The sequence below is a fragment of the Meleagris gallopavo genome, chromosome 8, assembly GCF_905368555.1.
Source record: "Meleagris gallopavo chromosome 8, MGAL_WU_HG_1.1, whole genome shotgun sequence".
Taxonomy (NCBI): Eukaryota; Metazoa; Chordata; class Aves; order Galliformes; family Phasianidae; genus Meleagris; species Meleagris gallopavo.
Window position 1 is genome coordinate 23,674,941 of NC_139411.1, and position 576,716 is coordinate 24,251,656.

At 39.8% G+C, this 576,716-nt stretch overlaps 1 protein-coding gene across 1 annotated transcript; it reads left to right on the forward strand.

Annotated features, from left to right (window-relative positions):
• The first annotated feature begins 84,550 nt into the window (after nucleotides 1-84,550).
• SORCS3 (sortilin related VPS10 domain containing receptor 3) lies at nucleotides 84,551-357,238 on the forward strand. The gene is made up of 27 exons (XM_085229454.1): nucleotides 84,551-85,566; nucleotides 169,192-169,259; nucleotides 205,560-205,659; nucleotides 228,063-228,221; nucleotides 252,635-252,708; nucleotides 270,930-270,994; nucleotides 277,158-277,276; nucleotides 290,479-290,568; nucleotides 293,360-293,539; nucleotides 295,272-295,418; nucleotides 296,092-296,194; nucleotides 300,180-300,256; nucleotides 300,359-300,450; nucleotides 303,233-303,340; nucleotides 319,822-319,939; nucleotides 321,483-321,616; nucleotides 325,759-325,872; nucleotides 327,310-327,481; nucleotides 333,695-333,881; nucleotides 336,869-337,002; nucleotides 340,870-340,993; nucleotides 343,725-343,837; nucleotides 345,428-345,559; nucleotides 347,419-347,518; nucleotides 349,525-349,630; nucleotides 352,176-352,336; nucleotides 352,923-357,238. Exons 1-27 carry the CDS (start codon nucleotides 84,970-84,972, stop codon nucleotides 352,985-352,987), a joined length of 3,639 nt encoding a protein of 1,212 aa, XP_085085580.1. The 5' UTR covers nucleotides 84,551-84,969; the 3' UTR covers nucleotides 352,988-357,238.
• The last annotated feature ends 219,478 nt before the right edge of the window (nucleotides 357,239-576,716 follow it).

Sequence of the window (576,716 nt, forward strand, 5' to 3'; positions counted from 1 at the left end):
TGGCTGAATGGTGAGTGCTGGGACTGGCCAGGCGATAAATGTTCTCGTTTCTGAGTCTGTTTGAGCTCCTTATCCGCTGCAATTTCTGTGCTGTTGTTCAGAGGTGTTCCCTTCTGGCAGGTTAAGAAAAATCATCACTGGAGTTTTATCTGATTGCACATAAATCTTTTTCTAGAAGTTACCAGGTCCTTTGCTGATTCAGATGCTGTAGGAGAAAAAGATGAGGGTGATCTGTAATGTCTGAGACCAGCTTTCCTTATTAGCCCTGCTCTGCTTTATTTGCTTAGTTGTGAGCTGTTCATTAAATCCTGGTGCTTGCACCAGTCCTGCATTTGGAACAGTTTGAGCAGCAAGCTTTTCTTGCTGACGTTATCTTCCAAATTCCTTAAAGCAATCTCTGGTTTGGTTTGCTTCAGGAGTGGATCTTGTTGCAGAAAGGAGCGTTTCAATTGGTATGCAGCACAGCAGAGGCATTAGAGCCACCCGTATTTAACTAGGAGAAGTGAGCAATTAAGTGAACTTCAGTTACACAAGTCAACAGATCTCTGCTTGAGTACATTAGCTGAGGATTTAGTGTATTTCCATTTGCATCTAATCAGGTGCAATTCCTTCTTAACTTTTAATGTGATGTGTGCTTACTGGATCCGAGCCTGATTTTTATTTTGCCTTAGCTGCCTTGATACAGAATACTGGCAGTACACAAACCATTCCCAGGTCAATTGCTGTCCTATGGTCAGTAATACAGGACAAGGCTCTGGGTGGGTATGACTGGGTCATGTCTTGAGAAATGAGGTGCTTCTGTATGATGGCAGTCTGGAGGCTCTTGTGGGTGTCTGGCTGTGTAGATCCCATGGTGGATCCTGCAATGATCAAGTGCTAAAGGAGGGTCTGACAGTCTATTTTATTGGTACTGAGACAGTGCTGGAACACACGCATTGCCCTTCATCTCCACAGCTTCCACTCTGCTTTTGTGGTACAGACTGGTGGGATAAAATGTCACTCAGAAATGGTGTTGTGACTTTTCTCCCCAGGGAGATCTCGGGCTTTATACTTCCTGTACAACTTCTACCTGTCTCCAAAGGGGCAGCTGATGGTCCCATAAGGCTCCATGTGCCCAGCTCCCACCCAGGCTCTCCCCGGCCAGCAGCAGCACTGATGCAGAGATGCTTGTGCCTAGGGCCAGGTGCTCTGTGCCTGCTGAATGGGAGCAGATGCTGCAGTTGCAGAGCTGTCAGTCATGCACCCTTTGCAAGCACTAAAATTCAAATCGGGTGCTATCAAGGGAAATTACATGCCAGCATCACTTGTCTGATCAAGAGCTTCACCTTGTGCTCTCAGGGGATGTCTTATAATTTACTTCAGGCAGAGGGAATTTTTTTCCCTATCTACTTTAGTGCAAGCTGGCAGTAAACTACCTAAGCCTACTGCTGCCCAGCACATCTCTCTGCCTCTTTTGTTTGCTGGCAGCTTGCAGATTCCTTCTGGGACTTGACCAAGTTCTACAGCTCAGATCTTGCTTTCTTTGCCTTCTCTTATTTAATGCACTGGCAGTTCTGGTTTACCTATCTCCATCCCATGTTCCATAGGGGATGCCTCTTTCCTCAGACTTGCAGAGCACCTGGTGTAATTTGATTAAAGATGCCAGGAAGTGGAGGGCAGGGTGGATGAGGGGCTGGAATGGGGTCTCTGATGTGAACAAGGGCCCCTGAGCACATTTGAGACAGAGAAAGGCAATGGTGCATCATAATGGTGGGCATCTGTGTCATGGCTGAAATCTTCCTTCTTGTGCTGGGCTCACCCTGGGGCTGAAGAAGAGAGGTGGTAGTGAGGTGTTAGGTTGAGGGCCTGCTCCTTGCTGGTGGTGCAAAGAATGGCTCCAGTGTAGGACCACAACATCCCACTGCCACCCTGCTGTTCACCCTGCTGCTGCTGAGTGTATGAGCAGCCCTAAGAGTGATGTTTCCACTCAGATTGGAAACTTCTCTAATGCCTGATCAGGACTGATGTCTCTAAAGACTCTGCTGGGCTTCATATGTCCTTTGGGATGCCTGGGGAAACCTGTGCATCCTATGGTCCTCTGGTTCAGTGGGTTTTGCAGAGTATGCATGGCTCCAGACACTATGGCTGGTGAAGTTCTTCATCACCCAGGTGCAGGTAATGACCACACATAAGGACCCTGCTCATGAGAGGAGCCTCCACCCAGCTGGTGGCAGCAGCCAGGGCCATGATGGGGTCCCTCACCTGTGTGTTCAAGGTGGGATCTCTGTGAAGGATCCGAGCATCTCCTAACCTTTGACCACCATGTAGCCCAGCAGCACTGCTTCACAGCCCTGTGGGGCAGAACTGGAAGGCACTTCACTGCCAGAACCTGTCCCAGGTCTCATGCTGAGCAAACTGCCCTTGGGCCTTTTTCTTCTTTTATTTGCTCACAAATCAAACCTGGTTGGTAACATAGAGCCTCAGGCCATCCCTGGTTAGACTTGGTGCTACAAGCATAGCTGTAAACCTACCCAGAGGTTTTTCACATCACTGCTTTCTCTGTGGAGCCAATGCAGCATGGGCCATGTCTAGGTAAGGCACTTCATCCTTTTTTGGAATCTTTTCATCTAATCCTCTTGTTAAAGGCTCGCGGGCAGCTGCAGCTCAAATCACTCTGCATTTTTCTAGTGATTGCTTTGCCTGGTAGCATGGTGAGTATTTGCATCAAATTGGCACATGACAGATGGTTGGATTTATGCTGTGCGTTGTGATCTGAGGTTACAAATGTATTTAAGTAACTTGTTCGGATTAAACGTCAGTGCAGTCTGCTGCTCCCTTGTCAGCATTGTGGGCAGAGAGAAAATAGTGGTGGTAACTGTGGTGTTGGAGCATCACATGCAAATAACAGGAGCACAAAGACCATTTCCAGAGGCAGATGGATACGACTACTCTGTAATTTCCTTTAGGATTTTTAGAGTAGGGACAAACTGAAGACCCCATTCAGGGACACAACAGCATAGAAGGTGTGAAGGACTGAGGGGGTGTGAGTGAATATCGGGTCTTGTGAGTTTGATAGCCTTGTAACAAAATGGTGGATGGGGAGAGAGCCCAAAACACAAAGGGAAGAAAGCCAGATGTCAAAGAAGTGATGATCCCAGAAGCATGAGCTGCTCCCAGACTGCAGCTGAGTTCAGCAGTGGTGTGAGCAGCAGTGGGCTGGCTCTCAGGGCTGTAACTGCAGCTCAAGGCTGGGTGTAAATCACTGCAGTAGATTTATGGCACTCCCGTGCAGTCTCCCACTGGAGAGTCATGTGGGAGAGGTCTGTGGGTGGCTTTGTAAGGTAGGCTTCTTATGGTCCTGTGCATTTGTAGGTGGAGGGAATGTGTGCAGCCAGGCTGTACAAAGCAACGGTGGAGAGGGAACAATCCCCAGATCAGAGTGGTGTCAGTCAGGGAAATTAAAATAACAAATGAGGAGGACAGGCACAGTCAGTCTTCCTGGAACAGAGGGAGTGAGAGCAAATATATTTCTCATTTGATATGTGGTCGCTTTCAACAGTGCGATGACATTTTTGGTTTGCTTGGTGAGTAGGGGATAGATATGGATGAGTGAGGAGCACAAGGAATTTTGGATGCAAAGCCAGGTGCTCCTGGGAGACCCAGGAGGAAGACTTGCATAATCTTAATATCTTCCTTCAACCTTAATCTCTGAATTCTGCCTCTTGGAGATTTCATGATAGATGTGATAGCAACTTGATCCTATCCCTGCATTGCAGCTGCTCTTTGTGTTCCCATAACACTGTCACATTGTATAGGGCTCTGCAGGATGGGGCAGGACTGTGCCTCAGCACTGCCATAGATGTGAGCAGAAGCATGGAGCTGCTGGTCCTGGAAGAGCTTTCAGCACAAGCCCAAGTCCCTCTCTCTGTCCCCTGTCCTTTTCTGGGTGAGAGAGGTGAAGAGGGAAGAGCTGCATGGCAAGTTGAGTGCAACAAGTGGAGCATCCTGCTGCACTCGAGCTGCACAACCTTGTCCTGTTTATGATGCACTGTGCAAACATGCAGGGCAATAAATAGTGTTGCTTATGGAGATTGAAAATTGTGATCAGGGTAGAGAGTGAGCAGAGGTCTGGCAGTAACAGATCCCTTAGGACCACCTTCTCTGCCCAAAGCAGCCCAGAGCATCTGAATAAGCTAAAGGACTGCTTTTTTGAGTTGGGAGAGGACCAATGCTCTGTGTGAGAGCATCTGGCCTGCTGGGGAGTGCTGAGGGCTGTAATGTGCAGGATTGCTCTGGGAATTAAGTACCTCCAACCCAAACAGCCCTTTGTGGTAGTGTCCAGGCTCCCTTTCTGTGCCAGGAGGCCTCTGGTCCTACAGAGAGGGTCTGTATGTGCTGTTGTAGAGCAGGGAAAATAGGCAGTCACCTGTTTTGGAGGCTCCTGCAGATAGAGCAAACTGGCCAATATGCACCACTGGTCTTTATTACTGATCTGTAAATGCTGTGTCCTCTGTCCATCCTTCAGTCAGGATTGGCCCTACATGTAACTAAATGTTATGGAATGAGTACTAATGGGGAGGTTGATCCTTGAAATGCTGTATGGGGTGGGAAAGCTGCAGATCTGTGGCTATGTTTCCTTCCATACCTAATTTTATTTTGTTAGTTTTTTTTGCAATCATTCCCACTAGAGCTTCATATTTTAACATCTAATTTCTTTTTAAAGACAAACTCATTACTGTTTTGGAACTATAGGTAGGTTTTATTTTTATTGTTAATACAATGGCCGTAAGCAATTTTAAAGCACTACTTTACAATATAAAATGATATTCCCTTATGATCAGATGTTGATACTGCAGCCTGACTTATTTTAGAGTACTGCAGCAAATGTCAAATGTTTACAAGCCTATAATGGTGGTGATAGATATGTGGGCAGAGCATGTAAGGGACAGGATGGTGGGGCTCATCATGCTCTGCAGTGTGAGGTTCTGCAGTGGTTTGGAGGGCTCTGGTCTTCCAGTCTTGAGTTGGATGCTCGGCCCTGGGTCATCCTGGCACTGTGTATGAAATAGATGAGTGAACTGCTTGAATGCTGTCTCTGCAACAAGTGGAGTGGGTTGTAAGGAAGGTTTATCTCCAGGTGTCGTGTGTTTAGGTGAAGAGACAGAGCTGTGGAAGCATGGAGGAGCAGTGGTAGACATCTGGGATCTACGCAGCAGTAGCCACAAAATGTGAAGGAAGCCCTCGGTCCTACGCTGCCTCTCCTCCCATGCAGCACAGTGGACTCAGGGATGCTGGGTGCTCATGAATCATCCCTGTTAGCTCCCAGCTCTGTGTAGGATGTGACCTTTTTGCTCCGAGTTCTCATGTGGTGTGTTTAAGCACTGGAAGTTCAGTCTGTTCCTTTCCTAATCCATTAGTGGAATTTATATTATCTGGACCCAGAGCAATGAGGAGAGCTCAGCAGGGAGTGCTTCCCGAAACTTAGCTCAAAGTTCATTCCTGCCCCAGTGGTTTTGTGTCCTTTTTTAGGACAGAAGTTCTAGTGATGCTGTGGCAGTGCTTTCCTGCTGGTGCTTCCTCCCCCTGCTCAGCTAAAGGTCTCTTCTCAGGTCATGCCTGGGGATGTGCTTGCTGCCAGGTATGTCACCACCCCAATGGGTGCGTTGGTGCTTGGAACTGCTGTATGGTCATTATGTCTGATGCATGGGGAGATAAACCTGGTCTGCAGCAGTTACCATTTGTGCTAATAATAAACATTGACCAGCTTTCAGTCAATAACACATCTTCTTTGCTTTCATGCAATGCAGCAGGGGAGCATGGCTGTCACTAGCCTCTGCTGTCTCTGCATGAGAGGGAAGGGCTGAATTATTGTTCCCTTTTAGAGCAGAAGCCACATCCTTGCTTTCAGGCTGTGTCTGTGGTGTTTAACAGAATGCAGGGCTGGGCCTCCTTGTGTGGGCACACATTCCATGTGCTGTACCTCCTCTGTGCACTGCCTGCTGCTAGCAGGCTTATATCTGAGTTGTGCAAGGGGACTGCAGGCAAGGCTGGCTGCTTGCTGCTGGTGTCGGTGCATCTCTGCTGACCTATACTAATAGGAATTCCAGTGAAGGAGAATGCTGGGAATGAGGGTTTTGAGGAGTGGGTGATGTGCCCCATGTCTGCTGGTGCCAATAGTGAGGAGCAGTCCATAGGTAGGTTCTCCTCCATCCTCTGTCAAGTGGTGCTGAGGTGTTAGCACAGCCCTGCCCAGCAATTCCAGGTGTCCAGCTCAGCTCAAAGCTCTCACTTAAGCCTTAGCAGATCAGTACCACTGCAGTACTGGTGGGTGGGTAAGATAGGACTAATTGTAGGGAATGTGAGCACTGCAAGAAAGGAACGGCTGAGGCAAGCAATGTGCTGGGAAAGAAAAATAGCTGCTCTGCTCTGATCGGGAGCTGCTTTTTCCTCCCATATGGATCAGGAGCTGCTCCCTGTTGCTGCATAGCAAATGTGCTTCAAGCTGACTTGCACTGTGTTCAGCCCAAACTTTATTCTTTTATGTGCATTGTAGAGAAGGTGTTGACAGCTGAGGTCTATGATGCTGAGGCAGATGATTTCATGACTTCCGCAAGGCCTCGTTTTCTTTCTCCTAAAATGAGACTGGGAGAGGCTACTCAGCTGTTTGAACCACTGTTTTGATCTCTGGTGACAAATCTTCTGCTGATGTTTGTCGTTTCTGTAACAGGAGAGCAAAGGGAAAGTGGTGCCTAATGTGTTTCCTTTTGCAACTGTGCAGGCCTCTGAAGGAGGCAGAATGCCTCCCTGTAATTGTTGGAGATTAGTTTATCCCATGTCTTTGTGTGGGACTCATAAGCTTCTGGACAGTCCCTCCAGGTGCCTGTCTGCTTGCAAAGACCAGGGAACTGAAACAGGCCAGCACAAGCTTCTGCAGTGGTAAATATTCCTTCTGAGCAGCCCAGTGGTGGTGTTGGCAGAGTGTGTTCTCTGTAGCAACATGGACTAACATGGCTGCTTTTCGACCCAGCACATCTGAACTTTGTCATGGATGATTCTGCAGCCTTCCTCTCCCCTCTTACAACTAAAGCTATTTGTCCCTTGAAGGACTTGCTGTGAAGAATGCAATCTAGGAGGCAAACTTTTCCCCTCTGCTTCCTCGCTTAGAAGGACAGGAAGATTTCTACGAATTAAGAAGATTCAGTAGAAACACTTAATGCTGTTACAATTGTCTGGGAGCATTCTGTCTAAATGCTCTTTAGTGGAATATGCCCAATTTTGTAACATACTCTGCAAATACATATGCTTCTTTCAACGAAACTTCCAATGGGAAAGGCCCAACAAAATAATTTTGTGAAGAAGGGATACAAAGAAAGGCAGGAGACTGCTACAAGGAGAATGCCACCAGAAAGCATGCTCTTTGATTTGGGGTCATGGGCAGATTTTGGTGCATTTCAGCTCTAAGTCCTGTTCATTTCTGCTCCAGGCAGTCTGGAGCCTGGTGACATGCACTAATTTTGAGAGATTGATCCTTGCTGGTGGACGATTACACCCTGATTGCAACGGGGGTCTGAGCAGAGCTAATCCAAATGGCCTGGCATTTTGCTATTCAGGAAGTAATGTTTTTTGAATTGTTAATGTTACAGAGCATTTACCCAGCACAATAAAAGTTAAAATGTTCTCTCCAGGTTTCATTATTTCTCAGGTTTACTCAGTAAAGACAAATGAAATACATGAGCATTATGGCTGTTTACAATTAGCAGAAAATTGCCCTTTTATTGTAGCTGAGCACTCCTGTCTGTGTTGCCTACTGCCCTTTGGAGAGACAGTCAGAGGATGCTCCTGAGGTTTTCCTGTTGGAGAGATCAGTTGAAACAACTGAAGGCTGTCAGTCTGAGAGGCCCTCAACTATCTGCTCTTTGGGAGCATGGTGTCATTAGGACTGCTCATTTATATCAAATGGAAGCTGTGGGGGAGATGGTGGGAAGATCCTGCATGCACTGAAACTTGTTTTCCTGGTAACAGACAATAGGAATAGGAGGTTTTGGGAGAGGGTCTAATCGACTGTCTGGTGTCCCTCCCTTAAAGTTAAGGGAGGTTTTGGTGTGTGGAAGCTGATCTTCTGGTGAGTAACGCAGCTTACCTATTTGAGCAGCACTGCTTGAAGGTCTGTGCTGACAGGGAAAGACTTTGGCCAACTGGCATTGTGGCTGCTAGGAGCAAAGAATTCACTACAAAGAGATTGCTGATATCTGGGGGGCATCTGACTGGATGCTTGCCTGGAAATGTGCCCCTTATCCCTCCTTCCATCTAGCTAGGAAATTGGTTCTTGGGTCGAATGGTTGAGAGTTGAGCTCGTGTTGCTTGTGACCATGCTGGAGGTGGTGGTGACTGGAAGGGAGTCCTTAGAGCTGGCCTTGGGTCCTCTGGTGGCAAGTGCAGGGAAAACATCACAGGTGTTGAAGGGGTTGCTGCTACTGTAGTGAGCCATATGGTGCCTTTTTCACAGTGTTACTGCATCTCAGTGTGGGCTGAGCTGGGACCCAGCATCACCACAGTGATTAAATGCTTGCTGATAAGTCCTTGGCTGGCATAAAACAGTGCACTGCTGTCTGCAAGGGAGTCGTGCTTACTTGCACCGAGAGATCTGGCTGTGAGCATCCAAATTCATCTGAGAGCAGCTTGTTAGTAGCACCTAGATACCACAGTAATTGGTGAGCTATAAATACCAAAGGCAGACATAATATTAAACAGGCTGTGTCATCAATTAGCTAATGACAGAAGCATAGAAACGTTGGATAAAAATAACCAGTAATAGCACAATCCTTTCTTCTTACCCCCTCCTACTCTCCCTCATCCAGAAATGAGCAGCTCTGGGACACCTCATTTTTTACTGTTAATAATTTAGGAGCTGTAACATTCTATGATGAGCAGTGTCTGATCTGCAAAACATTCACTTTTCGTGATTGCTTTATGCTTCCAATCCATCGCAAGAAGCAAAGCTGTTTAAAAACAAGAGGATTTGATGTGTAGGATCCTCTCAGGTAATGAGGTGGAGCATGTGGTGCAGCTTCTATCGGGGTTTGCTGAAGTTTCTTGGTATCGTGTGGTGAGTTCCCCATGCCTGGGGACACCAAGGTCAGACTGGATGGGGCTCTGAGCACCTAATGGAAGCTGTCAGTGTCCCTGTTCAGAGCAGGGGAAGTGGGACCAGATGGCCTTTAAAAGTCCCTTCCAACTCAAACAGTTGTATGATGATTTGATGAGCATGGGGATGTTGAGGAACTTAGCTTTGCCCCAGCTCCTTGGGCTTGGATCTGCAGCTGTGGATCAGAACTCACAAACACCTCAGCTCTGGTAAAGGCAGCAGATTTCTTTCAAAACTGGCTACCAGGTTGAAAAGGTTGAAAAGATTCAGTGAAAAGGAGTACAGACAGATGGGACAGTCTGACCCACAGGCAGTGTGAGTATGCAAAACCTGTTTGTGAAGACGTTCAGTCTGAGAAAACCTGCACAGAGGGCTGTTTTTTTTAACAAAGTCAAAGCCAGTTTCATTCTATTTGAAAGACAAAATTGCATTGCAAATGTTGCAATTCAAACATTCTGAGTTCTCAGATCTTTCAGGTTCATTTCCCTGTTTTCTCCACCTGGTTTCCTCTCTTCCAGCAGCAGGAAATAGGACAAGGTTTAGAGAAGAGCTGGTAAGAATTGAACAAAATCCTGCAATGCCTCAACCTCTGAAAATGGAAACAAAAAGGTCTTATTCCTTGTTTGTTTCTTTGGGATCTTCTGTTCATTGTTAGGAAAAAAAAAATCACACAACTGTGTCTGAGAAGCAATAATGGGGTCCCAATCTGGAAAGCTTGTGCTTACCAAGGCTAGGAAAGTCTTTCCTTCAGCTTGGGCTGTTGGGAAGGCCCACACTCATAGTGGCTTAAACCAAGACAGGCAGAACTCCTGCAGACAAATGGGAGAAAAAGAGCCCTGATGTGCATAGAAAGAGGGGATGAAGCTGTCCTAGCAGGGCTAAGGGGGCCCATTACGGGAGTTAATGTGGGGGCTGCAGTCAGTCTCCAGGCAAGGAGGAGGGGGTGATTACTCCTCCTTCCCACTTTTGCCTTCTGTGAAGCCCCAGCAGTTGCAAGCAGGAGTGATTTCGCTTGTCACTATGGTGTGCAGGAGGCTTTGTAGTAATTAACTCACTGCTAATTAGGAATATCTTTAGTTGTTTCTCTGGAAGAAAACACTGATCCACTTATAAAAAGTTACTGCTTGCAAAGCAATTACCAAAAATGTATTTTTTCCTCTTCCCGGGTAAAGAATGAACCTTTTCAATTTTTAAATCAAAATATGTCAGACACCTGTCAAAAATGATTGGTTTTTGTAACTTAAATGTTGTGAACATACCCTGGGAAACATCTGCAATAAGTCTTGCTTTGGTTAGGCTTAAAGAAGGAAAGCAGAGTTTAGCAGAGTGTGAAAGGGATGTGCTGTTTTACTAAAAGTGACAAACTCCTTAAACCTGAAGGCCTCTGTGAGTGTGTGGATACAGTAAATACCACCATATCCATAGATTTCTTGATTCTATCTCTTTACTGATGACTTCCATGGCTGGCTGCTTGAACAAGTAAAAGCTCAACTCCCTCCCTTGCTTGATTGTAAAGTATGGATTTAATACAGAATCTGCTTGGATCTGACACCTATGACCTTTGGATGCCCAGTATGTTCCCAGCTGTGAGCAATGGGCTGTTAAAACTGTGGCTATTTTATGTGGAGCCAGTGATGGAAAATGGATCTGGTGTCACTACTGTTCTGTGTAGCAGTTGCTGCCCTGTCTGCTTTGTCTTTTCCTATCCCTCCTTGGGATCTGTGTTTCTGGCATATCCCCACTCCACAGATTCAGTGGGCCATGGAAGATGAGGTGTATGGGGTGTGGGGATGCTTTGTGCTTCAGGCTCTGCACTGGGAACTCAAAGGGAGAATGCTGAAGGCCTCTTGTTTCCTGGTCTGCTTTAACAGTGATGATGGCAAGCTTGGCTGAGTATGCTATAGAGCTTGAGTGTTTAAAGAGGGATGAAATGTTACCTATATTTATTTAAAAATAAACTTTTTACAATATTTTCATGACTTAAATCCTCTTTCTACCTTAACTTTCTTCCTAGAAACTGTATGATGTTCTACTTAGTGCTCTAACACAAAATGGGTTTTTTTATCATTGATGGTATCTGTTTTAAAACGTTAGACAGATAAATTCCTCTTATTTCCCCTTTTCTACCTACCCCAGGGCTTAAACAGCTTTTAAACAATGACAACATCAACAGAAATGGTTTTGTTATTCAGATTAGACTTTTGCCTCTCTGCAGACTGTGCTTTTAACAATAACTGCCTAAAGCTTTTTGATTTCTCTTCATAGGCAATAATTCTGGCCAAACCCAAACAAAGCAGAAAGCCTCATTAGATAGAGCCCATTTTGCAGTAATTATTTACATGCAAACACCAAAGGGAATATGCTGCTACATGGTATATCTAGTTCTGATCATGCAGGAGCATCACCTTGCTGCACTGATACAGGAAACTGTCTTGTGGGCTGGAGGCTTCCTGCTGTGCTCTTTCATGGGCTGGCATGCACAGAAATACCAATATTTTGGTTGTATGTGTGTCAACAAACATCTAGAAATCCTCCAGTGAATTAGAAACACTAATTGCCAGTGCAGCCTAGTGAGATGGCATTAGCTTCATCTGGCAGACTGTTAAATGAGACATGGAGAGTTCAAGTGGTTTGAAGCTGGGTGTGGAACTGCTCTTGCTGCAGGCCTGGGGCCAGGGCTGCAGTGAAAATGCCCTGAATCTACCAAGTACTGTCAAGCTTTTGCAGATGGACCTAGTTTGATGGCCAGGTAGTACTGTGGCAGCTGAGAAGCTGGGTAGGAGCCGGGATATCCTTGTAGGTAGCTTGCAGGAGGGTGGGCACTGGCTGCTCTGCTCACTTGGCCATTGCAGGAGGTGTTTCTGGGGACAATGGTGCAGTGCAGAGCTGGCATTCCCAAAGGGAAAACTCCACCAAAGACCAGAGCAGGGAGAAAAGCATGGCAGGGCATGGTCCTTAGCCCTGCCTTAGCTAGGTATCTGCCCTTGGGTATGCTGACATCAGGTTGATGAAGTGTTCTCAGGTGACAATTGGCAGTAAAGATTTCGGAATACAAGTTGATGGTGAGGGTCTGCAAAGGGTTGTGGTTATGAGGAGGTGTGGTGCTGGCAGCAGAAAGCAAATGTGAGGGAGAGATTGTGTGCCTGGGTCTGGATTTTGTTGCAGCCTGTGCTCCGGCTAGCTTGAAAAGTTCTTCTCTCTAAAATGCCCTATAAGTAGGGAAATGCTTTTCTTTAAATATGCTGTTCTGGATGGCTAATGCTACCCACCCCATGTGCCCATTGGAGTGATGTGGCTGCCCCCAGTCCTGCTAGTATAGGGATTCAGCTGAGCTCCTGCTGACTTGCTTCTTGGAAAACCCAGCAGGCTGAGCAAACACAGGCACAAAATGCATTTGACAACCCTTGGCTGTTTTTTTTGTTTTTTGTTTTTGTTTTTTTTTTTTTTCCTTCCACGAACGGGACTAAGGAGAACTGTGGGCTGCTGTGCTGGCAGGTGGCAGCACAGCCTTGGGGTGGGAACCTCTTTAATCAGTGTGTCTGCCTGTAGAGAGCACCTGTGCCCAGCCCTCCCTGACTCCCACAACCACTGCGATTGATTTCTTGGCAGCTGGAAACACTTTTGAACTCAAGTTTCTAACAAGCAAAGGGAGAATGTGGCAGCAGGTAGGTCTGCAGGTTGACCACAGTACCCTCAGGGCTGGTATATGAACAATTGCTCAGGCCTGGTCATAAAAGCAAAGGTATTACAGTTTACTTCCAAAGGGCTGGGATGGGCAGAGTCCACCCCTGAACAAAATTACAGAGCTAAGTTACATAGTTTGCTTTTTTCTATTGGCTCCTTCTCCATTTTTCTGTTTTCTGCAGAGGGCTCTCTTGCTCTGTGGACAGATGACTTCAGCTGGATCACAGACTTCTAGGTGCCCCTTGCAAGGGGCTTGCAGACCTGTCAGGCATGGGAACAGGAAAACACACCCACCAAGGCCATTGATTTACTACCAGTATAGCAACTTTGCTCTTTAGGAGAAGACCTGGCTAATGAGAGAGCAGTGCTTTTTGGTGCCGGCCCAGAAGGCAAATGGTTACTCTGTTATCTTTTACGCATTAGTTGTTCAAGTGGATATGGGTTGGACTGTGAAGAGCTGACTGTTGGGGCAGACTTTCCATCTGATGCTGCACCTGCTCTTGAGTGTATGTGGCTGAATTTGGAAAAGGAGGACTGAGAAATGGAGCTGAACTCACCCGGAGTGCATGCTGCCCCATAGCATGAGAGCCCCTCTGCATGGCACTGAGAAGCTTCTCCATTGGCTATTAGCACAATCCTGGGCCTTGTAACTCTTTGAGTTATTTTGTGTAAGATGCACTGATCTGTGGCTAAAAAGCACTATCTCAGAGATAGATGTTAGCATGATTCAGTTGCTTTTACCTTCTTAATCTTCTAGTCATTAAGAGGAAGAATTGAAGTGTGACTGCAGGAGTTAGTGCTACGTGTCCCAGTTTGCATAAGGGAGTGCATCTGGATTGCTGAGCCCTGTAGGCTTCTCCAAGGGGAACTTCAAGGCTCTGGGAGGTTTTCCTATTACTCCTTCACTCACTGTGTTGTCTGGGCAGTGAAGATGAGTCTTCTCTTGCAGTTTTGATCATTGTTTTTCCATGTGAGTTTGAAGGGAGAGCTGAAAAGACTGCAAGAAGTTGCAGTCAGGAATCTGACCGGAGACAGCCTTGGCATGAGAAAAGCAGAACTGGCTCTGAAGCACAAGGGATCACAGATGTGCCATCCTTGGCCATTGCTCCTGGCAGTAAAATGGACTTTGCAATCCAGCAGGGAGAAACGAGTGATTTCCTCTGCCTCAGTTTATCCTACTGCTGACATTATCACAGGGATTGTCCTTGTGTTTTCTTAGAGGGGCTGGCTTGTCTCTCTCACAGTTAGAGAAATGGCATGGCCTGTGATTACTGAAAATAAAGAAGGTCTTGGCTCTGGTACTGGAGCTGGGATAGCCTGTGAAAAGGGAGTTTTCTGTTTTATACACTTTGACATCTTTTCCAATGCTCCTGTTCTCCTTAGAGCCCTAGATGCATTGTCCCATAGTCTCTAGTGACTGTCTTACATGCTCAAGATGGTACACAGCTCCATGTGACTTTAGGGTGTGAAGCCATGTGTGTGCTGAAGTGCTTTGGTGGATCTGTGAGTACCAAACTTCAAATTGGCAGAGCTTGGCAGCTCTTTAGAGTGACCACAGTGTTCAGGATGGAGTGTTTATAGGAGAAACAAGTGTCTACACTTGAATAATACAAAATAGAGCTGGAAAGGGCCTTCAGGATCATCTAAGTGTTGTGATTGGTGTTTTTTTTTTGTGAGCAGGATCAGTTTGATTTAAAGCACCACCTACATCTGAACTTAAAACAAGTCACATTTGCTGATAAAGAAGCTTGCTGACAGTCAGAACTTCACTAAAGTAAGCAAAGACCCAGATTTACTTCTCTGAGAAAGACAAACTGTATTTAAAAAGATGTTCTGGAAAATGTGGGTGATTTTCTCAATGCTGTGCAATGTCCCAGATAGTATAACTTCAAAAACCAATTACTTTCTCTTACACTAAACAATGATTAAGCTGTTCAAACCACTTGGCAAACAAACAGCTACATCACCCAGAGAATGAGAATTTCTGGAAAGGACTGTAGCAATTGCTGAGATACTTGCTTTTGATTAGATTAGATGAGACGGATTTTCTTTCTCCTCCCTTTCCTGCAGCTCTGAGATGGGGATGCAGGAGGCTTTGAACTTGTCTTACATTCTTGTGCCTGCCTCAAACCCACCTTGCAATAAATATTTGAAAGTTTGACTTAAACTGCTCCAAATGCTTTCTGGAGTCCCATGTGAATCACTAAATTGCCTGGAAGGGGAGCCTGAAGATGAAATAAACTCTGCAGTGGAAAGTAGACTGGAAGATTACCTATTTCAGTAATTGATAAAAGCTGTATTTTCAGACCCTTTTCAGACCAGGAGAGAGACTTTGTGTTTTAAAGCCCCCAGATTATCCAGGCAAACTCATAGCTATAGAAATCAGAAGCAAACTGTCAAGATTCCCTGTTTTCCTTTTCTTTCTAGCTGGTCAACTTCTCCCCAAACAAGGAAATATCTCCACAGAAACCCACAGGGAAAGCCTGGTTAATAACCTTCTTTTAGAACGGAAAAGGGTGGGGAGGAGAGGAGAGGAAGGCAAATTATTTAACTCATGTCAGGTTGAGTATTCTAGGTGCAGGCTGCAGGGTTTGCTCAGACACTGAGAAAGTCTTAACTTCTCATCACTTGGCCTGGTGGTTTTGGAGGATCTCTTGTATAAGAAGCTCTCCTTGACGTAGACTGAATTGAAATGGGTTGTTCTTGTGAGTACCTCAGTTGTGTTCAATTTGGTTCAGACGGCTAAAAGCTTGTGTTGAGATTTCAGGTAGTATATGGGAGTGCTTGTGTGCAGATTCCTAGTATTTCATGATCTTGCTGATCCCTAGATGTGTGGGATAGCGTGGATCATTGAGCATACGAGTCCCACTGCATTCTGCATCCAGAGATGTTGGGCTGGCTGTTTGGGACTGCCAGATGCCTGTGACAACCCATCTGGTGTTTTCAGGAGACCTTTGTTCCTTCCCTGCCTGGGGATCTGCCAGAATTCCATCAGTCCCTCAGTGCAGTTCACATCAATCTCAGCTGCAGAGCACGGCTGTGGTAGGTAATGGGTCTGCTTGTAGAAGACTTAGACTCTGCAGTGCACTCAGTGAAGCAGTGTCTGATGCCTAAGAAAGGCAAACATGGTCTGACTGTGTATCATGTGATGCCATAAAACCCCTGAAAGCTTATTCTTTTTGTCAGTTCTTTTTTTTTTTTTTTCCCCCCACTCTGGGTTTTAAGTTTCTGCTGCTACTTAGCTTTGTAAAATAATAAATGGCAAAAAATGTTCTTAGAAATTCATGCCTAAGGCTGGGGCTTTTTCTAAGTAGTCTTGACTCTTTAGAGGGAAGCTACTACTAAGCTAAAATTACCATAATTAACTATAGTAAACTGCCTGCCATTTGATGTCAGAGACTTAAAAGCTTCTTCTGGGATCCACATGGTTCTTGAAAACAAGGCCTCAATGGTCTAATTAAAAAAAGAAAAAGGAGAAGGAAAGGCTGGTGATAAATCTAAAGAAATCACAATAAACTGACAAAAGGAAAGGTAAATTCAGTCTTGGTCCAAAAATATAGCCTAGAAAGTCTGGATTTTGTTTTGTCCCAGAATGGCTCTTTCTGAAATGAACAGTCCCTCTTGCTTTGGATTTCACATAGGACTTTGGTGGAACGGGAATTTGGAAGAGGGTGCAGAGCTTTTCAGTGTGCAAAATAGATGCAATAACTTTAAGATCTCCAATCCTAGGAGAGCTTGCTTGAAACCTGGTATGCTCACCCTGAGGCAGAGGCAGGCTGGTGATGAATGGGGACAACACAAATATTTGTATAGCAATTACCCATGCAGTGCAGTGATAATAGTACAAATATGTTTATAGTGAGAAGGTGTTCATAGCAGCTTAAATTGAGACTGTAAAAACACTGATTTCCTGGGAATCAGGAGGACTTACACCAGCAAAAGTGATCGTGTTGAGCTTGTATATGTTGTACTGTTGCTTTGGGGATCAAGCAGGTCTCACAGGGGCTGTGCTGATCACATCTTCAGCATGGGTCTTTCTGTGTTCTTCCATGTGCTCAGACTGTTCAGCTGCCCAGTGGAATGCTAGGGGCTGAGGCTGTCTTTCATCACCTTGTACTGAAAGTCTGGAAAAGGAGTCCAGGTGGACAGTCACATCTAGAAGGCAGTGCTGTGGATTTGTTGCTTTCCCAGATGCTTTCTAAGGGATGTGACTGACAAAAATCAGTTTTTCACTTGGCGATGGAGGGGGACTTCTGTGCCAGAGCAAATGGAGGAGATTGCATCATGTTTTGTGGACTCATCTCACAGCTGCACAGGGCAACTCCAGCATATCTGTTGACCCACAACACAGGGACAGGCTGTTCAGCCTGGTAAGGAGCATCACTCGAGGCCTTGAATTGCAATGTCATTTCAGTAGCTTTTGTATTGCCCTCAAGAACATGGGTTTTTTTAACCAAGAAGCCACTAGAAAAGCTTTGTTATTGGGATATTTGGTGCTAAGGATCTTTGGAAGTACCATGCTGCTGGAACATGAGTGCATATTGAGCTGTTTTGCAGACCAAATGCATCATGATGTGAGTTACCACCAAAAATAAACATGTCCTATGACTGGGGACACAGCTACCTTTCTCACCTTGAACTCTATCTTCAAGTGTGCTGTGGCTGTGCCTTGTCATACCTATGGGCAAGAGGCTGGCACAGGCCATCTGCATGTCCCAGGCTAGGCTCTGCCTTCAGCTCCTGCAGCCTCCTTCAGTGCTGCTGCAGGCAGAGATGCCCAGAGGCACATGGGGCCTTTGCAGCCTTGCAGCCATCTGGCTGGAGAAAAATCAAGCGTAAGCCAAACTGCTGGAGGGAGCCTGTGCTTATAAAAGAATAATCAGTTTTTGCCCTCAAGAAGAAAGTTCACTGAATTGCAACTCCCTGTTTGCTTTGATGGCTGGAAGATCCTTTCAGCCTTTTAATGGGAGAAATTGTGCTCACCTTCAAGTCCTGGTGCAGTGCTGGGTTTTCTGTCTATCCCCTTTGGTATTATGTGTGGTGGGGCAATTTCTTTTCCTGCTGATGCTGACTCATCTGCAGTTGTGGCAGTTAATATACAAATGAGCTTCTGAATTTGGATCCAAAAGTCTTGATGTTCTCTCCAAGTCCTCAACTCAGGCTGTAGCTATGGCAGTTCTCTTCTGTTGCTGCTCAAACCATCAATGTGGAAGACTTTCCATCTGATATCTTTAAAGGAAAAAGCAGAGGGTTTTTTTTGTTGTTGTTTTTGTTTTTTGCTCTGACAGCTCCAAGCAGAAGAGAAGAAATTAAGGCTTTTGGCTGCTGTTTGTTTGTGGCTGCAGTATGTCTGGGCCAGAGAGCATGAGGACATACCTTATGGGTCAGAGCAGAGATCTGTGGTGATGTCCTCTGACCAGCAGCAAACACCTGAGCAAGAACAGGGTGAGCAAATAATGATCTGCTCTCCTCACCTCCACACTGTGCATCTGATGTCTCAGAGGCTTCCAGGACCAATTGTTATCTCTGTGCAATAGCCCTGTACTATGGACTGTCCCAGCTGGAGATAATTTGCAGAAACTTTGACAGATGTTGCATGTATCTATTATCTGCCTGCTAAAATCTTGGGCTGGGTGATGACTCTCTGAAGGCTACACAAGTATGGTGTGATTCCACTTGTTAAAACAAGTTCACCTTGACAGTCCTTTGTGCTTCTTACCATTACAGATGCCACTGTTGCATCCTGCCAAAGTCCCTCAGGGCAAACTCCAAGCACAAATAATAAAAAGCTGTTTTTTGGCCAGTAGAGTCAAGCTATGCAGGAACCAGAACAAACTAGGCCAGTGAGAATATCATTTCTTGCATCCTTTAGGGGAGAAATCAGCTATTCATCTAATCAAAGCAATCTAGCATGAGATGCTCCATGATTAGCGGAAGATGCATTCAGAGTTGCAGCTGCACTGATCCACTGTCTTGCTGATCCTGATAGTTTCTACATTCCCTCTGGATGTATTCATTGGCCAGCTTTGGTTTTGCAGGTTAGCCAGTTGAATCGTCCAGTCTGGAGCTAACTCATTAAACTGATCAACTTGGCCAAAACTCTGCTTCCAAGGCAAGGGGAAGAAAAAAATCTGTCAAATTAGTGATCTGGGTGGGCTGCATGTAGGGTCTGATACGAGGACAAGGGAGAGAGAGATCATATATCTGATGATCAGGATGAGAAAAGGGAGGAGGAGAGGAGAGATGACAAGCTCTGAATTTTCAGGCGGGTATTAGCAGTGACAGCATTACTGGAGAGCAATCCTGTCTGCAGGTTTGTGGCCGTAGTGATTGAGTTGGATAGTCTGTGTTGAACGTGGTGCATGAGCCCAGTGGGAGGGCAGCTTCTCTGCTTTCTGGGCAATGAGCGCACCCGGAGTTATGAATGATTTTAGTCTGAAATTTCTCCCCGAAAGCCTCTTTGAGATTGTTTACATGATTGCATCTTTTTTTTTTAAACATAATTATTCAGCAGAAACCTCACACAGAGCTGTGGCGTATGCTAACAGAGGCACTGCTGGTACAGCTATTTTACCTCCCTTAGCAGTGTTAGATACAGCAAAGAAAGCAGCTGTCTATGCTACAATTGTTACAAGCTGTTACTCCCGCCTCCTACTTACCCTTTGAGATGATAATGTTGTCTCTGAAACTCTGCAGTGTATATATACAGTATTTATGTGCTATAAATTGTAGTGCTTACTGTGAAGTGTGCTGCAGTGATGGAACTCCCTTCCCTTGTTCCCTGTCTATCTGGGAGGTGTATTGCACAGCTTGGTAGAAAGGCCCACCAGCAGCTTACACCTGCAGCAGGAATTTCTTCTGGGAAGCCAAATGCAGCTCAAGCTTCAGATACAAGTGATTCAGCAGGTGGTGAAAGTACTTCAGGATATTGGTGATGGGAACCACCATTGTTGTGATGGGACTTGGAGAACGCTCATCTTGTTGGGGTTGGTCAACCCCTGGAGCTGTTCTGAGTACTGTATGAACAACAAAGCTGTCTCCTTGTTGCATCTGTCCTTCCCTGTGGTCTTGACATGCCACCTGGTCAGGAAGATCTTTCCATGAGTAGCGAAGTCATTGCTTTCCACCCTGACATCCCTTTGCAGATGCAGAAAAGAAGCACTAAATGGGCTTTAGGAGCGTGGCGCATCGTCAGAGGAAGGATGAAAAGAAGGATATGTACTGGTAGGATAGAAGGGACTGAGCATGAACCTTAATGTGCGTGCTCCCTGGTGCTGAAGGGAGTAGATATGGAGTAAACATAGCTCTCTTTTTCCTTCTATTTTTTTTTTTCCAGGAGGCTGAATTCTGTGGATTTTAGTCTTGCTTCCTAACAGTCTCAGCCTCACCAGTAGGTGACAGGCAGTGTCATGGGCACTGTGGGATGTTTGTGTGTGATCTGTCTGTAACACCTAAACAAATCATCCAGAAATGGAAATGTGATTGCTGTAGGCTCCATACATAGGTAATGGAGAGCTGTTTATCCTACCTGTGATCTAAAGTATTTCCCCACCTTAGCCACTTTGGCAAGGCATTTGGCCCTGAGTAGCCAGCATATGACTGCGCAGTATAACAGTGGGATGTTCCTGCAAATGTGTTGCTTACTGTGTGCCCTACTATTTTCTTGCTCACGTTCTTCCTCAGAGCAGGGATAATGCAACATAAACTGCAGGTTATTAATTTCAGCTGGCTGCAATTTTACTGAATTTGAAACTTGGGGAACTGCTTGTTGTGAATAGAGCCAGGTGCTGGTCTGCCTTCTCCATGTCATTCTGCCAAAGCACCTGTTTCTGAGTCCCTCATGCCAAAGGCGGTGCTGCCCACAACTCCTGCGGCAGCTCCCTGATGTGTGCGGAGTGTGCCTGAATCTGTCCTTACATTTCCTTCTGTTCTTCTGCTAGCTTTATGTACCTTCCTACCCTCATCCCTTCTTACATTGCTGTTCCTCTCAGCAGTGGGAATGGTGAGAGTGAATGGTTTGTGGACTTTGGCTGAACTGACAACGTCTCTTCATAACACTCCACATTTCTGCAATTAGTTTTTTAAAATCTAATTTTATTTATTTTTAACAGGCTTTGCTCCTAGATTTACTGAGCTGAGTGCAATCGCTTAGCTTCATTATTCTGTTGCAATAGGTCTGCTGGCAAGTTTATTAAGCAATAAGGAATGAAAGGCAGCAAGTTTCTAGGTGGTTATAGTGTGTGTTGTGTAGTGTTGATAAGGCGCAAGGTCGAAGGCTCACAGCTTTAATCACTGGAGAAAAACACCCTGGAGAGACAGAATCTTATTGGTATAATGACATGGAAGCTACTCACAAAAAATGAACTGCTATTTCAAACTGCCCATTCCTCTGCCTGGAGAAAGTGATGCTTAGGAGAGATTGTTTGTAGGATTGCTCTCATATTACATCTATGGCTGTCTTCCCCTCAAGGATTATGGACCGTGTGTGAATATGAAATGGAAATCCACTGATCCAGTTCCTTTCTTTTATCTGCTAGTCAGAGGGCTCCAGTTAGAGATGTGTTACCCCTAATCAGGCAGGTTTAACACACGGCACATCAGAAAGATATGTGCTCAGCATTCTGCTTGAATGTCTCCGTCAAATGATGGCAAACTTGAGTTTATATCCGCTGGGGTAGAAAAAGGTGGATTTACTCTTTTCTTACTGTATTAAAAACTAATGCCAAATGTTCCATTGTCTCCATAAAGCGGTCTACAGCATTATCACAGGAATTTTCTTAACAATCTGTCCTCTCATCTCATGCCTCTGTGAAATAGTTTCATTAGTGTGGGACAGGGACTGAACAGAAAAGAGGAAATCCATTGGCATCAGCTGGTCCAGATAAGGAGTCTTTACCCAGTGATGGGAACAAGGGAATCTAGATTTAAAATTCCTGCTCATGTGCCTACTTTGTTACTAGTCATCACTGTGATGTGTGGTGTATCATGTCACTGATACCAGTCCTGTAAATCTAGGTTATTAGTACATCCTAACAACGTTGCAATGTTAAGGTCAATTAACAAATTTCAGGGGATTAGAGATCTGTCTTTTAGAAATGTTAAATAATATTATTGTCTCCATGTGGAGGCTATTAGAAATTGAGAGATGACATCTGAGGGAGAGATACCTTTGTAACAACATAGGGAAGCCAGATGGGCAAGTGATCCACACAACTTATGTCAAGAAAATGGGAAACATCTGTCTCGGTAGGGAATGGAAGAAATAACGAATGTAGCCATGTACAGCCTAGGAGATTGATAGCTGTAATTTAGCAGAGGCTGTTCAGCACTTTTATCAGCAATGACAAAGTGGCCTGCTGTGTTACCTGTTTCTTAATCAATCTTCTGATTGCGGTATGGAAGAAGCTGGAGTTGCTTGTCTGAAGAGAGATCTTATAAAGTGAAGCATCAGTGATACACAACCATATGGAAGACCATATGTGAGGACAACATCTGTACAGGGCTTCATCTTTCTCTCTTATTTTCCCTTTTCCATTTAATTGCAAAGGGTTATTGGATTAATATGCAAATCAGCTCAGCAGCCATAGCTGAAGAGCCCAGCAGTGTGAATCGGACTCCTGTGGCAGGGAAACCATGAGAAATAGAGTCCTTTGGCAGCATGAGAGAAGTAGAATATTGCTGATTTAATGCCCTAATGTGTAAAGCCTGTCCTTGTAGGGAATGGAATCTGAAGGGAAGCTTTGTGTTACCTTGTCTCTGAGATGCTGCATGTTGCTATGAGTCACTATTTCAGGTCAGCGTGAGTTGTTGACGTTACAGGACACTGTAAAGTCAAAGTGCTCATCTTCACTTTGCACTTCTCCATCAGCCGTGTTAGAGCAGCTAGGCTCTGGAATGATGGCTGGGATGGTCTGAGTCTTTTTGCAGGTGGAATGATGTGACAAGGGCTAATGTGCTCAGAGGCTTATCTGTTCCCTCTGTCCTACACCTCATCTTGATGTTAGAGATAACCTCTGGCTGCTAGCCTTATTCCATCTGCAGAACACCTTGCAGTACATTGAGCTGCTTTGCCAGAAGGCAGAGCTTCCAGGACATGGCAGAGATGCAACATGTTCTAAGGATTTGAAATCCAATGTAGAGAGTGATTTACTTTAAGGACAGAAAATTGTGTTACTATTTTATAAGTTTGATTCTGTTTATAGCCTTTTCTTGTTCTGTTCAACTTACTGAAGCAGATTTTCATCTGGAGTAAATAATGCAACTGTTCCCTTCAGTGGAGCTACGATAATTCACACCAGCTTGGGTTTGGTTCCACAAACCTTAACTCCTCAATGTGATTAACCAAAGTAATTACACTCTCACCTGTCTTTTTTTTTCCTCTCAACTTTAAGACTGCTGCAGTATTTTATATAACCTGCAAGAAACTCATTGCCAGTAAAGCTTCTTTAAGATCTGCCTGCTTTTGTTAGGGATGGAGATGCTTCTTTGATCCCTTAAGTTGTCAAGCAAGATTTTTGGATGATTCAAACTGGCCTAGTGCATAAAGTTTTTAATGGTAGGGTGGATATCTGATACATTCACAAGTAGTTTAGTGTGGTACCCAGACTTCAGCCCTTTCCCAATGAGAGCTGCTGGGGAGGGCTGTCTTGGTGGCTCTGTTGCTGAGCAGTACTGGGGGGTCAGCTAGATGTAAGGTGGTTTAGAAACAGCCTCAGCACCTGCGTCATTTCCTTTGGTGTGACGCTTTGCTGCTGTGGGTAGATTGCAGAGATGTATAGCCAAGATTTATATGGAAATGTGGTCATTCACCTTGCACAAATCATAGTAAGCTGGCAGGAGCTAACAGGATGATGGGGAAATGCTATGTTTTCTGGATGCAGGCTTGAACAGCAGCTGAATTGCATTGATCAGTTCATTCTTGAATTTTTTTGATAAGTAGAGATGAATAGATGAGCAAGAAAGACTAAGTGAAAGGATTATATTGCAGTGACTATTTTCTTACCTCCATCATCTGGTTCTTGCATCCACCAAAAGTCTGGTTGTTCATCTCTCAGACCTTTAATCGAGACCTCTTTCTTGCCATATCTTAGTGAGGATATCCAATTAATCCTTCCAGAGCTGGTGCAGAGACTTTAACCAAGAACTCATGGTGCTCTCACCTCAGAAAAGACTGGAGTGAACAGACAGGGGTGGTGAGTCCCAGTAAATTTAACCTTTGTTGCCCTACAAAGCTCCTTTCACTGAAGAATGCAAAGTGTTTTGGTGATGGATTTCTTGGAACAGGACACCAGGGAGCAGCAGTTATTGGAGTACAGTGATGTGCTTTATGGAAAGATTGTTTTTGTTTAAGCTTGCTTGGTTGTCAGAATGACAACTGTGTAGAGATTGTATGGACAAACGAAGTGAGAGCTGATGCTCAGCAAGAGGTATGCAAGCTTCCCAGGAGGCATGGATTTGCAGTACTGCACAAAATCAGATTTCAGAGATCAGCCATACTGAAAAAGTATTAACTGAAGATAAAATGCAGATGCTTACTTGCTCATTTTCTGCAGTGCTTTATTGCTCACTTCTGTTTCCTTTTGCAATAAGCAAAGGGATCTCCTTCTCTCTCAGGTAGGGCTACCCTTTGCAGGCTCACAGAGCTCATCTATCTTTCTTTGTGTCAGATGATCTGCCGAGGAATACTTCCTGTACTGTCGATGACAACAGATATGCAGAATCTGAAGATGGCTGTAAGCTATGGACTGCCAGCCTGGCAGAGGCAGGACTGCTGAGGATGCAGAAATGAGGGGAGATAGATTGAGATGGGCACTGGGGAGTTTAGGCTCCTAGGAACTAAGTCACTCATTAATATTCAGGTGTGTGAAAACCAGAAGGTTTTTGAGATCTTACCTGTTCCCATTACGTTTTAGCTGAAAGCAAAGAAACTGAGGTGTCTGGATGGGATGAGCAGATAGATTGTATAGCCCAATGCTGCTTGCTCCTATTCATTCAGGATCAAAGTCACTATTGTTCAATGTTATCCTACAGTGGGTGTGATTCTGGTTTTTTATTTCCTTGTGATGAATGTCTCATTTCCAAACACCTGGGATTCAGTGGGCATTGAAACTGAAATTCTCTTCCCTAGTCAGAGTGGATGTACAGCATGGACTTGGATTCTCTGCATAACTGGGGTATAGAACGGGGGTTAATTCCCCATGCATTGTACAGACTCCTCCTACTGCCACTGAATTCCTTCTAGAAAAGACTAGGAAAATGCAGGCTGGCTGCCACTTCCAACAGGGCATGAAATCAAAATGATGATTCTGTAAAGGGAAGGGAAGACATGAGCAGGTGCTGAGGTGGCTGCAACATGTTCCCTGCTTCTTTCAAAGCTTGTAGCTGAGAAACACACCAAAAGGAGGGCAGAAATCCAGAGTAGCAGAGCAGATAGAAAGGGAATTTTGTGTATCTGTGCCTCTGCATTTATCTCTGTGTGTCTGTTTTCCTGAATTTGTCCTTCTCCTTCTATTTTCAGAGCTGTTTTCAGAACATAAAATTGCATAGTTGTTTTGCCAATCAAAACAGCTGTAGGCATCTGCCCAGAGCATCTGTGGAGAAGTTGGATCTATAACAAAACTCAGCATGCTGGGCATGAGTACGCTATCCATGACTATGGTATGTAAATATGGTTGTTCCTAGTAGTGTTCATAGCTCATAATGTACAAGGGCTCTGTAAATTCCAAGATACTCTGGATGATTAGATGTGCTGTCAGCACTACCCTCTGGAAGGTGGTAAAATAGTGGCTCAGGTGACTTAGCAGCATCCTGCCATTGGCACAAAGGCTGCTTTGTTCTCCTTCTTTGGTGACCAAAATGAGTTCATGCAGACTGATGGGACATGGCCCAGTTGTGTGCAGGGAGGATTTCTTCTCAGAAAGCTATTGGAACAAGGAAGGTGGTGGAGCCTCCATCCCTGAAGATTTTTTTTGGAAAAGGGTGGATGTTACACTGTGTAGCACAAAGTAGAGTGGTTGCATGCATGGGTTGATGGTTGGACTAAATGATCTTATTGGTCTTTCCAACCTTAATGATTCTATGATTCTAAGTCTGCTGCTGCCTGGCCAATGAGCTTTCTAGTGCCAGGGCAGTTCTGCAGTGAATGCTGTGGAGTGTTCTGCATATCCCAGCACAGGGTGGTAGTTTTCCATGTGCTCACCTGGCAAGTACAAGATCCTGCTGATGTTTCTGCATTTTTCATTCTGTCTGAATCCCATTGAAGCTGGCAGGAAAAGAGGATCGTGACACCCATGTAGCAGGAGGAAGGCTGCTGCTCACCCTGCTAACTGCAGGTCAAGCGCTTTTTAGCTCCATCCCTGCAGTTAGGGCTTCATTTCCCTTTTTCCTACGAGGGCACCAACCACCTTGGAAACCCCTGTCCTCAGTCCTGACAGCTGGGGTCATGCAGCACTCATTAAAGAAAATAAATAAAGGATGTGGGTAGGTCTGTCAGTGACAGCTTTCTTGTGGTGCCAGCAGGCCTCTGTCAGGTAGAGCCAAACTCCCAGCGAGAGGTCCGTAGAGAGCCTTTGGGATGTGTACAGAAGAGCTCTGTGGTGAGATGAAATATTTAAAACCGCTTTGGTTTGAAGCGAGATGGGGGAGCTGCGGCCTCTTTAATCTGTGCACAGTTTTAAGGCTGCACATGAATCATTGATAAGGAGGGCAGAGTGCTTCTAAAGCTCTGGCAGGTCATTAAACCTGGTGATGGACTCATTAAGGAGGGAGCTGCATGGAAGGCCCTGGACTAAAGTACTGGAGTATTTCACATGCATTGCCCTGTGGAGTGCCAGCACTTCTTACCTGTGATTCTCAGCCTATTGTTGCAGATTTATGAACAAAGGGAAACGACTTAGGCCAGTGGATCACATGGTATATGAGGAAACGTGTCAAAGAAGCTTTTTAATCTGTCAGGCAATAGCAAAGGCAGATACAATAGCTGGAGATCAAGACTTAGAACTTTTCTGGCTGTACATTGTGCGTAGGAGATGAGTAGGTCACTGTTGGAAGGGCTTTTAGCTGGGGCTTGTTTGGGGTGAGAGTTGCAGTATCAATGTTCTCATAGTTTCAATGGAGGCAAACTAGAGAAGTCCATATTGCCAAGCTCCATCCTGAGCCCCAAATGTATTCCCAGCTTTTGCTGGCCATAGTATCACACTGTAAGTGCTGTTTGACCTCTGCTTTACTTGTTGTTCTGCCTTAGGCTTTTTCTGACCCACTAGCTGTTCAACTGGTTGGCTAAACTTACTGCCATCACAATGACAAAGGCAGTGTCAGACAATTCCTTCAACTAGTTTGAATTTCTTTCTTTTTTTTTCTTTTCAGTGAGAGTATGACCTTGTGCTTGCTGTAGCCCTAAGTAACCCTGACCTTGCTGCATGCAGTCCCTGGGCTTTATCTCCAAATGCTTATTGCTCAGAGCTAGTGACTTGGATGGTGTAAACTACATTACCCTCTTGGCTTCAGATGGGTTGACAGGACTTGAATGATATCCCCCAATTGTCTTACATTTACATAGCTGCATTGCAAAGTGCTGTGCAAATGCCACATGGAGGGGATGATATCTGCCTTCCTCAGGGGCTGGACATCATCCCTCAGCTGGTAAGAGAGCAGCAAATGCCCTTTTCTGCAGAAGGGTTGCAGCTGCTGCCCTGGCTTCCCCAGCCCTCAAGAGATGGTGGAAACAGATGTAAAGGAGAAAAGACCCACAGAGGAGGAGCAGTGGGCTAATGATACAGAGGGAGAACGCTGCTGGGCTGAGAGCTGAGTTGCTTTTCCCACTGCCTCCTGGTTACACTGAGGATGCAAAGAGCTGGAGGCAACCTGGAAGAAGGGCTTGTCTGGCAGAGCAGAGATGTGGGTATTTCTCCCTTGGATGCTGGGCTCATGGCTCAGGTAAGCTTTTGTGTTGCTTGAAACCACAGGCAGTGATGAGATGGGAAAGAACTTCATCCCCTTGCTGGGGCACAGTAGTGTTAGCTGCATGTGGATGCTTGTTCTTTCTACTTTAACCTTTGTTAGGACAGTTTACTTTTAAAATGCAACTGCCTCTGGCAGAGTGGAGAGCAGATTACTTCTTATTATTGCTTAGGATTCCAGAAGGGGAAGTGAAGAGTAGTTAAATAGGAAATTCGTATTCCGCTGCACAAAGGTATCCAGGACACTCTTGTCCTCAAGTAAACAGTAATTGAGTTGTTCCTTTGCTTGCTTTGGTTTATTGATTGAAACAAGTAAGTTCTCCCTTAAATGATCCATTTCCAGAAACCCTGTAAGCAGTGCAGTCATTGGAGGTGGGAAGTGAGTGTGAGGGTTTGGGAATTCACAGCTGGGAACAGGGAGTGCAGTGGGAAAGAACAAATGAATTCTGACATTGTAAGTGAAGATTAAGCAGTGAAGAGTGTGTGGCTTTAGCTGGCAGTTGTTACATTAACAGCTTGTATATTTCAATAATCGGTTTAAAGTTGAGTTTATTATGCATGCAAAAAGCTCAGCTCTTCAAGGTGTATGGTTGTAGCTCAAAGCTGTTGAAAGTGATTAAGATGGTGTGGTGTAAAAGTGCATTAAATGTTTTTTTTCTTCCATCTGTTGGAGGAAGAGATGGAGATGGTATAGACAGGAACAAATTTCTGTTGCTCTTGATACCGAACTCAGCTAAGAACAGAGGAGGCAGCTGTTATTTACCTTCTGTAGAAAGCCCAGTCACCAGTTGAGACTGAACCACATCTGGCCTCCTGCCTTAGTAGCTTCTGACTCTCCAGTTGTTTCTGATTCTCTAGTTGCGTGAAATATAGCTGTTTTCTTTTCCCCTCTGGTTGAACAAATTTGACTTTAGTACATGACACAGCAACATAGGCCCATTCTGAGCATTGCCAGCCAGTTCCTTTGAAGCCAGTGGGGTCATGGAGTGTGATTATCTTCTCCTGGCCAGACTTACATCAGGTATAAATCTGCACAGGCTTCTGGATTCATCGAATCTGGAGTCACTTGTAGTATGGTAGGTTTTTTTTGTGTGTTTCTACTCATGCAAGTCTGCAGGCAATTCTCTTGAGAAGAGCTAGCTCCTTTTGGAGCCCCTGCCTGGGGATGACCAGAGCTGTGCTATGCAATCTGTGGTATTCCTTCGTCTGTAATTAGAGGCACAGAAACTTCAATCTCTTCAGTTATCAACTCCATTAGATGCTGTCAAGAAATAACTATACCTTCCACTTAAATAATAATTTAAGAATTCTTGCAAGCAGTGTTCACTCTTTCAAGGGCTCTGTGATGTTTTTTCTTTGCTCATGGGTGCCTTTTCTCTCCATACAAAGGCTATCCTGATCCTTGAAACAGGCAAATAACTTGCTCATGAAGATGCAGTCAGAGGACAGCTCTTAAAGGCAGGACAGCTAGAAAATCTCCTGTCCCTTTAGTTCACAGGAGAAGAAACATATCAGTGTTGAATGTCTTCCTAAGGGGAAGTGTGGTATAAATGATGTAATTCCTTTATCTGCTCTATCTTTTTGTCCTGTTGCTTTCACAAGATGAGCACACTGGTCCAAGTGTGTGCTTCTGTGTACTTTTGAAGTACAGCAAAGCAAGAAAGTGTAGACGTGGGAGGAAAATCTATAGAAAAGACACCCTGAAAAAAGTCACTACTTTTCTCCAAATCTATGGGGCCAGATGAAGATCCTTTTGGAAAGGATGAAAATGCTGAATATAGCTTACGTGGGTAAAGGACAAGGAAGGACACGTGTACTTGTAGAATGCGTGCTGGGGAATGGCCTACAAAGCAGGCCACAAAAGGATGCTGAGAGCAATAGCATAAAATTAAGAAAAGGGGAAAGCTGTAGGCTGGAAAGAATTGAAATTGTCCTGGTGAGAAATCTTTAACAAGGTGTAGGTAATTTCCTCAAGGGAAGTGATAGACTTTCCATTGCTGGGTTTGGTTAAAAAGTAAACTGGATGAAGCAAAGAAGTATGCTCTAAGGAGTAATCTGTCAACTTGATGGATTAATGACCTAATTGGTCCTTTGGTTTCCTTCCACCTCTCATGCTTGCTGTTCTGTGAACAGCAGCTTCTTTTATTAGAAGACGACTAGGGCAAAGAAGTGTTATCTTAGTGGAAATGTTTACTTCAGGTGATATGGTCTTCCTTCAGACCTCTTAGCCACAAAAACCTTTTGGTCCTTTAGAAAATAAAGTAACTGTGGGGCTTAGAAGGTCCAAAACCGAAACTTGCTTTCTACTTTCCTTATAATGCCTTGAGTTGTTTTTTGTTTCTGACTGGCAAGATGGTCTTCTGATGCCTGGCCCAAAGTAAGCTATTTCCACAAAGCTCTTAGAGATCATTCCTACATCTATTGTTTGGATTGTGCCTATTTACCCTTCCTGCATGCTTACATGTCTTTTTGGAAATACAAAATCTGATACGGACTGTTCTGAAACCAGATCTTAAGGCTTTGGGCTGCCTGAACATGCCAAACAGATAGCCCTTGTGATCATCCTTCTCCCATCCTCCTGTATTTTCCATCTGAGTTTCTGGAGATGCCTCATTTTCCAAATGCCCAACCTAGGAACAGAAGGCATGATCAAGGCAAAGATAAAGGGCATGATTGTCTTTTGGTATTCTTGGTGCCTGGAAAATGCATTCTGTCCATTTGAAGAAACTTCAATGTGCTCAAGAAACCAGAACCTGTCCTGCAGTGAAAGCACATCAGGGTGGTTAAGAAGTAACCATAGCAAGAAAGAAATACATCTGAATCTTGCTTCTGTCTCACTTCATCCCAGTAATGATGAAGGGCATTCTTTTTTTTTTTTTCTGTTTGTCTTGACTGCTTCCCTTTCCCTTTCTCTTCTTTCTGTACCATTTAGAATGTATGGATCATTGCCACATGTACTGTGCTGTTGTACCCAAAATCTCAAGTGCTGAGAAAACTGTCTTGCTGTAGTTTTCTTGTCATCCTTTTCCCTTTGTACATCTGCTGGTAAAGCAGCCTGGCAATAGATGAAACTTTAAATACATTAGACATGCATTTGCATTTGAAGGAGAAAATAAAATATGCATGATTTGTCCTAATTCAGACTCAGAGACTGGTTCCAGATTGCCCTCCTGCAATTGAAATTTGACTTTTTAAAACTGGCTCAATCACTTCAGTTTTATTCAGGTTTAAATCGAGGGGTTCCCAGGGCAGTTCAGAGAAAGCTGTTTCATTTGATAGACGTGATCTCCAGATTTCATGATTTCTTTTTGGTCTTCAGACGCGGATCCTGCAGACTACTGAGCATAATTAATCCTTCTAGCTTTGGAGTTTACTTGAGCTTAGCCTGGTTGGGATTGGTCCCAAGATATTCTGTGTGTGTATGTGTGGACCCAGCCCTTGTCTTATCTTATTTTCAGTGGCTTCTCTTTTAGAAGTCTTTTCAATCTATTATCAAAGTTATCTGCTCTATTCCCTTGAGCTTCTTAGCACGTTACAGGTTGCTGCTTTTAACTTGGCCAGTACAATGTTGGCAAGTGACACTTGAAGTGACACCTTCTGTGACTGCCCTTACATTTTACGTATTATTGCAGTGCATATGTTCTGTTCAGAGCTGGAAAATGCAGTGGAGTAGGATCACTGATCTGCTGTCTCACTGTTGAGGCTAAATGTTACATAACTGGCATGCAAAGCACAAACTTCATGTTAAAAGGAGATTTCTGCAGACTGCATCCCTGGCTTGTTCAGTGCAATGCTGAGCGTTTATGCATGTGTGGGAAACAACATAGCTTCACATGTAAAGAGCAAGTATGGGGCCTAGAGATCTCTGAAAGAGGCAGTAGTGGGTTTTTAGCCAGAGGAGTCCAGTAACAGAGGGAAATTAAACAAATGAATGACTGATCTGCTAATATCAGGTGCTATAAGATTAGAAAAAGAATGCAAAAAGATCTTCCAGGAAAAAAAAAAAATTGGACCAGAGGAAAAGAGTATGTACACCTAAATGCTCAGTTGTTCCAACTACATCTTCAAATAAGTGAGAGGGAAGTTGAGATGTGGACAAAATGGGGCCTGGTGAGGTATGAAAAAAGCTTGTTTAATAAATCTGGAAAGATTCTGAGCAAGTTATTTTGTGTCCATATACAGTCCTTTCTCCAGCTGCTAAAACGGAGAAAAAAATAGAAAGGCTTTCAACAGATACTCATTTTCAATCAAAAGGGAAGTATCCACTGTGCTGCGTCTGTTTTCCTTGGCCACTTCCACTTAATTAATGCCCTTAGAATAGCAGCTCTGCTATTGAGCCAAAGCAAATTCTGCACTACTTTGTTTAGTTGTGTGTGCCCTGCAGACAAAGAACAAAAGAGCTAATGCATGATTTATGTATCAAACCAGCACAGTAACATTAACTAGCTAAGCTGCACATCGTGCCTGTTGAATAGAGACTGCTTCTCCACAGGCTAAAGTGCTTCTTGCCTTGACCCACCTTCTTTACTGAGGTTATTCTAGCTGTTCCTCCCACCTGCCTTTGAAGGTGAAAGCATTCTCTGTGCTGCTGCTGCGATGCTTGAGCAGGGGGAGGAAATCTCTTTATGTTGAGCTGCTGTGCAACGACTAGGATGCAACAATATTAATCATGGGTGTCACCAAGCTCAACATACCTGCTGAGCTGAGGGATGACAGGAGGTAACAAGGTCTCTCTAGGCAGGCTTATTGCTGTTCATTCCCTGGTGATACGAACATGTCAATTTTGTGGTTAGTATGTTCCTTCAGAATTTTGTATTGGATTTCTGGATCTTCCTTCTGGGTTCTGCTGAGGCCTCAGCATGAACTAACTGAGCAGGAATAGGAAGGGGGGAGGAGGACATGTAAAGAGGCTAAATAAGAGCTGTAAGCCCAAGAGGAGCGAGGCAATTTGATTTGGAAATCAGATCATTTTCTTTTTCTTGGCTGTTGCATTTTGGTGCTCTCAACCATGGTCAAGGGCCATACTTTATGGATAACTTCTATTCATATTCATTAATGATGTCTTGTAAAATCTACCTATTTTCTGCCTGTCTGTTGGCTGACACAATGGCTGGGCTTCCCTGTAAAGAAATTCAAGGGACTTCTGTAAACAGAGATAACCACTTGATCTGTGTGCTTCTTCTAAAAGCCCCATTACATTAAAGGGAATGCTATTTTCTGTGGATCCTTATGCTTAATTTTATTTCTCTTGCCAATTCAATATGTGAGGCTTAGGGAAAGTGTACATATAACCCAGCAGGTGGTTGTCACCTCTATTGCCGAGATACAGCAGCAAGATAAAGGTCAGGAATGATCTTCTCTATTGATTTAATGTAACTTCTGTTTTGTAGAGAGCGTAGTTAAATCAGATATACAGCATTTCCTGGCTCTGTGGTTCTAGAACCCTTTAACATGGGTGAGAATGTACAGGAATATCAATTCTACCTGACAAGATGCTGCTGCTTCTGAACCTGTGCTGTTGTGCCAAGTTCTAAAGTCTGAAGACTGTTCTTTAGTATTTCTAGTACCATGCTGGCTCAGTTGGAAATCCTTGTGTTGGGGGCTGGTCCATCTGTAAATGCACACATTGGAGGAGAAAGGAATAGCTACTGAATGGCTTTCCCTTCTTGTAGTATGAGGACATTCTCTGCTCTGCTGACTCACTGCCCAGGGTTAGGTAGTAGAATTGTTCCTAGCCGAGCTGAAGTGGAGCAACACAGTATAGAGGTTCTTGATCGTGATCTTTCTTCTATCCATCATTTCTTGGATATTCTGTTTTGAATCTCCTCAGATTTGATTTCTCAAATGCCCTTATGAAATCTGGACCTGAAAAAAAAAAAAATCAAAACCAAGGAGCTGTGGTGCTTGGAACTGTCACAGTGCTTTTCACAATTTTAAGTGTGTCTATTAAACCACCACCAACAAAAAAGCTATATTGAAAATCAATTTTCTCCTTGCAGGTCTTAAGCAATTTTGTAAGATATAATAAGATGAGCAATCTGATTCTGGTAGTGAAAAGAACAGATGCCAGGCTATAATTTCCCTTACCAGAAAATGCTGTGGAGTCACTTTATGTCACAGAGAAAAAAATGTATTATTAATAGGGAGTTAAAACTTCAAGTCTGGGAGCAGATACTGCATCTGGTTTGTGACATACAGAAGATGGTAGGGGCATATTCTGTCCAGCCAAGAGAGATGACAAGGTCTTGGAGCAGAAGAGGTTGCCTTTACCAAGGTAAGGGAAATCCCTCCCATACCACTAAGGAGATTTTTGACTGTGGGAACCTTTGCTTGTACTTCTTGCTGGGCCAGACTCCATGGAATATCACAGAGCAAAGTCAGCATTGTCCATCTGCACAGACCTGGTAGCTCTGGGGTCCTGATCTGGGCCATCTGAAAACGTCACAGCTGAGCAAAGATACAAAGACTTGAGCGAAATACAAAGAAAACATCCTTGAAGAGTGCTGAAGTTTGCTGATGTGAATGTATTTCTTCTGTTATCTCTAGCTAAAGTCCTGGATCTCTCAACAGCTCCTCCTTGTTGAGGTCAGACATCAGCCAGCTTCTGGAACAGCACAATGTTCCTTGTTCTCTTTCGCTGTGGATATAGAATCATATATTTCTTTTAAAGCGAATGCTGGCTGGTGGGATCACGGGTAAATTCACGCATGAATTTACTGCATTTTATAGCCCCTGGCAAGCAAGCCCTAGCTCTTCTGAACAGCCTTTGACTTGTTCCCTGCTCTGTCCAGCTTTCTCTTCTCTTTATTAGAGTTAATTGTGTTAAATATTGGGTCTAATATCTAATCTCCTTTTTTCTGGAGGTTGTAGCAGGGATAATACTGCACTCACAGTATCATCAGATTTGTTCTTCTCCATTAACTAATGGGCTTATACTTTCCTTTGCTCTCCTCTTATTTTTAATGTATTTATAGATCTATCTTTGTTGCCTCTACATCCTTGTTAGTTGTAATTCATCTTATGACTTTCTGATTTATCCCTATATGCTTGTGCTAGTCCTCTGTATTTTTAGCTGCCTCTCTTGTTCTCACTTCATATATAGTTTTGGACTGCTCAGCCTTTAGAGCGCTCCTAATATTAACCATATAGTTTTGAAGCTATGTTCAGTATCTTTCCACTGCACTAGGATAGACTGTTACTGTGCTTTTGGTACATTTCCTCTCAGTGGATTTCTTGTGTTCCTCTTAACTATAGATTCCCTACCCAGGTGGCCACATCTCATGGTTCTGCATGTGTTGAAATCTTGAAGTCCATTGTCCTCCTTCTCCTGGTTGCCTTGCTCTTCTTCCATTTTCTCATGATCAGCTCTACCTTTCTGTTCGTTCTTCTCGGAATCATACCTAAAATGACTCTCTACTTTCTACACTTCTACTGACCTTTTAAAGCAAAGACTTGTCACTGTCACAAATAACACAGTCCCTGTTGTGGTGCTCAGGGATGTGATTTAGCGGAGGGTTGTTAGTTAGGGTAGTATGGTTAGGTTGTGGTTGGACTCAATCAGCTTTAAGGTCTTTTCCAACCTGAGTGATTCTGTGATTCTATGATTATTTTGAGCTTCTCCAAGACAGGTGATATTTCTATTTACCCAAAAACACTTACTCAGTTGTTTCTGTTTGAATCATCCTTTACTATTATGAATAAATATAAAAACCTGTAAACTATTGCTGACCTATTACAGCTTTGCTTTGAACACTCTTCCCCTTACATTCTTAACATGTTGTGTCAAAGAATCCATTTACCATGCAGTTTGAAGCCTGTTCCTACTTACTTTTTCTACAGTTACCTGGTCAGAAAACTCTGGGAGCCTGGAGACTCCAACAAGTCTCATTTGTTTCTTCCCTTATTAGCTATTAGCTAAGTATTCATATCAACAGGACATGAGTGATCATGTAACATCTGGAATTTTTGCTGCCAGAAAAGAAACATCTGCAGCTTCTGTGTTAATAACAGTAAGTGGTTACCCTGGACCACTGATAAAAAGTGGCACATGTACACCTTATTAATGTGTTGAGAGATCAGGTGCTTAAATGTGATCCCATATTCTCCTATTGACCTGTGTATAGGACTGAATGATGATACTGTAATGCCTTTTCTAGTGATTCAGATAACTTTAAAGAATAATTCTAATTACAGGAAGGGATTCACAGTCCTGTTCAGACTCGGGTCTGAAAGTTTTATACTCCTGTTTTCTTTCTGGTTTTCCTCCAGAGTTGCTCCAATTTGTAAGGTGCTTACAAGAAAGTGAGGGAAGAATGTTTTTTCCACTCTACTCCAAATAACAGAATTTACTGATCTTCCCTGTTAGAAAGTCAATAATAAAATTCTAGGTATTTAAACATTCTGCATATTTCATAATCACAAAGCGAAGCCATAAACACATCATTGCAGTACTTTTTATTGTAGTGTTTTCTTAATAGCTCAACATTTAATTTGGTGTTTTGCTCATTTCAGACAATTAAAACAAGAAACCTTTTCCATAGGTCCTGTGCTACTGTCTCTTATTGTCTAATTGTAAGTCATAATGTACCCAGAGTAGCGTGGTTATTTGTTTTGGCTTTTGTTTCACTTGGAAAAAAACCAAGCACATATGCACAGAGAAGCTTGAAATTAAGAACTCTGATAGGTTCAAAAGTCAAAGTAACTAGAAAGTCGTCACATTACCTATTTATTTTTGAGACCATTACTTTTAATAGCTACCATTGTGATTTTCCTGGAATTCTTATGTGGTAAGTCTAAACTCATGACCTTTGATGCTGTTGCAGTGTTGCTGACTTAGGAAGGTCTCTAAAAGGTTGTTTGCCTTGAGTAAGAAAGAAGCACATATAAAAAGTTTAGTGAATCTTTCGCCACTTGTGCAGGTTGATGCACCCAGCAGATCCTGCAGGCTGCATGGGCATTGGTTTGGCTGCCAGGTAGACCATGACTGGAAGGTTCAAGTTTCCTCTCTGCTCTAGATTTAATCCATAACCAAAATCAGAACAGATGTTCAGAGGTGTTTGGTAGCATAATGTTTGGTAGCATAACTCTGAGGAGGGATTAGAGATAAAACTGTTTGATTTAGATACCGCAGTTTCTGAAGTCTCCACTTGTGTAAGAAATATGCAAATACCTCTCTCTAGTGTTCTGAGGCTGGAAATTTTAAAGGTTCTTTAGTAATAAGTAACTGGGACAGAGCTCATCTACAAAAATAAGCTCAGGGGAAGCATGTGGTATCAACCAATGGAATAAATTAACCATATAAACTCACTTGAATGACCTCATTCAGAAATGAAGTGACCTTAGATTAGAGGAACGAGTGGTAGGGCTTGAAAAATTTCCAGAACAACAATGTTGATTTGGGAATTTAAAGCACCTTAATTTGTGTGATGCTTCGATGCCTTTTGCTGATTTGTTTCATCTTTTCTGTATGTTCCCATGATGATACAGGCAGCAGTTGAGTCTTATTACTCAATTATCTGAGCATAATCCTAAGGCTTAGGTTTCCTTTGCAAACACTGGCAACAAATTCAAAACCTGTTCTCCACAGCTGTAACTGAGGACTTGTCAGTATTTCCTCAGTCTGGAAATATTTCTGACTGAAGTCTCATTCTCCAACTGTTCTATTCAACCACTTCTGTCAAATTAAGAAGAATCTTTTGTATCTTGCCAAATCTCTATGTCTCACTCACACTGGTGCATTTTGAGTTTTGTGCCATTTGTGGTGATGCTGGATACTCAGGTTGAGAACTAGACCAAGTTGCAGAGATATTGAACTTTAATGTCTTGTATAGGTATGGGCTGTTCCCAGGGATAAATTAATAGTGAATTGGTTTTTCTATCACCTTTTGAACACCTCATAATTCTTAATGTAAACTTGTAAATAAAAGCTGTTTTTGCTTATGTTCTGAGCAAACTGAAGTCAGCATTTTGCTCTGGACGAGCTAATTTGTTGCCTTAATGGAGAGCTACTAGGGAGCCCTGGATCATCCCATGTAGCATAAGCCTGCCTTCTGCGTGCAACAAGATAACAACCAGCCATCCAGTGATCTTTAACCTCTGGAGCTGTCAGCTTAAGGGAGAAAACAAAAAAGCTGCCTTGCTAGAGCACAGGGATCAGATGAGGCCTGTATAATTACTAGCCATTAAATGAAGTACATTCCTATGTCTTCAAATGCCGAGGCACATGTATAATTAGCTGATAAACTGCAAATGAATAATTTTCCAGCAGTGAAAGACTGAAGAGTGAAAGGATGCACTTCACCTTCTTGCAGTAACATTGCTATGTAAATTGTTTATTCTGTGATGACTATCTGTATTGGGAGACAGCATTTCACTGCTTGCTCTGGGTTTGGTTGCATTATGAACTGCAGTGAGATTCATGTAGCTTGGAGACTAATGCTAGTTTACTCCAGCTGCTTCGTAGGGGCTGTTTCTGCACAGATGATCTGAGGGAGCTGGAATGGGAACTTATGCCAGTCTCTGTGGCTGTCACTCTGCTCAGGGAGCTCATGTTGGTAGCCTGGGGGTATGTGCAGGACTAGAGTTTGGGTCCACATTTTGTGATATAAGAATGTTTCTATGGATGCTTGCAGTTGTTCAAAAGTGCCAAAACTTAGATGTCTGCATAAGCCTCTCTTAATTTCCTTGTTACTCTAAAAATAGTTTCCCTCTAAATTAGTCAGCATTTCTAGAATTGGCAAAAGTAGGAATCAAACAGACACAAGGAACCAAACCCAGACTTGCTTCCAATTCACAGTTTAGGAATTTGCAAATAAAGGAATGCCAGTAGAAACAGATTGACTGTCTTCAGTGCTTCCAAACCTCAACAAATCTAGTGGTGTAAACCTGGGCCTAATAATCTGTAGCATGTTCCTTCTTTTTTGCAAGAAGTTGGCTGTATAATGGGATTACTTATTTGCTTGCAGTGTATTACTCAGCCTTTAGATATCTCTTGATGCTGAAAACAGTTTGGAAAGGATGGTCCATGGTTAACAAGAAAAAGAGCATAAGTTTTACTGAAGCCTCCTTCCGTTTTGGGAAAATATCTAATTCCACATATCATGGCAGCTAACAAGGGTGGGAAGAGATGATTCTATTTTCCAAATCAGTTCACACATTTCTTCCTAAAGCAGCTTTTTAAAATTTTATTTTTGATGCTTACAATTAAGTTTGAATGTAACATTTCAAGTCTACTATATACGTATTTTTGAAATTTGAATACACAAATTGATTCATGGTCATAGAACAGGAAATGTGTGTTTTAACATTAGATTACTTTATGCTTCAGAAGAAATAGAATTGATGTGTGTTGGCAGTGACTTTACAATTTGCCTCTTTAATAAGTATGTACATAAAAATGATTTCATATGCTTTTTGCAGATGGAAATGCTAACTAGAACCAGTGAAAAACCAACCATTAAAATGCAACCTGAAAAGTACTGAATTTCTTTAAAAGTTCGAGTTTTGAAAATGCCAACAGTTTTGACAAGCAATTGTTCTAAAATGTGATGATTTTCATTTTTAGTTACTCTGATTAGTGTAAAAAAAAAAAATATATATATATATATTTCCACCAAGAATTCATTATTTTTATTTCTATGAAATCTTTGAGGGCAGGCCTGAGGCAGATGCAGAAAAGATTTCAGCATTGATTTCCACACATTCCTCCACTAGTAGGTTATAAAGTATTTCAGGTTCCATGCAGATCCATCTCTGGACACAAACTAAAGTTTTCTGCCTTGTTAAGTTGTGTCTTAATGAAAAGAGAAGTTTGTTTTGATGAATTGATTACTTCTTGATGAAATATGGTTTGATGCACAAATTCCTGTCCTATCTAGTTCTGACACAACTTAGCTGAAGATTTGATCAGTGAACTCAGTGAGGAGCTAGCTTTAAAATGTGGGAAAGAAAGGAAAATTAAATTAATTTTCTTCTCGATAGGATGACTGGAATGCTTCAGTATGCAAAACACAATGATATTGTTTGTAGTTGCTCCTTGTCCTCAGGTTGCCAGCTCTTAAATTCTCGAGGCTTACAGAGATATTGCATCACTGTCTCGTTAGAGACTCATTCTTAAAATTGTTAGTCTGAAATCTTCCTGTTTCTTGTTTTTGTTATCAAACGAAATAAAAGCAAGGAGATCTGAGTGATAGATTTATGGGAACAGACAGGAGTTATCAGGAGAAGGTTTTACTGTGAAACCTTTTTGTAACTCTTTAAACTGTGTCCAATTAGGACACAGAATACTCGATCTTCTTCAGAAGAAGTGAAATTAACTTTACCTCCATGCTTGTATACAGTATAGGAGAAGCCATTTGTTTCCCAGAGTGTAAGAATAGAAATGAATCTGTAGTACACTGAGAAAATTCACAAATTAAAGATTGTTTTCTGGGAAGGTACAAAATGATGTCCACTTTTCTGTAGCACTGCAATGATCAGCAGTCTGCTACTGTCTTGTATTTAGGATATTATATAAATTAAGCATTTATTTAGTGTCTGATGTCCCTGTTTATCTGGGGAGGTTAGAGATAATGCAAGGGAAGTTTCTCAATGAACCTCATTGAAGAAATAAGAAGAAATGTTAGTCATGATAAGAATGACTTACTTTTACACTTTTCATACAAATCTTCCAGTGTTGGTCAAATTCCTGAAATTTTATGCACCACTGAAACTGTTCTATAAAAACAAAAAAGGTGGAACGAGAGACTCTAAAGGTAATGATCTGAATGCACAGAATTCTGACTTGGGTGTGAGGAAAGCTCTTATTTCAAGACACTAGTCTTCACTGCAAGCATGAAATGTTGGAGATCTCAACGGAGAGTCTTTGATCAGACTTTTCAGTTCCAAGAGCTTTGTAAAAACATATTTTTAGAAATGCTTGGGGTGGCGTTTTTAACACATTTGAGACAAATCAAGATCTAATAGTTATGACTTAAATCAAAACGGTCATTCCTGAGAATATAGAAATAGAGTCTTCTGCTGGCTGTATATTCTATGATTCTTTACTTCTTATTTCACACTGTTTTCTTGGGGAGATAGGAAGATTGAATTGTTTGCATCTTCTCGGTGACTTCTGCTTACTCAAGTTATACTAAGGTTAATATTAAGAACTAGAACTTCTTCCACTGGTATCTTAATCAGTCAAGAGCTATAGAAGATGTGATAAAAATCACTCAACTTAGATTGTTGAAATTATGTCTAAATTTTAATTTGATTTATGAAGTCTTGAATTTTAGACTGATCTAAGGAGATATCGAATACTAACTCTTAATTATACAAGCAGACATGAAAGTTCATAGATATCATAAAGATTTACTGGAGTAATCATCATAGTTCTCATGGCAACTTAATCTTTTTTTTTGCAGCTTTGATTATATTGGGAAAACTGCTGTTGATTCATTTCCTGAATCTCTTCACAGATAAAAGCTTAGCACAGTTCTGAAACATATATATGTATGGAGCAGATTTCATGCTTGGTCTCCATAAATGTTCAGCAAGCATCAATGAATGTCAGTGGGTGCCATTTTTTCTGCATGGAGGTATTCAATTACACACTTCTGCTTCATACTCACTTCCATATCCATATCCATTCTGTCAGACTGCCCCTCTGCTGACATCTATTGCACAGCAACAAAATGTAATTGGAATATTTGTGGGAAGATTCAACCTCTGCTGCCATACCACCAGCATCTGCCTCTGGCACCATAGGCCAGCATGATATGAGACATTACTTTTGGGAGTAGCCCTTGTATTTTGTTTCTTATCTGTGTAGCTGTAGGGCCGGTCAAGCAAGCCTTCTCTGGGCTCAACCCCTAGTTGCTATAATTAATTTTCATAAAACTGCTTTCCTCTCAAAACTACTTTTCCCTGCAATCTCAGCTCGGTGATATCAGAACTGGCAATCAGCAAAAGATCATGGGTGAGGATGAAAGTTCTTGGAAGTTTGAAATGATTTTTTTTTGTCAGTCCCCACCAGGCTCTCTTAAAGTAAATAAATAAATAGGAAAATTAGGCCACGTGAGGAAAGCAGGCTGAGAGCTTCAAGATATTAGATTAATCTAACCCCGTGCTTTGCTTAGGGAATATGAATGTCTGCAAATGACTCTTCAGGGAACTGAGGAGCAAGTTACCATTCACATAATGCATCATACATGCAATCTGCTGCTTGCTAACACAGCATTTCACAGGCATGGCCCGTTATTGCCTGATCTCCAGAGAGACACAAACAGGACAGGAATGTGCTGTATCAAGAGCTGCTGCTCTGGGAAAGAAATGTCTCAGTGGCTTCAAAAGTCTGTGCTTCTGTGGAGCTTCTTACAGTGTTTTCAAAGTGAGTTGTCTTAGGCTATTTCATGGGTATTCATCAACCCAGACAAAGGTTCTGGAGAGAGATTTCTGCATGAATTGCTTCATCTGTAAGTCATTTGGCCAAGAAAGACATGTTAGAGTAATCTTGGAAGGCTTTTTTGGAGACAAAGGCATTTTAAAATCTCCAAGAAAATACAGAAATTTGTAAATGAAAAATAAAGGCTTCAATTGGACTCTGTACAGTGAATAACAAGCTTCTGTTATGGCAACAGTGCATCGTGCACTGAGGCTGTCTCCAGAGCTTAGTGGGAACCTATCCAGTGCCTGAATCTTTTCTGAGAGACGGTGGGGGCTCAGTTTGTGTCCATGGGCTTTTGACTGCTATTAATGGTCAGACAGCAGGGAGTTAAGAGCAGAGTGGTGCAGAGGGTGCAGGGGAAAAGATCTTTCACCCTGTGGTTCTGAGGCTGCCTTAATTAAAGCGTAAAGGGCAGAGTAATGCACATCGAAAACAACTGTTTGTGTGCGTCAAAAACATTTCATTTCCTTTGTGGCTTTCTCTGTTTATTGATTTACTCAATTAGTGGTGCATGGCATGTTTTTCTTTTAATAAAACTGTGTGTTTCTTCTGACATTTAAAGGACTCAACAATGCGTGTGAAACAGAAGTGCTGTTTAAGACAGTGTTTGGTATACAGATCCTGGGTACTTACAGGTTTGCCAAAGCATCCCACCCTTCCTGCTTTTGCAAAGCATGGTGGTGACAGAAACATACTTCAGTAATTGAAGAGATACTTCTGATGTACACAGTTGCAAGGAAAGAATGACTGATATATGAAAATATTTTTTCTTGAAGTGTTGAAGTCCGGCTATCAGATGAAATTTAAAAAAAAAAAAAAAAGTGAAAAAACCTCTATCTTTTTTTTTTTTATTTAATAAAAGGTGCAATGATCTCTCTTTCTCTAATGGCCAGTTTATTTTTGTAACCTTCAGAGCCCTTATTTCTTTGCTTCTGGTAGTGGAAAGATGTGCTCCTGCACTGTGTCTGTATGGAACAAGGCTGGTATCTGACCTTAACATTTTAAGGAGGATAATTCAATGGTTATTCACTGTTTCCCATTCTGCCAGCTGTGAGCTGGAGAAGCTGCTCAGAGTACAAGAGCTGAGGCCTTAACCACTCAGTGACTTACCCATGCTGGTGCCATGTTGATTTGCTCTGTGCCTCCTTTTGCCTCTTGTAAATTTGGGCTGAAATTGGCCAGACTTTGAGCATGCTTCCAGAGGAACTTTCTAATCTCTTCAGTTTGATTTGCATTGCCTACAACTTGACGTTTTAAAGGATTAATATGGCTTTAAGTTGGAATTAGCAGAACATGTAAAGGATCTGTAACAAATATTAGTTACTTTCTTTTCTTTGATTCCTGTGTTTCCTCGCTCTATAGGTTACTGAATCGAAGCTCCTGTTGGGGGAGAGATGAAGCCTGGATGTTTCTGCTGAAATAGTAGGCTTCCATTCAAACTAAAGCAGAATCTTGCATGGCTTTTAGCACTGCAAAAGGTTTTGATACTGCTGGCTGGAGGAGACCGAGTGGATATGTCAGCTTGGCATGATTTGATAGGGCTGGCTTTGTGCAGTTAAGTCTACAGTACTCACAAAGCAGTTTATGTATCAAGCTTGATGTGCCAAATTTCAGTAGAATTTAAATATCTCTTCGTGGGTATCTTCAAAAATCTCAGCTTTGATGACCTGCTGATTAGCCTCCATTTATTGTACTCAATTCTACTTTCTCATTTGTTCCGGTTTTATTTTGTGAAATAAAACCAGAGTGATGCTCATCGGAAATGAAATAATATCTCTGGTAATAAATTGATCAATAATTAAAAAAAAAATACACTTTAAAGGAAAAAAAATCAATTTTTAAGTTAGTATGCCTTTGTCAAATTTGACACAAAAGTTGTTTGAGTCATGTAGGGCTCATAAGATATTTATTTCAGTTTGGTCTATGCAAAGTGTGAGTTCCTGATTTATTTTTTTTCCACCCAACTGAGGCCTTATAACTACTTAGGTTAGGTGAAAAAAATGCCCAGGCAGCCAAGGACCTTTCTAATGTATCTGTGTTTATCTGCAGCGGCTGTACATAAACCCTCCTTTTAGCCCCTATTTGCCCTTTTTAAATCTTCCTTCAGCCCTTTCTCAGAGCTTTGGCTCTGTGTCCCACTTTGTGGCTTTTGTATTTCCCTCTCCCTATCATCATTGTGGTTGCATATGATTTCTGTGCATGTGCATATGTACTCGCTTGCACGGCCCCTCATGCATGGAAACACAGTTTCTGAGGCAGTACTTCCATGTCTTTCACTCACTAAACAAAGGGATGTTCCACAATTCTCTAATACTACGCAAGTGAAAGAAAGCTACCAAACCAGTTGCCTCTGGAAAGTGTTGTGGGTGCCTGTAGATCAGAATGAGGTAGCAGCGAACCAAAGGATCCTCAGTATAACCTTGGGCTTTTGCGTGTAGAAAATAAAGTTGTTCTTAAGACTTTATTTAGGTATCGTATCCAGAATGTTATTTTTTTCCCTGCTCAGAATACACTGTCTCAGCCACTTTTGTGGTGCCTCTGCTCTTTGTCAGGATGCACTGAATAATGCATGGTTCACAGCGGAATGCAGGACGGAGTCCTGTTGTCATATGAGCTGAGAAGGAGCCCTGAGATTAAATTAGACGGAGCCATTGCCAACTGCTTGATTGATTTCTGACAGCTTGCTCAGGGAAGGAATAAATATATTGAGATAAATTAAACTCTTCATCCCTACCTCCCTACCTCTCTTTCTGTTCTGTGAAAGGGTGATTCTGTTATGGTTGCTGGAAGACAACATGGTGAAATGAAGTTGTTCAGTTTATGAGGTAGATACTTGCCCTGGATGTCCACATGATTTTAGCAGAGCTGCTTGGCTGAGTTTCCCTTGTTCTGCACATCCCACCTCACAGGGAGGGTCCTGTGATGAATTTGAATGCTAGCAACCACAGCTTTGAAGCAGAGAGGCTGGGATCCTCTGCCTGCCTGCTGCTAGCAGGATTTTGGCTTTGTGTGGCCTCCAGCATCCTACAGGGACTGAGTCCTAAACTGCAGTAACTGCTTGGGTGCCACTGGGTCTGTCTGCTTTCTTGCATGAAGACCCAGCTTGCTCTGTCCTCTGAGGAGGTTTCTGGCCTGATGAATGTTCGGAACCTGTCCAGTTCACATGGTAGACCACAGACTGCTTCACGAGAGCAGGTCACGTCCTAAGAAAAAAAATTGTCCCTTCTTTAAATGACAGACCTGATAAACACAGTGACTGTAGTGCTCTTGGGAAGCTTCACTCAGTCTTCTGCTAAAGGCAACTATTTGTTCACTCTGCAGCATAATTGCCCTATTTCAAGGCTAGAGCTACCTTCCCTTGGGACAGGTTTCACCTTTGCTCAGCTGAGCATGTGTAGGAACAATCCATGGGAGCATATGGAAAGCAATTTAAAACAGCAAATTCCCTGCTGCTTTTGGAAGCTATTACATCAGGTAGTTCCAGTGTGAAGGGAAGGTACAACACGAGCATTTCCCACTTTTTGGATAAGCATTCTGTTGTGAGCTGACATGGTTATTTTTCCTTCAATGTTAAATGTTTCCAGGACAAATTTTTCAGCAGGGATTGCCTTTTTTTCCTTAATGACAGTGATGAAAATCATGTGAGAGAAAGGGGAATGTTGATGAATGTGCTGTGTATTTGTTGTGCAATATTTCCTTTAGCTCAACAGATCTATGATGAAAAAAAAAGAAGTGGTGTGGGTACAGAGAACTAATATTTTTCCCACTTGTTTGACACCGATTGAGGGGAAGGTTACATTTGGCTGTATGAGTGACAGAAATAGGCCATGAAACTGACTGAATTTAATAAATGATAAAGGGTACTAGTCATGTTTCTGCATGTCTCCTCCCCAGCAAAGGGGTTTTAGTTCAGCCAATAAAGAATCCCTTTTGCTTTTGACTGCAGTGGGCTTTGCTGGTGCTTGGCCTGCAGAATCTGACAAGTTATGCTATAGAAATGAATGTTTTGTTTTGGGACTGCTGTGAAAATAGTCCTTATATGTTGCTGTGGTGAAACTCTTTCCATCACTTTCTAATGGTTAAAATTTTCTTTTATCTGAAGGCTTCAGTATCCTTCAGTTAGAGGCTGTTTGTGCAGCTGGGGCTCTGCTTGCACTTAGTCCTTCATAGCAAGTAAAATAGACCTGGGTAAAACGCCCTTCAGTTAAAGAATGAGCTGGCTTCCTAGGCCTCTTTTTTGCTGTTTACTGCATGTGCAGCAAAGGCACAGAATTTTATGCATAGCCTAGTGAGTTTAATTGGTTTGGCTCTCTGGATATATCAAAACACGTAATCAGCACAAACAAACTCTTTCTGTTCTCTGAGATTCATATCTGTTTCTATCACACCTAGAAGAAATATCCCAAATAGTTTGAAAAGTAGTTCATGGAGGACGAGATTTGGACTGGTTAATACGGTGCCTCTATGATCAATGGGTAGGCAGTGTTCTGTAAGTGAGTACATGCTGTGCTACTCCTGGGAAGGCTATGGAAATCATCTCCTGCATTTTTAAAATCAGTTTTTTGCAGAATTCCCAGGTGATCTAACAGATATTAAACCTGTAGAATTACGTGTAGATAAAATGTCATAAATTCCTTCCAACTTTGATTGAAGAGAAATGATCTTTGTTGGATTTCAATTTTAAATTTAATATTTTTTTTATCTGATAGCATTTGTTACAGCTGTCTCTCTGCTCCTAAATTGGGAAGATATTTTCTTTCAATTATTTTTAGTGAAACTTTAAGCTTCTATTTGGAACCGATTCATAAACAATTTATTTTAGTTAAATGATTATTAAAATGTTATCCTCCTCTCCAGTGGGTGACTAGGACCTTTTCCAGAGCTGCGTGTAGCCAGCTGTAACACTACTCATGTTCATAATATGCTTATGCTGTCTGTGGCACAGCTACAGGTTAAAGCCAACAGCAAAGATACCAGCTAAAATCTCATTTCTGTTCCTTGTTCTATTGTTGGACTCCTGTCTATGCTATAATTTTCATCACAGAGATAATCATATTCATTAACCCTTTATAAAGTGTTTGAAAAGCATTAGTTAAAAACTAAGGATGATTATAATGCAATTATATATGAAACATTAGCAAATAATGTGCGATCTTAATGAATTTTATATTTCTCATAGTCATTTCTCTCTCTGTACTCAAGCTACTTTCAATCATTAACATACTCAAGTTGTCAACATCTTGTAACACAGAGGGATTATTCTGGAAAACTCCTAACTACCCACCAGTAGAAAGAGGTGTAATACTTAAGCTTCTCATTCATTCATTTTTCTTTTTTTTTCATTCAGTAGTGTCTCATCCATTCATTGTTCTTTCTACTTTAGACAGTAGTGATGCCAGAAAAGGTGGCATGTATGACTGCAGTATTCCACTGCAGCAAGGAGGTGAACTTAGTGTCTCAAGTCCTTGACGGGTGGGCTAATAACTAGGAATTTGCACGCTTGTTTTGTCAACAACAAGTTTTGATTCCTGCTGTCCATTTTATAGGTAGTAAAAACAGATTGACAGGAAGGAAGTTATTGCCCCCTAATACTTGATATGTCAATGACAGAGCTGTCATCAGCTGACTGCCATAGAGAGCTTTTGATGTGAGACGTTGCTTTCTGGTTTAAAAGTGTACAATTAAAGCTGTTCTGAGCTCAGTGCACCTTTGTCTTTTGTCTCCATTTTGTTCAGGCATCCAGTGTAACTGTTGTGCAAGTTGTTAGCCTGACTGTGCTGCAGCTGCTCTGTTTGGGGGATGATGTGTTCACAGAACAACACATAAATTCACGCCAGTGAAAGTCCTGGGAAGCAGAAGTGGAGTGATACCTGCCCACCTATTTTCTGGACTCACAGATCAGGTACATGAGAATCTCAAGTGTTATTTTGTATGTGCTCATCCCTGTGTGAAATCCCTGTCTGAACTTGCACCTTAGTAATCACTCTTATGGAAAGTGTTTTAACTTCAAGAAGATGTACCAGGAGCAGCATAAGGAATAAAGGCTGCCTTCCTTTGTTGCTGTGACTCTCCTATTTCCATTGTTTTCCATCCAGGTGACTGAGACTAGGGAGAGGAAGGGCTAAATTTTCCATGGTCTACTGGAGAGCCCTTCCTGGGAGGAGATACTAATCTGGGGCTCTCTCCAGTGTGCTACTACATGTGTTGAAACTATTTTGAGAGAGTTTATACCTCTGAAGCCTTCACTGGTTTGTGAAACTAGTTAGAAAGTGGCTGGTTAATTCAAAGCGAGAGTGTGGGTGGCAGTGATGGATGGCCAGATTCTGTGCACATACCTGCATGGAGAGCACAGCTCAATACTCTTCATTCCCTTGGGGATTTCCAAACTGTAAAGAGCATGCCAGAGATTGTATAGGTGGGTGAGTTAGTACCGTTAACCCATTAACCTCTACTGTATGGAGTAAGACATACTTGTAGAGATTATTTTCTTTCCTAGCTATATTGGTGTTGGACTCTGCATTTAGAATAGAGGTATTGAGGTTTACAGTAGCTGCTTTTCCTTGGATTGCTGCAATGCACTTGCTACAGAGATAATACAATAAATTAAACCGAATCCCTGAGAGGCACTGCTTGCTGAAATGACATGATAGTCAACCATGGCTGTTGTCCGAGGAGATCTAGGTGAAAGCAAGTTTGCTTATATGCTTTTACTGGTTTACTTTGAATTAAGCACTACAATTCAGTTCATTTTGCTAAAAGCAGAGCATGTTGCAGCATGGCTATAACTTGAGATAATAAACAGGCTAGCTCTCAATGCTGATTAACTGGGAGACCCTCTGCTTTGCCAAAGTAGAATTTAACTGCACTGTTCTGGTTTCCTTGCTCCTGAGGGTCCTCATTAGACTTACTCTTCTAGCCTTGGACTGACGGAGGAGACAGAGATGAGTCTGCTTTTGTGAGCAGTATTGCTGGAAATGGTGGGAAGTGAGAAGTTATTGGAAGTATGTTATAGATGTGATTGAATCTTCCCCTTAAACTATAGCTTATGGTCAAAGCGGTGAGTCTGAAACCTCCTCAGATATTGACTCTGTTATCTTTTATGCCTGTATTGCTGCTCTTTCTCTTGGTGAGAATTCCATTAATCTAGCTAAGCTACTGCACAGATGACAGGAGAGCTGGTTTGGATGGTATATATAGACTACTCTTGTTGTTCAATGGATGCATTGAAAAAGAGGTCCAATCTGTCGCAGCGACTGGCCTTGCTAATTTTTTAAGAAGTGCTTGTACTTTGGCAGATGTCATTATAAGAACTCTATTTATCATCTTATTAATCTGTTTTAGTTACTTTGCAGCCGACACTCAGGATGGGCCAGGCTGTGCACATCATCAACTTACGGGTTGTAAAAAGAATAACAAGAAAAAATAAAACAAACAGGAAAAAAGTTCACAATATTCCATGGGATTATTTTCAAGTGGAAAGAGACTTCTCACATGTCTTGCTCTCTGAGAATTGTTTCTTCAGACACACTTTTCGCAGAGGGCTTTTCCATTCCTTACTTGCTTGACTGGAAAATGAGCTAAGCTTGTATTTAACTAGTAGCTATTTGTTTTTTAATCTTTCTCTTCCCATCTATGTTACTTTAATGAGGACTAGATCTCTCTTATTTCAGACATTGTTTGGACAAGGCCTGGCTTAGCAGTTCTGCTGCTTGGTTGTCCCATACTGTTTGAAGAGCATGCAACTTAGCCCATTCTCTAGAGTATATTTTTCCTTCTCAAACTACCTGCCAGTTCTTTACTTATAGGTTAAGTCTTTGAGGAAGCTCTTTATACTTATTTTTGTAGTGATTCATTAAGGAAAAGGAAAAGATTCAAAGGAAAAGAAATGGATGCAAAATCCACACAGAAAATAGCTTAATGTCTGTCAGCTGACTCCTTCCTTTCAGGAACATCTCCAAGGATCTCATACAGATATGGTCTGCACCTCTGAACTGCACAGATTTTGTGTGAGAGTATACTGGAAATTCTGTAAACTTGGAAATGAATTTTGTAATTAAATGTTTCTGGTGTAACCAGAATCTCAAAAGTGATCACATAAATTCAATACAGATTTTGTCTGTGTCCATATCCTTTGAAGAGGCCACTGTTTTCAAAGTTTCAGAGTCCCAGCTGGGGCGTTATTTGACTGTATGAAACTCTTCAAAGCAAATAGGAATGGAAACGTTACATCTTGGCTTAAAAAATTCATTGAAAATGGGTTTCTATCTGTAAAATATTTAAACATTTGCCTGCAGTCACAGGAATACAAGCAAAATTGCGGTACTGCATGAAAATCTTATGAACTAGAGTGGAAATGGAGGTCCATATGCCACTGCAATTCAGTAGATGACTCATTCACATACCTGTAAATTATTCTTCAGAAGAACAATTACTTATTGACAAACACTATATTTTGTGACAATTCCAAAACTGTTGCACAGGAAAGAAATACGTATCTACATATACACATACACAATGTTACCACATGTAATATTATAAAGTAGATTCTCTAATCTGCTAAAAATGGTCCAAAACAAGACCTGCTTCCGCTAATCCTGTCTTCATTTTCCCATCCTCCTCTGTTTTTCTCTTCACCCTTCCATCTATCCTTACTCCTTGGACTGGGACAATAATCCTGTGTGCATTTGAGATGTATAAAATTTATAGCTTATGTGATACCAGTAAATGAAGATGTTTTGTGCTCAGGAAATTATTCCCTAAGTACCACCTTCCTGAAGTCCTTTTCAGTAGTTTCTTCTTGGCCTGACTGATTTCATCCAGTTTCTTTTTTGCTTGTATCCTGGACATGAACACAAGAGAGCACCAGAGAGTCTTTCCTTTTCTTATTTATTTTTTTAAGAAAAAGGATCACTGAGGGGATTTGTTTGAGGATGGAGTAAAGCAAATTCCAGTCAGAAAGCACTATCCAAATGCAAAGAATGGCTGAGAAAGACAGCCTGGTCTTAAAATCCCAGTAACCTGGGCCAGATTATGTTCTGTCCTGAAGTTCTGCTTTGAGACCCTTGAGCAGCTCTGCTCTCAATCCTGAAGCAGCTGGCTGATTGATGGAAATGCACCTTCACAATTTTCTATTACTGTACCTTTTGTATTTTAAAGCAAGGAAAGCCAGTTGTGGGATATCACCATTTTCTGTCATGTTTGTAGGCATCCTGCAGCTATCTGCATAAAGTGCTGGACTGAGGAGCTGTATGCTAAAGGAAGCTGCAGATTTGACCTGGAACCCATAGCTGATATACTCAGCATCCACCTATCTGTTCACCCTATTTCTGCCGACCCCAATGACTATGCTCCACTTTGAGATGACTCTTTACAATGGCTATGTTACATTCATAGAATCATTAAGGTTGGAAAAGATCTCTAAGATCCAGTCCAACTGTTGATCTACCACCAATCTACCACTGCCCACTAAGCCATGCCCCTCAGTGCCACATCTAAACATTTCTTGAACACCTCTAAGGGTGGTGACTCCTCCACCTCTCCGGGCAGCTTGTTCCTGTGTTTGACTACAGATAAGAAATTTTTCCTAATATCCAACCTGAACCCTCTCAGCACTACTTCAGGCCATTCCCTCTTGTCCTATTTCAGTTATCTTGCCCATAAGGGAAGGGACCTCTGCAACAGCTCTAGAGTTCATCTCCTGCCTTTGTAGACCTGGTCTGGCTTGTCCCAGCCTAGTTTGATTTGGCTGGTTGTGCTTGTTGTGCTTGACCCAGGCCCCAACTTCTGAGGTGAAGTAGCCCACTGTTGTGCTTTCAGTGAAGGCCTTGTTGTCCAAGCCAGTCTTTGGTCACCCAGGTGACCAAAGTCTTGGTCTTGGGTCTTTTGGTCTTGAGGACACTCTGAGACCTTACACAGTTTAGCAGTGGTCCAGGGTGTGCTAATGGTGTCCTGTGAATGTTATCTTGGTCCTAAATGTGCACTTGTGGTCCCAAGGGAAGGCAGAACAGGGTTCAGCCTTTGCCAAAAAGGTGAGTGTTCATGTTTGCCACTGAGTGCTGTCTGGTGTGGAGCAGTGCAGGGCAAGGAGCAGAGCAAAGCCTGTGGTATTAACATATTTATGTTCTACAGCCCAAAGAAGCGAAACTGCAATGTGCCAAAGCTACTTATCTGTTGCTTATGACTATTGCACTACTGTGTAATCAGCCAGAAAACTATCTTAGGCAGCCCTATTTTGCTTCTCTTGATGTCACGAACAAAAATTCTGTTTACAGCAGTGAAACAGAAATGGGGAGGAGCAGTTGCTGAAAATACTTCATTTTAAAATTAGCTTGATGAGGGAAGGAGGGTGCAGAGGAGTACTATGGAATAAACGTACCAGATTTGGTTCGACACAAAACAAGCAGAAAATTAATAAGCCTTTTTAAAGAGAGTTGCCTACAGGACTGTAAACCCTGAAGACCAATTCCCTTGGTCTGTGAGTGACATGAGTTAGAATTTTGAAATGTAATGAATCTCGGCCTCCTAGCAGGTACTGCTGGGTATCTGGTGACTCTTCTGTAATGTTTTTCCATACAAATGTGCCACAGATCTCAGTGCCTTCTCTCAACACAGGTAGGGGCCCTGTCTGTGAAGAGGCCAGTGAGTTCCACTAGGTATTGTGGCAGCACACTTCAGCTGCTTCATCCATGGAATGAAGGCTCTGGGATGGAGACAGCATTGTCGGGTGAGTATGCTCATGTCTTCTCTCTGTCTTCAAGTAGATAGGTCACTCTGGAATGGCTCACTTTCTTCAGAGTCATAGGAGAACAGTGGGGCTGCTGTTAGACCAGCTCTTGTTACATGTAGAGGTAAGCATCCAAACTACGTGAGGAATGCTATGCTCATCCTTGCAAAGCTCCAAGAGAGCCTCACATTCTCAGGAGCTGCAGTGCTCTGATAATGTTTCAGCTGGTAGGAAAGTGAAAGAAGAGCTCCTAGTGAACAGTGCTAGACCTGTAGCCCTGAGCTTAAGTCTCTTTTTGCAATCATCCATATCTTTAAAATACTTCTTTGGTCTTGGTTCAATTGCAGTTGATTCTCCCAAGAGAGGGGGTGTAGTGAGGCCGTTATTTACTTTTGATATGAAAGCTTTACAGTTGTCTATCCTCAGCCAGGCGGCAGCATCAGGATGTCTGTAACAGTGCAGCTGCATCAAAGCAATAAAACTGCCACTGCTCTAAGTGTCCCTCAGTCATGCTCATGGGCTTAAGCTAGGTCCTCTGGTTTCTTCAGGATGATAGAAGGGTGGGAATCTACCCTGTCTCTCCCCTGCTATGCATTTTTGGTGCAATCTGCAGGCTTGCTGCTGTGGCTGCTGCATAACACCTGCAGGTGGGCAGCTCTCCAGAACTGCAACCCTCCCTTCAGAGGAAGCTGGCTGCTGGAACGCTTGCTCCCTTGGTGCTTTACCACCATGCTCTGGTTTCAGCAGTGCCAAGCACACTGATACACACAGAATTAAGTGACTGCTTTTAGTCAGACTACAGCAGCTCACACAGTGTAATGTGTTCACAATTACACTGTGGCCTGTTGCAAGCTTGAAAGAGGCATTAGCTTTGCTGCACATCTTTTTACTGCTCTAGCAATGCTCTTGCCTGCTCCTGAGAGCAAGGGGCAGTCCAGCTGTATTTATTTTTTTCACCATCTGTATTGACTCACAGTTACTTCTCAGTGCTTTTTAATATAAGTAAAATATAACTCCTGGTCCTGGGAATACGTGTCTGATTTTTCAGGTTTCATCTTTCTTTTTGATCCTTTTCCAGTTGCTTTGGCCAAAGGTGAGGAAGTGGTATGTGAATGATGGAGCAGCTCTCTTTTGTAACTAGACTACACATAAAGAATCCACTGGTAAGCTAGGATTCCTGCTTTTGTGCAGCCAAGACAATTACTGCAGGGAGAATGAACTTCAGTGTACTTTTCACAGGCAAATTCAGTGCATTGTATACATGTATATATTTCTCCTCTGGAGAGTGAACTGGACAAAGATTACACAAGGGATGTAAGCTTGTGAAGTCAGACCCATTGCAGATATTTAGTACAGCCTCTGCAGTAAGAATTGTTCAACACAAGTTGCAAGACAGTGATGATAAAAGGCTGCCGTACGGGGCTTACTTTAACAGAATTTAAAATTGATTCTCAGCTGATATGTGGCAAAGCATAGAAGAAGAGAATAAACTGATTTTTAATTTTGTCTGATAAGGATCTTAAGGTCATCATAACATAGTCAGTTGCCCTATAATTATGTGGTAAATGCTAGCAAAACAGAGACCATCTCCTGTCCTTAGTTCTTAGCAACTCTCTGTTGTTGTTTGTAGTTACTCTTTTTCTTTTTAGACAATTAGATTTGGATTGATAAAAGATGCAGTAACCTGCTGGACTTCTTGGTGGGGGGTGGATTTCCTGGTGCAGGCTAAAGAGAAAATGAAAGATTTTTCAGAATATTTCGGGAAATACTATTTCTGGTATATTATTATGATGTCTAGATCTATTATCCTTCTAATCCAGAGAAGAAAGGTGCAAATAGTGTCCATGTTCCACCTTTGTTTATTTGACTAAGCAGGTACCGTACTGTCTGGACAATACTTTGCATATAAGCACCTTTTCAAACCTAGGAAATACAACCATCAGAATTCTGAGCACAATAAAGAAATGATTAGAGGATTTGGAAATGGATATGCATCTGCTGTCCTACAGAGGCCAACGTTCACATGTGAATCACATGTCCTTGACATTGACAATGGAGGAACTAGATAATATTTTCTGGGTTTTGGTGGAATATGTGGCTTCATATTTTCCTCCTACTATAGATGATCTCATAACCAAGAGGTAGAGCATTGAATTTGAGGAAAGTCTTTAACCAAGTGGCAAGTTTTTGGGCAGCTGACAAGTATTTTTCAGAGATGTGTGAAATGATATCATTGTGTTCTGCTATTATCTCCTCCCGTGCAGCACAACCCAGGCACACTCTCAGCTATAGATGCAGTGTGGGCGCATGCATTAAATTTTGTTGTGACTTAGCTCTCAAGTGAATTTCCTGCAGTGCCCTGCAGGTCTCAAAAACACAGACTGCTATTGCTGGAGTAGGAAATATAATTCTGCTTCTCAAGACAAGATTCATCAGCTTCTGTCTTCTCCTCTCAGCAAACGAACATATCAGCAATCTCATTAAAAGTCTTCTGAGAAGTATGGGTAAGGGGCCATGTTTGTACCACTTTGTTCTGCTGGTGAGTGGATGGAATGTGAACGCAGAGCACATCTGAATGGGGGAGGTGGCAGTGTATCTTAATACTAGGAGGATCTAAGTGCCACGCACTTGAGCTGGGAGTACTTGTTCTTGAGTACATAAAATCAGGCTGCTTTGGCTACACATGTCTTGAAATCACTCTTGCAGGTCTAGATTTAGTAGCGCATAGGTTTAATGCTCCATCACTAAACTTTTCTGCCTATTGATTAATGAGATAATTGAAAGGGAAGTGATCTAATGAGTAGAAACACATGGCAGGTTTTCCCTATTCCAGCTGCACTGGAGCATGATGTGGGGGCAGCAGTGCTGTAGGTGAGTTGTAGTAATAGATGTTCTGGACCAGGACTTGTACCATGGGTTTAGGTTCCTTCCTACGCAATAGCACAGAGGGTTTCATAGCAAAATCTTGCATGCATCATACGTGTAAGTAGGGTGCATGGATAACCTGCTGTCACCTGTTTGGAAGAGCTTTGTTTCTACTTCTATGAAGTTCAGTACAGACCAAACATTCTGATTCTCCCATGGTCTTGCACGGCTCTTTAGGCAGTAATAATGATCTTGGTTTCTGTACAGTCATCTGCTTTGTAAAACATTCTCTAATATGAGAGTGAGGACATTCTGAAACAGAAACCTGTTTGGGAGTAGTAAGCAGTCTGGGAAACAGGCTCTGAAGTACCAGTCTATTGCTTTAAACAGTTAAGCAACTTAGTGGAATTTCCCATTCTTCCCTCATACAGGAGACATTTGGGGATAATTTTCTTGTCCAGTTTCTAGGAGAGTTCCTCCTCTAGAGCTGGAAGAGATAAAATCAGTGGGAGAAAGGGGAACATTTTATGCCAGTATCAATATCAAAGATGTAAGGCTAGACTGTAATATCACTAGAGTCCATGAAGAAGAGACAAATGCTTCAAGAATTCAGTGTCTACTGTAGATATTAACAGAATGTCAACTCAAATGGTCTGACTCATTCTTTTCTTTTTTTTTTTTTTTTTTTTTTTTTTTTTTTTGTCTTTGTGCTCTCTAGTTTTTGTCTGTTCTTGAAGATGAAATTTGATTGCTAGGGCCACCTCCAACCCCTCTATTCTCCTCTTCCACCCTGATTTGTTCCTCCCACCCATTCCTTTGTATAGAATGGGGTGAGCATCCTCCAACACAGCGTGCCCAAAAAAGGATTGTGCAGTTGTAAGGTGCTTGTCACCATCACACCTCGTTCACAGAAGGAAGATGACTCAGCTGCCACCCCACATGGCTGGGATGTGTCACCAAATGAACGATGACATTTTCAAATGCAGTGGGACTTGGGAGTGGAGAAGAGGGGGGGGAGGAGGAGTTGGTCTGTGAAAGGGCGATGAGGAACATTGATGTTTCCAATAATCTGAAGCTTTTAGTTAAAGCAATATACATTTTAGAGAAGTATCACTTGAACACAGAATGATCTTTCTTTTGCAGTGAAAGGAAGTCTGGTTCGGTAGTTAGAATTTTTGCACGTGGTTTAAATAATCTAAGTTCTACTTCCTGTTCTTTTATAGATTTCTTGCAGATCTCATATTCCAGCTCTAAACCAAGGCTGTTCCCCTCATGAAACCATAGGAAGGTTTCAGTCACAGTTACTGGTGTCACAGAGTGGTCTGACTGATGGATGCACCCTGGTGCATTAGTGTTTGCAAAGCAATCAGAGCTCTTGTGATGGGTAAAGTCATAAAAGTGCAACATTTTATCTATTTTGCAGTACAAATCTGGTTGCTATTTGTGCTGATATAATTTGGACTGTAATGAAATCTGTTGTGTTAAATAATACTTAGAAGAACGAGTCTTAATGCTCACATGGAAACTAATGCATGGAGACTGCTTGTTTTGAAAGGACAGGCTACTTAGGTGCTACAAATGGTGAAATAGATTTTGCTGAAAACCCAGTTAGACCGGGCTTCTGTGGAGAGAGACTTTATAAGCTCAGGAGAGATAAACATGAGATATGAGATAAACCTCATATTTATTCTTCGCTTCTGTGGACAGCTGCATGAACACCTAGAGGAGGAACAACAGCTGTATAAATTGGGGTTCGATCCATCAAAAACATCCTTTGCTGCTCTGGAGGAGTCACTTAGATGCACTGAACTTCAGATTATCTGTAAACACGGAAAAACATCCTTGTTCTGCCTCACAGTGGCCCTAGATCCTAATGCTGATTTATCAGATTTTTTTAAAGACAATTTATGCACCATCCTGCCATCTGGGACAGTAGAAAGCCTTATTTGGACGTAGTCTAAAACAAAGCTCCCTAGTGCTTCAGAAATGTTACAGGACCATTTGTTGGTGTCAAACATGGACTCCTGGACAGAGTCCAAGTGTTGTCCCAGCCTGTCTGGCAGAAATTCTCTTTTGCATGTTCAGTAGGGAATGCTCCTGTCTATTATGCGTTTCTATTGTGAAATGTTAAAACAGCTGACATGTTTCACCCTGAGGAGCTGCATGCTATAATTGGTAAATCTTTTTTTAAATTAAAACAGTGCATGGTATTTAAGTGTTTTGAGATTACTTCTGAGAGAAAAGAACTTATATAAAAGGATGAAAGGGCACTCTGTTTAGATGAGAAGTGCCTAAATATGTTTTTTTTTTTCTTTAGTGGAGCTGTAATCATGTATTCAGTGCTTAATGAACAGATGACAATGATAAATGTTCAAAGAATATCATTGTTGAACAAACATTTCAAGCCAGCAGGTGGAAATGTGGATTCGCTGCTGTTTAGAAGTCCTGGAACATGAAAGCAAAAGCCTGGAATGAATCTCCTGTGTCAAGGAGTCCAACTCTGTGCTGTCAAATGCTTTAATTCCTTCACTGAGTAAACTTGCTTTAAAACAATCTAGAGATTGCTATTACAAAAAAATTGTTCCGTAATCCCACTCGTGTGACAGATAGAAATCTTTCTTTATTACCCAGAGGAAATGTCATCGCATGCTAGTTCTTTCTTTAGTGTTAATCACCTAAGATTTTTATGAAAAAAAATTATATATCTTTTCCCTATTGTATTGCTAAACTAGGTCTCCCTCGTGGGGTCGGTTTTTTGTCTTCCCTGATTATACTGTTAGTCCTATTTTGTGCCATTTCTGAGTCTTAACAGACTTACTGAGCATAGGTGAGTTTATCCCAAGAGAGAGTTCGTTTTTGTAGTCTAACAGCTATTTCTGTTACTAGAAAGAAGGGATCTCGTGTCACAATGATATTTTCCCCCCATTCCTGCATCTTGCTGGTGTTGTGTGCAGTACACTGAATACAACATTCTCTATCCTTTCCTTTGCTTGGCTTCTGTCTTAAAGCTACCATTATTATTAGTCCTTCATTGCTTGGCTTGACTGTGATCCTCCAGAGTACTCAGTGATGATTCTTGCCACTGGCCAATTTCTGTTACTTTTTAGGTGTGATTTCATAAGGGGAAACACAGAGCAAGACTGTGTTATAGTATATAGCAAACTACTAGTAACTTTCCTCCATCTTTGTACTTCCATGCTTGTTTTTTCCCATGTCAGTAGTTGTTGCAGTTCCTCACCCAAACCCTTCTCTTCTGCTAACAACTTCTAATTGTTAGCAAAGCAGCTGCTCTACTGGAGTCCAGATAGATGAGACTGACTCCATTTCTTTTGCAGAGGAACCACTCCTTATCAAACATGGTTGTTGTAATATTTTAGATCTAGCTGGGAAAGCCTTCTTTCAGTTTATCTCTCTCTTTTTTTTTTTTTTTTCTTCAGAAAAGATTGTAAAATCCTGTATATGTGAGAGATCAGAGTAACTGGCCTGTAGAAACCTGATAATATTTTTTAAAATCTCCTGGCAGTTAGTAGAAAACAGTTATAAATCTTTGAATTGAGGTGAGTTGATCCACATGTGGATCTTTTCTGCAGGCACAAGCAGAACAAATGGAATTTTACTTCTTTTCCACAGAACTGATAATTTCCTGTCCTGTGTATTTACGTATAACTGTAATCTTTACCTCATGTTCATTATCAACTCAATTCTTCATTTCTTGATTTCCTTCTAAACATGGAAAAACTTTTCCAGAGAAACTAGTGATTTTCATTTCATTTGCTAAATCTTATGTGAGATCCAGTGTCAGGAGACAAATTCATGCAAAATTCTAAATTCAGTCCAACCAGAAAAACCTTCTGTGTGCTAAGGATGGTAAAGATAGAGATAAATATTTGAGGAGAGAGATGAGCTGTCCAACAGGATGAGCATACAGCAAAATGCAGTGAGTTTCCCTGCGGGCTTCCAAGAAGCACTGAAGCAGGATCATTTCAAAGTCTTGGTTTCTTGAGAGCTTCCACTGCTAGCCTGGCTGTTCAGGAAGTTTCTCTGTTGCATCTTCCTTTGAGAGTGAAATGTGAGAGTCATCCCTGTGTCTTATCAATCCTTTCATTCATCTGACTTGGAGGGACCGGCCAAGGAGGGAACACCAGTTCATTATTTTCTGCATGCTGGAGTTCTCTTTGGTTGCTTCTGTGCCATGATAGCAGACTGTGACCAGGATCCTCAGCTGACATAAACTGGGAGAGGTTTGCTAAAGTCAAGGACATTGTGCTGAATTATGATCCTGTATATAATGAATGGAAACATTAATCTCTGTCTGTTTTCCAGGGCTAGTCCAAACCTGCAAACAAATACTGTGCCAGTGGCTTTGTTGGGAAAGGCTTTTTGACTTGATCACGTTGAATGATGAAGCTGTATTTGCTAAATTAAGAGGACTTATACTGGGCTTAATACAGAAAAGTGTGCAGATGCAGAGTAAAGAATTATCCCTCTAGGGAGGAGCTGTAGCAAGCTTAAATTCCTTATGAACTGAAAAAGTGGGCAAACGCACAACATGGTTTCCACTGTTTCCTCACAACCTGAGTAGCTAGAGTATTTAAACAAGAGAGTATTTAAGAAGGAAACTGGTGTGAAATAGTCAAATCATCATTTATTCTCTACTACTGTTGCACCTAGTCTATTTCCCTTGTCATACACATAGCGTCTGGTCTTTTGTTTCATATTGCAATGGTGTCTTATTCCCTGCTGTCTATACAGCACCTCATACAGTCCACATCCAATGACAAATGTCTTGTTTCTCACGTAAGCATGGGAGGACAGAGACAAAATATGCTATACAGAACAGCACAGGGAATTCCAGCAGCCTAAGATAGGGAATCATGACCACAGTATATAATTTCACTTTTCTCGTAGGTTGCTTTCACTTCAAAACTTGCCACAGCTGCTAAAACATTATCCTTGTGTTGTAAATGATGACAGCCCAGTCCCACTGAGTATTGCCCTGGCTGATAAAGCTGCTTGTGTGGCCTCTGAGCTAGCACAGGATATTATTTGATTTTAAGAAAAGAAAGACTAGAAATGATTGGCTGCAATGCCATCAGTTTCCTCCTTCCTTTCTCTTTCCTCAGCCTGAGCAAGTCACGCAAGGGTTAGATAAGGTGTGAATTTATAGAACATCAGCACCACTCTTGCTATGAGATGAACTCTGCAGTGTAGCCACTACACTAGACTCTTCTTCCCTCCTCTTGCGAGTAGATTGAGAAATCAGGTAGCTGTGATCTTCTAAGTGCCCATCAGCTTAGTTCACAGAATTAACTGTAGGCACATTCACAGAGAAGTCAGGTGCTGCCAACATCACTAATTCAGCTCCTTTAAACTACATGTAGTCCTAATTTATCTATGTTTTTGTCACTCACTAAGAGTAGCTTTCCTATGGAATAATTCCCAGCTGGTTCCATTGATCACACCACTCATGATAATTAGTAGCCAGCTGAGAAATTGGTTCTAACCAGGCAGCTTTGGAGTTTGCACTTCATTGGCAGCTCAGTAGGTGAAAGCCTTGGATGTTGGCTCAATGTTTGTTAGAGACAGGATGTTCAGCAGAGAGCCCCTCTTTCAGCCACTCATTTACTCTGCTCACAATACCGTTTACTTTCAGAAGGAGGCTCATAGTGTGTTTTTTGTGCCCAGGGCTGCAAATCAAGTCTGAGGAGGATGTGGTTCCTCAAAATTAAGGATGATCCACTAGCAGCTCACAGGTTTGAACTCTATTAGTGGGACAAAGAACCTAAAACAATGAACAATTGCTAATACTAACTGTAGTGTTTGTTGGAGTCCTACCATGTGTTTTTGTGCTTAGTGCAGCCCTTTAAGGGTTCATCCAGCTACTGGGGACAACCTGTATCTCCACAGCATGCCTAAGGATGGGATTCTCTCCACCACATGACTGCTGTTAAGAAAAATTTTCATTGCATCTGTTCTCTGAGTCTTCAAATTACATAGATTTCCTGCTCATTCTGGGCGACCCTCCAAGTCAGCAGTTTTCCCTAGCTCACTTCCGTTCCACTATATTCTAGATTATATCCTCTGGCATCTCTCTACTTGCAGCTTTAGCAGTCTTGTTACTGCTTGGTGGAGACTATTTACTGAGGAGAAACTAAAAGAAGGGGCAAAAAGGAAACATTGGACTCATCTACACTGATGTGCTGTGCAGAATCTCATCAGTAAATTGACTTTGCTTTCACTGTCTTCCTCTGAATGTGAAAGGCTGCATCCAAGCAGTCTGATGATTGGACAGAGGCTGGGAATATCTGAGCTAGTTATGATTTTTTGTCTAGGTTTCTCACCAGCCTGATGGGTGACCTTGTATAAAGCATTACACCCTCCTCCTCTTCCCTTCTACAAAATGGAGCTAGTAATGCTGAATTGTGTTTTCCATTAAAATGAACTTTGGAGCTTACTGATGAAAACTGATATTTACTGTCATCTTGATAGTATCATGGTTTTTTGCCTAGCTTACCAGTCCTTCAGTGAAGATACAGGTGGCAGCAAAATTGTAACTCTTCTATGTTTGTCTCTTGTGCTGGCAAAACTGAGTTGGGCTTTTTTCATCACAACTGTTTTCAGCTTATTGCAAAATTCACACTAGGGAAACAGAAGCATCCAACAAATACTAGTGATAGGACTCTTGATATATCCAGTGTAGAGATTACTTTGCATATACAACAGCCACCGATGGATGAGAACTGATTAACTGTATCCTGCCATGCACATGAGTATTTGACATGTTATGTAGCTGTGAGGCACTGTCAGCACCCACTGTGACTTCCAGCATGCTCAGTGGGGTTTATGGCTGCAAGAGTTCACAGTCTGCTCTAAGCAGACCTATCCAGAGACAGAGTTCTTACTGTAGCTGAGTATATAAAGTGTGCTTGGCAAAGTTCAGGTGGTTCAGGTTGGGTATTAGAAAAAAATTATTCTCAGAAAGAGTCGTGAGTCACTGGAACAGGCTGTCTGGGGAGTCTCCATCCCTGGAGGTTTTCCAGAAGAGGGTAGGTGTTGCACTCAGTGACATGATCTAGAGCGGTCACAGGCATGGGTAGATGGTTGGACTCAAAGATCCTATTGGTTTTTTCTGACCTTAATGATTCTATGAAAGTAGGCTTCAGACATGGACTGAGGCCTTAGTTGTCAAAGAAAGTGAGTACTATGCTCTTGTGGATTTGAGTAGGGGTCAGGACTTTCCACATTTTCTGGGGTACAAGGCCTCGTTAGGATACAGGAGCTGTGTGTATGTATTGGCTATCTGAAGAAGAAAAGGCAGCATAAAAGGAAATAGAGACTACTGGAAACGTGAAGTGAAAGCATAGATTCAGAGAAGAAGGTATGACGAAAGCGTCTGGTCTCAGCATAGAAAAAACCACAATACTGATTAATGTGAGACAATACAGAATCTGAAATACGCAAGAACAAGATCTTGGAAGCAGATGACCTCTGCTTATAGCCACTCTGGTAGCTGGAAAACTCCCAAGAGATCTGGCTGTATTTTTGCATGTTATCTTCAGTCACAAGGTATCTTAGTCATAAATCTTGTTCTGTGCAGACATAAAAATTCCATCTCAGTACTCCAGCAGTTGAATTAAACATAATCTTCCCACCATTGTCTGCCAGCACCTCGCTCTATATCACTTGTTCATAAAGACAAGGCTTTTATTGCAAGGAAGCCAGTAACAAGGCAGTGAGTTGTTTCTCAGAGTGTTAACAAAAGTGCAAAAAAAAGTTCTCCTGACAATTTCTGAGGAAGATTGACATTGCAGTGTAATACTGTGTAGCCCCTACTATGCCTTGTAAGTCGAAAATCTTTTAAAGAGGTGTATATGTGTTGTCAAATTGACTTAACACTAAACTTCTTGAAGCTTTGTATAGCAGAGCAGTAAAGACATTTGAGGGAAAAACTCATGCTTTTAAGTCATGTTTTAAGATAAGTGTGTGCCCACACAGCATCCTGACTTGCATGGCAGCTAGTGATGGAAAACTTTGTGCTGAATAGTTGTTTTCTTTAAATCAGCTTGTGAAAACTTTATTTGATTCTAAAAAGAATAAATAAAATACTTTTTTCTTTTCCCTGGAAAGGCTTTAAAATAAGTTCTTGTTATTTGCTGAAAATTTTTTTTGCTTTTTAAAGCTTCTGAGATGGATGGGAGGAGTGAGCAACTTTCCTATTTTCCTTTCTCTTTGTGTGAATAGGAACAGACTGCAAGAGCATGCAAGCATGGTTATCTTAGTTTTCAATCTTCTCTATGGGAAAAATACACAGCTAGCAGTTACAAATTTGAAGTGAAAAAAAATTCACTCTTTAAAATTTTGAAAAGAAAATAATTTGTTTTCCAAAGCAGCTCTGCTTTTTTTTTTTTTTTAATGAAAATTTCATAGAAATAAAAAGAAAAATCCAAGGCGGCCCGTCATCTCTTGCTTCTTTAAATTGCACTAAGAGCTACCAAGAAGCTTGAAATGCAGCCAGGCCTGAGGAGCAACTGAGCCTGCAATGGAAGATGGAAAACCAAGGCAGAGCCTGAAATCTGAGCAGCTTCCAGAACCAGGCAAGGGAAGTGCTCCTTGTGCAATCTCCTCTCTGCTATCACTGCTGTGGCTTAACCTGGCAGCAGGCTGTGGTTTTGTGGCAGCTAGTATTGGCAGCTTCAGAGCTGGAGAGTGGCTCTAACCGCTGCAGACAATTGTATTCTCTTACCTTTGGACTGATCCACAACATATGCTTATCAATAAATTTAGTAGGGAAATTAATTCAAAGTACTATTATTATGTGCATAAAATAATTATTCATTTTCACCCTTCATACCTACCAAGATATTATGATGCTGGACCTCACAAAGCGGAGAAAGAATATAGAAGTCCTAGTTCTAGCATCTTGCTTTCTTTACAGATCCACCACCTCTCCAGTCTTTGCTGATGTCTGATGGCAAGCTACAGGAAGGCAGCCGGAGGACAGGAGTTCCCAGAGATGCAAGATGTGAATAGGCTGCTGTACTTCCTGCTCTATTCCATCTATCTCTTTCGTGGGGGGGTATAACTCCTCCAAAATTGCGCAGTTTCTGAAAGTGCTGTGAGAGAACCAGTTGCTATGGGGGAAAATTGCTGTGCCCAGCATGCCTCCCCTGGTGCGGCTAGAATTTGCCTTCATGATACTGAACACAATGGGAGCCGTAGCTCTAGAATTCCCATGGATGTGCAAAGCTCTTCACACCCTCTATCTCTATGTTGTATGCATCTTCATCTGTCTGATTGCTCTGATTGTGCTCCATTGGTCACAGTCAAAGGGGTCAATCTGTGAAGTTTGCTCTTTCCACCACAGACCATTGACGGTGTTGAAGTTGGGTCAGAAACTAATCCACTAGAGTGAGGTTTTGTGTTTGGGTGGCAGAAAATTTCTCTCTCTTTGTGGTCTAACAATGCAGTGTAATTCTTGTTCGGTATGGTGTGCTTTCAGACACGTGGGCTAGTGGAAAGAGGGTAAGATTAAGTTTGTGATACATCCTGTGTATTCCCACCTGAATGCTATGGTGCTGGTTCACGTGCCATGCTAATGTGAACTCTTTAAGTGTGGATGTATAGGACCAGGCCCCCAAGTAGTGTGCATCCCATACCCACTGCTCCCACTATGTGCACTCTATACAGGTCTTTTTGCTCTCCAGCTCTGCTAAAATGGTCTGGTTTTGTGGCTGCAAATTATTCATTGCTCCTCCTGCAGTTTGTATTGTGTACTTGGCATGACAACAGTTTTTGGCAATGACAAACTATACAACATCCAATACCACAAAGTCCCAGATGTGGTTGCACTGCCTAAATGCTATTGCAGTAGACTGGTTAATGAATTTTTGCCAGATCCATGTTGTACTTAATCCTGTGGATGTGAATGTGTTTGTATTATAAGGGTGTTCTCCTTCTCTCTTAACTTGGTTTTCTGTTTTCCAAAGCTGATGCTGACATCAAGTATGTGTATTTGGTCACAGGGAGAATGACACCTTCCTTATGCTGAGCTGTTTCTGACTTAAAAGAATGGAAAATTTTGTGATTGATCCCAGAGTACTGAGGTGTAACTGGCAGCAGTAAAACAAAACAAAACCAAAATCCTGATAGTAATGAGTAAAGGAAGTGCTTTTTTAGGTGGTTGAGAGTTCAGGATGCGCTTACAATTGAGCTGTTTAATTAAATAAAAATACGGGGAATGTGTTAGGGGGAAGGCACTTTGGTATGTTGGGTGTTCATCTAACTGTGAGGATGTGGTCTGCTCAGATTGGACCATTTCTTTCTCTGCACAGAACAGAGCAAGGATTATCCGAATATGAGAAAGGTGGAACTGTGATCCTTCAGACCACAGCCTTGTTACTTTGGGCGTTTATGTTCAGGAGTTTCTCTAGCTCAACAGCTTGTACTGTGCTGTAATGCAAAATAGATTATAAATTAGTCAAGGATGAGGATTTCTCAGGTTTAAACTAATGTTGTTCCTTTGATACACTTGATTTTGTTTCCTTGTGCGTGTATGTTTTGTTGCAGTAGCTGTTTTACTCTGAGATTTGCCATGTCTGTGAAAGCAGGTCTGGGACTTTGTTATCAGAACCCAGAGGAGGGCTGGACTGTAAAGGAATACATACCTTTACCCTTAACGTGTATAATTGGGCAAAGCTCATTTTTTCAGCTTTTGTCATTGTATACTATTTGATTCTCATCTCTGCAACAAGCCAGTTCTTCCACTTAGGAGGGAAATTTAGTTCTTTATGATGTCGATGATACTAGTTTTTATTTAGGGGTAAAATAATGAGTAGAAGTCCTGGCAGCTTGACCTCATTTGGCGGACTCTGTACTCCAGTGATGCCAATGAAAGGAGACATGGAACAAGGTAGCACCTCCAAATTCTCTATGTCTGTGCTCAAATTCATCAGTCCAGTGAGCAATGTCCCTCACTCCTAAGGGCTGCACTGAACTGCTGCTGTGGTGAGGTCTCCACATCTCTGCACAAGCTGTGTACCTCTGCGGGATCTCCCCTTGGCTTTGTGCTGGTCAGCTCGTACTCCTGTCTCATAGCTCTGCCTCAGGCACTCCCTGTACTTGTTCAAATGAAGACAAGAAAGGACAGTGGACTTGTTCCAGCATCTTCCTTTTGTCTCCAGGCATCCTTGCTCTTCAAGGATTTTTAAAGCTATACTGCTTTTCTTTTTTTCCTTCTAGGAGAAATGCCTCAGTACAAATTTTCCATTTTGCAGGGTTGTTTTTGTTGTTGTTGGTTTTTTGTTTTTTTTTTTTTGGCTAAGCCAGTTCCTTTCTTGGTAAGCCCACCTGACTGTGTGTTTGAAACACAAGCTGTGGGATCAATAATTTATTTTCACCAAACTAATTTTACCCTTTCAGTATCTAAAAGGGAGCTGAAAGAAAGAAGTGGACAGACTCTTTAGCAGAGTCTGTTGTGACAGGACAAGGGGAAATTGTTTCAAAATAAAAGAGGGGAGATTTAAATTGGATATAAGGAAGCATCTAGAAATGAATTGGGGAACAGCATCCTAGAAACTTGACGTTTCAGGATCAAATGCTGGCCATGTTGCCTGTCCTGTGGTATTCAGCTTAAGTGGATCACTTTTACCGTCTGTATGGCAGACATCAGAGCCTGGCTTTGGTCCTCTTGCTGAGGACTGCTCTGATTCTATGTGAGAATAAAAAGGGAAAAGAAGGCAGGCACTGCAATTTTGTCCTGTATTGAGCTTGAAGCCTTATAGGCATGTTTCTACCATGACTTTTAATCTGGCTACAGCCAGCCACATCGGACGTGAGCCTATGCACGGCATATTACACGCATGTGTTCATAAGTCTTCCTAATAGCTTCTAGCAATAGAAAACACAGAGCAACAAGAGGATTATGAATGAATGAATGAACGTTTCGTATAGCTTGGTTGGGGAGTGCTGTAATTGTGGCATGGGGCAGGGTTATTTGATGATATTGTGCTGGTTGCTAATTGTGCAAAGCCTCAAGCATTGATCTATGTGGATTAAATGCACACTGAAGATGTTTTCTGTACTGTGCCACTTGAAATTCTCTTTCATGATGCAGAGCATTCAAAGTAAATCATTTTCTGTTTCCCATTTGTTAGTGAATGCATGCCATTTAGTTTGTAATTGGAACACAGCATGCTGTGTGTGTCTTTGCAAGATCATGAAAAGTGGACCATTTCCTAAATTGCAGAAGTATTTGTCACCTTTGTTTTAAAATGGGAGGTATAAATTTGATGGGGCATTTGAATATATATATCAATTTTCTCACACAAGTGAATCAGTTGTATTCTGCTCTGACATGAGCTTTGTGAGCCTGCTCAGGTTACCTTCTGTACTAAATTTTGTTTGTTTTATATTTAGATGTCAGCTTTGAGTTCTTTTAAAAAGACAAAAATACGGAGGGGAAAAAAAAAAAAAAAAGACATAAAAAAGGGCTGTGCTTTTCCACAATATTGATAACCCAAGATATTCAATGAGCTATGCCAATTTGGCACGTTGAAGCTACTTGACAGTCCATTTCCTATTAAATATGGTGTATTTAAAAACGTTGATTTTACAGAACTATGGATCTGTTTGATTAATATGTTTTCTAGGGTGTATTTAAGTACTTCAACTGACTGAGAAAAGTCCACTAATGCTTAATGGGGCATGACAGTGGCCTCAGCCTAGCTCTGATATGGAATGTCATCTGACGGGGGAGACAGAAGGGGTTATGTTCCTAATGTTATGGGGAATAAAATGCAAAGGAATTAAAAGGACGGATTTTCTTCACACTTCTGGAAATAAAATATTTTTCAGGTCAGCAAACACTCTGAAAACCTTGTCATCTCTGCATCTGAAGAACATGTGCCTTCCAGAAAGTCAGAAACAAGCTTCTTAATTTTTCCTTTTCTGATCCTACAATTTTCCCTGAATTTGTGATTTTGTCTTTTTTATTGATTGGTGTAGGGACAGAGGGGGGAAATGGGAGCAGTTTGCAAACGATGTGACTTAACACGACAGGAGTTAATCAGGGCTCATGTGCCAAGCCAGCGTTAGTCAAAGAAAGCACTGCTGCTCTTTCTGGGAGAATAAACATCTTTGTGCAGTTCAGCTGTCTTTATGTTTTGGCAGGGGAAAGAAAGGGTTCAAAGAAATGCTGTAGAATTTTTGCCTGCCTATGATTTGTAATGTACGTGGCATCTGTAGTGCAGAGGACTGCAAAATGCAATGCAGTGAAAAATTCTGTTACAGAGTTGAAGTGGGGTTATCTGAAGCACCTAATTTCACTCTTGGAGGAAATGTTTACTGTTGCTCAAAGAAACTGAATTTAGGCTGTTGCCAAGAGCTCAGTTTTCTGAGGCTAACTCAAAAGGAGCTTTGCCGTTTTGTGAAACAGGATTGAGATCAATCAGGAAATGGAAGAAAAAAGGAAATTGGGAAATACTCACAGTGGGTAATGGGTAGTGAGTTTGGGAAGGGAAGGAGCTCAATTTTCAGTCCATTGAACTGAGTGATGCTAAACTTAGGCATGAATTGATTTGTGGAACTAAAGTGTATGTTGTCGGGAATTAATGTAAGGACAAACAGGCAGATTGATCCCAAGCTTAATTCACTTTTGTTCTTGTGGAATGAGTGGGTGGTCAATGGGATCTTAATCTATTGTGGAATTGCTGGACTATTTAAAGCATAACTCTGTGTTCATTTCTCTGAGATTTACTGGCCTTATCTCAGTACAATTATTTATCAGTAAGCAACAAACCTGAGTGGAGGTAGGGATACAATCTGCCCTCAAACATGAGTTCAGGTCAGAACTGTGTTATGTAGAAGCTAGGTTTACACTGCATGTAAATAAAATATTGTCAGCATTGTCCCCTGACACACCAGTAACTTTTCTAAAATTCAGAGACAATTTCACTCCCATCCCTGTCTTTGCTTCTTACGAATACTTATATTTTTACAAGAGATAATTATGTAACTGGTCTCATTTTCATGCAGATCACTTTCCTGTGTGTTACTCATGGTGTCATAATATAAATGTAATTAACAACCATATTAAAGAAGCTTTACAGTGGATCAGAGAAGCTTTAGAATGCAGGAGAACCAGATACAATTATGACTTGCTTCTACTTTTCCAAATATGCATTACGCAGAGGATTTTCTGAGCCAGGTGCTCAAGGAGTGTTGAAACATATTCAGGCAGGGAATAGGTTTCCTTTCACACTCAAAGAAGGAGTCAAGAATTCTTCCATAGTCCAATTGGGTTGAAAACAAGATTCTGTGTGTCATTTTTTTCTCTATAACACAAACCAGGCCATTCATCTCCTGACTTATCAATTAAAGAGTTGCTTTAGAGCATACAAGTCTCATTAGACCTGGAAACTCAATGCCTTGATCTATCATAAATGGTTTAAGATTAATATGGAAGCGGCTAGCTTTCTTTTAGTACTTTGCAATTTGATTTAGCCTAGATATTATTTCCCAATGGAGAAGGGAGTTGTTTACCTTGGAAATATCATAAGTGCTGGAATATTGAGAATCGATCAATCATTGCCTTGATGCTTATACACAGACGTCACTGAGATGCAGGGATAATTACAAACAGCAATGTTCAGGTAGAGAAGTGTTCTGATTAAACCTTGTCAACTAGTGAAGGGTGAATCTGGATGTAGTAGTTACTATCAGCACATTATGAAGGAGATATGCCAGCTCTTGTCTTTGAAATGTTTTGTGTTTTTCAGAAAAATTAGAGAGCATAAAATGATACCACCTTTGTCAACATAAAAACCATATCTGACTGCCTCAGTTGCGTGTTGCCGATGTTAATTAAAAGCTCATCCTCTGATGCCTGGAGAGTTTTTTTTGAAGTGATGCAACTTAGGACAGTCTTTGGCTACAAGCTTCTTTCATTCTCATTTGCTTATATTGACAACGGTATAAATCTATGAGAGCAAAGATTAAATTTGTTCTCCTTTTAATTGGACCACTCATGCAAGGGCTTTGGGATTAGATCTTAAATTGGCACCTTTTAAATCTCTGATACAGTTACAGACTCATTGAGCCATGTAGAGCTCTCACTTTTCTTACAGCAAGAACTAGCTGGAAATGACTTTTCTCCTTTGCCAAAATGCATTTTTTAACAGTCCGCCCACTAAAAACAATGCAGAACAAAGCAACAAGTGTAGTTTTAGCTGAAAATATTCAGCTGTATTTCCTTTTCTAATGAATACAAAAACACAGACAAACCAAAAATGGCTGAGAAAAAAAGTATATGACACCTGGGAATAAAATCTCTTGCTATGTTTCAAAAGAAAATCTTGTGGAGTATAAGGACAAAGAAAGGAGCACAAGATAAATTGTTGTATGGTATGTTTAAGAACATAGCTTCTCTTTGTACCTTCTCTAATGTAAAATGGCAAAACAGACTAACTAGTAAAAATACTGTTTCCCCTCTTGATCATCCTCAGGTGTCCTTGTATTATCTCTTTTCTACAAGAAGGAAAGCAACCAGTCTAGAACAGCAGATACAGTTGCACTGCTATAGCTGTAAGATAACTGCCCTTATGATGGAATGGTTGCACTAAAAATCTGAAATGTAGAGGAGCAAATGCAGTGAGCATTCTCCAGGGAAATGGACTGCTTCAGTTCTTGCTGGGTTTATTGGGGATTTGGGCACCTAGATCCAAGGTAGTCTGCACGTGTGAATGTGTTGTCCCTGGGGATTGCTTCAGTTTCCCTCTGTGAAGAAGGGATGTTAAGGGGCTGGAGGTAGGTCTCTGTGGTAGGGAAGTATGCGACGGAGAAACAATGCGACATTTCTACAGCATTGCATCAAAGCTGGTAAGTGCTATAAAGGCTGGATTGTTGCATTACTTCCTGGGCATTTTAATCTCAAGACTTGGGCTAAAGCTTCTATACAGTTGTCTTGAAACAAATACACTTTTATGTGCATTTGTGCCAGGAAATAATATTTCCAAGACTATGAGGTGGATTCTGTGAGTGTGCCTGGAGACACAATGAATCCGCAGGGCTTTGGTGGAGGAAGTATGAATGCTTCTTTCTATTTGATAGAGATTTTTCTCTTCAGAGTTCTGAGCAAAGCATTGCTGATGTCAGGGTATGAAGCAGAGTAAGCTGTATGATTATTCTGACACAGGAAGATGTTTCTGACCAGGAGTCGATCACCCTCATGACTTCTGTGGGGCAGATTTTCTGCTCAACTGCATTTTGTGCATTTAAGTGAGGGCTGAATGTTCAACAAATACCTGCTTGTACAAGCCTGCTGCTGCTGTAAATTATGATGAAGGTATGAAACTAAATCATGCTCTATCACTTTTCACAGACCTTCTATTTGGCTTTGTTGCTTCAACAAGTGGTACTGATTTCTATTAATACTTGGTTCTGTGCTCACACCAGAAGGAAGATGGCATAGAGAGAATACTATTTGGACTGCTGAGATACTTAGTTGCCTGGACTGTCGCTGATTTAAGCAGTGGTAATCACATCTTTGAAAAAGATCCTAGCACCTTCCAGGATGGGGAGCCTTTTAATAATAAGCATACTGTAAAGATTCAGGCTTTAAATTGCATCTATTGGGAGATATTGAAAATAAACTGCTAATGATACTTCCTCTGAACGCATCCTTGTAATTGGTTGTTATGCAAAATGATATTAATGTTAGCCCTGCAAGCATCTATGTTCTTCAGTCTCAGCAAGGATAGATCAATGAACTAGACAAGATGAAAAGAGTTGCAGAAACATGGAAAGCCAAATTTCATGTCTAAGGACTTCTCTTTGAGGCTGCAGACTTGGAAAAGAGACTATGTAAAACTTCCCTTAGAGATGAAGTGCAGTCCCTATCAGAAATAAGTTTTAGACCTCTCCTCCAGGATAGTGAGTGAAATGAATGAAAAGTGCTAGAGTCATTCAGAAAACCTTACCATACCTGTGTCAGAACAGCATCAACAATCGTGAGCTTTTTAGTTAACTTTGCTATGGATACTTTCTCATTTGCCCAATTGAGCTGTTCTAACATCCTTTATATATCCTTTACATCCTTTAAATCATTCAGAAAATCAATGTATGACCTGCATTTGCCTTCAAGAATGATACCGTTTGCAAAATCCTCTGGGATCTGCTGGAACCAGGGGATAAGAATGTCACACTTGTATTTTGTTGGCTCCTCTGTGACAGGGTATATTCAGAGCAGTTGGGGTTGCTGACTCACACTTTCATTCTGGAGGTATTCATTCAGTAATGAATGAGGCAGAGGAGCAGCGCTGAGAAAACTGCGCTCTCTGATACCCTGCTGGGTCTGCTCAGAAGGTAATGGAGAATGTTTGTTCTCTCTAGGGGTGTAAAGAGCAGATTTAAATGCAGGAAAAAAAAGAAGAAAAAAAACCCACCCTGAATAAAAACCAAGGTCTTTTAGATAAAAAATGTGCATGTAGGAACAAGGGAGATGAAGAAATGAAAAATTAAATGGAGTCAGGCTTTTTTCCTCAAATGAAAACTGGGCTCACATTGCAAAGAGAAAGAAGCCTGCAAGGTAATTCACAAGCTTGGGAGCTTTTATATGGGTTTGACTGGAAAGGACAAAAAGCTGCAGCATCCCAGCACTGCTTTACAAGGGAACTGCTAATAAATCACACTCTACATCAATCATGAGCAGTAGAAATTAGGAAAAGAAGGAAGAAGTTAAAGATCAGAAATCTTCTTTACATCTAACGATGTCCTCTTTGACATATACTTTCTGCTGGGATATCCTGATGCATACAAATTTGTTCTTGCAACTGTTACGGACTGATTTTGCTTTGGTGCTCATATTTAGAGGGCTGTGGGGTCTCACAGCAAAAGTACTGTAAAGAAATACAATGAAGAATCACATCCTCTGAAAGCCCTTCTGTAGAAGTTAGACCAAACTAGCTTTCTTGCCAAAATGTTCCTGACAATTCTGATGTGAAAGAAAAGAAATGAGAACAACAGTTTACACAGTCAGTGCCTAATCAATTCTTTATAGAAATAACCTGCTCTAATGCAATGATGTGCCTTTTTTTGACCATGGTCTGGCAAATGAGCAAACAATCTAAGTGTCTGCTTACAGTTTCTTGACTACAAGGACATTTGGTCAAATGCTATACTTAATTGTACGGCAAATGGTCTCAAGGGCTCCCTAGTTCATGTATGTATGATGTGGGAACAGGTGACAAAAGAGGGAGATGGCTATGCCTCTAGATTCTCCCCATAGTGAATTTGCCTTGGATGTATCTTGGATTCTTAAGTTACGCTTCATTTTTAACGAAGAATGTAAATTTGGGCTAAAGTAAAAAGTTCAAGTATAGCTGTGAAGAGCAGTGGGTAAAAGCCAAATAAGGGGAGCAAAATCTATTGTAGAAAGGAAGCAAAAGGATCGGTTGACATTACATTCAAGAGATTTGACAAGATGTGCATACAAACAGAAAAAATAAAAAATAAAAAAAACAACTGGAATGAAAGAAGCCTTGCTCCCTTTCCCCCATGAGATGTCTGCACTCGTGGACATCCAGGTTAGGCAGAATGGGAAAAGCCAATGAGGAGAAAATCCCACATCTTCCTTTGTCAGGTCTAGCTTGAGGAGGAAGCAGAGGACCAGCAGCAAAGTTAAAAGGCAGAAGACAGTTCAGCCACTGTCAGTATTAAGAGCAGCGCTGCATTACAGGAGTGTGCAGCCTCATCTGGGACTGCCAAATCTGACGAGCAGAGATTCCACCCTCTGTTCATCCAACATGCTACAGACTTTCTGTTGCTGGTGTGGAGGGAAGCACGTATTATAGAATCATAGAATGGGCTGGGTTGAAAAGAACCACAATGATCATTGAGATTCCTAGAAGGGGACATCTCTACTATAGAAGGTGTGAAAATCTGAATCCAAGACCTAAAGGAACTCTGAACTGAGATGTTAAATCACTCTGGTTGCTGCAGGGAGAGATGTAACCTCAGTGTGAATGGGGGTGTGTGAGCTCCCTCCTGTGTCTACTTGTGTGATAAAGGTGGATCTCAGTGAGAGACCTCAGCGGAGAAGACTCTTTAGTTGCCAGTTTAAGGTACTCCTGAGTCTTCTGTATTGACGCTGCAGTGTAGGAGAAAGTCTAGTGAGAGGAGTAAGAAATACTCTGTTCTTCTGGACTGGAGGAAGTTAACTGCGGCATAAAATGCTATTATGGAATTAATGAGAAATTCACTTGTCCGAAGTCCAATGTCAGGCTGAACCTGCTATTTATAAAATTTGCATAGCAATTCACTAACACTAATCTGCTTGATTTAATCAAAAACTTCAGTTTAAAAATTCATTAAAGAAAATTTTAAAGACTTAAAGAAAAGCTTCATCTGTGAAAGTCTTTGTGATTTTTGTCTCTTCCCTCTGATTGTCACAGAGACCAGAAGCCTCCGTATTTCAGATTTTCAGATGAGTGGTGCTTGAAGATCGTGTTTTAACCCTATTTTGTCTCTGTTTTCTTAGATTTATGATAAAGTCTGGAATGAATAACTTCCAGATAATTCCTTCTTCTATTTTACTTCCATTGTTTCCTTTACGACGCTATCAAGCTTCCAGGGAGAGGAAATGTCTAAAAGGTGAAATGTGAGAAAATGGAAGACATCTCCCCTCCTTGGTTGAAAAAAGAATAAAACCTCTGAAATCTTTAGTTTCTTTGCATTAGAAGTGAAGAAAGAGGAGAAGAACCTTTCATTTACCCAAAATAATAGAACTGAAGTGACCAAGTAATGTGTGGTCAAATGAAGGGTTGGTGCCAGAAAGTTCCTCTATTTCTCATGTTACCTTGTGTGATATATGAACTGTTTCTTTCCAACAAACCTTGCTTTAAAGTCTTAGCTACTTCTTGCTTTGAAATGATTTTTTAAAAGAGTCAGCAAAAAGCTGTGAATGGAAAATGTGTTCCATCTTGGGATAAGGTAGGATCCAGATGCTCGCATCCTCTTTTCATCCAGTTCTGAATCATTATTGTTCTATTGCCAGCCAGGCAGCAGATTAATGGTGCGGGTCAAAAAGTATCACCATTTGTCCAATAACTGGGCTGAGATAAATTCCTCAGATGTCAGTCTAATGTTCCTTTACTAAGAACACCCTTCTAAAAAGGAGCAATAGTTGAAGCACTTCAATATCATGAATACTGTGAAGAGTAGGACTATGAATGCTTTCTGAGGAACATGTAATTGTATAAAGGAGTAGGAGGGATGGGATGGCCAAAACATTCTTCAGAGCTTCAAAATAGTGAGGCAATTTCAGCTTCAATTTACAGATGGAGAATGGAAAGAGGTGTTAAATGACTTGTTGTAGGTTCTGGAGGGGAAATCAGTGCTGGTTTGACCACTGGAACTCTCACCTCTCTCTCTGGACTACAGTTTGGACTACAGTCAACTCCTCACAGATTAATAATAATAATAGTGCCTTTCAGCTTTTATCAGACCATCTCATCTGACCTGTGGATGTGAAGATGAAAGGCCCTGCTTGCTGTGGTTAATTCCCCAGGCCATCTTTTTTACTTTACCTTTTCTGTCTGAATGCATTATTTTCCTGTCCTAGCTGCCTACTTTTGGCATATGTCTCCTGCTGTCTTGTAACACTGATACTGGCTTACATCTCACTCTGTGCAGAGGACTGCAGTCACTCTGAACAGCAGCTGCCTGTTTAGAGATGCTTACGAGTTTCCTTTAGTATTTCCTCTCCTCCCTTGGCAACTCCTCTCAGTATGATTTATGAATAGCAAGCATAGCTGAGGGTGATGTGAAGTATCAACACCTCTGAATTCCAGTGATAGGAGCCAGGGTAATTAATAATAACAAACCAAGAGTTTGTTTTGCAGGGAGGTCACGTAGCAGAGAAGTGCTATTCTGTATTCTTTGGGAATAGGGGAAGTCAATCCTTGCCCTTCCCTGTGCTGTTAACTCTGCATGTTATTTTCCTTAGGTAATTAAGTAATTCCAGCCTTTCAAGGAGAGAGCCTCCCTCCTTTTTCCCTGTTAGCTTGCAGATGTAGTACATGTATCTTGCGGCAAATCAATGCTAACTACATTACCATGCATTATTGCAGTAATGGAGTAGAGTAAGCCCAAGGAAAAATGTTCAACCCTAGCCGATTGCATTACAAGCATGAGGATCTTTTATGTAGCAGGCTTATTAATTGCACTTTCATTTGTGTCCCTGAATTTTAACCCTTTTGAGGTTGCTCCTCAGCTGTAGCCTACAACTGAAATCACCAGGTGATTCAGATTCAGAAATGGAAGCATGATAAGAGTGGTCTCTGGGAGGCTGCACTGGAACCTGTGCGTCTGCAGCAAAGTTGAGGAATAAATTTAAACCACCAAGAAAAGAAGGCGGCTGTGAAGTTGCTTAATGATCCACAAAGTAAACTTATCCTGTATCTGGAGCAACAAAAGTTGTGGTCAGGTGCTCATTTGAGGAAAGGAGGGAAAGGTTTTTACCTCTCTGCCTGAGCATCCTTTGACCTGCTGCATGGTTTTGGTTTGCACAGAACACAGGTCCTTCCTCCTCCCTGATTTGCCCAAGCAGCATTTTAGTTTTGTGATCACCTTCTTTAGAGGTTCTCATTCACTCTCTTTCTGAAAGCGGTGAACTAGTGAGTTATCTGCAAGAGGCATAATTGAGACTTCAGAGTAGAGATTGTCTCACTGCTGCATTTGAAGGCCTTTTCCTGGACCCTGGTAGGAACTCTTGGCAACACTAGAATTTAAGTGATTAATTTAGCAACTGGCAGTTGCTTCATGAAAGCGGATGCAGTAGTGATCCTCAGCATTTGCCTGCCTGGTATTGAGCATGCATCATACAGTGTGTGGGTTACAATCACACAGTGTGTAGGGCCAATACTATTTTTGGTAATTTCCTGTGATTGTGTGAAATTTCAGTGAATCCTCATGGAGCGCAAGTTATGGAGCCAAGACATTCTAGCAAAGGCTGTAAAATCTGCCGCTTGGTTTTTTCCTTCCTGGCTTGCAGGCACTGGAAGCATGCACTCACTTTGGGCTTGCACTCATAGTATATTTCAACCTCCTCTTTCCATGATATTTCATTAAACCTGGCTTCTTTTAGGAGTAAGTGTGAGATCTAGTGTTGCTAAATCAGTGGAGACCTGGGGGACTGCCAGGTCTTGTGCCTACTGCCAGCTGCTTGTTGCTGTAGATCTGTGTTGCTTTCCCCCTATATTAAGACTTCCTTTTCCTTTTGTTATTTATACAGCCTTCCACTCATATTGATTAGTTTAAAGTCTTTCCTCAGTGATGTAGTTCAACTTTTCTCTTTTTTTGGGGTGATTCTTAAGAGGGAGGGAAAAAATAGCCATAGGTAAAAATCTTAAAAGGTATTTTTTGCTGTGGGAGAAGAAACAGCACCAAGCTGTGGCAGGTTGAACATCCTCCTGTGAAGTCCCACCATCAAAGCTGAGGATCCTGTCAGACTTGTTTCTCTCTAGGTAGCAAAGAAAATTGTGCCGTTGTGCACACGCACACACTCACACGCAAAACTCTTTGGATTTAACTTGAGAAGAAGAAATAGAAACAACTCCTTTCCTTTCTAAGTCTATCTCAAACTTTCTATGGGAGAGAAAGAGGGAAAGATTTGTCTTGAAGAGGAAATAAAAACGGAGAAAGTGCCTGGGGTGAGAGCAAAGTCTTAGTTGCAGAGTTTCTGTGTCACTAGCACCAGCTCCATTCTTCTAGTATGAGCTCTACAGGGTGGGAAAAGGCAGCTGTGTCATTTTTCTCTCATTTCTTATTTTGGTAGTACTATTTTCTAAAACATCTCCTTGTGCAATGTCTGACTGGCTGGAGTCTATTTTGGAAAGTTTTCTTTTAGGTGGATTTGTGGGTTCTTTCTATTTCTTTTCATAGTTGCCTGTGGGGACCTGAATGTGGCTGATGTTTGGTGTCCCTACTTGTTTCAGGCTACTAAACCCTGCCAAGAGACAGCTGGAATCCTTCCTTCATTGAACTTTCCCATCTGAGCAGTGTTGGTGCTTGCCACAGGTGCCATGGCATGGTGGAAATAATAGAGTGATCCTGTTGTGAAACCTTTAAACTGAACTTTCTGCTTGTGCTCTATTAGATCAGGCTTGGTTTTTCACAGATGTAAATATCTTTCCTTGGGGCTTCTTCCCTGAACAAGGTGAGGAAAAAATCAGCTGGGATTGCAGAGGACTACCTTATCTATTTGCTCTGGGAGCCAGCATGTTCTGTGTGCAAATGCTTAGAGAGTACACAATCATCACCAGTTAGTGATGCATTCCTTAGCTGAGGTTTGTGTTGTGTGAATTTTGTATCTTTATGCAGACTTGAAGGGCCGATTACCCCTTAATGGGTGTTAGGGTTGTCACTTTTGTATTCTTTGGATCATAATAGTTATCTTAATAATAAGACAGTCATTGTCTCTAAAAGGGAACTCTGCTCTAGCAACAGAACTTTGAGCACAATGCAAGGTGGGGAGGGAAATCTTGAGTATAGAGTACAGTTTGTCTTTCATTGGCTAGTTTCACATCTTTCCCTCTCCCTCTAACCAACTCTTATCCTACTACAGTTTTAACTGTGACTCACACGTTGCACTTTGCTTTGGTTTGAGTGTGGTTGATTCTGGTTTCTTCTTTCTAAGATTTATTTGTGCCAAACACCCTTTTCAAAGAGCCTCATGCACCTGCAGTCACAGCAGCCACAGTTCCTGATGTGAGTGTCTTGAAGAGAAGACCTGAACCTTTACAGGTCCCACTATTCCCTAGAGAAAGAGCAGAAGAGAGAGAAGGTTTCAAGTTCACTAAGATTCTTTTTGCATAGCAAAGCAGCATTTGTGCTGTGCTTCTTGGAGGCAAAACCACCCCTAAACAATCACGGACGCAAAGCTTCATTAACAACCAGAAATGAGAAGCTGACGAGAGGTGCACAAAGCTGCTAATAGAAGAGAGGATTGTTCTTCTGCATGGAACCTGTAAATGAGAGGCACACCTTGGGAGAGGAAGGGAGATTAGAGTCATTTATGCCTTCTGAATCAATGACCAGGTCAATATTAGTTACATTCCCTGTTTTTAATCAGATTTTCTCCAGAGGGGATATCTTACTTCTCACAGCGTGTTCATGGATATTATAACATCCTAAGCTACGATTATGACTCTCTTCTTTATACATGGCACAGTTGGACCCAGCTTTTCAGAGGGGCTCTTTGAATTCAGGAGACAAAGAGAGAATGCAAGTTTGAATGTCCTGACCTTATACCTTCTAAGAAATACTGAGGAGCATGCTTTCAAAAACTTGGCAGATGCTTCTGAAAATGTAGGATCTTACTATGGTCTGGGCTAATTTGATACCTGGGAGACAGAATCTTGTATTTCTGAGTGGGGTTTCCAAGACAGGAATGTATGCATGCAGTATGCAGAGCATTCAGCACAGTGAAGTTATGTGGTACACAACTGATCTTTATGTATACTGCAAATCTGTGCACTTTCCCCGCTTTGATCAGCTTTTTGATGTTTCTGATGATGCTGATGCTGAACATTATCAGCAGAATGGGATTTTCTTGTCTTGGCTTTAGGACCAACACCAGAACCCAACATTAAATAGGAACATGACCCAAAATCTGCAGAACCTCCCTGGAGTCCAGAACAACTCTGCCTTTCTCTGTGGGTTGCTGAGTACTTTGTTTGTGCTCTGCAGGTTGAGCAGCTTTTGAGCTATGCTGGTAGTGGGTGAAGACAGTGGAACTGTCTAAGCATTCTTGAACAAGCACTTCTTTCTCACATATATGTGGTGTCCTAAAGACTCCCCGCTTTAGTCCTGCTGTACTTTGGAAGTAAACTTTCTGCTGCATACCCTGATGGGCTGAAAAATCTGACCCTTATTGAGGGTAGTTGTGTACCAGCAGAACAGACTGCCCAGAGAGGTTGTGGGCCCCATCCCTGGAGGTGTCCAAGACCAGGTTGGATGGGGCCCTGATCTGGTGGCTGGCAACCCTGCCTATGGCACGAGGTTGGAGCTTGATGATCTTTAAGGTCCCCTCCAACCTAAGTCATTCGTTGAAATGGTGGAGGCACTGAGTGCAGGTGATCTTCAGTCTGAGGATAGAGGGATGCTTCAGCTTTTAAAGACTTTTGCATGGTTGGATTCAGGCCTTTCCTTAGTAGACAAGAGAACATTATCACAGCTGTCTTGTTTTCTAGTACCCAGATTCACACATAATAAATGGGTTAAAGTTAACTGAAGCAAGCATTGATTTTTCTCTTAGTACGTGTGAGATTTCCTTCCTTGGGAGAGCTTGAGTAGTGCAGGAGACATTTAGGGGAGTGAAGAGAGTGCAGTGCAGTTGAGACATTACTTTTTGTTCGCATCCCTCAATTTTCCTCTCACGATCTCTTCTCCCTACTCCTTTCTTTCTGGTTCCAGTAGGAAAGGCTCCAGCTCCCATTCAGCACTTTCATGGGGTGATGGTGACAGGGTGCATGCAGTCCTGCAGGAGGAGAGGGGCATAGAACAGAGATGGCCAGTGCTGGGTGAACCAGAAGGGATTGGGGTGCTGGGGAGTAGGTCTATAGCCAGCAGTGTAGGTATCGATGCCGAGATTATTGGATATGTGTTGATGGAATTAAATCTTTGGTTTTGTTATTTTTTTCTTCAAATGAAATTTGCAAAATAGGGGGGTGAGGGGAGAAACAACAAAACATCAATGAAAACACCAAATGATCAATGCTGCTTTTAGAAAGGTTTGGCATGAAATAATAGCCAGGCTCTATTTGCTTCTTACTTTAGATAGTGTCATTAAACTTCTTCCATCCAAATTATCCCCTCTGAACAAACATAACTTTCCCAATTGTTTCTCTCTCCTTAACTGAACCCAACTCCCAGTTGGTTTTAGGCACGTTCCGCTACTTTACATTTGTGCCACAATTTGCCTTCCAGAACATTTAATGTCTTGCTTACTTGGAAATCTAATGTGTTGCCGGATGTTATGGCATATGGTTGCCTCACATCAATTAAAAACCAACATGGTCTAACCGAATTTAACACCGACCCCTGCTTCTTTGAATGGATGTTTGCAGCTGGGTAGGGATTAAAGCAGATTGTAATGGATTAGAGCAGGGATTAAAACAGCCTGTAATGGATACTGTGTTGGAGAAATCCATTTCTGTTCTTGGAGATAGCGTGTGCAAATTGAGGGTTGTCAGATGGCCTCCTCCCTGACACCCTGCCATAACAGAGGCCATGATTGGAAACAAACCTGATATTCTGGCACAAATGGGAAAATCCCCTTTTCTGTGTGCTGGTGATGGGCACGCAGTTCGCGGATTGTGCAGGAGATGGGAGTGTTGCTCACGTTACCTTTGTCTTCCAGAGTAGGGAAAGGATTAGAGAGCAGTGCTGCTTCTCGCCTTGGCATCGAGGCTTCTGCCAAGGACCAAAGATTCCGGAAGAGCAGGTTTTGATAGACAGTCCTACATCGTCAGTGTCATCAGTGGGATTTGAGCTGTGCCTCACTATCAAACAGTGATAAACAGGCTCAGATGATGGGGTTTCAGCATCTTCTTTAGAAACACCTGCCCAGGTATCTGCCTGAGAAATGAGAGCCTGGGGTAATCTTGCTGACAGGGCATGACATGGGGGTGATATTAGCTGCAAGCAGCTGCTCTGCAGTCTGCAGGGTAGGAGACAGCTGCTATCAGCGGCAGAAGCACTGCCCTAAAGTAAGTGCTGGTGAGCTCATCACACAGAATGCCCATGGCATTCTGCACTATGTCCTGCACTGCTGGGCTCTTATGGTGACAGAGTGATGTGGTGGACACAAAGTAATGACTTGCATTGGTAGGATTTGGCAAAGAAGATATGTCCACAAGTCCTGTTTTGGCATCAGTAGCTTTGGATTATGGAGATGCTGCTGCACAAATGAGTGGCTGACCCAGGTATGAACAAAAACTGCATCTTAAACAGTGTCCAGCAAAGTTGAGAAGATATACATGACTGAGTGGGCTGCACAGTAGCTAAGCAGTGCTCTTACTATCCCCGTGGCAGCTCTGTGGTGGCAGTGGTTCTGGATCACCATCCAGAGATGTTCAGGAGCAGCGCCGAGCTGCTGCTGAGCCCAGAGGGATTGGAGAAACTTTAACCATAACTCGGGGACAGTGGCTGTGTGTCACAGCAGCAGCCTCACTGTAGGAGGATGGCATTTGCTGGGCAGCTCATCCCTTTGCAGGGGACAGTGACAGCAAGATCCAGGGGTGGGATGCAGGGAGTGGATGCTATGTGCTCAGTCGGGGACACTGTTCTTGCACTAGTCAACCTGGTAACAGAGCTGCCATCCTTCCCCCTCCCTGTACTATGTCATTCCTTTCCCAACAGTTGCAGAGTGCAGTCTTGGGGGCCACACAGCACAGCTCCAGCCCCTGGTGTGTGCAAATTGTGTGGGTGCTTGTGGATGGGCTTAGGCCCACGTCACTGCTCCCACACAAACAAAATGCCATCTCCTAAACATTTTGGCAGCACAATTTGAAAAGCCCATTCCAAGCCAGAAATAACATCCATTGAGTTGGGAGTGGGTGATTTGCTTCAAACCCCTCCCTCCCACTTTCCCATCTCCGCATTAGAATTTGCAGCTCTTCCAACCACCCGGCACCCCGGGCCCTCTTCACTCACTCCTCTCCCAGCCCCAGCCTGAGGAGTGCAGCTAACGTAGAGTGCTGGCTGGCAAGGACCCCCCCTGCTTTCCCCAGAGTTACCACAGCGGTCACCCATCCGTGCTCTGTCCCTTCACTCCCTGATGGACTGGGAGACTCATGTTAGGAGGGGGAAAACTCTTGAGCTGTGGGGATAGCTGATGCAGTGAGTGGGAGGCTGAACAGAACGCAAGTTATTGCCACTTTTCAAAAGGAAAAGGCAAGGAGTGGTAGGAGGTTGACCGTGGGTTTGATCTGAAGGCAAAGTGCTGCCACGCTGCTGCAGTGAATCGCTCCGCAGGGCCGTGGCACGGACACGCGTGGCTCTGACGAGGTGACCCCCGGAGGCGGGGAACGCACGGCAGCCGTGGGAGGAGGCAGCCTGCCCCAGCGCACCGTGCGATTACTCACACCTCGTCCGGGGGCTGAGGCTGCGGAGGCTCCTCGGGCTCCGCCAGCAGAACGCACGAGTCCTGCTGGGAGAAATGCTGCGCCGGGAGCGGCAGCGCTGCACTACCGTGAGCTGAGGAGATCCATCATCCTCCCTCCTTTTTCCCGACACAGTCCCGAGACGACGCTCGTGAGCTGCCTGCAGACACGGCCCTTTCTTGGTGACCCCAAACACGTGCCGCCGCTCTCACTGCCCCGCCGGTGCCCACGCACACGGCCAGGGAGCGCAGCTCGGGACGCCGCATCCACGCTGCCGGAGCCGGCGGTGGAGCGGGGCTGCTGCGGGGCTGAGCGCGCTGCTCCACGGCGAGAGTGAGCCAGGAGTTACTCATCCCAGCCTCCGCCCACGTACAGAGATAAACACAGGGTGAGGAATGCCTACAATGCTGTAAATACGCGCGCATGTAAATAGACGTTCGGAGAAAAACAGTGAAGGACGGCTGCTTTGTCTCGGCAGCAGCACACGCACCGAATCAGGAGGACAGGGCTGGGTGATGCTCCCGCCCCCGGCCCCGCTCCCGGCCCCCGGCGGCGCGGCTGTGACTCGGCGCTGGATTTCAGCGGCGCTTGGCAGGGCTCGGGGCTCCTCCCCCCGTGTGGTGTTACCCTCTCACTTGATCAAATCCTTGAACGTGAACAGTTTCACTGAAAAGCACTTTTGAAAAAAAAAAAAAAAAATTCCACCAACAGTACGGAACAGCATCCAACTACCGGGGAGAGAGGGATTTGTTTCTTTTTTCCTTTTTTTTCTTTTTTTTTTCTTTTTTTTTTCTCTTTCTTTCTTTCTTTTTTTTTTTTTTCCCCTCTGGTCATCGTCTTAGAGGCTGAGAAAGGAGGAAGAGAAAGGAGAGCGAAAGAAAGAAGAACCTTTTGCAAATAATAATAATTATAATTAGAAGCTGGCCCCTTTCTCCTTAAAAAAAAACAACAACAACAACAACAAAAAAACAAATCCTAAACGCAGCGCCTCGCCCCCCTCCCTCTTGGAGCCCCCCGACTCGCTCCGCAAAGGCATGGAGAAGGGAACTAACTGCTTTCCGACCTGCCACACCGTTTTCCTCGCCTGGACATGGCTCTTACTTCTCTCCTGGTGTTGCACCGGCGCCGAAATAACTTGCAGATCCTGCTCGTCTCCATCGCCCTCCTGGCCGTCCTCCTCGGCTCGCCTTAGGCAGGAACAGCGACAGCCACCGCCGCCAACGCCGCGGGGATTACAGAGCTGGCCAGGCGGCCGAGCGCAGGGTTCCACCGGGGCGGTGGTGACTGCGGAGCCGCTGCCGGTCGGGGAACCGGGGGGCCGCACGGGGCCACGGGGTGTGGAGCTCCTCTCGGCTGGGGCGGGCGGCGGAGCGGCCGGGAGCCGGGGTTCGGCAGCCCCACGGAGCAGGAGGAGCAGCGAAGGGCGCCCGGTGGAGGGCGGTGGTCGCGGGGTGCCCGCGGCCGAGGGACAGCGCAGCGCCAGGGCTCAGCCCCGAGGTCCGCCGGAGGAGGGGAGAGCGGCGCGGCTGCGGGGGGCTGAGGAGCTCCAGCTGGGCAGCACTACCTTCGCGCTCACCGGGGATGCTGCGCACAACCAAGCTATGGTGCACTGGTCCGGGCACAACAGCAGCGTGAGTACCGCCACATCGCTTCTGGTGGGACCGGAGGGGAGGGATGGTGCTGCGCTCGCCCCTTCGGGTGCAGGCAGAAGAGGGAGCTCAACGGGTGTCTTGCTTTTAGGGCCAGTGGGAATCGGACGTGTAGCAATCGCCCCATGCAAAAGAGAAAAGTTTTGCTGGGGAAAAAAAGCAAGCGGCACCCCCACCCTGCACCCTGCGCAGCTGTGCTCTGCGGGGTTATGACAGCCCGAGCGCCCCCAGGTGCCAGAGCCTGCTCCCTTCCTTGCTTGCGAAGACCCCCGGCTCTGCCCCTGTCCCGTGTGCCGCACAGCTGGGTCCCCACGCTCTGTCTGTTCCTATGCGATGTACACCCTGGCATGCTTCGCTGCCTCTGTGCCGGGGGGTGAGTGACGGGCAGTGGTGATGGAGAAGCCCTCCTGTTCACAGCTCTGCGTGCTGGCGACAAGACGGATCCCATTAATTCATTAAGGGGTGAAGAGCTCCTCAGCATGCTGAGGGATTCCTAGAGGAGGCAGGTAGTGTGAGCACAGAGGAAAGTTTGTGAAAAATTCATGGTATCTCATGCCTTTTCCGTGAAGTCAGTAATAAGGAGGAGCTGCCACATCCCTGAAAGTTTGTGGGGCTTTGGGGGGGCATCCCCAAGCCCGCAGCAGGGTCGTGGTAGTGCAGGGCCCTCCCTCACACCCTATGCTGCAATACCTGGCAGGTGGATGGGGACAGAACTTACATTTTCTTTTAAGCTGATATCACAAATGCTCTTTCCACTCCGCTGCGAAGTCTGTGAGCAGGCACAATCTAAAGGGCTCCTGGAAACCTTTATGCCTGGTGACAATATTCCCATTATTCTGATTACTGTGGCTCCTCGCTGCCTTGAAAATGCTTCTTTTATTGTTTTGCCGCTATTGGAAATGTGCATAAAGCAATTAGAGGCACAGAACAGATCAGCTGGATTTTCAGATATATCCCTCATGAGATTGATTAGTCATTAAAAAGCAAATGATCTGTCTATCTGCCTATCTATCTCTGCATCAGCCACAGCTTAATAATGTGCCATTCAACCACCTCCTTACATTTTTTGACTGGAAATTTTTCTCTATTTATTATTTCTGAGGCAATAATGCTGACAGCAATGTAGATGTTACTTTGATTTAACCAATTTTTAAAGGCAGTTGTGTTTGCCAGACATGAATTCCACTCTCATTAAAGATGAAAGCAAACATCCAAGAGAAAACAGCCTCATGGTATATTTTAGCACTACACTTGTCTCTGGGATTATTTATTTTTAATATAACGTGGCATGTAATAAAGAAAACAACCTACATGCCCTCTCTTTTATTTCATTTCAGTGCTGAATCAAAGGTGTTGAGCAAAAGAAGCTCCCTCATCCCCTCCCAGCCTGGATTCTGATAGTTGAGAGTATTTCTGATTAAAGTAGTAGAGAAAACTCATTCTATAGGCATTTGTGGGGAGGGGAAGAGTTATTTTTTCTAAGATACAAGAAAATGATTTCACAAAATTCCCCCACCTTCCTCTGCTTCTTTCATACAAATATGCCATTTTAATTACTAGCTTCATTTATTCTTTAAATCCGGATGACAGAGAAGGCATAAGTGATAAAGGCAAACTTTTTGATTGTTCACGACTTTCCATTAAGATTTTGCACCTCGAGGTACCACGCACTGAAAGCTTCTGACTCAAAAGCATAAGGAAATGACTGGTGTTTGCTGCCAGTGTGGTGTCTGTGGGAAGGAAGAAGATGCAGGTTAAGAAATAATAGTTTTGCTTCTCGTGATTTTTGCTGGAGTGGAGTTTGGCACTGGGAGACTTTTCACTCCTGTCTTTTGGAGAGCACACACTGCATTCAGTGATTAATTGGATTTTATTTTTTTTTAGCAGTATATTATGTGACTCTAAAGGGACAGTTAAATGCTTGAAGCTGAGCCCTTTCATTTATTATCAGAGAAGGCTGATGCTGGTGCCTGACTATCTGCTGCAGCCCAGTTTTTTCCTAGTTTTACTGTTGGGTTGGCTGTGGCATAGAGAGGTCAATCAATTTGCCCAAGGTCACACGGGGAGCTAGTGTGACCTCTGTTATAGCCACTTCTGTTCCCAATCTCTCACCCTAAGATATGCTAAGAAAGCATATGCTTTCTTAGTTCATAGTAGATACAAAGCAGCTCGAAGCTGGCTTGAGAATGGCCAGAAGATTAATTCATGTCTCGTGACTATGCTTGATGATCTAGCAGAGCACGTAGGACATCTGCTTGTTACTGCTTTTAGGCTACTGAAACAGAAAAGATGCAAATGGATTGATTTTATCAGTTTCCTGTTACTTGAACAGACTTCAGAACTGAGGCTTTTTGGCTTATGATTTATTAAAAACATGATCAATCACATTTCATGCCATGAAGCAGTACATTTCAAATCAAGCAGTGGCAATGGGGGTTTCCTAAGACTGCATGGATTTGGAGAGAAGAGGGAATGATCGTTATAAAAAATTAGTTTATTTTTTTATTATTATTATTTTTTTTACTGGGATGTATAGATGTACAGACACTATAGAAGGAGATGTTTGTAGCTGCTGTATGTTCTGTTACCCAGAATATTTAGAACCTCCTGCAAGTATTTTACTGTTATTTTAAGAGCAACTCCCCCTCTTTTTCCTCTCCGCCTCTTCTTGCTCAAATCTCAATTTAACATATTAAACATATTAAAAAAATAATCCCTTCCAGGCAACCAGCTTTTGTTTTCTCCCTTTGCAGATAGTGAGGTCAGGATTAGAATAGAGGCAGAAACCTGGTGAGATTGGGGAATTTGGGCTCTCTGCTTTGTCCTGCCCACAAGCTTTCTTTGTGACCTTAGGAAAGACAATTAACCCAGCTGAATCTCCTCTTCCATGTTAAATGAGACTAGTACTGCTTACCTCCACAAAGTGGTGTTGTGGAGCAGAATTTTGTTTTGTACAATACCTGAAGAACTTCAGGTGGTAATTACTAGGAAAATGCAAAAATAATGTTCAGCATAGAAATGAGGTTTGTGTTCTCTGTCTGTTATCTCAGGAGCTGCACTTGGCTTAATTCACTGGGTCTGATATAAGAAAAAGGTGACTTACACTTAAGAATCAATCTGTCCTATAGAAGCGTTTATTGAGAGAGGCCACTGAAGCTCTTGAGGGACCTGCTGTAGATCAGGTAAAATGTTTTCTTGTTATGGCCTTTCTGAAAAAAGGAGAATTTTTAGTGCAAGCTAGCATTATTCTCAGAAGATCTGCAAGCCATTCTGTTTAAAAACCTTTCCACTCTGCACACAGAGTACCAATGTGCCGTTCAGTGAGCAGTTGTATCCTCTTCACTTTTTTCTCCTCTCTCTAGATGGTTGTGTTATTGCATGAAATTTTTCCTCGTTCTGCTCACCAGATGCTCTCTCCAACCTTCCTGTGAAGATAATCTGATTTCTCAGATTATTCTTTTTTCCTTTTTCCCTCACATATACCTAAGATAAGGACCCACAAAAATAAGCAGCGTCACTTTTAATGTTGTTACAGCTTCAAATCTTGTTTCTTGACAGTAATTTTTTTTCAAGCGATTTCAATGAGAAGTAATGAATAAAACACTCAGATTGCTCTGTTGATGTGATCCTTAGTGAAATGGTACACTGGGACACCAGTTGTCATTAGGTTTCAGAGTTATCACTCTGATGAATGTAACTGTTTGTAGGAAGTATTTAATTCTGCCTATGCTTTTTTGATGGAAGCCCTGTAAGTTCAGTGTTTTGATCTGTTCTATGTAAGAAGCAAAGATACACATTTTTAGTTTTCTTTTAAACTCTAGAAGATGTTTTCAGTCCATTTTCCGATGAGTGGCCTCAGCTTACAACCACAATGTGCTTCACCCATCCCAGAATGTGTTTCTTTTCTTTCTAGTAAAAACTTCAGGCCAAAATTCAGACAAAAAGATGAGAATATGTGCTAGAATGCCACAAAAAGAGATGACATTTGCCTAAGGCACGTGTAGCAGTTGCACTGATGTTTATAGTATGATCCAGGCTCTGGAAGTTGGGGAAGATAGGATTAGAGCTGGCAAATGGCTGGACAGGGTCTTGTTTTATCTTGCCAGCCTACTGCTGTCATTTCTAGAGTTAGCACGATTGTGAGATTCACTCCAAGACTGGGAATATGAGAAGTCTTAGGCAGAGGAGTTTGATGAAGAGGTGGCTAATAATACTATAGTAGCCAACTGCTACCTGAAGTAGAATTAGAAAGATGAAGCTTATCTTATTAATAGGAGAGCATATAATGTGTGGCAACAGACACAAAACATGTCCAAGTGGACACTGAGGAAGAGTTCAGTCTCAAAGAAAGTGGTGCTGCAAGCCACTAGAATGGCTTTTAAAGCTCAGATAGACATGATCTGATGGTGATAGACCTGTCCTGAACAGGGTTCTGTGTTTCTTTTTCTCCTGCCACCAGAGATCCTTTTGCTTTACCTTATGCTAGTTCTGAGGGCTGGCAGTGTAAGGCAAATTGTCCAAGTGAAGCCTGTCTTTTCCGGGAATGATTCTTCTGAATGCTGTTGGCAGTGTTCTGGTGTGATCTGCTAATGTACTGGTGGTTTGATGCTGAGACATTACTCACTCCCATGGTGAATTACAAGCTGGGGAAGTTGATGGGCTTGCTGCCTGCCAGGTAGTTTTTCATTAAGATGCCTAACAATGCAGTGCACAATGGGCAGAAGAAGGTGGGCAACATTTGCAATTCCAAATGGACTGCTGTGCTTAGAAAGGATGAAGGGGAGAAAATGAATCTTTAGGCAGGGAATGCTGCAGTTAGTTGTCAGCCATGGGTAACTGCTCTAATAGTCCAGTTGGATTCCAGTTTAAAACGTTTACTCCTAGACTGTAAGATAGTGGTAGAGCAATCCTATTAATTTCACTGAATTTGGTATATATTTTAATTGCTATTCTAGACTGATTTTTCTCCTCTAATGGCTTTTGCTTACATTGAGATCTTGTTGATACTGAAGGGACACCAGCTGTGTCAAAATGTCTCGATTCATTTCCATTTCTCCAGTAATGAAGTTTGCCACTAACGCTATTCTACAGGACTTTGACAATCCATTTTAAATTAATATTCCAGTGGGAAAGACAGAGAAATAGAAATAAAACCCTCATGGTGCAATTGCTTTATGGTTGTGTTGAGTCAGTAGAGAGGGAGAAGGCCATGTGGAAAAGATTCTTTGGGCTATTTCTCTCCAGGCTGGCTTCATTGTCAAGTCAGGTTGATGCCTCGTTGGGCCATGTTGTTGCCTATGTGCTTTGTGAAGTTGGTAGACTCCCCAAACTGTTTCCCTGCCCAGAGCAGCAGTTGTTGGTATTCTCATAGCAGTATCCGTTCAGGCTTCAATAACTGGACTCAGAGATAAAGTCTTACATTGATGGCTAAGCTTTCACAGTGATTTGAGTGCAAACAGACACAGCTACATGATTCCTTTATTCACTTCTTTAAAAATGGAAAACGTTCATCCAATTAGACGACAGTATTTTGAAAATGAGTTTGAATAGAGAACTAATGGTAGGCTAGAGAAACTTCTCCCAAAAGAGAGTTGTGATAAGGCAAATATTTTTCTAAAATGCAAAGCTACAGGAATATGAAACTTTCTGAGAGTTTCTGATTTTATAGCTGAATTTGTGGTAGAGATTTTAGAAAAAAATATGGAAGCAATGTTATCTGAGGGGTAAAACACAGCTTGCGTAGCGAAGATCTTTAATGTTGGTTGTACTAAAGGATGCTAGGAACTGGTGTTGCAAACAGTTGAGAATTTACTTGTCATCCACAGTGTCATGCTCCTTCAGCTCCCTGAATCTCTGTAGATGGAACGCAGAACAGTATGTGCTTACCTGAGTCAATGGTCTCTTTTCAAGATTGAAGGCTAAACCTGAGCTCATGGTTGGGATTGGTTCCAGGGCAATGGCAAGAAAACTCATCAGCTATGGATTTAGGACTTGAGCTTCACTGGGGTCTGTTTAAGAGTGAGAATCTGTGTTTGAAGGTGCGGAGTCTGGCCTGCCTCTAATCAAGAACATAAGTTAAATAACATATTGCTTGTGCAGTATTTAATTCTGTATTGCAGAAGTTCTCCAAAGCAGCAAAATATATTTGGTTGGATCCCTAGTGTAAACTGATGTAATATTGCTCCTTGTGTTACAGCTGCAGGATTGTGGGAAGATGAGCTTCCTTCCCCTTCATTGGAAAATACTGCTTTGCTGACGTGAACACTGTGCCTACAAACTTCTTGGTTTGCTTAAACTCTCTGTAAAAGCTCAAGGCAAATAGGTTCCCAAATTCCTACTTCCCCTCAACATCCAGAGAAAATTGTAGCATCATTTCCTATGCAAAAGGAAAAGTGTGGCAGTATTTCCTTTCCTGAATTTCTAGGGTACTGTGAGACTGAGGGAAGCAAATAGTTTGCTGGCTGTTTGAAGAGGATGGCTGTATGTTTCAAATGTATTTGATCAATAAACTGCTGTAGAAACGTTAAGGTCAGTCCCAGCCCTCGTGGCCAGCTGAGTCCCAGCACACAATGAAAATCAGAAAAGGTTGATACCGAATAATCAGAACTCTTTCTTTTCTCCCTCTCAGTCTTGAAGGGGAGCTGATTGCTCTCCCACTGGAATGAGTGGCAAAGCTGTCTCCTATTCATGCAGGGTCTCTAATGCTGGGGCCATCGTGCTGTTTTCTCCTCTTAGCATTTGGATATGTAACTCAAAAACTGGCCAGGTGGATCTGCAGAGTGCTACATGGCCTCCGTGCCCAAAATATCAGCACTTTTAATTAACTCCTACATGATTTGGGTCCCCTGGGGTGCAGGCTGTAGGTGCTGGGTTGCTGCTATGCGAGAAGCAGAGCTGGGCACTAGAGGGAGTGTGGGCATTTGCTAAAGGAGGGAAAATACTGCAGCAGGTAGGGAGGGGAGCCGGGCCTGGGAAATCCACACTGGAAAGACAGGCGCTGCTGAAATATTGATATGAAAACCTGCTTGGAGTCATTGACTCTGTGAAACTCCTGCTGTCCGGGGTTCCCTCTGTGATGGCAAAATAATCTTAGTGTGCACTCGGCCGTGGTGAAGCATCTTTCCCTGCCTTGCAGCTAATACCATCTCTCTTTTGTGTTGTCTCTAATTGCTGCTAGGCTTCTTTCTGAAGGTGGGAGCCCAGAATCTCTCATCAGTTCGGCTCCCTGAGTCCTGCAAGTGCCCCTGGCATCCCCCAGCATGTGCCAGCAGTGCTGCTGGGCTGGGAGAAGGATGGTATTATCCTCTGCTATGCCAGTGAGCAGCAGTGAGTACACATCACCTTCTCAATGCAGTGCTGCATTTTGTATCTGTGAGTAACCCCCAAGGATGGCTGCTGATCTGCTCCCTCTCCTGTACCAGTGGAGCCTTTTGTTGAGGGCTAGGTGCTTTCATTGTTCCTTTCCCCATGCCCTATTTACAATCCTGATGGGTCTTTTTCTCTAAGATTCCACTATAAATGCACTATAAGTGCAGATGTGGAGTCCCCTGTACAGGAGAGACATGGACCTGTGGATCTGTTGGAGTGCATCCAGAGAAGGGCCACAAAGATGATCCAAGGGATGGAACAATATCTGAAGGGGGACTATAATAAAGAAGAGGACAGATTCTTTAGTGTGGTCTGTTGCGATAGGAGAAGGGGGAATGGTTTCAAACTAAAAGAGGGGAGACTTATATTGGATATAAGGAAGAAGTGTTTTTTTTTTTTTTTTTTTTTTTTTTTTTATAGGATTGGTGAGGCACTGGCACATGATGCCCAGAGAGGTGATGGATGCCCTGTCCCTGGAGATGTTCAAGGTCAAGCTGATCTAGCTGCAGGTATCCCCATTCATTGCAGAGGAGTTGGACCAGGTGGCCTTTAAAGGTCCCTTGTAACTCAAATGATTGGGTGATAATTTGATGAGCATGAGGATTTTGCACAAATCTAAGTGTTTAGTGCTTCTCTGCTTTTCTTTTGTGTGAATGTGGAGGAGAAGAATGGGCTGGAATCCATTCCAGCCACTGCACAGTAGGACAGAATAACATTAACACCTCAGGAAGAAAGGTTGTGCTTACTTCTGTCTGTGGGACTAAAACAGATCTTTGAGTGTTGGGAGAGATGGGATTGAGCCACAGCAAATCATTTACATTAGGAATGTATGAAAGGCCTTAGGATCCTAGCAGCAACTGCTCTTCTGCTGTTACAGACAGTATGACAGTCTGCGACATGTGGGTGATGCTGGTACGTTTTTAGTGGTCAGTGATGCTGCCGATGTGCTCCAGAAAGGCACTGAGCCCCCTGTGATCATCTGGGAGAGGAGTGCAGTGAGGTTAGTGGGACAGAGGACTTGAGTGCAGAGCTCCTACTGGCTTTCTAGGCTGAGAGAAAGACATGGGCTAAGCTCAGATGTGCTTCCTCAGAGTGACAGAGGAGAACAGGGTGTGTGCATGGGTCATCATCATGATTTGTGTACTTGCCATTGCACCTAATGGGATTGTACACTTGTCATGGTTTCATGATTTTTCATTATCGGTGTTCCACATCATAACATCATGCAATGTACTGGGGGTTTGACTGCTGATGCTCAAGTTCCGGGTGCCTGTCCAGCGGAGAAGAGCAGCTACGTTTCCCCAGGGGGCTTTGCGGTCAGCGAGGAGATATAACTCCCGGCAAGGTCACCTGATGCTCTCTTCTCTGCCTGCGCTGCTTCGCTTGCGCTTCTCTGCCTGCGCTGCTTCGCTTGCGCTTCTCTGCCTGCGCTTCTCGCCTGCGCTTCTCTGCCTGCGCTTCTCATCTCAGCGTTGTGGTAAGGCCGATCCACTATCAATTTCACATTCTCTCTCCTTATAAAATTCTGTTGATACCATATTTAGTAAATTACTTTGTTTTACCTCAGATTGTTGCCACTGTTTTCAATTATTTCGGGGTCCCTTATTTTCTTTTTTTTTCCGGGGGCGCGGATCCGCGGATCCCTCCGCCCTTCTAGTCACGGAACCGGGCCGAACCAGCCCGTAAACCGTTGACATTCTTGGTGGAGAATGCGGGCATAAGTTGCTTTTTAGCTTTTTGAACAAATCTCTCTCTCCGCTCTCAGACAGCTTCATTGGGAAAGTTTATCTGTTTCACCAGTACTGTCTGAAAGCGTGACCTTGAAAAGTCCAGGCGGACGGCCAATAGTCTAGGATATTTGTAAACTTTGAGCCTTGCTATCTTGTTTCTGTAAAAGAAAAAAAAAGAGAAAAAATGCTTTCTCTACTGAAACTGCCTTTTAAGGGGCTGCATGCCACTGTCTCTTCTTTCTTAATGCTAAAAACATACTGGGCCTTAATTAAGTTCACCACTTTGCTCTATGGAGCAATAGGTATATATAGCCAATTGAAAACATGGATGGAAATAACTATGTGGCATCTGCATATTATGTGGCATACCATTCCAGAGGGAGCTGCTAATTTTACAGGGTTGGGGATTTTTAAGCAGGTTTCCAGCCTCTCCTTTGAATTCTTTATGCGGATTTTCAATGCTCACCTGATCACGTTATTAATCTCCGTGAATGTACTGCTCACCATTTCACTTATTATTAGTATTTATTATATTTTGAGGAAGTCTGCCCCAAAACCAGTAAATACTGAGTGGCAGGGAATGTGGAGAGGCCTGGGGGAGACTTTAGAGAGATGGAAATCTTCGGTGTCATGGAACTTTACTCCAGAACACCTGAAAGACCCTGAAAATTTAAACAGATATTTGAGACAGGAATGTCGTGGCTCAGGAAGATCTGAGGAGGCCCAAATTGTTTGGGGCCTGGCTAATGCTTACCGGGCCTTATTCAATACTATCCTGGAGAGGGAGAGAGTTTGTGAAATTGAAAAGGAGAGTCTCAGGGAAACAGTGCAAAATGAGCGAGAGAGTCTCCTGGTCGAGAGAAACAGCCTCCAATCTGAGAGAGATGCCCTCCGAATTGAGAGAGACTCCCTGCAATCCAAACTCAACAGTCTTCAATCTCAACAAGACACCCTCCAATCTGAGCTAGATACTCTCATAATCGAACGAGACAGGCTCCGAGCTGAACTGGAGGATGAGAGCATTGGAACTGACCAACCTGATCAACTACAGGAAGCACCACAATTGATGTCACTTGCCCCTGTAAGAGGACGGAAAATGAAACGAATCTCGACTCAGTTAGAAGAGAAGAAAGAAGAGGAGAGAGGTCCAGAGGAGTGGCTCCAAGATCCACAAGAAGCACCCCTAAGTCCAGGGGAGGGGCCCTCAGTAAGACCACGGTCACCGGCGCCAATGAGGGCAACAAGAAGTCCCGAAAGAGTAAGAGGTGAGCAAGATATCGTTACCATTGTTGATCGATCTCTGAAAATGAATGAAATTCGAAGTCTGAGAAAAGACTTTTCACGTCACCCAAATGAGCCTATTGCCACTTGGTTACTTCGATGTTGGGACAATGGGGCCAACAGTGTGTGGCTGGATAGTAGAGAAGCTCGCCAACTGGGTGGCGTTGCTAGGGACTCAGCCATTGACAGAGGTATTAGTACATGCCAGAACCAGGCCTTTACCCTCTGGAAGCGGATGTTGTTAGCTGTAAAAGAAAGATATCCCTTCAAAGATGATCTGATGCCTGAGAAAAAGAAATGGGCTGATATGGAAGAAGGCATCTGTTATTTAAGAGAATATGCTGTGGTGGAAATGCTACATAGCCCCGATTTCATTCCTGACGAGCCAGACCAAGAGCATGATCCCGAGAGAGTCAGGTGTACACCAAACATGTGGCGTACATTCACAAAGACCGCACCAGAAAGGTACGCCAGCACATTTGCAGCAATGTATGGCAGAGGGGAAAGAAGACCCCTTATAAGTGAATTGGTTAATAAACTTCAAGACTTTGAGTTACATTTAAGCCCTCTGCGAGCTTGTGTTTCAGCCATTACAAAGGTAGCTGAAAAGCTGGACAGAATGGAAAACAAACAAGAAGATATAATAGACAAACTATCAACCGTGCCTGAAGCTGATAAATCCATGGAGGTAACGGATACATCAAATGGGGACCAGAATTCCCAAAACAGCCTATTGGAGGGGCTGATCAACTTGATTTCCTCCCAGCCGGTGGCATCTAATGTCTCAGCCATCAAAAGAAGACGTTCTCCTGCTCGAGCAAGTGACAACAGTAAGACCACATCACGTTTTGCCTTGTGGCATTACCTACGTGACCATGGAGAAGATATGAAGGAGTGGCATAAACAACCTACTCCTGTACTTCAAGCACGGGTAAGAGAGTTACAAGACAAATCAACCACCAAGGTGAACTTCTCCAAAAAGGTGATTGCTCCAGTTGCTGCAGACAATGAAGGTAACAAATAGAGGGGCCCTGCCCCCAGCCAGGGGGGGGAAAGGGATAATAGAGTTTATTGGACTGTGTGGATTAGATGGCCTGGCACATCAGAATCACGAAAATATAAGGCCCTGGTGGATACTGGTGCACAGTGCACTCTAATGCCCTCGAGTCACCAAGGGACAAAATCAATTTATATTCATGGGGTGACTGGAGGTTCCCAAGAGCTGACTATGTTGGAGGCCGAAATCAGCCTCACTGGTAAAGACTGGCAGAAGCACCCTATTGCGACTGGCCCAGGGGCTCCATGCATACTTGGTATTGATTACCTCAGAAGGGGATATTTTAAGGATCCCAAAGGGTATCGATGGGCCTTTGGAATAGCTGCTGTAGACACAGAAGGTGTTAAGCAGTTGTCTATTTTGCCTGGCCTGTCAGAAGATCCATCTGCCGTGGGGTTGCTACGAGTGAAAGAGCAACAAGTACCGATTGCTACAAAAACGGTGCACAGACGGCAGTACCGCACCAACAGGGATTCCTTGCTCCCCATTCAGAAGCTGATTCACCAACTAGAGAATCAGGGAGTGATTAGCAAGACTCACTCACCTTTTAACAGCCCCATATGGCCAGTGCGTAAAGCCAGTGGAGAATGGAGGCTGACGGTGGACTACCGTGGCCTGAATGAAGTCACACCCCCATTGAGTGCTGCTGTGCCAGATATGTTAGAACTCCAATATGAATTGGAGTCAAAGGCAGCCAAATGGTACGCCACCATTGATATTGCTAACGCCTTTTTCTCCATTCCTTTGACCAAAGAATCTAGGCCACAGTTTGCTTTCACCTGGAGGGGCATTCAGTATACCTGGAATCGTTTGCCCCAGGGGTGGAAACATAGCCCAACCATTTGCCATGGGTTGATCCAAGCTGCACTGGAACAGGGAGGTGCTCCTGAGCACTTACAGTATATTGATGACATCATCGTGTGGGGCAACACAGCAAAGGAAGTTTTTGAGAAAGGAGAGCAAATAATCCAGATCCTTCTGCGTGCTGGTTTCGCTATTAAGCGAAGCAAAGTGAAAGGGCCTGCCCAGGAAATTCAGTTCCTAGGTATAAAGTGGCAAGATGGCCGTCGTCACATCCCAACAGATGTGATCAACAAAATCAGTGCCATGTCTCCACCCACTAATAAGAAAGAGACACAATCGTTCCTGGGTGTAGTGGGTTTTTGGAGAATGCATGTTCCAAACTACAGCCTCATTGTAAGCCCCCTTTATCAGGTGACACGGAAGAAGAATGATTTTATGTGGGGTCCTGAGCAGCAGCAGGCTTTTGAGCAGATTAAACAAGAGATAGCCCGTGCCGTGGCCCTGGGGCCAGTACGGATGGAACAGGATGCGAAGAACATCCTCTACACTGCTGCTGGAGAGAAAGGTCCCACTTGGAGTTTGTGGCAAAGAGCTTCAGGAGAGACCCGAGGCCGACCCCTGGGATTCTGGAGTCGGGCGTACAGAGGGTCTGAAGAGTGCTACACTCCAACTGAGAAGGAGATCTTAGCCGCGTATGAGGGGGTTCGGGCTGCTTCCGAAGTAATCGGTACAGAAACACAGCTCCTTCTGGCACCTCGACTGCCAGTGCTGAACTGGATGTTCAAGGGAAAGGGTCCCTCCACCCATCATGCTACTGATGCCACTTGGAGTAAGTGGATTGCGCTGATTACGCAGCGAGCGCGGATGGGGAATCTCAACCGTCCAGGAATCCTAGAGGTGATCATGGACTGGCCTGAAGGCAAAAAGTTTGGAACACCGCCAGCAGAAGAGATATCACGTGCTAAAGAGGCCCCACCATATAATGAACTACCCGAAAATGAGAAGACATATGCCCTATTCACAGATGGATCGTGTTGTATTGTGGGGAAACACCGCAGATGGAAAGCCGCTGTGTGGAGCCCCACACGACAAGTTGCAGAGGCCACTGAAGGAAAAGGAGAATCGAGCCAATTTGCAGAGGTAAAGGCTGTCCAACTGGCCTTGGATGTTGCTGAACGGGAGAGGTGGCCAATGCTTTATGTTTACACTGACTCGTGGATGGTGGCAAATGCTCTATGGGGGTGGTTACAGCAGTGGGAGCAAAACAACTGGCAAAGAAAGGGTAAACCTATTTGGGCTGCTGACCTGTGGAAAGATATTGCTGCCCGAATAAAGAATATGGTTATAAAGGTGCGTCACGTAGATGCCCATGTGCCCAAGAATAGGGCTACTGAAGAGCAGCAAAATAACCATCAGGTAGACAGAGCTGCCAGAATTGAGGTGGCCCAAATAGATCTGGACTGGCAGAACAAGGGTGAATTATTTCTAGCCCGATGGGCCCATGAGACCTCAGGCCATCAAGGGAGAGATGCGACATATAAGTGGGCTAGAGACCGAGGGGTGGATTTAACTATGGATGCTATTGCACAAATCATTCACGACTGTGACACGTGTGCCACAATTAAACAAGCCAAGAGAATGAAACCTCTCTGGGAGGAAGGGCGATGGCAAAAGTACAAATATGGGGAGGCATGGCAGGTTGATTATATCACCTTGCCACGATCTCGTAATGGTAAGCGTTATGTGCTCACCATGGTGGAGGCAACAACTGGGTGGCTTGAAACCTATGCAGTACCCCACGCTACCGCCCGAAATACCATACTAGGTCTTGAGACACAAGTCCTGTGGCGACATGGTACCCCAGAAAGAATTGAGTCAGATAATGGGACTCATTTTAAAAATTCTCTTGTAGGTACCTGGGCTAAAGGTCATGGTATTGAGTGGATTTACCATATTCCCTACCATGCACCGGCCTCAGGTAAGATTGAACGATACAATGGGTTGTTAAAAACTATGCTGAAAGCAATGGGAGGCGGTACATTTAAGCACTGGGAGAAGCATTTGGCAGAAGCCACCTGGTTAGTCAATACCAGAGGATCTATCAATCGTGGTGGTCCAACCCAGTCCAGCTCCCTACATACCGTAGAGGGAGATAAAGTCCCTGTTGTACATGTAAAGAATATGTTGGGAAAGGCAGTTTGGGTTATTCCAGCCTCTGAGAAGGACAAACCTCTTCGTGGAACTGTTTTTGCCCAGGGACCTGGGTCCACTTGGTGGGTGATGCAGGAAAACGGGGATGTTCAATGTGTACCGCAAGGGAACTTGATGTTGAGGGAGTGCAGTCAGTAATTCCTAGTGCGTGTGTTTATATTTTGTTTGTCTATATTAAGCATGATGTAGTGATGTGGAATAAGGGGTGGAATGTCATGGTTTCATGATTTTTCATTATCGGTGTTCCACATCATAACATCATGCAATGTACTGGGGGTTTGACTGCTGATGCTCAAGTTCCGGGTGCCTGTCCAGCGGAGAAGAGCAGCTACGTTTCCCCAGGGGGCTTTGCGGTCAGCGAGGAGATATAACTCCCGGCAAGGTCACCTGATGCTCTCTTCTCTGCCTGCGCTGCTTCGCTTGCGCTTCTCTGCCTGCGCTGCTTCGCTTGCGCTTCTCTGCCTGCGCTTCTCGCCTGCGCTTCTCTGCCTGCGCTTCTCATCTCAGCGTTGTGGTAAGGCCGATCCACTATCAATTTCACATTCTCTCTCCTTATAAAATTCTGTTGATACCATATTTAGTAAATTACTTTGTTTTACCTCAGATTGTTGCCACTGTTTTCAATTATTTCGGGGTCCCTTATTTTCTTTTTTTTTCCGGGGGCGCGGATCCGCGGATCCCTCCGCCCTTCTAGTCACGGAACCGGGCCGAACCAGCCCGTAAACCGTTGACAACACTTCCCCCTGCTTTGGCTCCCCCATCTACAAAGGGGTGCTAACTCAAATGTAGGGCTGTTGATGAAGCTTGATATGGATGGAGATTTGCAAAAGGGCGTTGGGTGGAAAGGAATTTATAAAACACGATTATTTAGCTCTTATCAAAGATGTTTTAGGACCTTGGGGGTGAGAGAGGAAAAAACGAGAGCTCTAGTTGATTGTTAGCCATTGTTTGTGCCTGATTGGAAAATCTCCCACATCTGTGATCAGTAACCTCCATGCAGGTAAACAAGGCCTCCTGACTGTAGTTCTGAGCTGCTTCTGCCAGAAAATTGAGAGAAAATCTTTCTATATGAGGTGGGGGTGTGAATTTCTGTGCTCTAGATTTCATATGCTTTATGGTCAAGTCTTACCAATCCTGTGCTTACAGCATAGCAGTAATGACTGCATACATAAAGATCTTAGGCTATTTCCTTTAACTGTACATTTCAAAGGTTACTAAGAGAGGCAAGTAATGTTGGCTGTTAATTTTATTTGGAGAAATCAAGGCATGGGAGATAAGAGGAATATGCTCTTGGTTGTGTTGGTCAGAACTAGAGCTAGAAGGCAACAGTTCTGACTCCTATCCCTTATTGATATGGCTTCTTAAGGATAAAGGTTTTGCTTTACTTCAGCTGTGATGCAGCTCACATACTTGATGCATTTTTTTGTTTAGAAGAGTTTGTGTGAAAGAAAGGAAAAATGGGTGAGAAGAGCAGCTAAGAGTGGAAAGAACAGGACTCTCATTAATAACAAAGTGGAATATGCTCAGCTAAAATCATTAACAGATTGATCAAGTTAAAGCTCTGCAAATTTCTGACTGAAAGTGATTTAAAAGTATTTTCCTCTGCAGTTCTAACCCTTTTACCAGTATGGCTTCCCAGACTGAGGTACTTAATTGTAGTACCTTCAGGCTGGAAGAGAGGTGATACATTGAGGCTGTGAGAGCCATGAATTTGGGCTTCCACTGGAAATACAGAGCTGAAAGAGGGGCCTTAGTTGTTTTCTGATTCTGTGACTTTGGATGATGGTAGTGGCAGGACATATATGGGCCTGTGAGCCTCTTTGCTTGTGTGTTTTGTCAAAAGATAATGTATTAGAATGCAAAGTTCAAGGGTCTTGTTACCGTTCAGAGGTATTTTCTACTCTTTGTATTACATCTCCCTACCCATATGGAAAAGTTGCTGCCCCAGCCTAGGGTGAAGGATTTCTAAAACTAAATCTTCTAGCACCCTTGGATGGGTCCTGGACTGGATTTCTCCCATGCCAGTCTTTTTTTGAAAGATGGAGGGCTGGGACAGTACATAATGTCATTGTTATGGTGCCCATAGTGTCTTTCACTTTGTTCCTAACTTGTTAAACACTGATAGCCTTTAATGCTATGGTAGGAATGTGGGTGGGGGTGCAGAGAGATGGCTGGGACCCTACATCTGGTCAGAACTGCTATCTGAACCAGTATAAGCTCTGTGTTTGCAATGAGATAGGGTTTCTGCTTCTGTTCAGGTATCTAAAGGCTGATGTAAAACACGAGTGTGAGCCTGTGAGTGAAGGAGCATGGTGACCTTGTGCACAGGAAGTCTTGCTCACAGCATGTGGCAGAGGAGAGGGGCAAGCAAACAAGCCTGTTTCAGACAGGAGGTCTCTGAAAACCAGATTTGCCATCTGGCCTGAAAAAAAGCTCACCTCTGAGGATGAAAACAGATGTGATAGCCATGCTGTTCTTGAGAGAGAGAATGAATCTTGATTCCAGTGTGCTTTGGTAGCTGTTGGAGAAACATCAGGAGAAAGCCCTGTGGAATCACATTGTCTGGATCAGGTGTTACATAGATACAGACACCAGGGCTGGCAGCTCTACTGCCATCAGCCAGACTTGTCTTAAACAGAAAACTTCTAAAAAGTGTGGGATATAAAATATGGCAGGGGAAGGTCTGGTTGTGGTACCTTGCTGGTTTATGGTTTCTGCTGAGGGTTTTTGGTGATCTGCTCTAGTAACTGCAGTGAATATTTGCCTACCTGGCCAGTGGTAGCTGCCTGCTCTCCAAAATATCAGGGGGGAAAAAAAAAAAAAAAAAAAAAAAAAAGGCCGATCATCTTATTAAGCATCAGAAACTTGCAATCTATTATTTTTAACCAATTTCTCTTCCAGAAGTTGTCTCTCCGTGTTTTCTTTCATCTCTGTTGAGATCCCTCTTGCAGCTGCTCAATTGGACAAGAGAACAGCTGCCCCTTGGTGTGCTTGGCTGAGTGTTACAGGTGTGCTGATGCAGCTGTGGTCTGCACAGCAATCAGCCTGAGCTCTGCCAGTTCTGAGAACAGTCACTGGGTGCCTTATGGTTCAGGCCAGATACTATTTTGGTGTCTGCTTCTCCACTCAGCTGATCTATATTTATTGAACTTACAGGAATTCTGTGCTGTGACACTTTTTCCCCCTCTGTTGAATTCAGTTCAAATTCATCAATAGATCCCAGAATTATTCCTCCCTAGCTAACACGTGAACAGACAGACATGATCTGTTGCATCCAAAGCTGAAGCCTTGCTTCTTTATGAAGGCAACCTAAAACACAACTACAGTATCAGCACTGAGGAGGCTTTAATTTACTTAATTAATATTGTTCTCTCTTGTTTTTTGCCAGCCTGCTTGAAAACTGTTCCTTTAATCAAAAGGCAGCACTGCTGGCAGTGTAGTGTTTTCCAGTTTGCTTGTACTGCATCTCTTTGTTCCAAGCTCAATTCTACAGTTGCTTGCTTTTAATTAATTAAAGATTATCTTTGTAACTGTTCCTACCTGACATGCTACAAGTGATGAAGCCTTCCTTTCTGAATTGCACTGAGGGCACGTTCTGATGGCTTTTAGCTGTGTGCGTGCACACTTTAATTTGGGCTTCCTGTAATGTTACTGGAAATGGAAAATAAATTGGATGAGGGAGAAAGTGTCATAGTAAAAACTTGCAGAAGAGAGAAGGAGGTGGATCTGACTCTAATACTGAAGAATAAGATCAAATGATGTGCTGGTCAGTTTTCTTTGCTTCTTCCTGAACATGGAGCCAGATGTTTTGCTCCCGCAAGATGGTCCCTGTGGTGAACTTGTGCTGGCTGACAGTTCCGGCTACAGGGGAGCTGGTAGCTGTTTCAGGTTCATCCTTTATTTAAATGCCTTCCCTCTGGAGTCAGCCTTGTGCTTGACTTGTATGAATGCATTTTCCTTGTGCATCCTTTTGCTATGGCAGCTTTTGCCCTGGGCAGGGAAGAACAACAAACCTCACAGGAGGAATTAGCACCGCAAGTGGTGTGGGAGGGAAAATCTCTTGAGTGAGGCAGGCACTACTACTGGCAGCCTATGCAGTATTTTGATGCTGTGTTGCTTTGTGGCTAAGTCAAAACCCCTTCTGGGAGAGAAGGGAGGAGAGTGATTATGTGGAGTCAGTGTGTTAATGCTGGGATGTGGTCAATTCAGGTTAGAAGTGCCATGGCTGAATGATGTTTGGAGGTCTCTCAGATGAGAGCTGGGCAGAGCAATGCTGTCAGAAGGCTGTTCTACTTACTTAGGTCAAAATAGTTGAATGGTTCACTCTCACCTGCCAGGGTGTATAAATTGCTGTCATGCAAGCAGAAGCTTTAGACCATGAGTTAAATGGTCTGTCCTGCCATTAGTTGCAGGGAAAGAAAGGATGTCGGTAAATACGTTCAAGGGATGCTGTTCAACTCATGCTCGTGACAATTTTATGCTGGTATTGGACTGACACAGCTTGATTTATGCTAGTGCCAATAGGATTCTAGTGCAAGTATTTCTGTATGCAGCCTTTGTTTTGCCAGTGCAGGTCTCTGTGCATGTCTTCTGCTTCTTGTCATTAATTTTTCATTCTTCTGGAGTTTTGTTTTCCATTCTCCCGAGCTTGGAACAGTGGAAATGTGTTGCTTAATTGTGAGAACCGTGACTCCATCTGTAGCTCAAGGAAGGGAGACCAAGGTATTGCTCCAAAGTGAACTAGTATTGCTCTCCCCGTCTTCCATTGGTGTGAGATCAACTGGTGGAACATTCATGTGCAAGTCAGCTGGAGTGCATTGACATGCACCTGTGTTGCATATATTTGCAACGTGAACGCAGATATTCTCTGGCTATCAGGTAGCCAGAGAATTTAGGTACTGCAAGATGAGAACTATTGAGTTGATCTTGCCAAGTCTCAGCATTTTTGTGCCACTTCTAATAAAAAACCAAATGTGAAAATATATTTTAAACATTTGCGTGCTGGCCATGGTTCTGTGTTGAGATAAGTGTCAATTCCTACTGTTCATGGAATTCTTCCAAGTCTTTCAGGCAACTGTGTGCTCCCAGTTTGCTGCTCACAGGGCAGCTGTTGTTTTGAGGGGTCCCACCCCCGTGCTCAATGGAAGTCTGGAGAGTGGGCAGTTTGTAACAAGCTAGCAAGACAAACTCTTAAGAATTGTGCTGTGCAGTGAGGTGGATGTAGCTCTTAAGGTCGAATGACTTTACAGCACAAATGGGCAGTGCAGTGAAGGTGGTCTATTTATTAGAGTGAGTTCCCATTAACTCCTTTCCTTGACAGGTTAAATATCTGTAGACATTTCTGTCCCTTGTCATACAAGATCAGATTAAAAGCCAGAGAATTCTTTGCATTTCTGTCAAGTTTAATAGGCTTTGGACATGTGCCCAGGAACATAAGATCAGATGTGCTGGACAAGACCAAAAGTCCATCTATTCCCAGTGTCACATCTGACATTGCTCAGTAGCATGGCTGTTTCTGGCATTCAATTGTTTGGCACATCTAGCATTTGAAATCCATCTTACATAGTACTCAGCTTTGCCAATAACTTGCTGCTCAGCTTGGTACTTTTGAATGTGCATGGAGTAGCTGACAGAAGGCAAATACCATGAGCTTAATCCCCGACCCCCATCTCCATCCTGATGACTTCTCCAAGGGAATGACTCAGACCAAGCATAGACATGCATTCTGATGAAAATTAGTGCCACCATCTTTTTAAAATAATTGTTCATTTAAATGTTTTAAATGAAACTTAATCATATAGAAATAAATTTAGCACAATTTATTTGATATATTAAGATATGCTGGCCTTTTTACTCCTGTTTTAATGTAAAAAGTTGTGCTAGTCGTCTGTACCCACTCTGATTTTCTGCATTATGCTGTATCTCGGTATGCAGTTGGTGAGAAGAAGGTAGCCTCTTGTTGGATGGAAGCAGTGAGCTCCATGGATTATAAACAGGCATTAATATCATCTGATGAAGGCCATCATAATAAGACTGTTGCTTTTCTTAATTACAGGAATTACTTGCTGATGTCAGTCTGTGAGACAGCAGGGCAGATGCTTACCTGTGGTTCTGAAGGTGGCTCCAGTGTAAAACTTATGCAGTGGTTGTGGTGTTTTTTTTGTTGTTTTATTATGAATTTGGTAGCATTTTTCAATAATAATAGGTGTTGGCAAAAACAAAATCTCCCTCCTCTTCTCAGTTCTGGTTAGAAGCACATCACTCCAGGGCTGGGAGGTGTTGTGTTCAAGAGTAAAGAGGAGTTATCAAATCTGGATGACTTGGTCCCATTTTTGGGATCTAAGAAAATATCTTGGCAAATTTGTTTCTACTTGTGCAAGTGGAGAAATATATGAGCTCCTTTGTTATCCTTTATATTAACCACTGGCAAACTGTTTCTGGGTGTGCTTCAGTTTTCCCATTCATGATAGAGAACTGACCTCCTCTGCAAAGCCTTCTGAGACTGGCTGGTGGAAAAACTGGATGAGCACTGTTGTTTACAAATAATGGCAGTTGAGGTTTGGGCTGAGATGCTTTCTCTTTTTCATCTTGCTGAGAATAGGTGTTGGCCACTGTTTAAAGCAGGCAGTAAAATGAATTTGCACCTTTCTGTTGTATCTTTCCAATTTTAATCTTGACATATAATGTAAACAACATAAGAAAGCTGTGATGCTTGAGGCCTGTGTAGTTGTGGTCCCATCAGTCTACAGGGGAGTGTAGTTTAAGATATTCCAGTTGAATTCAATTTCTGATTTGCTTTTTCAAACAATTTTGTTTCTAAATGGAGCTGGAGATTTGTCCTGGTGCTGCAAGGAAAGTCCTAGTCTGATTATTTGAAATGAATTAGTTCTGATGAAATATTTAGCCCTTAAACAACACATTTAAAGTAATGAATTACATTTTATTTGTTGATGGCTGTTACAATGCGATTTGGAGAGGAATTCTGCTACAGTGTGCTGTTGTGGTATTGCAAAATATAGTAATGAGTACAATATTTTGTTGAATTATTAATATCCACTGTGCCTGCAGAACTATGTGTCAGTCTTCAAATTTACTTTTATCTGAAGATTGACATGTGGCATTGTTTTGCTCTTTTTGATAGCTTTTCAAATTATTTTTGTTAATTTGAGGGACAAAATGGGAAGCAGGAGAGATGATAGAGTCTTGCCACGCTTAGCTCAATTCCTCTCTGTAAAGAAGCACACCTAGAAAAGAGATGAAATGTTATTTCTCTTTGTCAGACACAAATTCCTTGCAGTGGAAATACTGCAATTAAAGGGAAAGATCTGTGGGAAAGCCAGGCAGAGGACTGATTTAGGCTACTGCTTCTTGAGCAAAACACCCTTGTCTTGCTGCTATTTTCTTTACTGCAGCTGGCTCTTTAATTTTCTTCATCCATCACTTGATGGTCCTTGTCAAAGAAATCTGTCTAGGGCACTTCAATCTCTGTGGACATTCAGCCAGGACAGACTCTAAACAGCCTAATATTTGGCTTCAAGTCAAGGACTCTGCTTGAGTTGATTCATGGTGGGGGCCTTGTGAATGATGGCAAACCCAGTTTGTGACACCTATCTCCCAGCCTGGGAGTGGTACCACTTATCTATTGCTTTCCTCAGCAGTGCTGAGATTGGTTCTGGATGTTGGCTGACCTTGGCCTGGTGTGTGGGCACTGGTTTTGCAGTTGGTATCCCCTCAGTACGGTTGTGTTCCATACTACTGAACACTTTTCCAGAAATATGGATTAGGGGATAGGATGGCACAAAGAAACCTATGGCAGTGTGGATGGAATTACCTTCTCTTGGGGAGGAGGGACGTTTTGCCAGATAAAGACAGACCTTAATGTGCCAAGTGGTCTCTGGACCAACAAGGAGGCCCCGATCTGTTTGGTTTTAAGGATGGAGCAAATATGTTACGAAGGTAATGGTCTCTCTTCATCTCAGAAATTGTTTTTCTACTAATCCTTTCAGTTAGAGTAAAAGTTATCTGAAGCCTCCTGGTTTTTCTGCAGGGCAGATAGTGCCAGTAAAGGGAAGTAAATAAGTGAGAATGTGGCAAATATTCCCTGCCCAAAACTATTGCTCTGGAAGTATCCAGGTAAGCTACTTGGCCAGCCACCCCCTTGCTCTCTGGAGTGCCTCTTGCAACTGGGAAAAGATTGCATGCATACTTCTTCATTACTGGCAACCTGTATGTTTTCTTCTTCCTCCCAGCATCTTTGCTATTTTATTTTCCAACTGAAACTGTCTAAAGGAAGTCTTTGATGAATATTTGTGCCTCTCCTGAGGCACTTTGAAAGATTTAATTCATGAGTCTGCACCTGGAGATGTGCATAATACACGTCTACGCCCTATTTGATAATAAATTGCAAACCCTTTGAGAAGGAAATTCAAGTAGCAAAGGGAAAAGTGCTTTTAGTATCCTGGGCTTTATAGGGTGCAAAGCTTAAGGATGAACTCCTGGCCGAATATCTCAGAGTGGAAAAGCTAAGGTGACTCCACAAGTTGCAAAAAGAGCTTTGGTCATGTCTGAAGTCACGTCACCTGGAGCATGTGAGTGCATGTGTCAGATAATCAAGCAGTGTAAAAGCTCTAATAATCCGTGTAGCAATACACATACAGATATATTTATTTTGGAGAGTAGGGTCCCCTGAAGTTGCCTGTGCTAGGCTGTGGCATCCAGCGGCTCCTGTCCATTCCACATCCTCTTTAATCTAGGTCCCTTCTCTGTTTCTGTTGTGTTGTCTATATCTATGGGTAGCCAGCAGTGAGGGGGAAACGGCAAGCATTTCTCCATGGACGACTTTTAGCTTCCCCAGGGCTTTGCACAGCTTGATTAGCTCTTCAGCCTCAGGGCAGTGTATGGGGAAATCAGGGGTCTCAGCTGGGCTCCCTGGCTGCTGGTAGGAGCAGTCCCTCAAGTCATGTGGAGGTTTGAGTGAAATCAGTTGCGTGCTGCAGGGGGTAGGAGAAGCAGGTGCTTTACAGGGACAGTTGATTCAGTTGGCTTTAAACAGCCTGCATAAGAACCAAGCACTGGGGGGCTGGACTTCAATCTGCCTCAGGTGTTCAACTCACAAAGAAAACGTGAAGAGGAAAAGCAGATATCTCTTCTGCTTGTGACTAATTAGGAAAATTGGAAAGAAGGGAATTGGGGTGGCAAGTGACAACAAAGCATGAGTCTAGGAGTGCTGTGGAAGCTGGAGTTCAAATAAGGACTCATTGGCCATAGGGATGTCAGGCACTCTTCGGTTAGCTTGCATTATGCTCTTAGCCACAATCATTCCCTAGGCTTTCTCATGCTTGAGGGAGGAGTATGGTCTTGTGACTTAGTTTGGGTCAGCATGGCTAAATGCTTCCCCATGCTGAGCCAATAGTCTCCTAAGCTAGTTAGGTGCCAAGCTTCCGTTGATTATGCTGACACTGAAACACTAGAATTCACTGAGAAGTTCAAAGAGAGAGCAGTTTTCACAACAAATTTACCATGGGAGAAATCTTGAAGCTTCTGTTTAACCACCAAGGTGTTTCTCTGATGGTAACAAACATGTGCCACAATGACTACGTAGGGAGGATATTTGGATTTGTCATCGGCTTCACAGAGTGAATAAAAACACTTCAGCATGGAGTCAAAGCTTTGCAATAAAACTACTTTCCCTTGTGTATAGGGGTTTATCAGAGAGAACTGATGGTAATAAATAGGTGAACTGGATCACAGGCGTATAAGGTTGTATGTGACAATTCTGGACTATAAACAGATGATACGTTGAGTGAATACACTATCTTGATCCCTCTATCTACTTGTAGCAGGTCTATCCTGGTAGCAATACCTCTCTGTTGCTTATCTGTAACACTTGGTTCTGGTGCTTACTGCTTCTGTTTTGCCATCAGACATTAGCAGCCTGCTTCCACTTGCTATAAAACAGATTTTGCTCATCACTGCAACAGGGTATGATGTAATTGCAACCACCCAAGGCTTGCTGTGAAGCTTTGCTTACTGAAAAAAATAAATGGGAGTTGACTCATCTTTCTTTAGCTTTCACTTTCACTGCAGTCTTAGGCTGTGAAATGCTCTCACAGGCTGATTGTCTCGGCACAGATATTACCCATCTCTTCTGAATTTCCAGATGTCTAGTTATATATATTTATATGCACATTACTGAGAATGCGATGGAATCAAGTGGTTTTTGCTTGTCTTTCCCTGTTCTACGCTATAAAGTTGTGGATACAGGGAAAATAGTCTGCTTCCAGGCCTGGATTACTGATTGCCCCTAAATAAGATGCAGCCAGCTGGGTCTGATTTGGGACAGATGCTGGGGGTGTGCAATCACTTTCAGATGTTACATCTCCAGCACGCCCTAAGTGCAGAGAGGAAAGGTGAGGGGGGATCGCAGTGTGATCCATGCTACTTCCAAGCTGTTGTTCTGCAAGTTAAGCATTGTCCTTTAGAGGTGTTATCCTGATGTTACTTAAGTAAATTCTGTTTTAATGCTATCTGTAAAGAGTTAGAAGTATGCAGCCTGGTTTGGCTCTCAAGAAAGCACTGGAAGATCTCAGCTTTTCCTGGAGAAAGTCAAGTGCTGGTCTGAATTTTGGCCAAGGCAGAAGCTGAATAAAGCAGAATGAATTTCTGGGCTGATGTGGGGGCATGTTCCATTGCTCTGATGTTGGTGTTCATAGAGAAGCAAATAGCAGTAAGTAGAATGGGTATTTTGTTAGGAAACTACATATTAAAAATTCATGCAGAAGTATCTTCCCCAAATTGCTTTATTCTTTTTGCAGCTAGATAGAGGAAGAAAAAAGAAGGAAGGTGCAATGAAAAGATATTAAAATGTTTTATTAATATATAATCTAAAGTGACTACTTCTGGTATTTTTCATTTTTAGGTGGCATCACTGGAAAAATATTAAAAAAATATTAGTCCTACGAAAAAGTTCACATTACTGTTTAATAGTTTTATGGCAAATATTAAATGAGAGAATTTTTATTTAAACAGTTAAGCCATACTTATTCTTATTTTAAAACTAGAACTGGAACCAAAGCTGCAAATCTTTTGGAGAGGGAGAGTGATTACAGAATTCCTATTGATGTATTTCTCACTGTGATTGATTTTCCAAGAAAATACAAAAGTTCTTAGAAAGTCTCAGTTTTAGTCAAAGGATTTTATAGCAGAATACTTCATGGCTTTTTCTTAAGAAATCGCTTTGGGTTTTGATTGCTCACTGCTGGAAGAAGTGTTTTAAATATTTTGAGCACTTTTAAAATTGTGGTTTTAAAAATAGGGAAAATGTTGAAATTTTAAATGGAAGCACAAAATACTTTCCAGTCTGCTGCAGTCATAAATAGATCTGTCAACTTCTATAATCTAAGCTAGGAAGTTTAAATATCAAGTATCATGTGCTGAATGTTTATATTGAACTGCTTGCAATCAATCCACAGGGTCAACTTTTAAAATGTCAGGGGTTTGAATAGTGTGTGTTGATAGGAAGCTGAGATTTGCTCAGAGCATTCATACACAGAAAAAGATGCCACTTTCCTCAAGTATGATGCGTATGGCAGATTGGATACCTGGTCCTTGCTGGCAGCATCTCTTAAGGTATTGGAGTTGTCTTTGAAAACTTCAGCGTGGTTGGGTATGGAGCACCGGAGGCATTTTTCTGTTATGAGTCAGCTAGGTGCTTTGGCCCTTGGTACTTCTGAAATTTTTTTTTTTTATGCCGATGGAAGAGGAAAAGAAGACTTGCAAAATCAGGTGAAGCGATGACTATTTCAGGTGAAGTTCTGTCTAGCCTTGAAAAATTGGGAAGGAATCTAATGCGCTTTCAGAGCAAGGGTGCACAGTGGTGAAACACGAGATTGGCAAACTTTGCAGGATTTTGCCAAGCTCTGATCTTGAATTTAAAAGCAAACTGTTTGCTGTCATGCTGATTTCTCAGCCTCTGTGACCTAACTTGGCCAAAATGCAATGGGATTTTTTTCCCAAGGCCCAGAGTGAAGCATCTGAGATCAGACTTGTACAGCTGGTGATGATGAGAGAAGGCTGGGGGACACCTGCCTCCAGTCTGCCACCAATCTGTTTACAATGCTAGCCAGGGCTCTGAAGGAGACTGAGGGATAACACTGCTCTCAGTCTGTGCTTTCCTGTACTGATCTCTTGGAGAGAGATTGGCAATCCTGTTGTTTTCAAGTGGCTCCTGAAAAAAGGTAATCATTTGAGTACTTTTGAGGCAGATTTTGGAATATTGCTCCTTTGGACCACAGATCATAGCTTCTGGGACAAATCTGTACTGTGTGAGCCAAATCTCCAGCCTGTTAATCCTTGGTGAGTTTGGTTTGTTTTCCTCCCTTAGCTTTTCTTGCATTTAGATATATTTGTTAATCAGTGGCTGTAACAAGTCCTTCCTTAATCCAGGCTGGAAAATGATGCACATTGAAGCTTTCTACTGCAGAGCTGGAATTCCCATAGGATCAGAACTGCCCCCAAGGACTGAGGCATCTTATTCCTTTGGGATTTTTGCCTACTGGTTAATGCCCACTGAGAGCTTCTGTTGCTTGGCTCCTGTATGAATCTAATAATCTTTGTCCAGAGAGTTCAAGGTCAGCATGCTATGAATGAGATACCCCAGGCTTCTATCTCCTCTCTCTCCTCAGTACTTTATTAGGTATGATGCCCTGGCTGTTGGGTGAAGAGCTACTGTTGAAGTGTTACTCAGCGTGTCGTGGGCTGTGCTCTGAAGGAGTTGAACTGCTCTTCTCTGAGCCTAGATGTTTGAGAACATGCTGATTAGAAGTAGGTAAAAATAGCAGCGTAGGAGGGTGCATGCTGAAAGACTGCCTTAAGTAGGCAGGAGAAAATAGAATCTTTGTTGATTATCTACACATGCACACGTGATGCTGGGAAACTCCGCAGGGAGTTGAAAAATGCAGCAGCCTCTGGTGATCTCCTCGAAGTACTGGTGGGATGGTCTGTGAAATGTGCTTTACAACTTCAGTCATCATCCCCAGCATGTCTGGCTCAGTCTTCTGTAGTTTCTTTCTTTTCCCCACCCCCATCCGCCTGCTCTGCTTTTCCACCTCTATAATCTTTATTTCTGGAGATCCTTTTCCAAGAAGTTACTCCTTGTCTGGTCTTGAAGCAAACTGAGTAGCATGTCCTGTGCCAGCCTCATCCTTATCCTTACCAATATGAGTCTAATGTGCTCACGTTAAGTGTGATGGCTATTTCATGGTGCTGGACGATGCTATTGGACAGAAGTCAGAAGGTGTGGGGTACTGAGGAAGGGGTGTACTTGGGATTCTTAGGATTTCAGTACACTTTCAAAATTTTAAATATTTCAGATGAGACATCTGCTGTTCGCATGTTAAAATTCTTTGGTGACTGACCTTATTTGTCATAAACTTCTTAATGGATCTTTATCAACTGCTTTTTCTCCCTGGTACCTGGCAGAATACTGAGCTGTAAGGACAGTTTGTGGAGATGATATGCTGCGATGTATGAACCTTCACCTGTGTCCACTTTCATTCTCTATTCTCTTCAGTCCTCATTTACCTGCCTTAGCAGCTGGCTGTTGTTTGTCAGTCTTGGCTGTCTTGGCTTGTGCATGGCACATCTCCACTCCCTTTTCGCTTCACTCATTACTTGGCAAACTGATAAATCTCATCCCAAGCAGATACTGCCAGCAGCAAAACAAACAAAATAACCCAAACTTGGTTGTGTTCATATAATGTCATTTGTTGGGGACTGGCAGAAATCAGCAGTTACCAGCATTGCCCTCTGCTCAGGAGCTAAAGGTAACTTATGTCTAAGGAAGTTCAGTCTTAGTGCTATGGTCAGACAGGACTACCCAGAAGTGGGAAGCATCTGTGGGAAAACAAGAGGGCAGTTGGTGGACTTCGGTTTTGATGAAGGGCTCAGCAAAGTGCTGAAATCTTCAAGGCCTCACTTTGTGCTGTAAGTACTTGCAGTTTTCAGAAATAGCTCTCAGTTTGGGATTTAGCAAACCTTTGTCACTGTTAGCACTAAAAATTAAATCTGTTCTGTGAACATGGGGGGAAAGAGTTAAGACTCACAGTGCCAGCTCTGGCCAGCTAAGCATCCCAGAGACCTTGAAGTCTCAGAGGATTTCATTCCTCTGACTATCCATTGGTGGGAACTCTTGAGTATTGAAAGGGATTCTCTTGATACAGGTGTTCACGAGTTTGGGTAGCTGGGAGGTGTTGAGGCACTTTAGACTTTAATTGTATTCCTTCATCTAGATGGTTGTGTTGATTCTTTACATCTACTTCAAGCCTTTAACTCTGTAGCAACCACATGTGAATGTTGGCCTCTTCCACATCTTTCATTGCATCCCAATTGAAGTGTGCTGGAAGTGATCGAGTGATGAATTTTGTAGAGTCTGAACTTCTCATATATTTCTGTGACCCGTTGGCCCTCCTTGGATTAGATCCCATCCTGAAGTAATGCAAATTTGATATTTTTATGGGTGTTTTTCCTTGCTCCCATCCATTTGCTCTCTCAGTCAAGTAGTGTGCATGTTTTTATAGTTATTTTCCTCAGCAACAGGGATTTTTTTTCCTCCAATAATTCAGTGAAAGCAAGGCAGGCTGTAAATCATTTGACATAATACTAAGGTATTCATATACTCAATTTCTATGTCTTTGAAAAGAAAATGCAAACCTGCAAATATGTGGCTGGATTAATTATCTGGAGAAGAAATAATTAGCAAGTACTTTTTTTTTCCTGCTGCATTTCTCCCTTTTCTAAATACATAATATCTACTGTTCAGAAGCAAAACCAGTTTTGCTGTTAAGAATGAGTTTTTTTTAATTTTTTTTTTTTTTTTTGAGTTAAAACTGAGAAACTCTAAAGACAACATCATGAGGGTCGACTGATAGCCAGTTGTTATTTGAAGATATCTTCAGGTTTTCTGAGCTGTGGTAGCTGACTGGTTGTTCATTACTGCCTTGCAAAGAGGTAGCAAAATGCGTTCTCACAAAATTCAGCCAACCTAATTTGCTTGGCCTTTGGGAATAAGCTAGGAGTGTGGTCATCTGACAAGCAGTAATTTCTTTTGCTGCAGCATAATTGCTTGTAACTGGCCTGTTCATACCCTGGATTCCTGGAGGTGCTAATGTCATTTCTTTTTTTTTTTTTTTTTTCCCAAAACATTTCTTAGTTGCTGTCTGAGATGTTTCTGATCAGCCAAGTTCTATTACTCTTCTGAACACTGGTGGCTGTAGCAACATAGCACTCTCATTTAATTTAAACAAACAAAAACAAACAAACAAACAAAAAAAACCCAATACCTCAAACCAGGCAAATTCTCTATAGTATTGAATGCTGCTTTCTTTTTGTCTCTTTGCTGGTAACAAGGGTTTTGTGACATGAATGCTACTGCAAATTGATGGCTGCCTACTACTGTCATTATCTTGTTCTCTGTGACAGTTTTGATTCCAGTGTGCCCACAGGGATCAAAGAGCTGTAAGAAGATGTTTAGCATAAAAGGGAGTCTCAGCGACCCTGGTCAAATAGTGCTGAATTCCTCTACTCTAGAAAATGGCTCTTGCTGATTCATTATAATGTTCAATTTTTCTAATCTTTGTGTAAAGGACTGGGCTATTGAATGCAGAAGGTTTGTAAGATGTGGTCTTGAAATCAGATTTTAATGGTTAAGAGAGCTTTAACAACATAAATGATTGTTGTTGGAGAAACTTTGCCTTGCTTCAATGTGAGGTCTTACAGGTTCTTGTGTTCGCTAATTAAATTTGGTGTTATACTTAGATGACTTCCCTTCTGTCTTCTAAACAGCAGTAGTCTCCAAGCAATACTAACTTACCCCCATGGAACCCAACTCATCAGCTGAATGACTGTCAATTGGATGTGGCTACATGAAGATGACTGAGTTGAGTGTTCCGTTAGTCCCACATTTGGGAACTGGTTTATCTGGACAAGTAGGTACAGGGAAGAAGTTTTTCTTAATAAAATATTAAAGACTCCTTTCCCCCCCTTGAGTGCAACTGTTAGTGCGTTAATGAATTCAGAACATCCCTGGGTTATACTTTGTGGTAATGGTGTTAATTTCACAGGAAAATGGGGAGAGCCTTGCCATGTAATTCTGTGAGGACTGGCAGTAACTTCTTAGTTCCCCAGGCTTCCAAGGACTAGGGGGCTGGAAGATGTGAATCTCACAAACCTTTAATGTGCTGGGGTTTCGCAAAATGCGTGACAGAGCTGTCTTGGAGCCTTGGTTGTCTGAAACCCAAATAGTTCAACTTCCAAGGATTTAGCTCTGTTCTGCACTTTGCACTCTGCCATATGACAGTCAGTTTATCCTGACAGTTGATTGAGGACCAGGAGGAAGCTTATGTTTCAGCAGAGGTGCACTGAGATGGATGTGGTTCTGCAAAGCGTGTTGAGTTGGTGTTTACTAGGAAGGAGATTGTTGAAAGCTTCTGAGCAGCTGTAGTTGCAGCTTGCAATTAGGGATGGAGATTTCCTGGTGGTAGGAGTTGAAGGAACAGAAGCCACTCCTGTTTTTTTTCTACAGTACTTGAATAATACTGATGGACATTGATTCTCAGAGTATTGAATTCCTATATGTGAAACTGCTGGTATTGGCAGAAGCCTCGTTAACCTCAGCGCTTTGTGGAATTGGCGATTTGTAGAAAACAATGAGATAATTATTCTATGTGACCAATACTGATGACTGGAGATTACAGCAATTCTACTGTCTGGCTCCTTTTGGGCTTAGGCATGTCTGATTTTTTTTATTTTTTTTTTCTTCCCCCTTTGCTTGTGCCAGTGCTCTTAAGAATAGGTGCTGTTTTTTCTATTATGGTTGCATGTTGAATAATGCATTGCATGGAAGGTGTTTTCTGGGAGCTCTTAGCAATTTCTGTGTGATCTTGCTGGTTTTGCGTGTGCAGAAATGACAGTTTGCTGTGGGACACCTTTTGCTTCATGGAAAAAAGTAGAGACTGATTTGTCTTGAGGCTGAGCTGTAAAGGAAGGCTTGAACCCTGGAGGCAAGTAGGAGGTTCTTGTCTCCAGAGACAGATGGTGCTGGATCAATTAGCTGCTGAAAGCTAGGATTTTAAATTCACATTTAAGCAGGTCATGGGTTCAGATATCAAAGCCCCAGGTGAAAAGGAAGGTATGAACCCCCACTGACTGGCACCTAAGTATACTTTGTGCTTGCTGATTATCTGCCTTGGTGATGGTTGGAGGAAGAAGAGTTAAAGGAACAGCTGGCTTCCTGCTCTTTGTCCATGAAGCAGCAGGTGCTTGAAGACATGGCAGTGACTTGCTGTGTGCACATTCCTTGCTGTATGCTACTTGGAGGCTAGAACTGATGGTCTTCCATTTTCTGGCTCTTTTTACTCAGCAGTTATATTCTTTAGAGCAAAGGTAGGCTTATAGGCCTAAATCATCCCTGTTTAATGGAGTGACAGCAGAAAATGAGCTGGAGAAGATGATGATTTCCTGCCCTTTTCCTTTCAACCTCAGCCTTTCATGCACTCTCCTGAGTGCGCACCAGAAGCATTGGGAAAAGATGGTAAGGTATAAAGGAAACAAATCTTTTCTGCCTTATAGAGATTGTCTTCTCCCAGGAAGCTTTGTAAGCCCACCTGGAGGCTTGGTGCTCAAAGCTTTGAGGGAATGCAGTGGAGGTAACTTTGTGTGAGGCCCTGTGTAGTGACCTAAAATGGAAGCAGCCAGGAATCTGAACTGGTTTATTGAAGGCTTGTGAGTATTCATTTCTTTTGTTTATTGCTGTTGTCTTGTCACGCAGTGGCAGGTTTTGCCACTTCCTACTCATCTTTCTCTTTTGGAAAGAGAAAGAAGACAAATGAATTTTGTCATCTTGCTGCTCTGGGAAGCTGTATACGTTGATGATTAGATATCAGCCACATGTGATGTCGGGACTTTTTTCAAGACACATTCCAACATACACAATGACTCCTAAGGGAAGCTTTATGCTTTGTAATCCTCATTAGTCTTTGAGTATAGAGCTCTTTTTAACTGCTTTTGCTGTCCAGAAGTGGTTTTCTTTTTCTTTTTAAAGTCAGGTATGGTGAATTCCATTGAATTTTTTTGGTGTGTTTTTCTGCCCCCCCCCACGCTTGTTTCACCAACTGTTCATTATTTCCATGAGTTTGTTATTTGCTTCTTCCTTCATCTTTCTTAACTTCTTTGCCCAGTTCTACTGAAGTTACTTTGAGAAAGAAAATTTGAGGAGGTGAAAGTTTGCTCAAAATGCATTTTTTTCTATTTTTTTTTTCTTGTCCTTAATAATGCTTTACAAGAGTGTCCTTTTGTATCAAGTTAGGGAGAAACTACTTCACTTTTTATTGTGGTTGGAAAAAGGACAATTATTTAGATCAAGAAGTCAGAGAAATACTTGCTTTTGGTCGAAGACACGCTATTAGATGTTAGTAAGGAAAATTATTGACAGGCTCTAATGTTTTGGTACTGAAATGTTTTTAAGTGGTTTTTTTTTGTGCTTTAACTCCTCATATTTATTGATCATTTGAACTTTCTCTAACCTTAGACCTTCCAACAGCTTGTTCAGTGGTACGTTACATGCATATCCTTTTTAAAAATAGATTGTGGAAAGCATCTTAGATTTAGGCGAATGTACTCATAAAGCATTTTGGTGAAGGACCTGAAAGCAGAAAGAATAATGTTGTCCTGTTATCACTCTATTTTGTTTGCTAGGGAGTTGAAGTCGGTTATTCACTGAGCTTCAGCAAAGCTCAGATTATCTGAATTCATTGTTTACCTGCAGTTGTTTACCTGTTTGTGGTGTTGGTTTTTTTTTTGTTGTTGTTCATTTGTTTTTGGTGTTTTTTCTATGTGGAGCAAATTTCAGTGCTGTTTATTGCATGGCAGTGGCACAGCAGTATTAGCATTTGCTATCTTGCAGAATGATGCTTTCAGGAATGAATACCAATCAAAGGCTCTATAACAGGAACACCTCTCAAATGGCAATGGTAAAAACTGGCTACAGAGGTTTTCAATCCGATGCCATCCACTTGCTGCAAGCAGAGGCTGTGGCATTGTATTCTGTTGCAGCTCTGTTCCCACGCTGCCATTGGGACAGTGCTGCTGTGAGGTCAGCTTGGTTGAGAAGTTAATCCCTTGGCTGGGGGAACTCAAAACCCCCAAACTTCGTGTGATTTTCTGTTAAGTTTTCCTCCCTATGAATCTGTCATCCATCTTAAGCAGGCTGGGTACAAGGACTTCAGTGGGGATGAATAGCTGAGGATGAGCAATGGCTGTTCCTTCCAGTACTATCTTGTGCTCATGTTGCATCAAAGTGGCTGTGTAATCAAGACCTCAGTTTATTTCTATACTGAACAGACAACTGTGTTGTTTAGTTATATTTCAAGGTGTTACTTTTAGCTTAAGCTCATCTGCCATGTTTACCTCTACAGATGTTCTACTTTTTCCAATGAAAGTATTTCTGGATGAAGCTGCCCCAGCATTCCCCACTGATTGGAAGTGTGCTATCTCTAATGACATCTCTCAAAATTCTTCTCAGAGAGTTTGGAGCAAGACTGCTTTTTTCTCAGAGATTAGTAGGTAAACTCACAAGTAGCCAAGAGTTGATCAGAATGGGGAAAAAAGTAAAAAATAAAGCATTTCCTGCTGCTTCTATTCATCTGAGTTGCAGCATTGGCTGGGAGGATCCAGGTCTTTCCAGCTGGAACAGCACTGCTGCATTGTGTGTTTATTTGAATTCATGCTTGTTTGAATTTATGCTTATAAGCGTGTGCTTATTTGAAGCTTTGCACTCTCAAGAAAATAGTTTCAAGTAATTTGGAAGTCATTTATTGGAGCTCTGGCCACCACAGGTGGTTTTTGTTACCTTGCCTGTCGTGACTCAGCACGCTGTGAGGAAATAGAATAGAGAGCTTGGGAGTTTGTTTAAGGGTAATAATTCAGCAGCTATGCTTTACTCCCAGCCTGATTCTGAGCTGTTTATGTGCAGATTGGCTCTTCTAACTTAGTAAATGTTGCTTTGCACTTAAATGAGCACTTGCTGGTTGTGGATCTACTTCTCCTTTGGTGTCTGTGATGGGGGTGGTGAGTTTTCCTTGCTTTTCTTTTCACTTTTTAGCCAAAACACATTAGCGTTTTCTAGGTTTCCCACCCTCAACAAGATCTACTTCCAGACCATGCTTTGGCAGCAAGGGGGGACAGGACGCTTCTATTTCAGCTTGACTCTGAATGGAGGCTTAGTCCTTCTGGACCAATATGGCAATCAGGTAGAAGAGTTTGAGCACCTAGTCCAAAGGGATATTAACTCTTTCCTCCTGTGTACTGATAACTACTAAGTCTTTTGCCAACTGGTTAAATGTTGTGCATTTCAAGCAGCGCAGTCAAAACTGATCCATTTGGCTTTATCCTTTAGCAGATGTAGGATACCTGTTAGCAGATGTAGGATATTGAATGCTGAATGTGTTCCCTGCTTGTGAATCTTGGGAGGATTCAGCTAGCTGTCTTTGGTACTCATTTCTAATTTAAAGGCTGGTTATAAGTGGATTAAAGGATGAGTCTCATGGTGGTTTTACTTTTTTGGAGTGGGAAGGTGTTGTGAGTGATCTCTATGGACTTAGGGTATTTCCTCTCTGCAGGAATGAGGGAAGAGATGGCTGTTTTCTGGGCTGGCAAGTGCCTTTGCTCTTCTTGTCTCTTTTCTTTAGTTATTGGTGAGTTTGTGGGTAGTGGCCAAGAGGTATCAGGAATTATTTTTCTGCTGGAAGGGTGTGGGTTAGCATCTGGTCTCCCCAAACTTTAGTGGAGTGGATCTGTGAGCTAAGAGTGCTCAGGAAATGTCCTCCATAGGAGAAATCAATGTAACTTTTTTTCTGTCGTCCTAGGCTTTAATCTGGGTGCATCTTCAGAATATGTTGCTGGTGCACATTGCAGTAACTCATTAAATTTAGAGACACCTTTAACAGATTTAAATTGCTTACCTGTGACATACAGACTACAACAGCAGCCCACGATAGATATGTTGATGTAGCTAAAGCAATTTGACTAATTCATAGCAATTAACTAACTTGGTAAATTGAAAACGTTTTTCTACTTGCATGTTTGTTCATTGGTAATTTGGGGTTTTCTCAGGTTTACTCATTCTTCAAAATTATCTCTTATGTATCTCCTATGACTCATTATTTGTCCGTAGATGACTCATGAGATCTTTCATACAAGCATTTGACATGCTGATTAATTTGAATTATCTTTGTAGGTCATTAAAATTGGTTCAATGTCTGACTGAACATATCCAAACATTAAGTATAGGGCATTAGAATGGGTTTGATCAATCTGTGCACAACTATGAATACTCATGTGAAATTTGTTCCTTCTATGATCTTCTGAACTAAAATGTGCTCGCTGGAAGTATCTGAGAAAAGATTACAACAAAAAATACTGTAACAGGATTAGGTCCAGATCTTTCAGGCTGTCTGATGAGGAAGGAGAATGCTGTTGGGCTAAACTTTTGGCAGCTTCTTGTAGTAAGTTTTCTATGGATACGTGAAGATCTGTAAAAACTGTTTTCTAGAAATAGCTTATTCAGTGTTCCACTTTGCTGCCAAACAAGTCTAACTGTAGGTGTGTGTGTGTGAAACTGGATGCTGTCAAGTTACAATGCTGCAATCACTTGCTTACCTCACATCTGAGCCTTTAATGCTGATTGATGTTTGTCCTTTTTGTGTGCTAGAGCTAAACTTTGGAGATGAGAGCACCCATGTCAGCTGGAGCTGGTAATGTCTGCACCATCCTTCAGCAGGGAGTTGTGCTGAGAGGGCAGAAGTGTCATCATCCTCAGCTGTGCTTCACTCAATCTAGGCTGGTGATGTGCTCTGGAAGATGTGGCATATGCTGTCAGCTGCAAGTGTAGCCCTGTGGTGCTTTATATCTTGGCATGTTACTGTAAAACTGATTTTGGTCTGTAGATAGCTCTGTGTGGCTCCGGCTTTGGATTTTTGGTTTTGGAATTTTTGCTGTAATGTGTATCCTCTGTCAGAGGGGGAGAAGGAGCATCTTGAGCAAGAAATTGTCTTAAAGTTGCAAGAACTGTTCAAGCTCTTCTCTTGATAACCTCTTTCTCAACTTATCTGTGATTGAAACAGAGCAGCAAAGGTCTACTTTAGCTGATGCATGAACTGAGTGTGGGATAGGTTGCCCCTGCCTGAACGTTTAGAAATCCAACTTAAACTGATTGAGCAAGCACATTTCAAAAATGCCGGTCATTAGGGATGCTTTAGCGTAGACAGAAGAGCTGTGTCCTAGGATCAGAGCTTGGATGGTAATTTGCTGTTGGTGGCTTGGATGCTTTCTCTTCCATCTCACCTGCTTGGCTGTTGGAGCAGTCTGGCTGGGAGAGGTGATTTGAGCTCTTTATTATTGAATGCACATTCATCCTGTGAATGTTAATCAATAGTAAATTAGAATGCAATTGATATATGCATATGACATGCACGTTAATTTTAAATGTGTTTATTGTAATTAGTGCTATTACAATGAATGCCAGACAAATCAGGGAGTGATTAGACCCACGTAAGCTTTTGTTATATCTTGTTTTAAAAATTTGGCTTTAATATGAGACAGTCAAAATGCTGCTTGTTGATAAGAGGGGGGATGTCATGAAGAGATGCATTTGAGTGTTATTTCCTGATGAGGACTAGCATACAGTACTTTTCTTTACTACTTATTTTCTGCCCGGTTAAAACTTTTTATGTGGACCTGAAAAGGTTGTGGTGCGGAAACTTATCTTCTGCTTTGTGATGCCGTCTCTCAGAGCAGTCTCTTTAATTCTGGTTTTATGGACCCTGCGTGGGACTGGAGAGTGACATGGTTGGAAGGGTACCATGCAGCAGGACCTAAAGGACAGGGCCCTGCTCTGGTGTTAGGTAGAATTAGGGTGTGTCCTGGCAATTCTTTTTGAGAGAGTGGTGAGATGCTGGAACAGCTTGCCTGGAGAGGTTGTAGATATTCTGTCCCTGGAGGAGTTTAAGGCCAGGTTGGATGGGTCCATGGCAATCTAATTTAGTACTTGATCTAGTGTCAGGGGGACTGGAATTGATGATCCTTGACGTCCCTTCCAACCCAACCGTTCTGTGGTTCTATGAGACTACATAGTCACAGTGATGTGATCTCATGTAGCAGGACAAGGAGTAGCTGAAAAGTCTGAAGCTTAAACTGTACTTACCAGAAGTTGACTGGAGTATACTGCTGGAAGCGACCTTTTTTCCTCTCAGACTGTTGTTTACGAGTAGTTGCTAGTCCAAGAAGGGGATATGTGAGCCCACTACTGGTGTGAACAGAACTAGGGACTAGATCTAGCAGGTTGGAGGAGGACTAAGATTACTTGTCTTGTTTTCTGTTCCTGCCAGTCTGCTTGGAGTGGGACGTAAACTACATCTTCTGCTACATCCAAAAGGGGGTTGCTCCTTCCCCTCAGTAGCCTGTCTGGTCTTGATTAACCCAAGAGATTAGGTGAAGGAAAAGTAAAAACCTGATATAGAGGTCTAGCAGAAACTTGCTTCCATATAGTTGTTGCTGGTGACTCACCATATCCTTTCTCCTCTCTATTAGCCTCTACTCCCCACATAAATTCAGTTCTGCTGATGCATCCTTATCGTAGAAAAGTGCTTTCTAACTGAAGGTTGCTCTAGTCCACCTGGTTAATAATAAATACACCAATAATGTTCACTACCACTTCAGTGTGGTTACGTAAGGATAGGTCTGTAAGTAAATCAGGCTTTGCTCCGGAGAGGAAGAACAGCTGAAGAAATTAAGAGAGATTAGAGAGCCTTGTTGCCCTGCTGTGCAAAAGTTGGATTTGTGGTATAGCTGTGGGTTGCTGTTATTTAACTAATAGAGCTTTGATCTTTCTTCCTTTCTTCTGTAAAATTCTTCTGGCTTCTATGAAGGCTGACTGTATTTCTGGGCATGTGTGTTGTATGCAAAGAACTAGTTCTGGAAGGAGGAACTGGTAGCTGCAAGCTGTGTTGATGCTGGTGTAGAGAGGTCACAGTGAAGCTGTATGGAGGCTTTTTTGGCACACTGTGCCTGCTGTGGTCAGGATACTTTTGGTATGTGAGGTTTGTCTCTGCAAAGTGCAGTACGTGTTCACGGACAGCTGGAAGGCAGTTGTGGAGTTTCTCAGCATCATCTGAAAGGATGCAGCAATGTCCTGAACTTAAAGGTTGGGCCTATCCTTGCTATGCTCACTACCACAACCCTCATCTTCTCTTCTCTCCCCTCACTCCACAAAAAAGGCGGAGTGAGTGGGGAAAGAAAAAACTGGAATGATCGTTGTGCGACTCTAATTTAAAAATAAATGAAAACTATGGATATGTGCCAGTATTTTTTTTCTGCCTAATTGTATGAAAGGTGACTGAAAGGCAGCTCTAAAAAAAAAAAAAGTGTATTTTCTGTTGCCTTTCTGTTTGTTTTCATTAATAGAATGATGGCAAAGTAATGGGCAATTTGAGAGAAGCCCTAGGAAATCTCCAGTGGCTGTCTATTGGGTAAAGGTCTTTGGAATCGCACCCTGTAGTTTAATTAGCCCAAGAGCCTGCTGTTTGCTTTTAGGTGGAATTCCCACAATGCTTTCTACAGCCTGTTGAGAGGAAAAGGAAGATGCGGTTTGAGAACACATATTTGAACTAGCCTGTCTCTTCAGATCTCAAAGGCAGAGACATTTTCAGGGTTGTCAGTCCTGATTTCCTTTGTGGAAGCAAGAGGATGTCACAGGTCTCTTCATCTACAGCATCTCATTAGGCTTTATTTGTAGCACAAATGCAGTGATAGTGTGTGGTTTTTATCAAGTCTACTGTCTTGTGAGATTGTGTATTTGTTTCAGTCACACACTGAGATCCTCGTTTATGCTAAGGAGCAGATTGTTGGGAATGTGTTTCTACAGCAGTGTAAGTGGTCTGGTCAACGTCATGGCTTCCTGAACTTTACTGTCCTAATTTTGGAAGGTATTTATGCATGATGACCAACCTTCCATCTCTCACATTTCCCACATTTTTACATTTTTCCCACATTTCATGTGGGAAAAGATGATGAGTGGGAAATCCATATGATGTCAGTTTGATGCTATGCTACCATCCTCAAATCCTGTTCATCTGCTTGTTTATGATCCCTTACCTTCAGCATCCCAGCAGAACTGCTTCTTTCATGCTGGGGTTTGCTTGGTCTGTTCAAGTTTCCTGGGGGAAATTAAAGACCCTTGAACTAATTTTTCTCAGCCTACAGGAGAAACTGACTACAACTCATGTTCGAGCAATGATAAATCTGCTTGCCTTTTGGGGACTTTCTTCTTGTAGACTTAATGTATTATCCCTGCATATAACATACTGGAACAGAGGAGGCTTTGCTGATGCACATTGCTGCTTGCTGTGTTAAGGTGACTTGAGCTGCAATTGGTGTTGTGTATGCATGTAAATGGCTTGATCTTGCCTACTGAGACCTGTGTTTTGGTGCCAGAGGTTTTGACAAAGGCTAAACTGATTTAGGTGCAAAATAAGCCTCTGTCCGTCTGCTTCAAAATAGTGCATGGTTGGAACAGGGCATGAACTTCCTTAGGCTGGTCTGCTGTTGTCAGTGTGACAATAGGCTCGTATCGTCTACATCCTGTAGAAGCCAGGGAAGGGTCTGTTGTTACTTGAGTGTTAGCCTGTGTTTGACACATTCCCAGAGATAAATATCAGCTCTACATCTATAGTGAGCATCCCAAAAAAGGGGTTATCCAGTAAGTAGGGAGTAGCGGCCCCTGACACATGTGCAAATGTCATACAGCAAATCTGTGATGGAGGGAGAAAACTTAAGGGTTTGCAATAAAAGATGCCCTTCAGCTTGGGTGGGAGAGTTAAATAGCAGAGGGTACAAGCACTAGCCTCAGGAAGCACCCATTGCTAGGTTACGGATGGTTTGAAATACAGGCATAAGGCTGAAGCAGGAACACTCTGTGCTCTAAAGAACAGCGCAGTCCAACTTACAGTGGGGTGTGTGTTTTGTCTACCTGGTGACTTACTCTACTGCTAAAGAGTAGCTTTTGGCTTTTAGTTTCAATCTTCAGAATACTAACAGCATGTTGTATGATTCATAATTGACCAGTAGGGAACCTGGAAATATAAGTCTGTGATCTGCTTCTGCCAGATTCCTCTACTGCCATGGTATGTAACAAGTTCACAAATTGACTTTTTTGTGGGGTTGGGGGGAAGCCTAATAATGTAAGATTTTGTTTCACAGAGGTTGACTGTTTTTATGGCCATTCAGATAACATAGCAGTAGTTAATGTTCACATGGGATATAGAAAAGCAGCTTTTTATATTTTAAGTGGACATTGTCAACTATTTATTTATTGCTTTTAATTTCTTTTTTGCTCTTTGCAATATACCCCCCAGAGGTTTGTGAATTACATTTCTTTCCCTCCTAATTTTTTGCCCTATTTCACAAAAGACAGCAGGAATTTTTTCTTTTTCTTATTTCTTTTTATTTCTTACTATTTTCTTCACCTTTTTGACAGGTTTCTTGTATAATTTCTATGGACAAATTAGCCACTTCATTGTTCTACATCTGAGGTGAACACATAACAAATAAAATGCAGCTAGCTGTGGAGTGAAAGGAAATGTAAGAATATGTTGAAGGGAAACTTCTGTCTCCTGGAAAACTAGTGCATCAAGTCCTTTTTGTCTTAAATATGATGGGTTATAGGCAAAAGGGAAACAAGCCTACAATGTAATCTGAAATTATGTATTGAACAAATAATACCTGATTCAATCTAAATAAGCATGTGCTATGCTGTGTAGAGAACTGAAAAATGCATAACTTTATTTGCTTGTAGATTTTCATCAGTTATTGAAAGCATCAGTCCTCACTGCCAGCTAACTGCTGGGCTCTTGTGATGAGAGCTGAGTTATAGAAATGTAAATGGCACAATCGGATCCTGTATCTTTGCCTTTTCTACCACTGCGACTTCTGTAACAGGACTGAATAGCAACGAATCAACTTTTAGAAAATAATAATAATTTAAAAAGCAACAACAACAAAAACCTTAACAACCTGATCACATTGCTGTTCTGAAGGCTTGCATGCTGGGCTTTGGCAAAAGTTAATTATTTCCACTGGAGTATAAACCCTCGGCAGGGTGAGGATGGGGCTTTGCAGTGGGAGCAGCAGGAAGGAATCTATGACAGTGCAAACAGGTGCTGTTATCATTGTAGGTAGATGGTGAGAGCTGCCAGGTTGAGCAAATGATGCATCAGTTTGAATATTTTCATCCCCAGTAGTCAGGAGCCTTCAAAAGAAAAGCAGAAAAAGAGACCCAGAACTATCAGTTAACATAGAATCATTATGGTTGGAAAAGACCTTTAAGATCATGAACATGTTCAATGAAGGGGAGGAAAAATAAGGATTAGCACTGAATAGCCCTCTAACCATTATGAACTGCTTCTGTAGGCCTGGTATTAGACATGCAGGCAGGGCACAACTGGAGAAACTGAAACCATTGGTGGTCCTTGGGGCTGCCAGTACTGATTTTAATTCATTTGAGACATCTGGTTTCTTTGGAAAAGGGGAAAAGAGATCTGCAGCATGATACTAAAGCTTCTTGTAGCAAACAGCCCACATTGTGGAGATCAGTGTGGGGATAGATAGGATCATGGTGATGATCTAGCAGTGCTTTCTTTTTAACAGCAGTGCAGATGAAAATCAGTAGATAGTTCTTTAGCATGCAGTGGTGAGACTTGAAGGCACCTGAAGAGAACACCATATAATTGAATCATGGTTGAGTAATGGCAAGTTAGGTTATAAGAGTTTCTTCCGTGTTTTGCTGCTTGTCATAACAGGAGACCCATTTGCAGTGGAGTGACTGACAAGAGCTGAATGTGAGAACTGCTATTTGGAACCAACCTGAAGCCTTGGAACTAATACCACATCCTGGTTCTGGAGCGATGGGGAGAAAAGTGACGTGAACAGAGCAAATTGAGTTCTGTAGCTGCATTTTGGCCTTCCTTTTTGTTCACAAGATCTGAGATCCATACAATAAGATGAGCATAGTCCATAGGTAAGAATAGTAAATTCACAGGAAAGCAAATTAATTTCTTCAAGGTCAGTGATGGCAGACAGAAGTCTTAAGTCCAAGCGTCCAGGTTCCCAGATGTCTTTTTCATTGGAATATACTGAATTTTGCTCTGTATCTACACTTAGCTTGGCTTGTCTTCAGCAGCATTCTGAACTGCCCATACCATTCTCGTAATCAGTAGACACACTTTCCTAGCTTTGCCCTTAAGTCTGTGTCACGTGCTGTGAAAATGTACTGCTTGCTTCTGCAAGCTCTGCAGAGCCAAGATGATGGATTCTACTCAGCTCATCTATCATCAGCAGCATTGTCACTTAGATGTGCTGCCGCTTATTGCAGATATCCTGGCTAGTAAGGATACACTGCTAGTGTGCTGTCCTGGAAGGATGCTGTGCTCTGAGCATCCCCTGTCATGTTATAGTGATGCATGGTTCAGAGTATAGAATGTTGAGGCAGAGATGGTGGTGGGGCATCAGGAGAGTGAAGTATGCAGTACCATGCCTTGTGACAAGTACCAGATGCTCAGAGAAATACTTGGCACCTGTGTGATGTTGCACCTCAAATTTATGCAACTCCCTTGTGAAATTCTGGTTTTCTTCAGAGAAGAGCTTCTACCCTTCGTTTTAATGACTGTTTTTTCCCCATTTTCTTTTTTCTTTTTATTTTTTCTCTGATGTAGAATTTAAATGCTTATTCTTAGCCATGTTTATGTGCATTATACATGCATATCTGTACTCATAAGCTTGCATTTTAAACATTTTGCATTTTTTGTTTCAGAATAAGATTTCCTCTCATCTTTTTACTTCGAAGAGTGTGTGGAAAGGGAGGCTAGGTGAAAGAGACAGGGCACAAGGCATATTTTTGCTTTAATTTATTTTTAAAATATTTCCCTTGTCTTAAACTGGTGAAAAGTTACTGCAATCATCTCTCTGAGAAGTCTGAATCTTTGGACAAATCTCTGGAGTGCACCTGAGCTTCTGTCTATTGAATTCTCCTTGCTGAATATTGATACTGTTGTCTGGCTTACAGAGAGAGGCATTTGCACTTACAAGTTACATTAGTTCTGTATTACATCCTCTTAGTTGGACCTGTCTTATTTATTCCTGAACCACCTGAAGTTGGGTTGTCAAGCTGTGACAGCACTCAGAAAATCAGTTTTGCCTCTTGTTGGGAGCAGGTTGTTGGAATCAAAATGAATGAAATGGGAAGGCCACAAAGTGTGCTCTGTGTGCTGGGGTGAAATGATGTTTGGAAAGGGCTATGCTTCTGTAGAAACACAGAGTACTACATTTCCTGGAGATCAAAGAGAAGTCCTGACTGACTCAGGAGTGTGGTACCAAACTGTAGAATTCAGCTTGGCAAGACTTGCTTCCCAGTGAAACCCAGAGACATAAGCACGTGGTTTTATTCAAGATCTGGTCCAGTCCCTACCTCTTTTGGTATCTTTGCATTTAGAAAATCTCACCTGGGAACTGAAGCTGGCTTGTGATGTTCAGTGGGGCTGGAGTTTTAGAAAGGAGATGACTTGTCTTGCTATTGTAAGTTTTGATTTTTTTTTTTTTAATTTATTCGTTTTTAGCCGATTAATGTAAATGATTAATAATTAATGTGCCTGCGCCAGTCTTGCGTTACTGTCGCTGTCTGCTTGCCAGTCTCATATGATTATCTTCATCTCCCAAAGCTTGTATGAATGCTCAGCACAGATAAGGAGGTATGTTTACTGGGGTTGAATGCTTGAGCAAGACTGTTTGCATTTGTGCCTTATGCATAACTAAACCCTGTCAATTTAGAAGCACTGGGAAGATCTCATTCAGAAAATGTTTGATTCTTGTCAGATATCTTCAAAGATGATGTTGAAAATAGAACAGGATAGGCAGAGATGGAATCCTAAGATGATTGAGGGGAAAAAAGATCTTTCATGAGAGGAGGCTAAAAGCTTGTAAAGCTGGTGAGAAGGGAGACAGAGATGGGAAGTGCTTGTTCTCTACAAATGTATTAATGTCACAAATTACTAAGTGGGGAGAAGAGCTATTGAAAATAGAGGGCAGTGTTGGCTTGGAAACAGTCAGGTGTTAATTATAGTGAAGAAACTGAAGGTAAAGTGGGGAAGACACTCCTGTACAGAGCAGTGAGGATGTATGATAGCCTTCTCAGGGGTACCATGAAGGAAATGGAGCATTTTGTTCCTGAGGGGTAATTTTTGATAACACAGCAGGACTTTAGCTCAAAGGAGGTCCTGAAATGCGTATGTTCCTGGAGGAAAAAAAAAAACAAAAAACGTGGGATGCTTTTTCTAGGTTTTGGGAACTTTTTTAAATGGCAGTGGTCAAGTCCTCTAAGAATTTCCATCTATCTGTTAAACAATGTCTGCACTTGCAGCTCTTCTGAGCAGTTGACTGCTGTGTTTCAGTCCAGAAGATGTTATTTAATCTGTTAAAGGTGTATGTGATTCTTTCAGATAATTCTGTGTGTCAGCCTTGATTTTAAGGTGTTTAGAAATGAGTGGTACTGCTGGAAAATGAGGAAAAGATGCTTGTTGGCAAAGATAGTGATGAAGATTGAAACAGTTCTCCTTGCCTATAGCATAAAATTATCTTTCTTCCAGAAGAGAATGCTAATTATGAAAACTTTCTTGGATGTTGAGAAGGTGATCTAGGGTATTTGCATTATTAGACCATCTCTCTGCAGAAGAACCTTCAATTTGTCTCTTAAGGCATAGGGCATGGTGTTGGCACTGACTTTGAATGGGAGCCCAGATATTCATTTCCTCTTTTCTTTGCAAAGAGCAGGTGGAAGATGACAAGTAAATGATGACATTATTATGCTTGTACTTTAATAGTTTCCAGGGAAGTCACAAGTAAGTGAAGGCAACACATGAAATATTCATGTTTTGTCATTGCTCTCATACAAAAGGTTGAAAGCTTCCAGAGCCGGAGTTCAGGGTACATGAAGCATATGGAAATGGCACCTGAAGCTTTGCCTAAAAGGCAACGCTGACCTTTTTTGGAGTGATAAACAAGTTTTAGCTTATCTACATTTGAAAAAAAATAAGCACTAACTTCCACACCAAGGATTCAGTCCATTTGTCTGGGGAACAACTTCCCCGTAATCTCTTAACTTTATCTCTCCTTAACCTCACTCTTCTACAGTGCTTTCTCCCCTGCTAGAGGACAAAATAAGGTATTGAAGGAAAACCTTATGCCTCCTTTCCTTCCCAATTTCTTGAAGGACCACTGCGGGAGAAAATGAATGCTGCAACAGTAGAGCTTTTACAGCTGGCTATACCCAAAGGGGGAACTCTACCTCTCTCTGTATAAACCCATAGATTTGTAATCAGGAGGAGCACCCACATTACTTCACAGATGCTATGTGCCCATTCCCTCTCAGAGGCTTGTGCTTCTCTTTTGGAAGGATTTCCAGTAACTTGGAACAAAGGACTCTGTATACCTTCCTGCTGCTTCCCCTTCAGGCCCTTCTCTGTTCCAGCCCTTGACTGGCATTAATTCAAGATCCTGCTGTTCCAAGTTCACAGTAATTGACCGGTTAAATGTGAAGAGCGAGCACATGAGATCACACTGCTCTGCTGGTGGATACTTGCCTCTCTACGTACTGTGTCCTGCTGCTCCTGCTATTGAAAGAGACTTGTGCCTTCAGGTCTCCTCATTATTGCAAGTCTCCCTATATGTAAGCCCCACCATGGAAAGTGCGGGGTGTGATAAATTGATGTGGAGCTGGCACGTTAGCTATGGTACTGTCAATGGGGTGAGTAGACCAAGGAGTACTTTGGTCTGGCTTTTTGTCACTGCTACTGATACCTGAGATGCAAGAAAGTTGTAGAGACTTGCAGATCTCTGGTGCTGCTTAATCTCCAGGTGACTGGAAAATTTGTCAGCACTTGACTTGTGAGCCGGAGGCAGGTAAACTGCTAGTAACAGCATCCAGTGCAGAGCTGCTCTTGAGCTGGCTGGAACTTTGAGGCATCATTTGTCTTTTGATCTCTGAGTCCAGGTATGTACTGACCTCTGCAGTAAAGAGTGGTGCTGCTTTTGATATATCATCCTCATTCTCTTCTTGGGCCTCATCCTGCTGTGCTGGAATGTCACAAGATTTGCTCTCAAGTGGTGTTCATAGAACTATACTATGGTTTTCGTTGGAAGGGACCTTAAGGACCATCCAGTTCCAATCCCCCTGCTATAGGCAGGCTCACCTTCCACTAGATGCCACTGTCAAAGTGACTTTGAATTCTTTCGGGGATGGGGCATCTCCAGCTCCGCTGGGCAGTTTGTGCCAGTGCCTCACCATTTTCATAGTGAAGAATTTCTTTTTTAATATCTAATCTAAGTCTAACCTCTTTCACTTTAAAAACATGATTCTTTGTCCTATCATTGTATACCTCATAAAAGCTAACTCTCTCTTTTGGCATTATTAATATTATCAAGAGGATTCAATAACCCACCCACACATTTCCACGCTCTCCTGCATAATAGGAGACCAGGAAATGTGGAAATTTTAATATTTGGTGATAGAGTGAGAATAGAATGAATACAAGAAGAGTGCATTGTAAAGGCAATACTGTATTTGGCGAACTTTCCTATCTTTGGGTTGTGTGGCTTGTGTATTTTATCGTGTAGGAAAACAGCAGAGAGTGACTGGCATCAGATGCTAGGCTCCTGCTGGTGAATATGTCAAGGAAAAGATCATAGGCAGGATTCACAGAAGCTGTCAGATACTCCTCAGCACTTCTGCTCTTAGGATTTCTGGCATTTTGTGATCCCACCTCCCTCATTAGTCTTTGTAAGTGATTGATTTTTTTTATTTTTATTTTTATTTTTTTTCTTCCTGTGGGGGTGCTCTTGAGTAATGCTCTGTCATTCCTGCCTGCCCCATCCTATTCTGCAGCACTAGAAGTGACATTTGCAAAGTGTCAGCAATCTAGCAGCCTGGAAAGGCCAGCCTGCTCTGCTGAGAGTGAGTCTTGGCAACTAAATGCTGTTGCTGTAGCCTGCTCAAGAAGCCTGGTCTCAGAAAGAGTTCTTGAGCATCGTTAAAGGATAAAGTGTAAGAAAGGAATGAATCTAAGGAATTTTTGTAGCAGGTTGAAGCTGAAGCAGAGAAACCAGCAGCGTGATGAATAACTTGGGTCAAAAGAAGGCTGTTTCTAAATGGCAATCAATTGCATCTGTGTTCTACTATATTCAGACAATAAACTGGGATGAAGTATTTTGATGTGGGGTAGAGAGGAAAAGAAATGCATTTTTACCAAAACATGAATGTTTTGTGAAGGTGGTTTCAAGTTCTATCTCTGAAAAGAACTGAGGAAATCCATTTAAAAAGAAGTGGACTACAGAGGAATTGGGAAATGCTTTAGCTTGTTTACACTTCCAAAATGCAAAACTTTTAATAGTCTATGATAACTTCATAGAAAATATTTTTGTAGTAAAAATTGAGTATTAATTGCATTAAATATATATATTTAAACGTAAAGGAGTTTAAAAGCTCTTGGCTACTAATGCTGCAAGAGGCTTCCAGCTGCCGTACTAGTGTGAGATTTCAGCATAGGGGTCCTGGGGTGCCTGACTGCTTACTGATTTTGAACCCATTGCAATGAAGCTTGCTGTTTCTCTTGTCAATGTGTGTGCAAACTAGTTCTTCTATAGTTTTGTTTATAAAGTTGGAATTTATTTTAGATTTTTGGAGCCTGGAATTTGGTGTAATTTAGAAAAGAAGAGGCATGGTGTAGCTTATCTGAGACACATACTACCCAGCTTTGAGTTCTGCTGGGTTTTTATAATTTCAGGGGTAGCTCCATTCCAGCAACAATAGAAAAATGAAGTATTGTCTGCTGGCATCAGAGCTTGGTTAGAAACTGTGCTTTTACAACAATCATTGTATTCCTATGATGAGCAATTTTCTAGGTAACTTTCTGACAGGATGGCAATCACTTCACCTATCCATTTTGTTCTCTGGTTTGCAACCTAAAAAGTCAAATGTTGATACCAACATTAATAAGTAGAAACGATAATTTAACTTCAGAAGTATTGGCTGTGAACAATATTGGGTGCAATTCATCAGAATTCTTAGTACTGCAGTATGGTTGTGCCAAGTTCCAGCTGTTGCTGGTAGCAAGCAGCAGGAATGGATACACCAGGTATGCGCTCCTGAGCTGCAATGCTGTGTACGAGAGGGAGCAGCAATGAAGTGTGTCAGACTGAGGGTCACTCTAGCTAAAAGCATGAGAATGAGGTGCTAAACTCACTCCACCTGGAGCTGCTGGGCTGAGTTGCTTCTGCTTTTTTCTTTTGAGTGGTCTTGTTCAAGGGGGGGCAGAAGATAAAGAACTTCAGGAGGAAGCAGTCACAGTGGTGTCCTATCCGGTCACACTGAAGCTTGCCTTTGACCTGAGTGGTGCTTTGCAGGTGAGCTGGCTCTCGCTGTCATGTCTTGGTGTCACACTTTCCTAGCAGCACATAAAAGGTACCTGCATGTGCTGGTTAAACAGCACAAAGAATACTTTCAATGGGCTTTTATAAGCTTGGAGTAGAGGTGCAGTTGAACTTTAACATGTTGCTTTTGAGAGCTCTTATAGCAAGAAGGTGGTAGGAAAGCTGGACTCTAATGCATGCTCCTGGCCTGTCCTGAGAAGAGGTGATAATTACATACACTTTTAGTACAAGAAACCAGTCCTTCCCACAGAAGGGAAACCTTCTGTGGGAAACCCACCTCTTTTTTGTCTAATCCTCATCCTTGGACCAGTTTTCATCTGTGCACAAAGAGCCAAGTAGCGCTACTGGTACCTGAGAGCTTTTCTGTTGTTGATGTCTATTTCCTTATCACTGAAAATTGCTTCAAGAAAGTCCAGAAAACGCTGTATGGGAAATGATGTTAGATTCCTTTTCCTTCCATCCCTTTATGTATTCAATGACATGTGTTCCTAAGGGGCAAGATGGATTACTCACTGTTATTAAGCAACAGAAACAATCTTGATTCAGACCCATCTTCTAATGTCTTCTAAGGGAAGTTTCAATGTCTATATTCTTTACATAATTAGAAATGCTGTACATTATGTGCTTGTGGCAGCATCTGATCTATGAACACATGGCAACCTCTGTGCAGACACTGCAAGGTGTGTGTGGTAAAAAAAATGGGAGGGGGAAGGAAGCAACACAGATTGTGGGAATGTGGTTGTCTTAATGCCACTGTTCAGACAGGATCAGGAGGGCTTTAGTAAGGTTAGAGCAGCCTCACACTACTGTCTCTTGTAGTCATGACAGCTGGTTTGACTGCAGTGTTCTTTACTCCTCTCCACCTTTTCAAATGTTTTCACACATTATTAGTAGGGAAATGAGCTGCATGACACCAGTGTCCCTCAGCGGTCATGGTAAAAGGAGGATGGTGTGGGCAGTTTGTTGACTTGTGAGACTGTTACACAAATGCAGAGCTTGTCAGTCAGCTTCCTTCCCTGCGCTTTTGCTTACACCGTGGCTGCAGTATGTTGCTCTGACTGTTGTTTTAACTTGGTGGTTGCGAAGCCTTTTTGAGGACCTCACAGCAGGTGTTCACCCTTTCAATGTATCAGTTGGGTCAGAAATGGTATCCTGTTTGACTGCCAACAAATTCATGTTTAGTGACTTGTCTGAGGTTGGACTGAGCTGGAACTGAAAACTTCTCTCCAAAAAGGGGAGAGTGCTATGAGTCATTCATTATTGTCCTCATTTTCATGTCAAAATTTTCTTAAAATAACTACCAGTATCTCAATTACCCTATCAGCAATAAAGATACTATAGGCTGGCTCCTGCATTATGCTTTTTAACACTACGGGTGTACAAAAAAACAGCTGGTAGGCATCATGATCATTGTATTACAGACAAGGAGACCATGACAGAAAGATCTTTTCCTCCTTGAATGTTTACAGATCAGTAAAAGATTTAAAATGGGGCAAGCTGCCAGATTTTGTAATCTGGTAACTATGGAAAGCAGTACTAGGGAGTGGATCTGTTCAGGTGTACTCAGTTTTCCTCATACTGTCACGTGAACATCTGTAGCACTCATTTACATTCTTCCACTGGTGTGTGTGTTCTTTCAAGGTACACTGCCAGTGCTTCGGTGGCCCCTATGCATAATGATGATTTCATGAAGCCTGACTTACAGGGATTGTCACTGAGCACATTAGCTTGGTTACTGCTTTAAGCAGGAGGGCACAGCAAGAGAAGAGTGTTGCTGTGTGCTCATCCTCATAGCTGTGTTGCCACCTGTGCTCTGCTTATTCTGTGTTTGGAAGCAGACTCTTCACAATAGCATATGTTGTTACTAATTAACATGATACCAGGACAGCATAGTGTCCTCCATAGGGGAAAACAAGCTAATGATGCAGGACATGTGTCCAATGTAGTATGAGTTGTCTGAATCTCATGTTTGTGCCCATGGCACCCATGAAGTTGGTGGTGATACTTGTGTTAGTTACCTTAGTAGTTGCCTGGCTCTTTTGGGGCAGTGTGAAAGCATTCCACAAACTAACAATTCCCATCAGTCGTGCAAGGCAGGACACACTGTTCACAGTTGACCAATGACTTAACCAAAAAGGCCCTAGGAAAAAAAGGCTGCATTTATTCTCTAGGTGAGTGGGAGGATAACTTGTATGGCCCAGTATGGATGAACTGCTGTGAAGCTCAAGGCTGGTGGTGGGTGAAGACAGATTTTGAGGGAGTTGTGTAGGGAGCTGACCTAGGGGAACAGTAGAGGGCAACACAGTTTCAGGATACTTCCTTTGTGCCTGTCTTTTGCTGCTGCTATTAATTTTCCTATGCACTAAATGATTTTTTTTTTTTTTTTTTTTTTTTTTTTTTTTGTAAAGAACCAATTAATTGCTTAATTTCCCTTTGCCTGGCTCTTCTGTTGCACTGGGGCACAGCAGGGATGCTGTGAGCAGAGGAAATGCTTGCTCTATTGGCTATTTCTAAGGAATTAAGGACCTGAACAGCAGCTAATCAGTGTTTTAGCTGTAGTTTTCAAAATTCTCTTAGTGTTAATGTTGATAATAGATAGCTGGCCCAATTAAAACAAAAATTATCAAAGCGTGTTTGAAGTGCCCTTAGGTAATTCTGTCTGAGTTTGTTGCAGAGCAACTAAGAAAACAAAATTTGACCTTCTGCAGAACACAATCATGTTACAGAGTGGGAAGTAAAAGTTCACGTTAACTTGTAGCAAAGATTTGGCTGCACAAGTTTATTCTACCCATTAAATATGGTACCCTGCTGATGGCACTGAGCAAGAAATGGGTGGGATTTTTTTTTGTTTTGTATCCTCAATGTTAGTTCTTCAGTGATATCCTGGGGTTAGCACCGGTATCTTTCTGGGCATTAAGACAGTTAATGTGCATTCTGGAGCATGAGATTTGATTACTATTATCTTTACCTCTGCAGTTGTTTTGTTATTGATGATAAAATTAAGCAGCTTTTTCTTTTCTTTTCTTTTTTTTTTTTAAAGCCTGGACTTGTTCCAAATTTATCTATCATTAATTTAATGGGGTCACCTTCCACTGGTGAGTGAGACGGTGGCGTCCAAGGGAGGGTTGGGATAGAGGGTTGCATTTCTGCTTGTAACTTCACTCTGACCTGATTTTCACAAAACCACATGCAGCTGGACACTGCATTGCTCTGTACATGCGCTGCTGTTGTGAGCAAAAGTGGCTGATTGCACGTGATCGAAACACACTGGACAGACAAATGTGTCTGCACTTGGCTTTGTGTGGTTGAAGAATTGCTCAGTTTTAACTCCTTGAATTTAGTGTTCGAGTACTGATATCAAGGTGAAGAATTTCCCGTTTTGATTCAATGTGTTAAACTGGGTTCAGGCTAATGATGTAAATTGTTCTGAAAGTAATGCTGCCTCTTAATTTTCACGGAGGCTGCAACAGATAAAATAACACTATTTGATAGAGCAAATTATCAGCTACAAAGCACAATTTTTCAATCTAGTATACAGAAAACATGCTTTGGTCATTAACAATGGATCCTTCATACTGATCAGACTTCACTGTGGACAACAGCTTGTACCATACTGAATCAGTGCAGCATACTTCATTGGATAGCAAGGTCATCTGTGTTCTGTCAAGCTTTTGGTGCACTGAAGCTTTATAAAACTGCTTATCTCTACCTCAAGAGGTGGAGAACAGGGAGAACAACTCAATTCTGATCTCACATGTTGGTGGATGAGTTTGAATATAGTTTCAAACTGTACAGAGAGTGAGTCAGTCTGGGGTTGCTGTAGGCTGTACAGCCAGGGTTGCAGGGTGCTTTAGGAATATAATACTAATACCAGATATCAGAAAGATGTGCTTGGCTGCTAAGGATTGCTATAGAGGGCAGGAACTACTGTTCTGTACTGAGTGCTGTGACTTGGGAAAGAACTGCAATACAGGTGGTAAAGAGGAAGGATCAATGTTTTATTGGGTTGCAGGACTGATTTCATTAAGGGAAGATGAAGATGATTTTCCTTTAAATCCTGGCTTTGCCAGGACTTCCTTTGTGTCCCAGTGCAAAGCACTGATCTCAAATCCTCAAGGAGAGGTAGGTCCCTGATGCCAGCTTAATTACAGAGGCTGCCAAGTGCTTGCGGAGGAGTTGGAGCTGTATGAAATCAGTGTCAGAGACCCTGGGAAAGTTGTTCAGCATAAAGCAGAGGTGTTGTGCAAAGGAAAAACTTTTTCAGTGGATCTAGCAATTTCAGAATGAACTTGTTCCTGTGGGATGTCGTCACACTTATTTCAGTTTCTTGCATTTATCAGTGTCTCATTACAACAGCCCTTGGTATCTCTCTGCAGCTTAATTATCCACCTTTAAAATAGAGATGTTATCCACCTTTTTTTTTCTTTTTTTTTTTTTTTTTTTTTTCCTCAAGTGGTGTGATCTTCTTGAGGTCAGAATTTGGCAATGTTTTTACAAAAGACTTGACAATCCATAGGCTTTTTTCTGTTTGAAACTTAAAACTGCTTTCTGTGTGGGTAATTAATTGCAATGGTGCAGTACAGCATCTGTCCCCTTGCACTGAGCTGCTCAGCACTGATCACATAAAGGGGAGCCAATTGCTCTAAAACACTGTCCTCTAGCCCCTCTTGTGCTACAGAGGATTGGTCTGTACACTTATAGTCAAATCAAGCACTTGGAAGCAGTAGTGTCCTAGATACTTTGAGGCTTTAAACTTAATATTCAGTGGCAAATTGAAAGACAGTTAAAGCTTCTGAGAATCTGTTTTAACTATTGTTCTAGATCTCCTCAGCCAAACTGTTGCAGATTGAATGGAAGTGCTAATACCAGAAAATATTTTTCCTTGCGTAAGATTTTCTAAGAGATGGCTCACTGGAACCAATTAAAGCTAGCTTTAGAAACTGAGAGAGAACAGGTCTTAGATTTTTCTGAGCTGTTCTGTGTTTTCAGAGGCAGTGTTAATCTTTAGACTGCAGAAATACAAAGAGAAGAAACTGCTGCTAGATAACTGAGCTACAAAAAAATGAATTGACATGGCACAGAAATGCTTCTCCCACATTAATCCAGGAGGGCTGGCACCAACAAGAGGCAATAGTATTGGCTGCAATGCACGTGTTTGGGAAGGGCTTAATGACTGGCAGATGCATATTGAAGAGAAACAGAGGTATGGGAGGTGAAATCCAAGTGATCAGAAACGTTGCAAATGTGCTTGAGCACTATTCAGTTTTCCTGTGAGATATAGGAGATATTAGGTTAAATCTTGGTTTGGGCAGAAGCTTGCCCTGTGACTTTGGGCAGGTGTTCTGACATTTGCAGATATGAGCAGCTGGTGACAATTCCATCCCCTACAGCTCTGTCCTGTGGTCTTCAAATGCTACAGTTTTTCTTACCAGCAAGGAACTAAAAAGATCATATCCTTCAGGATACTTGGAACAGTTAAGAACAAATGTATGAATATAAAAGGGGAGCAGATATGGTGATAAACACTCAACTCTGTGTAGAAATACTCAACTCTGTGTTTTCAGCAAGGGCAAGTATTTGTTCTTCAGTCGGAATAGAAATATCTACGGAGTTTCAAGTGTTAGGCACCATCTCCTGAGAAAGCATGTGTGAAACTGTACATAGCTGTAAACAGGATATAGCTTGAGCAAACATTTATCTGCACAAGTGGGTCTAGTTTTGAGCTGATAAACTCTTCTCTAAAGGGGACAACACCTGGTTATCACTTTCTGGCCTTTGGATGTCATATCAGCTGGAGCATATCAGATTTGGGGGATATTAGCATTCAGTGCTTCTTACATTTTCATCTGTTTTATCTTAATAGCTTGTGGTTGCTTAAAATAATAACATTAAGAAAATACTTTCAAGCTTTTTTTTTTTTTTCTTTTTTTTTTTTTCCCCCTCCAGAACCACAAACTTCAACATGGTCTCAGGTTTTGCCTGCCAGCACCCTACCACTGTCTCTCCATTGACAAAGCTGTGCAGAATCACTTTACTGACAGATGCCATTAAATATTTTTTGGGTGGTGATCTCCATATTCTGATGATTCAGGGCTGTAGAAGCTTTTTAGTTCAGTACTTACAGTGACATATTAGAGCATTCTTGAGGGGGGAAATAAAAGCTGTTTTCTCTACTCTTTTGTGTAGCGTGATGAGAAGCATATCTGCGTGGCCTATATAGTGTCTATGGCAAGAAAGATATGTCATGAAGATCTATAACCTTGAAGACTTCAAGTACCAGAGTCTCTTCTGTGGAGTTGTAGACTTACAGAAGTGCTTCTTCCTCCTCTTGGGAAAAAAAAAAAATCCCAAAACTTTTTATTGTTGTTTTTCCTCTGAATCCAAAGAAAACCTGAGGCTGGCTGGCATAGGTCAACTTAGGTCTACATTTTGTCTGTTTTGTATAATCCCTTCTTACGCCTAATGCACTGATGCTGTTTGAAGTAGTCTTTTGGCTCATCCCAAATGTGATTATTATCATTTAATTATTGATGAAGTAATTATTACCATACAGTAACTTACTTTGACCCTTTTGGAGACTGTCTCTCTGATGTGACTGAGTCTGTGTTCCTTATGTGATGTGAGGAATAACAATTTTTTCAGTCCAGCTGAGGAAATGGCTGTCCCTGGGTTGAAAACAGTGACTATATGCACTACCATTTTTAAACAGCCATCCCATAAGGGCTGGGAGAAAAGTGGAGATTAGGTTTTTGCCTTTTGGTTAGATTTGGTGAAGCTTCCAGTTTTGAGGATGGGGCTGGTGTCTAACAGCATTGTTGGGTATCTTAGACTTCCAGGGGACTTTGGAACTTAGTTCTTCTCTGTGAACTGGAAGAGTAAAGGCATTTAAAGACCATGCTGAGGCTTTTAGAGTGGCTAGCATCTTCTGTGACAGGATTTCCTGTTCTGTTAAATGGGATAAAGCTGAGTTTATAGACAAAACAAAACATGCTTACTATGGACTGTCTAAAGTTTTTGCAAGGGGTCATGCAGAGTCATTTTCAGTGCTTCCTATCTTGCTGCTGCTGACCCGCTGCCATGTTGAATCAGTCATACTGTTCCCTGGGGACCAGATTTGCTCTACTGTGATCACTGGAAGGCAAATAAGTAAATGGTCATAAGCCCTGTGTTATAATATTCCATATATTAAAACCATGCTGAACATGACTTTATAGCCTTCATCACAGGAGAATAGAGGCCCCAGATTTCCCTTGGAGCAGGAGAAAACAAGTTCAGACTTCATGAGTGTTATATGTCTTTTGGACTGATGAGCTAATTTTCATTGCAGCAGAGCAATATGTGACCCAGTTTCCAAAGATGTAAATTTTTCACGTCTCTTCATGTTAGCAAACAACGCAGACTTGGACCAGTTCTTGCTCTGGTTTTTTGGTATTAATAAACCCTTTCCTCTTTCCCAAGGTGGGGGTGGAAGGAGGACAGATGTCTTATTTATGTCTGGGTGTAAAATACACCACTTATTTCGTAGAGGAGAATTAAATTAGACCATTTTCTGCCTAAACAAAGACATGGAACCTTCTTGCTATGTGTTGGAAGTCCACTTTGGACATGATTTCAATGATGGCAATCTTGTACAGCAATCTTGTCTCCAGGGCTGGCTGTACAGTTGTGTTGCTGGTAGGTTTTACAAGAAACATGGTGGAACAAAGTGACAGGCAACTACTGAGATATACTACCTTGTGGTTGTAGACATAGACATAGGACTGGTAATACTGCCTAATCTAGGGTTCTGAGGTCTAGTGCAGCTCTGTGCAAGAAGGAGCAGTCCCCTGCTTGTGTCCTGTTTTTGGGTATTTTATTCATTGAGACTTCAAAGGAAACGAAGCCCCTGTTTCAGCTTACATTAGCCCCTCTCCTGTTTGCTGGAAGTAAAGACTGTGAATGAAGTCAGGAGAGACTGTTTGCTATTCAAGCTGTACATTCCATTTCCATCTCTTGTAGGACAGGAAAAATGGACAGTCTGCTCCAGACCCTGGTTTTGGTTTGCAGAGAGGAACATCACCAAAATAATTGCAAGTTCAAAATGACTGCAACTGTGGAGGCAATGTCGGATTACCAATTGTTTGTTCCTTCAGGCCAGCAGACGTTAGAATATTGTCTGTCACAGATCTCTAGTAGCTAGCTGTAAGTCTCTTTGTTTTTATTTTGCTGGAGTAACACTGGTTTATATGAGTTGACAGATGACCGTATATAGGACAAAGAGTTTGCCAGAGCAGTTGCTGAATTTACATGTGTGCATGGAATCCCTGTAGTGTCAACCTTAACAGTAAGATGTTCAAGATGCCTAACTTGATCTCTTTATGAGAGGATTTTTGCATTTATGCGGCACTCTGCATAAATTTTTGCTGGGAAAACATATTGTCTTCTGCCTCTTCCCTGGGTGCACGCACTCTTGACCTAGACAAGATCATATTCGGGAACAGGAAGTTCCTTCATTGAAAAGCAGAAATAAATGGTGCAAGAACTGAGTCACCTTATTGTTAGGATAGTGAATTATTTAACTCCATGCACATCATTAATGCATCGTTCATCACAGCAAAGTTTGACAGGTATATTAACCTCATTCAAGCTACTGGTTGCTTGCAAGAGAAAGGATGGGGGTTGGTCAGCATCATATAGCAGGAAGAGATCTAGTAAGATATGTGACATTAAGGAGAATTGGACATTAAGATGTGGAGTTCAGACTGAGTTTCTTACAAGTAGGAATGGAAGTAATAAAATAAAAACACTTGATTATTTTAATGACCACAGTGTGTTGAGTTGGAAAGCTCAGTCTGAGATCTAGGGGAAGAGAGAAAGGAGTATGCTCAAGGGAACTGCTCATTTCATCTTCCCTACCGTTACCTGTAATTGAGGCTGTGTTCTTCTAGTGCCAAGCCATTTTAATTCTGGGTAGGTTTGTAGTGTGATTTGGCTGTTACTTTGCTTGTACTTAAGGTTTTGTTTATGAGATGGTCATATGTGCTGAAAGATCTGGCCTTCAAGGTGCTGATTGTCTAGACCAGCTGGCAATAATGGAATGGCACCTAAACTATCTCTTGTGCACTATTCCATGCAGGTAGAACTTTTGTGTGCTCCAAGGCAGCATCCATCCTTGCTATTGTATCCCTTCCTTGTAATTAGGAACCAGCAGTCCAGCCATAATGCTTGTTGCATGTGTTCATCACATTGCAAGCCACTAACTGTGGCTTTCTCCTACTTTAGGATTGCTTAGAGTTCCATCTGCTGACCATAGTATTCTTGTGTCATGTACTTCTTAGTGCACAGGGTTATGTTCAAACACTAGGTTAACTTCAGAAGTGAGGTGGTAGCAAACTGAAGGCTCTGAGGCATCTAGTGTTGCAGGTAGAACTGGTTTCCTTTGGGATATCCTGCAGGACCTGAGATGCGTTTTTGAGGTAATCCTTCACAATGTGGTTGGAGAGCAGCTGGACATTTTTCTCCCTTTTTTTTTCTCCTTCACAACACCTCATGGCATGCTGTGTGTTAATAGCTAGAGCAGTGCTGCCTCTTGCTTAGGGGGATTTTGCTATTGTGACTAGAGCAGGTTAGGAACTTGCTGATGAGCTCTGCGTTTGATGCTATTTCCACTGCCTGATCTATTCATTTCTTTTGGGGTTTCAATCTACCTGTCAGCTCCTGATTCATTATTTGAAGCTTTCTGTTCTCCAAATGGTGACCTTTTCTGAAAGAAGAGTGTAAGAAGAGAGCTGACTTTCCTAAGAAGAAAGTTATACAAAGGGGAGTAAAATGCCTAAAGGAGAGAAGAAAAAAATAATGGCAAAAATACATTTTTCGGTATGGCAGCAAGCCTGGATTAGGTGAGAAATCAGCCCATATCCTGCTTATGGAAAGCAAATACTAAGATTATTAGATACGCTGGCAATAGAACTACTGTTATTAAGCTGGGGATGCTGCTGTCATGCTGTCTGGAGTTCAGGCAGTTGTACCTGTGGCAGACACGTCTAAAAATTCATGCCCGAGTGATACTTCTGGGGGAGAAATTCTGGCAAGAAATGCATTACCTCAGCTACAGTGTTTGCTTCATAGTCAAGGTCCTACGCATCCATCACTTGCCACCAAATTTGTGTTGAGTGTGTGCTTGTGCTCTCTTTCTCATTTTATGTGTTTTTATTCACCTGCTCACACACACAAATGTATGTACCCCTGGTCTTTGTAGTTGTGCAGAAGATGTCAGAATGTGAAATGAAGTATTAGCTGTCACCCTAGGAGTTCAGGCAGCCAAAAGGAATGATTTTCAGAGGCTTCAACATCTTAGCTCATTAAATGAGGTGTTAACTCTGTGGAATTTGCAGCTGACCAGTTAACACCCATAATGATTCACAAGAGATGGTTTCAGTGAAAACACCTAGTTAATTTGTCTGTTAGAAAACTCATCCTGTTGTGAGCCCTGTGCAGCACAATGTGTAAGTTGTCTTTAGATATTTCTTTCCCATTTTTTGCATGTATCTTTGTCACAGTGAAAACAGAACATACAGGGAGGGAAAAACGCCTACTTAGAATATATTGTGAATATAAATGATGCTGATTGTTCATGGTTTTAAATCCCAACTAATTAGGTAAATTAAGTAATTGGATAAGGCATGAAAAATTCCAGGGCTTTGTCAGAGAGCTTTGGTTTATCTTGCTGTGGGGTGTGAAATAATTTGCTACATGGAGATCTTTGCTCTGAATTTTCCATCTAGGGATGGACTTGTCTTGGTTACATGTGTGGCCACTTGATGGTGAACCAGCATTGTCAAAGTCCCTGTTCCCACCCCTCTTTAAAGTGTATTGGAGCAGAGCTAGCTGTGGCTACAATAAAAGCCTAACTCAGGCCTGGCTATACTAGATAGATTTACACAGTTGTATTTTACTGTTTCGGTTTTGTGGGACTGGAAAAATCTATTTTCTTGAGAATGGATGAGTAGAGCTGCTGTGCTGCTGCTTCCTCCCAGTGTGGTTGCAGAACACTTAATGTCTGCCTTGGACCATCTGGAGCTGGGTATCTTTATTCTGGGACATGTCACCATTAGATCAAAACAGAGAGGAGCTGAGGCTGTGGCCACTGTGCAGGCTTTGATCAACTTGTGAACAGCACCTGGAATGGGAAGCTTTTTGTGCTTGCTTCTGTCCAACGCTTCTTTATCTCTTTTTTTTGTTGTCTTTCTCTTTGTGTTCGGCATAAGAGGGGATGGAATGAAAAACAAATGGTGAGATTGGGCAGCCTCAGTGGGACATGTGGCTGGGCACAGAAGAGGCAGTGTGTGACTCTAGGCTATGCTGCAGCTTTCTCTCCAGCATTAAGAGAATAGTGGGAAGATACGGTGCTGTGAAGAACAGAAGGGAAATAGAGGTGAATGGGATGAATACATTATTATTGGCATCAAGCATTCAGTCACAACATTTTATAAATTATTTGTTTGATATTTTAAATATTTATCTATCTTAAGCTCTATGTATCTGTTTTTGTTGTACTGGTAAGGAGTTGGCACGTTCATTTAAAGAAACAACTGAGATCCAAAAAGAAAAAAAGAACTTATCTGTGTAATCTCATGATTTAAGGAGCTAAGGCTGCATGCAAGAACCTGTGGTATTTCCAGGCTTATGAAAAACTCTCTTGACAGGGTAACTCAAAACCTATTTACCAAATTATGACAGTTAATTTTAAAGCTTTCCCCTAGACAGGTTATTTTAACTGCCAAAAAGAAATTACAGATTTGAGTCTGTAAGAAAAAATGAAATGGAGGCATAAACTAAGAGTCTGCAGATAATGTGAGAGAGCACAGGAGAAAAAAAAAAAAAAAAAAAAAACCACAAACTTAGTGACTATGAGTCTTGCTGGCAGTCCCCCCTTGTTCTAGGCATGTGTTAAACTAGTGACCTGAGACTTCTATGTCCTAGGCACAGCTGAATATTTTAGCCAGGAAATTAACTCTCTTAATGTGTTAAGGTGGAACGTGAGTTTATCCTTTTGTACAGGAATGGAGTTATTCTGGTCAAGTACTATAAGTAGCTATTTGAAGATGTTTTATTTTCCCTCTGAATGCAAAAAGAAACAGGATATTTACAGTAAGACTGACATACCTGTTATCCATGACCTTCCAATCAATTACGTCTAAAGGAATTGGGCTCATCCCTTATTCAGCAGAACAAAATGCTTGGTCACGGCTTCATCTTCACTCCAGTGGTAATTGCTGTGCTTTTGCCACCCACAGTGATGGTGCCTGTGAAGGAGGTAGCTACAAATTTATGCAACATTCGTACCTTCCATTGCCTAGAATGAGCCAATAGCATAAAATACGTGCACAAAAATGTCTGATATCTCCCAGCTGGATTTATGGCAGTGCAGAATGCCTCTTAGTTTCTGTCTTTCCAGCTTGCCCAGAGACGTGATGGATGCTCCATCTCTGGGCACACTCAAGGTCAGGGTAGGCCAGGCTCCGAGAACCCTGACTGAGTTGTAGGTGTCCATGTTCATTGCAAGAGAGTTGGGCTAGATGACCTCTTAAGGGTTCCTTCTCGTACACCTTAGAAGTCATATATAGGATATTTTTGCCTGAACAATTGAGAGAGAGCACTGGGACTGAGAGGATGATTGTAGTTTCCAGTGGCTTATAGTCTAGGTATAATAGAAGCAGTGTCAGACAAGAAAATAGAAAAAGGAGTAAGACAGCTGATGATCAGGGCATTAACTTGTTCCTATAACCCTGCTATTATAAGGTGTTTGTAGTCATTATGGCACAGCTGTTGCAAATACTTCTTATTGCTGCCTGCTGCCCACCAGCTTGTTCTGAAAACAGCTTCTGATCCTACCAACATGGGCTGTGATGCCATATATATATTGAATTTAGTATACAGATGTGGAGTCCAGAACCTCAGAGTTTTGAACAGGTTGAACTGTAAGTAGATCTGTTCTCCATGCTTGTCTGTACAAAGCCAGAAGTTAAAAATGAGGCATTTAGTAACTGCTATGGGTCCTCTACTTTCAGTGGCCCTTTGCTCAAAAAAATCCCAATTTGCTTTGGCTTAAAGACGCATACATTCACATGACAGAAATGGTAGTTTATCCCCATGTTTTTATGTGTGATAGCCTTATGTGTGAGTTAAAATTCTGATACTTGGCAAAGCGGGAGCTTTTAAGAAACTGTCAGCTATACTATCTTGTACCTTTGGGAAAATTGCAGCATAGGGAGAGAGAACATTCAGGAAGTATCCCATATAATTAAACTCTTAAATAGGTAATGATACTATTGTAATGATATCAGTTTTCAAGCTTGTTAACATTATGGATTTACATGGTTCCATTTTTCTAGCTTTTTCCAAGAAAAAAGAAATACCTGCACTGAAGCTTGAATACACCATAAAACTTGAGAAAAGATAACTATTAACTATTCATTTAAATTATTTTCTTGCATTACTTTCCATTCTGCTGTTCTTTAAATTTACTAATACGGCTTTTCTTCCTTCCTTGACAGCCTTATTTGGCAGATATGTAAATAAATCTGTTCAAAAACCCTGAAACTATTGTTTTTGAGCAGTGTGCACCCTGGGCTCTTCTACTAGATGGATGTGTTGTTACAATAGAAATATTATTGATATAATGAATTATTTCAAATAAAAATAAAATAAAATAAAAACCCAGACATGCAACCCAACCAGAAAAACCCCAAATAATAAACCCTTGTGATGTTTACATGGAAATTAATTTAACTTATGTTCTTGTGTACCTCTACTGCTGAAAGATTTCATATTCTTAGTGTTTGTGTGTTCTGGGTCTCTGCAATCTGGGGTTCATGTGGAAGGGAAAACAACTTCAGACTTTTTGATATTAACAACAACAACAACAAAACCTCAAACACTTGCTGTGTGGATGGAAATAAAGGACTTTCTTAGATCAGCTGAAATTAATTGCTGTATTTTCTTGGTAGGTAGACATTCCTGTGCCTGAACCTACCTTCCCTATTGGTATAAATGGCTGATATCACCAGAGCAGCCATCCCTGAACAGTCATGAAAATCTGATTTATGCTCTTACTTTTGCAGGTGGGCTCTTCTCAGCCAGGGTGGGTGTGCACTGGAAGGGGAACAGTTGCATAGGGAACTTTCTCTGTTCTGCTTGTCAGTTGTGATGGCAACTAGATCATTCAGTCTCCAGTCTTGCCAGTCTGACTTCTCGGGAGCACTATGTTGTTATAACAACAAAAACAAAGCAAAAAAGAAGAAAATAAATAAAAATGTTGCTCAATTACGTGTTGCTTCTGGATTGCTATTGAGACAGTCGCATTCGAGTTTGTGCCTAACTAGCTTAAGCTACCCAGAATTGAAAAATCATGTACAGAAGCTTGTGCTGTATCGTTAAATTTATCACCACAAATGACAGTAGGAACCAGAACCTGTCTGGTGAGTTACAATGTTGCCTTCCATTATGGGGATAGATTAACTACATTATAGCCCACATAAATTGCATTTACACCATACGAATTTGTTAGGGCTGTATATCAGAAAGCACTGTATTCTCTCCTACTGACAATATTACTTTGGCTTTACCAGTGCTTGGCTTATTGGATCATAGTATCCAACTATCTCTCTGCTCTTTCTCTAGCATGAGTGTATTGTCTTTGGTTGCTTTGTCTGCCCTGTTGCTGTGTTTTTCTGTCACTTCCTGCCTTCTTGCTTCTTTTCTTTTTCAGTATGAGAACAGGGTGACAGTGATTCTTGAGAACTGCCAAATTTGACGGGGATCACTTTCATCCCACTGCTGAGCCAGCTGTAAAACTGTGTAGCTCTGGATATATATTTACTGAAATATTTTCTTGAGCACTGGATGGGCTGAGATATAGGAAGGAGGAAGCATGTGAAGTCTAGACTGAGCTCTCAATTACCTGCATGGGAATCTGAAAGCTTCTCTGCTGCTTCTTTTTTCTTTTGTCCTGGACAAAAGAATGAATTGTGTAAGAATTTCAATGTGTAACTTATTTTTTATGTGAACCCAAGCAAGTCAGGCACTAATCCAATCTCCTTGTTTTAGAAGGGGCTCAGTAATGGGACCCTATTTGATACCCTCACTGCTACCCTGTGCTTCCAGCTTTGAAGTTGATGGCTCCAGGTCCTTTTGCACTGTGCAATGTGCTTGATTTTCCTTTTCCTTAGAGTACTGTCATGTGGCATGGGGCCTCAGCTGATTTGTTTCTTCTCTGTCCTTAGCTCACAAAGCTGGGCTGGATTGGATTCTCACTCGCAGTCAGGCATCTTTTACATCTTTTTCCTTTCTCTCTCCCCCTACAAAAGTTGTTGTTGCATCCCAAAGGTGCGTTCATTTTGTGTTCTAATAACTTACTAGCTCCTGAGAATTTCTTCCCTGGCACATCAATCCTGATAATCTTTCCTACTTTGATCTACCAACAAATATACAAAACTTTTCTCCAGTCTTTCCTTTCCCCTAGCTTGCTCTCAATCATGACAGCCCCTGTTGTAACACAGTGAGCTAAGGACAGGTCTTGCAGGAGGAAAGTGTTTCCAGGAGGTAAATCCCTTCACACTCCAATGAGCAGGATTATAGCCTGCAAGATACATGAAGTAATCTGTGTACGCTCAGTAAGATCTCAGTATTAGCTGCATAGGCAGTCTAAGCTCACTTGAAGATCGTTAGAAAAGAACCTTAGAGCAAACAATGAAAATGCTGAACCATAAGGAAACCAGGTTTACAAGAAAAGCATGAATGAACAGTGGCTGCTTAGCATAAAGAGGAAACTGATGAGAGATATTAAAATAAGTGTAAGAAGCAGTTGTTAAAAGTAATAATATTTTCCCTGTGAAGGATTGGATGAGAAATTATATGCTTCTAATGCAGAAGGTAAGATGAGATTAGTTTGTATATGAGGTTTATAATGGTAAAGTGAATAAAACCTGGTACAGATCGTGTGGATATTGTAGTAAGAACAGATGAGATCACTCAGGAGTGATTCAGAGAAGACAGTGGATGGGGATTGATTAGATGACCTCTCCAGGTGTTATTAGCTTAAGTTTTCAGTGTTTCCAGCCCTGAGTGATCCTTCAGATTTGTCACTAATTATGGTAGTGGAAGTGGGTTTAAATTCCACGTGCATTCCTCCAGTAATCTCGATGGCATCTTGGTTTGCCATAATTGGTGTACAGGTGTCATCTTGGCTGCTTCTGCAGGCTTATTTAATAACAAGAGCTTTAGGCATGGCTTCACACTTTTCTTTATTCTTTTTTTCCTTCTTTTTTCCCTCTCTAATATAGCTACCTGTAGGCTTTTGAGATGGAAATGTTGTATAATTCTGGCAGATAAAACCTACTATCATTTTCATGGGTTTTCTTTAAGGAAATGTTCAAGCATGTACCCCCTGCTGTACATACGGACACAAGCTTTCAGTCTTACCCTGCAAAATAGTTGGATCCCTCTAAGTTAGTGTAGCTAGAGCACATAATTGTATTTTTTCACTTTTTCCTGTGACAAAGTAATTTCTGAAGGATAACACTGCAACTGTGGTGATTACATCTTAACTTGAGTGTGCAGGAAGAACGATAAGAAAAACAAGCACAAGTAGGCTGTGCAGGACAAGCTGCAGTGAGGATAGGATTAAGCTCTGTGCAGCAAGGGGAGAAATGGAAATTTCTGCAATACTGAGGGTGGAATGGGGACTGTGGTGGGGCAGAGGCAGGAGACGACTTCCAATTGTGGGAGAAAACTGGGCAATATTGAGCCAGCAGTAGGTGGAGAGCAGTGCAGGACTTCAGTTGACTTTAGTGGACCGCTGCTCGGAGATGGAGTAAGATGGGATTCTGCTTTCTGCCCTCCCAGTGGTGCTTCTGTTCAGAGCAGGTAACTACTAGATGTCTGGTCATCTGTTAGTATTTCCGCTTTGGGAGAACAATATGGTAGTCCAGGCTTAGTGATAAAGGCTAACTCATTTTATTGTCATGCAGTCAGGCTTAGTAAAAGGTAATTGCAATTTAGTGTCTTATTTGTAACAGCGTTGCTAGTTGGAGGTAACTCTCTAAGCTGCCAGACTCAGTTTTGCTCAGGAGCCTGTTGCCGAGATCCACCCCGACATCCAGATGTTGAATCTGTGATAGTGTACCATGAAATCCCGCCTTTCTCTGTGACTTCTTTTGTCTCTCCCTGCTGCATCCTCTCTTAAGGTTATTGTTATGTGTTGTCTAGGTTGCATTATTATTATGACATTCCTGTGGATTCAGCTAGCCACTGCAGCCCTGGTGAGCTGGACATCCAACAGCTATGTGCAATGTGACAACACTACTAACTAGCATGAGACCCATGCTGCACCTCATTTAGAAGATGATTGAGAATATCTGAAAAGGAAGATTTTGTATTTGCCTTGTAATGATAACTATTAGAAATAGACTGAAATTGTCAATGGATTGTATTGTCTTCACGTGGTCTTGGAGCATTTAGACTCTGTACTTCTAGATGATAGAAGTGTATGATAACCTTACATGATAACTGCAGAGTAATCCTGAGTTGTGCAGCAATCCTCATGGCTTTGAGTACAGGGTGGCAAAGAAGGTGTGATCTGACTTAATAGCGAACTTGCTTTATTCCATCTCAGCACAGTTTCCTCTTCCCATGTAGTAGTTGGACACAGTTGGTTCACTCTAGAAATGCAAAATACAGACCAACCCATGTGTTGCCTAGGGCTCAGAAGTGACTCCTGTAAGTGCAGCAGAGTCCTGTTCCACCTGATAGGAGGAATATGAAAGTGCTTCTGAATTCTAAAGATGTAACTTGCTGTTTCTGATGTGTTTTGGCAAGGAAGTACACTCTCCATCACTCTCAGATGCTTCCAGGAGGTGTCTCAAGAATTAGGACTGTAGGCAGCAGTTCAAAGTCTGCTATCATTCATTTGTTCTGCTGCTGGGGGCCTTGAGTCACAGAGACTTGCCAATGTCTGTATTATCCATAGATCTCCATAAGGCATTGGTTATATGACCATGAAGCTTAGAACAGTGGAACATCCATTTGCCTACCTCCAAGGCTGCCTCTTTTCACATATTGTGATCCACAGATACTGCTCGGTAGAGGCAGAAGAACATTATGCCCTTGTAACAAATATCGTGGTCATATTCAAGTATGACTAGATGTGATAGATCTTATTCATGTCTCAATTGGGTAACAGCTGAACTTTCTGGGCATGGTACAAAACCCACTTGTCTAGCAGGGAAAGAAGGATGATCTTGTGGGTGAAAAGTCTTTAGATTTGCAGGCTGATTACAATAGTTTTCTAGCAGAACAACTGCCTATGAACTATACTGACAACCTGTCCTTCCTGAAATTGGTAGGAATGGGAGTCTTCTGTCCAGATGCAAAGTGCATGTATATTCAGCAAGTGCTAGTAAGGCCTCATTTATTGTACACCTTTAGCAGACTGAATTCTGGCAGCTTCTGTAAACAGTAGTATTAAATGTGATAGAAGCCATCAGGGAGAAGGAAGGGTTGTATGACGCATGTGATAAAAGGTGGTGTTTCTGAGAGTTTCTTTTCCTGTGCCTGATTTTTTGTTTGATCTTTTTTTCCTGTAAGCAATCTGAAATTAAATTTGCATCTGCTTGACGGAATGAGGAAACCACTTTATGTTTTCCAGATTGAATTAAGTGAATGATATTTTTGTTCATTTTGCTTTTTAGGTGAACTTGATTTTCAAATACTGTTTAGAAACAAAATCTAGGTTTTGCAAGAAACCAGTGTGGAGGCTAGATGGCCTTATCAACAACTGTTCTGCTCTGATCTTATCAAACCTTGGCTGAATACTACAGTACCTTTGGAAATCATCTTGCTCTCACCCTTTTAACAGGAGTGATTATTTGTCTGAGCTGAAAATAAGCAGGCCTGTACCAGACCTTGGAAGAACCTCAGAATTTGGAGTTTTAGGTTACAGTGCAGAATTCCTACTCCAGCTTTACACTGCAAATGAAATGGTCCTAGCAGAACCTTGTTGCTTTGTGTGATGCCAATAGGTGTGCTGCCCTGCTCTGCTGGGCTGCTGCTCCATCTGGAGAGGGTATGTAGAAGTACATGTTGGCTCCATGTAAAGCAGTTTGAGATCTGATTCAGGGGTGTTCCAAGCTGTATTACAGCCTACTAGTATCCAAGAGTGGCTTTGCATAAATAGACTGTATGTTTTGAGCCACCTCAAGTTGACTTTTTATAGAAGTGATGATAAAGGGGTAATAAAATAAAGGGGTATAGCTATATATATATATACACATATATATATATATACACACGCATATATACTCCTTTATAGCTATCAGCTATCCTAAATTAAAAAGGGTATTACATCATAGAGCCAGTGTTCTCTTACTCCAACTCATATTGTGTAAATGGAGTTTCTATTACAAGGCATCAGAACCCACTAAATTACAGAATCACTTGGGTTTGAGGACAGACTTCTGGTTGTCTTGTCCAGTTCCTGCACCATTCAGCTTCAAAGCTGTGTCCAGCTGTAACTCAAATGCCTTAGGTCCCCGGTGAAGATTTGATCTCCTTTGTCATGAAGGGTATCTACCCTGAAAATGTCACCTCATATACTTCACTGGAAATTCCCTTGGTGCAGCTTCTGTTGTTGCTTGCCAGTAAGGTTAGTGTTTGCTGGTGAGACTTGGTACCTCTTTTTGTGGCAATGACCCATAAGTATGGGGGACCATAAATAAGAGAGGTCAAATAAGGAATCTCTGAGCTATTTCTGAACAGAGCTGGCAGTTTCCCATTTGAAAAATTCACAGTGAAAAGTAAGATTCATTTTCTGCCCATCTCTCTGTTTCATTAAATTCCTGGTCTCAGCAACAGATTCATTTTGGACTATTTACTGTTCTTGTTGCCATCTTTGTCATTGGAATGGGATATCAGCATGTTAATGCCTCATATAACCCATGAATGATGGTAGTGCACTGTCGCTCTTTGACATTTTCAATGCTCTGTAATTTCATTATCTGGTCATTCTTCCCTTTCCCTGTAGTGTAGTGTGTCTGACACGATGATTGCCACCTCTAATGTCTTTCTGCTACTATTTCTAAAGATTTTCCTCTATCATTATGGGTGGTTTGTCTTTCCCAAAAGGAAGGTAATTCTTCAGGTTGAAAAAGAACTTGATCTTACCTCCTCAAACAGTTTTATTTTCCTTTTTTATTCCCCCCCTCTTGTAGCAGAAATAATCACTTGCTGTTTCTTTGTGGTTTTCTTCACTCTGATGGATTTTAAATTACTGTATTAGATACATAAACATCACTCTTCACTGTAATGTCGTTACTTCTCAGGTGGAATAGGGGAGTTTTAGAATAGAGAACTGTGCTGTTGCTGCTCACTGTACATATTATTTCTTTAGGTGCTATGATCTCTACCACAAAATGCAAATATAAGCCAGATATTTCACAATTCTCATTTGAAAATGGACTTTGAAAAACATATTACAATAAGAGAATGTTTAATAAGTGTCTTCTCCTTTGGCTCAGAAGCAGGGAGTTGCTGTATATCTCAAATGGTTTATTCCTCTCTGTGGTCCACTTCAAACACTCATCTTGGCATTTCTTAGATTCCTTGTTACTGCAAGGATGGAGGACACTGGTAGTGCCCTTGACTTTTCATGTCTTACTGTGGTGTGGTGTCCTTACTGGTTTGTCTTTTGAAGTGCAAGTCTGAAGATTGTTCAGTGGAGTTGAGAAGTGTCTTGGGGGCGTGTGAGGTTCTGTCATTTGCTGTAGACAAAATGCTCTCCCTTCTAGTCCTGCTTTCCTAAGTGCAGTAAGTTCATGGAGTCAGCATCCATGGATGACTGATGGAAATCCTGCTTGCACAAGTTTTTGGCAAATGTGTCTGGATATCAAAGGTAGTAGAGGTCAGAGCTTGTTATAGAGAAGCACACCATGAATGTTTATATTAAACAAGAAGAATATGACCAATGGCAACAGTTAGGTGAACAGCAAAGAATCTTGTATTGATTGTAAGAGTAGGATTAAGTGTTGAGGGCATTATGGTGGGCAAGATGAGCTGGGTGATGGGCAGGACTGTTCATGAAGGCTGTTAGCTTAGGGTCTGTCTCTATGTGCTGCTGATTTACAGAAAAAAATCAACTCTCCCCTCTGGATTGAGCAGAGTAGAATTCAGCGAAGACCACACTCCTTGGATTTGCTTCAACCTTCTTAAAGGCAGAAAATGTTGAAGTTTAATGTTTAGAAAAAAGCTTTATGGAAGAGAATTCTCAGCCGCTCTCTATAATCTTACTAAAGAGCTACCTTTCTTTACAGCTTAAAATCTACACTGGACAGAGAGTTAGCAATTATCCCATAGGGAACAATCTTCTATTTTCTCGATGAGCTAATAGGTCTCTTGAATCTCTAATTTCTGTTGCACTGTGAAGATGTGGATGGTTGTTATTAAAGGCCGTGAGAAGCAACTGGTCAGCTCATTGCTGAACTGCTGTAATTTATGGGTGTTACGCATGGGCTGCGGTTTGCTTAACATTGCAACCCATGTATTCTAAATTGTTTCCATAGTGCTTGACCAATAAAATTACAGGTTTATTATGTTTATGCAGATCTCTTGTTTAATCAGGAATGTAATGTGTGATGTGAATGCGAAGCTGTCGCTCTAAAATTACCCCTTGTACTCTTGATATAAGAGTGCTTGAATCAAGTTGGTTTTATTTCTCATTTATGTTTGAATGTAAATTCGATATTCTTGAATGTGAAGGGCTCATGGCACCTGCAAGTACCAGCAATAACTGTTCAAGACTGCTCTGTGCTATTCTGACTTCAGTATTGCTAATCTGAGGCATTCAAAACATCCTGAGTCAATTTTCTCACTTCTTTTATGTTTGGAGAAAAACATAATGTGGTGGAGTTCAGAAATGCTATGTAGCTGTATTTACAGTTAAAAACAGCTTTCTATGCATGTGTGGGGGGAAAAAAAAGTATGAAATGTTTTGGGAAGTATGCAGTGCTCCATGAAGGAAAAATCTCAGACTTTGAATGGATTTCTGAGTGTAATTTACAACTTACCCACTGAATTCAGAGAAGTGGGAACTGAGAGCAGTCTGGCTCTCATTGTGCTGTTGTTGAATTTTTGTTTTGAATCATTACTGGTGTCCAAGAGCCAGGGCTCTATGAAAAAAAAGAAGTGCAGCAGTCCAAGAGAGATGACTTGAGCTGTGTAGTGGATGGCAGTATGCTGCTCTGACAGTTTGGTTCAAGGCTGAGCCCCTGATGCTTGTTGTAACATCATATTCCTAATGGGAGCTGCTGTTACTGCTGTAGTCTTTGGGTTTGTGTGTGAGCTGTTGGAATTGGTTTTGTGCTGGTGTAGTTGGTGCAGAGAATTGTATACATTACTTGTTGAAAGGATGGTGTGGAGAGTACCTTTGTTGCAACAACTGGGGATACTAATGATGATCTTTGGAGCATTTGATCCTTCTGTAAAGGAACACAAAGAAATGCTTCTGGTCTGGAAAATTCTTTATAAGAAGTAGTTGATGATGATAACCCTTGTGAAAGGACAGTCATAAAACAGCAAAGGGAAAGCTGGCCTTTGGACTTGTTCTTGACCACTGCAGCTTAAAAAGCTTGATCCTCACTTTTGGATCTATGTTATGTTTGTCCTTTGTCTCGTGGGGCGTTGTGATTATTTCAGCTATTCTGAATGATGTGTTTGCAGCCATCACGTAAGCTTTAGGAGTTGGGGGTGGTTCACTGAAGGAACAGAGCAACAGAACTTGCACTATAACCTCTGGAGATGACCCTGCTTTGCCTGACAAGGAATTGGCAAATTTATTCCCTAGTGCGTTGTTTAAGGTTTTGTGCTCACACACCATGTATCAATAGGATTGAATTTCACCTTCAGTTAAACTTTGTCACCCATCTGTCCTTACTGCCATCTGTAGACACCTGGACACTATTGATTCTTTCTAATCTAGGCTCTAATAAAACAGAATGATGTATCTGGTGTGCCTGGCCATCCTCCAACCCATGTTTTTATTTCACAGCAAGCGTCAATCTTGTTCTATTGTGTGGATAATGCCAGAGAGACTGTAGGGTGAGGACTGACAGGGCAGTTCTGCTCTTGGGACTTCACAGTGTTTATGAAGGCAGGATGTTGTGGTGTGACTGATTACAGAGAGAAGAGGTTATTCCCTCAGAAATCTAGGGCTCTTGAAACAGCAAAGAGGAGAACCAAGCTGTCAGATCTTACCAGACCTGTAATAGCCATTACATTTAGTCAGTCTCTATTGTTTCTTTGTATCTTAGCCATTCCCTCTTATGTTCCCCAAGGGCAGAAGGACTTTTACGAGCTTTGAGAAATTTCTGGTGCTGAGCATGTGACAGTGCTGGGATAATCAGTGGGACTGTTACTGCTGTTTAGAGCCCTACCTTGATGACGGATGATTGTTGGCTTTTCAAGGTAAGGTGCAAGGCAACTCTTGGGGTTCTGGGAGGGCAAAAAAGTGAGTCTTCTGCTTAAATCTAATCTTTGCTATGTGAGACTTGAAAGGGTTCTTACTCTTAGGTTACGATATCCTATCCGATTTCTTAGCAGTGGTCCCAGTTCAAATGATGATCAGTAAAGACTCAGTTTGACCATGATTCCTATTTTCTCTGTGAAGAAGGATATGGATAGTGGCTTGAAATGAAGACTGTGCTTCAATTTCTCTGATGGCTAGCAGGAAAGAATTTTTCATTGTCCTTGGTTCCATTGTGTAAGAGAAGGAGAATGATCTCATGAGTTCAGATCTTCCTGAAAGTTTTCTGCTGCAGTGAGGTTGTAATAAAGTGCAAATAGGTATTTTTATCTGATCAACTGCCCCTGAACCCCAACCAATCACCAGACAGCTGCAAAAGTCAATGGTGCTTTGGATTTCTGCAGTGGTGTCTTTCTTCTTCTTTTATACAATCCACGTGCACAATGTAGAATTTGTGCTTCTTAACTTCCCACCTTTTATGGCTTTGAAATTCTTAGCCATAATGTTGCATTAAAGAAGATCTGAATTCGAGTTCCTCTATTTTCTCAGCTTTTTTTTTTTTTTTTTTTTTTTTTTTAAGTAATGGAACACTTAAGTCTGTAAGAAAAATTGCCCTTGACAGCTTTAACTGCGCTGTTCCACGTCTCCCCATGTAGACATTAGCACAAGATATTTCTAAAGTGGGAAAAATATTTTTTTTCTTTCTGTCTTTCAGAGTTCAAAAACAGATGAATGTATTTTTTAAACCCCCCAAATTTAATACTGGCTGACACCAGAAGATTTTTATTGAGGTTCTTCATACTCCTTCATTCTTTCCCCCACTGCAAAGCTGTTGTCAGTCCTTCAAATGACAGACTTTTTTTTGGGGGGGAAGGAAGGGGGGGGAGGTTCTTAGGGGGGGAAGGTGCTTTTTTTTTTTTTTTTTTTTTTTTTTTTTCCTTCCTATGGGGTCAGGTTTTATGTCAGTATGTTTTACTTTCTTTAGGAAAAACTCAGCTGGGCAAAAATGTGGTGTATTATCTATACCTCTCTTCCAAATTTTTTATTTTCTTGGCAGGTAGAGAACTGGTGAATAGTTGCTGTGAAGGACGAGTTGGAAGAACTGCAGGTTCAGACCTGCACTGCCATTGCTCTTCCTCTCTGATGTGGGCTGTATCCCCTGGGCTAGGGCTGTGCTGTGGGGTTACCCCATCCTCTTGGTGCCTCATAATCCTTAGTCCTAAATTAGGTTCCCCTGGCTGGACATCTTAGAGACTCACTCTTATAGTTTGCTGGGAAAGAGGCAACCTATCACGCCCTTGAATTCACCACTTAAACCTTCCTATGGCCAAGCATGATGAAGTAGCAATCGTGGTGTTAGCCAGGCAGTGCATTATTTGCTCACATTTCCTGTTCAACTTGCTTAGAAGGCTGCTTGATCTCTAGGTGAGGCTATTTACAAGCTGTAGTGGTATGGATCATTTTCAGTCTGTTTTGCTGGTATAGCTGTAGTCTGAAATACTGAAATGTCCAAGAGCCAAGCTCCACAGCATGTGCCTGTCCATCATGTGAATGTCCAACAACCAGCTCCTACAGTTGTTTGGTTTATAAGGGGTAATGCAAACAGCTTTGGCACTGTGGTGCTTTGTGCTGCTGATGTTGCAAACAGCTAGCTCAGTGTGGTTGCTGTACACAGAGAAATCGTTCCCAGCCTAGATTCTGGAAACATCTCATGATGTAGATTTCATGAAAGTCTACTTGATTGAGCCCTTTGAAGGAAATGGTGCTAGAGCTCCAGGGGTGTTTGGTTTGAGTGAGGAATAGGAACAGGAACTTTCTTTGCACAGGAACAAAGAAAGGAAATTGTGCAGGGAGAGTGCTTTCACAGCAACTGATGAAAATATTTTTGCTTATCTACCATCACAAAGAATAAGAAAAAGCAAACAAACAAAAACACACAATCCAAACAATGTAGCTGGTGGTGTAAGGGATTTAAATATTGTAGTGATCGTGAAATGTATATGTGTGACAGATATTTGAGTTCAGAATTACAATGAGATCAAACTCACTCTTGATTCACTCTTGATTTGAAAGAAATACCAGTAGGAAAAGGAGTTGCTAAGGCAGAATTTAACCTTGCCACAGCTGAGCTGGTAAGTTTCAAAGTAGCTGTGGGCATCTGCAGAGAAAAACTGCAGTATAAACATAGGTTCAAGGTCAGAAAAGTGCTGTCAATTTGACAGAATGCTTTTTTTATTACCTTAATATATAAGATAATCAGATCGTTTCATCTTTGTTGAATCTGTAATAATGTAAAAAATATGTTAATTGGCTAGTTAGCACTCAAACTGTTGCTTCTGACCTTTTGTCTATAGAGAGCTCTGATTTGTGCTTTTCTTCTACCTCCAGCGCTTTCTGATCCTATGTCCTTGTTAGTCTTGACTGACCCATGTCGGCTGTGAGTCACGTATTCTAAGCTATCACTTCTATTTTTGTTTCTTTTTTTCTGTGATAATTCTCATACCTTGTTTTCACTACTAGTTAATTACATTTGTGAATACTTTACCTAGACTTATTTAAAGAATTACAATTAACATTTTTATTCTAACAGTGTTACATGCATTCAAGTTCAGGTGGTAAACATGTGGGAAGATCTAAATGCAGAATTTACTGTGACAGAACAATCTGTGCATTTTGCCATTATTTTCTCAATGCTCATAGTTTTTATCTGGAAAACTACAGCAATCCTTATTTCCCTGGTCTGCTGCAAGCAAGGAAATATACGAAAGTCAAAGGTGCTTGGATTGATCCTGCAATAGGCATGGAGGGTTTTCTAACTGGGCATTAAAAGCAGAAACAAGGTTTTTTTTTCCAAGAGGTATGTCCATCCCCTTTGTGGTAGCATCTGTGACACTTCAACTTTTGGACTGGTTCTCCTTTAGAGAGAAGGATGTTTTCTCAGAGTAATGTTCTGAGACAATAGTATTCAATTCTGAACAATAATATTGCCATCGCCCTGCAGGTGGGTGAAGTCAAGCATAGCCAGCTGGCATCAGAGCTGGAAATAGTGTGGGGAGGCTCACCGATTGCCTCTCTTGACTACCGGGCCTGTGAGCAAGCCCACACTGCAGACCTGGTGACTTGTCCATCTCTTGCTGTCCTGTCAAAGGCAAGGCTCTGCCTTTTGGGAGCACAACAGGTGTAACTTCCTGTTCTTTGGTATAGTAGCTAATTCTCCTGATCTAGCAGTGAAGCATTTCCACACAAACAAGTAAATCTTTGGGTCATAGTCTGGAAAGGGCTTCAAGAGGTTAAACTGTCACTGTTCTGAGGGAGAAAGTTCTGCCTGTGCTCCATTCAGCACAAGTTAGAATGGTTCACTGAAGTCTAACTAAGGACAATCACTAATCTTCATATATATATATGTGTGTGTGTATATATATATATATATGTATATATATGTATATATATCTATGTATGTATGTATGGAGAATGAGGTCTGAAATGGAAGAACGAAGAGAAATTTTTATTTATTTTTTCAGGGGAAGCTTTATGGGAGCTGTTTTTCTCTCTCACTTTTAGAAATGGCTCAGACAAAATTCTTCACCTAGTTTAGTTTTTTTTATGAAATCAGTCAGTCTTCAATCCTCAAGAAAAACCTTCACCTGTCCTGGCAGTTTATAACGTCTCAAAGGGCTGCTCTGTCTTAACTTCTGTCAACTTTTTAGTATTTTTTTTCCCACTTTAATTGTAAGCTGTCCTCAGAAGGTAATGTGCCCAGACTTGGAGTTCAAGTCATTCTTTCTTTTGAGATCCCCCTGTCAGAAGTTTTAAATTGCCCTTCAGTAGGTATGTGACTCCACAAAGTTAAAATGCTGCACAAAATCTGCTGGTTCGCAGATGGTATCAGAAGATAATTGGAAGGAGAACGGAGCTGGCAAAGTAACTGGGGCCTTTTTTCATTTTTTTCTTGAACTTAGGTAGAGGTGTGCACACAGCAACTTTAAAAGGAAGAAGAAGAAAGTGAAAAAAGATAAATTAAATTTCCCAAGGCTTCAGTGGAAGTTTCTTAGCAAAGGGGAAGAATTGGGAGATATGATCCAGCATAGGTTGCTGAATCAATAAAAATAAATTATGAGTTCTTTGCTATCAGCTCTTATAATGTATGATAGGGGGACCTTAAATCATATCACCTCCTGCCAGGAGAGATTGTATTTATGTCTAACTGACTTACACAGAGATAAAGCTCAGTCTTCTGTTATTTTAAGCAATCTAGATGTCTTTTCTGGTGGGAACGTGTGTTTGTGTGCAGCAAGGCCATCCAGAGGAGCTGGGAATGATTTCGTGGTGTACAACTGTGTCTCACCAGTGGTGTGGATTGTGTAACTCAGAGGGGGCTTTTCCATCTGCCTTTAACAACTGGTGCTACTTGTAAGCTGCTAATAGTGTTGGTGTGTTTGTTCATGATAGTCTGGAATTCTTAAATGTCTCCTGTGTTTTATTGCTGTTCTTAAAAAGGCAGGTAATTCACCATGCCTTTCTCAGAGGCTCTCTCCTTGGGGACTAATAAATCTACCAATACTTAGCTTTTATGGAGTACTTTTCCCTACAAGGAGGACAAATGCTTTACGATCTGACCCAGTAGCTATGTTTAGGGCTCCACTGCAGCCTCTGGGATAGAATCCAGCTTCTCTCTAAGGGCTGATAAACCATGCTGGAGGCCTTTCTTTTATTTCTTTAGGAAGGAGATGTTAAGAAAGTGATTATACTTTGTGCGTGCACACTAAGTGTAAGTAGGTAATAGGCAGAAAGTATTTGCTGAAACTTAGGATTTACCAGTGTGGGTTTTTAATGTTCGTTGGGGGTGGATGTGTAATATATTCCCTATATATATTTGTATAGAGAATATTGTGCACTTTTTAACGTGTGCTAGAGACGTGGAAGAGCAATGTGGCTGACCTGCTGGTGGCTACAAATACCTCTCATTTGACTAAACACTGGATCTCTGCTTCGGGAGGAAAATCTGAATACTTTCCTGATGCTTAAATCCAAAAGCATGAGAGCCTACCAGGTTCAGTTCAGAATCGTTTCTCAATAGGGAAACGCATGGCACTGGGGAGGCATCTGCCTCTGTTGGAGCCAACAGGTTCTTCTTTGACAGGCTGTGTTCACAACTGAATTGCTAAAGTGGGGGGACTCAGTGTGCTTGGATCCTGTCCTGCTGCCACTGGGAATCATGCAGGAGGAGGAAGGTATGTTTTCCAGCACTGCCTCTTTGTATGAAGTGTTCTAGTGTTGCTTTTCTGCAGATTCTGTTCATTTACCCCAAGGTCTGGAAATGGGAATTTCAGACTGCTGCTTTCATCCAGAGTGTGCTTTTGTGTAGGTAATGTGATTTGTTGCTAGTGTCCTGGGGGAATCCATGGGAAGAGTTCTCGTGGTCTGGCTCCAGCTTATTCTGCTGTCTGCTTTGTATGGAGGAAAAAAAAGGGGAAGAAAGAGTGTACTCTGGCATCTTTCATACTGGAAAGTGAAAAGCGACAAAGGCAAGAGAGGGATTAAGGGAAAATATCATTCTTTTAGTTACTAGTTCTTGTTTTGAGGACAAATTTGACAGCCTCAGCCGTTTGGAGATCATAGGTTCACTGGAACATGTTTTGCTTTTGTGTGTGATCTTGGGGATTTGTCTCTTTCAATTTCAGAGGGCTCTTTTGCCAGCACTGCCTGAAGCCACCCACAGATCATTTATCTCTTCTCTAGAGAGGTCCTTTGCTTAAGGTGACATCTCTTTGCTCATGCAGAAATGTTCTGATTTCCAGTGGGCACGATTTGGCCTGCATTTGCTGTTAGCACCTTTATTGCTTTTCTCTTGTGTCTTAGGATATGCTGTTGCTTGCAAGTTTTAGTATCTAGAGTTGTTTCCTTCAGAGACTTGCTGGGCATTGGTCTGGTTATGGGAGGCAGTCAGTGATGGCTTTTTTCCTCTTTCCCCCATTTATTAAACTATCTCTCAAATGAAAACTTTTCTGGTTCTTCTGATTCTCTTCCTTATCCCACTGGAATGGGGTGTGAGTGATAGTCTGGGTGGGTGCTCAGCTGCTGGCTGAATTCAAACCACCTCACACATCAGCACTAACTAAATATATTGAACACAGATATGTTCCCACATTTGTGTAGAGAAAGGCAGATATTGGTGGCTTTTGCCTGAGTTAGCTTTAAATGCAGAGAATGGAAGAAAGATTATTTTACTTACCTTGAGTAATTCCATTGGCTTGTCGGTTAGGTCATCTTTTAAAGGGTCAAAATTAATAAAGAGAAGAAAGAAACAAGCAGCTAGGGACCTCCATAGCACAGTGCACGTCCTCAAGCATTTTAAGCCAATTTCCCTTCATCTGTGAGCAGTTCCCTGATACTGGTTCCCAGGAGCTATGCTCATTCCCATTTTTAATTTATGTATTGGGTTCTGTGGCTTGGGGGAAAGGTGGCTGAAAGTTGTGGGCAAGCTTCCTGTGATTGGTGCCTGGGGTAGAAAAGGTTTAAAAAATCATGGAAGTAGGTCTATAGGCAGGAAATGGAGTCTGTGACCCCAGCATACCAGCACAAGCTAGCAGAGAGCTCTCGTTTTTTCACGTGTAAATCTGTCCACAGTTTTTTTTTTTTTTTTTTTTTTTTTTTTTTGTTCTGCTGTGTGCTGCTGCTGCTCATCCCTTTTCTCGTTATTAATTACTTTCTGTAAATATGTGGACAAGGCTGCTGATGAGCTGTGTAAATCTCTGTGCTGATAAAGCAGGATCACTTAGAGGGGAGATGAATTTCATGAAATCAGTCAGTGCTAGCCTTTCAGACATCTATCTGAAATGATCACTGTTCTCTTTGGCTGCTGCTCCTCTTCTCCAATATGGATATCTCCTGATGGGGGAGCATGACTGCCATTGTCTTAGTGTTTCTTGCTCATTCTTAAGTTCACTGTCAACCTGCTGAGGAAACTGCAATGTCTTTTCACTTTAATTTGTGGATAAGAGTAACGTATCTACTGTGGGGTATGTGCAAAGCACTTTGCCACCTTGGAATTGGCACAATCTGGAGGAGGGTTTAATGAACTAAAGTAAATTTCCTTTGTAGTAAAATTTTATGAGCACAAAAGATTGCTATACCACCAAATACTATGGAGAGCTGCTGAGCACTCTTATGATTTATGGGCTCAGAGATTCCTAATAATTTTCTGAACAATAGGAGCCCCTTCAGGGACGTTTTTTCAACATGGAAAGAGACTTCTCTTCCTCTTTCTGTTTACATTTTTCTCTACTTTCACATCAGTCAAATTGTGTCAAGACTTGAGTTTGTTGGATTGGGCAATCTTGAAGACCTGCTGGCTGTAGTATAGACAAGAGGTGCATCACATCAGACCTAAATTTGGTGGGTTAGTACACTTTTTCAGTGGGATGTCAGGATTTGAAAATACCAGAAAATCTTAAACTGTATTAGTGAATAAGTCACTGAGGATAAGAAAAAAAACCAACTCCTGTCGATTACACAGAAACGTTACAGCAGGGTATTTGGCCAACAGTGCAGTTTCTGGAAATAAGTAAACAAACAAAAGCATATGAGATGTGTATATGTAAAACACACTGCACAAGACAGTTATTGCAGGACTAGGAGGTCATTTATTTCCAAAGGAAAAAGAATAATTTTTCTGATTATCTTTCTCCCATCTCCACTTCTGTCTTGAAAACTGAAACAGTTTATTGAATTTTCAGGTCATTTAGTTTTGTGTAAGCTCAGCTTTAAATTGCATTTTCTAGAGGGTTTGTATTGCCTTGAGGGAGCTGTAATTCAGCCTGACCTATTTCCCAGCTCTGTCCTGCAGCCTGGTCCTCCTGTTTTCCTTTTCTGCCAGCTGAGCTGCTTAGTGCCCCCAGGGCTACCTGCCTCTGGGGTGTCCAAGGAAGTGCTGCAGCCTGCCCTGTGGGAGCAGGAGGAGGGACTCTTCCTATCTGAGCAATGCTGCCTGGAGAAAAATGCAGTTCAGCACTCAGGTGACTTGAAATTAATTTTTGGGGTGTTGATTTCGTGAGGAGACAAGACAGTTTCATTTGGGACTATAAGAGTGTTTTCTTTAAAAAAAAAAAAAAAAAAGCTTAAGTGAAAGTTGTTTTTTCTGAATCAATACTACATGAAACTTTTTTATTTCTTTTCCCCAGAGCAAAATGTTTTCATCTTAATTTAAGTGGAAGACTGGGCTGTGGGGTAGAAATTCTAGATTTCCCACACTTCAGGTGAAGAACAAAATGTATATGTATTTTTTTAAGCAGTATGCTAAATGTGAAAACTCCAATTTTCAATTGAATTCAGCTTTTAAAAAGAAAACTGTCAAAATTTGAATATGAAATTACTATGACAGAAAAGCCATGGTTATTAGTTAGCATTGATGAAAACAAGCCAAGCTTCTTTACAAAGTGAACATTGGAATCAAATGTCTTGACTTGAATCAGCTTCCTTTCTTCCTTTCTTCCTTTCTTCCTTTCTTCCTTTCTTCCTTTCTTCCTTTCTACTGTCAGAATTCAATTTTGTACTGAAGAAAAAATTTATAATTTTCTTTTACTTCCTCTGTTTCTGCTGAAATATTCATGTACGCAAACATGCTAGGAAATGGGGTACTTGCTTAGAGCTGCCCCTTCACCCTTAGAATTACACCATCATAGAATGTTTGAGGGAAGGGCTTTTAAAGGCCACCTAGTCTAACTCCCCTGCAAGAACAAGAACACCTGCAGCTCAATCAGGTGCTCAGAACCCCTCCAGCCTGACCTTAGGTGTCTCCAGGGATGGTGCACCCACCTTGCTGGTAGTTGCTTAGTGGCACGGCTGGCTCCAGCACGACATAGAGGTCTCAGAACAGCCTCTTGAAATGCTTTGAGGTTTCCTTTGCAAGGCTGTGTCAAAAGCACCCTTTGAAAATAGATCAGTAACCAGACATATCTTTGGCCTCTGACTTGTGCCCTAATCTCATGAGCTGCCTCTCTAGTAGCACCATTTGCACCTGCAATCTCCTGCTGTGAGGCTGCAGGGAATGTGCCCTTGAAGTGTTTGTCGGGTAGGCTGTTTTCAAGCCTCTCCAGTCTTCTCTGGTCTTCAAGCTTCTGAACTGTTGTGAGCACTACCTGTATTGAATTTCAACAATATTATCTCAAAAGTCAGTGGGATGGGATAGTAAGATTGCTGCTTACGAGGTGAGTGGTTCTGTGGGCAGTGTGCTACCTGCAGCTGCCTTGTGGTACTAGGACCTCAAGAAACTCCTGCTGCTTCCTGGTACCCTCTGTGAGATTGAAGTGCAAAGGGATGGTTATGCTTTTGTTCTCCACGCCTTGACAATAGGCAGAGCTGGATTTTTGTTAGGCATCCTGGGTGGAAATTTCAACCAGTCCTACTAAACAACATGCCTTTACTTCGGATTAATACCCAGGAGCTGAGTAGGATTCAATCTCCTTCTGCAGAGCTGGCATTATCCTGCTGTTTGCAGGGTTTAAAGCAGACCACTGACATCTTCAAAAATACAGAGCACAGGGGATGTGAGGAGAGGCATACAGGATGCTGGAGGATTATGGTTGCTGCCTCCATTTGGAACTGCAACTTCAGGAAGAATTATCCTGATCGAACTTCAGCAGAATGGGAGAAAGGCTTCATTTAAGAAGTTTAGGGATTCAAGATCTGCTGGCTTTACTGGAAGTCCTGCTGGTTTCATAGTGATTAGGTGTCAAAAGAGGGAAGCTACCTTTGTGAAACCTCTCTGGAGCCGTGAACAATAAGAAGGGAGTCACTTCTGGCAAGGCAGTGGTTGTGCTGTGGGCATGGCTTCCAAGAACCTCTTGAGAGAATCTTGGGCATTTGTAGGGTGCATCCTAAAAACATCACTCATCAGGTTTTAGTTGCAGGCTGTACTGCTTCCATTAGTTGGTATAAAGGGATGCTGTGTGTATGAACCTTCATGGCTGTGACTGACAGCTGGTTCTTCTCCATTTGTATGGGAAGGTGTGTGCAGGGTTTAAGTTGCAATAAAAAAAGGCATTGTCCTTATTTCCTCACTGCACAGAAACAGTTTAGGCTGACATGGACTTGCATATGCTGACTCAAATCTGCCTGGCAGGTTTCTCTTCACACCCTGCTGGAAGCAGCTTGGCTTTTATCTCCCTCCTAAAGGTCTCTGCGTGGGGAAATAAAGGGAAAAATGCAATCGGGGAGGGAGCTGTGAATCCAGTAGAGAGATGGATGCTCAGAGCATCTTTTTGAAAGCCATTAAGTTGGGCACTGACTGCATAGTCACGTATCAAGGTGCTTAAAATTTGAACAGGTCTCTTCCCGGTATTGTGCTGACGGTAACAGACTGCTGCAGCCTTTGTGGTATTGATTAATCCTTTCGTATTTTTCCTTTCTGCAGAGCTTTAAAACTCCTCACCCAATCTTCACCCAGCAGCCTTGCAGCTGGGAAACCCAAACAAAAGAGTGGCAAGTCCCATTGCTGTGGAGGAGGAAAAGGGAAGGAGAGAACAGGTCTTTTGGAAAAAGGGAGGTAGAAAGGTCCTTGTTGCAGCAAGAGTAGTTTTGGGCAAAATGGACTGCTTTGCTGGATAGGGATCTTCATAAACAAACTTGCCATTACTATCTGAGGTGATGAGGTAGTTCACATCAGCATCTTGAGAGAAAAAGGAAAATGTCAAATGTAATTTCTAACTGGACTGTTGGATTAACAAGGGTACACCCAGTTCCATTCCTGACCTTGAATAACGTAGATGTAGAGAGGGCAACTCACAATGTTCAGTTAATTCCTGTTGGCAGGTTTTATTTCAAATGCAAAACGTCTCTGGGATTAGAATAAATGTTACTGGTTACATGATGCATTAAGGGAATGATTTTTCCTTTTTAAAACTTGATATCATAATACTGCAACCTTAATGAATAAATGCTAAACTCTCCTTTGGATGATTTCAGATGCCTTATGTATTGTTACACAGTCTAAAGGAAACTTTTTTTTTTTTTCTTTTCCCTTCTAGGTGATACTCATTCTGACAAAGCTCTATGACTTCAACTTGGGAAGTGTTACTGAGAGCTCACTGTGGAGGTAAGCAGATCATGCAGAACACAGTACTGGTGTGGATGTGTGCACTGTGCCTCTTGTAAAACTGGAGGGTGAGCAAGGGGGATTGGAGCTGATCTGGGGAGGAGAGGGAAGGGAGTATGAGGTAGACATGAAGCTGCTTTTTGGAAATGGACACAGGATTGAGAAAACATTGATTTAACAAGGTGAGGTCTGCATATGTGAGGCTTTCTTTAGGTAGGGAATTTCCTTGATGCCCAGAGGAGGTTGGTTTCATTCAGTCCTTTCAAGTTCTCTTTTCATTTCTCAGAACCTCTGCCACTATGCTGGTAATGAGAGTATTCTCTGTAGATGGAAACATGCTTGCTGGAGCAAGCGTACAAGATGTTTTACAACCGAGTTTCTGCTAATCTCAGTTTAGCTAATCTCAGTCATGTTCCTCAGCCTTGTGAGCTGAAGTGGTCATCTCAGCAGTGAATTGGTGATGCTTGAGGCTTTGAGGGCAGTAGCCACGAAAGTACTAGAGATCACAGTGAGGTACTGGCATCTCCTGCACTATGGGCTAACTCAGATAATGTCACATGCCTGTCATCTGCCATGTTTCTGATAGTGCGCAGGAGATGGAATGTCCTGGCTTGGGAAAGCACACTGGATAGAGTGTATGTGTGTTAAAAGAAAGGAAAAAAAAAAACAACAAACAAACAAAAAAAAAACCCAAACACGCAGAACACCCCTGTAATAAATAAATAAAGGCAGCCCAGTTTCTTAATCTCTCCAAATCAACAATAGTTTCTACCTGCTGAGAACTGCTCTTCCTTCTAATAGCCCACCTGTAGTGTGGAAAGGGTATGACATTAGTAGAATTGTTATTGTGGTTTTTACTGTATGGACCAAAAAAAAAAAAAAAAAAGGAGAGGGGGAAGGAGTGGTAGAGCCATTGGGGGAACCACAGGTGCTTTGTATTAGATTTACCTTTTCTATCATGGATGTTACTCAACCTCCAGAAATTGTAGTTTGTGAAAGTTGTTGCTGTGTTGTAACTGTTGTTCCAGGTGTAAGCAAGCGGCTTCTGGCCAGGTGATCTACTGTCGTTTCTTCCAAGTTAATTTAAAAGCCCCTGTTTTGAAAGTATGTTGTGGGGTCGTCTCCATTAATACTCTGAAGGGTTAATTGTTTGGTAGAGCTCTTGAAATTTCTCAGTTTGCACAGTTACTCCAAAGCCTAATTGCACTGCACTGTGGTAATCTGCAAAGGTATAAATAACCATGCAGCTAATAAGAGAGAACACAGTAATTTCCACTTACTTCATACTTTTCAAGATATTTAAGCCTTAAAACTTTTGCCTCTTTACTTAACAAGTACAAATGGTGCTGTAATTGTACTTTAAATGTAATTGCTTAGCAATCTGCTCTGCATAAATAATGTAACAAGCAGACAAATTCTGTCCTAATACTGATCTCACAGCAGCACCTGAGCTCTGCAGTAAGGTAACAGCAGCATGCCTCCTGGAGTTTTCCCAGTGGCAGAAATAAGGTAGTTGATTATCTTGGGAAATGCACTGACTTGTGAATGGGTTTCAGGTGGTTCTGGAACACCTCTGTTTCTCTTCTGCGGTGAAATAGAGGCCATTGTGTGGTCTAGAGACTCAGAGAGGTAGAGAAGTCAGAATTCCTGGTTTCTTTTCCAAGATCTGTAAGGAATAGTTGAGGTAAGAGCTAGCAGGTAGAGTTCCTGGGCTCTCAACCTGGAAAATTCAGGATGAAACCATACTACGCTTCAGAGGGAAGCGTGGGTTTTTAGAGAACAGCTTGAACTTTATTTGGAAAGGATATTGCAGCAATAGAAGCAGATACTATGTAGAAGCAATAACCTGAGACTACTTTTCTCAGGATATTCTTTGTGCATTAAGGTATCTGAAACTTTGCATTATTTAAGTAGATACTTTTTAATGCTTTCTCATAATTTCTGAGAACCTGAAAATTTCACAAGGAGGATTTGTCTTTATGGAGTAAATTTTAGTCTTCTGACCATATAATTGCTTTCCTTACTTTTCTGTAGACTCGTTCAAAACCATGTTTAAGTCTCAGGTGCTGGGTAGGCTCCATTGAATGCAAATGTCATAGGATCATAGAATGGCCTGGGTTGAAAAGAACCTCAAAGATCATCTAGTTTCAACCCCCCTGCTATGTGCAGTGTCACCAACCACCAGACCAGGCTGCCCAGAGCCACATCCAGCCCGGCCTTGAATGTCTCCAGGGATGGGGCATCCACAGCCTCCTTGGGCAACCTGTTCCAGTGCGTCACCACCCTCTGAGTGAAAAAACTTCCTCCTAATATCTAACCTAACTCTCCCCTGTCTTATTTTAAAACCATTCCCCCTTGTCCTATCACTATCAACCCATATAATAAAATATGTTGTCATCAGCAGAAGGTCATGAAATTTCCATTATTATTTTTTCTCTTTCTGTTTTCTGGGATTATCACTTGTTTTTTCTTCTAATCAAGTATCCTGTCCATCTGAGCAACAGTGCTGTGATGCCTATTCTGAGCACTTGGTAAATAGTTGCTGCCATAAGAAAGGAGTGGCTTTTGTGGCAGAAAGAAAAGAATCGCACAGCAGTGCTTCAAAGGATGCAAAGATAGAGCACAGTGGAATGCAATCTTCAAATATCATCATGCCTCTGCCTGCTTTGCGCATCAAAAGCTTTTGCTCTGTTTCCCCCCGGGTTATAGCGTGAGATACTTCTTTTAATGGAAAATGCTATATAAGAGAAATTTCTAATTCCTGCATTTAAATATAAGGACAAGTAAATCGATATGAAAACATCCTGAATGTAATTAAAAAAGAGAGCCAGAGCAGGAAAGAATTAAAAGTTATATTGGATAGTGCTCTTCTATCAGGCTGATAAGAATTTAGTCAGAGGAAATGGTAGTCAGCATTTGAATGCAGGAGCACGGATGTGGCTCTAGTAAGTAAATCCATGTTTCTGAGGCCCAAAAATATCACAGAAAAAGCTTCAGTTGCTCCTGAAACAGTCAGGCTTGAGGCAGTAAGCTTTGAGGAAAGGCACACATCCTTCCATATTGTGAATGCTGCATCTCTTCTTAGTAACAAGGAATATCTGTCAGTTGGGGTTTGTAGTTTTGTTTTTCTCACTGAGAGAGTAGAGGAGATTTTTTTTCCTCCTATGCGATAAAGCTACCTTATTATGATTGTACTTGTGACGATGTGAGACATCAACATATTTACTGAGAGGTTTTTTCATAGAGCAGGATATATAGTCGTAAAAATTAGATAAGCTTTTAAGGTATAGCAACATTTCATTGCTTCTCATTTCCTAATATCTACATTGCTAGTTCTTGAGAATCCAGCTACCATTCTGTCTGCTTTTACTTAAAAGCTGTATTAAGAAATAGAACTGTGTTTTCTGTAGCATTTTCTTTTAAGTGAACACTTCATTTTTAATAAGTGGAAAACAGTCCTCCCTCTTAATCTATAATCTGGAATGATTTTGATTTGAAGTGCTATTGGAGAACCTCCAGTTCCCAAACTCTAGTCGGCCAGGATCCCTGCACCCAACTTCAGCTCCCACAATGAATGTGATCATGTAACAGTCATCTGTCATGAAATGTGAACTGTGTCTGCAAAGAGTAGCCATCAGGCTCCTTCATGGAACTGTGGTCTCAGAAGGCATCTGTCAAACCCAGAGGAATGAAAGGGTTAGATATGCAAAATACAGTGTCTAAAAGACATCATTTAAAACTAAAAATAGAAGGCTGAGTTTTTAACTTGTTCTTCTGTGGAAAATTTCAAACAAATCTCATTAGGACAAAAAAAGTCTGTTCAGTGGTTTATTTCTTCAAATGCATGTTCATAATGCTTCCAGGTGTTGTGACTGTGATAGATGAGGTTTGCTTTCAAATGTATGCTGTGCTCAAATGTAATATATGGGGTGCTCTGTAGGTTAGACACGAGGCATAAAGTCCTTTCATTAGTTAATCTTGTTGCTATCCAGTTGTTTCCTTTTCATTTTATGAGTTTGAATAATCACAAATTTATTGAGGTTCTTTTCTTATTCTGTAGACTTCTAGAATTCAGAATTTTTTACAAGCAAAGGAGGAGTCTTATGAAAATTTCCTTGCTTGTTGCTAATCCTGACTCCTATTTAATCTGTACTCTGCTGAGATACACGAACATGAGATTCTGCGTACGTATTTAAAGTGTTCTCATCTGTTTTTGCCAGTATAGGGTGAGCAGTTTTTCTTGTAAGATAACTGGAATAAAAGGGTTTTTTATTTGGTTGGTTTTGTTTGTTTCTCTGCTTTTGTTATTTTTCTTTTGTTGTCACCTTATTTAGTATCCAGGAGCTCTGGTTATTAGTACTTCTAATTGTTTGGCTTGTGGTAGCTAAAAGGCAGTCTCCATCCCAAGGGAACTTTCAATCTCAGATGAAGGCAAAGAGACAACAGGGTGATACAAGAGACGAGAAGCCCAAGTTACTGGGGAGTTATTTATGCTCAGTGTGATAGCCATGAATGCAGCACATCAGCTAATTGGGCAGTGGGGAGTAGTTCAGATTTTCTTCCAAAGTGTGAGTACTTGCATGTGTCAGCTCTGAGTCCCTGCTGCCATTTTACCCACCTTTGATGTGTCCCCTGGAGTTTCCATCCTCTGGCTGTAGTCCCAGGCTAAATCATCTGATGGCATATAATGCTGGCCTATGCATTAACCCATATTGAAAATCATAACTGGCTTTTTTTTGAGATTCTAAAATATTACTGAAGTTATTTTATATATATTTATTTTTTGTTTTCATGCTTATTAACCAAGAAATTGTGTTTCCATGGCAGCAAAAATCCCCACTACGTGGTTTGTTTTTCTTTTGTTTTTTACTCTTGTGGCTGGGCCTGGAGGGATTGTTCTGTCATCTTAGAGCTGTGTAGAGTTAGGAAAAACTTTCAGTTTTTTATGAGAGACAGCTGCAAAACAGATCACCTACAACTCCAAGCTTGGAACTGAGAGAGGTAAAACGACTCAACTTGTTTGCAAGCTGCTTCATATCTTTTACTGTTCTTTCATTCAATTCTGTTTGAATTACCACAAGCTTATATGTTATTTCTTATTATATCCTTGCATTTTACTCTCCCACGCTGTCTTCAGAGGCCACCAGCATCTTTTGGTGTACTAGCATTTGTTCATGCTGCTTTCTGTGCCTTAAGTTCATGCATTACATGTGCAGCTGGCTTCAGATAGTGCTGCCCTGCAGGCGTGAAATGGTATGATAAGCCTTGGCTTGCCTTTAAGAGCTGGGGTTTAATCTCTCTGCTCCAAATTTACCCATCTACCAGACAGGTGAGGATGAAGAGAGAGCCTGCGAGATTCAGTGAACATGACTGAAATTTCCATGCTATCTCTTGCAAAGAAGGTAATCTTGAACCAGGTCATGGCCCAGAACCTCATTAAAAGGGATTCTTCCACACTGGTGATGCGTTATTTAGACTGCAGAGCTGAGTTAGGCAGTTCCCAGCTTGCGCCACCGCCTCTTGCTCAGTGTCACACATCTTGAAATGGGGCAGTGTGATTTCACTGACATTTTCTGTAGTGAAATGGTCTCCAAACAGCCACCATGACCAGCTGGCATCTCCCTGCAGTATTGTCAGATTTGATTACATCTATTGTTTTTCAGTATTAAGCTGACAACATGCATCTCGGATATATGTTGTTTTCTGGAGCACTGTATTGAAGCGTAAAATTAATAGAGCTGGTTTTCAGAGTAATAATGCTTCCCGTCACTGCATCTTATTTGGCATTTCTAAAAAAGTAGCAAAGTGAAGAATTAATCTGCTGATTAAAAAGAAGGTTTCATCTTATCTGCAATCAGCTATCTATGCATGGAAGAAAGGAGCTTGCTTTGGATATTCAAGCACATCTGTGGTGTCTCTTGTATTCAAAAAAGCAGGGTCTCTAAAAATTTAGTGACTTTGTTGTTTTTTTTGTGTGTGTATAAATTACTTAACTCTGTGTTGGTGACTTTTCTCAGACTTTATGAGCCACTTGTCATTTCAGAGGCTGCAAGCTGCTAGGTTCAGGCTGCTTGCTGGAATGGGAAACTGAAGGAGATGCAGAGTGAGTAAGGGTTGTTCAACAACCTCTCAGCACCTTGAGTTGAGATTAGTCTGGAACTAGAGCAGCATCTCTGGATAATTCAGTTCTTTATCTCTAGTACTCCTGCTGACTTATATTTTGCCTGCAGTGAATGATTTGGGTTACCTTGGCTCAGTGCAGCTTCTTTGTTAGTTGTTGGGTGCTACGCCATGCATGGAAGCCATACCTGAGCTACTGGTGAGGTGCACAATAGCTGTGTGTTGGTCCGTTCCCGAGCTTGCTGCTGCCAAATGAAGATCATCGCTGTTCAATAAAGAAAATTCCTTGGCCCAAATAGCTATATAGTCAGTACCTGTGAAGAACAGAAGAGGCAGCATTCTTGAACCGACTGGGGAAATTTATTCTTTGCTCTTATGGTTAAGTGCTTGCTTATTTTGGAGAAACAGGTCTTGTTCTTTTGTTCAAGCTGACTTACAAGGCTTGGCAGACATCTGACATCTGTATTTGTCCAGCTGCATGTGTGTTGTAACAAGCATTAGAAAGTGGGTCCTAGCTCAGAAAGAGAGAAAGCTTTGACAGCTAGAAAGAGTTGTTGAGTATCAGCCAGGAGAGAAATGAATGGGTAAAGGGCATTGCCTTAGGAATGCTGTGGGGATACTAAACGTTCATGAAAGATTGCATATAAAGGCTTTTCAGTATTCTTTTCATGATGAAGGGGTGGCTTAGCCTCACTGTGTTCCCTGGTTTAGAGGGTATCTGTGATGAGAGGGTTACAAATTGCAGATCATTAGATAGTGATAGCCATTCACCTTTGTATCCCACTGTACAATTGAAGCCGTTTGAAGTAAGTAATTATGACCTGTTTCAAAATTGCTCTTCTGGTGATTCATTATCCTTCCAATTGTGGTATCTGGGAGACTTAAACAGATCTTTTACTTGTATGTACTTCTGGAAATATGTGTATGATATTGTCTTGGGCTACATGTATGGATATATGCATCCATGGGATAAAAAAGGGAAAAGGAGAATAACATTCATAAAGTGAAATGGAGGAAACTGCAGGGTTCTTCCTCCTTGAATATTCCAGGTATTGTTCAGAGCATACGTTCTTTGTAGCTCATAATTTAAAGAGACGCTGGCATTGCAACAAGTGGGTAAAATCAGTTAAACCTGTTCTGAGACATTTGCTTTGGGAACCAATAATGAAAATTAATAGTATAGTATATTAATAGTATTAATGGTATGAAATTTAAGATGTTTTAGAGTTAGGCATACTCAGTAATAAGAAATGAGATGATTGTGTTATTTCATTCTTTGACTACTGGAGAGAAGCTTCATCTGTCTTTTTCCCTTCCTTTAGCAAGTAATAAAGTTAATATTGCCTCAGAGATGTAGGGAACTAAGGGGACAATGCAAGGTCATGCAAAAAGCAGTAGCCCAGCACATGTGAGTCCAAAAGCCTTTCTGCATGTCTTTGGGTGTTGTGCAGGTGCAAGTCCCACCCTTAAAAGGCCTTAGTTGTCCTATTTTGTGGAGCTTACCTGCCTTTTGTGAACCAGTCTTCTGGATGGCTCATTTGTCATCTCTCTCAATTACTCCATCAGTGACCTTTCTGTGGGGGTGGTAATTTCATCAGACATGGGACCTTTTGGATTTGTTAATCTTTTGTTTGCCAAAAAAAGCTCTGAGACTAATTGCCAAGACTTCCCAGAAGATATTAGTTTACAGATTTTAATGACACTTATGATTTATTAATGTGCTTCTCCCTGCATCTGCTCATCCCTATTCCTTGGTGGAATTCCTGCTGAATCAGAGAGAATTAATAAAAACAAAACTGCAGATTGTTATGGTGTTTTAGCAAGGCTGTTAATTAAAAACTTTTAGTAATACTCAGAGTGTTTTATTAATATCTCTGATTCTCTGAAGACACAGGTAAGTCTTGGCTTTGACAACTTTCTGCCTTGGAATCTCAGTTTGGTAAGGGTGTTGCGTATCAGTCAGCAATGATAGCATAGAGGCTCACATTTACATGTGCACGTGGCTCATGGAGTACAACACATCTTCTCTTAACAGGACTGGTCCCAGTACTGAATCTTGAGAACTCTATCATTTCATAGTCACTGTGCCCAATATGGCATCTAACCACCACATCACCCATCAGCCCTGTTTGTAAGCAGCAGCTCTAGTGGAGCTCCTTTCCTGCTTGGCTCTCTTACCAGCTGTGTCAGTATCTCCTATGTACTTCAGCAACCTTCTTGACTGTTTCCTCTCTGTTGCAGCTTCAAAGCAGGGCTGCTTTGCTGAACTCATTAACCTCCAAATATGGGCCTCTGGAAGTATACAAGCTGGTCAGTGATTCTGAATGTTCCAAGTCTCTTTGTGTGAGGAACATTTGTGGTTAAATAGATCTGGAAGGGTCACTTGATTGTATATTAATTTTGATCTTATAGGCTACTGGGTCATTGTTCTTTTCCAAGTAGGCTTGGGAGTTTGAGGTTACATCTTGTTTTCTGGGTAGAAACAGAGAGGTTAAGAAGAAAAAAATTTATCAAAATTCAAAACTTTTTGAAGGAATGTTCTTCTTAGGGTAAAGACAGATTTCCAGGTAAAATGGAGAAGAGGGCAGAAGTGGGCTTTGTTTTGATTTCACTTTCCTACTTTTCAGATGAGAGCCCCAAGCAGCCATTTCTCTTTTCCTCTCTCCTTCGTAACTATTGAATGATTTATATTCCACAAAAGAGCACCAACAGGAGAGGCTGTGAATCTCTCCAGGGAGAAGAGTGATACTAATCTTACACATAGAAGATCCAGGTTCAAGCCCTTGCTCTGAATGAGCATAAAAGGAAGTGGTTTTTTATTCCACAAGTAATTAAATTGTGTAACTCATTGCTACAGGATGTTGTGAGGCAGAAATAATAAAAGCATAAATGGATTTCAGAGGGGACCTCAGTGAGTTAATGGAGGATATTTCTGCTGGTGGCTATTAAACCTGATAGTGTGGCTGTAGCCTCTGGCTTACAGTAATTATTTTATGATATGGCATTCAAGGAACAGACAGGTTTGCAGCCTTTGGATCAGTGTTGCAAAAATGTTATCCCTTCTTCGTTATCTGTTCTTCAGCAAGAGCTATTCATGCTTCTGATAGCATAGCCTACTGAATACATGTTATGCTATGGAATTTTAAGGGATTAGTGGTTTGACTCTCCAAGTCAAGAGAGATGATGGAGAGAGTGTTGAGAGGAATTGTGCTCTCTTTGCTGTTTCTCGTGATTTCCCAGAATATTCTGGTTAGTTGCCAGTACAAATTTTTTATTTGACTTACTGTGGCTGTTTCATGTAACCAAGAGATTTGAGTCTTCCACATTATGGGTAAATTCTGCATCCATTACCCAGCTGGTGACTTTGACATAATTTTCTAGACAGTCCTTTCAGTCAAATTCTGTCCACATCTCATATCTTTCAATTGCAAAAAGCTAGGTGGTGGTGTAGAAGATGTCTCAACAGTAGAAATATCTTTTGGCATTAATTTTCCTGTAAGTCTGAAGGTCTCAGTGTGTTTTGATGAAATTTGAGTTTGGGGGGTGGGAAAGCATTAGAACCATATGATTGCCCTTGATTTTGCAGTTTGCATATGCTGCATTTAATGTATCTTTTCTGTCTTTGTTAATGAAATTCTCTGATTATGAGTTCCTCAAGAATAGAGATGTCCTGTCTCATCAGATATGTATTTTTGGGTTTAGGAATCTTCCTACACATCTAGTCTTGCAGTTTTGGTGGGGAAGACCAGAGGAAACTATGCAAAAACTGAGTGTTCTCAGAGTATTGCAGCTGCCATGCAGTCATACTGTCAGAATCTTGTCTCTGACAGGTTAAATGTGTTTGTACTGCTTTGCCTACTTGTTTAGAAAAGTAGCAAGGCAGCAATCAGAAGGGATTTTGTAGCCAAGATCCTGCTGTTGCAGATCCTGTGGGTGTTGTGACTGTTGCTGCATCAGCAGAGCTGCATCTGTTAACAGGAATTGGCTATTCCAGGTCTTCTTTATCATTTGGAACAGCAATTCCATCGCTCTCATTAGAGAGCTGCTCCTTTTGTTGAGTTATCTCATCTTACATTCTAATTAGATTTGGATGCCAACTGCAATACTTTTTTTCTTCAAGCCACATTTGAAGATGAATTTGTTGGGCCTTACTCATGTCTTTCTGATCACTTTTTACCATGTTGAGGATTTTCATTGGCACAGATTAGTAGCAGATACGTTTAATGTGGATGTGTGCTATTATTAATGAAAACTACACATTGAATTCACTTATAAGTAAATAGATAATTGCAAAATAAATACTTCCATAATAAATCATATAAGAATGTTCATACCAGATCAAATCTGATAGGACTTGGAAAGCTTGAAAAGAGATGCCTGGAAAAGAAAATAATGCAAATTTTGTAAAGCTAGATTGTGTGGACAGGGTCTCTAGTAAAGCAAAGGAGGAAGCATCTCTTACTTGAGGAAAGGCTGAGCAACCTGGGGCAGTTCATCTGGAAAAGAGAAGGCTCGGGGGGATCTCATCTAATGCGCAAAAACATGATGGGAGCCTACAGTGTACATGGAGAAAGACTCTTTTTCAGTTGTGCCCAGTGGCAGAACAAGAGACAATGAACATAAACTGAAACACAAGAAGTCCTGTCTGAACATCAGGAAACACTTCTAAGTGTAGGGGTGACTGTCAGACGTTTTCCAGAGGATTTATGGAGCCTCCATCCTTAGAGATACTCCAAAGCTGTCTGGATACGGCGATGGGAAACCTGCTAGGTAGCACTACTTCAGTGGGAAGGGTTGGACCAGCTGAACTCTAGACATGCCTTCCAATCTCAGCCATCCTGTGTCTGTGTGAAGAATAAAAGAGCATCAGACTGAGCTTCAGGACAAGTGGAAGACTTGTTATTACAACAACATGTACTTGATCTATGGATCTCCTTGCTGGAGGATATTTTGGAAGCTGAAGTTCACATGGGTTCAAGTGGCGTCTAGACAGGTTGCTAGAAGCAAAAATCTGTCAAGAATTGTATTACATGCAAAGACTTTAGGGAACTTTCTGTGTCACAGATATGCTTCCCCTTGCTCTTCAGGCACTCAGAGCTGGATCAGGAGCCAGCAGGTACTCACAGTGCATCCTTTCTGTGTTGATGCCACCTCATGGTTGCTGGGGGATGTAGTTCCCTGTGTTAAATCCAAGCTGTACATCAATGTATGTGATTTATTTCTCTTTGAGTGAGCTGTTCTTTTCCTTTCTCTTCCCCTTTCTCTCCTCCCCTGACTCTTCTTTTTCTTCCAATTAGGCTTTGAACCAAGTCATATAAATCTTTGATGCTTTGTACAGTGGCTGGTAGAATTTAGTGCTTTAACACGGGTTGTGTCTGTTTATATTGGTGTTTTATTATGTTGCTTTTTTTTTCCCCTAATGCACTGCCATATTACAATGGCTATAAATAATCTGAAGGATAGAGAAACATTGCTTAAAGAACAAAAGGTTCAAGAAATATTTCCATCTTTCTTTTAATCTGGTCTGTCTCTCATTATGTCCATGTTACACTCATTAAGATACTAATGATGTTAATAAGTACACAATATTATACAGTCAGTTCTCCAAGCGATATTTACATAGGGCCTCATTTTCCCAGTCTGGAAGGTAGCCTTTGATTTATCTATTTATCATATTTTCTTCATCTGTAACAATCTGTTAGTTGACCTTTTAACAGTATAAGTCTGACCAAGAAGTAAAAATGAAAGTTCTTATAAAAAGCTCCTATAAAATGCTAGATCAGAGGATGCTGGTACATTTTTGCATGTAGTATTTCTGCTTCAGAATGAAAACTGTAAAAAATTTGAGACAACTCTTTAAATGGATTATTAGGGCCAGTTACCTTAGAGAACTGCTTCTGTAATATTAGAAGTTGCTTGTTTCCAGTTATCCCTGAACTTACTGATCAGGTACCTGAGTCCAGCAACAAGCTGTCTGCAGGAGCTGGTCATTCAGCATCCTGCAGGTCTGATCAGAGATGAAAATATGCTGCTGCATTGTAGTAGTTCAGGGACATAGCCCCATAAATCTGGAGATCTGTAAAAGGGGTGTTTAATTTTCTTGTATGTATCTTGTAGTCTAGCTCAGAGATTGTGAGGAAAATGATAATAAGAGATTGGTTAAAAGAAGGAGGCTGGGCTGTTGTTAATGCCATTACTGCCAAGTCTTACACAAAATCAAGTAGTAGTTTTGCGTGGGGGTGAGATAGGTACTGTGTATTTTCCTGAGTGAGATTTGGTGCATTTATGATGTGAATATTTGCAGCTGTTTGTACCTACTGCCAGGGATGAGATGCTTGACAGCAGAGTTGTTTTGGAGCAGCTCAGCTATGCCCCTTTGCAGCCCAGGGTCTTGATACCAGGAAGTGGCCTGAGCTAAGTCACTGTTGTCCAAATAGGGCAAGACTAGCACTATCTATAACCTCCAGTGGAGAATCTGGTGGGACAAGTTAGTACAAGCCCTGGAAAATTCAAAAGCTACCTGAAGAGCTATGGAGAAGGGAAGAGCAATCCATGGCTAGAACATGGGGTCAAGACTTCAAGTCTGAAGCTCTCAAGGAGTAATTAGTCCCATAGAAAGAGAAATGCACTTAGTGCTTAACCTCTTGGTTCTCTTTCTCAGAAATGCTAGAAATACCAGTGCTTTCCTCTAAGAAGGAATCTTTCTGTTGATTGTGATTGACTGTTAGCCCTGGAGTGAGAAGAGCAGTGGATTCAGAGCAGAAGTCAGAACAGCATGAGGAAGAGTTTTCTACACACAGAGTTTGGGCCATGGGGCCAGGTGTGGGAACAGGACAACTGTGCAGTTGTCACACAACTCAGCTTCAGAGCATGTTTAAGTTTCCTGATGACTTCAGCAAGCCATGATATGTCCGTGAGTCTCAGACAATTACTTCAGTGATCACAGGCAAGCTGTAGACCATGATGTGCCCCAGATTCAGTTCTCTGTAAAGCCAGTGTGTGAGAGGGCACGTACTTTCCTTGGGTTACTTGTAGCTGTAAGCATGGCTAAGAGCCAAGGCAGGAAGATCATCCGTTAAAACATACAGTTTCAGATATAATCTTCTATTGCCATGGAGTAGTTAAAAATACAGAGTAATCAGTGGACCGTGGTACATCGTTCAGTGTGCCTCTAGCAGAGTAGAGAATAAATGTCCCATGGAAGATTAAAATCCCATTGGTTCTATTATCTGTAACCAATAAAAGTGAAAGACACATCTATGAGAGGAATGCAGAGTTAACATGGCACATTTAGTTTTGTACCCACAAGAGCCTGTTTTCTATTTTGTGCAAGGCATAGGAAACAAACCAAGATCAACTTTGTTGTTTTTGAGAAGAGGCCATGGTAGAGGAGTCTGTGGTGGATCATCTGCCTCTCTGAGGAAGTAGAGGGTGTTTTGTGCCACCACTACCTTGCAGACGAGTGTTATTCACACCACGTGAGAAGTTCATATCTTGTCTTGTGGCTCACTGTGTAACATGAACAGTACAGACAATCCACATTTATGTTGTGATGTCTCTGTACATTTTCCAGGAAGCAAGGGTAAAATCCTTTATTCCTAGGGCTTTTATCTCATGCCACCTTTATCAGCATCAGTGGTCACTGTTTCCTCTCATCTGTGTGACAAAAATCATTACAAATGCTGCAGTAGGCTGTGTTGCAAACTCTTATCTTTAAAAATGACATTCATAAAGGTTAATAATTGGAATGAGCTCTGGCAGTTACTAATTAGCACTATTACACAATCAGCTCACATTCTGGCAGCACTAGGCATACTTAATCAGTCAATTATCATTGATCTCAGAAAGTACTTCTCTAAAGTTAGCATAAGGTGCCTTTGTGAGAGCAAGAAGGGAATTTGACTGCAGTACAGTGGTTGGGCTGCTGAGAAGGTATGGTTTGAGGGATCAGAGTTGTATACTTGATGGGGATGGATAGATGTAAATTAGAAATCAGGTGCAGAAGCACTATCAAATTTAAGAAAGTGAGCATCGTCTCCTTGCACAGCTGTAATTCATGGGCTAGGTGGCTGACTCTGCCAGCCTTTTGAAGTACTAGGGGAGTTCTGGGGGAAAGCTGATTTTTGGGACAAATGGGTTTAATAGTTTCACTGAGTTTACTTTAATGTGATGACTTTGAAGTTTCCTGAAAAACTGCTGCTGTGTACTTTTTTTTTTTTCCTCCCTTGTTTTCCTCTTCCTTCATGTGATGAATAATTCTAAAGTTAAGGAAACTATAAACAAGAGTGCAAGACATGGGATTTCCCTTTAGAAATATTGCATATAACAATCTTAATCTCATGAATCTAAATGTTATGTGTGCCTTGTGCTCACTCAGAAACTCAGAGGTGTAGAGCCTCTGCTTTTTCTGCTGGCTTAAGGGGTCGAGGGGGCAGGCATGACTGCTGTGTGAAATGATTGTGGGATTCTAGCCAGTAGCTCTTCCCAACTTGAGTGTGGGCAGTGCATGCATCTCTTATAAAAACCATCTGTTGTTTGTGCCTGGTCAGAAAGGTGTGCAGTGATGCGTGGCCCATGCAAGTAAAGGTGGTGATTATAGTCCAGTGCATGAAGATTTTCCAGATCTCTGTTTGGAAAATGTATAGAGAGAAGATAAATGTTGATGTGTTGTTCTCTGCTCTTTATTGCTTCACTACCACAATTCTGTCTTTAAAATGTTGAAGATACTGTCTGTAATGCATGTAAGTTCATAGAGTGTTGCCTACGTCTAGACAGAGTAGAAATGTTGTCAACAACATATTGGAATATAATGTTAGTTCAGGATTCTGTGAGAGTAAAGAAACTTGTGAAGGTGAAAGGGCCAGGAAAGCAGAGCTGTGTTTGATTTTCCCCTTTGGAATTTGACCAATGGTCTCTATCTCTTTAGGATAAGGAAAAATGTATTGTTGTGAGTGTTCTGGAGTGTGCTTTTAACCTTTATGTTTCTCTTGCTGCTTTTTGTCTGGAACTCTTCACTGTGGGCAAATGATCCAGAAAAAAAGTCTGGTTAGAATCTTAAAGGCTGGATACTTTGTGATTTTGTGGAACAGAAATCTGAGAATGCATTTCAGGGCTGCCTGAAGCCAGAAATACATTGAATTCTTTCTGTATGGCTGAACTTTTGCCTCTGCTCCTAGAGAAAATCTGCAAGGGATCTTGAGAGAAGGTGCACACAAAAAAAAATCTTGTCAGAAGGCTCCATGTGACTAGTGCAAAAAAACCCAAAAACTACTTTCCCATGCCTCTGATTCCAGAAGCAGTAGGAAGAGGGTGCAAGAACAAGCCACCCAGGCTCATAACATCTTTGCCTTCTATGAAGTTTGTCCGTAAAACTCTACAGAGCATTGGTTGCCCTGGTGGAATATCCTAGATATCTGGGCAAGATAATCTTCTAGTTTGGGAAAGGACTGTCCTGGTCCTTGTCTTCACTTTAGTTGTTTGTGAATTGTAGATATGTTTTGTATATATACTTCCTGAAGTTCAAACAAGGGTTGTTCCAGAGTGCATATGGATTGGGAAAAGGCTCATAAATTACTACAATGTGAATGTTTTTTAAGGATTATTGCAAAATTATTCACTGTTATTGTTGATACAAAACAGAGGACTAAGGTTCACTTGATCTGCAAATACTCCTCAAGGAAACTTAGAAGAGCTGCCAAAAATTTGTGAACTGTTGGTGATTGCACAGTGAATATACAACCTTAAGAGAGGAAATATGTATTTAGACATAGGCTATTAACATAGGATCCAAATTCCGAGTAAGGCTGAGCCTTTCATGATGATTTTCCAGATATACAATCAGGCCCTATGAAAGTAATGAAAGGAAGCACTCTGTTGCTTATCAAATGGTTAGCCTGTAGAACTGCTTCTGGAACAGACTTGTGAAGCTGATAAGAGATGCTGTTTGGATTGGTGCCAAAGCTTCTGGGTGCAGGTGTTGTACTACAGAGCTCAGGCAAGGGATTTCTTCCTCCAGTAGTGTATGAACTGTGCGAGGTCTTCTAGAGGCAAAGAGGTACACTTGAGCAAATATCTACCAGTCCTGAGACTTGCACATCTATAAGGTGCTGCTGCATGCCTCCTCTGCTGGTAAATTATATCATCTTGTACCCATAAAGAGTACACTGAATAATGTGGCAACGTCTTTTAAGTGGAGCTAATTTTTGCAAAGAGGTGCCAGGTCTCATTAGTTCAGCTAAACTAACAAAAAGGTTCTTACAACAGCCCTGTAAATATATGTAGCATGACCATTTCCCCTCTCCCTCCCAAAAATCTGTTCTCCAGTTACTGGTAATTTGCTGAGGTGTGAAGACAGATTGAACATTAGGAAAACCTTCCTTAAAGCTGATCATGGATTCTTTTGAAGATGGAAAGTCTCCACTTTGGAAGACTTTAAAAGGTTATAGACTGTTTTTCAAGGTAAATACCTCATTCTAGTTAGTCTCGTATTTGGTAGTTGGGGAGGAAGATTAGTGAAGGCTCTCTTAACTCTATTTCTGTGATATGAGAACCTACCATCATGGGAGGAAAATCATGCAGGCTTCATAGTAGAAGCAGACTATGAAAGGAGCTGAGAGTTTGAATGATTTTCAATGGAGTGATTTCAGGACATTTTTTTCATCCTGTGACCCATCCTACCTTGTCTTGAAATGTTCCCATTAGAGTAGTGTTCAAATGGGATTGTGAAGGTGATATGGAAATTGGATGGCGTGCAGTAACAAGTGTTAACTTGAGACTAAGGCCATGTTCCTGAGAGTGTTTTAGCTCCAATTTAGATCCTATCAACATGCAAAATATTGCAATGCAGATGTGCACTTTGATAGATTGTATGAGTCTGGTGCTTTCATGGCATGAAAAGCTCTGTTCTGGCCTCTCTTACCTTCTAAGCGAATAATTATGCAATGAAGGTCATAGCGGGGAAAAAGTCAGCGAGTTGGTACTGGAGTAAAGCTAGAAACACCTAAGTACTGTCAGAACAATTGTGCTCAAGCCAGAAGTCTGTGGTCTTAATGGCAGTTGGAAGAGCAAAAAGTGTTTTTGGAATGTGTATTATTTAAAACACTTCTGATTCTAGCTTTACTTTCTTTAAGAGGCATGGAGCTGCGGCAGAATCACTGTTTAAACCAAAATACTGCTGTCTTTGTATATTTAGGCAATAGAATACTTAGAGACATAACACCAGGGAAAGTGGTGAACACAGACCATCTTGACAGAGATTTCTTTAGCTTGTGATGCTAGGGTGGGAGGAATCACACTAAAGAGAGTCCTCATATGACCTGGTGGACTGGAGCAGACTGTTGCTTTGCTTCCTGTATTCACTCTGTATAATGAAGTGTAAATAGTGAGTGATGATTTACATGCAGATTGAGATAATACTATGTCAAGATAAGGCTTAGCAGATTTTTTTGACACTAGAGCTTTCCTTGAAGCAAGTAGTCTTTTGAAAATACTGAGGTGTACTCTGGGTTATCTCAAATAAAAGTTCATCTAGAAGCAGTTATCTGGATAAGCTGTGAAGTAATAGCTGTATTTTGCAGGCATCTCAGATGCAACCAGCCGCAAGGGTAAACAGAGGAGCCAAGGTCCACTTTCTATAATCCACTTTCTACAATCATTTCATTTCAAAATCATTTCATTTCAAATGCATTCATTTGTTTTTACTACTTTTGGTGATCCTGTGTCTCTCTCTGTCAGGTGGGTGCATCTGCAAACTAGGTGCAGCCTTCATCAGGCTTTCTGTTATTTGGAAACTGTTAACAAACTGCGAAGTGCCCCCATCATTTTATCACCAGCTAGGAGCAAATATAATAAATACAAAGATGATTGGTATGTTGAAAAAGAACATCAGAAAATCAGAATATCAGAAAAGAAGCTTCCTTTAGTTGAAGTTCCTGGTTATCTTGGTTGGGATAAGGGTAGCCATAGGGTTAAAGGCACAGTACTGCTCATGACAATTAGATGAAGTGCTCAGATCCTTCTTTGATAGCTTCTCCTTTAAAATATTGCATGGTTCAAGGGAAACAAGATAAAAATGTTTACATCCCTTTGCTTTATTCCTTGGTTCTGGACTGAATAGGAGATGGTGAGTAGTAGATTCCTGTTAGTGGATTTTATTTGCTGAGACGGAGGGAGCTTGTGCGCAGATAAAACATGCATCTTTTCTACAGTGAGAACTAAAACACTTTTTTAAAAGGCATGGTCTTTGCAGGTCTGACCATTACGGCGTGAAAAAATAGCTCTGCAATTCCAGAACAACCAGCTTGTGTTTTCTCATATTGTTAGTTACTCTAAAAGAGCTCTCTGCTCTTTGTGTGGATGTTTTAATCTCTCTTTGTGGGCTAGGATATTTTATTTTAAGTGTATTACTTGATTTTGCAATGCATTTTCAGGAGCAGTGTTAGGACACACACTGCACAAAATAAGGCATGGACTATGTTTGTATTGGACTGTAGATCCTTTTGCAGTACAGAGAAAAAGCCGCCTCTGTTTCCCTGTCATTAAATACTTGTTATATTGTTTTATAGAATTTTAAAATCAAAACCTCATCTAGTCCTTTCAACACGGCGTACCTCTTTCCTTTCTGCTTCTCAGCAGAGCATTTACAAGTGTTTATATTGGCTTTTTCTGCCTAGCAACATTTGTTGCAAGCAGTTTAGGGGAAAAAAATGGTTTGCCATCATAAACTCAAAGCTGCAGCAAGTCTTAACGACCTTTAGTTATCCTTCCTCTGAGTTCCCTTTAGAAAGGAAGAGCTATCTGATGTGATAAAAATGAAGACTTGGCGCTGTGAAATCCCTGCTTACGTTCTGCAAATATGGCTTTATTCTGCCAGAGTCTTTTTATGCAGCAAATTGTGAGCTATCCCTTCCTTTCATTCACTTTGATATAACATAAATGATGGTGTGGCATCTGTAACTGATTGCTGTGGAATACAAGTGAGCCTGGTGCTCGTGTGTCTGCTGCTGTCTGCTAAGGGAGGGCTCAAATGAGAGGCCACTAAGACAGATTACTCTGCAGGTAATGACCTTCTTTGCATACTTATGCTCTCCTTTTGCTGCATAGGTGCTGCATGCCCTGATAGGTTTTATGTTTGAGCAATGGCGTTTCTGTCACCTTACCTGGGAGACATTTCCATGGCTGAAATGCCAGAGTAGGCCCAAACTTGTGCTATCTAGATCTTCTAAGATCTTCTATCTGACAGGAGTGTGATGTTTCAATTTTTTTTTTTTTTTTTTTTTTTTTTTTTTTTTTTTTTTTTTTTTTTTTTTTTGGTCCATCAAGATATCTTGATGAAGAATCTCCAGTCAGGACTGTTGGTGATTCTGCAAGTTATAGGACAGTACTGACATTCAGCATAAAATTTTTCTGTTCTAGTTTGAGTTTTTGTATCCAGTTTTTGCAAATAGAGAGTCTTGTGGCTGATTGCAGCTGGAATTGGATGGGACTTCCAGACCTTTCATAGGTCTCTAATGGAGAAATTTTATCCGTGACTTTTTTTTTTTTTTCTCAATACAACATTAACCATGGACTCATCAAAAGCATTTGTTATAAAAAGCCCCAAAGTACCTCTCCAAAATCCAAGATAGGGGCAGTAAAGGTCTTTTAGTTAATGTCTGCAAGGTTATCATGCTTTCCTACTCTCTCAGATACGAAGGGGTGGCCTCTGATTCTTTCACAAATTATCAACAGTAAGAGCTCTTTGTGTACTTAGTATTCAGAGTTTATTGTTCAAGTTGTGTGGTTGGCTGGAGAGACCACATGGGATAGCTTCTGTCATGAGATTGGATGGCTGGAGGAAAGATACTGCTGAGAGAATGACCTGAGGGCAAGGTAAATGTACTTAAAAAGAAAAATGCTTCAGGGCAAAACCAGGTATAATAAATCTTTGTGTATTTTGAGATTGTTGAAGTAGTATACTTAAACAGAAGACCAACTCTCATTAAGTTTAATTGGACATCTGTATTAGGCAGGTCGCTTTGAAAGTCTTTCAATTTATATACAACCATTTCTAGTATGCACAGAGAATATCCATTGAAATACATCTGACCTATACATTTTAAAGCATAATTTTTTTTATAAGGAAGAAGGCAGATTAAAACTTTATTTATAGAATAGAGAAGATCTTTACCCTATTCAGCTGTTAATTGCATTTTTATAAATCAGTTAATAAAATGAACATTGCAGTTCTGATATTCTCATTTTGAGACAGTACATTTCTTGCATGGGAATATTTGATTAACATTAATATTATCTTCCTTCCAAGCTTTCGTACTCACATCTTGCAAATACCTGAAAAATGACTGCTGGAGACAGAATGTGTGTTTATGAGAAAGTAACGAGACAGAGAAGAGTTGTTCTTATTTTTGGAGGCTCAGAATTTCTCCAGAAGTACACATGTTGTTGCCTGAGAATGCAGTCAGAAGGAAGATAGGGTTCTGCATCTTGTTTTTCTGCTAAAGGTCCTTCTCTGGATTCTAGATCACTTGCTCAGCAGTGTGATAGTCCTCGAGAATTGGCAGCATGATTCTGTGAAAACCTCAAAATTCTCAAAGGGCAGCTGTGGAGAATCAAGGCATAAATAGTGCTGGAAGGATGTGTCTCAAGGGGAGACTTACTGTTGTTGCTTCAGGATTTGGGCTGCATGGCTTGTGGCACTTGGAATCTGGTTGTGGGCCTCCTCTTGGATTACTTGGCAGGTAGGGCATTACGTTGTCATCCAGATTGCACAGCAGCCAAGATAAGAATGCCTTTTATTTTTTTCTGCAAACAACTTCAACCTGAGAATGGAACAGTATGGATGCAGAAGATGAAAGGCATCCTTTAATCATGGCTCTGTCTATGATGTAAACTCTCCCTCAGCTGTGAGAATAAGGAAAGACTGGGGAAGTGAGAGAACTTTTGGGGTATAGTGACAGAGGCTGCATTTGCTGTCTTCCTCCAACCCACAGACACTACAGACAGCCTTTCAAAATTCTGTACCTGGCACAGTGCCCCCACTTGTTCTGCATCAGTTTGTTACCTTCCTAGAAATTACTTTTCTTTGGACTAAGCACATCAGAGATTCTTTCAATTCTATCAAAGGATGTTTCTTAAAGGATAAATAATGTCGGGAGTGGGACTTGTCCCCTTTCCTTTTTAGTGGTGATAAGTTGATTATTTCTCCTGTTATTTTTTATTTTCCTGTTTTTGCTGTTCCCCAAACTTTTGACTGCTACAAAAATTCCCAAGTACCTTTTACCCAAATTCAGGTGAGCTTTTAAATGTGAATTGTTTGGTAAATAAATTAGGATTGGTTGTGATATTTAATTACACAGTCTTCTGTAATGCATCTTCAACAAACATTCATCTTGTGAATAGTAATTATTCTTAGCACGCTCATCTGAGCAAGATTATACTTCGGTAATTGGTTTTTGAATCCTATATCCATTTTGTTTTAAGTAGCACTCTCTTTAATCCTTTCTATCAATGTTTGGGAATTGAAGGTGAGGTGAGCATGTGGCAGGAACAAGAGGAAGATCTCTCTCTTTGTTAGGATTCTGCCCAGCTGATATGACAGACACAGAGAGTGGGTGCTGGTGAGCACAGATAGTAACAAACGTGGCTGCTGGCTTTTTTGTTCATCCCACTGTATAAAGGCAGCTCAGGCAATGCTGCAAACAGACAGCTTGTGTAGAACCTCCTGCTCTTGCTAGCCCTGCGGCTGCAGCAAAAGTGGAGGATGCTGGAGATTCACAGCCATCCTGGTGATGATGCTGTTATTTGTCTGCAGTGGAAGTGTGATGGTTTCAATTTTTGGCCTATGAAGAGAGCAGTGCCCTGGCATCCTTTGGCAGCAGGTGGTCAATATCTCTTCATGCTATTTAAGTTAAAGTTATGATTTTTCAGCTAAAAACCTGTATTGAACATTTTTTGAATGTAACCCAAGAAATTAACTGAGTTTTGCTATTCTTTTTTTTCTATGCTTATTTAATCGCGTTGGTCACACTAGGTATTTTATTCATGCAAAAAGTGCTCAGAAGATGCCTTTTAAAAAGACAAAATGGAAGTCATCCAGTGTGCTCATCTCCTCTTTTCTGTGGGGAAACTGAAGCAGAGGAGTTGACAACAAAACGTTTTCATGATCCTAGTGAGTGCTTCTAGCCAGAGATGATAACTCTTGAACGGTTGGGAAAGAGAAGTGCAGGTGCTTGTGGCCCACTTTATGGCTGCTGGCAGAACAGTGTGCTCTTTATATTACCCTGATAATTTAATAGTTCTCCAACTCAGCACAGTGCAGCCTTTTGCCATGTCCTCAATGTATCTCTGTACCTGCAGAGTTGTCACCTTTGAAAGCCTGTCTGTGGTAACCTGCTTCTCCTTGCCCACTCAGCACAGTCCATCTGCTGAGCTATGTGGAAGGAGAGGGAGCAGAGAGCCCTTTGCTGTCGCTAACCTCTCTATGTTTGACCTGTAAAGCATTTATTAAGGTGTTCGACTTGCAATTCTTGTACTGGAGAAACATGGCATCCTCTACTAGGTCCTTCCCTAGAGCAGAGGGTGTTGTGTTTACACAGCATAGGTACTAAATACAGCTCTTGGAAGCAACAGAAATCACTGTTCAGAGACTGGTTGCTGAAATACTCAGCTCAGCAACAACAACAAACCAAAACCAAACAACAATCTACTAAAATAACCCCTTAATTCTGCCTTGGAGTCAGAAGAGCTTGCAGAGTACCCACGCTGCTTGCTGCTTCCCCATGCACTGTGCTCATATCTGCTTTAGCCAGGATATGTTAGGTCCTGAACTAGTTTTCTAAAGCTGGATAGACCCATATGACTAGCATGAGATCCCTAGTTCCATCTGGAGACTTAGAATGTGAATATAGCTATCTACTCATAGAAATGAGGTCAGGAAACCCTGAGAATAGAGGAGAGAATTGAAATATGATGCAGCATTTTAAAATCAGTGAGATCTCTGTTCTCCCTGTCTCTTATGTCTTTGGAACTTGGCAAAAGTTAGCGGGGCTTGGGGAGTTACTTCCTAGTGAGCTCTGCCCTCCACCTACCTGAAAATAATTCTTCCTCCATTCTCCTTTTCACTGTTCTCAGGAAGTAAAACTAATTTTCCAAGATAGAAGATGGATTTGAGATGCTGCTTACAGAAGGTAGCTTTCCTATGCAAGTGCACATCCACTATGGGCTGAACACGTCTGTAGCTCTAGCATTAGGAATAATTGTTAGCATTCTAGAGAGCTGTGATGGGGAAGACGACGGTCAACAAACCAGGATGTTCTACATGTGATAATCACACTGTCAGCCTTTAGAACCAAGCAATCTTTCATTTTTATTATAGTTCTGACATCTCTTTAATTTCTATAATTCTATAATGCACTTAAACCATAATTGTAAAATGTGTAACTAGCCCTTGGCTTTGCTATATTCTAATAGTGTGAGAGTAGTTCTGTGTTTTTATTAATTTAGTTTTCTACAAGTCAACAGATTGCCATAAAGGAAAACAGAATTTCTCAACCAGCACAGCTAATAGCTGTATTTCAACAAAGACCCCTTGATACATGTTGAACAATAACTAACACTTCTGTGCCACTTGCAGTTTTTAATTGAATTTCTATCTCGTGGTTATCATGTCAGAGCCATTCATCTGCTCTGCTAAGTCTTCCGATATTAAACAACTTTTTCCAAGTTATTACTGTAGTATAAATACAGCTCTCGATTTGCACTGGATAATGCACGGCTGTGGCTTAGAGGTAATGCAGTCCAAAAAGTTTAGCTTGCACAAGCAAAGCAATCATTATTATGGATGAAACTTTTCTTTTCCTTTCTTGTTGAGATGATAGAATCTGCTCTGCCTGTCTTGCTCAGTGAGCCACTGAGGTTGGAAAAGGTGCAGTTCAACCATGTGATGGTCGTGGAACCTTTAGTGGAGAGCTGCATGATTCATCAAATATTACGTCTTTGTTTTCAGAGAGAAATGGCTGCAGAGAACCACTGTTTGCAGCACAGCGGAAGTCTTTCTTGCTGTATTATTTACCATGTTTATTTGGTGTTGGTGAACAGAGATTGCAATGATAGTAAGGAGAGCGGAGATGAGCAAGAGGGTAGAGCTGGGAACAGGTCACATTTCCTAGCTATGGGCAAAGGGCACGTTACACCTTGTTTCTGAGGTGTGCTCTTGCTTAGAGTCTTGGAAGTGGCTATCCTGATATGAACATGGACCAAACTGTCATGTAATAGGGTCTGAATTTTTCCAGAATGATGAGCATTTTCACCAATGAAAATGTGTTCTTGTGTTTAGTGCATGTAACTAAAGAGACATGTAGTTTAGACTTTGCCATCAACTGAACATTGATCTTTTGTCTCTTTTGTCATATACATTCCTTTTTAAAAGATGAACCAAAACACTTTTTTTGTGGAAAGACGTTGAGCAGTAAAAGTCAGAAGGTGCAAGGTTTGGAGCAACAAATTTGTGACTGATGAATATTAATTACATGGGGACTCTAAAATCTGAAGTTCAGGGTGATTTCTCAGCATGCTGCTTATCTCTCCATTGTTATCTGTTGATTAATATATTAATTTTGTCAGGGAATTAATAATTGAATCACTTGGGAAGACATGGTGGCCCCAAACATCTGGACTTGGGAGCTGCTACTTCCCAGCTGAAACCAGGGCTGACACTGTGTGCCTGTCTTCCCCTCTTCATCTGAAGAGCATGCTTGGTTGCACTGGCAAGGAATAGAGAAGCACTCATGCAACTGGTTTGTTCTTGGTTTGTTGTATAAAAACATGGAGATTGTCAGTATCAGGCCTTCATGTATTGTATGAAATGGAAGAAGTGTTGCTAGCCTACAACTTGTTGATATGAGGGAAGGTCTGTGCTCCTTGCAGGTAGTGTCAAGGCTCCCAAGCTGCAGGTATTTGCAGAGGCACTGATCTCGAGTCTTCAGCCTCAGGCTATAACTAGGAGCTGTTCAGTCTCTTCTTAAAAGTATCTTGTAGTACACATTTTCTTAATGATGTCTAGATTGTGATGACAAGGTCCGAGTTGCTAAATAACTCATCAGTGGTTTACAATGTAGCCTCAATTTCGAAAAGTCTTAAGGGACATCTGGGCCCTGATGGCTGAGGAATTACTGGAATATATTTGCATGAAGAAGCAGCTGCCTGGGGATGCCCTTGGTGCCAAGGAACTGCCATCAAAGGTGTAAGCTTTGCTGTAGGACAGCCTTTACTGTGTTTACCTCCTGTTTTCTGAGTCCAACACTGTTCTGGGACATCCACAGGACAACCCTAGGTTTAGTACTCCCTGTATAGCTTCAATCTACTTTTAGTTTTTGCTTTCCTATGAGCTGTCGGGGCAGCATTTAAGAGCATTTAGCAAAAATCACATTTAGAGCCTGTCTAGAAAGCACAATCTGAAAAGCCCTGCTTCTTTATCTTCCCTGTAAGGTTGCAACTCTGATATTAGCTGGTGACAGCAATTATTGATGATGTCATTAAGGATGAGATCCCATTCCCAGCAGCGTATTTAACATTTTTTCCCATTCTTGCTGCAGGGACCCTGATAAGTGGTGGCAGAATATGGTTTAGAAATAAAAAAGATTGTGGGGGGGTGGAGGTTGGGTGGGCAAAGAAACCCGTGTTTGTCATATGTCCTTATTCGTGAGGAAAGGAGATTAATTCCTGTAAATATTTTGTGTACTAAAGCTATTAGAGTGTAATCTCTGCAAAATAATTACTTGTAGGAAACACTCATCATTATTTACTTGCTCCATCTTCAACATCAGTTTGTAGGAAAGTATGGACAAAGAAATAACTCTTTTGGATAGCACTCCCCAATGCATTTAGTGTTGTCTTTAAGAGACAGCTGTTATTTTACCATGCTGCTCTGATTGTTACAAATGCATTGTTTAAAGCTTAGCAACTGTGTAATAGATGCACTTGTACATGATGTAGCATCTCTTTCTGTGTTCCCTCTTTCAGTAATCACAGTACTTAAGTCTCAGTGTGAATTTATTGATCCGTGATTTTAGCTCATTAACATGGGAACAATCCTTTACCTCTGAATCAAGAACAAATAAATAAACAAGTCTATGGAGTCTGGGGAAAGGCATTTCCTGACTGCATGGGCAAAAGTTAATGTAAACACAAATCAGAAGGGTTATAGAAGTATGAGGGAAAGAGAAGGAATGGGTTGGAGTTTGATTGAGTCTTGGCCTTTATTCCTTAGTGGAAGATGATCTTGCCTATCTATTTATATTTTCATCTAGCTAAATGATGTAGGTCCACTCTGGTACTTAGTTAAGAGTGGGTGATATGGCCGCATGTAGTGAAGGCTGTGAGGAGCACACTATAATGTACTGAAGCTTCTAGTTTTGGATTTGATAGGTAGTTTCTAATGCTAAACAGTGTACTCAAGGGCAGTGGTGTTGATAAAGGTTCTTGGATTTCAGATGACTGTGTGAATCCAGTAGGTTTCTTGTCTGAACCTACTCCCAGAGTCCTCCTGAAGGAATGAAGTGGTGGAAGGTAGTTCATCCACCCTGAAATCATGGCTACCCATCACTACCACAACTCTTTGCAATAAGTCACAGAGATACGCTGCTTTCCTTACGTCTTCGTGTGCTCAACATGCTTTTGCTCTGATATCTCAGTTGTTACAAAGGTTTTGGTTAGAAATAATTGTGGCACTGTGCGTACCTTCCTCTGTAGTACCTGTATTTTATTCTCTTAACTGTCTGCAGAATAAAACCTTTAGAGATGTGCAGAGACAAACCTACAAACTGCCCCTGTTATGGGTAGTTGATTAGGATTAGGACTGTTCAACCTGCAGGAAGGTTCATTCCCAGAATGTTAAAGCTGATGTTAAAAGAAACTACATGCTTTCTGGTAAGGCAACTAAAAAGCATTAGGAAATGGCTAATTATGAGCTGCCACTAGTTCCTAATTAATCACAGGCTATTGCAATCTACCTGCTGAAAGATGGGTGACCCTTTATGCTGACATTACCCCTAGGGTCTTAATGGTGCCCTTCAGGAATGTTGCATCATGATTCATTTTCTCATTGCCTTTTGAAGCATTGAGTTAAATAGAGCATTGGGTGGAATAAAGGAAAAAAGCAGTTTCTCTTCTGTACTAGTAACATGAGGCTGAAAGAACTTCAGTGCCTCTGCTTTAAAGCTGTCCAGGAGTTTTAAAGGAACTAAGCAGTGAGAAAATGCAATTAGAAGCACTTTGTATTGTGTGAGGAGTTTTGCTCTAGTTTACTTGAAAGCATAGATCCATGGAAGCAGAAATGTGAGTAACAGTCCACAAACAGACAAATTCTGAGTGGAACTGGAACACGAATTCAAGTAGAAATCATGGCCAAAGGCCCCAAACATACTGAGTCATTGACTTGAAAGCTAGAATAGGCAATTATGTTGATATATTCTGACCTTTGGCATGGTACAGGGCACAGGACCTCACACAGTAATAATTCCAGTTCATCTGTCATAGCTAGCAAAGTGTTGATCACAGTTTATTGCTGAAATGTCCACATCTGTGTGAATCTTTGTGGGAACTGCTGTCATCCAACCTGTGTAGTTGGAACTACAAAATATATGTCACTGTGTGTAACTCTGGAAGAAAGATCGCAATCATGTTGGAAGTCTGGGAAACTCAGAAACCTGCAGATCTCCAAGTCTTCCAATATGCTTAGTACAATGTAATTTTTAATTCAGTGACCCTCACAGTCCACTTTCTACCTGTTTGTGAGCTCGATCCTTTCCATAACTAGCTGAATGATGACTAAAATCAAAGAAAAAGAAACTCCATGACATGCCTAGAAAAAAGGATAGTAGCATCTTGCATCGCAAGTTTGGTTTCCCTTTCCATTTGCCTTTATAATATGCAGGATGCTTGGCTCCTCAGAAACCCATTTAGATACAAGTCATGACTTCAGTATGAATAAGAAACATATTTCCAGCACACTACTTAGGAGCAACGGCATCAGGGCTATTAATCTTTGTGCTTCAGGGCCTGAACAAAAATATTTCTCATCCAATACCTAGAGGAAATATCATTCTGCAGTGCATTACTAGAGCTGTATTCTCAGTTTTAGGAAATTTGTTAGCTCTTACTAGCCTGACTGCGGCTTGATATGGCCTATCAAACTAGAGAGATGTCTGGTCTCCTTGAGTGCTTCCTCTTCTTTCCCTGCTTTTCAACCTAAGGTATCTTCCCTTGTGAATTTGGAGGGGATGTGCATTTCCTTGTGCTCCGTTTACTATTCCTTCATTAAAATGACAATCATCAAGCCATCTCCTGGGGGGACTGCTGGAGCAGATTGACTTTTCAAGCTGTTTCCACTTTATCGATCTTCTGTCTGAAAAAAATTCAACTGCTTTATTCTCCCAAGGCAAAGTGTTTTGTGTTAGATAAGCGTCTAAGTGCTGAGAAAGAAGGGTGGCAGAAAAAGGAGGCTCTTCTGGGGCAAAATTAAGCTTGAGCCAACCGTGGCTTAAAAAGTATTAAACAGTGGGGACTTAAGACACAAGAGTACAAGAATGTTCAGGTATGTGCGATCTGAGTTGCCCCAAACTTACAAGCAGTTGATTTGGGTAGGTTTCCATGTTGAGAATCTACCATACGGATCACAATCATTTATTAACACTGATATAAACAGCAAACATATCTCTTCAGAAACTGAGGTATACAGACCTCTATTGTATAAATTAGTGTAGATCTGCCAACTCTAGATTAGCGCATATCTGCCATTAACCTGAATTTACTAGGGTCATGATGACTTTAGCTGAGAATCTGTCTTACTACTTGTAAAACAGTAAGTGGAGACTCTCACTTGTGTTGTGACTGGAGGTAAACATGTTCCTACAACCAGGGGGATCTTCTTGCATTGTCTGTCAGCCCTCTATTACCTCAGGTAGTTGCATATCTTGAACATTTTTTTCTTTTTATTTCTTACTGAAAATTGGATACAGTAAGAGACAATCTTGTCCCATGGAGCTAAGTTAATTAAATGGGAGAGAAATTGGAGGACTAAGCCCTGCTTCAGGTCAGATGGGATCCTGTAGTTCTGTTCAGGTTGTGTGGGTGCAGTGCTGAGAGTGAGGTGTCAGGCTTGTGGTGTCAGCTGAGGTGGAGAGTGGAAAGTTGCAGGCTGACTGTATAAATTGTTTGGAAGTTGTCTGACTTGTAATATCTATGACAGGCACTGGTCTGTACCATCTCCATGCTGCTCTCTTTTTAACTACATCATTTTTGAATGATTCACAGTTTGAAAAAGTTAACACACTTTGTGTTATGTCAGAAGTGACACTTCTTTGGGAAATTAGAATACACTGGAATGAAGAACATGCTAAATATGTCAGATTTTTTAGAACAAATGGGAAGTGAGTAATGATGAGGTGCTTCAGAGCTGTATAACAGTAATCCTTTTCCATACATGTCACAGTACTGAAGTGATCAAAGTGGTAAGAGAAGAGACCTTTGTGAAGCCAGAATGCCTTAGTTCCATATCATCCCTGTTTCCTGGGAATCGAACTTTCTGGGTGGTGTTTGCAAGGATGCAGTGTCCTTGTCTCAGGTCAGACTTGACAAACAGGTGATTCTCTCCCAGCTGCTATTGAACAGCAGGTTTTTTTTTTCCCTTTCTTAAATCTGCTCTCCCACAGGCACAACTAGTGTTGCTTGTGACATAGCTCTGGTCAACAGTTGGTCTCTTTTGGAGCAGTTGGAGCTGGCTCTTAACTTACCACCCCTGCAAACCCCAGCTACCCAAACCTTGCCATGTTAACCCAATACATGTGGATAGTCTTGGGAGTTAGAGTTAAATAACCAGCTCAGAGGTAGATAAAATTAAGTTCAGACAAACCTCCAAGGTACAGAAGATTTGGATTCTTACTGTGGAAGTACTTATTTTAGCATCGCAGTAGGAGACACCAGTCTTTGTTGCTTTTCTTCTTCCTTATTGTGGGTTTTTCTGCCGCAAAATATAAAACAATGCTTAGGAACCACTCTATCTGCAGCCTGCTTGCTTTGATCAGGATCTAAGTTTAGCTAAAAGCAGAGCATACTTTGCAGCAGGCTTTTAGATCGACCTGGGTGTTATAGTTCAGATGCTTGCCTGCCATGAGTTATAAGGATGCATTAGTTTGGTTAGTTTTCTCAATTTCAGGAAAAAAAAAAAAAAAGCAAGAAAATGCCATTTTTAGTTGAAGCAAAATGGTGGGAAGTTTAGAGCTGCCTTTAGCCAAATCTGTGTCCCACAGTAAAAGTATACTGCCTCTATTATATGTAGGTATCTCTGAAAGTGATACCAACTATTTATTTCCATGGAAGCTACAGCAAATGCAATGACCACATTACCACTACTTCATAGAGCAAATTCTCAGTTACAAAACATTATTTTTCAACCACTGATGAACAAGAGCCTATATACCATGCTCATGGCATCTCCAGAGACTGGGTTGATGCCATTCTGAGCAGTCGTTTCTACAGAGGAATGAGTGTTTGGTGTAAACATTTCCCTGTGAGAGTTAAAGTGTGAGTTAAAAAAGAGGAAAAGAGTAGGGGGAAAAAAAGGAAGAATCTGGAGGGAAAAAAAAAGAGAAGGCCATTGTTGCTAGTTGGGAGTATCTTATCTCCTTCATTCTCAACTGTGAATCAGAGTGACTAAAGCATTATGAAAGATCATTTTGCCTTGCCGATCTCTGTACGTCATAAGTAGAAAATTATCAACAAAGGTCATCTTCAAGTCACTCAGAAGTTTGGTGATAGAAATAGTTATTAATTAAAAAAAAGTGAGGAAAGAGTAATCAAATGGCATGAAATTTAAAAGGAAATAATATATATTTCCAAGAGAAAACACCAAAACTATGATCTGCTTGAACTTTTCTCCCCAGTAACACCAATGGCTGTAGATAGTTTTGAAACTGATAGTCACTTTTTGAACATGAAAGTGACCAGAATTTCTGAGTTCCAGAACTGTAAAGAAAGTCACCTTTGGTATAAAGGTGGAAAGTGATTTTATTTAGGATGTTTTTAAACACTCTGTTCTTGTTGATGTATATGTACAGCTTTTTTCTTTTTACCAAGAAAAAATTGTAGAGCTTACTCTCTGAGGACTTCATAACAAAAGATGTAATTGGACTGGAAAGAATAGTTACAGGACGATTAGAGAGAAAAATAATTTCTGCCAGGAGTGGCTAAATAAATGGGGAGTTTCTGGACTACTGAATATGTAGGGGATATGACAAGAATCAGTGAAATCACAAATGGCAGATGTGGTTCCATGGTTTCACTCTCATTAAGCTGTGCCAGTGGGCTTTGAATCATGTTATCAAGTTAAAACAAAGGGGTTAATCTCATAATATAACACATGCGGATAGGTTGTGGGTGTTTATTACCACAGGATGGTGAAGTTGCCAGAAGTTTCCCTGTGGGAGGTTAGACATTTATGGAACTAAAAGCTCACTGATGGCTTTCGTACACAAAGGCATCATCTTCAATTTAGGAAATCTGTGATCAAGAGTTTGCTCTAGGCTGGGAACCTATACCATGGAGCTGCACCATCTTCTTGCTTTTGTGTTCTTTTTCACAGACGCTCATTACTGTCCTTAGTTTTCTTTAGTGGAATGGGAATAAAAAGAGGGAGTAGTTTCTTTTTGTAGATCTACAGTATTGCAATATGACATTTATTAGAGCCACTCACTAAACGTGTTTGGGTGAAGAAGCAGCTCTGCAAAAGGAAAGATTCAGAGTACTATCGGATTTTGTCTGTTAAGTAATCAAGTATAACCCCACAGGGCTTCTGTGGATACTTTTGTTGTACAGTGTCCAGATCCAGATTTGTCAGCTGCAGAGAGGGAAGGGCAAAGGACTGAATTCTGTTGCTTAGCTCCATCACAGCTGATTTTGATAGTGTTAGAAATAGGGCTCATAGCATCCTGCCCATGGGATTAGATGATCCTTTGAGCTGATCTTGTAGAGCCATTTTTCTGACCTAAGTAAAGGAAAAAAGAAAAGTCTATTCTGGAGTTCTGGTTCTGTTCCAGACCTTTGACTGCCCATGTCTCTGACTTTGTGCAGGCTCATAAGCAACCCTAGGAGAGGAAAGATTTTTTATCTCTGTTGTATCTAAATATGAAAAAGGCTTTGGGAGTGAAGGATGCTCAGTCATAAGTGGATATAGTCACCAAAAGACAGGAACAAGTCTAAAACATTAAACAAGGGAGAAAAGAAATATACACTTTATTTCAAAAGCTTCAGCAAGGCAGAGACATAGCACCATTGCTCTTTCAAGCAGGGAGTACCCATTCCTAAGGACCGCTGCTTGACCATTCTTCCACCCTTGTTTTACAGTAAATGAACCTACAGTCCCAGGCAAAGCTTCTCCTTGTTTGCTGCCAGGTGGCTGGTAGCTTTTTGAGGAGCAGCCCTCTGCCCTGTCTGTATTAAAATTGTTGTACAGACGGCCTGATTCCTGATTTAGGACTCTGCAACCCTTCAGCTACTGTGGTGTAGAGCAGGGTAATGGAGTTACTGCTAAACTGGCTTTTGTCTGAGTTCTAAGCCACTTGCAGGCACTAAAGGAGCTGGCCAAAGGGGCTGCCCCAGGGGATGGGCCACCTGGACTTGATTTGAGAAATGCCTTTATCTCAGGGACGGTAGCTTGAGGGAGAAAACAGGCAAGAGACAGACAAAAACAAATTTTCAAAAGCAATGGAAGCGCAGCAGCCTGCCTCCTTGTGTTGTGCTGATGGATTCTTTGTAGTGCATTAATATGTGAGCTGTGTTTGAATGTTTTCCTGCAGCTGGATGTTCAGAGCTGTGCCTGCTCTGGTGTCTCATGGGATTTGGTTTCATGCTGCAGCTTTTTTCTGAGCGTGAATAAGTTTCTTCTCTTTTTGCTGGCTGCTGTTTTTCATGAAATTTGTGGAAACTTCATTAGTCTAGGGTTTCTGTTGCTCTGTCAAACTGTGAGAAAATTGGCCAATGGGTGAAAACAAGAAGTTCTTCCAAGGGCACAGGGAGAAAGGCAACTGCAGGCAGGTAGTTTGCAGGCACAGGTGGAGAGAAGAAAATGTTAATCTGTGCTGTGTGTGCTCCTGGTGCTGTGCAAGGTGCATGGAGCTGTTGTGTTCGCCTGCTTGTTTAAGTGGAGCTGTGCATCCATATGGTTCTCAATGTGGGGCTTCAGGTGTGTGCATGCTGGGAATCTGATCTGGAGGTGGATGCACAAGGTTTTGTATCTTACCTAAAACACTGATAATCTCAAGTCAATACCATGGCTGTTCCTTCTTCACATACAGTGGGGAGAGTCACAGGCACAGAGAAGCTTTCTCACAGGACAGTCAATCACACACATCCTCCAGAAGGATGACTTTTTCCTCCCAGCTATCTGGTCACAACATCTGTAGCTGTTTTGCTTCTAGGAGATTGATTATATATTTTATAGCGTGTCTTTATAGCTTAATAGCTAAGGCTGCAAACAAACAAACTCTCCTTTGCTCTGCCTGACAGAACTCTGAGATGGAACCCATCTGAGGGGAGGATTCCACACCTCTGCTTCACATCCCTATGCCTGTGATGAACAATTATTATGATATTGGAGGTAGCTGGCTCAGGTCTGTCTGTCAGAGCTCAAACTGTTCAGTTCCACCTGTGGGTCACATCTCTGAGAGTGTTCAGGGCTTCAGGGCTGGGTTGTTTAAATTAGACTGCTGAGTTTCCAGATTTCTTCTTCTTCTGCTTTTTTTTTTTTTTTTTTTTTTTTTTTTTTGTGCCTTGGGTAAATACTTGTTTTCAAATTAGGGAATTCAATGATGTTAGGAGTTAGCAGGTTTGTTTATCAAGCTCTGTACCTGGTGATTAAAGAAACTGGAAAGGCTTTTTGTAGATGCCTGCTTTGAAAAAATGCACCACTACCTATGCAAGCTTTTGGTTCCTTCGTCTCCAGAATGGAGATTATATTTCCCAGTATGACCCTTTGGGAGTTTGTTAGTTTGAATGGATTAACACAAAACAAAAGCTTCAGCTTCTTAGGATGGGAAAGAGCTGTGGAAATACAGTATATTATTGTGATATCGTTTGAGACATTTCTGTGAAGCCAGTGGTGACTGTCATGATAATAAAGAAAGCCTTGGAGAAGCTAATGAAATAATGATCCTACTTCCTTTCTATCTATTCTTTCAAAGGGCAAATGCAATGAGTGATAATGGTTTAATGAGAAAGAGTCATTAGGGCATCCAGCCTGCATCTTTACAAATGCAAGGCATTTTGGGAGATCTGAAAAAGACTAGGAGAACAAAACCAAAGTAGCTCTGTGAGAATATTAATTTATTATTTGTATTCTCTTTGAATGCTGATTGAAACCAGTGATCTCTTTCTCTGAATGGTGGCTTGTACACGTGTGGCCACAGATGTGGCTTGTTTGGAGCTTCAGTGTAGTTGAAAGAGTGCAACGAAGGAAAAAACTTAGTACGTGCTCTCTGTCTTTTACACACTGCTTTGGGCCTGCTGTTGCTTAAAGATTCCTGACCTATTGAATTAATGTGTATTGGAGGCCTTGTGTAGTGGAATTGATCGGCTTGGATTATTTTGTTTTATTAATCAAACTGCTTCAGTTTGAAGCTTTCCTGGAGGGGGAAATCTGCTAGGTAATTTGTGTTGTATTGACACCTAGTGAGACAAAAAGTTTCCAGTGCTTTGTGTAGGAAACTGATACAGAAATGCTATATGCTATTGTGATAGCCTCTAAGATATTTCTGTGGATCCAGTGAATATGAATACTATACATTAGTATAAAAGAATATCAAGCATTAATATTGTAGCAGCTCTATTTCGGTATTTTGGTGTCATTCTGGCCTGCAATGGCAGCCAGGAGACTGATGGAGCCAGGTGAAGGTCCTGGCAACATTCAGTTTTGCAGCCACCTGAGTGGGTGTGTGAAGCTCCTGGGCACAGTGGCACTGCTTGTGTGGATGCCAGAAGGGTAATATGGACCACTGCTCTGCCAGACAAAGAACAGGGGACTGGTCTGAGGCAGAACCAAATGCTGGAGACTGGCATGAGCTAGTTATTAGGAAAGGTACTGGATGTTCTCTAAACACTTGTTTAGTAAAAAGAAAGGGTGAGTAGGGAAAGGAGGGCAGGGGCTGTGAATTCTGATCTTAATAACATCATAGATACATCCAGGCAGGCTTTCTGCAAATCTTGTCTGCCCACTGAGGTTTGTATTTTCTCTGTCTACATGATAGAAGCTGTGTAGGGTCAGGGGCTCTATGTACAGTTTGGATGTGACAAGTTGGCTGTGTGTGCAGATTCATCCCCTTCTAAAGCACCTGATGTTGACCTCTGTTCAGGTGTAGGATCCTGGCCTATGTAGTTGTCAATTTGTTCTGGTGGGAAAAGCAGTGTGTGAAAAGCAGAAAAGAAACAAGCAGGGCAAAGTAAGGTTTTGAACATGCCCACAAATGAGGAGGAGGAAACTACAGAAAACCCTCTGTGACGAAGCAACTCTTTTTTTTTCCCCACTCACGAACGAGTAATGCCACCCCCAGATCATCTGCTCTTCTGAGTGGGGTTTGCTCATGTAGGGGCCTGAATCTGTCTCTGCATCTCAGAAAAACTCATTCCTGGCAAAGAGTAGGATGGGGGTGACTGAGGACTCAAGATTCCAGTTTAGATACATTTTTATCTAGACATGAATTCAGCTGTTCTGAGCCACATTTGTATCCCTATCTCAAAGTCAAAAATCAACCTACTTAAAATTTTTGTTGATGAGTTTAATTTGGATTCTTCTGCTGGATTTGTCTGAAAAGGGAATTTGTGCTAAGGATGCTGCTGAGATCAGAGTCTTTGTATAGATATCATTTACAATCCGCCACCAGTGTGTGAGTGCAGAGACTGCAGAAATCTTCATGGGTAGACCACAGTTTCCCAGGTGTGTAGGATCAACTGATGCAGTGACAGATCTTGTCCCAAAGGACACAGGTTTCTTCTTTTCCACTTGCAATCCTGAATGAAGCACAAAAGCTTCTATTGTAAGGTTAATAATGTTCAAGCTGCAACCCCAAGTGTCTGTTCACCTAGTCATTTTCCTTCCCACAATAACCATACACTCTTTTTGTCTCCTCTTTTCTCCAGGTCAACAGACTATGGCACTACCTACGAAAAACTGAATGACAAAGTAGGCCTGAAGACTGTGCTGAGTTACTTTTATGTATGTCCCACCAACAAGAGGAAGGTAAGGGAGAGACATCAAGCTGGTACATATAGAAACAAAATAATGACTTTTTGTTCCTTCTGAGAGAAATTATGATCCTAAAGTCAAATCTATTGGCAATTCATGGGAGCTTGATTTTGCTGTCTAAGTTACACTAGTGTAATTCCCCAGATTTCAGTAGAATTATGCCTGTTTTACTTGTGATAGGGATGGAGTCCTTAATCTCCTGCTGAATAAATTAAGGAGTAAAAGGGTTGCTTTTATTTGCTTTTGACTTTACACCTTTAAAGAAGCCAAATGCACACAAATGCTTCTTGCTTACCCTGACTTCAGCTAATACACCTCTGTTTGCCTTCTCTGTCTCTTTATTAGTAGAAATAGCAAGGTAAAGGGCATTTCTTCCTGCATTCAGTGTTAATATATTTTTCTGGCTTTGTGATGAAATTGGAGGCAGAAATGTAATTGTTGTTTTGATTGGTTATATCACATCAAGGAGCCAAAAGGAGAATATGCTCAGGCAAGTGGGTGAGAGAACTAAGATGTGATTCGAAGGTGTAGAAGAGACGTCATGGCTTTTACCCACCTGTTCATGCTTTCCATGTGATGCAATTAGGGCTCTGTCTGGCTCAGATATGTTTCTCGGCACAGGAGTTGCTACTCAAAGATTTTTTGGTTTAAAATTATAGCCTGTGTGGATTCAAGGGAGGTGATGGGACAAAGGTGCACTCAGCTACCCACAGAAATCAATGTGGGAGGGCTGTAGCTCATAGCAAAATGTTGGCAGTGGTTGGAGCTGTTTGGATGGGGTGCAGTACATTCTGTCTCATCACATCCAAACTGCCTAACTGTTGTCTCCCTTGTTAGTTTTCCAAATTTGTATTCTGCTGCTCCTAGTGTCATTATTACTCCTACTGTTTTTTTCCATCACTGGTCAATCCACAGAGGTTTCAAGATTGATGCTTTTTTCAGTGTGTGCAACCTTAAAGCAGTCATAGCTCTGATTATTATAGGCAAAGATGTATGCCTTTGAGTTTAAAGAGGCGAAGAAGGCGATGGACAAGAGGAAGTTTATAGATTTTCCAGTGCAGAAGATGAAAACTACTTTGACTTCTTTGTTCTGAGCAAAGTGGAATGAAGATGTTTCCTAATAAATTCTCCTGGCCTTTTCACTCCCTGCCAGAACCAACACCATGGGCACTGAAGAGTTAATGCTGCTTCATTCTGTTTCCAAAGCAACTCTGCCCACCCAAAATTGCAGGCAATATGCTCAGTTACAAATCTACGTCACTGATGTAAAGTCTCCCTCATAAATCACAGCACTAGGATATATGATTATCTTTCAGCAGTTTTTCAAGCTACTGCGCTTTACAGATTAGTGGTCTTTCTCCCTCTTCTTTTTTGTCTGTCTGTCTGTCTTCCCTCCTCGCATCCCTTCTGAAAAATTTTTTGAAATGTAGAGACAAACTGTAAGGGAAAGCCTTAGGAAATCAGCCTTAGTGTGGTTGCTGTGGGAACAGCTTGTTTTCATTATTTCTACCTCTGCTAAATATATTTACCATGCATGGTTAAACAGGTGGTTTGCCCTAGTCTGGAGCTGGCTCTACCTTATTGGGCAGCAAAGCAATCCCAAGCATTGATTCAGAATCTGAAAAATGCTTGGAAAAGATGTCAATGGATTTGAGCATCGGGATTTGTCAAATTCATTATCAGGCTTACTGTGCACCACCCACCCCTTACAGTCTCACAAAGTTGTGTGCTGCAGAAAATGCACTTAGGTTGTAATCTCCTCCAAATGTATCTGGGTAAATATTGTTCACCCATAAATGGCCTGAAGAGTAAGCATCACATTTTTACTGAGCTCATGAGGATAACCATCAATAATGAATCACAGAGCAGTTTGAGAAGCAGTGGTACCCCAGTAGAGAACATCTAGATCCCTTGTGTTTCACCTCTAAGAGCACAGTACTGCCCAGTTGCACACGATGCAGTGATCTCTTGTGAGCCTCAAAAATACCTCTTTGAGGCAATAAACAGTAGAGAAAGAGATACCAAAATCATCAGATGTGCACATAGTGAACTGTACAGACCTTTTCCACGCAAGATGTTTTCTCATTAGCTGTCAGCTTCCAGATACTGATAGGACCTTGCGTGCCTCACAGCTCCTGTCGATTTTTGATGGGTTGCTAGCAGTGTCTGCTCATTAGCGCTTAGAGGATTAGCAGTTACTTGGAGGAGGGGGAGAGCTTTCTATACATTCATTCCTAATTGATTTACTAGTGAGAAGGATAATTACCTCTCAGCTACCCTGCAGAACAACAGTGGGAATTACCTGTCAGATTTCTTTGAAGCCCCAAAATGCCTCTCTTCAGCCGTTAAATAGGAATTATGCATTCAGCCAAATGCCAGTTATATAAACATCATTTACCTGAATTGTGGCATAACCCTGGGCTCAATTAAAGTATGAGGAAAGAGGATTTAAACACAAGCTTTTTTCCTTTCTTTTTCTTTTAAAATAAAAGCTTTTTTTTAGGGTGTTTGTTTTAGGGTTTTTTTTTTTGTTGTTGTTGTGTTTGTTTTTTTTTTTAGTTTTTTTTAAATAGTTTTTTAGTTTTTTAGTTTTTTTTTAGTTTTTGGTGGGAACATGGTAATTATTTTTGGCAGCTCCTGCTATATTTCACTGCTTTGTGCTGCCAAATGATGGTGGAACACTAATTTCTCAGTACTAACATCACTATTATTGCAGTATTGGGGGATTGAATGGGTCCGGAGTTGAAAGACAGGGATGGAGCAGATGGATGAGGTGCAGTTACAGCCTGTGGGCTGAGAGCTGGTATCATTCCCCTTTTCTTGGCTTCCAGAAAGTCACATCTGATGCTCGTCTTACCCATATGGGAGTGCATAAAAGTCCTCAGGATTTTATTTTGAATTATAATACTCCAAGCATTTATGCTTTTCCTACAAAGTAGTTTTCTTTCTGGAGAAAATACTGAACTTAAAGCAGGAATGATTTGGTGGAATTCTGGAACATGTTGCGCAGTGAGATCAGACTTGATGACCTAATGGCTTCTCTGGCTTCAAAATATTTAATTCACTGTGAGTTTTATTCTGTCCCCCACAAAGATCATATCTGAGCATGTACTATGTAACACTGATGGCAAAAACGAGTCCTCAGTTAGCTTCGTGTATATTTGGCCTTTCTCTTCTAGATGAAAAGCTCTTGTTTCAGTTTATTATATATTTTTAGTCAAATTTATTCATTTAACATTCATTTTGGAACTTTCTTCTAGACTTCTCTTGTGTATTTCTCCCATCTCATACTGGATAGGCTCAGTATGTTGTTGAATATTACCTCTGTCAATATTTGGTGTCCTTTCATGTTTTGAAATATCCTTCCTGGCACAGAAGACAGAAAAATGCTGGAGTATCCTGAAAGCAGATGGTTGTCTCTGTCATGCCCTTTGATCATCTGTGAAACTTATCAGCCACTGTTGTTTATCAGTGGGGAAAATCACAGTGGAAAGATCATGTGTTTGTGTCTGAAGAGGAAAGATGCAGTATATGGGGGGGAAAAGATGAAGAAACGCTGGCTGTAGTTATATCACAGTGATAAATTGAGATGGCCTTAGTTCTTGTTGGGCATTTCTTGGCTTTGCTGGCTTTTTGCACTTAGAGGCCAGGCTCAGTATGTTAACATTCCTTGGTTTTACACGTTGCACTGGAAGATATCAACCCTTCCTGGGGTCAGAATTAAACAGGGCACAGAGCATCGTAGCCAAGAGCTTTCACTGCATCCCTGTGTGGTGCTGGGCACTGGCAGCTCTGGATTCCAGCTCTGGATGACTGGTTTGAATCTGGGATGGGGATGTCCATGCTTTCTCAGAAACCACATGAAGATATTTGGAAAATGCACTTTTCCATTGTGTAATTTGCGGTTTTGCAATTACAATTAAATATAACAAAAGGCAGATGGCATCTGAAGTTATCCTGGAAAACAATTATAGAATGCTTGAATTGGAGGAGACCTTCAGAGACTGTCTATTCCAACTGCCCTCCCATTTCAGGGCTAACCAAAAGTTAAGCTGTTGAGAACACTTCCCAGCTACAATTCCATTTGCCTCTCGTGTATCATTGCTAGTGATCAGGGCCAGCCTGGTGATCTGACCTGACCCATCATTACAAATGGGAGCACTCTGGAGCACTGACATAAGGAGACAGGCTGGGCTGCTGCCTACTGTGAATCTGTAACCACCGACTTCACCAGAGCAGAAATGCTTCTTGCTCTAAGCCAGGATGACTTCATCTCCTATAGATTGTACTGTTAATTTCCTTCTGAGAATGAAGGAGCTCAGGGTTTCAGAACTCTGTATCTGGCCGGTGTGCATGTTTGTGATCGAAAGTGCAAGATTTGTACCTACACTTTTGGGAGATGCTTGCATTGGTTTTTCCTTCTTCTTGTTGGGGAATTGAAAAGGAATTTTCCATAGATGAAGAAAAATTACCTTGATTTCCAGGTGATTGTCACACCTAGCAGTCTCTGAAGTCCAGAAAACTGTGGCTTTCTTATGAGTTGCTGTTTTGAGCCCTGCTGAGAAGTCAGGTTGTCTGTATCTGTGACACTTCCACACCCGTGAAGATGCTCTAATTGGCAGAGTGTATTCCAGGACACATCTTTCCCTTCAGTGCATCTACCATCCAGTTGTTTGCCTGAGAGGCTGCATGAAAAAGCATCTGCTTTGGCCCAGCTAGCATACACACTTTAACAAGCCCAGAAATTCTGCAGTGAACTTCAGAAAGGGGAAATGTTCATGTATGTTTGGCAGTATACATTCCTTGCGGTTTGAAGGTCAGGTGGCTGTGTGCCCTGAAAAGCTGGGGCTTGCAAAATGTGCAGCTTTGGCTTTTTTAACCCACAGCCTCTTGTCTGTCTTTAAGGGATATGACAAAATGCTCCTTGCTGTTGGCTGGGCAGAGATCTCAGTTCTCTGGTGACCTTTAATTTAATACTATATTTTGGGCGTTAGTTACATTTTACTAGAGGCAGATTTTCACAGCAGTTTGTCTTCCAAAGCACTAAAGGGGGAAAACACTCTTTAATAAGAATATTTTCCTTGAATTTTAATTTCAATTTTTCTTCCTGTCCTTTTAAAATTATTTTTGAAAGTTTTCTGTTAGAAAAATGGATAATTTCCACAACTGAACCTTAGGTTCTTTAACTATATACGTAGACTTTGAAATGGCACCTCTTGGAGTTGAAGTGTTCCAAGGCCCTCCTCTCCATCTTGGGTTCTTCTGTTTAGTAAGATCACTTTAACTTATGAACGTTTGCTTTCTTCTTGTGATTTTGAAAATAATGCATCACAGGTAGACATAGTCTCCTTCCAAAAGGCACATAAGAAAAATGAGAACAGAATTGCTACTATCTGAAGCACTGCTCCTTTCAGGCGCTAAGGTGCCATTTTGAATCCTGAGGAACTGTTGTTGATCTACAGATTTGTTTTTGTTGTTTTTTTTTTTTTTTTTCCTCATGAAATGTTCTGTAAAGTGAATATTATTGGTGAAGGCTTTTAGCTGAAAACCCAGTTTCCACTGAGAAAGTTTTATCTCTACCCTTGGGGCTCTTGTGGACGTTGATAGGATGGAATTAAAAAGCATTAAAAAAAAAAAGGAAGAGAATGACAACTCTAACTGACAAAATCAAACCAAAATGTACTTGCCTGTATATAGCATTGCTGAGATGAGACGTGGATAAATGTAAAGTCCTGATTGCATTTAAGATCTGTGATGACAGTTATGGTGTCTTAGAATTACCTTTCTTTGAATTTGCTTTGCAATTCAATTGGATGCAGTCATCTTTAGTTTTTCTCCTGTGCTCTTACCATCGTTATAGGCAGTAGCTTGAAAAATTAAAAGGTCTGTAGACTTTCTATCTGTGCAGAAAATCAGCATATAAATATCACTCAGCTACAGTGACTGAGATGAGGATTCCCTAGTTCTTTCCTTATAGCAAAACTGAAGCACTTGGGATTTTATTTATAGGTAGACCTTCTAGCTAAAGAATTTGAACAGTAGTTGCAAGCAGCATAAAGAAGGAATTAATTCACAGTGCTCAGCTAAAGAGCCTTGAGTAAATGGTTTTACAGGCCAGCTTCCCAGTTGTCATACAGTCGAAATGGAAGGACCAAATGACTGAAACTATAAAAGCCAAGGACGTGTGACACCTCTCATACCTATTAGTGCCTCTGGACTTGGCCCATCAGAATGAGAAATGCTTAGAGATATTTGGAGAGTTAGAAGCTCTAAAAGCTAAATCTAATTAGGTTGGTTTGTTTCTGTGCTGATACTTGGGGGTGAAGTGAGGCAACTGTTTATGAGCTGGAAGAGAGCAGTGCTGCGTTGCAGTTTAGGTTAATGAAGGAAGAAGTAAATTGTGACTGTTATATTGGAATCACAGAGGAATGTACCTACCTGACTGGAAACTAGACAGTGTGTTGGGAGTGATATTGCTTTGTGTAGGAGTTGGAGATCCTAAATGTGTGCGAGTCACATTGACCTCCTTTTTATTTCTTCCTTCTCACTTGGAGAGTAATTGAGAACAAACCCCATTCTGGCCTCACACATCTCCTAAGGGAATTCCTAAGCTCTGATGGAACCTCAGGGCAGACCCATGATCTGAAGTCACTTTGGTTTTGTCTTGAGTTTTCAGCCCATTTGGTCCCACAGGGAATTACTCAGGTTTTATTTTATTTTCTCCTACTCATCAAATGTGTGATAGGCTGATGAAGAGTTGTTCCAGCATGCACATGGTGCTTGCTAACCCATCTTGAGCTGAGCTGCCATCCTTTGCCACAGCACCCATTACAGCATCCATTATGTTTTCTACCGTCTTTTAGTCCTAATCCTGTGAAATACAGTTACTAAGTAACTCTTGGCTTTGCAGCTGTTGTTAATAGGGCTATGTACCTGAGCTGCAAACTGAGTTGCAGTTATATTTTTCTGCACCCTTCTCCAGACCCATTGAGCAGTACAGGGTGTTCTTCCCAGCACTTCTAAACACACGGTACCTAGCCATGAGCCTTTGTGGTGAGAAGTTTCCCACAATTGTGCAGGAAAAATTGTAGGTCTGAAACACAACATCTGGATCAGCTGAGCTCAGTCTTCTCTGATTTTACCAGTGGGCTGCACAGATGTGACTGATCTCATTAACATTGCAGTACATTCTGTCTGGTAAATATACTTCAGGGGCAGTTGCCATTAGTTGCCAGTTACGACGATTTAAATAGAGAATGAAGTAGTATTATTTCCCTTTACTTATTGATGAAGCAAAGATGACTTCCTCAAGGTCACACACAATTTCTGTGGCAGTCAGAGGATGTGTGACATGATGTTCTTTATCTACGAGGTTCAGTCTTGTGAGCTCTTGTGCATGGGCTTCTCTCTACTTGTCTGATTAATTCAGCTTGAATTTGTCACCTAGGAAAAGAGAAAATTTTTGTAAATGTTTGCAGAACCATGACCTGAAACTGTAAAAGAGCTCATTTGAGTTACAGATGCTGTAATACTTGGAGAAGAGGACTTGAAGAGTTTTTCGTTTTAAAAGGATTTTTACTGCCTCTTTTGAATTCAGAGAAGTCTCATTTTCTCTGTATCTTTCTCTGACCTTTCCAAAGTAAGAAATATAGTTTCCCTATGGTAGTAGACTTAATTTATTACTGTTTTATATGTGGTTCAGAATTAAAATCTGCATACAAACAGAGGGTAGTTTCTTCTTTCTTGAGAGTATAGGAGAATGAAAAATATTGATAAATAAAAGCAAAATACAAGTGTTAGTAGAATACTCTTAAAATATAAGGTCACAAAATTGTAGGGATTGGAAGGGACCTCTGGAAATCATCTAGTCCAACTCCCTGCTAACGCAGTAGATTGCAGAGGAAAGTGTATGGGCGGGTCTTTTTCAGTAGCCCCAAATCTATATTGTTCTGTTGTTGTTTCCTTGTGCCTCCTTGTGAGCCTGATAGCCAAAGGATCCTTTGAGAGAGAGTGCCTTCTTCTGCTGTAATCTGGACTGTGGGGCATGGCATGTTGGATGCCCTGTTAGGACCTGGCCTAACCTGTAGGCTTCTGTACTTCAAGAAAGAAGAAACTGCTCTGTTTGCATGTGGATTTTAATTTTAGTTCCTCTGACCTAACATAAATCACAGAGACAATTGGAGTTCTTGTAGCAACTGTTGTCTAGGATGCAACCATTTGTCAGTATAGGTATCACAGAGTCCCAAGCTTACGAGAATTCATGTTGAAAGTTTCTCTCTTTCTTAAATAGAGACAGTCTGATAGTTGTACTTGAAAAAGACTATCCTTCAGTATGTATGAACATGAAAACTGGGACTTTTTCAGTCATTTCTCTGAAAAACAGGTGCATTAAAATGTCAGCTGTTTCTAAAAATAAACAGTTGAGATAATTCACAAAATAGTTATATACAGCATTATTGAAATGGAGATGGAGGGGGAAGGATTAGAAGAAAGATGAGTATGTGTCTGTTTATACATATCTTAATGATACTACATTGAAAGTTATTGTTTACGTGCTCATGAGGAGGAAAAATTCATATATTATGAAACCCCAGAATTAGAGTTGCCTGTGTATACTTTTATGTGTCTGTATTTCACAGCTTTGTGCTTATTCGTTACAATAACTTTTACTCACATTTTCTTTATAGGTTTCTGAACTCATTTAATATGCATTTGAGTAGTGCTGAGTTAGGTATTGAAAGCAAATGGAAACCTAATATAAGATTCAACTAATAGAGACTAAAATGAGGCCTGTCTAAGTTGACTTTATGGAAAATATCTCGTTAAATAAATATGATTTTAGTCTTCATAGATGTTGCAAGTCTAGCTGATAAAAGTAACTGCGTCAACACGAGATGTTTAAGTAAAATAAGAAAAAAGTAGCCAGACACCTGCTGTATCTTTTATCTACCAAGGATGAGAACTGTGATCTTGAAATCCCAGCTTAGCTGCTGTCTGGAGCTTTGGCTATGAGGGATACTTTTACATCATAAAAAAAAACTGACTATTTGAATGAAAGCAGGCACAGATTTTATGGAAAAGCATAACAGAACTCAAGTGCTTTGGACCAGACTTACTGTACATGCTTTCCTGAGTTTGCTTTATGAGCGAGAACCAAGTGAAGGAGTAGTGTTTCTTTGGCACAGTTTGTGAACAGTGAATATAGCTATCTACAGCTTTAAACATACAATTTTATTTCCCATTGTCCTCAGATGATGAATGAAAAAACCCTGGGAGTGGTTGAGGAGGGTGTTACTGTACCTCATTGGTTACTGTACCTCATTGTCTACTGGAATTGCTGGTGAGTCAGGCTGTGAGGAGAGAAAACAGGAGAATGGGAGAAAGCCAAGCTAATGTGTCAGGGAGAAGGGAGGGCCAGTTATCAGGTAAGACTTAGTTTGGCAGGATGGATTCTGGTGCAAATCTATGATAGGTGCTGCCTTTTCTGGCTTCTTAGCAGTCAGATGATCTCTTCTGCTGCTTTCTGCCTACTTCACCTCATATTTCTAGAAGTCAGGCTCCTGCAGAGCCTCAGGGATGGTTGTAAAGATGGGGTAAAACTGAAAAGGTCACATCCACATTTAGATATGGACTTTCCAGAGTTGGCTGACAGTATTTAATAGAGGCAGTTTGTTCTAATTTACCCAGCAAGCGTTAAAGGACAGATCAGAAGTTATAATATCCACTAAAATAAAGCTGCAGTTTTGTCACTTAGCATGGCCATTGCTTTTGTGAAGTGAAGCAGAGCAAACCTGTAGAAGTTTGAGGGTCCTGCCTTGGTTGCAGGTACAAACTGGGACTGTCAGGATGCATCACCTTTTAGGGGCTGCCTATATCCAACCCTTCAGCAGGGCAGGCTGAGCTGTAGATCCTGACATAGGGCTGGTTTCTGAGATTTCCATCCTTTCTCCACCCTCCCTGCCTCTCTATGAAACATTGCCATCTCCTTTACAGCTGCAGCTCCAATAATATATTAATTTATGAAGTATGAAAAATGAGGTAGTTTTGAATTAACGAGGAGGGGAATGGTGCTTCACAGACAGCAGGATAATCAATCAATAATAATGAGTCAGCATGCTGTTATTAAAAAAAGAAGGAAAATAATAGAATGGGTGGAGAGAAGCCCTTGGAAAAGGGGCATGTGAATCCTTGTGAGTCTCAATAATATTGTGACCTCAATCGTTAGTGATTAGGTCTGGTTCACTGGGAGAACAGTTATTTTTCTTTGAGATAAACAAAACAACAAACCAAACCAACCCATCAAAACCATAACCTTAAAACTTGACAATCCATGGTAAAATATCTTTTTATTTCAATTTTTCCAAAGTAAAGAATAAAAAAATTCAGTACTTCTCACTGAGTGAATTTGCTATGAGCTGATGAGCAGAGTCTGCAGGATCACAATATCCTGAGTTTAAAGAGACCCACGAGGATCATTGAATCCACCTCTGGACTCCACAGGGCTGCCCAAAATTCAAGCTGTAATTCTGAGAGCATTGTCCAAACGCTTCTTGAGCTTTATCAGCTTGGTGTCACAGCCTCTGCACTGGGACACCTGTTCTAGTGCCTGTTCACACTTTCTTGGTGAAGAACACTTTCCCCTCCCCGATGTAATTCCATTCTGTTCCCTCAGGTCATATCACTAGCCCTCTGCTCCTCTCATGAGGAGTTGTAGGCCATCATGAGGCCTCCCCTTATTCTCCTCTAGGCTGAATGAACTCAGTGACCTCACGCACTCCTCATACATATTGTTCTTTGGACACTTTGCTATCTTTGCAACCCTCCCCTGGACACTCTCTAATCATTCATGTCCTTCTTATAATTGTGTGCCCTCAGTGAGAAAGCATCCATGCAGAGCTGAGTGGGACAATCCCTTCCCTTGATCAGCCAGCAATGCTGGGATTAATGCACCCTACAGTACCCCAGGTTTGTCCTTTTGGTTGCCAGAGCCAACTCAGATTCAGCTTGTTGACAGTCAGAGCCCCAGATCCCTTTCTGTGATTTTGCACTCTGGCCACTTGTCACCCAGTCTGCAGATATATCCAGGATTGTTCTGTCCTAAGTGCAGAATCCAACACTTGTTAAATTGTATATAGTAGGTGATTGCTCAGTCCTCCCAAATTTTCAAGATCTCTCTGCAAGGCCTTTCCATCCTTGAGGGAGTCAAATCTCCTCCTAATTTAGTGTCTTCTGCAAACTTAGTATACATTCAAGTCCTGAAACAAGATCATTTATAGAAGAGAACTGACTATTAAATGGAGCCCAGGGGAACTCCACTAGTGACTGGCTGCCAGTATGTTATAATACCATTTACAATGTTGCTTTGAGCCCAACCCATCAGTCAATTGTTTACTCATTGTTCTGTGTACCTGTCAAGTGGTACGTTGGACTTTTTTGTCTAGGAGTGTACTCTGAAAAACAGCATTAAAATGTTAGCTAAAATTCAAAACGATTGGATCTACTGGCTTCCCTTGTTCAACTAGATAGGTAGCCTTGTCATAAAATGAGCTTAAGTTTGTTAAATGGGACTTCCCAAGGAGAGTATCCTACTGTTACTGCTAGCCATGCACAGTACACAGCGCTACGCTTTTACTTGGAGTGCTTGAGCTCCACAGTGCTGTGGCCTCTGCAAGTTCAGCAACATGTCCAGAGCTTTGGCTTCACTGTATGTTACTCCCCTTCCACATCTGTGCTCCTCAGTTATCCACATTTCCTCTTACAGTGTAAGGGTAATAGCTAACTTTATCTCTGCTCTGCTCAGGTCTATTATAAATCGTATTACCTCAAGAAGCAGTGAATCCTGGACTCTTTTGCTTGACTGTTTTTAGGAGCAGTTTTTCTTCATGGAGCTTAGCTGGACTAGATTTTGGAGAAACATTTCAGCACATCTTAGAATGTTTGAGATTTCTTTTTGCACTAGCCAGGGTTCATTGCCCTTGTTCCCTACCATCCTCAAATGCCCCATGTCTTTGTATGCAGACAGATGTTGGTGAACTTAGAGTAATGACAGAGATTTCCTAAGTGGAGCACAGATGCAGTGAGAGGAAAATCAGGCAATAGTTTTTCAGTAAGTCTGGGAAATCAACACTTTGTCAAGCCTCACATTTCTGTCTGAGGATAGACAGGTGCTGCTTTGCAGTGGGTTCCATAAGCTTTTAGTTCTTTCTTGTAACAAAAGCCGATTCTGCTTTTTCAAACAAAAAAGCTTATCTGACATATTTTGGCTCCTTTGGAGCCATGCAGTGGCAAGCCAATGCGATCCTTAAAAGCGATTGTAATAAAGCAGCAAATCTTAGGTGTTAATGTCCAGAGATGCACCAGTAATGTAGAGGTGATGAACACAGAGCTTGGGTCCTGGGAATGGATGGAAAGATGGAGTCAGCTCAGCAATTTTCTGGTTTTTGCTAATACATTTCTAAACCAAAATATTAAGGTTGTGCTGAAGATCAAACCTGTATTTCTTCTACCAGCTACCTCTCCTCTTTTGCTATTAATAACTAGCCTTGCAATGGCCAGGGATTGTGTATATGTGTGGAAAAGGATGTTGAGAGCAGCGTGTGTTGTTTTCCCAAGACTGCAAGATATCAGTGACCGTATTGGAATAAGACATAATGGCCACAGTTTTAAGTCACTGAGGCAATGCCTCACTTTCTCAGTGTGTAATCATAGCCAAGACTTTCACAATAAAAATGCTGGAATTGTATAATTGGGAGTTACTTTTGCAAATACAATGAGAAATGTGAAAGTCAGTGAGCTGCCAGTTATTAATTCTGTTCCTTTGTCCTGAACTTTCCTAGATGTTAGGACCTGGTGGCTGAGTTAGCAGGTAGAGCTTGCAACCACAGTGAGTAGGTTAGAGCTGAATGCTGCTGTGCAAAGCAGTGCAATGCCATCATGTTTTGTAATTTTAAGCCTTAATTTTTGTTTACATCAACTTCCTATCCAGAAAACAAATCTTTTCCTACCTCCTTGACTTGAACCAGTGAGGGGAAGTTAGGAAGAGAAGTGCATTTAAAATAGCACAGGTAATAGGCACTGGGTAAGTAAATTGAGATAGATTATTAGCATCTGTATGTGAACATTGATAAATCTGACTGTTGTCTGTTCTCTGTGCATTCTGACTAAAAAGCAGAAAAATTAAGTGTGTAAGCAGTAGAAAAGCAATGATGCATTTAAAATTGTATTCAGGTTTAATGGCCTCAAGGGAGATACATAACACAGTTTTTATTTTTGTAAAGAGTCATGAAACACTCTACTGTTCTCAAATGAAACAGACTGCTGTATATGGGCTGCATAAGTTTACCTCGTGAGGAACTATCCATTCACATCTCTTTGTTTTCTGTAATGGGGCAACCACTGTGAGTAAACTTATTCCCACGTGTAAAGTCTAAAGTCTTCTTCCAAGTGAGGCCTATAATCAGAGGAGTGTTTTTATATAAATGGTATTCTCATTTCCAGCAGTTCTGGTGTGCACAGCCTCTCCCTACTGATAACATTATTTTCTGCAACTATTTCTGCTTACACAGTAAGTTACCATAATGGTGAAAATTACTTTGTAGTTCTGTGGAGAATAGTACAACCATGCATTTACTCAAATAGCATATAATTATAACAGTGAATACTGCTTTTCCTTTTTCTCTGCATACAGTTTGGGATCAGAGCTTTTCTGTGCCACTAGAAAAAGCTGGTGACCACAAAGCAGTGTGTTGGATGTTGCAACAGTTTCCTATGCAGAACTGAGAAGAGCAAAAAGGCATGGTGCATAGCTATGGTATGAAGAAAACCAAACTTGAGAGCAAAGCACCCATAGATCAGCAGCTTTACATCTATCTCCTGATACAATGTCTGCTTTTCCCAATGGCAGCACTGGTTGTTGCCTCAAGTCACTAGCAAGGTGACTTCTTATTCAAATCCAAATGTGGCCAAACTGGGTCTGTACAAACTTGGCTTTAAGTGGTGATGCTTATAATCATTTGGCTGTTCACAGAGGGGCACTGTGCTTGAACATGTTGCGATATGGAAATGCCTTTGGCAAAACAGCTGAATGGGAGCTCTCTGTGAACAGCATGTAGCGCTAAGATAGCAACATAAAGGTGGGGTTATTGTGTCAGAGGTCTTTGCACTGATGAGCTGTGGGGAGCCCAAGGATGTGCAGCTATAACAAGAGAATAATGAGGTGAACTTACTTTGAGTAAACTCTGACTTGCTGTGACAATGAAAAGGTTTTACAACCAAGCACATAGCTGTTGCCAATCAGTCACTCTTTACCAGGTCAAACACACGATTTTTGGATGGCTTCCAATCCCTACTGGCACCTGAAATTTAACAAGCAAATGCTTGCTGTGCCTTGTAATTAAAAGTGAAAAGTACATGTGTCCAATGCCAAAAACACAAGAGAAAGCAGAGAGACATGTTGTTTTACTGCTAAGCAGGCCAGAACAAACCTTGAGATATTCTGCTTTATTGGGTCTAGTATGATGACTTATCCTGCTCCTGTGCATGCAAATTGCGTCCAGCCTAGGACTGGTGTTATGGGGGGATTAGGACAACAGTCTTAGTGCCTGAGTTCTGCTCCCAGCTCTGACTTGGCTTAAGCCTTGGAGTCATGATATGTTTTCATTTTCACACCTGCCAAGGAGGATGGTAGAGTGGTTTTCCTTCAGGGGTTCTTGCTCTGTATCCAATTTAGCCTTGATTTGCTCCTGATCCTCAGGGCATCCTTGTAAGGTGCATCTGTGCTCTTGCACAGCTGCTGGAGATGGTAATTAAATGAAGTTTTCTTTCCATAGGGATTGGAGTGTATGAGTTTAGCATTCTGTTCAAGTGCTTTGTTTTGATTTGGCAATTTAAGGCAGGTATGGCTGCAATGCCAAGCGATTGTTTAGTTTTTGTACAAACCTGAATTAGCTGTAGTTGCAATCTGGATGTAATTAGATATAAAAACAACAGAGGTCAGAAGTATTAACCAGGGTTCTTCACTGTAAACAAACTTTGTAGGCTGTTGTGTCTCTGTTTTGGGAAGGTAAGGTGATGCTGGTCCTCATTTTGTGTCATGTTTTTACTAATGTTTTACCTCAAAGTTAATCACGTAAACTCTGGGATGATATAATTCCTGTGGATCTTCAGACAGGAGGATGATAGATAATTATTCTTTTACTACAAAAGTGCTTAATCTCAGACTTTCCTCAAAGTATTTTTGGCATTTCTCTTTTTTAGTCATTGTGAGAAGGAACTGGAAGAACTGTTGAAATACTTAAATGTACAGTCTTCCTTGACTGAGCCAAACTGACTGTAGCATAAGCTAAAACTGTACATTCTTGTTTCATATGTAGTGTACGAGATACTACATCAGACACGAGATTACATTCAGACACATGTGTTATCTAGTCCTTATGAACTAGATTTAAATTTCCTTGAACTACTGTCCCAAGACCTGTCAAATCAAAGCTTAAGTTAGGTTGATTGTAGTTATAATTCATAGTTTTATTTTTGATGATAACAGGATTCTTTTTCAAGTAACAGTGAATCTGATCCTGGTGTACTGTTTGAACAGCAGTTTTATGCTCACGTTGTTCCTGACTGACAAAATGCTATTGATACCTAGGCAGAATAATATAGGAAACTTACATTGAAACTTGCTAACTCTTACTTCTGCAGATGGTTTATCTGAATGCAGATATAACAAAGATAAAAAAAAGTTATATATTACATTTCAGAAAGGGTTATTCACAAATATGAATAAGCCTCCAAGTTGTACCCTATTTTGTGTTGCAGTATTGCAAGAAGACCATACTCTCTTAGGTTAAAAAATAATATATATATTTATTCACTGATTATTGTTCTCTACGTCATTGTGCTCATCTTTCATGTACCTTCTGCAAAAGGAAAAATACCCTACAAAGAAGGCATGGGACCTGCATGCAGCCAAACTGCAGAATTTGCTCTCATTTTTTTCTCTCAGTGTTGTTAAGATAGGGAATTCTAAGATGGGGTCCCCCTAACTTAACCGACAGAGATCTGTGCCATCTTCTCAAACCAGCTTACTGGAGTCCACAGCTGATGGACTGCAGATGAGATCTTTCTCAGGTGTTAGATGCACCCAAACAGCTACTGACATCTGGAAGTTCAGTGATGAGCAATGGAATTCTGGTGGAGTAGATATTGGTTTGTCATTACATAGAAATCCTGATGGAAAGGAAATTCTAGAAAGAGGCTAGCATCAAGTGCCTTTTGGTCTTAAGAGGGCTATTTGGTCATTTGGTCATGGTTCATGTAATGCAGATCCAGCATAAAAGTCTCAAGAAACTCTATTTCATTGCTCATTTTCTATGGATGTCTGACTCATTTTTCATTATCCAATAATAAATACAGTAGTGAAAGTCACCTTTAACACTTAAAGATTGCTTGAATTTTATGGGATTGTATCGAAGTGAATGCCAAGGTATAAAAGCCTTATGGTTGAGGTACTTTTATAACACATGCTTCATAAACCCTTATAAAGTGAGTGCAGTGCACTTCATCCTTTAAGATTACAGTGTTATGGTTCTGAGAGATAGTTATCTGGTGCTATATTCATTAATTAAATCTGTTATTAATGTTAAATTTCAGGTAATAAGAAGTGAAGTTACAAGAAGTTGAAAGGGGTTAGGTCCAGGCAATTTATCTCTCATGAAAGCTCAGTGCATCTTTACTGCTTGACTGATGCCCACAGGTTGCCCTTAAAATTGTAGAAGTTTTTGAGCCATGTGAAGCAAGTAGGAGCTTGAAGTCCCAATCTAGTGTGTAACACAAGGGGTTGCAAAGACTCTTCTTTGGACTCAATGATGGTAATGATGTGAAAGCTTACTGCCCCTCTCACGTCTGTCTCTTTTGGTGTCCTAAAGTACCGTGGTCCCTCTTATCACAGCTGTTGATGACAAAGAAATGGGTTGAGTGTAATAGAGATGGCAATCTTCTCATCTGTGCACATGCTGTACTGCAAGTAGTACTGGTGTATTACAGTAATTACATTACCAGGGAAGCTTTCTTCTTGGCTCTATTTGCATGTTGAATAAACAGGGCTTCTCTTGAGAGCAGATTTTTATCACTGTCATCTCCCTTTTTTCCTGATATGCTGGTTTTAGTTTTGGGAAGTAGAGGTTGGCTTTCTTTTGGTAGTTACAGCAGATGATTTAACTACAGAGCAGTGAGCAGGAATATTGCGCTCTGAACAACTTCTATAAAACTGTGTGTAAAGATGGTGTGTGCTTTCGAAAACATTCCACAATAATGCAAGATTATTTTTTTTTTAAAGCTAAGTGCTTATTTATGTGTGTCATGTTTTCTGGTAAGAAACAGGTATTTGTGTACGTTTTTGTGTTAGAGACATATAGGCTAATTTAAATAAACTGAAGTTTTTCCATTGAATGGTAACATGGTGGGGAAAGAAGGATGAGATTTTGTTTGCAGTGAGTTTCATCTGTTCTCCATTGCGTTGGCATAGAAGGGCATCAGGAATGCTTTGTAGCTATGTTCTAAAGATAGTTGTGTATATATATCTCTGTGGGCATTTGGCATGCTGCACAAGTAAATTGAAGTAATAATATAGGAGGGAGGGAGAAAGGATAAGAGAAGAATGGGCAACAAAAATTTTCCAGTGAGACTTTTCATATGGTCAGACTTTAATGTCACTACTTGAAGCATTTTAGATTAGTTTTTCCATTGAAAGTTTCCAAATTGTTCACACTGCATATGTGTGGTGATCTGATGTTCTGTAGGAATAAATTCTTTACACCTATAAATATAATTTCAAATTTACTTATTTTTTAATTTCAACAAGTTTAATGGACACTGTAAGTCCAAAAATACAACAATTTTCATGCACTCACGTTTCAGCATAAATTATTGAAGCTTTGCAGCTTTTTAAACACAAAGCTAATATGATTTAAATCAAAATGGGAAAGCAAAGATTAAAAAAAAGCTTCAAAGTAATAAAGTTGTGTTTTCTTGTTGTTGTTGTAGATAAAGCCATGTCTACAGAAAACCCTCTGCCTGGCTTTGAAAAGATTCAGTGTACTTAGGAGCTGAGGGTCTAAGTGTTTCTTCGAAACAAAACAATAAAAAGCTAAAACATTCAATGTAGAAATCGCTATGAAGGTGTGAAATGTAAAACAGGAAACCTGGAGTTTCTGCCACAAACAACACTGAAAAAACAGAACTACTTTCTGAGTCACAGAATTGGGCAAGGCAGTGCTCCAAAGCAAATGGCTAATGCAGTGCTATGGACCTGGGATTCTTTTGGTAGCTATGGAGACTTGAGTGGTTTGTAGGTAGACTTTTTTTTTTGTCTGTTTTGTTTATTTCTCTTTATAATAGCACTTTGAGTAGGGAAATGAGAATTTGACTAGGAACTATGAAAGAAACCACAAAAGCACATTGGATGTGCAGAGGAAAATCATGAGGCAGTACATAATGTTTTAATGATACCTACTTATTTCTGGGAACGAAGTCATTTATTTTGAACCTGTCTTCTTTGTTCACTTACTGGAAGGCTTCCTGCTAATGTAACGCAGTGACACTATTGCTGCAGATATTTGCCTATAACCTGTAACGTGATGAAGGGTTGGGGGTAGCTGTTCTTGTGCTTTGTGTATAGAAGAAGGATAGAGGTGATGTGCTGAGCAAGACTTTAGAGTGAGGGCAGAGCAATGAAAGGTGCTGGGAGAAGAACTGAGTGCCAAGATATAGGGAAGTGTTAAGCCTGGCTGTGTAGACAGATTTAGACAGACACGAGCTCAGGCTACTTATAACTCCAAGCCAGTAGTCTGGGCTCATTGCAGTGTTGTACCCATCAGAAATGTACTAGCTCATTATTAGTGTGGTTCAGTATTCCAGGTAACAGCTGTTTTGTGCCTGGTGAGATTGGAGCAGAAGAAGAGGAGTGTGACACCATCTGTGTGAAACCAGGCCTGAAGAAGATGTTTGTGTTAACCCAGTGATGCAGCTGGAATTTTAATCAGAGTAGTGGGAACTTCTAGTTACAAATCTTGCCTTAGTTTTTATTGTATCAGCTGCGTTAATGGGCATTCCCATGTAGTGGATTTGTGATGTGGCATCACTTCATGTCCACTTTGGAATTCATTCACAGCTCCTTTGAGAGCCTTACATGCTCTCCGGTGAATGCCAATGGCTCTTAGCTACTTCTGTAATTTCAGAACCAAATATAATATGGCAAATATTACGTATGACACCTCTCTCTTCCTTGTTCTTTCTGCCTGCAGCCCATGCTCATTTCCTTCCCCTTCATGGATTCAGAGCTGGATGTTTCTCCTGATCATGTGCTGAAAATCTTAGTGTAGTTTTTGTTGTTCAGGCAAGGTAATTTACCTGAAGAATATAACTTTTTTGCACTTCCTCTGCCAGTGCCTGTTGTTCTGGAATTCATTCAGAACAGCTCTTTATGTCCTCTGAGCTCCCGCTTTAAACAGAGACATGCCACATGCCAGGCAGCCCTCTTCCTTGGCTTTCATGTCCTGTGGAACTACCTGAAGTTCAGGCTGATTTTTGGTCTGGTTTGTTTTGTCTGGTGCTTGCCATTGCTCACTGAATTTTGGAGGCCAAGCTACAGGCTGCAGAGGAAATCCTGTGTAGTATAAAGCCTCTCATCTCAAATATGTTTTCAAGGACTTCCCCTTCACCCCATCCTGCCTCTCCATCTCCTCTCTGCTAAAACTGGAGAAGAGAGCAATTGAAGATAGCGCTAATATTATTATTTATATATTAGAATACATTTTATATATGTGTGTATGTATATATTCTATAATGTGGCAAGTTGAAATGCAATTTCCTTTTTAATAAAGGCTGCAATTTAATTTAATACTATAGAAAATGATTAGGTCTTAGAAACCTATAAATTACATTTGACAACTCTCTGGTACTCCTTTGCTCTTCCTTATGGCAATTATAAATGGCAACACAGGGTGCTGGCAGAAATGCTCATTCTGACCGGAGTTTGTTTATTGGCTCTTAATGAAAAGCAATTAATCTAAATCTCACATGGGGTGGATCCTTCACCTTGTTTCCATAATGAGAAGTGGCAGTTTTGGGCCTTTGACAAATATCTGCTATTTCCCCTTCCAAAAGTTGTTCCATCCCCCCACTAACTTCCAGCAGAGAAGAGAGAGAAGCAATAGTAACATAAAGCCAAATCTTCATGTTTGCCACAACTCTCTTGCTTTAACCAGAACAAAACTGTGAACCTGTCCTTGCTTTATAGCCAGTGGCCTTTTATTTCTCACTTGGAACCTCCTGCTTTGTGTTTAATTAGCCTTGCCTGGAAGAATGAGTGCTAACAGAGTTGTTGTGTGTGTTGTCTTTCCACTTGAAAACATTGGAGGAGTATTTTTGCAGTGTTGATATCAAGCACTGACTGAGGGATGGTTTGTGACTAATGTGATGGCACTTGCAACAAGATCTGTTAACCTATTTTAGCTTTCCCTTTTATCTTCCAATAAGGTTGACTGTTAATTTTCCTAGCTGAGAGGTTTTATTGTGTGATCTTGCAACCACTACTATGCTTCCAGGGTTAACAAAATCAAACAGTTTGTTCCATCTGGTGGAAAAATTGTGTTTTTCACTTCATCTGACCAATTTCTTGAACTTCCCAACTGTGTATTGAGGATCATATGTGAAAGGGCAGAGTGGATGTTTTGCATTTCTACTATGTGAGGTCTATGCAACTGTTAAGAATTCTGTCCTCGGATGAGAGCATAGGACAGCTAATAGTGACCGTTTAATCTTCGTTATTAACTTTGTAATCTTTCGTGATATCAGGTGGAAAAAATCTTTATTCCCAAACTATCCTCTCTTTAAATGCAACAACTCCCTGGAATAACTTCTTACTTCTTGTGCTGGCAGTCTTAGGTCCTTCCATTCTGCAGAAGCAATTTTCACTGAAGTATGTTACAGTTCTCTCTTCTCTGGGAGCAGGTGGGGATTGCTTTATGAGGCTGCTGGTTGTCAATATGAGAAGTGCTGAAGGATCTATGAGCTCAAGGTGGATTTATACAGGTGGCTTCATCTTGGGACAACTTTCAACTCTAGATTTTTGGCACTTTCCTTTTCTTAATGGAAAGGATCAGAAACAATTTGCATTATATTCACTTTCCTTGGTGACTTCATAGAGTTAATGAGCTGTTTGAGGTTAAACAAGCCCTGATTATTTATTTATTTATTTATTTATTGCTTGATCAGGGTCTAACAGACCAAGGATTTTAACATTCTTTTTAACTAACTTACTGTAATTAAATAATTGCTGTGAAAATTCATGCATCTAAAAATCATAGTCTTGAAGGTGGATGAGAAGAGTTTATTTGGATATGAAAATGTAACGAAACTGCCTTGGATTGCTTTTAGCTGATCATTTCACAGCTAGCTAGAAATGGCTGCTCCTGAATCTGTTTTCCTGCTGAAAATCAGTTTCTGTATTTGTTTCAGCTAGTGTATCAATAACCTGCTGTGTTTAGCATGGCTCTAATTTATTTCCCACTGTTTGCCTTTATTTTATGGTGTTGGCATTTGCTTTAATGTGATGCTGTTTTCTCCAGATGTTAATAAGATGGTGTTAATGTATCCACAACATTTTTCTTGATAACATTTACATAGAGCATGGCATCTGATAATGTGGAATCAACCCATTTTAAAATATCGCTAATAATTTTCTAATTAAAATCAAACATGCAAAAGTGTTTTTCTCCTTGTACAAATTGAGGTCATACACTTTCTTGTACTTGGGGAAAATTATGTATTTTATGAGTGAATGGATTTCTCCTACTGTATGGATTGGAAGTGTGATGTATAAGGTCATGTAGCAATGTTTGCACGTGCACCTGTGGACTAATTTCAGGTGCCAGCAGATGATCCACATAGTTATTCTACTTCCAGTGAAGTGATACTCTCGTTTGTTGCTCTGCAAACTATCAAATAACGAGCCTGAAACCTCAGGAGTTCCCTGTTGTCTACTTCTGGGGAGAGATTTCCACATTTCTGGAGGGAAGCAATAGACTAAAGAAGGGTCCAGGAAGAGCCAGATGTAGCTCTCTGAAGTTGCTCTGCCTAAGTGATATCATAATGGCATCTTCTTTCTTGGACTTTCTGATTTTTTTTTGGACAAAAAATGAAATTACAATATCACCAGTGAATGAATCACCAAACAAGATGGAAACCAAACATTTAGAAAACACAAATTATTTGGGAAATCCTGTAGGCCCTTTACACCATTGAACAATGTTCTAAATATGAGTAATAGGAATTAGAGCTGTAAAATGACATTTAGCTTTGCTTTTCCATTCACACATTATTCCTTCCATTTTCCTCTTTAGATCATGCTTCTCAGTGATCCAGACATTGAGAGCAGCATTCTCATCAGCTCTGATGAAGGAGCTACATACCAGAAGTATCGTCTGAACTTCTATATCCAAAGTCTGCTCTTTCACCCCAAGCAGGAGGAGTGGATCCTGGCCTACAGTCTGGATCAAAAGGTGAGCAATTGATTTCATGTTTCAGCAATACTTGAGCCAGGTGCTTAAAGGACTAATGTCTAGAACCACATGTTTCCAGAGATTGTGAAGAAATTATGATGTCCTTTGGTGCTCTCACCTTGCAGATTTAGATATTTTCAAAATTCACCCAGTGACAAAACCAGCTTGCTAAAAGGAATTGTATGGCAATCATGGGTATAGAAACTTCAGTAGTGGTAATACTCAGATTCTTCTCTTCTTTCATATGTTTGGCATGAGAAGTGGAGTTGTTCTAAAAACTCTATTTGTAGCTCTTAGTGATAGCTGCGCTGTCTGTGAGCATTGAGCACTCTGAGTCAGCTCACAACAGCTGGCTGTTGTGTACAAAGCTTTCTGCTTGCATACTGAAGTTTGTTAATCTGGAAATCAGTGAGCAGCAACAGATGAAGGATTCTGCTGTGCCTCTTTTTAAGTTACTTTAAGTGCTTTTGTTAGGGAGACAACTCTTATGTCTGCGACTTCGACCTCTGATATGGTACTCGTGTGTCTTGAAAGATGCTGAGCAATGTGAGTGCAGTGTGACATGTAAATGTGGCTCCACTTCTGGAACAGTAGTCCCTACTTCAGCACTAAGCTACAGCATAGGCCAGATTATCAAGCTACAAATTTTAGGCTTAAAGCCTGTCAAGTTTTTCTTTTCTCTTTTCAGTTTCTGTCATCTTTAGACTGTGGAAAGAAATAAAAATGTGCTGAGGAGACCATTTAAGTTTTTTGCATTAATCTGTCAAGTATGTGTGCATGTTTTGGGTGGGATCTTCACTTCTTACAGCTATTTGTGAGGCTTCTATATTAGACAATCTTACATCTTTGGTATAGGGCAAAACTCCTGAATTTTAGTGTCTCCTGTTAGACAGTACTTCCTTTGAAAGGTTACTATAAATCTTTACTGAAGATTGAGGATACAATCACATAATGTACTGGTGCTGTACTTCCCAATGTAACCTTTCCCTCCCCTTGTAAACAGAATGCTGTGGCAGGCACCAGGTGGTTTGCTGCCAGGCTACTGATGATGCTTGAGTGACATTTGCAAGCACAAAGCTATTGTAAATAGACTCCTTTCATACTATCAAATGCTTACAGTAAGAAGGAGTTAGTCAAATGTCAAATAGTTTTCTGCATTCAGATGTTCAGTGTAACCAGGATTTTGAAGGAAGCTGGAACGACCGGTCTCTTTGTCTGATGTCATGGAATGATTTGATGCCATTTTTAAACTGGATGTAAAGATTTTAAATGGTACTGGTGTTTGTATAAAGACAGTGCTGAAAGAAACAGACAGCTGGTGAGGCATGCATGGATGTGAGAAGCCAGATATAATGTGCTGGATATGTGTTTGCAAAGAGATCCAGCTGTAGTGAATGTGAAGCACCTGCTCTTTGGTTTTAACACTACTTCTATTTCCAGTGCTCTGTGTTTTTTTGTGTTTTTTTGTGTTTTTTTGTTTTTTTTGTTTTGTTTTGTTTTTTTCTTTCCCCTCCATATTAGCCACTGGAAAAATAAATCAAAATACAAAGCATGTGTGTTCAAATATATATGCTTTCCTGTGAGGTGTTAATTACTGCACTAATGGCTTTAGAGCATTTTTGCTCCTGCTCCTTCAAAGTAATTCATATCTGGAGAGTGTAGTTCACCTCAGCTGTTCTCATGTGCTTAGAAGAGAAAGAAGAAAAATGAAGTGCAAATTAGAGCATCCTGGACGTTGCTTGTGTTTTATCCTGCGAACTGAACAAATTTGTCCACAGTGTAAAAGCACAAAGGTGATGTAGGCTATCAAAGTGAAATGAAGCAACATGAAGTTCAGACTTTGTCTTTACGTTTGTCTTTGTATTCATTTATATTCACACAGAGTTGTAGGGGTTGGAAAGGACCTCTGGAAATCATCTAGTCTTACCTCTTGCTAAAGCAGATTCTCTGCACAGGAAGGTGGTCAGATGGATTTTGAATATCTCTAGGGAAGGAGATGCTAAAGCCTCTCCGAGCACTTTGTTCCAGTCTCTATTACCCTCAAAATAAAAAATTTTTTCCTCCTGTTTGTATGGAACTCCCTATGATCTGGGTTTGTGCCCACTGCCTCTTATCTTCTCGCTGGGCACCACTGAAAAGAGCCCGGTCCCATTCACTTGTTTCCTGCCCATTAGGTAGCATTGGTAAGATACCCCTTCAGCCTTCTCTTCTCCAGACTGAACAGTCTTACATATCTCAACCTTTTGTCATAAGGGATGCTCCAAGCCCCTCATCATCTCTGTAGCCCTCTCCTGGACTACCTCTGTAAGCTGCCAGTCTTTCTTGAACTGAAGAGTACAGACCTGGACACAGTACTCCAGATATGGCCTCTCCAGGGCAGAGCAGAGGGAGAGAATAACATCCCTTGACCTGCTGGGCATGCATGATGATGATCCAGTCATGATACTTTTCCTCAATATTCAGGAAGATGCATCAAGTGAGGCAACGTGAAGTTGTCTGACAGAGACTGGATTGCTGCCTGGCTGGCACAGACTAGATTGTGCTTGGTTTCTTACTTTGTGAACCCAGGTTGTATAAATACAACTGCTCTTAAGCATACCTCTTACTTCTGGGGGCAGCCCTTTGCTGAGAAAACCATAGGTACCTTTTGATTTAAATACATGCAGAGAATAGTAAAAAAAAAAAAAAAAAAAAAAAAAAAAAAAAAAAAAAAGGAAGTTTAATTGTTTATAATTAGCTTAGAACCTGCAGCTAATGCTCATCCAGAGATTGTGATCAGGAAGATGCCAGTGAAAGTCACTGGATTGCTTTAAGTTCAGTGTTGTAGGCATTCCCACAAAATCCTCCCTCCTCTAAGCTTTAGAAGTGTGCTTGACCTTTAAAATCTATTTATAATGATTGCTTTGGAGGCAGAATTAAAACACACCGAATAAATCTGAAAACTCACCAAATACAATTTGACTCCCAATGTTAGGAATCACATTAGGAAGGGAGGAACTAATACATCTTCTCTTGAATGTGTAAACAAGTTTGCAAATTTCATTTCACTTCTCAGCTTAGAGATAACTTTCAAATTAATATTAATTTTATTTTCTTTCAATTTAAAATAATATGGTGTTGTAAAGAAGCTTTGGCAAACTTAAAATTCAAAAGAATGAATCTGAAAATACATTTCCCCTAGTAACTTGTTCTATATAACATAATGAAAAATTACAATTGGTGCCCTACAATCTGTTGGATCGCCGTTTAGATTAGATTTTAAAATTGTTTTGTGTGTTAAAATAGAAAACAATGCTTTTGTGTGAAGTAAAATTGCTCAATATTTTGGACTTTCCTGATAGAAAATTTTCCTGATGTTTTCTCACTGACAGCTCTATCAAATTTTTTTAAATCATTTCTTTACCTAAGCAGACCTCCCTAATTTTAGCTAACCTTTGCATATTTGACAACAATATTAGACTATTTCTTTAGTTGATAAAACCCAACCAACCAAATAAAACCCAACACATTTTGAATTCATTTCTCTAACAGATGTACTGTCCCTTCCAAATTGATGTTTTCTGCCAGTTTTGAAAGTGTACTTACTAGTCTAAAATACTAATGAATATGTGGAATTTTGTGACCCTTTTGAAGAGTTGTTACACATTTACCCTATGTTGTGTGGAATCTCATTACTCCTTTACCTTGCTTTTTAAGAATTTGGCCAGGCCATGTTGTCCTTCTCATATAATCTCTTGATGAAAAGCAATTTACATTTCTAATAGGATTTCTAATCTAATAGGATTTCAAATGCCTTGCAGTTTGTTTCACCTATTCAAGGCATCAATTAATTCTCAATGACATCAACCTTCTAACCTCACACATTTCCCTTCTGGGGAACGAATCTGGAGGTCATAACAGGCAGAGGACTTCCCAGTTTCAGGAAATTGAACTCACAATGACTCTGACATTTCTTTCAGAGTGGCTTGCACAGCCCTCATGCATAAATATGTATTAAAGGAATTTTTAAAGAGGAGAAATAATACTGGGGATTTAGAGAGAGATTTAAAATGTTTCAAATCGTTATTGTTAGGATAAAACTGCAAAGAGACACAGTTCTCTCTGTCTCATTCAGACCAAAATGCTCACGTGTGATTGAAAGTCTATTGGGAATAGGTGGGAGACTGCCTAGTTCAATGCCACACCACCTGAAATTCCCTGTTTGAGAGAATTAGATAAATAAGGAGTTAGGCAAGCAATGACTTATTGCTCCATAGTGTTTAATCTTCAGGAGGAAGTGAATGAAAGAAAGTGGGTGTCTTTATATCGCTTTGAATGAGATGATAAATAACATGGGTAAGATAACGCTTTGCTGTATCAACAAATTGCACCTGGCAGACAATATCAGTCTCGCTGGGAAGATGGCTTCAGTATTTGACATCTGGCAAGTTATGATCTAAAAAATTAGATGTGGTGTATGTTAGAGCCCTGCCTATCTTGATTAGATGGTGCTGAATCTATCAAAAAGGATCACAGATAATGCTGGCACTATGTGGGAGAGTTTTAATGGCCCATACACGCAAACCTAGAGCCACTAAGGCAGTGCCTCCCTGCTGCTAGGTGAAATTCTCCCCTGGAGTTTGAGCCCAAGCTCCAGATAAAATGTGGGATAACTAAGGGGGTTTTATTTGTTTGTCTGTTTTTGACAGAAATCCAGTGCAACTTGCTGAGAGGCAGTTTAGGCACCTTATTGCAGGCATTCTGCTTTGTGGAGTCATATAAAGAAATATATACATATTTTTATACATATGCCCACACTGAGAATGAGACAGTTTCTCATCTCCTGTTTCCTCTTCCCCTGTCATAGTAATCATTGAGCTGGGACATGAAGAAAGCCCTCAGTCCCTGTCCCTTAGTCCCTGTCCCTCAGGAGGTGCCTGCACTGCAGGGTTTGGGGCTTAGCTTCTGCTCCATCTGCTCAGCTCAGCTTCACTAGCACAGAGGCTTGGGAGCTATATTCTGCTTTATTTCCAGAGGGTGGCCCAACTCTTCGTCTCAGGAGACCTCAGGGTTGTGTTCAGGGGAGAATATTGCACTTGAAGCTGAAGTGTGTTTCTAGGCTAACAGTTGCACACTGAGATTGAGCTGTCTGTGCTGCTGCATGTCCAAAATCAGATGTGACTCCAGATCAAACCTTTCACAGTTTCTTTCCTTGGGAACTGAGGTGTGGAGATGATGAAAGAATCTGGGTTAGTGGCTGTACCACATGTCATCGTGATATAAATCAGCAGGCACCCACAACTGTCACCTGGTCCTCGGCAGCAATCCCAGCTCTGAAATGTAGATGTAACTGTGGTTGTCAGAGCTGTGAGCTACCTCTCCTTTTATCAGGAATGGCTTGAAACTGATCCTCTTGGATCAGCTTTTCTTAGCGAGATGCGAACATTATATTTAACAAGGAAAATAAGCTCTCTCTGCTCTTGCATGAACTCTCTCGTTAGAATCACCATTTCACTGTATGATGTGAGAGAACACACTGGGGCTAATTTCTCATCATGGCTCATTGACAACTGAAGAGCATGATGGCTGTGGTTCCAGTCCTGTGGATACAATGCTCAGCTTTCCAATTTATATTGTAGCAATCACGTTGGCATTTGAGCACCCTGCAGAGTGAAGCTGGAGGCACACCTACCACATTCTTCTCTTCACCCAAACGGGGGAAAGGAATCGAGGAAGCTGTCATAATAACAATTACTCCTACAGGCCTATCTTACTGAGGAATGAGATAATGTATGTGGTTCTTTCTGTCAAGTAACACTTAGTGTTACATAGTTAATACAATTCACATTACAGTAACTGTTCTTAGAAATTCCTACTGTGCTGACTGATCCATTGTATTGCACGTTCACAGTAAAGCAATCCCTGCCCCAGAGAACTTGCAATTAAACATAAAGCTGACAGACAAAGCATTGTCCCCAGAGCATCTATAGTGTATTCAGGCACAGGTCATTAAAGTGTTTCATTGCCTAACTACTACCGAGGGTTATAACAAAGTCAGAGATTGAATCCAGATTGAGTCCTGTTCCCATGACTTAACCACAAATACGCCTTTCATCTCTTTGCCTTTTGAATGCTCTTCTGACAACATCAGGTTCTACAAACGCATCGTGTGTCCTTCGCTGGACAAGACACCTGCCAGCAGCTCTTCCAGGCAGGCAGAACTCCATCAAACAGATAAAGTGAAATGTTAGTCAAGTTTGCTTTTTTTTTTTTTTTTTTTTTCTTTTTTCTTTTAAGACACTAAACCCTAGAGATTGGGAATATTTAAAGGCAATTTGCAGAAGTCTCTTCTTCAATATGGTAATGAACTGAAGAATTGAAATCACTTAACTTCATTTACAAATCATGAATATGTATCAGTGCCTTTAAATGAAAGGAGACTAAAACAGATATAGTATTTGTTCAATTCATTAGAAGGAAGACAATTTATCAGGATTTTTTTTTTCCCACTCTTAAACCAAAGCTATATGCAAATTTAGGGAAATCAAGACCTTGCACTAATTCTACTGCATGATGAATATTTTTATAATCCTAATTAGAACCAGTCATTTAGTTGAGCAATTTTCCCCAATCTAGCCAATTTGAAATTAAAATAGATGCCTTGATTACAAAACTCATTAGCAAAGAAGCACCCTTTTCGCTAACCAGTTCATTTGGAATGCACAAACTGAATGAAACGAGGAGCACTTGTGTTGTCAATTGCCGTAAGTGAAGTGAGCCTTAATTGTTAGCATTGTGAAGTATTTGTATTGCTGCGTGTTTCATTGCAGTATAATATATCATTCATTAAATGTAACAAAAGTAGTTTTTAAATGATTTAATTAAGTGATGTTGGTGCACCAGGTAATTTTTATAAAGTTGAATGTTACAATTGTTTGCGTTTGAAGCGTTGATGGGCATTACTGTCAGAAAGAAGATGTATGAGTCTTCATTTATCACTCTGATTATGGTAAGCCTGGCAGTTTTAATAGGAGATGAGAAATTAAATTATGCGACGTTGGCTCCACTTCAGAAATGCTCAATGAATTTTGTCCTAGCGAAATAGTGAACTTTGGGCTTGTGATGATTTGTGGTGGCGAAAAGAAAGTAACTGCTCGTGAAACTTGATTTAGCCAGAACAGACTTTCTTATTGCTTTTTATTTATGTTATAGATACTTCATGAACAGGTTTTACTTTGAAAAGGAAAATATAGAGATAAATGGAGTGAGACATTCGATGCTTAAATGTGCTCTGCTGCTGAAGGAACTGAGTTTATTGTATAAGATAGAGGGATCCAGTGCTTTATTCCTGGACAATGCTAAATCATAACTGTGTATTGATTTTATCTGAAGCCTAAGTGTGCCAAGGGTGGCTATAAATACAGCAGATGGGAATAAATATGAGGTAATGGAGTAGGTAGAAGAATAAGAACATCAAGATATGATTTATTTTACCTTACCGTAGAGATCTAAAATGTAGCAATGTACGCCTGAATTGGGTGTCAGGGCTGTGTGCCATAGTTGGTGATCTACTGGATGGTGTTTATTGATTTTTGGGACCAAATGTAGGTGACTATTTTGGAATATGGTACCTTAGGCCATATTGTATTGGCTAGAATTCATCTGACTGTCAAGGAAGTAACTCTGTATTGCCGGGATAGTATATAGATATATGAGATTAAGGGATATGAAACCAACCCAGATGTCTAAGTTACATGGGATACGATTCCAATATGAACAAAGCAACAAAAATTGAGTTTTTCAGTTCCTGCTATTGTGCCTATGGAATATACTGATCTCCTTCCTTGGAGGAGGGAGCAAAACAAGACATGGAAATAATGATGAAATTCTCAGTCTTTTGTTCCTTTATCCTGGGGTTAATTTGTGTAGGTATAGATTACCTACTAGACTGCTTCAATGGGATGAGATGAATCCAGTCGGGTTTCCCTGGCCTTTATTTTTTTCTTTTTATTTCTTCCTATTTTCCTATTTTTGCCTGGTATGGTGGCACCAATAAGCGTCCTCTAAAACTCATGGAGCACAATTAGGGATATTACTTCCAGCTGCAGAAAGAGCACAATTCAACTGCTGACTCCACTTAAATGTCTGCTGATGCTGATCATAGAAACCTTTAGTTTGGTGTCCTTTTCTGTCACTGAAATAATTCAATGTGATGCTGGAGTTTAAAAAATCTATTGACTATTCCAGGCCCAGGAACAACAAGATTAATTTTACCAAAAATACTACAAATAAAGTAATAGAAATGTGCTTGAGAGAATGAACATAGGCTTCTGTGAATTGTCATCAAAATGTCACTTTGAATAGCACTACTATAAAATGTAGAATTTAGTATTAAAAAAGGTAATCCTGCCTGATGTCAGAGCAGTAAAATGCTTTATCTTGGACCTACCTTTAAGAGTTTGCATAAGTGCTTTCCTGGATAAATGCCAGTAAATGAGTCGGCCTTTACAAATTAGGGTATGAAGTGGTTATAAAGACAGTCTTCCACTGTTGCAAAGAGCCTGCAAAGACATACAAGTAATGTGGGCATAAGGGTTTTTAGTGTTGGCATTTTAAGTAGTTTCTCTCTCATGGATTTCACTATACTCTCATGTTTCTTTAACAGTTCAGGACATTAAAGCCATAGCCTGGGGGAAGATGTGTCTGGAGCAACTGAAAGCATGACCAGAGGCATGTAGAATTGAATACAGAGGGACACCATTTAATTCCCTCCAACCAAGTGTGCTTTCTTGCAGGTGACAGTTGAAAAGCTGTTATGTTTTGTTTAACGGGAAGGGTCATGTGTTACCGAGAAGGATCTCGGTACCGAGAAGGAACTCCCATTACTGTCAGTGATTCAGATGGCTGAGAACTATGGGAAGTTTGCCCAACAGGGACGATTCTTTCTGTCTGGATAATAGTGGCATTAATTAGTATTTGCACATTGCCTTGACAATACTAGACCTATTTAGAAGTGTTGCACATTAGGATGAAAATGGGCCACTTAATAAAGACAATACTTTCATTTTTAATGTCATCCAAGATGGATGAGTAGGATAGGATAGACCAGTGCTCTTGCTTGGTTAGCTGGATGAATTATGCTGAAGGGAGAAGGTGGTGTCACCACCATGCATGCACTTGCACATGGTTATTTTCTACATGATCAGTGACCAAGAAATGGGGCAGTCTGTTAGGGTGCATTTCTATGTGCCAGACTAGGAACTTACAGTCAGGAGTGGGAATAGCAGGCTTTCCTTTGCTCTCACTTTTGTCTCTAACGCAGGGCTGTTTCAGCTTCTTATTTACAGCTGCTGAACCCTTAGCATATTTGTAGAACATAAAAACAATGTTAGTACTGGGGAAAGGGGTTAAGTGAACTGTCCAACGATGGCAACCATTAGTATGTATACAGTCTTGAGCCCAGTGCAGAGCCTTGGCTGTAGTTAGCAGTACTGAGAAGCAAAGTCCTTACTATTACATTGCTTCCAGTTGCTATAGTACCTTTAAGTTACAATTGATTTAAAAGCTGGTACGGTTGCACAGAGCCTAGCCTAGCCATCAGATCACACAAGCTGACCTTAGAGCACACAGATATTTCTGATTTTATTTCTTTAAAGAGTCGATTGCTATGATGGTAGTACCTGCCTAGTTCTTTGCTGTTGGGCATGGCACATTCATTTAACAGAACGCTCTTACTGTATCTTATCTGTACTACTATCTTCTGTAAGTCTGTTTATACAGCTGGCAGGTGCATATCTGACAGCCAACAAAACAAACTCCACAAAAAGTTCATAGACAGGAGCTGACATTTCCTCTGTACCACTCTTTTCTGAGGTGCAACTGGATTTCACAGAATCACAGAATTGTAGGGGTTGGAAGGGACCTCTAGAGATCATTGAGACGAACCCCCCTGCCAAAGCAGGTTCCCTACACCAGGTTGCACAGGTAGGCATCCAGGCGAGACTTGAATATCTCCAGAGAAGGAGACTCCACAACCCCACTGGGCAGCCTGTTCCAGTGCTCCGTCACCCTCACCGTGAAGAAGTTCTTACGCACATTCGTGCGAAACTTCCTATGCTCCAGTTTATGTCTGTTTCCCCTTGTCCTGTCTCCACGTACCACTGAAAAGAGACTGGCCTCACCACTCTGCCCTCCACACCTCAGATATTTATAAACCTAGATCAGGTCCCCTCTCAGTCTTCTTTTCTCAAGGCTAAACAGACCAATTCACTTAGCCTTTCTTCATAGTGGAGTTGCTCCAGGCCCTTCACCATCTTTGTGGCCCTCTGCTGGACTCGTTCCAAGAGATCCCTGTCTTTTTTGTACTGGGGAGCCCAGAACTGGACACAGTACTCCAGATGAGGTCTTACCAGAGCAGAGTAGAGGGGGGGTTTACTAAACCTTGGGATGCCCTGATATTGTACCACGCAGTCCTTAGCAGCTCCCTTCATCCCATGACTAGAAAAAATCATCTGGTTTACCCAGGATTGGCCTGTGTTATTCACTGTCCTGCCCATGTTATGTTGGCTTCCACTGTCAGGAGAAGGAAGCTTGAATGGCTCAGGAGACACGGCCTTATCATTGCCAATACAGAGGCACAGTAGGTGGGGCAATGAGAAATTTAGAGTGATAATAAAGAACAGGAAAGTGTAGTGAGTTGTGCAAGCTTAGCCAGATAACCAGTAGCAGAGCTGTGAATCTACCCAAGGTTCCTAAATCATGTTGTTTTCCTTTCCACTGGCATGGATGACCCTGTAGAAAAGTTATAGGAGTCCCTCTTGCAACCTCATTTCTCCCCAGGCTTCATACACTGGCGGAATTTCCAACACAGTTCGGATAAGAGCTCTGTGTGGGAATTTCATGCCAGCAGATGCTGTAATTGTAAATGTACCACAGGGCAGAGAGGGCCTTTTGTTTATGTAGTAGCACAGCAGTATACTGAAAACCTCACACATTTCATTTCAAATAATTTAGTGGCTATTGTGTGAAGCAGATCTCTGTAATGCTGGAAGCTGGTATGTGGCCCCAGTTCTGTTTCAGATTTTTCTTCACAAATAGATTTCTCTGTCTCTCTCCTCTTACTGAATCACTCCAAACCATGTCTGCCTCCAGTGTTTGGTTTCAGCAGGTAAATGGACCGTGACCTGATCTAATAGCACACCTGAGCTGGTTTACAAAAGACGCATGCAGTCACATATGTAGCAGCTGAAATTGAATGTGGGTCCATTGATTTTTAGCAGGAGAATGCTGATTTAAGTCTGGAAGATCTGGCCTGAAAGCTTGCATTGTATTCTGTTCCCTAGAGAAAACAAGATAAATGTAGTTTACTCCTTTCAGTGTGCAGGGTTTTTTTTTTTTTTTTTTTTTTTTTCAAAAAAAATCAGTCTGCTGAGAGATACAGAGTCCCTGGTGGGCTCATCTGCCTGTGTGTTAAGCTGTTGCTTATGCAAAGGTGACTATTTGTTTCCATTGCTGAAGCTTGATATATGGAAATTCACCTCAGCTGGTATTTTTCCCCTTCTGATAGTAGCTGCATGTAACCAATGCTATTCTGGAGCACAAACTTGCCAGGGGCACAGCCTGAAGTCTTTTGACCCTCAATAAGCAGGGTTGTTTCAAAGTCGCATGCTGTCATTGGCAGTGCATCTGCTTTTTGTGCTCATTGCCTCAGTGGTGAAAAAGTAGACCAGTACATGGATTTTCTGGTCTAGCACCTCAGGGTTACTAATCCCAGGTTACTAATCCCAGTCATGAACTGGTAACAAATTGAGCAGAAAAAAAAATCTGGAACGTGTTTGAGTAATTTGGTTGTCATCTCTTAGATTTCTTCTGATGCTTCTGTGACTAAGGACAGGTTGGAAATGATATTTTTCAAATATTTCCTTGTTATGAAGACTAGAAGTTCTATCTCTAAAGAAAAACAAATAAACAAGAAAAGGCCAAGACTTCCATAAACTGATTCCAGCATTATTCTGCTGTGGTCCATTTACTCTTGAAAGAGAGTTCTTTATTCATCACTGCAAATACTGCTAGTCTTCAGTTTCATTTTGGTCTGCATTTGAACCTGGTCTTCCATATATGTTGTCTGGGAGAAGACTAATGGATTGCTTATTAGCAGGTGTGCATATCTTTGTGCAAGTTTGGACTTCTGCAGTCGAAGTCCCACAGCAGTTTTGTGGCACTTACAAGATGTTCTTCCTCTGTAATATAATTCTTTGGGTTTGTGTTCAATTGATTTTTATAGCACCATGGGTGGCTATAAAATGAAAGTTAGGGCATGTTGCAGTAATATTTTGGTACATTCAAAGTGTAGTGGGTGTGATAAAAGGAGGAGCTGGGGGACCAAGATGAGGAATGAAATTTTTGAGAAAAGGACAAGTAGAAAAAAAAACAAAACAAAACAAGCAATAAAACTCAAAGCTTTATAGAAAATTCTTGGGTTTCTTTACAGCAAAGGAAGAAAACCTGATTCTTCCCACAGCCTCCTAATGTGGGCATCTCATTTTTTGCCAGAAATTCAGTCATCGTAAACCATCCAAATTTGGCACCACTTTATATTTGCAGTGTTGAAGAGAAAACAGCACGTACAAATAATAAGTTAGCTGAATACAATGTACCCAGGGGGGCTTTCCTGCCAATATAGTAGGAGCACAATAGTATAATCAAAAGTTTTGCTGCCAAATCAGGACTCTAGTTTTGTCCTCTTACACCGCTCTTGCTACAGGCCAGTTGATTTCCCTAGATCTCAGTGTAAGTCCACAAGATCTATGCATGCATACCCAGCGGCATGGATGTGACAAACATGAAAAAGGCCTGCTGCAAAATCAAGTCTGTTGTTCCCTATCTAGATCCTGAGTTTTTATCTATTGACAGCACGGAGAAGGCTGCTTTGTTCTTCCTCTGCAGCTTTCCCTTATCCTAAGAATTATGCTGTACAATCACAGAAAAGTCTGGCAACCTTCAGGAGTTAATGTTGCTGTATATTGATTAACTTATTGTAGGCTATGCTTGTTGTCTTGGATCAGGCTCGCTTTTCATGCCCCCTCATGCTCCTGCTCTATGAAGTTGAAGGTACCTAGAGTTTGAATTAAATGGGGTTGAGTTTAAGAATAGTAACCACATAAAATACAGAGAAAGGTTAGGTAGGAACGTCCTTTTTGTTGCATGATTTGCCATTGCAGATTCACTTATTCCAAAGGTACAATTTTCCACTGTTTGATTGCGGGAACTGGATGATGGATGAATCAGAGATGACAGTGTAAATGGTGTATGCCCAATAGCCCTAGGAGATCCCTGAAACATGCAAGTTTCTCATTTGGTGATTTTTCTGGCAGTGATGCCTCGATGCAGTGACAGTTTCAGCTACAGCTGTCAAGATAAATCGTTCCTGATGGCGGCTGGCATTTGCAATGATGCTGTTCATTTGGGTTCCTCCTGTAAACATCTGTATGTTGCCCTTCATGCTTGTGCATGGGTGGTACTTATCTATCTCTGCATTTTTGGATGAGGATGAACTGAAGCACTGTGGAGCCCAGGGAGGACACTATCTCTTGTTTTCTATGAGACCACTTGATGTTCAGGGTGTAAGGAAGAAATTCTCCACCACATTTTAAGAGCACTACAGTAAGAAGAATACTTAAGAACATTTCCAAGCCAGCAGAGCATCTGGCAGAGACCTGAGCTGATTGAGTAGAAGGAGGGTGAAGTTGAGGAACTGTTTCTTTATTATGTAATTTATTCAAACTCATAGAAGAAAGTTCGCTTTGGCTCTTTGAGGCTTTCAACAAAGCAAGACTTAATGGGCTGTTCCATCTTAAATTTTAGTCCTCCTGGACAAGATATGACAAGTGTGAGGTAATAAAGATGGCCTACATGAATTGTAGAAGTTAGTGCAAGAGCTGGGATGTTTGAGTAGGAGATGGTAGTTGCTGGACTAAACCTTCAGCACGATCAGAAGGTGAAGTTTTCTACCTTTTATAACATTTGTACTCATAGAAGTTATTTCACAGTCACAGTAGTCCTACAGGCAGCATTTGTGTTCAATTTTGAGGGACACCAAACTCCCATTAGCTATAGCAGGCTTTTGCTCTTCTCACTATACTGCATGGGATCAAGGCCAAGATGTGTGTGGGGTACCAGAATTTTACATAAAAGTAAGGTCCCAGTGCAGGACCTGTACACCTCCTAGATAGTGACCATTCATTTGTTGTAGTTTCCCAGAAACCTTCTTGGATTGCATCTAAGGCATATCCATGACCAAAAATCACAGCACAGTGTGTTGTAGCTCCCTGTAGATGCATGCTGTAAAGCCCAACCAGTAGAATGCAGCTGGAGGGAGTGCAGGGAGATACTGGTTGTGCCCTCCTTCCTGGCTTATAGGACTTTTAACAGGCAGAGGGGAGAACATGTCTCTCTTGTCTCTTTGCAGACTGTATTGCCATTTGAAGTAGTAAAACTAGCTATAAATTGGAAAGGAAATTATTAAAAAATAGTATTTGCAATTCTGAAAACTCTATCTAGGAATGTTCTCTAAGGCTTGATAATATCAGTCTTTGCCTTTTCACTCATACCAGCCTGTTCTTTGTATTAACTTCTTAATTTTACCTCTTTCTGCGTAATCTAGTTTAAATCCTGTCAGAGTTTCCCATTTGCTTGGTGTTATGCCATTTACATACGGATAGGCAATTCTGTGTTTCCTTTTTACAATCTCTGGAAAAACTGTGCATTCAACTCTTCTTGGAACCTATCTCCTTGGGTCACTTTTTATTACCTTTGTCTGACTTCCCTCCAAATTGTTGGGCACCTGTACTTGTGATGCATTTCTTGGTGTGTGCTACTTTGCCTCAGACAGAGTGAAACCCATGCCAAGGAGAGCAGAGTGCTTAGCTGTTGTGAATGCACATCTCGGCTGATGTACTAATGTCACTGGGCAGAATAAACCCCTCGAGCTTCACAGCTTTGATATCACGTGTGCTTGCAGAGATGCTGCAGTAGTCTCTGGCACCAGAGAAAGGTGGGATCAGAGAAGGATTAACTAGAGCTTCCAAATAGGAGAACTTTATTTTCTGTTCTGTGTGATTGCTGACATGGAGGTGATAGTCTCAGCAAGGAGAATGGTTTTATTATACTCTTTTTGTGTGTGTGTGTGTGTGTGTGTGTGTGTGTGTGTGTGTGTGTGTGTGTGTGTGTGTGAGTCAGGCAGTGTCAGGTGCATCTCGGCTCAGTGACTGTGGGGTGATGAGCCCTACGCTGAGTAGCATCTTTGACCTGTGAAAATGTGAATGGAAGGAAAACTGAAGCTGAATTGGCTGGCAGGATGTGTGTTAAATAACACACAGTTTAACCTCAAGCGAAATGCATTGCTCTAATTTTGCCAAAATGGCACTTTTTGATTTAGCTCAGATTAGTGTTTCTTTCTACCCACGTGAATTTTTTTTTTTACGTGAACAACAATTACATTCCAGAATAAAAACCCATTTAAACCTTTTTCCTAAATACCCAGAAATGATAGTTTTTTTCCACTAAAAGAAATAACTCAGCACAATCTTGTGAATTTGGAAGGTATTTTGGTGGTGTGAAATCTATCTCACTATCTTGGGGGAAAAAAACAAAAAGCTTTTCATTAGACTTTGTTTTGCATCATATGGAGGTTACCCTACTGAAAGTGCCGCAGGGGTTTCCAAGGAAGCAGGAAAGGAAGAGTCAAACATGTGATTGTAGCTTTATGTCTTGTTCAGGCTAATGTCTGAGCCTTTACTGCTTTCCCTGCTGTAGTATTATGTTTAATAAACATGAAAGATTGGTCTGTAATAGCAATGAATGTACCCAGATGCTTGCACTTTAATTAAAGGCATATATCATGCAATAAAGCACATTTGAAAGAAAAATCTTCCCAATAGACGTGGTTCCCATTCAGTTCCCCTTATTCTTGGACTTTTGGAATATAAAGACTGAATAAGCTTCTAAAGGGGTACAGTGTGGATGCCCCTGAAGCAAATAAGATTTTCCAGGTGGGATAGAAAGAGCACAGAGCTCCGTGGTGGAACAGCTGGTGGATCTGTTTAGCACAGACCTCAGACTGATATCTGCTTGAAGATGGTTTTTAAGCTGAGAATAAACTGGGCTTCAGAGGAACCAACTTGGCTCAGAGGGAGAAAAGTTATCAGTCAGAGAACTGACTCAGTCTTTTGTCACTATTGAAGAGCTGATCCTAGGGAAGAAGGGAATGAAGCAGCAGCTGGATCAGGTCTTTCTCTGCCTCTGGATGCTAGTAGAAAAAATATTAACAAAAGCATTACCTACGGCACTTTGTGGACCCTGGCAGCAAGTGGCCCCTCTGCCACCTCCACCTTATTCTGATCTCCTCACAGTCTCAGTATTGCCCTTCCCTTGCCTTGCATCCCTGCCCCTTCACTGTCTAGCCTCACACTCTGCATAACTGATGTGGGAAATCATGTTCCCATGCACCACATCTTGCTAGCTTCATCTGCTAGGTCTATCTCTGTTCTCATATTCTGGTAGGGTTTCTTTATCAGTTTTGGGTTCCCCCTTCTCCTCCCCCTTTTAATATCTGTAGTTTTCAATAACATTTACTAACTAAATTTTAATCACAAAGGGATTTTTGGCAGCAAGTTACTCAACCTTAGCCCTCCCCTAGATTCTACAATTAATTCTGGGATATTTGAAATGGCAGGAATTAAGGAATAGTAAAGCAGTCAAAAAAGTGAGCTTTCATTCAAAATGGCATTTCTATTTATAGTACCTTTTGCACATTGTTAAAACTAAATTATTTATAAATGATTGAGATGTACTTTTGAATGACCAACATGAACACAATTTTTCATCCTGTTCTTCAGTTAGAGAGAAAAAAAATCTGAAAGTATGCTTTTCATCTTGGTTATGGACAAGTCCAGCATTTTGGGGACTGGGAGAGTAATTAGAGGAAAGAGAGACTCTTTTCACCCAGGACTGAAGCATGCCTTAATGTCTTTAGTAACACCCATTTATGTCATCACTCCTCTTGAAGTTGTATCTGGGCTACTTGTTCCACTGCAAACCAGTGGAAAAGCAAAAGATATGCTGTGCTCTCAGCAGAAATGGCTTTTTTTTTTTTTGGCTGAGTGTACTCAGTACCAATTAGGCTTAAGAGAAATTGCAATGTGAAGGTTTTTGAGGAGATATTTTTTTCTACCACCATAATCCACTTACCACTTTATCTTGAAAGTGAAGGGGAGAAGCAGAGAGAAGGAGGTCTTGCTTTCAGCATCTGCTTTAAGCAAATTCAACTACTGTGAGTGGGCCCATCAGATGAAAGCACTTATTTATTTAACTGTAAAACCACGAAATGTAATGCTGGTGCATGACCTGGTTGCTTTATAAGCCACTTCTGGACCAAGCTGTACAATTACAATGTGAAGTTAAACATTGCGGTTGGACTCGATGATCTTTAAGGTCTTTTCCAACCCGAGCAATTCTATGATTCTATGATTTCCAAAGTTTTGTGGCTTTGCATAGAAGATCTCTGACCAATTTTCTATAATGGTGTAGTCTGAGGGTTTTTTTCCCCTAAAAACCATTTTTTGCCAGCCAGCATGTGAAATACTTCAGTGAAAGACTTTGAAGTGGAAGAAAACTACCCATCTTCTGATACTTTTTTCTGTATGAGAGAGATGATACAAATGCATCTAATATTTAATTTCTCTCTAGACCAGATTCTCATCAGAAGAGTCTGTTTCCATTGTGCCTTTTCCTGTATAACGTCTATAGCAAAATGAGCAGCTCTGGTGGGTCTTGGGTACACAGCACTCTGTGTACACATTCTTTATCCATGCCGAACAAAGTCTGATTGTTCTGTGCTAAGAGTGAAGCCTGGGGCTCTAATAAGTTGTCTTCATGCAACCCTTAATCACCTGGAAAAGAAATCAAAGTGTAGAGATAAACTGGTCCATTCGTTTTCATTGCAATTACTAGTTTTTACAATTCTATGTAAACAAAGTCCGTAAATATGGTTCTGGTAGATTTCTTTTGCCTAAACTCAGCTCCTCCAACTGCTGATGTTTTGGTTCAGGAATGTTTTGGCTCAGGAAGCAGGATATATTTATTTTTTTTTTTTAGCACGGAGCTGACAAGGATGTTTTGGTGAACAACTTATGCCAAGAGAAGAGAATGAAAAGCTCTCATTTGCCTTCTCTGAAGGTCCTGAAGAACTTCCCAGTTTTAGATCTTCTCTGTAGCCCAAGCAAAGCAAGGTGGTATCGAACAGGTATTATTCTTCAGTTGGACATCAGCTCAAATGTGACATAAGCCTTCGTGTCTCATGGTTTCTGCTTGATATTGTGGAGGTGCCTCATGAAAGCTCATGAATGAGAAGTTATAGAGGTCATCTCAGGGATTCAGCTGGAGCTGAACAAAAAGGACACCACTTTCAAATGGTGAAACAATGAAACAAAATAAAAAAAATAATATTTTGGCAGCTTGGAGTGTCAGTGGTAAATTCAACAGAGCATGTTGGCTAGATGGATTTGATCTTCAGGAGCAGTCTTACAGTTGGTGACTGGAGATGGATATAATTTTAAAGATGAAAGAAATAAGAGGTAACAGAATTGTAATTATATCTCATGTCCTTTTACTTGCTGGAGCAGTTATCTCTGACAGTACAGACCCCTTTATTCATCTACTTTTGCCAAGTAAGGGCAGCCATATTAGTTAATTTCTAATAGCTTAATGGTGAAAACAGATGTTTCTTTGCAGTGGGTGAAGTGAGAATCATTCATCTATCCTATACAGAATATTGTACCAAGATATTTCAAAATGTTTCTCCTTCTAAAGTACCTAGTACTTAATCTGCAGTTTGAGTTTATTATATACATTACCCCACATGGTGAGTCTTTAGTTGCTTTTAGACAGAACTTCTCTGTTCTGTACTATAAAAGCTGGAAAGTACTATGACTTTTTCCTGCAGAAAGCTCATTTTCCTTCTAGAAATGAACTTTCTGACATATTAATGATAGCCCCTTCTTCCCCTTTTGTAATTTCATCTGTAACACAGCGTAGACCGAAAACACATCTTGCAATTTTCTGAATAGTTAAGAAATTTTTCTAAATTTCTGAGCCTTTAAATCTTTGCCAGTAATTGCGATCTTTTTCCTTTTGGTGAGAGAATTTAAGACCCTGCAACAGACTTAGTTTTCTGAGTTAATTTTTGCAGCTCACTTGCATGCAGTCCAATTTCCTACAGAAATGTTGACCTGATTTTATTTTTCATCTGTCCCCATTTGATTTTTTTGGCAGGAATCCTCCACACATTCTGTATATATTTTCTACCAGTTCTGGCTGAGAAGGTGTTAGCTTGCTTTTGTGCTATTCTGGTGTCAGAGCCATCTTTTCACATAAGCAATCCAAGCTACTGCTCAGGATCATGCTCTTCTAAGCACATGGCTGGCCTGTCTGGTCTGCCCCTCCTTTTCCGTCGTGTTACTGCATGTCAGCTGCTACCCAGTAATTACCTTAGGCTGACTTTCACCCTGCTGGATTCGTATGAATATATCATGCCATCATCAGCTGGATGTTTGTCTTGAGAAAGGAAACATTATTTTGTGCATAGCAAATGAATTGTTCTTGTAAGTACATACAGTCCAGCTGTTCTTGCTCACACTGTCTGGTGCCAATATTTGCAACGCAGTGATTTTATTTGGATATTGGCTTTTTATATATGTTCCTGCAGCCCTAATTCTTCTTCTATATTTGAGCAAGAAAACATATCAATATAAAATTTCTATGAATTTATTTAGTCTGTTGATTGAGAAGCAATAGATGTGACATCACCAGAGTTTTTGCTGTGGTAAGTGTACCCAGGCTATCGTATGCTGGCCCTTCCCTACCTCCTACTGAATCTTCAGTCTTCTGCATGCTTCCACATGGAGGACCAGGGGAGTCAACGTGGGCACAAGGAACCTAATGTGCAATCTGCAGTGGGGGTACCTCTGTCTGCACTAGTCAGTGTGGGCTATTTTAGTGTCTACGGAAATAAATGAAGGTTTCTAAGGCAGGAGTGATCAGCCATTTTAGAAATGTATCTTGGTTTAGGAATTGAGCTTTGGAAGGCATCTGTTTCTTGCCTGTCTAAAAATGGCTCTTGGTGACTAGCTCATGTGTGACTAGCATATGGGCAACTAATGTCAGAGGATTGATCTGTTCCATTTCCAGGCTTTTCCTTCTTTGCTCAGTTTTTCCCCATCTCTTCAAGTGGCATTTAAGTCAGCCAGTTTCTCACGCTGCTTCTGTTTTGAGAATCCAGGCTTGAGCAAAATTATCTACTTTTTTTTCTAGCTATTACTGAGAAAAGAAAGCACTTAAAACAAATGATCCCTGTCTCAAAGAAGATCATGAAAGCAAAAGCTGTGTGCCACCCTGAGAGTTTCTACTGGAGAACTAGAAGAACATGGAGACTATTTTCCTATGCAACACTGTGTGCATATATAAATCTTTTCAGCTGAGTTGTTACTGTTTCTGGCATGTTGTACATGTTCACGGCCTAGAATGTGACATCAGGGATAAAACTGCCTTTTTAAAGGTCTTGCTGCTTATCTCGGGGGAAAAAAAAAGTCTCTATTAGATGAAATGTTGCAAGCATTACTGGAATTTGAAGGAGTCTGCTTTTGGTAGCTGCTTATTCAAATAGCAGTTGCTGGGATGGGCCATGTGCTGTGGTGGTGGTTACTGATGTTCTTCTGTGGTAGGTGTAGGATGGTGAGTTTATCTTTGCATTAAAACTTGAATTTTGTCACACTTGCTATAAACCAGGACTTAGTCCTTCTGCTTTAGGTTCTGCTTCTGAATTGCTCCTTAGTCCAGGCCTCTGCATGGCCCTCTTCAACTGTGTCAAGGCATAAGAATCAAGTTTCAGTGATGATCAGCTCATCCAAATATTACGACCTGTAATTGGATTAATTTTCCATTAATCAGCACAGGTCAAATAACACATGACAGTTGCAAAAGGGTATACACTCATGGTACACTGAAATCCATCTGTCTTGCGAGCTGATGTGTTGGAATAGTCTGGGAGGTGGAAATGCCAAAGATTATTTATCACTGAGGAGTCAGGGCAGAGCTTTAAAAAAGGAAAATCTTGGCACCATGCAAACCTCATTTCCTTCCATCACTTGGTATTCAGCCTTAGGTCAAATTAATCTCTATTGAAATCTGCTGTACTTGCCACTAAATTTGTTGTCTCATCTAAAATGTATCTTTTCTCCCATGAAAGGAGAGAAATAGAAAGCATATTTACTATAAAATTTAATGCATACCAGAAAGGTCTTTATTCTGAGTTTTATTCAGTATTGTATTAAATACTTAGTATTTATCCAATACTAACTTTTGCATCTGTATATAATACTATGCAAGTAAATTGGTCTGGGTATACCCTTCAGGAGTTTGTTGTCATACAACAAACAGCTTTAAGACTCAGCCATCTGGTTAGAATTCAAAGTGGATGCCTAAGATAAACAGATGAATAAATAAATACATGTTATTCAAATAGTATAAGAATACACAGAGGGAGAGCGTCTGCTTCTTTAAGGGTATCTGGTCAAAGACTTTTTCCAAGGCAAACAGACAGAAAATAAGAAAGGAGATCCATGAAGCAGGTGGGGTGCCCAGGGGCTGAGTGGATGTGGTGGGCTGGACAGAAGGGCCATGCAGGTACTAGAAGATTCAATGAATAAGTATCCTCCTTATCTCTCTGTCTGAAATCACCTAAAAGCTGCTAGTTCAATTTAATCTTTCTACCATCAGTCAGTCTGAGATTTAATAGAAAGAAGGGAAAAAATACTCAGTAGTTGGTCTCTGGTTTTTAGCTTGATAGAGAGAACGATGTTCCCTGAATGAGGCTCAGTGGGAGAGACGAGTAGCTAGAAAGAGATTGTGCCTCCTGCCACTGAGCTATATGTAGCTACAGCTGTTAAGGAGCTGTGAAAGAAAAGAAATGCTAGGGGCAAAAGATAAAAGAGAATCTGAGGAAATGGATATAGTTTGCTAATCCTTTGTGCTCTTGGTGAGAATGGTTAATCTGTTGCGGAATACAGTAAGGTTGCTGGTCCCACTTCCTTATGAACAGGAGTTACTGAGGCTATGATTTGTAAAGCATTACGGATCACTCTGCAAATTGTACATGTGGTGAGGTTAGCGAGGAGAAGCTGTTTCATGTGACTGATATGACTGAGTCTGTGTGTACAAGTCCTTGTATGTGTGAAACCATGTTAAATGACACAAGGAATATTGTTGGCAGGTACCAGGCTAATGTTAAATTGTAGCACTGTCCAATTTTACATCTGTACTATGAATTTTCAATAATTCTATATAAGAACAATGTTAATCAGGATGTTCCCTCAGAAGGTAGTTATTTTAATATTGAAGTTGAATTCATAAGTCTATTCTTGGGTTCAGATAAGGAATTTTCCTTATTCCTTTAATAAAAAAAAAAAAAAGGAAAATAAAGAAGATAAGCAATGCTTTATTTTGTGTCTAAGGATTATTATTTTGAGGGCAGAGGTTTCTCTATTCACTTTTTTTTTTTTTTTTTTTTTTAAACTATCACTGTGATGGGTGACTAGAAAAGGAGAGAAGGTCCAGATAACAGTAGTTATATAGTGCTGTATCTTATCTGGTGATAATGCCAAAAAAATAAAGCCAGATAGGAAGTCTGATTTCCTGTAGAACACAGATCAGAAAATCTTTCCTAATAATTCTTACCACAAGCCGAACAACGTTGGCTGAAGTCTACAGAAGTGAAGCTCATTTTGACATGAAGATTGGAAGACACCTGCTTCTACTCTTCTCCATGATATGCTTTATTCACTGGCAGCTTTGAGCTATCAGTGTCAGAAATTTTCTCCATTTGCAAAAAAAGCAAAGATCTGATTCTTTTGTCTTTGCAGGACTAGCTGTAGTAGATGTTTGAAACTTTTTGAGTTTCCTTTTGCTAGTTACGCAGAGGCTTGACTAAGTGGTCATGTGAAAATACAGTAAAAATTAGTTAGCTGCTTCAGGGTGCAGACACTGCTTTAACAGTCCTTCCCTATTTCCTTTGGTAAATTGTTCTAGGGACCTATTTTGATGTGTTTGCTGGATCCTTGTGGTCAAAGATACTGATCATTCAGGAAATTTCAACATTCAGTGCAGGCACGTATAGTTTATCTCCCAGACACACTAAGTCATCCATCATAGCATAGCCGTAGTTCACATTACGAGGTTGTGAACCTTTCTAATCTGGACATGGTCCTGCCTCCTATTTGTAAATTCAGTTACTGCAAATCAAATGCACAACCTTAACTCAGACGTTATCATTTTGCCATTAAAAACCCAAAGTTTAAATGTTACAAACATATAAGTTTCTTGGCTCTGTTATCTACCTGATTAGCCTGCAATCAACCCTTATTCTATTAAACCAGAATTTATTTCGAATGGAATTTATTTGAAGTTCCCTTCAAAACACTGTTATTTCTCTGTGATTGTAAAGCAGAGCAGCTATTTCTGGAAGTGTAATTTATTTCTAAAAAGAAAAAAAAAAATCTCAAAGTTGCAGGAATACAGTTAACACATGAATTGAGTGAATCAATTGTGGATGATAAACTAATTGGAGGATAGTGTTTGTAGTGTTAAACAGAGTACATGTAAAGTGAATCTATGTCTGAGACTGTATGGAATTGCATTAGAATTTGGTTGATGCACCTTTTGCTATCCAGAAAGACACAGAATAACTACTAGATTGAAAATTTGGCTCTCAAGAAGTTTCTACTTCACTATCCTGAATGTTTCACTACTTGAGCAGATTGATTCCTAGCCTGCCTCAAAATGTAGACCTTGCCTGTTCTGTACATGGAAGCTGTAAATTAGGAGAAATTTCATATTCTTTCTTACACTGGAGAGGGATGTAATCCTCAGCATAAAAACAAATCACAGCATGGTGCTGAGTATAGAGTCACTATCTACCACATCATAAGAACGTTAACTAATCTCATGTATCTTTCATTCTAACCAATGATAGAAATTTACATGTCATCCATCACCTGCTTCCTGTTGGGCTGAAAAAGCTAGGGGACTGCCAGCTTTCTCAAACAGCAGCCAAAGCAAACGTGTTGACAGCAGAATTAGGAAGCACAAAAATGTTTGAAAATGTTTTGGAAAAGCCAACCTGTTTTTAGTCTCAGTGGTACAGTTTAGATTAAATTTGTAAGGAGGAGATTGTCTTATTAGCCATCCCTGGCAGTGAGGTTGATAGATAACTGTGCAGTAGAATCCTTTCATATTCTTTAATCTGAACAGATTTTAATCCTTTATGAAGCAGCAGCTCTTCCTTTTCTTGCTCAGAGTTTATACTTTCTCTCTCTGTCTTTCAGCTGTACAGCTCTACTGACTTTGGAAGAAAATGGCAGCTCATGCATGAGAGAGTCACTCCAAGCAGATTTTACTGGTGAGTCTTCCCTTCTGACTTTGTTTTCAGCATATTATAGAGAGGTGAAGCATTTTTAATTTGAAGAGATTGGTTGTTTTACCAGAACACCAAATATGCTCTTGATTTTGGTTGTGATTAACTCATTCCGTAGTATGTATCTTGTAGAGCTATAGGTGAATATCTCCGTGTTTATACCTCTTTCCTCTCCAGGATCAGCTGGCGTCTTCTGGAGATTAATACAAGTCGTTTGGTAATTGCAGAATACCTACTTCCTCTTTTGTATAGCTGCTTACACTAACAGAAAAACTACCCCTGTACTTCAGTGGAAAATCTATGATCATTAGACCATCTTTTTTTCCACTCTTCTGAGAGCTCCTTTAACCTACAATACAATCTTTGCACAGAGCCAGCCACTCTGACCAGTCTCCTTATGCAAGCCTTTGGGAGAAAGAATGACTCAGACTCTGCTTTGAATCACCCTCTGAGGAGCCAGTTTCTTTCTACTGGCTAGTGAGAGACCAGGACGTGCAAAGTGTTTGCTAAAAATTTGCTTTGTGACTGTCTTTCTTTCCTCTTCCCAACTGTTCGTATCCAAAATTGGAAGAGTGTCTTAAAAGCAGATGATGAAATATACTTAGTTCCTATCTCCAGGCTCCTCTATTTCACATGTTGCTTTTCCAAACTTCTCCACCAGTTGAAGACTCAATAATTGACTTTAGAGAGAGAAAAGAAACCAGTGGTATTTTTCTGTAGTTGAATCTAGGATTTGGGTTTTGAATCAGTCTTAATATTGTACTACATGCTGATAATGCAGTGTATGTGAGTATGTAAAAGTGCTGATGTACGGAATCTGTGAATAGTTAAATAAGTGCCTTGTACTTAAGTCCGAAAATATGTGATTATTAAGCAACCAGAGACACCTATTTTGAAGAGTCAGTAGTAAAAAGGACTTGGATGATTTAGGTATTGACTCGTTATTGTGAAGAACAGTGTAAATATTTTCGAGTCAAATCTGCATCCTTGATCATCATTAAGAACACCTGGAATCCACGCCAAAATATCTACAGATGGAATTTGTAGTATTTCCACACTTTGCAATGGAGAAAAATGTCTCTCAGATTTTTCAAATTGTCTAGGTCCTTCTGCTAGTCCCTTTGAACAGCTTTAGTTTCCCACATTTAAAAGATGGCTTTTTCGTACCGTATCTGATTTGCCTCAGTTTGCCTTTGGATTTTGGACAGTGAAAGGAGATGTTTGACCATGTAGGAAAGGAAGTTGTAAGGATTTTAAGTCTCATAGACCTGCAAAATATATCAAAGATCTTCACTCTTTTCTGACCATGTCACTGTTGACATTTTGGTAGTGAAGGAAAATTGGTTATATTCTCCAGGTGACCTATCAAAAATCTTTTGATTTCATCATTCATGCCTAGGAGCAGTTGACACAGATGAGCGTAGAACCTCTCCAAGTGTATACTTCTGTGGAATAGAGTACCTGGTCCTATGGCATAGGTGTACCCTATCCTTCAAATATCACAGCTGAGCTTAGAGGAGTGACCTTCTTGGAAGAAAACACACAAGGGCTGACCTGACCTGTCAATAAAAGTCTTTTTCTAAAGGTGATGCTGTGACATTGTTGGTTTTTTTTTGTGGGTTTTTTTTTCGTGCTTTTTTGTTGTTTTTCCTTAATAATAATGGTTAATGGATTATCTCTGTCCACTTGTCTCCTAAAGATGTAGATTTTTCTGCAATTTGCTTTACTTTTCATGCAGTCTCTTCACTGTGTAGTTTAAATGCTCTTTTTTGTCACTGCATTGAAAAAACCTCTGTTTCAATTATCTTCTTCTCTTAGAAAACATAAAAGTCTTCTGTTGTTAAAGCTGATATGGCACAGATCTAGAAATCTTTATTCCACTCAGAAACAGTAGAATCCCATTGACAATACACTTTCCAAGAGAGTGGATTAGGTTTTTCCCAGAGTGAGACAGATTTGAACCAATTCATAGTGCAGGGGTCAGAAATGTTGAAACTTTAGAACATAATAACTCCCCTTAGCTGTCTGATTTATTTTTTTTTCTTTTGTCCTTTCTTTTTAAAGCTGCAAACTGTGATGACTTACAAACTCTGGCATATAAGTGTACCAGAAAAGAAATGCAAGAGCACTTTAGCTCAAAAATGTGATGATTTCTTTTTTATTAGATTATGGAAGAGGGAGAAAGGAGTCATAGTTGTAAGTTTCAGAGCCACTACTCAATGGCCTTCATCAGCCTATTAACTACTCATTATCAAACCTGTTAATTAAATTTTCCAGGAAAGGTGAACTAATGATGGGAAGATACCAAAATCAGTGATTAGTTGCTTACTTGTGATGGTATGTATTCACTTATTATCAGGGCCTCATGTGAACCTCTTCCATCAAATAGGTTAATCATCAAATGTAAATGCAGCTGGTCTTGTCTAAGGCAGCTTCTGTCTGTTTTTTTCCTCAAAACATGTTTTTTGTCTATCAGACTGTGAGAATAATTTTGTGAGGACTGTAATCCTTACCTAGTTCATAGGATCAGTCAACCTGACAGGGAGAGGTCTTATTTTTCTCTCAGAGACTTTTCCGAATAATTATACCTTCCCTGAGAGAGCTCAAATAGAGAGACTTTAAGGCCAGGAGGAAATTGCAATTGTATCAAAACTGTTAGGATGGAATGTGAATTTTCATTCAGTCTAGTGAGCAAGAGCTCCTTGGTAGTCATGGACACACAAGTCATCCTGTACGTATTGCTGTAGCTCTGTCAGGCTGCCCCTGCAACGGCTCCATGCTGGTCAGAAGCAAAGTCCTAAGCTGCAATATTGACCTGTGGCTTTTTATCCTGGCTCTTACTTTTGACTTATTTTTTCCTTAGTCTCAGACTTCAGTGCTGATCGTTGCATTCTCATTCCATATGGGGTATCACATGTACTGCAGCTTGTGGGACATTTCCCTCCACTTCCTGCATTCAGCTCTGAGTTTATCCATATGCTGAGATTCTTATCTGGGCCACTTGTAGCTACAAAAACTAGGATTTGAGTTCTCTACTTCTGTAGTAATGATTCATTTGTTAGCTACACCCACTAATGGCAGTGGCACAGCTTGAACAGAATGTGTTACTTGATATGATTACAGGAATCCAAATCTGGTTCCCATGTGCCTTGGCCTCAGATATTTTAATAATTTAGGATTTTGTAAGGCAGGAAATAGAAGCTTACGCTAATGTGATACAGAAATTCTCAAATCTTTCATCAGACAATGAAATGACTCAAGATAGAGAACTTTGCACTCGTGCTGATTCCAGTTAGAGCATATTCAGTATTCTTGTTTTAATACATATTTCTCCAGTTGCCTCTGGCCCCTGCTTTTTTTCCTCACACTGTAATGTCACACTTGTGCTGATGTGTGGAATGTTATAAAAAGTAGAGTCTTTATTTTATACTGTAGGAACTCTGAGGAGGTTTCCCTAACTGTAAAACACATCAGTTTTGTACTGACCAATTCTGTCTCTGTTCAGATAAGGACAATCAAGTCCTTTGAGTTCCCAAGTTGCTTTACTGCCTCTGTCTCTCCCGTGATGGAACAGTAGGACTAACCAGATAGCAAGACAACTTGATTAATGGAGCATCTGGCAAGCCTTGTTGAGTACTTAGCTGGACCATGGCTTTTCCATGTCCTGTTGGGTGACTCAAGATGCCTTTGCCTTCTTACCCCTTCGGTAAGATCAAGATCGGAGAGCATATCTTTTCCTTGCTGGCTGTAATGGTTGAAGAACTCAAATACTGTCATATTAAGTGTTGCATCATTGCATATCCATGCATTAATCATAAATACTCAATGATACTAGAGATTTAAAAGATACTTCAGTGGCTTATAAAGTCATTTTATTGTCTTATTATGTTATTCTTTAAAATGCAGAGTTCCACAAGGTGAGCTGTGTTTTCTGGCTTATCAGCTAAATGGCTGTCAATATCATATGCTGTCCCATCTGTCTTTGGAGGCCCTGCCTATGTTTGCTGAGCAGACACTGTGACCACTACCCTGTGTGGATGTCATCCTGTCCTGCCATTCTCTAAGCTAATGAATAAAGCCTCTGGTTGTTTTGTACCTTGAGTACCAGCCCTAGTTATTTTGAACACTGGGGATTAGAAACTAGGAGAAAGAAAGAGATTGTGCTTCACCTTGGATCATGTTTTGGAGTTGTGAGTTTTTTGTCATAGTTGTTCAAGGTACAAGCCAGCAAGTTTCAAGGCAAGGTTTTCAGTCCTTTTCATTGTGCTTTGGATAGAAACAGTGATAAAGTTAGATGGTGTATTTTTATGTGTTTGCAGCTTGAATTTTGTGAAGAGTATGGCAGAGGCTGATGTGGATATCTGAGAGCAAAGTAGCAGGAGAATAAGGAAGTTGTATCTGTGTTTCAAAAGGTTACGTATCTGCAGATTGGCAGAGGTTTGTTTTTATTCCTCAACTCTGTGGGAGCATTAATACTTCCTAATCTCAGTGCCAATTTGAGTCCACGTGGACTGTTTCAGGGGCAGTTCCAGAAGTGCTCTTTGGATCCAACTAAGGTTAGCTTTACTTCACTTTTTTTTGCCAGCTATTAAATGATTAGTAAGTATGTGCATGTCTCTCCTGTAAATTCCACTAATCATCAACTACCAGATGGTGTCATTGCGTAGTGCTTGGGAAACATCTCAGAAATCTTTACAGCAAATTTAGTGTTAAGAAAGTACAGTTTTGTTGATGTCAAATTGACTATAAAGTGATCCTGCATTAGAGTTTTCTTGGAGTTAAAATTATACTGGACTTGGAACTATGAATAAAATAAATCCAGTTTTGCAACCACTAACACTGCCTATAGACTCATGGAGGCATATGCACGGTGCTTTTTCACATACACCATGCTTTGAGGACTGAACAGGGACCTATTTCTTCTGTAAGCTGCTGTGGTGTGATGACTCATTTGCCTGTGTTAAGAGACTCATTTACCATGTCCTGTAGGTGGGAACACCTGGGAAAGGTTTTCATCCCAGAGGGCGATGCTAACATAAATCTAGAATGTGCTATTCAAGCCATCATGACCGCTAACTTCACTAGGTAGGATAATTTTAAAATTCTAGTCTTGAGCTCTATAATTAGGGTTGAGGAGAGAGACCTTCTTAAAAGGTCTTGGCATATTCTGAAAGATTTCTTGCAAGGACATGTTACTTAATTAAAGATCACAACATTGTGGTGATAATAAGAGCAATTTTATTTTCATCTTCGTTCAAAAGATGAACAAATGGGGAAACTGTGAGGACAGCGATGTTCTTTTCATTCTGTGTGCTACAGTTAGTGCAGTTGGCAATATAGATATTTAATGTTTCCAAATATTAGATTGTAGCTGACTGGCTTGTGATTATACAGTATCTCAGTGGCAGAGATAGAAAAGAAACTTGGATGTAAGAGTTGGATACATTTTATTGGCTGAAACATGTTGTGGCTTTTTTGTTTGTTTGTTTTAAGTTTCATGTACCAGTATTTTAGGAATCTGTGCAAAATATTTGTCAAAAACAAACACCAACAAAAAGAATCCTCCTTAAGTTGTTGACTTTTTGCATGTTTTTTTGAAGTGATTTTTAAACTTGAAATAAAATCTTATTTCAGTATATAAGTGAGTTTTTTTAAAAAATAAAGTAGAGAGACAGCGAAGTCTGAAACAAAGTGTATGGATACAGGGGTCCTGACTCCCCTTCACACCGGTTTTTTGTGATGCAAAGCAGATATTAGTTCCTGATATCCAAACTAAGTGGTTGGGACACTCATAAATTACTTCTTCATCACTGTGATTGTCACAGGAGTGAGTAGCAAGGTTTTAGAAACCTTTGAAAGTTTTATAAGTTGCTTTTCTCTATGAATGTATTTTCCCCAAAACTTAGTAATATCCTGTTTCTTTTACTACAGATTGGTAGGTGTTCTTCCAGGGACCTTGTGATAGTTTTCATGGAGAGTTAGGAGAGCCTGAAATCTTAAATGGCCTTAAGAAAATTAAAATCCTTTGGATTCTGTTTTTGGAAAATCCCACAAGACTGTTTTACAAAGACCCCCTGAACCTCATCAGTTCTAATGACTTCAGCTTACGAAGGACTTTTGATACAATTAGTCTTGCATTGTGAATTGTAACTCTAAACAATGGCTGATACTTTGGAAAAACTTGTAAAGGGTATTCATTGCCTGATTTTTATTTATTTACTTAGTTACTTGTTGGTGCTCCTCTCCTTGCTGCTTGCTTTCCTTGGAAAATAAATTCTTTGACTTTTGGATGAAATCTTGAGGTTGGTATGCTGCCAGGCTCCCTGGGCTCAAGGCTGTTCTAATAAGAAAAAAAGATAGAGAAAAGCATACTGGCTGTAAGGAATGTGTGTGTGATCATAGAGTCATGGAATGGCCTGGGTTGAAAAAGATCACAATGATCATCTAGTTTCAAGCCCACTGCTATGTGCAGAGTTGCCAGCCACTAGACCAGGTTACCCAGAGCAACATCCAGCCTGGCCTTGAATGACTCCAGGGATGGGGCATCCACAGCCTCCTTGGGTAAAGGGAGAATAATTTGAAATACTTTTAAAACCCATGAATTAGATAATGAACCAAAATAAGAGAGTCACGTGTCAGCAGACTTAAAAGTTTGTGTAGCACCTCTGGAATTCTGGTTCTGATAGAATGCAGCCTGAGTGAGCTCTTTCAAGGGTGTCGTAATAGTCTCTAGGAGAGACATTTTTTGAATAAGTTGCTTTTGAAAAAGTTTTTTATTCTTAACTTTTCTTTAGAGACGGCACAAACTGGAAAAGGAGGGACTACCCTCCTCCACTAATGCAACTGTGGATGTCCTTACATAAATCCTATTTGGCTTTTAAAATTTGTGGCTTCTTGTAATTTTAGTATAACTTAGGATTTTTTTTGCATTAATATAAAGCATCTGACAGTGTCCTTTTTTTTTTTTTAAGACTCTAAAAGGAAAGGCCGAAATATTTGTGTTCACTGTTTTTAAATTTGCTGCCTACTACTAAGCATCACACTTTGTTCTACAGTTCAGACTTTCTGCCATCTAAAAGCCTCATGATTCAGTCTCTTATCAATCAGGTTTCTTCATGTCCCCAGGGGCCAGTATCTTCTCTTATTTCCCCATTGTAAATAGTGGATCCATTTGTAATCCTCCACTCTCTCGTGACTAACTCTCCAAGACCGGAGCAGAACAGAGAAACCACCTTGGAGGAAAAATCTAAGGAGGAATTGGTTCAGTGCCTCTCCCAGTTAAGGCTGATCTCTGGGCTGGATCCCAGTACCATGTCATTTCAGACAGTGTATGATGAAAGAATCTATTTCCTTCTCATGCATCAGGGCACCAAATAAGATGTGATGAGAACCTTATGGTCAGCATTGGAAGCCTGAATACAGACTTGTGTGGCCTGCATGGGCTGACTTTATTCTGACACTCCCTAATGCATGTGAACTCAAACTCAAATTAATTTCAGCCTGTCAGTAACAGTCCCGGAGTAATTCTGTGTGATACTTTGTAGGAAGCAATGATGAAAGCCAGCTCCCTCTAATTAATATATTGAATAATGCATCTCCCAGAGGCATGTGGGGATCTCCCATACTGTCATGGCTTGGCAAAGCAAATCGAAAGCTAGGCTGCCAGACCAATGGTATTATCATATTTTGTGCTCTTTGGCTAGCAAGGAATATTCTCCTAATTTTTCATGTGCGATTTGGCTTAGGTTTCCGCCTTTGGCTCATTCCATGCTAACCTCTTTGTTTCTGGATAAATGGGCTGGTTTTCATTGTGGGAGGAACCACTCTTGCTTTCAGATGACTGACAGAGAAACCTGTGGGATTTGTTTTAAAAACCACCACTGATCTGAGAAGATTTGAAATGATCTTTTTACCTGCTTTGATTATGGATGTAAATTTTCAGGCATTTAATTCAGCAGCAAAACATCTGCTGACAGCAGAGAGCTGAGCAGCTTTCCTGGGCATAGCCTCCCTGCTGCCCCAGGCCTCATCCCAGGTGTCCCACTTGGATCTCCAGAGATATGCTTTAGTGTGAGTTCTTACAGCTCCTGCCTTTTTGCAGCAGCTGGGTGTGGAAGCATTCTTCTGTTGGAGAAGGATGCAGTCTAATGGAGAACTAATTCTCAGTAAGTGCTTCACACACATATGGGCCATTTTTGCTTAAAACTCGAATTTCAGTCATATCTCAAAGCTCCTCAGGTAATTTTCTCAAAAAGAATCAGAAAAGACCCAGATAAATTCCAGTTCATTTCCCTGAACTGACTTCAACCTCTCAACCTTTGGAAGTTTGCCTGCCATTAAGTTGAACAAAAACAGTTGTTTTATTTAACAGAAGGAGCTGAACCCATGCCGTGCAGAAAGAACAGTCTTATCGTGGCAAAACAGACAAGATGCTTCTGCATTCATTTAAATGTGTGCCATTTGTGTTGCTCAATAACATCCATTAAAGATAAGGAGGTCCCTCTTTATGCCTTCTGCCTGTTGGAAATTAACAAACCCTCTTAAAACGACAATTCATCAGCAGTTATATGAGGCTGAATTCGTTCTCGGCAAGAGTAGAAATTGAAACTCCCTTCCTTTCGTTCCTTGGCATTCCCCCGAGCCTCCTCTGTAGAATGAGATGAGTTTAATTTTGCTATTGTACAGCATAACAAGCATGAAGCTACATCAGAATGTAAGAGTGGGAAGGAGTATCTTATTAGCTACGCCACAGGTTCTTTTAAATAATGTTGATTCAGTAACTTGTCTCTTGCTGATCATATATAGAATAAGGATGAGAAGGCAGTGAGTGAGGCTGTTTTACTTGCATATTTGTAGCAAGCTAATTGGAATAGGAGATAGCAGTGGTTATCGTAGCTCTGTAATTATCTTATGGATAATTGTCCTCCATTGGGCAGAAGGCAATAAAATCAGATTGTAGATACATCTTCATGTTTAGTGAAACATCACAATTTCCATGACTGAGTCTCAGAGAAAGGTACTAACTTGCGATTACTGGAAAAGACTTGAGGAAATAGTAAGTAATATGAGCAGTCTTCAGAGCTGATTGCAGTAGATCTGTTTTCTCCCACCGAATTACATCTTGCTTTTTATTGGAAAAAAAATGAAGAAAAGCAAACCAGAAACTCTGCCAAGTCTTTAGCCGAAGAGTATGGAAAGATTCTTGGGTTTTGCTCACAGTATTTTTGGATTTCAGGTTTTGATTAAAAATCATTGAGGAAAAGGGACGTGTTCCATTATAATATTGATGTTAGGGACAATCTGTAATAGCATCTCTCCAAAGCCATTTCTGGATCTGCTGTATTTTCTCCAGAATTCTTTTTCTTTCTCCAAATCATTAGATTTGAGAAATGCGTTGACACTTTGGAATTTGCCCTGAAGCTAGAAAGCAGCAGAGTATTACATTTCATTTGGCCTTGTACTTTTCTTTCCTCTTATTGCTCATCTATAACAACAGATTAAGAATTTGACAAAGAGAAGCTCTTTGTTCACCTACAGCTTGGCCATATATCTTCACTTCTTGTCATGTAGGCAGCACATACTCCTGTTGTAGCACTTTGCAGTGTGCTTTCTTACTTGAAAAGTGGAGAATCTTTGGGGATGGTGACGCTTTGGAACTCTACTGTTCAGAAGACCTGGAAGTGCATTTTGTACTCAACCTGTCAGGATCAGGACATCAATCCAACTTGAAACAAAGAAACCCACAAAAGCTCCATGATTTCACAGATCTCTCCTACTATAATGTCATTCTACCACTGATGGACAGACGTGCAAGTAGCCTTGCCCTTTTCATTCTTCTCTCTGCGCTGTATCTGAGGATGCCTGTGTTTAAAATACAAACATATCTTGTCATGAGATACTGGGTTGTCTACAGACCTCCTGTCATGTTTGCTTTTACCCATTATAGCGACATAGGCATGCTATTTCTATAGAAAGAACCTGTCTTTGTACATCTGACTGCTGCCAGAATGCTTTTTGCTTCCTCCTTTTTGGACTTGTCTTCCCCTGTTGTTGATGTTGGGACAAATGTGTGTCTCACTCTCAGCAGCTAATTGAGTGTGATTTTTTGGGCAAGGAGACGCACTGATGCAGTTATGCTTGCTGGTCCTGAATGAGTATTTTATTCCTCTCCTTTGTCTTTCTCCCCCTGCCCCACCTCTCCCTCCTCTTCTCTGCCTTTCCTGGCTGATTTGTAAAAGTCAAAGAATGAAATAAGACATTTGTTCTCTTCAGGCTTGTATCTGAAATACAGCAAAACAATGGTCAGAAAAGGTTTGCTGTGCAAATCTGTTTTTTCACAATGACTTTCCCCAAAATGCATAAACGGAACAGCAAAATTATTTCTGCAATGTTAGACGTTATCCCATGGTGATTCTTTGCAGTATTCTGCAACAGGGAATGTGAAGACTCATCCTTCCTTAATTAATACAACGTACAATGCCCATAGGCATATGGCATTCATCAACATATCTTATACATTCTGCCTGTGCCAAGTTTCATACTGGCGTCCCCTCTTTGGACGTTTAAGTTTTATTTTTATTCATCTAATGCTGCATTCATTTATTAAATGATGTACTCACACTGAAGCATTTCAAAAGCACTGTGTTCTGCCTTGGATTCTGTTAATAGCAGAATCACTGAGCCTTATCATTTCAGGCATGTCATGTTTGCAGTTAGAAAATGTTCATACAAATGAGGGGAATTAAACACAGAGTGAACTGAGAATCCTTATTCTGTTGTAAAACATTGCTTGAGCAGATTGCATTTAGGATAGTTTTGATAGGAGACAAACTGAGAGCACAGAGTCTTCTAAGCATTCCCTTCCATGGAGGGAAATGATAACTCCAGTAAAAACCTTGTCTGCAGGACTGGCGGATGGTTTTGCTGAACATGTGTTTTGCTTTTCTAAATTGAATGTAAACATGGTTGATTCATGTTTCCTGAAAAACCAAAGCAGTAATCTATAGTGATTCCCAATCTGCATGACTTTCAAAGGAAGACAGCCAAGCACTGAGCAAACATTAATTAACTGGACTTCATAATGTACTAGGCACTAACCTCATTTTAAAGCAAATGCAGGGAAAGAGCTGAAAGTCGCTCAATGTCAGTGATCAGTCTGAGAACAAAAGCAAAAACTCTGCTTGAGTTTCATAAATTTGTGCAAAGCACAGCTGGCCAGGAAATGTGATTCCCCTGATATATATATGTATATTTTCCCCCAAAAAAAGCTGCAAACTACAACATCTCCCCTCGCTTAGATTTTGATCACTGAAATGGCTTTTGTACAAGATATTTTCTGTATTTTCATTTTCCCTTTCCTATGCTATTTTCTGTGCTTTTTTTCCCCTTATCTATTCCAAAACAAAAAGGATGGTGAGAAAGAAGACAAAACTGAAAATGTGTAATTTTTAATGTTTCAAAAATCGATTTTTATTCTTGGTTCCTTAAAGGACTTGAAATATGAAATACTGGAGGGTACTGCAATAAGTGTCCCATCCTTCTGTGTGCAAAACAGAATCAAATCATCACAACCTTTTGTTGGAATGTGTTTCAAACCTGTCTACCGTTAATTTTACAGACCTCTAATCATGGGCGAGTCCCCTCTCTACTTCCTATAAACACTTTTCTCAGAGCCTTGCTGTCTGTATTAAATGCGCATGGAGCGAACGGATGTATATTGTGTGCTGAAGCTTGGAGATCTTCACAACAATAACATCTTAAGTCAGTGAGCAGCCACTGTTTTACTTCCACCATATCTGCTTTTACATACCCTGGTATGCTGATAGTCCAGAGTAGAGAAGCAGCAAACTGCATGGAAGCAGCTTATTTAGTTTGTAAGTTAGCAGCAGGACTGTGACTACACCTGGGAGCACACCCGCTACGAGTGCTGCCTTGACATAGCTGACAGATCAGCTCCCTGCATGAGCCTCAGTCCCCAGGAGAAGATATTTCTGGCACCGCTGGGAAATTAAGATGCCACCTCCGGCATGTGTTCTGCCGGTGCTGCTGGAGCTTTCAAACCTTGACAGGGCTGCAAGTAAGGTTCTTCACCCTCCTGCCCACACACTTTTTCATGATTGTATCGCAAACTTCAGTTATGTTTATTGGGATTCATAGCGTAGGCAAGGTAAGAAATGCCAGGGGATTTGAAAGAACTAAGACCTATTAACTAGATGAGAATTAGAGAGTAATATTTGCGCTTCCTTAGATTTTGGTATTAGCATATAGAATAAAGAAAAATGTGATCCAGCAGTGGCTTTGTTCAGTTGATTAATATCCTTTAAAGGCATTTTCAGGTTCAGTGACATTTCTTTTGAGTTTCTGTTAATTTCTGTGAAACAAAGAGTCACCTTCTTTTATGTAATGAGAAGAAGGAGAAAAGTTTGTGTGCCACAAAACCTGCTGTCTTGTGTGGCTTCTCTACTGATCTGCAAGGAGGTTGAGTTTAAATATCAACCTGTTCCTCAGTGAATATATTGACTTAGACCTCTTTCCTCTTGCTGCACTGTTATGTCCATGAAACTTGTAGCAACATCTTAGTTTTAGGACCGCTATTTCATTATGAGTTGACAGAAAACTGGTTTAGATGTTCCAGCAGGTAGTGGAGGTGGAATGCAGGTAGTCAGGTGCGTGTATGCACTTATGAACACACAAGCAGAGATTGTGAATGCACAAGTTTTGTTTCCTTAGATGTACCAGATAGAACACCTCCTCAAGATGAACTAGGACATTGGCTCTGCAATGTCTTCTGAAAAGAAATTATCTAAGAAAAAATACTGGGAAATTTTTTTTGGCCTTATCTAGCAAGCTAAATCTCACAACAATTAGTTTTACCAATGTCCAGAACTGTAGCATCACAAAAATTAGCACTGGATAATATGTAGGAAGCTCTAAGGACCTGGATCAGACATTTTCTTAAAGTATCTTCCTGCCAAGCTCTTTTCCTAAGCTTTATTTCAAATGTGCAAGGAGGTATTTTATCTGTAACTCTTCAGAGCCTTTTCACATCCTACCCTATCCAGCAGTGTCTCCCCTGTTCAGTCACAGAGAATAATGCTGTATTAATGTGCTTAATGAATGCATTCTTTCTTCAATTGTATGTATAGTTTCCCCAACTATATTTCTTTATTTCATGTTGTTAGCCTGAGTATATGTAGCTTTTGTGTGCATTGGCTGTTACTTGTGCACAGTCAATACCTGTTGGATCTAGTTCTAGCCTTGACTCCATTAAATAGCAGGGAAACAGACAGAATCCCCTTGATCATCTCAAGACATCCCCCGTTATTGATGCTGAGGAAAATCTGATGTCACTTATTGATACCTTGGCAACACAAGGCAATCAATTGATCCATGTTGAAACAGCATTTATAATTCACCAATGGCACTATACGTTAGAAGATTCACATCAGCTGAACAGGAATGGTCTGCATCAGTTTCTGCTCTCACCTGCCCTTTTTTTGCTTGGGTGACTTGATCACAAGTGCTGCTTGTCTGTCACCATTCACAAGGGTTTACTCATTTCTGGAGCAGGATACAATTAAAATTGCAGCAGGCTAATTGGCAGCATCCACTAATTTGACTACAGTTGCCCAAAGCAAAAGGATGTGTTTTTCCCGCTTTACATATTATTACACAATAAATGTACTTTGTTCCTTCCTATTTTCATTCCTGTTGCTCAACATCCTGCTTAGCAGTCTCCATCTGCTTCCTCTGTCTCTGGATATGAGCAGTCACAGGTACCTTTTATCTGACATTCCAGACTCCAAAAAAGTGTCTCCAAGTTGTCATCTTGTAGAAGTTTCAGTCCATTTTAAAAGTTTTGTTTATGTTTTCAAACCAGAGCTGCTGGATGCTGTCTTGGCTGGATCAGAACAATGCATGCTCCTGTGCCAAATGCTTAGTCTAGCAGTTTCCAGACCAAGTTTGAAAGCCTGAACGCTATGGTCTGTTTTTGACCTTATTATAAATCCTTTATTCTAATGTTCTGAGTTCTAGTGATAACTCCCTTCCACCTCCCACATATGAATGTATCCAGGAGATAGAGGAGCAGGGTGTCTCTTATTCTCTGTTTATGGTTTGGGAAACCGGGATCAATGGCAGGCAGTCTGAATTGCTCAGCATTTTTGATCTAGAATATGAGAGTAGTTAAAACTCAATGCTGTTCTTCACCATTAATGCGTGATGTCTGGAAAATGGGTAGAAAAATGTGGCTTGTTCCAGGGAGGGGTGATATTGTTGGTAGTATCAGTGAGTTGAAATGTTCAGTAGGGCAGGGAGCCCAGACTGAGAGTCTGTGTTTTTTATTTTTTCCTTTTCTTTGCATTTTTAATTTTGAACTATGCAGTGTCTTATAGGAATATCTACTTACAATGCAAAGTGCAGTGTTTTCCTTGCCCTTCTTGCTTGCTCTTCCTCCAGGTCAGAGATGAAATATTATCAGAACAGCATAATAAATGTGCATCCATGCACAATGATTTCCCCTCAAGATAGAGATAAAGATCTTGTGAGGGTCCTGTCTTTCACCTTTCAAGATCACAGTCTTCTTCTGAAACGAAGGGAGTAAAGATCTTGTGAAAATGAGTTACTATGAAAGCAAAAAAAAAAAAAAAAAAAAAAAAAAGCTACAGAAGATAGAGACCGTGTAACCACTGTGTCCTTCCTAATGGGATTCAGAGATAGTTTGAATTCTTAATTGGCCAATGATCCCGTGTCAGCTGCAACATTAGCTGCAGGCTCCCCATTTCAAAAACTGCCTTTGCAGCAGTCAGGGAACATGTCAAGAGGAAAAAATGACCTTTCCTGTCACTTCTGGGTGCATCCTCTTTTCTCAGCGTTTTTTCATCCGAGTGGTGATAAATGAATAGAGAAGGTGGAGGATGTTGATTTAGCATCGTTTGTCACAGTGTGATTGCCTTTTTTTTTTTGTTTGTTTTTTTTTGTTTTTTTGTTTGGTTTGTGTCATTTGGAGTTTGTGCACATCCCAAACAGAGCTGAGCTGTGCCTAGAGCCTGAGGTATGACCACATAACAGGAAAAATGTTTTCAAGCTATGCCTAAGGTTTCTGAGGGTTGTTAAATACTCTTTCCTTTGTAACCCTCTAAAATAGAACTGTTTGTCAGTCAGAGAGCAATGAAACTCTTTCCCAAGCAGTCTGCTCAGGGGGTTCCACTTGACTGTACAAGTACAGAACATGCAAAGTTCTGTCACAGAATGCTGACATCCTCCTCATCAAGTTGTTAAGTTGTTTTGCACAGTATATTCTTCAAATGTCCTTGAAAGACAGAAGGCATGAGAAAATGTACAGCTGTAAAGGTGTCTGTTTTTCTTCTTGTATTGCTGCACCTGAGTGGTTGTTGCAGTGTGATTTCAAGACCAGCTCAGTTACCACGTGGGATTATGAATAGCTTTACAGTCTGTGTGCATGTTTGCAAGAGTGTTCTAGGACTTATGTTCATATCTTGCTTTTTCCATTACATAACTTCTTTTGCATTCTTTATGTAAAGCTTCTCCAGACAGAAAGGACTTGAGGATGTTTACTGAAAACACCTGTGTTCTGGAGGCAGACACACTGCAAAGCACAGCCATCATCATTGTGGGTGGGAGCAGACGTAAAGAAAAGGCATTGATTGTGGATTTGTTTTGCAGTCAGAGGCTTTGAATTGAAGAGAACTGGTTTGGGAGAAGGAAGGACAACTGAAGCATTACTTTACAGGCTTGTTATCTACCTGCAGATAACAGGAGCTTGTTTTACTTTTGGATCGCAGGAGATTGGTTTGTGAGCTTTTCCACTCGAAGTACAGTGTTCAGCAAGCAGAGAAATACTGGGAGGTGCTGTATACGGATCTCTTTGTTGTTGTTCTGAAAAGAACCATTGGGCTAGTCAAAACTAATTAAGGAAAGAAATAGATGGCATTGGAAAGGAAATTCAAGCTAGACTGACATACTTCAAGAGACTCCTATCCTTCCTTGGTGCTTTCGTAACAGGAATTTTAAGTGGAGGGAATCCAAGAGGCTGTCTGTGCACACAACAGTAATAATAATTTTGGCTTTTATTCAGAAATGCTTAGGTTCCCCTAATTGCAGTCACTTTTAAAATGGATAGCATTCTGATGTTTTTTTTTCTGGGCCAGGAGTGGGAGGAACCCAGGAGATGCCAAGCGGAATGGTGACAGCTTGGCATTGCTGACACGGCCAATGGCTCTGTGTAAAAGGCTGGCATCTGACTTCAAGAAAAAACACTGTAGAGTCTAGCCTCTAGCGTGACAGCTAGAAAGCCTGCTGGGAAGAGCTATTGGGTTGATTCTTGATGTGCTCTCAACCCTACCAAAAAATGCTGAAATTACTGGCCCCTTTGATAAAGTTGTGATGCACAGATACGTTGGTGAGCATATACCTCCATCCCATTTGGTGTGCCATAAATGAAAGTTGTGATTGCTGAACAACTGAGATTATAGAATTTATAGCTACTTATGGGAAAAAGGCAGAAGAATTTTGCTGTGGATGGGAATGACATGCTCTTTTTGTGCATTGGTAATGTATTTTGCTCTATCTCATAATGTTTTTCATTGACATTTTAAGGAATGCCTTACCTGTCTTACTACCACTCTTAACTGTGCCCAGATCTTTGAGAAGATGTGACCCCAACGATTATGTGGTCATGGGGACTCTGGCCTTTTCTGACATTCTTACTGATAATGAACAGCATTTTCTTCCTTGTGGCATCACCTTGAAACTGATGGAAGTGATTAAGGAACAGGCTATTTCTCACTGGGAGTGGAGTGATGAAAACTCTGCCTGTGTGGCTTTGTTTTTGCTTTGTTGGTTTTTGCCACAGTTCACAATGTGCTGAGAGTAGGTTCACTGTTATCATGAAGCTCTGGTTAATGAGACGAGCCACTTTCAGTTACTTCCACTCTGGGTCATAGTGCAGTTATTTTGGCATTTGCAGCACTCAATGATCTTAGCCGTATTCTGGGGTGTATGTAAGTTTGTTGTTTTAATTGCTTTGCTTTTTCAGCTCCACAAAAATTTATCAGAGCATCTGTATTTTATATGTCTTTTTTTTTTTTTCTTTTTTTTTTCTTTTTTTCTTTTTGGAATGTTTTAGCTGTTGATGCCCCAAGGATTAAGCAGCGAAAGATTGTGATGGAAGTGCTTCGTAGCATTAGGGAATTGTGAATGTTGGTTGGCTCAGAGGGAATCTATTATTTACAATCTACTGTATCAAATTCAGCTTCCACCAAATTAGAAACTGATTTTTGTCGTTGTCCCTTTTTAATCTAACCCCTTGGTTAACTCAGGAGAAGCAGCTCCATAAATCACGTGGACATCTATGGATTTTTTTTTTCCCCTGCCAGCCATTGCTAAGACTAAATGTTCATCTCCTAGTGATTCTTATCAGCCAGAACACTAATAATAACATTTCTGTTCTGGGCTTGACTTTCCCTTTGCCAAGAGGAAAACTGTCTTTGTAGTGTGTCTTGCAAAATGTTTTTAGGGAATAAAAGAAAAATGCACATGAAGATTTGTCTTGAGGTGTTCAGCCCATAAGGCTTAGAGAAACTTATGCCTTATTTCATGATTATCAGGGGTTACGACATGGAGTGAATAATGAATACTAGCTTGCAATTTCTTGTCTGAAGTTTACCATGTATGTGTACCTGATTTGAAGATGGGTAAACTGAGATAAACGATAGCAAGATTGCCCAGCAAACAAGGGACAGATCTCACCACAATATTCAGCTGAGTAAAACCCCTTTTTAATTTGCTGTCTATAAGTGTTTGTCTGCTGTGTCCTCATCTTTCTTGCAGTATGAAAATAGAGCTCTCATTTGACTGAATCTTGTGCCAGATAGCTTTGCCACCACAGAAATGGCTGCTGTAGTCTCCAGCACACAGAAGTCTCCCTTGCCACAGAAATGCTCCTGTAGGCAAGGGACAAGCAGGCTCATTCATCAGCATCTGGGAAGGTAGGGTAAGTTTAACAGTTGGCTCCTGAGAGCAGACTACATAGAAACAGAGACTACAAAGAGGGCAGAAGGTAGGGATCTACATGCCTGGTATCATAAAGTTGAACTGGTTTTGCTAGCCCACGTGCTCTGTCCATCTGATTGCAGCCTTTTAGCTCACCTCTTTACTACTTTTCTTTTTTTCTGTCTTTCTTTCAGGTCCGTGATGGGTTTGGATAAAGAACCAGACCTTGTACACATGGAAGCCCGGACAGCTGATGGACGTGAGTGCCTGCAGTCAATGTTGAAAAATTGCACTTTGAGTCAAGAATGGAGTGGGAATTGAAATTCACTTTGCTCATTTTGTCTTTGCATTTACATTTTAATTGATAGGAAAAATGTGTATCATGGGGTTTGATGTGAGGCATATTCTTATCCTTTAAATCTGGGGGGAATTCAGAGGCTGAAGGATGTGTGTCTGTGGAGAACCTGGGTGGAAGCACAATCTGTTGGGCTAAGAAACAGTCTGTGCTGTTCACTGTTTAGCTGTTTTCAGTATCACGTATTTTATGTGATAGGCATATAAATCAGAAACAGCTGTGCTGCCAGTGCTGTGCAGTACAGCCTTTATGTGTTTCCAGAGGTATTCACAACAGCTCAGTTTTACTGAGGAGTCTGAAAAATTGCTTACAGTCAGACTTCTCTAACTAGGATGTCCCTATGCCCCAGGTACCCTTTGACTCATTTTGAAAGGACTTTTTAGTTTTGTGTAGGATGTATGAATATGCCCTCCATATTGGAAACATGCCTGGAAAAATTGCCTGTATTTGAGGTAATAAGTAGGAAAAAGGAATGTGTCCCTTTTATGCGACAGGGACAGTGTAGAAAAGCAGCATAGGACTGAGGTTGTAGATTTCTGGGGGGGAAAGGGTTTCATTTTTGTTGGTTACAAATTTTCTGTTTAGTTGAATGCTGCATAGGCCAGATGCTGTGCGAACAAGCTCCTGTCTGTCAGGGTGACTTCTCTGAGGCTGTGGATCTTCCACAATCATTCATGGGCCTCCCACTGCTATTTAGTGATGGCAGCTGAATAAATAATCAGGCAATAAAGCTTTGGGGTGACAGCTGTTTGTTAAGTATGGGGAAAGAGCAAAATAAGCTTGCAGGTGGGTGGGCAAGGTAGGGAGGCTTTTTCAGTGCTTTTGCTGCTGCATATGTTATTGTAGAGATGCTAGGAAAAGTGGCAAAAAGCAAGTGAAAAAGTAAGCAAGTAAGTAAACAAAATGCTGATGAAGTCTGTTTTCAAACTAACTTTAAACTAGCTCAGCCAGCTATTTGAATACTGGATGCATCAAGGCTGAACATGCTTCATTTGAAAGATGCTTCCCCAGTTCCCAGACAGCTCTCTTCCTTCGGGCCTTGTTTGCTTGGGGCGTGCTGTTTGTTCTTGTTTTAATGTATAAATTCAGCATTTTGAAATTGGCAGTTGATGGCATTGAGGGTTTCCCTGAGAGTCAGACTTGAACAGTAGTGTCAGCAATATAGGCCCATAGCAAGGCATTGTCCCTTTAGCAGGGCCCCAGTGGGCTGTGCTGGCCCCACTGGTGTGTCCCGCTGGGGGACAGCAGTGAAAAGGCTCCTCTCCCAGCCAAGCATAGCACTATGGTAGAAGAACTATGTTGCTCTAATTAGAGTTTTTAAGGCTTAAAACAATATTAGCTTGTGTTAGAAAACATTGGCTGCCTCAGAGCTATGGTCTCACCTGGTGTGAAATGGTGCAGCTCTGTGTGCTTAGGAACCGCAGGCTGAGCTTTTCTCCTGGCTGGCTCCGTAACAAAAATGGTACTTCATGCTCTCAGTGAAGTGGCTGAGGCACTTAGACATGCTGGAAAATGGGTCCCTGCATTTATCTCCTCTTGATCAAAAAGTTTGTGACTAAAGTTTTCCTCAGTGGTTGGCAGAAGGAAGAGGAGGCTTTTTTTTAATTCCTCTCAGGTTGGTCTGTGGTTCAGTTACTTAACTGATGCATTAAGAGACATAGATTTGATTATTCCCATTGCTCAGCTCAGGTTGGGAACTAGAATTCCTGTCTGTAATATCCCTGACAATTTTAAAAGTATGCAGTTCTAGAGGTGGCATTTGTCTTTTACTCTTTCTTTTTTTCCCTTTTTTTCCTTTTAATGTGTGAAATTTAGAATTAGAATCATGAATTTGACTTCTTTTTCCTTCTCTAATAGCAATTACTCAAGGGATTAAAGACCTCATCTAATATTGATTCAGACACTGGAGCTTAGAATACACAGGGGCTGGGATATAGTAGAATATCATTCATCCATAAATGAGTCAGGGCTATCATCAAACTCAGGGAGCTGGGAGGTGGAAGACCTATCCTATTTTCTCTTTTCCATAGGTGCAGCCTTGCTCCTTGGGTTTTGTCTGTCTGGTCATTAGAAATGTTAACATCTTCAAAAATTAACTTCCCCAGCATCCATGTCCCAGTAAATATCTGTAAGATGCTGTGAATTCCAGTGCCTGGCTGATCTCAAACTGTTTCTGTCTTTTGCAGCAGATAAAACTTTTCACTTTTTCTTTTTTCTTTCTTTTTTTTTTTTTTTTTTTTTTTTTGACACTTTGATAGAGCTATTGTTGCTGTATTTCTAAAATTTAAGAGCAAGTAGGTGCTTTAGGTACTGTACCTTTGGCTTGGGTGCTTCCCTGTCAGGTTGATTTTAATCTGAGCCCATCTGCCAGAACAACTTCTTTCCCTCAGCTACCCTTCTTCCTATTAGCCATGCTGGCTAGCCGTGCCTTCTCCAGTTGGCTTGTTAATGCTGCCTGGAGGAGCAGGCCCTGCTAAGAGCCTGTGCTGCCCTGTGTCATCACGAGTCACAGTAACCTGCCACACAGATCTATCACAGTGGCAGGTTTGACTTCTCCCTTAAGTCTCCCTTAAGGGATCACATCCTTGGGTTTCACCCACAAGAGAGTCTCCTGGGTGCCTTCTTCCCCCTAGAGTTACTCAGTCATGGCTGGTGGGCAAAGAAGGGACTTTGTGGCTGTCTTAACTTGCACATTTCATGCAAATTTCAAGAATTTACTTCAGCTTTATCACTTCTAGAATGAGTATAAATACACTCTGAATTCTTAAGATGGAAGACTGTGTTAATTAGCAATGGGGAAGTGTTTTGAGCTCCTTAGCTAGGAAATGGATATACCTCTGAAAAAGCTATTCCTTACTCTGGAGTGTGATAAGTTTGTGGGAAGGGTTGTGTGGAGGTGCGGATGTTGGGAGCTGCAGCAGAATGTCTGGGCTGTTCAGTGTTCATATTATCTCATTCACAGATGGGCTGAGAAAGTAACTGGATATTGGGTTACAAGCATAAGAAGTTGTTGAGAGGGGAAATCTTTTTGCACTGAAAAAGAAGAAGGGGTGGAAAAAAAAAGTCTCTAATTCTGGTGTTGTATGGAACATTATACAAACTGGAAATAATCCTCAAATCAAAGCCAACTTTCTATAAGGCATACGTCCTCCAGGGGAAGGTTAGCAAGATTTTACAAGGTTAGTGCCTAGCTTGGGCATGTGCCATACTTTTTCCTTGTGGCTCTGCAAAAAAGGGTTGAAAATTGAGCTCTCTTCAGAGAAGAGGGACATAACAGCTTTGATGGTAGATGTTCCTTTCTTTTTTATTTGATATTTTTGGTTTTTTTTTTTGCCCAATCCTATTTATACAGATGAAGATATGCTCTGTAAATAAGAGCATAGTCCTCAAGGGATCTTACCCTTCAGGTAGCTTGGATAGGGACCTCAGATTGTTTCCTGCTTTCAGCAGTACTCAAATGTGTACTGAATGCTGGGTGAATAATGCAGGGGCAACTTGAATGTTAGAAAGGAGATGCTGATTATTTTGGAAAATGGCTGCATAAGGTCTTCTGAAATTACTGCTTTAGAATTTGGCTCCCCAGCTTCTGTTCACTTGAAGAAAACCAGCCTTCCTGGCCTTGAAATTTTTGCCTTTGCATTTTCTGAGACTTTTGCCATATCCTAGTCTTAACTGTTGGTTTGGGTTTTTCTCTAGTTTCTTCCTCTGGCCTTGCAAAATGTCCACTTGGATGTCTGTTATGCTGGATGACTTTTTCTTCTTGCCCAGAAGTTAGTATTTGTTATACTCTGTCATATTTTTACCTGATTTTTAAGGTGCTGTAAAAGGAATCATTTTTCATTTTCTGTGGGACATCACAAAGAAACTCAAAATTGAACTTAGTTTTGAACCAAAAGGCAGACAGGTTTGAAGACAAATTTTTACTTCTCTTGTTTTCTTTTGCAGATACATGAAAATAAGTAAACAAGAGACTAAGCAGAAAATGGGTAGGACACGACTCCCCTTCTCCACCACCAGCTTCCTATGAATATTAATCTGGTGCCATTCTTTGAGTGTATTTGATTGCTGGTGTAGCACACTCAAAATGACACATTTCTCAGTAGGCAGGAAGCTAGTTGTCATGTCAACACTTGTGGTTTATTTGCATTTATTTGTGACAGGTTTTTATTCCTCCTCCCATTCTGTCACTCAACAGCAGCAAATTATCCCCTTTTTCAGAGGGATAAGAATATCCAGGCGACTGTGTGGGAGAACATACTGGAGGGAATGAGCTTCTAAAAATACAGCTCCTGACCTTTCCTCCTTGTTCTGCCTAATTTTAGTGCTACCTCAAAGTACAAATCAGGGCTGCTGAGCTCTTGGGTTGAATGGAAATATGGGGAACCCTCTTGTTTTCTGAGAAGTTGCTTCAATGTCTTAGATTCCACATGCAGGACATAAATAGCATCTCCAGACCAAGTCTGGACATGTCAGTTGATGAAAAGTCTTAATTTATCCTACCTGAGAATCTGACTTCTCTGCTGCTGCTGGAATTTTGTGTTGGAAGAAAGCACAACTCCAGTTATTTGGCACTGTCTCTAGATCAGACACATTCTAGTGTACACCATATGCATTGATTATCCCTAGATAATTGGCAGCTGGAACTGGCGACCATTGCTGCTGCTTCAGCATCATCAGTGGGACTACCTTTCATTTCAGCACCAGATGTATGCAACTGCTTTGAATCAGATGTGTAGCCTTTATTAACCTAGAATTCCCGGTGCATCTAACAGGTCTGCAGCCTTGAACCATGGACCTTCAGTCCACGAAGCTAGTCATGAACTTCTATTAGATTCAAGTTTAATGGCTGTTTGCGGCATTTTTTAGTCAATACCTTTTACTTGCTTTGTTTTCACTTCGCGTTCTTAGAGTCAGTAAGTGGGACTTGGCGATGGAAGGCAAAAATGCCAAACTTGGAAAAATTTGGTTTTGAATCTGAAATGGTAGTTAGCAGTGTCAGAGAATCTCAGCTGTGCCCCTCACTGCTTTTCAGTTAATCACATTTTGCTGTTTCCAAAGACACAGACAAAGGACAATAACAAGTTTATGCGATCGAGAATGCTGTAAGCAGCTTGCTAGGCTACTCCTCTTTTGAAGTTCTCTTTTATCTTTTTGGGCACAGTTCAGCAAGATCCTTACTAATAGGTGCTGTCATGGGAACTAAAAGCGCTGCATCAATCTCACCTCAGCCATTATAAGCTCAGCTTTCTTCCCCTATGGTATGTTCTCACCCTTTGTAGAAAAGTCAACAAGTGCTTGAAGCTAAGAAGTCTGTAAAAGTGCTGCAGTGTAAAAGATATGACCCTTTTATCACTGCAGCCATCATTTTAGTTGTATTTTCGTTTTCTTCCTAATTTGCACTTCTCAGAAGAACAGTTGAAAGGCAGAGATGACATATTTAGATTACATACATCCAGAGACACAGTGCTGTGATGTGATGGTTCTGTTTCACAATTTTTTTTCTTAGCTTGAGTGAAACAATGCTTAATCTCCGTAATCCCTGCCAAATTGTTGGACGTGATCCTGTCTCTGCTTAACCACTGAGCATCTAGCCATATGACTGCCTTCTTATCCAGGCCCCTTTCTGGGAGCACCTTGACTGCCTTATGTCTTTTTTTCCTTCATATTCTTCTTCTACTCTTATTCCTTCTCTCAAGCAATGCTGAGGACTGACAGGGCATCCCATTACCGTAAGGGTCTTCCTGTCTTCTCTCCAGACACAAGCATTCATCAGTTTTGTGCCACATTAATTATTTGTATCCTCCATTTATGGTTTGAACTCTACTTGCCTGGGGAATATTTGCACAATGGGGAGGGGAACAGTAGGTGTGGAAGTGTGATAAATTCCTGATCCAAGTGAACACTTATGATTTTAAAAGATGTAAGTAGATCTTATGCTAATGTTTAGGGAGCTGGAGATGAGATTAAGACTTCCCATTAGAGACCTTCTTTTGAACTGCTGATGACATTTTCAGACAGCAGGCTCCTGTATGGCCATTTTTCATGTGTACATATTCTCCCATTACAGACACCCACTATTTGACCTGTCGGATCCAGGAGTGCTCAGAGACCAAAAGGAGTGGGCCATTTTCACGCTCCATTGACATCAACTCCCTTGTTGTTCAGGATGAATATATCTTCATCCAGGTACGTTGATTTGATAAGAACATGACATGAATTCTGCCTGCACAAGTTATTTGTTCTGTGCAAGAGAGAAGGCATATTTTTAGGACAAGTGCATGTGATCACAAATCACAAGAGCAGGGAGTGAGTGTGTACCTGCCTGCTGTAGATTGGCTATGCAGTCTGAAGCAAAACAATTGATGTCTCTGTTACTCATTTGTCTCATGCTGAATCTGATATATTTTGAAAGTTCACTCATCAATAATCATGAGGGTCCATGTGTGTCACAGAAACTCTAACTTGCTATCGTTGTGTCTACTTGAAAAATGCAAATAAGCTATTGATGAACTGAAAAGAACGGAGAAGAGCAAAGGAGGGGAATGAGTGATCATTTTAACAAATGGAAAGGTTTATGCTAATTTGACAGACAAGTAACGCTAATGGATTGAACAAAGATTTGCAGTGGGAAGTAAACAGCAGTGAGATTGAAAAAAGATGTTACAGGGCACCTTCAAAGTAGAGGATGGCTGTAAATTTGCCAGCCATTTGATGATGGTTTTGTAGATGAGGAGAAAGTGACAAATTAAATGAGAATCTACCTGTTTATGAGATTTTCTAAAAAAAAAATGGAATATGGCCAGTTCTCCCTATTTCTTACCTATGGAACTGTGAGAATGAACCATATGATATGAAAGAGTAATTCCTGAACATGTGCCAAAAGTGAAGACTGTACTCTATGTTGCAGTAATTTTAGGATATAGAAAAGTCTGGAGATAGGGATTACATGCATGCTGATGGTAACCAGCTGTCCCCCTTGCTGAATAGGGTGAATGAAATGAGATGAAGCTTTGAGCCATGTGGTAAAGGAAAGATACGTACTTCGTTTTTGACTAAGACTGGCTTAAGCTAAGCTCCTGTTTCTCATTCTTGTGGGAACATTTTTCTTGAATCATCCAAATTGGAAGTTCTGCTCCATTTGTTGTGAAATTGTGAGTTTACAAGGAAAGCTGATAAATTCTGCGATGGGATTAGGTGGAGGATTGCATCCATATTACCTGGGAAGACTGCAGTATGGAAACTGTGTGCATATGAATAGCACTGGTGGCCTCCTTGTTATGTGCAGAGGAGCGAGCTGTCCTGGAGAAGACTGACTGCTGTTATATACTGGGATTGCTGAATATACTGGGAATGTAGCTGCTGCAGTTTAGCAAGTCACAGTTTCTCTAGAGGCAATGTCTTTCCAATTGGACATACTCTCCAAAGAGTATTTTTGAGAGGTTGTTTTTATCTGGCATTTTATACTCATGGCTGAGGGTGTTGTATAGTATCCAATCCTTTATGGCAAGCACGAAGCCCCACAGGTGTTTCTCATTCCGTATCTCTCATCTGTGTTAAAAGAAGGCTGATCTACTTAGAAGCCTGGGCACACAGTAGGGACATCTGCCTGGTGTGTGCATGCCTCTGCCTCACGTTAGCAAGGATGGAAACAGTCCTCCAGGCTAATAGCTGCTAATTGCTTCAAGTTTAAAAAATATATGTGTTTATATACAAACATGCATGTGTATATATATGTAATACTTCAAGTAATATATGTAATACTTCAGGTGCCTTGAATATCTTTAGCACTGTTTTATTTCAGCATAGTTCATGTTCAAAGTGAAAATCACATACTGACACTTCTTAAAAATTTTAAATGCACAAACTGAATATTTCTGCAGGTTTGGGGAAAAATCTGTGAAAGGGAAAAATCCCTTTCACAGATTTTCTATCACTTTTCCTTCCTTTTTTACATCCCACTTGTGGGATTTCCAGCCATCTGCCAGCCTGTACTGGCTGTAGAAACTGGATACTGATTGAGTCCATGGAGTACTCCAGTAACACTTCAGATTAGCTGCGCACGCCTTGTTTTGCTGAAGGTGTGTTAAATCCACTGTGTTCAGCACATGGTCGATAGGCTATGCAGCGTTTGCCTGGTACATATAGAGGAGTGATGTGTCCTGAATGTATTAGTCTCACAAACCATGTGAGTCTCACAAACCTATTATAGGATGTGTTAGATTTGCTGTGCACAGTATCTGACGTATGTCATTCTGTCTGGATAATCTAGGACAGGAATATGGGAGCCAGCTTTTCTGAATTTCAAATATTAGACAGGTGAATAAATAAATATTAATTTAAGTGTTAAGAACCTGGTGAGGCTTAATAGTAGCATAAATGATAGGTGTATGAGTTTCAACCTGTTGGTGCTGAAGCAAATCAGAATGTTGTAAAGTAGAGAGTAAAACGTTTCCTGTAATGTTCATCATGAAAGCATTACGTTTTCAGTCTAAACTGGTAGTCTGTGTTCCCCTAAAGTGAATAGACAGATGAAAACCATCAGAAGCAATTCATTTTCTCCCAGAGACTTACTGCAGGATGCAAAAGGTCTCTTTCTGAATGTACTTTTCTCATCAACGGTAGAAGATGCCTAATTATAGCTTAGAGAAGATCCTAACTTTTCAACAGCTAAAATTAGGATGGGTATATCCAAGCTATTTATATCATTTTAGATTATCTGTATGCAGTTATTCACTAGTGCATATCCCTTCTAATCAAATTGTTAAGCAGGCCTGTATCATTAACCTGTATAACTTTATACCCAAAGTAGGTGTAATATTATGGTGCATAATGCACAGGGAAGGATGAATATGGAAAATGTTATAAAGCCCTTAGAAGTAATCGATTCCTATACGTGGCGTGGTGTTGTGCAGTGCTTCTAAAAGAATCATCCTGAATCACGGTGCAAAGAAATAAAATGAGAATGCTTGAAAGAAACTTGTTTTTAAAGAGAGGTTGAACAAACTCAGGCTTGGTTACTAGGCACATAACATAGGTAAATAACATAGTATATGATGAGAAACGTAAAAAGCAATGAAGAAGGAGCAACGAAATAGCTATGAGGAGAAAGTAGGAAGAATCCTTATGAATTGAACAGTAAATGATTACTCTGAACTTATTGATTGACTTCTATTGGATTGATCAGTAATTGTTGAAGGATGCCCAGCACAGCTCTAAGATTGGGTAATTCTGTATAAGTTGATCCATTAAGAGAAAATTGTGACTTCTCTTATGTGTTGAGATTTTATTCTGTTCCCAGGATTGCTCTGGTGAAGCCAGGAGCCACTATCAGCTCCTTTTTTCATAGATAGTACTTAAAATTCATAGAGCTTGCAATGTGAATTGTGTAGTTGTGAGAAAACCTTGGAATATGATATAAAGTGTGAATTCATTTACTGTACCAAAAAGGAGCTCATTTCATGAAAGTAAAGGAAATATTAGCTGCAACTTTGCCATTAAGGTCAACGTCAGTGATGTTCAATTATATAGCTGTGCAATAGGGGAGCCAATAATTTCTCCATGGTTGTGCCACGCCTTTTTAAGCGTTGTCCTATAATTGCTGCAGAATTGTATCTCTTTCTAAACTCAGGCACAGAGACAACCTGAAAACTGTCTGTAAGAGTTGACTTCCTGACAATTGCCTGAACTGCTATGGTATTCTCACATGCACAGCCTACGTTAAAGGATCAGGGATCAGGGATTGGCTTTTGTTTTACGTATGTATCTATTTTTATTGATGGCTTGTAGAATTTCTACAGTAAAAATAAATCAGTATTGTTCTGGGGAAAAGATTTTTCAATCAAGTCACGTATCAGGGTTTCTAAAGGAATTGTTCAAGTTGTTGAAAAGAAACTAGAATGCAATATGCTTTAATGAAAATGGGGATTATTTTACAGAAAATTGTATTTTCAGAGAGAAGCGTTGTTTAGAGGAAAAACTTATTTTTTCTCCAAGTAAGAAAATAATGTCAATGTCATAGCTCTTTAGAGTAGCTATGAAAAGGAAGAACAGAAACATTCTGTGTAAATTTCCTTGCCAACAAATGAAAAAGTTCCACTGAAAATGCAAGAAAGCATGAGCAAACGTCTTCAGTTACTGCAGGGAGTGGAAAAGTCTGGGATGAAAAAGTTTCAGTACATTGTTGCTTATTTGTGGTGGTCTGAGAATTAATAGAGGTATTAAAAATGGCAATGCAATTGCTAGGATTCAACTTTCCTGTAAAACCCCATTATTTTTCAGAAAGCAACATTTATGTGGGCAGACCTAAAGCTGGCAGAGGGAGCTAATTATTGCCAAGTCACTGCCGGTTATGTAAGGGTAACGTAGTTATCCCAAGAGTGATAACTCAGTGCGTGCATGGAGTCCTATGCGGGACATGTCTGACTACCAATGGGGTCTGTGGACACTTCCCAACTCAGTGCAGGCCTAGCTAAGGACTGGATTTTCCCACAGATCCCCAGGTGTCAGGCGAGGGACAGTAATAAAGATGAAACTCTCCAGGATGTGTAGCATGAAGGTTGCTGGCAGTACCGATGTTACAGTGCTGGTGGCCTGAGGATGCGAGTGAGATCAAGTTTATAGAGATAGGCAGCATTTTTTATGAGATCAGAATTGATGGAAGTAGAAAATGCCCAGATAAGCTTTTGGGCATACTCCTGAGATCTTAAGAAACTTGAGGAAGGATTTGGTATGTGAAAAATGTCTCCTCCAACTCCCACCCCTCAGCTATAGATGTAAGTCTCATAGAACATGTTTCTCCTCCTTATCAATCTTCTTGTGTTCTCCCTGTGTAAACTTGTGTGGCTTTCGTCCCAGAGGTCATGCCAGTTCAGCTCTGCATCCAGTTAACGCTGTCCCCATTTCTCCCTTAAGTTTTTGTCTCTGTGAGTGTTATAGACCCTCAAGGTAACTTTGGCCTGTTTGATTTGAACTGGCTGTAGGTCAGTGCAGAGATGTGCGGATGGGCAATCAATATCCATCACGACTGTTTTTTATGTCTTTATTTTTCTCTGGGTTGGTATAGGAAATCTGTACCGCCTTCAGCTGAAGTCCATTTGAAGTGTGGCTCAGACTTTCAGTGCTTCCATGGCAGTGACAGAGTTTATGGGCACATCAAAGTCTTGTGAGTTTTAGAAGAATCTAATATCTGGTTTGAATTTGCCAGCTTCCTCTGGATGTCCAAGTGAATCCCTTTGGAGATTGTTGTGATTTAACCTAGCAAGCAATGAAATGCCACACGGTGTTTTGCTCACCCGCCTCCCAGTTGAATGGGGAAGAAAATTGGAAAAAAAAGGTAGAACTCGTAGGTTGAGATAAAAGCTATTTACTGAGACAGAAAAGGAGGAGAGAAATAACAGAAATGATAATGACATATACAAAACAAGTGATGCACAAAGCAATTGCTCACCACTTGCCAACTGATGCCCAGCCAGTCCCCGAGCAGCAGCTGCTCCTGCACCAGCCAACTCGCCTGTTTTATACTTTTTTCACATTATATCATATTGCATAGAGTATACCTTTGGCTAGTTTAGGTCGGCTTTCCTGGTTCTGTCATCTCCTAGCTCTTTTTGCTCCTCAACACCCCTCACTGGTGGAACAGTATGAGAAGCTGAAAAGCTGAAACATCCTTGATTCTATATAGCACTGCTCAGCAACAACTATAGCATCAGTGTGTTATCAACATTGTTTTTATTCTACAGCCAAAACATGGCATCATACCAGCCGCAGTCAGTTCTGTCCCAACTGAATCCAGAACAGAGATGGACACTCAAATCTGTCTCTAGGGCTAGAGGCTGGTGACCTCACAGGACAAGGATTGGCACCTGCAAGCTCTGGTTGAAAAGGGCCTCCTGTGTACATCAGGCTCTGCTCTATTTCCAGTTTAGATGAGAAGTTCCTTGCTCCATTAACCAGAGAGGCATTCTGAGAGGCACTACATTATCACTTTCCAAGGCCTTTATAAAATGAGAACATGGGAGCCTCTTTCCTTTTCTACTCCCATAGCATAATTTATCAAGGTGTTTAACTGCAGGCTGAAATTCATAAGAGGGTCTTTCGTGCCTGGTCCCCACTTGCTTACAAGGCATTCCCATATTAATCACTGCTATTGTCTCTCTCCTGGCCCCTTCTCTTGGAAAGATTACTTGGCAGCTTTTTATGCTATTTCATCTGTGATCTGACCTTCTGGGAACCTCAAGAGCCACAGCTTCCTCTTGACTCTTGATTCCTCTGGTTTAGGTTGTCCTGGGATACGTGAAGGTTTCATTCCCTAAAGCCAAGCTGTGCTGGTGGTTGTCCTTTCTTGTGATATGATGAAGGCAGGAAGTGTAAGGTAGCATGGAAGAGGTATCTTGGCTGGTATTAATAACCCTCCTGAATGAGATGGGTTGGCAGCATCAACATTTAGGAGCAGAGGATGGCAGTCAGTCCCAGCTTACATATGCAGCAAGCATTCCATGTAAAAAGTTTAAGTCAAAATGCTCTTATTAACCCCCTGAAATAATTTTGTACTTAGAAGTTTTTTGCTTAATTCAGAGAATTGTACAGCAGAGTAGTGTCTCAGTCTGCTCACTCAGATGAGTAAGAACAAGCAAACCCAGAATTTCCCCAGATGTTCCTATGTGATGCAGCTTAGTGCAACTCTCATAATACAGATCCAAATAATTCCTCTGGCTCACAGGAGCAAACATTTCTGCCAAAAGCTGTTGAAGCAAATCAGTGTTCTTTCTCATCAGAAAGTCTCCTTAGAGCACACAGATGTCAGCATTTGCCCATAATTACTGGTAACTTCTTATGGCACCTATCAATGATATAATGTTTTCTGAATGCTTGGCATCTCATCTGTCTGTGTTCAAAAATCTTATCTGAATCGAATTCTATTTTAATCCAAACTGATATATTTATGAGTACTACTTTTTTTTTTTTTTTCTTCAATCTTAGAGAAGGAAAAATTTGATTATTTCTAGCTCTAGATCTTAGATGGGGGAAAAATTCTCTGTAAGATTTCGTAGAGGAAAAGAAGTTCATAATTATTGTGTAAGTTACATGTATCTTATAGGAAAACTGTAGAATGAGAGGTAATGGCTTTAAGTTGTGATGGGGGAGGGGGGGTTCAGGTTGGATATTATATGGAGAACTTCTAAGAAGTAGCGATGATGCATTGGAACAGGCTGCCCAAGGAAGTGGCGGAGTCACTGTCCCTGGAGGTATTCAAGAAAAGCATAAATGCCACACGGAGTGACGTGGTTTAGTGGGCATGGTGGTAATGGGTTGCAGTTGGACTGTAGATAATCTTAGTGGTTTTTCCAACCATAATCATTCTATGATTCTATCTTAAGCCTAGCTCAGATAGTTATAAGCAGTAACAGTAATAAACTATGGTCATTTAGAAAACTTGGATAGTAAGACATGAGCGTATGTTTCAGGTTTATGAAGTACTTAAGGCTGGGCTGAATGAACATGCTTTGAATCAAATTGGTGAGTAGACATTGATCACCAGTCACAGCTGAGATGGTACCAATTCATATGGATACCCAACTTCAGCTCTCAAGCTGTCAATTTAATAACTTAAGTAGGAAATTTCCCCAAGAATAAAGAAAGGAAAAGGGGCTATGTATTGTCATTTTCTTTTCTTTCTCTCTTTCTCTCTTTCTCTCTTTCTCTCTTTCTCTCTTTCTCTCTTTCTCTCTTTCTCTCTTTCTCTCTTTCTCTCTTTCTCTCTTTCTCTCTTTCTCTCTTTCTCTCTTTCTCTCTTTCTCTCTTTCTCTCTTTCTCTCTTTCTCTCTAAAGCCTTTGATTTCTTGGTCTGAAGCCTTCTTGTTATTTTCATAGAAGCTAAATGCACCACGTTCAAATATATCTTTCTTTCCTCAATTTTTTAACTAGGAGCCAAAGGTCTTAACAGAAATCAATCGGTGCAATTTATTTTTAACTTCAGCCTGCTTAGTTCTGATTGATTTTTATCTTTGCGATCGATGGTGGAGAGAACGGCTTGACGGGACAATGGAGCACTCTCCAACTTGTAGGGTTGGTCTTTGAGTCTTTTATTGAAGAAATCATTAAAAGCTTATTATGAAACTAATAGGATGAAGATGTTTAAATGATGAACATGATTACACCTGTTTTACTGGTGAATAATGCCTGCCACAGCTGATCTTCTCTTGCCCCTATTTAAAATGCTGGACATTGCTCCAGTGGGGGAAATTAATCCATACAGATGAAAGAAAGTGCATGCCAGGTGCTAGTTAAAAGCTCTTCTTAAGGCAAGATATGCACTAAGGAGTTAGCTACTTTCCTATTCACTGCTGGGTATTTTTCATCCATTTCTTGCACTGTTTCATCTTTGCTGTGCCAAATGTTACTGGGTTTGGAATGTGAAGCTAAACATCTGTTGAAAAAATAGATTAGCATTCTTCTTTCCTTATTTATTTATTTACTTAAATGTATTTTCTTTCTATGGCTTTTTGAGCCGTACTTTTTATCACTCTCTACCCTCCTCACATCTTATATGATTTATAAGCAGTGTCTGCAGCTGCAGATGTAAAGAATTGCCATGGCAAACTCATATGTTTCCTCTGAAATCCCTCAGGAGATTGAATATGTACAATTATTCACCTCTCTTAAGTTGGCTTCTGTGTGGGTAGTGTATGTTTGCAGCTCTAACATGGCTAATATTTGGTACAACTGTGCATGTTTTCTGAAGGACTTGCTTTTAAAATTATTCCAGTATTTTCACTTAAGACTGTTTCATTCTGTTGTGTGCCATCACAGTTCTGAGGGGAGAAGGGCATAAATGAATGGGTATGGGGCCGATTCAATTAATGCTGCTTTGCCTTAACAAAAATTTGCTGATAATTCTGACACTCTAATGTGTGGTATGTGTTAAATGCCTGCCGAATTTTCCAGGCGGCTTCGGTGTGCTTAGCCCACTACATTACTACAGAAGCCTACCTACAGCATGGAGCTCTATCTCCTCACACTCAGGTCATTATATGTTGCCTTGATGACTGCACAAAAGGTATGGCACTAATGAAAACCAAGGAGATGATAATTCAGGCTAGATTGTACCTACCACAGTGTGGCTTATGTATGGCAGTGGGGAAGCTCAGCACACAGAAACATCTGGAAGATGATTAGTCCTGGCCGTGATGAGTAGTCAAGAAAGAAGAGTGTTACTTGGGGCTCATTCATGTGTTGATCTCTCTGTATATCCTGAATCTCTTGTGAATGGCTCTGGCTCTGAAACAACCAAAATTCTTTGCTAAGAAAGAAATCTATTTGTCATAACTCTTCCATACTTTAATCCTCAAATTGACTCAGGAGATTTTATGCTTGCAAGAAGGAGAAAGGGTAACTAGTGTTAAAACAGTAAGAAGAGATGCCAGGGCACACTGTGGAGGTGGAAAGCACAGATCAAGGGTTCCATTACAGTCTATACATCATTTCTCATATTTTAATTTCTACCAACTTATTTTATGTTACTGGGAAGGAGAGAGCTCTACAAGCTGAGGTAGCTGTTTCAACAAGAAGTGAGAAATTTATTGGAAATAATATCCAAAGACATACTGTCAGCAAGGAAGTTTAAAATTTTGTTCTGTAATCGACTGAGTTGCCATTTACTATACTTGATGTAGAAAGTAAATTACAGGAATTACGAATGTCTAAACATGTTTAATGATTGAAGGTTGAGCTGTGCTATTACCAATTCTCTTTTCATATGAACATTATCAACAATGCAAAAAAAAAATAAAATAGTTGTCCTTTTACAATAATTGTGCAGGGCAAGTGATTGTTTTCCTTGTAAACTACCCAAGCATATAAAGTACATAGAAGAGAGCTCTCTGTTGTCTTCTACTCTGCTAGCTGTACACTGTAAATGTTTCACGACAAGACTCTGACATGTAGTGTGTGTGCGTCTACATCAGTGCACATACATTTATCCTTTCTGTGAGTTCTTTGAGCAGCAGGAAGCAAATGTGATTTTGCTGAGCCGAGTCATTTTGGAGATTTAGTCGTTCCATGCTGGTTACAGCAATACTTATCTTATACTGGAAGTTATTAGTGCCAGCATCAGCAAGCCAGGAAGATGAGAATGAAGTTCGCTATGCTGCATTCATTTTCCTGACGTCACTTTGGGTGTCTTTATGTTCTTGAACCTCCTTATAACTCGTTCCACTTGCCTTCCTAACTCTTTTGAATGATAAATGTGCTTTTTTGTTTTTTGGTTAGGTAAAACCCAAATCTGCTTTTAAAGAGCCATACCAATGTTTCTAGGCATGTCTCAGAATGGATGATGAATGGATTCTGTGACAGATTTTCTAGTATTCTGGAGCCTGGTGAACATACTTCTGTTTTCTTCTGTGTTTAATGCACTGTCTTTTGCAGATTGGGATGGATGATGATCTAGTATATCAGAACTCTTATGTTTTTTAAAGAGAAACTTCTCATCTTTCTTTAAATGCCAACTAATGTGAGACCAGCCTTTCATCTTGTAACAGAACGTGGAAGTATTAAAGAAGAATTAGTAGATCATGAAAGTTGGAAGGAGAAAGGAAGAACACAGGTTGGGAAAGATAAATGTGTTTAACATCAAACACGTTTGTCCAAAGGAATAATTTCCAGTGACCAGAAGCCAATTAAACACATAAAATAGAAATCCAGAAAAACAGATAAACCAGCCAGTCATTAGCAAAGGAGAAGGAAAAACGACAAATCCAGCTAATTCTGTACTGAGCATGACAGATGAGCTCACAGCAAATAATTGTGTGACATTCACCAAATGTAAACTGAGAGGTGGCATTAGAGGGGATAACGCTATTATAATCTCTGGGATTTACAATGCCTGAGATTTTGCTCATAGGGAAAGTTCATCAAAATAAATTAAGTTGGTCCTTCCAAAACTCGTTCTCTACCACAATGCTTGCCAAAACTTTATTGAAGGCTTGATCATTTTTTTTGGAACAGTTATAACCCTGGATGTAAATCATGCAGAGATGAAGTTTTGGCTGAGATAATCTTCACGCAACTCCTGCCAACGGAATTTGTGGGTGGCTTCCTATTAACTGGCTCAGAAAGATCACAGACCACAAAGATTTTTACTTCTAAGCCTTTGTCAAGGTGACCTTATTGCTAGGTAGAGTGCTGAAAGAGAGTGTATCTAATGTACAGTGAATTTGAATGTTGTTTGAATCCTAAAGTTTCTGCCTTAAAGAGAGTCAAAAAGCATACATTTGCAGTAGTATGAAACTTTTAAACTATGTAATGGGTGTGGCAGATTTGGAATAGAACCTGTTTTTGGCACAGAGCTGGGGGATATTGATCACTCCTTGATCTTGGATTGTGGCTGCTTCCTATGTTAATTAATCATTATAGCATCCTTGTGAAGTATGTAAACATTCTTATCTGTATCTTAAAGCAGAATCAGTGCCTATGTCACTGTCCATCCAAAGAGGTAGGTATTGAGCACAGGGACTTAGCTAAGTAGTCTCTGGACATATTAATTCCAGTCTTTACTCTGTTACATACACTAAGCCAGCATTGAAATCACGAGTGGTGTAGTGTAAAATGAGTTGATGTTGCACAGTTATCTCAGTTAGAATGTGGGTCTTCCTCTGCAGGTCAGAAATACTACCAAGAGAATAGGGGATTCTGAAATATTCCCTGTGTTGTTAAGGTAGAATCACCTAGATGATACTTTGTGCAATGTATTTACAGTTGTTAGGGAGATACAATTACTGCATTTTATCCTTTAAATTGTATTGACTGTGAATCAACAGCATAGTTTGTTCTTCACTAGGAAAACTTGATTTTGATAAGGTGATACTAGGTGGGAAAGATATCCTTTCAAAATAACACTACAGCCCTTCTGCTATCTTTACACCTGGAAGGCAGAGCCCATAGATGCTGCTGTCAATCAGCAACATGCTCTACCAGCAGTGAGAGTCAAGTGACTCTTGTTCTTTCTCTGCTCCTGGCTTGTTTTGATAATATAGGCAAATTGCTTTCCATTTTCACTTCTGTCTTACTTTGACTTTAGCTATATGTTGTCTATAGTTTCAGTTCACTATGATATGGGCTTTTTTTTTTCCTGGCTTCATATGTGGTATATGGCATAATGATTGTTTTTTATGTTTTATTTTTTATTTTGGGAGCAATAAATATGACTGTAATAACATTACAAGAATGGTAAACAGGCAGAAGGAGAAATCTCTATGTGTGTAGCCTGTTCTATTACTAAACCTTATTTTCTTTCCAGTTCTTCGAGCTGTTAATAGAAAAACCTTATCTTGACTTGATTAGGTACCAAATTTCATGACCAGTGATATAGTGTCCTTCAAATGACAACTTCTCTAGGGAAGAATGCTACTATTAGGGGTGATATAGTTACTGAGAATATAATTGATGTTATAGAAATATTCCATGTAAGCTCTGAAATATCACTATCAGAAAAAAAGAAGTATATCTAGAAAAGAATCTTGGACCTTTGTTAGCTTTAATGGAAACCATAGAAGCCAACAAATGCATATAATAAATGCTTTATGTTATTGTATCTCAAAAACTGCAAGCTTGCCAGAACAGCAGGATGTAGAAAACTTACCATTGTAAGCCTGGTTGTAGCAAGATCTGAAATGGTGCCAAAGAACACCCATGACAAGAGTAAAGGACTAGTGACAAGTTTAAAATCTCATATATTGCACATTATCAGAGCTAGAATTCATCAATGTATCAATGTATGGCATTTGTATGCAGCCTTTACACCTCATCCATTCCATAGTACCACAGGCTTGGACATCTATCAGTTTCCCTCACATTTTAATTGAGGGATGATATGATTTCAGAGAAGTTAGCTTTATGGGGACAGAGAGCATCTAAGTGCTTAGCAATCTATGAGAACACTCTGCATTTACTGTTTGTATTAAATAATGCTTGTGTGCATCTCTCACGTTAGTCATTGCAAATGAATTTTGGAAGATAATTGGAGAGACTTTAATTTACTGGCCAAGGTAGTTGAGTTGGAACCATGTGATGAAAACCAGGTCATTTTCTTTCTTCCACACAAGACCTTAAACTTCACACTTTTCACTTTTTTTGTGAGATACCTAATATTAAAGTCATGCTGGAATTGAAGCATAAGAGATAAGCTGTGCCATTGTACTTTCCATTTTAAGTAATAATTGTCCAACCCTCACAAGTCTGGGATTTCTTTGATGGAGTTATACAGAGGCTTTCAGGGACAGCTGTGCAGGTCATAGAAAAGATATCTGAAAAAAATAGTTGTTAAACTCTCTTAGAGGTGTCAGCATAGGGTGTCTCACAAGGGTGATCACTCACTTTCTTTGATGTTTCCACAGGTGACAGCTGGTGGAAGAGCAAATTACTATGTGTCATATAGACGGGAGCCTTTTGCACAGATTAAATTGCCCAAATACTCTCTTCCTAAGGTGAGTACACCATTTTATGAACACAAACAAATAATACCTTTAATAGCATAGCCTGCCCACTGGTGAAGCATCTCAGCAGAGTTCCTCTCTGGGGAGCTACATTTGTTGTGCTTCCTGAATGATCTTTCTTAAATATGAAGTTGGGATCTTTATCTGCCTTTGATCTGAGGGTATTTCAGAAAAAGCGGATTCCTTTTTCCACTGTAAAGTGCAAATGGGAATGAACAAGTACCTCAGAAAATAAACTCCTCCTGGACAGATCTGCTATGAACTCTTTTCCTCAGTCTTGTCTTACTTTCTACTAAAGATTTCTCTGGTAAGCCTTTCCATAGCACTGGGGGTACTGGAAAATGCTTGGGATGCTGAGTACTACTGCAGTCTCCGTAATGTGTTCCATAGAGTACAAGACACAGAAGATCCACTGTCCGCATCCCACGTTTGGAAATTGTCGATAAATCATGGAAAAAAAATTGACTGCCTTAAATTTGTGTCTTAGTGATACTTTGGATGCATAAAAGCACTGTATGATGTTGCTTGTGAGATGATTCAGATGGCAGTGCCTAAGATGAGCAGTTACTGGCAAAGCTGGGAAGGAGGAAAGCTATATTTCTCATACAACTGTGCTGGCTTTCCTCACTTAGGGTTTAGCTATCTACCAGATGGAATGTGTCAAACCTCAGCGAGAATACATCCCTGAAATGATACTCAGATTACCTAGTGCAGTCCTTGCTTAGGACTGTGCAGAACAGAAGGGACCAACCTTAACGCTGCCTTCACTGATACAAGTTTCTAGGTAGCTCAGACAATTCCTGCTCTTCATAACTACAGAATGGCTACTGAGACTACTGCTGTATAGGACTGATACTGCAGTAATGACCTTCCCCTTTATTCCGTAAGTGAAAATTTTTGTGTGGTAACTCTGTAATTGTTGCACAGAGTTGAATGGTGCTATGGATATTGCCAGTAATGTATCTACAGCCTCGCATATATTGGATTCTTCAGCTTTTAGCTGTGAACTTTATTAGCTGTGAGAAATTTGCATATTGAACACCTAGTATTGTACCTTGACTTTTTCCACATTTGGGTTGATGATAGTTCACAGTGTATTGACACTTGTATAGCACAAATATAGTTTATTTTTGTCCTTCTGTGCTATTGTCAAATGTCTGACCAGTTTTGGAAACACTGCTGCCTTTTTCATGAGAAAAGTGGTATTTATGCTTCCAAGTTACTGAGTATTGAAAGCTGCTCATTAATAAAAAGACAAGTGAATGGAGAGAATGAGTGCCCTGTGACTGTCCTGACTGATGCTGTCATAGGTTGCTGGCCTGCTCTGAAATGGGTTTTTTGGTGGCCTTGGTTTATAACAGATGCATAGTAAAAAAAAAATCTGTATTGTTTTTGTTATTTAAAAATCAAAACTATTTTTAAGCAAGGTTTCATGGCAAAATCATTTAGCCATGTAAAGGAAATCGTTTATGTTTCTCTTAGCCATCAGAAAACTTTTGCTGTACTGTAAAAACTCTCCTATTAGTTGTACATTAGTGAGTTCTGCCTGAGCTGTGCATTTGTGGGGCTGGTAATGGGTTAATGCAGTGTTTCCACTGCAACTGATCAAAACAGATTGAAGTCACCGAGAGATTTGCTTTATTTTCATGCTGCTAGACTAGGTTGCGTATGTGTTTATTCTGCAAGGAATTAGAACTGTTGTGCAAGATCCAAACATTAATGAGGGTTCCTTCGCATCCTGGGAAAATTTTTAATTTATAGATAAGTGAAGTCCCACATAGCCGTTGTGTCTCTGATTCTAGTGGATCCAGTGTTAGTTCATTCAGCAAGGGTGGCAGGGATGAAGTGTTTCAGTACTTATCGCTACACTGAAAATCATTTCCAGGTTGTGAACTTGCTTTAAGGAAATACTGTGGAAATGCACTGTCAAATCTTTGATATTAAAACTAAATGGAGAAAGCTTCCAGTGGAGCACTTAAACAGACTGCCCAGAGAGGTGATGGATGTCCTGTCTCTGGAGACATCCAAGGAGGCTGGATGGGGCTCTGAGCACCTGATCAGTCTGTAGGTGTCCCTGTTCATTGCAGGGGAGTTGGACCAGATGGCCTTTAATGGTTCCTTTCAACTCAAACAATTCTATGATTCTAAAATGTTGTCGGATCATGTCCTGATCACTGGAAAGAATCCAGCAAAGGTTGGTGGGGTGGTCTGGTGGTTTGGTAGTCACTATTGGACAAACATTCCATAGAAAATTATGCTATTAAAAATAACTACCAACACTATCTTAAACTCCTTATGCCTCAACTTCAATGTGTAAATTCACTTTTTTGTTGTTGTTGTTGTTTTTTTAAACTAATTCTTTACCTGTTGGAAACAAAGTCTGTTAGGTAAGCACATAGATGAAAATTGTCTCTAATTTAGCTACAGTGAATCTACTGACTGTGGGAGAACTCCTGGCTCCAAGACTGTGAATCTTCCGTGAATGATAATACTCACTTTCAAATTTATAAATAAAAAATGAAGCTAGATGAAATTCCTTGAAGCTACCAAAAATGAAGAAAGTAAAAACCCTTTGCCCACCTGGTGATCATTAAAAAAAAAAATGCAGAAAAGTCACAATGGTGATAATTTATTGGCTTCCTCTAACAGAAAGTTGTTTAACATACCTATAATTCACACTCCCATCTCCATTCTTCCATAACTCATGGTAATTATTACATGTCCCAAAGGGCAAAGAAATATAGAGGTCCTAGTAATAGGTCTTTTTTTCTTCTTTGAACAGGACATGCATATTATAAGCACAGCTGAGAATCAGGTATTTGCAGCTGTTCAAGAGTGGAACCAGAATGATACATACAACCTGTATGTTTCGGACACCCGAGGGGTTTACTTCACTCTGGCCTTGGAAAATGTGAAAAGCAGTAGAGGACTGGAGGGGAATGTCATGATTGACCTTTATGAGGTATGTAGTAAAGATCATCCTACAAGAACTACAACTGTTCAGGCAAGTGTAAATCACTTACCATCCTTCCAAGATCTTCATTTGTTTTGGAATCAGCCCAGAGGCACTTAGTGAATTTGATGCTAAGCTTACTCATGTGGGGATAGACGCAGAGTGTTCTGCTATGTGGATGATAATTGCTGTGGGTTTTTTTTTTTTTTTCAAGTGAATATCTATTTATGTTTTGTAACATTTCCAAAAGGGAAGACTGTTGTCCCTTTCATTCTAATCTAGATGTCTAGAGAAGGTCTAGAAATACAGGTGGATATCTAGATCCTTGGATAGCTAGAGACATCTGGTCACAGGCAGGGAATATAAATTCCACCTTTGTAAGTACTAATCAATTTGTGAATTGTAAACAAAAGCTTATAGATGTCATTTATTTAGAGATAACAAGTATCGTTTACCCTTAGTGATCTTCTGTTCTCATTCTCTTGCTAGGCCTTTCAGCTGTGGCCAAGAATAGTCCATTCAAAGTAGTTGCTTCAGTTACTGGTTTAGTCAAGGCATCCTGGCTATGGTGGATTGATCTTACTGGCTGAAAGATCTGCTGAGGTTCAGAGCTCAGTGCTCTGCAATATTAACTTACTGGTAATACTAATAGTGGTTGCAGAGTAACTTGAGAAAGTTTTACTATAACACTGAGAAATGTGTTTCCAGTTTCACATATAAGTTAGGATTATATAGGAATTTAAATTTATTTCAGCCAGAATAATGCTGAATTTGTTTATAAAAATCCAATTGGTTTAAGGCAGTGAGGAAAAACTCACAAGTAACACATGGGTCATTACGAAGGACAGGCTTTATATTTTATTCTTGCTTACTTAAATATATTTTCCTGCCTTTGAAAAAAGATGTACTTCTGTATTGTGATGAGCCAGCTGAAGTAAACATGAATTATCTCCTATTTCTGGGCAAAGTCAGTATTCTCCACTTGTGTACTAGTTTTTATTGATAAATGCCAATGGAGATTCTCATGGGGTCTTTCCAAGGGTAGTGTCACTCAAGGGCCTTTAGAGCTGGAAGGATTTGCATCCTGACTCTTGCCAGGAAGTTCCAGATTTGCAGAAAGCTCCTCCTTCCTGTCTCACTTTCAGAGCTGTGCAATAGAGACCAAACAACATGAAGTCTGCTTAGGAACATTTTGGCAGGACTGCTTTCTGTTGGAATTGGTTCTGCTGACAAAAATCAAAACATTTGGAACAACTGGGTTGATTTTGACAGAATTTGGGAATGGAAGAACATCAAGTTTGCAAAACATCAGTTTAGATATATTCAGGTTTGAAGGTGACTTGCTGCCTTCTATGTTATGGAAATCTGACGAGGGAGTGAAGTGGACCACATCTCCAGGATTACAGACCTAATGTGAGAGGTGGTTAATGTTGTCCATTCAAGCCCATCACTTACCTGTCTGCAGCCATTTAGAGAAATCTGTAAGTGGACTGTTTGATAGGGATTTGCTCTATGAGTACACTTGTCTTTTTCTTAAAGAGAGAGGAATGGCACAAGGCCCTTTCAACTGTGGAGGAAACATCAAGATGTATTGTAGTGTCATTCACAACCTTCTAAGGCTGGACTGAGATAGTTTTATTGCTTTTGCAGAGTGCTTTTGCTGCTGAGAGTGCTCAGATGGGCCGTTCCATTGGCCTGATCTTCCGATGTATTTTTTTTCATCTCTCTCCGTTTTTCCTAGGTAGCAGGGATCAAAGGCATATTCCTGGCTAACAAAAAGATAGATGACCAAGTCAAGACATTCATTACCTACAACAAGGGCAGAGATTGGCGTTTGCTGAAGGCACCAGACACCAATCTGAGAGGCGATCCTGTAGTTTGCCAGCTGGTGAGTGGCAGACCTTTTCAAAGGTCTCAAAAAGCTGACTCCTTTTGAGGCTTTTACATAAGTCACTGGGTTAAAAAAGCTTCAAATGAAGCTGGGTAGCAGGGATTCTTGCCTGCCAGAGATCTGCAGAGTCGGTGCCCCGCAGTGGGGCACAGTGTAAAGATAAGAGCCTTAGGTTGGATTCACAACATAGTTCAACACCATTCAGTGAACAGTTATGTTACATTAGACTGTAGCCCCTGCATTTCAAAGGAGTGGTGTTTTACTGGTGACTTCCTCTGTGTGTTTTCCTCCTGATTTGCTAGGTGTTAAGAGTGTTCCCTTAAGTATATTGCCCTTAAATTCTGTGAAACTATACAAGTAGAAAATTTTCACCATCTTGCTTCAACTTTTTTCATGAAATCTAAAATAGAATATGAAAATTTTTAGTGGAAAGTGCTCTAGATCAGATTGATGGTAAAAACAAATGCAGGTATGCTCATTTCTTCTTAATGCTCTCAGCTACTTCTATGGTGCTTATTCAAAAAATGAACATATACTTGTAATAGTGCTAAGAGTAGAGGGGTCATTTTCAGGAGGACCAGAGCATCTGTCTTCAGTCAACAAGGATTCCTATTTTATTTGACTTGTTGAATGTTGAAACTTATGCCTTTTGTTTGTTTCCTTTCAACAGCCCTTTTGCTCGTTGCACTTGCATCTGCAACTCTCAGAGAATCCATATACTTCAGGAAGCATTTCTAGTAAGGAAACAGTTCCTGGGCTGATGGTGGCAGCAGGTAAGAACTTGTGTGCTTCTCAGCGCTCACTCATGTTTCCTTGGGAGTCTGAGTGTGTTTTGAGATTTTTGGTGTTGATGTAAAAGTTTTTAGTTCTGTTTCAGGTAGTGCTAAGCTAGTTCAAATTAACTCCTACCTGCTGTGGACTAGGAGAGAACAAGTGGCCCCTTACTTCAACAGATGTAATGTCTGACAGGTACTCGTCGCTGAGCAATAACCCATGTGCAGGCCTAAGCTCAAATCTGTGTGGGATCGTTACCAACTGTCATTATTAACTCCTCTTGCTTGGCTACCTTACAATCGCTATTGTAGGCATACCCATTTACTGAAGTTAACTATGAATGAGAATAGGGCTGAAGTTAACTATGAATGAGAAGTGAGGGCTATAGTCCCAGGCAGTATCAACAAGTTCCACCTACAGAGTAACAAGCACAGAGCTGTCTCCAAAGCCTGTTGGGTGAAGCCTGGACTTCATGAATGCCTGTCTTGTGTGTGGCACCTACTTTCTATGCAGTGTTGCTCCAAGACCAGCAGCATTTCATCAACACTTCATGGGTCATTGTTGCTGTGCCTCATTCTGCAAAATGGTGCTTTAGCAGGTTTCAGTATTTTAATGACAATCGGCTACAATACTTGCACAGTGATAATGGCTGACCCACTGTAATTAATCTGACAACCATCATGGGCGCTTTTGTCCTCTATTGTCTACATACAGTGTGCAGTCTAATCAGGATAGACCGAGATCTCACTCATGCTCAGCGCTCCCACAGCTCTGTGGGAGCTGCTAGGGTAACAAAGAGCTCGCTAAGTGGCTGTTGCTATTGAAAACTGGCTTCTGAAGCAGGTAGGCTGTCCTGCCTTTTCTCAGGAATGTTCCTATGTAAAATCAAATATATTTAAGTAACTTAACTGTTCTTTCCAAGGCTCATTTTAACTTGATCTCTTTGTCACTGTACCTCCTTTATTCAACCCATTAGTGGCTTGCAATTCTAAGCAATGTCATTTTAGCATACTGCCTGTATGAATTTACATTGTTTCTTACAGCCATTTCCCTTTGACTGTTGTTCTGTACTTCCATGTGTCTCCTGGACTAAGCTAGAACCTAAAAGACAGGTTTCCTTCATGGCATTTATAGCTCCACAAGGGAAATACTGTGTGATTTCCAGTTCACTGATCCAGGCTAAACAGGGCGAGATAATTTGGTTTAAACCTCCAGATCTTCTTATGCTTAGCTAAGTGGAGTCATCACTCCTGGCAGGCCACACTTGCAAGATGGATGCATAGGAGCAAGCCTGTGTGATTACAGACTTATTTTTCTTTAGCCTTTTAGAAAGCAAATAGATGAAGTTGGACAGTGAGTTTCTAGACATTAATCAACATTGTTAGTAAATGTGGTTCTTTTCAAGCTGATAGTGGATAGGATGAATGCTTTCCCAGTCTAACAATTAACCTTTAAGAGGCAGAATTTCTGCATTATTGTTTTGTACAATAAGAACTTTAACCTTTTGGGAATATACACATCTGTTTCCACAAAGTAGTTTCACAGTAACAGGAGTGTATCAACATGTTAGCAAATATGTTCCAGAATAAGCACTGCTCAAACTCTCTGTTAAGCAATATCTTACTATATGATTTACAGCAGTGCATTTCCAGCAATGATTGGAAACTCATACAGAGTTTACATTCTTGCAGAAGGAAGACTTATGTTTTAATATCTAATTCTACACCTGCCAAATCCCTTTCACTTGTCTGGGAATTAGTTGTGTTTTGTAAGGTTTGAATCCATATAACTGAATGAAGCTAGGTGGAAAGAATGAAGAAAAAGCATTACACAGAAAAAGAGAGGGAGAAGTGGCATCAACAGAGCCTCACCATGTTACTCTTTTCCTGCCACGATTTGGAAATCCCTGTTTGGAATGTTCATCTTCCAGTTTTGATATTTAAAAGAGTACTGTACAATATTTTCCTTCTGTATTTTAGCCAGCAGGTAATTCTTGATGACTTCCAGTCATGATAATACACTGGGCTAAAGAGACATCTGAACTACTGTAGATTTGTTCTTGTGAACCTGGATGCCCTAAAGACTGACCTTTTATATGATTTATCATGGTTGAGTTTTCTTGTACCTTCATCTACAATAGTTTATCATTTTTGCTGGTGTCAGGAAGGAAGATTAGGTAGATGGGCAAAGTATCGTTTTCTATATCGTGAGCACTAATAGAAAAGTCGTTCTTAAATTACCATTCCTCCCAGACCTAGAAGTTTCATTTTTGGAAATATTGTTGTCGCAACAATAGAGATAGCTGGATTCCATGATGCTGTTGGGAATGCGTCAACCCACAGCTGGGTTTTAATTTCTCATTTTCCAGCATTAAATGTCAGAAATTCAATTAACATTTTCATTAGGGTGTTTTTATTATGCTCTTGTTGATGCTACAGATGTGATGCTGCAGTGCTACCCCTCCCTTTGCTATTTTTGAAGAAAAAATATTAGTTTTTCCTTCTTTTCATTGAAATCACCATTGTTTTAAAACCAGTCTTTCTTGGAAGGTATACGAGTGGCTCAGTGTTTGAAAGAATTATGGATTTGACCGCAACGTGATGGCTGTTGATCATTATGACTGGGAGAATTTCTGGTAGAGTATGTCAGTGCTACATCTGCCTGCTTCCTGTGGGACAGATTTTCATATAGTCAGAATCCCAACTAGCACTGATGGAAGATGTTGTTGACAGGCTATCAGGAAAAACAGGGTGACTGTGGTAGCTTTTCTGTTAACCACTGACTGCTTTGGGAAGCAGGGAGGTCTAAGTGAACTAACTTAGAACATGCCTAAATTCATTATTTGGTGAACACTAGTGCTTGTAGACATTTTAATTCTGGAAACAGAACCAGCAAGCTGACCTCAGGGTAATGTGGGGATAAGCGAATGAGGTTTGTTCAGACGATTAGTTTTTCAGCTACCACTTGTGACACTTACCACATCACTTGTGGAACTTTCACAGGATGCTCAAAATTCTAGAGGGCTGAGGATTTAGTACAAATTCATTATGTACTATGCATGAAGATGTATCACTTTGAGAGATGAGGTTCTGTCTGCCTCTCGGATGAAGTACCTTTGAAAGAATCTGTTTCAAGCTCTGAGGTGGCATCTCCAAATGATGTTTTGCAGGGCTCTCTGTATAGACAGTTCAAGCTGATGTTTGAACTTTGCATTGCTTTGATATGTGGCATATCCATTCCCTAACACATGGTGAAGGCTGGGTATTTCACTCTGTAGAACTGTCTGCAGAACACACCATCATAATGGAAATCACAAGATTAAAATTAAGAACCCTACAATTTGTTAGGTCATTGAGAATGATCAGCATTCTCACAGAATAGTGCTTAGGCTGGTCCCTACCTCTGCTAATTTTTTTTGACCCAGCTTAGTTTCCTGCACTGCTTCTGTCCCTGGCTGAGTTTCAGACCCAAACAATCAAGATTTCCTTTAAAGAGAACTGACGTTTCATTATGTCCCAGTCCTCATTAACTGCAAACCATCAGAAGACTCAGAAAGAAGCTTTGTTTGTTCAACTGAAGATTCTGAGATTCATTAAGTTTTTAAGCATTTTAACAGAATCTCAAATGGGCTTCCAAGGCCCGTAATCATGAACTTCAGTGGGGGCCTAATTTTCACTTTTAAACTCAGTTGTGTAAGTAACTTGCCTTTGGATGCTGTCCTTTACACAAGAAGAGGAGAGAGACAGACATAATTACATTACACATGATGAAGACTGGCAGATTACAGAGATCCAACTTGCTAGCCAGAGCACAGAGATTAAAAGTTCAGAGAAAAATGTGTGTGCAGTGGAATATCTAGTGGCCAGGGTCTTTAGCCACTATTCGACCGCTACTCTGATTTATGTGAACCAAATGGGTGTGTGATTTCATATGCAGTTTTGTCTTCATCCACACAAGAATTTCTGACACTCATCTGTTTTGCAGGCAATATTGGCTCTGAGCTTTCCTACACTGATGTTGGCATGTTCATTTCTTCTGATGGTGGGAATTCCTGGAGGCAGGTATGATTTGCAGAGAGAGGGAAAGAATAGAGCCTTTTGCTATTCTTAGTTTTCCTTTTCTGGTGGAGTGGAACACTCATGCAGTATTTGCTTTGTTTGCAGATCTTCGAGGAGGAGTATAATGTGTGGTTTCTGGACTGGGGAGGGGCACTAGTGGCTCTGAAACACACATCAATGCCCATCCGACACTTGTGGTAAGGAAACTTGTTACTTTGACAAGTTTTCCCGATGGATGTGAGACAGTGGTGCTATTATCTCTTGGTCAGTCTCTTCTGGTGCCTACAAAATGAGCAAATTAGATTATTCTTATAAATGTATTAATGTTTCTTTGTTTTTATCAATCAATATATGATTATCGTGCTTTATATAAATATAATGGCTATGTACATAATTACATATATGAATTACTCTTAGCACTAAAACATTCTACAATGCTTCAGGTGGGGCTTATTTATGCTAGTGGATACATATGTAATAAGAAGCCAGGCTTTGTGCTCCAACTATTTCAGAGGATGCCTCCATCACTTCTGTCTTCTGTTTGCAAAAGTTAGTATTAAAATGCTCTTTCCAAATTAAGGATGGTGAAGATATGTTGCTAAATGTTACTGATTCCTAAAGGATTTCACGTTTGCTTTCTCATAAGCAAACTTGTAGCAGTCATAATGTATGAATAATGATTCTGAGTCAGGACCATTAAGGTAGTCAGTCTAGGCCGCCATCCCCTTGCCTCCATAACTGGGACGTATACCGGGTAGACCTCTAATGATGCTCTCAGCAGATTAAAGCTATTTTCTGCTCAGGATCTTTCTGTCTGTGGTTAGTGTGTGGTTTTGGTGTGACTAGAAACATTTGCCTGTGCTAGGTAATTTGATAATCACGGCCATACTTGAAGTTCCTTCAGGAAAGAGGACATCAAGAAGACCATGTCCAAGCCTTTAAACCAAATCAAGTAGAAGGCAAGGCAGGAGAGTTATACATTAGCCAAGGGTAAGAGTCACCAGCAGTAGGTGCATCAGGTTGTGGCAAGTTGAGCTCTGGAAGAGTGAAAGGTGAGCCACTTCTTGAAAGAGTTCTGAGGCATGTATTAACCATTTATAGCTAAATTCTTCAACCAAGGTGTAACTGTTTTAATTGTCTTTCCTTGTGGAGGCTCTTTGGATCTAACAAGTGCACTATGTGTACAAGCATGTACTTAGATTTCAGGAAAGATTTTGGTCACAGGTGAACTTTGCATAGGAACTGAGAACCCAATTCACCTTTGTCTGCCTTGGAAAGTTTCCTTTCAGATTTCTTCCTCTCTACCTAATCTCATGAAATGCTGCGTGCAGTATATTTGCTTTATATTGCCTCAGTAGGCACCTATTTTATGAACAGGAGAGGAATAAATTAAAGGGTGTATGTCTATCTATTAGTTCTCAGGCTGAAACATTGTACAATAAGTTTCATCCTAGAGAAAAGAGGTGCAGATAATTGAAAAGCTGAGAGAACTTTAGCTAACCTAATGAAGTGTGCTGTTCCCCAGAAATTGAAATGCTATTTAGATAGATAAGCATGCAGGCAGAACAGCATACAAATGCACAGGTGTACAGGAAGATACATACATTTAAATAAATAGATTTGGGACAGATAAGCTTTTTGTATGCTGCTGTTCTTCTAGTTTTCTGTCTTTGGTGTATAATCAGCTTCCCTTTCTGGCAGATGTGCATCGTGAATTGGGTGAAGGTTTTACTAAGTGCTGCTAGAGGCAGTTATTTAGGGAATGGTGACTACACTGCAAAAAAAACCCCTTGGCTTTCTACGTTATTTAGCTCAGGTTAGTGTAACCTGTTGTTTGCACTGACCTCCCAGTCCTTAGATGATATCTCTGTGTCCCTGATGCTGCCTACTTGGTGTGAGTAGGGCTTAGTTTCCAGTAGGACCCTCTCATGCAAATCCACTTACTTAGGTACATGCACACCTACATGCACCCCTAAACTTTCCTTGCCTGGAAAATAAGGCAAATTTCTCTTTTATACTCACTTTAAAATGGGAAGTGTTTCCTGCTGCTTGGAGAAGATGTTTAGGCCATGATTGTCTCTCTGGTAATGTCCTTTTAAGGTAATCTGTCAGTTTTCACAGCTCAGGTACTTTGGAGAATTACAGAGAACTCTTAAATGACCCTGCTGGGAGAGATAAAATAATTTCAAGCCAATAAACCTCTTGTTTCTCTGTTTATTCTCCCTTTACCAGTAGAACTTGGGGATAAAATTCTGGGCAGATATCTGCAGAAGCAATTGTATGAAGCCTTGGGCAGAGGGAAACCTCAGATCTCAGAGATGCTGTTGGGTGGCAGCTCTAGGAGCTGGATGCTGCATGCCAGGCTAAGTCAGATACAATGGGCAGTATGCATACCTTGCTCTGACTGCTTTCTGCATTCTCTGGAAAAGAGTGACATGAAGGCTGGCAGCTCTCATAAGGCCAGGAAGACAGGAGCAAAGGGGATAACAGGTGCAGGATCTTTGAACTGGGACCTGTCCCCATGAATTAGCACTGGCTACTGGGCACCTTTCTTGGAATAGGGGTAACTGTGAGTAGGGATAGAGAGATTGTAGCTAATGCCATTGCTACACACATGGGCTGAAAAATCCTATGGTATTGACAACAATTTTCATGCATTCAGACATGGGGTGCTTTTGCACTGAGCCCTTCCCCATGCCAGATGCTCTTGCAGATCCAGAAACAGGACTTGGCAATGCTCCTTTATCCTCTGAGGTCTGACGTACAGCTGGACCAAGAATATTCATACTCTTATTGCTAGTCTTTATAAGTTTTTGATCATTCAAAATACACCAAGAATGTGAATTAGGTGGCTAGGAGATTGGTGCCTGTCTATAAATCTAGCTGCTGGGTCTTGCAGACCTCAGCCAACATTCACTTGCCATGGTTGCTATAAAGTAAGTCTTTTACGTGTATAAATCTCATCTGCTTCTATCCCAGGGTCAGTTTTGATGAGGGAAGATCCTGGAGTAAATACAGTTTCACATCAACACCTCTTTTTGTGGATGGATCCCTTGTAGATCCTGGCATAGAGACTCAGATAATGACGTAAGTATAACAACTCTTAACTTTCTTAAAATGTGGTGCAAGAAGGAGCGCATGGAGATCCTGCAGTGCATGGTGAGCCTCTCTGCTGTGCAGTGTAGCACCGTGTAGCTGCACATGTAGTACTGCATGAATGCATAGTGTTGATTTGTGTATTATTTTGATGACCACAGACTCAGGTGCCATGTCCATGTATCTCATGTGGCAAACAGATGATGCATTGAAACTTCCTCCCAGTAGGAATGGAGAGGTAGGACAAAGAGAGGTGGTCACTGATCCCAGCTGTGACTTGTGAGTTCAGATGGGACAGAAGTAAATCTAATTCTTGTTAGGTCGGCATAGTCACGGTTAGGTTGCTGAGAATTTGTGTTATCAACTCTGGATGTTTTCAAGCATTGATTCAGATGAAGCTGCATCTGCTCAGATATGTAGATAGTGACAGTCTTGGAGTATGGAGTTGAACTACTTACATCCACTGGTCCCTTCTTGCAAAGACTGCTTTGACACTGTTCCTTACATCTGATGGCCCAGGGACTGTAATGCTCTTCAGAAGCCAGTGATGTAGATGGCTGTACCTAACGTCAGTTCTATGCTTACTCCAGGTGTGCTGTTTCACTCTTGTTTGAGTTTGCTGCTGGATATGAATATTCCTTAGCTTTGTTGCTTGCTATCTGCATTGTGGGTTTTATATCTGATTTTAGCTCGAGATAAAGACTTTCTCAGTGTGCAGATGCAAAGCTGAACTCGAAATAACCTTCCTGAATAGAGATATAATATACTATGATCTACTCTTGCTTTGGAAAGAGGAGCCTGGGCTGGTACTGAAGGTGCTTGGGCTTTCCTCCTCACAACAGTGCTGCAGTACTAGATAAGGGTGAAAAGATCCTGGCCCCAAGAGCAGGCAAGGTTCTGAATTTAACAGTGAAGGGAGAGGGGAAACTTTTAAAGTTCAAAGGCACCTTGAAGAGTCATCTGACTTTTCTTGCAAAGCTGATCAGAACACTCTGCTCTGGAATTCCTAACAAAGCAAGGACCAGATGCGCTGCCTTTCTTACAGAGATGCCTTCTTTACCTGTGTTTTATCTGGGCTGAATGGAATAGATTTCTGAAAAGGATCAGAAAGCAAACTGTCTAGGAGGCTGTATTTAGACCGAAGCCTGCCTGCAAAGCGTATCTGCTGTGTCACGAGGAAGTGCCCTTGGTTAATCACATCAGAGATTGTTGCATGTCTGGTATTGTGTCATTCTGACCCAATTCAGAGATGGGAAACGTAGGATAAATTTCACCTTTTGTTTATTCTGCGTTCTGCACGTTACAGTGCAAAGTGATTTTCTATAGTTGCCATAGGAAAGAGAAGCAGACCTGGTATGTTTTCTTATAGGCTTCAGTCCATCTGCTTACTTAACGTGGCAGGAAAACGTAGGTGGATCTCATTGCTGTTGTCACAGGTAGTGACAGACTGAGAGTAGACTTCTGTGTATGTTTGTCAGTAGTTTCTTAAGAAAGCTTGGTTAAGATAACAGTTGTCTTGGGCATTTTCTGCTAGTGAACTGAATTTGTTCCAAGTGGGTTGCATGATTTGAGTTGGTATGCATTTCAAAATACTGACGTATATCAGCCTTACAAGAACAGAAGTGACTGTGAACGGTTTAATGGTTTATTTACATGGAATCTAGGAGGCTCACCTTAGCTGAAGGTGACTGGGGGCAAACATAGCAAAAGGTTATTTCAGCTGACTTTTTTTTGGCTATCAATGCCAAGACAAGTGACATGTCATGGTGCTGTATTTCTGGATAGCTAGAGAATTGGTAAGCTGTAGCTAATTCTATGCCATCTTTATCTTCTGTTCTGAAGTGTCCTAGGGAAGCTGGGGTAAGTAATTATGGTTATAATTTGTGCCCATAAAGCATAGGAGTGGCACTCTTAAGGGATTGGAGTTTGTTTTCCAAACAGTGCTGGGGCAACACAATGCAGCCTCCATGCTTCTGTTGCTGACAATTATTGAGATTATTACTGGGGTAAATATTGTATCATTTTGTTAGGGATGCTAGTTCTTTCCTCCAGAACCATGCCTTGGCTTCAGCTTTTCATCACTGAATAGGAGAACCTGTTTGCATAGAAGATTATATATCTGTACATCTGCTGCTTCACAGTCAGAAATATTGCCAAGAACAAAACACAACAACTTATCATATACCTGTGAACTTTTCACAAGACTGCTATGAAGCATCTTATTGGGAATATGCATGCCAAAGAGAAGAGCCTGCATTCTGTTGAGTCCACATTTTTCTCCAAATGCAGCAATAATGTTCAGCCTTCTGTGCTGGCTAATGTGACAGTTCTCCATGACGTTCTTCATGCACTGCAGGATGGGTGTCACTTTCCAACTGTGCATGCAGCCAGTTCTGAGCTCAAATAAATCTGCACATCAGCAACTTCATTGAAATCAGTGGAGCTAATAAGTTTCAACCAGCTATGGATTTAACCCATTTACTTTATAAATCAATGTGGTTTTATTTTGAAGTGGGAGATGCATTTTATATCTAAGGGTATTGTTTCTTGTATCTTCATAGTCTTCTGATGGGGAATGTAGAGTATGTGTTATCTTGCTAAATATTGCATTGGCTTCTGACTTCTGAGATCTTTGCTGTCATTTTATTATTATGATTGGTCATCATTAAAAACTTTAAAAATTATTCTTAGGAATCCATAAAAGTCATAAAAAGTAATTTCCCATTAAAATTGCCACAAATATTAAAAATAATTCTGGTCCACAGTGTTAAGGAACTCACTTAGAAAACAGTCTATTTTTAAAGCTTATCTGAAAATCACTCCTATTCCAGTCGCTTAAGTATTTATCACAGTGAGTATTTAAGGTAACAAATATGTAAGGACAGTGTAGGATCAAGCTGAGCTTGTAGAAGTTTTGACTAAGAAGAAATTGATGCTTATCTATTGCTACTGGCCATCCTCTATGTCAGAATGTGCTATGCAACCCTTCATGTTTGAAGATACATGGAATTTGCATCTGCAGGTAGAGATCAGAGTGATTTCAAAAAACTGATGGGTGCAGCACAATGGTTTGTAATCAACGTCCTCTAATCAAGGACCAGATCATTGTGAACTCTTAAAGTAGAAGCAGAATGCATGTATAAGTGACGACTGTGGTCATATTAGAGTATTGCCAAACTGAATAGTTGGCTTTTAAGAATTTCTCTCTCATCCTGGAATATGTCAGATATTCAGTTTACAGGTCTTGGATGATTCCTGTGAATGAAAATTTCTGCCATTTATTTGCATCAAAGTGGTTTACATTCAACTACTACTGAAAAAAAAGATATATATGCTGTGAAGGATGTGTACTAAATATTAATTATAGCCCAACTATTATTATAACCCGTCTTATGAGGACGAGCTGAGAGAGCTGAAGCTGTTCAGAATGGAGAAGAGAAGGCTCTGGGGAGACCTGATAGCGGCCTTTCAATATCTAAAGGAGGGCTGTACGAATGAAGGAGACAGACTCTTTAGCAGGGTCTCTGGTGATAGGACAAGGGAAAAAGGTTTCAAAATAAATAGGGAGATTTTGACTGAATACAGTTTTTACAATAAGAACAGTGAGGCACTGGCATAGGTTGCCCAGAGACAGGGGCGGGTGTGCCATCTCTGGAGACACCCAAGGTCAGGCTGGATGGGGCTCTGAGCACCTGATGGAACTGTAGGTGTCCCTACAGGGGAATTGGACTAGATGATCTTTAAAGTTCCCTTCCAATGCTAAAGAGCCTATGATTCTATTATTACCGTATTGCATTATTAACAATGTTATCACAGTGCTATTTTATTAAAATCAGTATATCAGCAGGATGACTATTATTCCCAACTTAATTTTGTGGTACATCCTGTGAGTGGGCTTTCTGGGTTGTAGGAAGCAGTAACAGTTTTATCAAAGAATTTTGTGTCACTTCATGGCTGTTATGTGAGCAGTTGCAGTAATTGTGTTGTAGGAGCCCCCTAGGCTTTAGGATCCTGTGCTTTGTGCTGTGTATATTTGTCCTAAAACAGTTCTAAAGAATTTAGCAGTATGCTAAAATTTGTGAATTTGTATGTAGGGACATTATATGATTCTGAATATCGTGAACTTTTCATAGTGGAATTTGAAGTTGCTTTTAGTGGGAAATTGGACAAGATGACTTACAGAAGTCTATTTCAACTTAGATTATTCTATGATTTTTTTCATATAATGTGGTTGTCAGAGTGAAGAAATGAATTATTTTCTTACAAACTGTGTGGGCTCTACATTAGGATGTAGATTTGTGATATACAGGCAAGTATGATGAGACTGAGTTAGACTTGGAACTACTGGCTAAGCAAGGTGAGTCCACTCTTCCTTTTTTCATTCCTGGCTGATCATCCATTTCTGCAGCTCCTTTTCTTGGTATTTTCACAACCATTTCATTTGACAAGATGGTTAGTTCAGTTCCCTTAGTATCACAGTACTTCAGCAGATGTGTGTCAAAGCACACTGCAGTGTTTGGTTTAGCTGTCAGGAAAGCAACTGTACAAGACAAAGGGTCTTTTAGGAAAATAACTGAAATGGATAAGGACAGTGGGTTTGGTGCATTTTGAGATGACCCAATGAATCCTGTATCCCTCACTGTGAGTTGTATGTCTTTTCATGATTTTTTGTTCTTGTGGGTTGGGTCTAACTTTTCCACATTGACAAAACCTAGGCAAGATGTTACTTGTCTGAGGTAGTCTACAAATGAAAAGGAATTCAGTTGTATTCCTGTTCTAGTGGGTTGTGATATCCAAAAAGAAACAGTGTTCTCTTGAAAGGTGCTTATCTATAACATTTAAATCAAAGAAGAGATCTTTGTGGATCAAGTTCTTTATGCTGTTCCAGTTCTTACTCTTAATTATTATTTCTACCACTTCATCTATTGAGCTAAGCGTCTCTCCAAACCTGCATGAACAGAAATAACCTTTTTACTTCACAGCCTTGCAAAGTTTTGCTATTATTTTAGTAGACTCATTATAGATGCGTGAGTGCAGACACTCATATATAGATGGGGATCATTAAGTTTATCTCTGCTGATCAATATATATTTATGTAGACACACCTATGTATGCGTATATAAATATGTATGGGTGTCTAGGTACGTACATTTAATGATCCACATATACCTGTGTATGCATGATTGAGTATTAACATTTTCATTGGGAGGATTTAATATAAACCTGTTCAATGTAGCTGTTTTTCTTTACTGGGCCTATGTGTACATTAGAAAAAAAATTCCAATTGTAAATGAATAGTTTATGAGCCCTGGCTCTTTCCAATACCTTCTCATTTACATGGCCATACAGCTTTACCAGAGGGTGAAGTGGGAGCACTTTTTATTGAGAGATCCATGTAATTACTTGCAACCCATCACAGGGTGGCAGGAGAGCAGGGCAGAATGATTAAGTTGTAAAACACTGGAAAAGGTGTGATGGAGGCTGGGACACTTCTGAGATGAGAAAGAGTATTGAGAGCACAGGCAGTATTGATTGAATCCAGAAGTCCCTCTTGCTCAGTTGTCTGTTCCAACAACAGCAAGCAGAGGATACTGAAACATTTTAGAAATAAAAATAAATTCCCTTGTAATCTTTGCCAGTAAACAGAGATTTGCAAATAAGAGCCTTTCTTTGCCAGACATAGTATCCTAGGTATTTCAAAGACAGTCATGATTTCTTTTTCTAATTTTTTTGAGTACTTTTTTCCCTAAATCCTTTAAAAAGTTTAGTAGTCACATCACAGCTAAGAATTCCACGAGTTAACTCTTACTCTGAAGAGCAGACTGAGTCATGGAAGACATCAATGAAGTATGTGCAGGTACTAAGGCAATGTGGTCAGATCCTGATTAGTCCTTGGCAGAAGTCCAGCAGATTGAATATGATGGGGGCAACAGCTACAAGGACCAAGCTCCCACTGAGTTCAAAATTACATAGGAGTCAAGAGTCATTTTTCTGTCACTTTCTGATAAGGTGATTACCATCTTTCCTGTTTAAGCAAGGCAACATTCATTGCCTTCTGCTCAAGTCTTGCTGTCACATTTAAAAGCTGGTATGGAAAAGAAAATTACAAGCTGACACAATGTCCTTGAATGATTCTGCCCCTATGCTTAGGGGTAGGGAGTTGTGGATCTGCCACCTCTGTGTGGTTTTGCTAAGAAAAGTGAGGTGAAAACAGACATGTAGTAGAGAATAATGCCTTTGCTGGGATACAGTCAGAGGAGACAACTTTCTCCTTTCTGGGTAAGCTGTCAAGCCACAGAGTTGATTCTCTTCAGAGCTGCTAACCCTTGTTTGCAGTCTCAGCAGATGAGAGAAGAGGCAAGTGGATGGCAAAAACACTGAGAGACTGCTCTTCGTAGAGGTAATTGAGGTTTTTTACTAACATTCTCAAAGAAAAACACAGGGTGTAGTTCAGTTCCTGTGGCCCTGCAGAGGACAGAGACTCTCCTGCTGTCAGTCAGGTCTGTTAGCTGCACTCTGCTTGAAAAAATGGGAAAGAAGCGATCTGAGAAAATCCAGATTTTTTTTGTGTAAACTTTATTGTTGCTACTGGGCTGAACAGAGGATTTGATTAAAAGGGAATCTGGAGGGAAGATTTCATGAGTTCTGTAAAAAATCTGACATGCTGTATCCAGCAGGAAGGGATTCCAGAGGGATCTTGTGTAGGGGCTGTTGTGATGAAGGATGCCCAGCTCTATCCTTCAAAATCTTCTCTGATTTTGCAAAACAGGGCTTGAAACCAGAATATCCAACCTGAGCATACTCTAAGGTCTACAAAAAATAGGTGTTTTTTCTTTAAGAGAAATCATGGGGAAGATTTCAATACTTAATTTATCTGTGTTGGCTAGGTACTCAATAGAGGACTGTGATTTTTAAATTATTGTTTGCGTTGTGGACTTACATTTTGTAAGTTTACTTTTTGTGTCTTTTAATGAATTGCACTAACCATTTGTGGTGCAACTGGCTTTATTTTTGGCTGTGAATTTTATTGCAGGACTTTGATGTGGCCCTGTGAGTTCATTGTATTTTCCTCACTTACGGGATTGCTCAGACTACAGTGTGAAAACTTATATGTGGGTTCTTTCGAACAGGATCTATGAAATTAGAATGGCTCTGATGATATCTCTGCACACAGAAAAGTAGAATTTGATATTCAAAGAAAAATTGCAGGTATGGTTATTAAGTTAGGAAAGCAAAATGATTGAGAGGATAGAAGCATTTGCTATAGTGAGCTGCACTCCTGGATCAGTTAATCTAATTTCAAAAACCATCTGGAAGTGATGAATAGTTGGAACTTAGAGAGAAGATGATCAATCTGCTAATGCTATCAAGTGATTTTACAATGGACAAGAAAACGTGTATTATAGGAATTCTCATTTTATCCTAGTTGATGATCAGTTTATACCCTGAAGAAAGACAGTTGATTACCCATATCATTATCTTCATTTGCAAGACTTAAAAACATTATTAATGATCACAGATTAATCAGTGTCGCTTCCTTCTCTCATCTTCCTGCCAAAGGAGTGCTACATTCATTAGCTGTTGAATTGCTGTATGAATTCACCTAAGCAGCTTGCAGAGACACAGTATTGATTATGCTGTTCATAGCTGCAGCGTGAGGTGAGGTTTTATGGTGGCACCTGAACAGACAAATCAGATGAGGAGAACAACTGTTTAGAGAAATCTTTCTCAGACAGAATCGTGTGATTTATAGGGCCTTAGGAGAAGGATGGCTGTGATCTGAGATCAGTTCCCAGCAATTGCACCGTGTACTCAGAAGATTCCTGACAGAAGCCATGACACTCAGAGAAGGCATTGGGCTCTAGGCACGTATTGTCCTGGCAATCCCTGCTATCAGTACAAGCTGGGGGATGAGAGGATAGAGCACAGGCCTGCCGAGAAGGACTTGGGGGTACTGGTGGATGGCAGCTGGACATGAGCTAGCATTGTTTCCTTGCAACCCAGAAAGCCAACTGTATGCTGGGATGCACTCAAAGCAGCATGGCCAGCAGGGTGAGAGAGGTGACCCTGCTCCTCTGCTCAGTGCTGTGAGACCTTGCCTGGAGTACTGTATCCAAATATGGAGTCCTCAGTACAGGAGAGCATGGACCTGTTAAAGCATGCCCAGAGGAAGGCCACAAAAACAATCCAAGGGATGGAACACACTTGTATTTTCAAAAAATGATGGATGGATTATAGCTCTTGTGCTATCCTCCTGCTAGCAGCTGGAGTGAGCTGTACTAACCACCCGCACTGACCCTGGGATGCACTGTCAGGGATGTGTTACCATGCACACACTTTTTCCTCAGATTCTTTCACCCTTCAGTTAGGGCAAGCCATAAAATATTCCAAAATATCCCAGCAGCCTCAGGCAGATTGAGAAACTATGGCCTCAACACCTTTCTGCTCAGCCTGACCCTGATCCCACATGGGGCGGAGAGTGGTGTGGCTCACAGCTTCTCTGGCAGCTGGGGCAGGCTCAGCACTGCCTTGGCTGCAGGATTCACTCTAACAGATTATTCACTGTTTGTCTGCAGTGAGTGATTGAAAGCAGCTTTCCAGAGCAGCAGTGCTATACTTTGAGATTTCAAATCACTCAGGCAGTGCTACAAGCCTCTGTTACCAAGGAGAGCCTGTCCTCTTATGTTCATCGTACATGGTTTCCCTGTTTAATGATCCCTTTGATTCAAACCTGTGAAACTTCTCCCTCTGTAGCTGATCAACCACCTTACACTGTCGCTTTGCTATGTACAGCTCTCATCTTACTTTCAAACTAAAAGAGGGTAGATCTAGATTGGATGTAAGGAAAATATTTTTTTACCATAAGGGCAGTGAGATGCTGGCACAGGTTGCTCAGAGAGGTGATGAATAACCCATCCCAGAGATAGCCAAGGTCAGGCTGGACCACTGGTCAGGATTTGAGCACCTGATGGAGCTGTAGGTGTCCCTGTTCAGTGCAGGGGAGTTGGACTGGATGTCTTTTAAATGTACCCTCCAACTCAAATGATTCTCTGATCTCCTCTTCTGAGTCATTCTGTGTCAGGTTCTCTGATAGTCTATGCCAGGAAAAGCTTGTAAACGTGTCCCACCACAAAAAGTACCTGTTATATTTATTTGGGTTTTTTGTGTTCTGAGCAATGTTTTCCACACGTGTTGAACATCTCTGGTTGGAAATCTGCTGTTTCAGAGGGTGGCTGATTGAAATGACTGAGCGTGTTCTGTTATCCAGCCTCTGCTTGGACCACAGACCTGTTAGGAAATGCTCAGATCACTGATACCTGCCAGTATCTTTTCTAGAAGAGGAGGCAGCATCTTCAAGTTTCAAAGCTGTCAGAAACTGGTTGCCTTTCATGACTACTTCGAAGAAGAGAGATAACACCATTAAAAAAAAAAAAAGAAAAAGAAAAAAAAAACAGCATTAAAAATTAACGTGCTTTCCTATCCCCCTTTCTAAGTGTCTTACACTCCCTTTCATGTTACTGGGATTTCTTTTGAAGCAATTGTCATGTGAAGTGTATTGGGCACACTGGCAGTAATTTTTTTAGAGACTGGATTTCAAAAGGTTTGGTTTGTCATACTGTGAGCTCTTATTTTGATAGCACTTTGTATTAGAAAATAAAAATTAAAAAAGTTCCCTTCATCTCCTATTGCCTTGCATGGTATTTGTGCAGTTAATGGAGAAATAGAGCCCAAGCAGTAGGCTTGCTTCGTAATTATATGTTCTGCAGATTACTTGCTAATAATACTTGGCATTACTTGCTAACTATGTTGTACCATATCATTTGCAGTAGTTTTCCTCTTGTGCTTTAAAGGAAGTGCCCATCAGGGTGATGAATAATCCCAGAACTGTTTTCAAAAGCTGAGAGAAAAGGGTCTACCATGCAGGATTTTTATGGGGAGGATTTTGTTTTTCTCTGTATTTGTAGAAACTCTACCCTTGTATCATCCCCTCTCTCCTGACCTGGAATCTGGCAGTATTTCAGCTTTCCCTGAGCAGTTTGGTATGGATTGCTAGTCAGTGAATCTGGCCAACATTTAGAATTTCTCCTCTGCAGAAAATTGCAGTGTCATGGCAATCACTTTCACTTGGACATGGAAATAAACCATTTCCTTTAAATTTTGTCTGTGTGAGCAATTCTGTGGAAGTTTTGTTTGACTTTTTCCTTTGGGAAATAGAATACAGACCAAGATTTTCTTGAGCAAATTTATTTCCAAATTTGTCATCATGGGAGCATCTGTCTGCATTTAGTATATTCTTAGAAGTTTCAGAGCCCAGAGTTTTCCCACTCTGATGAGGAGTGGTAGAATAGGGCCTTTATATCTGAAATGTTCTATAGGAGTTACACTGATTTGCACCAGCTGCAAATCCAGATCCAAAGAGTCAGTATATTTATTTGGAAGAAAGCTAATCTTCATTTTCTAGAAAGCTTGCCATTTTTCTTATTGTTTTTCCCATTCCCAGGCAGAAGTATAGCAATCCTGAATCAACAACCAGTTGCCCTCGGGCTGCTGTTCCTACTTAACAGGTCAGCCAAAAGCAACTGAATTAAAAGCTCCTAAGTGGCTCTTAAAGACTGTATTTATTGTTTATGAAAAAAACTAGAAAGTATTTTTTGCTGGCAATTGCATGTCTTTCCAGTGCCACATTTCATCTTTTATATTTCCTTCATTTCCAGTCTCTTGGTCCCTGCATCATCTTGCCAGTCATGAGACAGTATATCTCTGGCTTCTCTTCCACTCTCCCTAATTGCTGATCTGTGTCTCTCTCAATTAGATTCTACTTCCTTGTCTCAGTCCCTTTCCATCCAATTTCCATGTAACTAGTGACCTCCTTTAATGCTAATTCCATCCAAACCTTAATAAAATACAATCAGGAGGTTACACAGCCCATTTGGTTTTCTCTAAAGTCATGATTTATGTTTAATTCATGGGGAAATGGCTCATCTCTTACTCCCCATTCATAAAACCTAACCCTGCCAGCATAATTTGCAATTGTTCTGTGGCTGCTTGTGTGTTTTGAGCCCTAACAGCAGTCTGCACACAAGAGCTAGTCTTGCTTTCCTACTACTTTCTTAGAAAGATGTTCAGATCCAGATTTCATAATGTGCTTTTGTCTGTGTGCAAAATTGTCAGCATTTTCTTTTATTGTCTTAAAAACTATGAATGTCAACTAGTGACTGAGATGTATTTATCTACTGAGTCCTTCTGTATGCGCATACACTGAGCCAGTAGGCTCACTCTTGTCCCAGGTAGTATAGTATGAGTGTAGCCTGGCTAATGGGGACAGAAATGAAAGCCAAATCTAGGCAGTACAGAAGTGAGAGGACTTTATACAGAGACACAGTCACCACTCAGCTATATATAGAGCTAATATATTTGGCTGGATTTGGTATTTTTCTGCTAGTCAACCCCTCATGGTTGGTCAGTGTTCTCTACGCCAAGGCTGACCCTCTTCCTCTGCTTGTGAAACCGTGTTGTTGATGCTTGCTGGGAAGTGAGGGTGGTCTTCTGTGCCTGGCTAGCTCTTAAAAATCCAGCAACAGCAGTGCGTGCTTGCGCTTGCTGGGCTCAGTCGTGGTGGATTCACCACTCAGTGCTTCTGCAGTTCTGATTGCTCAGACATGGGTCACGCCCTGGTTTGAGAGAGCTTCATCCTCGAGGGAACTCGAAAAATCCCATTTCTTTTCCAGGAGGTGGTTCTTCAAGTTTGGGCTTAATAGCATTTCTTGGATTCTCCCATTCCAGTATTGCTCCTGTAATTACCCATGAGAGGCACAGATGTGACTAAAAAGGTGTTTTAACTGGAACCAGAGGACAGCCATGCTTTGTTCTCTCCCTTTCGCCATCCGCAATGAAAGCACAATTTCTGATCAGCTGAAACATTTACCATTCTGGGAGATTTTACTGTTTTCTTTTGCTTGCTAGGGTGCTTCCTTTGCAAGCATTTTTTCTTCTACAGTATTAGTTATTAAAAAAGAAGCAACAAGCTTGGTTTCAGGTTTCCCTAAATTATTTGTGTTGACACTGCAATCAGCTTTTCCTTCACTATTATTAATTAAAGTGTATATTTGGTTTGCTCTCTATCTAGTCTTCTGTTGATTCTTCTTTATCTTTATGTGGTTTATCTACAAATGTGCTATCTACTGAGAGTGTTTTTTGCTTTCATTTTATTTTTAGATATTCAAAATGCTTAAAACATAAGCAACTTATTCTGTGGGGGCTAATCTTGTTAAAACTTGACTTCAGAGGCTGCCAGGCTACTTTGTGAGAAGCAAAATGAGGTACCTTTTGATCCCTCTCACATTGCTGATAGCCAGTGAAAGAAAAATGCTCCAGAAAGTAGTATACATTTGATGTTTTGTGTAGTGAGGGTGACCTTAGCAATTGCTTCCTTGCTTTCTATCTTGAGTCATAGATGGGCACAGCTGAGAACAGAAGGCATTACCAGGGAATCTTGACGGTTATTTCTCATTACATGTAAAGAAGCTAGAGCTGACTATTGAAAAATCCTACCGCTATATCTAGACCAGCCAAACACAGACAACTTTAATGCATGCCTCATGTAATGCCTTGCCAATTTACTATGAAACTGGTAGAAGACAACTTGTTTTAGCCATGAAAAGGCATTTCTGTTTCTGTGCTTGGACAGCTCATCTGATGCTGCCAGAAGGAATAGATCCAGGTGGATACAGATGACAATTTTCCTGAGATCAATGCAGAAACTATTAAGTGAGAAGATTTATTTCTCATATCTAGGCAGGGACAGGGATTGAGTCTGTGGTCTTGAGGTAGATGAGTTGTTATTTTGTGACCCTTAGATCATCCAAGGTTTACCACTGACCTGTCAGGAATGAGCAATATTCAATAACATAAAAAGCATGACTATCAACAATGCGGGGGATAATAAGGCAAAAGCATTACATTTCATCAATAAAATACTGTATAAATATAAAACCCTTTTGAATAGTTTCTGTTCAAGGTTATCCAGTCACTATATTCCCCATTTGTAAGTTATTGTGTGTTTAAAAAATTAATGAAAGATATAATTATAACAGCATTACCAATGACCTTTTCCAAAATGACTCCATCATGAATCTGTAAGCATTTCAGAATTGTTTTTCAGGTTCTTAGTAATTTTGCTGCAAATTAATGACATCAAGCTCTGGCAATAAAAGCCTTGTCTTGTTTCTCAAAAGAAGAGATTGGGAAGAATTTTCTGGTCTCCTAGCAATGGCTTCACTGTGAGTGGTGCATAGATCCAGTTGAGAAGATGCCTGTCCTTAGAGGAGGACAGGCTGAGATTTTATGTAGAGTTTTAACTGCTTACTCTAAGGGGCAGAACAAAATCTACCCTGACTAATGTCAGTAAACTGCCATTCTATGGCTTAGTTTGGAGAAACTTTTTTAAATTGAGCTTACTGAGAAAACTGACTGTCTAAATGCCATCTGGATTCCTGTATTTGTTGCCTCTCAAGGGCTTCCAGGTCAGACTACAAATATTGGAAAAAATCAAACCATTATCTTTGCAGTGTAAGACCTTGAAAACCCAGCTCCTTTCTTTTGTCTTCTGCTCTTGCAATGAGCTTTCAGGAGCTCTCAGTCAGACTATGGTAGGCAAGGTTATTGAGGCAAAATTCATAGTACATTATGTCTGCTCTTCCTCTCTGTCATCTTGGTAGTTTGGTTATATTTAGGAATTAAAAAAAAAAAGCCCCTAATTTAGTAAACAAAGTAAATGAGAAACTAAGATACATAAGGAATTGGATAAGATAAATGAAATTGTATCTTTGGAGCAATGTGATTTACCACCTAGGGGGGCAGGGTGGGGAATAAATTCCCACCAGCCCTTTTTCAGTTTTTCTCCTTGAGTGATTGAGACTTGTTTTATTTCTAAAAGTGAGAGGTTCAAAAATGAGAAAAAAATACGCCATACTGCTGAGGTAATGAGCGTGTAAGATTTTTCTGTCCTCAATCAATGAGAAGTGTATGCTGTCTCCTGTCCTGCCTTTTACAGCTCTTCCAAAATCAGCTGGCTGGATAAAGAAATCCAAATATACCTACCAAAACACTTAATGCTAAGCACTTTTGACATGTTAACACCAGCAGTTTAAGGTGTTTGAACTCTCTGCTGTTTACCCAGCCTTCTTGGATGGGCGTGGTGACCCCAAAACAGAGATTGCGGAGGGGAACAGGTAGATGCACCTTGAATCATTTTGGTAAAATATCCAATGATATAGTTCACAAAACTGACAAAAGTAGACTTCAGCTGTAACATGCAGTCAGAATTTGTTCCCTTTGATGGTTTGTTTATCTTAGTTCTAATGCCAAAAAAAGATGAAAGTTTTCATCACTTCCCAGAAAAAGCTGTTTGGGAGTTCAGTGGAGCTCTACAGATAATACAGATTTCCTTTCCATTTGTTAAATTTGCTTACCTTCATGGAAGTTTCAAATTTTCATACTTACAATCTTGAAACACAATGTAACCTTTGTCATTGGCTCATCTCTCCAACTGAAAAGTATCGTAGGCATCTAGGTTGTTTGACCAGTGAGCCGTGTTCACAGAGTACAGCTGCTTGCTAGGTGCTCTGCATATATGCAGTTCTTCACTCTAAAGGCTGCACTGCAGTGATGAATCAGGCTTAAGAAGCTTTTTATTAGCAGGAGAGGAAAAAGTTGCCACTTCAGGAATCAAGTGACCCAGAACCATCTCTGCAGCATAGAGAAAAACATCCCTCTCTGTTCACACTCCTCTAATTACATTTAGAGAAGTATTGTTTCCATCTAAATTATAGCAATTATATACAAAGATCTTCTTTGAAATCATTTAATTAAAGAGTAGCTAATGCTCTGTGCTTTTGGAATGCTAATATATAGCCTTCCACTTAGGAATCGTTGTTTTTTTTCCATTAATTATTGTTATCACGGAGGAATTTCAGTGACAGAGGGTTGTTAGCTTGCTCTAACAGATTTAAAAAGCAAGGGTTCCGGTGATTTTAGTAGCTTGATTTTTGTAGCACAAAGAAGCATTTTACTTTCTTTCTTGAACAGTTAGTTAAGGTTCACTCTTAGGAACAACATTTTCCTTCAGATGCTGACAAAGCATTGGGTTTCTCTAACTGTTATCCTTTGGGTTCAGGCAAGTGTTTGTATGTTCTCCCTTCCCCTTGCTCTGTCTTCTGTGTTACACACACACATCAAATACTGAACTGATATGAATCTGCTAGGCTAAATGATTTGAGTTTGCTGAGTTGTTGCTTTGCAGGAATGACATTTCAGTCATGCATCAAACAAGATTCATAGGGGAGGTGCCCATTTGTGCAGTAATACCATGACCAGATGAGCACCCTGTAAGAGCATGGAGTGAAAGCAGTTGTGGCACAAGAGCTGGTGGGATTTAGCCAGTGACAAGACAAAGTCATGATCTGGCTTGAAGTTAGTAGTCTGGGTAGTGAGGTGAGAGCAAAGCCAGCAACACAAAGTGATTACAGTGAAAATTCTGGGAAACTGGAGTAACACTGAGGTCACAGCAGGATCTGGATTGCAGATCTAGAAACCCAAGATAAATTTTTTCTTTTGCTTCACTTTCGCAGGGAATGTTGTAAGTCATCTGTATCTCTCAATTTTTCTTTTCTAGTCTGGAATAATTAAAATAATAAAAACTTTAATTCTTGTAAGTGGCTTGGTTGAAAATGTAGATTAGTGGAAGATAAAAGAAATAACATATAGGAATATATGTAATGAAAAAAATGCTTTTTCTCTGCCTTCTGAATTTTGCTGTAAGAGTGATATGATGCCGTTGCTGAATGACTGTCAGAAAAGATTTCAGTTCAGTATACATGGAATCTTTTAATCTGGAACTCATATTTTGGGTAAGTAATGACAATGAATTTTTAGGTTCTTTTATGTATTCATTGAACATGACCAAACATTTTGTTCTAATGACAAATCAACATAATCATTGTGGGTTTTTTTTGTTCTTTTTTTAATGTGCTCAGCTGATAACCTTATAGTGGTGACACTTTATAATCCCACTCTACTAGTTGTAGGGGTGCTTTTTAAAAAAAAAAATGTAGCTTTTACAAGTTAGAAGGGAGACTGCCATCTTTACAGGTTTCTTGCTTACAGTCCATATCCCAAATGTTATATCAGGTGTATCTTTTACAATTCTGAAGTAGTAAGTTTGTGCAACCAGGCAGCTGAGCAGTGAAGAGACTGATTACGTGAAGAAAAGGATTGATTTTGAGGCAGACAAAATAGATATATTCATCAGAGTAGTTCCCTCCCTTTTTATTAGATGCGTAACTTTCTAGTGTGGCTCTTTACTGTTCTGAGCAATACCTAGATGTTTGCATTAGACTCAGAGCTTGTTGTGCTTAGTGGAAGAATATCCCTGCCTGATTCTGGTTCTTTCTTTTTCCCTCTCTCTTGCTTAGAATTTTTGGGCACTTCAGTCTCCGTTCTGAATGGCAGCTGGTCAAGGTGGACTACAAGCCTATCTTCAGCCGGAAGTGTAACAAAGATGACTACCAAACCTGGCATTTGCACAATCAGGTACTCTGACTTTGTAGGGAGGAGATGAGGAGGGGTCCTTTTCTGATATCCTGTGTTTCCACTTAGGAATATATACGGTCTTTTCAACAGAGCATGTTTTTTACATACATCAAGTCACAATTCTAGCCTGTTGATGCTTTATTTCCCCTGAAATATACACATAAATAAACATGGGGTCAGTCTTCTCCAGGCAAGTTTGGGAAGTTGTTAACTTCTCTTTGTATGAAAATATTCCATTTTACCAGATGGATCTTTCTGCCCTTGGTGCCCTTGGTGGCAGTGTAAAACCTCACCTTGTGATTGAATTGTAGAAGACATTGAACTCTTTGTAGGTCTATCAGTGACTCAGAAAAATAATTTTCTTTCACTTTGCCTCTATTTTCCATACTCAAACATGAAAATAAAAACATTTATTCATCTTTCAGGACCTGCAGGTGTCTGTAAAACTCTGGGGAGTCCTTGAATAAAAGCCACTAGAGAAAACCAAATTATTTTATTTTATTCAGTGATACATACTTTTCATACATTCTGTCTTATTTTTGTACTGGATATATTTGGATCCTGAAGCCGCTAGAACTGAAGGAGCTAGAAGGAGCTCAATACCCTCTGAAGATTCATTATAGGTTATGGGCCACCAGTATGATGTCTCACTCCCTGCAGGGGAACTAAAGTGGAGCCAGAACTATTGGCACTGTGATTTTCCTGTATGAAATCCATGAATTAGAAATGAACATTAATAAGGCAAGGATGTATCAGATAACTAAAGTTATAGAAGAGAAGACATGAAAGAAATTTAAATGAAAGAAAAGAAAGGACATGTGTGGCCAGGCAGTCATCTTGGGAATCACTATTAGTGGGAAAGAGAAATATTTCAATTAGATGCTGTCTTTTTATTCGTACTTTTATGTAGATAAATTATTTCTGCCTCAGAGAAAATTCTGCTTGTAACAACTCACTAAAATGTCAAACGTTTCTTTTAGATAAGCTATTCACAGTAATGCTCTTGAAAAACTTTGTGTGCACAAAACCAAACATAATATGCCATCAAAATTACTTGAAGCCTGTAGTGAAGCCAGGTCTACCAGAGAAAGAAGAGGGAAGCCAGGACTCCTGAGACTGACAACTTGATTTTGGGTTTCAGACTCAAGCAGTTCTTCCAATTATCAGTGATATCTGACATGTAGAAGAGATCTAGAGGTTTATTCCCATTTCTTCTCAGGAGAATTCATAGGATTAAAGCTGCAGTGGGTGCCTTCTGAAAAATGACATGACCAGTGATGGCTTGCATACTCAGGCATTATGGGTGCACTGTGGCTAGCATCCTGATTCAAGTGCTGAACACAGTGCTTGTGGGTACTCCCAAGGTGCTTTTTGAGTTTGCAGAGTCAAGAGTCACAAAAGGCAGCTAGACTCTAAGCTCTCAACTCTCCTTGTGGTAAATGCATGCTTTTGTTGTCTTTTGTTTCCTTGTTAAAATGTGTGGTTTAGAGCCCAGGTGCTACTACAACTCTGTTTTTCTTTCTCCTCCTTATCTTTGCCAAAGGGGGAACCTTGTGTCATGGGAGAGAGGAAGATCTATAAAAAACGCAAGCCTGGATCTCAGTGTTCCCTGGGTCGAGACTATTCCCAAACTGTGGTGTCTGAACCATGTATCTGTGGTCAAGGGGACTTTGAATGGTGAGTGTGTAATTTTGGTAGATTTTTCAGAGCTTCTTCTTGTAGCACTGGCAGTGTTTGTACTACCGCCTGGACAAAGAACCTAATGGCAAAACTGGGTCTCATGCAGCTTTGCGAATTTGACTGTTTCACATAGCATAAATGTGATTCTTATATCTGCCATGTGAGAGATGCATCCTTATTGTTTGCAGGGGATTTTTGTTAATCTCTGTGAGAAATCCAAGCCTGGAATTCAAAAGTAGAAAAATGCGAGTACTGATTGACATTCTAACATCCATCGTTTTTAAAAGAGTGACAGCCAGGGCTATTCTCTTTGGTCCAAAGCATGTCCTTTATAGTAGGAAAAGGGAATTTTCTCTATACGCACTTCAAAGGTCATTGAATACCTTGGGAGCAAGCTAGCAAAACTTAAACATTTTAGATTATTATTCTTTTGAATTCTGGGGAACCATTTGTTGCTTTTTTAGCAGTGTTTTATTGATAAATCAGTGATGTGACCGCACAGCCCACTCTTATCAATGTGGCCTCTTGTTTGTGTAGGTACTGGTATTTCTAATTTAATGGGGCTTTTATTTCTGAACTGCTGTAAGGTCATTTTGAAAGCAGCTTAAAAATATAAACAGAGAAAGAATGAACTGCTCTTTGATACTGCTTGTATGCTTGTACGCTCAGGGACAGAAGTAAGAGAAATATGTAACAGTCCAGGATTTCTGTACAAGGATATCCTGTGGGGAACCCATGATAGGCAATACTTGAAGGATTTAAGGCTGTCAGTACCTGTGATGTCTGAGCCTACATGATCAGAACATCATTTAAATGAGTTTGAAAATAACCCCGAGAAAACTGATTTTCATTTTTATAGCAGTTTATCAGGATCAGTGTCTGATTTAGTATCAGTGTGATTCATGGAAACTTCACTTATCTTTGAATTCAGCCTGAAGAAATGTGATGCACAAGGTCTGCACACTTATTTGGACCTAGGCTAGCTGAGACTCCTTTCTTTTCAGATTGTGAACATACTGAAATACAGAAAAAATGAATAAAAATATAGACAAGAGTGATTTATTGAATATTGGAGTAGTTTGTCTCTGTAAGACGTTCAGGGAAATAGAGCAGAGATTTTCATCTTATCTGGATGGATGCTTAATTTGTTCCTGATGCCAAAATTACGTCTGAGACTTCTTAGCTTGACTCAGGAGATCTTTCCCTTTGTTCTCATCCTGAGAACTTACAGGATGAACAAAGTATCTTGCCCTGCAGTATCTGCCCTTGGCATTGGCATATGCCTCTGAGCCACACCAAGCACTAACCTCTGGAGAGGCCTATGAGTTTGGTCTTTGTTTTGTGCCTTGCCAGCTTTATAATTTCACAGTGAAGCTTATATTTTCTAAGCTGAAGTGGAAAACTGCAGTAGCTAAATTGGCCTTAAATGCTGCTCTGCCTCAAAAAGTGTTTGCATCAGAACGCACCTTTTCATTTAATTGAAATGCATGTGTTTGGTATCGTTTTTGCTTAATTTTCCCACTAACATGAGAGAATATTGCTTTAACCTTGCCAGTCCTGCATAGGAGATGTAGTTAGAGGACAGCAAGCTGCTTTTTGCTTCAGACTCTGTACTGCCAACTAACTTCTAATTGTATATTTGTCTCCATTGCTAATGGAGAATCAGAAGGACTAGCTTCACATTAAGAGTAAGATTTGATGCTAGTTTTTAAGGGCTGATTGGAAGAAGGTATGGGACAACTGTAATGAAAAAAAAGAAAAATCAACCTGAAAGTGCTAACAGTGTTGTTAATGGGGTGTTAAGCTCAATTTATCTTAAAAATGATTTTCAAAGAGGAGAGGCATACTCATCTGCTCTGACTCTTGACTTCAAAAGGATGACGTAGTCCTTTAGTGCATGACAAGATACACATTATTCTAGGATATGATTCATCAGCCTTCTTTTGGATGTTCACATGAGAATGGCAAGTACTGGGGAACACCTCTTCTCTTTGCTGACTAGAAGAAGGCTCTATATGGGGGATCTGATAGAGATATGCCTCCACTGTAAATACCTACAGTTGGAGACACCGCTCCTACTCTTTCATTTTGTGCTTTTGAAAAGGAAGATGTCTACTAAGCCTGTCTGGCTAGGTTTGCAATCATCAGTTGTTGGAAACACCAACTAGTCTCTCTTATCTGTGAACTGAGCACATCCCATGGAGAGACAGAGAAAGGAGAGGGGCTGACAGCCTGTGTTGTGTGAATACAGTGACCAGCAGGTCCTAAAAGACTGACTCCAGCCTTCTCCAGTAAGTAATTTTGGAGGCTTGTTCTATTTACAGAGCATCCTACGCTATGAGGTTTGATCATGCCTGTCTTTGAGAGCTCTGCGGAAGGAACAAATGTCTGTAGGAGCCCTACAGCACAAGCTGTGACAACTGTTCTCCTTCTCATTTGGTCATAGAGCCTTTGCCCCGTCTGCCTCATCTTGCAGTGATATCAGTTTCCTGCTGTTAGATATGAGGCTAATCTGAATTTCAGGGGCATAAACTGTAATCCAGGGTCACTATTCAACAAATACTCACAAGTCAAGGTCAAGGGTGATTTATTCCAACCCTCACCGTCATTTTAAAAATAAAAGCTTGGCCATCTTTGACAGAGAATGGCAGAATGAACTCAGAAGTGTTATTAAAATGCTTACTGATCTTTCTTTTCCCTCTTCCTGCCTCTTTATTTACTCTGTCAAGATAGCTTTCCTGAGAACGACAGCATAGCAGCTGGACTTGATTATTTCTTTAACTTATGCAAACCCTGGGGCTCATGAGAAGGAAGGTGGGCAGCATGCAAGGTTTTAATATACATTTACCAGAAGTTAATGAACAAGTACAGAACCTTAAGGGCATACAGCAATGTTGTCTTTAATTTTATTAAATATTTATGCAGTTCTTTTCTTCTTTGGGGCAAAGTACAGCTCCTCCTGAATATTTTTAATTACCGAGTCACTGCCAGGCATTTTTGACTGTGCAGGTCAGACCGACTGAGAATGATTAAATTGAATGTTGAGGGAAGGAACATTAGGGAATCTGAACCTTTTAAAGTAGCTTGCAGAATTTTTGCTCTCCAAAAAAGAGAGTAGCATCTGGGGTCACTGGAGACATAACACAATTTTGTCTCAGCAGAGCTCCTCCTGGAGACATTCTGCTGGCAATTCAGGCCCTGAACAGGGGAAAGGATAAAGCCCAGAGTGTCCTAAAGTGCTTAGAGTGTTTTTAAGGCAGTGACTTCTGCAATGTCTGTGTTTCCACATAGGTTTAATTTGTTGGCATTTGTTAACCTGCTTCAGGCAAAAATCTAGATTCCATTTTTATTTACCCCTTGAATCCAGCCTGCCAAAAAAAGGATATGCATACAAACTCGATTGAAAGCTTATTAAAGCTTGTGGAAAGCTTTGGATTAATCCCATTGCTTCATCATTGTATTGGCATGCAAAGAATAATCTTAAATGCAATTACGCGTACTTCTACTCTTTGGTGATCTAAGGAAGCATCAGTACTCTTGATTACTTCCTCACTTAACACAATATTGTGTAATCCTTCGATACCGTATTGTGTGTGCTGTTTTAGTTTAGGGTTGGAAAAACATAAGCTATTTTTTTCATAGGCCAGCCTTAGCTTGGTCAAAGAGCCATTAACATACATGTTTATAGACATATCTAAGCTAGTTGTTCAAGAAGTGTTCCTATTGTTTCATATTCCAAAGCGCTTCCTTGTGAGAAAGTATCATCATTGTGGAATTGGTCTGAATTATTCTAAAAGCAAAGACAGTAAAAAGCATGCGAACCAAAAGAACCTAACAAATATGATGATTATTAATAAATGGGGAAAAAAATTAACAGTATCATTTTTCTTCTGAATCCTTGTCTGTATTTTGATGCCAACAGGAACAAAAGTTCTCTGCTGTTCTGCAGTGTTGGTAGTTCTGGTGTTCTCAAATTTCACAAACTAATCAGGCACTTTGTCTTGGAATGATCCTAATCCACAATGCTACGCCATCCAGAGCTGCCAACACACACACTGGGGAGCAAAAGCATTGCTTAAAGGTGAGCTAAATCCAGTGAATAGGAACATAAATACACTCATGACTTATTGTCTCCATAGTGACTACGGCTATGAGAGGCACAACAACAACCAGTGTATCCCAGCCTTCTGGTTCAGTCCGTCCTCTCTGTCCAAGGACTGCAGCATTGGTCAAAGCTATCTGAACAGCACTGGGTAAGTGAACATTGACAGCTCTCTGGTTTTGGTAGACAAGAGAACCTGGTCTGACCTTTTCCTCCACATTCTGCTTGACTGTTGTCCAATCTTATTCGTGTGGTAATGTTTGCAGCTGCATCTGTATGGAACATTGCCTCATTCTTCAGAGACAGGGAGAAGCACATTAACATAAGTGACACGTAGATATTGTATTGCTACCAAGTGATGTGTAATCCCTGGAGCCTAGACTTGGAGCTCCTCTGCTTCAAAATTAAAACACGAATCCAGAAGGTGCATCTGAGAGAAAGCTGAACATTTAAAAGAGCAGGCTCATGGTATTTCACCTTATATTTCATTGAACCTCTTTCTTTTTTTAAAGCTCTTATTTATTATAGCTTCTGGTAAGACTAAAATGAACAGTTTTCACCTTGTGATTTTTTTTTTCCCCCCTGCTATTTTCACATTGTATACACAGTGCAGTGAAATTTCAGACAAGACACATGTGCTGGTTTCTCTTGGTTATACCCAGAACATACAGCAAATGTTGGTCTATTATGGTAGTATCATTTGCAAATGCTATTCTGTTGTGTGGGTGATAATCTAAATGTTGGTTGAGCTTGATGAAAATTGTGATGTTCCTTCTCAGGCACTGCAGACCCTGAAGAGTTTACAAGACTGCTTCTAAATCATGGATTCTGTATGCTTGTTTATTATGGACAGGGTGATTTAAGGTTGATAGTTGGGAGTGGCTGAAGAAAATGTGGCTGCTGTGAGTCTGGAGTCGTTTTGCTTCAGAGACAACATTCCCCTTATCCCCTTTCATCTCAAAGGTTGCTATAAGTATGGAATGTAATGACAGCCCTGGCCAGTGTGATTGTTTGTGGCCTTCTTGACAGCAGACAAGAAGAAAATTGCTGGAATCAGGACCTTCTTAGTCAACCCTATGTTTTAGTGTGAAATTACCAGAAAGGCTTAATCTCTGTCAACAGCACTGGGAATAGTCAAGCATCTTGCAAATTTGCTAATATCTTCCAAGCAGATTCAAGAGAAAAACTTTTTCCATGAATAATTTTAAAACTGAACTGGACAAAGCCATTACCAGATCCTTCCAAGTGCTTATACTAGCAGAATGAAGGCAGACAAAATGTAATAAAAAACTGGGATGCAGGGGGCAATCCTGCAGGCATAGCAAATTGGGGGAATTCTTGGTCTTTTAGAAACACAGAGTAAATGACCTCTATAATAAGTGTCTGTTCTCAGTGCTGCTGCTGAGAATCTCTAGAGAAGACTGGATTGTGATTTGTTTGGTTTTCTCTGGTTTAATAATTGTGATTCTTCCTTTCAGTCAGGGAGTCATACAGGCAGTTAGCCTTTGAGAAAATGCTTACATTATTATGGGAAAAAAACCTTTCCACCCGTTGCCTGGCCCAATTTCCTTTCATTTCTGCTCCCCAGGTACCGAAGGATTGTATCCAACAACTGCACAGATGGCTTGAGGGAGAAGTATAAGGCCAAGATGGAGAAGTGCCCTGGAAAAGCACCTCGAGGACTGCACATCCTCACCAGCGATGGAAAGTTGGTCACAGAGCAGGGGCACAATGCCACCTTCATCATCCTTATAGAAGAGGTGTGTTTCCAGACTCAGCAAGTCTTTCACAGCATGGCAGGACTGGTACTCTTTTTCCTTTATCTGTCAGGCAGCTAAGAGGAGAAGAGCAATCAGGCAAGGTTACAAAATGCTGAATGTTACTGAGACCTGGGGGAATTCTTGAGAGAGTTGTACATGAAACATAGGAGCAAATAATATTGTGTCAATTCGTATGTGTATTTGCCTGGTTATCTTGCCTACCAGTGAAGAATGCTGTTGAAGAATGACAGGAGATTTGGTCTTTTCCCAGAAGCTTCTTGCTGCTTCTACTGAGCTGCAGTTTAGGGAGTTTGTGAGTCAGAGATGGAGTCTTTATGCTTACCATTTCCCAGTTTCTGGGTTGCTAACCTTTACTTCTATCTTAGGTGATGCATTATTAGGAAAGGTTAAGAATACTGGGGAGTGTTCAGGCTCATAGGGAACAGCGAGGGATGTTTAAACATTGTTGCTTTGCAGTAGGAATGGAGCCTCTTCAATCCACCACCAAGTTCCCCAGTGTGTATTTGTGTTATTTTTAATGTGGTAGGATTCCTCCTTTAGCTGGCAGTAGCACAAACATACAGTGCCATGCTGGTGATTGAAGCATCAAAATATTGAGGTATTTCCCGTGGTCGGAATCAGGTATCCCTTTGCTTGGTGAACACGTACATTGCAACCCTCGCCACTGTAGTCTTGTGGCTCGGTGAACAGTTAGATAGCTAGGGCATTTTGTATGCCTCTGGACTGTTTTTCTCAAAATATTTTTGCCTTTTCTGGTCTGTGATTTGATGTTTAGGGGCATATGTGACTGCTCTGCTTGCAGTTACTGCACTTCACTACAGGGAGGAGAGTAGACTACATTGGCCACTTAGAACTTCAAGAATATAAGCTAAGTCTGAGCATGCTGCTATGGAGAGGTATTTTTTCTTGTAATAGCTTATTATTATTTTTTAAACACATACACTTCTATTACTTTAAAGACTTGTCCAGTAACTAGGTGTTTCATTGGAACCACACTAATCTGACAGGACTTCTTTACGTACTTCCTCAGAGATTCATACTTTCTCTGGTTTTATACAAAGGGAATTTCTTGTCTACATGGCTGATTCCTTTATATTCTACAGACTTGGCATGGTAAAACGATTTGTATAGACACTAGTGAGTGGGAGTTCAGAAAAGAACAGACATAATCTAAAAATTAGGAATCTAGTAGTAATTTATTAAGGAATTCAAGCGGAACTGCTGTGTACAAAGAATGATAAACAGATGGGGAATAAGGCAGCAGTCAGAGTAGCTGAAGAGTGGAGCCTTTACAAGCTTCAGAGAATAGAGAGGCTGCTGAATAAATATGTGAGGGTGTTGACTCTGTCCTTTGTTGAAAAACATTTCATTGGAACAATTCTTGTCCTAAGGAAAGGGTATTTGCAAGAACACCTTTTTGTGGGTGAACAGCTTACTCCACAGAGTGCTGTATGTTGAGTTTGTTTCTTAAAATGAAAGGAAAGGTCATGTTAAAAAGGGAAAATATAGCCTGATTTTGGAGAAAAGTATTTCAGTCTTTCAGTATGAACCTGAGACTGTTTGAAAGAAAAGTCAGCAAAACAAATGAGTTGTCATGAAAATATTCCTCAGCAATTGGAAGAAATCATTTTTGGAGAAATCTTTATTATTACATACCTTACTGTCATAGAGATTAATTCTTTCCTCACATCACTTTCTCTGCATAGTCTGCTGGGAGTTTTGTTGCAACTGAGTCTTTCTCTGTGACCTCTGTTCAGCCCTTCTAATCCTCCATACTAATCCTGACCAGCATCTTTGTGTCAGTTCCTTTCTACCTCCTAGAAAGACATGCACCCACAGTATACTGGTGTGTGACTGACCTTTATGTTATCCAATGATAAAATAATGTTTTATTATAGTTACTGGAAAACAATATTTCTCAGGATTTGCACATCCAGTCTTAGTATTGTTCACAGTGGTAATTCAGGATACGTGTGTGGCAATGACAAAGAAATGCACTGACAGATGATCTTGGTTTGTTTTTAGAGGTATGGGGCTGTGCTGTGACTTCTCTGCATATATATGCAGGGAAACATGAGGAAATAAGAGCCTTTTCTGCTTTTTGTTTGAGTTTGAGCACAAAGAGTTAAGACTGCCAGTATGCTGTTAAAGGAGTTGTATTCTTGACCAGATCTGTGATTTTTTTTTTTTTTTTTTTTTTTATCTTTCTTATATATCCTCAGCTCCTCTCTGAAAGCCAGCCCCTCAGGCTTAAATGATTGTTTAGTGGCAGCTCCAGATAGTGAGCTTTGGTTCCATTGTCTTCTGTTTATGCCATCACACAGCTTCCCTCTTTTGTTAATTGCAAGGTGATGGCAAAGCTTGGTAACAGGTTTGTAAATGCAAGTGAGCTGAGAAAGCAAGCAGTGACTATTAAAGTACAAGTCTGAGCAAGTATTAGAGCTCTGAACATCTATTAGTAGATTACTGAACCGTGTTTATAGAAAGAGGTAGCCACAGATGTGCCATATTTTTACACAGTTTGAGAGCTTCATTAGAGAAACACCTTTAGATTCAGCAGAAACAAGATTGTGTGCTTCTGAATGCAATGGGAAGAATAATTTCCTCCCAAGCCTCTTCTGTGCCCGCTTTGTTTTGTTTCTAATCTCAGTACTCTGCCTGCTCTTCCCCGAGCTTTGCCTTTATGTGGGTTATTTGAGGTTTCGTGACCAAAATATATTATTTATGTATACAGATAAGAAAACTTTTCCAGGGTCATGCTGGGGTGATGACTTTGGAAGGCCATTATGTGACAATACTCTTCTCCACCTGTTCCACTACCCATCAGCATGCCCGCTGATGCCTGCATACAGAGCTCAGTCTTTGTGAAAGCCTCTAGCTCAGAGCGTTTGGTAGCTTATGGGGCTTAAAGCAATAAATGTGCCTCTTGATTATATATATAAAGCAATTAATTTTATCCATTTGAAATGTCTCCAACAATTTCTATTTTAATTTAAATTTATAAATTTCAGAATGTCTGATATTGTATGTGGGGCTAACACTTCTTTTATTATTTTATATACTGGATACAGAGGACAAGAGAAAGAAAAAATTAGTGTGATGGGCTGGCTTTTCATTGAAGACCAAACTCTCATAATTAGGTGGTACTTAGCCACAAGAAGTCACTTCCTATTTCTCTGCTTCAAACCTTCTCTTTTCAAGTAGAATCAAATTGGAGAAGCAAGGAGAAAACAGAATTGCGTGGCAAGAGAGGAGAGCTCCTGTGATAGGTACAGGAGGGACAGCCCGAGGTCACCAGTGATGAATCCAGCCCAGATATGACTTTTATCTTCTGTTCAGTGTCTTTCATATGAGATGAGCTTGTGGTCTTAGTACATTCCCTCGAGAAGTAGTTTTGAAGGGCTTAACAAGCTGTGTGAGCCTTTCTATCAAATAACTGCATATCCCAAGAGAGTAATTTTATCCCTGTTAGAGATTTCTGTTGAATGACTTAAAAAGAAACCTCTCTATCAAAACTCAGTATTATAGATATAGGTTTTGCTGTTTTTTCCACTCTATTTCTGTTTTTTCTTTTTGATCTCCACTATAATTTTAATGTCCTAATAAGAAAGAGGTGAAAATATATGGTTCCTAATAAAGTCAATAGCAATATTCCCCTGGCCTGTTTGAAATGGGAATGGTGGAGCAAGAAAGTAGAGATATCTAGCACCTGTAATCAATTGCCCATATTTCAAAACCTACATAATAAGCTAGACTTTATGGGTATGTGCTTGAAGACTCCGGATGTACTCTCAAGGCAAAATCATCCCTGAAAATACCATTTCTCCACCCTGATTTGTTAATGCAGGCAATACAAAATTTGTGGGGCATGCTCTGGTCTCAAAGACCTAATGCAATGTAACCTGGTCTATATTCTGTGCTCCCAGTGTACAGTCCTCCCATCCAGAGGATAAGATCAGGTGCACTTTTGAAACTGGAATCAGTAGCAAAACAGTGCATCCTGCTTCTGTCAGGGTTGCCGTTACTGTTTGTATAGAAAAAATCATTAATGGCAGAGGGATTCACGGTCAGAATCCAGGCTGAAAACTGTGTGTTCTTCCACACCCAGGTAAACCTGAAAAGTATTGCTTAGTAGAAATCTGGTGCAGTCAGATTTAAAACTCTTGGGGACTGTCACAATGTGACTGTCCCTGTCAATGTTTTCACTTCATCTAATCTGTACATTTTTTGTAGGAAGTCTACTTGGGAAGGTAGTGATAGGACAAAGGGGAATGGTTTTAAGCTCAAAGAAGGGAAGGTTTATGTTGGATGTCAGAGGGAAGTTCTTTACTCAGACAATGGTGAGGTGCTGGAACAGGCTGCCCAGAGAGGCTGTGGATGCTCTGTCCCTGGAAGCATTCAAGCCCAGGTTGGATGGGGCCCTAGTCTAGTACCAAATCTGGAGGTTGGTGGCTCTGTGTGTGACAGGAGAGTTGGAACTTCACAATCCTTGGGGTCCCTTCCAACCCAACCATTCTGTGATTCTATGAAGCTGTGCTTTCTTTTGCGCAACAGCTGGCCCAGAGACTTTTGTGAATTCTGACTTCAGAGGTCTTTTCCAGCAAATGGAGGACTGTGCAGGGTCTGACCTGCCTGTGAAGGGCTTGGAAGTACCTCAGAACTGGCTGTGAGTTGAGTTACATGGTTAACTTCCCCTGCTTAGATCAGTATGGACTGGAACTGACATTAGCTTTGATGTTAACCCTGTGTGCTTACAGCAAATGGGACTTATGAGATGGCTTTGAAATACTGCCACATTTCCTTTAAAAATAACAGTAAAAATAACAAAACAAAAAAAAAACCTCACATACATTTAGAAGCAGAGATTTTTAATTTGTTGTTTTTTGTTACTCTGGAACTGATGATTGAGAACTTATCATCAGTACAGCTGGGGTCATCTTTAAAAGGTAGTGACGTCTTTTTCACCCAGGGAAAATACAGTGGAGCCCTTTTCCTGATAAATTATTTGAGCTAATACAGCTTATATATATACAGAAAGCTGCACAGGTATTTTCAGGGTGTAATTTTATTTCACTTTAGTGAAATCACTGTGGTGGGCTTTAGATCTGTTTAAATTAGACTTGTTTTGTGTTACTTTTAGTCAGCTGAGAACAAATACCTAGTAAGGCTCCAACAAGCTGAAATAACAGACACTTCTATAGTTCAACTACGGTGATTTAAAACGTAATTTAAACTTAAGCAGTGCAGCTGCTGCTTCTAGACAATACCTGCAATGCTGGAATCACTTGTCTGCCGTTCTCTCCTTCATTTAATAGCTATCATTGACAGTAATCTTAGTAGGGATTTTCTCATCTTCTCTTGCATTCTCCTGCGTATCACTGGGCCCAATCTCTGTGTTGACTGACATTAGACAAAAGCTGTCAGTCATCTGTGTGGGACTCAACCTTTATAAATTCTGCCATCCAGAAGTTACGTGTCTAGCTGAAATTAGTTATCTAGACTTTTTATCATAGGGGTACAGAGATGGATATTTGCAGAAGATAATTCGTGTCACCTGTCTCAGTTATCTTAGAATAAATGTATTAGTCTGTTTCTTTTCTTTTTCTCTTTTCCATTGACTATTCAGGAAGCCTGAAAACTAGCTTAGGCTAGACCCAAGTATGTCAGTATCGTCAATTATTAACCTGTCTCCAGAATGTTCCCAAGGCTTCCATTTACACCTGGGAATTGCATCTAGCAATTAGCATCTAACCTCCCACCATTGTAGTGCCTCCCTTGCTGCTTCTGATGAAAGTGCTTGTTGGATGTCACCCATTCAGCATAGGGCTGTGTAAAGTCCTGCCCTTTGCAGTGACACATTATCCCCAACCATGCATTGTACCAGAAGAATCAAATATGATCCCCCTGATATATGCATCTTTGACATTCTACTTCCTCAAAATCTCTAAATCCAAGATGACAGAGTAACAGCTGCAAATGTTCAACTACTCTAAACATTAATAATAATAAGTAGTTAGCTTGGCAGTGATTTGAATCTGGCCCCTTTTGGATCTGGCAGAATGAAGCTTGACTTTTTTAGTAAAGTCATGAGTTTGTGTCCACACTGATCAAATGGAGCTGAGCAGTGGGATAGAATGTAATATAAATCACTCTTATCAGCCCAGTTCCTTAATCCAACCTTCTTTGTTGCAGGGTGATCTCCAGAGGACAAATATTCAACTTGATTTTGGGGATGGCATCGCAGTATCCTATGCAAATTTCAGCCCTGTTGAGGATGGCATCCGGCATGTATATAAGAGTGCTGGAATCTTCCAGGTGACAGCATATGCAGAAAACAGCTTGGGCTCTGACACTGCTGTCCTCTTTTTGCATGTGGTCTGTAAGTACTTCCTCCTGCTAGATTCCTTGGGCAAAATCCTGAACTCATTGAAAATCCCTGCAGCTTCAGTGGGGGCTAGGAGTGCATGCAACCTCACTTACATATGCAACTTTTGGCTTATTTAATAAAGAGGAAGCATCTTTTAACAAAAGTGTATTTACAGTCTGCACATGCAGAGAAAAGCTTGAGAAGGATTTTGAAAAGGTCAGAGGTAAAACAGCATATGAAACAAAATCCAGATGTGTTTTTAGTGTGCTTCTAATACCAAGAGATTTAGATTAATCTGCTGCATTTTTACTCAGTATTTATGTTTTCAGCACATATTAAATAAGACAAAAATCATTGTGATGAGTGTATTTCCTGGGATATGGATGTACTGAGAACTGCTGTGAAACTTGTGCTTCATGCATTTGACGTGCGCTTCTGACTTTCCATCGCTGTTACATAGATGAGTCTAATTTCTCTCCACCTGACACACGAGCAGAATTGTAGAGCCCTTGACTGACCTTATCAAAGCCTCAGAAGGGAGGAGAGAACCCAGGATGAGACCAGGAAGGTCTCGGTTCTTTGTCCTGTTATAAGACTACTCGTTCTCTTGGATAGGCAACTGAATCTGTGTTCAGATGTACCTCTTTGGTTGTGGTGCTTTCAGACATGTCCATCTTTTCCCATAGCCTGTCAGAAAATATTCTATTCTGCCAGTCTTGTGTTTGAGCTTTCCCACTGGAAACAAGTCCAACAATTCCAAAATGTGAGAACTATTTTCTTCTTTTAAATCTCAGGCTCCCTGCTTGAAAGAATAAATGTTCCTTGAAGCTTTTATTATGCTCATAATTCCCTCAAAGTCAATCATGGCTGCATTTTACAACCTGTTATTAGAGCATTAACTGTTTTTTCCTTCACCTTGGACCATTAGCTGACAAAAGTGATGGTTACCTGGTAATAACAACGAACTTTGTAAGGATTATCTGATTTTTCTCCCAGGAACTGCTATTCCATGCTGAGGATTTTAGAACAGAATGCAGAAGAGGGGCAATTGTTAGGCTTATTTGTGTCCTCTTCTCCCTCAGCTTCTCAGATCTCTCTTCTTTGAATTCTGTATCCTTCTAAGATGGCCAGCTTATTATCATTGTATCTAGGGAAGTATTTTCCAGACATTTACATTCACACTAGCAGTGAGAATTAAATAAATAATAAAAAAATAGTACTAGACTTTTAATATATTTTGATGTACTAGTCAGTATTGGAGGTTTGCCCTTGAAGCTCAACTGTACAGGCAGAATGGCAGCTATATAAATCACCTTTGGTATAATGTCTGTCTGATGCTGGAACTTCGTGCTTTAAAAAAAAAAAAGAGAGAGAGAAAGTAGCTCCTGGGCTTCAAGTAGTTTTCTCTCCTTCAGCCTTAACAGAGAACAGTCATCTTTTCATCTTAGTGGAATCTACTTTCAAGCTGCTCATCCCCTCATTTAAAGAAAGGCAAGATTTTAGCATTTTTCTTCTTCATGCATTGTCAGAAAATATTTGGGGGAACCTGCTCTTCATGGGAATCCTGTGTACTTCATATAGGCAAATTCCAGAAATGACATGCTGGTAGACCCCTTAGGAAAAGGGGAATTAAACTGAGAGCCAAAACCTTAGGAGATGGTTCTGTTCTTCAAGCTCTATATTCTGGTGGTAAAAGAACAGCTCTTGCTTTGCAGTATTCTTGTCATCCAAGTAGGTGAAGTAATTAATATCCCCATTTCATATTTGAAAAGCTGAGAGGTAACATAACTAGATAATTTCAGTTAAAATCAGCAATTTTATGCTTCCTCGACTTAATATTTTATATTAGAAAAAAACCTCTTTTCTTACTCATTCATAGTGATAGCCTATGAGTTTGCTGTATATTAAAAGGTACCATTCAAGACGGGCTCAGTAACACACCAGTTACCAGCTAGAATTCAGTATAAGCAAAACTGGCATATTCGATGAGGAAGAAGAAATTGAGACAGAAGGAAAAGCTTTAAGAAAAAACAAACCAAAAGCCTGAATATTTTTTACACTTTTTTGTTGGGGTTGGCAAGAGGAATTTTCTTCTTAATTCTGGACTTCTTGTACAGTACTTATTCTGGACATTTGGTCTTAATAGATGTAATTTACATTGATGTTTGATGTGTGTTTATGTTTTGGTGTTTTTTGTTTGTTTTGTTTTTTAAAAAATCTTTTTGAAAACAAATTCTTATGACGCTGTGGAAACTGCCTCGATATGCCAATGCACACGTCTTTCAAGTTGTTCCTGCCTTTTTTTGCTGCTGTTCACTGGCTTCCCATCAGCTTTTCGAAGTTAGGCCAAAGTCAAAATGATACCAAGATTTACTATTCTTGCCCAAAATCATAAATCTTTTTTAAAATAACTTCTAAGGGGGAACTGTGAGGGCATATTTAATCAAGTCGTAAATACCTCTTACATAATCAGGTTTAAGCCAACTTAGTTAACGTGGTTTGGCCACTAATCTTAGTTAGCTCACTGGATAGATTTTCAACAAAACATTGTATATCTTGTGTCCTGTCATAAGATCATAGAATCTTTAGAGTTGGAAGGGACCTTTAAAGTTCATCTGGTCCAACTCCCCTGCAGTGAACACGGGCGTCTATAACTCCATCAAGACTTCTACAGCAGCCTGCCCTATCCTGTGCGAAACAAGTTTATTGTTCTCCCTCAGACTGCATTTAAAAAAATGTCTTCTAAACACAGTCCTGATCCTGTCTGAAGTTAGCGCTGTCAGAAGTGCACATTTTTGAGTGGGGAAAAAAAAGGGTGATTTTGTTTATTAATTTAGTATCTTTTGCTTATTGGCTTCAGAAATTCTTTTGTATGTCTATAATAGTGCTTCACTGCCGACAGTGTTTTGATTCTTTTAATGGAAGAATCCTTGCTGTTTACAACTAAGCTGGGAAGATTTAACTCGGAACCTCTAATAATCAGCTGTCTCTTCCCACAGGTCCAGTGGAGCACGTCCATCTGAGTGTCCCTTTTGTTGCTATCAGGAATAAGGATGTCAACATTACTGCAGTAGTTTGGCCCAGTCAAGCAGGCACACTTACCTACTTCTGGTGGTTTGGTAACAGCACCAAGGTACAGTTGCCTTTTGATTTACATTTATTTGCTAAGCTTGTTGAACCAGGCAGGGAACTCCCTTAACCCCAATGAAAACTTCATGTCATTGCTTATTTTATGTTATTTTCTTCTTTTTACCTTCTAAAAAAGGTTGTCATTACTTTAAACTTCAGCTCTGTGTATCTTTTTCCTCCTCTTTCACATTATTCTTGGAAGTAGTTACTTTTTTTACATCTGGTTGTTATCTGCCCTACTGAGCTCTGAAGACCACTGTTATTACCAGAGTTCACTTGCAATGTAACTGAATTATATATCTCTATGTATGGGATAATACTGGCTTTCAACACTGTTTAAAAACTGCCAGTGTTCAAATAACCATAGGTGTTTCCATTATGTACCAGTATGCTGTATATAACACTACATTCCAACACAATACTTTAAAGCTGTTGGTGTTCAAACAGAATCACACAAATAACCAGTTGTATCCAGAATTTCAAGTTAGAAGCTCAAGAAGCTCTGTTTTTGACTATTGTTCATGTGCTGGATATATAGATAGATAAATAGAGATGAGAATTCTTTATAGGGAATGTTGAAGATGCTGGCAAAAAGTTAACATGAAAAACTTTTTCTATCAATAATTAAAGTAAGTGAATTTACAAGTCGTGATTGTGTTTTCTACTGGAGAGAGCAGAACTGCTTGTTAGTGACAGCTTTTGATGCAGGCTTCAGGTATGAGACAGCTGACACAGGCACTATCCTCCATGAAAAATAGTGGCAGCACTGAATTGTACTGCCACTATTTTTCAATTTAGAATCTGCTTTTATTTACAAAAAGCCGATTAAGTCTTGTCATTTTTTACTATATTGAAAACAATCTAGGTGTCATAGTTATTCTGCCATGACTTTTGTCCTTAATGTAGAAGAGTTGTTGAAATAGAAATTAGTATAGGAAATGTGGAGAAAACCAATTTTGTTTGCTAAGGATTTTCATCCATCTGTCATCCATCTCTCTTGTAAATAGGATCTGTTACTTACGCTATCATATAGTTCAAATTTCAGTAAAGTACAGGCAGATGTAGATGTGTAGATGATTTGGACATAGCTGTATGTGGAGTAGCTAAAATTTTAATTCCTTGAAATGGTTTTATGTGTTATTGAATTACATTGAGATACAGATCAGAGGAGATGGCTCCTCTTATCTGCAGACAATTAAAGATCCAGAGCAGTATTCATTCTTTGTATTCTCTCCAGTATTTCAGTTGTGGTGCTTAGCCGCTCTCAGTGTACGGCAATATGTGTAGATACAGCAGTAGATACTTTATAGTTTTATTTTTTTTCTCCAAAATAGTAGTCTGAATTACATCAAAACTCCTTTGGGATGTTTGATATGTGTCTTGTGGATAAACTGTGGCACTCAGTACTGGCCAAATCTGGGCACACTGGTTTGTTTGTGAATTGTGGGATGTGGTGTGTAATATTGTGCACAGTAACTGCCTGGCATTGTTACACTCTGATTCCAGTGCTGAAGAATAGCAGCTTCTATGTCTGATCAGCCCATAGACATCCCAAGCAAAACCATGTGTCTTGTGTCACTGCGCATTCTCACAGTGGTATTCTGTGCTGTTGCACAGGAAAATGTTGTCTTCCACTCCAGTAACCTGGCTGAGATCCTTCTGCTGCCCTCAACATCTTGCTGGAGTCGTTGTACTGAATTTCTACTGTACTAATTTTTGCAGTATACCCAAAGGCCAATTTGCTTGGATTAACACAGGTCCAGTTTAATAAATGTGTCCAGCTGTCTAATAGGTTGAGCAAATGAACCTTAAACTACTTGATTTAATTTAGAGTTGATTTCCAGGTCTTGGTGCCTGAATTAAAATTAAGGAGTTGGCTGAATGTTAAAACTCCATGATGGAGGTGAAATCAGCCATGATAATGGAATGTCCAGCATGCATACACACACAGAAGGGAATTAGAATTTTAAAGACCAGATTGGTTCCTCTTTTCTGCCTTTGCACATAATCACAACCTGTAACCTCCAAGTATATTGCTAATATCACTGAATTTTAATGTAGGTCTGTTCTGCTCGTCCAGGATGTGTATCTTAGTATATGTTAGCTGCAACTGCAGAGCTACCCCAAGCTGCCATCCCAGTGATCAGACAGCCTTTCCTTTGTTGCTTTTTCAGGTAATGGATGAGAGGGTCAAAAGAAGGTGGCATTCTACAGGGGAAAAATCTCTGGTTTTATGCCAGTGAAAACTGATTTGTCTATGAATATGACACGTGTGGTCACTGTTTTGAAATGCAGGCAAATTATCAGTCTGTTGGGATTAAGTGTGAGAGCTGGAAAGAGAATGTTTAGGATATTTTCCTTTGGAGACAAACTATCAGTTTGGAGAAGGGACAGCTATAATTGTGCAATTGTTTTGTCTGTGCTCTTAGACCTCTAAGTGCTTTTGCAATGGAGACTGTATCACTGTTTCTATTGTAATGGTTTAATCCAAACAAGAGGCTTTTCTATAGACCAGCTGTCAGCTCAAAGGCGCTATTGGGGCAAGACCTTTGATTTTCAATAAGTGAATCTCTTTCCCTAAATGTGGTGCACTTTTCTCCTCTAGATGTGTATCTATAAGAATTTCCTGTGCAAAGGGGATAGCTGTAATACTATCAGGGATGTATTTGAGAAGATGTAGGTGAAGTCAGCCTTCTCTGCCACAGTTTGGAACTAGCCAAATACTGCTCAACTTTATTCTGGTGTTATGCCATGTTTTAAGTCTTCTTAACATAACTTGCTAGCTTAATAGCTAAAGGTAGCTTATGCCTTTTGGTCTTGAAACATGAGCAAGACAATATTTGGTGCCATTGCTCTGTCCTGAGCAGAGCTCTCTGAGATAGATCATGGATTTGCACTTGTAAGAGAGCAAACCTTGCTGAGCTGTTTGAGTCCTTGAGGTTTTGGGGAGCCCCTAATACATCTAATAGTGGCTTTGGACAGGGTTACTGGCCAGATCCTCACACCAAGTGACAGCATGGCGGTACCTCCAAACTATGGTGGCATGGTCTCCCTGTGCAGTTATTGTCCTAGGCAGTGTAGTGGGACTAGCAAGGGTTGAATATTAGGAAAATTCTCTTTTCAGAGAGAGTGTTAAGGCATTGGAACAGGCAGCTCAGGGAAGTGGTGGAGTCCCCATCCCTGGGGGTGTTCAGGAACTGTGGAGATATGGCATTTAGGGACATGGTTTAGTGGACAAAGTGGTGATGAGTTGATGGCAAGACTTCATGATCTCGAAGGTTTTTTCCAACCTTAATAGTACTGTGATTCTGTCGTAGTTGTAGTGGTGATGGGTTGATGGTTGGACATAATTTTAGGAGTCACTTCAAACCTTAATGATTCTTAAGAGAAGGGCTGGGACGGAATCTGACAAATAGGAGTTGTTTGAAGAAATACTGTGTCTCTGGATTACAGTCAAACGCTGATTTGAGTTGGACCTTCTGTTTTGGACAGCTGAGAAAGCAACTATGCTGAGTGTTCATGCTTATGTGTTTACAGTACTGCATTCTGCAGCATTAATTCTGCAATCACTGGCTGTGCTCTGCTGAGGCATTCATAGCATAATGAGTTGCAGTTCAGTGGAAAAAATTTTAAGGAGGTATTTAGTGAAGTGAGAGAAAGCTTAGCCTGTGGAATGGTCTCATTGGGTCCCATGCTTGGGTCTCATTTGGATCACATGCTTTTTGAATTTAGCAGAACATACAGATCTGAGCACCCTGTATCAGCCAGGGGTAAAAGGACACTTTGGCCTGGTTGATTATTCAGCTGACTGTTGTGCCTAAGTTAATTGCATCCTGATTTTGATATCATTGTTTTTGTTTCCCTTTTGCAGCCCCTCATCACCCTGGAGAGCAGCATCTCCTACATCTTCACTGAGGAGGGGATGAACACTGTCACTGTGCAGGTTGCTGCAGGCAACACCCTCATCCAAGACACCAAGGAGATCGCAGTACATGGTAACTTCATCCATTTATAATGAGATGTCAGGGAGCATATAGAAGTGAAGAACATGCAGTTGTTGAACCAGAATGAACTCTGAACTCCCTGTGCCAGGAGGGACCTCCGAAGTAAAATGTTTGTTAGCTGTGAACAAAGTAGATCAGATTTATTGTTTTTACTAAATGCAAAGTGAACTGAATAGAGAAGCTAACTGTGTCTGTAAATCCAGCACTGTAGTGAAATGGCTGGCTTCTGCTTTGCTCTCATTGGCTTCCTGACTGGGAACTTTCCAAATAAAAAACACTTTAGAATATAGGCAGAGCATCTCTCTTCTGTTTTCTAGTTGTGGAAAGAAGCAGACATGCTTCTTTCACATAGTCACTTTACAAAGGTGAAGAGTTTGGAAGAAATGGGACAGAAATGGCTCTGTTGGTGGTATTTCTGCCCATATTCCATATCACAGCCGGAGGTTCACTGTGTGTTCACTGGACTTCCCTACGCATCTCGTTTGATATGTTTGTGCTGTACCTGTACATAGGAGAATTTTCTGCTGGGCTAGCCTTCATTTTACTTACCTAGTTTTTAGCATCCAGCATTCAAGGACAGGCTTTTATTTAGGCAGCAAATTTTATTGAGAAACCTGGTCTTCAAATAACTGAGGTTGCCCTATATGATTGAACTGCGTGTGCATTGTTTCTGTAATTAAATTTGACTTGAAAGCTCTATGTTCAGATTTAACCACCAGCTGAACAGATACTTATTGACTGCCTGCTTGTGCAATGCAATGAGTTTTTAATAATTTGCTGATATGATTTAGAAATATCCAAGCTCAGTATTAGCAGATGTTAAGTAAATCTCTGCTCGAATATTTTGGGTATTGCAAAATGCTGTGTTTCGTTATGTGAAACTTGCAGCTTTCCACTGGTTTCTGGAATAAACTTAAATCTGGAGTATTCAAGAGGTGATCTCAATCTTTGTATATCTTTGCGAACTGAAGGTCCCAGCAGATCCCAGTGTGTTTCCAAATACACTGTAAGAAATTTTGCTGTTCTCTAAAATATCCAAAGGGGACTTTATCACAGAGTAATTCATGCAGTTGGAACATCCAAATAGTCCTATACACAAGGCTATGTTGTAAACTGAGCTCACTGAAGGAAGGAGTCCTTCCTCAACCCAAATCTGGTGATCAGTGCAAGTCTGAATACGTAAACAAGGGACATCTTTGGTAAACATTTACTCTGGTAAAATTACGTTACCAGTTCTAATCTGTGCCCTGTGTTAAATTATTATGGCTCTAAGCATGAATATGCCTTTGCGGTGTTAGCAGTAGAGGAGATTTATTGAGGATTTTCAAAAAATTAGCTAACAGTGCAGAATTTAGTAAAAAAAATAAAAATAAAAATAAATTGGATGTTGTACTGAGAGTTCAAATGTCGAAAGCTTTATATGTCAGGCTCTGGGTTAAGCCTTCAGAAATAACATGAGAGAGATTGCTTACTTTTCTATACTTGTTTTATTTAAAAATATATTGCAATGTCTAAAAAGAAAGAACAGAACTTGCAAAAGATGCAAGACAAATGCTGTGCTGGTACATCCCTGCTGTTCTGTGGATTTCCTCCTTTATACTCTTGCTGGTTTAGCTTGATGTAAAGCTGGTACCTTCTTAAAAATGATTAATGGTACTTATTTATGTGTCTGCAGATCAGGTGCTTCAAGGTGTGACATAGCACATCCCTAGAAACAGAAAGGACAGTCTTCTACCCTGAGAATCTCTATCTGAGTGTGATTCTCATCCTGAACTTGTGTCTCCCACTCTCCTAAATTCATTGTGCCTGTTGGTCATAAACGTTAGGCTTGGACTGTAGTGACACCAGAGAGGAGAGATGGAATTGGAGACAATTTTAAATTGGTCTGAATTTGAAGTCTAGGAAGTTTTTCTTCCTCCTGCAATCAGTCAATTAGGAAGTAATTTCAAAGCATTTCATGAATAGCCATCACTTGATTACCCTGTCATTAGCACTACTGGGCTTTGATTTGTTGGGGAATTAACCATTCGTGGCTTCCCTCCAGGAGAGCAAACAGATAATGGCTGCTTTTGAAAACATATTACTTACAGTATGTGTTTTCTCTGCAAACCATAGTGCATGTAATTACACAGAGTTTCCAAATTTCAGGCAGATACCATCTTATTTACTAGTTAACTTTCTTGTAAGCAGAACCTGAAGTTGAGTGGCAAAATTACTTGAGCCTGGGTGGCTTAAGACCAACATGAAAAGAAGACTTCTTCTCGCTTCCCTTGTTTTTTATTTCCATTTCTTCTGGGAAAAGCCACAGGTTGGCATTAGAGCAAGATTTCTTTTTTAAGTACATTATTTGCAAGTTTTCTATCCTGCTTGCTGGACATTTATTGAGACCAAACAGTGGATGTGAGCATAGTGAGGCAGTGGGTGTGGTGTTTCAGCAGTGACAACAGTGACAGTGGGTCACCTCCACTGTTGCAGATTTTTATGAGTGAAGCATGCAGACTCTTGTTCATCGCTGATGAAAATGCCCAGCTAATCGTGGTGACTGTGTTGAAAAATACTGTTTTGTAGCTGAGAATTTGCTCTATCAAATAGTGTTATTGGTCTCTGTATCTGTTGTAGTTTCCATGGAAATAAATAGGAGATATTACTGAATCCACACTTTTCGCATTACCCTAAGTGCTTCCCATTTAATCTTCTCATCAATACTGTTCTTCTATTCCAGAGTATTTCCAATCTCAACTCCTCTCATTTTCTCCTAACTTGGACTACCACAATCCTGACATCCCTGAGTGGAGACAAGATATTGGCAAAGTCATCAGGAGAGCTTTAGCACAAGTAAGCTTCTGTTTCCACCTCTTCTGCTTGATGTAGAATAGGCTGATAAAGTACACAGACTTTTTCAATATACTAGCATTAAAGAGTGGGAAGAACTCAGTAATGAAGCTATCATTTCAAATCGACTGCTTCTTAATATGCTGAATCTTTTTATAAAGGAAAACTATATTGGAAGTTCTGTGGAAATACTGTAATTACTTTTATTAATGTTTCTGTGGCATTTTTCAGCTTTTAATATCCCTGAGGACTTTAAAAATTCTTGATTATAGTAGCATCACTATTATTCTTATTTTGCCAAAATCAATGTTACAGGTTGCACAGGTTTTGCCCCAAACATTTGGATAGTGTTACTGTGTGCAGTTTGACAGCTGGATCCACTCCATCCCAAGAAGACAGAGAGATGTAGTAATGTTAGGTGCATGAGGAAGATATTTTTATCTGTTCCTAATACTCAGTCTTCCAATGGAACTAAGTATAGCAACTAGTGAATATTATAAAGGTCTACTCCCTTTCCAAGTAGGGCAGAAAATGAAGATTCAGAGGGAAAATAAACTTATCTCTTAAAACACAGGTCAAAGAGAAGCTTCTGAAGATACTGAATCTTCCTTTGGGATTAATTAGAATATGTAAACTAGTACTCAATTCTTGCAGGAAAGCGGACATAATAATTTATGATATCAAATAGCCCGGGATTTTGGTTTTGTGTGAAATCAAGAAATAGATATGAGCAAGCCTTTGTGTTTTTTTACTTTCTACCAAAACGTATCTTGCTTTTTTTTTTTTTTTTTTTTTTGCTTCAGCTACATCTGTTCTTAGAAATGGTGACTGATTATTTTTATGAAGAAAGTGCATTCCTGCTCAGCTTTCCTCATCTGCAGCCTACTCAAAATTCACAGCTTATGAGAGTTCCCTTGATTATTTTCCCACCCTGAGAAAACACTTATTTCATTTGTTTTAGCTGGTCTTCCATTGTAATGTATTCAAGTCAAGTTTGCAGGGAAAATAAATGAATTATATTGTAATAACAGTAACGTCAACAGTAGAAAGCATATAGAAATGCTTGCCTGTATATTCTTTTTTGACTGTTTGGTTGCAATCTACAATCTGTTCTTATAGGACAAATCACCAGAAGTAGGCTGCCCCATTGCTGTGTTTCATTTGCTTCATATGTAGCAAATGTGGATCCTCACAAACCTGTTGTTAGAAGGTGATTGCAAGTAATTTTCATCACGTGTCCCCACTAGTTGCATGCTTATCAGTCTCCTTGAGTCTCTGGATCTGACTTTGCATTATTCTTTTGTGGCGAGGGACTATATGGAAAATTCTTATATGAAGAGATCATAGGTTTTGACTTTGAACTCTGGGTTGTGATCTTTGGGCACATGGATGTTGTACACACTACATTTACTTCTAGAAATGACAGAGAACATCATTAGCAGAACCTCTATTTTAAGACTCACTCAGTGGGTACAGCAATTCAGCTATAGCAGAACTGACAAATTGCAGTTTGATGGGAGCGTATTTTCCCATAGTGAATGGAAAAATCAGCAGTAGAAGAGCAGCTAGAGACCACCTTTTTACTTTTTTTAGGTGACCGGTATTCCTGATGAACAAATATTGGTAGCTGTATTTCCTGGGTTGCCTACTTCTGCTGAGCTCTTTGTGCTACCCCAAAAAAACACTACAGACAGAAGGAAAAGCAGTGAGGCTGATCTGGAACAGGTAAGGATAAAAGGGTTCACAGATCATTTATTCCCATCGTAACATTTACAGATGGACCCCTTAACCTTTTCAGCACTGGAATTGACTTGCAGTATGCGTGATGTAACTGGATGCACGTTGGACTGTGGCAGTATAGTTTATACCATTAAAGAGAACGACTTTCACAGGGAAAGTGGGATTTCCAAGCTCCTCACTGAGATGTGTCACAGTCTACCAGCAATGGTTCTACCTAGATCAGTAGTGTGCCCTCACTACAGTAGTTATGGCCAAAGGAACCTTGAATATATACTCCCTCCACTCCTTGGAGGAATGCTAATAGACAAAGGCCAAAACAGCAAGATGATATACTGAGGTTTACTAAAAATAAATCAAACTCTTCAGCTCGTATATCACAGGAACAAGACGTCTTTATTCTGAAGCAGCACATGGTATGTGCAAACTGTATTTGAAAGTTACAATATCCATCCATTTAGATAAATAGGTAATTACGGTGATGAATAGCTACAGTGATATACAGGCAAAGGAAGAGCTAGGTACAAGAGCACTAGTCTGCTGAAGCTTTTTTTTTGCTAGAATTACCAAGCAGTTACATCAAATCTATGAAAGCAAAGGAGTGAAGGAGTTCTGAAAAAGCTGCTTTGCTCTAGCTGATGTTCTTGTATGCACCATTCCTACTGTTCTACTCTGTGGAAGCTATGGGTAGCCCATCTCAAATTGCCTATGGGAGTAACTCTTCTGTGATCAAACTTTGAATCATTCAAGGGATTCCTGAATCCCATGGAAGTTGTTTTCACCTACTGAACAAAGTTAGCCCCTTCGGTGTAGTATGTTTGTTGTAGAAAGCTAGCAAAACTGCATTCTTAAGTTAATGCTTTTAAGTGTGCAAAAAGGAAAGGCATAGTAGAAGGAAGATTTTGAAGGCTATTTGGAGATATTTTCTTGGAATTGTTTCTGTCCAGTTCAGCTGGGCCTACTCCTATTAGAATTCTCTCTGAAAACATGGTTGTGAGCATTTTTCGTATATCAGTATTATGCAGACATCTGATTGCATTTCTGACCTAGTTGACCATGAGCTGTAGCTCTAGTGATCTAACTGTATTTGACAGTCTACTGAGTTGTACTTTAGAACCTGTTAATGGCTCCTACTTGAGGAGTTCTGTCCTGACCATAAGAATTACTTGGTGGAGACCAGGCACTAACAAGCTCAGGCTCCAGGTAACATGATAAATATATGCTGTGAGGCAATCAAATAATGCATCACATCTGGCTTGCTGAGCTGTGAGTAGCCTCCATTTCAAGGCCCCTCATCTAAATGAAGGAGAAATATAAAAAGTTTGATATCACTGGATAGTAGCATCCCAACAATGTATTTCAGCAGGAGCTACGTAACTAGGCTTGTCCTGAATCAAAGGGAGAAAGGAGTTGTTAGTAGACTGGTGGCTGGACTGCCTAGCTCAGTTCCATCAGTCACTGATGAGAATGTCTCAGTGATTTCCAAGTGTGTAAGATCCAGCTCACAGGACATAGTAGAAGATGAGAAGATCCTTAATTTCTCTTCCACACCACATTCCAATTCTTGCCTTGTATTCCCCGGAGAATTATAATAACACTCTGAGTCTCAAAAGTGTGTCTGTCCTTTAGGGAGTCTTGAATTCAATAACACTCAGTTCCATCTGAAGTGTGTGCGTGTTTCTCTTTACTTCCTCAGTTTTCTCACATGCCTTTCTCTTCTCTGCTTTCTTCCTTCTCTTCCTGAAGACAGCAAGAGATGTATGTAGCTTACAAGTGGTGATTAACATTTCTGAACGTTCTCCTGAGCTGGCTCTCTTCTGTAACCTGTATCTCTTATATTTTCTCAGGTTGTTGAAATCCTTTTTAATGCTCTCAATCAGAACCTGGTCCAGTTTGAACTGAAACCTGGTGTTGAAGTCATTGTGTATGTCACTCAGTTAACATTAGGTGAGTGTGGAGTAAAAGGCTGTGGTTCTTTTGAGGATTCATACGGTTCCAGGTGAATGGGTTTACACTACAGGACTCAACAGTTTGGTGTATGCTACTGGGTTACTTAGAGCTTGTCATACTGAGACAGAAGGAAGTATTACAAATAGAACCAAGCAGTGGTATCTTCATGCACTAGCTGTAAAAGTATTGAAAGTACCATATAAGAGTTCCCTGTGGTGTAATTAACTAGTGTGTTGATGTTTATCAAGTGTTTTAGAGTATCAGGTTAATGGTCTTCTATTAAACTCTCACTGGGCACCTGTAGAATTAAGTGGGAGCATTCTTACTAACTTTTATGGATATTGGATCATATCATCATTGTAGAAGGTTTGTTAGTGGTATGACTAGCCAGGACAATTTATGTGTGCAACAGTCATAAAAAGATCTAGATCTGAATATTAACTTCTACAAATCACTGTTTCACTGTTACCTATCTCCATTTTCATGTAGTAGCAAGTAGTTGCTTTAAGCTTCATCACACTTGCCCAGGTGTGAAGCTCTCAGCTACAGCTGAGAATTTTGGCTAGCCTAGAGTGAAGCTCTCGGTTATTGCTGAGACAATGATGGCTGTACAGGAGATGAAGTATTTATTTTGCCCTTGCTTTTTATGGCTGCTCCTGCAGTTATCTGAAGCATGGGATCTTGTGCATGTGACATTGCTGATAGCATCTCTGGAAAAGTGAGATTCATGTCCAAGGATAAAGCATGTTTGCTTCCTTTTACTTGAGACTCCCAGAGAGCCAAGACTTGGGCAAAACCAAGACTCACATACTGTTCTGCAGATTATGTCTTTGTATCTTTGCTTTCTGATTGTTGTTTGGAGGTGAGAGTTAGACCTTAACAGAGATAGTCTGAAAGGAATTAATTTACAAAACAGAATGAGATACAAATTTCTGCAGTCTCCAGTTTTGTCTCTGGGTTTGTTTTAGTAAGACACTGTAAGTGGGAGTGCTGCATCTGCATTTTGTTTCATGACTATTCCCATAGTTTTTTTGAGTTGAGTGAAATAAGAGTCAGTTATTTTCCAAGAAAGAGTTCATAGAAATGGTGGAAGCAGAGTAGTGGTAGGATCAGAATCCTAAATGTGAAAAATTGCAGAAAGAACCAGAGAACTATTTGCAGAGAATTTGTCCCCATTATCTAAGTGATAGAAAAAGAATAGAGAACAAAGGAGAAAAAGGAAGAAAAAAAAAAAAAAAAGAACCAAATAATATTTATGCAGAGAAATGTTCAGATGCTACTTACAATCATTTGCACATTATTAGAGCGTTCTCATCAGGCTTTAATAGTTCTCAGTCCATTAAGACAGTGTGTTCCAATGAGCTGTGGAAATAGCTGTACAAACAAGGTTTTATAATACACTTTATTTACTCTACCAAAAATGTAAAGGATGAGTGGACCAAAGATCCACAGTGTAGCGCCTGCTTGGGTCCAGGTTTATTGATTTGGGCTCCTTTACGATACAAAAAATGACTGAATTAAAAGGTAACAATTAGGTCTTGTTAGAAGGAGGAGCCTTGGGGCTTCTCAAAAGACCAGGACTCTTGAGCATGTGAGGCAGACATGTCATTGGAAGATGGGAGCCACTCTGAGATTACTTCTCCGAAAGAGAATAGATGTCTATTAAGTCAAACTTCATAAATTTCATTTCCACTTCTGTCCTTGGGCAAACCTAAAAAGAAATAGCTCAGTGTTAACACAGGATCAGCCATTCAGCTGAGCATGGCTTGCTGTGCCTTTTCACTAGGAGATGTTAGACTGCATTGCCTTGAAAAAGGAATGTGGTTTTCAAAGGATATGAGAGTCAATTAATTTTATACTGATTGGCCTTGATGGAAACAGCATGCACCATGCAGTGGTGATAATAAAGCAGATGTGACAAAGACAGAGGTGAGCTCAATTCACTGGTAGTTATGTGTTTGCTAATGTCTTGCAAATGTAATGCTCTACCTTTCCTCCTGCAGCACCACTTGTTGATTCCAGCACAGGTCACAGCAGTTCGGCGATGCTGATGTTGTTGTCTGTGGTGTTTGTAGGCTTGGCTGTTTTTTTAATCTACAAGTTCAAGAGGTAAGTTGAAAAATTGTGGAGGATAGGAGAAGGAGATGCTGGGTGGTTTACAGAAAATTTAGGCAGAGCAGTGCTTGGATTGCAGGTGTAGAATGAGTTGTACTGGCCTAAGGCTTAGAAAAGTACAGCTCCATAGTTCTTAAATACAGACAAAAAATCCACCTCCTTCTCTTCCACATCAGTGCTCTGAAAACTCATGAAGAGCTCAGAAGTCAAACTGTTTCCTGCTTCAGCAGATTTGTTTGAACCACAGACCAGAAAATGGGAAGCCTGTGTGCTCACCTAGTCAAAAAACATGACTGATGTCTTCATACAGTTCTACATCCATCTTGCCAACTGCCTTAGTGCAGTAGGATTTCATTTGTATCTTGCAAAGTGAATGGCTTTTGCAAGAGCAAAGAAACAGGTGTCATTATATTAAGGGAGGGAGACTTGATGCCAGAAAAGTTTGTGTTATGCATCAAAGTGTCTTTGGGAGTATGTGCTGAGATTCACTTTGCCAGATGTTAAAATACACCTTTTGCTTTGACAGTAGGCAGGACACATGCTGGCCTGTGATTCTCTGCTGCTGCAAACTATCAAACAAAATATGGGATAAGAACAACCTGTTAGCTAAGGGTCTACCTTATAAGAATATATCTTAGGCAGATGGAGCTTTTTATCAATAACTTTGTATTCAGTACACTACTTAGTGCGTTAAATAGTCTATGTGCTCACATCCTGCCTAGTGACAAAACACCGTATTAGAAACAAAAATAAATATCTGGACATGAATAGTTTGCAAACCTTCAAATTGGGACATTGCATCTTTTTCTGTCCAAATTTCAACTACTTTGTTCCCTCTGCTACCTTTTCTATGGGCCAGAGTAAGGAGTGTTTTCCTTTTCATCTTGGTGAGATTGTTTCTTAGGTTTCTGCTTTGGATCTTTGGATCTGTGGTCAAGGATAAGTCAAGAAGAAGGACCTGCATGTTTTGACTGCCACAGTCCACATCATGTTATGCTCCTATATCTCATAAAATAAACTCTTCTACTAGCTGAACATCCTGAGCGTTTATGAAACCTGGAGTATAGCATCCATCAGCCTCATGTTGTGCTCCAGGGCTGAAAAGACTCTGTCCTTTTAAAACGTGTCTGAGAATGTAATACATTAGAAATTGGATGGGGAGGGAGGAAGAGAGAATAGATGGCTAAAAGTATGACTTTTGCTTAGTCCAAAACTCTTCAACTTACCAGTTCTTAATCTGCTTTATTCTAAGCATGTGGAACTGCCAAAAATTAGAATTTGGATACCCAGAGTGTCCTCAGCTTGATTTTTTTTTGAACAGAAAGCAAATACTTGAGCTCAGCGCATGCAACAATTATGAATGGAAAGTTAAAAGGAGATGAAAACAAAAGCTTTTCCCTAGCTCTTAGTGATGCAGAGATCCATTAGCAGTATGTACTTTTCTGATTAACAGTGGTCCTGGCCTGAATACAGAACTGCTGCTAACAGGAAAATGTTCTGGGAGGAGCATGGGCCTGCATGAATTTTTAATTTCACAGATTTATAGGATCAGTGCTTTGCTGGTTTGCACACAGGCTCCTTATTATTAAGTCCACCAACCTATAGGCTCAGCAGGTAGAAAAAACAATTGGTCACCTTTCAACAGTCCACTGCACACAAATAATCCTAGTGACCCTAGGACACTTAAGACATCACTTGTCAGTTCTCTTATTTTAAATATTCCCCCAGGAACTATGCCTGGGGGCCTACCTGACGATCTGTCTGTCTGTCTATCTGATTTTCAAGGATATTATGCCAATAGTCCAAATTAACTTCTCTTGGAGTTAGGAAGAAGAAATAATGCTTTCACTTTCTCAGTTCCCCAAGCAGCAAGGGAAAATAAGTCCCTGCAAACTGTCACGATCCTTAGCATGACAAACCACGTTTTGCCTTGAAATGGTAAGAAATAGACTTTAGGTGGGCTTTATGAGGTACAAGTCCTTTTCTGTCTCTCAGGCAGGATCAATTCTTTATAACTCTTTCTGATGTGGCATTTTCTACTGTGTCACTGTTGGCCTGTCAATAGAAACAAACCTAGCAATTTTTTTCTCAGTTAATAATAGTGCTTCAATTGATTTTTACTTTTGGTTTCCAATGCACCACTGATCATATAATAAATACTGAGGGAGTTGGCAATTGCGACTGATTATACTTACTTGACTGCTGCTGTCTGAGCTAGGTGTGCAGTATCTACTGTGCACATCAGAACAGGGCAGCACCAGAACATCAGGTTTACTGCTGGAGGAGCCTCTGGGCACAGGGTAGGAAGGCAGTGGCCTGAGACTTTGGGGTAGCTTTAGGGTGGTATAGTTATTAGTGGATGCTAATGGCATGCTTAAGGCTGAATATCGCTGTGGTGCCATCACCATCTGAGAGCTGATATTCTGCATCACTTCCACTGCTGTGTTTTTGAGATTGGTCTCAGTTTAACTGGTCTGATTAATCAGTGACATACCAAGGATCCCTTGGCAAAATATAACCTATTTTCCTTTCTGTGCAGGAAAATCCCTTGGATTAATATCTATGCCCAAGTTCAGCATGACAAGGAGCAGGAAATGATTGGTTCTGTCAGCCAAAGTGAAAATGCACCCAAAATCACTCTGAGTGAGTTCACAGATCCTGAAGAGCTGATGGACAAAGAGCTGGACACGCGAGTGATGGGTGAGACACAGCCCTTGGCTGGGGCTTTTTTCGCTGTATATTAAGTGAGGATGTGGGTGTTAAGCAAGGCAGTCACTGTGATCCCATGTACAAGCAGATGCTGAGACACCGAGATAGGGAAAAAATCTATCTACATAGTAACAGGGGGTTTTTCCTATAGTTTTCCATCCTTTATCCTGTTGTTAAATGACTAGAGCAGGAAACTGGAAATAGTAGTAGATTTATAGGAGTTAGTAATGGCTGCGAGTCACACTTTGATCTGTTCATGACCCTTACACCCCTGTGGAGGGCTCCCAAATTCAGTGAAGCCTCAGAAAAATCAACTGAGCCAAGCTTACACTGTTGATGTGCTGTCTTTACAAATGAATATGTCACTAGTAGCTTAACAAGTTTACTGGTAGCCAACAGAACTGTAATAATAGATTTTCTGCATACTCTGTGCTTATTGTAAGTGCAATGCAGAATGTGTTACTTTTAAGCACCTTTTCCGTCTCTACACTTACATCCTAAGAAGGAGTGAGAACTGATAGAGACCCAACTGTTGAAGCTGCTGTGCTGACTGTCTTCTCCATTTTCTCCTCCACAGGAAGCATCTCAACTATTGCCAACAGTGAAAGCACAAAGGAAATTCCCAACTGCACTAGTGTTTAATACTGAGAATCCTCTTGGTCTACAAAATTTCTGACTTTTTATTTGTAATTATTATTGTTATTATTATTATTATGAAAAAAAAGAGAGTTATATGTCATTATTATCATTTGGGAGGGGATGGGGGTGGGCTTTTTCTGTTTACCAGGGCTGCATTCATAAATAGCAGGTTTCTTCATACTTAGGAAATTTCCATCAGATCAGAAATAAAAAGCAAAGAATAAGAGAAGTGTGCAATGGGATTTGAATGCCTGACTCCTCTTAAATACAGCATAGAAATTAAGTATTCTAATACAGTAGGAAGATATGGTACCTTAGGCAAGGTAAATGTAGGTAAATGGTCCCTTTTCTGATCTTTTTGTGAGTCATGAATCATCTGCTTCATCCTGCCAGAAGGCTTAGGCTGGCCTGTTGGACCAGACTCTGCAACCTGCCAACAGCCCTCACATTCCAGTGATGTGCATGTCTCAGCTTTTTCCAGGATCTTGCCTTTTTGTAATTGCTTTTAATTTCAGTCACCCTCTGGCATTGTTGACTGCTGAGAAAGGGGAAAAATAAATTCAGAGAGTGCACATCAGTTTTCCTTGGACTGTGGATTGGCTGGAGGGGACAGCACCACAAGCAATGAGGGAACATGCTTGAGTTTATGAATGCAGCTCAAATGCCATGCATGTGAATAGCAAGGATGCTGAAGGCCTACTGTAGATAATTACAATGTACATAGCTTTTTATTTCTTAGGAAATAATTTAATGTTTAGTAAAGGAAGATATGTTTAAAACAAGACCTGAATCACACACACATGCACGCACACACACACTCCAATCAACCAGGGACTGTGGTGAGCACTTGAATCACACTTTGGTTCCAAGTGTGTTCCAGTTATCTGTCATATTTCAATCAGCACCGTTTATTTCTCTGTGTATACCTGCAAGTCTTTTTTTTTTTTTTTTTTCTTTTTTTTTTTTTGAGATATATATTATCATTTCTTATGATGGAGCAGAAAAAGGTTTTATCAGGACAGACCGTGAGTCTGTCATGAATGTTTTAATGATATTCATCATCTGCTCACCTCTATCTCTGTTGTTCACTTCTGAGAAGGCTCTTGATGTTATCAGCTAGGGAAGATGAGGAAAACAAACAGAAAATAACCACAATCTCAGTGTGCACAAACGTCAGTGTGTTTACACTTCCTTGTACCCCAGCTCAACAGTGGATCTGGTTGCACTGGTTGCAGTACCTTTATTTCCAGTGATGTCATGTGTTTAAGAGTTGAGCTGAAGTAAATGATTTAAGGTGAATTAAATGCTTTTCAGGATGTGTAAGAGATTTTAGCTGGACACGACACATGCATTTAGGGACTGCTCTTTGGAGAGAACAGGATGCGTAGTCAGATCTACAAAACTGAGCTAGGAAAGGTCTTTCTTGTGAGTGCTGCAGAATGACTGCATCCATTTCTGGGTGGAAATGCTATCAGGGTAATTTTTGCTTTCTGGGTTGGTTGATCATTTCTGATCAGTGCAGGGAGGTTTGTGGAAAAAAAAGTTAGCAAAAAAAGCTCCTAAAGAATCCATCTCTTAACCTAACTGAGTTGAGGATAGCCCCTAGGAGTGGTGGAGTTTTGATGCAGGTGATAGACTTAGTGGTGAGTAGCTTTTATCCACTTCTTATGAGTTGGCAGTGCTAAAAGTGGACCTTATTCTGTGGAGTGTTGAGTAATAAAACCTAATGGGAGTGGAAGGAAGATTGGAAGCATGTTTGGGATGATGTTCCAGTGTTTGAAATTGTAAGAGCGGACAGAAATTAGGTCAAGTGACAATCTGATTACAGGACAGTGTATCTGGACTGAAATGGGAAGATGGGTAGGATTTAGGCCTTTCTTGCTACCTGTCTGCATTGTAACATACTGGCTACAAACCAACCTCAGCTCCACGTGTCCATTCTGTTAAGAGGCTGGAAAGTCTTTTCAGGGTTCTAATGCTGATGTCTCTTGAAAGGGGAGAAAGGAAAAACAGTGGTTAAGCATAGTTTTGCTGAAAAAATAGGAGGGTATTTCAAGTTTAAAATTTTAAAACCAACATGTAGCAAACTGTTTTTTGTGTGAAATAGTAAAGCTAAATATTCTCAATTCTTCTGCTCCCTTATTTCAGTAAGGTTTGTGAGCCTTTTCACTTGGTTTAAAAAATTCTTTTCTCTTTGCTCCCTCACTTTTCTGCTCTAGTTCCAAACATAAGCTGGAGAGTGATGGCTGTGTTTTTCTATTTAAATTTAAGTTTCCATCCATCACATGTGCATAAACTGTTGCTAGTGTCTCTGTTCTTCTGAAACACCAAAGTAGTTTACACTAATGGCCCAATCTGGTAATAACACTGTTAGTGCAAGGCCATAGCTTCCCATTTAGACATAGATGGGAGGGATGTACATAAACAATGGTCCTGTGGGCCTTGAGCTAAACTGTGGGCTGATCTCAGTCTTTGTTGATCATTAGGATTTGAGGGACTGCTTTTGTGAGCTGCTGCAGAGGACTAAATGAGAAATTATTTTCCATATAATTTCTAAAACAGGAAACAGAATGAAAATGTTCAGTGTTGTTTCAAATTTTCTAAGTTATTCACAGAAATGAGCTTATGTTCATTCAAAAAGAAAGATTTGGGATTACAATTTTCACAATTTCTTTTCACGATTTTTTTTCTCCTCCGATTTCTCCATCTATACTCTTGAAGATGTAATGGAGAATATGTTAAAATAACTTATCAAATGGGAGGAATCAAGGAGGAAAAATTGGAAGTTACTTGATATAAATGGAAATATTTTCACTTCTCAAAAAGAAATTTAATCTGAATGGAGGTTGAGAACTTTCTAAATGATTTCTAAATGATTTTTAGAGAAACTACTGTCCAGAGAACTAGTTTTAATCAAATATTATCCTAAAGTTGCTCCAAAGCAAATAAACAAAAAACAGAGAGACAAAATTGAATATCAAAAAGACTTGCCTGGTTCTTGATTTGACTCAGACTTCATCTTCACTGAGACTTAGTGGTTATCACCACCTGTCAGAGTAGTTTGTCACACTGCTACTTGAACCAGAGAGGGCTCCATGTATGTCTGGAAATAGCTCACCCTAGAATATGCATGGGATCACGCCTGCAAGAGCATACCTCCTGCATAAGGGCAAATAATTGCTGATGGCAGCTGGAAAAACCTTGTGTTCATAATAGAAAACTGCTCCTGTAGGGTGCTAGGAAGTTAACTACTGTGTCACTGTGGTATACCTGAGGCTGCAGCAATCCATGGGACCTCTAAGGTTTGGCTTGTGCAACCAGCTGTTTACTTTTTTGGAAGGTGCTGACCTGGAGTGTTTGGCAGAGGCTGGAGTATTGTCCACTTTTGCTTTGTATAGATGTAAAGTAACAGCCTGGAAACATCATTTGTTTTTTTTCCTCTGCAAGTTTACATTGGAGGAAATGTAATGGAAATCCTTGAAGCTTAGATGATTATTTACCTGAGGGAGGAGGGAAAGAGGAAGTAATATGAGTATAACATAAATTGCTCCCACAGTCTAGTTGTGTATGAAGAGGAAAAGAAAGAGAGAGCAAAAGATCGGGTCAGTGCCTTCTATCACTGCCAGCCTCTGTTTGCAATGGATTCTGCTGTATTGATTTAATATATGACTAATGTGTCTGTTTTGGAGACTAGCTGCAGCTTTTGACTCTGTGAATATTATAAATACGTAGTAGATGCACAATGTGGTTTAACCTGTGCTTGAGAACCCCAACAGTAAACACAGAAGATTTGAAAATGAGGCTAGAGAGACTGGGATTGCAGAGGTTTTCAGTTATGGTTTTACTGCTGTCAATAAGAGCATGTGCAGGAGAACCTGCATTTTCTTCTAGATTAAGACTTGGATTCAATTACGTGAAAAGGTGTCCTATTTCCCTGCCTATCCCTACAATCAGTTCTCACACACATTCTAGCTTGTGCTGGTCTGAAAAAGCAAACCAGAATCCTCACATCCCTTCTGATGATGTTGGACAGTGCATTAAATCCAAACCACAACCATGGTTTTAAAGGATTAAATGAGGCAGACAATTGCAATACTTGTATTAAACACAGTAATACAAATGCATGAGTCATATCTATACATATATATATACTGTTCTTGGTTTTATTGTTCCATTTGAATATTTTTACTGTAAAAAAAAAAAAAGGCAGTGGTTTTGAAATTGTTGAAAATAAATGTATTTTTGTACATCAGAGTTACCTCTGTCTGCTCTTTCAGTCCTGTTCTTCTCAAATTTCCTTTTGGCAAAGTCTCCTCTGTCTTTGCTGGATTTTCCTTGCTGTATCTAGCCCTCCAAATGTATATGTTATTTAGGGTCATGGAGGGCAAGCAAGAGAAGCTTTATAAGGCAGCTGATTTTAAGGTAAAAGAACTACCTGTCTTTTCTTCTTCCTGTTATCTTACAAAAATAATTATCTCCTTGCCTTCCCATCCCACAGGCTGATCTGATCCTCTTTGGAATATGGAAAGTAAACAAGAATGGAGACTTATCTGTGTCTTGCTTATGCATCTAGAAGACTTTAGTCCGGAAAACACTGCAGAGTGTCCATGCTAAGGAAAAAAAACCCACAAAGCTACCTTCACTCCTTGGCACAACAGGCTGTTAAAAAAGGAGAAGAGAGTGCATGCTTATGTGTCTCTGGATATGCATCAGCCATCTCTCTACAATCACCACACCATCCCTCCTAAGCTGCAGATTTCTGGTGTGTGAGAGTTACTTGGGAAGCATCTAATCTCTCCACCACTGTTTCCTTCCTGCAATCTTTCCCAGGTGTCTTACTACTTGTCACTTATGAAAGTGAAACTAATGGGCCAAGCTTTTTCTCTGGCCTGATGCAGCAAATATTTTATGTGTGTATTACACATGAATGCAACTGATATATTTATTCTTCATTTTATAATGAGCAATTAGTACTTTTATTTTTCATTTATTTTTCATTCAGTTACTGAACTGAAAAGATCATGCAACCAAGAAATAGGGTGGCCATTTCTGACAGTGGTGTATGAGAGACCTCCAGCATCACAGAAAGGATTCCCAGCTTTTGAAAGCTTTGGGTTTGGCCCTCTTTACACCACTGCCAGTATAATTCTGATCATGAAGTCCTGAAATATAGATCCTGAATAGATAAGCACAAATATTGAAGTTACAGTAGCATAACGAGCTACCCTTAAGACTCAGTAATCAACTATGTGCAGAAATCCAACTAGATGAAGTTGAGAAGTCAAATGCAAGCACTTAAATAGCAGCCCTCCTAATCTGAGAATTGCCTTTGTCTGAATCCAGCTCAATTTCTCTGCGCAAATTGGACTTATTATTCTCTTTGTTAGAGGCAGTTTAAGCATTATTTACTACGCTATGGTAGCCATACATTTGGACCAAATATCCCTCCATGAGGAATAGTGTTGCACAGGAAAAGACCAGCATAATTACTCATGGAGGCAACTCACCACTGTCTTGTTCCATCCTTACTGCATTGCCCAACAACACCCATATGAACAAAGACTGACAAATGAGAGATGAGACAGCTGTAGTATGGGATAGAAATGTACTGTCGAGTGCATTTTCCCCAGCTTGTTATGCTGATACTGAACAGTGTACTTGGTTTGGGCTTGCTGTCTATTGATATTCTTGTGTTCCTTTGACAGGGAGAGCCTTTCATTGCTTGTATAATGGGAGCACCTAGAGGGCCTGGCTGAGAACACATCCCCCTTGTGTCCATGACTGAACAAACCATGTTACATCAATGTTGATGATGGACTGCACAATTGCAGTGAGACACAGTCAGAGCTGGCTGCTTCCTCACCCACAGGCTGTAGGGGAGGACAGAAAAGAAGGGCAGGTACATGCTTGTACCAGCTGAAGCTCTGTCTTCAGACTCAGGAGCATTGGATTGAAAGGCAGAACCTGAGAGACATCTAATAAACATTTTCTCCTTTCTGTAATTAGTCTAAAGAGGTTACACTCAGTTCTCCTACTTGCCAGGAGAGTTCTTAGCCTTGCCAAGGTAGGAGAGGGACCTCTTTCCTTTGGACACATTCAGACCAGATTTTGGTGCAATAAGAAATGCAAGTTCTTACACCTCAGAGAATTAACCCCAAAGAGTCTAGTGCTTGAAGTGCCTCCTGCTGAATGCTGGTGCCCACCTCTCAGTCCTTGCTCAGAATGAAGCATTTTGATGGAGTAAGTCAGTCCTTATCTGGATTGGGTTTCTGCCCAGGTCTTTCTTTTTCCCTTGGCCCCAGTAAAGTACTCTGCTTATTAAGCACTATCAAAGCGCCATTGCACTGCTGACGTATTATTGTCATACATCATCTGAGTGCTGGTCTCCCATCATATATCATAGTGCTATATTACAGGACTGACAACTGACAGGAGTCCAAGACCCAGAGACAGATCACTTTTTGAAGCTTTATGGACTGCTTTTTTTTTTTTTTTTCTTTTTTTTTTCCCTGATACAGCAAGCAAAGATGAAGAAAGAACTGCTGGACGGCTGCCACTAAGCTTTCAGTGCTTTTAAGTATATTTATCTATACATTTTCCCCTTGACCCCAGGACATTAATTAAACAAGGCTGCTGATGTTTCTGTATGAGCCTGTAGGGAGAGGTTTATTTTGGGTCATGAAAAAGGGAACAATTGCTCACTGCAAACTGTTTCATGAGATTAGCACATGTGAGGATCTGTGTGTGAGTAGGAGATCTAAATGTACCCTTTCTAGATATAAAAAACGGCCTGATCCTGCACTTTAGATACCTTGTTATTAGTAGGGCTTAATTTTAATTTTCATGTAGTTGTGTAGGTAGAGACAGGACAGGAAATATTTGTGTTTGAGGTTGGGATTTTTCACCTGGTCAGTGTAAAAGGGCCGGTTTCTTCATTGCTTTACATTTGTTTTACATGCGCAGGCCTGCTGATGTTAATGAAGTTATTCTGGATTTACATCACTGTGAGCTCTCACATTACGAGGAGTTACATGCCTACTTCAAGGACAGAATAAATCCTCTTAATGCCTTGTTCTGAATGTCAAGCAGTTTTCAAAACATTTAGGGAATTTGTGATATTGCTAACAAAAATAACACATACACAGACATAGAGGGGAGGAGAGTGTAGAGTGTTCATTAAAGGAAATGGAAACATTATGGTGATGCACGCTATTAAAATTTTTGTGCTTGTGACGTGAACTTGCAAAAAGAAGAGGAAAACCAAAAACCAGATGTGAAACAGTGAGGAAGAAAAGAAGAACAATGGCCTAGCTGAAAGGCTGTGGCAGACCAGCATACGCAACAAGGGAGAAATGGATGTTTAGTTGTAGAGAGAGTTTAGTCTAATACTCTCAGGCTGGATCAACTGAATCAAGAGAAGATGTAGCACAACCAGTACACAAGATGGAGTCATCTCTTCTTCTATGTCCTGAGGCCCAGCCTTGAAGTTAAAGGTTTTCAAAGAGGAGCAAAGGTGGTGGAATGAAAGGGGAACAAAATAACCATCAGGAAAAAGCAGTCAAGCTGGGCAGCAGCTTGCCAGCAGAAGAAATGCCACAGGAGCTCTGCTTTACGGCTTGAACACATGCCCCTAAGTATCTAAAGGTTATTGTGAGCAAATGTGGAAGTCTAAATCCAGTTGTGACTTGAGACCTTACTACCTAATAATATAGCCTATACTTGGAATAATCTGAGATATTGTTAGTAATACCTGCAAGACTGTGCTTTTAATTTTTTTTTTTTAACCTTGAAATGTTCCTGTCAGTTCCACTCTACGGGCTGCTAGAGATCTGATCTCTGTAACAGGATGCTGAGGGACTTTCCTCTTTGAATCTAGCATAGAACTTCTCTCCCTTTTGTAGGTTAAACAGCAAATTCTCAGCATATTCTTCACACATCCACACCTACTACACTTTTAAGCTGTGAACAATTTACAATATTTACAATATTTACAATATTTACAATATGTACTGTATAAACATATGCAGTCTAGTGGCTTTTTTGCAGGAAAGCCTGGGGATAAATGTTGACATCAATGGACATAGCCAAGACTGTGGTTGTTGGTCAGTCATCAGCTCCTGCAGGCCTTGGGGCACATCCTACTCAATGTGAACCCTCACATGAGTCCCACAGCCCCTACTCATTGCCAGCACAGGAGGAGATTTAGGACTTCTAAATCTGAGTAGTGGGAAAGAGTTGATCTAATTAATTTATCCCGTTTAGAATTTTTGGACAAAATGATATGGAGAGCAAGCTGTGGAGAAAATGCAAGACCCAAGCAAATTAAGAGAGGCAATGCTAAGCAGTGAATCAAAGGCCTGTGTATTAGGCTTGGGGGCATTCCTGGGCTCAGGATCTTCAGGCTGTGGGCAAGTGTCTCCAGTCAACGAGGCTGTGAGACTGCTATTGTGTTTAACAGGACCCTTTATGAGCAGACAATTGCAACTCTACTGCTGTCTGTTTTCACAGTACTTAATCAACTAAATGCATATACCTTTGATCAGAACTAGGAGAGATCACTGGTTTTATTCTAAACAAGCTTGGGCAGGAAGGTAAGTAGGATCCATTGGGTGTCTGAGGCCCTGTACCATTTGTAAACATAGTCACTGGGACTATATTTACTCTGCAAGGTGAAATTCGAACTTATGGACAAGTCCTCTTACCTTCTGTGAGGAGATCTCATTGTTGCATTCCAGTAGTTGAAAGGAGTTTATAAGAAGGAAGAGGAGCGATATTTTATGTGGTCTGGTAGTGATAGAGCAAGAGGGAATGGCTTTAAACTAAAAGAGGGGAAATTTAGGTTAGATGTTAGGAAGAAATTCTTCACTCAGAGGGATTTGAGGCATTGGAACAGGCTGCCTTATCTCTGGAAATGCTTGTGGACAGGTTGTATGGGATCCTTGGCCCTGATCTGGTGGGTGTCAATGAGCTCACGGCAAGGGATTGGAACTTGACGATCTTTAAAGTCCCTTCCAGCCTGAGTCATTCTGTGTGCCTGATGTCCACTCTAGTTGTCACTGCTACAGGTCAGAGTATGTATACCCTAAGCAGGAGGAGTTGTCCCACTGGAGTGAGCTGCTGATGGATTGCGAGGAAGTACATTTGGTCCTCCTAGTGGTGCAGCGTTTACAAACAGGAGCCTAAAACTTCTGATAAGGGTGAGTACCTCAGCCTTTCCCTCCCAGAAAGTTAGAGATGTCAACCCAAAGTAGTGTACTACTTAGGGGTCCTCTATATTGTTTGTATGGATGAAGGGGAAAAAGGAACTGAAGAAAAGGTTTTTTTCCTCACTTAAATGCTTATTTGGACACATTTCTAATCTAAGCTAATTTCATTCATTTCTGGATTGAATTGATGTGGATCTCTGCATGCTCTATCCTGTTTGTGTCTGAATCTCTGGTTCTAGCTGCTGCACACCAACAATCTACAAGCTGTCTGCATTCCTCTAGTGGCCTTTTGACCTTTTGATCTCTAAGAGTGAGGAAGCCCCAAAGGGACACCTGGGTCAGTACACTGGGATTTGGGTGGGAGACACTTCAGAGGGAGGCTGAGGGCTCACTCTGAGCCCAAAAAGTGCTGTTTCTTGGTGAGCCTTTTTTTTTTTTTTAAATCCTTCCTCTAACTTTTAAACCAGAATTAATAGCTACTCAGGAGTGTTGGCTTCAACAGTTATTATTATGTTTCAACAGATGTTCAGCCAGTCAGATTATTTAATTAGCTTCATGCTCCTTAACCTCATATATCTGTGAAAAGCTGTGACAAGGATAAAGAAGAGGAATTAATGATAATAAATCAATACCGTAGACCTTCTTAATAGAGTCTAAAAAGTTTGGCTCAAAGATGTTCTGGTAAGTTTTGGGAACAAACTGATTGGATATAAATCTCAATCAGAATTTTTGAGGAAAACACCATGGATTCTGGGAACAGCATCCTTGGGAAACAGGGGTTGTTTTTCTGTATAGGGAGTGAGTCCAATATTGTAGAGACCCAATAACAGTCCCTAGCTCTGCTACTGGTTTAAACTGTGGTTTTCGGAAACTTTGCCTGTTTGCTTTCCTGTTGAGCATCATCATCACCCCTTTACTCACTCTTATGTTTAGAAAACAAATCATAGAATCTAAGAATCACTCAGGTTGGAAAAAACCTTAACTATCATAGAGTGCAACCATGACCATACTACCCTAACAACCCTCTGCTAAATCGTGTCCCTAAGTACCACATTCAGAGATGGTGACTCAATCACCTCCCTGGGGAGCCTATTCCAGTGCTTAGCAACCCTTTCTGCAATTTTTCCTGCTATCAAACCTAAACTTACGCTGGCGCAACTTAAGGCCATTTCTTCTTGTCCGGTCACCACCAGAAGAGACCAACCCCACTCTCGCTATAAGCACCTGTCAGATATTGGAAGAGAGCAATGAAGTCCTCATGGATGATCATGATGATGCAGAGCAGCAAGTCCACTCCAGAAAAGGTGGAAGATTGACACTTTGGTTGCTTCATCATAGTTCACCTGAAGTACTTGTAGCTCTATTAAAGGCAATAAGCTCAGTATTCAATAGGCATGGATCTGTGGTTACCTGTTACCCTCCCCTATTGGGTTTCAGTGGTCAAGACCACTGTTTGTGCAGCAAACAATAGCCAAGACCAGGACCAGGGCCAGCTGTTACTTGTTACTGCACTGGTATCTCTGAATTTATTGCATTTTTACTGGAATACAGGAGACACAAGTTAGTGAATTGAAGTGTACACGGACCTGCTTCATCTTCAGTGGATGCCTGGAAGAACAAGGTTTTATTCCTGTGCATAGTATTTTAAAATATGTTACCCTCATTTTCATTTCAGAAAAAATACTTTGACAGACATTCTCCCCTCGAGAGACAGACTTCAAACAGAAGCTTTTATAAAGAGGAACTCCATTCAGTAAGGGCTATTCTCGCACTCTTATTGGTTTCAACAAGTCACTCTTTTAGTCTTAATTTTTCCTTTCAGCAATTTCATCTAACATGTCTCACGATATGTCTCCCTTCATAAAGAAGATTAATCAAAGGGGAGAAAAATCTAGGCGGTAGGAAAGTGGATTTGTTCTGGAAATTTTGAAGGTAATTTTTGACTTTGTGCTGAGCACTGTGCAGCGGGGTTTGAGTACAGATGATATACTTCTCCCCTCAAGATGATCAATTAAATGTTTTTTTCCTTGTGTGGACTGGTAATGTTTGTTACAAAGCATGCACCAGTCATTGCTCTGAACTTCGTTATGCTGATGGCAGCATAGCAGGTGTCCTGATCCTGCTGTTAGTACCATAGGAGGAATTAACATTACCTACTGAGTTTGCCTAATTTTTTTTTATAATCACATACTTTCCAGTGGCTGTATTGCACATTGTTCTTTTGGTTAGCCTGTGTCTCCAGCCCCACCATCCATTTCTGTGCCCTCCTTAACTTTTCAAATGGCATCACATCCTTGCTCTGAAGTTCCAATCTGTGCAGCCAATTTAGTGCAGAGGTGAAAATTGCCCTTGTTAGTTCAAAGGTTCAAAAGAAGAGAAGGCACATCTTATACACATTTGCAGGAGTGTCACAAGTTTTAAGTTCAAACAGGTCCAGATAACGTGACCTACCTCCTACTGGGGGTCACCAAACATCAGCTACTGTGTCTGCCTGCATCTCAGTGAAATCTTTCTGCCAAAAGCATCTTTCTGAAATCAGGCTTTGATACATCCCATGAAGGAATGGGCAAGTCTCTCAGCAAATATGCCATTTGTCTCATTTCCCCCTCCTGTCCTGCAAGAAAACAAACAAAAATATGTTTACACCAGTTGCTTTTGTTGCCTCTCTTCGGAAATGATGCTACCATTAGATAGGTTTTTCTCATAATTTCTTTGCTGTGGCAGAATTAAAAATGAAATTGTAAGGAAGGAAAATGTTTGTAACAGCTTTTTATATTTTATTTGATAAAAAATACCTCCCAGGTGAAAAGAAACATTCTTCTAAACTAAATTCAACATTTTCTGCAGAGCACAAACAGATAAGCTAAGATTTTACATGGTAACCCATCATTAATATCATTATTACTGCCTGTAACCAAACAATCTTTTGTTTTCTAGCAGTTAAGAGAGCTGATAAAAATATCTTTGAGTGCAATTGGGAACGCTTGGAAATAAGTCCTCTTTTAGAACTCCAATGCCCTTTAAAAATATAGGTTTTTTTTTCCCTTCCTCTTTCATTTCTTTAAGGTTTTTATAAAAATGAAGAATATGACAGGGATTAAAATGAAAAAGGATCTGGAATCATTTTGACTGAGAGGAAAGAAATATTTGTACATTATTCATCGTACTCTCGGTTATTCATCAAAAGTTTCATTCTTCAACTAACGTCTTTTCCTTATCTTAAAGCCACTGACATGAATATATATCACCAAGTTAAAAAGATTGAATTACACTTCTCCTGCTGCTGCTAAGATTCATGGAAGCTCAAAGCCCAGCCTAGTCCCTAGGTGTACTGAGCCAGTGCATTTTATGATTTTTGGAGAACAACGCTAACAGGGTTTGTCTCTTCATTGTGATATGGAGATGATTGAAAATGTGCTGCTGTATCGCTTGATAAAAGACCTTTGCCAGAAAGGAGAGCAGCTTTGTCATTTGAGAACATTACCCATGGGGCTTAAGAGACCTACTTGACAGCAAAAGCTCTAGCTGCTTTTTTTTTATTATTATTTTAAAGCATCATGTTCTTTGTTGCCTGTAGTTGATCAACTCGAACAGAAGAAAAGAAAGAGCTGAGATGTGATGCATAACATTTTCCCCAAGTATTGTGTTGCCCCTTAAGTGCAAGGAGAAGTGACATTTACTTGCTCCAGTTTCTCATGCTGGTTCAGAGGGAGAATCTCTCTTGGTTCACACTACTCTGCTACAGTAGTGTTGCTGAAACACTTGGCTTCCCAAGGTGTCAGCTATTCCTCAGGCCCCCAGCTTTAAGAAGATCAGGCACATAGCAATATGATGTAGTGGGGGATGAGTGTTTACCCTGCTTGATTCTGTTTTGCCAGTGCAGAGGAGATGTTTGCCATCCCAAGAACACAAAGAACACAAACAGCAGGGCTTTAAAATGAATTTAGTGTGGCTCGTGTGAACATAAGTCAGGATGGTCCTTTGCAGGATGTGTGCTAGCATAAGGTAGAGATATCTCAAGGCTCCACTGCCCACCCAGGAATAAGGGGGCACATGGTGGCTGCTGGAAATTAACTACGACCTGCGACAAGATGGGACTCAATAGAGAAAATTGCTTTATTCCTCATAGCCCAGGAAGTGCAAATTCAGTTTCATGACTTGAAAGACAGCACAGGTTCTAACTCTTAAACAGAAATCACTGTTATCACTAATTTTGGCATACATTTCTGGATCCAGAGCTGTCAAATAGCATGTAGTAACAAACAGCAGTGACAACAGTAGTAATGCAATAATACCACATAATGCTATCAAATACTGCTGTGCAACTATTTCTTTTGATGGAATTTTAAACCTAGGGCTATCCCCAGGCATTTCATTGCAGAAGTGGTGTATTTTACAGAAACACACAGCTCTCCTTGGCCAACTACTTCTATAGAGACCACAAATACTTTTTTTCTGCCTGTGCAGATGGTTGAGCACTCACCAGTCCTTGTTTTCCTCCATAACAAGGACAGTGTTAGATGAACCACACTGAGCCATACATCACTCTGCAGCAACATACCTTTAATAGGAAAATGGACTGCTACAATTTGAGCGGGGCTGAGCTCTGACTTGCCAAGGGCACGTAGCGATACCTTGAACCGAGAGCAAGCCTGGAAGAGGAGAACTGTAATTAAAATTCCTGCTGAACTTCAGGAAAGATGGATAAAACAATGACAAATTGAGTCCAGGAAAACAATAGTGACACAGTAATTGTTGTTTCAGATTAAAGGGATCTAGTTTTACACATTTTTAGAAAGCACAAAGGGTCTTAATACATGTCTTTCTTGCTCTTGGCAATTTAGCAGGTGCTGTTTTTTGTTGTTGCCTTCTCAAAACCGTAATTCTTGCAGATGTTGACCTGTCTTGCTGCTGTAAGCTCTAGAGAAGGATAGGTTTTAAACTCATCCTGCATAGTCCTTGGCTTACCTGCTGCAAGAAACACGTCGTGGGAGGTCACTGAGGGATCACTGCTCCAATGACTGGTGAGTCTTCCCATTCCCTTAAGTACAAAGGCAAAAGCTGGCCTGAGCAGAGTGGTTTGTGCTGTAGCTGGCTGAGCAGCAAGACTGTACCACAAAGATGACAAATAAGTGCAGGCAAATAGCACTGGGGAAAACTTTTTTGAGTCAGGCTGCTGTTGCAAATGGCATGAAGTGCTATTTGGCCTAAACCCAATAATAGATGAGGCTGAAGTTAATCCAGCTGTTTTACCTATGACTATTGGTGTTTGTATATGCTGTGCCTGTGCTAGTGAGTGTTAGTTTGAGCAGCACAACAAAGACTACGAGGAATTTGGAGAGGGGCCCACTTTACTGTGAACACTTGAATGTCTTAATTTCCAAGTGCAGAAACCTAAGGTAGGTTCTAAATCGCGTATTAAAAAAATATTGAGAGAAGTCTCATTCATGCCATTGCTATAAAGCAAATGTGGCCATGACAACAGGACCTTGGGGAGGAGAGGGTGAGAGGAGAAGGCTGCAGCCCAGCAGCAGAGGGTGGTAGGCCCATGAGGATGGTCCACAGCAGCACGACTCAGCCACTGCCACTGCGGGTTTACACCAGGCCTGGCTCCCACCCCTGCAAAGCTGGGTTGATGTCTGCCAGGTCAGAGCTGATGAGATCTCGTCAGCAGCTGCCCTTATTTTGCAAGTTAACTTTCTTTTCTCTTTCCCCCTTCTGAACTCTGAAGCGCTCTGTTTCCACATGAGCTGAGCTTTCTTGAAAACGATTGTTTAATGGGAACATCTGGTGTGTGAATGGAAGACTTATTTCTCCTTTTCCCTTCACTAGATGCTCATTGCATACTTTAAACGTTGATCTTTTTTTTTTCCTTCCCCAAGCAGAGGGAAAAAATGGATCATTACTTGACAGAACAGACTGTGCTCTTTAGTTACTTAACGTGTGCGGGTGTAACCTGCGAGCCATGACTTGAGAGCTTTCCCCACAGTTAAAAGTTTTCTGCTGTAAAATTGTGGTTTCTGATTAAAATGGAGCAGTCCTTCCTATTGTTCAATTAGTGCTAATTAGATAGTACCTGTACACAGTATTCCTTGCAATTTAATAACCATATGTGGGACTTTTTTTTTTTTCTTTTTGTAAGAAAGAAATCTTATAAAAAATCCTCTGAGTTCATTTACTTGTGTGCTATTTGGAAAATTAAAACATGGAGAGATAAGTAGGTATGACTAAAAGTTCATATTCACATTTGCATATTCTTTCTGTCCTTTTCTTTTTCTCTTCCTGTTTGCAGTGGAGGTGCTGCAGAAAGATGACCCCTGCGTGGATAGAAGCCCCTTACTCAGTCCTTTGATGTGATCCAACATCAACCAAACAGAAAATTATGCAGAAGTATAGAAAATGTTTTTCTGAACCTCTCTGTGTCAGGTAGAATTGCCTCTTCCTGCTAGTTTGAGTCAAAACTAAGAAGAGAAATGATTTTAAACGGTACAACTCAGCAGCCTGTTTCTAATCCACCTTCCCAAGCACCCAGCTGGGAAGCAGCAGCTGAATCCAAATGCTCTGCATGTTCTTGTTCTAGTTCATTCCCAGTTAAGCCAAGCAAGGTGTACGCATTGTTTAATGTTTAAAATTGCTTGCACAAGCCAATTTCATGAATAGGAAACCTCCATATCAGAAGTAGAGCTCCCATTGTTGGAGCAGGTCCGGAAGAGGGCCACGAAGATGAACAGAGGGCTGGAGCACACTCCTACGAGGACAGGCTGAGAGAGCTGAGGCTCTTCAGTCTGGAGTAAACGCTGAGGAGACCTTATAGCAACCTTCCAGAACCTGAAGGGGCCCACAGGAAAGCTGGGAAGGGACTTTTTATAAGGGCAGATAGTGACAGGATGAGGGGAAATGGTTCTAAACTGGAAGAGGGTAGATTTAGACTGGATATTAGGGAGAAATAATTCTTTACTGTGAGGGCGGTGAGACACTGGAACAGGTTGACCAGTGAGGTTGTGAATGCCCCCTTCCAGGAAGCATTCAACGCCAGGCCTGGGCTTCAAGCAACTGCTCTGGAGGGAGGTGTTCCTACCTGTACAGCAGGAGAGTTGGAACTAGATTATCTTAAAGGTTCATTCCAATTCAAACCATTCTATGATTCTATTTCCAGTTACTGATGTAATGCTTAGAGGGAATGCCAACCTTCTGCTGGCCTTATGGGCTGGAGAAGCATCTTGTCTGTCTACACTTGCTCTACTTTCCTTTCCCTCTCTACAATGACAAAATATAGATAGATAGATAGATAGATAGATAGATAGATAGATAGATAGATAGATAGCTTTTTTTTTTTTAAGGGAAAATGAATAAAAATGAGAATTTGTTACTTTTTAAAGCTACTTGCAGTTTTCAGCAGGGACCCTCTGGGTTCTCTGTAAAACATCTCTTGGTCTTTTGGCTTCCTCTTTGTCTGAGATATTCAGAAAATCTGTGTCACACCAGCTGAGACTTTCAAATTAACACAGGTAGCACTTCAGACAGCCTACATTAGACTGATTAAATTATGTTGACCTGGTAAATGAGAGCTAATCTATCTTAAAAACTGAAAATAACTCAGCTTCTCCCCAACTTTTCAAGTAACATGCTCTGCTGTTTTCATTCCTGTTACCCCATTTCCTTTTCTCCTCTAAGACGCTGTTCTCCATGGCATACTTCCTCTTTCCGCTTACTCCTTCACTTTGACAAATGTGAACATTCAGCTGTTAGTAGGATGCCTGCTGTTTTCCTAGATGTTTTTCTGTCAGCCTGGTGACACTGGCAATTTGGATCATTTTGCCCTAAGCATATTTTATTGTACAATTATAGCATCGAGACTGAGTCAGGTGAGTTGTACAAATGACATTTTGAATGCCTCTTTAGTTTGTTTTTCATTTTTGTTTTTGTTTTGTCTGTGTGTGATGATGTTTTGTTTTCAATGACCTTCAGTTTCAGAAATAACATACCACTCGTTTATTCTCTAGGTTTAACAGCCACCAAGGTAACTATTAGAAAACAGAGTTAAATGGTATTATACCCATTCCTTCACTATTCAAGCACTTGTGTTTTTTTGAATTTGCCATGGAAATGGGCTTGCCAATGTGTCAGGTCCAGATAAAAGTCAGAAGTGGCAAAAGATGGGGCTACGAATCTGTGGTAGCTTAGAATGCCTATTTCAGTTTTATTTATTGATAACAGCATAAGTCTAAATAACAGGTCAGTGGCTGAGATGTTGAATTTTTCCCCCAGAAACAGAAGTGGTGGGTGTGAAGGAAACTGTTCTAACCATAAACACTGGAATTAGTGCTATCTCAGACCATTCAAAGCAGGATTATTGTCCTAAATTATGTGCAGTTGAGAACTTGAAGCAAAGAGAAGCAGCATGTTTTTAGTAGGAGTTTCTGATTAAAAGGACCAAATGGTCTGTAGGATGGAGGGTATCCCTGTTGCTTTACTCTCTCATTTTTTCATCCCTCTGGGCAGATCTTTGTTTATCTTTGTAGAGATTAGAATTTAGCTGGGAAAAAAAAAAAAAAAAAGAAAGAAAGAAATCAGTGCCCCAGACCATATCAAAACTGTTCACAACTCAATGATTTATTTTTCTCAATGACTTGTATACTCTATCTATGGAGCAACTGTACATGCAGGCTTCTATTTTGTTCTTTCCCCTTAAGGAGCTATTAACTATGTAAACAACTTCAAAACAAAGAGTCTGGGCCATTTCATTAGGGGAAAACATCTCTGCTTCCAAAGGCCTCCTGGGAAATAGGAGTTCATTAACCAGGGTGGTATAAAAGGCTTTGTGTGCACACAGAAATGGAACCACCATGAAACATTAATGACTTCAATGCATTAGCAAATCTTAAACTAAAGTAGAATTATGCTGTCTCTGGGGACCTAAGTGCACCTCTTTGGATTTTATTTTTTCAGTGCTACAGAAAATGTAGGCTTCAAATTTTAATGTGAAGTGCAAAACACTTTCTGGTGTGAGCTGAAGAAGGCAATCAAGCTGGCCCTAGGCCAGTGATGTCTAGATGGTGAGTATCCTAATTGTCAGCTGCTGTGTTTGCTACAGTCAGTGATATTGCTGAGAAATAGGCTACTTAATATATACAGGAAATAAGGCTCACCTATTTTCTTTGCCTTTTGATTCCCCATGAGCAGAAACCACTGCTGAATCACTTTTCTTGTTTTGATAAGTAGCTGTATGTCTTGTCATTTATAAAGTACAGCAGAGGCATTTGGCAGTGTTGCGTCAACAGCAAGCAACTGTTCAGGTCAATATTGATCCCAGTGGAAATTATAGTATAGGTCTCTCCTGTGAGTTATGATCACTACTAAAGTTGGGTGACATTTCTCCTAGGAACAGTCTCTTCTGTGATGGCAGAAAGAATGAAATTTCAAATGCATTGAAATCCTTTAGAAAAATTAATGCCGAAATCTGCAAATATACTCGGTGCTAAGGAAAATACGTAACACCTCCCCTCCCCCCAAAAAATTTCACTTAGAAATGAAGGCTCAAGTTTGGTTAAATGTTGCTATTGAAAAGTCTTTCATGAGAGGTGGTGCCTTCAATGATTTTTGAGCTCTTTTAACTCTTATACCTCTCCTTCTACCAAGCAGGAGAAATATGTTTCACCTGGCTGACAAACCTTTTAAGACAGACAGATGTTGAGAAGCTTGTGGATATGTTTATGATACTGATTATTTAGAAAGAAGATCTATAGCACGATCCACTGATTCTTATCCTGGGAATTGTGTATGTCGCTAGAAGGCAGGAATGTTCATCTAGGACCAAAATGTTTCCCATAGGAGTCGTATGCAATTCTTATAGGAAAAAAAAGGAGCAGGGAAAATGTGTGAGATTTCAATTATTTTTAGCTTGGGTCTTTCTGAGTGATGTGCAACTTGTAACCCTGAAATGATCTCTATTTGAAATACCTCACCAGTATCTGCTATCTGAACTCACATCCTTTGGCAAAGTTGCTTCTTCCAGCGGTTCTTTGCTATGCCTGAGGACCAGTGGGCTTTGAGAGAGGTATCTTATTTAGACATTTTTATTGCAGCTCCCTTTTGACAGGGCGAATCTTCCTGCTTTCTCCTAAATTTCTGGCAGTCATCGTTTTCAGGTGAACAGCTCTCTTTTGTCCCAGATGGCAACAACATATATAGGATATGACAACAATCCACTGTCTGTAGTGTATAAAGCTTGTTGGGTTGCTTAATGATTTGGTGTTACTTCTAATGCTACTTTGCCCAGTGCTAACTAAACTTCTCCTCTCTCTTCCAGGCCAAAGGTTAAACTAAAATATTAGACCCAGCTGTTACTATGATCATTGAAGCACCCTGGGAATTACAGAACAATATGGAGTTAACTTTCTGCATTGCTACGATACCTTGATGGTCCTGTTTGGTTTGATCAGAGTGCAGACAAAAAAATAGTTATGTCCACACACCTCTGCCAGCTAAACAGGTAAGGATATTAAATATTACTTGCTATCACAAGAGATGTTCAATCTCAGCAAGCAAGGTATGTGTGGAGGGAATCAGAGAGAGTATCTTTCCACTAGCAACCATTATGAGCTCTAGTTTGGGTTTACAGCTTTATCCTCTTTATCCTGACCCAGTATTAAGAACAAACATTTTCCCCTCAACAAAACAGACCACAGCATTGATGGAATCAAAGCCAATGCCACAGAAAATGCTTATTTATTTGTTTGTTTGTTTGTTTGTTTGTTTTAAATAATGAAATTTTAAGCTCTTCTTTATGTCTGTAGACAAATGACTTGGTGCATTTCTTGTTTGTCAGGTGGACAGTTTCTTCTGGTATGAGGCAAGGCTTTTATTCTGTTCTTAAACTTTAATCTTTGTTAAAAAGTAATAATGCATCTTTGTGGCATGGCTTATGGCAGTAAATATTTAAAGGAACTGTGTAAATCTCCCATGCATCAGAAGCAAGAGTTAGGGAAAAATGATGCCAAATTTGGAAATGAAACATTTTTCTTTTTGAAAGAGATCAAACAGGAGGCTGTCCTCCTCTGCCTTTCCCCAGCACAAATTCTGCAAAGCAGAAGGAACTTCAGTTCAGTGGGGTAGCTGAGCATCTCTGCCACAAAGAAGTATCAAACACAGCAGTGCCATTTTCTTCCTGATCTGTGCATGCCTGGTGCATTGATTTTTCCATGGTAGAGTCCTCTTCAATGGAGACCTCAGGAAGGCACTATCTAAATCAAATGGTTGTTAAAAACCAGCAGCATTCTTATGTTCATGATACTATCTGAGAGAAACAGTAAGAGGAACGTGATCAGTCTGGGGCTGCCAGCATCTCTCCTTCCAACACCTAGGTAATACATGTAGCTGGGAAATGGGCCATGGATTCATTACTGAAAGATTAATATCACTTGCTGTTGGTGGCACAGTTGAGAGAATCATGCTTGGAACACCCTTAGAGTAGTAGAGACAGTGATCCTGAGACGACCTGCTGCTATCCTTTAGCTCTCTCAGGTCCTAACCCTATTAGCTGGAGCAGGCAGAGCTGTAGTTACCATCATGGATGTCCATTATACGTCCCTGTCCCAGGGTCATGTCATTGACTTGATGTGGTAATTTTCCCATGTTTCTCAAAGGAAGGCTGGACAAGCTGTTTTAAATTTTTAATTTATTCTAACTGAGGAAAACAAGACCTAAGCTCTCTTCATATTTTTAACAATAGAAGTCAAATTTTTGACTGCCCTTTCTCTCCTGTAAATTACATGACCAGGCTGTGAAGGTAGAAGGCATATTACAAAAAGCCTATGAGAAGCTAGCTGACATGTTTGGTCTAAGTCCAAAGAAGAAAACCAATTAAATGGTTTTGCCCTGCACATGGAGGCTGATGCTGCTACTCAGCAGAGATTTAAATTTATAAATTCCCAAAGAAGAAGGAAAAGTTTGGTAAGACAAGAGGGAAATCAAGAGAATGCCAGCTGGTGGGAGGCAAACAAGTAACATTTTCCTGTTACAGAGCCTAGCAGGGATTGGTTTGTGGATCTCTCATTCTTTTCACATTTGGCATCTTTCATCTGAAATCTGGAGACCACAGGCAGCACACAAACTAAACTTGGCAAACAGAGCTGCTTCCGGTTGGCCACAGCACTAGTTATGACAAACAGTCCTCATCCTCAGTATCCTTCCCTTGTTTATGTTAATTCTTTTTGTTGTTCCCATTATGTGGCTTTGCCTGCCATAATGAGAGACCTGCTCATTAGCATCTGAGCCTTTGAATGCCTTCCTGAGGAGGCTACTGCACAAGTTCATTAGCAGGGAGAACATAAAAAATACTAAACTCTAAAACAACAATAGTGCTTCCAAGCAAACCACAAGCCTGCATTTTCTGCTTCATATCCTATACAGGGAGATGCTCTAGAGACTCATGAGCAGCTGTTGCAGCCTCACCAATACCTTGTCATATGTATTGTGTATCCCCACTAGCCTGTCTCTCCTCTCACCCCATGTAAAGCAGAACTGGATGCAGGAATGTGTCATCCCTAGGGCAAGGAAGAAAACCATGGGAATACTGACGTTTCAAAATCACCTCATGCTTTCTCTTGTTTTGATTCAGTGTTCTTTCATGGAACATGCTGTAGAAAACATCTTTACATCCAGCAATGTTGCTTCTGAATTTCCCACCAGTTCACAATCTAGCAAAAGAGAACATTCCAAATCAATGTAAAAATTACTGGCTTCTATTGTGTGAAACACCTGCAATCAATTTAGCATTTAAATTCATGCTTAAGATAGTCTGATCCTGATATGAAAGGCAAGCTGTATAGTGTTGGATAGCAAATAAACAAGTTTTCAGCCTTATTTCCTATGGCACATTAGCAACTACCAGAAGGAGTTTCAGTGTAATTAGGATTTTCTTAAAATCTGAATTATTTGCATGTAAGAGCAGTTGTGAGGACTGAAAGGTTTGAATTTCATGTGGTGAAAGCTTGGATGTACTGTCAGTCCAGAATAGCCATGAGCAGATGATCTGCCTTTCCTTCACCCCACAGATGCTGCATGGGTGATGACAGTAGTGCAACACAGATATTCAGCATGTCAGATCATAGGGACAAGGTTGGAGCCCTTCACATTGTGCTTTCTATGCAGCCAAGGGAACAGCAGGACCAAGCGTTAGCATAAACTTCCAATCCCTATTTTGGCAAAAGCAGGTTCAGTAATGAGATCACAAACATAGGAGATGATGCAGGCTTTTGTTTCACAACAAAAAAAATCATGCATAAGCATGATGAATAGGTAAAAATAATTACTGTAAGCAGAAGAGTGAGAAAATGAAGGCAAGAAGCATGTCAGACTGAAAGAATGACCCCAAACTAAGCAGTGGATGCTGTCATTAGGTAGCAATTCATGGTGATATGCTGAGGCAAAAAGGAATTATCTGAGCAAGAAGTGGGATCTGGCCTTTCTTCTCACATTATTCTGAAGACATGGAAACTGCAACAAATACTACTAGTAACTTTCCTCAGAGCACACACATAATATACATTTCTCTGCTTATAGTAGATCTAAGCCCCTATGCTTCCTTTCCTTCTCAGTTAGGAAAAGACCATAATCGTTGAGGATAACTCATTCTGTTCTTATCTGTTCTTAAGAAGAATACAAAAAGGCCCTTGGTCAGAGTTTCCATTCAGGCATTTTGCTTTTTCTGCAGTGCTAATAAAAGTCAGCACAGTGCTTTCATTAGTTCTTCCTTAAAAAAATAAAAAAATAAAAAATAATAAAAAAAAGAACAATCCAAAATGTAATTTAATTGCCAATAGCACTGTGATTAAATTTGGCCTTTTGCTTTCTTTCATAGTCAACCTCCTCAATTGCATCTCCCTGACGCCTCTCTCCGCAGTATTGATTCAGTATTGTTAACCTTTCTTTATTACTTGTTTATGTTCCCCCATCAGTTTAAAAACATCAATAAGAGGCTTTTTAAAAAGGACAGCAGCAACAAATGGAGAGACAGTGAGGAAAGGTCAGGGATGCAGAAGGAGGCAGTGCCTGCTTTGTGGAGGGAGCAAACAGACATTGCAGAAAGGTTAGTGGTTCTCCTGCTGGAGTGAAGGAAGGATCTGTTTGTTCTAGAGAAGTGCCTATTACTGGTGCGGCATTTGCAGGAGACAAAATAATCCTGAGAGAGAAGGGATCTCTTCTGCCTAGTGTGACCTCAATGGGAAGGACTACACCTTTCTTAGTCATGAGGCTGAGATGTTCTGTGAGATCTTTTCCTTCAGAGATCAGGAACTTTAGGCATGTTTAGGTGTTCCTACTTTCTGTTTGAGTATAATCACCGTTCTATGTGCACAGTGTGTTCTGCTAAAAAGGAAGAAACAAAAAACATCTTATTTCTTAAGAGTACATTTCTTGTGACCTGTTAAGATCAGGCATAACTACATAACATATTCTCCAAATGTATAATGTATAATTAACACATCTTTATTATTAATTCTGAGAGATGTCATTGTGGTTAGAGGAGTTCTTGAAGTTTTGCCTAGAAATGCAGTGGTATTCAGCTAACATGGGTCCCACTATCCTTTGTCATCACTGTAGTATTAGCAGGGGAAAAAATATAAACAAAAACCATCCCAGAAATAAACCAACCTATTTGATCTTTATTGTAGGTGCAGTGAGGTCAGGATATTGGATTCTTATTTTGCTTCTGCAAAAAGGATGATGGATGCACTTAAAAGTTGTGGATTCTCTTGTACAATACTGTTAATTAGCTACTACGAAATTTCCCTTGACAGTCAAATTTTCGCTAAAATTTCATGAACAGTAATTCCCTCCTAATTTTCTTTTCAGTCACAGAATAACTTCTTTACTAACCAAAGTATGGATATTTATGCAGAAAAAAATGGCTATATTAGGTTGTGCAAAAGAATAACTTTAAAGAGCATATTTTGGGTTGGACTATTCAGTTAGCTCATGAGATCAGTACCACTGACATTTAACATCTTAGGCTCTATTTTCCATCTCATGGAGTAGAGCCCCAGAGTTTAAATGCTACTCATTCGTAATGTTCAGCTTTCAGCTACTATTATGGAAAGGCAAACGATAGCATGAATTTATCCGTTTGACTTCTCAGTCACCTGAAGATCTTTATAGGCAGTCAGTGAAAGTGTGTTAAGGCTGTCATTTTCCTTTTCACTTGAAATTCTTTCTTCTGTTATGCCGTGGATATTTTAGCCCTGGGCATATTGCTGCCAGTTTACAATAACACTCTTCTTTTTTAAACCAGAACATGGAATCTGTTCCACATTTCAGGGTTGACCATATACATCTTGTTAGCAACAGTTTAAATGTGATACTCCAATAATCAAACCAAGATTGAGGTTTTCTTCTGCCTGAGATTGCTTTCAAGGATGACTTTGGCATAAGAAGTTATAAAGCTTACCATTCCCTGTTCTCCAAATCCACATTCTTGGGCAAGATTTACTGAGTACTCTTATTCCAGGTGTGACACACACCTAAAGAAAGGAACCCTTTTACTGAACTGTAACAGTATCTAAGTCTTCCACTTCTCTTTATGTAACTCTTAGGAGAAACAGTGTCTTAAGCTGTCACAGACTCAGAGATGGTATGAATACTATGTTGCTCTTCCTCATCAGAAGATAGGCGTGCAGATCACTGTGCTAGGTGACAGATGGAAAGCTTGTAGAAAGAGATCAATCTGTATGCGTCCATCTCTGGGGAAGTACAAATGAAGCCTTATCTCTTTTATCAGGTACTTTTCTTCATTTGGTGAGGTCAGTACTATCTCTCCTCTGAGATTCACAATAAAACCACATAGAAACTCCCACCGTGCTTGATTGAAGAACATGGTCACATTTTCAGGGTGATCAGTTCTACAAACAAAAACGAAAAAAACATAGTGATCTCTAGGGTATATGATAAGGGGATGGCTGTACAATACATCATTTGATTCAAGACAGGAACTGGGTCACAGTGTCTCTCTTGCTGTCTTGATGTGAGTCCAGGAGTGGAACTTAAGTGAGAGGCCAAAAAGAAAAAAAAAGAAAAAAAATCCATTAAAAACTGGATCCAAACTGTCTCTGCAGTAATGTGAAAGGGAAGGGAAAGTCTTCATCTAGACAGCTCTAAGAAACTCATTTTAGCAGCAGACGGAAATGGCAGCTAAACCTTTCGAGTCAGTGGTTAACAGTGATTCAACGGATCTAAGTGTCTTCTATTTAAGGTAACTCTTTACACCAGGAAAACCAACACATCCAGAGGAAAGAAAAGAAAATATGGTTGCTGATATCACAAGAGGTTAGCAGAGAGGTTAACAATCACTGTTAGTATTATTAGGGAACAAAGTTTCACCTCCTTTTTTACAGACAATGATTCTGACTTTCTTAGATCCCTTCTGTAGGTCTTCCTAAAGATATTAGTTCAAGCTGAAAAGCATTGTTACATTTGTTCATATGAAGACCCAGGAGAGAGAAATCCAGACTACTGGAAGCAAGACAGCTCTAGGTCTGGAAGAAATATCACAGAAAGTGTTTCTGCCTTCATTTGAACTAGCAAATTTTTCTTTCTTTCAGGACCAAGCTACAGTCTCTACTGTGCTATATGCTCTGTAGCTGTGTGCTGTTGCTGTGTTGAATGCCTCTGTACCATTCTCATAATAGGAATCTTATGTCATCATTAAAAAAGGTGAAAACCTGCCAGAAACTGCTTTGTTACAAGTCAGTAGAATGCAGGTCATAAGAAAGAAAGGTGCTGAAGATGAGATGGACAGCATCTTCAGGATAGGAATGCAGATGTGAAGGTCAGTTTTAGAAACGTATTAAAATAGTTAAGCAAACAAAAAAAAAGGCAAAACTAATTTCTCACAAGTCCAAAACAATTTGTTTTGTGATTTCTTTTTTTCTTGGCAAAATGTTGCAAATTCAGCATGAAGTAACCATTAACTGTGGCTGATGAAGAACAATGTTTTTCAGTAAGCAGAAAATTCACATCATAAGAAATTCTCAGCCTTCCTGAAGAGAAGCTGCAGCATGCAGTTTGTAAGCTATTGCAGAGAAGGCTGTACTGCAAGTGAAAGTCAGTGCTTTGACTAACCCATTAACTGGGGAGATTTTGCCTTATTAAAGCAATTCACATAAGCTTAAGAATAATGCAGTCAGATAAATTAAAATTGCAGATACTCAGAACTGAACTGGATGTGGTCCTGGATGACATGGTCCTAGGTGACATACTCCAGCTGACCCTGCTTTTGGAGGTGGAGGATAGGACTAGCATACAATGAAAAGCTTGGGAAAGTAATGGTAAGCTTTTTGGTACTCACTCAGGCAATGTAGTTACTTCCGTGATAAGAATGACTAAATGGTAATTGTAAGAGAAAGAATAAATAATAATCTAACAAGGGAGGTAAGCACATCAGCAACTCAACTAACTCTTAAAGACTAACTATACAATAAAACAGTTTACAGTCCTTTTCTTTGGTCATACAACTGCTAAGCCACTTTTACGTTCCATTTATTGACTCACTGTTCTCTGGCTCTCTCCCTGTTTTGTTGACTTATTTTCTACTTCAGCTCCTAGAAGAGAATGGGAAACTATGTACAAGTCTCTGCTCTCACAGGAAATTTATAAGTAGCATTTTCTACTCAGAAAGCTGGAAAATTTCCTGCTTCTCCTTGTCTTGTCTCTACCCCTTGAACCACGTTGCTAGAAGCTACTGTTTAAAATTAATGTGATTCCCAGACAGAGCTAATTAACTTACATTTTTGCATGCTACTATAAATATAAACTTAATCTACTTTACTATGTAATTTCTTATTTCTGAAACATAACAACACAAAGTTGTCGTGTCTCAGGCCTGTCTTTTCTTCCGTTCCACATCAAATGTCCACTGACTTTTTTTTTTTTTTTTTCCTTCTTCTGGATTACATCCCTCTGAAACCCATTGAAGGGAATGAGATACAGGAGTTTTGCCTTCATTTAGGTCTTGGTCACCTACCTGTTGTGTGTATCTAAATATTTTGGCAGTGAGGATCAAAACAGACACTGGGCAGGACTGTCCAAAACATCACCATTTCTCAAGAAAATCTTCACCAGAATAAGTGTTATATAAATGAGAAATTAAAATCCAAAATAAATTCCTTCTATTTGCAGTATCATTTTGAGAAAGAAGCAATGCTTCCATTTAGCTGTGCCATATCTCTCGAAACACGCTGCAGTGCTTGCCTTCCTACGAAGGAATGTATAATTGTACATAATGTTATTAGCTGGTAATCCTTGCTATAATATTTATGTTTTAGGACAATTGGTGGCACTGTACAGTCTGTGTGTACAATAAAGTCTCCATTTCAAACAGCATACTGTTTAAATTGACAAGGCAAACAAAAGGAGGAAGAGACTTTCTTCATCCCCATCTTAGAGCTAAAATTTCAACGCTCAGGGGTATCAGACAAGTGATTCAGCACCACACAGCAGCTGGCTGCTGAACAGGGAGGTGAACAGGATCTGTTTTACCTTTAACAATAGCTAAGCTAGTCTGGAAAAAATATTTAAAGGAGCGTGATCCATATGGCTCTGTTACAAAGCCCTTGATCCAATTCTTCATTTGTAATACTGCAGAAACCAGTTATGATATACTTGGAAGCAAAGTCTTGTAAGACCTGAGCAAGACCTCTATATCCATGGTACTGCAGTTATTCTGACCAAGCGAGGCCTTTGCTGCAAAACCAGCTTGGATCTCAAAGGCAAGCTGTGCCCACAAGGCAGGGAGCATGGCTATCTGCAGTGAATGATGCTTATTGCCTCCTGGCTACACGCTTCAGAGAGGACACCATCTAGGCTGAAGTGACCATATATGCAGCTGAGGACATCTCTGAGCTGTCTCTGAGCCCCAGGTTTCAATTCAAACTGCCTGATATAATGAGAGGGTTGTGCTGCAGCCTGCCAAATTGTTGTTTCCCTACTATGATGATGAGAATGTGTTTCATGTGCCCCAAGGCCACCTGGATAGTGTTGGAAGGCTGGCCTTGGTAGGAAAAAGCAAACTTTTTATTATTTCCCACTCAAAATTCTTAGCTGCTTTCTATGTGTATAAAGAAAAAGCTACGTTAATTCTGAAGAATGGGCCTGAAAAAGTGCAAGCACACAATCTCCTCGTTGGAGCATCAGCAAAGACAGGAATGGAATATGAATGTTAGTGATTCCTATAGTATCAAATGGCAACGTGGAGGAAAAATAATCAGAAATATGAACTACAAAATGGTCAATTCTGTCTTAAGAAGCAGTAGCTTAGTGCAGCCTCGGAGAATATATCAAGGTGGTATTGCTCCTTTTCTTGCTCTGCTCTTGTGTTCTTCCTGGTGGATTTCTTACAGTTTAATGATGGAGACTGTGAATTGATGGGACAAAATCTTAGGGTGGATCTTTGATGTGGTCCCTCTCTGCCAGATTTGTAGTCTCATCCATAATTCTCTTTGAGGAGTACACAATAATAATAATAATAATAATAAGTTGAATTAAAAAAGTTTGAAAGACTGTGATCAGAAGCTAAGACTTTACTATTAAATAAAATATAATAATAGTAATAATAAATCACTAATGCTCCAAAAAGAACTTTTAAGTCTTTTAAGATCCTAACCTTAACTTTTCCTTAGTATTGGTGCAAGCTACTCAAGAGTGCTGCTGTCTTCCATCCCCTAGCTAGTGCACTTTAAAATAGAGGAATATTATTTTAATGGCAGAGAAATCACAAAACGTGGCACCTTTCATACCTATCTCAGCCACCACAAAATCACTGTGTCTACATAAATTGGACAGGAAGACAACTTTAAAGCACTTTGGAAGGAGACCTTTAGGGACTGAAATTGTTGTCCTTTGCTAGCAAAATGGGATGTGGTGTCAGAGTGATTATGTGCCCTAAGTGTGTGCTGAGAAACCAACACCAATTGACAAATGCAGGACTGCTTTTGGGTTCACCTTATCATTATGTAGAAATACCTGTTGGAATTTGCTCCTTACCCGCAGGCTCCTCTGCTTAATGCTGTATGGGAGCAGATAGTTCATGGCATAATGAATCAGTGAGCAAAACAGTGTTTAGATGATCTTTTAATTGTGAATCATTTTAACCCACTTGTGGGAGAGGGTGGACCCAGCTAGTGTGCACTGATTTCACTGAGTGGCTTCAGGAGGAGGCCAGACCTGTTTTTTCCCCACATTAGAAATCCATGCAAACAGATTGAAATGTTTGTGACTTCCAGCCATGACTGAATTTTAAGAGTATCTCAGAGGAATGGATTTAAATCTCTGTCCCAAAGGCAAACAATGCCATAAGCTGCTGAATTACTCCTGACTCCTTTTCAGTGTATGTATAACACTGTCTCAACTAACAAATCCCTAATGTCCTTTCCTTCATGTGTGCATCCAGGTGGTGTACTTAACCTGCATCATCCTCAAAACTGCTCTTCTCATTGTTTAATACTCCTCCATCTGGGTCAGCTTCAGCTGTGGGAATTATTCACACTGAGTAATATGAATTCTTGAACCCAAGGCTCTTCAGACCTCATCTTTGTTAGAGACCAGTTTGACATACACCAAACAAATCCCTGTGAGATCAAACCAATGCTGCTTGGATGTGACTGACATTCACAACACTTCTCTAGGCTGTAGTGACTTCAGGATGACCTGCTGCATAAACAAGTGGTTTTAGGTATGCACATTTAAAACTAGTTTTAGAATAATTTAAAACAGGATAGATAGACGAACAGGCATGAGGCTTGATTTATGGTTCCAGAAGGGTAGGGTTAGCAGCAGACCTGAGAGCAGAACGTAAACCAACAACAACTAACCTTCACCTGAAATAATCAGAGTTATTCTTTGTCCCCCTTAGTTTTTCTTATAGGAAAATACCCCAAGAAAGAATCATTACCATCAGCTGGAAATGCTGTTGCACCTGAACCATTCATCCAGTCAGGAAGGTGAACCCATTGCCACATGCTTCATCATGCCCAGCCAATATCTGTTCTTCAACTCCATTCTGACATAGGCAGCTCTTGACCATCAAAGCTTGGATTTAAAACCCTCTGGGGAGTCTCCTGTCTGAATAATGCATAAGGCTGAGGAAATCTCCGTAAGCTGGAGAGAAAAAAAAAAAAAAAGATGAGGTTTGTCAAACTGGCACAAGTTGTTTGCTCAGTGCTAATAAGGTGGTGTTGACAGTTGAGCAGAAGAACAGTTATGGATTTTTTCACTGCTAGAGGCTTGGAGAACTTAGTTTTATGTTGAAATACTACATTTAAATGAGTGGAGAGTCTTGCCTTTGTTTTTGCATCATCCTTAGCTATCTTTTACTTTCATTACTCCCCACTGCATTGTTTTTGATGCATATACATGGCCTCAGTTTTGGTAGCTGAGGGGTGCATGAAATGTCAGCAAATATTAACAAATCCCTTGCAGTGCTGGTATCTCAAGAGGCTTCATTTTCTTTTGGATATCTGAAACAACCTTCCTCCTCTCTGTACCTCAATTACGTCACCTATGCTGTAAAGATAAAATACCTTAGACTTCTTTTTTCTTACTTATTGGAGCCATGTCTCTGAAATCACTTTCACAGAATCACAGAATCACAGAATTGTAGGGGTTGGAAGGGACCTTTAGAGATCATCGAGACCAACCCCCCTGCCAAAGCAGGTTCCCTACACCAGGTCGCACAGGTAGGCGTCCAGGCGAGACTTGAATATCTGCAGAGAAGGAGACTCCACAACCTCCCTGGGCAGCCTGTTCCAGTGCTCCGTCACTTCTTACGCACATTCGTGCGAAACGTCCTATGCTGCAGCTGATGTCCATTTCCCCTTGTCCTGTCTCCACGTACCACTGAAAAGAGACTGGCCTCACCACTATGGCCACCACACCTCAGATATTTATAAATCTGGATCAGGTCCCCTCTCAGTCTTCTTTTCTCAAGGCTAACTTGTCGTCCACCAGGACGCCCAGGTCCCTCTCTGTAGAGCTCCTCTCCAGCAGCTCATCCCCCAGCCTGTATTGGTGCATGCAATTATTCCTCCCTAGGTGTAAGACCCTACACTTGCTTTTGTTGACCCTCATCCGGTTTCTTACTGCCCAGCTCTCCAGCCTGTCCAGGTCTCGCTGAATGGCAGCACAGCCTTCAGGCGTGTCAGCCAATCCTCCCAACTTCGTATCATCAGCAAACTTGCTGAGGGTGGCCACTATCTCCTCATCAAGGTCATTGATGAAGATGTTGAACAAGATCAGACCCAGCACAGACCCCTGGGGGACACCACTGGTTACAGGTCTCCAGCCAGACTCTGCACCACCAACGACGACCCTCTGCGCTCTGCCAGTCAGCCAGTTCTCAACCCACCTCACTGTCCACTCGTCTATCCCACACTTCCTCAGCTTTGTTATAAGGATGTCGTGGGAGACAGTATCAAATGCCTTTCTAAAATCAAGGTAGATTACATCTACCACTCTTCCCCCATCCACCCAGCATGTGACAGCATCATAGAAGGCCACCAGGTTGGTCGAGCACGACCTCCCCTTGGTGAACCCACGCTGACTACTCCTGATAACCTCCTTTTCTCCCAGTTGTCTGGAGATGGTATCCAGCACAAGCTGTTCCATCACCTTTCCAGGGACAGAGGTGAGGCTGACAGGCCTATAATTACTCGGATCTTCCTTCTTGCCCTTTTTGAAGACCAGAGTGACATTGCCTATCCTCCAGTCTTCAGGGACCTAATGGTCTCAAATGGGAGAATATTGCACTATAGTTGTAATGGTCCTCCCAAGCTGCTGTTACCTGAGATGCTTTGTGCTGCTGCAAAAATCAGGTCTTTATGTTGATACAGTAGGGGAACAAACCATCACTTTATACTGCACCTGTAGGCAGAGAGGTGATCTCATTCAGCAGTACTCTCTGGCTATATCTGACCTGTGTAACATCTCTGCCACATGGACAAAACTGTGGTTTTGCTTGACATAACCCAACAGAACTTGAGGGAAAAGAAATCAGCTCTGTAGCACTGGATTCAAGCAGCTACTGTCTCCAGCTTCCACACCACAGCACTTAATGATTGCTCAGCTGAATAGAGAGACATACATAGAAGGCTATCAGGAATCTGCTTTAAGTGAATCTGCTTTATTTTGTGTCCATGCTGGATTAAGAGTCTGGTCAGCAGATTAAAATGGTACCTGGATTGTTTTCTACCGCAGTACAATTCCCAGATATTCCTCTGTGCCCTCCAGTACTTCTTTATACTTTTCATCTTTGTCCTACCAACTGAGACAGAGCTGCACTGCTGCCATTAGAGAGATTCGGCAGTACAACTGCATGATCTCCATTAACATCAGGTGTGAGTCTGGGTAGAAAAGGACATCGTTTATCTCTCTCCCTCCAGTCCCTTAGCTCCTGTACACTGCACAGTTCAGACTGAATTTTACTGAGGATTACTGAGCTAGAGCCTGCTTTTGATTATAGTGATCTAAAGCTAAAGTCCAATGGCTTTTAGGGACAAATCTATTGTATTTGCAAACAGATGCATGTTTCTGGAGAGCGTTTTTGCTCCCAGCCTGCCAGCTCCTTCTAATCACTCATTCTGAGGGTTTATTTGTAAATAAGCAATGAATAGGGAGAGTAAATGATCTGCTGAGGGAACTGGGTGAACCCAATTAATATTCTGTTGTTCCTATCAAGTTACAGACAGGGTAGGTGACCACAGCCCTATCATGGAAGTCCTGCCTGCACAGTTCTTTGGAGAAACAATTATAAAATGCAAATATTGGGAGAACAACTCAGTTTCTCACAATCTTCAATATTATTTCCTGGACATGGGTTACACGTGAGAAACAAAGTCTAATAAGCCTTTTTCTCATTAGCCTGGGGTTGCTGTTCAAATAAGATGGGTTATGAAGGGAAGGGAGAAGGCTGAAGCAGATGCTGTTTTTACATGAGCTGAAACAACTGAACATGCTGGGTCTAACATGGCCCAGAAGTTTCTTACTTGTAACCTTAATTGACAGTTAAGATCACAGGTCTTCTCTCAGCTGCATCCTGGAAAAGCCTGCTCTTATTTCACTGGAAAGAGAAAGACTTGAAGGGCTGAAGCTGGGGTCAGAGGGATGAGGTCACCTTGAGTCTAACCCCTACTTCCCAGTGTACCTAGAAAAAATCCTGCAGAGCTCTCGTGCCTTTGTTTCCCAATGAAATCTAGTGCCATCCTGCCTTCCTCTCCTTTTCCAAAGTTGGGTTTAAATCTCAAGGAATAGTTATTCATCCTGATGATGAGATGGTATTTTTGCCATGTAAAACTGTATTATGGTAACGCTATTGCTGTCATACCAAGAAGTTTTACAGTTTTCTCCTGGATCTTTTTTCTATTCTCTATTTCTAAGAGTCTATTGCAATATCCATGTTAGTTACAAGGGAGTGTAGTCTTGCAGATTTTACACATGGAAATGAGACTCAAGAGATCTGGGTTTGATTACTGATAGTCTCACCGGTCTCCTACATAAGCTTAAGGAGTGCTTAGGTAGTGGATATGCAAGTCGGTTAACTCAGTGCATAGCAAGCTGTCTTCATTAAAAACCAAAAACCCTGAAGCCTGTAAATACAAGATAGAGACTTCAAGTGTTTTAGCTGTGTCCCAAGAATGATGAGTTTACCCTTGGATTAATCAGCAATGAGCATTTACTCATCTTGAAATCTGTCTTCTTGTATACTTTTTCCTGTGTATGTACACACTTACAATGGGGTGATTTGTTGATTTCATTTCTCAGGTCTGGTGACCCTTATTTGCAGTCCATCATGTCTTGAGCTGGGAGAGATGTATTCAGATGAACAGCTAGAGAAATTCAGGGTTTTTGGGTGAATAATTTCCACCAAACACCAAATATTAAAGTTGATATGACAAGAGTCCTGTCGGTGCTTTCACAGAAGACCCTTTTTTTTTTTCTTTTGGAAACAGCAATTTCATATCTTTTGTTAATTTATCTTTATGAGAATTTGTGAAACAAAAACTTTTAATAACTATAGTTACTCTGTAGTGAAGAAATTCCAGTCAGAAAAAATAGCTGTCCTTTCTCTGTGTGGGTCAGCCCAAACTGATCCATTTTTTCCTTTGTTTGTTCAGTGGTTTAAGTACTTAAAATAAAACCATTTGTTTCCACAAGCACTTTGTTTTATGAAATGAGAGCCATAATACCTCCTATCTGTGGGCCTGCAGACTCCAAAGGCTGTGGATACAAAGATGTTTTTCTTATGCTTTTTGGATTTTAGCTTTTCTCAAATATTCTGTTCTTCCCGAAGCTCCCACAGTCTCGTCACCTCATTCCCACCTTTGGCCACTCATTCCTGCTCCAACATGTCTTCCTTTTCAAGAGCAATCCATAGCTGAGCTGAATTTCACAGAATCATAGAATTAGACCTCTTAAGATCATCTAGTCCAACTATCAAGCCATTCCTACCATCCCCACTCAACCACATCCCTCAGTGCCACACCTCCACATCTCTTGAAAGCTTCCAGGGACATTAACTCCACCACCTCCCTGGGCAGCCTGTGCCAGTGCCTCACCACTCTTTCTGTGAAGAAATTTTTCCTCATTTAAAATAACCTCTCCTTCCCTTACCCTCCTTTTTAAGGCTTATTTTTAATCTGGCTCAGTTTCTTCATTGATGAATCAGAGAACAACGTGATTCGCTGGGTGGTTACATCAATGCTGCTGATGTTGTATTTTATGGAACTGGGATTTCAGTGGTAAGAGAAGAGGTGTTGGGAGAGAGGAGTTGCAGTTTTCACTGAATTAAATGGAGTGTAAAGATGGCCTGCAGTCAGAGTTGTGATTGCAGCTTGCTTTAGACTCTGCTGGCTTTAATATACTGCAAAACGTGTAGGTTTGTCAATGTAGGGTAGAGTTTAATATGGACTATGAGATGAAGTATTTATCAAGTATTGATTTACCTTCTGTGAGGTTATCCAGCTTTCTCTGACCCTTCTGCTGCTTCAGTTTCATTGTTATTCATGTCTGAATAACTGTTAGTTAAAATTTGGGCTGATAATTTGGGTGAGTAATTGGATCTGATAACTAAATAAGTAGGAGTGAGGGAAAAAACCCAACACCAAAGATGTACTAATTGTGAATAATTACAAGCCCAAATTAAGAACTTTATTACCTCTTCTCTTCAATCTTAGTTTCAGGAACTGAAAGATAAGAGTTGCAGGTTCCAAAATAAGACCACAAAAAGACTATTCTGGCAAGAGTCCACAGCGTTAAGATCTTTCAGAATGATGCTTCTTGACTGGAAAATGTCCTTGTCCCAGGTCCACACCTGGCAAAAGGCAGTACCTTGAAAGTCCACCATCTAAGAGAGACGTGTGCTCTGCCAAGCTTTCAGAGACCACCAAGAGCTCAGGGACAGCACAGGGGAAAGTATCTGCCTTCCATTCCCTGCTGCAACACAGCTCAGCAGGCAGAAGAATTTTGAGCTTTCATGTGAGAGAGTTAAAAATGAATGGAAAATCAATCCAAACTTTGCAGCCTTCAGTTGCCATCTCAAGGTCTTCCTCGCCCGTCATTCTGGTAAAATGATTTTGGAAATAAATCTTACATTAGCCACCTTTACTCGCGTACCATATGAAGAGTGGCCCCCTGACAAATTGCTTTGTATACAGTGCAGTGCATGTTAATTGACTGATTGAGAAATAGGTTGGGCTCTGTGCGGGGTGTGTCATTACCTAGAAATGACTAAGGCTTATTTTCACACAAACTTTTTATGTGGCTGCATTTGTTTTGAAGGCTGTTGTCTCTTTGGCTTGAGAAAATGCCTTTGCTTCTGACTGATACCCTTGGTGGCACTTTTTTTTCCCTCCCAGAAAGAGCATTGGTGTCCTCTTTGCCCATTGCAGTGTCCTGATGAGGGTCATCACACACAGTTGTAGATCTAATCTATTTTCTTATATTGGGATTGGGATTGGGATTGGGAAAAAAAAAAAAAAAAGAAAAAAAAAAAAGGTTTAACTATAGTTCAGTAAGTTGTGAGTTATAACAATACTCCTCCATCCTTTTCCGATTTTTCCAGTTTTTTACATTACGAGCTATTGGCAAAGAAGCAAGGAAGCAATCAATAAGTAGATCATTTAGCATCCTGGGGTGGGATCTATGTGGAGTACTGTTAACCTCTAGGATTTACATGTGTAGTTCAGAAATACTGCAGATGGGTGAGTGTGCTGATAAAAATACGATACTCCCAGAGGCAGCTTTTCTCAGAATTTCCTTTTTGAAAGAAAAAAAAAAAAAAGCTATTCTGAAGTCCTGCATACCTTTCTCTTCAGAGATCAGGGCTCACAAAGTGCTAATTTATGACACAGGCCATGTTATGCCTCTCCCTTTGGATCTCCTTTCTGTGCATCCTCATATGAATATGCGATTGGCTCATTTCTTAATTTTGCAACCCTCTGGTTATTCCATCAAAATAATACCTAAGCCATGCTATAATTCTGTGATTCTCTGTCCTCCGAGAACACAGAGGTCTGATGAACCACATCCCTACAGTGACAGCAATACCTGCAAGTGTAGCAGTGCAGTACATGCTGAGCAAGAGGTCTCTTTGCTCTATCAGGCATTTGATAAATGGGAAGATGGGACTGGAATGATCTCAGCCCCTGTTCTCCTCCTCCTCATCCTATTCTTCATGTTGCTTGCAAACTATGCAGAAGCAGTCTGCTCCTTGTCACATTTTAGGAGGAAAATGACATTGATATGGGACTAAATGCAAAAAGAGACTTTCCCCTAGTGAAAACCAGCTAATTGGTGTCAAATCAAATAACTTTAAAGAGCTATGATGGCTACAAATCAGATCATAGAGGGCAATACCAGTTCATTCTACTTCACACAGGGACTGTGCTTTGCAGTTTAAGCAACCGTACTTTGGCATTCAGGGCTTCTTTATAACCCAAACAAATCAAATCTCAAATCTTTTTGATTTTGATGCCTGGCAATAGCAGATGATTAAAACTACTGCAATGGAGCCTGTGAGTGGATTATTATTATAAATAGCTTCAGTCTTGCCATTCTCTGTTCTCTTCTGTGGGTCTAGAGGCTCGAGGGAAGAAAAACTGGGGAGAATATAATAGATGTTAACAAGAGAGGTCAAGTGAGAGCAGGGAAAAAAATCATTTCTAAAAGATTAATTTTTGGGGATATGAGGATTCTCTATCTCTTTGCCTTCATGCTTTAGATTCTAACCTAAAAGGTAAAAAAACATAAAAGATATTTCAAAAGCTAAAAGCTAGTTTCCCAGTGATAATTGTCTGAATCAGAACAGATTGCTTTGGATTAAAGAAGCACTGTTTTAGAGTATGTCCTTTCATTTCTGCACAGACAGATGCAAGCTCACTCTGTGTGGGACTCATGGAATGTGGGAGTTAATCTAGGCTCTGCTCAGGACATTAGCCAACAAAGAACAATGGGAAGGCTAAAAACTAAGGAAAAGAATTTTGAGCAGTGATGTTTGACAGAAGGAGCAAGAGGTTGCATTCTTTTTAATCAGAAGGTTCATCAGTTGAATGGTCAGGGGAGCAGCTTTCCTTTGGCACGTTCTTTTAGACCAATGGTTTAGAGGACTTCTGACCCTTGATGATACACGTCTTGGGCAGGTAGGACACAGTCACTTTCACTCCAGAAGCCTTGTGGTAATGCTGAGGATATTGCTATTGCAACTCATTTCTGTATTTCTTCAAAGAACCATGCCGATACATTTAAAGAATAGATAGTTTATGGTTTGAAAACTGAATATAAATGCTATTTACCCTACCTGAAGTTATAGTCCAAGCAATTTCACTTTGAGGAGCAATCCTGTGTCTGTGTTTTTGCTGCATGGCCTAGGGCAATGCTCACACCACACTCTGATGCTGATCTGCAGTCAGAAAGTGGATGTTTGTACTCAAGCAATCCCACACATAGCAAAAATTCTGGATCACAGCTTGAGCAGAGATTGAGTGCCTGGTGGGAGGGCAGGGCCAACCCAGGGGAGTGCAGGTGCAAGCAACAGGTGCAAGCAACAGGTGCAAGTAATGTGCCTCAGTGACTGGAAGGGGTGGAGCCAGGATCTGACTCTTCCCAGACCTCATTTAAGGGTTGGCAGGGGGAGATAAAGGTGGTTTGCTGGAGATCCTGATATGCCTTCTGAAGGTAAACAGTTTGTTTTCTTCGTTTTTGTGCCTATAGCTGTTGTATTTGAGCAAGTTGTCACTTGCTATAGCTTAGGGCCTTGCTGCTTTGCTGTCATTGTTGAGCTTTCCATTGTGTTGCACTATGGTTTGAACAGATGCCTTTACAAGGGGTTGTAGTTTTCACTAGAAACAACAGAAGATATGTTTGAAATAGCTCTCAGGAAAAAAAGCCTGAAACTGGGTTTAATCTCTCTTGGTGCCACAAGAAGCAAGGGCTAGATGTTGTACCCCAAAGGCTGTTTACAGCCTGGACTGGATATAAAACTATTCTTTCTCAAATTTCATTCAAGTATGCTTTTAAACTTTAAAACTTTGTCATATGTTAGGAAATGCTACTTTTCTGAAAGAGTGGCCAGGCAATGGAATGGGCTGCCCAGGTGGAGTCACTGACCCTGGAGGTGTTCAAGGAATGTTTGGATTTTGTGTTGAGGGATATGGTTTAGTGAGAACTATCGGTGATGGATGGATGATTGGACTGGATGGTCTTGTAGGTCTTTTCCAACCTTGGTGTTTCTGTGATTCTGTGCGATTCTGTCATTTCATATTTTTGTGTGTAACAAAAGTATATGTGAAAGCCACTAATGAAAGTTTTGAAGCATGTTCCTGTTTTTAAATAAAAACTATTGCCTAAAAATATTCTATTACTCTATTAGGAAAGTAAGTTCAGGCTGAATTGAAACTAAGCCTTTTTAGATGGCACCACTGCCCTCTGCTCTGTGCTTGTCTCATTTCATGCCAGTTCAGGAAGAGCATAACTGCTGTTGTGCATTTTCAGGAGTAACACCAGGTTGTAATGCTAGCTTTAATTTGTCATTGTGGGTTATTTTTAAATAAGGAGTAAAAAAGTGGTAAGAAACAGTAAGCCATGTCTCTACTGGGTTTAGGAGGAATTAATATCATTCCTTGCAGCAGGGACTTTACATATTCTGTGACTGCTCGGCTGCAAATTGTTTCTTTTTCTCTCTGTAGGATGATGATTAGTAATGGACTGAATGGTTCTGTCTGATTGCTGACATACATTTGCAGTTTATCTCATGGTAAGCTCTGGATAGAGGCATTTCTAAAACAGATTGGGAGTTCAGCAAAAGATGTTCACGTACAATGACATTTCTTAAAATTTAGTTAGCAGATAATGTCCTAAAACAGATTAGCTTTTTGAATTGGTTTTAGTGTTAGTCACGTACGAAATTCAACTGCATTTTAGGAGTGTGGAGGAGAAGGGTGCACTGACACTTAAAAAGTGCAGGCACTTTCACTATTCTACTATTTACTTGTGATACTGAGTGAAATACCAGCTTGGTTTCTTTGTTATGCACTCATAACACTAACAAAGATCAGCTTTGATGCTGAAAACTGTGAAGTTAAAGACAAGTATGACTGTTTTATCCTACAAAGAGTGATCAACTGAATATAAGTAGGAAAGAAATGGATGTCTTTTACAATATACAGTTGGTGTGGTATGTTAGTGGGGGGAGAAAAAAAACTTGGGTTGCAGGCTATGCATGAGCATCCAAAAGTAGGTAGACAGCAAGGTCTTCAAATGATAATTAAAACATTCAGTAAACAGGTAGGTTTTGGTGTTTCTTGTCTATACTCGTGGTAAAGTCATCTATGAGGGACTCATTAGAAATAATTCAGTTGACAGCAGGTTAAAAGCACCTCTCTTACACTATATGGAAGTACCTTTGTTATGAGCAAGTGTCCTCATTACTTCTAATTTCAGTTTTGTTCATTCTTCTTGACCCCTTCAGTCCTTCCTCTTTCTGAGGAGATTATACTTTAAGGGTAACTTAATATCCATGTGTGGGGATAATATTTGTTATATCACATAATCTTCGGGAATATTTCCTAAGATACAGTTTTCTGTTAATAAAAATTAGTCAGCTGAAAGTCAAAACGAGTTGCCACATGAGTATGTTGGAAGTCAAACCCCAGCCTCTGAAATTCTGCAGCACTGAGTTACCAAGCCTACCTGATGATGCAGTATGGAGCAGTAGTGATTTAAAGTTAATATTAAACATTTACTCTATTTTATTACAGTGAAGACTTTTCCTTCTCTGAAATCTAAAATTTAAAATGAGTATTCTCTGACCATGAGAGAAGTGCTTTTTGCTTTCTGAGATAAAACAAAGTATTTTACTTGATTTAAAAAAAAAAGAAACACGATTTTGACTTTAAGCAATTTTGGAACAATTTTTCCATTGTATATTTTTCATGTTGTGGAAACTAACTCTCCATTAAAAATTTCAAATGTGAATTATCAGACAACTCTGATTAAAGACATTTTCTTCCTCCTTTTGTATTAAAGTGCAGCCCTGAATGTCATCATTCAAAACAATACTGTCCTCAGCATCACCTCCCCCAGGTTTTCAGTCCATCAGCTCCATATCCCATGTGCGTAAATGAAATTTTCTATTTCACTTGTAGAATCTGAAAAGCAGCAGGATATAATTAATAGGCTGTAAATTAACACAGAGTGAAGGGAATTACACAATTTCATATTTAAACCATATAATGGGGTGGGAGGAAGAAGATAGCCAGAACAAACTTAAACTAAGCGTATTGTCCATACAAATATGTATAAAATAGTAAAAACTGAATAGCAAAACTCCTTTGAGTGTCAGTGTTTAATACTAATTTACACCTTCTAAGAATCTGTCCTGAGAGATTAGTGGCTAATTTCCTTTCAGAAGAAAAAAAAAATCATTTTCCTTAATCCAGTTAACATTCAAACTTTCCATTAACCTAAATTAAATGCTTTCTTGTAGATTTTCAATTTAGTACACTGACCCCCAAAATGGAAAGGCCATTTGCAATTATAAAGCCCATAGTGCAACCACCAAAATCTTCAACTTGCAGTCAATTTTATCATCTTAGACAAGTTTTTCATCTTGCCACAGAAGAAAATGTTTTATTTCTGTATGTATGTCAGCAAGTTTTCACCTATATGTTTTTCTATTAATGTTCATGAATTCGCATGGATTTGGATGATTAATAAAGGGATATGCAGCCATTGTTTTCTTCCTGAGGGTTGCTGAGTTCTATAGAGAAGGTCCAAAAACCATCCTGAATGTATATACCCCTTAGGATGATCCAAAAGAACTTCTCTGCATCATCTAGCACCTGGGTCTGCTTTGCGCTGTCATGAGGAGTAAGTGAGGAAGCTTTGGGCATTAACACAAACTTCAGAAATGTTCCCAAAGCTGTTGAGATACAAGGACTTCTTAATGCAACCTTACTGATATGCCTTCACTGATGGTGGTACTGATAACACCGATGTGTTATGCCAGAGAGAAGGTATAGCTCAGATTATTTCAATGACAGCCCTGTGATGTATTAAAAAGGATTCTTAATTACCTGAAATGTGTGTGCAGAGAAGTTTTTAGGTATTTGAGTTTTCTATCTGGTCTGTCTGCTTAACTTTCTATGGCATATGCCTCTGGCACACATCAGCTTACTGGGCTCGACTGACTTCTGTGTCAGCTGAGTGATGCAAGGTGTCATGGCTGCCCTTACCCCCCAGCTGGTGTAGAGTAAATTGGAATTATGTGGTTGTATTTGTCACATAAAGTCCTAAAGACTGCATACCATTGAGCACCCATGAGATGAGCTCCATTTTGCTTTCCTCCACAGTGGCTATACTGCAGCAGGGAGATGGGTTCACCACCTCTGTGCTGAAAAACAGGGGCTGCTGGGCACATTTCCAGCTCTGTTTTCACCATGTGAGTCCCTTGTGAGCCTTAGGGCCAGGTAGTATGGCAGAAGCTCAAGTTATTTGGGCAGATATTAACCTTCTAGTCCATGAGGAGGAAGTACACTGAGCTCATCAAAAGTATTGTTCCTCACCATGCACATCCATACTCTTTCTAATGCCTACTCTGTGGATTTTGTACAAGAATACCACTATCTGCTCTTATCCAGGCTGGAGAAGCAATTCAGCGCAGGGCTTAATCTGCTGAGCAAAAATGTCTATTATTTCTTTGTTTCAGCTCCCCTTTTGAAATAAAAAGGAATTCAATCCACCAAAATCCCAGCAGATCAGCCAGGCTCCCAGTCATCTCTCTTTAGAGAGACTGAAATGAGTTTAATCTCTACAGATTGTACAACACACCGCATTGCCAGCTGTCTTCTTGTGGGGGCTGCTGTTGCTCAAAGGTCATAGTATAAATCCCTTGATTGAAAAACAACAACAAACACATTTAAAATGGGTAAAACCATAAGGCATTGCCATAAAGAAGATTATGTGAAGTAGATACTGTTAAAACAGTTTAAATGCCTCTTTCAGGCACGAGTTTAGTTACCTCAAAGCATATTAGAGAGAGCAATAAAATTTAATGGCCAGCAGTAAAGTGTTTATGCATGGCTCTGAGCACAGCATTGTTTGAGTGCAGAACGTGGTAACTTCACCGCGCGAGTCAGTCCTGTTCAGCAAACTGAGTTTGGGTCCGTAGTGAGGTGTCTCCATGCTGACCAATATAGTCAGCAGGATCCTGGTAATTGAGTGGTCCCTTGTCTCTTCCCTAGGTTATGTGTTGGTACATCCCAGAATAAATTGGGATTGAACCACATGAGAGGTCATGCTGATGGTCATTTGATATCAACTTCTACCTGGATCAGCTCTGGACGTGGAAACCTGCAAGTACAAACGGGCACCTATGGAGATATGGCCTGACACAAAAGGCAAGGCTGTCACCCTCACTACCAAAAAAGAAAAAAGGTATACCATTCTGTGGGTTATCTCGGGGATGAGCGTTTAAAAATACAAGAAAATGATAACTGGATAGTAGTGCCAATGCCACTCGATAAGATTCCAGATTGGGATTCAGAAACTTGGTTTCTTTTTTCTGACCTGTTGATGGCTGTGATCTGCCACAGTACAAATGTCACTTCAAGTCCTGTTCCTATTTACCATCTGTGTTTATTAACACTGCTGAATTTTTGCTTTTTCGTGAATTTTTGTAGCACCTAAACAACATGATCTAGAGTAGAGTACCTATGCATTTCTATCATAAGAAGCAACCTCAGGCTGTCAAGGCAAGAATGCATCTGGAGTATGATTGTTTGTGTGAAAGCTGTTGCATAAAGAAAGATACAGGAGATGGATTGTAATGTGAACTCTTTCCTGCAGTGATATTCATTTAATAAATTCATTCTGCTTCCAAAGTAAGCAGTGATGTTCTGATTTTCAGCAGTCTGCTTTGCTTCTTAAGCAGGTCTCTTGAAGCTTTGCTTCAGACACCAGGACAGCTGTTTATGCCTGGCTGCACAGCTGCCTGATGCTGCCTGCCCTTTTCAAAGCCCAAGGGCTCATTTAGTCCCTAGGGCTGTATTCCCCGTTAGGGATAAAGACAGCTTAGCAACTGCTGTGACACAGTTAGTCGAGCATCTTATTCCAAAGCCTGTCTCCTCTCTGCTCTGCTATTCCCATGCTTTTACCCTTCCCTTGACTTCCATGAGAGGGAATGCAGAGTTCTGTGGAAGAGCTCCTTCTGCTCCTAAATGGAAAGCAATGCCTTCCTCTGTGCATGTCTTTACCGGGTGAGATGCTGACATGCATCTGAGAGTGGGTAGGAAGGACAAATCAAGAGAGGGGCAAATCAGAGTAGTTCTGCTCATCCCAGACGAACCCTTAAAAAAGGGAAATGGTGAGGAGAGCAGCTGGAATTCTGCCATAAGCAGCAGGCAGTAATGCATACTCAGGATGACTGGAGCAAGCAGAGATGTATGCATGAGCATAGCTTTTGCTTTTCCTCAGAGCATGCATTATAATATCCCTTAAATAAGTGAAAAACTGGTTTTAGTTCTATTTGTTTTCAGCTGGGAGGTGTGAATAAGCAAGGAGGTAAGTGGGAAGGGGGTTTGCATTCCAATTTGCAAACTAGCTGATTTTTTTGTACTTCTCTCATCATTTTTTGCCTCCCAGGACTATGCTACCGTCTCTTACAGAAGAAAGTGGGCAAGGGGCTCTGTTTCAAATGCAACTTTTTTTTTTTTCTCTTTTTGTGTGTGTGTGTTATTTGCAAGTCTATGCAGACTGGATGTCTGTGAGAGTTCCTTGGCAGATTGTGGTGGAAGAATTCAGTGAGAACTGCTACAGATGACTTCACATTGGTCTGGACTGGTGTGTTTGTTTTTATTGAAATGTACGGACACTTTAGAAATCCTGACAGTGATGCATACAGTTTGTTACCACCATGCATCAGGAGCCTTTCCGATATCATACCTTAACCCTAGAGCTCCCAGGTGCTGGAGTGCCCCCTAAGGTGGATAAACCAGCCCTTGGCCTTGCTTTAGGGCACTCTGCTCATGAAACTGAAGTGACATATCACAGTATATCAATGCGGTGTCTTGGACTGTATCTCCGCTGATTATTTTCAGTTACAGCTCAACCTGATTATGCTTAAACTTAGTTGACATGTGCAGAGTTTTGCTCATGTACCCAGCACTGCAAGTTCACCGATTATTGCACGGCTGTTAGGTTTGGCTACTTACGAGGCTGATCAACCAAGCCAATATGTAATGAATTCCCTTTACAGCTTGCTGTTCTCATTTGGATATGCGTTTGACTAAGCAAGAGGCTCTTCTATTTTCTTGTGCTCATAGTGCAGAGCTCAGCTGTTACTCCTCATATGGTAAAAGGGAACATCTCACCTTTTTCCCATCAGTTATGCACTACTTCCCACTCCATCATGCCATACCTAATAGCAGCAAGAGATATTCCTTTTTCTCTCCTGTTTTTGCAATGGGAACTTAAGTGCCTTTTGGCTCAGACAGATGAACAGTCTCCTTTAATCACCAAATCCCATGCTCAGGAGGCAATGGGAATGTAATTTTATGAATGTGTCTTAAAAAGGATTACACTTGGAATGGGCACTCTGTTTACTGGCTGTATAGGAAGCATGCTTCCTACAGTATTAGGTAAATCAGACATAGATGCCTCTCAGTGTATTTTATCAGCCAGCTTATCAGCTAGTATGTATGTGCTAAAAGTCACAAATGCCAATAGATACTTACAGCTTTGGTCCAAATGTCTTCCTCACCCACAGTAAGATTCATCTGTTCTCTCCCTCCTGATAGACATCAAAAGATTCTTTTTTTTTTTTTTTTTTCTCCTGATCAAGTAGAAAGGGGAAAATGTTAGAATTCTGGAAATTACTACAAAGAAGATGACACTTTGCATGCAGAAATATTGCCACTGAGCATTTGGAAATGGAATAAAAAAATGGGAAAAAAAATGAAATCCAAATCCATCCTTGTAGCATAATCTACCTGGTAGAGCTTTTTAAGAGCCATGGAATTACACGTTACTTATTGATAATCACATGTTTGATGAGGTATTCAGTATCTGCTGACATAAGATAGCTGAAGGAAGCAGGAGTATTTCTCTTACTAACATTTAAATGAGGCATAAAATCCCTGCTAACCGGATTATTACCATGCTGGAGCTGTCATTGTGTAGGCCTGGCTGCAAGACTAGTATGAATGACAAAACTATGTGTGTTTCCTTTCTCTTTGTTTTGAGATCTGGGTCACTTCAAGCAGGTCTATGCAGAAGAGCAGCGAACTGGAAGGCAGAAAAGTTGGGATACTTAGTCTAACAATGACATCTGATGAAAGGTACAGCCCAATAATTCCGAAACTGTTAAAAACCTTGCACTCATCCTGAAAAAAAAAAATAGGATGGCGTATGAGATAACTTTAAAAATCAGTGAGAGGTTCTTCTCTGCTTGAGCCAGGCCCTGAATCATTCAAATTTCATGAAAACAGAACTTTTAAAAAAAATAATATAAAGTATGAAATCTTAACAAGATATGTGTTGTGATAGGACAAGGGGAAAGGGTTTCAAATTAAAAGATGGGAGATTTAGACTGGAGATAAAGAAGTGTTTTACGATAAGGATGGTAAGGCACTGGCACAGGTTGTCCAGAGAGGTGATGCATTCCCTTCCCTTGGAGACTGTCAACAACAGACTGGGTGGAGCTGTAGGTGTCCCTGTTCATTGCAAAGGAGTTAGAACAGATGGTCTTTAAAGGTCCCTTCCAACTCAAACAATTCTATGATTCTATGAAATAGCAGTTCCTAGTGCAGAAATTACTCTCTAAGAGTTACAAGGGTGGAAGGGGAAAAATCAAGTGTTGATTTGTAGAGACAAAAACATTAATCTACACATTATTAAGGCACTAGAAACAATTTTCTTGCAACTTTAACAAAAAAAAGTATAATAAGATTAGTTTTTCAAAGCAAATTTGAATTAGTTAATAACAGCCAGCACTCATTATTAGATGTTTAGCTGAAATGAACGACTGGGAGAGTGGAAAAAGCTTTTAGGTATGTTGGTATGTAGTTTATTTTTGTGTTGTGGATATGGTCTTAAGGCAGCATACTCTTCTCAGATGTGAGAACTATTGGAGAAAAGATAAATGGGATCTTAGGACTGAAGACTAGGAGTCTAGTACTATGCTTGAGTTCATCTCTCTCTGAACTCTTTAGAAATTCTTGGGTCTCCCTTATGTAGGAACTAAAGGTGGGATGAGGTGTTCTGAACAGAGTTTGCAGCTATTGAAGAGGATGGTCCTCCCTCTTCCTTCTCCTCCTGTTTCTTTCTCTTTCCCTGTGCCAGCTTATGGGATCTCTGTCGCCAAGATTAATTCTGTTTGCCTTACCTTACTGCACCCTGGAGAGCAGGAAATAAGGTACTGCTGAGAAATGGGGGAGAGCTGAGGGAATAGGTAGTGGGAAGGTGTAGTTGGAGTTGTTTTTGAAGGTGACAGACTTCAGTGAGAGGAGCTGTCACACCTTGAGTGTTTGCCCGGAGGCTTCATGCTCTGTGTTAGCTCTTGAGAAGGTTGTGATCATTCTTGTTATGCCACATGGCGTAAATAATGCATGGATGCATTATAAAATCATGACATGATAATCATTATAGGATTGTGCTAGGAAGGAAACTTGTTTGGATGTGAGGAAGATGGCTTAAAATTAAGAGTAAATGTTCCATTGGTGAATATTGCTGTAAGGATAACTGAAGATTGAAACTCTTTTAGTCAGGTTGGACAGCATTGGGTAAAAACTACAGTCCACACACTCACACAGGATGTAGAGCCTTCCAAAAGTAGTTTGATTCCTGCAGTCTGATTTCCTTGATATCTTTAATGAATTAGCTGATGTAATGATGAACTGGGATGGCGGCAAGATTTCAGAAGTGGATAGAAATCCGCTATGAGTTTTAATGACTTAACCTAGCCCTTCTACAGAAGACTCTATCCATAGAGTAATGACTTGTGAAACCAAATCAGTTGTTGGACAGGTTCTTGCTAGAGTTCATGTCTCTAGTACAGCTATCCTTATTTACACAGCAATTTCCACTTTGTTCACAATTAACCTACCCTCTCTGCTGCCACCAGTACGCTTATTCATGCAATTTTGTAAGTGAGAACACTTTCAGGCCTCTAGAGAGAAAAACCTCTTTATTTTCTTGAGCCAAATATTCTCCAACTGCCTGTTATTTCCAGTATCTTCAATTTCTCCTGGTACGAAGCTACGTTTCTCACTTTAAATTGACTTCATCCAATCAGCTTCCTGTGATTCTTCCTCTTGTATTATATTTGTTTCCTTGAGAACACATTCGCTTCATCCATTATTGCTGTAATGATTTAATGGCTCTTAAATCTCTTCAGCCCTCATCAGTGAGCCTTCAGTTTTTCTGCTGTGGTTTTAACTGTATACAACTGCATTGCAAGAGGGAGTGGAATATAAAAGGAGAAAAATTACTTTTGCATAGGAATTTATGAACTGGACTTTTCTACTTCTTCAGATGACTTAGTCAATAGTAAAATGTTTTTCCTAGCTTGAAAAATTGAAACCTCTTTTCAAATTGCATTTTATGCCCCAAATCTTACATCTACAGAAAAAAAAAAAAAAAAATTAGGCGAAGTGATTTGCCTTCAAGGAACTAATAAATATTGAAAGTGTGACTGGGGGGTCACATGGGATAGCAGACTTCAACTCATAGCAAAGACAGACAGTAGTTTATATTCCAGTACTCTCTCTTTGCACCTATTTCTTGGCATTTCTCACGTTCACATTTCACCCAGTGAGATCTATATGTTTTGAGAAATTAGATGTACTTTCTTGAGAGTATTTTCTTCCCCCTATATGTCATTGGTTATTTGCACATACTTCACAAAGAGCCCTCAATTGTGTCCTGTCTCCATGGCTGCACCTATGTTTTGGGCTGTGTGGAATATAATGCGGAGGGAAACGCTGAGCATCCTTGAAGGAACACAGCTTTTACAGGACTTCAGTTCAAAGCTCTGTTCACGACTTACTGCATAATGCTGGTTAAAAAGATGCCCTCTGCTAGTTCTTCTAGCAGTTTCCAAGAACAACTCCAAGATCTTGGTGCTGCAAGATGTTCAAGAATTAGCCTAGCAGTCCCTTCCATACTGTATTGGCAATGTCTTGCAAGGGAAACTGACTCCTGCTGAAATATCTAATTTCCTAAAGGACACGAGTAGTTTACAGGTATTGGAGGAGGTGCTGCAGTATTAAGAATAATACTCAGAAAGACAGCTGGTTGTGTTATAGAAGTTACTGCTTACTGTGATAAGGGTGATCAGTGGTAAAGGGATTGGTCAGAGATATGGGTCAGGTATAGAGATGCGTTAAGCCTTCTGTTTCCTGATCAGAGTTCAGTTCTCCAAGTGCAGAAAAACTGACTTTATTAAGCAGCTGACGTAATCTACTGATGGTATCTCTTTTAGGATGTTTAAATTCAGCTGGATAACAAATGAAAAGATGAAAAGATCTCTTTCTGAAAGAGATCTTTTCTGACTTTCTGAAAGAGATCTCTTTCTGAAAGAGATCAGAGAGATCTTTCTAGCAGAATCATCTGGTTACCATCTTGATCTCACAGCCCTCTGTGTTCACATCATTAGAAATAAATCCTTCTTGCTAATAGTTCACATTCATAGAAGCATCCTAAAACAGCCAAGAAATGCCAAGATACATACGAAAAGTCATCAACAACTATGCGTTAACAATTATATGTGGATTTACTGCTTTTATCAGTGTAAATTATCTCCTTGCAAAGTCCATCACAACTATAAAATACTGAGCTGCCTGTCATTACATTATAGTACTTTTAGGAGGGAAACTGATTGGTAACTTCTCTCCTTCAAGTTGCCTCATAAATTTACACATAAACAACATTTCTAGCAACTCTTTTGACTCAGAAGACTGGAGACTGCTTTGTATCAGTGTTATTCAGTCCAAGAAACAGAAGTTCAGGATTCGGAATTAGTCACTGGTTATAGCTTCCCTATGTCTCATGATTCTGTGATTCTATGACATAGGGAAGCTATAATCAGTGACTAATTCTGGGTTAACTTGAGAGTGACAACATACACTATATGTTCTTGAGGATGGGTATCTACAAAAGAGACTCCTGAATCTGAGCTGATCACCCAGAGCTCTCTTTCAAGGTGAGAGGAGAGGAACTCTGTACAATTTATTCCAACATAGTTATATATTCAGATGAATGTATCATAGAATCATTAAGGTTGGAAAGACCTCTCTGATCATTTATACCAATGGTCCACGTACTACCAATATTGCCCACTGATCCATCATATCTAAGTAGCTCATCTCCACATTTCTTAAGCATCTCAAGGGATGGTGATTCCACCACCTTACTGGGTAGCCTGTTCCAGTGTCCGACCACTCTTTTGGAGAAATAGTTTTTTCTTATATCCATCCTGAACCTTTTCTGGTGCAGCTTGAATCCATTCTCTTCATTTAGATGGATTATGTTCTAGATATGTGTTTATTTTTCTCCACTTGCTGTGAAGGATGTACAGTAATTTAGTGACGCTGAAGATGTTTGTACAGTACACAGCTCAAGTTAGGTAAGATAAAACATATCCCTGGGGCTGATCTTGTGAGGCAATCAGTTTACATATCCCATTGATAGTAGCTGTAGAGCCTAGGTGCTTCTGAGAAACAAAGAGAAACCAGTGGATTCAGACAAAAAATGAATGTACCCTGGATAGATCTTTCGAATATGTTGGCTTTATAACAGCACATGAAATGTTTTTCATCTCACAAGCACTGATGTTAATAATGAAAGAAATATTCACTCTGGTTTGCTTAAATTGGTTAACTATATGCTCTAATTCATCCTCTTGAGGAAGTTCTAGAGAGATCCCAGCATATGCACCTTCTACTTTACATGGTGTGAATACTCTTCAGAGGGATCTTTGCTCTCTCTTATCATCCACAGCAATACACTGCAGTACTACAAGACAGCTGGGTCAGTCTCAACTACCTTATATCAGATTCAGTTGCTTAATTGGAGCCTATGCTAGAGAAACTTTGTGAACTTGCAGCAAAAATAGCCCAATTAAATACATTTTGCTTCTGAAAGGGACCCAGTATGTGAACTAGGTTCTCCTTTCTCAGCAAAACTTAACAATAACTAAATGAAGCTAATATTTTCCAACTCAACAATTCTCTAATACACAGCAGTTAGGTAGGGAATAAAAAAGGGTTTATTAGCTGACCCAGAAATTATGACCAGCCTACTTCTAGTAAGAAAAAGAAATGTAGATTATTCAGCTGCAAAAATAAGAGGTAATTGTAGAGGCTAGCTACATTTGAAGGTTTGCTCATGGGAGGGGGGGTGTTTTACCCCCGTAATGCTCAGTGACCAAAATCATAATGCACTGATAACTATGAATACTATTATATATCTAAAATGATGCCTGTTGCTCCAATCTTTAATCAAAAGCAGGAACAAATTCAGGAACAACCCACTACCTCTGGACTGATTTATGTCTGAACATTTCAGATTGCACTTAGGCTGAATTTAAATTTGTTACCAGAGAATATAGAGAGCTATCATTTCTGCATTCTTTCTCGACCTTCTCAAATGAGAGACCAACCACAAAATGGGGTTTAGAGTTGTAAATTAGATGCATGAAGAAGATGGGGAACTGGATGAGAAGTTCTAGCATGCTGAATAAAAAAAAGCAGATGGTTTCTAGTCTCATTCACTGTATGAAAAAGCACAAGAGTGGACAGTGGTGCAGTATCTATAGTATTAAATTAGCATATCTCTTAGCTGGAACTGAGGCCAAATGGCACTGAACATTTCCAGCAATATTGATAAGCTCTCTTACATTGCAGAAATAGAATGGCTGTATTTAAAATGCTTAATGTAATTGTCTCTTATCAACTCCCACTGGAAGGTGGAAACTTTTTTGGAGAGTCCTACAGGACCTGCATCAAGACAAGGCCTGAAAACATCTCTTAGCCTTGTTTAATCTCATAATAAGGCCAAGTCCTGGAGTAGCAGGAGAAATTCCCTAAAACCCAAGTTAGAACAGTGATAGTGCCTTCTGGCTCATTTAATTTCTGTTAACGGAAGGTCCACAGCAGAGAGAACACAGACAGTGCTGTTTGCTTGACTGAGGAGAAAGATGATTGCAATGTGCTGGGACAATCCAAGCAAATCAAATTTTTGAGAACCTCAATCTTTCCAAGACTAAGGCTTCAAGTAAAAGCAGCAAGGTTTCAAAGAAAAAATATAAATCTGAAACAATCTAATCCTGTATATCTTCTTCCTAATGACTCACGTTATTCTTTCTCTGGGGAAAATTGATTGGGTCCATGCCACCTAAAAAGTGTTTCATGTAAACTTCAGCAGTGTTGGATAATGTAGAACAAGAGAAGCAACTAAATTCCTTGATAAATATTTGCTTCTTTGTCTTTCTTTCAAATCTTTCTCATTAATGAATCTGGTCCTACCCGAGAAATTATTCACTGACAAGCTACCTCTGAGGAGTAGCTACAAGCTAGGAGTACACAAGCTAATTTCAGCCTTTGGATACAAAGATTTATACTGCTGCTCCATGTCACTGCCTGTCAGAGATCCTCTCTAATCCCATTCAGCCACTCCACCTCCAGATGGATAAACAACGTCCCACGGGCATAGCACAGCGGTCCTGGACTTACCCGATGTTTGTGGAGTCTCCAAGCCTGCTGACAAAAACCTGTGGCGAGGATGCTTGTTTGATTTTCCACTATTCACCTCGGTTGGTGAACTGGATGACAGGAAATGTTTTCTGTTTCCTGACTGTAACTGTGTTAAACAAGACAGAAAGGAAACAGAATTGGAAATTAGCACACCTCACAACAATGAATAAGAAACAGTGAATGGAAAGTTAGGCATTTATATGGACAGCCTCAGAGGCACTTCTTGCATTTATTTTGGTGTTTCTGTCTTTTCATTTTAAAAGGTAGATGTCAGTTTTGCTCTTCCAAGTATGTTGTTATTTTTATATTTCTAGGTGTGGAATTTGCATATACATTGTCAGGAATGTACTACAAAAATCTTAAATAATTGAGTATCTTTGCATAGTCAGTGTCTGGAAACTGAATTACATAGATGAGAGCTTCTCGAACTGAAGGAAGAAAATAAAGGATTAAATAGATCCAACCAGTTACATGGTTCCACTTTTTGTAAGCAGAATTAGTTGTTAGCTAATGAGAGCTGATGCCGGGATTTCAAATGCTGGGCAGTGACTCATTTGGTGAGTGTATTTGTGCTACCTGTTGAATAAAACACTGATCTCAGGAAGGTTTTGGGGTACAAGAAGAAAGATAGAAAAGGATCATGCAATCTGCAGTTATAATAAATGTATCTATGCATAAGCACTTCCTACTTGCTTGTGCTGCCTTTATATTGGTCATCCAAAGAAGATACTTCTCCCTCACTACCTTTGTATCCTGGATTGGAGCGAAGCCCTACCATACGAGCTTACAAAGGAACATTTTCTTATCTCAGATAATTCAACTAAATGAGCAAAGCATGCAAAATATTCTCAGACAAAAGTGGAAGAAAGAGGCATAAATTACTGAAAAGTGCAAAAACCTCCCCTCAGATCAGTGTTTTACCTACTGAGACATACCGGTTCCTAAATATATATATATATATATATAAGGCCAACACATAAAAAACTCTCAATCCTGTCCTAAAGACAATTGTTCTTCTTTTTCCTCCTCTACTCACATTTCTCCTCTTCTGTCCTCATTCCATCTGATCATTTAATGGCATATTTACCACATACTGACTCTCAACTCTCTATTTTATTTCTCCCTGGCCTATAACAGCATTGCAAGGCACACATTTCTCTTTCACCCTGTGGAGAAGAAACGCTGATTTGCTTTCCTTCCAGATGTGAAGGAACCCGTTTATGTTTAAGATTCACACTTCAGTCACACAGCAACCTACATTTAACAACACTTTTATGCATTATAAATGCACGTGCATTTGAAAGAATAATATTCTCTCTACTCAGCATTGCTGAAGATGGAGCTGAGGTGAGCTCTCCCATTCCTGAAGCACCTGATGCTTGGAGATCATTTTTTAACCATTTCTGTTTCAAACTCTAATTTTCATTTTCTAGATCCATGTGTGTGTGGGACTCCAAACTCTTCTCAAAACAGGCACTGGCTAACTCTCCAGACAGTGTACTAAGGTATATAATATAACATATCAGAGGAAGAAAGTGGCTGAAAAGTAGAACAGGTAAATCTAACCTGCAGTGCTTTGCCTCCTGATTCTCGACAATATCTCTGTGTCTTCTTAGGTCAACAGAAACTCTTGTTTCTGTAATAAGTCTGCACCTGCCCATGTGCATCCTTTGCGCTGCAGTAGTTCAACAACCAACCTGAATATCAGTGTTAAGTGGATATGCTGATGGGAAGGAGTGTGGGATTTGTGGGGGCTTCAGGAATGCTGAAGAGGCTCCATGGAGAACATCCTTCATTCTTGAGGTGGAGTGAGCTTTGGTAGGTCCTCAATCTCATTTGTGGTGTGTAGGTCAACCTCACCACTATGCTGGGGAAGAAATCCTCCTGAAATTGCACTAAGACACGTGAAACAGAGAGGTGATACTCACTACTGTGCCATGGATCATGGAGCATATCCTCCTGGAGGCTGTGTGAATGGAAGAGAGGGAAGTGGCATGGGACAACCAGCATGGTTTCACCAAGGGCAAGTTTTACCTGACCAACAAATGGCCTCCTGTGATGGCGTAATGGCATCAGTGGTCAAGGGAAGAGCCATTGATTAGTCACCATAAATTGAGCAGTTCAAGAAATGTGGAAATGTGGCACTGAGGGACTTGGTTTTGTGAGCATGCTGGTGATGGGTTGACAGTTGGACTAGATAATCTCAGTAGTCTTTTCCAACTTTAGTGATTCTATGACTCTGTAAGTGTCCAGGCCTCAGGGCTTTGAAGTGGCTGAAGACCTAGAAATTCTGCCTTTGTGTAAGAGCAAGACATTCATTTTGGCATGAGCTCAGGTACTCTGCAGCCATGGTAACCCCGCTGAGTTCAGCACAACACTCCTTTTGTCTTCAGGTGGCAGAGAAAGGGATTATTTATCATGGTTCAGGCTGCTAATGGACTTATGCTGAAAAAAAGGTCAAAGCTGCCTAATACAGGGTAAGTTTCAGTAGCCTTCATAATCTGTGTATTTACACAAAATTTGTTTTCAAATGGACTTTGCAATCCTCACTTGCAAGTCATGATGCCTCATGAATAATTGCAATTACTTTCTATTTAATGAAACAATTATACTTTACTTTAAAAAGAAAAAAACACCATACACAAAACCTGTGTCTTAAAGATGTGGGGAATAAATACTATCCAACATCAGTTAGAGAAAGATTTACGGAGTGACAGCTACTTAAATGCACATGGTGTGAAATGCAGTATTTTATGGACAGATTCTTTCACATCTCTAACCCTAAGTAAAGTTTATGTTCAATTGGAAACCAGAGTAGACCCATTACAGATCAGATGGTAAAGTGGTATTGACTATTCTTCTTGTTCAGTACATTTACAGCCAGTGCCTGACCATGACAGTGTTAGTTTTGATATATATATATTTTTTAAATGGAAACTGCTGATACTAGATACTGCCATAAACTAGCAAGTAAAGGCTGATTAGGAATCAGTGACATGGATTTCAACAACAACAAAAATCATGACCCTTCCTGCAACAGTGAAAGGAATCACTGAAAAAGGTGACTAAGGATACGGTAGATTTACCAGCACATGAAGCCTTGAAATTCATTTGTGTTCAGCCACAGCATTTTACCACATGGCCACATCAACGCTTCTTCCCACATAAAGGAGTGGGAGAGACTACACAGCCAGGGATAAGACAATCCATTTTGTCCAGTGTGCTCATGTTAGATGAAAGTTTCCTGCACCCTGAGGAGGCTGGACGGTACTTTGGAGTATAAACAGGATTACTGCTATCAAAGATCTCATTCTTTTTGTTTGGAATTCATCCCATATAACTCTGGATGCCTGCATCTGAGCTAGTTACCTTAGGCTTCTATCCTAATTACTGAAGGAAAAACAGGTTACAATTGGTAGTGCTTGGATTAATCGCATCTTAGAAGTGCCTGTTTCTCTCCTCTGACTTTCAGTGATGTTGAGGGTGGCTCAGAGAGAGACGTTTCCTGTATGAACCTCACTCTTCATGCCTCTCGTGAACTGGCATCAGAGACTCTGAGGTGATAATAAGGAAATCCCATGCTTATCAATGCTAGGGTCCCTGAGGCCACAAATAGCCAATTCCTGCAAGGCACTGAAGGAGGCCATTTACTGCAAAACTGTCAAATTCTGTGGTGTTGCATAGTCATGGAAGTGTGACAAAGCATTACCTTCTGTTTATTTCAGTTTGGCCATGTCTTCAAGCTGGAAGCAACAATCCAATGCTTTGATATAAATGCAAAGAAGAACTCTCGTATAGACCTGACCAAATCTTGTCCAAATTGCCTGTGGGCAGCTGTTTTAGTCTGAAGTGGAACCCTATGTTCTTGATCCACTAGCTTGAAAAATACTTATGCTGTAGGAAGGAAATCTGGATTAGGTTCTAGCAGTGCAGTCCATTCTAATTTCTTAAGATGCCAGAGGGAGTTTCTTAGGGGTACTTGTTATAGACGTAGTATGAGTGCTAAGGACAAAATCATCTAGTAAGAGTGTAGAAAATAGGACTTGCTAGAAGACAGATCCCAGATGTCTTTGACAACCTTAAAAGGGGAAAGCAATGTCTATTCTTAACACGCTGAAGAGAGATGAAAAAAGGGAAAAAAAGCAAATGGCAGTTATTTCACTTTTAATCTTGCTAAATGGAATTTCAGTATAGTATGAATGATAGCAGCATGAACAGATATTCTTACTTTAATAGGATTATTGTCAGATGCTAGCTGTGTTTGTACTACAGCAATGAATTTCCTGCAGTGTGGATACATTTCCATGTTTGATAAGTTACAAAGGCTGCTAAACGTATTTCACTTTAGATATCAAGTTTGCAGCACTCTCTATTTTTCTTCTATTTGAAAGATTATATCTGCAGACATCTCACCCACAAGGCTGAGATTCCCATTATAAGTTCTCAAAGCACTTTGTAAAAAGTCTGTCACATGATGTTGATATACTAATATCAATCATGTGTGCATTTAAGTACATTTCTTGAAGAAACTCTGAGTTCTTTGGTTGGAAACAGTAGCTGTGGTTTATTTCTGCTTGTAAGTCTTAACATCTGTGAATTCAGTCCAAGCCTGTTTGTTTCAGTGCAGACACAAACTTTAAGCTAGGCTTGAGAAAAGACCTTTTAGCTTTCCTTACACCTTATTATAGCTCCAAACATGCCCTTTAATATCAAGCAGAGAGCTGGCTTAGTGACTGTGGTCATCTTTTGACATGAAGTCTGCATTGCTTTGCAATTATTTTCTGGTATCAAGTAGTGGGCAGGAGAGTCAGATGGACTTTCTCCTTGATGTAACCCATCACAACTAGCTGTAAGAGTTGAGCCTGTAGGTATACAACGTGAGTTTACACGTCTCCAAGCTGCTCCCAGAATTTCATAGACACTTCAGCTTTGATATCATTTCTGTTGCTTGATTCCATTTTCCTTAAGTGGCAGTCTGTCAATTAATTCTTTGTAGCCTCTATTTAAGCAACAATGATTTACAGTTAAGCTATCTCAGCTAATCATAGTGTAATTAATAGTCTGCAATGCTTTTATGTCTTAGAGAAGGAAGTATTCACGCCTCAGACTTTTGGCTGCTCTGTAATGACAGATTGTAATACAAAACTTTTTATTAGTAGTATTATTTTATTAAGCAATTGCCTTATTTTTTTGTACAAAGAATTTCAAAGAGCTGGAATGTAAATCTGACATTTTGATACACCACTGGTTACTAGAGCATATTCAGGTCTTAGGGTGAGTAAGCAAACCAGCTGAATTTTCTTCACTGCCACACTGGGAGATTTCTCACTAAGAATGCATTAGGCAGTATCAAAGATATTAATTCAGCATTTTTGTATGTAGAACATGGGATAAAAGAAGCTCCCTACACTGGGAATCAAGATCACTATCTCTTCCTACATCTCTTTGTGACCTGGAGAAGCCTCAAAATTCTCATGTCCAAACAGTTAAGCACAGCAAGACCACCTGTAATATCACAGTTATGTCTTCTAGACAGAGGTGTTTTGAGAGACTTTAGAGAAAGGCTCTCGTTAGCCCAGCTGTATTTATCCTGCTGACAAAAGGGCAGAGATTAGAGACATCCTGGGGAGCTTCATAATATCCTTCATATCGTGATATCCCAGGAAGCTTGGCCAGGCTCAGGCTGGATATTTTGGCAGAAGACAGGGCTTGGCTCCAGCCAGTGCTGTAAGCTCCAGCCAGGGACACAAGAGCAGACAGGCACTGCCTGGAAACTGAGCTCTGGATCAGATTTGTTATGAGACAAGCTTAGTTGTCATGAAAACCTTTTCATGCTGTTTGATGGTTGGCCTTCGGATTAGGCAATTGTTGCAGCCTCCCTACTGGATACATTAGAAAGCTATCAGCTCAAATCTTGCTGCCTCATTAAGTAATGATGAAGTGATTACAGGCTGAACTCTCTAAAACAATTTCAACTTATTTTTGACACACTAAATGAAAATGTACAAATGTTTTTTTTGTTTTGTTTTGTTTTGTTTTTTAATATAAGTGTATCTTCTAAGAGAAAAATAAATGCCTGGATAAATATTGTAAGTATTATATCAAAGTGATATGTGTTGAGATGGGAATGCACACATTTCTTTCTTTCTTTTTTTTTTTTTTTTAATTTTTACAATTGTATAAACAAAATTCTTTTGTGTTGTCAAAACAAGGTATCTGAAGAAATTCAAGCAGTATTTCCATCACAAGTTTCTAGACTAATACTAATATCTGAAGCCTATAAAGAATCCTACAAATAGGTTTCACATCAAAGCATGCAAAATGTACTGGTGTGATGAATCATGTTAAGTGATGTAAAACAGTCAACTACAGTTGCAGTCTTCTTCTTTTGCACAACAGAAGCTGATTATTTTTTTCAAGTTCCAAAGGGAACAACCATTTTTACATTTGACACATCTGGAGAGTACCCGGTGCCACTCTGAAAAGACCTTCAGTATTAATCAAAACTTGTTTGGGATAAATGGACTTTGGTCAATCAATCTCTTGGAAACTTGATTTGTCATCTGGTCTGTCAGTGATTTCAATTAGAGGTGCAGTGTCACAGATGAGACACATGGAGCCTTGTAGCTGTATTTGGGACATATTTAGTCATTGCAACGGAGAGAGAGATCACATCCCTGAGCCTTTGACTCTCTCAGGCCTAAAATGGGAAAGAGAAATATAGTTTGTGCAGTTCAAAGAAACCAGCAAGAAAGGATTTGCTCTGTAAGTTTTTTTAGGGGATTTTCTTTCTGCTTGAGTCAAGTCTGATCTTGCTGGAGGCCTCACTACTACATTCAGAAAAATAATACTGTTACACTGTCTGTAAAGGATGAAATTTCAGTTAACCTGTCTTCATGTAAATGAGTCTTAGGACAAGGACATAGTCTTTGCATAGTGGTGGATGCACCCTTTCATGTGGCCAGTAAGAGGATGTACAGCCATATCATGAGGTGACAGTTTAGGTCACTATCCATCAAAAACTGTTTCTCATTCACTCTGCTGAACTGACAGGTGTAGAGTGCTGATCCCAAGTTCATAGACTTGACCCATGTTTAAATATTGAATATTTGGTCCATGGAGAAATTACAACAATGAAGAGGATCTCACAGATAGCAAATTTTATCACACTACCATCTTGTCCACAAGTGACTTGAAATTTGTATGTTTTAGCCACATAAGCCACATGGAACATTATGCTTGGGTGGACCTTTGATTAAAAATAACAGCTAGAAAGCCTTACAAATGCAACCTGAATTCTTCACATTTTTGCATCATAGATGGCAGAATTACAATTTCACGATTTGAGCATAAGGAAATTTAATTAAGCTCATTTTAATTAATTGTTACAGACTCAAAACAGTAGTCAACACCATGATTTTTATTCCCACTCTTTCCCTCTTCCCTCCCTGCTGTGGAGTTCTCTCAAATGCTGAATCTATTCTTCAGTAATACTATTACATTTATAGTAAAAAAAAGACTTAACAGGTGGGAGAGACCACATATTTCTTTAGGGCAACAAGTGCAAGCAGATGTCCAACCCACTCTGTGAACCTGGCAGACCTGAATCTACTGAGAACCATTTCCCTACAACTGCCACATCTGCTCAGACAAAACATATTATAACATTTTATAACTAGAAAAAAAAATTAATTATGTCACCCTTTCCCTACTTTCTATGGAGGATCATCAACAGAGCTCTGCTCAGTCAGGTCACAGCACTCCTCATTTTGGTGCTATACAAGTATATAAGAAAATCGAAAATTTTATGGTGAAAAATTTTGGTGTGTGAAAAGTCTTGAGTTTGTTCCCCAAAAAGTCAATGGCTGTTATAGACTAGGAGAGAAAACTAATTTTCATATGTCAAGAGCCTTTAGCTATTTACCATCTCACAAGTGGTTGTGTATCCAACACACTACTTCACAATCTAATGTAGTGCACAATCTCATCCTTGCCTGCTGTTCAAGTCACTACAGTAGAGGAAGTAACAACGATGAAAGGGAACAGGGATGCATGCAATCCTCTTATACCTGTGTCATGGCAGTAAACTAAGGATGGATATATGAGCATGATTACATCGTAAATAATCCCTACACGTCTCCTGGAAGTCAAAAGCCTTTACTTCCAATTCCAGATCCAAGATATTATGTCAGAGATTCAATATAAATTCATGCAACTCCAGTGTCCACAATGGGATACTACTATTTCATCAACGGTGGCAACTTTTGAAATCTCCAGATGAGACATGCATAGTTTTTCCAGCAGTGAATATTTGTTGATCCTCAGTACTATCTACCTGTAAGCTTGGCAGTGGTTAAATCTCTTATGTGAAATCTAAAACTACTAATCAGTCATTGAGCATTACACCTAATAGCAGTAGTATCAAAAGGGACTTAACAGTGGTTCTCTTATTGTAGACTAGCACCGCGTGGACATCCATATTGAAAATAGGAGACTTGGGTTCAGTCTGGGAGAGCACCTACTACAGAAAGCCCCTGTGAATCTACACATTCCAATTCAGTTTTGTTAAGGAATAAGATTGGGGAGAAAAAAAGGTAACAGTTTTTAATGACTCATATAAACAAGAGAATTAGATTCACTCTAACCAGTGTTTATCATTTGGAATAGCAGTGGCAGAAAGAGCAGCCAGCCTGTGCTTATGACTGCAGTCATTCTATCCTCTCTGAGGTGTTAGTACAAGTGCAAACTACTTGCTTCAAAAATAAGTTAATATTTCCATCTTAAAGGAAAAAATCCCTCTACTTTCTACAGAAGAAAAATATGAAAATAAGATTAGAGTTGGACTCTGGAAGCTCCCATGCCAGCTGCAGAGATCAAATGTTTATTACTTTAAAAATTATCTGCATTTAATAAAAACAGCAATGAATCAACATTTTCTTTTTTTTCAATGGGAAGAAACCAAATGATGGAGCTTCCCCCAGGCAGGCTTCATCTTTAAATTTTGGAACAGCTGCAACAGTCCTGTTTTGAGAGTATGAGAAAACAAAGCAGAGCATCTGTCTGGGAAACAAGATACTGAACACAAAATAATGTTCTTTTGGTTTTCAGATATAATGAAATATTGCTTCTGTCTCATCATGCCTTTTAGCTCTAAGTTGTTTCCAAGCCAGTGGACTGAGGGAAGCCACTAATAAGGTAACAGCTAAATTGGATAGTGCTCCTGTTTCATAATTTCCCCTTAGTATCAGATGTTCAGCTCGAAAATCCACAGAGGAATAGTCAGTTATTGAAAACTCCTGATGACCAAGACTCATAGTGAAATTTCATATTTAATTAAAAAATCCTGTATAAAATGTCATCTCTGCATGTTGATTTCAAAAGCAGAAGAAATTTTGATATAAGGAAAAAGAATCTTTTAAAGGGAGATGCAAGCACAGTTCCTTCCACGACCATAAGAGAAGGTTATGACTACTCAGTGTTCTGGAAGAGCACATGTAGCAACACAAGGCAGAAAGGAGAGATATAGCACATAAAACCAACCATTATCACATTTGCTCTAAATACCTGTAAGAAAAACTTCATCTTAGAATATTACCTCCCTCCCTTACTGGTCTGTCATGCCTTGCTGTGCTTTTCAGAGAAAGAGAAACAGAGTAAGGTAGCTCCGTTATATCTCTTCAATCTCCCTTCACACGCTGCTTCCCAACCTCTGCTCTGAGGAGAGGAAACAGAGTGCTGCTACGGAGCAAGGATCGTAAGGCAGTGTCAATTTATGTCATGTTTTCAAGATATGAACTTAGAAACCACAGGAGGTTTAATAACATCATTGTAGGTGCCTACTACAATAGTTTGCACAAATAAACTGTGTTAAAAAATAAAATTTTCTTGAGTACTAGTTGGCAAAGCCTATTGCTGATAGGGAACAAAGGTAAGAAATATCCAAAGAATGTTACAAAGAAAGAGGAGACCACAGGTAAACCGAATTCATCTCCTCCACAACAAATAGCAATTATCTGAGCTTTACAGTACATCAAACTAGATGCTATCCACACAAAATAGTGAAATAGCAGAATACAAAATGTTTAAAATGAGAGTGCTTGATGCAATTAGCATTGCAGGCAGAGGTCTGCACTGCATCTGCTTGGCCACATGGGATGCTGCAATACTATCACACCTGTGCTCACAGAGCATCTTTGTCAAGATTTTAAACTGCCTGAAATACATATGCCAATGCCTGAGCATGCCCAAACTATTTCAGGGGATAATATACTCTTCATACATGCTATATCTATTTGTCAAACTAGTTGATGTGCTGCCCAACTCTAATTCTATTGTTCCTCTCTTAGAATTTAGGTTCAAAAAAGTCTCAGTTATTTTCTAGTCTTCTTGTGTACTGAGTTTAGCAACTCTGTCTCTTTACCATTGTAAAAATATCAGAAAGGCAAAGCTTTTCTTCAAAGAAGGTACCCATATAGAGAAACTGAAGTGTAAGAAAGCAGTTATCTTTGCTTTACTCCACCCAGTTGGGATCTGACAGAGGATGCCTGATCCTCTGCAAACCCAAAGGCCTCCACAGAGAACAAATGAACTCTCTTGTCTCAGAGGCTATCAGCAGAGCCATTTGGTAGAAAACAGGTCTTTTTAGTGCTCATGCTCAGGATATAAAGAATTGTGAGCTGGAATCTTAGACAAGGATTTAAATCCCATGAAAGAAATGAATTTAAGAAATGTTTTTAAGGGATTCAGTTGAACTGCACCTTGGAAATACATTTCAAGTTGTTTGGACCTGGTCAAAGTTCAGGATTCCTTCATGTTCAGAATTACGAGAGTCACTTTAATCATTCAGTAAATGTTTGTCTATTGGATAACCACAACACAAGGCCGCTTGATTGGGTACCACCTTCACCACAAAAAATGCAGATCACTGAAAAAATGTCAGAGGACCTTTTTTCCCACATGGAATTTAGGTAAGAGCCACTGAGTTCAGTGGGCTTTTCAAATACCAGACTATGTGACTGGAGTCCCTGGACAGTTTCCCTGGTGTACCTCACTGTAGTTCTAACATCCACACAGGAAAGGACTTCTCCATTCAGGATGTAGAGCAGGTGGGTTATGGTGGAAAGATGGTTGGTTGCAGTCTCACATATGAACCCACAGTATCAACAATGTTAAAATAATGCAAACATCATTAGTGACAAAGACAGGTTTAATGCCTCCATCCAGAGTATGCTTGTTAAGGAAGCCCCATACAGCTCCATAACTGGATCTGAATTCTAATAAAGTTTGTTTAAAGATGTGGTGATATTCAAAAAATAACTACAAAATTGGCAATTCCGATTTTAACAAATCTACTGCTTGTAAGTCCTCAGAGACCAACTGGTTTACTGAGAACAGCAGTTTGTGTTGCTTTTGTAAACACTTATCAAGAAGGCAGCAAGTTGTGTACTTTCTGCTCTCACATTCTCCAACTTTGTGGTTCTACTTAAAGGGGAAAAAAAAAAAAAATTATTTATGTTTGCATATGTTGTGTAGTTGCCCAAACACACATTCATGTGGAAATCCAGAGAGGAAATTTATTTCCAGTAAAGAAACATAACTATGCTCTAATCCCAGAAAAAGAAGGATGGTTACATTTCTTCATGAGAAGGTAATTTTCACATTGAGATTATGCTGTTGTTTGCTTTCGTAACTCCCAGCAGTGCTAGATCTTATTTGAAAGAAATAGAGCAAATTTCTACTGGGGGATATGCAGAGAACTTTTCCTGGAAATACAGTACTTCTCAAAAAGTATGACCATTCTGTTATTGACCATTTTAGTCTGGATCAGCCCTCAGATGCCAAAGGAATCAACAGAAATTACAATTATCCATAAAAAAAAAGACAAGGACGCAACAATAATGAATTTAGTGAAGGCAGAGAATCCATCCCCCTTTGGAAGAGATGCTTAGGTTTTGTTCCTGTTGTGGATTTTAAGGCGGAACAGAAACTTTGGTGTGGGATTCCCAATAATATTCACATTAGAATTGAATGGAAAAAAAATTGTCCACAGAACCTTCAGCAGTGAACAGCCAAGTGATGATTTCATCATGCTATCTGTGGTGTTGCCTAATGGAAGTTGCAATTTGGAAGGCTGAAGCCCCTTTTCTTCTTTATCAGTCACCATGGTTGAATGAATGCTCCTACACAGTTCAACACTCTGCCTCAAGGGCTGAGTGGTATAGGACAGCCCCACCAGGAAGATCTTTTGGGCTTTAGGCGTGATTGCAGGAAGCAAATACAGGGGACAGTGGATCAACAGATTTGTTAAGTAAAATGGCTCATCTTTGAGAGAACAAGAAATTGAAATGGTTCTTCAGGCTTCTCTGTCTCTCGGAATATGGGTACAGCTTGAACAACCAACATAATAGATAAGAAACTCCTACATATTGTTGCTCGTTTTCCTTAGAATCATAGAACGGTTTGAGTTGGAAGGGACCTTTAAGACCTTTAAGGGATCTTTAACCTTACGATCTTTTAGAGACTATACTTGAAAAAGAGAAAGAGACAAGGCTGTTTGTTTGATTTTGTGTCAGGAGGTAATTCAGGTTTCAAATTCTATCAGGTACCAAATTCTAAAGGTATTTCTGCCTTTAGACATGCAACAGAAGAAACTATAGCAGTAAATAAACCAATTATTAAAAACCTGATGTTTTTAACTATTATTTATATGTAATCACTCTCAAATAAATGAAAGTAAATGTTAGGAGAATAATTATCTTTTAATCAAGAGTAATAAAGTGAGCAACCTCATTTCCTTTCCAGGTTTCTCTGACTTCACTGCTGTTTTATCTCTCATAAGTTTTACAGCAGGAGATAGTGAAAGGAGAAGTAATACTATGATGGTATGTGTGCAGATGGAAATTCTGAGATTTGGAATCTTGTTCTTTTTCTTTCCTTTCCCTTACCTAGCTCTGATATATCTCATAAGTTTATTTGTGGATTTTTGTTACTGAGATGGAAAGTAACATGATGCTTAAGACTGTTTAATCTTGGACACATTTGCTTGACCCTGAGAAACACCATTCCTTTCTGGAAACTGGACAGCTGGATTTTATTTTGAAGGCAAATAAACAGGTCTCACTGATTTTGACAAGCTTCAGATCACCCCTGTTCCCTGCACGTAGATTTAACCACCAAACTTGGAAGGCTTTCACTTTAAAGTGGGTCCATTGTATATTTCTTAAAATGTAGGATAGGAAAATTAATCAAGTTGCTCATAACCTAATCTTAATTGATTTTATGAGTTTGATTGAGGTTTTTCTCCTCAAGAGCCTGCATTTAGGAACTGAGTAGAAATTTTATTCCAAGGTTATAAACATCAGTATATTACCTTAATTAACATAATTAAGCAGAAGTGACCATTTGGTTCAACACTATTGGGTCCCTATAATGATATTTTCTGTGTATAGCAGTCATGAAGGTACATGACGCTGTGTAACCATAGGCAAAATATTTCTGGATGTGTCCTTATTATTCAGTTCTACATTATGCATCTAATAATTTTTGAATGGAAAAGAAAATTCAATTCACTCCAATCACAATATGTTATTGTTGGTAAAATTGAATGTAGTTTCAATAATGAGAAGAGAGCTGCCAATAAATCTATGCTGGATGTAAACAAGGGTGGTGGAAGCTTTCACAGTTGTTACACAGTATTTTAAACAAGCAAAGTTTAATTTTGCTAATGACTCTGTTTTTAAAACACCCCATTCTTCTTAATTTACTGTCATTAGTCTGTCCAGGGAGAATAATAGTAATGAAAGAAAAGAAAACATGGAGATCAGATCTTTCATGACAGTTCTAGAGCACCACCTCCAGACTACCTACCTCCCCTTTTTTTCTGTAACATCTCTACACCTGTGCATTCACTCTGGTTCCAGTAAGGGCTGTGCTGTGCTTACTGAAACAGCACTCAGGTAAGACTAAGTAGGGGCCTGCACAGCAAAAGCAATGACTAATTTGAGGGGGCCAGACCCCACCAAACTCAAGTAGAATGGCTGATATTCTGACAACTCCAGCTTAGTTCAACAACGTGGTCTGCCAGAAGCCACAGAGAGAGTAGGAAGTGGGATTCAAATCTCCATCTACTTGCTCCATCTGCTGTCTTTATCATTTGGTCTGGCATATCCCAAGCACTTTTCCATATAGTCCTGCTCCTGAGATTTTCCATAGATCTGTAGTTCACCTATACTCCTCCCCTTTCTGTTAGATTCCCATGTAAATCCACTGTATCTCACCTCTTTGTTCAGAATTTGGTAGAGACAAAATGCAGCAGAGGATGAAATGTCCAGGTTATTGCTGAGGAATTGTACCTATCTCAAAATCAAGCACTTTTTCTGACACTTTATAAATAAATAAAAATATGTAAAAGAGAGGTCCCAGGTCTCTGGCTTGACCGTGGGAGTTGACCCTTGCAGGCTGACTGCCCTTAATGCAAAATGTCAGAAAGGCAACCAATTATTAATTGGTTTTCAGGGAAAAGGATGTGAGCAGGGACTGGATCCAGAAATTCTTATTTATCAGATAATGGCACTGCCATTAACCAATGCTTCTTTGTGCTTTCAGCTAAGCTTTAGAGCAATATAGTCTAATCAAACAGGGAATCAGTGCTACACTGGCATTTTGCTTATTGTGTCAGTGAAAGCCCATGAAGCTTGAGTAGAATCCAGTTATAAAAAAACCTTTTAGTATTGTTTTACCTACTCTGTCATGGAATAAATACATTAAAATACATATGCCACCTTCAACTATACTGTCCTCTTGTCCACAAGACATTCTTGATTCACTTTTACCTTTCCAGAGTCCTTCTTTTGGCAGGCTGAGAAATGGAACTATAACAACAACATAGGGTTATAGGAAGGACATGGGTAGGAAGAAGTACATCTAGTAAACCAGGAAACATTTCAAGCCTGGTAGTTCTTCTGGATGTGGGATTTTCTGGGAAGCAGAGGCTTTCACATATTTTGACCATTCATTTAGAACAGTTATGAGAGATGGAAAAGCTTATGTCACTCAATGCTGAGTTGTCACAGAGACTTGAAATGTCCTTAGCATAATATTTTAGGCCAAACAGTTTAGGATACTAACAAATTCTGTGATTCATATTCCTGGAATACCTAACCTTTCTCAGTGTACTTACAAGAGCACATCAATTTATTTAACACAATTTCATTCTGAATTTTTATGGTTTTTTTTTGGTTGGTTGGTTTTTGCTTTTTTTTTTTTTTTTCCCCTTAAAAATCTAATTGAAAAGTTCATATTGATGGAAAGATCCTCATCTGACTGGCTTTACTTACAAAATAAGAAATACAGAAACGACAAAGAAGTGTTCATACTAATATCCTCCTTATTATGCCTTTGCCTTCAAAGTGGAAATTTCTGAGGCACAAAATAGTTTAAATGGTTTACTTAATGGGATACAGTAAGATTATGGAAGCTGTATCTAGATCTATGGCATCCAGGGACTTGAGCACAAATCTCTTTATCTGCTTCTACATTTTATCTCCAGTTTTCCATGAATACATTCATCAAATGAATTTATGAGAGAAAGGAATAAATTTGAAATCCCTGTTACAGAATATTTTTGAAGTGAAGATTTCATATTCATCATATTCTTACCAGGCATTTAATGCCTCTTCATTTGGAGTATGTAGACTTGTAGCTGTTGGACCAGCGTCTGGCTTTCAATAGCTTGATATTTGTGATGGATGGCTTGGGCTCCATCTGCAGATGACGAATTATTCATAGAAGTGAAATGGGAGACACTTGTAAATGACAGCTAAATCCAAGAAAGACAGATCCTTCTTCAAAATGGACAGTTTTCAAAGAACTGAGCAACCAGATTTTACAGTAATAAGGAACCCAGTGCCCTTGCCTGCCTTAGCCCTCACTTTTCCCCCATAGACATCTCTTGCTAAACCATTGACAGTAACCTTGGAAGGACTGGGAAAAAAGGTGAAGATGTATGTTGTGTCATAATAGGGTTTTTTTTGGCACTGTCCTTGGCTAAATCTCTGGCATTTCTGTGTGTACCTCAGGAGGGAATTTAATCACTACAAAACTGAAATTGCTTCTATTCCAAGAAATACAGAATGTAATTGCATTTATTTATTTATTTATTTATTACTATTATTATCTCTCCTTGTTTTCTGGATTCCTATTAGGAAACTTTAATGGAAAACATTTACCCTAATTTATAAAAACAAACACACAAACTCCAAACACCTCTCTTTTGTTCAGGCAGTTTTTGGAGCTACCCATGTTGGCTGCTTGCTGGGTTTAGTTCTTTTAAAAATTTCTTCATCAATCTTGGATCAATGCACAGTTTTTATTAAATCAAGAGGATTTGGGGGAAAAAAAAAAAAAGAGAGAAGGAAAAAACCAGAGAGGGGGGCTAATGAAGCACAAAATACATGTCTAAGTGAAGAAGCTGTGATCTGACTAGCCTGAATGAACTTGAAGGAGTTTTCTAAAGATGGTCATTCACAGGAGAGCACAGGTCCTGCAGAACTGAATTGTACAGTCGTGCAGAAAGAAGGGTTCTTCTATCATTCAGATAATGCTATCTTTTGCAACCTCTACACTAAGACTTTTTCAGAATGCTGTCCTTTGCATCTTCATTTTATCTCCTCCTTTACCCTAATCCTCAAATTATTGAAGATTGCTCAGATTTTTTATTAGCTAACTTCAGGATCAGTATTTTCTACCTTAAACAAACAACCTAAATGAATTTCTACCTTAAACAAATACAAAATGAATAGCTGTGATGGATGTAGAAGTTCCTATGCAAGCACAGACTGAGCTTCATGGCTCAGCTGTCATTCAAATTAGGCCATTAAAAAATAGACAAAGGTAAAAGCCCTTTAGCAAATTCAAATTCATTTCTCATTCTTGTCTCTTTTTCAAATCCTACAATCTTTATCACAGTAAAGTTTTCAGGTGTTAACTAAGCTTTGATGTCGAGTCTAATTTTTATGATGTAGCTATGCCAGATGCCTGAGTCACCTCACTTGCCATCCTGGCCTTCTGTCAGAGAGACCTTTAACTCATTCAGTGTATGTGGGGAAATATAGTAACTAGACTGAAAATCCAATTTTTTATGCATATATTACATCCTCTCCAGCCTAGAAATAATACATGAGGCCTATAACAAAGTCTTTTTTTTCCCCATCCCTAAATCAATTTTTCTACTGAAAGAAGTTTCTAGTTTCTCCTTGCACAAGTGGACATAGCAATATCAATTAGTGTATTGATATCAGTAAGCCAAAACAGGTGTCAATGTCAGATTTTGGCACAAGGCTTTACAACCTTCTGCAAATACCTCAATTCTTATAGAAGTAGGGTGTGAGAACAAGGGCTAGCTCTTAATACAAGCTTATGAAGCCTTCAAGAGAACAGCTCTGTAGCTGCAGAAGGAAACTTGAAGTGTTTCTGGAACAAAACCAGTAGTGATTACATACCTTTAAAAGAGTTTTTTGGCTTATTATTCTGTGCTTGTACACTTCTCATCTCACTGGGTGCACAGCTGGGGCTCTAAGGTAGCATTGCAGTACAAATAATCAATCATTGTAGTTATTATTTTAATCATGGCACAGGGAGAGATTCCTTCAGCTAAGTGGGTTGCCGATAATATCGGTTAGACTCATACGATGACTGCAGAAGAAAAGCACCCTTTTCAGCTTTCTGGAAAAAGCAGTGAGAAAAGTTCTAGCCTTTCCAACAAAAGGATTGAATTACCGTCCAAGAATCACAAGACTTTATTCTTTAGTCTCCCTTAGCCTGCCTGGAATTGAACTCACATTTTTCCTAGCCTGGGCCTGATCACTGATTTAAGGTCTATTGAAGGATGAGTGGAGGAAACAGCTTTGCTTCACAAATTATACAAAGATATTTTTGATGCTGTTTTGAATATTGCAATCATTCTTCAGGCATGAGGTACTTCAAAGGTAGAACTCTTTCTCTTTGGAATGGATGCTCAGATTGACAGAGGTTGAAATGTAAACATAAACATCTGTGCATAGAAATCATTTGAAAGCTATGAAATATGACAATAACACTCCTGGATCAGGGAGTGCCTGTGCTGCCAACTACTGAAAGATAAGGTATATTGGCCAACAGTATCCAGAGCTTACTGATCTTATTCATGTGTGAGCAACAGGAAAGAGAAAAGATAAAAGCTTGAGGGCCCTGTCTGCTGATCTCTTTTTGGTCATTCTTGCATTTTCAAGAACATCGGTACTGGGATCTCAGAACACAAAATTAAATCCATAATTAACTTAGAGCAAAGGCTGGATCAGGAAAAAGGCCCTTGGGATGTACTTTCCAGTTGTAAGGCCAACAGGACCATGTGGGTCTCATCCTTGAGGGATGACAGCTCTGTAGGTGCTGCTGTCACCTCTCTCCACAGCCAGCCCTACTTTCAAGCCTGGTACAGCACTGGTGTTTTCCTAGAGAGTGCTTTTGGGTTTAACTCACCCAGCTAAGCACCCAGTATCCCAGCCCAAGGAAACCAGTAACCACAAGCTCCTGTCTTTATTACCTAGTCTCTCCTGGCTCCTTGTTGCTTTTCCTTGTCTTGTCACAGACAAGAGGTAAACACCAGACATGAGGCAGCTGTGCTGGCATAGCCAGTGAACCCAGCAGGGAGAGATCCAGAAGAGATGCAAGCCAGCCAGCTTGTGTGGTCTGCCCACACAAACCTCTCTGTGCCCAAAGAAGTGCCAAGTGCTTCAGCAATGCACAGTGGGCACAGTGCCCTCCAAACAGACAGATACAAGCACTGACAGGCCAGAGACCACATCCCATAATTAAACATAGGCTTGTTGTGGGACATTTGTACCAGCCAGACAAGTCAAAACAGATGGACAGACCTGCAGATCTTCATTTTACACATCTTAATTACACAACACACTTATTGATCCTGTTAAAAAGGCTCTGTTTTCTGGGACATTTACCGTGTGCACAATTGAGCTTTGGAAAGATATGTCAAATGTTCATCAGGGAAACAATCGCCCTAGGGGAAGAGGAAGCTCATTTCTCTGTCTTCAGTTGATGGTGCTTATACAGGAGGGAGCCAGACGATAATTAATCAGATTAAATTCAGAACAGATACGTGTAAGGTATCCCAGGAAGAAAGAAAAAAGCAAACGCAGTAAAGTGCAGTGAGAAGGAGCTGGCTGTGCAGCCAGGCTGCAGATAAGGCTCTGAGGATTTTTGTAGGCCACAAGATGAATAAGATTCAGTAGCGTGCTGCTGTTACAAATGTAGACCGATTTCCAAAATAGGCTCTTGGTCACCACCAATTTGAAGCTCAGGAAAGGTGGTGTCTCTGTACTAAATAACCTTCGCTGAACCTTTTCTTCCCCCCGTTGCTGAATTTGTAAGACCTAGGATGCAATTATTTCAATGCTCTTATGTGGTCTTGTAGTAGGGTATAATTTTAGACAACCTACATTAACAGACATTTAGACAAAATGGAGAAAGTCCAAAGGAACGCAACATGGGTAATAAGAGGTTGAGGAAACATGACCTATAGAGAAAGGCAATAGAAATTAGGTCTATTTAATTCCAAAAAGGAAGAGAGGACTATAATGATAGATCTCTTCACTGTCAAATGTTCTTAAAGTCAAGGACAGAGTTAGCTGGCTTTTTGAAGGTGATAGGCTATGATGTAATCAGCTTCCACTGTTGCTGGAACAAGATAGATCAGGTTTGAAAACGAGGAATTTTGCATGCAAGCTTGAACATAGATTGTATAGCATTAAAGCGTGAATGACAACAATTAAAAGTAGTAAAAGAACATCTCTTAAGAAAGTAAGAGAGTATGTGACTAACAAACACTATCCAATTCTCATATTAGTCCGTATGAAAGCAAAAATATTTTTACACCAGTACCATGACAGAGTCATGCTGTCTGTACAATAGCTCAGAACAAGCTTCCAAAGTACATTTCAGAAGCTTCAATTTCTGACATTCTCAGTTTTCTCAGCTTCAGATCTTGCATTTTAGATCTGAGCCTTCCTATGCATTGGCTTCTTACTTCCTCCAGGAGTTAATGAAATCACTTTTACATGAAGGCATTTTTCACAATTAGTGGAATTCTAGATTTCCTACTGTAGGGGAATCTTAGGTCATGTCCTGATCTGGTGATTGAGCATCTGGTGAATGGGTGTGGCTGGCCCAGGGAGCACCGGGAGCACCTGGGTTCCCCATGTAACCAGAAGGAGAGAACCCCCCTCATATAAGGGCCAGCCAGGGAATAGAGAATATCTCTTGGATCTGGGCTGCTTCCTGAGAGCCTCTTTGCTAGTTGGGTGAGTTTAACTCTTCGTTCTGTCTATGATTATTAGCTTACCCATAGGTATCTTGCTTGATATTTCTAAGAACCTATTAGAAGCAGTTTTGCTTCTTTGTGGGTAGAACATCAGCAAGTGTACAATCTGATGTCAGTAAGGGCTGTTATGGCTATCTAGTTTCATAGTAGGCTATCTGGTAGTTTTGGTTCCATCTTCAGGAAAAGATTAAATAGATATGCTTGTGACAGCACTGTGTTTGTGGAGGAGGTGATAGTTCTTGGGGGTGGGGGGTGTAACAAACAAATATGTAAACATATATGAACATATACAGATGCTCCCTTCCCCTAATCTCATCAGGTGGAGAAAATGTTCTCCTCAATATATTAGACACTAACACATTCATAACTCATTGGTTCAGATGCATGAGAAATTTAATACTGAGTGTGCCTCTTTCTTAAACTTATTTTTAAATTAAAATATAAGTTCAAGATTTAAATAATCTCGGTGCATTTATAATATTCTTATTTGGCACTTACAAAGTGGGCAAGCTGGACATGTACTAAATACAAAAACAAATAGCTATGAATGAAATGTTAAGAATTCAAAGCCAAAGTATGTATACTACTATAAGTATGGAAAGGCATAAATAAAGCTTCATTTCAATTGGTCAGATGCCAAATTAAATGTATAAAGAGACTAACAAAATGAAATCAGAGCAGAAAATGTTGTTAAAAATTAAGCTAACAAAGTATGTATGTGGTTTTTGCTTTCATGATTACCTGAGGGATGTTTTTTTTGGGGGGGGAGGGGGTTGGAAGGGTGAGTTTAAAGGGTGAGTGATAGCTTTGCAAGTCAAAATAACAGGATGATCTGACCGTCATCTAACAAAAAAAGTAAATGATGCAAAACGTATCATTTTCATATCATGCTAGTGACACAATAATTGAACCATTTGAACAAGTTATTTTGAGAAGGACTTAAGCAGTGCTGTTGGAGATTAGCTGCGGAGTGGATACTTTCATCTTCATTTCACTTCTCCGGAGATAGTCAAGTCTCGCCTGGATGCCTACCTGTGTGATCTGGTGTAGGGAACCTGCTTTGGCAGGGGGGTTGGTCTCGATGATCTCTAGAGGTCCCTTCCAACCCCTACAATTCTGTGTTCTGTGATTTTTTTGGAAGCTCTGCGTTAATATGCCCTGATCCTATTGTTCTGTGTGTGTGTTTCACTGGAGCAACAGTCCTGGAGAGCTCTTGCGAAGCAGTGGAGATTCCCTGCCCTAGCACTGTGGTAAACTGGTAGCACAAACGGTCACTGACTGCTTGTGTGGACACCTTAGAAAGCAGTGGTAGATGACAAGCAGCTGTTAGGGAGCCTGATCAGGAACAGATCAGTGTGGAGATGTGTAGAGCTCTTAGTGTGCAAGAGCACTCGCACATGGTGGACCGTTCTGGGTAACTTATTCCAGCACAAGTTGATGTTGAGACATGCTCATCAGAAAAGAATCTGTCATCAGGGACAATTAAATACAGATTGTTAAGAATTTTTTTTCTCTAACTTCTTGATTAATAGACATTTTTTTCAAATGAAATTACCCCCACTTGCAACCAGATGTTTTTACAGCTTTACTCAAAGTAAGGGCTGGCCACTGTTGATTGTAAGACTTTATTAAACAACACTAAGACACCTGTTCATAGAAACACCACTGCATGTCATATCACACTTATACAGTAACTACCACCACCTTTGCATCACAAAAGCATCCACTGGTATGCTGTTGTTCAGTGAAAAACCTCAGTAACTGTTTTAGTAGTAATCACTTCCACGTCACTTTGAATGACAGAATGAACTATCTGCTGGGTCTTTCAGAGATAGGTATCTATAGGTATCTATTCCAGGTAAAGGTATCTCATGTCTTCTTATCCATAGAGTAAGATCTGGGGGAACCCTGCCCCTCCAGAAGAAGCTGACAGCTTTTCCTTGGCTGCCTGCAATCATATCTGAGCACAGGGCCACACAGCAGCCTGTGTGCATCACAACACATCACCAGTTCAGCTGACAGCAGGAGCTGGGGCATAGCCAATCTCCAAATGTCTGTTTTGGGCAGAGATACTAAAAGGCTTTGGTATTATCCTCTGCATCCTAGCAGGGAGGCTTAGTGACTATAGAGAGGTGGTGATGCATTACTATTGTGCTGTGGTAGGAAGCAATATGGCTTAAAAGCATGGTTTGATTGATATGGCATGTCTATGCAGCTTAGATTAACTGGGAAAAACACAAGGTAAGCTACTGGAGTAGCTGTGGGGTTCATAGATGCCCTCAGACCAGCGCAATAAAGCTTTGAGAATCTCTGTTTCACAGGCTCAATATCTGTTATTAAGTACAAGCAGGAAGAAAATGCTAAGTCTATTGTAGGCATGCGAGGAAGTGTTTCACAAATTCTGCCCAGATAAGACATAATGGGAAATAAAGCCTAATGAAAGCAAACAGTGCCTTGTGTTTTACAGACTGTCACTTTGCCTGCTATCCAGGGAGAAAGCACTAGAGATTTCTTATGGGAACAGTTTAAGTCTCCAAGCAACTGAATACTGACAGAAATACACCCAGTAGGATCATGTCCTTTCTTTAGAGATATATCACCTTCCTAGATTTCCTTTCGGGATCATCAGGGAGAAAAATCTATTTGCTCCACAGATCTTCCATCTACCTCTTCTTGTGGGACATGATTTTATCTTCTACAGATTTTTGAAGTTCATTTTGATAAGGGAGGTGTAGGAAAAGAGAAAACGTTTGCTTTCAACGAGCAGCAGAAGGGGAGATTAGGGCAGGACTTTCTCTATTAGAGAAACAGACTGTGGTGGTACCCCTAAGCTGTGTGTTCAACTAAGGCTCAAGCAGAGTTTGAGCAGTTTAGCGCTTTTCAGGAAGCCAGGCAAACTAACACTGTGTTTATTCCTCTTTCTTTCAGTCCTCCCACACTGATGGCTCTGTAAAAGAAAACATTGATGAATTTGAAATATGGACAGCTTAGGCAAGGAGTCTATGGCAGTCATCTCCTAGCAAGTTGTTTCTGAGGCTATTTCCTTATTCTTAGTCTTTCTCTTACTTCCTGGGGGGGGGCATGTGAATTTGCCACCAAATATGGGACTCCACAATTACAGCCACCAATGGTATGGGGGAAAATGGCAGAGCTTTCTTTCTTTTTTTTTTTTTTTTTTTTTGACAAGAAAGATCTTTGTAGAAGATCTCAAGATTCAGTCAATGAATCATTTTCCCACTTAAAAAGATGAAAATAATATGTAGGGTCAGCCTGACAAATTTCTAACATTTCACTGAAATTTCTGTTGATCCACTTATCTTTCTGAAAGAATTAAGCTTCATTTCAAAGTGTGATATGTCTGAAATCCCTTTTTATGCACTAGATATTTTTGAACCATATCCTTTATCAAATTGGCATGAAAGATATTTTCAGCGGAAGTTTGGGAAAATCTCACCCTCGTTTTCTTGGCTGGCTTGCTGACAGAAGTGGGATGGGTGGCCTTGATGGCTTGGAGATGGGGACAGGGAGCCAGTAGGGATCTGGTGACAGCTGGCAGAAGCCCTGTGGCCCATGGACAAGCTGTGAGGTAGGGTAGTGCTCAGGATCAGCTCCATCCGTTAGTGGATATGGAGGTTTTTTTTCCCCACTCTCAGCCTCCATCCCCCTTTAAGCACAACTAAATTTTCTCAGTGTACAGTTCCTACTTCCATAAAGTGGAACAGAGAAGAGTAATTTGCAGATGAATTCCTCTGCCTAAACAAAAATCAAAGAGCAAAACCTTACCTCAAATGATTAATTCCCACAGATGACTTCAGAAATCACTAGGGGAAGTTTAATCCTTGGTGAGAAAAGGCAAGGAACCAAGAGACCGCTTAGCAAAACCAATTGGGCATCTCTCTTTCAGTCCTTTTGTTTGCAATGCTTCCTTGCAGCAAGAAAAAAAGAATATACTATTTTGGAGGATATTTCTGGCTCTGTACCATCCAACAGAGGTCTCAGCACAGTCATGCTGTGAGCAACCCACTGGCTTGAAAATGGGTCATGACAGCTGTAATAACGCAACATGCAATGGAACAACAATGAAGCTTGTTTTTTTCCAATATACGTAGAAAGATGATTTATTTTAGTAATGACTGGAGGGTGGGAAGTGTTGAAATCTCCCACTGCTAAGCTGCATACTCTACTGCACCTTTGTTTTGTCAATAAGAATGAGCTTGGCAACATAACAAAAACTTCCATTTCTTTTCTCTGTGCTTTTTTTTTTTTTTTCCCCCCTTCTTAAAAATCAACTCCTTTTAACTTCTACGCAGAATTCATATGTACTTGAAAAATTGTGGCCTTGTTATTGTTTTCTTTCCTTTCAGAGAATATACTTTGTGAAAGTATCTGGTAAAAATCACAGCTCTACCTTCAAGAGGACAATGTGTTGGATCACAGTTGGTAGCCAAAGATCAAATATGTCTACCCGACACTCTTTGAAACCCTAGCAGCAATTCTTTAACATCCAGAACAGATAGTTATTCATGTGATTGCAAATTCTTTTCCTATTGTATCCCCATGTATTAGTCTTTTCTACTTTTTCTGTTTCATTTTACTTCTAAGATTCCAATTAATCCTGACCCTGGGTTCTTTGCTTTCCTGGTGAACCACCCAAGCAAGACTATCTCTGCAATAGACAATTGACATTAACTTGTTTGGTTTTTTTTTTTTTTTTTGCTTGTTTGTTTTGAGGAGAAAGATCTCATAATTTTAAATGAAAATGGAGATTCCAACATGATGGGAACATATCTAGCAGAAAAGAAATTGATATAAAATCAGTTTGTATAAGCCTATTTTGATAAAGTGCCCGCCAAAACAATTCTCCATCCAAAAGAAAAAGTATCTTGAAGTGTATTTCAGCTCTGCCTTGTCTCATAGCCATGTGCAGGCACTGAATTGTCTGTTTTCCTCTTCATTTTATGCTTCACAACAGGATGATTTTCACAAACCATGACTCCATGAAACTTTACCCTCTTCAAGAGGACAATCTGTATTATGGGGAATATATACTCCAGAAGGAATGTTATTCAAAAGGGGTAAATTTTCTAGGAATCGGGTTCAAGATGCCACATCGTCTCACTCAATGTACTCTGAATTATACTTCACCGCTTTAAAGAGTTTGTCACTACACTTCTAGTAATTTTATCTGCTTAATTCTTTGCAAAATGCTTACACTTAAAAAGAGACAATCTAAAATCTTAGCACAACACTATACCCCATTGTATTTCTTGCTAGTAATTAAAAGAAAAATCATTTTTTTTTCTCCCAATTCCTATTTACTTCTTGGTTTACTCAATAAGCAGATGTTAAAATGGGTTTTGTCCTTTCACAACAATGTTTTTTGCTTCCATAATTGATATAAATCATCTCAGTGTCACAGCAAGAATTTAGGATTTTCTTTTAGTACAGTGGATGGGATGTTGATCTCTTTATTTCTTATTAGAATAACGTTCTATGGATGCCTGTCTGAACGCAGCTGAGTGATGGAAGTCTTTTATGTGCAAACCTACTAAATACAATAAAATTGAAATTCAGTTGCATTGCATTCTGTTTAGGCATGGCGAGATACCCTTGCAAAGTTTCTTTATCCTTGAGCAATTTTTTTCAGAGCCTTTTCAGTTTATCTGCAGCAGAAGCTTCTAATGTAGAAGCCCAGCATTGGAAACTATGTTAAGCATTTCATTCTATTCCAAACCTTCCTTATTCAGTATCTCTCAATACCTCTTCAGTCATTAAAAAATGATCTCAGCTCAACGTCTTCATGCGTTTCAGGTTTTTCTATCTGTGGTTAGAGGAAGTTTCTCTGTGATCTATTTCTTTTTTTGGTCTGAATCATCTTGGAGGCTACATATCTTCCCTAAGTGTCTGCAGTTCTAATTGGAAGACTGATAGTTATTCAGTCACTGAAGTGGAAAAGAGATGGATTGATTTTTTTTTTTTTTTTTTATTATTTTTTTTTTTTTTTCTGGTGGAGGACCTGAAGACCAGGGAAGGGAATGTAGGAAAGAATAACCTTAGAAATCAGAATTTTCTAAGCCTAGGAAATCTGGGGACTGCGTAAGGAAGAGGAAGGGATAGCTGAGGGACAGGACTGTGTGTGTGTGTGTGTGTGTGTGTGTGTGTAATTGCAGGCCAGAAATAGGGAGAGAGCAAAGGACTAGAAGGTGAAGGAAAAACAAAAGTGACAAAAGGGCATGTTTGAAATCTTAAAGGGAGAGAGGGAATGTTGAGGGAAAAACAAAGAGAAATTACAAGAAATATCTTCTCCTCAGTCTGTCTTTTTTGCTTTTGTTGCCTGGAAGAAAATCGATGTGAAGGAATATCCCATTTTCTCTGCCCATGTCTTTGAAGGCTATGTGCCCACATGAAGTGTATCTAGATGTTATCTAATTTTCAGTCTGAGACTGATCAGTCTTTGTTTATGGCAGCCAATTGAGAGGAGATGTTCACCCCAAGATGATAGTACTGATAGCACATTGAAAAAACAACAACAACAAACAAAAAGAAAAAACACCGCCTTCATCTCTGTAGACCCAGCTGCAGTGGGAAGATGCTGCTCTGCCCTGTGCAGGAAGCACAAACGTTCCCAGTGGAGAATATAAAGATTTATAGACAAACAAATATCCTTCTTTGTCTGAAGATATGTATGAACAAGTGAAAAGGAAAATAGGAACACTGCAAGAATATTACACTCAGTAGGGCAGACCACTACAAGAGGGTAAGAATGAAATTTTACTGCATGGAGACTTTACAAACCTGAAACCACGAGAATGTTTTCTTATGCACAGCTAAAGCTAGCCTGTATCTCAGCACTATATTATGTTTCACTGTCTTGTTTCCCCTTTGTGTGTTTATTTGCATTTGAACCAATCCAACCTTTGGAGGACAGCATTACCTGTTTCAGGACTTTTGCTTGGAAAGGATCAGTTAAGAATTAATGAGTGCCTGAATGTGTTAAGTAGGAAGATCAGTGATTTTGTTTTTTTTTTTTTTCATGTTCATTTGGAGATACAAGTGGGATTCGGAGCAGGTGACAATGGAAGAACTGTACCTGTGGTTAATTCAACAGGTACAACATATTCTGGGTGTAGGAATAAAAGTGAAGAATATGTTGTGTTGCAGGCTAGATAAGAATGCTTTTTTAGTTATATATCTGTAATAAAGGAACAGCCTTGAGTAGCTTTGCTAAATCACAAAGAACTGCACAAACAAGCCACTTCCAAGCAACATTTTCTAACACTGTGGGAATTCTGTGGACACACAGCAATTCATATCTAATCCAGATTCCAGCTCTGTGTTTTCTATGAACAAAAACAATTTGTTCAGTTCGTCTTCTGACTTAGATCTCTAAGGAGATGCCCTTGGCTCTAGCAAGTCAAATGATGATTTGCCAGCTTCTCTGAAGCATCTTGTGTCTGCTGCAGGCAATGGCATTCAGCTACCTCAAATGTTTGCCCTGTGGTCTCTGACACCCAGTGAAAGCTGAAGGGATGTGCATCTTTGATCATTATCTCAGGCAGTTTGAAAGATGAATCGACATAAAAGATTTTAGCTGAGGTAAAAACAAACTGAAAAATAAGACAGCTGATTCTTTTTCCTTAAATAAGGAAACTGCGTTTTATAGTAAAAAATCCAAGTATGTGATATGGATGTATCTAGACAGAACCTACAAGAGAAGCAACATACGTGAGGACTGAGCAGGAGACAGTAGGGAAGTATAGACTCAATTCTGGTCACCAATTGCATAAATTGTGACAAAAGTCATGGAGGTCTATTTTTTTCTTGCTAATTTGCATGTTAAAATGTAGCCATTATTCATATTGAACAACAGAAATAGTAGCTATTCTTCTAAGATGAACAAGTTAACTGTTGTTAAAATTTAACATACATCACTTGATAGACTTCTACAGAGATGTTTACATGTGTTTTTTAATCGCTGTCTGGAATGGCTGATGATATCTTTGTGGTCTATACACTCCAGAGCTTTTTATAAGGTAATACAAAAAGGAAAGAATGTGTAGATGGGCAGCTGTATGGCGCTATCCAAACTCATTCTGGGACTGAACTACATTTGAGTGAAATGAAGTAATGTGGTGGGTGTGTGGGCCAAGGAATGTTTCCTCCTTCTCTCAGTGAGAAGAGGGGGAAACAAACGTTGGAGAGAACATACGTTCCTGAAACAACCTTCCATGCTGACATCTGATCAAGTAGCAACTCCATTAATTATAAAGCAATGTAGGAAACAAAGCTATATACAGTCATTCAGGAGCCCTTTAAGTCTCAATTGCCCTGAGAATTACTTCAGTTCCATGGGGAACAGGACTAAAAGATGTGAAAATCAACAAAAACCATATATTTTAGACACCCCTAGCCCTTTTCCAAAAATTATGAGGAAAATACTCTTCACTAGGGTGTTGCTGCTGAACAGCAGTAAAATGACATGTTTTAAAATATATACCATTACTCTCCTCCTAAATAAAGGGGTCACTTGTTTGGGGTGTGTTGTGGGTTTTTTTTTTGTTTGTTTGTTTTGTAAATGTGAGTATCCTTAAAGCTTTTTAATGTCAGATCTCTTAATTCCCTGGGGGAAGAAGGGGGTGGGGGGAAACAGAAACAATGATAACAAGAAAAATATCTCATTTAAAATAAGCCTTAACAATAATTGTATTAGCTCCTCGTTTGGTGTCTACATCTTTATTTCTTCACAGAAAATGTATTTGAGTCTAATAGCAGTTGCTTTTATTTTATTCATGTCTTTTCAACTTGAGAGGCTTTTTGTGTATGTAATGCTTTTAACTGGAGAAATGTCTTAGGCAGTTACAGGGGAAAAAAAAAAAAAAAAGGTGGTTGCATGAAGGTAATTCTTTGGTAGCTGAGACAGATAGATGGGAAAGACCTTGAGGGTCTGCACTGATAAGGAGTCTGTGATGTTGGGGAAATAAGGAAACGTGCAACATTCGTGGAAGAGCTTTAAATCATATGTTCATCCCGACCTACTTTTCTCCCAATCTTTTTTGGTCTGCTCGGTGATGCCTTGATAAGGATGAAGCTTAGAACAAATAATAAGAAATCTAGCTTGAAGAAAATAAGACTGTATTACTGGTGGCCTTAAAGGAAAAATAATGCCTGATTTTTACTATGATTCTTCACTCATATGTCTATTTTATCCTTTCAACAGAAGTTTCACTACCAATGAGCATTAGTTTCAGACTTGGAAGGTTGCAAATAAGCTCTGCACTGCAAATGTAATTTATAGAGGAGTCCTCCCAACTAGAGTCAATGTGATTCCCTCGTAATGTGGTTGTTCTAGGTACAAGCCACTGTTTTGGGCTGTCTTGAATCAGAGGCAAGTGTAATGACATGTGTTAGAGAAGAGCAGGACACTCATGTCAGAACAGTCCTCACACATCATCCAACATGAACTGCCTCACAAATAAGGGCTCTCAAAGCATCCCAAGAACTCCAGCTGCAGACTGCAGCCCAGTTTCATTCCAGAAGATTACAGATCTTCCATGTGACTTTATATACTCCAGTTGATTTCTTGCCTTGGAAGCCAGTGTAATCTCAGGTCCCCTTTTCTATTAGTGGAGAGTGACAGAAATATTTCTAGAAGACTCTATCAGGCTTGACCAATCTCTCCAAACCCTGGGAAGTATCTCCTGACTGGAAGAAGTGAAAGTCCCAGGTTTCTCACTTAATGAGAAGCAGAATGTATTACATCTTTTGTTATATCTCCATTACACTGTGAACCACCTCTTAGGGACACAGTTCAATTTCAACTGCTCCTTTATGTCAGTACAAATTGCTTGTGAGAGCATGGCTCATGGCATAACTCCAACATTAAGGAAGAAAAAAATAATAGGCACCTAACATTCATTCATGCTGAAAAGTTGAATGAGAAGTCTCTTGCACGCAGAATAGTTGCAGACACATAACATGCACTTAAACCTGTATTTCTTTGAATACCAACAAAATCTGATTAAAGTACAGGAAAGACGTACTAGGAGTAAAAAACAACCAAACAAACAAAAAAAAAAAACAGAAATGGTAGGTGGATCCTTACAACTTTGCCTATTAATCACAGTGAATGATAAAGGAAGAAATGTTATTTGTTTTCTTTTTCACACAGAGCAGTCAAAACAGAAGCTACTGGGATAAGTAGCTTCCTCTATGTCTCCAGCAAATGCAGGAACTCATTTTCTTAAGAGTTTTTTTTTTTTTAATTTCACTTTTAAAGCCATATCACTGGGAACTTTTGTTCTACAGCAAAGCTAATATTTCAGCCAAGATGATTCAGTTCTAGTACACTCAAAGTTTGACAGTCTCGGACTGTTTTCAAACTATAGTGCTAGATTAGTGAGAAAATAACACCTACCTTCATATGATTTCTTTTTAATCACGTCTACTTCTTCAGGCAGAATATTACTATTTTTTTCTATCAAATATTTAAAAATAATCTGAACTGAATGAGCTCTCAATGCTATATATAGAATTGAAAGAATTAACTTTCTTATTGACTTATTTTCATTTTTTTTTTTAAATTCTTTAGATGCTAGATGCTGCTGTAGATAGAAGTGCTATGAAAAGAAACAAAAATGAATTATGAAATTAAGTAGGAAATACTTGCACAATCAGGATAACTTAATGGATGGTATAGATTTGAATTGGACAACATCCAAGATATTTGCATGATCTGAATAACAGATAGATAAGCACCATAAAATTAAAATTCATTCTTAAACAAGTGTATTATACAGAAAGATTCCTGCTGAAGTGTATAAAATGTCATTATAAAAAAAGAGCAGCAGGTGCTAAAGCAAATTCCAGACTCATCTATGTATGAAGAAAATGAGCACGTCAAATTTGCTGTTCCCAGTATTACTGGAGAGACTTCCGTTAAGCACTGAGCTTTCTAGGCAGAAAAACTGGGAGGAAACCTGTGATGCTCTTCTGCAGTTAGACACAGACAACTTGTAGTAAAATGAATCTCTTTCGAGCACTCAGAGCACTGACCACTTGCTAAGCAAGGGTTAAGAGTACTCCTACTCGTTTGCATTTGCAGTGGGCAAAATAAGTGCCTAAAGACAATGGCTACAGCTTGATGTTGTGTGTGCTCACTTAATTTGGCATCTGAGGCTTTACTGTTGAAAAATCCTTAGTGGTCTGGTTAAACCACATATCCGCAGGCTCCCTAACATTTATTGTATCTGCTCTTGCTGAATCTCTTCTTTCTGCTGTTCCCTTTCACTGTTTCTTCTGTTGCCTTTGGCTATCTGCTAGTTGTGTACACTAAAAAGGCAGCGCTGCTTCTCAGGATATTTCAGGCTTTCCTTCTTTGCAAGATTAGACATTTTCCTCTCTGTTCCTTAGCTGGAAGAAACAGAACTACCCTTTTAGGCTTTTCATCCTTTTAAGGGCTAATATCCCCCTTGTTTCTTCCCATCTTTCCCTCTACTTGCAGTATCCTTCAGAGCAATTCTTTAAGTGCTCTCTTTCCAGAATATGATTAGGTTTTAAAACCATTTATCCGGATTTAGAAGTAGTGGTTCAGCCTTGGTGTACTACTTACCATGCTACTGTATTTGGAAAGAAACTTTGCTTTCAGTGGGTAGATCCTTTCCCTTACTAAAAATCCTTCTGCTTGAGTTCTGCAACTTCCCTTAAGACAAATCAGCTGAGAAATACCTCTTGACCTTGCAGACTGATTAGCAGTGAAAAATTGAACCAGAGTCCTTTGGGGTGGAGCATGGTATCATGAACAAGTCATGGCTATGGTGGCTATATTTCTGGCCTCTCAACATGAGTGATAAATGGGAGGCAGCTCACTGTGGTGATTTAACATCAAATTTTTCTTTCATTTTTAATAGGTTATAGGCACTCTGAGTTTTCCTGGAGCTTCCCACAGTTCCTTCTTGGAAGGGACCATATCTACAGGTTTTATTTCTCATAGGGTGGGGTTAGGCTAAGATACAACAAGACTTCTGTGGCTTGCCCGGGGTCATAGTGAAAAGGCTGAAGAAGGGAACTGAACTTGTGCTTTCCAAATCCCAGGAATCTGTGTATCTGTAGTTCTGTGCTTCTTTCACATCCTGAAATCAGCTACATTTGATTGGAAAACTATCTTATCAAAGAGAAGGACTAAACATAACAGAAATCGGTAAAATGATTTCAGTGCTATTTATACCTCTAGTGTACAGAAGACCAAGAACAAGACAGATTTTTTTTTAAAAGAAAACCACTCACCTTCCCTCCCCTCTGAACTCATTTACATGCAGAAAAAATCCCAGACCTTTCAAACCACATGGATAAAGGATAATGCAAATGAAATATTGTAGAAACAGGAAAAAAAAAAAAAAAAAAAAAAGACTTTCTGAAGTATGTTCCCTGCTACAGTAAGTGGAAGAATCACAGAAACACTTACATAATGTTATTAACATTAATCCTGAAATCAGTTAGATTTCATCATTTTGCTAGTTCTTCATTGCTTTTCCAGACCAGCAGAACTCTTCTCTGTTGGTTAGCAGTTTCTTCCCAATTACCAGCCTAAATTATTTTTATTTTTCCACTGCTTTTCTCCTGACCATTTTACTTCTGTTTCACAGCTTCTCCCAAATAAAACCCAGCATCCTGGATCTTTGTCAACTGGCAATTTGAGACGGATCTCATTTCAGGTCTGATCTAGAGTCCAATCTAAGTGGATGGGAGTTTCCGATGAGTTCACTGTGCTTTCCAAGAGAGCCTTTATAGGTCATCTGCTTAGTAAGACAAATACATAAGATCTGTGTTGGTAAAATAATGTGCCTAATGAAGTCATGTTGCAGTTTAGACTGCAGAAGCCTTCATTTATGTGCTTTTGTTGGCCAGTTAAGAAAGGAGAGACAGGGAGTCAGGAGATCCAGCATTTCAGTAATGTGTAGGATCTAATGACCAACAGGAAAGCCATTATATATAAGAACAAGTTCTTCCTTGTGAAGATATCATGATAGAGCCATTTCTGGAATTATCAACTGTCATTTGCCTTCATTTCACTCTTCAGCTCGCTTGGGCACTGCAGGAAGCCAACATCCCTGGGAAGAAAACTACACAAAATGCTCTTTTCAAGTTCCTTTCCATTTTTAACATTAAGTCACCTAGAGATGGAAACTCCTTAATTCTCCAAAGGTGACATTATCACCAATGATCTTTAACTTCCTTTTTCCAAAAGGTAGTGCTTTCTCAGCTACCTCCCAATGCAATGCATCCATTCCTCATTCTAGTTTTTATAATTTTTTTGCAAATATTGCAATGCATTTTGCGGCTATGAAACAGACATTTGACTTCTGATTAAAGCACTATATGATAAGTAGTCAAAACAAATAGCTTTCAAGAAGTAACTAAAGCTGTTTTGTTGATAGATTGATTGACCAAAATTATCAATAGTAGGAACTTAAGTGATGATTCATACAGATAAATTAGTTAGGCAATATTAATAAACAAATATTAGAGAGCTGCTAAACCAGGTTGAGAAGAAAAGAACTTGAAAAATCTGGTCATGGTTTGGTAGTTAATGTGATCTAAATCTTGCACAACAGAAATAAAAGCACCTGCAGTTTCTCATTAGTAAAACAGAGATTCAGTAATCAGGAAAGGCACAAATCTTACCCCAATTTAGTGAATCCTCAGCAGTTTCCAAAAAGGGTTGAAATTGTTCTTTTCTTATATAACTACAATCCCAACTAAGGAGTTGATTTAACCATTTAAATGTTTGTAATCATTAACCTTTCAATAAACACAGCTTCAGCTTATTAAGCTCATTAGCCTGTAACAAATGAAGCTTTTGAACATGCCAACGAGCAAAAGTATAACTGTATTCGGAAAGCAATTAAATGCATTTGGAGAGGATGATAGGCCTCTTGAGGGCTATTCAGTGCGGAGATGTGGATACAGTTTCCAATTCAGGAGCTCTCTAAGCAGACTATAGAAATCAGTTTGGTTGTATCAAGGGACACCGTAGGTGTTTGCTAGCTCTGACACTGTTACTCTTCTGTTCCAGTTTGAGGTGCACTTTTGGTCTTATTCAATGCAGCTGGCTTTAGGTGTTATCAAAAAATGTTTGGACATTTTTTTTAATCTTCTTTTTTTTTTTTTCTTTAATTTTGTACTGTTTCTTTTTCTAACTTCAGGAGGCTGCCACTGAGAAGACAGTAGCATTGTTGATTTAAAAAGGTAGACTTCACAAGCAAATTAACATGCTCCGTATGTCTGGTCACTGCTGAAGAGCCTAAAGCATGCAGCTATTAAATGTAATGAATGAGGAATGATAGATGATGTCTCACACTCCTGAGCTTGTAATTAAAAAGGAGGGAGAGGCTGCTGGAGAAAGAGTGCAGAAAGCATCTTTCAGCCACAAATCTTTGACATAGAGATGTCAGTTGTTCAAAAGAGGTTTTAACATCTCTGATATGAAGACAGCAATGGAATGGAAAACTAAGCAAAACAAAGCACTGGAAGGGCATTTTAACATTGTGTTAGGCAAATGAGAGGATAAATGATGACTGTATATTGGATGGCAGTGGGAGGGTTATAAACATTACAGAGACAATTGCCACTAAATGAGGTGTATCCCAGGCAGCTGTCCTGATGCATTTGGAGACAGTTTTCAAAAGAAAAGATTCTCCTTGGACATTAAAACAAAACAGAACCCTTTCACACAGCTGACGTGCTGTGACTTGCTCAGCAGCTATGTGATTTGAACCCTTCCAGAGGCAGGCTGTGCTCTGGCTGCCTCCTTTTGGACATGATGGTCACCTAGCATAGACATCAGAGAAACTGTATGAACAAGCTACCCTGCCCTGTTAGGCTGGACTTGTATCTCTTATGCTTTTTTGATCTGTATGAGTAAATCTGAGAAATTGTAAATGTAATTGTAATGAGTAAATCTGTGCTGGCCCAGCTCCAGCTTAAAGGTGAGGTTGACCAATGCCTTGCTGCATTACTCTGCTCACAAGAGCTACCAGTTTCTTTCAATTTTTTTTTTAATTTTTATTTATTTATTTATTTATTTATTTTTGTCATATGAATCTGTGACTATCTGAGCTTTTTGTATTTCTTTAATGGAAATTTCCAGCTAGCTGATGTAAATGCAGACCATCTGAGAATGTAATACTCATGATAAAACCAGCAGAGTTCATTTTGATACTGTTATTAATGTACCTATCTTTTCTGGAGCACTTTTCTTCAGTAGGCTGCAGAGTATGGGATCACTTCTCAGGCAGAGACACTGAGGCAGGAACAAAGCATCTTTATATCTGGGATAAGGAAAATTTGCTACCTTTGTCTTGGGAAAACGGTGCTACAGCTGACATGGTTTCTTCATTGTAGTGCAGTGACGTATCCAGAAAGCAGTGCCCCTCTTTGTCCTGTGGGAAAATTATAGCCTAAAATAAATGTGGTTATTACTTTAGTAAAATATTCTTATTTCTGAATCTGAACTCATACCTAATATCTTTTCATGTCCTTTTTGTGCTGGAATCCTCAGCGGTGCTGACTTTAGGGAACTGAAAGACTCTGTCTCCCCCATTGCATTAACTTAATGATACTGGCAGAAGTCTTTCAAGCCACATTTCTTTTCACTTGATCAGGATATTAATGGTGATCTATGGTGCAGCCTCAGGTGATTGCAAGTTCCAAAAATATATCTACATATAACAACATCAAAATAAATGAGCAGGCAAAGTCTGCTACTAAGTTTTACTTGGTTGAAAATCTATTCTGGCGCAAGCTGGTACATGGGATTACTTTTTAGAATTTTTTTTTTTTTTTTTTTACTAGAGACTGAGAGTCACTTCTCTGTAAGATGTGTAGTTATTCTAGGAGCTCTGGCAGGTAGGTCATAGCAATTGAAAATTCATCTCATTACAATGGAAGGAAAACTATCTGCTATTTATGGCTCTAACAGGAGAGAGCCATATTGATGTATGCTTCTGTAACAATGAAATGGTCTGGACCACAGAGTGAGAAGCATCTCTGGACCAGTCTGAACAGACTGGAGATAGCAGGTGTCAAAAACAGTGCCAGGACAAATGCCTCCAGTGCTGTCTTTTGGAAGTCCCTTTGTGGGAAAGGTGACACGGGGAAAGCAAGAAGTCTGGCAGAAGCTGTGTAGTAGTTGTGGCAATAAAAGGAAGAATACTTGAAATTGGAAAAAGGAAGCATTTTCTTGCTTTATGTATAGTCCTTATAGTTTGAATCTGCCATCCACAGACAAGGAACTCCACAGGGGTGTTGCTACACCTCACAGTATAACAAGCACATCACCAAGGTTGGAAAAGATATCATGATATTATATCACGATGGCCTCTCCCCCCCAGGCCGCAGAGCAGCTGCACTGTTTGGGAGCAGGACAGACATAGGTTTCACCATCTGGATGGAGGAGAGGAAGGTAATTGCATGCCCTTGCGTATTTTCTTTGAAAACTTTTACAGGACTGCCTCCATGAAAGTTTCCCCTGAAATAATTTTCTCTCTCTGCCCTGTTCTCTCTACACTTCTTCGGCAACTGAATACAAAACCAGTTCAACACTAGAACAAAAAACGATTTCTTTTCTCACTTATTTTGAGAAATAGAAAGAAGGCTTCTGTTTTATAGGCAAATCAATTCCTTTCCCAGCCCCGCTTCGTATTTTAATAGACACTAGAAAAATACCCATTCTCTCTAAACTTGACAAATGCCAACACAAGGTGAGAAGAAACCACCGTTTCTTTCAGTATGGTCTCTTTTCTCCATGTTATGTAAGTGAAACACTTCTTTGTCCACCACTTGAAAAGTTTATTTTCTCCTGCTGCCTTTCACTCCTCATTCAAATCTCCCAAGCCAACCATGGCTGTGCAACATAACTGACTCTGGTATAAATAAGAGCTGAGAAAATGGAAAACTAAGAGCTCCGCTAGCCCTAAGGCTAAGTATGGCCCTCCTATTTGTTTTCTGTGCTAGACTTAATACTTTTTCTCAGCTGGGTACAGGAGCTAATATACAGTATAATCAGAGGGAAAACATCATCTTACAGAAATCTCATTTCCTATCATAAATTTCTGCAGATACTGTATATACTATGCCATAGTATGTGGACAAAATAGGGGAGAAACAATGCAAGTGAGTAATTATTTGCAGCTTTAGGACTTCATTCTTATGTAAGACTTTGAGCACTGGAATTGGAAAGAGACTCAATACTCTTCTTCCATCTGTGCCACATTACTTCTGAAATCAAAAGAATTTCCACATGGAAACTCAATTGTTGAACAAAAGCCTTCCGTCTTGTCCAAGTATTCAGTGATGGACATTCACAGTCCTCCTATGGTATACATATGTCCACACAACAATGGTGTGAAACTGTCTCCCTAGCTACCTTATGTATTTAGTTCAGGCACTCCGTGGTGCCTATACATTCTGCACAATGGTTAGATCTGCAGGGTATGTGTTTCTGGGTAGCCTTGGTCTGTGGCAGGCTCTGCAGAGATACAGATTGTGATTAATGACCTATCCACACTATGTCTATTTACTTTTAAAATGGGACATGAGTCTGAAAGAGTGCTGGCCTTAAGCCAGACAAGTCTCCTTTAGTTGGTAATTTTTCATCATTCATCAACTCATAATTTATCTAAGGTTAAAAACAATAGAGAGAAATATTTGGACAAAGATGGCCATAGTCGGAGAGATGTAAATTTGTCTATGTAGCTTCTATCATTTCAGAAGCTTTTTAAAAAGCTGTAAATATGGTACAGTAAGAAGGCAGTTAGTAAAAGAGAGCTTAACTTTCATTGTGGATTTATCAGTTTGAGTATTACTTCATTAAAGATACATAAAACACAATCTCTATCACCCAAACTAGGCCTCAAGCATCCCTTTCACTCTCAGTCATGTTGCAGGAATACTAAATACAGCCACTAAGATTACCTGGCCTATGATCAAATTTGTGCGCTATCTTTTTTTTTGTTTGTTTGTTTGTTTTTGTTTTTTAAATCTAAAATGCAAGTAAAACCCTTTGAATTCAACCTAGCGGTCAATTGTTCTCCCATTGTAGCATGTACCTGTCAAGCTGTATGCTGGACATTTTGTCCAAAACAATGCTGTGAGAGATAGTATCAAAACTTTGCTAAAATCTGAGAAGATCACATCTACTGGTTTCTTTTGATCAGCTAGATGGCCAATCTTTTCATAAAAGGAAATTAAGCTTGTTAAACAGGACTTTCCCCTGTAGAATCTGTGCTGGCTGTGACCAATGACTGAACTGCCTTTCAAGTGTTTTAAAACAATTCATCTCAGTATACCTTCTTTTGTCTCTGCAGCATAGATTTGAAATAAGATAGAGCCTAATTTAGTAGATAGAGGTGATTTAACTGGCACTACATGTAAGATTTGAAATAAAACACAGAAATTTAGTGATGCTTTCCAACTCTTCAGTCCGGGCCCTAAATACCAGGCTAGCCTTCCACGAGACTCAAAGGATCAGAATTCTTTTTAAACTGTTGAATCTCTTTGATCTTTCATAAGGCTGTAAAAATAGGTATTCTTCCTTACAGAATATGTTTGAGATTTTTTTATATATATAGAGAGAGAAATACTGAATAGTACTGATGCATTTGAAATATAAGATGTTCTTTCCCTTCCCTCCCAACACATGCTCTCAGAAAGTTCAGAATCCTGGAGTCATGCTGTTTTGTGAGATTCTCAAACTTCCATTGCACATACATGGTCTCTCTCAAGAATAATCATAGAATCATAGAACGGCTTAGGTTGGAGAGGACCATAAAGACCATTTAGTTCCAATCCCTGCAGATGAAGCTGCCCAGGATCCTATCTAGCATTGAACGTATACAGAGACAGGGGATCCCCAGCCTCTCTAGGCAGCCTGTTCTAGCACCTCACCACTCTAAATAAAAAAATATATATATATTTCTAAAATCTAACTTAGCTGTTTCATCTTTTAGTTTAAAGCCCCCTTGTATCACTATCAGACTGCATAAAAAATAATTCCCCCTAGTGCTTTGCAAACTCCCCTCGAGTACTGGAAGGCTGCAATGAGGTCTCCCTGGAACTTTTTCTTCTCCAAGTTTAACAAGCCCAACTCTCTCAGCCTGTCTTCATACAACAACTACTCCAGTCCTTAATCATCTTTGTTCTCCTCTGGACCTGCTCCAGCAGCTCTGCATCCCTTCTGTACCAAGGGCCCCAGGCTTGGATGCAGTACTTCAGATGGAGCCTCACAAGGGCAAAGTAGAGAGAGAGGTGACTATCCCTGCTTCCATCCCTCTGTTGCTGCAGTCCAGGATACTGTTGGCCTGGTCTGCAAGAACAAGCTCATGTCCAGCTTTTCATCCATCAAGATCCCCATGTCTTTCTCCACAGGGCTGTTTTCAAGGAGTTAACCCAGTCTGTACTCTTATCTTGGATTGCCCTGACTGTAGAGCAACACCTTGTACTTGGTCTTGTCAAACCTCATTAAATTCTCATTTGAAAAAATTTAAAATTTTTAGAAGTTTGAAACACTCCAAACTTTCCCTCTATTCCTTTTTCTTCCCATGAATAATGCTAAAAAACCAAGTGAAAAGATGATTTTTTTTTTTAAACCTTCTGACTACTGAGCTAATATCACGAACTGTCTGGCCTGGCTTTGACTCAAAACTTATTCTTTTTTGAGCCTGGCAGCATGCGTGCTGGTCTGCTTATTATAGCAGAGAGCACTTGGCTTCCCTTATTTCTCCCTGAGCTGGTTAATGCTTCATGAAAGCAAGGAGAGAGGAGTACCTCAGTCTGGTGTCAGGAGTTGGGTGCTTCTGGGAGTGGACTGCTCATGGGATGGAAGAAAAAGATCAATCAGGCCTTCAATGCAAACAGAACCACATGGAATTGGCTGCACTTCCTTAAAGAATAACAAATCTGAACCATTCCTTCGTGCTGAAGTCCCCATGTTTCTTGTGTATGTTACCAGTGCTGAAGGGCCAGCTGACACAGGGGAAAGTGCATTTGTTACCTGCAAGAGGATCTGAATGGGTGATGCACAACAAATATCCTTGCTTTGAGTATCCTGTATCACAGGGGAAACAGGGAGAAAGGGGTGGAAAAAAAAAAAAAAAAGGCAACTTGTTCTCAGGTAGAAAACTGTGAAGAAGAATCAGGAAGAGAGAGACTATGTGTCTGTAGAGCAAATATTACATCATGTTACCACAGAGCTAAAAGTTTTGTTTGGGGGTTATTTTCCTCTATGTATGTTTTGTTAGTTTGTTTCTTAGGTCACTTGCTGAACCCTAATTAATGAGACACTGTCTCCAGCAGCTCCACTCACATAAAAACTCCACATACCCTACCTTTTCTTCTGAGCTGAGTCATTCTGAGAAGTTGGTTCTTAGATCAATAACAAAACAAGCACAGTTTAGTTTTTTGCAAAGGGCCTTTTTTCTCCATCACAATCTATTTAGTTTTCCAATCATGTGGCAGCTTCAGTTAGTCTTTAAGAGGAAAGGAAGACTGCTGTACACAAGAATGGCTTGTGAACTCTCCTAGGAAAATGTGCACCTGCTTTCTGCCCACGCATCCACCCTCATCTCAAATCCAAGCCACGAGCTGATGCTACACAGCTGCTATGAGGCATTATGTCAGGGCTCCATTTGCCAGCATTTCCACTACTCTGTATCACATTGGTGTCTCATAACAGCTCCCAGAGCAACTTCATCGAGCTGCTAATGTCAACCAAGTAAGTAATGTATGCTTCAACTTTAGGCTAAATATACATTTGTCTGATAGACCATAACAGCCACCGAATTCGTTGTGCTAAGCAATCCTTAGCTGTATATTTACCATACCAATGGAGTGCTTACATCTTTGACATATTAATCAGTATTTAGGGAAGTTTAAAAATAATTATCAGAAGTAAAATAGCGCTGCTGTTCATATATAGCATTTATGTGGAAGAAACTTTCTTCTCTCTTGTGTTGCTTTCTATCTGGAGCCCCTAGAGCCTCAAGCAGAGCCTCAGCAGAAGTACTTAGACACAAACAAGTAAGCTGACATCAGTGTCTTACAGTCACTCATTATGAGCATGACTCCTACAGGGCATGGTAGGTTTTTACAGGATCCAATCTGTTTCCCAGTATCATTTCAGAACAGTTGATACTATCCAAGGTACTTGAACTATGTCTTGTTTCTTATAAGAGAAGAAAAGAGAAAATGCTGTGATACTGGTCAACTTGCTGTGGATTGTGCATCTATTGAAGACAATAGGAATGTATGAGGATGCTTTTGCAGGACCAAAATACACAAAGATAAGATTTAGATGGTTTTTGCACCACAGCAAGAATCACATTTTGTACTCATTTCTCTCAAGGGCTCTAAGATTCATCAGTGCTGCAATTTACCCTCTCCCTTTTTCATCTGGAGTTTTACCACTCACAGGTCATTGATAAATAAAAGGAGGTATGACTGTGGACCTTCCCTGAGAAAATTCTGAAGATGCCAGATGGTGAATACCAAAATAAAATTCAATACTGTTGTGGCAAGAAGTTATCTACTGTCATCAGCAAACCACATCAGCAGAAGATTTCTTCTTCCGGTCCTTTCTGCTGGTAACTAGGATGGTTTACGTAGGAGCTTGTCTCATTTTTCCATCAGGTACAATTTTTAAAATGTGGAGTCCACATACCTGCAGCTTTCTCAGAATTTAAGCTAGATAAAGCCAAAAATGTTCCTGAATTTCAGGGAATAATGCCCTCTGTGAGATAGTGACACAGAGAAGAAAGCTGCCTTAAGTCAGGACACTATGAAGGTGGCATAAACATTGAATGCCCACTGTTACCTAGACAGAAGTAAAAGTGTAGACTAGAAATAGCCACTTAGTGAAATAGTACTGAAAGCAAATTTGGCTAAGAATGTCTGAAATGTTGAGCTGAGGTTCCTACAAAGGTTTGCCGTTGTCATCTTACATAGAGGAAAGGAGAAATCTACAATGAGAGATACAGGAAGGGTTGCACAACCCTCTACAAAAGTTCTGTTTTCAAATGTATTTGCTTCAAAGTCTATTCATTTAATTCCTTTCATGCAAGATCTAATTTTACTGTAATCCAGACACCAGGTCTTTCTGAACTTGACTCTGAACTGACAACGCATGCCATTTCACAGTTAATTCATTACTACGGTCTTCGAAGTCCTGTCTCTCATCTTGCATGTCAAAGCACCAACTGTCTGTTCCAGAATCTAATTGTGTTGTTAGTGACCTTTGTAAGCTAATCTGCTACAGCAGTTTGATCAATTAATATTTTATGCAAAGATTAGTGCAATCTGAAAAAATAAATAAATTAAGCAAAATACAAAATTTTAATAAAGAACATGTCTGGCAGGAAAATATTTAAGAATTATGATTATGATCATGATTTATTAATGCCCTTGTCAGCGTCTGTTGCTAGGGGCACTATGCATACCTCAGTAGGATTTGGCCTGATCTGTTGAATAGAAGTCAGAAAAAAAAATTGTGTAATGAAAAATATTACAGTCTAAATATAATCTTTTTAATGTCTACAGGAGTACTACTTCTTGACCTCTCTGAATCTGGTCTTTCTGTATAAGTTTATCACTAACAATCAAAAACATCTCCAAAAGAACCTCATAGTCTATGTCCCATGTTCTATCAGAATCTATGATCAGGCAGAGCCACTCTAACAAAGATAATTTTTCATATTTCAATGCTTGATTGTGAATTGAAAAGCAACATACTATCTTTATACAATTCTCTCTAGGAGAAATAGCAAATAGACTTGATAAATGGTGAAACTTTCATTTTCCTACTCAAATACCTTCACGTACATCATAATTTTTGGAGAATCTCCTTTGATGTTGAAAGTGAATTAAAATGAAGATTGAATGCACGCTGTATTTTTACTATACATATCATGGTGTTCTTGTTTAAATGAGATGTTTTACAGTCATGACTAAGATTTCCATGCTGATGTGTGTTTTCTTTATACTTTCAGATGTCCTGTCATACATGTGAATTTTCTCTCCAGGCATTTATTCTGAATTGCTAGAAAAAAATCCCCAAATAAAAAATCATTGTTATTTTCACATACGAAAGAAGAGAGATAGTTAAAGTCTGTGAAAATTAAAATTCTTTTTTAATTGTAATTTCTATTTCAAAAAATCTCAAAAGCTTTAAGGTAGGGTTGACTGAAAATCAAATTCTTACAGCTACTTTTGAAATGATATTTCTCATAACTCCTGCAGTATCTTCTCTGTCTCTGAAAGAGCTATTCTGAGTTTTAAAAGTGTGATGGTAGAAGTTCTGGATTTCCATTCCCCCCTAAGCATAAAGTTTCATAGTTTATACATTGAACCTTAAGGAATAAGCAGATGAATCTCAGTTTCTCCTGGATTTAGGTCACTAAAATCTTAAGATGTAGTCCATGTTCATTCTGTTACACAGAACTTCCTTTCAGCTGTAGTAGGTGTTTACTTGTCTTTACTTGTGTGCTGAGTCTTGGCAGATTCATTTGAGGTAAACTAAGTCTCCATCTTTGTGCTGCTAAGAAAAAGAAGACTGTACCTTTGTTCCTTTTGAGACAAGTTGTGTTGTAACTGCTGAGTCACAGCCTGAACCACTGATTGATCACCTGGGGAAAGGACCCAGTCAGCCCTGGGAGCGCAGGTGAAGGCAATTCAGTGGCCAAAAGGGGTGGAGCCTGGCTGCACCTCTCTTAGACCTCATTTAAGGGCTGACAGCCACTCTGGAAGGCTTTCTGGTTGGAGTCTTGTAGAGTCCTTTCTGTAAGCCTGGATTTTTGGAGGTAGGTGAGCACATTTACTTTTTCTGTGCAATACTATGCTATCTGGGCTGGTCCCTTTGTTGTTACATTTGCAAGAAAGACATTGAGGCCCTGGAGCAGATTCAAAGAAGGGCAACAAAGCTGGTGAGGGGTCTGGAGTACAGGCTTTATGAGGAGTAGCTGAAGGAGCTGGGATTGTTCAGTCTGGAGAAGAGGAGGCTCAGGGGAGACCTTATTGCTCTCTATACTACCTGAAGGGAGGTTGTAGTGAGCTGGAAGTCAGTCTCTTTTCTCACTTAACTGATGATAGGACTAGAGGCAATGGCTTCAAGCTGCACCAGGGGAGATTTAGACTGGATGTTAGGAAATACTGCTTGTCTGAAAGAGTGGTCAGGTACTGGAATGGGCTGCCAAGAGAGGTGGTGGAGTCACTGATCCTGGAGATGTTCAAGGAACGTTTGGACACTGTGTTGAGGGATATGGTTTAGTGAGAACTATTGGTGATCAGTGAATGGTTGGACTGGATGATCTTGTAGATCTTTTCCAACCTTGATGTTTCTGTGATTTCTGTATCACCCTTCCACCATGCTATTGTAATACAAGTACAGGTCAAGAATCGTGGCATACCAGAGAACACCATAGTGAGTCTGAGGAAAGGTTGCACCCACTGGGGGCAAATATTCCTCTGACATTTGTGTTGGTTCTAGGAAGCATCATGGTAGACTGATGGTTATGGGATAAGCAGAATACAGCAAGTGGAAGGAGCTGAGGAAAACTGACTTTCGGATGGCTAGCCATCTTAAATGCCCCCAGATCCCACCCCATGTGCTTTAAGATCTAGATTTAAAAATGTGCTCTCTTTCTAGCTGTAACAACAATGAGAACTCTGGACTGAAATGTTATGGGAAAAAAAAAAAAATCCTTTGATGTATTGGTCAGAAGCTCTTCAGCAAATAAAATGAACAGTAGAAGGCATTTTCCAATGCAGTAGAGGCCTGTTAAACAGATAGCACTGATGTATAGAAAAGTCATCTCCTTTACAGACCTGTAATACAGATAAACTGTGGCTAAGGACAGATGTGGCCTTTCTTGAACCTCATACGTTCTTCTGATCTTTGTTTGTGAACCTCACTCTTCAGAGGTGAATTCCAGATACTCATGCAATGACTCTTTTTAGATAGCAACAATCTGTCTTTTCCTGGATACATCAGTTCTCTTGTCAGGTTTATTTCTCTATACCTTTTAAGAGGTCTTTCTTTTCAAAAGTATTTAATGATTTCAGTAATTTAATGATTTCATCTCTGCTTGGCATGATACCAGAGAGGAAATACCTTTGTTAAACAGTTTCAGTCTTCTAATCTATTCAGCTGTGTATTGTATTTGTCTTTTTGATCCCCTGAGTGTTTAGAGCTCTAATAGGTTTATAACTTCATCTTATATTTGTTTCTTAAGAAGACACCTGGACTTTCAAAAGTATAATGTGTTATTTACTTGTTCGTTTTCTTGATCCTGTGGAAGACAAATCTGTTAACAAAGATTTGTTCTTTAAACCTACTGTAAACATGGTTTCTCTTTAATAAGGAGCAGCAGAGAAGATTTTTGGAAAAGAAGAATTATAGGGATGCTACTAGTTCATAATACAAAGGACAGAAAGCACACTGTTCTACTCTGTTGCTCTTCTGGTTTAGGAGATTCAGCATGTAACAAATGTATGGGCAGATACAACCAGTCCTCATGTAAGGGTGGTGGTAACACCTTTGCAGTTCTCTTAGGGAACAGTCACAAAACGTTTGAAGCAGAGAGAAAGCCTTGCATTTTCAATTTTATAAAGACGTTACAACAGCTACTAAAAAGAAGAATGTAACAAGTATCAGCTGGGTTTATTTATTTATTTTTTTTTAAAGAAAATTCCTGTCACGGAGAGGAAATGGGAAAGAGAAAGTAAAAAATCTGCCTGGTAACTGAAAAAAGCTTTGGAAATCTTGGAAGTAGTAGTGGACAGAAGTAGACAAATCATTTCTTGCATAGCATTTCTACTTACGTTTTATTGCAACAGCTACTATGCAAAGTGCAAGAGGCTTTTTATTGTCATATCAGATATACATGGTAAAATTTAATGTAGGACTTGTCAGCTTTAAATACTGGAAGTATCAATAAAATGTCAAATTATACTTTACTTCAATGCTAAATGGTGATAAAAAATACAATCCAAATTTACAATCATCTAGTCTTCTCCCCCTCACCCCTATCCTTTCATCTCAATAAAGCTCAATTATATGAGATTGGTTGGGAGGAGCTAAATTTTCTTTTCTGCTAGTTGCCTGGTAATTCATTGGGGTTTACATCACCAGTGAAATGTTCTTGCCTTGGAAATCAATGGCTAAGGATGGGAGGGGGAACCCAACTTTTTAATCATGGTTTTGAAGTAAAGTAATTGCAGATTTTAATGGCTCATACATCTCCTTGACAGATCATCCAAGTTTGTTGAAAGTTTTGAAAGCAGTGAAATCAATTTCTTGGATAGTTAACTAGCAAAGAGAGAGAACATGGATGTTAATTGGTGTGTAGACTTATTATTACTTAATATCTCTGTATTTCTGTGAAATGTTTCACATGTTGAAGATACTGGCCAAGAGTGCAGTAAAAGGGAGCGCAAGCTTCTACTCCTATTAACTGATATGTTATATTCTTGATGCCTCAGTTAGCATAACAGATCTGATTGCATAAGTACGCTGTTGTGACTGGCTATGTAGACAGTGAGTCTGGGAAGATTTCTGAATATTAGGATGTGTTAGCTGACAATACAGGGTATCGGAGTCACAGCATCTTATTTCGGCATGTAGGGTGCTCTTATCTAATACCCTGCAATATAGCTTTGGTCTCAAGCCTTTAGTAAAAAAGAGTCCATTTAGGAAACCTGCCTAGTCAACAGGGAGTTATTGTAAATGACACAAGTCCTTTCAGGCTTCAGATGTCCATCTGGCTTAAGAAATCATCACCCAAATAAAGGTTAAGTGAAGTCTTTTCAAATGCAATAAACACTTTTCCCAAATGCTTTGGTAGACATTATCTGTAAATGTCATGGCGTCACTATTAATAGTCCCTACTAATCTTGGATAAGCTAATTCTCAGTGCTGCTAACCAAAATCATCCCACTTACTGTTTGGGTTACTCTGCCATCGTGTAAAGAACTGCTTGTGTCTATTAGCACCTTTTTCATCAGTGATTATGTGAATGATGTGAAATACAGACCAATAGGATTAAATAGAGCTCTGAAAGGAAGACATTTGTCTAATTTACTAAGATGTTACTATCTTGTGTTGCAGGTTTTTTCCTGTCTAATTAATTTTTGCAGTTATCAAAATTGGCTTGTTTCTAATCTTAAGAATTAGCACAAATCAAGAAAAACTGAATTGTCTTTTTACTATGAAAAAAACCAACCAACCAAAAACAAAGCAAGCAAACAAAAAAAAGCAAAAAACAAAAACAAACAAAAAAAAAAACAAACCAAAAACACAAAACCAAAACCAAGCACACACAAAAAAGACAAACCAAGAAATAATAATGGAAAATAGGAAATATCAGTTTTTCTGTGCCTGCAAATAGTAAGGGACATCATCTCCTAAAAGAGCTCTCTACAGGGAGGGGGGGGGGGGGGAGGGAACAGAACAATACACATTTTGAAAAAGACGTTGAATAGCCTTTTTCTAAGCTTTGGAGAATAGCAGGCAGATAAAGGCTTCCCAAATGAATCTCTGGGGCAAGGAGCAGCAGTATTTCAAAGAGGAATGTAGTATTCATCAAAAACTCCAGCATTAAAATGGTCTTCCTCAGATGACAGAATGGCTTCCTGAAGTGGCTTCATTCTTCAGTACTAACCCTCAAGAGCTAAGAGTTCCACTACTTGAAAACCTAAGATATTAAAATGATCTCTGAACTTCTCATTGAAATGGCATCCTACCTATAATTAAGGTTCAGTCCTGGTATCCTCAAAGAAAGAAAGGAATGAGAAAGGACGGTGTATTAGTTTTAGGTACAGTAGTCTTTCCTGCCAGTATTAGGGCAACATCACTTGATGATATTCTCAGCAGCCTTTTGACTATTATTATGTAATTGTACAAAAATGTCCAAGCAATTTGACAATGGAAGCCTGTTGTGCAGTGAATTTTCTAACATAACAGTGATACAAGACCAAGCAGAACCCCAGTCTCTTTGATCCTCTGTTTCCCCTTGACAGCAGATCACAGCAAAGCAGGATCGAACAGTCCCTCCAGCAAAAGAAGCTTGTGGCTGCACCTCATTCTGGACTTAACAACTGTTTCTTACCTGGAGGAGAATTACCCAACACATGATCACTGCTGTCATAGGATTACTGGTATCCTGTACTGCTCTGGAATGGCATTTCAATTGGAGAAGAGTTCTTGTCATTCCTCTTGAAATGTGAATACAAATCTTACAATAGAAGGCCCCAGGAATGCCCCTAAAAGAAATGAAATGGTGCTTGGCAAAGATAGCTCAGATTTTCTGAGTTTAGTTTCCTCTGCAACTGACTTATAAGGTGTGCCAGGAAAACTTTGACAACTTAGAACTTTTGCAATTATTTTTGGTGTGTGTAGGGTGTGTGCCTTGCTCTGCTATAGACTCACAGCATGATATTAGACAATTCTGACTCAGTTTCAGCAAGAAAAGGAAAACAAAAATGTGTTCAGTGTAAAGTGCTCTGGGATATAACCATCTAACTGTTTAAAAACGGCAGTGTATGCAATCCACTATGCTTTTTCCACTCAGCTCAGAAGTCAAGCTGACTTCTTTATTGGGATGTGGCAATACTTGGGGTGCTACAGCATCTCAGCCTCAAAAGAGATCTTCAAATAGTACAGGAGGAAAATCACCTGGGCACCTCTGTCCTGGTGAATTTGCAGTGTATTCAGAGGTAGCTAGAAAAGAAAATCCTGGTATCTATATTCATTTCCTGACTGGATTACAAATAGAATAATTGCTGATTTCTCAAGGTTGCATGTTAGGGTTGTGTATTTGAAGTCATAGAATCATAGAATGGCCTGGGTTGAAAAGGGCCAAAGTGATCATGCAGTTTCAACCCACCTGCTATGTGCAGAATTGCCAGCCCAGAGCCACATCCAGCCTGGCCTTGAATGCATCCAGGGATGGGGCATCCATAACCTCCTTGGGCAACCTGTTTCAGTACATCACTGCCCTTTGTGTGGAAAAACTTCCTCCTAATATCTAACCTAAACCTCCCCTGTCTTAGTTTAAAACCATTCCCCCTTAGTCCTAACACTATCCACCCTTGTGAATAGTCGTTCTCTCTCGTTTATGTGCTCCTTTCAAATATCGGAAGGCCACAATGAGGTCTCCCCAAAGTCAGGATAAATGTTTTGTTTTAGTTGGAAGAGCAATTTAGCCCTGAAAGACAATGTTACATTGAAAATTGCAATTTGGTGTTAATATCCTTTTTAGTCTTAGAGGATGTCTACTCTGAAAAAGGGGGATAATGGAAGGTGTCTCAAACTGCTCATAGCAGAGGGGTTGAAACTAGAAGGTATTTAAGATCTCTTTCAACACAAAGCATTCTACGACCTTATGATTCTATGATAATTAGAGATGCCAAGAGAGACTCTTAGGTAGTGTACCTGTTAGTAGTAACACTGTCTCCATGAATCCTGACTTTTTAATTATTAGTAAATAATTGTATGGATAACTCCTTGAAAATACTTTTTTTTTTCTCTGATGAGGTGGATAATGGAAAGATATATTTCTAAACTATATTTGATTATTAGAAGTCAGTAAAAGATTCAGACATGTTTTCTGCAACCAGAATATGTAAAAAATGAGCAGGTAGTAGCTAAGTTTGATGTAATGTATAAATCAACTTTCCAGTTAGTCATACTAAGCCAGGGAAATCCACTTTCAAATAGATTAGAAGTTTCCATTAAGGAGTATGTCATTATAATGCTGTGGAGACTATTCCTGAAAGGTTTCAAAAGCCAAACAAGAGCCGATTAGCTTCAATATCAAAGGAGAGTGGCTCATTGAGTCCAACACTATTGATATTAAATACAATCTCTGTGTAGACAGCAACTTCAAAAAGCAAAATAACAATAAAAGAAAAAAACTCTCACTCAAAAGCAACTCACAGTATGACAGTTGTAAAGAAAATGGAAACAGTTCCTATAAACACATTGGAGAAATGCAGCCTATGATTTTGCCTTTAAATACACTTTGAATCAAATTTCGTTGTAAGTCATCCCAAGCAGATCCTTTTAAAAAGGCCAGATAAAATATAAATATCTCCTTTTTGGTCAGCTATAGCAACACGAAGTGGTTTGCATAATAGAGATATTTTCTAGATAGAATATTTGAAAAGTTTATCTGCCTTGACTCTAGAGCTCAAGCAAGTTCTCTGTAAAATAGATTTGACTGTCCTCATACTGAGATCATGTAACAATGAAGCTGAGACTTTGAAGTTGAAAGCTTACTGCCTACATGCTGGCCAAGTTTCCAAGGATATGAGAAACCTTCCTTTACCTTTCCTTTCTGTATAGAAATCTTTTGAACACTCAGACCGTGTAACATTGAACCTCTGTGTTTTTGAGTGTACCCACAGGCAATGAATGGATCAGCCATGTTTTTGTGGCCAGATATACAAATACTCTTTGTTATGAGGGAAGATGGGCAGGCACAAGGCTCCTGTTGTACTAGTTTAGAATAACATATTTGATACTAGAGAAAAGGTTCCTGGTAGAGCACCTGGATTGCTCCAAAGGTAATGCCTCTTATTTATCCCTGATACAACAGATACAAAGAACACAATAACACTATATGATAGAGTAAATCCTGAACTTCAAAAAAACTACTATTTCAACAAAGTCACTACTGTTAGCTGTGCATTCTCATTAGTGATGAACATGTGAACATGCTTAGCCTCACATGCTCTCAAACTGTGAACATTTGCAAAATCAGTGACTCTGGAGGAATTAGTAAACTGAGTTACTATTTTTAGGTGTATCCAAAAGCACAGATTTTTCAGCAAGGGATTCAAATTTTTAAGGAATAACTTTTAGCAGTTGATGGAAAATGGACAATTATTTCTTCTGTGTTCTTTAGCCATACTGTCACATTCAGTACCTATATGTACACAGACATATTAATGTATTTACAAGTTGATGTTTCATTCAGTTATTTGACTTGGACTTCAGCTATTCTTGTGAATGTAATAGCAAATGCTTGGATGGAATATGATGTCTTTTTTGTTTCCTTTGGACTTTCCAACACCTTTGCATAATGTTGGACTTATGGGCTTATAATGGTGTGACACTTAGGAAAATTTACAGTGAAAATTTATGGGTAGGAATCCCAAGAGTTATGCTTAAGAAGGAAGTATATTTTAATTAGAGACTCACAAGTGGAACACTGAAATATTCAAGTCTTTTTTTTTTCTCCTTTCCTTTTATTTTGTTTAAAAATTTCTATAAAGAAATATTATCCTTCTCAGAAACTGCTTCACTCTGGGTCTGTTATTATTCTGTCAGTCATTCTTCAGGGGCAAAGCAAGATATCTTGCTTCTTACATGATAATCAGTAATGCATTTATGCAAACTTATGTTACCATAGTGTGTTTGCATCTGCTTTGTATCCAATTCCAGTATAATTAAGAAGAAAAAAGATAAAGAAAAATGCATCAATCGAATATTATTACCTAAAAAAAAAAAACTAGAACATTCACATTTTTGTCTAGCTAGCTAACTGGCATTTGACTAGTTCAAGTTGCAGCTAAATGGAAGAATTGCTTCTGGCAAAAAAAGTCATTAAGACGTGTCAGCTCTGACAGTTGAGCAGATGCCTACAGGCACTTCTAGATAACCCAACATTAATGAAGATGTTCACGATATTTGTTGAATGTTAGTTGTGTAAATTATACGTAGACTCAGGTGAGGAAGAAGAGAGTTTCCTATAATCCTTAGGTTATAGGTTGATGACCTTGCAGTTACAGATGGAAAAACTGCATACAACTCCGTTTAATGACCCTCTTGGCTTAATAATGTAGCATATAGTCATTAGTAGACACAAAACATCTGTTACAATAGATTTTGTAGTGGTAAAAAAAATGAAGAAACAGATGGGTTCCTAATGCCAAGAGTATTAGCATTTATTTAGAGACTACATATTGAACCATAATCTTTTTGTTTTCTCACCTTCAGCAGCAGGGATAGCACTGCTAATTTAACAAGACATAAAGCATTTTTCAAAGGGAGGAGGACTAGATTCTATGCATTCTCCTGAATATGGATGTCATAAAGAAAGTTCATTTCTAGGAAACAGGGAGATTTTATTTTGGGGAAATTGAAGACTGGGCCTAATATGACAGCCTTCATTTTATAGCATTTAGACCTTGACATACCTGAGTTAATAGTAATCTTGACTACCAGGGTAAAAATATCCATGACAACAGCAGATGCAGGGCAGACTGGCTTTCAGACTACATGGAAGGTGCCCCAAAGAGCTTGGGTGTCTGTTGGTGTGGTGGTGGTGTGACTTGGTGTCCATCAATATCCATACTAGATGATGTACAGCACTTCAGGTATGCCTGTGTGCAAGGTAAAATTATCTCCAAAATTAGAACTGCTATTTCAACTAGAAATTATCACTTATCTTTATGAAGCTTGTCAGGTTTTAATTTATTTATAAAGTTTATTTTTGCTAGAAAAACCTGCTTTGCCCATTCATCCTCAAATTTTGACAGCATCACCTTCCCATAAGATCTTTAGCTTCTGCTTTGCCAGCCTCTATCTAAATATAACAATTTCCAAATAGCTGAAGTCTATCTTGTGCATACTTCTACTGTATGTCAGAAATTTAAGTTCTGAATGCCATGATCACTGAGTCACTGTATCTAGTGAGATCAGATCCCTAATATTTTATCAGCTCTCCAAAGATACTCATATTTCATTTCACCATGTGTCAGGAGTTTGAAGAAAGAGTACCTCAAGATGGCTGCAGTTACTTCACCTCATGCAGATTAGCTTGAGAATTTGATGCAGATATGGCATTTACCTTTGCATCTCTCAGCCCCAAAAGCTAAAATGCATTAACAACTTCTATTTAAAAGCAATCTTATCTCTTTCTGTGCATCCTCTTTTTTTGTTTTGTTTTGTTTTCTTTTTAGTTCTATCAGAATTGCTTTTCATTATCAAATTTTTGGCTCTGTCTCACACTTCCAATTGAATTTGTGGCTTCTCTTGTCCGGAAACCAGCAGAGAATAGTTAAATAGGTCTTTATGGCGACTGATGCAAAACAGCTGCATTCATAATGAAATACAATTAAAAATTCAATATATCTTATCTGCTCCAGCCAGTGACTCAGTTGGAACAAGTCAGTTGCTGCTGTTGAGGATGTCCTTGTAAACAGGTGTTCAGAAAAGTAACTGCTGAATTGTATTGTTTTTCTTAGGGGAGAGAGGATAAAGGTCCAAGATGTGTAAGTTTATTGTAATCCTGTATACCATAATTTTTCTTTTTTTCTATGAAGCAGTGCTGATTGATGAGATTCATCCTGCAAACTGTAGGAGCAATAATTAAACATTTGTTTCCAAGTCAGACAAAGGTAGTCAAGTTATGTGTGCTCATACACAGTATATATGCCAAACTCAGAGAAGAGAAATCAACACAAATCAGAGAAGCAAAACTACAAAAAAAATTACAACCTGTTTTTTTTCAGTCAATATACAATAGTCATTTCCTCTCAGCAAACAAGTAAGGATGGTTAATTATATGGGGGAATTCATCATTAGGACAAGTATATATTTTTATCATCCATGGTATCTGATAGCAGTTAAACAGATGTCTAAGCCTTCATCAAAGCAAGTATGAACAGAGAATCCTATGGGGAGCTTGGATGCACTAGAAGAAATGCATGAAATATGTTTCTATTTCCCACTGAATCAATCCATATACTTTCTTTTTTTTGTCATGTTGATCACCTTAAAGGAACATTTTGCCAGTCTTGAGAAATAAGGAATGAGTTATCTTGAAAATGTGGGACTGCTCTGTTATATAAATATGGTGGGAGATAACAGAAATGTGAAACTGCTTTGCAAACTCTCTTGAGACATTTAGAAAAATAACAGTTGAAGCTATCTGCCTTGAAGTTAGACATCTGCTTAAAGTGTTGCTCTACTGACTAGTATGATGGCACATGCAAGTGACATTACTAGTAAGAGACTGATTCCACCTTATGATGGATACATAAAACAAATGGCAGGAACGTCCTTAGGATATGTCTGTCTTTTGCAATGAATAACATTGCAGCCTCAACATTTAAATTTTAGCTAAGTAAAACTCATCCACGATATGTAGAAACCAATGTAAACATTTTCTTGTATATGACTACAGACCCCAGTTTCATAATTAATTGCAGCCAAGAGGTATCTAACAAGCATCCATGAGAAATGAGAGATACAGGTTTATTTTAGAAAAGAGAAATAGATGGCTTTGATTTTGTCTGAGGTGAGAACAGGAATCCGCAGCTTGGCTTCTGTTATCCATAACAAAGGCAACAAAATATTATCTACTTTAGCAGTTAAAATGGGTCCAGCCTATAATGTACTGTTATTTTGTAGTTATTAGTACATCCTTGTGGATAGTGAAAAGTGGACCTGAATAAAAGTCAGAGCCTAGTCACTCCTTCCACACACACTTCACCAGCCTGGACAGGTGTCAGCTTTGCTGTACTTTTACAAGTAAGACCAACACTTTATTTTTCAGACTTTCTGTGATAAGTCCATGCAGATAAATGCAGTGATGGTGTGAAGAAATGGTTCATTAAATTCACAATCATGCCTCTAATAAACCAAGTGTTTATAAATTCCTATTAAGGCTTTCCTGAGATGTTTACATTGGTAAGGGACAAAAAGAAAGGGTAAAAAGGAGATAGGGCAGCTGGCAGGGCAACTGGAAGATGAGCTAGTGGTGATATCCACTCTGAATTCCCTGAACTTTGCTTGGATAACACCTTAGGTAATTCCTCAGCTCTTGCTGTCCTGAATCTCTAAAACTAAACTGAATGTATATCTTTCCCATTATTTCACCTAGACAGAACCTAAGATGAGTTCCATGTGGCTAATTCTGCTTGCTGCCAAACCTCTTCCTTTTAAACATGAGTATATCCAACAATTGAAGCTTTTATCAGAAGCTGGGTTTGCATCTGGCAACACCCTCCCTATTCTGTGCTTCTGCTACTAAAACTCATCAGCTAGAATTCATACCTCAGTCAGAACTCCTGTTTCAGTACAGTTAAATTTGTTACAGTAGGTTTCAGACAGACTGTACATGAATTAGGTACAAAATACGAACACCACACACACACAAAAGCACAAGCAAAAATAACGTGTTTTTGTTTGTTTTTTTTTTCAGTACAACTATTTATGGATGAGGAGGGTGGGTAGGCCTGAGTACTGAAACAGCACCATCCTTATTCATAGTTATTTAATCCCTAATGACTGTAGAAGTATAACTTGTTATAAACATTCTCTTTTTGTTGCTTTTGATGAATTTGCTCCAGGTCAGTTTTTATTTTTAAAACCCAATTCATAAAAATAAACTTTACAGAAATGGTCTTTGAAATACGTTCAAGTAAAAACAAAAACAAACAAAACCAAAAACAAAACAAAGATTAAGTGATAGACAACTTTGAGGTTTAGCCACAGACTATACATCAGCAATGTTCTGGTGGTTTTTTTTCCTCCTTCATGTCTAATTTTATTCTGTAGGACAAGGGTAGAATAGAAAAGAGAAAAGGCTTTGAACCCATGTGAGCCAGGTGATAATTCACCTTTTTCCTTATGACGATAGTTAAGTCCTGTCCTACTCCTGAAATGAACCATAAAAGTGGCATCTTTATTTTTTTTTGTCTATTAGAAAGTATTGTTCATATCAATAAATTTTTTGTTGTAATTATCTTAGAGTTTTAAATTACATTTTCAGTTTTTTTCTTCACAAAAAATGCAATCAATTTAGCAAAATTAAAATAGCTTTGGACAGAAGAATCTTTAGAAATTCTCATATCCACGGTGTAAAAATAGAAAGTCATAACTTCTTAAACTTCCTTGGAAGACTGTTGTCACCTGGCCTTTCATTTTGAAAATTTTGTTTTTCAATGAATTGCAGTTTTTCAACAAGAGGAAATATTGACTGTTATTTTTGTTTAGCTCTCAGAGAAAATGGAAACGTATCTTTTGAGATCCAGATGAGTTTCCATGACTTTTTCCTACTTAGGCTACAGAACTCACCTTTCAGTATAAAGAGCATAAGGGTTTACAGGTCTCCTGTTCTGGTTACCTGAAGTGTTCCTACACAGGGCAAAGAGTATTGGGCTTTTATCTTGGATCTGTGTGCTGACTACATAGTTAAACTTAAGGGAAACAATGTTGCCACCTCCCATCCAAGAGTGCAAAATCATGTAAAGGTAACCAGGGAATAAAAGCAAATATTAAATCTGATGTAGCTGAATCTCCCCATGGTTCTTTCTGTACTCCAGAGACAACTGAGCAAAACTCAAAATGTATTTCCCAAGGCTTAAAGCAGTGCAAAAATACAAATATATTCATGTTACTGAAGAATAACATTAAACATGAGTGTTCAGGAGTCCAATGCTAGTCTCTTAAGTATGCATGTAAACATAAAAAATGATTACATTGTGAATTTATTCTCAAGCTGTACAGTTAATTGAAATGAATATCAGCAGGATGGACTTTCTGACTGGAAACATTTTGCCTTAACAAAATCAATTAGAAATTAGTAAGCTGTAGCTAGTGGTTTGGGTGCAAACAAGGCAATGCTACAGGGAAACTCATTGATTGCAACTTAAAATGAAGTATTCCTTGAAGGACACAGAAAAAAAAATTACCTTTTCCTTGGAAAGCTGTGTCATTCTACAAGAAATTGTGTTTGCAATTTGAAATAACTGTTGGAATACAATAAAGGACAGTATCATCTTTGTTTTTTTTTTCTTAAAAAAAAAAAAGAGAGAGAGATCCCTTCAGCCTGGTTCATCTTTTGTTTCTGGGAGGAGTGAGAATATCAGAACAATTTGATTATTTGTATCCAAGTTTGACTGGTACCCATGTGATGCGTAGCTATAGCTTGTAGATTCAGAAATAGGAGCTGACTTTTGAGAACTGAAAGGCAGTAAAAAGTAAACAAGCAAAGAGCAACAACAACAACAGAAAATAAAAAATAAAAAATCCTCTCCTATCAAGCTGCAGTTAAACCCTGCTAAGCTCATTTTCAGTTTTGCTTCACAGACTTTTGTTCAGATTATGGTACTTCAGGGACCTCAGGGCATATTGACTGGGGAAGTTTTTGGAAGCCATTAAGTTTTTCTGGAGCTGTGGAGAAGAAGAGGGTAGAGTCAATATGAAATCCTAACTGGAGAAATGACAGTAAGCATGTTATGTTAGCATTAGTACCTGTTGGCTGACTATGGCCGGTAACTGCATATTAGAGGGGAAAAAAAAAAAAGAAAAAAAAGAAAAAAAAAAATTGAAGTAAATAGAAGTATGGGAAGAAAGAACTGGTGATGCCAATGATAAAAGATAACATGCTAAATTCCTGCTAAGAAGGATGTGAGCATGCCAACTTGCAGAACAGGAAGGCCTAGTCTAAAACATCTTTGAAACTTTCTTACAGTCTGAACAGAAGTTTTCAAATCTCTTGGCTTTCTAGCAAGAACAGGTGTTATCCAAAAGAGAATATTTCCATGTTTTTTTGTCACATCTGTGGCAACAATGAAAACACCTTTCCGTGTGTTCTGAAAGTTTAGCTTTTTTCAGCAAGTATATACAAAGTAGGGAGAAAAAACAAATCAGGAGATAAATCTTCGCTTCAGATTCCTTCGTATTTTGGAAATCATATAAGTCATTAGCAGATGTTAAGGCTTGAACCAGAACTATGTCTAGAACAGCCATCTTCCTCCTGCATCATGCTCTTGAAAACTTAAGTTCTGGAGGCTCTACCTGGATTCTGAGGTTTAGACATTAGCAAAGTAAATAAATATCTCTAGACAGAAAAATAACCAGACTGCCCTTGATCCCTGAGAAGGAAGATGCAATACATTCCTAGTTGACTTCTAGGTCTCTACCTCTGTACTCTGTCTTCATGGTTTGCCTCAATAAAGCTGCAAAATCATTACCCTCAGTAGTTTGTGAATACTGGATGTAAGGTATGTCTAAACATTTTGACTAGATGGAGGAAGAGGAATTCTTCTATGAGTCAGTTGAGAGATATTTGAAAGAAAAGAGAAATGGCAATGTTGAAAGGGAGGTGAACGCATCAATGACAAAATATGCTATTGATATAAGTCAATGTGTTGTCATGAGAAGATCTACTTGGTCTTCCTGTGAAATTACTTCAGCCTCTTGCCACGTTCCTGATCTCTTGTAAAAAGTTTACTTTCACCAAATTGCTTTTGGCAAGGAGATTAAGGAGCGTCTCTGATTGCAAGTTTGTGAGCACCAATTGCTACAGTAGAAAGGCTCATAGAAATTGGAAGTTCACTGAGGGGAAAAATTCTGGGAGAGTTCTGCAAATCCATCTGAACATCCAGTTCTGAACATAACCACTCATAGCTGTGAAGTACCAGAAGGGATTGCACTAAATCTCTTATAGATCAGCTGCCTTTTCCATCTCAGCCTGCACCAGAGTAGATTACAAGATCCTTGGTGTGTTAACTACCTCTGAACAGATGCTTGGTGCCTCTCAAAAAGAACGTTCACTAACGGTCATGGTGGTTGTGTACAGCCCCCAGAAGAACTGTGTCTCTTGAGTTTGTGTTTGATCTCTTTCTACTTATTGTGAGTTGAAAATCTACATGTGTTAGACTAATACTTAAAATTACATTTGGAGATGCCTCAGTGGATTCTAGCAGAAGAAATGCAAATAAATGTAGATTTGTTTTTATCAGCTTCATCAAAGCAAACAAGCAGCAGCCAGGCCATTATTAGACTTTGATAAGAGTGCATATTGAATGATTTCCCTAAGGGATTCAGTAAAACTCATCTCATTCCATTTCCTTTTATATAATAACATCAATTGTTTCTCACAGGAACACCTGCATACAATGTTGTGTGACCTCTTTATTTATTTATTTTACTTTTTGAAGGGGAAAAATACAAAAACTGTTCCATTTCATTTCAGTATTGAAACTTCACAATGTAAGAAAGAGACTTGAATAAAGGTATTCAGACAGAAGCTGAGGAAAGCAGTGTTAAAAATGCGTGATCTTGCATTAATAAAATAATGGCTCTGAACAGAGGACGTTTTAGTGCCAGAGATAAAGAGGAGACTGAAAAGAAAGAAGGAAAAGGAGAATGTCTGAAAATATGAATTTCTTTCCTGAGAGCCCATAAAATGAGGAAATTTACTAAAAAGAAATAACTTCCATGCCTTCTAATACTCAGTAGCATTTGGCAAGTAATCAAAGTTGATCTTCTTTCCATTCAGAGCTATCATCAGAATTATTATTTTCGTAATACCTATAAATATATATAAAGCTTAGACATATTTATAACTCCATTTCAGTGCTGAAAAAACTTGTCTTGAATAATACTCTACAAGGTCACCCATGAGAAAGAAATCATTCCTAGAAACAATCATATCCTTAGACTGTCTATAAAATGGATTCTATATGCATTTTATGGCTGATATTAAGAAACTTCTCTGCTTTGTTGAAAATATCCCTGAAAGAAAAAAAAATCTCTTGTTCTCACAATGAGCATTTATCTCCATACCGGGTTTCTGAGAAGTTTCAGGGGACTATTTACTATGAGTAAAAACCTTGCCCTCTGATACTGATTTACTTTTACACTCCTGTATATCACTAGCACATTCATGATATATTTGGTTAGTGGGATTTCTAGAAAATAGCACTTGGACTGCTGTGTGTTAAAATTTCCAATAACCATTTCCTATGGCATCTAATGGGTATTGCACAAACATTTGCAATACCCTTGTTTTATTAGACAGGGAAAATTAGAAGAGAAACTTTTGACTGCAGAACAGAGAGCTAGGAACTAATCACAGCATCTAAGAATCTTCCATATCTTAACCAAGAGGTTATTGATTACCATTCAGAAATGTACACTCACTGTCTTACCTTTCTCTGATCGCCTGTCTGACTCTGATTCAGAGTTCCACTCCAGTAACAGAAAAGCTTCCTCCAATTTTGAATCACTTACGACAAATTTATGTCCATTTGTTTAAGACCACATTCACCATTGGTGGAAATACTTTCTCCTCTGAAGAAGAGGTGATCTGTACCAGCTCTTGATAATGCTAGAGAACATAACAACAGGAAACAGATAGAAACTGCAGCTTGAGGTTCAGACTGAACATTAAGAAATTATTTTACTGGAAAGATTATGCAGTACTGGCAATAATCACAGGAGAAGATATGATATTCCCATCCTAGAAGATTTTTAAGACCTATCTGTACAGAGCTGTGGCTGACCTGAACTACTAATGGTGGTTGTCCTGACTTAAGCAGAGGTTGGATGAGAGGACCCTCAGATGTGCCTTCCAACAACTGAATCTCTGACTATCCAGACAGTATCTCAGAGGAATATTCTGACTCCTCCTGGCCTTTGCTCTACCGGGTGAAGCAAAGCAAACTTTCTAGTCTTTCTTCTGACTTTATGATCTCCTTTAACTGCTTTGCATTCCTCTGCTCATTCGCACCTCCCTTTTGTATATGTAGTCTCGGGTGAACAACATTTCTGGGTTCTGACTGACGTAAGAGTCTGTGGTTCATCCAATGCCATTCCAGTATTAAATGTATCCCTGTTTCTCCCAGAAAAATCTCACTTCATGTATGTAAATTAATGTTTACTTTCTCCATGATCACATTGCCCTAGTGATTCCTGATAATCCTATCATTCAGTCATTCACCTAAACGTTATTTTTCCTGTCATTTCCTAATGATGATTCACTAATAAGTATTATTTATATTCTGTACTGAAAATTGACTATAGTCTACAGTAACATGTCCTTGAACTTTATAATGTCATCTGATTTCAATTAATTTAGATCTTAATGTCATCTCATTCATACTATGTAGTATTCAGATTTTCTTCAATTTTGTCTAGTGCTTCCAACTCTGTTACAGCAAATTTCATTAGCACAGTGGAGAAATATTACCCTGATGCCAGGTCTAGGGAATTCTACTAATAACTTCTCTTCAGTTAAATATTTCTCCTTTTAGCATATGCTGTTGTAATCTCTTCTCTAATCATGATTTGCCTTGTAGTTATTCTACTAATAACTATTTTCTGCAATATAGCTATTATATTCCCATGCTGCACCATATCAAATGCACTTCTGAAGCCTGAATAAATTAAGTTCACTTTATTTCTCTTACTGAAAATATAAAGAATGATTACTTATCAACAGATGAATTAAGCACTAATAAAAGACAGTAGCCTCCCATATAGGGAAATGAAACAGAAAAATCAGTTGGAGATCTCAGTCTTTCTAGTTCTACACCATTCCTTTTGCCTTCCCTGGACTTTACAAACTGACCCCTTTGTTTTTTTTAATTTTTTTCTGGATTTGAAAGGATGTTTTTCTTGGTCTATCAGTTCATTAAACACATTTCATTAACGCATCTGACAAGATCCAGAATGGAACTAGCTAACCCCACATTTGACCAAAAAATCTAGAAGTGGAGGAAGGTAATTTAGCCACGTGAATTTTTTACCCTGTTGATTTTCCTCTTTTTCTTTTTGATTTTTACCAGAAGAAGAGTTAAATCGACTGAACTGCATTTTAAAGACCAGAAAGCAGAACTGAAGAGATGCCACATCCATTCTTTGTAAATGTTAAGCTGAAACTGCTTGTGCTGATCAAAAATTCTCATCCTTACCAGCTGAACTGTGAGCTAACATGGGAAGAACTATGGTCCTGCAGCAAGGAAACCAGAGATGACACTTCTACCAATAACTGCATGGCAAGTTACAATGATCAGAGAGCACTACTGTGCTAGAGGTTGTGTAAAGAAATTTGGAGTTCAATTCTTGTTTAAGAGGTGTCTAAGAATTCAATTTCTTATCTAGATATAGGAGACTGATGCCACCTAAAATTTCTTAAGATATCACACTTGGTACCCGAAAATTGTTCCAGAATGTCAAAATTCTTAAGCAAGTCCCATGTTTTATCTGCCAAACTTGCATGAGTGTCTTGGATAGCCCAGTACTTTTCAAATAGTTCTACATGCAGTAAATTGGAACACTAAAGTGAAATTTCACCCCTCTATAATACATGTTTTTCACACCACTGGTTTATAGAAACAAATGGTGTTTGTTTTATTGTTTGTTCAATGATGTTCACAAAAAGGCAGAGCTGGAATTCAGTTGAGAACTTTATCCTAGGTATCTAGTAGTGCATTGGAGTCTGAACTATCAGTACAGTCAATAAATAACTTGTCACAGAGGCTGGAAATCTGCTCTTGCAGCTGACCAGCCACTTTCTGCTTTAGGGAGACCTAGATCTCCCCTGACTACAGCTGCTGTTTAGACACCCAGACCCAGTGTAGGTACACAAATATAGACATCTCTGTTTAATTACCTTGATTTGGTGTTGATTCCCACCCTATATTAAAGTGGTCTGCAACTGCGTGTCTGCATGTACTGAATGACCTGGATATTTTTTTTCCATTCCCGTTCACTCACCCACCAGCAGAGTATTTGAACAGCTCAGTGCTTCTCCCACCCTGGTTTTAAGTGCCATGTTTGATGGAGTGAGGTTATTGCACTCTCTAACGAATCTCAGATAGGCCCATCCTGTTAGTATCTAATTCACTTCCTTTCAGTGTTAGTCCATTAATCCCATTTATCAGAGATCCCTATGAACTCAGATTTGTAACTATCAAAAAATTACTAGAATATGGTCATAACCAACCATAACCATGCCTACTCATTTGAGCAATGATATCACGATAAGTTTTCTGTTTGGATGCATTTTGCTTGTCAAAGTGATCCAGCAAGAATTTTATTTTGAAAGGAAATAAACTACAGGGATGCTTTGCACTACAGATTTTTTTCATTGGTAATGCTTTCACTGATCACCTGTATTGCTCAGCTGCAGCTGACTAAATGAGGCCTTTTAGTCATGCAGCATTCTTAATGTCATTTGGCTTGTTCTTCATTATGTGCTTTTAAAAATTGTGATAGTAGATTAACTAACTAATGGTGGTTAGGAAGGAGCATTCTTCCTAAGTCAGTTATTTCAGAAGCTGAGTTTCTGCTTATGCTGTTGGGAGCAGCTGGTTCTGTTCATGCTTGGTGAGAGATAACTGGACCATTAGCTATGTCAGCATGGTGACACTTTTTTGTATTTACAAAACCAGCATACTGACCTCAGAAAATGTGACAAACTTGCCACATATAATGCATGAGAGCACTTCACAGAGCTCAAAATTCATGTTCTGGGGAATTCTGAATCAGAATCATCCCAAATAAGTAGTCTCTAACTTCTGAAATTGATATTGTGGTTTAATTAGTGTTAAAGTAAAAAGATTTTGTGTATTAGAAATTACTACCAAAACCATTTTTGAAGTGCTTATGATTTTTGAAAAAGAAATATGTTTGGGAGATATTTTGAGCATTTTTTAACTCATCCCCCTACCCCACCTTTCATCTGCTGAGAAAAGGGAAGTGCAGAAGTAAAAGGAAAAAATAGGATATTATTAGATATTAGGCATATATCTAATATTTATTTATTTGAAGTACCTAAACTTCGGAAAGTTAATATTCTTCATAAACTAGAAAAATTTTCACAGTTAAAGAAAATTTAAAAAAAAAATTAAAAATGAAATTAAACCCAAACACTTTAAGCAGGATTTTCAATTGGTTCTATTTACAGTATCAGCAAGCAGTGGAGTCAATGTCTGGAATAGCAATAGGGTCCAGGACAGCATGACCTTCTCAGTTTTTGACTATTGTAAGAGGGAAGGATGCAAAATGATGTCAAGTACCCCCTGTTCTGGCAGGTCCTGGCAGGCTAGTCTTCCATAGCTACTGGGGAAGATGTATTTCCCACTTCAAGGGCCTGTATTATGGAGGAGCACAATCTGAAGAACTTAGTAACGAACCTCTTGACAGTGAAATCTGCAGTGAACAGAGGACTTTCAGAATAAAGGTACTCTTGATCTGGAAGCACATTTTTCTAGTATATCTGTTGTGACTTGATTATTTCAAAACTAGTGTATTCCACAATACATGCCACAGTGTATGGTTAAGTGCTTGAGTCTACATCTCTTGCACAGTCTAAGTGACGTTACTCAGCCTGAAGCTTCCTTGAATGTGCTTCTGGCACTCCCTTAATTTGTCTTCAGCGAGTCATGAAACTGAATAGCAAATAACCTAGCATGTAATAAAAATAGCAAATAACCCTGTATAGAACAGTAGGCAACTCCATAGTCTTATTGCTCATCTACATTATGCAGTGAAGACAAAAGCCTCCTCCCTCACAGTCCCCAAATACAGCTGTCACTGAAAGAGCTATTTTTACTGCTTTTTTTCAGATGTGCTCTTCTCTTCTTATCAAAATTCATATTCATATATGTCCAATGATAATGTTTTCTGACACTGTGTCTTTGGTATATGGTTGCTTTTACTCTTTCAGCCCACTTTCAAGAACAATTAACTTGAGATCTCATTATGGGACTGTACCAATGGCAACTCAGAATGGTGAGTTGAGGAAACTCAACTTTTCCAAGGCAATTTAGTTTTACCAAACAACGTAATTGCTTACAGCCAGGGTTTGTCACTCTGTTATCACTTTCACAGTATGAAACCCAAGTCTCAGATTTGTAGAAAGTTTAACTATTTGTAGCCACAGGATTCTAGGAAGAATGGAAATATCCTGCAGAGTCCCTGTCATATGGAGAAATGCATTTCCACAGTCCAGTGATAGAGATGTACAGCAACTTTCAGAAACATAATTAGTTTCTTGATCAGAGGAAGACAACTCTTCAAGGCAAATGAAAAGGTCATTGCAAATCCCAGAGAAATATTCATGTCTTTTGTCATATTAACTGACAGATATTTAAATATAACCACTCACTTTTCCTGCAGACGTTGTCAGAAGATGCCAGACAGCTGACAAGCAGCAATGAATTCGTATCACCACCCTGACAAACCAACAATGAGGAAGTGAATAAAACTACTAAATGCTCTTTTTGTGCTGCTGAGAGATAGGTCTAGGTCAGCATACACTTACAAGTCTGGTGATACATAAAGGACATTGTGACTTCTCTGAAGATGGCTTAGCCCAATTAATAATATTAGCAGGGTGAAGGAAGGCTGTTCTGCTACTGGAGCACTGAGACAGTCTGTAGAAGGCTGGACCAAGATCTCTGTATAACCTTAGTAAAGTCTTTTAATATTTTTGAGGACTAACACTTGCCTGCATATTTATTCCAAGACTGACTTTAGCTATTGTGATGCTGTGAGTTTACTTTCTTTCAGCTCTTTATCTGTAAAATGGAGAAAAGGCATTTCTTTTTTCTACCATTTGGCTATCACTAACTGTAAAAGCCTCAGGGTAAGAATAGGTCTGACTGCAGTTATGACATGAATAGACAGCTGCCTGATATCATTAACACAGGATCCTGAATGTAGAAAACGTTAACAAAAGAATGAAGGCATTTTGATCCCAGACGAAATCATATTTTGTTGCATAAAACTGTATAACTGGACTCCAGTGCTAGCCAGTGTATTTTATAGAAAATGTACTAGCAATCTTCTTCCCAGCAGTGATCATAGAAATAATACTGGAACAATCATGGTGCACATGTGACTGCAGTACAGTGAACTTTGGCTACTTTCCTATCATGGAATACACTAGTAATATTCATTGCATAGAAATCCCAGAGGGGTGTGATTTGAAGGTGATCTGATCTCTGAGTATGAGCTTCAGGGTGTTCCTTGTTCAAGATGTGTGAAGTAGATACAGATATTTCAAAGTCACGTTGGACAACGCTTTGAGCAACTTGATTTAGAAGAAGGTGTCCCTTCCTGTCGCAGGGAGATGGACTAGATGAAATTTAAGGTCATTTCCAACTCAAACCATTCTAAGGTATCTCATTCTTCCAGGCGATGTGATCACCTTCTTGGCCCAGATTATTCTGTACTCTCGTTCTATGTCACTGCTCTTGTAGTGCACTTTCCAAGCTAACAGTGGAAAAAAAATGTGTTTGTTGATATGCTACATGGCCACTATTTAGTGTATGCAGCCTGTACATTTTGTCTTGTTAAAAATATTTAACAGACTGTTTACAAGAGATCCTATGCTGGGATAAGAATTCAGAGAAGTTGGGAATATGGAAATCAGCCTTTTTTAAACCAATTTTTCACCCAGAATAGTATCTATCTGACTCACAACACAGTCACTTGTGAAGCTGTAGGGATAGGGATCATGTGTGGAAAGGAAAATATATCCTAAAAGAACCCAAGGATCCTAGGTATTTACTTTTGCCATAGAAGTGCATTTGTTCTGCACCAACTAAGCAAGGAAGTTTCTACTTCTACACCTGTAGAAAAACTCTACTAGATAAGAAATCATGCTCGTTTATGATTCTTCATCCTGATATTTCTATGTTACAACTAGACTATGGTACTAATGAAATGGGGCTAAGCCCTTTTTTTTTTTTTTTCTTTCAGAAAAACAGAATATATAAAAATAGGAACCTTCAATTTTGATTTGAATTTCAACAAATGAGCCCTTTATTTGCTGATATGTAAATCATGAACATAGGGAAACAGCGCATTAAAGGAATGAGTCTTTGTTCAGTTTAGATTGTGCTGCTTAGGAAGCACCATGTCATTACATATTTTGATGGTAATTTGTTACTTCTGAGCATTACTTTCAAACTATGCTTCACTGTGCCTGCTTCAGGATAATGATGGTATTTTATACTAGGGAGGATACAGTCAAATGCACTCCTGCGCACAGAACTAAAAGCACTGTACTGAGGATATAGCAATATCAAATTCCTTCACTAGCAAGAAATACAACTAATAAAGAGACTGAGGCCTTGGATCTGTCCCTCAATATTAATAAATCTATTTACTTTTTAATGGATGAATGCTGGAACAAGTTCAACGTGTATCTGAAATACTGCCATGGAATTGAATTCCAGGGGATCTCATCCTGACTGGAAGCTTGCTGCTCAGTGCATTACACTGGGTATGAGCAACATGGGGAATTGCCATTCAGTTCAACTCATTCCTCTTAAATCAGGCCGAGATTTGATTCCTGTGATCACTGTCAGTATTTTAAAGAAAGAGAAAGCAGATATAATAAGATGATAGATACATTTCATAACCATTATTGTTGCTGGAAAAGTGTCTGATTTAGTTTCCAGCTAAATAAATCCACAAACCTCCTAGCTTTACTTTCTAAAAATGGTCTCAGTTTTTAGAGAACATCTTTCATATTCTCAGTGAAAATGATACTTGTACAAATAGCTGAGTTTAAGATTGAGAAGATGAATAAAAGTGACAAAGAGGAAGGCGGTAGTGGTTTTTGTTTGTTTTTTGTTGTTGTTGGGGTTTTTTTTGGTCAACCAGAAACATTATTTCTGCATTGTTATAGTTTTTTTAAACTTATATTGAATAAAAAAGTGAAATATACACAATACATTCACATAGATTGGGCTAAATGCTTTCTTAGTCTAAAGACATTTCCTACATTTTCCTTGCAAATTTAAAGAAGATGAAAGTGTAATGTCAAAAATGTCAGCATAAAAAGAAAAAAAAAATTAAAAGCATTAGAAAATGTTAAACAATCACTGAAATGTTTTGACTTCTTGCAAGCATTTGTTTGATATATTTAATTGTTTAATGCAGCTGTTCACTGAATTTAAAGCACATCTGTTAATTTCTGCTTTCTACTTCAGTCTGGATTTTAAGGAAGTAAAATTCTAAAAATAGTGTCTGATTAGGCAGTCTTTGCCTGAGTAATACTCTGAAGATTTCTCACATGCCCTTTACTTAAGAAACAAGGAAAGATTCTCCCATGTTTTTTGAGCAATAACTGCAAAAGCAAGAAACTTGCTAGCTACCCTTGCCATAGATTACCCTAGGAAATTGTTTCTTTTCCTTTAATGTTTACTTGTTGGCAGTAATGTTTAGCAGCACCTCCAGACATACATACATAAGCATACATCTGCAATTTCTATGAGAGCTGATGGAAATCTGCATCTGCAGTAAGAAACAAAGAAGAAGCTTGACTTATGGTGTAGTTTTCACTCTTCACATTTACACTGCAGTCATCTCCACAGGCATCTAAGTGCATCTCCAGTTCATTTGATAATGAATGTCCAAACAATTGTAAAGCCTATAAAATGTAATGCATTTCCCTCTATTCTAATGGAACCATGGCTGTAATGTCTCAGTCCCATGGTTTCTTCTCCTGGTGCTAGTCCTTAAAACTCTTCAGTTAAAAGAGATTATTTACTCTTCATAGTTACTGAAGTAATGTATTTTATATGAAACAGTATTTTCAACATATATTTCACAGTCAGACTGGCAAAATAAGGTCATGGCAGCCATAAGGGATGCAGGATTTATCTGCTTTTAGGATCCTATTCAGCAGTTATGTATATTATAGACAAAAAATGAATCCTATAGTCCTCACTGATCTAAGAATAATTAATATCCCTGAACCCCTGAACATAGTTGCTTCAGTAGTCTCCCCAGGTCAGACTGTTAGAGCTTTTTACCTACATAATTAAGTAGGTAGATGCCTAGAGATTTTCTGATGTGCCTGAACAGATTATGTCCTTTAACAACTAGCTGCTGTAAAGCAAACAGGATTTCACTCAAGATCTTTCAGGTGAGCAATGCCAGATGTAGGAGGGAGGAATATTTCAAGACAAAAATCCTGTATTTTGAATGTCACTGTTATTTTCATTTACCTATGCACTGCACTGGTTCTGAAGCGTGATGGTTTTTTTCACTGGAAAGTAGTTTATGTGTAACACAGATTACACAGGCAGCATATTCTAGGTGGATGAAGGGCTTTTCTAATAAAAGAACATGTGATCATGTGGCATTTACACTATTTCAAAAATGGGGGAGATGCACTGTTTTGTTGTTTTTCTTTAAATTGGTGAATTTTGCTTTGTTTGCGAGTCAGAATTTAATGTATTTTATCATGAATCTAAGGTTAATTTGTTTTAGCTTTAAGTCAAGAATGCAAAACAAAACCTTTCTAGACAGAGCAGCTCTCTGTATTTCAGCTTGAGCTCTGGTAGATTAAGTGCATTTTAAAATAAAGCATACTTCAAAGCATACCAGAATTCTAGATATAAAAATGGTGTGGTCGTCTTTTTAATTATTTCCTAAAAAACATAAAAGCAACAAACAAACAAACTGAAACAATTTAACAGTCTGAAGGATATTTATTTCCAGATTCTTTTTGCCAGAAACAGCAGCAGGAATATCCTGCCAGTAAGTTGTTTAACACAACATCCAAACATTCCGAGAAGAGCTAAAGAAACATTCTGTAGATCTCAAGCTGCAGATGAAATTCAGGTGTTGATTTAAAGACCCTCAACATGAGGGCCCAGGCTCTTCCTTACCTGATGAAGCCTGATTACTTTATAAGAGAGCAATGGACTAAATTAGCCTCTGGAGATACCCATCTCTCTTAATTACCTCTACAATGAGTATAAGGTGAATATGCTTAACAGTCCCCTGACTATCAAGTAGAATTTTCCTAGGTGAGTTGTATTACCTCATCTTCCCCGTTCTTTTTATGTTGCTTGTATATATATGCACACACATATGTATATCCATGTCTGCTTGTACTTAAGTATTTTGTTATTCATATACATAGTTGTATAATCCAGTCTGTAAGCAGCACTGCAGAGCTTTCAAGATGGAGCAAAGCTTATACTTCTTGTCCCTGGATCTCCCAGATGCTCTTTACAAGTAAGTTTGCCAGGTTCCTGGGGGTACATTTGATCTGTTTCTATCTGCTTCATGATACTTCTATAGAAATGTTACTTTTTGATGAAATGTCAGGTACAATTTTTTCAGTGTGATCAAAATTGATTGAGGATGGACTCATCCCTTATGCTAAATACTCCACTGAAGTGCTGTAGATTTTCACTGGAGAATGAAAATCTGCCACCAGGTGATTTGTGCCAAGAATAGCTTATTTTATGTAGAAGGGGAATCTGCACAGAGATAAACAAAAAGAATACGGATCTTCATGGCAGGTATCTTTTAAAGCCTCTCATCACTGTAAGATCCTATGTAGTGATCTTACATTGCTTGTGACACTAGCCTAATATGCTGAGTGTCAAAGGTGACAGGAGGAAAAATATTTGTCCCTTTTTTTGTGTCTTTGGCAACAGCATTAGCAGTGATGTCTCTGAAGATTTATCTTTGTGATAGTTTTGCGAGTGGGCAAAGAAAAGAGGACCACTTTAGTGAGATTTTTTTGTTTTAAACATACTAGCTTGCTAAATGCCTTTTAGGATGCAAACCAGAAATGGTTCTAGTTAAATCTAGCCCTGCTCTTCTCCCCTGCTATTTCCAGAAGTGCATAAATCCTAAATTCTTTAAATCCCTCCAGCCACAGGTATTCTCTCTTGCTTACCAACTCAGAGAGCCGAGTTTCGTTAAAAAAACAAGGCAGCAACAAAACGAACACCACTTTAGAGTTGAAGTGAGTCAGAAAGAAAAATCTGCTAGACTACTAGCTGGAAAAAAAAAAAAAAAAAAAAAGGCAGAGTAGTTGAGATCTAAAGTGAAACTAAAATATATATGCGTGTGCATGCAAATGTTGGTGTTTTGGTAAATGTGGAGATGGTGTATGGCAAGACCTACACTCCTGATATTCATACATAGATATGATATTTATATTCATGTGTACTCTTTCAAGAGGAAGATCATCTAACTGGTGAGCAGCAAGTATTGGAAAGTGAAGGGGTCACAAGGTTTTCCTGTCTCCATCATCTGCTAACTGCAAACATACCCTGCGAACTTATCTAGAATTTTAAAAGCCCTACTGAAATGTATTGTTTCACTTCAGCTCTTCCATATGCTTTCCAGTGAGTTATCAAAGCCAGTATTTGCTTAAATCTCCATGGGTTCTTCATCTATTTTAATGAGTTGGGGGATTAATAGTTCCCTGCCAGGAGTTACAGTTTCCATTACAGGATCACCAGAAAGAAATGTAAGCCTGCTCCTGTTGACTCAGTGTCTCAGTGTATGCATCACTCTCTGAGTTTCAGTAAGAGAAAGGAAGATATGTCACGCTCCTTTTTTGAGGCATAAGCCTCCTTATAGAAGACTTTTTGAGAATAGAATGAATATAGCATCTGAAAAAACCACAAGATTTACCAGAGAAGACTTGATCTTCTCTGCCTTTCCTTTTTTAAAACAAGGAATATTGCCTCACAGGTCTATTATGAAGGTAATATTTTAAAAATTGTATGCTGTTCAGCTCTACTCTTTAAGGGAGATGATGCTTCAGAAACATCAATCCAATTAGTAATTCTGGCATTTTCCCCCTCCAAAGGACTACATCCCAAGACAAGCACCAAGATTTTCAATATCCCATGTGGATGGAACCATAATTATCAATTATTAGTCATAGCAGAGCACAGTGAAACTAATGTTCTTGAAGGATAAGGAGTAATATACCACTAAATAGTATAACAGCCAGTTTTCAGATAATCATTCATCATCTCTTCTACCTTTCAGCCAACTCTTAACACTGGTTGCTGCAGACTGGACAATGGGGGACAGGAGAGTTCATCACAAAACTGATTGCTATCTGAAATTTTAATTTACCTAATGACACCAAAAGAAATGTTAGTGTTATCCATTGGAAGCATAAATGTCAGCCAAGGCAGTTTAGTGGGGTAAAATCTCAGCTATCAGTGTTCATTCACTCATAATGAATGCTACAGCCAACATAGTTGTAGTGCTGGGCAGAGTGACACTTGTCTATAGTACTATGGACTATAGCACTATAACATTTTACCTCTATAAAAAAATCATGCCAGTTAGGCCTTCAAGAACCAGACTTAAAGATAACTAGCTGATAAGCAAGGAGTAGGGAAGAGTTCATGTTTAACTGGCAGATCATTACCTCATAGTACGCTAATAGTTGACAAGAAGGCTTTCATATTACTTTCACTATTCATAGTATATTTTAGTTTGAGATAGAGACTTCAAGTTGATCTGATTTTTGCACTCATATAACAAAAGTGGAGGATGATTGATTTTTGGTAAGCAGAAAACATTACAGCTTTTACTTTGAGAGCATTGGTCTATTCAGGAAGTGGTTGCTGGTAGCGAGAAGGTCACTTTTTGAAAGAAGTACCTAACTTGACCTTTTTTTTATTTCTCTCACTCTGCCAGTCTGCTTCGTTTCCAACCTCTTTTTTTTCTGTTATTGTTTGTGGGGTTTTTTGTTTGTTTGTTTTGCTCAAAGAGCTGAGGTTCTGTCTGGGCAGACATCAGAAGTGAGAGTCCTTTAGTCCTTCCCTTTGTGATGGTATTTATTGTAGAGGATAGTAACCTAAATTGACAAACAGGGATGAATCAAGAAATGTGGTGGTTTCCATTCAGAAAAAATGTGGATATTTGAGATCTTGGAAAAATCAACTCACTGAAACATGTTGGTAGCTACTACAGGTAGAAAAGCTTATGTTTCCAAAATCAGATAGATCCTGTGAAAGTACATAATATGTTTCCCAAGCAATATCTGATCATACTGGGAAGGGAAACGTTAGCCAATGCTAATGCAAATACACAGATCAAAATTTAAGGATGATGCTTGTGTAAGTAGATTTGACATTTCCAGAGAGAATCAGGTGTTATTTAATGGGCAGTTTGTCTCAGCCAGATCTGATAGATCCTAGCCCAAGGCAGTCTGGCTGCAGATGGCTTGTGTCTGTGAATAACACAAAGGAGTTTGTTTTGTTTATACAACTGTTTTCATTTTTCTTTAAGCAGCAGTCTTGATAAAGCAGTTTCAAAAAGATTTTGCAATAATGGTAATGGGCCATATGAGAAACAAAAGCTAGACTTTTGTTGAAGTGATCCTTAATAGAAAGATTATGCTGCTTGCTGTTTTGAAAGCAAATGTGCAGGAGAAAAGAAAGAAAAAGAGCATTTGTCCTTGTTCATTGCGGCTTAATAGCCACAGCACTAAGTGACATAATCACTACAAGCTGCTGCTGTTCTTTTTATTTTCCCCATAGGCAGCCTCTTCCCTCCTTGTGCCGTTATCAGATAAGGAATTAAGAACCACTTGCTACCAGTGCTGTAGGTGAGTGAATGAATGACCACTCAGCTGCTGCACAATCTGTTTGACTGGCATCCCACGATGCTTAGAGCTTTTCAAGAAAAGGAGGTCCTAGTGCCAGTTCAACTTACTGTCAATATTGTTGAAAAAGATAAGGTTGTTGTTTTTTTTTCTTCCACCAAGGTTAGCAATGGGGTTTAGCTGGACAAGCTTTAAGAAAGAACAGGAATGGTGTAGGAAGTAGAATAAATTACCTCTGCAATTCTCAGTTGTGCTGGAGAGACTCACTCAAACCTGGAGAGGGCTATTTACTGAGGTTCTAGATTGGGAGGAAAAATCAGGGTGCCTCAGTCAATACTTTGCTGTAGTTCCTCCTTTAATGTTATTGAGAAAAGAAATGCCACAGGCACCATTTTTCCCAATTTCTGTGGAAAAAAAATATATTTTTGACTTAGCAAGAATAGAAAACACATATGGAAGTAGCAGCAGAAATTCCACTTTCTTACAAGCTGTAAAAACACTGTCAACAGAAGCAAAACTAGTCTCTCATACAGGAGGTTTGTAGTTGTACCTGATTTGTTCAGTTTGGGGGTGTACCAACTCTTCTTTGCCAATTGAAGGTATTAATTAAGCAGCAGGAAGTGTAGAACATACAGCCTATTTATAACCCACATATTAAATTGTTTCTTTTGTGGAGAAAGAAGTAAGTACCTGCTAGGCCTCTTGCCAGGAGGTTTAACTCCAGCCATTCATTCATGATGATACTTGTGTATGATGACTGCCTTTACAGTAGCATCAGCAGCATAAGAGCAGCTGGCTCCTCTCTAACACAAAGAAGAGAATTCAATTGCATAGAAGAAAAAGCTCAAACTCTTGGTGTCCTTTGTTCTATTGCTCCTCTTTCTGATAAGGAATAGCAAATTGTGTGATTTCAGGAGCAGATGCATGTGAAAATGTTAGAAATGGGAACAGTAATTAGTGTGCTCTCTGAAGTAGGAGAAATCTTGATTCTCTGTTTTCCCAGAATACATGCATGATCCTGAGCAGACCAGCACCCGTGCCTTTTTTCTCCAGCTGTAGCAAAGGGTAATATTGTCTTGGCATTTCTAATGTATGTGGCAATGATAAACACTGAGACGCACTCAGAAAGAGGATGTAGCAGAGGAAGATTTATAAAAAAGCGATAACTTTGTTTTAAAGCATTCATGAAAACAAAAATGATTAACTGACTTAAGAAGAAAAACTCAGTGTTGCTACAAAGTTGGTTCTGTAAGACGGCATTGTGTGAACTCTAAACCACTAAGCTTAAGAAAGAAGTTCTGATTTATTTGGCATACTGTGATAGTGCCATCTCTTACTTGAGTCAGCAGAATAATTGAATGATATGGAGAATTATACAATTCATTTATGTACATATTTGGCCTGATTTTGACCAGTATCTTTAAGCATTCTGTTGAACGCCCAAACACAGGAACCTCAAACCCTCCAAGTCACTCAGGATATAAGAAATAGTGGAACTGAAAATATGTTACAGTGCTAGGTCCTACAACAGAGGCAGAAATAGGCAAATATATTCTATATTGCTCAAGAACTGCAAGTAAGAGGCTAATCTGTATGCAAAGATGCCAACCAACTGTGTGCACAATTTTTTCAGTATTTGAGAAGGGTCAACAGGGCCCACACTCCAGCTCGTGAGAAGCTCAGTTTTGGAATCCAGTAAAGCAGTGCTAGGTCCTACAACAGAGGCAGAAATAGGCAAATATGTTCTATGTTGCTCAAGAACTGCAAGTAAGAGGCTAATCGGTATGCAAAAATGCCCACCAATTGTGTGCACAATTTTTTCACTATTTGAGAAGGGTGAACAGGGCCCACACTCCTGCTCGTGAGAAGCTCAGTTTTGAATCCAGTAAGGCATTGCTTTTCAGTCTGTTAGAGTCTGGGCTTCCCTTTATGGAGTCCTTATAGAACTACTAGGATTAGAGACCTTCCAACAGTGAGTGTAATCTATGAGGAGTTGCACATACAAAATTTGAGAACCTCTACAATAAATAAATGCAGATTTGCCAGGATAGGTGGTGATGGTTTCTAGTTGCTTAACTATTACCCACACAGGATACTGAAAATGTAGGATAAAGGAAACCTTGACCTTTATAGTATTGAAAAGCAATCAACTAAAACTTTTCATTTTCACTGTTTTTACCTATTGTTTAATGTTTCTGTAATCAATTGAGCCAAATTAGTAAACTTGTATAGGGACAGGTCATAATGAGGAAGAATATGTAGAATTGATGGAATTATGGGGGTTAGGGCTCAACAATTTGTTTTGTATATGGTACAGATGGAAAGGCAAAGGAAGTAGATGATCAGATTAGAAATCACTGGTAAAGCTCAGGAGGAGATGAAATTTGAGCAGGAAGAAAGGGATGAGAGGCAAGATATAAACCAGGTTAGAATTATGCATATGGGAAGATATTTTGTCATACACTTTGTTTTCCCAATAGCAGAATGAGAGCCACAACTGAAACAAATGAGGTGAGATGCTTAAATCAGAATGCTGCCATGACTGAAATGAGAGCAGAAGAAACGGAGATGTGGCTTCTTCCAGGTGGAAATTGGGGTTTTCTGAAACATAAAGCAAAAATGATAGAAGGCAAACTAGTACAGAATGAATGATAGACTGACTACTTCATCCTAAAGTATTAGGATTATTTGTCTCAGCTAATAAACCTTAGGATTAATTGTCACGAGTAGAAAATTCAGTGCTGCATATGGGAGGAAGTCAGTGTTTGTAGCAGGTCTGTGTACAAATTTATACTTCATATCAGTCATGTCTTTTCTTCCTCCTCTAGAAAATATAAGATATTAACTAAGTTAAAAGTGATTCCAGAGTAGCAAATATCTTACCATGAAGTCCTTGGGAAACTGGAAGCAACAGCAGCAAAAGAATGAAGAGACATCACTATACAACTTTGTGAGCTATTCTTAGCTCAAGCTGAAGACAGTCTTCCCCATTTATGAACTGACAGGGTTACTGATAGTGGTAAGCTAATCATAAATAGACTTCTTTTGGTTGGAGAGCCAAACACTTCTCAGATTCTGATCAGCACATGGACAAGATGTACTGCACTTAGTAATATCATAGGAGAAGTTGAAAAGAATTGGGGTTGCAAAAAAAAAAAAAAAAAAAAGGAGCAGCACCCAACATTTCATCTTTTAGAGATTTGACTTCGATATCTGGATTTGTTTCAGTCCTCCTCTACTTTGATGGTAGAACAGACTTACAACTTGAAAGGCCAGAAACTGCTAGGGAAAATAAAATCTCATATACACATCCGAAAGTTTAGGGATAAATATTTCAAATGCATATATTCTTAGCTTATAGAACGAATAGATTAGCAGCATAAGCTGTTCTGTATAAGGGCCGAAACTAGGTTAAATATATTTTACTTATTATTGCAGTGAATAACTTCAACCTTGTTATTTAGTTACCAAGACAAGTAAAATGTGCAGTACAGTGGAAATAAATGAACAATTGTCTTTGCAGTTGTTTTTAATTACTAGGCACTGTGATCTGCTCCCAGATACATGCCAACAAGAAATGAAGCAAACACCTTTTGAATTGAACCAGGGTTTTAAACGCAAATTTCAAGGTGGAATTTGATGTGTTCCTTCCACTATTCATTATTTGTTTTATGATAGAATCTTGCCTCATTGAGGCTTGATACTCATTACACTACGGATTGTATATTGAGCCAAATGGGAAAAAAACACAGACAAAAATAGAAGTCATAATCTAGAAGAAGCACAAATATTTGTGTAATTGTTTTGAATTTGGCAAACAGTATCAGCAGCAATCCTCTGCACTGAGGGGAGAAGAAAAAAAAGGTTTGTGGATAATTTATTTTTAAAAATTGAAACTGTATCACTTTACTACCATTACTAAATGAAAAATCGTACTGAGGGTGCTAAAAAGATCTCATTTCAGGACTTGTAAAAGAAAATATGAATGTTGTTACTGGCATTTTTTAATGAAAATCTGATGAAACATTTAAACATTTTTTAAATGGAAAAGAACTGATAAAAGTGCAAATCAAATGAATAATTTTGCTTGGGACTGAATGACCTACTGATGATGGGTTTTAAGAAAAAGAAAAAAGACAAAGAAGTTTTCTCCTTTTTTATTTAATCTACAGAAATATCTTTTGATCTTTCAAGTCAATCATTGAATAAAAGACCTCTCTTTGTTCCAATCTAGTTGTTATCTAGAGAGCGTTGCACGAAGAAAATCATAGTGCCTTCATCTTGCGGATCAAAAACTAAGCACAGAGAGAACAGATGCATTTCCAAGATTACATATGAAATATAGCCTATAGAAGGAAGATTACCTAAGCACCAGCTTAAACAACAACATCATTATACCCCTACTGCATGGGAAATAGAGAATGGACTTTTAAGTTACGTCCAAACAAGTTTCTACTTTGTAAAAGAAGGCTTCCCCATATTGCACTTCAAGTCACAGATTCCATTTCCCAAGTTCTACATTTGGTGACAAGGCAGGTACCTGGGTGTAGCACAACCCCAAATATATCATGATCTTTTGCAGTGATTCAGGGTGAAATTTCAAGCTTCCTTTCCTTTTTCTCCGATGCATCTCCAAAGTCCTTATCCTGAAGTATATTGGAGAGGTAGCCCTGGGAACCTTTTTCAGCATAATGCAAGTGAGACTTTCTTGAAAACCTGCTCTTTTCTAATAGACGTGTTGCCTAGAAATTGTTTGGGAGAAGTGGTCCAGTTTCTTTCTTCGTGTCTGTCTAATATATTGAACCTGATCTTTCCATTATCCTTCCAGCAGCTGTAAAAATCTCCAGGTTAAGAGCAAGTAGGAGATAGGGTTTTGCTCTCATAGGGATTGATCCCAGCTCCACTGGTTTGAAATTATATGGAATTGGAAATGCTCTATGAGTCATTGGCTGTTGGCATATACCTTACTCAAGTGAGGATTATTTTTTTGAAAAAGACTGGGCAACTTGAAGCATAAACAAAGTAGCTGCCAACAAGCAACAAAGCTGGGATGATAACAAGGCAGTTCCCCATGGTATAATCCCAATTTAGGCACCAAATAGCATTGCACATTCAAAACTTTGCTGGAATAAAGGCCTTTGCTCTCCAGCGTTGAAGGGAGAGAATGGAGGAGATGCACAGAGTGAATTCTGAATTGAGCTGTCTTGGGAATGAGGAGAAACATTGAATTATGCTTACATTGCAGGCATTTGCAGGTTGTTACACTTCTGAGGAGATGTTTCAGCACTGGACTCTGGTCAAATATTGAATACTTTTGTTATCTGTCCAGGACTCTGGAAACTTTATTTCAACTTAAACTGAAAAGCTTCTGCTCCTCTGGGAATGGTAATCCAGTCTATTTAGAAGCAGAGATGTTGTTCTTACCCACATCGTATTTGTACTGTGAACATCAGCACAGTGAAAATTGAAAGTACTGAGATATGATGGCTATTTAATCAATTTAATCTTAATAAAATAGGTCCAGCTGCTGTTGTAATCAAAGAGATTTTCCCATATTACACAACAGGAACTGTACCGAGTCCACATTTTAGCTCTTATTTTGGCTTTCATTCAGTACCTTGTAGTGGCCAGTGTATATAGTCTTTCAAATCACTAATGGACCACTGCAGGGGAGGAACATCTTTACAGTTCCAAGGAATCATGACCTTCCTGTGCAAAGATCAAGCTTTTATTTAACTGAGATTTCAAATGCTTTTTACAGAAATGGCTAGGCAATTACTCCCTGGCTCCTTTCTCTCTCTCTCTCTCTCCCTCTCTCTTTTTTTTTTTTTTTTTTTTTTTTTTTTTGGTACAGAGGGGACTTTGGCTTTCTGAGGCAGCAATTAAAAAGCCCCACAGCTCTCTCTTTGAGTTGCTTCATTGTCCCTGTTAATTGTCTTGTTTGAGTCTCTGCCAGAGTGAAAGTACCTTGTTACAGGGTTGTGAACTTAACAGTCAACTTTAAAAACTTCCGCTTCCTAAGTCCAATGTCGAGTATATTTTTGGGGAACTTTAAAAGGAAGAGATAAAAAATAGAAAAATGTATGAGGTGTTTCCTAAATCAAAGACTTTAATAAATGTTAATCTAAGTTGTTATAGATTCTGAAAAGCAGTTACAGGCAGCTGAAATTTTCTCATGGCTTACTGTCAAATATACAAGAGAGTGTTTGGAAAGTCTGTAAGCACTGTAATCATGGATAAAATATATTCTGCAACGGGACTCTAAATTTGCAGTAATTATGTACCATTTAGTTAATCTTCCTACATTATTTATGAAGAGTATTTTGTAGTTAAATGCTTGAAGAGTTGACAGGGTAATGTTAAACAGCTACTTGGAACAGAAGTGATGGAGTGGCAGTAAAAAGATAATTTCAATTTTAAATGACTATCTTTGTGTTCATTTCCCTGTTTGTTTTTAACTGAAAGACATAGGGTAAAATCTTTTTTGTAAAAGGATGATGGAAAGGAAAAGATTGTTCTCTGCATGTGTGTGTGTTAACTGGTATATATGTCTGCATGCCAAAGTCTGGTTTACAGTTGATGCTTCAGTTCTATCTCCTTTTCCACAGTCAGCTCCATGGACACAAACTGTTTACCACCCTGATTTTGCATTTACAAAAGTTACAGGCCTGGGTGGTGGAGGTCCTATGAAAGATCAAGGTTCTAACATATATTCTGACCATGTAGCATACACATGTGCACTGAACCCTCATACTCACAATCTTAGCAAAGGCAGAACAGGAAAGTCAACGGGGAGCTAAGGATGTCAGAACTGTTCTCCTTTCTCTCTTGCCATTGCCGTGGAAGAGGAGACTGGGATGAGCCACTTGTCTGCACTGATATCTGAAAGCTAAGAAGAGTAGCGTGGAGGGATGTCTCCCAGATGGAAAAGACAACGAGGGAAAAAGAGGAGAAAGTGCCACATGTACGCATGCTGTGCTGATGAGTGGGTCTGCCTGATAAATATTCAGGAGAACAGATGTTTTCCCTGACTTCATAGGAATTACTATTATACAGCATTTCTAAGGCTACTGTATGGGGGGCAGAGGGGAGCAGTGGATGAGTGTGTTTGTACGTATCCAACCAAAGCTAAGACACTACTTCCAGCTGGGCAGGTGTTTAAACTGTTTCTCCTTTAAAGCTCCTAAACTTTGAGATTAACTGGCATTAGTACAAATGCCTAGCTCCCTCTGGGATTTCCTCCATGCATAAAATCTGCTTTATTTGCCCATGTGAGCTGTCTGTGCAGCACATATCAGATTCATTCTTTGTTTATAACCCCGTGAGACATAAAATGCAAATGCTGTTCCTTCAAAAGCAAATTAATGCCATTCATTATAAGGTGGATAGTGACTTGCACACAATGACAAGCCTGTTGAACTCAGGGGTTATTATTATCCGAGGAAGTTAGTGGCATGAGATACTCTTTTGCAACCTGGAGATAAGCATGCTCACCCTCCTAGAAAGGAAGAAGGATGCCAATCATTTTGAACATATCCTGCTGACCATGCAAAAATTTTTTCTGCAACTGATGTTCTGATAATTCATAGTTACATTGGGTGGCTGTAAGGCATTGTCATTTACGAAGCCTTTTTTGACTTAGGTCTCTATGCTGTTTTGGAGGGGAAACCACCACATCTGATGGCAGCCTGCATAGTACTTGATTTGCAGAGGCTCTGGAAATGCACTCTGATATAAAAGTGGACTTCAGAAGCAAAGCTTCCAGACAGCCACAGGCATTATAATTGATAATTAATTTCCTGGAGTCATAGGATTGGTTATGTGACAATGCAAATATAGAGCCTTCTTGGAATGAGAAGAGCAAAACCAGCCTGGAGAATGGAGGAACTTTGCTTTCTGGTAATTTTCCTTGCAATTACAGGAACCTGCTGCCCATTCCAGAGACAAGGAAAATAAATACTGTAAAACTCTCAGTGTTCTGAAGAGTTGGACTTAAAACTTTTTCTTCTCCAGATTTGGCATTTAAGTTAAGCAAGATATTAGGAGATATTGGGCTCCTGATCGAGGGGCCATCTTCTCAGGAACAACTGAAACTTACAATAAGAATCAACAAATACTCTGAAAAATAGTTCCTTTCCGACTCACTCTGTGGTTTTATTGAAGCAGTTTGATTTTTGAAAAAGGGAATGACTTGAAGGATCAATGATACGAGAAAGCAAACAGTTTCGTAAAAAAGAAACTGACAAGTTTCCGTCTGCAATAAGAGCTTTTATCCCAATTGTAAAGAGCAATGAGCACATACAGGCATACAGACTACACACAGCTATTGACACTTGCTGATGAGCCATAACTTGTTACCTTATGGGACTGTGAACTCATGGCTTCTGCTAACATAGCTATATTCTCATACCACTATGGAAACAAGCCTCTCCCAGGCTTGTTATGAGGCTAAATAAAATGGCTGCACAGATATTAGCAGGATAAGAATCAATTTTTATGGTGGTCTCTGTTTAGCGCAGCAAAGTGCCAAACATTTGCCTTACAGAAATCTGAGCAGTACTAACCACAAGATAGATAGTTAGGTCTGAAAACAATATTTCTTTCTTTCTTTTTTTTTTTTTTTTTTCCAGGACTTTGACCTATTCTATTTTGTTCAAAATGAAAAAGTGATATTTGGATATTTTTTCTATTGGAACTATTTTTTTCTATTTCTAAAAAAAAAATTGAACTTTTGAATTTTGATGTTAGATGTTAAGATATACATTTATAAAGAATTAAGTATTTACATATCTTAGTAAAATTAATTTTTTACTACAGTATGAAGATTGCATAAAATACATTTTTTAAATGAAAGCTCTTCAAGTTACTTCACACAGGCACATGAAGTAACATCTCTGCAAGTTTTCTAAGTTTTCTCATAGGAGATGCTTCCTATTTAGAATTGTTAACTGGATCTAAGTTTTACATCAAGTGAGCATCCGAAAAAGGAAAGCAGCTCATTACAGTTTTTATTTGTTTTTTTGTTTTTTAACCAAAGCTGAACACAATTGTGGCTTTTCAAAGGAAATAGAAATAAACTCACTAAGTCCTGTTCTCATGAGCATACTTGCCTGGAGTGTAGCACTGACTTTCTTCTAGAGCCCAAAGGGATCAAATCTTCAAAGGCTGATATACTCCATTTTTTTTACAGACAAATTGAAGACACTCAAATGTGAAGGGACCTTAAATGACTTTCTGGGAGAGGCAACTTTCCTTTGGACAAGTGAAGAAGCTAAATCCAGATAATGATAATACATGCAAGTTGACTCTTCTGGTGGACAAAACTCACAACAGGTATGTTGAGATTACCTGGGGATTTTTGCACTGAACACTAACTGTGTGCTCAGATGAGAACTAAATGCACAGAGACACTGCTTGAGATATTGTGGGCAATTGGAGTTGCCACTTTCTTTTTGTTCACTTTATAGTCCTGTGCTCAATCCAGATATGAACAGTGAATAGAGCTTTGCTCATCTGTTTTCTACCTCAAAGGAATGGTATTTAAGTATCGGATTTATGAATAGTGCTTCAAAGTCCTTTTTCCACAAGGCTTTAACAAGGAATATGACAGGTACTAGAGTATCTTTTAACGCAGTCAAATAGATATATAAATAAAAGATTTGAAAATTAAACTTTGTTCTGCAGGTGGGCGTAAGCAGTTTGACGTTTTAGACTGGAATCTCAGATTGTCTGCTGAACTCAAGGATTAAAGAAAAACAAGTATTTTTTCCTTTCTTGTTTTTGTAAATGTGCTCAAAAGAAAATAGCAGTCATATGACAGAGGCATGGTCCCAGGGAGTGGAAAATGAGTATAACAACCCACTTAAAAACAAAGAAAAAGAGAACAAGAAATCTGCTTTCTTACAAGTCTGGTTTTTCCTTTTTAAAATGACTTGAAAGACTTCACCATCGCTTTATTCCTGCATTAGAATTACATTCAAAACTGTAATGAAATGAAATATAGTTAAAATGCCCCTTTCCAACCTGAGAAGACTGGATTTTCGGTAAGTTACTCTTCCGAGTCCTTGGAATTATCCATGGAGTATTCTCCAGGTGTGACAAATATTTCTGTTCAGTGCTGTGAGGTTTTTTTCCCAACAAAATAAAATTTAGGGAATGACATATTTTCAGTTTATGTTCTGAACAAACCTGTAAATGATCATCTCTGTATGCTGAATGAATATGTGTGCAACCTCATAACTTAGGCTATGGGTCCAGCACAGCAGGGATAAATCAACTTCTTTCTGCCATGAACACATTATTAGACAACCACTTTGGACTCCAATCAAGACATGACTGTTTGTGGGTAATTTTAAGCTGTAGGTAGTCATCTTGTCTTCTTCTTAAAGTGGATCACTTTCAAATACTTGAACTGAGGCCAGAAAGCTCAATATTTCAGAGGATCAAGTCAATAAGCAGCTTATTGAACTGCAGAAATTATCGGCTGAAATTCTCCGGCTTGTGTTATGCAAGGTCAGACTGAATGATAATAATGGGCGTTTCCAATCCTAAAATCTAGAAACTGATGAGCTTAAGTAGACTACTAACGCATAAGCCTTTTTCAGGATCAAGGCTTACAGTAACTAAAAATAGAAATAATTCAAAGAATTGAATTTTCATCTGCCTGCCCATCGATATCTGTTTTGCATCTTGCAATCTTTGCCTTTTTCACATGATTTAAGATTGGACCTATATGAACTCCTGCACAGATTTGATTATTTTTATAGATATTAGTCCTGAAGGAAAAAATGGTGCTGACTGATTACTTTTTTTTTTTCCACTGAGCTGTTCCATTATTTGACTTTGCAACCAGTGTTGCTTACTAGATGGGAAAGCAAATGTTAAAAGTACTTCCATGTACCTGCTAGTTCCCTGCTATCTTTTGGTTATATTTGCAATTTGTTTTTAACACAAAACCTGAATTTTGGAACTCAACCAAGAGCACATGATATTTTTCATAAAGTTAAATAGTCAAAGGACACAAAAATTTGAAACACTGATGGATAAATAAGAGAAAGTTTAGTAATTTATTTTCCAGCTTTCTTTATGTGAAAGAGGCCTCTCTAAGGGTCTACTTGTAATCATCTCTCACCTCACTATCGTTACTGAATCCACTGGTTAATATCAATCACATTTGATTGAAAATCATAAGGAGAAATCTCAAGGTAAGTAGCTATATGAGACATTAATGCTTCCATGGTGCTCCACTATGCTCAATGACTAAAAATTAACCTGCATGTTTAGCTGCTAGAGAGATAACAGAAAAAAATAAACTTTGTATATGTAGTTCCCCTGAAAGTAATGCCTCCTATTTATTTCCATGGAAACTACAACAAATGCAAGGAGCACAATAAAACTATTTGACAGAGCAAATTTTCAGGTACAAAACACTATTTTTGAATATAGTCATTACCAGCAGTTATGCATTTTCACCAGAAATGAACATGAGCCTTCATGCTGCACTCGTAGAAAGGTCACCTAGTGCTTCAAAGCTGCTATAACAAGTGTCGTTGCTAAAATGCACCACCCATCTCACATCCACTGTTTGGTCTCCAGAAATGTTCAAAGTGTCAGTGAATGTCAGTGGGTGCTTTTTTTCTGCATAGAGGAATTCAATGACACAAATTTGCTTCGTATCCACTTTTACGTCAGAAGCCATTTTGTCAAATTGCCTTTCTGTTGCTTTCCACCTGGTAGCAAAATTTAACAGAATATTGACAGGAAGGTTCAACTGCCATACCACCAACATCCACCTCTGACGTGGGCCAAAGTAATAAAATAGGAGGTATCATTTTCAGATCAGCTGTCACATATTTTTTCTCCCCTTTTCTGCTTTATTGTCATTTGTGTAGTGGAAAGTTTGAATCCTTCTTCTCTGGGGACTGGCAGCCCCTCTAACAGCTGTGGGGTGTTACCATAGCCTCAGCCCTCCCCATCTCTGTCTGACAGATAAGACTTCAAGTACATTTGAATAATAATGGTCTGCGCTTTTATAAACACCTATCTAAGTAGATATATGACCTTCATTGCCCAAGGACTCTAAAGCATGTGAAATGTACTAATTAACTAAGTCTCACAATTGCTAAGTACAATAAGTGTGAGGCTGACATTTGATACAATTTCTAATTATATCTGGGATGCCTAAGGTACAACATGGGGATGCAGGGAAAGCTCAAAACCTATTACAAGTATGAAGATAAATCTCACTTTCCCAAAGGCAAAGCTGTGAACAGAAGCTCTGGATTCCTGCCTCATGCTTCCTGGCTCAAGCCATGCACACATGATTCCTTTGTTTAACTGTTTGCTCGTTAAATTCATGATTCACCAATGTTCTGAGACACAGATTTAATGTGAAGCCTACATATAATTCACTTAATTCTGTGGTGCCTTTAAAACACTTTGAGATAGGCAAGTTTTTCAGTAGAAGTCTTAGATGAATAAAGCAGGTAAATCTTAGGCCTTCACATAAGAAATTCTTTGATCAAAGTAGTTTCCTAAATCATTCTCTGCAACAGCCCAGTAGTCACCCTATGGTCTTTCTAGTGCTTCAAATCCTTTGAAATCTATTGCTAATATATGACATTTCAGCACAATACTTAAATATTAACATAATTTTTGCACATGTACACCTCCATCCCCAATACTAGATCAAGTACATACCAGTGCAAGATAATGTGTTCACTGATTATATTCATAAGCACTGTTCTACAATAAAGACAGAAATGGGAAGTTTATCCTTTCAGCAGACATTTAGTGAGGACTTTTATGTGCACCACATCTTTTGAGAATGTGATTTTATTCTTGTGCCATTGCTTTAGAAATACTTTTCTCAGAAGCACTCTGCTTCAAAGGACCCTGAATATTGCTCTTTGTCAGGTCTTGCCCATCATTTTGCTGAGATGAAACAATGACTGGAAACTGCCAATATATGGGGTGAAAAGGCAGATGCAGTTCTGCAGCCTGCATGGTATGATAATGGCTTCACTCATTTCCAGAAAAAAGATTTTGCTCATTAGAGACCAAACACAATTTATGAAATAGCAGCACTATGTATCACTTGCAATTCCAGCTTTTCCCCATTCAAAGTACAAAGAACTGAGAAGTGAAGGTTTATGTGAGATTGTGCTTGACAAACCCAGACAAAGCCACAACCTGCCTGATTATTGTATCTACTTTCTAACAGAGAGCAATGCCAGATCATCACAAACAAATACTTTCATGACAAGCAGAACAACGTCTGCATCCCCATGAATTTGTACCACTTGACTTCCTTTTTTTTTTTTTTTTTTTGAATTAACATGCTTTTCTAGAAAGTTTCTTTGTTAGTTATGAATTGTCAGTGAAACCCCTTTCTTTTGTTCAAATCTGAATGGAACCTGTCAATGTACTAAAAAGTTATTGGTGAGAAATTGGAAACCAAGCTGACAGGATGTGACTGCTGTGTGTGCACACATGGAACACTGTGTATGTATATGTGCGTACACGGAGCAAAATAGCTTTGAAAATTCATTGGCTTTCTCAAGTTGCTAATACAGTTGTGTGTTGAGAGAAAGGTTGAATGTGTGTAGGAGATACTGTAGCTGGATTTTGGCCATACAGAAGGACTTCAGTGATTCATGTTAAACTTACTGGGAATGCTCAGGACTCTCCCTGCCTGGTATCTATAGCTCAACAAAATTCTTTATCTGAGTTAACTGACATGAGGTCCCCTGTCTGTGGGACTTCAGCCCTATGGCACAGAGCTAAGGGGGGAGGGAGGATGCCTTGAGGCCTACTGAGCTGCAGTTACCTCAGTGATCCCCCTAGCACCCAGTGAGTAGAGAGATTGCAAATGGTTGATCTTACATCAGCATTTCCTTTAGTCTGAGAGGAATCTTGCCCCTGAAACATGAATTTGCCTCCAAGAGGGATCTGTAAGGAGCCTGCAAGCACACACAGGCAGCATGGGAGGGGCTTTTTTTTGTGTGCGATTCTGTCCCACACAAGGAGCATTTCTCATGTCCCAGCCTGGCAAGTACCACTTTGGTTTTTACCTAAAGGATGCCAATATCACCAAATGCATCGTCCTTTCCTATCATGTTCCCTCCATCTCAACCTGACCACTTCACAAAAGGCAGCTGCCACACTTTGCTGACCAGACCTCTTTGGCCACAGCAGGTGCAGGGACCCCAGTCTTCATTAGGCTGAAGTAAGGAGAGCTTTGTGTGAAGGGATAGCTGGCAGCACAGGCATAGGGGCTTTATAGATGAAGAGCTGTTTTTTACACTCTGCCAAAAGTTTGCTGCTTACGCTCAACCAGACGGGCCATTAAAACAGTGCCAGCGGTATTTAGCACTTCATGAAAAGGAAACAAAGCAGCAAAATGGGTTTTACACTTAAGAACAGCCATCGCTTCCATTAAGAAGTGCTATTTTTTCTCCCCCATGTTGAAGCAGCTTTCCCCTTTCACACCTTTTTAGGAGCCGATCCGTGATTAGAAAACAGGAAATCTGGCCTCAGCAGCTTGGCTGGCAAGGCTCAAGCTGTCAGAAATCATGGGACAGTAGTGTCTGCTACTCTGTGTGTGCATGAGGTGGCCACATACCTGGATCTGGAAAAAAAAAAAAAAAACAGTCCATTAACTTACCCTAACCATGGTCCTAATTAGTTGCATGTGTATAATCAGCATGCTCACAGACGTATCATTGGGGAATAGTGGGCTGACAGACACAAACTTGTTACTCTGCATCTGCTGCCAGATTTGCAAAGTTTCAAGTGTTTGAAACTGAATTAAGGCAACAAAATACAACTTTATTTGCCAACTGACAATGTCCCTTGTGAACAGATGGCTGGACACACCTTTTCTGAAGAAAGCCACTCTTACTGGGAAGGCACTAAAAGTTCACAGTCAAGATGAAGTTATTTATGAGGTAAGAACTTTCTCTCCTTTTTTACGGTGTACACATGCAACATAAAAAGCAAAGATGCAAAGAGCTGAGTGCTTCAAGATTTGACCCTACGCAGACAGGGATGCATTTTTGTATTACAATCTCACATTTGGCCTGACTGAATTTGCACTAACCATTAATCCTGAAAGCTGTAGCTGTGAAAAGCTGTACCATGCAGGATGATTCCCTCATTTGCGTTAGAAGTTCTTAGTTTTGTTGCTTGCAGTGATGCTTTTTCTTTGTAGCAGGATTTTCATCTAAAACCATGATGTATTATTCAACTACTAAAAGAAACCTGAATTATTAATAAAGGAATACATATAGATACACTTCACAGCTATCCAGTGTAGCAAAACTAGAGTTTTCATACTTTATATAGTTTTTATTATATACTTTTATTCAGTATGGAAAATATTAAGGATTTATTTAGACTCCCCAAAAAGTTCTAATAATATGCTTTATAAAAAGTTTAGCTTTGTTGAATTACAACAGTAATTCAGTAATTCACCACTCATGTTCTCTTCTCTCTTTTTTTTTTTCTTTTGTTTCTTTTTTATGATTGCATGTGGAAAGAAAGCAGTTAGCTTTATGGGCTCACTTATATTTAGTTTGCCATAATTATGGGCTATTTTGTGATATTTTCCATGGTGATAAACTGTTCTATGATGCATGACCTTTTTTTCTACTCTCTTTATCTCTGTTGGATATTTTACACATTTCAGTATTAAGAAAATAAGTATATATACATATTGAGAGACTTGTCAAAATAACTATTAATCTTTTCAATAAATGTTAATGTAGTCCCTATTAACCAGCTGTTAAAATTGGGAATATATATCATAAAAAAGTCTAGCAGAAAAAAATTCAGTTTAAGCAGCAAACATTACTTGCTTGTACAGGATTCTACATTATGAATTTAGATCTCAAATAATTTTAATTAATATTAAAAATATGGCATAAGTCATCTCTGCAACAAAACCTCTGTGAAAAAATATTGGTTTTCTCATTAAACCAGCCAGCAAATGGGTATTGTGAAAGCACTATATTAAAAATGATTTTTTTTTTAAAGGAAATATGTGTTTTCTTAATTTTTGGAAGGGTAAAAATGTATTACAATTTCCTTCTTTCACTGAAAATCCCAGGTTAGAAATCAACACTTTTCCCCAGAGAAATTTGATTTCTGTGAAAAAGCATTTCCCTTTAAAATGGTTATTATTTCCTGACAGAAAATAGTTAATCACTTAATTTCTGAACTTTCCATTTGGAAAAAAATGGAAATCAGGGTAATCCCTACAAAATTCTGGGACAAATTCTGTTACAGTGTCTCAGAAAGGAGAGGGTTTGAGGTAGAGATTTGTTGGTGTTCTGGTGAGAAAAGTGATTTTAACAAGTGAACATCGCTCTCAGCAAGAACCAGGATTTTTTGAATGGTCACTTTCTGAGAAGAAGTCTAATTTTACCTTACAGTAGGAAGCAGATTTATCTGTTGGCTGAGTCACTGCAACGGAGCTTTTTGTGCTTTGTGACATTGCCCTGTGTTGAAAAGGCATCCAACAAGTAATCACAGTTGGAGATGACCAGAACAGAATGTTAGAAGATCGAATTCTGATTGCTATTTTTTTTCTGAACTTCAAACAATTTTATTAGAAAATATTCCAATTTCCAAAAGAATTTTTGTGTCATCCAATAGTTTTGGTTTATGCTGATGTCACAAAAATATCAACTAGAATGAAATATCATCCACAGTTGTCTACGATAAAATCCTCAATATCTTCACAGAAGCTTTATCCCAGAGCAAAATTTCATAATCAGTCTTTCTATTTACAAGCTTTCATTCAATATTCCTACTAAAAGAGAATTTTTTCTTCTTAGACCCCTCGTATGTATACTAGAGCAGAAATACTCTCAGTAACATCAGCAGTAAATTGGCATGATGAGCAGATGATTCTTCAGAGAGCACTCAACTCCAAAATCACTCAATCATAACTTTCACTGCCCAACTAAAGAAAAGGTTGGTGAGAGCTCATCTCCTGCCCAACGCTGGAAATAGCACAACTGAGAATGAGCAAACTATGCCAAAACACTCAAGTTAATATGCACAGTTGGCAGTGTAAATGTGGGATCCAAGTCCTGTTCTGACCTTTTTCAAAGGAGAACATTATTCTGGGCACCCACCTGAGTGTCTCAGCCTCCTGCAATTTATTATTCAGATAAAGAGGAGAAGCTCTGGCTGTAAAAGCAATGAACAAGATCTCTGTGTCATGCTCACTTGTCTGAAATTCCATCTGACTTGAGGAGATTTTTCTCCAAATTTATATATTTCAAAAAAAACAGTTAGTTTCATGGAATCAGAATTTTTCCAGGATAGCAAACATTACATAGAAATCTGAGTTGTATGCCAGAAATTTGCAGAATCTAGCCTCTGTCATGCTTTTTCTCTTCTAATATCAAAACACTTCATGAAAAGGAGAGTGGGAAATCAATGTTATGTGTTCTGGGTTAGGAACAGAATGGTGTTTTACCCACAGTCAGAAAACAGCGGAGCTCACACACCACGCCTGTCTCCCCATCCTTTGCTTTAGCAGAATTATACAGAAATCCTGTGTGGCATTTTCAGTTTCCTAAGTGGCCAAAAAAACTTGTGGAAAGTTTGTAAAACCTTAAAATATATTCTTGTGCAGATAGCTTATCTGCCAATTTATTTTCTGGAAAGATTCTGGTTACTTTTTGCTGTGTAGAAGTGGGTCTTTATTCATAGTATAAATGGTCCTATTCTAATATTTTGTTTTATAAAATAAATTCAGCCTCCATTTTACTTGATCTGACAGGATGCTCCTGTTGGTATCAACTTTTAGACTCTACTAAAATACAGACAGTCTTAGCACAGACGAAGAGCTGAAAGAGACGAGAGGAAAGGTTTGATGTTTCTCGGTTCTTTTCTCAGCAGCTAATAAAATCCCCAATGATCTGACATCTCTAATTAGTATACTCATGTCACCTCTGCTTTGTCCAGTAACACTGAACTATTACAATAAGAAAACCAAGGTAAACCAATTCTTAGTTCAGTAATACAGTATTTATACAGGAAGATGGTACTGGTTGAAATAAAAGGGAAAAAAACAGGGACATTAGGATTTCTGATTTAGTTAATTTTCATCTTTAATCATTTACCAGTGCGCAATTTCAGGCAAGTTTCCTAATCAAGCCCAAAACTTGGGACTTTTGGGACAGTTCTTCCTAGTCGCTAGACAAATGCGAGGCATGTTTAGGCTTCCTGTGGAAGACGATAGCACCTATGCACTGAATCTCCTACTCTTCACACACGTGCCAGGACATTTTCTCTAACTCCTAAATAATGGAAAATCATATAGCTTTTAAAACTTACAGAAGTGGAAAATAACAGACATTCTTTACTGTAGTGGGTATGAATGGACTTGTTAAGATTTTATTAGAAGATGCTTGTCTTATTTTAGGAACACGCATTTTGACTCCTAATGGAAAAAAAGTATATATCAGTTTAACCCTATGCTGAATATTGAGGACATACAAAATGAGTGAAAAAACAGCCTTGATTATGGTAATTTCTCAAACTCTAGATTTATGTCTCTTCATTGGCTCCTTACAGGTACTTGAGAAAGATGCTGATGGTGTCTTCAGATTGCCATGAAGGTTGAAAAAAAAAAAAATAATCAGAAAACCTATTAACTAAGATTTATGTGGTGTTAACAAACATCAATAGGCCTGACAAGCTCAATATAAGGGCATCTATTTTTGGCTTACTTTCATGATTCAACCCCTTGGCTTCTAGCACTGATCTTCTGCCTAGCAGTGAATTCAGGAATTCAATTGGAAATAGATTTTTTTTTAAAGTTCTTTAGACCATAGTGATATCTAAACTGAGAAAGCAAATCCTTCCTTTCAATGAATAATTGCCTAAGTGATACTAAAACAAATAAATGCTTGACTTGCGATTCTCGGTCCAATACAGTATTGTTGGGAAAATGGCCAGTAATGCAAATTGCAATAAGTAGAACCTGTGTGCTGTGAAACAGGTTTAGAACTAAGCTAGTGAACTCATTTCACTTAATTCTGGTGATAAATACTGGAGTTCATTATTAAGCTTCACTGGCAACCATCATCAAATCAATGGTGTAATCAAGGGTAAATGCAGGAGAATGCAGCTCGCCTGTGCTAAATTTTTGACCATGCATAGAGGAAATAGAGCTTCTCATTACATGTTCTAGATCAAATAGGTGATTTATCTCACTTTTTTTTTTTTTGTTACTTTATTATTATCAACCACTTAACCATTAATTCACTGTTAACATAAATTGATACTAAGCTTCCTTTGCTGTAAGTATACTTCACTGGCATATGTTCAATTTATTGTCTGCCAATATGTGTGTCTCTTTTTCTGCAGAATTCTTCCCTATGCATTCAGTCTCCTGCTTGAATTGTTGTGTGAAGTTTTTTTCTCCTGGGTGCAAGAATTTGCATTTGACATTTTTAAGCATGCTGAAGTTTCAGTCAGACTACTCCTCCAAATTGTCAAAGTCCCTCTGAATAGGAGATCTGCTCTCCAGGCTAGCAACAACTTTCCATCCTCTCACTTATAAGATATCACTTGTGACTTTGCTAAGAGGATGCTCTTTCCCATCAGGTGGGCTATCTATGTATTAATCAAATTATATTGTCTTATGACCTGGGGAACAGCACCACTCATTGGTGGCAGTCCTTTAGACTTCAGATGGTTGTATTTGAATAGTCTAGCCAGTTTTGCACCCACTTTGTACTATACTCACCACGTCCTTATCTTCCTAGTTTGGCTACAAGGAAGATACAGGAGACATTGTTGATAAAGATGAGATAAGCCATACCTGCTGGTCCTGCCTTGTCTACAAAGTCAGTTACCTTTCATAGATGATTTGGGATGAACAAGGTGATGATGAGGAATACTTCTCGTTAATACAATTTGTATACACAGAACAGCTCTGGTTTTTGCTTTCCAATCCTAACCCCGTAGCCTTTCACTGAATATGTGACAACCTTTGTATGTAATGGATTTATTCAGGCCACTGTTTATGTGACAGACACCCAGAATAATTCACAGTAAGTAACAAAATGTTGCTTAAGACTGTAAAATCTCAGCTCCTTCACAAAGACCTTGCCTGGGCCTGTAGCCTATCATTAGAAATGGCACTGCTGCTGGAGGTGAGGGGAGCAAAATCAAAATCCTGCTGCCCTGGTGACCAATTAGGATCTTATGCTGCTCCCAGGACCCTACCACATTCGTGTGCAAGTCCTCTGTCACTCTAGAACATTCCCTGCAGTTTCAGTAGAGATCTGTCTTCATTTAGACTCTGCATTACTGCTTTCTGTTGAAGATTGTTTGATTCCTGTGGGGTTCAAAGTGTTAGACTTCTGTGGGAGGAAAAAAAAAGAAAAAAGGAGACATTATTGATACATTACAAATTATTGTATTATTTTTCTGATCATAAAGATTTAACTATACTTCAGAGGATGATCATACGGAAAAACCCTGATTCCAATTGTAGCTAATCTGCTAAAAAAAATTGAATGATTTATTGTCATTGCTTTCACGTGAATAAATCAACTTTTACACATATTTAAATAATATCTGACCTGAGGAAACTATTAAAGCTGAATTGCTTGAATAGCTGAGAATACCGTACTGCAGTATGGTGAATGGTCAGAGCATCATACAAGAATTCCATAAACCGACTCTTAAAACTAAAGTTATTTGAAGCTGGAATGATTCCCATAGCTGTGACCTGACATACATCACACAACAGGAAACCACTTGTATCTTCTCCTCGCAGATAAGATACTTTCACCACTATTTCTGGAAGTGAATGTCATGTACCCCACTATGTAAATGTTATCTCAGGTTAATTCTGTGCTCTGTTCAGGCAGAAGTGCACAACCTATTTGACAATAGCCCAATTGAGGAAAACTTGGTTAGGAAACCTCAACCTGATTAAAGGCTCAAGGCTGGGGCTGTACGTGAATTAAGGAAAAGAAGGGCCACTATCCACGTGTTTCCTGACACAATACCTGGGGAGGAAGTATCTGTGACTGACTGTATTAGCAACCCATTGCTAGCACCTTTGACATCTGCGCTAGTACTCATTTTTCTATGCTAATCTCCCAGTAGTCTGCTAGTCAGGCAGACAGGAGACCCCTGCATGTGCCTGAGATGACTCCTGCCCTTCTTTGTAGAAGCTGCAAAGACTGCTGAGCTAGTAGGACACCTTTCTTTCTTCATACTGACTGCAGAGGCCTTCTCTTGTTCTTTCTCATGCTGATCCTTTCCTTTGAAGGTTCCAGCTCAGTCACTTACTCTACAGCAGATTGGGAGATGAAAAAAGGCTCTTCAGATGATCCCCCCAGTGGAGCAGGCTCTAAGGGATTTTATAATAATACTTTAAAATTCTGTGGTCTTTCTCATCCAAGAAGCTTCAAGGGACTTCTAGATTCATTAAGCCTCCTGATCCACTAGCTTTATTTTTTTCCCCTTAAAGATAAAAATATAAGTCTTGAAGCAAGCAGTGCAGATACAGGACAAATGAGGGTGTCTCACCTCCCATTCTGCAGTAATAACTACAAGAAAACATGGCTTTGCCAAAGCCCCTTGATGTCATGATTCATATTTTACATGAATATGTGCATTAAAATAAATAATGCAGCTTTTCAATAGAATTATATAGAAGGTATATGGCTTTCCGTGATCAAAGGAAACTCACAATATTCTTAAGGCCAAATCAATCAAATATTAAATTATATAAAAAATTTATTTTTGTGTTTCAATGAGAAAACTTTTAGAATAAGAGATTATTTATCCAATTATTTTCTTTTCCATGCTCTATATTTCAAAATTTTAAGTGCAAAATCTACAGAAAGAACACTAAGTGGGAAGATAGGTGTGGGTGTGTGGTTCTAGGATAGAAGTAGCTCATATCACAGTCCTGACAGGGATTACTCAATCATGCTAATCCATGTGCATAGACAGCTGTTGATGGTTTGCAAAATTGATGGTAACCCCAGAACTTCCCTTTGTTATGTTATGCATTATGATATATGTGTAGGAAAGTGCATATTTTATAAAGCTCATGATGAGAGGAAAATATAAGTGTCTTGCACAGTCTTGCTTTATGAGCAGATGACCAAAAATCTGGAGGCTACATATCATTCCAAAATCTATGACCAATTTATAGTCTGACCTTGAGTAGTTCTGTTTCTTTCCCTACCTTCTGCACTACAAGAATGATTCAGAGCCAGATGAAATCATGCTATGATTGAAAGTCAGAAAATGGCCTATTTCCCGTCATGTCACCCAAAGAGCATGCTGTTTTGGCTATTGGAAAAGAGACAGAAATAGCACAGACCTTCTCTCAGTGTGTGAGTTTATGTTGCCTGTTTTGAAATAACAGCCTCCTCAGTTCCCAGTCAGCAGGCACTATTGTAACAATAAATAATAAAAATGATACGCTTGCTAGGATGAGTGAGGTCTTGCACAAACAGAAATGGCTGTTCAGACTTTCAAGAAAATAATGACTTCTGATCAATGAACAAGATCACTAGTCAGATAAAGCTCATAAGTGAATCCACCCTGAAATTTCTGGAGGAAGCTGAAAAGTCTGCCTGGATATGCCCAGTCTTACTACAGTGCTGTGTACAGCTCCAATCCACCCAACTTGGCTCAGCTATGGAAGCAGGTGCTGTTCTCTGTGCAATACCATGTTCTCTGCATGTTCCCTTGTTCCCTACAAATCACTTTAGGTGTGCCAACAGCCATTTCAGCCTTTCAAAACAGCTTGTTTTTATTCTTTAAGGAAGAGTTTATAGCTATGACTTAATAAGCCTGTGATGCTTTATATTTTGGTAAAAAAAAAAAAAAAAAAAGAGAAAAACCTGAAAAATCACATTCTACCCAATGCAAGTTATATAAATAAGGGCAGTGATTATACATTTGAATGATGGAATGAGTGTGATATTTATGTAGTAAGAAAATGGACAATATTTCTGATTCAACTGGTGATTATTCGCCTTAACCAATGGAATTTTTATTTTAGTATGATAGGTTCTGACATTTTTACCCTGGAGTAATTTATTTCACAAATTTGATCTCTCTCCATTCTATCTGCTTGATAGTCTAGCCTAATATTTTCATGTCATGAAACAATTAATTTTGCGAGGCTGTAACATATTTTTTCAGAACTTCATTCTTTATTCCTCTTAAATGATTTTTTTTAACACAATTGAAACTGAACTCTGTTGGTATTAAAATATAGTACAAGACAGTCTTTTCATAAGTAAAGTAGAATCTGGCTTTTATCTTTCTTATATCACAAATGAAGATAGCTACACATAGTAAAAATTGAGATGCAAAGATAATTGTAGATTCATATTTACTTTTTCATCTAATTTTTCATTTCTTCCATTTATTTTGCTTTTCTGATACCCTTCTCCTTTACTCAGTCCTTACCTAAGAGAAATAAAGCACCTAATTATAACCCCTCCCTTTTTTGCTTCCCGCACCTCACATACACTCTCTAACAACAAAATGCAAAATATCAGGCTCATTAGGAACAGACAGGACTTCCCAGAGCCCCTCATTAGAAACTTACCTTCACATCTGAACAGAAAATAAACTAATGAAGGAGTATGTGTTACCAATCCTTATTTTTTTCTTTATAGACAACAGAGAAGAAATCAAAGTCTTCATTATGGGTGTCTATTAGACAAATTCTTTAAAATTTCTGACAGATCATAAAACTAAAGCAACTACCTCCTATTTGCTTTCTAGTGAAATCTGAAAGGACTTGATGATGAAACTGTATAAGCAGCTCAGAAATTACTAGAATTGTGTCTAAACCTATCTTTTGGTAACCACAAACATGATGAATACTTGAATTTTCAAGTTTGAGGCCGGAACACATACAAAATATTCTAAAGAAAATCACATAAATGGTGCAAAGTAATCATTCAATGAAGCATATTTCTCTGTTGATTCTCAATTATTTTCTGAAGAGTTTAAAATTACATGAGAGAAAGATTTATGGCACTTCATGCAACTAATATTAGAGTTTGTGAGAACTTCACATTAACAAAAAAAAAAAAAAAAGAAAGAAAAAAGAAAAAAAAGATGTTTCTTACTAGCTTCTCAGTACTTCATTCATTCTCTGGGTCGGAGCTCTTGGAATGACCTGAAACAAGTCTCCTCTTGCTGCTTCTGTGGCTCGGGATCTTTTCTTATTGCTATGGTGGTTTTTCATTACTTCTTTCTTAGCTAGAATGGTCTTCTGTGTTTTAATCTTTTTGTAAGTCTTTCTATGGCCTCCATGATTATTTTCATTCTTCTCTTCCACACAGGCTGGAGTCAGAGAAATTGTTAAAACAGTGAAATGATTAACTAATTAGAAAAAGAGTAGAGCGTGTTAAACTGCTTCAAAGATGTTTTTTTTTGGCAAGTTTGTAAGTCATTCTGAGAAAAGTGGGAGACAGAAGAGTTAGTTATAGAACATGAAAGAGAGGGAATGCAGCTCAAATGGCTTCTGTTTCTTGTCTCTGTTCTTTCTTTACCATTTTGTGCAGGGTTAATGTATGAATTATATGAGAAACCAGAAAGAAAAGTGTGGATGTGAATGTATGTGAGCTTAGTTTGATGTTTCTGGAGAACATCTGCCTTAAAGTCTGAGGGGGTACTCTTTCTAGTGAAGCACTTCTATTTGTTTTTTTTTAATGTAGGCATTCATAAATGCTGCTCTCACATGGACAATTTTTAGAAAACAAGAATAAGAGGTAAGTGTTTCCAGAGTATAACTAAGCATGGATTTGCAGAATCACCCTTTCAAGGAGCTTCCGTCTACCTTTTGACAAAGGAAAGAACTTTGGATGTAGATTTTTGCAAGTCTGATAAGATTTCTTTTCCTGCTTTTGCTCCCAGATTTCCAGGACAGCAATTGACAGGGTATATGCAGGAGCTGTATCTAATTAAGGAAATCAAACAGAAAGAATGTGTTATCATACATAGATGGACAATATGGTATTCTCCCATTAAGAATTTTGAGAAAACTAGAAAAAAAGATGTTTTGCTGATGTTTCTAGGAAAAATTGGATACTTGAACCCTTGGCATGTTTTATTTCCATTGGTTGAAAAGTAGGCTATTTCATCTGATCAAGTAAAAATACAAGTATTTAAAGACTTAGTTAAATTATGTATATATTTAAGGAAATCAGAGTTTGTATCTTTGAATTATTGTTTTGTAATTTGATGGAAATAACACTTTTGTCAGACACTTCCCAACAACGGTAAAAAAAATTCCAGAAAGAAAATACAGTCTTCCAGATTTTATTTTATTTGATTTGATTTTTGGCAAGGTTCTTTAACTTGCAGAAATGTCCTTATTTTAATGACTGGTGTTATAGCAAGGAAGATTTGGAATCTGAAATTTCAGAAAGAGATCAACAAGATTGCTTTTTTTTTTTTTTTTTTTTATATCAACTTAAGATACAGGCCATAAGCAATTGCACATATTTGCAAATAATAACTGAAGGAAGATGAAATGCTTATTCTAGACTTATGCTTGTGGACATAGAATAAGCAGTGAACAAGTTATTCATGTTTTGCGTAGTCCAAATTAGAGGAATTTTTTTCTATTAAAGCAAGAAATGCAAGCAAATTTAGAGTACTTTTCTAGTCACTTTCTCAGCATTGGGGAAATCACTATTTGCTTGAAATACAACTTACTGTCATTTTCAACAAACTACAGTCTTTGGAAAAGTAAACTGCAGTATCAAACTAGATGAAGAACAGGAAAATGAAATTATCATTTACTTTTTATGTCTTCTATGTTTCTTTTATAGTTGCAGGAACTTCAAAGTAATTCAAAGTCTGTTTTGTTTTATTTAAAAGAAACTTTTTTTTTTTCTAAATATCTCTATTAACATATAAAAGTTAATATGACAACAGGTTTCTGTTCTCACATGTAAATTTTTCATGGTTTCTATATTCTTACCATTATTACCAACTTTAAGGTACTGAAAGGGCTTTTGCACTTTTCTCTTTATAAGTGAAATATTCCATATAGCTTAATTCCTTCATTTTGAGGTTGTAACCAGAGGACAAAACAGGGGGAGAAGTCCCGCAGTGTTAGACTAGGTCTGTTAAGCAGATGAATCTATTCATTCATCTGTACATCTCAAAGGATCTATGTCACTTAATTTTAAATAGCAGAAATAAGGCTATTAAAAATGAGTATTACTCAGACATCTAATGTGCCAATGTGTGTATTGCTTGTTCTTCTACTGGCTGATTTGCTACAAGATAATAGCCTCTTATTGCTACCAGCTGTTAATTAGCTGCTAATTAATAGGTTGATAGATTTTTGAAGCCAGGAGGGACTATTTGCTCATCTAGTATGACCTCAAGAGTCTTAACACATTTCACCCATGCTACTAGATCTTCTGACAAGCAGCTAAAATCTGTCTTAAACAGCAGAAACCACACACCTACAGTCATCTACAAATGGAAGATCTACAAAAGTAGTCCTAAGGAGAACCTAGGTAATTTTCCTTCTTTGCATTTTCATCAACCCTCTCACAGATGATGATTTGTTTGTTTGTTTATTTATTTATTTGTGTAATCACTGAAAAATGTTTAGAATTTAGCAGGTTATACATCGTCATACACTTCAGATAGGTTGTAGGGAATGAGGCAGAAATGGAAATCAATTTATATACTTCTGTTACTTTCTGGGCTTCCATACATCATGTGGAAGGAAGTGCCACCAAATTTGCTTACCTGATCTATATTGTCAAGGGATAAATATTGCCGTATCAGCACTTAGGTGAACTAAGACAAACTGTTGGGGCTACAGTGCTACAGTAAGATAATCAGGTACAAAAAATGTACACTGAGCAGCACACAGTAGGCAGAATCATTGCATACTCTTAAGGAAGCTTTTAGTAAGTCATAATCCTAACCCACCCGAGTGCTGCAAATTCTAAAAATCTATAGATATTGTCTTTTTATATTAAAGATATCTTAATCACAGAGTAAGTTAGCCAGCAAAGCAGACCCACTGAATGAGTCATTGTATCTCCTTCACAGCTTCTCAGTTCCCCTTTTAGATCTTCCTTAGCTATGAAGAAACAGAAACCTCCCGTTTTCAGAAAATACAATGAAATAGATATCAGTGATTTAACAAATCCCATAGAATCCTCCTTGAGGAAGAAATACACACTCTAGAATATAGATGCACTGTGTTAGTCTATTAATATGCTTGTATTCAGACTGGTTTGACTTCTTCATCCTCTGGCTTTGCTGTATATGTATATTTGTCATTCTTCTATCTTCTGGACAAGTCCTGTCCAGAAGTTCAGATATAAAAGATATCTTTTAAAACTTTTGTGGTCCTACAGTCTATTAAATGTCTATCAAAATGCCTAATTTATAGACATTTATTGAGTAAAGGGTTGTGCAGTAACTACCCAGGTATGGTGATTTAGATGATAGAGTTCAAACAAAATAGGATGTCAGTGTTATGGATTCAGATCAGTAGAGCTAATCAGTTGGTTTCATTTGACTTCACATTGAATGGTCTCAGCTATTTCCATCCACAAATACAGCACAACTCCATTGTGCTCATGTTACAGAATTGTAGGGAGATCATCAAGTCTAACCCCCTAAAGCAAATTCCCTACAGTAGGTTACTCAGATGAACTTCTAGGTGAGTTTTGAATATTTCCAGAGAAGGAGACTCTACAACCTCACTGGACAGCTTATTCCAGGGCTCAGTAACCTTTAAAGTAAAGAAGTCTTTCCTCATGTTCATATGGAACGTCCTATATCCCAGTTTGTGCCCATTACCACTTATTCTACTGCTGGACACAGCCCATTGGATATTTCTAAGTATTGGTAAGATCTGCTCTTAGTCTTCTTCAGGCTGAGTAGTCTTAGGTCTCTCAGCCTTCCCTCATAAGGGAGATGCTCCAGACACCTCATAATCTCTGTGGCCCTCTTCTGGACCCTCCCTGGGAGATGCCTGTCTTTTTTTAAACTGGGGAGCACAGAAAGATGCAGCATTTGAGATATGGCCTCACCAGGGCAGAATAGGGTGGGAGAATCATCTCCCTCAACCTGCTGGCCAGCTCTTTTTAATACACCCAAGGATACCGTTGGCCTTGTTGACAGCAAAGGCACACTGCTGGCTCATGGTCAGCCTGTTGTCCAGGTCCTTTTCTGCAGAGCTCCTTTCTAACAGGTCAACCCCTAACCTGATACATGTGGTTATACCTTTCCAGGTGTAGGACTGTAGCCCTTGTTGGTTCCTCCCTGCCCACCTCATCAGCTTTTCCAGGTCTTACTGAATGGCAGCACAGCCATTATGTCAGCCACTCCACCCCAGCTTTGTATTATCAGCAAACTTGCTGAGGATGAGTTCTACGCATTCATCCAGGTCGCCGATGAAGAGGTTGAACAAGACCAGGCCCAGAACTGACCCATTAGGGTGCAACTAGACTCTGTGCCACTGATCACAACACTCTGAGCTCTGCCAGCCAGCCAGTTCCTGTTTGAGTATGACATGCATTTTTAGGAGATGAAATAGCCTGCCAGGACACAGGTAGTCATCCTTCATGGTTTGCAAAATAGGGGCTTTCAAAAGGAACAAGTAATACATAGTATTTTTATAAATATTATTCCTTGTACTCGTGAATAAGGCAGAATAGGACAGAGATGTAATGTCAGTGGGAGCTTTAGGCACAGTGGCTGCAATGACAGTGGCATTTCAGATCCTGATGGAAGTCAGGAAAGCAAATAAAATACAGACCCTGGATGTAGGGAAGGAAGACTTAAGCTTCATCAGGAAATGGGCAGGCAGGAATCTCTTACCTCTGTTTTGAATAGGAGATTAGCCTACGGATCTCCAGAGATAATTTCCAATGTAAATTATTCTGTGATTAATGCTGGAGTGTTTTCCTTTTCCTTCCTTTACTGGCACTAAAAGTTCTGTCCTTCCAGATCCCAAATAAAAGGTCACAACTGCATTTTCTGTTTATGTACTGTGAAAATATTCATATGTAATTTGTCAGGTGATGTATTGACTCAAAGTTGTACAATGCATCACACTGCTGGACTAAATGGCTGGTTGCTTTTTCAAATCAATTCTGAGCAATGCCTAGCTATGATATAGTGCTCTTAGCTGCAGTGCTCAACAGGTAACAACAATGGGGTTGTGAGTTAAGGTCTTGCAAAAAGAATAAATCTATGTGTGTGTTTCAGTGAACCAAAACGTATTTTTATCTTGGTTGCCCAATGAAGCAGAGTTTGTGTACTGGATTGAATTGTGAATCTGCTTGACCATCATTCCTAATAATTTTCTAATTATTTCATCAATTACAATAAGGTGAGATTTCTCAAAGGTTATATTCCTGCAAGTATTATAAAACCTGATAGATCAGAAAGTATCCTCAGCTGAAGTAATGGTGCTGTATCGTATTGAGTTTTATTAGAAACTGGAAAATATATGTGGGAGGGAGCTATGAGAATCGTAACTGTGGAGAAAACTTCACCCAGAGCTCACTGCCAGATACCGCAAAACAAGCAAAAAATGCCTGCTACGAAATCCACCTTTCCTAGTTCTCTTGCTGTGCAGCTCTCTTAATCATGCTTGAGGATTCTTTGCTAAATACTATACCACTAAATTATATCATGTTCCTGTGCTATAGTTATAGAAAAAAAGACAACTTTTGGCCAGTCTGTGATATGTTACATTGTGTCATATGATTGTTCAGACCTTTTGGGATAGAATGTGAAGACCTTTCTTTGGCATTTGGTCTATTACAAATACAAATCAGTTGCAAGTAAAGATAGGGTAAGATTTGATTTTTAAAACAAAATCAGTGGGCATTGGTGTCTCTTCTCCCCACAGCAGATCTCAACTTTGTTGTCCATAAAATCCCATATTGTTACAGAGAATAGAACACTTCTATGGATGGAGTATGAGGGGTACTGAAAGCAGAGAAATTACACAGGCCGCAATAGCTGCCTTTTGAATATAGCAGAATCCTGTACTTATTTCAGCACTGAGTTCTGTTTCTGAGAAAATGATTCTTCCTGCTAGAGGCAAAATTTTTGCCTCTAGCTTAGCAAATCCTGACTCTGTCACATGTATATATATAAATAAATATAAATTATGTGTACATATATATGCAAATATATATAAATACATAAATATATATATTAACAATTTATTCTCTCCTGTGAGAGGGAAATAATGAATGCAAACAGAGAGGAAAGGTGCTAAATTGTTTTTATTGCATTTCCTTTAAATATACAATATGCCAGTTCAGCTCCCAGAGGCAAGGAACCCAAAGCCAACATAAACAAATTCAAGCACAAATAAAAACAAATCCAAAACTCACAAATACCTCTGACTTCTATTTCCAAGTCAGGATTGTGTCTAGGGAATCTGATATTTAAAAATGAATTTGTAGGCTTCTTGCTTTTCTCTGTTTCTGGGTATAGCATCTCAGGATTTGTTTTATTTTTTGACAGTGAGAAAAAGACTTATGTAATTATTTCTTGTTACATACTGCACAGAAAGGAACTACCGAGGGAGAATGTTGAAACAACTGAAGGGAGTGCAGAGAACCAAAAACAACATATTATGGCTGCAAGGCTCAATAACAATAATTAAGGAGCTTCTTGCTGATTATATTACAGAGTTGTCTTTTTTTTTTTTCTTTCTGCTACTGAATGTTTATGGCATGTTCTATATCTCTGTAGTACTATCACCTTTGTGAGGAAACAGCAAATCTTATTTACCTAATTAAGAAAAAAAAAAAAAAAAGTAGAAAAATTATGTATGTGAGTAGATTTTTTCAGGTGGCCTAAAAAGGCTCATTATTTTCCACCAAAGTTGACAAATAGCTTCTCACACTCTACCAGGCTTGTAGAACAGGTACCTATGTGAGGTTCTAAAATGACCATAGTTAAGACCAGACAATCAGATCCTTGCAACAGTGAAAAAAATCTGTCCTGTCTGTAAGTCTTGCTGACCTGATCTTGAAGGATCAATACCAGCTTTTCTGAAAAGGTGTCCTTCTACTGTAGCCTGGAATAGCGCTATGGCTGCTGTGAAAGGCATCTCCTGGCAATTGCTTTGCTTCTCTGGTCTCACAGATTGTCGTTCGTTGGGGTAAATTAGTCAGTAGATTGTGTTGATTCATATCTAATAGCATTGAAAAAATAGATGGGTCAAACCTTGTGAGAAGGAATAAAAAGAGACACATTTGTTAACAGAAAAGGGAACAAATGCAGTATTTTTCAAGAGAAAATTGCACCAGACAAGGCTTTCAGGTATCTTTCTGTTATTTTTAATGAAAACTGTTTGTTTGTTTTTTAATAGGTATGGGAAATGTTGTGGCTGTAATATACCTGTACCTCAGTGAAGGGTTTGATACCCTCACTGCATGAAGTAACTCTCTTTTACCCTGGAAGGAAGTTTGCAAGTTCAAAATGTTTTAAATCCATAGGAAAACTGTGATTGGAGTCTATGAATGAGGTATGCAGGACAGTTGTCAGACTGAACAGAGGATAGGAAAAAAGAATGTTAAGAACAGGTCTTTTTTGTCATCTTTGACTATGCAGATACAACACCATGCCATATGTGACATCAGAAGCAGTCAGTTTAGATGCAGATACAGGAGGAAATGCAATATTGAAGACAGAAAAAAAGGTCTATTTTCTGTCCAGGACTGACTAGGTACTATTTTCCTGCCACAGGATACAAAGAGCTGTAATGGGTTATGGTTAAGGGGAAGAAGAGATGTGTATGGGAACTGTAGAGTCATGGCCTGAACCACTGATTGCGCACCTGGGGAAAGGACCCAGTCAGCCCTGGGAGCACAGGTGAAGGCAATCTACCGGTGCCACTGGAAGGGGTGGAGCCTGGCTGCACCTCCCATTTAGGGGCAGAGACCACCACTGGAGAAGGTTTTTTTTCTAGAGAACCTTCCCTGATGAAGTTTTCCCCTGTTAACCTGGAATCTTCCAATCTGGGTGAGTAATCTTCTTTCCTTCCTTTGTAGCACCTTCCTATTGTGTTGGTCCTTCCATCATTGCACTTTTGTTGTAAAGTTTTCCTATTGTATTGATCTGTTCAATTGCTACGTGATGGAAACTGTTGATATTGACATTTATCCCATAACACACTGGAATTTTTATTGTATACAGTCCAGTAGAGTCATACTGCATTTACTATTTTGCCTGTTTAAAAGCAAGTGACTGAAGAGTCAAATCAATCATTGGCTAATCAAGTGGTTATGATAATCCAGTCTTGGAGTGAGAAAGCCAAGCTTAGTTTCTTTCTCAACATCCAGTACTTAGACAGCCTTAGTGAAGAGAAGGAATTGCTCTGTAAAGTATCTCATCTGGTAAATGGGGATAAAAAAACATTAGGATTTATCGGTGGTTGTGGTGGGGTTAAACTCATTAAAGATTACATGATATTCAGTTTCTATTTTAAAAGGGACCATGTGTGGTCATCATTCTTCTACAAGCTGCCACTGGATATAATGACTTGCAGTAAAACTTAGGGTTATTGAATTTATATGAGTATTGAAAGGGTTGTGTATGGTCAGATTCTAGCTGTGTATCTGAAAATCTCAATTTGTTTGTTCGATTTTTAATTTTTGTTAACTGCAGCTTCGTGTATTCTGTTCCTTCTAAAGCTACAATGCAAAAACAAACAAACAAATCAGTCAAAAAAAGTGTTCAGAAGGTATGCCCTGTCTGTGCAATGATCCAGCTAGTTCAGTTTGAGTGTAAGTAAAAGTAAATCATTTTATCTGTTGTTAGTGTTAAATGATAGAGCTATGCAGTGCAGCTGCACAGATGAAATTGTGTGATGCCTACTGCCCTGGTGGGTGCCACCCACTTTCACCATTAAGCTCAGTTTAAGGTATTTCTCTCACACAATAGCTGATGACCTGTCAGCCTGACATGCTCTGAAATTAATGTTAAAGAATAACTATAGGATGACAGTTAAAAGGTTATGTGATGCTAAGTGGAATTAAGAGGAAACAGAAAAAGGGTAAGAAGAGCGAAACATCTTAAATTCTTTTCTCATTTAAAATGTAATCTTTGGAGAAAATGTTGTCATTGACTTTGGATAAAAATGCAATGTGTTGCTGAGCAGGTGTAAGTAATTTTATCTAATTACCACAAATGGGTTTTCCATGTATGTGAACCTGCTGGGAATGCTGAATAGGAAAAATAAGCAAGAAGGAGATGGATTGGAAGAAGGTAAAAAGGAATATCTTTAATAGTTGATCACAGTGAGAACTCTGGACTAACAGGGATATTGAGAATGTTCTTAGGCAGTGTTAGAAAAAATAGTTTCTGTAGCTGGATATTGGTAAGGGAACCAGCTTTAAGAGGCATATGAAACACAGAAGCAACACCTGCAGTAGTTTTGTAAATCTTTAAATATGAGAAATCCATTAAAGCCAGGAGTGGTATTACAACTCCTATGGTTGCACACTGCATATTAGTGTTTCCAAGAGAGAGCCTAAACTAGAAGTTTTCAGGATAGACAAGCTAGCTACATCAGTGATAATCTTTTTGATGTTAAATATTTGAGTAAAGCATTTTAAAACAAACCAAAAAAAACAACACAAAAACTAGATGTATAGTACTTTGTTTCCCTGGAGCTGGAAACAGAAAAATATCTTGCCGATTATCACAGAATCAGCAATTGAGGAAAGCTGTAAAGAAGGCCGAAAGAAGGCTAATCTGGGCTGTTCACAATCCTACTGATTATACCAACTAGGACAAGTCACATCGTCTCCCCAACTTCATATTTTGCTCTACAGAGGATAAACATCTAGTCTAGAGCAATTAGTCTGTGGAAGATGTGGTAGTGCACAAGGGATGGAGCCAGTTAAAAGCTTCTCAGTAATGGAGACATTAAATTTTGTTGCCAACACACTTAAGAGACTGAGCCCATACTACTATAATAAAGGGAAATAAAATGCAGGAGACAGAATTAGGGTAGCTAGCTAGCGAGCATAGAATATCATGCTTAATTGATTAAATAATGTTTGCTTCTCTTGCCAGCAAGGTAGGGGCAATCAAGAGATGCAACTTCTGTTGCTGTCAAGAACGGAAGCAGAAGATGACATCCCACAGACCCGACTGTTTCCCTTGATAGTAGCAACAGCCAGTATGGCTTTCAAGGCCTTTGGCAGGAAGGTAGTAGCAATTTTGCTGCTCCCAGCCCAGCTTAGATAAATGGCTACCTTCTTCTGGATAAGAGTGGTTACACAAAACTCAGTAACAGATTTAACACAATACATTTCTCATTAGTCTGTCCACCAGCATTAATCATAAATTCATGAATAAATATTGTGGCAATTATTATTCATACACATTAGGTTTTGGGTGGCCTGTCTTGAACACAAAGGACCAAAAATGTATAATCATGAGACAGGGACCTGGTAGTGTTTATACCAAGAGGTTGGGCAATTCCGATTCTCCCCTTTAGAAGATGACAGCTATACACACTTTCCACTTTAGGCCATCGTTCTACTCTTTGGCTTTCTCAAAGCGCTATGGTTGATTGTCAACCCCCTTGTGCTGCTGAAACACTATGCAAATAGCATCTGCCTTGCTAAAATTACATGAGGTTTCACTTAGTGTGTGGGCTGTTTGTTTTTAAACTGGCTGTGATTTAGGACCTTACTCTGTACTGGCTTTGTTACCCATTGGCTCTACCTATACCCCCATTCCTGAGTCTGGGAGGCCATGAGAACATGAGGCTCACCCTGTTTGCCCAGCATTTTGCATTCAGAGGGTGTGATATATGATTCTAAAAGGTCAAGGGCAAAAACATTGATACGAGTGAGTGGACGTTATCTTGATTGTGTGATGCAGTATTGTCAGCAGCATTAGAGATATGTGCTGAGGAGAGGGGTATCTAAGTTATAATCTAGTTTATCTCAGCAAAGACAAGTGATGCATTGTTCTTTGAACAGCAGTGTGGCGGGACTCATCCTTCATGCCCTGCAGTACCTGAGAATCATTTCAATGGTTTATGGCAGCTCGTAGAAGCCAAGATTTGGAAGGGGAAATAGGAATCAGCCTGAAAAACCGTTTGGTTTTATAAGGAGGGAGGGAGAAATGATAAATATGACAGACGTGCCGTGTATCTTCAATTTAGGACATGGACAATTCAGTGTGTTTTAGAAAGCCGCTGGTTCCCAGTTAGAAGGTGAATTTCCTCCATCACCTAAAGCATAATTACTGATTGTGTGTGTGTGTGTGACTCTTTATACCACAGAGTAACCTGGGAGAGAGTGCACCAGCTGTTTTACTCTATGCAGCTGCAGACCAAAAGCTACATGCACATTGGCAGCTTCTCATTCTCCCTTGGAAAAGCACTGATTTATTTTATTTTATTTTAAACCATATTTAGCACATGGCATCCTGAGCGTGGTTGAGAAGAACCCTAAAACACTCAATGTTGTATCTTGGGGCTTATGATACCTCAGAGTGGAAGTTAAGAGCATGGACCTGCCATGAATCCTTCTAACCACATAGTTCATGCTATATGTAACCTTTTTTTCCTTTTTTAAAACAATATGACCTTGTTGTGAAGAAAGCTTTAGAGTATTCTTATTAGCATAGTGCTGGCACTGGTTACTCAGATGTGGTGGATGCTCTGTCCCTTGAGATATTCAGGGTCAGGCTGGATGGGGCTCTGAGCACCTGATGGAGCTGCAGTTGTCCCTGTTCATTGCAGGGGAAGTGGTGCAGATGATCTTTAAGGGTCCCTTCTAACTCAAATAATTCTATGATTCTGGAAAGATGCTTTCTGTGAGGTAGATAATCTGACCTGTGTACTAGCATGTGGTGTTGCTACATTAGATTAAGAGAGCCCGAAGACGAGGGAAGGATCTTACAGCCCTTGGACCCAGCAAGAGAAAGAGCATGTCTTAAGAGTACTTGATCTTGGACTGTCAGAAAGCACGGGCTAACGCTTCTCCATTTTTTTTTTTTTTTATAAAAGGCCTTAAGACCATTAATTATTGTATGATCAGCATCTGCTAATACTAGCCCATTGCTAGTAAACTGATCCTAATCAGAATGGATTTCTGTTTTGATATAAATTCATATGAGATCAGAAGCTGTCCTTAACTAGAGTAGGGGGAGAAACATCGGCCGCAAGAAAGAGACTGGAAATTTTCTTGTCTGAGAAAATTCTGTGTCCCAGGCAGGGGCAGTAATTTCTCATTCAGTCTAAATCTATGCCCCTATTTGAGGAAGGTTCTTACAGGGTTAATAGAATACGCAGTGAACAGGAACAGTACAGAAATGCCAAAGCCATCTGATGACAGACAGGGTAAAACTTAAGAAGTACTCTGAAAACTTGTTTGTGGAAAAACTCTGCTTACTGGCAGTGGAAACAGCAGTTATGCCTATACAGGTTTTCTTACTCCTGCTCTTAAGAAGGTCAAATTTCTGTACTGTTTATTACCTGGATACAGTTAATGGCTGTGTTTAACTGAGTTACTTCCCAGATATTCAGCTGCGCTGTTGTGAAGCCAGATGGCCAGAGTACAGACAAAATAGCGGCTGTTGTGGCAGAAGATGGAAGGGGGGGATAAGTGAGGCAGCCCTGCAGATGGACAGAATGCCATGGATATTTAAACTGGGAGAGAGCAGATAGTTTGTATACAGGTACAGAAGCAATTGCCGAGTGTACACCCAGCCCTAGGTGGTGAGATACAGTCTGTGCATGGGCTTTTTTCCTTGCTCATCAAATATCTGAAACTCATCTTTTGTTGAATTTGAAGCATTTTACACTGAAAAAAAAACAACTGGAAGAGTGAGGATGTGTGTTCTAACATACTACTTTTCAGAGTGAGATTTAAGTTTTAGGAATAGCTTCATTAGTTTCATGAGAGTTGTGTCCAGGGGCTTCAGATGGGGTGATGCTCTCTTGGATCAGGGTCTCATTCTTACCTGTGAAAAAGATGACTCTCTGTGCAGTTCATATTAGGGTGATTCCCACCAAAGAAAGGAGTAGACTAAACTTGGAGGGAAAGAACTTGTGCACTGCTTTAATCGTGGAAAAATAAGGCCTGGACAAGACCTGAGGTGTGTGTGGCAGAGATAGGAAGTGACTGTGGATAGCTGAAGCACCAGATCTGATCTCTGAGAAATAATTTTCTGACAGAGCTGTAGCATTTGATGGACAGATCTGGAAAACCATGAAGTCAGGTAGTAAATCCTATAGAGAAAACAGATGTTATGTATCTTTTGGTTTGGCCAGGTTTACTTCAGCTTGCAAGGAGCAAGACCTCCTCCTTTCTCTAGGTATATTGGGTTTGATAGGGATGAATTCTTGAGGATGGCAAATGTAGGCAACTCATCTTAATGCATCTCTCATCAGAAGGTGGCAAGGAAATATGGTGAGCTTGGAATTGTCTATGGGGATTTCTGGAGAAGCATCAATAAACTCAGAAGGAGGGATTCCTGCTAGCTGGTCAAGCTCTGCTCCCATTTAAGGATCGATAGACTTAAACCACACAAAGTATTCCCAAAACTTAACTGCTACATTTTAGGTGTAAATTGGGCTCAGTCATAGGTAGTAGATGATTTTTTGCTTTTTTATGTAGCATCTCAGAACTTCCAAACAGACTCATTTTACCCTGTTAACATCAACCAAGACATAGCATCACCTTCCTTTAAATTACTTTCAGAGTAAGAACAACCTGTTTTCACTATACTCTCTCTTCTCCTCTTAAGCAGGGAGTCTTTTAAAAATTCAATTGAGAATTGAGTCTCCCTGCTCTTACCACTTCAGCACTTTCCTGTTAAATTAGCTGGAGGGGCAAGTTGTCTTACTAGATCTTTAAAGGAGCCATACACTTCATCACAGGTCTCATGCTGAACACAATATATGGCTCCTCTGTAGGCAACGAGATCCTTACTGCCATTGGGTTCTGGTGCTGACCAGCAGCTCAACACCCTGAGAATTCCTGCCCACACTCATCTCTGTGCCTGACTCCTGCAACCTCCTCTCTCCATATCTCTGAGTTGCTAAGCAACATGCTGCGAGCAGCAGCATGAGCAAGAGCTGTCAAATTCATTATTTTTTTGTTTTAAAGTAACAAAGGCTTCTATTAAAAAAAAAAAAAAAAAGAGTAATAATTGGGCATTAACTACTAGTGTAACACTGCAATGAGAACAAATCCTCCCTCTTTATCTGGCCTCCTGCATAATTTCTGAGGACTCTGGAGAGGGTTGCACCTGAAAAAGGGGAATGAAACAAACTTTGAAGCTTTGTTTTTGACATTTGCTGTTTGGAAGTGTGGGCAGCAACAGGGTCTCCCACACTGTTGAACTGAGCATCTCACAAACTACGGGAAACTGAAGCCAGTTATGCACAGGAGGTTGTATTTGCCATGAGTAGGAGAATTCAAAAGTGGAAAAAAAAAAACCATAGATAACCATACATCTACAATACATTTTTTTCTAGTGTTTGGCTTATCTTGCCTGTGTCAGCTATAGTTCTTCCATACTGATTAAATATCAGAAATAATCTATAGGAGATACAGGACAGCACTGATATCCAAAATCCCTTAGTATGAAGTATTCTGATGTCCATACAATATGTTTATGCATTCATACACATATACGTGAGGAACTGAGGGTTGAACACACGTACAAGGTGGGCTTACTAAACTGACACACTGTATGTTTAAATCTGATTTTGCCTCTTTGAGTAGTGGATCTCAACTGAGAGGACAGCCACCCATAGCATCTTTATTCCAAATACTGACCAAATCTCTAACTTGCTGGACTTCTCAGTTTTATCTGACCATGGAGTGTTAGCTTAGCTGGGAGATCCACAAGGAAGCCATGTGGACAGAAAGCAGGATTATGATCCTAGGCTTGGCAAACTGACAAACCTGTGACCGCAGACTTTCAGGGACAGAGGGGCAAAGCCATTAGCTGTTTCTCTAGAGATCTGGTTGATATCTGTCTGAATGTAGAACAATTAGTACAATAATCTGAAGTCTTAATCTTTGCATAACGTGAACCTCTTAGGGAAGAAAAAAATCGGTTAAAACCATCCTATCTCAAGGACTTGTTAAAACTGTTTGAAAAATGAACAAACTGTGTGTTTGTGAGCTAACACCTCACGTGTAGTTTGCTGTTGCCTCAAGAGAGCACAGACTTTGTTTAATGGTTATATTTAATTGACTGATGGTAGTAATGGAAATGCATGCTCATGATTCCCAGACTTCATGAATTTACCGTAGGTTTGCATTTGCCATTCATGACTTGTCCTTTATTGACTTCTTTGGGGAAAAAAAGTACAAAAGTCATAGAAAAAGAAAGCCTTTGGGGCCAACCACACAGTAGTGATAATTATGGGAAACAAATAACAAGTGAGATAATTATTCAACCACAGGTAAATGGGGTAGAGGAAAGGAGGAATTTTTGAATGATTCACAAATCTGAAGGGAAAAGAGGTATGGATTTTTTTAGTTTGATTTATCCACTTTAATCAGATTTACTGACTGGGCATGCTGATGAGGTAGTGTAACTGTTTTTTTGAGCAAAGAACATGCATTTCTTATGATTAGGAATAGTCATTAGAAAAAATTTTCCTGAAAAATAAGCCTTCTTATCTTTTCACTCCTTACCTGTGCAGTGATTTATACAATTTTCGAGCTAAATATATAGGAAGTTTGGATAATGATAGAGCAGGTGTGCCTTTGGAGGACTAAATTATGGGCGTCAATAAACAATTATGGGGTAGCATCTGATGACTGAAATAATGTTAGCAGCTCTAATAGTTACAGAAGATAATTATTCTTTTGCTCCATGTATAGATCTTTTGTTGTCCAAGATGGACTTACAGATTCAATAGTTATCTGTCTTTTAAAATTTAAAATATGGCCATTCTTGCATTTACACTGATACTGCCTTAGAATCTCTCTAAGTTCCAGCCTTTGCAGGATCATTTACTATTGGAAACCCATAGCGTGACAATAGGAAAATAGAGATAAACTTCGTGACGGAGGGTGGAATGCTACACATTGATTTTAACAGTATCTGCATGATGCTATCTTGACTTAAGCTGGAAATGAAGTTCAATTCTGATTCTGAACTGATCCATCTCCTCCCATGATTAATATTAATTATCTCTTAATTCAGTGTTTATGTGTAAAGTAAAAGAAGCAGCCACACTTGCTGGATGTATAAGTTTGTCAAGAACTGAACTATTCAGGATATCAGTACTCAACAGTATAAGGTTTCAGAAGTGGGTGGCACAAAGTGAGGTCTTTCTACAGCAGGGTACATTTGGCCTTTACACTTGTGGCTACCCGATCACATTATCTGAGGATGGGGGCAAGCTTTGGGGCAGGCTGTTAAAGGCAGCGAGCGTAAGCAATCACTTTGAATGTCAACTGCCAATGACCATGAGAGAGGAAATCTGGAAACAAGTACCTTGAGAGAGGTAATAGTAAGATGTCAAGATAATTAAGAAATACAGATGAAATTGCCTGAGCAGGATGGTGTTGATAGAAATCCTGACATATTCATGCAGGGTCATACAGGAAAAAAATCATGTTTTTCTTAGTAGGTCTGCATGGAAAATAATCTGCAATATGCAGTACTACACAATTTTGAATGCTAATGAAGAAAAGAATCTGAAACTGATGATTGAATCCTGTACTTTGGCCACAGGAGAAATAAGCTCCCTGAACTTTTTTCTTTTTGCAACCTCTAGAGTATCCTTCTGTCATCGAGAATATGAGAACAGATTCTTCAAAGTATAAATCTGGGTGTGCAATACTCCCTGCATATGAACTAAAATAGACTCAATGATAGAGATGATTTAGTAAACTGTTGATAGGCTTTGCTTTTCTGAGCTTGTTCTTAACAAAATAGACCAAAATCAAGAAAAAGCATAAAAGTAGCAGGAAGTGAGGATGCTGTCTTTACAAAGTATACATAATTCTACAGGTTTTTACTCAGGTTCAAAAATGACTTTTTTTTTTTTTTTTTTTTGCAGAACTGGCAGGCAAATCACCAGACTAGACCATAAAATAATGCTTATTCCCATAACACTTGTCCACACTTCCTCTGTACAACATGAAAATTCCACCTACTGTACTATTTCAAGGTGCTCCTTTGATGTGTAAAGACCACTGGGGCACTTGAACTTTTTTCATGATATATATCATGACAAAACCTGTCAAACTTCAGCTGGGAAAGCCTAATTGCTCAGTTGCTTTCTTTCATTTCTGAAAGGCCAATGTCCAGCGTATGTTGACTAATGAAGTGTGTTAAATTTTGTTGTCCTTTGGCAGAGCCTTTTCCTGACCTTAAATAAAAGTGAAAACAGTGGGTTTGCACCAAATTAACCTACTTAATTTAATTTACCTTTTAATATTAACCAGCCTCAGATGGGAAGGTTTTATTCAGAACTATTATGTGAAATGTTTCTCATTTTTTCAGTAGTAACTTATTTAATAAATTATGTGATAGGGAAAAAAATTGCTGTCTTCAAAATGTCACTTCCCCTCCAAAACCCTCTGCCTTGAATAGAGGCGTGCCCTTAAAAATATGAATATATATTTGAAGCTACTTCAGTTTAGTTTTCTTTGTTCCTGATTCTGGTCACCTCCATGTGAAATGACTGAATGCAGTATGTTTGGATGTTTTGAATCTGGCTTCTTGCTAATATGTTTGATGAGGGCTTTGTTATGATAGAGAACATACTTAGAATGTCAGGATCTCACCAAACAAGAATGCATTTGTAACCACCAGAGATGAAAGCAGTGGAAATAGCTTGTTATATAAGATCATCAATCTACCTTTGATTTTATGTGTTGGCAGAAGTCTTAGTATGGGATATGTTCAATGGGAAATCTGAGCCCTGGGGTCTCGGTTATGGGAGTGCTTCCACATAATGTGGAGTCCAGACAGCTTTTGGAACACTCACTGGACCAGCTAGTGCCTTTTACTAGTGACAATGTCTGCAGACATCAAGTCTGATAGGTGTAATCAACATGGATGCTAATGAAAACAGGACTATTCTTCTAATTAATGAACATACTTCTGTTAAAGCAGGAATAATAGGGAGGACTTTCTCTAGTATGGGTGATACCTGTTTTACTGACATCAGTCAGGTTAATTTGGAGTAGCTTATGAAGCTGGCTACACTGTAGAAAGATACAAAGGTGAGAAAGGTAGAAAGGCTCTGCATAGGAAAAAAGTAAATACTGCTGAGACACAGACTGGCTTTCTAGGCTAATTGGACATTTCATTTTAGCTGTTGTCACAATGGATCATTCATGTCATGTCATCAGTAACACCTTCCAGTAGTCCTGTTTACTATCTAACACGAGGCAATTGTTTGAGCAATAACAGCGCAAGTTAGGATCATTCCTTTGTGTATTCCAGACATTTATAGCAGCAGCACCACCTGTTGCCTAGAGCTGTGATCTCTACTGTTTTGTGAAGGAAAGATCTGATTTTTTTTTATTTGCTTATAACAGTGATCTGAAGTATGGCTGAATTAGAGTGATTTGTAAATGAAGGTCAAAAAAAAAAGAGTTGCTTGGTCCAGATGATGACAGTATGAAGCCTTAAGAATAAAACCACAGCCTGTGAGAGACTGCAATTGTGTTTTTAAATTGAAATATGTCAGATACAAGAATACAGAAAGTTCTAAGATAGAACACCCCATCTGATGAGTAAACAACGTAGCTCTATAAATGTCTTCAAGTGGGACTGTTGCAAGTTTCACCCACTATCACATTACATGACAAGAGGTTCGGATGTTGGACAAAGTGGTGCAATAGGAATTTTTTTTTTAAAGCGTATTCTCTGTCTTTAATGTGCCCAGGAGTGTACTCCAGGGAAGGTTATCTGACAGATTCCCAAGGCTGTATAATATGCTCAGCGTATTATTGATGCTATTGCAAAATCAGATTTGTCAGTTGATCTGTAAGTCATCTTCTGACCTTCTCTACTTCTTACCATGTCTTCTGTATTTTCTTTAGCCAACTAACACAGGAATTTATCTGGAGTTTATTCACATGACAATGACAACAGTCAATGATCGTGGCTAATTATTTTAAACACATTTATATATTAAAAATAGTCTTGTGTTGGTGGCAGAAACAAAAACAGCAGAGGGGAAGGAAGTCATAGAAGAAAGATTTGTTGACATACTAAAGAAAGAGGAAAGAAAAGGCCATTGTGAAAAAAAGGTGTTCCTGATCTGAATTCAGTAAGACTGCATAACTCCATGGCTATGACACAGGAAAGAAATATGGTTTACATACCAGTATCTGTAGGGCTGAGAACTGTTTTAGCCTCCTTCATAATTGTGTGAAAGCAAAAAGTCTGAAAGCAAAAAGCAAAGAACTTCAAAGCAATTTTTTCTCCAAGCCCATGATTCAGGAGTTCTGAACATCAGCTTGTTCTCTCTTCCCTCAGGTTGTTTTCCTTGGCAGTTGCTCAGCTTTTCCATTAAGATTTGTGCATTATTGCACAGACTGTCGATAAGTTGTTGCATACATGGTCAGCATTGCCAGCTAGTGCTTGAACCTGCTGTCAATTTCCTGGTAGGTAGGAATTAATTCTCCACTGGAGGGAAAAATCTGTGTTTTATAAATACATCTTTTATTACTCAGCCTGCAATAACTTAAGCCAAAAATATTTTTTCCTTCCTCTTTCTTCTGTCTTTCCCAGCTTCTTAACTTTCTTCGCTCTTAGTAGGTACTTTTCACAGTTTAGCTGCAGCTGCCCTCTCTTGAATGATTTGGATAATCCTTCACCAACACTTGCCTTGATAGTTATATGGCAGCCCAGATTCTTTTATTGGACCAGAAACATTAAGATTCTCCAAGCATAAAGGGACGTGCAGAACTTCTCCTTTCGAGAAAAGTAAGAAAATCTCTCCTTTACCATACACAGGGAAAAGGCAGAGTCCCAGAAGCAAACTATGAACAATGCATTTTAGAACCCCTAGCTTTACCTCATATATGAGGCTAATACCCTGTTGCAAAACCTCTCATGAATCATACTCCATAAGCTGGCTACTTCCTCCTGCTGTAGAAACATGGTATTACTGGCCTGGAAGAAGGCAAAATGCCATCCAAGACATGAGCTGAGCTGCAACCAACTCCAATAGATGCGACTCTAAGGTAGTAGTATGCCAGATCGGTTGGAAATCTTGTAACTAAGGACACTCCCAAACTCATAATTTCTAATTCTCTTTTGAAGAGCAGACTATTTATTTAAAAAAAAAAAAAGTCACTCTCCAAGTGAGCCTTTAAGGAAAACTAAACAGAGCAATCTGGGCAAACGTCACTCTCTAATCAGCAATCAAGGCTCCCTGCAAAGCTCTAGAGAGTCTGATTAAAAGCAGATGTGTTTAATCTCAATGAACAGAAAAATATAACTGCCAGGAGAAAAAGTTTCATGAAGAGCTCTTGAATCTGTAGTAGACCATCATACAGGGTTAATAGAATTGGACAGGCAGTGTGCTGTGGCTTTACACTGTTTTTTATTAATCACAGGAATTGTATGTTGTACTACAAGATGAACAGAAGGAATCTGTTGAAGTGCAACCCTCTCTAGCTGCATGGCTCTAAAATTGAAACACTGCCTTGCAGTATTTTTGAGAGATTTAGGAAGCACTTATCTTCCAGATATCCATGAGGTTGCAAGCTACTCTTTATCAGTGTGTATTGTTGGAAAAATGAGGAGCCAAGCAAAGACTCTGAAAACAAGTCATGGCAAGGAGGGGTACAGTTTTATTTTTTTTTTTTAACTGGTGATGCTTGTTGCATTTCTGCCCAGTATAGGACTGTGAGGAGAGTTTCACTTCAGACTCTTCTGGCAGGGAAATGACAGCAATGTTTCCAAAGGTAATTAAAATTTATTTTCAGCTACTGAAAAACAGAACACTCAGGGAATGCCTTAATTGGCTGCACTGTGGAACAGAATGTTTGGTGTTTACAAAAGAAAAGAGCAACAGCCAATGTCAGAAATGGAAGGTTCAAAAGGCATTAGTGGGAAATATTGTACCCAGTTAGAAACTTTCTTCAGCAGCTTAATATCATGATTTTCAGCTGCCTTAGGACTCTCAAGTCCTAACAAAGCTCTCTAGAATTGAAGATCCAGTGTAGAAATGTCTCCTTAATAGATTGTACATAGATGCTCTATAAGAAATAGCATTTCTTTAGGTACGCAACAGTGGTGTTTCGGAAGAAACCATGGCTCATAAGTAGTCCATAGGCAAAAGAACACTAATCTTGCATTTGGCTTATCTGTTTATCAGTTTCCTTCATATCAGAAGATAATAGAAACATGTCAGCAATGTGTTTATCCATACAAAGTTCCTTTAAGGCTGTTATTTCTGATAGATTCTGATAGAATCATTTTTCTGTCTTGAATATATTTTCATAGCAGCTTTGGTCCCTAAGATGTCTTTGTCCAAATTGCGTCACTATTAAGACGTAATGACATGACATGGTATACTTAAGAATTTTTTTCCTCAAAAGATTTCTTTCATTGTAAGGTTTCAAAAATCTCCTTCTTACTTTTTCTCAGAAAAGAGTTATTTTGGATGAAACTTTAAGCTAAAACTGGGCCAAACTTGTCCAAAAATTGCTTTGGTCTTCATAAAAGGAAGGAAAAAGTTTCAAATTTCTAATGGCTTTGTATTTAAACACTGAGATCTAGTCACATCCTTTTTTGGAAGTCAACAGCTAAATTAATATTTTACAGTTTCCAGTATAAACCTTCTTTTGAGGTTTGCATTTTTCAGGTGGAACTTTTAAAACAGACCCTTGACTTTATTTTCTTTCAAAAATGACTCAGTTTTCCCTAGCTTATTCAGCTGGGAGCTGATACAATAAAAACAGACAAACTTTATTTTACAAAACTTCTTCTGATGCAAAGTTTTCTTAATTGCCTCCATGTGATACAGCCTCACAGCTATGCAAAATTGAGAGTAATTTTATATACTCAAATATGCAGTGAAATCCCTGATAAAGACATCTCTTTTTCAGTGTAAAACATACTTCAGGAAGCCTTAAAGAAAAGGAAATACACTCAATAATGAACTGTTTCATACAACATAAACTCCCAATTTACAAATAATTGTGGACTTTTTTTATTGGATTAGGTATGTAGCTATTGACCTTGGGTGTTTTTCTTTATCAAAGGCAGCATGGATTCAAAAAAGTTCATATGAAAGGTGCCCTATTATTTAAGAATGAGTCTTTAGATACACCGTGTACAAACAGTAACAACTAAAGGGATCTTTCTTGAAGCAGGAAAGCTGCTGTTACTTGTAAATATACAGTGATCCAGAACATGTCTGAGCTGAAACAAAATAAACATTTTTATCCTAAATAAAACAATGAGGAGAGTTTGGAGAAGACACTGGAAATGAGCACAATCTAAATTTATAAATGATTAAGTGTTAGTAATTGAACATAAATTCTAGGTTTCATAATTTAGGCATGTAATTTACTCACTGCTTCTTGATACAGTACTTATAATGTAAGCACTTGAACTTTCCCATTGCATCAGCAGTGGTAGGTGATCTTGAAGACCTCCCAGAGTGATGCTTTCTATTGAAATGACATCTCCAGACATGCTTTTAGGTTGATGGTTTCAACAGGCATCTCTACTAGGTAGACTGATTTTTGTAATACTGATATTCTCTGAAGCTACAACCGCAAGATAGCCACAACTCAGATTTAGCATTCAGGGCTTCTGCAACGTGTCCTAGAGGGCTGTCCCTGGTTCCCACCAGCTGGCAAAGATTTCCTGTAGCATTTGTTGCAGCAGCAGAAGTAGTAGTTTGTTGGCTGATATTTTTCTGCTGTGCAACACAGTTCATTCACTCTAACACAGACACGTACACCTCCCAACTGTGTTTACACAGCAGTTAATTTCTACTTGTGGCTGCTGCTATTTATAAGGAGGACAACCAAGTAATTGTTTCTAACAATTCCCTAAAAATAGATGTGCTGCCCTTACCGGGGTGGTTAGAATTTTAAATAGCACGTTACATGATCATTTATAATGCAACAGCATTAATGAACTGTGCCAATATAGTCTTAGTAGTCTTGGATCATCCATTGCTCGGTTCCTCTTTCTCTTTCCTTCAGCTTTATGGAAAAAAGAGCAATAAATCATTTTACACTTCAAAATCGTTTTTTTCTTGAACTAACCAAAAAGATTAGCAACCTTCCTCCAAATCATCAGCTTAGAATGGGAAACTTGAGCCATTACAAGAATGAGACCACCTTCTGATGTAGAATTTATGCACAGTCCAAAATAAATACAAGTATTACAGCACAGGAGACTAGGATGAAAAAAATGATCTGGGCCTGTATCATAACCAGAGCTGCCAAGTAGAATTTGATAGACATTTAGTATAAATCCTTATTCTTGGGGGGACAAAAAAAAAAAAAAAAATGGCATGAGTTTTTTAGTGACGTGAATTTAAAAATTGCTTTGATAAGGCTTCTCTGAAAGGTAATAAGCTCAAAAGCAGTGTTCCTAATAGCGGTCTTTGGGCATTGACTTCGTATGGATCTGTAGGCTAAACTATCCTCCCCTGCTCAGCAGGGCCACTTACTTCTGTAGTGAGGGACTCCATTCTAGTTCCCTAATGAGGTCTGTTATACCATTTTCAGCATGTTTGGTGTGGGCTTTCTTTTAGCTAGAGCTAAAGCAATTGAATCAAATGCTCTGAGCTCTGCTTAAAAGGGACGTTGGCTGAGAGAAATGAAAGGCTAAAAGATATTGATGAACAGTTTTGGATGGCACTGTGTTTAATAGAAATGAGTCACACCTTGGCAGCTTTCGGGAATAACCCTACAAATAATTAAGAAATTAAACTTACTGGAAAGGAATATGGTGCATGGTCATTTTTATTTTTCTTCTTTAAAATTTGAGTTTATTTGAATCAACAATATTCAGAAACAAAATAAAAAAAAAATACACAAAAATAAGCAAAGCATGAGAATAAAACAAACTCATAGTGAAGATCTCAAGGAGTTTCACAGCTGTCTGGGTGATGATCTTTTTGTTGGCTGAATTGGCTATATTGACTAGGACTCATTTGTTTTGAATGGATATGCATATTTCCAGTTTCACTCAGGCTACAAAAATGATTACCCTATGAGGAAAAGCTTATTTTAAGAAGATCTTAAAGTAGTCTTATACTTTTCCTTCTTTTCAATTAGTATTATTTTGAATGGAGCAGTAGAATATGAGGTCTACAAACTGAGGCTACACTTGATAAATAACTTCAGTGAGGAAAAAAATAAAAATGTTGCGAAGATTTTGATTCTCAGCATTGACTTTTTTAAATGTATTTTTTTAAACTGAGTTTTACTTTTCAGAACAACACACACATTTTTGAGAAGTTAAAGTTGAAGTGCACCAAAATTAAAAGGCTAAATTAAAGTTGAAAACCATTGTTGTGCTATTGAAGGAAAGCTCTCGGGTTGGCAAAGAAAAGGTTTTTCTTTCTCGCACACACTATTTGGCTTAGTTCAACTGTAGCCAAATATTGCTGCCCAATTTTTTTTTATTTGAATGCCAAATCAAACTGACAACTGATCTGCTGTTTTGCACTTCAGTTTAATCCAGATGCATGGGGTGAAGGTGTTTTTAGTTTTCTAGGGTGTTAACAATTCGTAATAAATCACATTAGTCTCCTTCATGCTCAGTCTGTTTTGCCCAATATGATAACTGGGGAGTGATCTCCCTTCCCTCACCTCAATTTGCAAAGTTTTTTCATCATTTTTTTTTCTCCCCTTTTTCTATTGAGGAGTGGAAGTGAGAAAGCAGGGTGCCTAGCTGCCCATTGGTATGAAACCACCAAAAAAAAAGAGTGAGATGATGAGAATTAGCTATGTCTAAACTGTATGAAACCTCAGCAAAGTAATGATGTTCCACTGCCTGTTGGTTTATAGTTGAAGACTATAAAAGATAAGTAAACATAGACATAAAGCGTACGTTATTGATATTGGGTCTGTGGTGGTAACAAAGCAGATGAAAAAGGAGGTCAGCTCAGAAATACTTTATTTATAACCTGTTTGCAATATATAGCTTGGTGAAATTTAGCTTATCTCCATCTGCTTATCTTAGAAGCAGAAGTACCAGAAATATCAATATGTATGAGACATACAAATCATAATTACTGGTATACATCTGGCAATCCTAAAAATAGAAACATAAAAGTGCATATAAATAATTGAAAGCTAATACAAATGGTTATAGACAACACTTTTTAATGTAATAGTAAAACAGTTTAATTAGCAGCAGACAAGGAGGAGCAGTTCACATTTTGTAATTGATGGAAAACATACAAAATTACCTGCAAATAGGTAGTTGCATGCCACCTGCATGTCGGTAGTTCATGAGGCAGCCTTCAGAGCCCCCTTCATTTCTCCTGATATCACAGCCTTTTCATAGTAATTTCTGATTCCATTAAACATGTGCTTTTTTTCTTTCTTTTTTTTTTTTTTTCCCCCCCCCATGCTATCATGTCAGAAATAGAAGTCAAGGAAATGGCAGATAATGGTTTGAACAGGGTTTTGGCCACAGGTGTAGAGATGACTTCTGGAATGAAGAGCAAGATTCCAAAGCACTGAGAACTCACCAAGAAAACTTATATCTCTTTTTACACCTTAATTTTACACCTCTCTTTACACATATACAGAGAAATTATATGGAAAGTAAATCCATCATTCCTCATGAACCACTCCAGAAGTGATACTAATTCAGTTGAATGAGGCAGAAAGTCCAGGGAGTTAACTGAGCTAAGGTAGCTGTATGAAAATGTGAGCATGCAATACAGTGGCATAAAGAACTGCAAAGAGTAATTACTGGAAGGAAAACTCAATTAGCTGGAACAAACAACTGATTGTGCAATTAAGAAAACTCTGTAAATCATTACAAACCTCTTGTCATACAGCTTTTCTCCACAGTCCTGCTGTATTGGCCCTGCTCTGTCAGCTGAAGAGTTAGGGCTAAGCTGAAATTCTGTTTTCATTGCTGTATTAAGAACCACTAATGAAGATGGCTTGTGTACTTTTCCTAATTATCTTGAACGACAGTGCACTTCTCTATCCCTCCATTTTTGGTGCATGAGAAAGTGAAGAAAGTCACACAAAATTATGCATCTGTCCATGTACCACATTCAAGTTCATAGTTGTGTTTGTACTTTCACGTGAAAGTCCAGTTATGTCAGGGAAGGCAGTGAGCTCTTTCCTGTTAGATCATTAACCCAGAATGTGGCAAATGTTTCTATTTTGAATTTCACACTGACTCAGTTATCAGTTAGATGGAAAACCAAACATGCGCATCGTTGATTATAAGCTTTGTTTTATTTAGAAGAGGTAGAAAGGAAAGAACAAAGAATATATTTTCAATTATTGAAAGAGAGAATAAATGAAGAAAAAAGAAAAGTGAAACAAAGAAAAATAGAAAGTGTGAGAAGGAGGGACTGTACTATGCTGGTAAGAATGTCTGGAGATCTAATTCCTTCACTTTTATGAGCTTGCTTGCAATTGTTTTGCTAAGCCTCTGTGATGAATTTTTTGTGTTGGACTGTTCCTATGGCTGAGAGTATTGGTTTTGTTTAGTATCTAAAATTTCAGCAGAACTGATTACACTTTTATGAGACTTTGGTGAGAGAGGAAAATAAAATGTTAGTGTTGCATTTTGCCATGGCTATTTCAAGGACCTGAAGAATGTTCATTTAAAATAAAATGCTACCATTGTTCCTCTGTGAATTTCTTAAAGTTCTTTTTGTTTTTGTTTACTTGGTTGTTTCGTTTTTCCCTCCAGTCTTCTTCAAGAGAACTTTGTGTGCGTGAAATTCTTTGCTTTGTTTTGGCTTGTTATTGCTTCCAACCTCTTTATATCAAGAGACCTTTCTTCCAAAGACAGTACCTGCTTACTCTGAAGCAGCATGCCCTCACGGTATTTGAGACACCACCATCACCATCAGGCCTCACCTGGAGTACTGTATCCAGTTCTGGGCTCCCCAGTACAAAAAAGACAGGGAGCTCCTGGAGAGAGTTCAGCTGAGGGTCATAAAGATCATAAAGGGCCTGGAGCATCTCCCCTGTGAGGAAAGGCTGAGCAAACTGAGTCTGTTCAGACTGGAGAAAAGAAGACTCAGAGGGGACCTGATTGATGTTTTTAAGTATCTTAAGTGTGGGAGTCAAAGAGATGTGGCCAACTTCTTTTCAGCAGTCTGTGGGGACAGGACAAGGGGAAATGGCCACGAAATGGAGCATAGGAACTTCCACACCAATATGCGAAGGAACTTCTTCACCGTAATAGTGACAGAGCACTGGAACAGGCTGCCCAGGGAGGTTGTGAATTCTCCTTCTTGGAGATATTCAAGACATGCATGGACACCTACCTGTGCAGCCTGCTTGCTGTAGGAGGCCTGCTCTGCAGAGGGGCTGGACTCAATGATTTGTAGAGGTCCTTTCCAATTCAGTGATTCTGTGATCACCTGGAACAAAGGAGCCCTTTCCCTCAGTTTCCTTTCTGCCATACAGAGATGAATAAGCAACTTCATTCTAAAAGAGTAGCTGCTGACTTGTCCTCCAGCACTGATTGGTACTAGAGTGAAATGTTATACTGAATCTGCTGAAGAAATGCCATCTATTTACTCACTGAATAGTAGAGACAGTTGTTTCTCACACTGCCTCTTGCTAAAAGCATTTTAAACCATGCTGGCAAAAATAATCTGTAAGAAATATTTACTTTCTGTGACCCATCAGTCCTGGGTTTAAAGAAACTGCTAATGAGGCTGAAGGCTAGTGACAATTCTGGTGACGGTATTTATGGTGGAAACATCTGGCTGGTTGCTCTGAGTTGAATGTAGACCCACCAAGTGGCTGTACTGTACTGTACAAATGGCTTGTATTGCAGGAACATTTATCTTCATTAAGCTACAGTTGCTAAAACTAATAATTAATGACAACTAGTCAGGAAATGGCTGTGTAGGAAAGGAAGTACTGAAGGAGTAAACAGGTTTTGTCCATTCTGTACAAAGAGTATTTTTCATAATTTCTAATCAATACTGCAATCTACCATGGGGAAAATGCTGTAGAAGAAGGGTTGGATTTGCTCATTCCCAGAGGACCCTTCCAACCCCAACAATTGTGTGATTCTGTGATTCAGTCCCAGTGCTAAAATTGCATGCTAGTTTTTACTGGGAGCCTTGGGTTCACTGCCTAAGAAATGGCTGTTACTCTTCTTTACAATCCTTTTCTGAAGGTAACTTGTTTCCAAGCAAACTTAAAACATCTGGCATTGTCTTTTGCCTAGTTCTGCAAAGAGTGGCATATGAAATCCCTCTTCTCAGGGCTATAAAGAAGTTTTAACCTGAAAGTAAGAAGACTCTTGTATCAGCAAAATATTAAGGTTCTGGTCATTTTTCCAAATGGACTAGTGAGGAGTATGCTTTGCTCATTTAAAAGAGTTTTGACAAATTTATAATGAGCTTGTACAAGAAGTCAAAATCAGGTCACAGAGGACAGGACTTGAGCCAAAAAATTCTCTTCTGGTGCCGAGTTTTGAATGTGATAAAGGCCATTTTCATAAGGCTTAGGAAGATATGAATACTTTTTTTTCAGTGTTTTTAAGATGAGCATCACCTGGTACTTACTGAGAAAAGGTACAAGTCTGTAACGGCAGAAGAAGCAGAAATAAAAATTATGAAGGAACAAAGAAGAGAGATTTGAGGTCATTCCGAGGCCTCTACTTTGCATGTTCAGAGTAACATGCACTGACTAATGATTCACAGGCCATCAGTGGTCTGCAAAACCATGCTAAATGGTTCACAACTGCTCAATGAAACTGTCAGCTTGCCATAGCTAAAATTTAGAGGTAAACATTACACAGCAGACTATGAGAAATGAGTGGGTTGTACTTCTAAGGGCTTGTAATTCAGTTAAACAACCTTCTAGAACTGATAAGTTTTTTTTTATTTTACAATTAAGATGAACATAAGGACATGTAAAGGACATACAGGACTGAATAGCAAAGAACCAGCTTCTCCAGAGTCTGATTATGTATGGGAAGGCATGGCAGATATGGCCGCCACTTTCAGAAGTGTGGTTGGCTAGGTATCATCCATGGGCTATGCTGTAGATTGTTTCTTTCACTTACTCTTTGGAAGCAGTTATGAGGAGATACGGGATGGTCTGTGCAGGAAGGGAACCAAATTTATTTGGCAGACAAATTCAGATGTTTCCTGCACATTCATAGACTCATGGACAGGGAAGTGCATGGTTCCCATGCCAGGAGTTGGTTACCCGCAGTGTCAGAGCTAAGGTGATCACCTTCAGAAGCGTTCTTTCAGATATTCTGTCTCTTTGGAACATCCCATGCAGCTCTATTGTGGCCATCTTCATGCACAGTGCATACAAGTGATGGAATTCATTTATGATATTTGATATCTGATGAATAGAAACCAGCAGTCCTATTCAAAACTATCCCCTACCATTCAAAAGAAATGGTGCATGATTTTAAGCCAGCTGAACCTCCAAGATGCAAAGCCAATAGAAGTACTTAGGGCACAGATTGGTTTTATTATGGTTGTGTTAACTGCCAGTCATTCTGATTAAATCCCCTGGGCATAACCACAGAACTAATAATTGTGTGGGTTTTTTTTTTTTTCTGTAAAATGATATTAAAAAAAAAAAAAAAGATTCCCTGATGAATATTCAGCAATTATACCAATTTCAGCCTGTTCCTGTTTTGCCAGTGAGCACCAAAGATCAGAATCTTATGCGAGTAAAATGCTCACATAGTAAGAAGCAGGAAACCCACATGAATGCTCTCTGTTGTAGGAGGCTATGAAACAGATGGCTTGGTTATAGCATCATTTCCCTCTGCAATAAAGGTTTTGCTTTAATTCTGTAAGTACAGCTCATCTATCTCATACAAGGAGATCCTATAGGTTTTGTCAGTTTTGTGTGTCTGTTTGGAGCCAAACCCAAGAAGTTGTTTTCTTGCTATGGAAAATAAATTTGCTGCTGTACAGCAAAATGAGAAGAAAAAAATAAATAAATAAAGCACATTATAACCAAGGAAACAATGATTTTTCATGCAGGAGCGGAAGCAAAGCATAAAACTGGGTGTATGGGGAAGCAGGGCAGACAGAGCCCCATCTTGTGGTAGAAAGTCCAATTCATGTTCCTCTGGCTACGCATGAGTCACTGTGTCCCAGTGACAATGTTCTGGGACATTGCTCTGTGCAGGTGGCCTTTAAATATTTAAATGTATTGGACTACAAGAAAGATGTCTGCTCTTTGCCAAGCAGCTGCTTATAAACAGCTTTTTAAATTGCAAGTCTAGACTGCACTAGCATAATCCAGAAAAGAACAGGAAGAATTGCACAATTAACTTTTCCCTTTCTCCCACACACAAAAAGAAATCCTCTGTGCTGGGAATGCAGGGGCAGACCCAAGTTTAGAAAGGAGTTGAAGTGAGTCTGAAATTTTTTATGTTTGTTTGTGCAAACTTTGAGTTTGCTATGATCTGGACAGGACACTACCTGGCTGCTGGAAGATTTCCTACTCGAAAACAACTCTTGAAAACAAAGTGATGAGCTGTCTTGCGTATTTATATTTCTAGCTGACACATGAGACTGTGGTGGTTGACTTCTGCTTTGCTGTGAGCTGAGATGCAGCAAAACTGACTGGAAATGTTTACCTGCCACAGAGACCTGCACAGTGGAGAGGAACCCACTATGGCTGTGGGTTCCTGCTTATGTGTTCATGCATGTCTTCATGCTTTCAATTTGGTTCTTTAATAGTGGGCTTGGCATGAAAAAGTTGAATAGTAACTTATGGGTGTCTTGGAAAATGGGATGCAAATCTGTTAAAGAAAAAAAAAAAAGTATAGTTCTGCTACAATAAGACTTATATTCCTGAGAAAATTGTAGATACTTTATGAAGAAGTGTTCTGTGGTGAAAACTGTATTCATCATGCCCTGTACACATCATCTGGATATGTATCAACCTTATTAGTAAATTTTCCTCATGGGATGCCTCTAAAGGATTTCAGGCTCTGCTATAGTACACGTTACAATCAAAACTTGAGGGCAAGTGTCTGACCTAAGGAACTTCAGGCTCAACGTGAGAGCAAATGAAACAAGAAGATGAAAATCATGAGCAGAAATAGGGAAATATTGCAGATATCTGAGCTGAAAGTATCATATGTTGGACAATATTTGCTTCCTCTCCTCTCTTTTATCTATTCTTTTTCTTTCCTACTGTTCCCCTCCTCTCCTGCCTCCTCCCCAGTCTACAAAACATAGTGGCCTCATAAGAGAAATGGCTGGAAAAGGTACATAATCATAAGGAAAAAGCTGTAAGTTATAGAACAAGTTGGTAGCAATACTGGAAGGGAAGAACATACAGCACTGGGGAATCTCTGGGTTTATAGCAATATTGATGCAGTATAGAAAGATAGGTAGCAGTTGAGCATGTCAGAACATTACTTGCTTTGCAAAGTATGATGATACCTTTTCTTTGATTATAGGGAAGTGAGACACACAAGGGGCTTTCAGTATTGGTAAAGGAAAAAACATGTCAAGAGTGAGAGTAGGTTATGGATGTTTCCTTGCTGGTGGAAGAATATGGAAATGTTTTTATTTTTATTCACTATTTTTCAAACTTTTCTATTTTCTATTAACAGGCTTTTAAAAAGTGCTTCAGAATGTATTATTTTCAAAAGGTCAGAAAGTGGTATTAGGTTTCTTTTGCTGAGCATCCTTTGAAAGTTACTTTCCTACAGTAAACAAAAACTTGAAAGAGCCCTAATTGGCAATTAAATAGCTCTTGTGGACATCGCTATCTTTTTTTAAGGGCATTTTGTATAAAAATATGATGTGGGCAAAAAGTTCTAACTTGGTTTTGCTGATGCTTTGGATATTTTTGTTCTCAATGTATTTGAACTGTTATTTATTAGTCTCTTTACCCATTATTCTTTTCTGGCCACAGCTAGATGATATTCTCTACCAAATAATATTATTCATTATGTTTCTCCCCAGCAATTCATCATATACGTTCTCTGCTAATATTTGGTTGTTAGTGTTCACATTTTGTTCCATTATGCTCTGAACTCACTCATGATTTTTAGCTGAGCAAAGGTCTTGCAATTTATGGGGATGAGTCCTTCAGAGGAGAAATGCACTGTGAAATCTTTTGCTCCCCAAAGGCAAAGCTGGGAATCATTGCCAATGGAATTCCATACCCAAATCTAAACAAGGGTAGGTTTCACCTTTTATTATAACCTTCAGTGAATCTGAAAGTGTAAGAAGGCAGAACTTCCTTCTCTCCAGGTCTGTCTGTCTTCTAAACCCCATAACTCTCTGTAAATCCTATAATCTGCAGGTAGCTTCCTTGCCTTTTTCACTGTCCCCCATGACCTCTTCTCCAACATGGTTTCTTGTCTATTGTCTATGCAATTCTGCTCCTATCTGTCTTCATTACTAACCATGTGACTAAACACTTTCAATTTATTCACAAGGGAGCAGCTTAACACTGCTCCTTTCTGTAATTCACACCACATCCTGTCTGCTGTTGAATACTGTTTTATTCTGTAAAGCTTTCCAAGTAACAAGCTGCTATGCACTATGTCATCTTCTATTGACATTTTGAATTTTTAATAATGTTGTTCTCAAATAATGTTTCAATAAATGAAATGCACCTGCTGAAATGAGATTCTGCATAGTAAGATGATGAGCAGGGGCATTTAATGGGATAGGAGATACAAACAAAGGAAGGCATAGGGAATCTTGGAGGGGAAAAAAAAAAGAAAAAAGAAAAAAAAAAACCTTTCCCAATATATTTCTGCATTCAGAGATTACAGTTGTCTTGGTCTGAGATTTCTCCTACAGAAATGTCAAATTTAATTGTTTAGAACACATATCCGATAATGCACTAAGACTAATTCCCTGGGAAACTGTCAAACATGTAAAAAGGAGTGGCAAGAAAAGTCCTGGAGGGATTTTGTTTAGCATGACTGCAATTCAGAAAAAGATGTGGGCATCCATACCGAGGGCTTGCATATTTGCATATACGTGTAAACTTGCACGTGTGTTTCTATATGCAGATGTACTAAACAAAACCAGAATTCTAATGAAGAAATAAAATACATGGGAACAATTGTCCCTTTTTTCAGTAGAAAATAAACCAGTAATAATTCTGTAAATTGATATAGACAGATGATGGTAAGATTACTACTGACCTATCTGTAATGACAGGGGAGGGGGCTTATTTTCTTTGTAGAATCATTATGAAATATAAACTCAGATCCTTAGAACTGCATGGGCACCCAGTTACAAATGAAAATTAATATGAAAGAGTTAAGTTCACCTTCTAATAAATCTGAGACTGAACATCTGATCTGATCTAATCTGTTCTTTGGTCTCCAAAGGAATTAGGAACAGAACTTATCCCAGAGATGCTGAGAACAGAGCTGAGGTCAAGGTCTACTGCTCAGTGGAGAGAAGGTAATGTGCTAAAGCATTAGTGCACTCAGCTCCTTGGCAGCTCACTGGTGTCCCCCATGACACTCAGAGCTTCACAGCTGTGAATGAGTGGCTGAAATATTTGAGCACAGGAATCAGGCAGAGTTAACCAGCTTGAGAAGGACAAAATCGGAGGAAATAGCTGAGGAGGAGTAAGAATGCGGGTGCAGGACAGGTAGCATAAATCAACCTCACAATCAAAAGGAGTTGCTGCAGGATGGATACAGGATGAATAATATTTGCAACTACAAGACCAAATTAGCAACTCGTCTGAGTATTTCTACTAACCCTTGATTCCTTGATGGATTAGCACTAATTTGTGTCAAAGAGATGTGGGAGGAACGCCAGGCCAGAACTGTGCTGAAAAGAGCTTTTTATATATCCAAAATGGGTGTAATATGGGGAGTTTCCTAAAAGTTAGGACAAAAAAAAAAAAAAAAAAAAAAAAAGCTAGGGCCAAGCACTCAGCTGAGTGATCTCAGAGAAACTAGAATGGGAGATGGAGCAAAGGATGTTAATCTCTATTCTGCTTTTGAAAGAGAGTAAGAATGTGTTTGTGGGAGCCCACAAAACCAGCTGTGAGGACATTCTGTGGTCTTCCACCTACTCTAAAACAGATTAGGTTTTTTTGTCAGTGACTTAGTGACTTTTGGAGTACTTAGGCATGCTTTCTGCATGTGTGTCTATGCATGTGCATGCATGTGCACGAGAATGTTTGAAGCGTTTGGTTTCCCCATACTTTTTTTTATGAAGTATATAGATAAAATTTCATTCCTTAGGAACAATAAAGCTTGGACAATCAGCACAGATATTAATAGCTGCTGCTAATGGTGGTGATTTGGAGAGCAACCAGAAACTAAATCAGGTACATTTAATTTTTTATCACTGTAAAATATTGTGCTGGGTCGCTTGCTTTACCCAAGAGTAACCTGACAACTAGAACTGGGGAGAAGCGATTAATATTGTGCTTTTCATGTGTTGAGCAAATCTCTCCTGGGAACAAAAAATTCTAATATTCAGAATAAAATTAGAGCCTGAGAGCTCTGCCACCCAATTTTAAAATGCTTCCACTCCCTAAAGTTTCCTTGATTTTGCAATTTCTGTGATTAGCTGAGAATGGATGACAATTGTGAAAAGAAACTTTAATAGTATAACTAAAACTGCAGTGCACCCTTTCTGCTCCAATTTTGAGCTTCAGAAGAGCTCAAGACTATAATTGCACTGCTGATCTCAAAATGCATCTGTGGTCATTTCAGATCTGCTCTCTCTCTCCCCTCCACTGATACTATTGCTGTAACACCTCGAGATCTAACGTCTCAACCTATTCCATTCTAAAAAGCACTACCATCTAAAAAGGAAATCTCTTTGTTGTTGCAACCCTCAGCTAAGATGTCCTTAGCCATATGTTCTCAGCTTGGCCTGAGACATGGTCTCAGACTGGTCAGAGACACTTGTCAGAAGGTTTCAGAAGAGGAAAGAATTCTTTTCTCTGTCTTAACGCACAAACCTGGAGCTCCTGAGATGTTTCAGTAGGGGAAAGAATGCATGGTCCCCCTTAGTGTGAAACAGTTCCTGAAGGGACTACTGTGGACAGGGCTACTGTTGTCCTGGGCAATGCGATGGATTGCACCAAGTTGTCCTTATCATCCCAGGGAAGATGCACAGACATTTTCATTTGTGTGTATTTTTCAGGTTATTCATCAAATTGTGGACTATACTACAGGGCAAGACTGAGGTCTTGTTGATTTTCTTGAGCTTTTTTTTAGTTAGCAGAACAAAAGCTGGCAAAATTCAGATGTATCATTTGCTTGACATAAACTAATTACTTGTTGGGTCAGATGATATATAGAAGCTAACCTCTTAGGTTGATAGAATGTAATGAGCATCCTTTGGTGTAGAAAAGGAAAACAAGCACATGATATTTTTCTCTCAGTTAGAAAGCAGAGTTTTTTTTTTTTGTCACTGTGGTCAGAGACCTGTGAAGCCAGGCTGTAGTAAGCCCTAAACCAAGCAACACAAGTGCTGAGGTAAGCATGACAGAAGTGGTCTGGGTAACCAGAAAGATTTATGTCTTGATGTGGTAGCCTATGTGGTTAAGAGATGCTTAGGAAGTGAATATGTAAAAGAGCTGCAATAAAGCATGAAAAGAAAATCTGAGGGGGTGGTATATGGAGTTTTCCACCGGACAATATTTCTAGATGTCACAGTGCCTTGCATCTGGCAGGTTGTGCTCAGATAAACAAGGTGCAGAACTGCTTTGATGTTTGCAACGTGCAGAAATTTTAACTCTGCTTCCCAATGTAAGCAAGACTGTGACTTTTTTTAACAATCCCTGTGTAACTGATCAGAAACAAACCTAACAGAGATAAGGGACAGTAACTGTGTTATGTAATTTGTTATCTGGCATTTGTCACCCATACCACAGGCCACTGATAAACCCAAGTTGATTCTTCTCTGCTAGCGATGATATGAACCTAAAGTATGGTTGCATTCAGATCGAGTCTCTTTTTCAGTCTTACTGTTGGAAGAGAGACATAATTCTCTGTTCTAAGAGATGCAGTCATTAAGAGAACAATTAGCCCTGTCCCTTGCTGTGCAGCAAAAGATGATTTCACTTACTGAGGGAAGAGGCTCAAAGGAAAGAAGGACAGGATCCCCTATAGAGGTAAAAGCAGGCTATGGGTAAGCACCATGCCAACTGAGGAGTGGCCATGAAGTTAGGAAGAGAGTCACAAAACAGAAGCTGCTCATGATAAAAGGAAAGGCCTGTCCACAAATCAGCAGATGCTGGAGAAAAGTAGGAGAAATACAGAAACCGTGATGGCCTGGCCTAGCAGCGCCTACACCTGCAAGAGATCATTTGCTATTTGAGTGCATATTTCCTGGCAAAAATGTGAATTTAAACATTTCTGCAATAGTTGTTCAGGTACCATGGGTTTCATGGGAGTCTGTAGGCAGCACAGCATGACGTGTTGCAAGCAAAAAGCAGCTGTTGCTCTAATTTATACCTCTGGGCCTTTTTGCTGCTCAATGTATGTTGAAATGGAGTAGGCCTAAAGGGAACGTAAATTTGTCTTGTTTCTGCCCTCACTCAAGTCTGCTCTCCCAGAATGCAACACAGATATATTGAGCATTTTCTGGGAATTTCTTTCATCTGATCCCCTCAAAATACGATTTTTTATTATTGCTTTAGCTCATGGTCTGTAGCTGACTTCTATTGCCTACAGTATATGAGTGTGCGGTGAAACTCATTTGGCCTTCAAATTTCTATGTAGAAGTAGGTCGTTTTCCAGAAAAGAAATGTACTTCTAAATTCCTCTGAAATGAGAGGCCTGTGCTCTCTAGCTTCCATATAAATTAATGGGAACAAAATTATTTTATAAAACTTTCTTGAATGATTTATAAGACCTAGTGATAGAGCACAGGTTTGACCTGGGCTTCGAGTATATGCAAGAAACATGTTCAAAGGTAGAAAGAACCTTTACTAGTTGTTTTGTAAGACCATAACCCTTCCTCTCAAATACTTGTGCCACTGACAAAATGAGATTATACTCATTATGGAACCTTTGGTGCAATTAGACAGTCTATCCTCTACATCCTTTTTCTGAGATTGTACAAAGGCTGCTCTGAAAGTAATGCCTTCTATTTTATGATATGGGCTATGACGCTGGAGGTGGTGGATACTGGTGGTAATGGCAGTAGAGTTTGAATCTTCCCACAAATATCTTGTTACCTGTAGTTGCCGTGTGACAGATGGCAACAGAGAGCAGAGGTGCAGTCTGACAAAATAGCATCTGACATGGAAGTGCCTATAAAGCAGTGGTGTTGCTGAATTTCTCCATGTGGAAAAAGTGGCACCCACTGATGTTCATTGACACTTTCTGACTGCTTGTGGAGAACATATCTTGTGAGCATAGCAAGGCAGTATGTTTCAGCAGTGGCGACAGTGACGTGAGAGACAATCCATATTCTAGATGGCCATGCAGATTTTTACAGGTATGGCATGCAGGCTCTTGTTTATCACTGACAGAGTTGCATAGCTAATGGTGTTAACTGTATTGAAAAATAGCATTTTGTAGCTCTATCAAATAGTGTTATTGTGCTCTTTGCATCTGGTTTAGTTTCCATGAAGATAAATAGGAGGCATTACTTTCAGTGGAATCTATGTATATTGCATTCACATTCTGTGTTGACTATATTTTAACACGTAGTTCTGCTTGGGAATCAATCAATTGCAGTAAGCTGGTATTGTCTCAAGGATGCTGGAATATGACACTGAGAATGCAAAATTCAAAGGTTTTATTAATATTTTGGCGTATTTTTCATATGTCTTCTTATGCTTGTAACTACACTCCTGTTTTGCATATGTATCAGCGACATGCAATGTAAAGGATATAAATTTAGTTACAGAAATACAGCTGTATCCAGCACCTTTCAAATATATTACCTTAAAGATAGCACTGCTGAAAGCTGTCAATCTATATGACATGGTTTGTAAAGGTAGTCATAGGTAATGTGATGAAACTGTAGTGCACAGTAATATTTTTTATTCTACTCTAATAGATATATTTCAACACATTTTAATTCCCTTTTAAAAGAAGAAAGAGTAAGATTATCAGAATAGTATGATGTATTTATTTAGAATCTGCAAAGTTAAACGTCTTTGTTCATTTGGAAGTCACAATTTGCCCACTTTAATATTTTAATAGTTTTTTGTTTGTTTTTTTCCTGTAGGGAAATTTATAGTATTTCAAATAGAAACAGAAGTCAATTTTTTTTACATTGTTGGACTGAAACATTTCTGAAGACCCTAAACAATCCATCTTTTTTCTTTCAGGCATCAGATAGAAGTATTTTTCCTGAAAAATTTCAAAATTTTCAGATATTCTTCCCACCTGGAATGAAGCCAGTCTCCGTACAGCTATAATAGTAGTGTTTCTCTCCCTGTTTTTCTCTTGTATGACTTATGTGGCTTTCAAACTATTTTTGGTAATTATATGTACCTCACTTCACAGATCTTGTTTCGGCAAGCACAGTTAAAATTTCATCTGTTTACTCTCAGGGTTTCTGTGACTTTAGATCATAATAGTACTGCAAGGCATTTCTTGGCCTGATCTAATCAGTTGGAAGTACTTTGCAGAGTCAGAGCCAGTGGACTCAATTGTCCATGAGATTTGACTTTTGTGGGCTAAACCTAATGATTTTGTCTGAATGCCTTCTGACCCAAGCCAGTGTTCCACATCTGACTGCATCCTACTCATTTACTGCGAGAGGCAGCTTGAATTTCTCTATCTAGATAATAGGGTTTTTTTAGAATTCAAATCATATTCTGATCTCTGAGACTATTTGGAGAAGTTTGAAAGGAAGCGGTACTCTAGCTTAGGGGGACAACTTCGTAGCTCTGTGTTTTTGAGATTTTTCCCTTCATTATTTCTTATCTTCCTGACAATAACACTACCAGTATCAAGCTAAAGGGAATTCCCTGGCTGGAATTGTCTTTTCACAGACTTCTGATCTGTATAAACATCCCTCTGCCAAGAGCTCATATCCTGCTTTAAAGATTCGTAGCAGTTTTTCTTTTTCTTTTTTTTTTTTTTTTTTGGATAATCAGATAAAGATTATTATTATTTCTAACATTCTTCCCTTCTGTTAAAGAAGACTGATTTTCATGTAAAGTTCATAATGCTATCCATATCCCAGCGTCCTTTTGTACCTGTAGAGTTACCTGAGATTCAGGGCTAAAACAAAAGCTGCTGAAGAGAAAAAAGGACTCTTCAGTTCTGATGCAGAACAGCCTAGTTGCTGCACATTGTGTTTAATATCCATTTTCATCCCCAGATTTCTCCCAGAGTCTGTCCCTTTTCTACTAAAGGCATCAACACATGATGGTGCTTATAGCTTTCTTTTATGTGATTTTGGATATAGATACCTTAGTAGGTGATGTCTTTAGACATTTCAGACGCTTTAACTTTCTGAAAGCTAAGAAGTGTATAACAAGGCCATTTGTCTAAGTATGCGCCATTGGCTCTATGCCAGAATTCCCAACACCTTCATATTCTTGGCTAAATAATGCACAGCTGTACCCCATAGAAGCTAATCAAATGGACTACATCTATTAGTCCATAACAACTTCTATTGGCTTCAGTCCCTGACATTAAATCTCCTGAATGTGAATAATCCCTATTGCAAGACATTCCTTGCAACCTGGGCTTTATCTCCTGCATATCAACCATGCTTTTCTGTTGTACTAACTGCCCGTCAGAGAGTAATACTTCAGAAAAGACACTTGCCTGAGACATCTCTCACTGAGTTTTAGGTCAGTGTCTTAACATATCACACCCTCAGTGTTCTGCTAAACCATTCTAAACAGCATGTGGAAGAAGTGACAGAATTAAATTCAAGTCTACTGCCCCCATCACTTTTTGGCTGCTAAAACAGAAGCTTCTAAAACTAAACTTTAGCTAAAGTCACGTCCAGAGACAAACACAAACTGACTGTAGCAGCTCATAGTATCTCAATAGTCTCTGTATTACCCAATAAGAATACAATAGGGGTCACCTAGACCTTTTATATACATTTTATTTAAGGCATGGAGTCAGTACTGAGAAGGTATTCACAGTGAACACAAAAAAATTCATTTTCTTGAGCTTCAGCAAATTACTAAGTAGAATTGTAATTAAACCAGCACAACTTTATCATACTGTTCCTTTGTGGACTTAAATTGGCTTAGCTTTTTTTTTCTTCACTGGAGCTATCTTAATGTGTATTTTTTGAGAATCTGACCACATCTCTTTATTGTGCTAAGGATACCTATGTTATCAAATGTCATCTACTGCAAAAATCATGTGTATGGAAGTTAGCTCAGGGACAACTTGTCAAATCATATTATTCCTATCTGTTGTGGTGAAATACAATCAGAAATGCAGAAAGCATCTCTCTTTCAGGAAGGTGAAAGAGTAATACAGAAGAGACATGCTCGAGCACCTAGAAGATGACATTCTTAAAATGCATGTTTACTGGAATGTGATTTTAAAGAAGTGGTACCTCGTAATATGTTTTTGAGATTTTTTTTCTTGATTTTTGTTTCCCTCTACCTCAACATTGAATGGATGCAAACGGCAAGAATATCAATTACAGATACAATACAGAAGGGGTAGGAAAACTGGCCTCCTACTTTTCCTGTCTCTGGGCAACTTAGAGGGTGTGAATGTAAGTGGGCTGAGGTCATCTGAAGGAAATATACACTTGAATAGAAAAGCCATTATATCAGGTATGTGAATATTTCATTTTTCATTTCTTCAAATCTGTTCTATTGATTTGTGGCCTTGCTTGCAGAGCTTCATGGACTCCACTTCCCATTTGAAGTCTAAATAAGGCAGGCATTTTTAGCTGAAGTAATGTGAATACACACAATGTGGAGTGATTCCTTCGGAAGTAAGCCAACAGTGAGAAAATTTAACAAGGGAGTTATGTACAGTCTGTTAAACTTTGTGTGAAAAATATTTTTATTTCTTAGTTTGATGTTGCTTTGTATCTCTCATATGGAAGGTTCATTTGTCCTTGGTAATTTCTGCAATCAACACTGAACTACTGTCAGAAAATGAAGCTATCACATAACCTTGACATCAGGACCCAGCGCCACAGTTGATAGAGATTACTTCATGTTGCTGTAAAAGTTAGGCCCTTTCAATTTATTACTTTTCAGAATGTGAAAACTGTCTTATTTTTCCTTCCTCTGTGGCTAAAAGATATGTGTTCACAGAAAGAAACAACTTATCTTGGGTAGACTGACATTTTCTGCTCTCATCTGGTCAATCCAGACACTTTGATGAAACCTCTGCGTCTCACTTCTTGGATGGTTCAGTTGCTTGCATTCTGAAGAAAGCTAAAATCTCTGCTCACTTTAAAACAATACATAAACAGAAATGCTCCTACATGATTGTGGCCATGATAGAAGTTTGAAGGGGCCAACTGCCTATGCACTTATTCATGAATCAGCCCCCAAATGTCTGGGGCTCATAATACCAAGAAAATCTGATCTTTCATTCATAAAGACATACTTTTGCCAGCAAGGAAACTTGTTTCTTCTCCAACAACCTTTCATTTTCTTGACAAATCAAGGGCCAGGCTTCTGAGAAGAGAAAATATCACTCATTTAAGTCATGTTTCCTCTGAAGGGCCCAATTCAGTTCAGTTCTTGTCCCTCCTAAAGAAATCTTGAGCTCTTCCCAGTAATGGAAACATTCATGGTCTGAAGTCACATCTTTAGCAGGACTAAAACCCTTCCGGCTGCAAGCAGCAGATTTTTAAAGGGAGAAATATGGAGAGTCCCAAGGTTTGTTAGCAACCTGATATATTCCATCCTTTTTCTTGAGGGGAAGATGCAAGCACCTGGCACATGTTTACAGGGCATGAAATGACTTGGCTGTGACATTTCAGACCAGAATCCTTTCAGTGTGGAGATTTGATGAGGTGGGTGGAGAGGGAAAACTGTGCACGTATATGTATGTGCTGGTTATTTTCTCTCATGCTTAGGATTTGTAGTAACTATATTGGCACCTGCTGAATGGAAAACTGAATTCTTCCCAATACTTGAACGACAAAGCTGTAAAAATCGTGATGAATGTTTATTTCAAAGCTGATAAAATAATCTCTCAGTACTAGTCATCAGTGAGTCTCAGGGAAACCTTCAAATGCAATTTCCTCTGTGTAGGTTTGTATTTATTTTGATTTTCAATGAATTGCATCAGTGTGAAACCACCCAAAGAAGAGACAGACAGAAAGGAAGGAAGAAAGGAAGAAAGATTTAACTGATGTGTTTCTGATTGACACTGGACTTCAATACTGTGCAGTGAGCTGTGTTAGCAATTAAGTTCAACACTTTCATAGGGACTGGGACAACTCTGGAGGGAAAATAACTTTTGTTAACAATGTACAGGGGAATTAATATACCATGATTGATTTGGATTGGGTCTTTGACACGGGTGACACAGAGTAAGCCACAGCCCACAGTACTGGCATCAATTTAATAACAAATAAGGTTTGAGCTTTTACCTTACTTGATTATTACATTTGCTCACCCCTATCATTACGTTTACCAGCTCACATGTTCTGTAGGGATGCTGTGTTACCAGCCAAGAAACCTGGTTATCCCCAGCATTCACCTGCCTTTATCTTCCTAATCTCTATGATCTTCCCCAAATCTTTTCTACAGCCAGGAGTTTCACCTTCTTTTGACGCTTCTTCCTCTTTCCAAAACCACTTTTGTTTCAGAACCCTTCTTTGAACAGCCTCTTCTTTTATCTAGTTTCTCAAACCCCTTTTTTTCACAGTCTAAGTAATCTACATACAGAAGTACAGTGTGCGAGCAGCCTCATAACTGCTGGTCCAGTCTCATGTCTGTTTATTAACTGCAGGATTCCAGATTCAATTCTTTGTTTAGTCCAGACATCCACCCTGAACTGGCTGCAGCTAGCAAGTAGCAGGCTCATGCTCAAGAATTCAAAAGATCATTTTTGATCATTCACTCCCTCACCCATGTACACCAAATTATCATCAACTCACTTTTCCTTTCTTTTTTTTTTTTATTTTTGCCCATAACAGTTTCAATTGGTGAAAATCAAATTGATCCACAAAGCCAGCTGGATTCAGCCAGTTCTGAATCTGGCCTCAATACATCTTGCCTGTGTTCCACAGGTGGAAAAAAAGGGCTTGAAACATTTTCATGAATGGTTATTCAGCAGAAACCAATCTTGGAAAAGAAAAAAAAAAAACACTTTTTTTCCTTGTACGAATATTTGTGTTGCTGTTTTACAACAGAAACATTATTTTGCTCATTAAAATCTTGTGTACGCTATTGTTTGAGGATCATATAAGCCCTTCATATAACAGAGATTTATTGCTTTTCATCTTCATTTTGTTCGTTTAGCTCAAGTCTTTTGTGATTACTCTATGCAGGGGTTTGCCACTGAGGGCAATTTGAAATGCCATGCTTGCTACTTTCCCAGCAATGAGGCTAGCTTAATGAATCCCCAGCTGGAACTCATCTTAGTGCTTTGCCCCATTTCACATGGATGGAAAAAGCAACATTACAGACAGAGTGCAGACTGAAAGAGGGACATTTTACAAACTTCTCAAGTAATCTTACCAGTAAGGTGAAAAATTTTATTTTCTCCTTCCTTTCCCACTTCTCACGTTCTGATATTCTCCCTTACCAACTTTTTTTCTTTTTTTGGTGATGAATTGAACTAAAAAGTAGAATGGTAGAAAGCTTTGAAGTTTAGTGTTTGCATATGTCATCTCAAATTTTGGCAAGTTTTGTTCACTTTCACTACCAGCGCTCCTTTGTCCTCATTCAGTTTTACAGATTTGAGTGGATCCCTTGCTTTATACTGCATGTTACTAACTGAATGAATCCTTTGGAAAACAATTACAGAAAATTATGAAAAGTATTTAAAGGACACTTATATGTATGAATGGAGACAGAGCTGAATTGAACAAACTCATTTGTTCCAACATATTTATAAAAACTTTAGCTGTTTGTGAATGAATATAACTATCTTTTAGTATATTGCCTGCGTAGGCAACTTTCAGGTGGGAGCAGACACAGCTGATCTCTGATTGCCCCACCTGATAATAGTCTCTGAAAACTGAAAGTTTGCCATTTCCCGATGGTAGAAGACAAGGTTTCAGGTCATTTAGTTTGTAGAATCTTTTTCTGTTGTGTTGGGAATTTTTTTGTTCCTGAAATAGTACTTAGGATAAGATACAGGAGGAATTGGATAAGATGGAAAGCTGCTGTAATACTGGGTATCAGATTGGATTTCCCTTTGCAGATAAATACAGGAGACAAGACAGGTGAGTTTATTTGGAATTATTTTATTCCTTCTCCTGCTTGTACAACAGATAAGTGAAATGTGGTTGTAAGAGGAGGGGCTATTGTCTTGTGATTGGATAATAGGTTGGTGATAAAACATGACCTGCGAGCTTTGGTTGAACTGGTACAGCAATCATGGGTGTTAGACTGTGATGTCTGTAGTCTGAGCCCTCTGTTGTTTTCTGAAGCATCGTAGAAGTAAAAACTCAACTTTATGTGTCTGGAGGTGGCTTTATTTCACATTTTTGTAGTCAATATGTGAGTGTTATTTGGTACTTCTGCCATGTCTCTTGATGTGAGGAGCCTCCTATGCCCATGGTGGATGGAGTTGCTGAGAAGTTACTTTACCCGTTATTAAATATAACAACGGGCAGCTGGAAAACAGGAGTAACTGCCATCACAAAACCATGGTGAAGTGAAAAAAAAAATACAGCTCTTTATCTCCCTCCAATGGATAATTAATGGCAGTACTTATAACTGAATGTCAGTAACATCCTTGCTCCACTTCAGCATTGGGTAAGATGTCAGTGACTGGTCTTTTTGACCCTGAGTCAGTATCCTAAACTTTTAGATCCAGAACTTTGGAGTTACAACTTCAGAACAAATCTTTATGTGGGATTTATATGTGACTAATGCTCTAGGATAGGACATTTAGTTGCTGTATCTGAGACCGTGGTGTAGAACATAAGGATCTGTCCTCCCTCTCTGACATAACCGCATCTTGTAAGGTCTTCTCCTCTTCATAAGCTCATTTAGAAAAATCACTTTGGTGAATTCATTTGGGACATATAAATTTTTACATCGCTTCTGTGATGAGAGAATGCATCTTGAATTAGGAAAGCTCACTAGCAGCAAGGCTCTGGCTTTTAGCTCTGATCAGAAAAATATCCATTGGCACAGCTCACTTTCATGTCCGCTGTGGGAACAGGGCTGTCCTGCAGCATGAAGGCCTGTCAGTGCTGACTCTTACTGCACCCTTGAGCTTCACAACAGATTGGTGCCTGACCTTTGAGTCTGTGTGATCTGGGAAGATCACAGCCTGCAGAAATATTACCACAGGCAGAAACAGAGGCTTGCTGCAGCTCTGGCTGATCTGAACAGTGATGGGCAGATTGTGAATCACTGCAGGTGGGGAGGGATGGAGAGTTGCTGCAGAAGCAATGGGACACTACAGCGAATTCAAGGACAGTCTGTGACTCTGCTCCTGACTTACATTAGCAGGGATTTGGTCAAGGACCTTTCCATACAAGCAAAGAAACAAGTATTATCAAAAGACACACCTATATAAAAGTTCTACTAGAGATGCAACTAAAAGACCCATTCATAAAAATATGAAAGGTAAAAAGCTTTTCCTATGCTCCTCTCCATTGTCTAAGTGCCTGGCTGAATGAGAAAAAGGGAGAAAAGTGCATCCTAAGGCTGCAGCTCAACTTGACCTTGTGCTCTTATATTCGTAGAGATCAAGAGCTCTGCAGTTGCATCTCTCTATCCAAACAGGCAGGAATAAATGCCATCATTACTATGTTCCAGCCAGGAAATTGAGGCATGCAGGATGTCAATAGAGCCAGGAGGGTAAGCCCTCTTCATCTCCTGGGGGTAGAGGGGAAGTGATGTGGCGTAACTGGGCATAGAAAGTCTATGCAACAGAGAAGGTTGGCTCTTCCAAAGTAATTTGGTAGTTTGATGACCGTATCAGGACAAATCTGTGAATACTGATGAAATGAAGGGCCTGATCAGGAATAAAATGCAGAAAATAATCCTTCAAGGATAATATTTTGGGAAATATGATCTAAGAGTTTATATGCTTGCTTTATTTCAGTTCTTTTAAAGTGAAGCTACAAAACAGAGGATTGCTTTTTTAAAATTTATTTTAACCTTTATGGAAGTAAAGCAGCCCAGACACAAGGCATGTTCACAAAAAATCAGGCTATAAATTCTCTCCTACACCACTTTAGCAAAAAACAAACAAAAAAAACCAACAACAACAACAAAAGAAAAACCAACAATCCATGAAGTGGCCAGTGTACTTTCCTTAGATTTAATTGCAAATTGTTCTTGGCTTGTGTCTCCGTTGCCAGAATTAAAAGACTTTTGATAGACCTCATTGCACAGCTGGCAAAGCAGTAAAGAGTCATAAGCAACTTCTCAAAGTTGCTTTTTCCCCAACCCCAATATTCTAATCCTAATGAAATGATGTGTCCAAAGGGAGAAAGTTTAGACCATGCTTGCAATTCTGATGATAATTTTAACTTTTGGAGAAAAGCACTCTGCAGTAGAACAATAGCGTTGTGCAGTACAAACTGGTACCATGAAACCACCAATTAGCTCCCTTCAGGACAGTTTAACATTGCAAAGAGCTGTTCTGACAGCAAGCACTTATTCTTACTGCACCACTGGCAAAGAACAGCAAAGAGATATGGCTGATAGATTTCTCTCACACTTTTCTCAGCCAGGTTTGTGTATTTCTAGCACCTGTGCCAAAAAAAGACCACTTCAGAGGATTTAAACTAGCAGCAGTAGTACGATGCTCATCTTGTGATGTGAACTGTATCACCATGAACACCTTGTTTTTTCTCTAACCTGTAATTATGAGATTATAAATTACTACCAACAACTGGATGTCACATGATGAATTCTCTGTGGTTTCTGATCCACTGGGGAAGGCATTGTCATTTATACTCTGAAGGGAGGTAAAAAATCTTGATGCTTCATGAGTGAGCTGCAGAACTGTTAATATATCCCAGTAAAATGTTGTTTTATTTATTTTATTTTTAATGAGTCGCTATGAGATGAAATGAATTTTATTTCAGCCACAATGTTCTCTCAGCCAACCCTTGTGATTGAAAAAACAACAATGAAAAAAAACAACCATTCCATTTAACAGTTTGGAATATCACAATTACATTGTTCCAAGGTCACTAAATCACCAATCTGCTCTTGACATTCCCAAAATAAGATATAGGAAAGCTATTATAGACAAAGCTTACTGTGCCCAGCACTTCAGTTCTTACTGTAGGGACTTATGACATCATCTAGCAATATCTATCTCTGTCCCCAGTGCTGGCTGAGACAGCACTCATCTTATGGTAATGATTCATCCCCAGAGAGAAGTGGTAGAGGCTTTATTCCCATTGAAAAATGCTAATTTGTCATATGCAAACCACTTCATCGGAACACATTGCCTCTAACGTCAGAACTGAAAGAACTTCAAAAAGTAAAAGAAAATGTGAAAACAGGGTCAAAATGTTCTATTTGTGGCATTTGAAGCAGGATGATTTGATCTTTCATTGCTTTTGGTTCCTTGTTTATTTATTTATTTCTCTGAAAATATAAACTGAGTCTGAATGAAAAGCCTGACCCATGTCCAAAAGGAAATTTTCCTACCCCAGGTTTTTCTATCATATTTTAAGCAGTAAGGTTTTCTCTGAGTTCTAGCTTTGCAAACTGAAATTCTTACTATTCACATCCTAAATAAAATAAATTAAAAAATAGTAAAAGCAAAAGATTTCACAACCATGATCACCAGAACTTGGTCGGAAATAGGTGACTGTTCTAGAGATGGATTAATTTCCCCTTCTAATTAGAATTCAGAACAAAGTAACTTTTATTTATTTATTGTTTTCTTCATACCTGTGTTAAACTTCCTACCAACCCAGTTTCTGGAGCAGCAAGGAAAAATGAACATATTTTTTCAAACAGTTAACCATGTGTGTGTAGTAAAGAAAATGGCAGTTGTCCAGATGACAGTGTTTAATAGCATTTATTTTAAAATAAAAAGTTCACTTCCTCCTTTGCAAGAATAAAAAAACTCAATTCTGCAGAAACAAACCCTTTCACCCATGGCATGCGTGCTAGAAAAATGCACTTCAGTAGAATATCAAGTTCAGTGTCCTGCCTGGGTTATCGTGACATTAATGATTATTATATTCATTTAGTGAAACAACTCTGATGAGATCCAGGTTTTAGACTGGCAGTTAGGAGATGTTTTTAGGGAGTTGAGAGAAACCCGACTAAACAAAAGAAGAGGAAAGTAGGATTATCTTCAAGCAGTGGCTTATTCTTATTAATGCTAAAATCTTCATGGATGAGAAGGACGTTACCTGATGCTCTGCACACACAAAGATGCATTTACGCTGTCTTTATCTTGTCCCTGGGTGGTAGGAATAGAACTGTGCCATTTTCTGTTTGTAGCAGCACTTTTCAGAAACAGCAGCACAGCACTACAGATCGTAAAGCGCTTTGCAGACACTAAATCACAAAACATGCAAGTGAAGAAAGTGTTTTATCTCTGCTTTCTCAGCACACAAAATAGGGAGCTGGTGAGTCCACAACTAGTATGTTGTAACTATGGTCATTAAGAAAATCATGATGAAGTTAGACTTGTTGCTTCAGGGCCCCAGCAGAAAAACAAGGGAAGATCTTTTTTGGCTGTTAACCACAGAGTTCCCATGGTTAGTGTTGAAATACTCTGAGGCTAAGAAGGAGTAGTACGTTGGTTGTATTGTTATGGTTGGGGCAGGATGCCTGCCTGGACTACAGTAATTCTCCATGCATAGCATCAAGAGCATTCAGGACAGCGCAGCACATGTGCAGTAGTCAGTCTGTGCTTTGAAAGTAGTCAAAACTTTTTGAAATCCAAATGACAGCACTGTGAAAGAAATGTGATCTTCCAGACTGTCACAGAAGACAGGGTTGTGTGATTTGGGGTAGACCCAGAGGTAATGTAGGACCTGGGAGGTAGCTGTCTTGAGACAAGTGAGAGGATGAGATCAGGCTGTCCTAGGAAAACACTCTCAAGTTCAAGGTCAACAGATGCCATGTGATTGGCAGGAACCAGATGCAAGGCTTCTGAACTAAGATCCAATCCTTCAGTCACTAGATCACACTTGCAGTCCAGAAGGAGGGATCAGATGTCTAAACTCATTTTAAAATGCAGAAAATGTCCGAATTCTGCTTCTTGTCCATAAACAACACCTGTTCACTTCAAATAGGAGTCCAAGTATATACAATCTGACTTCCTAAACACTAGGCTAATGCTCAGAATGAAAATGTTGGCACAATGTATTGTAAAAGCAGTTGGGAAACAAAATTTATGTTGCAACTGGTTTTACAAACACGTTGTGTCAACACTTTGAAGGGGATCATTGCTTGATTTTTGTTTACTTTTGTCTGACAGCTGATTTTTAAATTCAAACTGTTGTTCATACCACATGGCCTGATTCACTGCCTGACAAACTGTACTTTGTGTAAAATTCATCATACTTCAGAGCCTAAAAGAAAATTCAGGAAGTCTGTAGTATGGTGATGAGTGTCTGGTTTGCTAAGGAGCAATATGTATCGTTTCTATTTTTTGCTTCAGTTTCTTCCTCTGAAGAAAAAGGCACTTTGTTACTGATCTCCTCTATAAAGAGCTCAAGAACTGAAAATGATTATTAATTCATAAAAATATCCCTATCTTTGGCAAAAATTGAAAAAAATAGAAGAGTTGAGCCTGTAGGTATTGTTCCAACTAGCAATTTACATCTCATTATCTTCTAGAATATTAACTTTTATCACACCACATATTCTCCTTACACTGCTTCATTTCATACTCAGGTTGACTGTAATTCAAAAACACAGAAATTTCAGTCCTCTTCAGTTCAAGTTAATTGCACAGTAGTTCCTGGATTTTGATAAATTGATACCTCAACTCTAACATCATTGGCCCTAAAGAAGATGGAAGAAAAAGGAGATTTTTCTCAGTACTGTATTGGTTTGCAAATGAGGAAAAAAAAAAATGTAATTCTTTTGCTTAGTTGTATGTGAACCCACCAAGGCAAACCAGGAATAGTTACACTACTGATACAACCTTATTTATTTATTTTAATCAATATGTCCCATCTCTCCTGTCTTCCTCTACCTTTTAAAAAATCTTTCATTCATCTTGAAGCAGAAAGACAACTTATAGTGCTGCAAGAATCACGATTAATATGATGCTAGTGTATAGATTTTCGATGTCAGTAATCCCTCTGACCACCTGAGGTTTCTTTTCCTCCTCCTCTTTCATACTGGTATTTTTCCAGAAGTGTGAAGATGCATGTATGCACACAGGCAAGGAAGTTGCTCAGTGTTTTCCCAGTATTTTGCACTGGATTATCGTAGACAGAGAAAACACTTCATCAGAAAGATGGGGCTAAAGAGAAGGTTTTTCTTGGTTATTTGTTTGTTTTTCATAAGATGTGCAGTCTCTGCATGTACTTTTACAAATGTAGCATGTCAGAAATGTATAGTCCAGTCACTTATTGCTGCAGATTAATCTGATAGCGAGAATCGTGTGCCTTGTAAACAGCAGTAATACCTTCAAGAGGTGCTAAAAAGTCTTTACGTGCGTTAGTGAACAAACCAGAGCCCTTCAGCTGCCTCTGACAGAACGACGATCATTTTCACAGCTGGATGATCTAAGGTATGGGCAAACAGACTTGTCACTGTCACACCCAGAGGCAGTGGAAAGGCTGGGGCTGTGAGATCCCACACATCCTGATCTCTCCGATGTGTGTGTTACCTGCTGCATCAGTCAATAGTTCCATCTTCCGTGTTTTATCAGCCCCCTAAATATTTTCTAGCAGTGATTCCAGCAGAGCAGGTTTGACCTTAATGATTTTTGTAGTTAGTTTTTGTTGGTTTCATTAAAGACAGAAGTTTAAAAGCAAGTATAGTAGCAATAGAAAAAATGTAATATTCTTCTGCCAGCTAGATGACATACACCTTCCCATTTCAGAGCAGGTCTTCTGGGGGGCAGAGGGGGAAGAAATTGTTTGTCTTTGAAATGGACCGTGGCATTCAGAAATCTCCTATGTCTAGTTGCAGTTTGCAGCACTATTGCTGCTGGGATAGTTTGTTCCTTCACTCCAGACAGTAATGGAGGGTACAGCTTTCATGGTTTTTATAATAAATGACTGTGTACGAATTCCCAGAATCCATTCAGAATGATTTTTTCAAATGTAAGGTTTCCAGCTAAAATGCTAGTCAGTTCATTTTGTCATCTCTGCTTCAACTTCAACAGAACAAGAAAACTCATTTCTCTATTTGAAGAAATTTAATTTAAAAGCAAGAAAAAACTATTCTCCTTACAAAAAGAGGCATTTTGTTAAACCTGAATGTTAAAATGAAACCCAAAGCTAATTCAGGAATGACTGCGATTTCTTTCCAGTATTTTATTTTACTGCATCAGCAGCATGGAGTTTGGAGGCAGTTCTCAGCAAACATTAGTGTGTAAAACACTGTGTACATCACACGGGCTTAGGAAGAAATCTACATTTTGGAAAGAACATACACATCACTGAATTAGGATGCTGTAGATTTTCAGTTCATGCACATCAAACTCTTTTTGGCTCCCCAATGAATTCCTAAGATGGCATAAATCGGTACAACTACAATGAAGCTGATGATTCACTATCAGTCAGCTTAGTCTTTGTCCATCTAGGTATAGGAATGATGCCTTGATCTTCTCCAGTGTTAGATCACAAAGTACTGGTGGCCATTTCAATATCTTTAGTAATTATTTGTCTAGTTAGCCGATTTCCTCCATTATTTGCATAATTTTTATTTAATTATTATTACTTCTATGTTAATGAATTGTAATTTCCTTTCATTGTTTTACCAGCAGACCAAGCTTGGATCCTTCATTTAGGTTTCTGTAAATAGGCAGCCAAGGCATTACCTGTTTGCCTTATGTGCCCAGCATTCAGTGATGATCACATATAATTATTTCTCTATCCACAAAGATATTCTCCATATAATTGTGCTAGTGGTGTCAAGTCACTCCTCTCTCTCTTTCTTGCCAAGCTTTACTGTATGAAGTTAACCTCAACTATGACACCTCATAAGAGACTTTTCCTACACTGGAATCTCTTTTCATTTCCTAATAAATCAAAACTCCTATGATGACGCTACCAAAAGATCCCAGATAAGGGACATGAGGAAAGGAAGATTCCAAATCTTATTTAATTGCCTTACAGAGAATTGAGCCTGAGCCACGATGAAAGTCTTCTGTAATACTGATCATACTTCATTGTGCTTTCTGTTTGCTTTCTGACTCCAAGTTCTGAATCATCACCCTACCTATTTCTCCTGAAATACAACTATCTAGAAGAGCCAAATGTAGATGGGAGGGCAATTTAAAGTAATGAGCTAATCACAGTTAATTTTCTTAGTATTTACTGTAATAACATTAATTTTGATGAACCCCTCCATTATTAATGTGAATGTCAAAAGTACTTCTATAGCATTTCCACTTGGATTCCATATTAATTAACTGGGCTGTTAATCTAAAGTGTTTCTGCAGAAATATAATAGAACATATCCCAGTGGGGGGAGGGGAAGGAAAGGAAGGAGAGAACAGAGAAGAAAAAAAAAAAAAGAAGAAGAAGACTGAGAATGAGAAGATATGAAATAAAAAAGCATAAAATACCCCTCACTGATATCTCAGGCATGGTGAAGTTTCAGTGCCTTGGACAGACGCACAATCCAATAATGGATTCCATTTACCAGTCTGCAACATGATGATACATGGCTGGATTACCATTTGAACTCATCCCTCTTTACATGTAATGGACATAAATTGCATTTATGCTGGCTTTATAGCCCACTTTAGTAACATGGGAAAAAAAAACCTTAAAATAAATGAGAGCAGACCCACATTTCTTCTCCAATTTTCAAAACATGAACCAACTTGATTTTTTCTTAAGGAGTTTGGAGCTTGCCAGAGTCTCCAAATCAAGGATGACAAATCTATTTGTGAGAAGTAGATCAGGCTACTGTAGCGCAAGAACTGGACAACTACCATCTCCTCTGATTTCTGTCCAGTGCCCCTAATCGCTGTTTTTATGAATTTTCTGTATTGCAAGAAATGACTTAGGAGCACTATATAATTCACTAATTGAGCCAAATTTGTTCTACTTTCCCTTTATGAGCCATCTCATGCCCTGCTAACATAGATTATTCCATAGAATTTAGATTCAAGAAAAGGCACTTTTCACTACCTTTTTTGTTGTTGTTGTTTTTAACCTGTCCTGTATGTGGAAAATGGATAAAAAACAGCATTGTGAACATTGGTTAAAATGTGTGCTCTTTCCCTCAGATCTGGGTGAGATACCTTTCCCTTTCAGTTTTTGTTATCATATGTCTTCTCTGATATAATGTAAGATGCATATAGCACGGGGTTGAAACTAGATGATCACTATGGTCCTTTCCAACCCAGGCCATTCATGATTCTATAATTCCATATCATATTCCATCTGCTGGAGGTTCCAAGATCTAGAGCCACTTTGCATCCGTGTGTGATATTGCTGTAAATCTCTCAACTGCACACTTCATTTGTTCCCCACTTTCATAGTGCTTATGAGGTTCAGGTCTCCTTGCACAAACACTGTCTCTCCATGACTTAAATCCCTGAGACATTTCGCTTACTACCTTTTTTTCTTCCCTTGTTTACGTAACACGTCCAAGTCTTCTCTCCATTCTTTTGTCTCCATCTTCATTTCCTGCCTTCTCCATGCTTCAGTCTATTTTCCTTTTATTCACCTATATGCATAGCTGACTATGGAAGCATACATGAAACTTCTTTGTCTTACTCTGGTTACTCTTCGCGGTTTTGGAACTCGCATCTATTTTATCACATCTACCTCTGATAGTCAGCACAGACTTATGTCTCATTTCCTATGAATCAAGCCATTTGCGCAACTACTCTTTTTATTTTTTGAAGTGCTGATTTTAGTTAGTCAGTGAGCTATTCCATGCAGACAGAAGGTGATCTCTGTGGTATGCTTGACAAGAAATGTAGTCCAGAGGATCTTTGACTGGAGATGTTTCACTCATGCTTTGTCTGGAATGATCTGAAGCTCAGTACAAAGGCATGCGCATGGCTTTAACTCCAAAAGAGTGAGATCAGGTTCTTATCTGGTCCATATTACTGAAAAATCAATGTGTGTTTACTGTCTGCCATGCACTGACTTCTTCACAGTCGTGGTGAAAGAAGTGTGATGAATAAGTGAGAGAAAGCTATGAAAGCATAATGAGGCCTATCTGGCTCTCCTAACACATCAGAAATGAGAAACTGTAAAGACCCCTCTCCTCAGTCTCAGCCCTTGAGATCACGCACCTTGTCAGTCAAGCTTGTCACACTCAGAACTGCTAAATGTGTTACAGTATTATGATCATGTAACAGATGGCAGGGAGCAAGACAGCAAAGGAATTTGATTATATCCTGAGAAAGCTATTTTAAAATATGGTGAATACACATAGAAATCTCATTTCACATATTTATCTAGGCCTGACAGCAAAATACTCTGTAGCAGCTCAGCGAGAACATTAGACAATTAAATGCTGCAAACTGCTTTGCCCCCTCAACAGAAGGCACTACTTGTATGTAAAATAATAACTGTCATACAATGCAGATGTATCCTTCTTGAAGAGAGAAGCAAGTGATTCCAAGACCATCAATTATTAGGCAAAAGGTGTAGTGCTTGTTTTCAACTTTAGCGTGAGATAATAGACTGGATCAACTGAGCTGATGTCTCACTGCTGGAGGGAAGATTTTGTTTTAAATAGAACAGTCTTTCCAGTCATTGTGACCCATCCTCATCACTTCTTGCTATCCCTACAGTTTCACATGCCTGCCAAAATCATTGTTTAGGCCATATATGGCTTGCAAAAACAATCAAAGGGAGATCAATGAGCCCAAAAGGTTTAAAGCATGCCCGACACTCAGTGCTGGCATAAGAAACCTGCGATTATCAAGAGACTGCATCCAGCTGCTCCTTCAGTGCCTGACAGCCACAAAGACACTCCTGAATCCTTACAGGGGATGAGCACAGACCATGTGGAGAAACTTCCTGACATAGCTGGCCCTTAACAGAACAGCTCAGGGAACAATAAGCTCTGAACAATAAGGAAAGGTGATTTTTTTAATTTTACACCATCTACTTTCTACTTTCATATTTTGTTGCCCCAGTAGCAACTACCGTAAAATATCCTTTCTATCAGCATATTCCTGCTCAGACATTACGTGAAGTGCTGGGGAACAAGCTGAATGTAACTGAAAGCTTGTTAATGATGGGCTTGAACAATTAATAAGCATGGTTTTTATTCTCTCTGAAAGCCAGAACAGGCATATTTTAGGTGCCACTTCCTCATCTTTGTACTATACGTTCTCTTCACATTTGCATTGTGGGGTCTCTGATTCATGACTTCTTTATAAAATGTTTGCCTATACACTAATTAAAAAGGATTTATAAGGTTGAGCTCATGATGACTGAAGGATCCTTTCTCTCTTGGCAAGGTTTGAATATTTGAATAGCTCATTAATGCTTGTGCTTTCTCTCTTTATAAGAGGAGACTAAGAAGTGAAAGAAGGGGATTTGCTGTGCAGTTTCAGATGAAAAGTTGCTTCATTTATTTTTAAAGCTGTCTACAGGGCAATGCTATACTCTGATTTACACCAAAGGGCAACTCCTAACCCCTCACCAGAATAATCCCTCATTTCCATTGGCAAGCACCATTTATTTGTAGGGTTTCTTCAATGCAAACAAGAAAAAAATATATCTGGGATTTTTACACTTTGAAGGTGTTAAATTGACACTATTCTTCTGAATCCCTGTGAATCAGCAATTACCTTTGCTAATCTTGTTATGATATAAATCAGACCATCAGAGCTTTCAAATTATAGGAAAATAACTTAAGCTGGGGATTGATTTCACTCTTACTCTTCCACCATACACCAAGTTTACTCTAAAGTTTACTCTACGTTTCTATAGACAAGATTCCTGCAGCTCCAAAAGTGAAGAAGAGTGGTGCCCACTTAATAGCTGCAGGTTTCAAAGTAAATCAACATATACAAAACCATGCATGTATATTTTTAAAATGCCTCTAATCAGTACTAATCTTGGATGCTTGGCTGGATTATTATCTCATGAAGAGTACATCCCTGAGAGTTTTTAATGTCTAATGTCTTCCCTTTTTTTTTTTTTTCCCCTTTCCAAAATGCTTAAAAGATCCCACTGAGTCAATTACATACTGTATCTCTTAATAATGTCCTCTTCCTGGCACATCATTGTTTTCCTTTATGTTTATTTCAAAAGATTAAATTAAACAGGAGAGTAGATATAAATCCACCTGATGAATTATAAAAAGTTACCACATGCTCTTGAGAATGCTAAGAATTTTGATGGGGAGAATTTACCAAAATGGCCCCCTGGGAAGATGGTGATAGAGACAGCCAAGACTGTGAAAACTGAAGGACAGTGGGGTCTATGAACTTTCCTGTTTTCACATGTATTTTTTCTGCCCTTTGAGGTAGGTGCCAAGCACTCTGCTGAATTTGCTGGGTTAATTTACCTGCAGGTATCCTTATTGCATAGCGATTGAGCTGATTGCCAAAGAGCACAGGGGAGGAATCCTTAGTGTTTTGAGATCTTTAGGAAAAGAGAAGTTTAACACTCAGCAGGGCTGGTTTAGGAGCTGGCTCTGCTTTCAGCAAGGTGATCCTTGGAAAACCTCCAGCTCTGTCAGTATCTGAAGTTCTGCAGTGCATGGAGGAGTGGTGCTGACTGGGAGAGAGATGAGCATTGCTCCTCGGGATTAACAATAATGACCCTCTAAGCACTATAACCTTTCCTAGTGCTACGGGGGTTACCATGCTTCTTCTAAATGCAAATTTAGCAGGTGTTCTCTTGACTGTAAGGCTCTAACAGAAGATGTGGATTCTGTAGCATTAAAAATTGCAAACCACTTCCTGAAAGACAACAGGGTGTAGTAAAACAGTATAGCTCAGCTTTCCCTCCTGCTTCTAACCAAGATATCGAATGGTTTGTCTTCTGATTTCAACCTACTTACATTCCCTTGCCATATAAACTCAACCAGATACACTGGGTAAATATAACCAGGCATAAATCAATACAACCATCAATGGTCCTAAGTAATAGGTACTGCCTGAGGATAGGGGCCATTCTCTTTCACCTCCTGTCTTGAACTTTATCACTGTTGTGTTGTGAACTATGAATCTACGGTCACATCTTTTGTACAAGTAGCTGTATTTCCCTGATGTGTGAAATATTTCACATAAAGCAATTGAGGATATAAAGCGCCCGATGAGCCTTCCAGATAGGAAAGTCAATATAAAAGGAAATACTAACCCAACCATACGTGAAATTTGGCATTTTTCTATTCAACGAGTTAGCGAACTATGTGGGCTGCTCCAAAAGTAACACTTCCTATTTTATTATATTACCCCACAGATCATAGGTAGATGTTGGTGGTATGGCAGTAGAGGTTGAACCTTCCCACCAATATTCTGTCACATTTTGTTATCATATGACAAATGGCAACAGGGGGGCAGTCTGACAGAATAGTGTCTGACGTGAAAGTGCTTATGAAGAAAAGATGTGTCATTTAATTCCTCCATGCAGAAAAAAACGACATTCACTGATGTTTTCTGAATTTTTGTGCAAACAATGGATGCGAACATCCAACAGTGAGGAGGTAGATGGTGCATTTCAGCAACAGTACCATAACAGCAGCTGTGAAATGGTGGGTCACCTCAGCTGGTGCAGATTTTTATGAGCATGGCATGCAGGCTCTTAATTATTTCTGCAAAAATGCGTAGTAAGTGATGGTGACTATGTTGAAAAATACTGTTTTGTAGCTGACAATTTGCTCTATCAAACAGGTGTTATTGTACTCCTTGTATCTGTTGTAGTTTCCATGGAAATAATTAGACGCATTACTTTCTGAGCAACCTACATATATTGTATCTCTCTTAATAATATGAGGTATATCCCTCATGTCACACAGTGGATCATTCCTTTATTGTATTATTTTCTGCTTTCCCATTGCATGTACCACCTGGAACAGGTGAAGTATGTGACTAAGCAATAAACAAAAGAGCCCAATTAGGGCTTTCCCTGTGATAGGGACAAAACCAATTTTCCAACAGATGTAAACTGTTTAATGTGAATTGATATTGCTTGTCACTTCAATCTTCTCAAATGAGATTGTAACAAAATGATTATCTGGCCTTACTTTCATCCTCATTGACATCTCATTAGAATTTCCAGCACTTCCATTTCAAAAAAAAAAGACACCCTTTTTTGTCAATAGTACAGAGTGAGGAAGATGCTGTAATATAGAATAAATGTGGGATTATGAAACTGAGCTGTAGACATGTGCATTAAATGGTTTTGATTTCTGTATATGTACCAGACTTTAAATCAAATAATGTACCTTAGAGTGCTGATGGATGATGGAGAACCAGTCAATACTGTGATAGATTCTCTGAATCATAGCTTTTATTCAAGACTATATCCCTCACTAACGGTTTATGCATATCAACAGTGATGCATGAAAGTATACCACACTATTCTCACTGATTTTTGGAAATGGCAGTAGAGAAGGGCAGAGAGAGCTTGGGGTAGAGTAGTCACACTGCAGTATTAGCCACTGGCACTGCAAAGGGGGCAATATACATTCAGCATGTGGGTACTGGGCTCTGCCATGTGTATCAGGTGGCTGCACCCCTTTTAGCTTTGGAAATGCTCTGCAATCATTTTCTGAGCACAGTTGGAAGGGCCCTGAGAGAGGGAGTTAAATTCAGCTGGAGAAGCAGAAATGATGCAGAAAGTAGATATGAAAATTAAACATGCTGCAGATTCCAGCTCAGCGTTCCTCAGTAATGGAGGAAAAACTGCATTGATGGGTATGAAGAGCCAAGACTGGACTAATTCTACCACAGACTGGGCTCAAAGATGAGGGTGACTGCTTTAGTTCAAAAGAGCACAGTCTCCTATCTTATACCACTCAAAGAAGAGGTTATCAGCATGCCCCAACTCTTCCTTCAGCTCCTCTAACCAGGGCTTTCTGTTTTTAATGTAGGTAGTAAGAGAATAGCTATTTCATTACCCCCACCATCTGCTGCACAAGGCACTGCTAGCTTTGCCTGAGCCTTAAGTTGTCTGTGGTGCTAACAATGAACCAGCACATTTAAAATCCTATGGCTTTGCATACTAACAAGGCTAGTATACCTCTAATTGCCTGGGAACTCCTCCTTTGTGAAGAGATCCAGATTACTTTGTTTACTTACGTATTAAAAGTCATGTCAGTCAATCATTTCTGAGAACCTTGTGTATTTGCTGTGTTTTACTAAACGAGCCTGAGTTTACACATTTTTCACTGTTGGAACCAATTATGTTTCTGAGGTTGGATTTTAAGTTTTGTTTATTAATTCTCTTGTTAGGCAACTTGCTTCTTTACATATATGTAAACTATGTCTTGTTTCCTCCAGACATGAATTCCTTACATTTAGCTGCGTCCACTGATTTCTGTGGAATAATTCATCACGTACACAGTATAATTCTTCAATCCACCTACTTCATATTGCGTAATTTCTTCTTGTCCCACTAGTGCTGCTCTCTCATTTGTTTTCTGTGATGACTGATTACGAGTTAGATCAGACCAGGAAATTCTTGCAATGACAATTGCCCTTTAGAAATCCCCATTTTTCAGGCAACCAAATTGCCTTTAAAAAGAGATCAATAAGTGACAAAATAAAAACTCATAAAAAGACTTAGCAATCCTGACTAAATCTTGTCTAGATAAACTCTAACTGAAAGTCACAATAATTTTACACCACTCCATTCAGATATTTCTGAATTACAGCACTTTGATTTTAGAATGGCTTCGTTTATATGTTTTAATTTTATTTCTTAGTATCAAATTTAAAAGAAATAACATAGAACACAGAATTTAATGTTTAGCTAGAATTTTGTCTTTATTTCATAATAAATTTTGTCCTCTTTTTTATTTCAATATGTTCATGTGTCTCCAAAAAAATGGAAATAAATAAATTAAAATAAAAAATAATAATTATGGCAAAAATGAGAAGAAAAAAAAAAAAGAAGAAAAAAAAATAAGAATTATGGCAAAAATGTTTTTTGTGTGTGTGTGTGTTTCTGATCAATTGCAAAGAATCTTAGATATAGATTCTGCTTCTGTTTGGGATTTGTATGCCAATCCAACACTGCATGAATGACTCACCTCTTCATTCTCTCATCCCTTCAATGAAAACAAAGCAAAAGAAAATCCTCTTGAAATGTGAAGATCAGATAGCCTCTTAAAACGTAGAAATGTATAGTAAGTTGTACCAGACACGTTCAAAGATACAGTCTTTTCTCATTGCCCTGTAGTGAATGCTATCCTCTTGCCACCATATTCTAAATAAAAATTTAGTGATTTCTGGGATGTCTAAACTTGTCTTCATCTTTCCAATACTGTGCCAGGCTCAGGACAATTTCTTAAGTGAAAGAGCACTTTCACACTCATATATGAAGGTATAAGGCGTACTGAAAAGCTTTGCATGAACCAGAGCATTTGTACTAAAAGAGTATCGCATTTTAAGAAAAATCTTCAATCTTTTAGTTTTTATGAAAGCAAAGTAATTCCTACTAAAGATCCAGCATCTGATGGGTAGTGGGATGATCCTGACTCCTCTTTTTCTGCACTTCACCTACTTTGTTTCTCTTGTTCTATCTGAAGTATTAGGTTCATCGTGAAGTTCAAAGGAAGATGAAGTCAGACTTCTCAAGTATTTCCAGTGACAGGATGAAAGCCCAGCTAAAACAACCTCTCCCATCCTTAATTCAATTAAACCGTTCTCATGAGGAGCATTCTCTGAGATTGGGAAGGCAAAATTTAAGGGAGTGAAGATCAGATCCGTTCGGAGTTTCTTTGTATTCATGAATTACTGACAGTCAATTAATATTAACCATGAGTAAAAGTTTGAAAATGAATTTTAAAAGGAGCACATTGGCCCTGTTAATGCTTAATGACAATTTCCCAAATTATAGGTGGCTGACTGAGACCTTTGGCTGTCTTAAAAGGTGATAAATTATGTTAGTTCCTCTTTAGGAATTGTTGAGTTCCCATTTTGAGTTCCTCAAAAGACTTCTTTTCCCTTTAGCTAATATTTCATGTGATGTTGGAACATTCATAAAAGGTATTATATTGCTGAGTGGAAAGTAGCTAAGAAAAACAAAAACTAATACCAACGAAGGATGATGGCTTTGAAATACTAAATTTTCCTTTAATAGCTGAGTAATCACAAAAATAATTGTTTACAATATTTCCTGGTGGACACAACCAAAATGCTGTCTTTCTTTATTCAGTCTACCACTTGGGGTTTTTTATGCCAGTCCAATACTAGGACACCATTTCTCCGTGTCCAGATATTCTCCAGGTGACAAGAAGCTTGGAGAACAAACCAGTCCTCACCAGTTCACCATTTTGAAAATGGGGTCCACTTCTTCTGAGTCATCTCATATTGCTTCTTGATTAAAAGAACAACAACCACCGCCACAACAACAAAACACTTTGACCAAGTCTTTAGGAATCATTCCCTTTCCTGATTTAAAATTCTTTGAAATTCTTCTTTTAGGAAGCTGATCACAAACTTCTCCATACTCAAATATAAACATACTGTTTATATTAACTGATGAGTGAAGATATAAAATCAATGATTGCCTTGAAAAATATTATACTGAGATAATGCAAGGAAACAAGCATCGTCTATTGGGAAAGAAAGAAATCCTTGACAATTTGTTATTTGATGTGAGGAAATTACTGGCATTTTACAGTTCAGAAGAAATCTGACTCCATTGATCCTACTTGTTTTATACTTCTTAGGAGCACTACAGGTTGTTGGGATCAGTAGTGGCGACTCGGATGTTACCAGTCACAACAGTTTTTCCAGAAAGATCTTCATCAGAGGCAATCATGTTTTTCTTCAGAGTCCCTGCCTTATACAGAGAGAAACATCTAAAGGAAAAGTAAAGCCATATGCCAAAGACAGTATGGTGCAAAAATGTCTGCCATTTGCAAATGGTTCTCATTGGAAAAAAAAAAAATAGAGGGAAAGAAAAGGGAAGAATGCAGAAATGTTCAGAATAGTAAAAAATATTATTTTCTCAACAAGAATTTTATAGATTTTTCTCTGGTTCTCTTACAGATGGCCAAATGGCATGTAAACTTCTTGATGGTGGGATTGCATGTAGCTCTTTTCCAAGCTTTCATTAGTGAATACAAATTCAGCATCTTCATCAGAACTTCATCAGACTCCCTTTAAAAGCAGGGAAACCCAAACCACCTATACAAACTAAGCTTCCAAATGAATTAAACCACTGGGTTCAATCATTGCTGGGGAAGAGGTGCTGAGGGGGAACAAGAAATGTGTTTAGAAAAATGATTTCCCTATTCTCTTGTTTCCCAGACTTCCACAATTGTACAACTTCATTTTAAATGATTGTCATATTCGCTGTCATCTCTAGCTGTACAGAAATAACTGAAAATATCATCAGATTTTTAGATTATGCAGATATTGCTTTTAAATAGTTAACATGTTATTCAAAGCCACAAACCTATTGAATTATATATTTTCCTCTTTCTTTGACAGTGGAGCTGGTAATTCAAGAGGCTTTAGTCCATTACAGACATATTACATGCATGTCAGTTAGATTGAGTTATTCCTGAATCAAGCCCAGTAACCAGCTAGTTGAGGTAGACTTATCAAGAAAGATACCTACATTTGCTGACAGATGATTTCTGCAGAATCTATCGCTTACCTTCCTAATTTATATGAATGGCTACTCAGTTTCCGTGCTAAAAATCTTTGTTTTGTTTCTCATTCAGATATAGCTGGCTTTAAACAGCCACCTCTCAGTTCTCATTAGGCTTCTTTGGATATATTAAAGAGCCCTTTATACCTCATATTTTCTCTCTACAGGCAGTCAACACAGTAAATTCCCAATTTAGGGTGCACACTGAAAAGTTTTAGTGTTTAATTATTGGAGATAAGCAGCCAGGCATTTCATTGACTCATGTGACCTTGCCATGGATCAGAGGCAGTGGTAGTACAACTGAAAATAGAAGCAAGCCTTCTGGGCTCTGCTTATGTGCAGTGATCATAGGCCATCCACTAGATAATATTTGCAGCTTGTTGAAGTACACAATCACCAATGTTTTGCATGAAATGTAATACATTGTGACATCTAATGAAAGTTAGTTCCAGTGAGACAGGAAATTCAACCAAAAGGAATCTTAGAAGTAATTTTGGCAGTTTTGCCTTGAATTCCTCTACTGCCATGGACTTATGGTATGATCTTGGGCATATCGCTGTGCTCCGCACAATTTGCTGTGCTCCGCACAAAAATATAGCCATGACCATCTACTATGTGGTGAGAATGAAAGTGTTAGATAATCTGATTCTCTGCTGTAGCAGGAGGAGTAACTGCATACGAATAGCTTTAGTGCAAGGGAGGTAAAAAGCCTCTGTAATCCAAATTCATTTTATTTAACTGGAAAAATATTGCTTCTATGAATATTTGTAAAACAAAATTTGGATTGCTGAATGTGCATAAATATGAGACCCAGTTTTTAATTAAAAATAAGTATTTCAATCCTTGTATCACGATCGTGTGAAATAAGAGCTTAAAAGTAAAGCAATATTAATAAGTATATGATGTTAGTTTCATTTCCTTTTTGTCTCTGAATCATTTTTATAGATGTATTTGACTATACCAATCCTAAGATTAAAAAAAATAAAGCCCACCCAAAAGCAACAATCACTTTTAACTTCTGTCACTGCTGAGTGTTCCATGTGAGAACTTATAATAGTACATCACAATATCGGTTTTCTTGTGTATTTTTTTTATTTTATGTATGGAGATGCTGTTAATATTTAAATATTTCTCCTTTACACGTATAAATCCAATAGATTTTGGGGCCTTTATTTTAAAACTGCTTTCGGTTCACTCTTTATCTCTGAACTCATGCACAGGGAAGATTGTTCTGAAAATGAAGCTAGAATTATGTAAAAAAATTGAGCCTGTATTTTAAAAGAATGTGTATCCTCATTAATCAGAGATGTATTTATATTGAGGAGCTCAGTCTGAGATAATGAAAGAAGTAAAGGATTTTTGTGTGTGTACATTTTTTAAGAGTACCCTACACTGAAAATCAGCTTATAAAATGGGTTCTTAAAAAGTAGGTATTTTTCAGATACATAGATGTTCCATCTTAAATCGCATGTTTGTTCTGCCATTCAGATTAGGCTTTTGAATATCCTCTGCTTTTCCAGTTTAACAAACCCAGTGCTACATTATGCAACTGCTCAAGCATATCTCTTTAATGGACAAGATTTATTTCAAATAATGATTTCCTGGAGAAAAACAGCTTTACACAATCCCTAACGCAACAGCTGCTCCTAAATTTGAATTGCTGCTTATATTCCAGAGTGCTCAGTTGCCAGGCATGAAGGAGCAACCACCTTCTGCACCAAGAGCCATTAGACGCATCTAGTGCCTGCAGTCTGAATCACAGAATCACAGAATCAGAAAGTTGGAAATGACTTCTAAGAACGTCTAGTCCAATTGTCCATCTACCACCAATATTGCCCACTAAACCATACTCTTGTGACACATCTCCATGTTTCTTGAACACCTCCTGGAAAAGTGATCCCAACACCTCCCTGGGCAGCCTGTTGCACTGCCCTAGCACTCTATTGGAGAAGTTGTTCCTACAATCCAGGCCAAACCTCTCCTGGCACAACTTAAAGCCATTACCTCTTGTCCTACCACTGTTACTCCAGAGAAGAGGCCAACCCCCACTCACTGCAACATCCTTTCTGGAGGAACTTGTGTTCTAGACTCCTCACCAGCTTTGTTGTTCTTCTCTGGACAAATCCAGGGCCTCGATGTCTTTCTTGACATGAGAGATCCAAAACTGAATGCAGTACTTGAGGTGTGGCCTCACCACTGCCATGTGCAGAGGAAAGGTAGCATCCCTGCTCCTGCTGGCAACACTATTTCTGATACAAATCAGAATGTTTTTGGCCTTCTTGGCTACCTAGGTACACTGCTGGCTCATTCAAGCTGAGAGTTGGCCAGCAACCCCAGATCTTCTGCACAGCCTTCCAGCCACTCTCCCCCAAGCCTGTAGTGCTGCATGAATCTGTTGTGACCAAAATGCAGGACCTGGCACTTTGTCTTGTTGCACTTCACCTCATTGGCCTCAGCCCATCAATCCAGCTTTCATATATCTAAGATCATATTTTAAAAGAAACATTAATGGCTTCCTCTTCCCTTGACTAGGTTGCTGTTATGCCTTTCCCACACCTTGGCATGCCTTTCCCACACCTTTGCTTCCACAGAGGCTTTTGTCACTCACTAGCTACTCTTCATTTGCTGTGGGAGTTGTGCAGCCGCTGTGACTGTGGTTTCAGCAGCCTGTCCTCTAGCCATGTTCCAGTTAACATATGTGAAAGTATGTGCTCTTGCAAATTGATTATTTTAGATAAGAATTACCAAGCTCACTAGGTATTGGATCAGCCAATTTTCTCAACATAACTGGGAGGAAATCTTGGTGGAGCAGTGCATGCTGCCAGCCATGTCACTGTGTGGGCATGCTCTCTGCTGGGGAACACTGCAGCCCACTCTTCCAACAACTGGGAAGTGTCTTGCAAATGGTAATTGGCTGCAGATCACAGATTACAGCCACCCCTAGGATGCAGGCAGATATTATTTTCTTAGCTGCAGGGAAGGGGAACAGAGGGATTCTGTAAACTTGTCACATAAGAGGCTGGAGTGGGATAGGCCTCTAGCAATGGATGTTCCCATTGCGAAGATGATTGCTTAGCTGTAACCTGAAGACAGGAATGAACCTTGATCTTCTCAAAGTGAAATCATCATAAACAATAGTGTAAGAATGATTAGGAAGTTACCAAGAAAATACAAAAATGTTTGCATAACAGTGTGACTCACATATACCAGTGGAGAAGCATGGCTCATTGCAGTGTCCCAGCTATTCCAGCCTCTGAGGTACTGTGTTTTACTTCGCACATGTGACAGGCAGAAAAATGTATCTCCATTCGCTTGTTATATGATAATTCAGAAAACTATAGCAATATAAACATTCATGTTGAATCCAAAGAACTGGATCTTTTACCATGTGGGTAAAAGAAACATTAACGCTTCTACCCGTAGTAATATAGAGCAAGTCAGCAGCATGGTCAGGAGTAGAATCACAGCTTTTATTCCTATACTGATGCTTTAAGGAAAGGTATGTACTAAGAACATCTGTGTGCAAACACACAGCAGAGGAATGTGAGGATGTACCCTAAATGTTTTCTTTGTTTAACATCATTAGGCCACATAAGTTACACCTAAAACCATTTTCCTTAGTAATGGTTTGTCTTCAGTAGATTCAGTAGGGCACTTGCAAGTAGGGCAAGTCTTTGTAACGGGATAATCCTACAGATTTTTATAGATGTGGAAACCAGGAAATGTCGTAGCCATTAATTTATTCAGATATTCTATTGATTATTTTTCTAAGAAGGCAGAATTCTGATTATTTTTTCTATAACTAAGGAGAAGGAAGAAAGATAAGAGAGATATTGTCTGCATTTTTTTCTATGTGATTCTTCCTCCTCTCTCTCTTTTATCTTAATACTGAGCACAGATGGAAATAGATAACATATGTAGAAATAGCATTGATGAGAAAAAAAAATTTCCTTGTAAGTTTTCATTTTAGTGGAAAAGGACATTTCTTGCCTATATTGCCCCTATATGCAAAAGAAAAAATAACATTTTTCATTTTTAACTGATTGTTTTGCAACTTCACATTTCAGACTTTTATGTCTGTTGCTTGAGGGTAAACACCAAGAAGATAATGCACCAGAAACTTATGTCAAGTATAAATCTTAAATTAGTGAGATTTAAACAGAAGTGTTAGAGACTATTAATGAAATAGTGATTATTTAATTTTCAGGTTATAGCAGTACAGTGACCTACACATGAAAAATTAGGCACAGAGTTATTATCAATTGTCTGCAGAAAAAAAAAAAAAAAGTTATAAATTGCTTGCTGAAGGTAGAGGTCAGAGTTAAAGCAGTCATGGGATATTAAATTAAGAAAATAATCATAGTGAGGTCAACAGGACAGAAAAATCTTTTTAGTCTGGATTTTTATAGAGAGAGACAGAAAGAGAAATTCAGTAGATGTAAATTAAGAAACAGTTTATGAACTTCAGTGGAAAAAAAAGAAAGGCAAATCAGTGAGGACAGAGTGAGGAATCTGAGCAGTTGCGTTCCTTAATGCAGACACTGCTTTGCTTGGTGGCCACAATCCACATGTGCTTAAGAGTTAGAGGACTGAGTTGGTTAGCCACAGCAATGTAATTATCTATAAGGGGAAAGCACTAGGAAAGGACTACATGGAATAAGTAGATGGAAATACTTCCAGATGTTGAAATTAGAAATTGAAATGTGCATGTGGGGAATGTTTAGGTTTTCTGAGCATCAGACTGAGCCAAGCATGGCAGACTTTTGCTGAGGGATCATTTGTGGCCAGGAATGGTCTCCTCTTTTGGAGAACCAGTTTCTCTTTGAGGGTTGAAGATCTATACAGAGCTGATGTCAACAGTTTTTTTCTAGCAGCAAAGCGCAGGTTCACTGAGGGTCCCATTTTCTTTAAGTGATAACGTGTCCACAGTTCCCATCATTTATCCACCACTTCTGGGAAGTAAGCATATATTAACTGTGAAGTGGGAAAAAGGAACTGTTTGCTTGGCATGTATAAGGATGTTTTTGATTGGCAATCATTAGATTCCTGAAACACAAAGATAAATTATATGGACCTGGACCGTTATCTGAAAATCAGCAAGAATACCTGAATGAGACTTTTCTTTGAATTATTGTTTAGCAGAGTAAGTGGTTTTCCTGTAGTCTAACCTGTATTAAGAGCACAGTACATGATTTATTCAGAAACTTGGTTCTTGGAGTGCATATATGTCACAGGTGAGAAGTATCCGAGTAAGACACAATGCTATAATGTGTATACAGTGTGTTTTTTTTCACACTGCATGAAAGCTCTCGATAAGCCCCAGGCAAATTCTGCCTCAGGTCAGAATGATATCCTAGATATTCTGACATCAAATGACACTTCACGAATGAACTGCATTATTTTGTTTCCAGGGGGCAGGAGAGGGATTTAAAACAGCTAAAGATGTTCATGGATTAAGAGGATATCCATCCCTCTAAATACTGTGTGTTTACAGTGACCTCTGGGAATGCTTCTGAAATACAGTCATTGCCAGCATTAGTTTCTTACACAAGTAATACCTTGTTGTCATTCTAAAAACCCTCACTTCAATAAACAACACCATAGAATTTAAGAGAAGAGTAAATATTTCTTCTCAATCACACAGAAAGATTTTGGGGGAGAATCCAATGATCCTGGGGAAAAAAATCAATCATTCCAATTTAGTTTCAACATGCAACACCTTTATTGTGTATTGATTTTTCACCTGCACTATCAGCTTCACACCAGTGCACGAGATAGGATGGTGACCCATGTCCTTGCTTTACCACTGCTGACTTTTACAAAAATCCATATTGTGCCACATCACTGAAACAAATGTTATATAAACATGATTACTACAGAAAATTGAAGAAAATAATATAAAGCTTGATGTTTTATTTCTCAGGGAATCTCTTTAGAGAGCAGTGTTTTACCATATGTTTAATGCAACAGTAGAAAAGTTGTGTTTCCTGGAGGAAGGGTTGAATCGTTTGTGACTTTGGAGCATGGCAGTGACAGAAAGGGCAGAGTTTTTCTTTGAGGAAAAATTAATTTCTTGAGGAAATACTCTCAGGAGTGAAATTGGAGGTATGAGTGGATGGAGTTTGTCCTGCTGGAAGACCTAATATATGTGGATTCTTGTGATCATCAGTATTAACAAAAAAAAAAAAAAAACAACCAAAAACAACAGAACAAATAAACAACCTCCTCTGCCCCCCCCAGAAAATCAACACCAAAAAATAGTAAAATGAAAAAAATTCAGTGTGCTTGTTGGTTGATTTGTTTTTTAAACTGGAAGCTTGTACAGCTGTTCACTGTCTGTTCTGTATCTTTCCCCATCCTCTGAATTCTCAGCATATGTTGTTTAGCTCACAAAAGCATTTTCATTAGTAAAAACTATGTTTTTTCCTCTAATAAATTTGGAAACAAAATAAATCCCTTCAAGTAAAACTCTGGGTCTCAATTCAGGCTTTCTCCAAAAGTCAGTTTTGCTCAGAATTTGGGAGCTGAATAAATCTTTCCAAAAGCCTTAAGATATGCAAACCAGATTTTGAAATAAATCTGGGTGAATTAGTGAGAGCAGTGTTATTTCTTCCTAAATTGAAGATCTAATCAAAACCAAGTTTCTGTAAGAATTCATATGAATTTTGCTTCAGGATTGTGGTCACTAGCCCAAGGGAAATATCATGTTGAAAACTGTGAGATGCAGCAGGGTGCTCTAAGCCTGCGGGCTGGAAAGGTAGTTCAAGAAGGAATGAAGTGGGCTTGTCATACACTGAAGTAAGCTGCAGAAAAGAAAGCACTACGTATTTAACATACACTTGAAAAAAACTTCATGGCCAATACTTTATGACAGTGACTATGTGGGAGGAGAAGCAATTAACAAATAGGTAATGAAAATGTAATGCATTAAAGGAGGTTTAATCAAGGTGGCGGTTAGCAATATACCTGGAAGTATTCAAGGGTGCTCCTTGCCAGCCTGACTGCTGTTGGGTTGTATCTGGAACTGAGAAGTCAAAGCTAGGATGTGATAATTGGAATTGTGCAGGGTGCCTGCACTAAAATTAGTTTCCAATGCCTGTAGGGAAGGACAGCTGCTCTAGTTTTAGTGAAGTTATAGCAATAACATGAATCAATTCATAAAAGCTAGCCCTGTTTTCAGCTGTCAGTCATTTCTCTTCAGCTGCAGTGCACAGATGTAAGACTGGACCAGGTTTTCTTTACAACTGTTATACACCAAACGCATTTCCTTGACGTACTTATGAATCTCTGGTTGAGTAGAATGAAAGTGAGAAGAATCAATTGGTACAGCTTGGTGTAGGACACAACTGCGTGTTCCTCATTCCTAAGATACTAATCGGCCTTCTGAGTTTAGAACCAAAAAGGAGCCAGAAATCTCTATCAAGCAGTTTCCAATGCAGAAGCAGCAAACAGTAAATCTGTGCTGCATTTCTGTGCTGGCTTGACTACAGGATTTGTTGATGCATTGCTGACAATCAGATAATCCATTCATTATTTATTACTATTTAACATAGTGAAAGGTTTCTCTCAGGCACATAATAAAAATCCTGTATTAATGGATGAATGTAAGACCAAGATTTATTCGCTTTATGCTCTCAGTAAAGCTTTTCAGTTTTCTCAGGCTCAGTCTTTTCCTTCTAAATGACCGTGACAGAGGTTGCTTTTATTTCTAGAGGCTTGTGTCTTGAAAACCACTTCTTTACATGTGTACAATCCAGTGTGCTCGAAATCTTCAATAAACTTTCTCATTAGCAGAACAGCAACGCTTTGGGCGTCAGCCTGGACTTTTCCACCTTTATTTCTCTATCAGTGCAATGCTTTTTTGAGCATTAGAAGTCAGTGGAAGAGGAAATACTAAACCTAACCCAGTAATTTTTGGGAAATGTTAAACCCAATGATTTTTAAGATATTTCTACTTTAGGCACCGCCAGCAATTTGTCCATCTTAACTCCTCTGAAGAAACATGGCAATTAATAATCTCTACATGACAGCATGCCAAGATTAGAAAAAGAGTAAGAACTAAGGTATTCAGATATATAAAGCAAAAGAAAAGTTGATATCCTTTTTCAGGATATTAAATCAAAAAGTGATCAAGGATATTGAAGAATCATGAACTTTAAGTAGTAAAGAAAAAAAAAAAAGCGAATTCATATTTGATATTTTTATATATGTACCAGATATGTATATATGTACACATAAATATGTGAATAGATGTGATAATTTCAGAACGTGGATAAAACACACTGGACAGACAATAGGCAGACAGATTTCATGGCTGATGGGAAGACTTTTCCCTGCACCTCTGAATCAGTTTGTTTGTTAGAGCATAAATACCCAATCCATTTTTAGAGTGTGAATGAAGAACAAAAGGTGGAAAGAACTCTTGAAAAAAATCCAACGAAATGAAGCTGACCAAAAGAGAATAAACTTCAAAAAGAGAGTAAACTTCAAACTTTCTGTTCTATGAAGCATGTAAGAAACACTTGCCCCAGGCCTCTTTATTTGCAAGACTGATGCTGGTATTGTTGCAGATCTTGGAAGCATTACAGCCTAGGGAAAAATCTTTCAGTAGGTTGAACATTCACTGAGCAATTCTCTTTAAGCTTTGTCTTCCCGAAAGATCTCCTTTCAGCAGTATGTACAGGGATCTCTAACTTACCTGTGGTCCTTCCTAGCTTTACAGTTATAATTTTAGCAGCTGGACTTCTCTAATTTGAATTTCAGGCTATGAAATTTTGGCAACCTCCATTCATTCCTATTATTGCTAATGGGATGCAGTGTATTGCAGAAGCCTGTCCAAGTCAAAGAAAGGATATTCGCTACATTTGCTTTACTGGAATTTCTACAGGCTCCCAAATGATTATAAGATTGGCTCGACTAGTAGATCATCCCTATCCTCTTAGCCTGAAACCTGCTGGTCAGCTTTATGCTTCTGCAAGCCTTGTTGAACATCTGGGCAGGAAAACAGCTTGATCATTTCAAAATACTCACTTTCCAGAGAATAATCACAATCTTAACAGCTTTAAAGCTACGTGAAATAGCTGAAAATTAAAACTGGATTGTGGTGGGTGATCCATTATATTGAGTTAGGTAGATCAGCAGCAACTTCTGCAGGACTGGATCAATTTTGTGCTGAAATTCACTTTAGACATTGAACAAAAGCTGAAGGTGGATGAATGCATGGTGTAACAACTAAATAGGATAAAAGGAATCTAATTAAGATGTGTCTGTGATTACTTATTAGCAAATACATTTTTTTTTCTGAGGAAACATATATTTCTCAAAATAAAAAAGTTTCAGTTGATCAAATGAACATGTAAGCACTACTGTTTGGCTTTTGACAAAAAGAGCAAATAAAGTATTATGTATTCAAAACAGGATGCTGAGATTAGACTAAAAGGGAAACCAGACCAAAAAAGCCCAACAGCTTTCAGGTTTATACCAACAGATATGCATTTTAATAATAGTAGTATGACACTGAGATACTTTTCAACAAGTGTTGCCATGTTAGTAATATGTGTATATATGTATATTTATATACAATTTATTGTATTCCATTATTAGCTTTTAATATTATTCTGATTTTGTAATCACCTTCCATTTGCCCAAGAAAGCATATAATAAAGTAACCACAAAACACCCCAGAGTGCATTTCTTCGCTAAGTAAAGATTATTAGTTTACACTGTTATTTAACCATGGTAATCTGAATCAAGTTATTGGCCCATTACCCTACTCCAAATTCCAGCATTCTTCTCCCTCAAAATGCCACTTCATTAATCTGTCATATATGCATATAAGGGAACCCATCAATTCGTGTAGCTCACAATTAGGTTTACATCTTCCTGATAGGTCACTCAGAAAAAGGTATTTATCTACAATAATTAGGAATATAGGAAAAGAATATCAGAGTATACCCACTAGGGAGAACTGTTTGAAACAGTTGTAACTTGATTGTTGAAAAATAAATTGTAATAGGTGTAGAAATGTAAGAGCCAAAAAGGCTGGAGTTTCTTTATGCATAAGCAAACATTGGCAGCCTTGAGGATAATGAATGGTCTTCCACGCCTAATCTGTTCCGTTTAACAGGTGGTATTTCATACTCAGAGTTTATCATTGGGATAATTTTCCTGTTAAAGAAAAAACAAATCTTAACAAATAATTGCTGCTTCCATGCATAACTGGTTTAGTAAGCTAAACAGCAGGAGTGAAATCCTGGCACTATCAATGTGATGCACATTTACTTGTGTGGTATGTGAGACAGACTGCCATGGCTGCCAAAAGAAAAGCTTCTGAGCAGGCAGTCTCTTATGTTCCCAGGGAGGTGTTTAGCAGCAGTCTAATCTATTGATGCAGATGGCCAAGTCTTTCTCTAAGAACACTGACTTTTAAGTGGTTGGAATTAGAAGAAAACTTGAGCAAATTTTAATGTTATTTGTAGTGTAACACCATTTGTAAGCTCAAAACAAAACTCAGAAATATTTGGTGACAACATGTAGAAAAGGTT

Bases quoted from the DNA above. Each gene is read 5' to 3' on its own strand.
- SORCS3 (XM_085229454.1), top strand. From the start codon at position 84,970: ATGGAGAAGGGAACTAACTGCTTTCCGACCTGCCACACCGTTTTCCTC. The intron at 325,873-327,309 runs GTAAGTGAACAT...TCTGCTCCCCAG, and splicing joins AGCTATCTGAACAGCACTGG to GTACCGAAGGATTGTATCCA. The intron at 340,994-343,724 runs GTAACTTCATCC...CTTCTATTCCAG, and splicing joins CAAGGAGATCGCAGTACATG to AGTATTTCCAATCTCAACTC.